Here is a 576,716-nt window from a genome sequence, read left to right as displayed (position 1 = left end):
AGTGGTGCGAGCTGTCTTTCCAAGTCCCTCTGAGTTCGATACAATTTATAAAGAAATTTTCAAAGCCCTGGAGCACTTCCCTGTAAGGCACAGGCCAGGCGTAAGGATTTTGCTTGGACAGCCAAAGGCATAGTCTGGAAAGAGAGGAGCAGTCTGAGGGGATCCTAACTTGAAGAACGGCTGAAATTAGAATTTTTTTTGGCTGTGTTGTGTTTTGTACTGCTGGCCGGAAACTGGTCTATAATCTCTTCTGAGCACCTCCTTCCAGAGTGTTTCTCCCGACTGCACTTGTTCATGTGACTCATGAATGCCTGCCACCTTCAGTAGACTTTTAACATCACAAGAGGAGAAACCACGTCATTTTCTCACCATTGAAAATCTCTTCCCAAGACTATATAGTTGGTGCATCTTTGTTGTTCCATTAACATTGGCCAACTGAGTAAAAACCCAGAACCCATTTTTTTCTGTAGGGAAAGGGAGGTTTTCCCCGTATTTTAGAGGTCAGCAAAGGTAAATACAACTCTTGGAACTTCTGACTTGTGATCAGGTTCCATGTGGAGGGTTGGAAGGCAGGGAACGAATTCATTCTCCATTTTGTAGGCCAAAGACTGCTTCCTGGAAGATGTGGCCCCGAACAGGAGTTTAAAAGGGTAAAGAAGAATTAGCCAATTAAAACCGAATGGATTACAGGGTGTTTAAAGTCTTACGGTTGGGTGAGTGAGAGATTTGGGGGCTCATTAAGGGAAAAGATATGACCATGAGGTCACAGTAGTGCATACAACTTTATGGGCAAAACAATGACAGAGTCACATTCAGGACAAAATCCTTCACAGAAGTCTGTCCGAAGGCTTTGGCGGGGGGCGGGGGGGGGGGGGCGCTAGGCCGATGGGCAAGAGAAGGGCAAGGCGACTTGCTGTGGGGAAGGGGCTGGAGAGGGAGAGCAGGGCAGAAAGCTCCAGAGAGCATAGGCAGCAGGGGATCTTGATGGCCCAGGGTGTATCTTATTTATTGCCAGCAGACCTGAGGTGAGGTTTGGAGGTATGCAAAGCAGGCAGGCTGTAAATGGCTCAAAATCTGCTTGTTTGGGCTATTTTTAAAATAAATGGATGTATAAAAAATTCGAGTTTGGCACCAGCCGGCTTCTGAGCTAACAGATCCCAGTCTGCCGGGAAGAAAGTAAACAACCTAGGAGCACACAGAGGCCCCTTCGGCTCATTTATAGAGCAGGCTCTCTGGGCTGCCTGGGTGACGCAGGCACTGGGGTTGTGGGTAGAGATGGGGCAAGGGCAGCAGAGCAGGGCACGACATACGTACCAGGGAGCCAGTGTGTCATTCTAAGAGAGCTGAACTCTAGGCTGAAAGCAATTTGGGGTCAGTGAGATAATTTAATAGTCTCTAGCCATCTGCACTGTTTAAAAAGCCCTTTGTGTATTGGAGCGCTTGGGTGGCTCCGTCAGGAAGCTGAAGTGTCAAACTTCAGCTCCGGGTGCCATCTCGAGGTCTGTGAGTTCAAGGCCCCATCCAGCGCTGTGCTGAGCTCAGAGCCGGGAGCCTGCATTGGATGCTGTGTCTCCCTCTCCTTGCCCCTCCCCTACTCGTGCTCTGTCTCTCTCTCAAAAACAAACATTAAAAAAATATATATATATATCTTTTTAAAGCCATTTGGGTGAATAGAATACGTAACCCGCGTTGGAAATACTGCCTCAGAACCCTGCTACTCAAAATGTGGTCTGTGGACCAGCAGGATTGAAACTGCCTGAGAGCTTCTGGTCAGTGCACGGCAGGTCCTACTCCAGCCCTGTGTTGGCTGTTGTTGTTTTCAATTCAAGTGTAATTCATGTACAGTGTTATGTTAGTTTCAGGTGTACAGAATAGTGATTCAACAATTCTATACATTACTCAGTGCTCGTCACTATTCGTATAACTGTTAACCCCTCCACCTAATTTACCCATCCCCCAACCCATATCCCCTCTGGTAACGGTCTGTTTGTTCTCTACCGTTAAGGGTTCGTTTTTTGGTTTCTCTCTCTTTTTACTTCGTTCATTTGTTTTGTTTCGTAAATACTGTATATGAGGGAAATCATGTGGTATCTGTCTTTCTCTGACTGACTCATTTCACCTAGCATGATACCTTCTAGTTCCATCCACGTTGTTGCAAATGGCATGACCTCCCTCTTTTTTAATGTCCAGCCCTGTGTTCTAAACAAGATACCAGATGATTCCTGGGCACATTACACTTTGAGAATCTAGAGTAAGTGCCCATAGACTTACTTTTACGCTTCACATATAGAATTGCTCAGAAGTGGTTCTCTCTCACTAATTTTTAGTTCCTTCAAAGTTGTATATGCAAGATATTTAAATGGTAGAATAGTTCTGCAAGGTGGGGCACCTGTGTGGCTCAGTCGGTTAAGCTTCCGACTTTAGCTCAGGTCATGATCTCGTGGTCCATGAGTTCAAGCCCCACTTCAGGCTCTGTGCTGACAGCCCAGAGCCTGCACATCTGCACATGCTTTGGACTCTGTGTCTCCCTCTCTCTCTCTGCCCCTCCCCCACTCATGCTGTGTGTGTGTCTCTCTCTCCTTCAAAAAAAAAAAAAAATAGCAGTATCCCACCTACTCCTCCATTCTCATTCTCTAAAGGCAACTGTTTTCCACTTTTGGAGGGTAATTACTTCATACCTATGAATATTATGTTTATAGTTCTATTTTTTAGTGTTAGGCTTTATCTACCGACTTTTCACTACAAAAGATAAATATTTAGTATTCTTTCACCTCTACCTTTCACCCCACACAATGAAAAATTCCCCTCTCTAATTAGAGTTATAATTTTTATTTAAATTAATATTCAGTGTTTATGTCGACATGGCTATGAAAATCCCATGATGATTTAGGATGATTTCATTTTCTTTCTTACACGACTTTTTGCTATTTCGTCGGAGTTTTGTTTTTCCACAAATGATTATTCATGCGTTCACTACCCTCTGTCCTAAATATAAAATTTCTCAAAGCAATCAGATATTCTCTGTCTCTTTCCTTGTTTAGCGTCACCTGACATGCTCTAAACCAATCTGGTTGCTCTCTGAAGCCACTACACCGTCCTCAGCCTGAAAATCCTCTTACAACCATCTTAGGAACACCCTCCATTTGTCTCTTACCCTGGGTTCTTTTTTCCCAAACACCACATCTCCCTTTCATTTTTCTGCACCATCATCTCGGTGGTCTTTGTCACCCCATAGATGCTTGACATGTTTGAAATTTCATGTCTTTATTCTACCCTAACACTTCATTGACAGTTTAGTCTCCTACGTCCCTCTGCCCAGAAACTTTTAGAATCTTCTTTCTATCCTCACTCAAGTTCCCACGAACCCAGCCATATGCTTTGCTGTGGATTGAGCTTTATCTATATACTCAGTGGGGCCCTGTATTCATTTTGTGGGTCTGCCATAACAAAGCACTACAAAGTGTGGGGCTTAAACAACAGAAATTTGTTGTTTCACAGCTTTGGAGGCTAAAAGTCTGAGATCAAGATGTTGGCAAGGTTGGTTCCTTCTGAGGGCTGTGGGGGAGAATCTCTTCCATGTCTCTCAGCGTCTGGAGGTTTATTGGCAGTCTTTGGCATTCCTCGGCTTGTAGATGATTCATCCAAATTTCTGTCTTCATCTTGAAATGGCCTTCTCCCTGTGTGCATCTATTTTTGTGTCCAGATTTCTCCTTTCTGTAAAGACACCAGTCACAATGGACGAGGGCCCACCCTAGTGATGTCATCTTAATGTGATTACATCTGTCAAAACTAGATTTCTAAATAAGGTCATATTCTGAGGGGTAGGACTTCGATGTTTTTTTAGAGGGACACCATTCAGCCCATAACAGCTCCTTTGAACTAGAAATTCAATTCTTTCAGTTCTAGGAAATTTTCTCGAGTTTTTTTCTTGGAAAATTTTCCTATCTGTCTTTTGTTCTGTTCTCTCTGGAATATTTGTTATTTGGATCATAGAACTTGTGAAATGATCCTCTAATTATATTAACTTTTCTCCTCTTTTCTGTATCCTAGTCCGTATCTTCCTTTTTATTTGTGTATATTTTTCTATCATATACAAACTCACAATGCCCTATCCATCCACGCATTGCCTACTTCTTTGTGTATGATTTCCAAGAGTCCTTTTTAATTCTCTGAATATTACTTTTTAATATTATACTGCTTTTCTGTCAAGATTGTAATGTATTTTGTATTCTCTCTGATAATATTAAACATATGATTTGGAGTTTACTTTACCCACGTTGTTTGTTTATTCACTTTCTTTTCATCTCTTTCTTTGTCTTGGTATATTCTCTTTTCGTTACTCCTCGACCATTTCCTCATATTTAGGATTAGGGAACAAAAAGCTGAACTGATGCCCTGTGTATGTGTTCTGGGCTTGTTAATTGGTGCACTTCAGTCTCAGGTGGTCTGAGACATTCTGAGGGTTCAATGAAGAAAGGGAGCAAAAGTTTAATATTTCATTTCGTTTCTCTGTTTTAGTGTCTTCCACAGCTCAGCTGTATCTAGTGTCTGTTCTCTTGTGTCATCTAGTACCTAAAGATGCCTCTGCCCCCCGGGTGAACGATACCCCCTGGTACTCACATTTTTAGATAGTACACTTGTCCTGATTCTGGACAGGCCTTGTGATTATGACCAACATAATGTGGCAGAAGTGATGCTGCCTGACTTCCAAACTCTATGTCATGGAGTCTTTGTACCTCCTCTTGGGTTTCTCAGAAGGCTTGTTTTAGAAGAAGCCAACCTCCGTGGATGAATTTCAACTAACCAGAGACTGCCAAGCTGTGATGAAGGCAAGCTGGCTACATGGAAAGGCTATGTGTAAAGAATAGCATCTGGTCATTTGCTGGCTGTTCCGGTCATCCCAGCTGAAGAGCCAGGCATGTGAATGAACACTTCATCTTGGACAGCCAACTCATTCAAGCCTTTGGAGACTCCAGCCCAGCCACCATCTGTCCATAACTATATTGGGGAGCCCCAGTGAGAATTGTCCAACTGAGGCTAGTCAGCCCATATGTAGAATGATAGGTATAATACTAGATGATTATTTCATGTCACTACATTTGGGGAAGAGATTTGTTATGTGCCAATAGAATACAGAAACATCTCTCGTTTAATGGGACCTCTGTGTTATGTCTCTCCAAAGATTCCGTCTCCAATTTTCTGTTGAGGTGAGGCAGAGCAGGTCACCTAGATATGCAGCATAAGGGTGGGGACCTGAGAGTCTAGCTGCTCCTTAAAATGGTATTTGAATCCATTCACTGAATGAACGATCTGCTTCTCTACCACACCATTACCTTCACAGCCATCAATTTCTGAACCGTTTGGACGTTCTGTAGTTATTTCAGGTAAATTACTACACAGTTTCTACCACGGAAGCTTAGAATTCATGTTTCTCAAGTTTTCTAAGCAGCTACCCCATATCTGTCTGCTTTTGTGCTTCCAGAGTTCTGTTTAGGTTGTTCTCCTTTTCGTTCTGTCTTTGTGGTTTTATGGCTTTTAAAGATTACTTTATTTTGATGGAGGCTCTCTAATCAAAAGTCCCTAGAAGCCACTTTACTAAAGGGCATTACTCAAAGCAGAACATTGTAAACAAAATGAATAGGGATTTCAAACAGATTAACACTAATTACTTAAAAAGAGGTAAGTTTGAAGGCCCACTTTATAAAATTTGGGACATCACCTTCAACTACTGGGGCTCCCTAAAGGACTAGCCCAGGTACCTTTTTTAAGTCCATGCTGAAAAAAGACAATACACAGACAGGCTTAAAAGCATCCTGCTAGGGACTTTGAATAACTATTACTTGAAATTATAGTAAGATTTCAGAGGGATTCAATATGGCCCCTCTTTCCCTCAATGCCTCTCTCTTCCCCTGAACTGTTTGTCTGCAGTATAGTTCTGTAATTCATATATAATAAAGTCATACTCAGAAGTAATTTGCGATAATAATTTTGTTACAGCTCATTATGGAAATATTTCCTTTTCCCGTCATAAGTAACAAAAATAACAACTCCCAACTTCTTTCAAGATGAGTCACATTTTTTTGAGAGCATAGCCAGGTACTTTTAAATTTTAAAACTATCATACTTTGCTTATAAAAAGCAATATGACTGTCCACAAATGGCTCAAGAGAGCAAGGAAGCTTGGGGAAGTTATGAAGGACCGAATTAGGCAGCAAATGATTGAAGCAACATCAATCTCTTAGGATTTCCCTTTCATTCTTATGACTGAACATATAGTTTTAGTTTACTCAAGTCCTTAATATGATTTAATAAGAAATCCACAGGCAGACCTTTACTTCTAAATGTAGCGTAACATGGTAATCATGAGGCTTTAATTTCAAGTTAATTATCATAATATGCTTGTAGCATTCATGAAAATCCTCTACAATCTCCAGGGAAGGAAAGTATTACATTCTGCTGCCCCCTGGCAGACATTTTGTTTACTGAATATTGTGAACTGCCCAGAGGAAAATGAAAACAAGATAGAGGCTGCCCTGTCTGTACGCCTCCACAGGAGATAAAATATTCTTTTAGGTGTTTGTCGTCCGATGAGCAAATATTATCTCTAGTCGAAATTTGTTTGAACGAGGATTTTGCTGAGGCAGAACCAGCTCATCTAAATTCTTGGCTTCCCTCTCTCTTAAGTGGGAAGAGTTAATATGAAATGAATGCCAACAGAGGATAAGTGTTATAAATAAACAATTGAAGGGAAATACTACCATCCCTGTTTTAGGCACTTTATTATGAACCAAAACTGTGAATCATGAAGCTCAATATAGGTAGGGTTGAGGTCCGTATATATTCTCAAAGGTTCCAGGGAACAAGAACGTTTTAAACCATAATCATCGAGTGTGCACACATGCTGGGAGAGAAGAGGAAACATGTTGGGCTGGTGGAGAGGGGTGTAGATAACACCACCTGCATCATCTTGCCCATGTTACATTGCTGTCAGAGCATATAAGGATGTGTGATCTGCAAACCGTCGACGTGAGAATCAAGTCCCGTGGTTAAATATCTGTAGATGATTTACAAAGTGAGAGCAAAATAAAATACAAAGTATTAATATTTCTGTTTTGGCTTGCTTCTTTTTTTAGTTTTCTTTAATGCTTATTTATTTTTGAGAGAGAGAGAGAGACAGACAGACAGACAGACAAAGCATGAGTGGGGAAGGGGCAGACAGGGAGGGAGACACAGAATCCGAAGCAGGCTCCAGGCTCTGAGCTGTCAGCACAGAGTCCAACACGGGGCTCGAACTCACAAACCGTGAGATCATGACCTGAGCTGAGGTCGGACACTTAACCAACTGAGCCACCCAAGCACCCCTGGCTTGCTTCTTTTGAAATCAGAAGAAGCAGTGAGCTACCTTAATGGTGACAAAGGAATGGAAATTTTCAAATTCCCTAGGAGTCCTTTCACCTGACATGTTTGTGGGAGAATATTTACCAAGAAGTCAAGTGAGAAATAACCTCGTTCTGCCTGCATCTCAGTCTTGTTACGACGGATCTGAAGCTGGGGAGGTAAGGAAAGGTTGAGGGAGATCAGAGAGGGATCTAATTTGAATATCAGCCAGTGACTAGTGTTGTCCCCTCTGGCCCCGAAGGATTTTTATTGCTTTCCAGATAGGATAGAATAGTTTTGTTTTAGGTTTTATTTCACATGATCAGGATTTCTTCTAAATTTATTGAATGTGAAACTCTGGGATCAACTGGGGAATCTCCATTTTAACATCTTTAGATGATGTTTAGGCAGAAATGGATCTTGGCAAAGCAATTTTTGTTATATTTTCAATATATATTTTCAATTGTATTGTCTCTTGGAACTTTGATGGTAAAGAAAATTCATTTGATCCCATATTGTAGACGGTGGCAAATTTCCTAGATTCTTCTCGTGGCTCCTTGGACAGATATGATATTTCTCGTGGCTCCTTGGACAGATACCAGATATGAATCCCATGTGAGCATACGCAATGTAAGATCTGCCTGTGTTAAAAAAAAAAAAAAGTGATTGGAAGTGCTATGTAGAATTCTTCCTTTAATGAAAGCCTCCGAGAGATTTGGGCCGAGTTTTTATTCCAGGACCAGGATTACTACCATTAGCAATCTTTTTGTTTACGAAGTTCTGTGGACTGCTCTCAGAGTCCTGAAAATAGGTTAGAAGGATTGGTACCAAAATTCTCAAATACTTCTCATTAGCCCTGCGCTAAATGATTTCTGCCTTTTCCCCATACAAACGTAGGCACGCCTACCCAAATATGTTTCTGATTTATATGTCAATGCTGGTCTGTTTACACTGAATTATCTGTTGCATTGTTTTGTTGTTTAGGGTTTTTTGTTATTGTTATGCATTACATTTTTCTCTATATTTTGTAATATGTTCTTGGAGAAGACATTTACTGAGTAAGGAAGCTAAACAAGATGATCTCTGAAAACACATTATAATTCTCAGACACAAAGATTAAATGATAACTTTCAATGATTATGAACTATAATACTCCTGGCAATTCTGTGGGTTCTAAATAAGTAGTAGGAACCATCTTTATAGAGTATTTTTTATTTTTTATTAATAGATTTTATTGTTATAGTACTTTTAAGTTTACTGAAAAAGTATGCAGAGATTTCCCATATGCCCCCTATAGGCCTTTTGTGTCTACAGTTTCCCCTATTAGAACACACATTGGTGTGGTACGTTTGGTATAGTGATTAACTAATATTGGCAGGTTATTATCAATTAAGGTCCGTAGGGTACGTTAAGGTTCACTCTTTTTTTTTTAATTTAAATTTTAGTTAATATACAGTGCAATATTGGTTTCGGGAGTAGAATTCAACATTTCATCACTTACATACAACACCCAGTGCTCATCACAACAAATGGCCTCTTAGCACCTCCCTTCTTCAACCCTCAGTTTGTTGTCTATAGTTAAGAGTCTCTTGTGGTTTGCTTCCTTCTCTCCTCTTTTTTCCTCCTTTCCCATATGTTCATCTGTTTTGTTTCTTAAATTCCACATGAGTTAAATCATATGAAATCTTTCTCTGATTGAGTTATTTTGCTTAGCATAATACACTCTAGTTGCATCCATGTTGTGGCAAATGGCATGGTTTCATTCTTTTTGATGGCTGAGTAATATTCCATTGTGTGCATGTACCAAAGTCTCACTCTTTATCTTGAATAGTTCTATAGATTTTGACAAATGTATAATGCCATATATTCACCGTTACAATCTTGTGCAGAATACTTTTGCTGCCCTAAAAATTTTCTATGCTCCACTTATTCATCCCTCCCTTCCTTCTTCCTTCAAAGTCCCTGGTAACTGTCGATCTTTTAACTGACTATAGTTTTGCCTTTTCTAGAATGTCACGTAGTTGGAATTGTACAGTACTAGCCTTTAGGAACTGGCACCTTTTACTTAGCAATATGTATTTAAGGTTGTTTCTTCTTTTATCTTCTTTTATTTTTTTATTTTTTTATTTTTGTTAGAGACAGAGTGCGAGTGGGGAGAGGGGCAGAGGGGCAGAGGAGGAGAGAGAGAGAGAGAGAGAGAGAGAGAGAGAGAGAGAGAGAGAGAGAGAGAGAGAAAGAAAGAGAATCGTAAGCAGGCTCCATGCTAAGCATGGAGCCTGATGCAGGGCTTAATCCCATGACCCCGGGATAATGACCTGAGCCAAAATCAAGACTCAGAGGCTCAACCAACTGAGCCACCCAGGTTCCCCTCATCTTCTTATCACTGAATAATATTCCATTGTATGGAGTACCACAGTTAATCCATTCACCTTTTGAATGATTTCTTGGTTACTTGAAATATCTTGGCAATTATGAATAGAATAGGGCTTTTATAAACATAACTGTGCAGGGTTTTGTGTTACATAAGCTTTCAACTCACTGGGGTAAATACCTAGGAGCATGATTGCTAGATTATGTGGTAAGCCTATGTTTAGCTTTGTAGGAAACTGCCAAATTATCTTTCAAAGTGGCTCTACCATTTTGCATTCCCTCCAGCAGTGAATGAGAGCTCCCGTGGCTTCATATTCTCACCAGCACTTGGTATTAGTGTTTTGGATTTCAGCCATTCTAATAAGTATGTAGAACAGCATTCAATAAGTTGTTTTGATGACATATTCTGTGGAGCATCTTTTCCTATGCTTATTTCCCACTTCTATAACTTCTTTGCTGAAGTTTGTGTTCAGACCTTTTGCTATTTTTTAATTGGGTGGTTTGTTTTCTTATTATTGAGTTTTAAAAGTTCTCTATATATTTTGGACAGATTCTTGTATCAGATATGTGGTTTGCAAATATTTTCTCCCAGCTTATGGCTTGTCTTTTCATTCTGTTAACAGTGTCTTTCACAAAGCAGAAGTCTTAAATTTTAATGACGTTTAACTTATTAATTATTTATTTTATGGATTGAGTCTTAAAAAAATCATGTCTATGCCCAAGGTCATCTAGATTTTCTTCTGTGTCCTGTGTTATCATCTAGAAGTTTTACAGTTTTGCATTTACATTTACATCTATGATACATATTGAGTTAATTTTTGTGAAGTGTATAAAGTCTGTTTATATGAAAAAGAAACCTTTTTGGCATGTAGATGTCTAGTTATTTGAGCATCAGTTTTTGAAAAGACTATTCTTTCTCCATTGAATTGCCTTGGCTCTTTTGTCAAAATGATTCAACTATATTCATGTGGACTTAGTTCTGGGTTCTCTGTTTTTTTCCATTGATCTATTTGCTTATTCTTTTGCTAATACTATACTCTCTTGTTTACTATAGAAGTCTTGAAGTTGTCAGTTCTCTGACTTTGTTCCAGTTTAGAATTGTGTTGGCTTTCTGTGTCTTTTCCCTTTCCATATATGTTTTAGAATTATTTTATTGATGTCCACAAAATAACTTGATGGGATTTTGATTGAGATTGCATTGAATCTATAGATAAAGTTGGGGAAAACCGACATCTTAACAATATTGAGTATTCTTATATATGAATATGAAATCTCTCTATTTTTAATTTGTTTCATCAGTGTTTTAGAGTCTTCTTATGCATATTCTGTTAGATTTATACCTAAGTATTTTATTTTTGTGTATTAAGGTAAATGGTGGAGTGTTTGTAATACCAATTCCATTTGTTCATTTTTGATTTATAGCAAATAGATTGGCTTTGGTATATTATCTTCTGTCCTGCAACCTGGCTATAATCTCTGATTAGTCCCAGGATTTTTTGTTGTTGATTTTTGGGTATTTCCTAGAAAAACCATCATTTCATCTGTGAGCAAAACTTTATTTCCTTTTGCCCAATCTGTATGTCATTTATTATTTTTCTTGTTGTATATCATTAGTTAGGAATTCCATACAATGTTAAATATGAGTGGTAAGAAGGAATGTCCTCGCCTGGTTCCCAATCTTAGGGGAAAAGCATCTAGTTTCTCACTATTAAGTTTGATGTTACCTGCAGGTTTTTTGTAGAGGTTCTTTGTCAAGTTGAGGAAGTTCCTTTCTATTCCTACTCTGCTGAGTTTTTATTATGAATGGGTGTTGGATTTTTCCAAATGATTTAAAAAAAGCTATTGATATGATCATATGACATTTTTTTCTTCAGTGCCTTGATTACATTAATAATTGATTTTTTTTTTCACCCTGAATGTTGAATAAGCCTCGCATGCTAGAAGAAATACCACTTGGTTTTGTTGTTTAATTCTTTTTATACACTGTTGGGTTGATTTGCTAATATTTTGTTGAGAATGTTGGCATCTAAGTTTAAGAGAGATGTGGGTCTCTGGTTTTCCTTTCTTGTAATGTCTTTGACTGATTTTGGTATTAAGCTAATGCTGGCCTCATAGAATGAGTTTGCAAGTATTTCCTCTTCTGTTTTCTGGAAGAAATTTTGGAGTAGTGGTCTCATTTTCCCCTTAAATATTTGATAGAATTTGCCAGTGAAACCATCTGGACCTGTTTTCTGTTTCGGAAGTTTGTTACTTATTGGTTTGATTTTTATTTTCTTAGTCTCTATAGGTCTGTCAAGATTATCTATTTCTCCTCGTATGAGTTTTGGTATTCTGTGTCCCATGTTCTGAAGGCTTCATATTTGGTTTAACACTCATTGTTCCTGTCTTTAAATTCGTAATAATTTTATCTCTGAACTTGTGATTTGTAAGTGAAGTCCCCCAGGACAATGAAGCATGTTCATGAGTAGGGGAGGCAGTTACCATATGCACATCTGCCTTTCCCTGCTACTTCATTGCATGCAGCCTTCAGGATGCCCTGCGAGCACAGCATCTTGGTGGCACCACAATGTGCAGAGTTTTAGCAAGACTGGAAGGGAATACAAGTTAAGCATGTTACATAGGGTAGGCAGGGATAACAATGGGCCAGGAAGGCCATGTTTTCCTTTGGAACAGGATCTTACTTCAAATAGAAAGAATGCAGTGGTATTCTAAAAACAAATAATCAAGGAACCCCCCCACCCATCATAACTTTTCTTACTCATGTTATCCCTTGTATGAGCCAACCACTTAAAAAGAAATGATAACACAGAGGAAAAGGCAAGCACTGGGCAAACCATTGTTCCTTTACCTTTCGGTCCTTCTTTAACTCATCAATAAGCTGAAGGTAGAGAATGTCTGTGGAATGTGTATATATTAAAGAAGCAAAATAAAAACAGTTAAGTTAGCCTTCGGTATCATCACCTCTGACATTTTGATAAGAATAAAAGACATATACTTGTGTGAGCTATAGATATGAATTGTGCAATTTAAGTGACTTAATGTGCAAATTAAATGCCCTTATGTTTGCATTTAAAACTGCTATTGAACCATATAAAGACAAATTTGTGTTAATATTTATAATTTTTAAATGTTCTTTAATTAGCATGACACTAGCCAGGAAATAGAAAGCACCTTAACAAGAGCAACACCATGAAAGAAAGGAAAAGGCTTTGGCTTTATATTTTAGTACTTTTAATCACATGTGTTTCTTCTTTTTATCCAAGGGCTCCACATTTTTATTTTGCACAGGGCCCTGCAAATGATGTAACCAGATCTGAACTCTTGAAGAAAAGGTATTAAATATAAACAACAAAGAAGTTAGTTGTATTGAAATGGTGATTTCCTTAAAACATTTGCCGAAATTATGACTTTATTTGGCAACAGGGAAGCTGTGCAAGAAATTACAAAGACTGTGATAGATTTATTTGATAATTCAAAATCAAAAACTTCTGTACCTAAAGAAAAATATAAAATTAATGATAAGTTGGTAAATTACTTGTAAACATGATAGGTAAGGAATTAATAACTTATATATAACAAGACTTTCCAAATCAACATATAAAGCATCCTAATAGACAAATTGGCAACACTTATCAACACAAAATTTATACAAGAAGAATATAAAATATGAATCACCATAGGAAAAAATACACTTTTACGGATAATAAAAGAGTAAAAAAACGTTTACATGAGGTTTTTTAAATAATTTTTTTAAATGTTTATTTACTTTTGAGACAGAGAGAGACAGAGCATGAGCGGAGGAGGGGTAGAGAGAGAGAAAGGGAGACCCAGAATCCGAAGCAGGCTCCAGGCTCTGACCAGTCAGCACAGAGCCCGACGCGGAGCTGCAACTCACAGACTGGGAGATCATGACCAGAGCTGAAGTCTGACGCTTAACCAACAGAGCCACCCAGGCGCCCCGAGTTTTTTTGTTTGTTTGTTTGTTTGTTTGTTTGTTTTTTACTACCAAGTTGACATTGGCTGATGTGCATTGAAGTAATCAGACACATTCATTTCGTGTGGACAAATCCAGCTTAATGAAGACTCATTGGAGGAGTGTTTGGTAATGTGTATTAGGAACCTTCAAAGAAATTGTTATGATTTGATCCATAATTAATTTCCAGGAATTTTATCTAAGCATTTTATGAGAGACAATATAGAAAGATTTCTGTATAAGGTTGCTGATTTTTATTTTTCAATATTATAAATAAGGTGTGGTGGTGGTTTTAAAACAAGTTCACGCACTTTTCAACTCCTCCCGACAAAAGGTGAAGCCCAATTCACCTTCCCTTGAGTGAGGGCAAGTCTTAGTGCCTTGGTGCTGAGTAGACAATGCTGGAAATGATGTTGTGTAACTACACAACTAAGTCATAAAATGCATCACTGCTGGGGCTCCTGGGTGGCTCAGTCGGGTAAGCGTCCAACTTCGACTCAGGTCATGATCTCCAGGTTTGTGACTTCGAATCCCGCGTTGGCCTCGGTGCTCACGGCTTGGAGCCTGGAGCCTGCTTCAGATTCTGTCTCCCTCTCTCTCTGCCCCTCCCCTGTCACGCTCTGTCTCTCTTTCTCTTAAAAATAAACATTAAGAAAAATTAAAATGCCTCACTGTTTCATCCTTGCTCGCTCTGTTGATTTATTTGCTCTGAGGGAAGCCTCTCAAGCAGCCGTCTCCAGAGGTCCAATCAGTGAAGAACGGAAGTGAGTGAGCTGTCTTACAAGGGAATCCTCCAGCTCAGCAGGTCCTCCAGCAGATTAGATGCAACTCAAAATGCCAGTGGTTGGTAGGAATGCTCTGTGGAATCTGTGGCAGGATCCTTCAGGGAATTACAGAGATGATTATAATGTGGGAACAAAGCGTTGCCATTTTCTGTGAGGGAAAAGTCTCTCCTATCATGAAACATCTTTTGCTCTGCTACCAGGCTTTCGCAGAGACTGAACACTGGACCACAGGCCACCAAGTTACCAAGTAACTTGAGCTGTCCATCACGGACTGGTGTTATTTGACCCACCGGCCTATAAATTAGGAGACATACAGCAGCACTCTTTATCAAATGGTAGGGATATGTCCTAGATTAGGCTCACGTAGTTCCTGAAAGCTCAAGGTGCATAAGGAAGTGGGAAAGATGTCCGTGGACTCTATTCAGAGTACATTGCCTTCCTCTCTCTTAACCTTTCCAATGTATGGTCTTGTAGGGAATTCTCATTGACCAATTGTTAAAGAAAAAAATTCGATCTGATTTTACGAGTGTGTTTTGCAAAAACGCAGGCATCATCAGTATAGCTGCAGCATGCGAGTCCTACTCCAGGATGGCCCTGAAAGATAGCAGTAAAGGGCAGACATTAAAATTATTCATTTTTCAAAAAAGGAGAGATGGTCACCGTTATGGGTATACATCTATTTCTGGACTGTAGCTAATGTCACAGTCCTCAAGACTGGCTAGATAGTCAGGGACTGAGGAAGTGCATGTTTAGAAAATTGGTGACAAGGAGCTCGGGGGAAAAGGTATCCAGACAGATCCAGCATGAAGATATTTGTGCCCCATTATGCTCACCAAAGGGCGATTCCAGCAGAAGGGACTTTTAATTACCAGGTAGATAGGATAACATGATTTGGGGGTTGTTGGTGAACTTCCTTTCCTAGCCATTCCTGTCACTTATCACCGAGCTCAGGGAAAAGAGGCCATGGTGGCAGGAAGGAAGGTTATCCCCAAGGCCAACCTGATTATCACCCTTGCTGAGTACTCAAACTGCCTCCCAAATTGCTTTCGCTGCTGGCCATGCTTCTACCAAAACTACCGTGTATGAACTTACAGGACACTTTATCCATCATCATGGCATTCACACATCATTTCTTATGCCAGGGAAATCACTTTACCACAAATGAAATGCAGCAATGATTCCTGCTCATGGAATTCACCATATCCATCATTGCCCTGGAACAACTAACTTGATAGAATGGTGGGATGGCCTTTCAAGGATTTAATTATGGCACCGGCTAGGGCACAATATCTTGTGGGGCTGTGGCAGTCTCCTCCAGGATGTGGCATCTGTTCTAAATCACCATCCAGGATTTGGTATTATTTCTCCCATATGGGATTCCCATAGCCAGGATCCAGAAACCATGCGATGGAACTTTGGGCTCTGCTTGCTAGAGTTTATAATTCCAAAGGGAGGAACTTCCACCAGGGGATTTAATTCCATTGAATTAGAAATTGAGATGGTCATCTGACTACTTTGGGCATCTCATGACATTGAACCAACAGATAAAGAAGGGGATTCCTGACCTGGGTGGGGCAAATTTTCCTGACTATCCAGGGAAAATTGGTTGCTCCTATACAACAGGGGTAAGGAGAAATATGTCTGGAATGTAGGAACCCCTGACTCTTGACTTTTTCTCTTTAATTTGAATGCAGCTTGCTCTAGTAAAAATTGATGCTTCTGTGTCTTGCTTAATTTTTTCTTGATTGTTTTTAACCATTCATTCAGTGTGCACTTTGCTGAATATAGGCCTTAAATTCATTCATTTTGCAATTATTGAGTGAATAACGAAGAGGGAATTTGGAGTCAGAAATTACTCATCACAGTGGAATGAATCAGGATTTGTTCCCCTAAAATCTCAGTTCCTTGTAACTAGCAATGTATTTCCGGAGTAATAAGATAAAATGATCCATGATCAGTCATTCCTTACCATAGTCTCTTTAATTCTGTACACATTCTTCCACATTTTTGATCCTTTTTTGTTGCCCTCAATGCTCCTTTCCTTTATCACTACATTAGCAGTGTGGTTGCTGAACAAATTGCTTCAGGCTTTTAAAGGGAATAGACAAGACTGCTTTTTGTCATGATTAACTTTGGGGATTTATGAAGGAAGCTGCTCACAAGGTGTGGGCAGAAATTACTGACTACCCATATGTCGCTGGCACTGATAACACGTAAAATCTGAGGAATACGTCTGCACAATCAAGCTTGTGTAACTATAAAGAACACTTCATTTGAAGGTTGAAGGTTTTGTTTTATGTCCTCTCAGTTTTTCTTACCAATTATTTAACCTCCAAAGGAGTTATCACCATTTATCTTTCACTGCCTTAGAAAATATTTTAAAATAATGTCAAAGTAGGAAGAAGTAAATGAATATGGTGAGAGTGAGTTGGAAATTTTGAATCCAATTCAATTTCTCAAAAATTCATAAATAAACCAACTTGGATTAGATGGTAGTTAGGCTATAAAAAATACTATTTTTTGTAGGTGGAAATGTTTACAGGACTTTTATTGGCTTCTTTCTGAAGTATGAATGGTATTCTGTTATTTATACCTAATCATATCTCTTAAAGATATTTCAAGGAAAAAATCTGGCCAAAGTCTCATAGGTAGAATACTTCTATTTCCATTTTGAAGAGGAAAGACTATTAAAATTCAGAGAGCTGAAATGGCAAGCCCATAAGTCACATATATGATGGGATGGGGCTGAGAATCCAGATTCTTTCCACACATCCCCATGCTTTAAACACTAAGGAAAGGGGGAGAATAGCAAAATACTTTTTTACATAGCTTGTCTTTGTTTCCTCGTTTCTCACAGCCTGACACAGTGATTACTGTCACATCTGCCACTTCAGAGGGCACAGAAAAGGGTGACTATGGACATAAGAGTAAGGGTAGATGGTGGGGAAGCTCATTGAGAAATGGATGGAGCCCATAGAAGGGGAGTTGTCCATTCTAATACATGAGTAATTCTAGAGACATGTTTCTATTCTCATGGGAATAGAACTCATTGCAGTGGTCACTGAACTCATTTTGGAAACATGTAAGCCATTCTCTGTTCTTTACTTGTACCTGAATTTACTACCTATGTGGCTTTGCTGTGGAAGGCTGGTTTCTTTGGACTCCAAAACACTGTTATCTAGTTCTGAAAAAAGCAAGCATTTAAATGAGAGATCTTCAGGTAGGTGAGTTAGAGTCTACAGACAGAGATCAATCAGATAGGAAAAGGCACAAAGCTAGAAGAGTATAAGTTACCTTTACTAATATTGTACATTTCATTTAAATAGAAAATATTGATTAGCTTACCTTATGAGAAATATAACATCTAACCAATTCATAGTTTTAAACAAATGCTTGAATTAGGAAAAGAAATTTAAATGTCAGTCTCATTTGGACTCCTTTGAGAACTCTCTATAGCATAGAGAAAGACATTGTGAAATAGCTTAGGAACTAAGACTCAAAAGTCAAACGGATGATGGTTTGAATGTAGGCTCCATCACTCGACACGTATGTAACCCCAGGCGTTATTCAACTCTCTAAGCTTCATTTTCCTCATCTGTAAAATGGGAATAACAACTGCAACTTCTTCTCAAAGTTGACGTGAAAATTGAATGACAGTCCACATTCTATTTAAGCTTTTATTACATTATATTTACATTGTGTAGTTAATGGAACATACTACTGGCAAGTATTGGGAATATATTTATTCTTTTTGTGACAAGATCAGATACATCATGTTCTATGTGTATGTCATTGGAGGTGGGAATGGAGTAGTCATATGGGTGGGTGGCTTGATTCATGTTTGGGAGTTGGCGGTTGCATCCAAATAGGATAGGAAAATATAGGCTTCAGTAGGCAGAGACAGAAAGATTAGGACCTGAGGTCCCTGGGTAGGGAAAAACATATATTTTGGAACAATGCGGGGAGCGGCTGACCACAACAAACCCCCTTAGGCTTAAGGTTCCTCTTAAGAATGTGACAGACAACACCTACTCCCCCTCTGGTTTCCCTCAGGAATTTCACAAAAGACCTGAGTAAAAATAGGTGGTAGACCATAAAACGTATGACCCACAAGGAATGGTATGGCCACAGACCACCCCTCATACAATGGAAATGAACCAATCAGGAACGGACAACCCAGCACCTAGAGTTATCCAACCAATGAGGCTAAAACCTGAGAAAGAACAAGGGGGGGAAGGAAGGAAGGGGAGGGTGACCAGAACTTTATAAAACAAGGGCCCTTGCCTATAGTTGGTGGGTATTCACCTTCAAATGCCGCCTCTCTGTAAAGAGAGCTTCCCTCCTTATTTTATAATCTTATGCTCTAACAAACTTGTGTTTGCTACTCATTCTGTGTCCGCCCCTTCATTCTTTCAAGTGGCAAGACAATGAATCCAGGGTATTGAGGTAAAAAATCTGCAACACAAACAAGCAGAAAGGGATTCAGAAGGATGGTGAAGTCACTAATAATGTGCCTAGTAGACTAGGCTGAATGTGGAAGGAAGTGAAACATTTACAAGGGTGAAATACAGGAAAAATTGGAGAAGTTCAAGGGCTGGCTCCGAAATGAGGTGGAGATTGGAAGTATGGTAGGTGAGAGCTGGGAGGACAGAAGATTATGCTGACCAGGTTGAGAACTGGTGCATATGCTTTCTGAGTTGGAGCATTTGCAGATAATGACAAAGCCCAAGGTGTAGTCATGCTGAAGAGAAGGGAAGAAGGGGTTAACTGGAATTTGTGAAGGTCAAAGAATCAAGAAGCCAGGGTGACGGATGAATGGTTTACATGTTCATAGAAGTACCCATGATGATGGCAGAAGGTGGCATGAAAAATAAGTGGAAGGATGGGTACATTATATTAATGAGGAAGTGCAAAGGCTGTAGTGGCTCAGAAACCGGATCTCCACAGAGGAGGGGCTATGGCAGACAGTTCATCCAACATATAGCAGTTATAAGGCAAGTAACACCCCTTGTCTTGAGGCATTTGGGATTTCTGAGAAAGAGTCTGAACTTGAAGTTCAAAGGATAGCAGTATTTGGAGGGGGAAATCAAGTTTAAGGTAAGGCTAGGAGGTGAGGAGGCTGGAGGGTGATGATTCTCACCTGCCTACATTAATCATCCTCAGGGCTTTTAAAGATCACCCATGTCTGAGCACTTCCCAAACCAGCTGAGTCTAATTCTCTCAGATTGGTGTTGTCAGCTCATTTTGTCAAAGTTCGAAATTACTTAATGGGATGTTTAGGTGAGAAGTTGCTTAGATCGAAGATGAATCAGCTGGGAGGAAGGGTAGAGAAGTGGTGACAAGCATCTAAAGAGAGATGACCTCAGCGGCAGGACTTTGAGGATGTAACGGGACGAGGAGTCTCTATGCAGCTTTTTAGGACCTTCCATTACTCCCAGAGCCGACATTGTGTGGCAGGAGGTAAGGAAGACAACACCTGCTTGGGGAAAGCCTGGGGATGAAAGGTCAGAAAGTGTTTATTTACCTTTTATCTCCATCTCTCTTTCTCTCTCCTGGTTTCTCTCTCCAGAGCCCAGAGTTTGGGGAAACTTTGCTGTTCCTGTGAAGTATGAGTAACTTAGCTTTGGTGACCACTGACATTTATCCCATGCCTGTTTGTGCTATTCCCTTTCCCCGGTGCTCAGAGACCAAGCCCAGCCCCTGCACGCACTTGATTTCTCAGAATCTCTTCTCACCAATAAAAAAAAATCTGGAGGCCCTCTGAGTCTCTCTGAAGTGTGTGCTTCCCCAATAAAATGTGCCCATAGTAAGTTGTTTCACCTAAGCCTAAAATTTCCAATTCTCTGCAATGGTTTGTGGCAGAAGACTCTTTGGTTAGAACAGATGCACAGAGGCCTTTTCCTTTTCCATCTCAGTGTGATCAGAAATTTCACGTAGAGAGCTGGTCACCCTTCAAAGCACTAAGTGTCCCTTGGCATGTTCTCAGGACTTACCTTACCCCACTCCCACCCCCAGCCCTATCACTACACTGGGACTGCTGTGGGAATACCATTGAAAGTGGTACCAGCCCCACACACACCCCCACCCCAAATGACCTAGGAAATACCTATCTCCTATCCCAGATTCTTCTTTTCCAGGAGTCATTCAATGATCTGTTCAACAAATATCTGTTGAACAATTATGTGCTATGTCTGAAGGAAGCCAGTGGTTGAAAAAGGAAAATTACAAATTCCTGCCCTTATAGTGCTTATATATTCTGGTGGGAGAAGTTGGACGATGAACAAATATTTAAGGAGAGATACAGATGCTATTATAAGGTAATATGCCCTTTGGAAAGGGATGAAGTCTTTGTTGTAATTTATTTTAAATTAGGATTTAAAGTAGGGTGGTTGGAGAAGCCCTCACTGAGAAAGAGGTGTTGATGAAAGATCTGGAAAAAGATCTGAGAGAACAAGCTAGGTGGGTGTCAGGAGGAAGAGCATTCCTGGTGCAAAGACCAACAGGTGCAAAGGCCCCGAGCTGGGAGAATTTCTGCTATGTGTGAGGAACAGCAAGGAAGCCAGTATGTCTACTGTGACATGAAGCATGGGGAAATATTAGGGGATGAAGTCAGAAATGCAGCTGGATCAGGTTGGAGGCAGGCATCGGGGATGTGAGGGGAATCAGATCATAAGGGACCTTGTAGGCAATTGTGAGGTGCTCTGAGTGAGAGTGAAGGGCATGGAACAGAATAACACGATCTGAATGGGGTGCGTCAGGCTTCAGGGTTGAGAACTGCCTGCAGGGAAGTAGGGCAAAAGAGCAGAGAGATCAGTTAGGAGGCCATGGTGATAAGCCAAAGGAGAGATTTTGGTATATTGGTTTGGGTGGTAGCATTCAGGGTGTTAAGTATTCGTCGGATGAAAGACATATTTTGAATGTAGCATTGAGAGATGTGTCAGATGTGAAGGATGAGACAAAGAGGAATCGAAGATGTGTCCAAGAGTTTTGACTTACAACTGGAGGAACAGAATTATCTGGAACTGAGAGGTATAAAACTGAAGAATGAATAAGTGTGCTTGGGAAAACAAAGAGGTTGGTTTTGAACATAGGTTGAATGTGAGATATGCTGAATATCCAAGTGGGTATCTTGAGTAGGCAATTGGATTTATGAACCTAGAGTTTAAGGAAGGGATTTGAACCGAAGATAAAAACTTAGAAGTTTTCAGTGTGTATTTTACTTAATACCATGAGACTGGATGGCATCGGTGGGGGTGGATGTAGATGGAAAAGACATGATTGGTAGGGTTGATAGGTAAATTCATCCCCTTAAAAGTAAATTTTACCCCTACCCACATGAGTATGGCCTTGCTCTGGAATCTCCAAAACTTATCAGAATAAACTGATCTGGCCTTGGATTCTTTCCCACAATCCCATGGGAATTGCAGGTCACCAGCAGATCTGTCAGTGTGGAGATCTGTCCTCTGGCTTGTTCCATACTTCTTCCAGTGAAAGGCCAGGAATACACCTATAGGTCTATGTAGAACCTTAAGTCTCTGCTTATGATTTCTGTGATGCTCACTATTTGAATAAAAATAGCATCTAAGTACAAGTAGAGGACAGTCTAAATCCATAGAGAGAAAAACAGCCTTTTTCTAACATGGTATCAATGCCTGTAGAGACCTAATTTGTAGGACTATCCAGAATATTGTCTCAGACTAAAACAATCACATTTAGATTACACCACATTGAGGATCTTCCTCAAGAAAAATGTGTAGCTCTTGCTTCATTGTTCCAAAACTAAAAAGCCCATGGAGGCTGTTTTCCAACAAAATAAGACAGTTTATCAAATAGATACATTAAAGATATTCATAGGAGGCTGAAGTTGGCAAGTTGTGTAGACTGTTCCAGCTTCTTAGAGTTTCACTACATTAATTTGTACACATGAGAGTAAATAAACATAGATACACACATGTACTTCTAAGAAGTATTTAAGGCACCTCATTAGAATTAAGATTGCAACCAAGATAGAAAAAAAGAGTGCAACTTTTAAGTTGTACCCATTGGCAGGGATAGAGAAATAATATTAGAATTTATGTAAAAATCCCCTTATTTTATATTTTATCTATATTAAAAATTATCTTGGATAAATCTAATAAGGAAAGATTTTAAATTTTTTTCTTAATCGCATATCAGTTAAATGCTTTAATTCTAAAATAAGATAATTAGGTATAGGCAATGGCTGCACAAACTATTCTTAGGATACTTTGAAAGCAAGTTATATAAATAGAACATGTAGGAAGTCTGAACTAAGAGCACTATATAAAGGGGTCTATTGGTCACTTCAGAAAGCATATTAAACATGAGTCAGTACAGCGGTTCTGTTCTTGAAAAGGTAATTATGGCATTGAAATGCTAAATAAGAATTCAGAGTGTAGGAAACACTTGGCACCTTTCCCATTAGGTACTCAAAATTGTCAAAGCCTCTACCTGCTCAATTCTGATTCTGTAATTAAATAAGACAATGTACATGGAGAATATTCAAAGGATGCCAATGCAAGGCAATGTAAACAAGAAGGAAGTTGACAAATTGATATTTATCTGAGGCAAGACATGACATAAGAGGTATGATATAGTCATCAATTTGCTGGAAAAGGAGGTCCTTTGTCAAAAATTAAACCACATTATAATGGGAAAGAACCCTGAATTTCAGAGCCAAATAAGCCTGGAGTATAATCCTGGCTCTACTATTAATTTGTGTGACTTTGGAGAGTAACTGAACATCCTCTACTTTCTTCAGCTGGAAATGTGGATAAAAATGCAATCCTTGATTAGTTACTATAATGATTAGATTAAATTATATGATGTAAGTAAAGCACCTAGCAAAGTGTCTAGTTGAGAGCTATAATGGAAATTATAATAAATCAATACAGCGTTCTGTCATTGACATGCACTCTAATGTATGGGATTGACATGCATTCTGGAAGAATGCAATTTTGAGTATTGCACAGTGGTTAAGAACATCATTTCTGAAACAGCCTTGCCCGCCTTCGAGTTCTAGCTATCCTACTTCCTAGCTATGGGACCATGGGCTAGTTATTTAAATTCTCTCATGTGGGTCATTTATTAGCCCCAGATTGTTCTATAGATTCTGTTCTGAGATTTACATTAGTTAACCCGTGTAGAATGTTTAGAATAGTTCCAGAGACTATTCTCTTCTGCCTCTTTCTCATTCTTTCCCCCTTCTCTTTCCCTTCCTTCTCCTCCTTCTTGCAATTAGTGTGGTTCAAGGGCGTCACTTGGCTATTTCTGGTAAGTTGTAAGGATGGATCTTGAATCACTGCAAAACGTGCATTGGTACTGGTGTCATGTGTTGGGCCCTCCCTCCTTGCCCCCCCTCCGTTCCGTGTGGTAATCCCAAGAGCACTCTCTTAATGAGTCTCCTGCATGTCGTCTCCATCCAGTCTACATGCCGGGGAATGCAACACATTACGGTCACCACTGCTATCCTCCCACCAATAACAATAGTAGTGATGACCAGTATTTTAATATTTCGCATGTGCCAAACACTGTGCTAAATGCTTTATGTTTATCATCGAATTGAACTGTCAACACTGAGCTATTATTATCACCTCCATGTTGTATATGCGGCTGGTGTGGCTCAGAGGGGCTAAGAAGTTTTCCTTGGCCACTAGTTGTCAAGTGGCGGAGGCAGGATTCAAACCCCGTAGTCTGGCACCAAAGATGTCACACTGTTCCATGATACTATGTGGTCGTTTAGGGGGTGCTTAGTAAGAGTATTACCAGATATTTTGAGGTGATTTGCTATTTTCATTGAGTTGTTTTTAGAATCCTCTCATTTGGTAAATTCCTACCCTGAGTGGACCCATTATTATTAAGTGTAAACAACGGGGTGAATGGGTAGTCAAAAGGGGAAGAGAGGTAGAGAAATGTTTAAGTCAAGACCTTTATCTAAAGGAATGCTTTGCTCAAGAGATACATGTGTTAAGGAATGTTGAATGTACAATAAAAATTATAAAAATATGCTCAATGTCACAAGTAATTGGGGAGATGCCCATTTAAAGAACACTGAGATAAGTAGAGATCTGCACAATTTGTAAAGAACTGATAATGTCAATGTTGGTAAAGATGTGGGAAATTGGATACCATCATACATTGCTGATTAAAGTTTTAATCAGTACTTTGGAGAACAATTTGACACTAATACATGTGAAAATGCATATACCCTACAACTTTGCAGTTAAACTCAAATACCTAGAGAAGTTCCTGTACAATTACGTTAAGAGGGGAAAATGTGGATGCTCCAGCAGCATCTTTTGTGAAGGCAACAATTCTTTAAAAGTTCAAGTATCTACCAGTAAGAGAATGGGTAGATATATTATGGTGGTATATTTGTATGACAGAATGTTCATATAGTATTTCAAATGAATAAATTCAATATATATCAATGTAGATCTGGAAAAAATGTTGAAAGAAAAACGCAAGTTTCAGAATGTTAAATACGGTATGGCATCATCTATGTAAATTAAAAAAAATCAACACATATATTGTTAATGGATTCAGATGTGAGGAGAAAGTGTAAAATCGTTAACTGTGTATATTGCGAATTTGCGACGGTGGTTGCCTTGCTGGAGAGAAGGAAAGATGGCATAAACAGCAGAAGCAGTGAGAGAAATAGAGGAAACTTAACTTTTTCTCCCAAGGTTTATTTCTCAAAACAAACTGACAATCACAAAAAAGATCTGAGGCAAACATAAAAAAAAATCAACAGAGGGGAACCCGGATGGCTCAGTCAGTTAAGCATCCGACTTTGGCTCAAGGTCATGATCTCAAGTTCATGGGTTTGAGCCCCGAGTCGGGCTCTGTGCTGCTTCAGATTCTGTGTCTCCCTCTCTCTGCCCCTCCCCCCCTCATGCTCTGTCTCTCTCTGTCTCTTAAAAATGAATAAATCTTAAAAAGAATTAAAATAAACCAACATAACTGTTTGGGGGATAATATGTTTTTCACTTTTGTACTTTCTTAAAAATGAATAACAGTAGAAGAGAACATGTGTGTAATTTTACTGATGAATTACTTTGCAAAGTAAAATCTTAATCCAAATGTAACTATTTGAATAGAATCTAGATATGTAGGTTATCTCTAGGTGGGCTTTGAAGTGTAAATATATATTATGCTGAAAAAAAGTAAGGAATTTCCTCTTTCTTTAAAAAATGTTTTTTCAATCTCCTTTGGAGTGTTTCAGGGTGACCTTTCCTGTGTGGGGAGAATGGAATGGATTAGTGGTTCCTAAACCTGGCTGATCTTCAGGATCACCTGGGCAGTCCTTCGATAGACAAAAGTGTGAGCCACACCTTAGGTTTATGAACCATATTCTTTGCTGGTGGAGCCCAGAGACCTGTTCCCTTTATTTCCATAGCCTTTGATAGCTCCCAGGGGAGTCTGGTAATTAGCCTAGCTTGGAAATCTACCTCCAGATGGCCTCTCAGGTTTCCTTCTTCCCGATTATTTTTTAAAGATTAATTAGTTTGGTATAGGAGTAGAGTGTAATCGTTTCCCACAGAGAGACTGGAAGTCCCCGCTTAGATAGAAAAGGTTTCCAGTTTCCAAAGTGGGCATGCCTTCCAACAGTTAACTCATGTGGCATATTCCTCCTTGCTTTTAAGTCAGTCTGAGTTCAAAATGGCCCCTGGTGCTTAAAAAACCAGGTACTTACAGTGTCTCCTTTTATATAAAGTCCAGAATGTTTTTCTTGCTTTTGTTGGTGGCTTTAGTCTTTTTTTTTTTCTTCCTCTCTCTCAATTTATCTTCAAGAATGCTACAGACAGTTGAATATCAGTAAGAGCATTACAATTTTGGCTGCCAGGAAAATAAACATTACTGCAGTTCTTTTTGTGTGAAGCTCCTTGTCCGTGTAAAAAGTAACTAGTAAGCACAGATCTTTGATTCTGAATTGCAATGTTCTTTGCACTTGACTTGCAGGTGAATATAACCTCCATTCGTACTACAAAATAAAAATGGGATAATGATTTGTGCCTCTGAGGCATTTTCTTTTTGAGACAGGCCTCACTATAAATCCTTCTGTGGGTTATTGGAGGAATTATATGTCTTACAGTGCTTGAGACTATAAATATATGGGTCATAAAGAGAGTGCCTCCTGACAGACTTCTCATCTGTATCTGCCATACACAGCTTTTCTGAGGGCTGGGAAGAGGGAGGACGGCAGAGAAGAAAATATCAGACAGGAAGTTTCCTTGTGGACGCATTTTGTGTTTACTAGTTTTTAAAGACTATAGCCTAGGGAGGGGCCTAAATTTATATTTCTAAGTACTTTTTTTCCCATGAAAAGATGGAAGTAGGGGGTTGCTACTAAGAGTGACTGCTTTACTATTTTCTATTACTTGTTTCCTCCTATCTGAACAGGAGTCTAATTTCTGCTCTGACCTTGTGCCTTTAGCCTATGCTACTCATGTACCTTCTGCCTTGTCACCATCCAGTAAAGGGGGATCCTAGGAGCCCAACTGTTCATGAAGTTTTAGACCATCTTCCTTCATACCCATTCTTTTTTTTTAAATTTTTTTTAATGTTTATTTATTTGAGAGACAGAGCATGAATGGGGGAGGGTAAGGGAGACACAGAATCTGAAGCAGGCTCCAGTCTCTGAGCTGTCAGCACAGGGCCCGATGCAGGGCTCGAACTCACGGACCGTGAGATCATGACCTGAGCCGAAGTCAGACCCTTAACCGACTGAGCCACCCAGGCGCCCCCTTCATACCCATTCTTGATCCCTGTCTTGCTTCTCTACTCACTCAGCTCCTGACCGATGGTTTTCCTGTTGATAACCTAACACTTGGCCCTGAGCTCTAATTCTAGACTTAGCTTTTCCAACTTGACCCTCAAGTCTGCTCTTAGCCTCACTTTTGCCCCCTCTCATCCTCTCTGTTCTATTTCTGGCTCCCCCATACCAGCCTAGTGTTCACTATGCTCTTATGACTTGAAAAGGAGGGAGACACCCTCCCCTCCCCTGCCAGTGCTAAGGGTTGATGCTTTCCAGCCCAGTTTTGGCTGATGGTCTAAGTAAGAGTTTACATCCTTCCTCCAGTCATATCTGAGTCTGTGTGGCTAGATTTCTTTTGTAAATATTCATTATATGTTTTCAGGGCCTCACATATATTCTTATGATGCTGCCATTGTTGGAACACTTTTGAAGCATTTCAAATTGCCTTCTGACCACAATGCCTTATACAGCAAGAACTCCGTTGGTGTTTGTTGAATGAGTCAATTACAAATATGTATAGGAAACTCAATCTTGTTGATCTATAAAAATACTTCTTCTTAGATTCAAAAAAGCATTCCCTAACTTTTAGAAGCTACTTTGTTCATAACACATGTCACTAGATAACAATGGAACATTAAAAAAAATAAGTACACCTTTACCCCAAGGCACAGGACTGACCACCATTGGATATTGTTAAATGCACATGCTATAGCCTGGGAAAGAATTTCTCAAATGGGTAGTTTGAACAAGTTTCAATTAATGGTGGGATTTTTAGAGGAAGTATATGTTCTCCTATGATGAATGGTTTAAAAGGGATTATGTTGACATGTAGTTGATATGTTTGATGATGTTTTTAAAAATCAGTGACAATAGTTTATAACCACCCTTTTTACATTGAACTTTTTGGAAATAGTGTGGTCTTAGGTCTATGCTGCTTATGACACCATTTGATTTAATTTAGGGAAGACATCTAAGCTGGAAAACAATTCCCACCCTCCTCCTCACCCCCAGAAATCTCAAACCCTCATAAAGCAATTTTGAGTAACATACTCAAAGAAATGAAGTAGAAAACATTTTACTTTCCTTCTCATCTTCTGCTTTATAGGTTTTAGTCGTTTCCTCAAATACTTTATTCATTATGTCGCAACCTTGCCCGAGCACTTTCTCTATTTCAGGCGCTGTGCTAGGAACCGGCCACAAAGCAATGAAATAATCCCTGGGTACTAGGAAGAAATAGTTGCTCTGAGAAGGATGGACACGTAAATAAATTTGCAAGTAGTGGTCGGTTCTCTTTAGAGTCTTGTCAAGAATGCTCTAAAATTATAGAAATGATCTACTGACTAGGCGACTAAGGTGGAGTGATTACTTCACAAGAAAAGTGGCACCGATCTAGGTCAGTGGTTGGCAAGTTGTTTTCTGTAAAGGGCTAGGTAGTAAATATTGTCGACTTTGTGGCCAGATAACCTTTGTTCTAACTACTTTATTAGGCAGTTGTAGTGTGAAATCAGTCATAGACCATGTATAAACGGCTGTGTTCTGATAAAGCTTTATTTACAAAACCAGGCAGAACAAGCAGACAAAATGTGGCCCATGAGCCATGGTTAATTGACCTCTGATCTAGGTTATCATGGATGAGTAAGGCAAAGATGTTTTGGGTACTGAAAACAGCATGATAAAAGATCCGAAGCAAGAAAGCCCATGTATCCCTAGGTGATAGGAACATGAAGATAGGCAGAATAAAAAACTGCTGGGAATAAGCTGAGTAAGAGTGACTAAGGCTATGTTGCCAAATGCATCATATGTCAATTTAAAGAGTTGGATTTTACCCTGAGGGGAGTCACAAAATGAGCTTTTCTTCCTGTAAAACTGGTATAAATCAACTTGTTCATTTTCTGAAGTCAGGGATGCAAAATCTTGTAGAAGGAAAAGCACAAGCTGAGTACAAATTCTTGCTTTTAACATTTTTATCATTAGCAGTGGCTGGATTATTAGGCCTATCATAATCTTTTCTCTTCAATTGTGTCCTATTTTTCCTACACAGCAATTACCAAGAATTTAACAGAGGCAGCACACATCCATGCCAATGATATATCCCCTCAACCAGTTCTGTCTTCAACCAGCAACTTGTTTTTGCTCTTCACCTAGACATGATGGGACATTTGGAGAAAATTGCTCCCTCTAATGACTTTCCTATAGAAATTAGAAAAAAAGGCACCAAAGAGAGCAGCACTGAGATGAAATGCTACCATGAGTCAACTACGGGGATGGACAACTGCTCAGTAGCCTAGGAGACTTTACAATACGATGACTTGTCTTGAAGACGGTTTAAAAAATAATTCTCCAAGACAAGGAATATCCCTGAAATCAACTATTCAAATTTGTATTACTGAGGGAATCTTGGAATCTCTTTCTGCCCAGACATCGGCTGAACTTAACAGCAAGTTTGTAAAGCAATTTTAAAGCTATTTGATAGCATAAAGAAATAAATATATAATATATAAATAAAACAAACTATATATATGTATATATATATATATGTATAATATACATATATATATATATATACATATATATATAGAAAGTTGACCCTTGAAAATTTCAGGGGTTAGGGGTATTGAACCCCTGTGCTATCAAAAACCCACATATGACTTTCAATTCCCCCAAAACTTTACTAAGAAAATCATATGGAAAATACATTCGCAGCACTGTACTGTTTTTTATTTAAAAAAAAAAAAAAGAGGAAGAAAATCCGTGTAGAAGTGGATCCACACAGTTCAAACCTGTGTTGTTCAAAGGTCAACTGTATGTATACATAAGGATGCTTAAATATGTCCTTTACTCTTAATGTTTTAATATTATTTTGATAAATAATATTTAATAACTATATTCTACAATATTAACTTGATTAAAAAATTTTTTATTCCATGATTTTAATAATCTTTATTTCCATGAGTTTCTAATATGAAAGTAATGCCATGCAGACATCAGTAAGAGATCACAGGGAAACAGAGTGTCTAGGGAGAGGGCTGTGGCCCGAGTCAGAAGATGAAAAGTCTGGTTCTGGCTGAGGGCCTGCAAGTCTGAGCCATCTCTCTGAGAACAGAACATACTGATTCTTTGATTGCAATGAACTAGGAATCATGAAATACCAAGAAACTCCCATGGAGGTCAAAGCATCAGGGATTGCGGAGGCCTGTCAATGAACCTGTCCAGGTACAACTGACTGACTTGGGGAGGGAAGCAGAGAGATGAGGGCAGGAATGTTCTGACTGCTTCCATAATTGCATCCCGGTGATAAATAAAGGGACCAAAGTGACAATTTATAACAACCTTCTCCCTCTTGATTGGGGCCACTGATCCTAAGAGTGCTCCCTAATCTATATATAGATTACATATCTGAAGAGTAAGCATCATGAGTCCTCAAAGAAAGGGAGAGATTTTAGCAAAGTGCATTTAAACATAGTATAAATATCAAAGAAAAACTTGTAATAAAGGATCCGACATGAGTCTCTGTCATCATGAGCAAGTTCTTTCTCGGAAGGGGCACAAAGACATCAGCACACTTCACACAAAAACGATAATAATAGTATTATTGGTGCCTTACTCTTCTCACAGAAGGGAAAAGATCATCTCTTGGAGGTGTCAAGTGGGTCTCTCAGGTCCTTCTGGAGTATTTTCCTGATGTTTCTCGTTGAAGTAGGAGAAAATTGAGACTTAGTCCATATGCATTGAAAAACAAAACAGAAATGCCTTCAGGTCAGCGATAGCCGTCAGGTATGTCGTCTTCCCTGGGGGGATTATAATCAAGTGGCAGGTGACCTCAGGGACTTGGATGATGATTGGATGATGAGACTGGACCGGAGAGGCCATACTGGCAGAATGCTCATTGGCCAGAAGACCTCAGACAGACGAGAAGGAGCTCTGAACTCTTCAGCAATGAGGGCAGTAGGTACACACTGGACTTTGTGGAGCACACGCCACGCCTTTAGTCTGTGTCAATGTCCAGTGGTAGATTAGCACTTGAAATGACACCAACTGTGTTTGTCATCTGCTGTTTTTTGGCCTGTTCCCTTGCTACTGTGAGCCCAGTTTTCCTTTTGGGAACTGCTCCTTCATTGCACATAGTCCTGGTCAGACCATAAGTCAAGATCCCCGGATAAAATTGATCAGGTGATCAAGCAAAGCTAATCAGACACTCTCTTCCAGAATTTAAATCTAGGGCAGGGTGATATAAGGACACAAAATAATTGGAACTGATCATTCAGATTGAGGTGGGTGATGTTTTTTCTATCTGCTCAGCAAGAACAACCACCCCCCAACCAGACAAATAACTCACAATTCACCAATTCCGCCATCATCGACAGCACTCAAGTGTCAGCTGATAGTCATGAGGAATTTGCATAAATGTGATTATTCTTGAACCAGAACAAATGCTGTTCTGTCCAGTGATGGACACGAGTGCTAGTCTCATTCTTTCTTTTAGAAAGTAATCGAGGCAGTGAACTAAAACTTCACTTTGCAATCACATCGATGATAACTTTGTAGTGTTAGCTCTGAAAGAGTCGTTGTCACGCCTTCTAGGAACATGATGATTTAAAAACGCAAGCCAATCACCAAGCTTTCGAAGACTAAACTTTGTCACAAGTTTTCTTCTCTTGAGGTTCTCCCTCAGTCTGCAAACGCACTACAAAACCTTGTCAGTTCAAAAAGGCTCTACCACATGGTGGCGCTCTGGTTGTGCCTTTAGTGAAATTACTGGCGTTTTCTTTTTAGGGAAAGGTTTGATCAAAACATGAAGGAAAACAAAACAAAACAAATAAAACCTATCCACGCCGCAGCTTCCGATTGTCTTAGGAAAAAAATGTTCTTTTTGGTGTTTTCTCTACATCCTCCCTGGGTCATCCTGCTGTTTTAGAGGATCGCACGTGCCCTTGACTTTTCTCCTGCAATTGCAGCCACCCGGGACCCAAAAGTGAGGACCTGGCGGAAGCTGCCTGATTGTAAACAATAGGAGGCTGGCTTAAAGATACCCTTAATCCTTCCTCATGTCTGTTCCTCTCAGCCCATGCAGAGCCCCTGCCATCCTCTCCATAAATGAATCACCAGGAAATTTCCAGCACATCCCAGCTTCCTGACCAACCGCTTGCTCATTCGTTCTAGCCGACCAGAAATAAGATGCACTAATGCGATAACGAAAAACAAGGTCTAATGGATGGAGTCCCGGGATGAAGTCACTCAAATTTAAACTCCAAATGTGCCCAAAGCGCATTTTCCTAGGGTAGGGGATGCTCTAGAATAGCAGTATCTTTTGCCTCCCTGGAGCCTGCGGTTTCTTCTTGAAAGAAAGTTGCCTTAAGGGAGAGGAAGGTCCAGTTCTGCACACCTGAAGAAAGCCTGTCGCAGGTGATTCCTGATAGAAAATTCACAAGAGGCAGAATAACATTTCAGCTGAGCTATGTGAAAAGGAAATTATAGGTTGATTGTTAGAAGTAATTTTTGATAAAAGAAAAAGCTATTAAATTGCATGTTATTTTCTCTAGTCGTAGAGGTATATTAGATTTCCATTGCTGTGTGACGAACTTCTATGAACCAAGTGGCTTAAAAAGCACCCATTTATTAGTCCACAATTCTGTAGGTCAAAAATCTGGCCATGGCAGGGCTGGGTTCTGTGCTCAAGAGTGTCACAAAGTTGAAATCAGTACGCTGACCGGATTGGGTTCTCTTCTGGAGACTCAGGAGAAAGAAATCTATTTCCAAGCTCAGTGGTTGCTGGCAGGACCCATTTCCTTGTGGTTCATTGTATGACTGAGGTCCACATTCTCCTGTTAGCTGTCAGCCAGGGGCCACTCTTAGCTCCTTGCTATACGGCCCCCAGGGGCAATTCACAACATGCTTTTTGCTTCTTCCAGGCCAGGAAGAACAACATGTCTTTCTGACTTCTTCCGCTAAGACTAACCAGAAGGAAAAAAACAAAAAACTCTCTATTTTTAAGGGGCTCACGTGATTGATTAGCTCACACCCACCCAGTTCATCTGCTTTTCTTAAGATTGACTGATGTGGGTCTTTGGTGACATCTGCAAAATATTTTCACAGCAGGATCTAGGTTAGTGTTTGGCTATCTGGGAACGATGTGTATACCAAGGGTTGGTGTACTGTCTCAATCTATCTCATAACTCCGCTCCCTGTCTTGATATCAGCATACAGCAAGGCTTGGGGGGGTTCTCCCTAATGTCCTCTGCCTGAGGAAGACTTACAGTTTTAATCCTTCTGCACCCTCCTGGGCTGAGTCAGAGATATAAAAGTTAGAGCTGGAAAAGACGTTAGAGATGGAGTCCAGTCGACCTGAAACCAGGAGAGATATAGTCAGAAACCACCCAGGGTCACCCAGAGGCTAGCCAATCTGGCTCAGCCCAATGCCTTCTAATTTCCAGTCCTCACCTGTAGCCTCCTCCAACCAGCCAGTGCCGCTCCATGATGGGGTTTCCCCCTGGCTGAGAGAGGTGAGGAAAATAACAATTTAGTAAGTTTTTAATAATACTAAATATTTTTATAAATATATTTTTAAAATTTAAATAGCTATCCTTTATTATGAGATTATACTGCCTATTTTTCCTTTTTCTTTTGTTAGTGGTGTTGAGGGGTGAGCTAGTTGACGTGCAGAGAAATGATTTTTATGGTTCTTCCGTAATTCACTTTTTAGCCACGAATACAGTATAAGGCTTTTGATTTCTAGATCAGGACATAAAACTGACATCATGCTCTTCAGAGTGTCAGACAGATCCTTTAAAAGGAGAAAAAAGAAAACCACATCAAAAATGAAAATACTATGGCCCAACGTTTCGAGCACTTAGTCTGCCCTTTAGCTATTATTTGCTGTTGTTCTTTAGAAAGTTCATTGCCTTTTAAATGTTCCAGTCATATTACAAGCATACAACATGCCCTGCCGTGGTGAAGAGATGTAGGCATAGAAGAATCAATTATCATTATTATGGTCATTGATATTCCAGTGACTGTCAGGATGAAGCCACAAAGCCCCTGAAATTCTAATCTATTCGATCATCCTACTTTCTGACATGTTCAGAATATATTATAGGCATGATAATTATTTTTCCTACTGGATCGGTAAGTGTATTTGTAGGCGTTATTATGAATTAGTAACAGGATAAAGAAAATGTATAAATACATAAAAGCTATCATTTAGTGACTGCTAGTATGTGCCCCGAACACTCTGATACGTTTCCTCTCATTCCCTCATCAACCTGCAAGGTAGATATAATCCTCTCCACTCCACATGTGGATAGCAATTCAGAGAGATGCAGTAACTTGGCCACAGTCAGAAATCTGGGAAATGGTAGAGATGTAATTCGAATTTAGGACTCCGTAGTCAAGGTTCACTCTGCTCTGGCAGGTGTGACCGTCAAAGCACTCCTGAGCACGGGTATATCTTTTGACCATGACCTAAGAATAATGATTCTTTTCAGAGATGAGAGATTATACCGCAGCCTAGGAGCCCTAGCTCTGGGATCGGGAATGGGGTTTAGACTTCGTTAAGTGCTTTGAGCCTCAGTTTCCTTGTCTGTAAGACAAAGTGACAGGATCAAGTGATTCCCACCGGTGGCTGCTGCCCTGAATGGCGGACCCCTTTACTTTTGGGTTAACTTGTCTTCATTTGTTTGTTTCTTCAGTGACTTCCTCCCTCCCTCTCTCCCTTCCTCTGGCCTTCTGCTGTTTATTTCTGTGTCTGTTTCAACTGCCCCTGCTAATTTCAGCATGACGGTGCCTCTGAGCAGCATGACTATACTGCTATAGCGACTGCTAACTTCCATTGCACACATTCTCCTCCTTGAATTCTGAAATCTCTATGAGACAGTTATTAGTACCAACATTTTACAACTGAGAATTAAAATGTTTGGAGAAATATAAAAACTTTATTAGAGGTCGCCTTACTAATCTATGGTAGGCGTAACATTTAAAACTGTCTTCAAAACCCAAGATCTTTATCACAACTACCAACATGATGTTTATTAGATTCTCCTTATCCGGTGTTTGCTTTAATAGAAAACTAATCTTTTAAACACGACTTAATAGAAATAAAATGGACTTTCCAGGAAGATGTGCTATGTTTGTCCTGTGACTTATGCTCCCCAGCACACAGGTGCATACTTCTGAGTATGTATAGTGAGGGAAAAGGATCTTATACTGGGGGTTCATTTATTCAGATCTTTATTGGATTGTTCTGTGACAGGCACTGTGTTAGGCACTGTAGATGTAGGGGTGAATAAGGCACAGCCCCTGCCCAGAGGCAGGGAGGAAACCAACCTAGTTTTGCAATAGCTGCTCCACAGGCTTGGGGGTGAGTGGGACAAAGGCGGGGGTTACCACGTAGCAGTCTCCTGAAAAGGAAGCTCTGAGAGCTCTGTGTCCCTTTCCTGTATCTCAGTGAAAAATGTGCAAAGCAGGGTCCTGAAACTGGGCTCCGTGTAAATGCTGCCTTTTTTGGGGACAGTGATTTTTCTTCAAAATGGAAGGATTTAGCTTTGGGGCCTAATATGGGAAGGGGATATAGAGCAAGCAATAGGAAAGAACTTTCCCCGAGGCACTGAGGAGAGTTTGGCTGAAGATGATTATTTTCAGTGATGAAAATGAGCAGCTCAGAAACCCAGAGGCCTAAGTCAGAGCAGGGCAAGACAGATACTGTTTCTCAGGGACCAGCCAGGGATGTGTGTGTGTGTGTGTGTGTGTGTGTGTGCATGCACAGGTGTGAGCATGTCTCTCCGTGTGCATGTCTGTGCACATGTGCGTGTTTATGCAGGTGTGACTTATATGTGTATGTTTGCATGTGTGAGAAGGCACGCATGTCTGTGTACATATGTCTCCATGCACGTTTGTACACTGTGTTCATGTGTGTTGTGTGTGCGTGCCTGTGCACACGTGTGATTTTGAGTGGGTGCACATGCACCCTGGAAAGGAATTGAGTGGGATATATTTCCGTTGATGCTACAGGCAGATGCCTGTTTGCTTTCAGTCGAGAATGGATAGATGTGGCTATTTTCCACATAGATGTGGAAAATCTATGAATAGATGTGGCTAGAACCCATAAGATTAGAAGCAGTGTGAATTTTTTAGATTCACGATATTCTTGATGTCTAATAATTCCCCAAACAACTTACGAAGTTTATCGACCCCAAGATCGGCAAGGTATATGAAGGTGTGGTGTGGAGATAAAAAGGGGTTTATTTTCTGTTATTATCTATGCTTTCCTATAATGCAGTCCTCTGCACCTCTTCCTGCCCCCTACTTGCCAGAGAAATTGCTTCCTTTGTCTGAACTTGTTTACAACAGATGCCTTATTACAGCCAGGGTTTTAATTCTCTTTATGAATAGTGAAAACAAAATGAAGGGAGAAAAAAAAAAAAAACACGACCACAAACAGTATCCATCTACAAACATTTTTAAACAGAGCTGGAGGACATGATAAATAGATTTCAAAATGATTTTAGTTTGCTAAGGAGGCTGGAAGCCTGGCCTTTCCCCGAAGGGGTTAAGTCCCTGGGGCAGGGATAATTATGACTATTTGTGTTCGTTATACACATAGAGCTGTAAGGATCTGTTGTCTTTCTCTGTGGTGTATGATTTCTATTCAGTGGGCTTCTGCTAAAACGTGGATTTTATATTTACTTCTGAAGCCGATTTTAGTCCTTTCTCTTTCATCCAAAACCAAAATGTGGTATTTCCGTGGCTGGTTTGATAATTGTGCAATTCCAGACCTAGAATGCAACGTATTTGTTTGTTAAGATTAAGAGTTTATTTTCATCTGCGCCGATGAATGTGATGTTGTATTGCAAAGCAAGCAGTGCCTCTCATCCTTCATTTCCACCTGATTAAAAACAAAAATGCTCACTGTCAATCTGAAGTCAGAAATTACCAAGCTTTGAATGTCTAGTTTTTGAAACCCCTCTGGTTCTCGGAAGGCCATCTTTTGTATATACAGCTGCGACGAGCCTTCCCGAAGCCCCACGGCAACTGCACACAGGCCCAGGCTGTGGCAGCGGCTGCCGTGGAGTGATCCAGCTTTTGGGGTAAGAAGTGCCTCTCCTAGCTAATTAATCGGTAACTCCAAGAACCCACTAATCAGAAAGAGTACCAAGCGCCTCCTGCATTCACTCAACCTTTGCCATGGGGCACATTTAAAGTAGCTTCGAGTCTTGGAGCATGTACCCTATACTGTGGTAAAAATCAATGCACTGGAAAAGGGAGAGATGCGAAATATCTCTGCACCCCCTGGGTACTAACAGCTACAATTTGTCCCTGGCGAAGTCCACAATACACTGGTATTAAAGATTAACTCGGTGTGCAGCACAGAAGTATCTGGGCCAACCAGGACAGAGCTGGAGAGTGACAGCATGTGCTTGAGGACAAGGGGCTCCGATGAATAGGCCATTAGAATCTCACCGAGGGCCTAGCTGAGAGGTAGAGGGAAGAGTTGAGGTCAAGAGGGCTCTGATGGTCAGAAGAAGCTTTTGCAGAAAATGGTGTAGGGAACTTTTGTGTACGCAAGCATGAAGAGAGGAGCAAGTTCAACTTCAGAAAGGTAATCAAAGGACTACAAGCTGGTGTGACTGACTTCCACAGTAAGGAAGCTAGCACAAAGGCAGGGGTGGAATGACTCATTGAAAATTATTGACCATCAGCAAATCTGTGGGCAATTCATGGCAGCCCAGGCTGGATGAAATATTCCTTAAGTGGGTGTTGATGTATAGTTAGAGGTGAATTATAAATAGGGAGCCTGGGAGGGAATAGAACATTCAGGGAAAATGGGAATAAGACTGTTCAGGTTCAAGCAAGCAGGAAAACAGGAGAGAGGACTCAGGGAGATCGGACTTCAGGTCTCCTATCAGAGTGACGGTTGCCCTGAATTGTGTGGGGACCTGAGTCACACTGTTAAGCTCCTAGAACTACATTTCTGGTGGGTGTATATGAGGTCATGCAGGGAGTCGTGATGTTGCTGAAGCTCGAGCGTGTTGGAGCTGGAGGGATCATCTCACTAAACTCTTCAATCACCGATGTGGAAACTGAGGCTCAGTAAGATGAAATGACATGGCTAAAATCCACTCACCTGGCGGAGCTGGTGTGACAGTGGATCCCCTGGCATTTGTTCCATTCTCTCTCTTTCTCTCTTAAGTTTGTTCTATTCTGAGGAGACACAGACTACATCTCTTTTATTGATCTAAGAGATTGATTCTTTTGCAAATATAGTTAACAGGCCTATCTAAACACCAAAAGGAAATGCCAGTCCCCATTTTGTTCTGATCATAGCTTCCTTGCGTCATGATACCTGACATTGGGAGGCAGCATTTTCACCCCCCACACTATGGTTTTATTAATATGCCAAACAAACGGCAGTCAAGTTGAAAGAAACCTGAGCCAACAGGTGCTCCCAAAACAATAGGCTCATCCAATCTCTAAACCTATGTATTTAATCCTTACTTGGAGGCATGAAACCATGACTTCTCACCAATGAATTTCTTCATTCTTTACTCACTTGAGAACACCTGACCCGCTACCATGTGCCAAGCAGTGTGCCTGAGCACCATGCAGAGATGCAATTCCCATCCCGGATGTGTGACCCAGAGCATGCAGTGTAACAGGGAGAGAGCCAGAAAACTGCCATCAGGAACACGTGGTGATCAGTGCTATGGGCTGGTTGATCAATTGTTTCTATTGTAGTAATTTTATTCATGCAATCTCAACATAGTAACAAGCCTAGGGCTAGTTGAAGGCTGCCTAGAAAGCTTAGATCCAAATAAGCAAGCTACCAATGGCATGAGTATAAGGTATACCTCATTGATAGCCTCTTTTTTATGTGTGTCAACTTATTCAGTGGTTTGACTCGAGTCTGCCATTTTTTATTTTCAAAGTGTCTCAAAGCACTTACGTAAGCCATTTAGATCCACAGTCCTTACGGTCACGATTGTCCTTGTTCCACTGAAGCACCCCAGCTGTTACAAAAGCTAGTGGTTCCTCTTCTGTGGCACTCGGCCCAGTCTACCGCCCATGGAAATCTTGGTAACTCTGGCACTTCTTCAAGCCCAGGTCTGACACCACAGATTCATAGATCTAAGCCTCCTACTCAAGGTGGAAACAGGATCTCCTTGAGGCAGAACCCTGCAGTGCTACTGCAAATATATATGATGCTCTTCCCCAATCTTCCCCCAAAGGGACCTTCAGCCTTTACTTGGGGGAAGAGGAAATACTTAGAAATTTGAATGTTTTTAGATACCAAATCTGACCTGACACTCAGAAATTCAATAGTCCAATATGATTCCATAGTTAGAGTGATTAGAGACCAGGAGATAAAGACCTGAACTGAGTCTCTCTTGTGTTGGATCTGTTGGGTTCACAGATCCACTCTGTGGTTATTTCCTGAGTGCATAACTGGTATGGACATACTTAGCAGCTGGAAGAGCCCTCACAATTGTTCCCGGACCTATAGGGTAATAGCCATTATAGGAAAGGCTAAGTGGAAGCCCCTACAACTGTCCTACTACTCCCCACTATCTAGCCCAGCCAAGAGAGTAAATCACACCTTAGGAGGAACTGCAGAGAGTAGAGCCAAGATTAAAGACATAAGGATGCAGGGGTGGTGTTCCTATTATGTTCTTACCCAATTTACTTGTAAGACCTCCGTAAGACCTTCATGGGTGTGGTGCATCATGTGCCATAAACTTAATCAAATGGTAGTCTCAATTTCAGCTGTTACGCTGGATGTGGAGTCTTTACTAGAATAGCCTCTGGCATTACGTAGGTGACTACTGAACTGGCATCTTCCCCAGTCCCATTAGTAAAGAAAACCCAAAGCAATTCCATTATGTGGGAAGACCGTCAACTCTCCAGCCCCAGGACTCCATTAACTCCCTTGTTTTCTGACACAGGTACTTCTCATGGACCCTAAGCAATTGGTCTGCTATATTGGTCTTATATATATATATATATATATATATATTTTTTTTTTTTTTTTTTTTTTTTTTTTTTTAATGTCTATTCACTTTTTGAGAGACAGAGACAAAGTGTGAGCAGGGCAGGAGCAGAGAGAGGGAAACACAGAATCTGAAGCAGGCTCCAGGCTCTGAGCTGTCAGCACAGAGCCCGATGCGGGGCTCAAACTCACAAACCGTGAGATCGTGACCTGAGCCAAGGTCAGACGCTCAACTGACTGAGCCACCCAGGCGCCCCTGGTCTTCTATATTGATGATAGTATGCTAAGTGATCAGGAAGTGGCAAGTACTGTGTATTCCCTAGATAGACACATGTGAGTCAGAAAGGGGGAGAATAACACCATGGAGATTCAGGGACCTGCAATACCAGTGAAGATGTTAGGGGTTTAATGGTCTAGGGAACATGACCATTTCCTCTGAGGCAAAGGACAAGTTGTTGCCCATATACTCCTACCAAAGAAGAGACACAGCTCTTGCTAAGTTTGGTTTTGTTTGTATCTTGGAGACTGCATACACTGTGCTTTGGGTTACTGCCGGAGTGAACTTACTGGGTATCTTGCAAGGCTGATGATTTGGGGCCTAGAGTAAGAGGAAATTGCAACCGGCTCATGTGACCAACAGATTGATGTGTATAGTCTCTGTCTAGCGTGAAGAGCAGAGTCAAAGCAGAGATGCCTGGAATCCTTAGGCAACATCATACAGGCCATACTTTGTGGGTCAGGGAACTACTTGCCATTTGTAACAGCAATTTCTGGCTGGGCTCTAGTATAGAGTGAGTACCTTCCTGATCCTGGGACATCGAGTTATTGTGTGACCAAGGTATTATCACACCCACCAAGCAAAAAGTTTGAACAGGTGTAATAGCAATTGGCATTGTGATGGAAATAGTACATTTGGGTTTTGGCTCAGTAAGTCCAGAGAGATATCAGCAATCTGAACAAGTGGGTTAGATTTCCATATCACTTACTTTTGTTGGACTACCTCCTCCCTCTCTCACCTTACATCTGTGGCCTCACAGGTGGGGTGGAGGTTCTCTGTCACCAACCAGCAGAGAAGGAAAACCCAAATAACCAGAAATGGATTGGCTGTATATGTTGCTGCTAGCTGAAAATGGACTGCCACCACACTACTACCCCTCAGGAAAGCATAACGATCTCTGCACTTCATGATAATGCCCACCAGAGAGCATCTGTGGTACTCGCCAACCAGGAAGACAGTTTGACTTGTCCAGTGGCTAGCAGTCAGCCTCTGTCCATAACCATCCCAGGGCTTTGTCAATATCATACAAATGGCAGAGCCCAAGGGGAACCCATGCGCAGGCTGCAAAGTTGGGCTCCTCACTAAGACTGATCCAGTTGCAGCTGCTGCTAATTGCTCAAGCTGCCAAAAGCAGAGACTGACCCTGAACCCTCAGTATGGCATCATTCCTTGATGGAAAGTGGATCACATCAAAATGCGTCAACTCTCAATTTTTCAACAATTGTTGCTCAAGGAGCAATGATTGTCCTTTTTAAGTTTAAGATATGGATTTGCTCTTACCAGCACCATCATCTGAGAACTTACTAAATGCCTGATTTAATAACACGGGGCACAGCAAAACATTATCTCAGACAAAGGGACACATGTCACAATTAACGAGGGTAGGAATGAATGGGTGACCATAAGATCCACCAGTGCTAACATATACTGCGTGATCTGGAAGTAGACAGCCTAAAAGAGTTATGGAATGGTTCATTAAAGATTCCACAAAGGCATCAGTTTGGGGCTAATGCCCTGCAGGGCTGGAGTACTAACCTCCAGGATGTGGTTTATACCACAGCTAATATTAAGGCACCATGGTCCCACTACCATGCATGCACAGATCTGAGAACCAAGGTGTGGGTGGAGGTTAGGCCCGTCTCACCATCTTCCCAGCTACCCACCTATGAAACTTGTGCTTTCTATCCTACCAACTTTAGGGCCTATTGGAAGAGAAATCTTGTTTCTCTGGGAGAGGGAGACGCTTTCATTAGGAAACACAATAAAGATTCCCCTGAGCCTAAAGCTGTAACTATCCCTGGATGGTTTTTGGATCCTCATGCTAGTGGGTCTTTAGACAAAGAAAGGAATTGCCATATTGGTAAGGGTACTTGAACCTGATTACTATGAAGAGGCAGGTTTGCTCCTAGGGTGACTTTGAAACCCAGGGAACTCCCTGAAGTGTACCTTGGTTCTCCCATACCTGATGATAAAAGTAAATGGCCAGCGTCAACACCTGTGGTCCATTAGGGGTAAAGCAACTAAGGGTTCTGATCCCCGGGAATAAATCTGTCAAGTGATCCAATCTCAAGGAAAATTACAAATAGGGCGAGGAGGGGAAAGATGTAAATATCATTATAGCCTTGGGATCAATCATAGCAGTTGGGACTGTAGTTTTTTCCACTACCATTGTGTATTAAGTTATTTTGTACATATTGCAGGTGACCACCATTTTGAAGGTCCTGTGACAGACTGACCGGACTTAACGTAAAGAGGAAGTGAGTTTCAGTAGTACAAGGCATGGCTGTCCTAGACACCTCTCATGCCCTGCCTCAAATCCTCTCTGCCCATCTTTTTTTCCAGTTGTTGTTTCCAGTATAAACTTCGTGAATGCGGGCTTTTGCTCAGGCTCAGCACTGGGGAGTGACTCCAGCCAGGACAGAAGATGTACTTTAATTCAACTTTTTCCTGTTTGTGTACCCTTTATGGATTGTGGAAGAAGGCATGTGTTTTCATGATTATATTCACTTGTCGTTACTGTATTCCAGGTCTGGCTGTGCATTTTATTTTACCTCTTTGGGTTTTGCTTTGCCCTGTATGCTCTGTTTTTCTCCCCTCTCCTAGATTTTTCCCCTCTGAGAAGGCTTTCTCCTTCTTACTTGCCCAAATATTGAACTCTGATATGCGTGTAAGAAGAACAACCATTTGTGAAGGTATATATGAAGTGAAATTCTTAGGCTTTTCCTTCCTTTTTTTTTTACCCCTAGAAGTTACTAGTAACTGTGTATTCATTTGGAAGGGAAAACTATTTGTGGTATATTCAGAGTATTTTAGGATTTATTAATGTGCAATATTCATATAGACTCTGTGGCAATCCTAGTTTAAATAACCAGCTAACCCAGGCTACATTATGATTACTTAAGTTTTAGAGACACAGCCTGATTCTCTATAAATAATTGTGCTGAATTGATTATTCAGGAAGATTTTATTTTATTCTAGAAGGATTTGCATCTGTTCTAAATCAGTGAGTAGCAATTCAAAAGAGCTACTACTCGATTTTCAGTATCAATCAGAACTCAGAAAACCAAAGCCATACGTTCCACATAGCTCCCATACTGATTAATAAGTTAATAGTGTTATTTAAATAGTATGTCGAAAAGAGAAAGGCGTGTCCCCATTTCCCCTTTAGCTGTATACACGTATCTATAGCATGTGTAATGGTGTGTGTGGTGAAATCAATCTCATCCAATTAAGTTCCCCTTCAATAGTATCTTCCAAGTGATGAACAGCAGAGTGTGTTGTAAATGCCTGATAAAATTAATGCTGAAAAAATTCTACAAGAATGAAAGTCAAATAGAGAAACTCAAGATCAGATTTGAAGTATAAAATTGAAAAATGTATCGTAAAATGAGCCCCAAAGAGCCAGCTTCAAGAGGAAGGTGAGTAGAAAGATCCTATCTCAGGTATGTTTTTGTTAGCAGAATCAAAGATACAACCAGTAAGAGTGAACTTCAACATATATCATGTAATAGAAAACTTGGGGGAGATGGAGCATTTTTTCCAGTATGTCAATTTTAAAACAAAATATAAAAGTCTATTTATTAAAACCTTTTAACCTTCTAAGGTGTTTAGAAGATACTGAAAGCTGTGCTCCGTCAAGGTATCTGCTAAATATTAATCTATTTCCAAAGAGAATGATAATGTATGTTAGACCTAAGATACTTTTACTTGTTTGTTAAATTTAGTTTTACATCAGATATCCAAAATAACCAGTTTTTCAGTCTTACACACACACACACACACACACACACACACACACACACACAGAGTATTTTATAAATAACAATTCAATTACAGTTTCCTATTCATCCAAGTATTAGATTACTGTTTTCCATGATTTATACCTATGGACAAAGAGTTTTTTACAAGCAGTGCAAAAAAAATCAATAAAAATAAATTGAACTTTCCCGTCAAAATGGAAAATATTTCCTACCACTTAGTAACAGTGTCAAAAGATTAAAACAGTATCCAATGATCTCAAATGTCCCTTTAATTCATTTTATGATTGCTGGTAATTACACACATCCTATAATATTTGAATATTAAATAATACTTAAAAGGTATCTAAGTAACATCCATTTATGAAAGGTATGGTGTCGATTTGGACACATTTCAAGTTTCTGTTAAAATCAAAGCCTTTGAATTTGAGTTTCACAAATGAATGGAGACTTTAAAAGAAAAGAAAATATTAGCTGCTTGGAGATCTGGCACCCAGATGAGCTTGACGTTTCGTTGAGAACTTAAACCACAACCTTCTCATTTTTGTGTTCCTAACACCCAACCCACTGCCTGACACAAAGCGACGTTTAATAAATGCATGTGGAATAAAAGAAAACGTAAGTGTAATAATCTGCAAATTATCCTCACTATGCCCACTGTTACTTCTCCTTGAGGACAATTATTTATTTTTGGAGTCTTCTCCCAAAAGGTATAACCTTTTTCCTTGGCTCAGACAGGCAATTCATTATCTAGAAGCAAATCCTCATGGAACTTGAAAGCGTATGGGAAGCCTGAACCAGAAAAACAGACACTGGCTGAAGGAACAACCCCTGTGGAAACACTGTTGAAGAGTGTGTGGGAGCCCCAAAGGTTGTGTCTGATACCAGTGACTGGTCAGTTCACTGACCAGAAGGAAACAAGTTTGATTTTAAAGCCGAGATGCTGGTGTACAAGCAAAAGTGATACAAGAAATGGAAGGGGAAAAAAAAGAAAGGAAAAAGAAACGAGGTAAAGAAGGGCAACAGATCAGCATAGCGTAGAAGGAATAGCAATGAGTCCATGGCAGTAACGAGTCTTATGGCAATGAGTCTACTGGCTTTATAGTGCTCCCTCCTGTTAATCCCCGGAGCATTCATGTGTCACAGCAAAGAGGGTGGGATCAGTGAACACTGTAGGTATGCAGATGGCTTCATGTGTACCTCAATAGAAAACATTTAGAGAGAAGGCAAACTAAATTCCATTCATTTTGATTGTCTCAAAGGACATCAATATTCAACGTCATGCTTAAGGCAACCCAACGGCTGTCTGTGGCCCATTCACTATTGTGCAAAGGAGAGTTGACATGTGCAGGTAGAGCTTGGACGGTAGCTGAGTTATGATCAGGTGTTGCATGTAAACTGTCCTACGCGATGATTCAAAAACTTCCCCCAGTTGCCAGCAAACACCTCCGTTTGTGCTCAGTGTAAACTGAAAAAGCAAATGATTTTATAAGCAAATGCTGCCAACTGAGTTGTGTGAGACCAAACATGAGAAGGCTAGGTGTAACTGTTTAAAAACAAAGTAAAAACAGAAAGCCATGGAGTTACAGAGCAATTTTGCAGCTTCCCCCCCCCACCTCGAAAAGAGGTTAGCCCCTTAAATAGTTTTGTTTTGTTTTGTTGTTAATGCTGATGAAATTGGCCTATTTTGGCAAAGCTTGCTAAATTCTAGCCTAGCAGGGTCCGGTGAATCAAGTGCCTGAGGGTGTAAGAAGAATAAGAAAAGGCTGACTACTGTTATACATGCAAATATTTCAGGCTTCAACAAAATAAAACCCCTGATGATGGAAAAATTCCACTCTTGGAGAGTTTTTATAGGTGTCACCACTTCTATACTGTTTATGGACTGTACACTCTTACATAAAGGGACATAAAATTGTTAATTCCCTTTGCAATTTTGTTCACTTTACTTCTTGATCCCCGAGCCCCAGAGAGTGGACGTGAGTGAGCTGTCCTCCCAGAGAAAGGGCAGAGGAGATTGCTTCGGTAATGTTTTAATAGTGAAAATCCCACATCCTGGGAAGCCGTCAGTTCTTGGCAAGCGAGGGCTTTTGCTCACCCTCATTTCTGAATTATGTGTGCTCCACCTCCTTTTCCAGGAGCTATTTGCAGATTTCATCAGAAACCTGAGAAGTAGGGACATGCAGTCGATCTACACCTAAAGAACAGAATCTCCAAAAGGAAGCATTTTGCATGGTAGGAAGTGGTGGTTCTCAGCCTTGATGTGCCTTAGAATCCCCCAGGGAGCTTTAAAAACTCCTAATATCTGTGTCCCCACCACTGGGAGTCTTGATATCATTGTTCTGGGATGTGGCCTAGACAGTATTCGAGATGAGTCCAAGATTGGGAACCACTGACATAGGGAGGCATGTAAACGTCTTCCGTATTTACTACGTTGAACTTCAACATGAATATAATTTGAGCTCATGAGAGTGATTCCTATTTAGCATGAATTGCTGATAAAGGAATATTTAACTCTTACCTTATTTGATATCGACCATCGCACAAAATAACCTGTAAGAAAGACAACATGAGCTAGTTGAACAAACTTCCCATTCTATCTTCAACAAATGAAAACATGTATCTATTCAGTTATTAATCTGATTCATTATAACCGAATAATTTAAGATTATACCTTTTCATGATAAAGCCTTTTAAACATGACTTTTACATTTCACATCTTATAGTTAACTTATCTTGACTTTTTGTTGAACAGCTTCTGTTCCAATTGACTAGTCATTCCCTTCAGAATAAGCTTTAATCTCAACTATGCCCACTTATGACTCAACAGTTATTGGGAGGGTGATATTCAAAATATTTAACAACCGGGAAGGTACAGGCACTAACCAACTGCCAAGGACATGGCAACTGCCAAGGACATGGCAACATCGTGGGGAAGGAACGAGCCCCCTAACTGCTGAATCAAAATGCAGTTCCGAAGGTCCTCACCCATGTCTAAATGGGATCGTCTGTGGGGGGCGGGGGAGCTTCGGACAATGTTATTTACCAAACAGAGCAAAAGTTTTCCTTTAACAATATCATTTTGCCAATCGACATCTGCTGAATCCTGGCCCTAATAAAGAGTGTATTGAAGCCTCTAATTTAAAATGTTGACAATCTTGGTAAAGCCAATGTAAGAGGGTATCAATTCAACCCCTCACTGCTATGTGAAACTAGTAGATAGCTCTCCGTGTATTTTGCAACGGGAAAAGCATGGACTTTGAATTCAGTCAGACCAGAACATGAGTTCCCGTTTTGTAGCTTCCTCTGTATAATTTTGGGTAAAGTGCCTCTTTGAGCCACAGTTTCTGTCATTGCTTAGGTTTTATGAAGCCTAAGTGGAGGCAGGGGTCTAGGATCTTATTACATACTTGATAAATGGTGACTGTACTTACCATGACGATGCAGATTTTTCAGCTTCTGTTGAAATACTTTTATGGCTCAGCTCACCGCAACTCAGCTCTAATTGCTAGAAAGTTACACCTTATTATCGTTGATTGTACTTTTGGTTAAAAACGTTCACTGTCCTTGCCATGGAAGGAATATTTATCTCCAAGTTTGACCATGGGACTTGCTTTGGTCAATGAAGTATGAATAAAGGTGCCCTGTGTAACTTTCAGAGAAGAGCTTACCACAGATTATCAATGTTTCACATAGGGACTTCTCAACTGGCCTACAAACCAGAATGAGGAACGCATAGAAAAAATTGACTTACAGTGGGCATATATTATAAGATGTGTAATTTAGCGGGGTTTTTTTTAGACCCCTGAGATTTAGAGTTTTAGATTACTACAATCTCACACCCCACACTCTTGAATACAGAAATCGGTACCTAGAAGTGGGGTACTACCAAGAAGAAACCAAAATTTTGTGATTTGGGTTGTAGGATCCGGTAGTGGGCAGCAAGGAACTTGTGTTTAGGGACTGGAAAGATGTCAGCTCCTACTATGTAAAGGCAATATTTTTGGTCAAACGATCCACTGACGTAACTTGGAAGGCAGATACCAAAAGAGCTTGTGGCTTTAGGAAAAGGTGGGGGAAAAGAATATTGGTATCCGAACTGTGCTTTCTTTGCTATTTGCCGCCTTTATAAGAATCTGCAAGAAAGAAATTGAATGTGAGGATGAAAGGGAACATGAAGGGACCATAAATTCTTGGACATTGCTTTGTTAGAAGAGTAAAGCTTTTTTTCATCTTCAACAGATAAACCCAAATCCTGGGTATGGCTGTCCTGCCCTTTGTCAACATCTTTAACAAATTGATTAAGATACCAACTAGTTAATCCTTTCAGTGGGACAAGATGTCTCGGGGCAAAAGGACTAAAGAGTTGGCCCTCCCAGGGACTACTAAACTTATGATTAAGTCTAGAGCCATATCTTGAGAAGACTTGTTGGTGGGGCTATTGGCTTGTGGAAGAAAATCAAATAGACTAAAAAAAGTATACATTTGAAAGAATTCGACTGCCAAATAAATACCAAGACAAATATCGATGTGACCCTGTGAGCCGTAAACCAACCTTGGGCCTCCAATCTTCTTTCAAAATAAAGCAGCCTGGGAAAGCTGCTTAGTCCTCAGAGATGTGTCCAGGGAGGAAAAGGAAGGGGGCATAAGGGAAAGTTATGGAAAATAGTGGTCTGGGGAGCTACTCCCAAAACCAAAACTAAGGTCTAATCCAAGAACATTTCCTGCCCTTAGAAAATAAGGGTGGAAACACTGCATCCCAAGATTTCAGAATTACTCTAAACTGGAGACTGCAGTGTGCCTCCCATTTTCCTGATTTCTGCGTTGACGGTGGTAATCCTGTTCTTTCCTGGGTGGCAGTGTCGGCTTAAATACAACAGATACATAAGTTGAAGTGTATTTATTAAAAGGGGTATTTTGGGGCCCTTGGGTGGCTCAGTTGGTTAAGAATCTGGCTCTTGATTTCGCCTCAGGTCATGATCTCATGGTTTGTGAGATGCAGCCCCACATCGGGCTGTGTGCTGCTGACAATGCAGAGCTTGCTTGGGATTTTCTCTCTTTCTCTCTCTCCCTCTCTCTCTCTCCCCCCCTTCTCTCTGCCCCTCCTTCACTTGCTCTCTCTCATGCGCTCTCTCTCAAAATAAATAAACTTTAAAAAAAAAAGCGGTATTTTATAGCGGCGGAAAAGAATTATTGCTAAACCCAGCAACATTGGTAACTCATGGAAATAATATTGCATGTGTACCAAAACTCCGAAACTAGATGCTTTGTGATTTCATTTATCTGAAATTTCAGAAATAGGTAAAACTAACATACGGTGATAGAATTCAAAATGATGATTTCCTCTGGAGGGCTGTTGACTTATGGAGGAAGCATGGGAGAGTCACCTGGGTGTTAGGAACATTCTATACATTGATTTGGGTGTGATTCCTAAATATAGATGTATGTGCAATTCATCAAGCTGTATACTTAATCCATCTCCGCTATACCATATGTAAGTCATACCTCAAAGGTTTTCTAAGCCATCTATATTTTTCTTGCCCCTCTCTCCCCTAAGTCTCATGTCATTTTGGGCTTTAACCTTTCTGAAACTCTTCTTATAGTTTCTTAAAAACTTTTGATTTTACTTTAGCTTTTTCATGACATTCTCCATGTTATGTTCTTGTCTTTTGAATATAAGAATTTATCTTTGGGCGCCTGGGTGGCTCAGTTAAGTGTCTGACTCCGGAGTTTTGAATCAGGTCATGATTTCACACTTCATGAGATCTGCAATGACAGTGGAGCCTGCTTGGGATTTTCTCTCTCTCCCTCGCTCTCTGCCCCTCCTCCACTCGTGCTCTCGGTCTCTCAAAATAAATAAATACACATTAAAAAAAAGGAATTTATCTTAATGTTTCTAATTCAATCTCTCTAGTTTCCTTAAACATGAATGCTTGTTTTCTTCCATTGAAACTAGTCCTTCACGCCAATTTCATCTTTGAGATTCTGATTCTTCTTGAGCTTTAGTTTGTTTCTTTCTCTGTGGTTATGAGATACCTTTTTTTTTTTTTTTTTGAGTTTTGAACTCTGCTCTCCCAAAACTTTGGTTTCAGTGGACCCACAACCAGTATTGTTTTTCTACATCATCATAAATTCCACTGTGATCTGTCATTTTCCTCAAGAAGTTTCCACTTTCCCATTAATATAGTTAATCCACTGTCTTTGGCTTAATTGTTTGTAGTGCTGATAAGGAAATCAAAGGGTGGATCTTGTTCTGGGAACTGTTCTAAAAGGGTATCCTCACAAGTGGTAGGCTTATGCCCTGGGGAAGCTCTTTGTGGGGGAATAGAAGGAGCTAAAATACTGGGCATCATAGCCAATTTTGCACTGAGTACTGCATGCTTGAATGAGCATAATACAGAAATGAGAATCATCCTTGATCTCACCTTAAAGAAACACTCTGTCCTGAACAGAAACCTGCATCAGCAATAGTGAAGGTTACCAGAGCAGGAGGCTTTGTCTCAGCCCTAGTATCTGAGGCTAAATAGAAATCATGATATTCTAGTGGGACGGCAGTAGCCGCATAATGCGGGTCTCTGTGTTACCTTTGGTACTTAGAGCAGGTTAATGGGAGCACATTCTAGGGCAACCTGATCCTGGCAGTGGTTAAGGAGTCCCTCTTCCCCATTCCCCTGCTGAAGGGTTAAATTTGAGTTTCATTTCCAGGAATGAAGGGAAAACAAATTGAATTGATCTTTTGAATACAAGTAAGAGTCCTGAGGGAATTCTGGACACATATGGAGAATTTTAAGCAAAGGCCATAAAAAGGAGAGACTACATTTTCTGCTAAACTTTAAATTGAACCATCTCAGTGACTTGAATGATTTGGGGCATACAAGTCTTATTACAGATATTCTTATTTGTTACTTCTCTATAGAATTATGAATACTACTCTCTTCACAATGAAAGCAGTATAATGAGTGGTAATAAACCCATGCTTTGGAATGAGACAGACCTAGAATCAACCCTCAGTTCTAACTAATACAAGTTGGGTAATCTTAGATGGATTATCTAATGTCTCAGACTCTTAGTTCTCTCAATGAAATAATATGAATATATTAAATGAGATAATTTATGTAAAGTGTTTAGAAGACTGCCTGGCATATATTGAAATTTCAGTGAGTGGTCATTATTATTCTTGTCATTCCATGAAATATCTATTGTCTTCATGCTATTTGTTTTTAACTTTCACATGTACGTTTCTATCTTCTCACCCTCAAATTCCAATTTAGACATATGTTAATAATATCGATAAACCTCTTCCCAGTTTCCATGGAATGCACATTGGACCTTGGCATAAAATAGTCTGAATACTCCGTACATTATATGATAGAACATGCTTAATTTTAAAAATTTGAAGTCCGAGAAAATTACTTAGATTTAATGTTACGTTAAAAGCTATTTGAGGGGCGCCTGGGTGGCTCAGTCGGTTGAGCATCCGACTTCGCCCAGGTCATGATCTCACGTCCGTGAGTTCAAGCCCTGCGTCCGGCTCTGTGCTGACAGCTCGGAGCCTGGAGCCTGTTTCGGATTCTGTGTCTCCCTCTCTCTCTGACCCTCCCGTATTCATGCTCTGTCTCTCTCTGTCTCAAAAATAAATAAACGTTAAAAAAAATTTTTTTTAAAAAGCTATTTGATAATAAAAAGAACTGCTAATAAAAAATAAGACTAGTTCACCAAGCCAATTTAAAGTGTTTAAAGTGGCAATAAAAATGAGGCAGATCACTTTCTAAAGAAAGCGGTGTGTTTTTATACTTTCTCACATATTTAAGCAAATATTCTTAGAAAATTTGGTTTTTAGTAATATTTTAAAATAAAGTAAAATAAAATATTTTTATTATATGAATATATTATGAATATGAATAAAAATATGAATATATTTTTTATTATATGAAAAGAAAAGGAGACATGGTCTCAATGGAGTAGATATTTAATACATGGATAAATAAATGAATGAATAAAAAAGTCCATAAATACACAATATTTACACATAAAAAATAAACACACTTCATTTAGTAGGTGAAACCTACAAATACAAAATAAACAAAAATTCTTGGCAATTCTTGTTTAAAAATTATAAATGCCACTGTTTTAAAGGACAAACCATATCTGTAAAATGCAATTTTGTTAAAAGGAGATTGTTAAAAGGAGAAATAATAAACACATACTAAACGATAACTCGAGTAGCATTCAGGACCATGTATCTCATGAATCTATTTGCTAAGTTTACTGAGATTGGATAAGATTCAAGTATAATCTCAAGAACTAAAATCTGAATAAAAAATAAAAAACGAAGAGAATAATGAATGACAATGTTTCCAGTTAAGATGTGATAGCTGGTGATATGAATTTTGTGGCCTGTCTTATTTAACAGCTTTATTAATTATAGAGGAGGAAGATGATTCTAAATGAGGAGATGCTACAAATACCACTGAAAACCAAGAAGTAATGGTTGGAGTAAAAGGAATTCATGAACAAAACTACCATTAAATAATACTGAAGGACAGTAAGTAAGAGAGAAGACTTCAAACTCTATTTCTTTCACTTTCTGATTTTGTGAGGCAAAATCTAAGAACAGATCAAGTATAAAAATAATTTTTGAAGCTGATGTTGTTTTTTTTTCATTTAAAGGAATATTACAAATAGTTTTATCTTTTAGAGCTCATCCCTGTCAAGTGGGTACTTAAAGCTATGCTTAGAGATAAGTCAGAGTAGTGAGTTTCATTGTGTTTGATTGAGGAGAATACTAATTTGGATATTTCTGGTCCATAGCCTGTAACTCTACATACAAGTCCAAGTCCTTGTTTGCTGTCTGGATAGTTACTCCAAGTTCTCCTGAACAGTGAAACTCTGGCTCTGAACTGCAGCCTTTGGGAGCTGGGTTTCTACTAGTTCCATCTTCTTATACCAACCTGTCTGAACCTTTGACTATTTACTAAATCTCTGACTTGCCTTGTGCTCAAATGATCTTCCTCCTACCTCTGGTTACTGGGCAATTTCTGGCCCTCTAATTCCTCTCTGGAAGCTCTGTGTAGTTTTAGCATCCTAAGAAAAGAAAAAATAATTAAAAAAAATAAAGCATTCAAGTGGACTAAGGTTTCGTCTGATCGCTTACAACTGCCCTTGGATACACCCATTTAGAAATTCTATTATCCATCTTACCCGAGATGTTTCTAAAGAGAATTCATTATCTCTCCCTCTTTCCTCTAAAAAGAATCCTTTTCTGACTTTTCTTTCAATGTCAGTGGTGAGACATTTTACTCAGGCCAATAGGAATGGAAACTAGAGTTGTCCTTAACTTTTTCATCTTTATGATCCTCTGTATTCTATTGTTCACCTAGTCTCCTAGAGTCTTCTTTCCAAATTCATGTTAATCTTTCTCTTTTCTTTCTTGCTTTCATTCTTCTGTATCATTTATCTCTATGATCATAATAGCCTTTTTGGAGGGAATAAAATAAAAATAATAAAAATTGGTTTGATGTGCCTATAATAGTAAGCACATATAATTAAGGTAAACAGATTTGCCCCACACCATCCTTCCAAAAAGGAATACTCAAAATGTACACACACGGAAAGAAAACAAAGGAGATGCTACCAGGTCAGTTTAACACTGCATAGATACTACCTGGTTGTCTGTAAGCTATAACTGGAAGTGTAGGTCTGGTTCTTGCATGATTTTCATTACACATTATTGCACATTCTTGGGAAAAAGCCAACCAGCACTAAAGTTGTCACCAAGTAAGAACTGGGCTGGTTCCACATAGACATACAATGAAGACATGGACGTAGTGATGGAAGTATTAGCTAACCCCACAGTGGTAGTAATCATTTTGCAATAAATAAGTGTATAAAATCAATACATTGTACACCTTAAACTTATGTAATATTATATAATTGTCAATTATATCTCATTAAAGCTGGGTGGGGGGAGACGTGTAGGCACTGAGGGACTCCCGGGCAATTTAGAGGAAGATGAAAGCAGAAAGGGGAGGGGGAGCAGTATTTTATTTTCATCATTTAAAGTATCAGCTAACAAGTACTGAACATTTATAATATGTTGAACAAAGTTGCAAATGAATCGTCATTTTGTCACAACTTCACGACATAGATGTTGTTATTAACTCCATTTTCACAGTTGATGGCGTTGAGGATCCAGATATGGCCCCTTTTTTCTGTCTATATCAGCCCCACCACGGCCCAAGCTCTCATCATTTGTCTCTGCAACATTCTCTTAATCTGTCTCCCACACCGACTTTTGCCCTCACCAATCCTTCTCACCAAAGCATCTAGAATAATCTAACAATTTATATCAGATAACATTGTTCTTCTATATAAAGTCTTTTGGTGATTTCTATTGCAGGTTGCATAAACTCTAAAATCCCAAGTAGTTGGGATAAGACCCTGTGTAATCTGATGCTGCCTCTTTCTCTTCCGACATTGCTGTCACACTTTCCTCCTCTACCACACTGACCTCAGGTTACTTCCTCTAATATCCAAATGCTCCCTCCTCAAGGCTGTTGCCCAAACTATTCCCTTTGCTTCAAGTATTTTTGTCCCAACCCATTGGCTCATTTCTACTCATCCTTCAGCCTCAGCTTAAACTTTACTTCCTCTGATCATACATTTTTGTTTTCTTTTTATTTTTCTATTAAAAATTGTTTTATGTTTATTTATTTTTGAGAGAGACAGAGACAGAATGCAAGTGGGTTGGGGCAGAGAGAGAGGGAGGCACAGAATCTGAAGCAGGCTCCAGGCTCCAAGCTGTCAGCACAGAGCCTGACGCGGGGCTCAAACTCACAGATCACGAGATCATGACCTGAGCTGAAGTCGGACTCTCAACCGACTGAGCTACCCAGGCACCCCATTTTGTTTTTCTTTTTAAAAAATGCCTTCCTTATCTGAATTTTTAAGTCTGGTTTTTTGAGGTATAATTTAAATACAGTAAAATTGATTTGGATGAAATTTGACAAATGTAAGCAGTCATATAACCACCAACAATCATATTATAATAGAACATTTTATTTGATTTCAAACGTTCCCTTGTGCCCCTTTGAAAGCCATTCCCTTTCCCTGTATCAGTGGTAGCCATTAATTTCTTTCCCTATAGTCTTTACTTTTCTGGGATGTCATATAAATGGAATCATATAGAATGTGGCCACTTGTATCTGGCTTCTTTCACTGACATAATTATCTTAATATTCATCTATATTGTCACATGTGTGTATCACAATTTATTCATCCATTCATCAAGAGATGTACATTTAGGTTGTTTCTAGTTTTTGGTGACTATGAATAAAACTATAAATAGTTGGCACAGGTTTTTGTGTGGATGTTCATTTTATTTCTTTTGAGTAGCTACCTAGGAGTAAAATTATTTGGTGATATGATAAATACATGTTTACCTTTATAAGAACTGCCAAAGTGTTTTCCAAAGAGCTATACCACTTTTTTTGCATTTACACTAGAAATATAAGAGCCCAGTTTCCCTTCATATTCACCAGCACCGGATATTGTCAGTTTTAAAACTTTAGTAATTTTAATAGGTGTGTGATATGTACATATTTTTATTTTGTACTTCCTTGATGACTAATTTTGAGCATATTTCTATTTGCATATTTGCTTTTTTTTTTTTAAGTAGGCACCATGCCCAGAGCAGAGCCCAACATGGGGCTTGAACTCATAACCCTGAGATCAAGACCTGAGCGGATATCAAGAATTGGCTGCTTAACCCAGGTGCCTCTATATGCATATTTTCTATTAATAACTGTTCTTTGGTGACCTATCTGTTTTAATCTTTTGCCCATTTTTATTGAGTTGTGGAAGTTTTTATATATTCTGGATAAAAGTCCTTTGTCAGCTATATGTTTTGCAAATATTTCTTCCCAGCCTACGACTTGTCTTTTTATTTTCTTAAAAGTATTTTGAACAGCAGAAGTTTTTAATTTTGAATATGCAACTTATCAAACTTTCAGCTTTTTTTTTTTTAAACCTGTGCTCTTGTGTCCTTACCTCACCCAAGTTCACAAAAATATTCTTCTGTATTTTTTTTCTAAAATTTTATAGTCTTGGGGTGCCTGGCTGGCTTAGTCAGTAGAGCAAGCAACTCTTGATCTTGAGGTCGTGGGTTCAAGCCCTATGTTGGCCTGGAGCTTACTTAAAAAAAATAATAAATTGTATTCCATATAAAATAAAATAACTAAATAAAATAAAATAAAATTTTTATGGTCTTCAGCTTATGATCCTTTTCCAGTTGATTTTTGTATTTTGAGCTATGGGTGTAGATTAATTTTTTTGCACATGCATGTTTATGTTTTCAGTTTGAATAACTATATAACATCTAAATATGCCTGTCTGGGGAAGTCCTGACTGAACTGCAACCTATGTATTGTTTTCCCACAGTCAGAAAACATCACATATCAGCTGTACCCTCTGATGTATTTCTACACCAGCCCTCATTTCATCTACCTAAAACACAATTTTGTTACTTCCTTGCTTGAAAACATTTAGTGAAATAAATAGATTATTTAATAAATGGTGTTGGCACAATTGGATCTTCATTTCTCAAGAAAGTTTATTCAGACTTCTGCATCTTATTATATATACATGCACAATTCTAGATGGATTAATAAATATAAGAGATATAAAACATTAGAAAAAATAAAATTCTTAGAAACTGATAGGAGAAATTTTAATATTCTTGAAACAGAAAGTACTATTTAAGCAAAATATAAAACCCAAAGACAATGAAATAAAAACATTAACAGGGGTGCCTGGGTGGCTCAGTCAGTTGAGTGTCCAACTCTTGATTTTTGCTCAGGTCATGATCTCATGGTTCATTAGTTCAAGCCCTGTGTCCCTCTGTGTGCTAACAGTGTGGAGTCTGCTTGGGATTCCCTCTTTCTCTATCTCTCACTCTTTCTCAAAATAAATAGATAAAAAAAATTTTTTAATTAACAATTTGTGTAGTGTAAAAAGAACTAATTTATATATGACAAAATAAGGAGAGTGAAATATTAAAATGAAATGATATATGGAGAAAGATATTTATTTGCAATATGTAACAGGAATACAGAGTTCCTATCCTTTTAAAAATTGGCATCTTATAAACCTGTAAAAACAGTAAATAAATAAAGGGGGAAAATACCTCTGAAGAAAAATTACAAAGGGCATAAACCATAATTCATAATAAAACAAAGATCCAATAAAAATGAAAAGATATGTAACACTAATACTAACCAAGAATTGCAAATTCAAATAGCAATTAGGTGTTTTCAATTATCAGATGAAGAAAGATTAATGTGTTTTATGCTTGATTTTAGTGTTTTAGGGAAGCAAAAATCCTACACATAATTGGAATGCACATTGATATACATTTTTGTAAAGCTGTCTGACAAAATACATCAAAATCTTTAACTCTGTTTAGATCTTTTGTATTATAAATATGTTCACAGAAATTAATATAAAAAATAATTGAATAAGTGTGAACTTTTTCACAGACATAAAGTTGAAAATAGCCTAATCATTCACCAAAAATTATTAACTAAATAAATTAAGGCACATCAATTCAGTGACATAATTAGCAGCTGTTAAAAAAATAAGGTAAGGTATATTTATATATCTGGTATATATCATACACACATACCCATACATACATACCTACATTTACACACACACACCATATCATTGAATGAAAAAACAGGATACAGTATGGTATATATAGTATGATTATGCCATTTAATATATTATTTGTGTGTGTTCATATCAAAGAGTTAGTGATATTGAGCTTTGGGGAATAGGATTCGGGATAAAAACAAAACTGATATTTAAATAACTTTGGTATTGTTTAAATTCCTTTTATTATGACTGCAGTGATTTTTGTAATATGAATTAGTTATTCATATTAATTTTAGAAAAAATCAAAACAGGAAAAACATACAACACAGGGATAACTACTATTCCTACTGTGCTGAGTTCTCCACTACAATGTTTTTTATGCTTACATATGTGTGTTTAGACACATTTGAGATCATATCATACGGGTATATTTTAAAAATTTATTTTTTTAAATTTTTTTTCTTTTTTTTTTTAATTTAAATTCAAATGAGTTAACATACAGTGTAGTCTTGGCTTCAGGAGTAGAGCCCAGTGATTTATCTCTTACATATGACACCCTGTGCTCATCACCCATTTACCCCGTCTCTCCTACCCCCCCCCCCCACCTCCCGTCCAGCAATTCTCAGTTTGTTCTCTGTATTTAAGAATCTCTTATGGTTTGCCTCCTTCTGTTTTTATCTTATTTTTCCTTCCCTTCCCCTATGTTCATCTGTTGTGTTTCTCAAATTCCACACGTAAGTGAAATCATAAAGTTTATGTCTGAGAGAGAAAGAGAGAGAAAGACAGAAGGGGGAGGTGCAGAGAGAGAGGGAGAAAGAGGATCCCAAGCAGGTTTTGTGCTGTCAGCGCAGAGCCCCCACATGGGGCTTGCACTCACACACCATGAGATCATGACCTGAGCCACAATCAAGAGTCAGATGCTTAACTGATTAAGCCACCCAAGCACCCCTCATACAGGCATATTTAATAACTGGTGTTATTGGGTCTCTTATTCATCAACCTTTGTATGGAAATCTCTGGCTCATATTGCAGGGAAGGTACAAAAAGAAAAGAAACAGTTGAGAAGGGAAGAAATCTGCTCTACAAATACTTTTCATATACCTAATTTATTCATACAGCAAGTATTTATTGAGGGCTTTTTATGTGTCAGGCACCGTTCTAGATGTTACAAGCACATAACAGGCAATCTTCTGTTGTTAATGGAAATAGAAATCGTCAAAATCTGTTTGACATGTGTTAATGTTAGAGTGAATAAAGACATGACTGGTCCTCAGATAATCTAACAAGCGCTTAGCACACTAACTATGTTAAAATTCCTTAAATGACTAGGGTTTTTGTTCTCTTGAGTTTAAGGTCACAATCATTTAAATTTCTTCCAGTGAACATTTGCTTGCAAATCCACACCAGCTGAATTAATGAGTAGAAGACAAACGTGTCCTTCAGTGGAAGAGAAGGGACCAATGAAAAACCACATGTAGCCAAGGGGTGAATTCAATGATCACTTTTGTCCCAAGCACGGAGAAGTGGGATGGAGGCAAACACCAGGTGGACAAAACGTCAGAAATGAGTATCAGCGATAACACGGTATGATAAACTGACTCGTCCCTGCTCCTTGCTTTGATATTCTCAATGGCTCCTCTTTCTTGTGTAGAGGAATTGGCTTCCCTGTGCCAACCGCGGGTGCTGACAGGATGGATGGAGCCAGAGATCATGGTGACCAGAGAGAGGCCACCATCTAGGAACCAGGCAGGTCCTGGCAGGGGACAGGGCAAGGCAGTAAGAAAAGTAGGAACACGAAATCTCAAGGGTAGACCTGAGACATCAAAAAAAGCCGTAGGCAGTCACTGTCGATGGGATACAGCACTAGGAACTATGTCTCTGGAGCAAAGAAAGGGCTTAGTCGTTAGAACAGAGCATGAGGCTAACGAAACAGAGTTTCTGGCTTGACTCCTTTTTTGTTCCTATTGACAATCTGGTCCCAGGGCTATAGATGGTACTTTACTGTGAAAGTGAATCTTCACCCTATTAAGCTACGGAACCATTAAACAGGGTGGTCACACCTCTCAATGGTACGCAATCCAAGAACTTGTAGGAAACTGGAAACCTATGGTCCTTATAGTCACATCTCTCTACTTGGACTGATTGGACCAATTACCTTAGCTTTTTGAGACTTTTTCTCCTCACATTGTGGTGCCATGGTCCTTTCTCATTCTTTCCACTTTCGTTTCAGATTAAAACGAAAATCATATTGAAAACATCCTGATGGCAGAGATCATTTATTATATTCTGGTATTTGTTGTCAAACAAAAGCTGACAATTACTTCCCCTGTGTGAAGAATTTTAGGTAATCTGGTATCTGTTTATGCGCTTAGGCTGGGTCAGTTAACGAGATAAATTGGACTTAATAGAAAAAGCCTGTTATCGTTCCCAAATACACTACCTGCTGAACCCACGGTCTCCATTCTGTGTGGGGTGTGCTGGGGCACCCCGATGTTATCTTGTGTCCTGCCTTCCTGGCTTTGGGTCATGACTTTGTACACCTTCATCATGTTATTGGTCAAATTCAACTTCCTAAAGGTCAGAGACTCTTCCATTATTTCAAGCTTCCATGCTTTATCCTTGAAAAGAGAAGATGGCGGTCAATCTCTTTTTCCACTTACTCAACTTACCCTTTGGAATTTCTCAGCCGACAATGAAGAAAACTGCATCTGTTGTAAATGGACGGAGCTTAATTGAGGATGTTGGTTTTGTAAGAGAGGGCTATTTGTAAGTATGCAGAAGTCAAATGCCACCTGGGAAGCAGACATCCTTTTTCCAGGGCGGTATTTTTAATTATGTCTTTTCACCTGAGCTCGAGGGCAAACGTTCCATTTTTCTCCCTGCTCATTATTAACAAAACCCAAAAGGACACGGTTTTCTAATTTCATATTTTTAAGTGAATTTAGCATGCAGAGTATTCTGAAATGACATTAGCTATGTAGTTAAGATAATACCTAGGCTCTGGAGTTTCTCTGTTTCATACAGATCTTTACCACCTACGCAGGTTGACTGCCCTCTGGTCACAGAGAAAAAGTTAACCGTCCAATCTGTGTGTGTTACTGAAAGCGTGTTCAGTGGCTTGTCGTGATCGTTGTTTGCATGCTACATACGTTTGACACACATGGTAACTGTTATGGGACCCGTACATGTATATAATTTTCAGTGTTTAATTTGTATGGAGAGTGATTTTGTGCAGCATGCAGACTTGTGCACATTTTGAAATTAATTAACCTCGACAAAATTGGATTCGCCAGTCTAGGTTCCTTAATAATATCCTGGCTAACACATTAAATAATAAATGAGAGGGAAATGGAAGTGGTGAGATTCCAAGGAGAGAGAATGAGGATTCAAGCCTCCCGAGTTTTTAATCCCCATCCTGCCAGGGTTGTTCCCCTGTGTGTGAGTCTTCCATCCTTTGCTTTTGTTTTCCTGGCTATAGCCGGAGAGCGAGAGCAAGCTCAGGCAGTGTTGTAGTGAGAGTGAATGAATGCCTAAAATGCGCTTGGAGAGCCTCAAGTAAAACGCACTATGCCGCATGTGGAAATGATTATTAGTTCATTCTTCATGCACTTTTAGTCCTTGCCCTCTAGGCTCAGTCTGCCAGCCAAGGCGCCAATTACTGTCGATGGGGCTGTTGGTTCTTGTGATGTGAACACCTGTCCTCCAGCAAATGAACTGAGATAATACATCCCAATTTACTATGTGTGTCATATACCCTACAAATTGAATCTCTAAAATACACTCTGAGTTGAATAATAAATGACACTGGGTTTAAATGACAGGAAATAGACTCAATACAATTGCTTGGGCATCTGTGTCCACCCAAGCCTTTGTCCACCCAGTCTGCTGCTGAAACGCCAAGCCAGACTTCCCTCTGCATTCTCAGAGCTGACTAAGGGGCCATCTGTATGGGGAAAGTCACTGCAGAATTTCTGGCTTCCCTGGGAGAGCCTCGGGCTGATTAATTCAGTCAAGCCAGGGTTTGGCAGACCCAGCCCCATGCTGCTCAGCAGATAAGACAAAATTGCACCCGGATACAATTCCAGAGGCCCTCCAATTCATATTTCAAGAGACATGAAGTTACGGGATGGACTGCCCCATACAAATTGTTACCCTGAAATCGGAAAGAGAAGATTACCGAATGAAAAAGGGAAGGAAGTCGCAGTGGAAGATAGTGGTTGAGGGAATAAGTTTGGAAGGACATACAAAAGCTAAGCTGTGTGACTTCGGGCAAGTTATAAACTATGATTTCTGTAAATTTCAGTTTCCTCTTCGGTCTCTAGATTAGAACCATACCTAACTGGCTCCCCAGTACATCCCGAAAGCCTGGCACATTATTTGGCCCATGTAGGTGTTGAAAATCAGCTGGACGAATGGTTTTTCTGGACTCCTTGTTACAGCCTGTTACAGCTACTGATGTAACAGCCAGGAGAGGCAGCGGTAGTGGACAGCCATCTGTGTCCACTCGTCCTGTGCTTTCCTTTGTTCTCCATGGGAACAACCTCTGGGTGAGGGAGAAAAGAGGTTCTTCAGCATTTGGTCGGCTCTGCCTAAGCGCCCAGCCAGGAGGCTAAGCATAATGCTTAAGCTTGTTTTGTGCAGATTAACCCTCCTCCCTCAAAGAATTACAATGCCCAGCCAGGACTTCATGTTTTGATACATTGCACTTATTCATATTTTGATACATTCATGGACTTGGGTTTTTGTAGAATTCACCGTCAAATGAATACAGGGCTATTGGGCCTCCCATGGCTGCATTTTATGTAGATACATAAATGTGTACGGTTTTTCTTCCTTTCTTGTTTTAATTACACGTTAATCAACTGGAACTGCATTGATCCAGATACTACCTATTTTCTATGGTCCTCCCCGTTTCCAACATCCTTGATCAAGGGGAAGCGTGGACAGGAGAACGAATGCCCAGGAAAACAGAAGCAAGGCTATGGGAACACAGCAGGGTACTACAATAATATCAGTATTATATCAGTAGATGTGCACTTATAATTCTATGAGTGTTTAATTTGTTGTTCTTCCTCCATAGATAATGCCTACATAACCTAAGAAGACAAAGACTTAGTTGTCTGCAGTTTCTGTGTGACCCCACGTAATGCCTTCACTTTATTTGGTTGGCTTGTCACTGACAGTGAGGGCTGTTGGCACATGTGAGTTCAGAAGAAAGTGCCTGTCCTGCAACTGATTCGCACCCTTGAGTTGGTGGCGAGCAGAAAGCCATGAAAGCCATGAAAGGAAGCATGTGTAGATCTGCTCCAAAAGTCTCTCCCTGGGACCTTGAAGCTGGTAGAGAGTCCCATTTCAGGAAGCCCCTTGTGACCACAGTACAGTGCCCCTCTTTTGTGCTTTCCTCTTATCTGTCTTCCTCTCCTCTTATTTGCCTTCACCCAGAATAAGCCCTAAGGACCTTCTATTTGCCACTTCCTTCTAGCTTACTCCTTCTTTCCCATTGATGCTCCTACCTGAATTCCCCTTTTCAGTCTTATTCTTTGACTGCTTTAGGACATTGCATGGGAAATCTCATATAGACATGTTCTTTATTGCTTCCCTCGTGTTCTAGAGCTTTTCTATGTCTGGACATCCCTTGAGAAGGTATGTGACATCTCTCCCTGTTCCACTTCCTCACGGATCTATTAAGTGGCAATGGCTAGTATTAGATTACGGTGTTCAATATAGGATATTGGGAAAGAGAACTTTTTTTGAGAGAGAGAGACAGAGACAGAGACAGAATGGAAGTGGGGGAGGGACAGAGAGAGAGGGAGACACAGAATCTGAAGCAGGCTCCAGGCTCTGAGCTGTCGGCAAAGAGCCTGGTGCGGGGCTCAAACCCACAGACCATGCAATCATGACCTGAGCTGAAGTCGGATGTTCAGCCAACTGAGCCACCCAGGCACCCCATGGAAAGAGAACTCTTTATTGATTAGTTCAGGTTTGTAATACAATGTCTGCCACCTAATTATAGGTGTAGCAAGTTATTCATTCTCCATGCCTCAGTTTTCATTTAAATTTTATTTAATTTTTTCATCTTTTTTAAATGCTCCCCAATTTTAACCAGCACCTACCTTTGGTTGAATCTAGCAGAAAGCCAGCTCACTTAGCACCCAGACATCCTGCAGGTCCTGGCTGCCTATGTTCCTGGAGAGAACAGGGCAAGGTCGAAGCATGCATCAGAAGGCAAAGCAGCCATGGATCAGCCCAACAGCACTCTGTGTTCATGTAGGTGTGTCCCCTCTAAGGATGTGAGATGCCCAGGGTCAGGAAGTGCATTTTCTTCTACACTGTATCCCCACTGCTTTCATGCTACCTCCGATGGAATGCAAGCTTAATAAATGTCTACTGAGTGGACTTGTTAGTGGAGGTTAAGTAGTATCCTTCTCAAGAAACACGTTTGCCTTTTTAGTTAGATAGGTCTGAATCTGTAAGAGTCCATGCTGCCAGGAATGAGTACTGATGAGTGTGCAGCATGGTGGAGAGGGGATTAAAGAAAGGACAAACTAAGAAGAATTCATAATTCTTCCAGAACCTCTACTAACTTGGACAAAGGACAGGTTGGTTTTGACAGCAAAAAGAAGGAGACATTTGATAGCACGGGATGTCAGCCAGAGAGGACTGGGTAGGATGGGGCAGTGTCATGGGCCTTGAAAGACAGACATGGTGTAGCATGAGTTCTTGACGTTAGAGATTAGTTGGAGATTAGTTGGAGGCACTGTCAGGAAAATGAATATGCAAATCATGAAGCTAGTTTCAAAAGTAAAACTATATTTAATTTATTTTGCAACATTGGCTTGGATCAACCTCACGAGCTTCCCCATTCTTTGTTTCATTCTTCTTTGTAGCAAAATACTTCCATCCCCAGTATTTGGAAGAGTGCCTGGCATGGGAATGTGTATTGAGTGAAAACGATGTAGAAGGGAAGAAAGTTGTAAGTGTATAATAATGTCTACATCGTGTAAGTTTACTTTAATCCTGAAACTGGAGACGAAGAGGCATGTGTAGCTAGTGATGCATCCATACTGTTTTTCCTTTAAGAACAGGCGTACTCTGTCTCTTTGAGCAACCATGGAAAATAGTCATAAGAACGCATTACTTTAAGTTTCCCAGGGGTAGTTAATTTAGCTTAGGAAAAGATGCTTAGGAAATTTAGCTTAGGAAAATTTAGCATCTCATAGCCTAAATATATTATTCTTCATATCTGTGACACACTGTATTATACACTTATCAGTTGCATTTCCCTTTCCTTTTTGCCATGTACTTCTCCTTCCATTGGTTTCCATTTGGTCACGTGATCTGCTTTGGCCAGTGGAATGTGAGCAGGTGTGGCATATTCCACATCTGAGCAAAATCTGCTTGTTTAGTATTGGTTTTATACCTTTCATGCCCACCTTTACTTGAGAAGAACATGACCCAGACAGTAGTTACTTCTACAAACTAGGTTCCAAAATGAGGAGAGTCACAAGGTAGAACAAAGCAGAACTTGTCGGAGCCACAGCTGACTTGCCCATCTCAGGTAGCTTAAGCAAGAAATGGTGTTTGCTTTTGTATGTCATTAAAGCATGTGTCTAAGTCTTCTACTGCTGCTATAACAAATTACCATAAACAGCAGCTTAAACAACACAAATGTATTTTATAGTTCGGTAGCTGAAGTCCAATATGTGTCTCACTGGGCTAAAATCAAGGTGTTGGCAGGGCTGTGTTCATTTCTGGAGGTTCTAGGAAAGAATCGGTTTCCTTGCATTTTCCAGCTTCTAGAGGTTGCCCACATTCCTTGGCTTGTGGCTCCCTTCCATCCTCTTCAGCAGTATCTCATCTCTCTCTATCCATTCTTCCACAGTTACATCTCTCTCTGATTGTCTTTTTCTGTCTTCCTCTTCATTTTTAAAGAGTCTTGTGATTTCCCTGGGCTCATCCAGAAAATCTCTCAATTTTACGTCATCTCAAGATGAATTCTCAATTTTGAAGTCAGCTGATTAGCAACCTTAACTTCCCTTTGTCATGTAACCTTAACATATTCATAGGTGCTAGGGACTAAGACATGGATATCTGTGAGGTAATTATTCTGCAGTATGGGGATTGTAATCAAGGGTGATATTGCTTGAACAGCAGACAATTAGCCATATTCTGTAAATGAACACGAAGCAGCAGCTATCTGTGCTTTTCGAAGTATAAGGTAAAATACACGGCAGAATGACATTGAATATGATGACCTGACTCCATGCCTCATACCGCCTCTAGGTGCAGGACTTTGGGCAAACCATTTGATTAATTTCTCTCTTAGTTTCTTCAACTGTGACGTGGAAATACTCAACTTTAGTGCAATTTATCTTTCAGGGCTATCGAATAGCTATATCATAACAGTATCAGTGTCTATATATCTCCATATCTATACTTCATTCTTTTTATCTTCCAGGGTTATGAAATGGATCAAATCAAACGATGTAGTGTAAAGACATATCTGTGTATATCTATCTATCTTCGTTCTTTTTCTCTGTAAAGATATATGCACAACAGGGTGTACATGTTGGTAATAGGGTCACCAGATTTAACCTTGTGCCACATTTATCTTTTAAATGGATCATGCCTTCTGTGCCTACATATGTAGACACATTTGGGACCTTGTAACTGTCCTGTGAATATAGATTAGCTAGTGCACTTTTCCATCATAAAAGTAATATAGCTTCAAAAGATGAACAGCTTTCTCATTTATTCACCGATGGTAACTATTAAAAATATTCAGTAATAAATGCTAACACTAAGATAAGATTTCCATTGGCTTACAGTCCTATGTTGGCAAACAGTTATGTATATGCCCGTGTGCATTTTGTTCTACATTGTAAAACTTTTCTTCTATTTAATCTTCCGTATCATATCACAGCATGGACTTGACAATTCTAACTTTTCATTTATATAGGTATTTCAATAAAAAACTCTCTACTAGAATGACCATATAAATTGCTTTTTCCTTTTATTGGAAGTGCAGCTTAGTGCTCATTGCCTGACTATTTTGGCCAACTCCTAAGGCATCTCTGGCTAAGTAGTCAGCTGTCTCCCCCGGTGGCAGCTGGAATCTATTCCTCTTTCAGCATCTGAGGATAGAAGACTTTATTTTATCCTTCCATATATGCTCATGAGAGCATATGCTCATGAGAGATCAGAACATTACAGGTACCCAAAGAGTTTACATCTTCTTACATCTTTTATTCTTTCTGCCTGCTTTGACATATGTCTTACTATTTCAATATATATATATATATTTAATTTTTTTTAATGTTTATTTATTTTTGAGAGAGAGAGAGAGAGACAGAGCACGAGTTGGGGAGGGGCAGAGAAAGAGGGAGACCCAGAATCCGAAGCAGGCTCCAGGCTCTGAGCAGGCACAGAGCCCAACATGGGGCTCGAACCCAGGAACTGCGCGATCCTGACTTGAGCCAAAGTTGGATGCTCAACCAACTGAGCCACCCAGGCATGCCCACTATTTTAATATTTAATGAGATGATTCCAGCATGTATGTGAGTGGACTACGTCCATACATACCTACGTGCTATTTCAAATCAAATTATGCTGCCTGTCCAGTGACAGATCCAAACTGTTAACATGCATCACAAACTTGTTGCTTGAATGTTAAAGTTCTTCAGCAAAACAATGCAATCGGAGAAAAAATATCACTTGTAAAGGATGTTTTCCACATTCAAGTTAGGAGCCTATGACCATTCTATGGACTTTGAAGTTATGTTATGCTGTGCCAAAAACAAACATAAGAATTAGTCTAAAATATGATACAAATTAGACACAAAGTATGACAAAAATCTTTGTTTTCATAATACTTATTAAATATTTACAAGTGGAATAACAACTAAACACGTATTGCATACAATGTGCCATAAGGGTACCACATGCCCGCCCCAAAGTAAAATAATTTGATCTTTCTGAGAAGGATGTCATCTTGAAAATTAATGTCTCAAAATGAGAGATCTCTATTACCTTGCTCAGTTTTTTTTCTCTAAAATTAAATATTTTAAAAATAGTTTTTGTTTTGTAGTTCATTTTGGTATTAAACATATTTGTTTATTTTAAAACTATTATTCTAGTTCTTGATTTATTATATTACATTTTTAAAGTTTATTTATTTATATTGAGAGAGAGAGAGAGAGCAGGAGAGGGGCAGAGAGAGAGGGAGAGAGAGAATCCCAAGCAGGCCCCACACCATCAGCTTGGAGCCTGACATGGGGCTTGAACCCACAGACCGTGAAATAAAAGGGGGGCAAGGAGAAGCAGCTCCGCTCAGGAGCCATATACACTAATCCCATGATAAAGCCCTCTTTACTTTGTCTAATTATTCAGTTCCCCAGACAGCTAGATTGTTCCATGTTCAATAACCTATGGAGCAGTATGTACTGACGTATCCTATCCACATAAACATAGCTCTTCTCCCCATAAAAACACCCCTCGTGATGGAGGGTCAGTCAGAAAAACATAACACACTACTTCTATTAATCATTTTAACCCTTCATTCAGTAAATACAAACCTCCTTCTAAGAGTCAGCACATATTAGAGGAAAACCAATAGCATCCATGGCAAAAATCAAAATGAATAAACCAAAAAATTAACCTTATAGGAAACAGAAATATTTAGGAACCAGAACAAAAATTAAAATATCCCAATTAGTTTCCTCAGAGAAGTTTAAGAGGATATTACATCCATAAAACAAAGAAGACTATTTTTTAAAAAGGAACCACCAGAGAATAAGAGTTTGTGAAAATTAAAATTTTAATTGTGATACAAAAGAAATCAGCCAATGCACTGAATAAGAGAATAATCAAGCACAACCAAGCTTAGTATTAGAAAGATTATGGATGGCACAAAAACAGACACTCAGATCAATGGAACAGAATAGAGAACCCAGAAATGGACCCACAATCATACGGCCAATTAATCTTGGACAAAGCAAGAAAGAATATCCAATGGAATAAAGACAGTCTCTTCAGCAAGTGGTGCTGGGAAAACTGGACAGCAACATGCAGAAAAATGAACCTGGACCATTTTCATACACCATACACAAAAATAAACTCAAAATGGATGAAAGACCTAAATGTAAGACAGGAAGCCATCAAAATCCTCGAGGAGAAAGCAGGCAAAAACCTCTTTGATGTAAGAAGCTTACTCTTTGAGTAAGAAGCGACTTCTTACTCAACACGTCTCCAAAGGCAAGGGAAACAAAAGCAAAAATGAACTACTGGGACCTCATCAAAATAAAAAGCTTCTGCACAGCGAAGGAAACAATCAGCAAATCTAAAAGGCAACCGACAGAATGGGAGAAGATATTTGCAAACGATATATCAGATAAAGGGTTATATATCAGATATATATATCAGATAAAATCTATAAAGAACTTATCAAACTCAACACCCAAAAAACAAATAATCCAGTGAAGAAATAGGCAAAAGACATGAACAAACACTTCTCCAAAGAAGACATCCAGATGGCCAACCGACACATGAAAAAATGCTCAACATCACTCATCATCAGGGAAATACAAATCAAAACCACAATGAGATACCACCTCACACCTGTCAGAATGGCTAACGTTAACAACTCAGGCAATGACAGATGTTGATGAGGATGAGGAGAGAGAGGATCTCTTTTGCAATGCTGGTGGGAATGCAAACTGGTGCAGCCACTCTGGAAAATAGCATGGAGGTTCCTCAAAAAATTAAAAATAGAACTACCCTATGACCCAGCAATTTCACTACTAGGTATATATCCAAGGGATAAAGGTGTGCTGTTTCGAAGAGGCACTTGCCTGCCAATGTTTATAGCAGCACTATCAACAATAGCCAAAGTATGGAATGAGCCCAAATGGAACGAGCCCATCAATCCGTCCATTGATGGATGAGTGGATAAAGAAGATGTGGTATATATATACATGGAGTATTACTCGGCAATAAAAATACAATGAAATCTTGCCATTTCCAACTACATGGATGGAACTAGAGAGTATTATGCTAAGTGAAATTAGTCAGAGAAAGACAAATACCATATGACTTCACTCATATGAGTGAACATAAGGGAAGAGAAGCAAAAATGATATAAAAACAGGGAGAGGGACAAAACAAGAGACTCTTAAATAGAACAAACGGAGGGTTACTGGAGGGGGGATTGGCTAAATAGGTAAGGGGCATTAAGGAATCTACTCCTGAAATCATTGTTGCACTATATGCTAACTAACTTGGATGTAAATTTAAAAAAATAAATTAAAAAAGAAAGATTATGGAACTAGTATTGGAAATAAACTTTCCAAATGTAGAATATATATATATACACATTATTTAATATTATGTATAGTTATAATAAATAACCATGTTTTATTTACATATATATACATATACATATGTGTATATATATGTGTGTATGTGTATGTATATGTATATATATATATACATATACATATGTATATATATTGTTGTTGTTTGTGTGTTTTGTTTTCAGGTCAACTGGAGAGGGGGTGGAGAGAGTTGTTTGCATTAAATTTAACATCTTCTACTGAGTACTCCCTGAATGGTAATTTTGATTGTTTTCTGTGCTGTGGCTCATTAAACTCCAAGCTATATGTCAACCTTACCTGTCTAGATGCCTTCAAAAACACCTATGTGCATGCCAGCTTGGCCGTGCATTTAAACCTCGTTTTAAAAAATCCAGTAAGCACACTTGTGACCAGATTGTGGTTTCTAAATATTATTTTGGAGAACTGGATACTCAAACCCTGGCTCAGTGAGAGTACATAGTGAGCCTGATGCATCTCCTGTCAAGAATAAGCAAGCTCTCCAAGAATGGGGGCATGTCACAAGGACATAGGAATCGGTTTCAGAACAATTTGAGCATCAAAAAGAATAATGAATATAATTGACTGTAACCACTGAATATATAAAAATCTATTAATTCATTGCAGTGTCAGTGAGAGATAGGCTACCAATGAAGAGATTATTATACCCCTTATCATCAAAATTAATTAAAGGCAAAGTTAAGCATTTAGCATAACTCTTGGAGAAAGTGTGTTCAGTCCATGATAATGAGATAAAACTCTCTCTTTTTTTAAACAGAAGTTGAAAGCTGCCAGTTAGAAAAGGAGAGGGAGGGGCGCCTGGGTGGCTCAGTCGGTTGAGCGTCCGACTTCAGCTCAGGTCACGATCTCACGGTCCGTGAGTTCGAGCCCCGCGTCGGGCTCTGGGCTGACGGCTCAGAGCCTGGAGCCTGTTTCCCATTCTGTGTCTCCCTCTCTCTCTGCCCCTCCCCTGTTCATGCTCTGTCTCTCTCTGTCCCAAAAATAAATAAACGTTAAAAAAAAGAAAAGGAGAGGGAATGATAGAGTTAGAAAATGTCCATTTTGTAACCCTGAGCAAAATAATTCAGAAAGGGATCATTGCTGGAGGATAGAATCATTAGAGGAAATGTTGTTGAAGAACAGGATACTCATTGAGACCAAAGTATCATCCCCACCCCCAAAAAAATCACTTGGTATTTCATGGGGCAGGGAAAAAAAAAAAAACCTTTACCACGGAGATATCTGGGAGTTACCACGTGATGAAGTCTTGCTAATAGTGGATCGTGAGACATTGTATACCTCCTGATGAGGTGCTACAGGACCCAGCAAGTATTCTTGCCCTAAGTGCTACACCTGAGTCAAATCAAGTCTGACATTGAACTCCCTGATTGTAGGAAATACATAGGGTTAGAAAAACAAAAACAAGGACACAGTGAAAAAAAATCGAGATCCCAGAATGTGGGGCCTTGTTTACACTAAGTCTCTTCAAAATGTCAGATGACATAGGAAAAAGCAAAGTAGGAAGCATGAACTTTGAATCAAAGTTAAAAAAAAAAAAGCTAAAATTATATTTTGGAGAATTTTGGGGAAATTTTGAAAAGAAATTTTTAAAATATGAAAAATTTTAAATATGAAAATGTTTGTATTAGAGCTCTACAGAGAAAAAGAACCAATAGGATGTGTATGCATAAAGAACGAGATTTATTTTAAGAAATTGGTGCATGCTATTGTGGGTGCCCAGTGAGCACAGAAGCAGACTCGAGACTCAGAAAAGAGTTGCAGTTTGAGTCCAAGAGAAAACCAGAAAGAGCTGGGGTTGCAGTTCAAGTTCAAAGGCCATCCACTGGCAGAACTCTTCTTGTTCGGGGAGGCCACACTTTTGTTCTTCCTTTTTTTTCTTTTAAGTTTATTTATTTATTTTGAGAGAGAAAACACGAGTGGGGGAGGGGGAGAGAAAGAAGGGGAGAGAAAATCCCAAGCAAGCTCCACACTGACAGCATGGAGCCTGATGCAAGGCTTGAACCCAGGAATGGGGAGATCTGAGCTGAAGTCAGAGGCTTTACCAACTGAGCCACCCAGGCACCCCCCAGCCTTTTGTTCTATTCAGGCCTTCCGCTGATTGGATGAGGTCCACCCACATTATGGAGGGGAATCTACTTTATTTGGAATCTATTGCAGAGAGAGAGGAAGAGAGAGTGCGTGTGCATAGCGCAGAGGGAGAGAGAAAGAATCTTAAGCAGGTTCCATACTCAGCATGAGGCCTAACAGTGAGGCTCCATCCCAGGACTCTGGGATCTTGACCTGAGCTGAAATCAAGAGTCGGATGCTCAACTGACTGAGCCACCCAGGCGCCCCAACTGACTTTTTTTTTTTTTTTTTAATGATAATAGGATGGGAGAAACTTTGGGAGATGATTTCGGCCATAAACCCTAGGTGGAATCCTCATGAATGGGAATAGTGTCCTTATAAAAGGGTCTCCAGAGAACTCTCTGTCTTTCCCTCATGAAGCACAGTCAGAAGACAGCAATCTGTGACCTGGAAGAGAGACCTCACGCAGCCACGCTGGCACCCTCATCTCAGACTTCCAGACTCCAAAACTGTGAGAAATACGTTTCTGCTGCTTATAAGATACCCGCTCTTTAGTACTTTGTTATAGCAGCCCAAACAGACTGAAACACTGTAACTTATTATTGGAAGCTAGGCTGTGCAGTGTAGGAACCTGAGCTCAAATATACATACCTTGTGGGCATCAAATGCATGCGTGCACACACACAGACATGCATGCCTGTGGGCACAGGGTGTCAGCAAGACATGTTGAAAACACAGCTGTGTTAGGGAAAGACACATTGGGTATTGGTGGTTTGCTTTTTGGTTTGTTTGTTTTTGAATTTTTACTGACACTGAGAGCACAACGTGAGAGGTGCCTTAAGCATAAGGAGAGAGAAATCACACTTAGCACCAAATGTAAAGAGCTGCATTTTTGAAGTGTAAAAGTTCAACATGTTTGTTTCGGTGTTCTTACTGAAATAACATTTTAGCAAATGGAAGCATTGATAAATTCACAAGACACAAACATAGTTTCTGCTATTTTATAGACATGATTATGAAGATTGCTACTGTTGGTTCATTCTTAGTAAAGTGTTCCCCAGAAGAAGATAGGGGCAGAGAATATGGAAGGAGGAAGGAACACGAGAGTGGAACCCTGCAGGCTGATGTTGGCTTAGCAAATCTATTTCAGCCCTTGTAGACACTGCTTTGCCACCAGGATACGTATCCTGTTGACATCACTTATTAAAAGCCATCCAGCAAATTTTGTCTTCTATTTTATTATGTGACTGTTCTTCTTTTTTTTTAAGATTTTTTTTTTTTTTTTTTTTTTTTTTTTGAGAGAGAGACAGAGACAGAGCGTGAGTGGGGAGGGGCAGAGAGAGGGGGAGACACAGAATCCCAAGCAGGTTCCAGGCTCTGAGCTGTCAGCAGAGAGCCCAACGCGGGGCTTGAACCCACGAACCATGAGATCATGACTTGAGCTGAAGTCAGACACTTAACAGACTGAGCCACCAGGTGCCCCTATTATTTGAATCTTGTGTTGTTTAATCCATTCTGTGCTTTATCTCCATTGCTCTTAGAACTGCTTTTTTTTTTTTTTTCTTTTTTCCTGTTTGACCCGCTTCACCCATTTTATCCATTGAGGTCTGCTGATTTAAATATAAATCTCATCCCAAAACACCCTTATAGAAACATCCATAATGTTTGACCAAATATCTGGGTATTATGGCCCAGTCAAGTTAATACTTAAAATTAGCCATCACAGTGTTGTGAAAATGTAGAAGCAACTTCTTATTCTTAGCAGATGCATGCATAAATATTTGATGATAAAGTGTCATGATGCCTGCAGCTTACTTTCAAATGATTCAGAATGCATGTATATATATATGTATATATATACACACAAACATATATACATATATAGCTACAAATACTTATAGACACATGGCAAATTTGAACTATTCTTCATTCAAAACATTGATTATAGCAAGTTTAAGCTTTAGAAAAAAATGTTTTTAATCCAGACTTTTCAGTTGTTCAGTACTGTGGACAGTTTTTCTGCTTACTTTAAGATATACTCATAGCACATTATAGATGAGTATAATTTTATTTTTAATTATTATTGATAAATGGTCTAGTTTTATAATTCATCCAATTATTTTTTTTATTTTTACATTTTTTAATGCTTATTTATTTTCGAGAGAGAGAGAGAGAGAGAGAGAGAGAGAGAGAAACAGAGCACGAATGGGGAGGGGCAGAGAGAGAGGGAGGCACAGAATCGGAAGCAGGCTCCAGGCTCCAAGCTGTCAGCACAGAGCCCGACGTGGGGCTCGAACTCACAGATCACGAGATCATGACCTGAGCTGAAGTTGAACACTTAACTCAGTGAGCCACCAGATGCCCCAATTCATCCAATTATCTTAAGTTATTTGCTGTGTCCTTCAGAAAATAAGTTGTTAAAAACCAGTGTATGAATTTACCTTTAAAGAAAATAAAGTTAATGTTTCCATAATGTAGACTCTAGTTTATTGAAATGTGTTATAACTATATTGTGGAGTACATGATATATGTCAAAGCATGTGTTTATAATTAATATAATTAACACCAATCTTTCAATAACTACATGTTTCCATTTATCACATTTTATTTGTTAGTACATATGTTATTCTTTTTACCTATTATTTAAAATTATATAATATTTAACATACTTATATTTATTTAGACAGAAATTGACTTCCATTTATTATAAACAAATAATATTATTCCAGTTTGGAATATTTTTTCCCATAAAAGTCTTTGCCATATATTTTTTCTCAATTTCCTACTAAGAGGGATGTGTAATTATTAAAAATACAGCAATTAATGGAAGAATAATGGGAAAGATTAATTAGAAATTATACTTAGAAATTTTCCTAATAATTTGTGTCTTTAGGTATTCCTCTACTACATGGCTATAGCTGTCGTTAGATAAAAATACTAAGTTCTCTGCTAAAAGTATAAAATTCAAATATTTTAAATTCCAAGTAAATAATCATTTCAGAAATAGAAATGACTTTAACGATAATTGAAAAGCTTAGTGAAGACAAACACATTGAGGTTTAATAATAAAGGACCTAAAATAATGAAACTTTGGTTATTTCTACTTCATATCTTACCTAACAATTGGTTTTTGACTCTTTGAGTTGTTTAATTAAAGTCGTATTTAATTTGTGAGAGATTGACTTCCTTAAAACAATCAATTTTACTCTCAGAGAGAGTACACTACATCTAAACAATATATTTTTGTGTCTCATTACTCTTCTTTCTTTTTTTAAATAATTCTGCAGATTGTACAACACACTTGAAGCCTTCAAGGAAAATCCATTTCAAATACCAGTGAAGTCACCTCTTTTCTCTATGAGTACCTGGAAAGTAGAATTCAAAACACACTGTATTCAAATAGATTCTGTGTTTCCACTGAAGAAGAAACACTCGGAGGTGAAGGAATGCCTTAGTTTCATTCTCGTGTTTTAAATTTCTCTTCGAAACAGTGACCAGCTAGAAGAACTCTTCTTTATTAAGAGGTGAGAATAAAACTCATGCAGAGTAATTCATATAATTGTAAAACAGTCAACATTCTTTTTTTTTAAGTTTATGTACTTATTTTGAGAGAGAGAGAGACCGCCTGTGAGCGGGAGAGGGGCAGAGAGAGAGGGGGAGAGAGAATCCCAAACCGGCTCTGCACTGCCCAGTGCAAAGCCTGATGCAGGGCTTGAAATCACAAATTACAAGGTCATGACCTGAGCTGAAGTCAGACGTTTAACCGACTGAGCCACCCAGGTGCTCCTGACACAGTCAACATTCTTAAAAACAAATAACTTCACAAGTAATTTTAGATTAAAACAAAATAAACTACGAGTCTTGTTTTCCTAGATGTTTCTAAAAGGTCAATATTGGGGCAATTTTAAGCACTGTTTTAAATTCAACTTTTGTTCACTAAGAATTTAGGAGCAGCAAGGTGGGCTAAGTAGTAAGGAAAAGCATGGATTCTGGAATCAGAATAGCCCTGTGAATTAGATGAGTTCTCATGCCAGTTTCCTCATTTCTTGACAAAGAGACACAACTGTGCCAACGTTCCCTACATGTTGTTTCCCTGTTGAACTTGGCAATGAGTTAACTTCAATGTAAGAATCTTCAGTCACCCTTGGTTAATGCACACCTTAGTACCATCCCCGTGGTTTCAGCAGCTTCCCTCGCTCTCCGCTTTTCCTGCTACATATCTCCTGTCCGTCAGTACTAAAGACAAAGCTCTCCAAGGCCCAATTTATTTTTTTCTTTCTAACAGAGCTACTATTCTTAAAATGTTCATTCTGTTATCACAGATGAGCACTTAGTAGGTTTGACATTTAATGATTTTCCTATAGAGGTACCTCCAGATTTTCATAAGTCAAGCTATGTGTATTGCGGAGTGACGTCCCTAACTTTCCTTTTGTGGGCCAGCTTTGAACAATTTGTTCATTAATTAAGGTATGAATGTTTTATACTGTCACCTAGTGGTGATTGCTTGTCTACCAACAGCTTAATTTTGGCAGACTTACCATTGTTATACAAATGCTTGTATGATTATTTGAATACTCTAGTCAACCAATTTTTATTGAGTGGCTAGTATAAGTCAAGTTCTGTTCCAGACACTGGGGCTACGGTAGAAAAAGAAAAAAAAAATCCCTGTCCTTTTGAACTTACTATATGGTATTGCAATGTGTTCTCTTTTCTAAATACAAATGAGAGAAAAAAATAGAAAAATAAAGAAATCTTTAGTAACATGAAATATGAAAGACACATAATTTTATATAATTTTACATAACTAGTCACTAAAAGTGGAAAATTTTAGACCTAAATGGGGGCTTATGGACCTGAAGATGTTCACCAAAATATATTAAATAGCAATACAAAATTCCAGAAACATGTAATTAAGTGAAAAACATTAAGGACTTTACAATATGTTTGTCTAAATGCACTATACACACAAACTCTAGACTGTAAATTTATTTTCTTTTAAAAGATTTTTTTAATGTTTATTTTTGAGAGAGAGAGAGACAGAGAGACAGAGAGACAGGCAAGTGGGGGAGGGGCAGAAAGAGAGGGAGACGCAGAATCCGAAGCAGGCTCCAGGCTCCCAGCTGTCAGCACGGAGCCCTACGCGGGGCTGGAACTCACCAACTGTGAGATCATGACCTGAGCCGAAGTTGGATACTTAACCGACTGAGCCACCCAGGTGCCCCTGTGAATTTATTTTCTACAGAGGTATGTGTTAGCAATTCTGAAACTATGTGTATTCTGGAACTGAGAAAAAAGAAAGTTAATGTGGATAATGAGAGCCAGACTTCTTTTTTCCACGGGCAATAGTTATAAATCAGGAAGCGGTTATGGCTAGAACGAACCATGTAGTGTTTGGTTGGAAGTGGAGGTGTCAGTATTAACTATGATTTCATATGTACGTAGATAGAGCTAGATGTAGAAAACGACGTATAGGTGCGTATATTTCTTACCTCTCTCCATCGAGACGGCCTAGAAGCAAGGTCACCTTAGTGGCAACAAGCATACCTCATGCCTAGATCTTTGTTTCTAAATATCATTCTTCAAAAATTTTTTTTCATTTAGTTTTATCATCATGATAAGTATACTCTTCAATCCCCACCCCCTAAATATTATTCTCTAGTAAAATAAACTCGTGCCTTTTGGAGAAGTGACTGACAAGAGTTGGGATGGAGAAAGTACAAAATGAACTGAGAATAAGATGTCGTATCAGAAAGTAAGCAAATGTTCGAACAATGATGCCAGCACATTGAAAGGATACCGGAACCAACTTGGAGTTCCTGGTGGCTGCACCAGGGCCATTTGAGCACCAAAGTAGGTAATGATAGTGGTGGAATATAACCTATAAAATAAAATAAATTTTTACGAGCTTATACTATACAAATATATAACTGAATACCCAGTAAAGGTAGGTAAGGGATAGCTCTTCATTACAGTAGAATTGCAATTAATAAATGAACAATAAATGGAATTACAAAATGACTATTTGGTGACAACTACGGTAATAATTATTGTAGACAAGAATCCTCAGGGGATCCTAAAATTAATGGAAAAAGTATCATGAGAAACAGAATAGTTCCCTAATTACAAAGTATTTGTCCCATAAGGTACTTATTAATTTTAAAGGGAAAAAATAGTAACTTTACATGGATAAACCTGGAAAACATCACCTTAACCAAGTGATAAAGAGAACGGCACCCATAATAATATTGACACGATGCACTGAGGAGGCGTAATTCCATTGCAGGACTATTCTTGTCAAAAATGCAGGGCTTGAGTTTAATCACAAGAAAATACCCGACAAACCTAAATTGATGGATATGCTGCAAAATATCTGGCTGACCTACATACCCACTTCAAAAGTTTCAAGGTCATGACCAACTGTCCCGAGTTAGAGGAGACTGAACACACATAGCAACTAAATGCAGTGTATAGTCCTGGTTAGAGCTTGGATCTGAAGAAGGACATTAATGTAACAGTTAGTGAAACTTGAGTAAGGTCTGTAGGTGACTTGATGGTATTTTCAGTTTTCTGGTTATGATTATTGCAGTATGCTTATGTGACGTATTAGCTGTGGGGGTGGCTGGAAGAAGGGCATATTGAGATTGTTTGTACTATTGCAAGGATGAAATTATTTCAAGATGATAAGTCTAAGAAAAAAATAAATTGGTAAATGTTTTAATTAGCAAATATTTTATCTTAAAAAGGGAACCTTCCCTTTCAGTTTTAATAAGATGTAAAACTTGTAAATTTGCTATTCTGTTTTCACACATTCAACCCTTGTATGATTTTGGGAACTTATTTTGTGACTGCTTGAGATAACCTCCAGGGTAATAGAATCATTAATAACGACTAATTGAGTAACATTTTCTTTTAACAACAGGTACAAAGCTAACAGACAATTTAATTAGAAAATTATAACTGTATTCCAGTTACAACTGCAATTATAATTTAGTGTTGATCATCTGTAGTTTTCAAACTTGAGATAGCACCAGAAGCGCCTGGAGGGCTTATTAAAATGAAGAGTTTTGGGATCCACCCTCCTGAGTTTCTGATTCAGTAGATCTCAGGTGGCGGCTAAGAATGTGAATTTCTGACAAGTTTTCAGCTGAGGCTGATACTACTAGTCCTGGGACCAGACTTTGACAAACCCTGGTCTAGACAAGAGTTCAAATTGTAGAATTAATGTCTCACCACATCTCTGTTATTTCTAATGTATATAGTTACATATAAAAGGCTTTTTTTCACTCCATTTTAACCCAGTTGCTGATCTAGAATATAAATATTGCAGAACTACAAACTGCTTTCATGGCGACTTTAAAATTCTAATGCCCAAAGTCATGATATTCGTAGGTGGGGCTTTGGGAGATGTTTGAATCATGAGACTGGAACCTTCTTGAATGGGATTAATGCCTTATACAAGAGGCTCCAGAGAGATCCCTAGGCTTTTCCACCATGCAAGGACACAGTAAGAAGGTGCCAGCTATGAACCAGAACTGGGGGCCCTCATGAGAGTGTGACCATACTGGCACCTTGATCTTGGACTTCTCAGCCTCTAAAACTGTAATAAATAAATGTTTGTTGTTTATAAGCCATCCAGTCTATAGCATTCTGTTATAGCTGCTCATATGGATTGGGACAAGGCTTGCTATGTAAGGTATCTGGAAATCCCCATCCTGTCCTTATAACAAGAAAAAGCTGGACAAACTGAAAATCAATTACTTCTTGGATCCATCAGAGAATTGAGGCTGCAGGACAAATTGCCAGCCTAAAAATCTGAAGGGACACTTTGATTCTGACTCAGGCATTGACCTTGCATCATGGTGCTTTAAAATAACCTTCCTTCATCCTGAAGAGAGCCATTTAAGAATAGGTCATAGACACAGACTATAGATTTTTTTGTTTAGTTTTGCTAAACATTTTTTTTTCTAAACAATTTTTACTTTTTTTCACTTTCATATATCTACAGAATTCTCGAGATCTGTGTGTGATTCTAACATTCTTATGGTGTCCAAAGACCATACAAACAGCATTTGTTTTTTAGTGATGATGAATACTGGAAAGGAAGTTATGTTCTTTATCGCTGGGGGAGCTGCAGTTTATTGACAAGTGGAGTGATGGAGGTAATTTAGAAGATTCTCTTAGTTTATTCATTCATTCACAAGGCACAGAGCATTTTACTGGCCAAAGCACCTTAGTGGTCAAATTTTCCAGCTTTGGCCATCGGGAACTTTTGCAATTAGTCCCTGTGTTCCTTTGATATGCCCATCTTTGTTTTCTTTTGTTTTTCTCTTACTTTTTGGAACTACGAGAGACTCCAGGGTTATATTTTCTATTTCCTGTTATATTTTCTATTTCCTGCTCCAGTCCAATAATAAGCCATCTCTCCAAGGAACGCTGGTTCCTTCTATTTTAGAAAGGTATTAAAACCAGCATGTGGATGTTAGGTATGCTCATTGCTACTGGGGTGTTGTTGTTCTAGGCCTTCTCAGATAACAGAGCGGGGAAATATATACGTGTATATACTAACTTGTGTGTATACATATCTATAAATATGTCCATACTACAAACATATGTGTCTATAGTAAGTTAAACATGAGCTCATATTGATGCCTTCAACTCTAATTCAATTAATCGTAATATATAAGTAATTCTAGCCTCACTTGTGTGTAAACTCCTACTCCAACAGTGAGACATTTGGCTCCAACAACCCAACTTAATTGTTAATTTAATTGGAATTACTTGTTTGTTTACTCAATTGTTAAATTCAAGTATACAGGTACAGAAGTATCAGAATTATTAACCCTTACCCTCAATGTGGTTATCAACCAGATAAATGATTTTTTGCCTTTAGTTTCATAGAATCCATTCATTTCCAAGGTTACTTAGGTCAATATCTCTCTCCTTTAGTGAGATTGTATTCATACTTTTGTAATACAGTTAGGTTGTTTTGTTGTCGTCCACATTTTATCCTGGGATCCCTTGCCCTCCGAAATGATTTAAAATTTGCATACATTAAAGTTCATTCTTTGTGTGGCAAAGTTCTATGAGTTTTCAACAAATGTGTAGTGTCTTGTATCCGTTCTTATACTATCATAGTGAATGGTTTTACCATCCTAAAAAATTCACTTATTCATACCACTCCGACCCCAAACACCAGGAAACCACTGACCTTTTTACTGTCCCTATAATTTTGCCTGTTCTAGAATGTCATACATTTAGGAAGAGACAATATGTGAGTTTTTCAGACTGACTTTCACTTAGCAATATGCATTTAAGATTTATGCCTTTTATTTTTATTTCTGAACAATATTCAACTGTACGGATGTTCATTTATAACATTTATAAAATGAAAGTTCGTTTTATTTATTTATTTATTTATTTATTTATTTATTTTTAATGTTTATTCATTTATTTTGAGAGAAAGACAGAGAGAGGCCGTGTGTGAGCCAGGGTGGGGCAGAGAGAGAGAGAGAGAGAGAGAGAGAGAGAGAGAGAGAGAGAAAATCCTAAGCAGGCTCTACGCTGTCAGTGCAGAGTCTAAGGAGGGGCTTGATCTCATGAACTGTGGGATCGTGACCTGAGCTGAAATCAAGAGTCAGATGATTAACCCTCTGAACCACACAGGGGCCCTGTTTTATTTTTGAGTCAAATTCCATCGTATGGACGTACCACTGTTTGTTTACCCTGTTAGGTATATCACCTATAAAGGGGCCTTGGTTGTTTCCAGTTTGGGGTGATAAAGCTGGTATAAACTTTTCCAAGAAGTTTTTGTGTGTGGACATAGATTTCCAAATCAGTTGAGTAGAAGCCTAAGGATGTCATAGCTGAATTACATGGCAAATCTATGCTTTGCTTTGTAAGGAACTGTCAAACTGTCTTTCAAAATGATTGTACCATTTTGCAATCCCACCGGCAATAAATAAAAATTCCTGTGGCTCCCCATCCTCCCCAGCAATTAGTATTGTCAGATTTTTTAAATTAGCCATTCTAATAGGTGTGTAGTGATATCTTACTGTATTTCAGTTTACAACTCACTTATTATAAATGATGTTGAGCATCTTTTCATATGTGTATTACTTTCTTGGGTGAGATATATGGTTAGACTTTTGGTCCATTTTGAATTGGATTGTTTGTTTTCTTATCGTTGAGTTTTAAGTATTTGGGATGCAAGCCCTTTATCAGATATGGGTTTTGCAAATCTTTTCTCCCAGTCTGTGGCTTGTCTTTTAAAAGTCTCTTAACAGTATTTTCATAGAGCAGAAGTCTTTTATTTTTAATGAAGTCCAAATTACATTTTTCTTTCATGGATTGTGCTTTTGTGTTATATCTAAAACCTCATTGCCAAACTGAAGCTTAAAGAGATTTTTCCGTTTTCTTTTTCTAGACATTTTATAGTTTTAGGTTTTTCATAAAGTTCTATGATATATTTTGAGTTAATTTCTAAGTAAAGTGTAGATTTTGTGTCTAGGTTATTTGTGTGTGTGTGTATGAATGTCCAAGTGTTCCAGCACCATTTGTTGAAAAGAGTATCTTTTCTCCATTAAATTTCTCTTCTGTCAATATATTCTGTTGGGTGCATTTCTAGGGTCTACATTAATTGATCTATGTGTCTATTCTTTAGCCAGTACTATGCTGTCTTGATTACTGTGGTTTTAAAATAAGCATTGAGATTGGGTCTTGTGTTTCCTACATCTTTTCTTTCTTATTATACTGTTGGATATTTTAGATCTTTTGTCTTTCTATATAAATTTTACAATCAACTTGTTAATTTCTACAAAATAACTCAGAATATTATACTTTTCTACATATAGATCATTTATATATTTTGTTACACTTATGCCTAAGTATTTCATAGATTTTTGGTGCTATTATAAATGACATTTTTAAAATTTTGAATTGAAAATGTTCATTACCACTTTATAGGAGCACTTGGCTTTTGTATCTTTGACCTTGTATCTTGCAGTTTTATTATAATTGCTTATTTGTTCCTGGATTTTGGATTTGTAGATTACCTAAGGTTTTCAACACAGACAGTCTGCTATCTGTGGAAAAGACAGTTTTATTTCTTCCTTCCCAATCTGTGTACTTTATATTTGTTTCATTAAAAAAATCTTTGTATTAGATAAGACTTATAATGCAATGTTGAATAGAAGTAGTGAGATAGGACATTCTTGCCTCATCCTAAAACTTAGGAGAAAAGTGTCTAATTTTTCACCATTAAGTATGATGTTAGCTTTAAGGGTTTTGTAGATGTTCTGTATCAAGCAGACAAAGTTTCATTTATTCCAAATTAGCTGAGAGATTTTATTAAAACGGGGGTTGGGTTTTGTTTTATCTGTATCAATTAACATGGTTACATGATTTTTCTTTGTTAACCTCTTGATGTGTGATGAATAACAATGATTGATTTTCTAACGTAGAACCAACCTTCCATATGTGGAGTAAGTTCCACTTGATTGTGGTGTATAATTGTTTTACATATTGTAGTATGCAACTGCTAATATTTTGTTGGGGATATTTACATCCATGTTCATGAGATATCATTGGTCTCTAGGTTTTCTTTCCTGAGATGTCATTGTCTAATTTTGACATTGATGTAGTAATGGCCTCATAAAATGAGTTAGGAATTCTTTTATCTTCTAGGTTTTTAAAAATTTTTTTAAATGTTTATTTATTTTTGAGAGATTGAGAGAGAGAGAGAGGCAGAGAGAGTGACAGAGACACAGAATCCAAAACAGGCTCCAGGCTCTGAGCTGTCAGCCCCAGGGCTGGAACTCAAGGACCGGGACATCATGACCTGAGCTGAAGTCAGATGCTTAACCGACTGAGCCACCCAGGTGCCCTTTTTCTCTTCTAGTTTTAAGAAGAGATTGTAGAGTTGGGATCACTTCTTCCTTAAATATAATTCAATAGAATTTACCAGTGCAACCAGCTGGGGCTGGTGCTTTCTCTTTTGGAAAGTTATTAATTATTGATCCATTTCTTTAATACATATAAGTCTATTTAGATTATCTATTTTTCCTTGTGTAAGTTTTGGTAGTTTTTGTCTAACAAGGAATGGATCCACTTTAAGTTATCAAATGTCTGGGCATGTGGTTGTTTATAGTATTCCTTTATTATCCTTTTAATGTACATGTGATAAGTATAATGACTTCTCTTCCATATTTGAATTTGGTAACTTATGTCTTGTATTTTTCTTGGTTAATCTTCTGGAGGTTTATTGCTTTTATTCCATTTTCCAAAGAACCAGTGTTTGGTTTGTTGAATTTCTTCACTGTTTTCCTATTTGCAATTTCATTGATTTTTGCTCTAATTTCGTGTTATGTCCTTTCTTCTTGTTGTTTTTGCTTAATTTTTGATTCTTTCTTAGTTTTCTAAGGTGGAAAGTAGGTTATTGATTTTAGAATTTTCTTCTTTTCTAGTGTATGTACTTAATGCTATAAATTTCCCTCTATGCGCTGCTTTTACTGCATCCCACAAATTCTGATGAGATGTAATTTTATTTTCATTTAGTTTAAAAAAAACTTTAAAAATTTTTCTTGAACTCATCTGTTATTTGTAAGTATTTTGTTAAATCTCCCAAATTTGGGGGTTTTCTAGCTCTCTGTTACTGATTTCTAATTCACTTCCATGTGGTTTAAATTTTTTTTAATGTTTATTTTTGAGAGAGAGAGAGAGACAGAATGCGAGTGGGTTAGGGGCAGAGAGAAAGAGAGACACAGAATCTGAAGCAGGCTCCAGGCTCTGAGCTGTCAGCACAGAGCCTGATGTGGGGCTCGAACCCACGAGCTGTGAGATCATGACCTAGGCTGAAGTTGGACGTCCAACCGACTGAGCCACCCAGGCACCCCTCAAATCCATGTGGTTTGAGGACATATTTTGTATATCTCTATTCTTATAAATTTGTAAGTTTGGTTGTTTGGCCCAGAATGTGGTATACCTTGATAACTATTCCATGTGAGTTTAAGAAGAATGTGTATTCTATCTGGTGCAGTCATTATAGAAAACAGTATGAAGTTTCCTCAAAAAGTTAAAAATAGAACTACCCTGTAATCCAGCAATTTCAATACTAGGTATTTACAAAGGATATATAAATATTGACTCAAAGGGGCACATGCACCCCAATGTTTAGAGCAGCACTATCAACAATAGCTAAATTATGGAAAGAGCCCAAACATCTATCGACTGATGAATGGATAAAGAAGATGTGGTGTGTGTGTGTGTGTGTGTGTGTATCTACACACACACACACACACACACACACACACACACACACACACACATACTATGGAATATTACCCATCAAAACAAATGAAAGTTTGCCATTTGCAATGATGTGGATGGAGCTAGAGTGTATTATGTGTATTAAATATGTATTAGGTATGTATTACTTACTAAGCTTAGTAAGTCAGAGAAAGGTGAATGCCACATGATTTCATTCATATGTGGAATTTAAGAAACCAAACAGAAGAACATGGTGGGGGGGGGAATAGAGGGAGGCAAATCATAAGAGACTTTTTAAAAAATATTTTTTAATGTTTATTTTTGAGAGAGAGAGAGAGAGAGAACGAGCGGGAGAGGGGCAGAGAGAGAGGGAGACACAGAATCTGAAGCAGGCTCCAGGCTCTGGGCTGTCAGCACAGAGCCCCACATGGGGGCTCGAACCCAAGATCTGTGAGATCATGACCTGAGCCCAAATCAGACCCTTAACAGACTGAGCCACCCGGGTGCCCCAAGAGACTTTTAATTATAGAGAACAAACTGAGGGTTGCTGGAGGGGAGGAGGATGGGGGGATGGGCTAAATGGGTGATGGGTATTAAGGGAGGTACTTTTGGTGATGAGCACTGGGTGTTATAGGTAAGCGATGAATCACTAAACTCTACTCCTGAAACCAATATTACACTGTTAACTAACTAGAATTTAAATACAAATAAAAAAAAAAAAGAATAATTTGCATTCTGCTGTTGTTGAATAGTGTTCTATAAATCTCACTTAGGTCAAGTTGAGTGATAATGCTGTTCAAGCCATCTCTATCTTCACTGATTTTTTGCTTGCTTTATATACTGGCAAAGAACTGTTGAAGTCTCAACTATACCAACAGGTCTCTTCATTTCTTCTTTACAGTTCTAGCAGTTTTTGCCTGACAGTTTCTGATGGTAGGTGTATGTGCATTAAGGGTTGTTATGTGTAATTGGAAAAGTGATCCCTTTATCATTACATATGCTCCCCTTTATCCCTGATTTTTATTGTTCTGAAGTTGCACTGTTCAAAGTTAACACAAATCAGCTTTTGATCATGGCAACATGTTATATTTATCTCCATTCCTTTACTATTATTCAATATGAACTCATATTTAAACCCCATCTTGTAGACAACATACAATTGGGTCTTATTTTGTAATCCAGTCTGACATTCTCTGGCTTTTAATTGGCATATTTAGACCATTCACATTTAAAGTGATTATCATTGGATTAATATCTATCAGGTTTATATCTTTTCAGCATTTTTTGTGCTAATTTTTTGTGTATGTGTGTTAGTTTTTCTGTCTTTCTGGTTTTAATTAAGCATTAATTGCCTTCTTTCTTAGCATATCAATTGTACTTTAAAAAATATTGTTAGCCATTGCTCTACACAGTTTGCATGTTTATTGCTTTTTAAAAGTAAATTTCTTAATTGAAGATTAATATATACAGGGAAAAATGCACTAATGACAAGTTTATAAATGAATGGATTTTCACAAAATAAACCACCTGTGTAATTAGCAGAGACGTTAGGAAACAGGATGTTACCAGCATTTTTAAAAACCTCTTAGTGTCCTCTACCAGTCCCTACAACCAAAGTAACTACTATTCTGACTTCATCTACCAGAGATTAATTTTATCTGTTTCTGTATAAAATCTTTGGAAGTTTACTTTTGTTGTTACTTATGCTGGCTTTTAAAGATGATATTTGTTCTTCTTGTACTTGGCCATTTCTAATTATATGCTCATATCTGGTAGATCTTAATCTGAGATAAGCCTAGTTGCTCAAACTGTGGGTGTTTTTTCCTATGGAGAATTTATATTTACTTTTACTATGAGCTAAGTGGCAAGGCATCCTTCAAGGACCCGTCTCTGGCTTAATACAGGAGTTTTATACACAGACCCAGCACTGTCATCCTGATCAGCAGCCAGATGAGTCTTCCTGCTGCAATGTTGGTTTTTAGTTTGCTCATAAGATAATCTAGTGCTTTAGGTGTGTTGACTGCTCACTGTACCATTTTCAATAGAATCTTTTGGGGGGTATGGAGAGGGAGATGCTTTCTACACATCCTGTGAACCTAGTCATGCATTCAAACTTACCCATTATGCATTCTTGAGTTGTTTTCTTGAAGAACGTTCTCTTAGTTTCTAGTTAGCCATAGCACTAAAAGCTGAAATCCATTTTGTTCTTGAAATTCTTCTTATTGGGGCGCCTGGGTGGCTCAGTCGGTTAAGCGGCCGACTTCGGCTCAGGTCATGATCTCGCGGTCTGTGAGTTCGAGCCCCGCATCGGGCTCTGTGCTGACCGCTCAGAGCCTGGAGCCTGTTTCGGATTCTGTGTCTCCCTCTCTCTCTGCCCCTCCCCTGTTCATGCTCTGTCTCTCTCTGTCTCAAAAATAAATAAATGTTAAAAAAAAAAAAAAGAAATTCTTCTTATTGATTTAGCTCGAGCTAAAAAATCACAATTCATTAATAAATGGAATTATGTCACTCCCGTGCTGGTGCTCTGCTTTTCCAGGCCAGCAGGATGACCCAAGTGGACAGTTTACATTGAATTGCCAGAGGTATTTTTGCATTTTTGACTTTTATTTCTAAACTAATATAAACTATAAAAAGAAGGTAAAAATTTGGAAACTCTAAATGACTGTGCTGCTTTTTGATCAAGAAACCTAATTAAAGAGTTTCCTAAAAACTTGGGAGATGTCCATTTTAACAGATAAAAGAAAAGAAAAATCTAGAACTTTTTTTTCTGTCTTGCTTTTTCAATGCCTATGAGATAGTCCCAGAGAAACTAAGGGTAGCTATTCCTTCGGCTTCTTCTTTCCAAAGGACAATATTTTAACATTGTTACAGCTATTTTATATATTCTGATGTTTGAACTTAGATGTCTCCCCTGTGAAAACTATTTATAGTCTGTGGTTTTAGCCAAGAAATCTTTGTGTCTTGTCACTTTTACTCTGCAAGTTAGAGAAATATCCTAGAAGGATTAATAATGTATTATAAATAAGATATAAAGGTTAGATGATGATGGTTAAGATATTAACTGGTTGACTCAACAGATATCAGAATTAAAAACTGGAAATCTGGAAAAGTATAATGGGAATTGGGCAGAAGGGATTGGAGAAGGAATTGCTCCCTCTCTCCCAAAGAGTTTTTATTTCCTATGACAGAATAACTATTCTAAAAATAATGTAGAAATTCTACAATAGTACTGTCCACTGAGTTGAAGATGAATATGTGGATTACTGTTTTAAGACATATATTTTGGAAGAAAAGACAAGCCATATGGCTAGTGGGAAATAAAGCAATATTTGGGGCCAGAAAAAATGTATTTTCTTCTCTTATACAAGGGACATGAACACCAGACTGTTAACTTTGGGCTTTATCATAGTTATAACAGCTAGATGAAAATGTTGGGTGGATGAATGTTGAATGAATCCATATGTGGCTATCACAATGTAAGAACTGACTGCACCATGGACTTGCTTGTACAAAGATGTTAAAGGTAGGGATTAAAGAGAAATTCAGCGAATCCATTAGGTTGTCAAATCTAATTTGTCCTTAGTGTGCACGCTTTAGTATTTATAGAAATAAACTTCTTCCCAGTGTATCATGTTTAATGATGATCATACCAGGCATAAATATCAGTCAATTTGGGGCTGAACAACAAACATTAAATTTCTATACTTTTTTTTTTCTTTAAGTTAGAAAATGGAATAAAGATACTGATACTATAGCTTACAAATAGAAAGAAATATTTTCAGCGTCTTAGTAATGACAGCTATAAAGATCAGGACACTATTTTAACTCTCTCAAAAGCATTTCTTTTCTGGACCAAAGGACAGCTATAGCATATTAAAGATAGACTGTTTTCAAAATTATCTGGGAGAAGAGTCAATAGATGGAAGTCAACTAGTAAAATCAGACTTGCGACTCTTTTTTTTTTTAATTTTTAGAAAATATTTATTTGTTTTTGAGACAGAGAGAGACAGACCATGAATGGGGGGGTGGGGTCAGAGAGAGAGGGAGACACGGAATCCGAAGCAGGCTCCAGGCTCCAAGCTGTCAGCACAGAGCCCGACACGGGGCTTGAACTCAGGGACCTTGAGATCATGACCTGAGCCAAAGTTGGATGCTTCACTGACTGAGCCACCCAGGGGCCCCACTTGTGACTCTTTTTATGTAGTCCCCAATTTCTCTATCCACAGGAGCTGTACATTTCTGGCTTTGTTTTTGCTTTATTTTGCAAAGTTACCATGCTATATGTTAATGAAGTTGCTGATTGAGTTGGCCATTTGCTTCCTTCACAAATTCCTGTCCCTGGAAGAGTTATTAATGGACTGTTAAGCATTTGAATACATAATGTTGTTCAGAACTTCCAGGTTTCAAAGTGACAAGTCATGTCTATCACAATCTCTAGTACAGCTAAAGGGCTCAAATTCTCTTATGGACTCAACTCAAGTAACCCAAATCCCTATTCGATCCATTCAATGATAGATTTGCTCACAGGCCATGCTCAAATTTTAGATTCCTATTTTGGCCCACCTCCAGCTCCTGATCTAATCTAGAAGAGGACTAATCCAATGTTTTCTAGTTTTCCTTTTTTAAATTTTAGAGGATTTTTAAAGCCCCATCAATTTTGGAACTCACTAACAATTTGGGAAGAGTCAAGGATTGATCCAATGGCTTTGCTATATTTCTCAGATTTTCCCATTATGTGTTGTAGCAAAAGAAGCCAATTTCTGCTGTTCAGTACCTGACATTCTATTTTAGCCATGGAGTATTAGTTTATAAAAAATCAATATCTAAAGATGAAGGTGTTTCCTTTTAGGGGATGGAGGAGTGTGGGTAGAGGTGATGTCATTCATTCTTATGGCTTTAAAATCCCTGTATTTATATCTTCAGCCCAGACTTTTCTCTGTAGTTCAAGCTTCTATATTCAAATGCCTACATGAACAACTCTCCTGGTATTTCAAATTTAACTTCTCTGAAATTAAATTCTTTCTTCCTGCCTCTCTACATCAACCTACTTCTGCTCCTACCTCAGCCTCCAACTCCAATCTGTTCCTCCTCAAACACCCCTCTCTAAGTCAATGGCCTCACAAGCCGTACTACAAAAGCCAGAAGCCATATGGTCATCCTTGACTCAGTCTTTTCCCTCACCTGCCACATGCAATCCCTCAGTGAGCCCTATCTTTAAAACCTATCTGCCACCCATCACGTCTACCTCAACTGCTACCTTCCTAATCTATCGCAGTGATACCTCACCGAAGCCACTGGAACTACTGCAAGTTTCCTAACTGGTCTTCTTGCTTCCACACTTGCTCTCTTCCAATCCATTCTCCTTCCGTTTGGCCAGAGAAACATACACATGCCTATCACGTCACATAATTCTCCTGCTTTAAATCCTTTATTAATTTTCTGCTGGATCAATAATATAATGCAAACCCTTTATCCTGGCAAGCACTGTCCCACAAGATCTGGCCACAGAAGACTACTCAGACCTTCATTCCCCTATTTTCCCTCCCAAACTCAGTAAGCTCCAGTTGCATTGGCCTTCTTTCTATTCCTCGAATGTGCCACTAACTCTTGCAGTAGGACTTCTGCGCTGTGCCTATAGTTCCCCTTCCTGGCTCTTCAGATGGTTGCTTCCTTTGTATCCTTCAGGTCTCAGGATAAACATCACCTACTCAGAGATCTTCCCTGAGTTACCAGGTCCCTCCACTCTGCCATTGTTTTCTATTACAGCACTATTTCCCCCCCTCCTGGCATTCACCTCAAGTGCTATTTACTTCCTTATTTTCTGTTTTCCTGAGAAAAATTTAAGTCCCATTAGATGGGTACAATGCATATAAACATGCCTTGTTGGCTGCTTGAAACTTAAAGCCTATCAGAGTAATTGGTGCTCAGTAAATATTTGTTGAATAAAAGCATAATTATGTGATGAAGTTTCTTTTACTCTTTGAACACAGGTTACAGGTTATAAGTTGTTTGGATTATAACATTTTGCTAATGAATATGTGGTGTTGCATAAACATTTGTGATTGATATTAAAATATAAGATTTTCCAGATTTTTATGTTATTTTTAAATGTTTTTATTTTTGAGAGAGAGAGGGATTTTGAGTGCATGCGTGTGTGTGTGTGTGCACGTGTGTGGGGAAGGGGCAGAGAGAGACAGGGAGGCAGAGGAAATGAAGCGGGCTCTCCAACTCAGAACAGTGAGACCATGATCTGAGCTGAAGTCGGACACTTAACTGAGCCACCCAGGTACTCTGTTGTTGTTTTTTTTAGGTTTATTTATTTGTTTTGAGACAGAGAGAGAGCGAGAGCAGGAGCAGGGGAGGGGCAGATCCATATTTTTAAAAATGTCATACACAAACTGACCCTGAAGTTGGAAGAAATTTTTCTTTCATAACAAAATCATGTTTATCGTAGGTCAAAATTTGGATAATTTGGACTATCTTTAATGAAAATATTATTTTCTGATAAAATGCCTTCTGATTTTCTCTCCCTATAAATAGCAGACAGGACGCTGAGCAGGGATTAGGAACTGGTGTTCAGATATGGGGGTGAAAAGTCTCTTTTTGGAGAGATATGCTCTGTAGAGAGGCAAATCTGAATAATGTATCTTGGGGAAATGCCAAATTAAATTCCAAGCAGCCTGTCAGATGAATCATATAGCTGAAAGAAAGGGTCAATATGACCCTCCAGGTGGAGCTAGGAAGACTTGGTTCTAGAAAAGCAAAAAAGAGAGAAATGAGTCTAGAGTGAGTCGCTGAAGCGCATTTTAGATTTTTCAGGTGTGTGTGCCCTTAAGTAGGAAAGATATGGTTAAAAAAAAAAAGTTGATTTAGATCGTACAATTAATAAAGAGTATAAGTATAGAACAGAGCACACTTTAGTTTTCACTGGAGGCATGAGAATCTTCATGGCTCTGAGAAGCTTGGCCCTAAAAGTCCTAGGACTCTAGGACTTCTTTAGCCCAGTGTGAATATTCTTTCCATAGTGATTTACTTTTTCCTTCTAAAAAAATGCACCTTCTATAATTGTTTAATCTTTGTGTGTTTTTTTCTTTATTTATTTTATTTTTTGCTTTTATACCAAATCTAGCTAACACAGCTGGGTGTTGGTGACATATTTGCTTGTATACTATGAATTCTTTATATCTATAGTGTTTTATTTTCCATACATTAGAATGCCAAGTATAATCATAAATATAATGAACGCAGTGCATCGTAAGACCTTGGTATCTCATTAAGCGGGAACCAAACACTACCCAGCAAAAGCCAACAGGAATGGCTAAGGATTGTGCTTCCTACTTATTTCTTCCTTTCCTCTCTTTCCCTTCCCTTTATTAACTCAGTATATATTTACTAAGCATTTACTATGTGCATTGTTCATTGTGGTGGAGTTACTCAGAACACCAGAAAATCTAAACTCTCAAGGGTTTCCCAATCAAGATTCTATTTGAACAAACATACTCATGTGAAACTATGTTGTATAAGGAGTGGTATAGCTCATATGATCTAAAACAAGGTTTTCCACACTATAGGTTGCCAAGCATCCTTTGCTGCTTTATAAATTTATTGGGTTAGGACCGTTTATTGAGTTACTACTATTACCAAAGAGTAGTAATAGTAGTAGTAATACTAATGATAATAATAATAATAATAATAGGAGAAAATGGGGTAGATATCAGTGTGTATTCCATGCAGTAAAATATATTTTTTCATAACATTTTTGGAGGACAGCTGTATGAAGTGTAACGTATATGCTTTACTATGAGACAAGGTTAAAAAAATGGTTGAAAGACACTTCTGCAGAGGAGCATAGAGAGACAGACTGTTTTAAATTGAGTAGTCAAGGAAAGAAGAAGGCTTTATAGTTCCGAAAGTACTTGAATGAGGCTTAGAGAAGAGGTGACTTTTTCAGATGAAAGAGCTACTAAAAAGAATTCTGAAATTGTGAATTAAGTTTTAACCAGAAGAAAAAGTGAACTCTATAGAACCAGCTTACTCTTGAATGAATGACCACCCCAGGATCAACTATACTTCCAGAATCTTCTAGGAAACATTTCACTAACATACAACGCAATCTAGATCTCCCAACTTGGAATTACCCTCTATCTCTGATGCCACTAGATAAACTTTTAATAGTGTTCCTGTGAGGTATATCACTTATGAGAGTGATTCAAAATATGCTTCTGATTGCTTAGTCCACATATCTATTTAAGATACTAAAAAAATTTTTTAAATGTGAAAGGCCTAAAGATAAATACCTAATTTAAAGTGTTTTTTCCTTCCTGCCACCACCCCCCCCCCCCCATATTAGATCCACTTGTCACTTGTATTAGTGGACTCTGAGCTCTACTGGTCTAGTATTTACTGGGCAAAAATTCAAGGACTCAGGACAACGGATTTGTTTTAGCATTTTTTAAAATACAAAATAAAGAAATAAAAAGAATAAAAGCAGTCAGGGTGGCCTCTGGAGAAGGGTAGCTGTTGTTGCAGGAATCTTGCAAGTTAATGAGAATTCACCCGGGACTCAAGAGCGACAGAGAGGGGAGAAAGGAGGAGATGGGGCGGGGAGGGGGGGGGGGGATAAAAACTCTTCCTTTGCAGCTGGCCCTCTCCCTCATTTGTTGCTCCAATAAGCAGTAATTAGGTCCTGAGCTAATGGTGTCAGCTGATCTGCTGTTTTTAGGCTAGACCCAGAGGAATCTCCATGGAAACCCTGCTGGAGTCGTCCCCCCACCTGGATGCTGAGTGCTCCTTTCCGCCACCTGGCTGCCGCCGCGCCCGCTGCTACCTCCTCCTGCCTCTAACCTGCAGCCTGCAGCATGCGCACTGCCCCCGGGATCCCTAAATGGGACAATTCTGCCCGTGACGTCAGCGCCCAGCCGTCTCCACAGAAACTTTTGTCCCATTGGCCAATCAGAGAGCTTGGAAGAGGCCAGGGAGGGGGGGGGGTGGGAGGAGAGGGGAGTGGGAGGGGTAGGGGTGAGGGGAGAGGCGAGAGGTTTAGTGTGTGGAGCTGCTCGCGCTCCGCCCGGGCTGTCAGTCCCGGCTCCAGCCGCCGCGAGACCTTCCCGGAGACGCGCGCACACACAGCGCACCCCCCCCCACCCCCCCGCACACCGCACACCCTCGCTCCCTTGCTCACACACACGCACGCACTCAGCCTGGCCGAGCAGGAGCCACTGACCATTTTGCAAGTGCCGGGACCAGCTGCGGCGCAGTGGGTACAAACACTCAGCGTTCCCATTCGGGGCTTTCGTCTGGGAGACGACGACGAGGGGCGAAGGTGGGCTAGGACGCGGACCAGGCGCGGGGCACTGGTCGGGCCGCCTTCCGGGCAGAGCCGCCTCCCGGGACGGGCGCGGGCCTCCGCAGAGAGTAGAATAAAGAGGAGCGGCCGCAATCGCACGCAGCGCGAGGAGGATGGGAACTCCCCTATTTCCAGCTCTGTAACCAACGGGTGGAAATCCTGAATGGAGAAGCCGCCGATTTCATTTGCTTGAGAAAATCGTCCAGAGGAACTCATATTTGGCTACTCTGAGCAGTGGAGGGGTGTCCATGACGTGGCAGGGGGAAAATAGACATACGAAACCTCCTGTGTGAACTGCAAACTGTAACCAAGCAAGGGGAAAATAATTTCTCTGTATATTTTAATTTCATGCAAAGGGTTGTAAGCATCTGTATTATAAACTTACTTCTATGCCTTGTACCCAGTCCAGCAGAAACCAGAGGAGTCCTGTCTGGGGACCCCGTCATTATCCGGGAGACCCGCCGCCCGCGGCCTGCCTTCGTTTACCCACATCCCCCTGGAGCGGCTATCTGTTTGGGGTATCACAGCCTTTCCTATAAAACTATGGCCAAATATCCACGAATGTTTTGTTAATTCTGGGACTTAACTCCTGGAACCTACCTGCAGGATTGGAATTTAGCCTAAATGCATATGAAGAAATGACATTTTAAACCATTAAAAAAAAAAATACCTTAATGATTTCCTGTGTAGCAGGATTTGATAGGCTTAACAACATGACAGGTAAGAACTTTCTCTCTTTCTAGTCCCTTAACGCCCCACGCAGGGAAGGTCGAAGCGTAACGGGACCCTGGAGGAAGGAGAGCCCGGGGACCCGGGTGCCCTTCGGGGCTCACAGGCGCTCGGCCGGGCGGCTGCTTTCGAGAGAAGCTCAGCCCTCGCTCCTGCACGGTGGGGCCAGCGGCCAGGGAAGCTTCTGGGGCGCGCGCTGGGAGGCGGCGCGGCGCTCCACCTGCCTTGCCCCGGACACAGCCCCGGGGTGAAGCGTCCAGGGACCACCCCAAGTCAATATTGGGATTTTTAATAAACCAAGGAATGGGATTTTAATTATTTAAAACCCAGCTCCTCTGGGCCAGATGCTGTTGGGATGGTCCTAATCACACAATATTAAAGAGACCCATCACTAAGAGGACGAGAAAAGCGTCCGAGACCAGCGTCCGAGACATCCGTTGCAATTACGAATGAACCAGAGACTTGGTAGCACGGGGCATTGATTGCTGGTGCCCAACCGGACCCTCCTCCCCTCTCCCCGTTCCTCCCCCCACCCGAGGCAGGCTCCGGCGGCGGCCGGGACCTCGCGTCCCTACATCGTGGCCGTGGCCGCATTTTTCATGAGCCCGGGGTGAACAGGTGCGAAGTGCGCTGGGAGCATCCAGCCAACGGCCGGGAACGGGGAACATGGAGAGCGAGCGCGACATGTACCGCCAGTTCCAGGACTGGTGCCTCAGGACTTACGGGGACTCAGGCAAGACCAAGACGGTGACCCGTAAGAAATACGAGCGGATCGTCCAGCTCCTCAACGGCTCCGAGTCGAGCTCCACGGACAACGCCAAATTTAAATTCTGGGTCAAATCGAAGGGCTTCCAGCTGGGCCAGCCGGACGAGGTCCGCGGGGGCGGCGGCTGCGCCAAGCAAGTGCTTTACGTGCCGGTCAAGACCACGGTGAGTGACTCCCCTTCCTCTGTTATTTGTCTGCGGGAGCAGCCGGCGGGGAGGGGAGAGAGAGGGGGGAGAAAGGGGGAGCCGTGAGCCACCGTTGGCTCGTGTGCCCCCCACCTTTCTCAACCCCCCTCCCCAAGTCGTCCCCACTCGCATGAGCCAGGCGCGTTTCCCCCACGGTGGAGTCTTTGTGGTCCTTTATTTTAAAGCGGCAGCGCACCACCAGAGCTCGCCGCCCTCCTCGCCTCCCAGGCTTCTGAACCCGCTCCTGGAGCTTCCATCCCCGGGTCGGGCGGCCTCCAGCGTCCTCGGGTCGGGCCATTGTCCCGTGTCCTTCGCTGGGCGCCTGGCGCGTGTCCCGCTTTTGCCACCAAGCATAAAGGCCACGCTGGAACCCCAGACGCACGCTCTGATAATAGACGATTCTGATCGATCGTCTACAGTGTCTCCTAACTGGCACAAAGCCCGATTGTGGCGCTGGTCAGAGATGTGGGGTTCCCCCCTCCCCCGCCCCCCGACACTATCCGGTTTTATTGTTAGACCGCCGCCCGGGAGACGCAAGGTTATCCGATCGCCTAGAGCACTCCCAGAGATCTTGCCACGACTATTTAGATTGTGGATGAGGTCCGGGAGATTCCTCCTCCCCGCCCCCCATTCCCTTCCTCACTTCCCCCTTTCACAAATAAAGCCGCCGCTACATGATGAACAACAAAGAGACATGGGTTTGGGCGCAATCAAATGGTATATGTGTTTGCTCCTCATTCTGGGATAGCTCTAGTCTCAGGGCCACAAAGCTCTAAGCCCAGGCGCAGCAAGGTGCTGGGCACTGAGAGCCTGGTGTACAGGGCAGAAGGCTGTGAGGCTGGCGAGCGGCAGCAGCGTCGATTGCCTTTTTAAGAAGATGGGAACTGTGGGCTACAAGTAGGATTGCAGATCAGATCCATAAGACCTCTTTCTCCGTCATGGAACGGTGGGTACTCGCCTGGAGTAGGGGTGGGGGAGGGTATCTGGCATCCTTTGCATTTTTGCCTGGCTTTGGGGTTTCTTGAGCATTTGCTCCTGTTCCACCCGCTCCCCCACCCCCCATACTGGCAACCCTTTCCCGTGCAGTGTTCCTGGAGGATGCTTGAAAGGAGATGTCTTGCAAGCTATTCTTCTGTCTCAAACGGAGGTATATGCAATTGGAAATCTGTGCATGGAAGGTTTTTCAGAGGATTATTTGGAGCGCTCTTTTAGGTTTGGAAAACCAGTTAGTGGTTTTCTGAGATTCGTTAGGGGTAGTTTGAAGGAAGTGTGTTTGTTTTGGAATGTATGTGGAAAACGGGAAACGGAAATAAAGGTGAAACAGAAACACACATGAAAGTTCTGTTTTTTTTCCAAAAAGTACTGTTGTTGGAATTTTCTGGGAGGTAGATCTACAAATACAGCCTTCTCTTTGAACGTGGCATTGCTAAAGACAATGGTGAGATTACTGTCTTGCTTTACTAAATAATGAGAACTAGCTGGGTCTGGATTAGAACTGAGGTTTATTTACATCTGGATGAGCAGAAGTCTGTTGTAGAGAATTAAGTGCTTTGATTTATTTGTATCAGGAGTAACTTAACCTGATTTTTAAAAATAACTTATTGTTAGACAAAGTAAATTAGAATTCAAAACATAAGAATGTATTCTCCTTTAGGGGAACACTGGGCTAATTGAATAAATAAAATAATAATTTAAAGTATATTTACCTAAATATTTAATAATATTCTATATGTTTTTCATAACAATTGCTAGCTGGGAGGTTTGTTTTTCATTCCTTTTACATTAAAGTCAGGTTCCTGCATTTACCTGTCAGATAGTTTCCACCCTGTATGAATTGGTCCAATTTATACTTTGGGTATATCCACTATATGTATAAACAGATGTGCCCTTTGAAAACATTAACAAAAAATTGTAAATAACACAGATTGTGTAATGGCTGTAGAGGCAGTAAGATAAATATGGATGCCAGTAATTCAAATCAGAATTCACATGTTCAGATACCGATATTTTCATTCAAAAATTTTTGCAGAGTTGATAAAGAATTATTGCTAAGACATCTAACAGAAAAACAACTTCAGGGTGAATACTAAAGTAACACATATTTCTCTTTTCAGTAAAGATTTCATATATTTATGGGAGAAAATGTAATTCATCAGGTGATTTTCTTAGATAGTGGTTTCCATGTAGTAGTATTTAAGGGCTTTGCTCTTCATTCAAGCCTGTTTTGAAATGTTGAAGAGGTTTTTAATTCATGAACTCTTCTGTTGCTCTTTATGAAAATTTTATGCTGCTCCTCTCATAGAATTATAGGCTCCGCCTTCCCTGAAAGACAGCCAATCATCATTTCAACAAGTTAAAAAATAAATAAAAGGTTCCCCTTTTATCATGTGTTTCTCCGCATCTCAAATTATTTCTTCCTTAAGAATGAGTTTTTCCTTGTAGTAGCGGGAGTACAATCACCAGAAAGACAAAAAAAATATTTTAAAGTCAAAGGCATATCTTGGCTGAAATAAAGTACTGTTTTTGGTATTTGCAAGTAGACGGAAGAATCATTCTAGCTGTTTGAGGTTTGAGGGTTTGCGGCTAGCTTTGCTGTCAGCGAGAGAGATTTGCGCCTGATGTTGCAGTAACCCACTGCTGCTGGTAATTAGACATCATTACTACCTTGAAAAGGGACAGACAGAAGGGAAGAGGACAGGCTGGGGCTAATTAACTGCTTGTGTTTAATGAAAGAAAGGGGGACTGATCGCAACTGGGAGGTCGTACCAGAACAGAGTAGACACAGCACATAGACTTAATAGAAACAGGACTAGCTTTCAGTCTGAAAGAAGCTTGTTTCTACCTCTTTTCTTAAACGAATAGCTGTAGCTTTGCAAATACTCTTTCCCCTAAAATCTAAATTTAATTGATGACAAAATCAAGCAAGTGACAACAGACTTCAAATGAAAATGTAGGATACTAGAAAGATAAACATGCCCTTTAATATTTGTCCTGGCCATGCCCAAAGCTGAGGGGGGCATATCTATCACTGTTTAGATTACTCTGTGGCTGAGGAGATACTGTGTGGTCGCCAAGCAACAACATCCTGCAACTCAGCCATTTTAGGTCTGGAGGAGGATCTGCGTGTGTGCCTGCATGCACGTGCACACACGTGTATATGCGCGCACGTGCAGTTTGTTGAGCATTGCATCTAAGTTTTGTTCACACCACCGCCATTATTTTTATGTGTTCTTTCATTAAAGATATCATACATTTAAATGAGTGAAGTGAATAACTTAAAACAGTTCTGAAAAAAAATATGGCAAAGGTCTGATGTTGACTATAAAATATGTTTCATCAGTGATCATTTTAAATTAGTGTTACTTTGGTTATTCTGTTTTACATTTTTGGTAGTTTCAGTTTAGTTTGTTTTTAGAAGCTTTCCATCCTGGTTGACATTTTGGTTTTGGCCACAATTAGTTGAAACATCGACTTGTAATTCAAACTACCAAAACACATTATAGATACCACTTGGTAGTATGAAAGATAAACTTAGGAAATAACCAGAAAATTCATTATTTTTCTATTCGTATTGGATGAATGCATTATTGTGTATTTTTTAAAGGCCCGCCACATTGTTTAAAACAGGCAATTTGGCAAACTCACAATTTTATTTGTTTTTCTGTCTTAAGCAAACAAAGCAATGAATATCCAATTATGTGAGTATGTAGGATATGTATATGTATATGTAGGAATGGACACTTAGGTCCAATTTTTGCCTTCTGTGTATGTAGTCCACTAGGGAACATAAAATGAATTTTCATCCAGAAAGAAAAATGTATTATCTTTAGTTATGTCATTTAAAAATGATGATGTATTCAGTTCTGCAATCTGTAGACTCAGATTTCATTTTGTTCTTACTGTGTATACTAATTGATTAGTACATTGTGATTAGAATGAATATTCATGGACTGGTTTATGAATAGTTACTGCTTTCTTAGTTCTCTGTGGTTTTGGTTACAAATTCTCTATGCTTTATCAAGAGTGAAGGAAATAATTCCTCATAAGGAGTTCATATACATTGCTATCAGGCCTGACTTCACTCGTGAGGCACACATGCATATTAGGCCTTGATCTGAAATTTGCTACAGAAATTCCAGAAAACAAAACTGAATGCTAGCCACACATTAGGATACTTTATATCTCTGACACAGACAAATCATAATAATAGTAATTAAGATATAAACAAAGTTTTGCTTATCTCCTATACTTTCAAGACAGGCATTGCTGTTGATAACCAATGCATTTTTCTCTATATTCCGGTATTTTGGAGAACTCTATAGCAGAGGTCTTTGGGGGTCAGATAGATCCCAAGTACGAGTCTCAGCAATGTGGCTTATAAGCTGACTTTAGAGGTTCCTTGAGAATTGTGAGGAATAACTCATCTACATCAAAACGCTAGCACAGTGCCAATTAAGGCTGTCAAGAATAGTGGGTATACCCTTATAAGAGGCCAATTTGGCATGTGTATTTAGGGACAAGGGCTTGTAGAGATAATTCCCTTGAATTTATGGAGGAAATCAGACTCTGTTAATATATGAAGACTGTCCCACACATATTTCCTAAAATACCAGTTCTTGACTTTTCCATTGGTTCTTCCTTGTCTTGTTAGTAAGTATAGTGGGCGGGGGAAGAGGGGCAACACTCAGCACTCATTTATTTTCCCTCAATAACCCTCCTAACCAGCTGAGATTCTACTTCTCAAGATTTTACACTCTAGACTTCATGCATAGTATAGAGGAAAGATGAAGAAGCAAATACAGGGATATGGCAGAACTTCTGAGAATTTCAATCTCCTGTCAAGACTACAAAGACCTTTCACTAATATCTGTTGTATTTATACAACACTTTATTTATACAACATAAAATGAATCTGCTGTGTTTTAGATTACATTCATTTTTGATAGTTCTGGGATAATAAGATAAACGTCATGAACAGCAATAGATGGCAGGAAACATGGCATAGTGGGCAGGGTATAGATTTTAGAGCAAGATTTAAATCCCGATTCAACATTTACGATAGCTGCAAGTAAGCAGAAGTTTCTTGACTAAAGACACTGTTTCCTCTTTGTAAATGCCACTAATAATACTTGTCTAACTACTTTTGGGTAAGAGTTAATAATAATTCATAAGCATATAGCATATGTAGTATCTGTCTGGCACATAGTAAATGCTAAAAAAAAACCCAAAAAACCAGAAGCTCTTCTAAGTATTACCAAGAAAGCAAGGACACCATGATGTAATTATAATTAGGTATATGTTATAAACTCAAAATTACACTGCCACGAGGAGTTAAAATACATCTGTATGAATGCATATTTATTCAGATATTTATTTAAAAAAAATAAAAATGACTTTATTTTGTAAAAGTGATACATTTTCAACATTTAAAAAAACCTAAGTGAAAAGGAAAGAAATTTTAAGTCACATTAAATCCCTCCATTCAGATTTAACCACCATTAGCTAATTATGAGCATCATTATAGATGTCTGTCTAAACATATATACCAAAAGAAGATTAGATATAGTGATTAATTGATACACTGATTGATATGGACACGCAGAAATAATTTTCCAAAACTGGGATGATAATTGTATGCTAATTTAAGTAAGAGGCATAAAACATCAAAATGTAACAAAGAAAAATAAAAACATAAAATTAAAAAAGTTGCTAATTAATAAATGCTTCTCAGAGGTGTTTTTCCTGAAGTTAATAGAAAACATTAAGAGATTGAATTCCATTCATTTTTTTTAACAACAGATTTCAATTTCATTCTTATTGACTTTCTCCAATGGTAGGTGAAGAGTGAGCCTATTTCACTGTTCTTCTGTTTTGTTACATTTATTATATTGCCTGTATTTATTACATCTAATGTTATATTTATTGTAATTATATATTTTATTGTGTTATGTTCATTATATCATATAATATGCTATATTTGGTTTTATTGTTAAGGTTTTGTTATAGTATATAATTTGGTTCTCACAATTGTTTTTCCTTTGGTATATTTAAATACTTATTTATTCTTTTACCTTTTTTTTTTTTTTTCTGAATTCTTTGATTGGATTCATCACTTGGTTGGCTACAATTCCTGGTCATTTTTCTTTTTCTAAGGAAAGGAATATGTGTTCTATTCTTTGAGGTTTGTATGCAATTAAAAATATTTGCCTTTTGCCTTTGTAACTAAAGGACAACTTGACTAGGTGTGATTTCTTTATTTTACTTTTACCACCAGAACATTGTTGATAATGTGTTTGTTACGTAAAATCCTAAGGCAAACCTATTTTTCCAAATTTCATGGATTGTTTACTTCTTTATCCTTGAAATCAAATAATTTAACTGGGATATGTTTTGAATACCTTTTTTCACTGAGTAATTACATTCATGTCCATGACTTCAGTTACATTTGTTTTGGTGACTTAATGCATTATCTTCTGAGGTTCAGATCTGAATTTTCACGATTTCTACTGGTTGTTTCTGCCAGGATATCCCAAAGCACCTCAAACTGAACATAACCCCAAATGACTTTTTCTTCTCTCCATTCCTTCATCCTAGGTCTTCCAAGCTGTTACCTTTTTTCTTTTGTATTATCATTTTTAATAATTATGCTGAAATATATCCTATTATTCGACTGAATCCAGCTGAGCATTAAAATAGTTAACCAAATGACATATTTGGTTCCCAGAATAAATGACAGTTCATAAATCATTCATTGTAATTTCAGGGTGGCAAATAGAAATTAAAATGATTTGAAGCCATGCCATAATTTGAAAGACTTAGAAAAAGTTATTAGCACTGTACATTGGAAGAGGAACAGAAAAAAATGGTAAATTCAATACAATTTTATAATTTCCCTAAGCCAATACAGTCAAGTTTTATGAAAAAGAAGCATTTACTATTTTGCCTTTCTATTTTATAACTGAGTATAGCATTTAACATTGTGAATTTAGAGAACAGCAGAAATGTGACAAATGGTACATTTTTCTCCTGCTTAAAAAAAGTACCTGTATTTCTCTCCTTTGTTTAGAAATTGAAAGCACTAAAATAATAGCTTGCCTATGAATCATCCAATGGACACTCTGAAAAATGTAGAGGCTCCTTTTTATGATAATTTTCCTGGGAATATATTCCCTCCCCACCCCCACCCCCGCTTCCTGTCTATATTTCATTAGAGTCATTGTGCCATTTATGTCCATTATTTGGTGCACAGCAAATGCTCCTTTAAAAACAGTATTGAATAAATGAAAGCATGAATATTTGTTGTAATCCCTACCTCTTTTTTAAGGATTATCTTTTTTTTCAATTGAGTAATAATTGACAGACAATACCATTGTAGTTTCAGGTGTACAACATAATGATTTGATATTTATGTACATCATAAAATGATCACAGTGTCTACTTACCTGTCAGCATACAAAGTTGTTACAATATTATTGACTGTTCTGGACACTATGTTCCCATGTCTTATTTATCTTCTAACTGGAAGTTTGTCCTTCTTAATCCCCTTGTCCTTTTCATCCATCTCCCTATCTCCCTCTCCTCTGTCAACCATCAGTTTGTTTTCTGTATCTGAGTCTCTTTCTTTTTTGTTTCCTCAATTGTTTTGTTTTTAGGATTCCACATATAAGTGAAATCATACGGTATTTGTCTTTCTCTGACGTATTTTACTCAGCAAATATCTTTTAGGCCCATCCATGTCGGCTCAAGCAGCCAAGATTTTATTCTTTTTTATGGCTGAGTTTTATTGTGTATTTATAGCTACATCTTCTTTATCCACTTATCTATCAATGGACATTCAGGTTGCTTCCATACCTTGGCTATTGTAAATAATGCTGTGATGAACATAGGGATGTATGCATCTTTTCAAATAGGTGTTTTTTTTTTAAATAAATACCTAGAGGTGGAATTGCTGGATTATGGGATCCTATGGTATTTCTATTTTTACTTTTTTTGAGGAACCTCTATATTGTTTTCCATAGCGGCTGCACAATTTACATTTCTACCTATAGCACATAAGCCTTCCCATTTCTCCACATCCTTGTCAACACTTGTTATTTCTTGCCTTTTTGATACTAGCCTTTCCAACAGGTATGAGGTGGTCTATCATTGTGGTTTTGATTTATATTTCCCTGATGATTTTTAATTGGATTTTGTTTTGTCAATACTGAGTTTTATGAGTTCTTTATATATTTTAAGTGTCAGCCTCTTATCAGAAATGTCATTTGCAAATATCTTCTCCCATTTAGTAGATTGCCTTTTTGTTTTGTTGATGGTTTTCTTTGCTGTCAAAAGGCTTTTTTTTCTGGGGCGCCTGGGTGGCTCAGTCGGTTGAGTGTCGACTTCAGCCCAGGTCATGATCTCGCGGTCCTTGAGTTTGAGCCCCGCATCTGGCTCTGTGCTGACAGCTCGGAGCCTGGGGCCTGTTTTGGATTCTGTGTCTCCCTCTCTGTCTGACCTTCCCCTGTTCATGCTCTGTCTCTCTCTGTCTCAAAAATGAATAAACGTTAAAAAAAAAAAAAAGGGGGCGTTTTTTGTTTGATGTAGTCCCATTTGTTTCTTTTTACTTTTGTAAAAGGTAAATGTCAAAAAACTTACTGCTTTTGTTTTCTTCGAGGAGTTTTCTGGTTTCAGGGCTTATATTTAAGTCTTTAATCCATTTTGAATTTATTTTTGTGTATGGTGTAAGAAGGTGGTCCGCTTTCATTCTTTCCCATGTAGCTGTCCGGTTTTCCAAACGCCATTTATTGAAGAGACTATTTTTTCCCCATTGTATACGCTTGTCTCCTTTGTTGTAGATTAACTGACCATAGAAGCATGAGTTTACTTCTGGGATCTCTGTTCTGTTCCGCTGATCTATGTGTCTGTTCTTATGCCAGTACCATCTGATGGGATTGCTATAGTTTTATAGTATAGTTTGAAATCTAGGAGAGTGATACCTCCAGTTTTCTTTCTTTTTCTCAATATTGCTTTAGCTATTTAGAGTCTTTCCTGGTTCCATACAAGTTTTAGGATTATTTATTCTAGTTCTTTGAAAAACACCATTGGTAGTTTGATAATGATTGCTTTCAATCTCTAGATTGCTTTGGGTAGTATGGACATCTTAACAGTACTTAACAATACTGATGTTTTGCTTTTTTTTTCTAATTTTTTTAAGGTTTATTTATTTATATTGAGAGAGAGCATGCACACAAGCCAGGAAAGGGCAGAGAGAAGGAGAGACGGCATCCCAAACAGGCTATGCACCATCAGCACAGAGCCCAACATGGGGCTTGAACTTACAAACTCTGAGATCATGACCTGAGCTGAGATCAAGAGTTGGATGTGTAACCAACTGGGCCACCTGGGCGCCCCCTCTTCTTTTTTCCAATTTGGATGCCTTTTATTTATTTTTCTTATTCAATTGCAGTGGTGAGGACTTCCAGTACTGTATTGAATAAAAGTGGTGAGAGTGGACATTCTTCTCTTGTTCCTGATCTTAGAGGAAAAGCTTTCAGGTTTTGAGTTGTCATATATGGCCTTTATTATTTTGAGGCATGTTCCCTCTTCACCTACTTTGTTGAGAATTTTTATCATAAATGGCTGTTGAATTTTGTTAAATGCTTTTCTGCATCTCTTGTGATAATCATATGATTTTTATCCTTAATTTTATTAATGTGGTATATATCATGTAGATTGATTTTGCAGATTTGCATCCCTGGAATAAATCCCACTTGATCATGGTGCATGATCTTTTAAATGTATTGTTGGATTTGGTTTGTTAAAGATGTTTGGGTCTGTCTTCATCAGGGATATTGGCCTATACTTTTCCTTTTTGTGTCTGTCTGGTTGGTACACCAGGGTAATGCTGGCCTCATAGAATGAGCTTGCAAACATTGTTTCCTCTTTAATTTTTGGAGTTTGAGAAGGATAGGTATTAACTATTCTTTAAATGTTTGGTAGAATTCACCTCTGCAGCTGTCTGGTCCTTGCCTTGTGTTTGTTGGGAGTTTTGTGATTACTGATTCATCTTCATTACCAGTAACCACTCTGTTGAGATTTTCTGTTTCTTCCTGATTCAATCTTGAAAGAGTATATGTTTCTAGGAATTTATTCATTTCTTTTGGGTTTTCTAATTATTTGTTCTATAATTGTTCATAATAGTCTCATATTTTTGTATTTCTGTGATATCTGTTATAACTTCTCTTTTTTCATTTCTGATTTTATTGGCCCCTGTCTTTCTTTTTCTTGATGAATCTTGCTGTAAGTTTATTAATTTTGTTCATCTTTTCTTTTGCTTTTTCTTTTTAAATTAATTTTCTGTATGCATGACAATACAACTTATCTATCCAAAGGCAAAAATCAATGGGATATTTTTTATTACCCCCTTTTCCTCCCCTTTCATAGTCAGTACTCAACAGAATACTATTAACTCTGTGAACTTAATATCTCTTGAATCTATCATATTCTTACCACACCATACCAAACAATATAACCATTGCATAATAGTTTGGTAATTTTCCCAAAAACCTTTGAAGGAAGGGATTTGATCTCCAGTGCTTGAATAATGTGTGATGTATCCTTAGTGCTCAGTATAAATGGAATAAATGAAAAACTTCCTAGACCAACACCACATGATGGGACGTTCTTATTTACCATCATACAATAGCTAGTTTCATAGCTAAATTGGATGCTTTTTTCACTAAATGTAATTAATTAATTAGTTAATTAAAATTCGTGTAAAAACACATAACAAAAAAATTAATCATAAACATTAAAAAATTTTTTAAATATTTATTTATTTTTGAGAGAGAGAGAGACAGGGACAGGGAGACAGAGCAGGAGTGAGGAAGGACAGAGAGAGAGACACACGTAGAATCGGAAGCAGGCTCCAGGCTCTGAACTGTCAGCACAGAGCCTGACGTGGGGCTCGAACTCATGAGCTGTGAGATCATGACCTGAGCTGAAGTCAGATGCTTAACTGACTGAGCCACCCAGGTGCCCCAATTATAACCATTTTTAATTGTACAGTTGAAAATATTAAGTACAGGGGCATCTGGGTGGCTCAGTCAGTTGAGCGTTCGACTTTGTCTCAGGTCATGATTTCACCGTTTGTGAGTTTGAGCCCTGCATTGGGCTCTCAGCTTTCAGTGAAGAGTTGCTTGGGATCCTTTGTCCCTTCTCTCTCTGTCCCTCCCCAACTCATGCTCTCTCTCTTTCAAAAATAAATATTTAAACAAAAAATACAGCTTATTGTTAAATTAGCTAACGTGCAGCGTATACAGTGTGCTCTTGGCTTCAGGAGTAGATTCCCAAGGTTCATCGCTTACATACAATGCCCAGTGCTCAACCAAACAAATGCCCTCCTCAATGCCCATCACTAATTTTCCCCTCTCACCCACCCCCCCATCAACCCCCAGTTTGTTCTTTGTATTTAAGAGTCTCTTATGGTTTGCCTCCCTTCCTCTCTGTTTGTAACTACTTTTTTCCACTTCCCTCCCTCCATGGTCTTCTGTTATGTTTCTCAAATTCCACATATGAGTGAAAACAGAAAAAGAAAAGTATTAACTACAGACATATTATCATACAACAGACGTCCACAACCTTTTTATATTGTAAAACTGAAACTCCGTACTCATTAAGTAACAATTTCCTCCCCTTTCTTCCTTCTTCTAGTCCCTGGTAACCACCATTCTACTTTCTGTTTCTATGGATATGACTACGTTAGATACCTCTTATAAGTGGAATCCTACAGTATTTGTCTTTTTGTGATTGATTTATTTCACTTAGCAGAATGTCCTTAGAAGCCATCCATGTCATAGTATATGGCAGGATTTCCTTCCTTTTTAAGGCTGAAAACATGCCATTCTATGTATAGACCACATTTTCTCCATCTACTCATCTGCTGATGGACATTTGGGTTCCTTCAACCCTTGGCTATTGTGACTAGTACTGCTATGAACATGGGTGTGGGAATATTCCTCAAGATCCTGTTTTCAATTCTTTTGGATATATAGTCTTTATATCTATAGGTAATAGATACTACCTATAGATATTTTCTTTTAGATCTATAATTCTTTTTAGATACCCCACAAGTGGGATTGCTGGAGTAGCTCTATTTTTAGTTCTTTTGAGGAACTGTCATACTGGTTTCCATAGCAGTTGCACCATCTTGTAGTGCCACCAGCAGTGCACAAGGGGAAGCACTCTTCAAGACTGGAAACTGGTGACTTTGCTCCTCATCTAGATCTCTTCAGTGGACATGCTGCTTTCTTAGGCGATGCAAGTATTGAATGTATCACCATTAATAACAATAATAATGCCTCACATTTATCGAGTCCTTACCAGAGGTTAAGGATTGGGATAATCACTTTGAGGGAAATATCCCCTTTAATGTTGGCAATAGTCCGATGGTCGTTAATGCTTTTTATTACACACTTGAGAAAATTGTGGTTTAAGATGACTTTTTATTGTATTATTTTCTAATGCTTGTTTTGAGAGAGCACGTGCATACTGACATGAGTGGGGATGGGGGGGGAGAGAGAGAGAGAGAGAGAGAGAGAGAGAAAGAGAAAGAAAGAATCCCAAGCAGGCTCCATGTAGTCAGAGCAGAGGGATGCGGGCCTCCATCCCATGAACTATGAGATCATAATCTGAGCTGAAATCAAGAGTTGGACACTCAACTGACTCAGCCAGTCAGGTACTCCTAAGGTGACTTTTTAAAGTCACATAACTTCAAAGTGTTCAGATGGAAGAGTTCAGGTGGAAACCATTTAAGTTGGATTCCAGAGTCCTTGACATGATCTTCAGACTTTGACAATAATGCACTCCACTTGTTAAAAAAATGAACATGTCCCTGATATATATATTTATTTTTATAGGTTATGTAGATATACTACTGTATCAATAATTAACACAATAATAATTAAAATACTCAAAAATATAAATATACAGTACTGAGATTAAAATACACAAAAGTTTTGGGCCGCCTGGGTGGCTCAGTCAGTTAAGCAGCCAACTTCAGCTTGGGTCATGATCTCATGGTTTGTGAGTTGAAGCCCCACATCAAGCTTTGTGCTGACTGCTCAGAGCCTTGAACCTGCTTCGGATTTTGTGTCTCCCTCTCCCTGCCCCACTCCGGCTTGCACTCTGTCTCTATCTAAAAACTAAATTAAAAAAAATTCAATGCATATGTTTTAATATTTTCTTCTTCACCTGGGGTATGCATATACCAATTTATAAATAATTAATCTATAGTGCAATTTTGCCTCACGGTAGAACATTATGTTTAAGAGCTTACCCTTCAACTAAATTATCACCTTTTTTATTTCAAAGGGTGCCTCTGTACTTAACCAACACAACATAAAAATAATATCTTGGCTATACAAATCCTTGACATCCACAAAACAATGGTATATGTTTGGTGTTGGTATGATGGGAGAGGTTGTTTCATCAAAGGCACGTTTAGGGGATGGTGCACAGTCAAGAATAGTTGAAGTGTAGGGTATGATGAAAGATGAAGTTGGGAAATTAGGCTGGGGCAAAATTATGGGACACCCCTATTGTCATGTTAAAATGTTTGGACTTCATTCTATAGGGAATGACAGCTCCCAAAAGTGTTTGAGCAGGGATGTCATGATTTAGGTCTTATAGGTAGAGACTTGATGTCTTTCAGCAGTTTATATTGTGGGATATATATCAGATGAGTAAAACAGAAGCTAAATAGTTCCTTTGACTCACCACACTGAAATGTTATAGTTACAGATTATATAAGTATTCAAAGTATCAAGCAGTTTGTGATTAAAATTTAGTAACCTGATGTTATAATCGAATTATGTATAATTGAATCAGGCTGTACAAATCTCAGACAAGTCCAATAAAATGTTAAAAATAGAAATTATGAAATGTAAGAAAAAATTTAAAGGCACTAATAGGAATATGAATCAAGCCATCTTATAATAAACAGGATCTTTTGTTTCTTTGCTCTTGGAGTTGAGGAGAAATGATTGTTCATCTTTTAGTTGTTACTATCTCCACAATTATAAAGACTTCCCAGAGAAATCCTTCTAAAAACCCAACTGGAACATTCTGTATAGAATACTTACTCAAGAGGCACCTAGCTGGCTCAGTTGGGAAAGCACGTAACTCTTGATCTCAGGGTCCATGAATTCAAGCACATGTTGGGTATAGAGGTTACTTAAAAATCTTAAAAAAAAAAAAAAAAAAAAAAAAAAAAAGAATACTTATTCAAGCTCAGGCCTTTTCAAAGTCAAGCTAATGTTTCAAATATTTATTAAAATGGCCGTTATGCTTTAAAGCAGTATTTTAAATCTTGCTCATACTTCATTGATTTTATACCCACCTGCCTGTCTCTGCCACTGTGAATCTTCCCTGTTATCCTTTAATTTTTGTACACTGTGATAGGCAGGATTCTGAGATGACTTCCAAATGACCCTCACACTAGTTTAATCCCCTCCCTTTGTGAGTGCGGGTAGAACCTGTGAATATGATGAGCTGTGTCACTCCCACAGTTTTGTTATGTTATATGGTACTGTTGACTTTAAGAAAGAGGACTCTTTCAGTAGGCTTGACTTAATCATATTAGCCTGTTAAAAGCAGAGAGTTTTTCTTTGGCTCATTGCAGAAGAAATAGAGTTTCAATGTCTGAGATGGAGGGGACCATGTGGCTAAGAGCTGACAGCAGTCTCTAGGAGCTGAGAGCATGCATGCTTTGAAGACAGATAGGAAAACAACAGGGACTTAAGTCCTACAACCACAAGGGAATGAATTCTGCCAACAACCAAAGGAAACTTGGAAGTGAGCTTCGAAATGAGAATGTAGCTGGCTGACCCTTTGATTTCAGCTTTGTGGGAACCTGAGCAGAGGACCCTTAAAATGTGCTGTACTTCTGACCCACAGAAATCGTGAGATAGTAATTTTGTGAAGTTTCAAGCCACCCGATCTGCAGGTTACACAGCAAAAGAAAACTTATACATAGTTCCTTGGTACAAATCTTCTCAAAAGCTCATGCACAATTAAAAAGGTCAACTTTGGGGTGCCTGGGTGGCTCAGTTGGTTAAATGTCCAACTCTTGATTTCAGTTCAGGTCAAGATTTCATGGTGTGAGATTGAGCCCCGCATCGGGCTCTGTGCTGACGGCCTGGAGCCTGGTTGGGATTCACTCTCTCCTTCTCTCTCTCTCTGCCCCTCCTCTGCTCATGCACATGTGTGCTCTCTCAAAATAAATAAATAAAGATTAAAAAAATAAAACAAGTCAACTTTTTAAAAAGCATATTTGACTATGACTATTTATGGTTTAAGATACAGATGGGAATAATTTAAATGTTCTTTCCACCTATTGCCTAATGTCTTGCTATTTTTATGATTTTTGATGAGATGGTCCATAATTTAGTAGTAAAATACAAAATTCTAACATCATTTGAAAAATTTAATGATGGCTTATATTGTGAATATATACATATATGTTCCTAATAATATATGTATATATGTGTATATATATGTGTATATATATAAGTATGTATATACACATATATATGTGTGTGTATATGTATATATGTATGTATATACACACACATATATCCATATATATTATTAGGAATATATATGTATATATTCACAATATGAGCCATCATTAAATTTACATGTGTATATATATGCATATATACATATATATAACTTTGCTTTTTCTCTTAATGTCTTTATTTTTAAACGATTTTTATTTCATTATATTTCATCTATCTCCTAAAGAGAATACAAGGTAGCATACTGTTTTAGGTTTTTCATGGGAGGATCAAGACAGAACAGTACACATATCAGAAGAGATTATTATTATTTACAAAATTATATTAATGTATGTTGAAGTATTTTTGAAAAAAATACACAGAAGATACAGCAAAACATAATATCCTTTATGAGGAATAACCATTCTATAATTTTATTTTAAAATAATTATTTTAAAATAATATGCATTTTATTTTATTAAAAATTTTTTTTACTGTTTATTTACTTTAGAGAGAGACAGCAGGAGGACGGGAGGAGCGGAGAGAGAGGGGGACACAGAATCCGAAGCAGGCTCCAGAGCCTAATATGGGGCTCAAACTCCTGAACCTGAGATCATGACCTGAGCCAAAGTCAGATGCTTAACTGACTGAGCCACTCAGGTGCCCCAAATATGCATTTTAAAGGAGAACCACCTAGCAATTGTGGGCTAGGAAATAGGAAATAACACTGATAGGTATCTTCTGTTTTAAAGTCTTCCTGGGAACTGGAAATCCTTTTCCCTTCTCTATGTTGAGAAGGGAAAATCTTTGTTTTGATTTTCTTTCTTTCTATCTGAGGTTTATTCAGTGGGCTCTTAAGTTCTACTCTTCCTAATGAATCAAGTATTCATTTGTGGTAGTTTCTCTCACAGTTACAGATCTTACCACTGTTGGGAGCTGTTCGAAACTGGAAGGTTGAGAAGGAGATTCAGAAGATAAGTTCAGTAACTGGGAAGCTTAGTTTTGGTAATAAAAAGGAATAACCTGTCTTATAAGCAGAGAGCTAGTGTTTTGTTATTAGTGGTTATTTTTCTTCCTTTTTAAAAGTTATGTCTTTTCAGGAAATATTACTTGCAGATTTATGAGTCATCATTATGTATAAAGGTAGCAGTTATTGGAATAAAGTTCAAATATTTTTGAAGTCTTATTCTTTGATGGAGTGCCCAGATGAGGGGGTTCAAAGGAGGATGCTTACATTTGGACCTAACTGTACTTGCCAGATGGCTAGAGGGCTTTAGAGGTTTAATCTAGAGCACAAAGCTAGGTGGCATATATGAGGATCTAATGACTAGCTAGGCCATATTAGCACCATGCTCTAACCAATTGACCTAATTAGATGAGATTTTCAAATCTAATATCAAAGGTTTGTTTGAATTGGAGATGTGGGTCATTGTTCCCTTAGTAGTCTCTGCTTACATACTCTTTGGTGTTTACCTGAGGTCATGAAGGAGTTTTGGTATATTTGTTTTAATTAATCTTGCTCTATAAAAGCTACCATTATAAAATAAGTCATTTGATGATTTGTTTGGTTTCACTAATTTGGAATATGTTAATTTAAAATTAGAGTTAATTTGAACAGGGGTAGGATGACATTTACCTTGAACTACCTATTAAAGGAGGATTTATCTACAAATTCATAATTAATAAGATAGCAGAGGGGGCATGCTTATCTACTATAATGAGTAAAAACTTTTTCTTAAACCATCTCTATCCTCATATAAACAATTCATAGGTCCATTCCATTATACATGGATCTCTACTTAATAAAGGAGGTATTATGAATAAATACCCTTCAGCTAATTTGCATTGCTCTGTTGTTGATACATAGAGTGTAAGAGTAATAAGTCCCCTAGAATTTTCAAGTAAGGGAAAAAAGATCACCCTCTAGAACTTAAACTTTAAAATCAACACGGTTAATTAATATGTGATATTCAAAGTCATTTTAAAGTGACAGAATGGCAACTAAACTGTAAGACTAAGTGGTATTTTGCTTGAAAATATGATAAAAGATCTCATAATAGAGCCTCACTAGCTAATGAATTAACCAAAGCTCTATCGCTCTTCCCTCTATAACATACTGATTCCCAGGGTGTGAACAAACTTGTTTATAGTAGTCTACCCTGTAGTTACTTGCGCTTTGTGCTCATGAGATTGAATTGTATGCATATTATTGTTTATATGTTGTTCCCACATTCTTTTTTTAATAACTTTTTAAATGTTTATTTATTTTTGAGAGAGAGAGAGAGAGATCGAGCAGGACAGGGGAAGAGAGAGAGGGAGACACAGAATCCAAAGCAGGCTCCAGGTTCTGAGCTGTCAGCATGGAGCCCAATGGAGGGCTTGAACCCATGAACCACGAGATCATGACCTGAGCTGAAGTTGGAAGCTTAACCAACCGAGTCACCCAGGTGCCCCTCCCACATTCTTTTTTGGTAGTTTCATTTGTTATAATCATGTGATTTGAATATTTTATAAACTGGTAAAGTGAGTACAGTAACTTAAATTCAGCACTTTATAAAGTCTCAAAATAAATGTGAATCGCAAAAAACAAAGGGGAAATAAGAAAAAATCAGAAAACTTAGGTTTCTGCACCATCTAGTTTACTTTACAAGTAATGACTAACTCCTTTAACTTTAAAACTGGAAATCATAGACACATTTTCAAGGGCTTATACACTTGGGATGTTGATTAGTAGGTTCATACTTAAAGAAAAGATCTTTGTCCTATCACAAAAGTTTAGCAAATAAGTATAAATTAGCATGTATTAAATGAAAAAAAAATTGATATTTAGGTGTGTGTGTATCATCTACACCTTTCAGATTTAACTTTTTTTGTATACTGAGCAACTTCACAATGGCTAAAGAGCTTTATGTATTATTATAGAAAGTTACATGTGGTATTTGATTAGCCACAGAAGTATGAGTTAAAGATGCACACATTGGTGATGCTGATAATATACTGTCAGGAAGACAGAAGAACTTAGTGTTTCCTAAAGATATGTTCTTGTTATATGCAAAAATGTTTCTATCCAGATGAGCCTGTTGCCACAACTTAATCACTTGGTATCATTATAACCTCATTCAGTCCATGTTTAGCAAACCACTTTTTGATTATTTGTATTTCCATGTGGCTTGAATAAAGAGAGAGAGAGAGAGAGAGAGAGAGAGAGAGAGAGAGAGAGAGAGAGAGAGAACACTGGTTGAACTGTTACCATTGTTGGGAATACTGAAGTTACATTTCTCAGTATAAGTTAGATACTTTTAGGTTTTATACTATAATCTCTTGTGGGTTTTAGTTTAGTTCAGAGTCTAACCAACTTATATACACTGATATCTGCAAAAAATATTAGAGAGCTTGAGAAGGGGAGGGGATAATGGATACTAGAAAGGGAACAAAATGGTGTCTACCATAATCTGACTTATTTAGAACTCTTTCTTCTAATCAGCCATTCCTCTTGGTTCCCAGTTTCCATGACTTCCTGGTTGCTTTCTTCTGAGTTGATTATTTTCTAAAATATAGTAACTGGCATACTTTTTAGAGTTATAACAATAGTTTAATATAACTGTGAATTGTGCTTTTTCATTTAAAATTATTATCATTAACATTTTCCCAATGTTACTAGTCTTGATTATTTTTGTGGCTTTACAAATACCTACTCGAACATCTCTACCATGATTTTCTTTACCGTTTCCGTATGATCGATCATTTTATTTTATTTTTTTCTGTTTCAAGCTCCCCTTCCCACTGAATTATGATAATTATCTTTTTATTTTAAAAATACGTTTGTTTATTTATGTGTGTTTGTGTGTTAGAATTTATATTTTGGACCTCATTGAAGGATTTGCGTGAATCTTCTTAGATTCCAAGACCTGTTTGAATCCTATTCCAGGGTTCTAGCTCAGGACATCTCTTAGTTTAACGTGCTTACTGGTTACCTAGGGAACTTGTTAAAATGAATTAGGGATTTAGGTATGGATAGGACTCAAGATTTTTTGTTTCTAAGATGCTGCCATAAACCTTATCATGGACTATCGCTGTCACTGATTACACTGAAAACTCTGGAAACAGTATAAAGCACAACTGCTTGAGAACTCTGAAAAACAAACAATAAAAGGTAGCATGGGGTTGGAAGCGAACAAGCACAATAGTCCAAGGGGTAAGTGTTCAGGTTAGTTTTTCCTGCTGTTTTATCTCCTGGGTTTAATTGCAAGTTAGTCTCAGTCATGGAACTGCAGGATGACAGCAGACCATACAAATTCTAGGGTAACTTCTGGCCAGAGGATCAGAAAAAAAGGGCCCCTGCCACCTGAAGAATGTGGGGGAATCACTTTTTTCCCTTTTACTGAAAAGCCCTGAAAGCCCTACGATGGGGGCCCCCCGGACATGGGACTGCATTGCTGCTGGTAGATGCAGTGCTTCCAGGGAGGGACCTAAAACTCTGAGTGGAACACCTGTCTCTTTGTCCAGAGGAACGAGGAAAACAGGCCCCTGTGGTCCAAAGAGTGTGTGTGAGATACCATTACAATGTTTTATCTCCCTGTTTTCCTGATGCCTTTTTCTGAAGATGGCCCCAGTTTCATGGAATTGCGCAAAGCGCAGAATGCTAAAGGAATCAGAAGGAAAGGGGGATTTAGGGAATAAGAGAATGTGAAAAATTACCAGAGGGGAGATACCCTAAATCGTTGTGTGAGCTGAAGTCATTGTCAAGCTAGGAATGTGAAGAACCTAGACAACGCACCAAGTATTTGAGAGCTGAGGTATGATATAAACCACTGCCCAAGGCCCAGATTAACCCCTGAGCTGCCCATATGCAGAGCAGACCCAAAGAAGCATAGCAAAATTTGAAAAATGAACTGATTGTTGGCATCACTGTTGAGAAGGCAAGATGGAATTTGTGTTCTGAATCTAACAGGGTTTACTGCATGCTGTAAATATAGAACAATTTCCAGAAGATTTTAATAGATCCAGAGTCTCCCAACATAATATTCAAAATGTTCGGGCTACAGCCTGAAGTCACTTGGCATATCAGAAGACTGAAAATTGGATAATTGATTTTTTTAAAGCATACTTGACATGCAGTGTTACATTAGCATTAGTTTTAGGTGTACAGCCTAGTGATTCAACTTTTCTATACATTAGCTACACTTACCACAAACATAGCTGCCATCTGTTACCATACAGTGGTATTACAATATCATTGACTGTATTCCCTGACCTGCGCCTTTTATTCCCATGACTTACTTTATAACTGGAAGCCTGTATCTCCCACTCCCCTTCAGCTCTTTTGCCCATCTCCCCATCCTCTTCCCTCTAGCACCCATGAGTTCGTTCTCCGTATTGATAGGTCTGACTCTGCTTTTTGTTGGTTTGTCCATTGGTTTTGGTTTTCAGATTCCACACAGGAGTGAAGTCATACGGTATTTGTCTTTCTCAGTCTGATTCGTTTCACTCAGCATGGTACCCTCAAGGTCCATCCATGTTGTTGCAAATGGCAAGATCCTATTTATTTTTATGCCTGTATACTATTCCTGTGTGTGTGTATCACATCTTCCTTATCCCCTCGTCTTTCAATGAATGCTTAGGTTACTTCTGTATTTTGGCTAGTATAAATAATGCTACAATAAACATAGGGGGACATTTACCTTTTTGAATTAGTGTTTTCATTTTCTTTGGATAAATACCAGGTAGTAAAATTATTGGATCATATGGTAGTTTAATTTTTAAGTTTTTGAGGAACCTCCATATTGTTTTCCATAGTCGCTGCACAAATTTACCTTCTCAGCAGTAGTGCAGGAGCGTTCCTTTTTCTCCACATTCTTACCAATACTTGTTATTTTTTATCTTTTTGACTTTAACCATTCTAACAGGTATAAGGTGGTATCTCATTGTGGTTTTGATTTGTGTTTCCCTGATAGTTAGTAGTGTTGAGCATCTTTTCACATATCTGTTGGCCATCTGGATGTCTTCTTTGGGAAAATGTGTATTCAGTTCCTTTGCCCATTTTTAATTTTTTTTTTTTTTTGGTGCTCAATTGTATATGTTTTTTTTTATATGTTTTGGATATTAGCTTCATCAGATTAATCATTTGCAAATATCTCCTCTCATTCAATAGGTTGTTTTCTTCTTTAGTTGATGATTTTCTTCACTGTGTAAAAGATTTTGTTTTGATGAGTCCCAATAGTTCACTTTTGCTTTTGTTTCCCTTTCCTTAGGAGATAATATCTAGAAAAATCTTACTATAATTGATGTCACAGAAATTACTGCCTGTGTTCTCTTCAGGGGTTTTTATGGTATCACATTTAGGTTTTTAATCCAGTTTGAGTTAATTTTTGTGCATGGTGTAATAAAGACCAGTTTCATTCTTTTCTTAATTTTTATTTATTTTTATTTTTTGGAGAGCTCAAGCAGGGGAGGGCAGAGAGAGGGGGAGAGAGGATTTGAAGCGTGCTCTGTGCTGACAGGCTGACAGCAGTGAGCCTTATGTGGGGTCCAAGCTCATGAATCACGAGATCATGACCTGAGCTGAGACACTCAACCGACTGAGCCATCCAGGTGCCCCAGTCCAGTTTCATTCTTTTGCATGTAGATGTCCTGTATTTCCAGTACCCTTTACTTAAGAGACTGTCTTTTCCCTGTTGTATATTTTTGTCTCTTGGACAGATTTTAGTAGGAAAAAATCAACAAATGCTAACTCTGAGTTGAGCTAGATGTTGGAATTACACAGAACTTTGAAGCAGCTATTATAACTGTGCTCTGTGCAGAAAATGCAAACCCTCTTGAAATTAATGGAAAAATAGACATTCTCAGCAGAAGAGGAACTATAAAAAAAGAATAAAATGCCAATATTTAAACTGAAAAAAAAAATGGAGTAAGTGATAAAAATTCACTGGGTGGGCTCAAGAGTAGAGTGGAGAAGGCAGATGAAAGAATCAGTGAATTTAAAGATAGATAAATAGAAACTATCCTGTCTAAAAAACAAAGTACAGAAAAGGTTGGGAAAAAAAAACCCAGCCCCTGAGTGGTCTGTGGAACAATATTTAAACAATATATTAAACAAAAATATTTAATATTTGTGCTAATGAAATCATATAGGAAGAAAAGAAAAGAAATTGGTGTAGGGAAAAAAAAAAAAAAAAACAGTTGGAAAAGTAATGGCTGAAAATTTCCCAAATTTGGCGACAGTCCAATTCAAGATGCTTAGTGAAACCCAAACAAGGTAAGTTGAAAAAAATTATAATAGAACACAGAATAATGAAACTGCTGAAAGAAAACAGTCTTGAAAGCAGCCATAGAAAAACAACCCCTTATATGTAGGTAAACAAAAATTAAATGATTGCAGATTTCCCATCAGAAACCATAAAGGGTTCTAGACAAGAGTACAATTTTTTAAGTGTTGAGAGAAAGGAATTGTATATCCAGTGATAATATCCTTCAGTAAAGGTGATATGAAGATATTCTCAGATGAAGGAAAACTATGAATGATTTTCCGGTAGACTTGCTCTAAAATAAATACCGAAATATGTTCTTGAGGATGAAGAGGAATGATGCTAAAAAGAAATGTCAAGCTTCAGTAGTAAAGGAAGAGTGCCAGACATAGTAAATAGACTATTCTTTATCTTCTAAATTCTTTAAAATGTGTGTGACCACTGAACGCAAAAGTTATAGCATTGTCTGCTGGGGTTTTAAGACTATGTAGATGTGATGCTTGTTACTATATGTAACTCACAAACGATGTGCTCTGACCACAAAGTATTTAAAAGTGCAAATCAATAAGAGAATGTTATGCGGTAATTCCCCAAGTACTTAAAGATTAAACTACATACTTTCAAATAATCTACAAGTAAAGGGAAACTCCAAAGGGAATTAGACAATATTTTGAACTGAATGAAAATGATAATGTAGCATATGAAAATTTATGGGATGCACCTAAAGCAAGGCTTTGGGGAAGATTTATGGTAGTAAATACTTACATTATAAGAGATGAAATGTCTCAAATCAATAATCTAAACGTGCACCTAAGGGACTAGAAAAAAGAAGAGCAAAGGAAGCCCAGTGAAAGCAGAAACTTAATTTTAGTTCATTCCTGATAATCTCATTAAGTCTAAAGAACTCCTTTACCTAAGGTTCTAAGGATTAAGGGTCATTCATGTAGTGTCACAACCTCAGAGTGCAGAGGTAACTAGGTAACTGCTGATGGCAGTAGGCGTCTACTGAGATGTAGATTTCTTCAATTTGCTGCTATCATGTTGATGGGTAATGTGGTACACATTGCTTCTGAATATACAGAATATGCAAGTAGGGGATCCTCTTCATGTTTTGGTGTCATTCTTGATGTCGTGGGATGAATTCACCTACTCTCCTGTGAGACCATTTCACACCAATATGCATTCAAGGCTAGTTCTCAGAAACTCATAAATATATAGGTTATATTTTCTTCCTTCCATGTCTTTTTATACCAACCGAGAGAATTATCTCCTTGGAAGTGTGAAAACTGTTTATTACTTTACCAGTGTTTATTCAGGTCTATTTTTTTTGTGCATAAACATTATATGATGAGTTCTCCAGGCTTCATGTTCATGGAGCTCAAAAGCTCAGGCTTTACAACTCCAAGTAAATATCTGAAACTTAAAACCCAAGACTTAAACATTTGTAAACAATGTGTGCCACCATAACAACCTTTCTCTAGGGCAATGATGGAATGCCCTGACAACCTAGTTTGGGAACAAGGCCAGAATACACATAGAAATGCAAATGAAAGAAATCAGTTAACACTTCAAAAATTCTCCCAACGTGTGTGAAATGAGAAGTATAAATGATACTTATTTTACTTGGGTATTATAATGATTAAATGAGTCAATACATATGATTCATATGTCAGTTTTGACAACTAAATATTGAAATGTAAATTTTCCTTTTTTTCTTTGTCATCATCACGTCTTCCTTTTCCTCAATAAATACAACTGGTATAAACATACAAATTCTGAAATATCCTCTCTGTGTACAGAGAACGTAAAGATGCCTTAGGGTTTATTCAGTTATCGATGAAACAATTCAGGGAAATAATACGCATGGAGAGAGGCTCAGGCCCATGGGACTAGAGGAGAACACAACTGGCCAAGGGGAGGGGGTGGGACTTCATTTTCCTTTACTCCTTCTTTTCTTATCCATTATCCAGTATGGATTTGGACCAAAATGCATTTTAAAAGTCTCTTCATGTAAACCAAATGATTACTTTGAAATGCAGTATATTTAAAGTTATAAAACTCCAAGGATTAGGAAACTTCAGAATATTGAAATGAGGAGGAATGATATGACAAGTATTATAAAAAGCTTTATTATAAAGATTGCCTTAAGGAACGGTGGATTAAAAAAGATGCTTATTGTAGATCATATGAACTACTTACTGGCTAAGATTATTTGTGATAAAACATCTAGAACTCACTGTCAAAGAGTACAGATTCTCCTCTTATTGCAGAGACTATAGAACAATTAGATCATCAGAGGAATATCATGTATGCCATAGGGTGTCATAGATGTGCATTTTGTACATATGTGCATTTTGCACCTATTCAGGTTTTGTTGAGAACTATTTTAGGAGCAAATAGCACTTTGAATAAATCAAAACTATACAAGAGACATCAGATGAAGTAGTTTGTAATGAGGAGAGGCGTATACTGTCTATGACGCCTTATCAGCACTTGTCAGATTATGTTCACTTTTCAAACAAGGAGTTTATTTGTCTCTCATTCAAAGGAAGGTCAAAGATAGGTAGTCTAGGGATGACATGACAGAGCCCGAGTGTCTTAAGAGCCCAAGGCTCCTTCTGTTTTCCTATCTCCCATCTTTATTTGAAGCGTTCATCCCCACTTGCTGGAGTAGCTCTAGTTCTGGTAGACATAATGCTTTCCAGGCAGAACATTGTGTGTGTGTAAGAGAGAGACAGACAGAGCCAAAGGATAGACTGCTCCAACTCTCTAATCGTTCTGTTCTGAATTGAAATTTTTATTGAGATTATTGTAGATTCACACACAATTTATGAAATATTACAGAGAGATCCTTTGTACCCACCACTTCCTACCAATGGTTAACATTTTGCAAAACTGTAGTATAAGACATCCCGGGTAATTATATTAATATAATCCACCAATCTTATTTATATTTCCCCAGTTTTACCTTGTACTTATCTGTGTGTGTGTGTTAAGTTCTACACAGTTTAATTCTTTGTGTGTTTGTGTATCCAGTACCATACTAAAGATACTGAACATTTTAAACAATGCAAGGATCCCTCAGTCTACCCTTTTATAACCATACCCACCTCTCTCCTGCTTCCCTTTCCTCAAGGCCCCAACCTTAACCCTTGGCAATCACTGATCTATATTACATTTCTAAAACTTGTCATTTCATGATGAAATTATGCAGTATATAACCTTTTGGAAATGGCTTTTTTTTTCAATGAGTGTAATTCCTTGGAGATTTATCTAAGTGTAACATGTATCAAAAATTTTTATTACTTTTTTTTTTTTTTTTACACTAAAGAGTACTCCATGGTATAGATGTACCACTATTTGCTTGACCACTGTTGAAGGCTATCAGGTCTTATTTCAGTTTGGGGCTGTTATACATAAAGCTGCTATAAATATTTGAATACAGGTTTTTGTGTGAACCTAAGTTTTTATTTTTCTGGGATAAATATACAAGGGTGCAACTGATGGGCCTCAGAGTTATTGCATGTTTTGTTTCTTCAACTGCAAAACTATGTTCTAGAATGTCTGTACCATTCTTCTTTCCTACCAGCTTGTGTACGTGACTTTCCTATCGTATCCATTTTTTTTAAATTTTTTTTAATGTTTATTTATTTTTGAGACAGAGACAGAGCATGAACGGGGGAGGGTCAGAGAGAGGGAGACACAGAATCCGAAACAGGCTCCAGGCTCTGAGCTGTCAGCACAGGGCCCGACGTGGGGCTCGAACTCACGGACTGCGAGATCACGACCCGAGCCGAAGTCGGCCCCTTAACCGACTGAGCCACCCAGGCGCCCCTTGCATCCATTTTTTTTGTGATGGTAATAATGACTTATGTCAGTAACAACATGAAGTCATTTTCTTCAAGCAATTATTTAGTGTTTGAAGGTAACTTGCACTGATACAAACACAACCATAGAGAGGTGTCATTGTGATATTTTCTCAGCTTTTATTTTGAAAAAGTCATGGATATTTACTGAGTTTGTTCATCTTGCACATCAATATCTATTACCTAGAAGGCTGTGATTAACTTTCTTTGAAAAGTTTCCTGATAGTGCTCTCCTATATAGTCAAGGTTAGAAACATTGACATATGTAAATACCTAGCCAGCAACTATCTTCATAAAATGGGAGCTGTAGAAGCAAATACTTGTGGTACGAATGTTTATAGGCAATGAAAGGAAGGGTGTGATTTATAACTTTAGGACAAAGATACCAAAGTGAATAGTCTATATTACAATAAATTTTGCAGCCATGAAATTTATCACTTAACAATTTTAGTCTGTCGGACTAAGTAGGATTTGCCGGAATTTGACTCTCAAATGTATCTTTAAAACAAATTTTTTTTAATGTTTATTATTTTTGAGAGAGAGACAGAGAGCAAGCAGGGAAGGCGCAGACAGAGAGGGAGACACAGAATCTGAAGCAGGCTCCAGGCTCTGAGCTGTCAGGACAGAGCCCGACGCGGGGCTCGAACTCACAGACTGTGAGATCATGACCTGAGCCGAAGTCAGACGCTTAACCAACTGAGCCACCCAGGCGCCCCAAAGTTGATTTGTTTCTAAGGATCTAGTGGTTATAGAAGAAATGCCAGTGAAGTGCTATCAAATCAACATGGCTGTGTACTCCAATTTATAAAATGGCGAAAGCCCTGACTCAAAATGAAGTTTCTAGAGAGCTCTTCTTCACAGTAGTGTTTTTCCCTTCTCTGATGAAAAGTAACACATTAATTTTCCCGTCACCTCTTAGTTTGCTTACTGCTGTGATGACACTCTGTAGATGGTGCCAGGAGATGAAAGACAACAATTACTAAAATCGTTAAAAACTGAAGAAAAAAGTAGAAATTATAAATGGAAAGGTAAATATATACCCTTTCCCCCCAGTTTAAGACACTGCTGCTCTTATTGTTGGTATCTAGTGATGTGAATAGGCTGGAAGGAGTTCGTTGATAACAGCCATTATATACCATTGTGTATTTATAGCTAGCCTCCTCCTTCCTCTCCTGATTGTGCCAATTTGATGTGAAACTATTTTGAAATGCATAATTAAATAAAAGCTTAGTTTTATTCATTGGCATTTTGTTTATAGGAAAACTTGTCACCTCCTAGAGTTAACTGATGTCACTGATACATATTTTTTACCTTTTGCCATAATAAGGAGTTTTCCAGAATATCTAAGTCTTCTATGCACCAACCCAGTCATTAACCTTTGCCACTTATTTCTATACTTGTGTCATTATAGCTGCAAGTATACGTTGATAGAAGTTTGAAGAATTCATCTTCCTGTGTTATGTGAAAGTTTTATGTGGTTTTTATGGTTTGGTCTAGTAGAGAATAGTAGTGGAAACTACTTTTAATGTTGTGCATACAGAGATAAATAAATCTAGATTTTTTTCCCGTAAGGAGCTCAATTGTTTTGCGTGTGGACAGGTAAACCTGATTATGCTTTAAATCCTTTTTAGAACATTCTTGCCCTTCAAATGAAATTTGAAGCTATCATTCTACTTTAACCAGATTTCACTACTTAAAGGTAGCTGCAGTTAAGCTAGAGTTAGCATTTTAACATCTGTCTGTGGGCCAGGAGATAGGACTCATGGGTCCACATTATATGGTAGGAAGCTAGAATTGAAGACCTCATAAAGCTGAAACCATCAAAGAATTTAATTTTCAGTGAAGGACGAACAAGGATATAACAAGGGAACTTCTATATTTCAGATGTGGCTCTGGAAAGGAAAGAAAGTTTCTCATGAAAGCTTACTACCATAGATTCCCCACCGCACCCCACCCCCCCGGTATGTTGATTTGGGTTCACATCTCCCACAAGAGTGTGGTCTTGGAGATCCCAAACTAACAAATTAACATAAATGAATGAAGGTTGTTCTCACTGAGGGGGACTGGCAGAAGCTAATTCACACTGTCTATGAAATGATGCACTGTCAACGCAGGCTTCCCAGGATTCCAACAGAGAAAGCTCAACTGTACTTGAATTTGTCAAAACTACATATTGTAAAACAACCACCTATAACTGAGAGCAGAAATTTTAAAGAGAAGAGTTAGATCTCCAACAACATAGGATATTAGAATTTTTGTGTATAGCGTGTAGGGGGAATATGTTTTAAGTGCCTTTCAAAATATAGGATCAAAATAGAAGAATGAAATGAGATATTTACATAAAAAAGACAGGAAGATTTTTCAAAAGAACCAGTCACTTCTAAAAATGAAAAAAAAAAAAAAAGCATGAAAATCTGTACTAATTTCTGGAGGCTAGAAATCCTGAGTATAAGTGTCAGCAGAGGGTGAGTCCTTCTGACGTCTGGAAGGGGGAGACTGTCCCCTCACCTCGGCTGGTTTTCAGACAGCTGCAAATCCTTAGCCATAGTAGCACACATCCTTCACAGAATGGCATTCTCTCACTGCCAACAAAGAAGTTAAACAGCAGATTCAACACAGTAGAGAATTTGTGAACTTAAAGATAAGCTTGGGTAAGTTTCCTTAGATTTCAGAGATGGCCATAGTGATAAAAAAAAAAAAAATAGGAAGAACAGGTTAGGAGACAGAGAGAATAGAATGTGAAGGTAAAAAAAAAATGCATTTAATTAGGTTCCAGAAGCATAGCATAGGAAATAAGGGAAAACAAGCTTTTCTTTTTCTTTTTTTAAATGAAACTATTTTTTTTATTTTTTATTTTATTTATTCTGAGGGAAGAGAGAGCGGAGGAGAGGCAGAGAGAGAGGGAGAGAGCAAAATCCCAAGGAGGCTTCACAATGTCAGCACAGAGCCTGACACAGGGCACAAACTCACAAACCATGAGGTCGTGACATGAGCACAGGTCAGGAGTCAGACACTTAACTGAGCCACCCAGGTGCCCCCGAGCTTTTCAAATATACATTTGATTAGAATTACCAAGAACCTTTGAAAGAGATGAACCCACAAATTCAGGAAGGACAGCAAATATGAAACAGGATAAATATCAAAGAAATCCCTAACATGGCCCATAATAGTGACATATAAAACCATAGACAAGAAGAAAAACTTTAAAAGTACATAGAACAAAAAGTGATTTAAGAATGATTTATTTAGGAACAATTAAGTAAACAGCTTTCTTTTTAAGATCAAATGACTTCAAAATACTGAGAAGAAAGAAGATGCAATGAGAAATTTTCACATGAGAGATGTTACTATTAATAGACCCTCACCCAAGAAATTTTGATGATATGATATGTTTAAGGAAAAAGGAATACAGAGATCTCAAAAGGAAGAATCAGGATCTCAGAGGAAACGGTGAACGTAAAAATGAGAAAACGTGAAGGCGTAGTAAATATTATGAAATGGTATTATTAATATGTTGATAGTGGGAAATGAAGAAAATGTGGTAGTAAAATTCTGGACAAAAGTAACATTTTAAATGAAATATGACTGGGATTTAAAACAGTTTAAGCTTGTATTGAATAAAAAGAGGGCTGAAATATTGCTTAGGTTTGGACATAGATATGCATTTAAAAGTATAAATTTAATCACTACCAGAATAGAAATAATGTTCAATTTGAGAAAAAAGTGAAATATGAAAGACAACTTCAGTACATTGTAAAAATGATATAAAGAGAGAAAAAGCATGTAAAGGAGAAAGAATAGCACAAAATGAGCTCATTGAATTAAGTTCAGGGGCACCTGGGTGCCTCAGTTGTTTAAGTATCCACCTCTTGATTTCAGCTCAGGTGGTGATCTCACAACTCATGAGTTTGAGCCCTGTGTCAGGCTCATGCTGACAAAAGGGAGCCTGCTTAGAATTCTCTCTCCCTCTCTCGCTTCTCCTCTCCCCCTCAAAATAAATAATAAACTTAAAAAAATTCAAATATATTATTAAATACAGTAAAATATATGAACTAAACTTGTTGGCTAAAAAGGAAAAATCAGCATGTTAGATTTAAAAACATGTGTGTCCAGCTAATATGCTTTTTACAAGGGGGACGCCAAATTGTAAAGTTAGAGGTTAAAATTAAAAGATTGTAACAAATATTAACATAGCAGGTAGATGTGTATTTATACCAGACTAAACAGACTTTCCTTATTCATAACCATGTTATTGTGGATATGATACATGTGGATACATGTTATGTGGAAACATAAAAAGGAAACATATTTCTAAACTTGTATGCTACTAATAATATAGCCTTTATTATATTCAAAGCCAAATTTGACAGAATTGCATGGAACATTTGACAAAGCCACCGTAACAGTGGGAGTTTATCATATATCTCCCATTTAATTTTTGTCTGATTTGATTATATTAAATACATGATTTATTCCAACAGTAAACAGACATGGTCTAATGAATATATATTTAGTCTCTACCTAGCAGATACAGCATTCACGTTGTTCTCAAGAGTATATAAATCATTTGTAAAAATTGGGTATGCATTATAATGTAGGGACAGGTATCAGTTTCTAAAACTCTGATTCATATATGCCATTTTGACCAAAATTAAGTTAAAAATTGAGTTACTGAAACACATAGTTGGAGATTTAAAAACTTTTAAAAGTTAATAAAAGGAGGGACAGAGACAGTGTGAGTCAGGGAGGGGGGGAGAGGGAGAGAGAGAATCCCAGGCAGGCTCCGCACTGTCAGTGCAGAGCCTGACACTGGGCTCAATTCCATGAACTGTGAGATCATGACCTGAACCAAAACCAAGAGTGGAATACTTAACTGACTGAGCCATCCAGGTGCCCCCTAAAACTTACTTACTTTATTTATTTATTTATTATTTAATGTTTATTTTTGAGAGAGAGAGAGCAAGCACACAGGTGCGGGAGGGGCAGAGAGAGAAGAAAACACAGAATCCGAATCAGTGTCCAGGCTCTGAGCTGTCAGTACAGAGCCCGACGTGGGGCACGAACCGTGGAGCTGTGAGATCATGACCTGAGCCAAATTTGGACACTTAACCGACTGAGCCCTCAGCCAGGTACCCCAAAACTTAAATAACCCACATATCAAAGAAAAACTCAAAGTGGAAATTAGAAAATATCTTAAACTAAATAATAAAAAACACCGTGTCAGAAATTTTGTGATGCACCTAAATTGGTGTTTGTCACTTTAAATGCTGCTTCTCTATATATAGAATCCAGAAACAGAAAATCAGTAAGATATCCTGTTCAAATTAAGAAGTTAGAAAAATAATTTAAAGGAAGTAAATAATAAAAGAATAGAAACTAATATTTTCAGAATGTTCAGAAGATACTTTTCCACTGACTACGAGCTTTCTGATGAGAAATTCAAAATAATCCAGTTGTTACTATTCTGTATGGAATGTGCTATTTTTTATTTAATTGTTTTGAAGATGATTTCTTAGTTTTGTTTTTCAGAAGTTTCACTATGATAAGACTATGTAGAGTTTTGTTTGTATTTCTTCTGTTTTGGGTTTGATGAGATCTTTACCGTCAAAAAATTTTTCATCTAAGTTTATGTCTTTCACCAAATTTGAAAAGAAGTTATTGCCTGTGATTTCTTGAGAACTTTTCTTTGCCACATCCTCTGTCTTCCTTCTGGGACTCCCATTACTCACATAATAGAACTTTTGATATTTTTCCATAAATCTTTGAATCTGTGTTCATTTTTTCAATTCATTTCCTCTCTCTCCGGATAAGGTGATTTCTAATATTCTATCTTTATTTGTATCCTTAAAATACTGATGCTCTCTCACCCAGAAAGCCTTTGCATATTCTGTTCCTGCTGCCAGGAACTCAAACCGCCCTCCATAACCCCTTTTACCTACTTTCCTATTCTGCATTCTTCAGGTCTCATCTCAAACAGTGCCTTTTTCAGAATTCAGTCTCATTCACATTCCTTCCTACTGTTTATTTCACTTTATGATAATGCATGTGCTCGTGTGATTAATTAAAGCTTGCTATTCCCATGAGATAAGTTTCATGAAACAAGCAGAATGTAAGTTTCCCCCACTATCGTTTAGCCCCTTGGCACAAAGCAAGCATACAATCAATGTGGAGTAAAAACTTACAGCTTTGTTCTTTTATATTATTATCAGCTCCCACACATATGTTTACTGTAGACAAATATTAATTTGCCTCTTTCTGACCTCACCTTGCTGAACTATAAAATGAAGGGATTGGATTAGATTCACCTGTGTATCTGTTCAACTCTGAAATGCCATTTGTCACCTATTCTTGGTTTAAAAGGATAAACTTACAAGAAAAAGGACAAAGATCATAATTTTCAGGTTTCTTTCCATTTTCTTAATTGTTCAGGCACAATGAAATGGAATAGTATATTGCCTGCCCCTGAAACTTGTTTAATTCCCAATGTTATATATTATAATTTTTTTTTGGTTTTTTTATTTATTTTTTATTTATTTTATATTTTTTAATATATGAAATTTACTGTCAAATTGGTTTCCATACAACACCCAGTGCTCATCCCAAAAGGTGCCCTCCTCAATACCCATCACCCACCGTCCCCTCCCTCCCACCCCCCATCAACCCTCAGTTTGTTCTCAGTTTTTAAGAGTCTCTTATGCTTTGGCTCTCTCCCACTCTAACCTCTTTTTTTTTTTTTTTCCTTCCCTCCCCCATGGGTTTCTGTTACGTTTCTCAGGATCCACATAAGAGTGAAACCATTATATATTATAATTTTATATGAGTTAGCGCTCTGTTGTATTGTTTTCTCCATCCGAGTAATGGATCTGCACAAATCCGTTATTATGTTCTCTGCTCAAAAAAACAACAGAGCTCAAAACCTTAGCCAGTTTCTAAGGACGTTTGAGAGACTGCAAGTGCAGCAGAAATCCACCTTCAGAAGCTCTAAAATATCTGCCTATCAATTTAAAGAGTGTTATCAGAAACATCTAAGGAGATATATAATTTTTGTACCATACATAATTAAACTACAATCATTCAATTTGGAGGAAATATTCATTTGTTGAATACACTTTAAGGGTGGCTTCTTTACGTGGAGAAGGCAAAAGATAATGGAAAATAAGGTAAACTATTGCAAGGGAAAAGTCCCTTCCTGTCAGATTCTGGAAATGCCAAATAATCTTTACACTGCATGAAAATTTGCTACACATTCATATGTTTTGCAATTGACAAAGTGTGAATAAATCTCCTTAAACATGTTTGCTTGAGGGCTCTCAAATCCCTGCCGTGAACATCTAATCAAAATTCATGTTTTACAGATCTTCTTCCACTTATGTACTGATAAACCCATCGTAAATTGAAGATATCCTAAGTCAAAAAGGCATTTAATATGCCTAACCTATCCAGCATCATAGCTTAGCCTAACCTACTTTAAATATGCTCGGAACATTTACATTAGCCTCCAGTTAGGCAGAATCATCTAACACAAAGCCTATTTTATAATAAAGTGTTGAATATCTCATGTAATTTATTGAATACAGTACTGAAAGTGAAAAACAGAATGATTGTGTGGGTACAGGATGGTTGTAGATGAATTGGTTGTTTACCCCGGTGATGGTGTGGCTGAGGAAACCACAGCTCATTGCCACTGCCCGGCATCTTAAGAGAGGATCTTAGGACATACTGCTAGGCCAAAAAGGGATCAAGATTCAACGTCTTGTTTCAACTGAATGCCTATCACTTTTGCACCATTGTAAAGTTGAAAATTGTAAGTTGAATCTTCGTTAAGTTGGGGACCATCTGTATTGACAATAGTTTCGTAATGCCAACTTCACTTCTAGGACAGACCATTTACTTTTTTATGTACTGAATTATGTTGTGGGATAAAACCACTTGTGATTCTGATGCTGCATATTTTACAGTGTTGTTAATTTGTGTAGTTTCCAGTCCCAGATGGCTCTGATCAGCAGTTTCTGGAAGATGTGATGTTTTCATGCTTGGATTAAAATAAGATAATAGAGTTTTTGTAATCGAATTGACTGTCCTTAGAATTTCCATGATGGAAACTATGTGTACACATTGAAGCATCCATCTCCCCCTAGCATAAGATTTCATAGAGCAGATACAATAGTGGGGATACCTTTCTCTGTATCCTCAAAGGACATGATGGACACAATATTTTCAGCATGGACATTTCTTTTTTTATGTCTGTCATTTACTTTATTTTTGTAATAAAAATGTATTTATTTATTTTTATCAGGAATAGAATTTAGTGATTCATCACTTACATATAACACCCAGTGCTCATCCCAGCCAGTGTCCACAATAATTCCCTTCACTCTTTTAGCCCTTCTCCCCAACCAACACCCCGCCAGCTACCCTCAGTTTGTTCTCTGTATTTAGGAGTCTCTTATGGTTTGTCTCCCTCTCTGTTTTTATATTATTTTTGCTTCCCTTCCCTTATGTTCATCTGTTTTGTATCTTAAATTCCACATATGAGTGACATTATATGATATTTGTCTTTCTCTGATGGACTTACTTCATTTAGCATAATGCACTCTCGTTCCATCCACCTTGTTGCAAATGGCAAGATTTCATTCTTTTTTATCATTTAGTAATATTCCATGAGATATATATACCACATCTTCTTTATCCATTTATCAGTCAATGGGCATTTGAGCTCTTTCCATACTTTGTCTATTGTCGATAGTACTGCTATAAACTCTGGGGTGCATGTGCCCCTTCAAGCAAGCATTTTTGTATCCTGTGGATAAATAAATACCCAGTAGTGCAATTGCTAGTTCGTAAGGTAGTTCTATTTTTAGTTTTTTGGGGAACCTCCACACTGTTTTCCAGAGTGGCTGCACCAGTTGGCATTCCCACCAGCAGTGCAAAAGTGTTCCTTTTTCTCCATATCCTCGCCAATATCTATTGTTGCTTAAGTTGTTCGTTTGAGCCATTCTGACAGGTGTGTGCTGGTATCTCATTGTGGTTGATTTTTATTTCTCTGATGAGTGATGTTGGGCATTTTTTCACGTGTCTGTTAGCCATCTGTATGACTTCTTTGGAAAAGTGTCTATTCATGTCTTTTGCCCATTTCTTCACTGGATTATTTGTTTTATGAGTGTTGAGTTTGGTAAGTTTTTTATAAATTTTGGATACTAACCCTTTATTAGATATCTTCTCCCATTTGCAAATATCTCCTTCCATTCTGACAGTTGCCTTTTAGTTTTGCTGATTGGTTTCTTTGCCGTGTAGAAGCTTTTTATCTTGATGAGATCTCAATGGTTCATTTTTGCTTTTGTTTTCCTTCGCTCTGGAGACATGTCAAGTAAGAAATTGTGGCCGAGGTCAAAGAAATTGTTGCCTATTTTCTCCTCTAGGATTTTGATGGCTTCCTGTTTTACATTTAGGTCTTTGATCCATTTTTGCGTTTATTTTTGTGTATGGTGTAAGAAAGTGGTCCAGGTTCATTCTTCTGCATGTTGCTGTTCAGTTTTCCCAACACCATTTGCTGAAGAGACTGTCTTTTTTCCATTGGATATTCTTTCTTTGTCAAAGATTAGTTGGCTATACATTTGTGGGTCCATTTATGAGTTCTCTGTTCTGTTCCATTGATCTGTGTGTCTGTTCTTGAGCCAGTACCGTACTGTCTTGGTGATTACATGTTTGTAATGCAGCTTGAAGTCCAGAATTGTGATGCTTCCAGCTTTGATTTTCTTTTTCAGGATTGCTTTGGCTATTCTGGGTCTTTTCTGGTTCCATACAAATTTTAGGATTGTTTCTTCTAGCTCTGTGAAAAATGCTGGTGCTATCTTGATAGAAATTGCATTGAATGTGTAGATTGCTTTGAGTGGTATCAACATTTTAACAATGTTTCTTCCAATTCATGATCAAGGAATGTTTTTCCATTTGTGTGTGTGTGTGTGTCCAATTTATTTCATAAGTTTTCTGTAGTTTTCAGTGTATAGATTTTTTTTACCTCTTTGGTTAGGTTTATTATTAGGTATTATATTTTTTTTGGTACAATTGTGAATGGGATAAATACCTTTATTTCTCTTTTTGCTGCTTCATTATTGATGTATAGAAATGCCACCAATTTCTATACATAGATTTTATATCCTGCAACTTTGCTGAATTCATGGATCAGTTTTAGCAGTTTTTTGATGGAGTCCTTTGGATTTTCCACATAGAGTATCATATTATCTGCAAAGAGTGAAAATTTGACTTCCTCCTTGCCAATTTGGATGCCTTTCATTTCATTTTGTTGTCTGCTGAGGCTAGGACTTCCAACACTGTGTTGAATAACAGTGGTGAGAATGGACATCCCTGTCATGTTCCTGACCTTAGGGGGAAAAGCTCTCAGTATTTCCCCATTGAGGATGATATTAGCAGTGGGTCTTTTCATATATTGCTTTTATGATCTTGAGGTATCCTTCTATCCCTACTTTCTCGAGGGTTTTTATCAAGAAAGGATGCTGTATTTTGTCAAATGCTTTCTCTGCATCTTTTGGGACGATCATGTGGTTCTTACCCTTCTATTAATATAAGGTATCACATTGATTGATTTGTGGACATTGAGCCAGCTCTGCATCCCAGGAATAAATCCCACTTGATCGTGGTGAATAATTCTTCTAATGTATTGTTAGATCTGGTTGGCTAGTATCTTGTTGAGAATTTTTGCATCCATGTTCGTCAGGGAAATTGGTCTGTAGTTTTCCTTTCTAGTGGGGTCTTTGGTTTTGGAAGCAAGGTAATGCTGGCTTCATAGAATGAGTTTAGAACTTTTCCTTCCATTTCTATTTTTTTTTGGAATAACTTCAAAAGAATAGGTGTTAATTCTTCAAATGTTTGGTAGAATTCCCTTGGAAAGCTGTCTAGCCCTGGACTCTTGTTTTTTGGAAGATTTTTTATTAGTGATTCAATTTATTTACTGGTTATGGGTCTGTTCAAATTTCCTGTTTCTTCTTGTTTCAGTTTTGTAGTTTATATGTTTCTAGGTATTTGTCCATTTCTTCCAGATTGTCCAATTTGTTCGCATATAATTGCTTATAACATTCTCTGATGATTATTTGTATTTCTGCAGTGTTGGTTGTGATCTCTCCTCTTTAATTAAAGATTTTCTTTATTTGGATCCTTTCCTTTTTATTTTTGATCAATAGGGCTAGGGGTTTATCAATTTTGTTAATTTTTTCAACAAAGCAGCTCCTGGTTTCATTGATCTGTTTTACTGTTTTATTTGTTTAATTATTATTTCAATATCATTGATTTCAGCTCTACTATATATTATTTCCCTTCTGCTGGTTTTGGGCTTTATTTGCTGTTCTCTTTCCAGCTCTTTTAGGTGTAAGGTTAGGTTGTATATTTGAGGCCTTTCTTCCTTCTTTAGGAAGGCCTGGATTGCTATATACTTCCCATAATGACTGCCTTTGCTGCATCCCAGGGGTTTGGGATGTCCCCTGGGACAATGTGTTATCATTTTCATTGGTTTACATGTACTTTTTAATTTACTCTTTAATTTCTTGGTTAACCCATTCATTCTTTAGTAGGGTGCTCTCTAATCTCCAAGTATTCATCGTTTTTCCAAATTTTTTCTTGTGGTTGATTTCAAGTTTCATAGTGTCTGGCCTAAAAATATGCAAAGTATGATCTCGATCTTTTTGTATTTGTTGGGGGCTAATTTATGACCCACTATGTGATCTATTCTGGAGAATGTTCCATGTGCACTCGAGAAGAATGTGTATTCTGCTGCTTTAGGATGAAATGTTCTGAATATATCTGTTAAGTCCATTCAGAGGCATTGTTTCCTTATTGATTTTCTATGTAGATGATCTGTACATTGCTGTAAGTGGGGTGTTGAAGTCCCGTACTATTATGGTACTATTATCAATGAGTTTCTTTATGTTTCTGATTGATTGATTGATTGATATATTTGGGTGCTTTCATACTGGGGGGCATAAATATTTACAATTGTTAGGTATTCTTGGTGGATAGCCCCCTTAACTATGATATAATGCCTTTCTTCATGTCTTGTTACAGTCTTTATTTTAAAATCTAGTTTTTCTGATGTAAGTATGGCTATATCAGCTTTCTTTTATGACCATTAGCATGATAGATGGTTCTTCATCCCCTTACTTTCGATCTGTAGGTGTCTTTAGGTCTAAAATGAGTCTCTTGTAAGCAGCATATAGATGAGTCTTGTTTTCTTATCCATTCTGATACCCTATCTTTTGATTGAAGCATTTAGTCCATTGACATTTACAGTGAGTACTGAAAGATGATGAATTTAGTGCCATTGTGTTGTCTGTTGAGTTGGTGTTTCTGATCATGCTCTTTGGTCCTTTCTAGTCTTTTTGTTTTTGATCTTTTTTTGCTTTGTTGTCTTCTCTACTATAAGTGTCCCCCTTAAAATTTCTGGTAGGGTTGGCTTAGTAGTCAGAAACTCCTTTAGTTTTCATTTGGGAAACTCTTTATCTCTTCTTCTATTTTGAATCACAGCCTTGCTGGATAAAGAATTCTTGGCTGCATATTTTTTCCCATTTAGCATGTTGAATATATCCTGCCACTCCTTTCTGGCCTGCCAAGTTTCTGTGGATAGGTCTGCTGTGAACCTGATCTGTCTTCCCTTACAGGTTAAGGACTTTTTTTTTTCCCTTGCTACTTTTGTAATTCTTTCCTTGTCTGTTTTGTGGATTTGACTATGGTATGCCTTGGTGATAGTTGGTTTTTGTTGGATGTGGTGGGAGTTCTCTGTGCTTCTTAGATTTTTATGTCTGTGTCTTTCTCCAGATTAGGAAAGGATTCCACTGTAATTTGTTCACATAAACCTTCAGCCCCTTTTTCTCTCTCTTCATCATCTGAGACTCCTATGATTTGGATGCTGTTCCTTTTCAGTGAATCACTGAGTTCTCTAAGTCTTGTGGTCTTTTGCCTTTGTTTCTCTCTTCTTTTCTGCTTCATTATTCTCCATAATTTTGTCTTCTAAATCTCTGATTTGCTGCTCTGCTTCATCCATTTGAGATTGCACATCAGTTATAGCCGTTGTGGCATCCACTAGAGATTGCACATCGGTTATAGCATTTTTAATTTCGTCCTGACTAGATTTGGTTCCTTTATCCCCGCAAAAAGGGATTCTATGCATTTTTCAATGCCAGCTAGTATTCTTATTGTTATAGTTTTAAATTCTAGTTCAGACATCTTGCTTATATCTGTGTTGATTAAGCCTCTGACTGTCATTTTCTTCCTTTTCTTTCTTTTGGGGTGAATTCCTTTGTTTTGTCATTTTTGAGAAAGAAAAAAATTAAATAATTAAAAAATAAAAATTAAAAAAGTAAAAAGAAAACAATAAATCAAATAAAGGAAGCTAGATCCTAGGTGTGTTTTGTTCCACTTGTTGAAAGAAGCTTGATAGAATAGAGGGGAAAAAAGGAAAGGAAAACAACAACAACAAAAAAAAGACAGAAAAGAAAAAAGGTAGGAAAATTTTAAGAATGAAAAAATTGTATAATAGAATAAAATGAAATAGAATTTAAAATTAAAAAAAATAAAAAAGTAAAAAAATAAAAATAAATTTTTCTTTCTGTATCCAAGAATGAGGAAGGGAAGAAAAAAAAAACAATTTAAGCAAAAACAGAAGCAAATAAAATGAACAAATAAATGAAGCAGCAAACAGAATGAAACCCAAATGAAGTTACATCCAGTTTCCCCTAGAAATGAAACTATGAAGTCTTTTATAGTCCTTATACTAAGCAGGTGGAGTAACTTATGCTGGTTTTCTAGGGGATGTGCTTGGAGGGTGCAGTTGGGTGGGGCTTGGTGTAATGGCTCTGTTCTCTACTAGATGGCACTGTTTAGCTTACTGGGGTGGGTCGGTGTGGTGCACATGTGCCTGTGACCTGTATGGGGGAGGTGGAAATGACTTCACCCAGCTCCTTATTCTCTGGCACAGGAACTTCACACTCTCACCCACCTGATATCAAGCACCCCTCCTTTGTCTCAGGCTTCCATCCCCTCCCTGACTCTGCCCTGTCTGTGTTCAAGCTGTCTGCCTGCCAGGAAGCGCCTCCTTCCAGAGTTTTATCTCAGATTGGGTTGTGTTTCAAAGCCCAACGCTTCAGAGACCCCTGAGACTTGGACCCACACTGACTATCTGGGGGAGGGTCTTGTTGAGCAATGGCCTAGTACCGGCTTCCCCTGGGAAACATTCATGTGATGGTGCAGTGGCAGAAGTTCACAGATTATGGCAAACCACAACACACAGGCGGCACCATGTTTCATTGCACCTTGGCGTCTTTGTCCCAATACCAGCAAACATGGCTGCTCTCTGGGGTCCACTCAGACCTTTGCCTGAGGGGCAGCCATATGGCCTCTACCAAATGCACTCCAAGCAGGGGAACTGCTTCTCCCCGTGTGGCACATAGGCGCCTCAAACTACTGCCTGCTCCTGGGGATTCACCCTGCTTCCTCGCCAGAGCACCACCAGGCACTGAACTCCAAAGCTCCAGATTCTGTGCTCTACTGTTTGTAGAACAGTGGTACCGAAACCCTCTCCTTTCTTCTATCAATGGTTTGGGGGAACAGATATCTTGTTCAGTCCCCTGTGAGTGTTTTCACACTTTCTCTCTCTTTCTCTCCAGCTACTTTGAGGGGTGTGCTGTTTTTGGAGGATCCCGGTGTGCCACTCTCCCTCTTTCTCTGTCCGTCCTCTGGAAAAACAGCGCCTTACCCTCCGTAGCTTTTCTCTCCCCCAGTTCACCTTCCTGCACCACATACCTGCTGAGTTCGGTGGCTCATTATGCAGATTGTTGTGTTAATCCTCAGATCAGTTTCTTAGGTGTTCAAAATGTTTGGTGCTGATCTGGCTGCATTTCAGGGACAAGACAAGTTCAGGGTCTCCATGCTGCCCTGCCATCTTGAATTCCTCCCTAGCATGGACATTTTTGAAAGGAATTTGTTATTTAAAAGTTAATGCATTTTTTCAAACATATGAAGAAAGACAAGTGCATGCACATAATGATCCTTTTTTTTTTTTTTTTTTTTTTTTGGTCAGAAAGTAAGAATTACCTTTTTTGTATTATTTTTATGTGTCTTCATGAATGTATCTATTCCCTGCATGTTTTTCTATATAATTATCTATTTTTTAATTAATTTACTTATTTTGAGAGAGAGAGAGAGAGAGTGAGCAGGGGAGGGGTAGAGAAAGAGGGAGAGAGAATCCCAACCAGACTCCACGCTGTCAGCATGGAGCCTGGCGTAGGGCTCGAACTCACAAACCATGAGATCATGACCTGAGCTAAAGTCGAGTCAGACACTCAATTTGACTGAGCCACCCAGGTATCCCAGGCTATCTAAGTTTTTAAGTGAGAAAGTTGGGTAGAGATTAATTTGAAATGTGGAATAATGAATTATGTACTGGGAGGGATTTTTTTAAATGAAAGATTGATACACTTGTGCATCTGATACCCATGTCATGATATTTCACCTTACTGAAGCAGTTCTAGTAAAGAATTCCAGACAAGGTGACACTTCTTAAGGCCTTAGATATCCTGACCATTGCTAATGCAAGATAAAATGCATACAACCAGTTGTAAGACTGGTATAATTGGCCACAGTGCAGTGGCAACGGGGGGGGGGGGTTATTTTGGCACATGTAGGTGCAAAGCTTTAGTAGAGTAAAATAGCATTCTTTTTGAGAAAACTAACATTTCTGTTATAAACACTGGGACTTCAAGGAAAACATGGCAGAAGGATTTTAAAAAGACACCATCTATCAATACATACACACAATTTACACAAACAGGGTTTGGCTTTTTCATTATTTTGCATTGATAGAATCATCAAGATTTTCAATTTTTGCTTAACTTAGCTGCTTGGGTTTCTATGTTGAGAAGTATTAATTTCATTATTTGTGACTCATTCTTAGATTATATTTTATTAATTTCAATTTTGAGAAGAAATAATTACAAAGGGCATATACAGGTGATGCCACTTGTTAGTAATAAAATCCATAAAATGCACATTGGAGAAAAATGTGGTCATGCTTCAGTGTTTCATGAAAACTAATTCAGTAATTTCTGATAAAGTGTCATTTTTACTATTATTTGTAAATGATTTAACACAAGACTGTAATTACAAGATTCTGGTGAGCCATTTGAAAATCACTTTTCATTGTAAACTGTCATCAATTTGAATTAATTGGGTTGGAGTCCACTAAATATCTGTATGTTAAATCTTAGCTCTTTATTTTTTTAATATTTATTTATTTTTGAGAGAGAGAGAGAGAGAAAACATGAACTGGGAGGGACAGAGACAGTTAGACACAGAATCCAAAGCAGGCTCCAGGCTCTGAGCTGTCAGCACAGAGCCCGACGCAGGACTCGAACTCACAAACTGCAATATCATGCCCTGAACAGAAGTTGGCTGCTTAACCAACTGCACCACCCAGGCACCCTGAATCTTAGCTTTTTAAAAGATATTTGCATTGGGGGGGAGGGAAGTTTCTCTATTAATTATATGCAAAAATGCTCTACAATCCTATCATCAAAAAATAGCTCAAGAGAGACAACATAGCAGCTCTTGAAAAATGAGGTTAAACAAAATGTGTGACATCTTTTAATATTTGAATTTTGAACAAAGGCATTTAGGATGCTGGGAGTGGTTACATTTTCACCCAACTAACTTATAAGAGAAATACATTTAAGCCAATGAAACATATTATTATTATTGTAGATAATCTCCCTGACTCTTGTCTCTCTCCTGGCCTTCCTTTGTTTACCCCTTGTAAGGGTTGAACATGCATATATACTTGCTTTTCCAGTTTCCCCTGCAGCTAGGGTATTGGAATATAAACTCATTGTGGCCAATGGAACCCAAGGGAAAGTCTTTTGTAAGGCTTCAGGAAAGTTAATTCTCCATAAATAAAAGGATGAAAAGAATAAAACACTCTGCTGGATGTGGTGATGCGTACACATGAAGCTTGGAACTTGTGAAGTCTTGCAGTCATAGGAGAGAGCTGACATGGCGGGGATGACAGGAGACAAGTAGAAAGTACTTACTTGGGTCATGATGATACCACTGGCTTAGAACCAGACCTAAAACAATGCTGTCCCTGGAAATTTTTGTGTACAAAATAGTAAATGTACAAGTATTTTAAAAGAATATTTATTGATTTTAGGGAAAGCACAAAGTGGGGGAGGGGCGGCGAGAGGGGAACAGAGAATCCAAAGTAGGCTCTGCACTGACAGGCTGACAGCCAGATGTAGAGCTGGAACTCATGAACCATGAGATGATGACCTGAGCTGAAGTTGGATGCTCAACCGAGCCACCCAGGTACCCCTACAAGTATCTTGAAGGTGGCTATTCTGTTAATTACAGCAAAATCTCCTTAACTGACACAAGTGATTATCTCATATATATATACATATATATGTGTATATGTGTGTGTGTGTGTGTGTGTGTGTATTTATACACACACACACATACATATATGTGTGTGTGTGTGTGTATATATATACATGTATATACATATATACGTATATGTATACATATACATATATGTATACATATACGTATGTACACATACATACATATATATGTATACATACGTATATATGTATACATATACATATATATGTATATATGTATATATATGTATATATGTATATATATGTATATATATACATATATATACACACACATATATGTATATATGTGTGTGTATATATATATATGTATATATATGTATTTTTTTTCAGTACCATGAAACTCACTTTTCCAACCATTTAGATAAATCAGCATGAGGAGAATTAATTTAGCTGCTGACAGTATGTTCTAAAACGACAAGGTTATTAGAACTGGGTGGAGATACACTCAAATTTTTGTGGAATTTTTCTACTTTATCATGTATGTCCAGGGACATCTGAAACTGCATGCTATAATTATAGAGCCGTCTCATTAAGAAAACAGAGCTACAGTTGGGTTCTTGTTTCTGTGCTGTGATTTCAAGCTGATGTGTATTAGCATATTCAGAGATTTTTGAGCAATATCTCCATAACTTTTAATAACATGGTATACTTATGATTCAGGGGCCCCAATGGGCTTCTTTGGCTCTGTTAGTATATTTTTGTAATTTCACAAGTAACATTTTTGCATTGTGTACCAGGCCTACGCATAGAATACCATTTATAATTGCTTTAAAATACAAATTCCTATATAATGTACTGATCTGAATGATATCAGAGTACTTCTTTAGAGTGGGAAATATACAATTATAATAATATATAAAATAAGCTTAAAAGCGTTGTCAAAACATAGTTATTTGTGTATTTAAATAAAAATATGAGTTAAAGTTTAAGCTATCAAACCTTAAAATTCTATTCAATATATTTGTATCTTTGTGTTGTCCCACTCAGTTCCACAAGGAGGGACTGAGTCACTTTAAACTGATAAATCCTACCAACAATTCAAAGCACACATTTTAATCATAGTGACTGGATAATTCTACCTTCATTTAGAAAGGATAGCACAAGATATAAACATAATAGAATTTTACTGAATTTATAGTTTAAAATTATATATAGAAAAGCATTTGGGAGATACATGAAATCGTATGTATGTATATATGTGTATATGCATTTATATGTAAATATGTATATATGTGTATATGTACATATAAGTATACACACATATACATAAGTATACACACATATATAAATCACTTGTCCAGTTTTATTACATCTTAAGAGACTATTTAAAAAAAAATTTTAGCGTTTATTTATTTTTGAGACAGAGAGAGACACAGCATGAACGGGGGAGGGTCAGAGTGAGGGAGACACAGAATCTGAAACAGACTCCAGGCTCTGAGCTGTCAGCACAGAGCCTGGCGCAGGGCTCGAACTCATGAACCGTGAGATCATGACCTGAGCCAAGTCCCTAACCAACTGAGCCACCCAGTCGCCCCTTAAGAGACTATTTTAATTTAAATTTCAAGCTTTTATTTGCACATGATCTGTTACAGATGGCCTTTAGCCATTCTTATCAAGAGATAAGCATTCTCAGCTCTTATAAATTATGGTGAATGAATATCAATCAATCTGTTTTGCCTCTTTTTATAGACTATAATTCCAGACGGAAGCTTGCTGTTTATAAATCTGAATTCTTGCCAAAACAGAGATGTTGAAATTCATTTGGATATTATCTGTATGCAATGGATCATATATATGTATATATTTTCTCCCTACTAAATTATAACTGAAAAAGCCCACAGTCACCCAGTGTGTAGTTAGGATAGGCAACCTGATGAGGTCATAGCAACAAGCAAAAACCTCTTTAAAAATGTATCTCCAAGTCCAAATGTGAAAGTGAGTCTTCTGGGTTCAAATGTCTCACAGTCATATGGAAATTAAAAATATATGTTTATTCTGCAAATGAGGAATGGAAAGAAAGTAGTTTGAACATAGTTTAAAGGATTTTAGCCTTAATGTTTTCATGACTGATTTATTTCTAAACTACAATAAGATTAATTTAAAATATACCAAATGCCATATGATCCTGAAATATTATATTAGATAGGGGGGAAAAACTGAAATGTGTATCTTAATAATCTCTAACTTTATCATTATAGGAAGTGATTCTGCCCACTGTCTATTCCTTGTTTTGGAATAGTGCCTAATGTATAGTAAACGCTCAATGAATATTTGCTGAATGAATGAACTTTGAAAGTCAAATTGCCATTATTTAGGGGTTTTGGAGGTCTTGCATAGGACCCTTTAGTCTCTCTCAAAGATTAACACTAATACAAACAAAGCACCAACAGTAGTACATTAAGGCCATGTCCCGTGGGCTCGCAAACCAATTTTGTGACAAGAAAAAGTATCGTCTGTGAACAAATATACCAATACATAGTCACAAAAATACAAAATTACTATAATTCTAGCAATGGCTGACTCTTGTATTATGTCTTAGACACCGCTGAGGCTGAATTCATCTTTCCAGTCAACTGAGACAGTTGTTTTTCATTTCTTTTATTTTCCCTCCCACGCTAGCATTTATTTAATAATTTTTCAAGGCTTTATATTACATTCAGTGGGTGACAAAAAGGTGAATAACTCTGGCTACCCTTAAGTCTACAATTAAAAGGGAGGTATAATGTGTACAAAAATAATTATTGAGTTATAATACTCAACATCATATGATATTCTGGAATTGCAAATTAAAACAACAAGGTACCGCTATACCCTATTAGAATGACAAAAGTCCAAAACACTGACAGCACCAAATACTCATGAGGGTGTGGAGTAACAGAAACTCTCATTCATTGTTGATGGCAATGCAAAATGGTATAGTTACTTTGGAAGACGGTTTGGCAACTTCTTATAAAACTAAACGTTCTCTGATCATATGGTCCAGCACGTGTGCTCCTTGGTATTTACACAAAGAAACAAAAATTTTACATCCACACAAAAACCTGCACATAGTTGTTTATAGCAGCTTTTTCAGAATTGTCAATACTTGGAAGCAACCAAGATCTCATTCAGTAGGGAAATGGTAAATAAACTGTTGTATCCCTTGACAATGTAATATTATTCAGTGCTGTAAAGAAACGAACTATCAAGCTATGAAATGACCTGGAGTAACCTTAAATGTATAATACTAAGTGAAAGAAGCCAATCTGAAAATACTACATAGTGTATAATTCCAACAATATGACATTCTGGAAAATGCAAAATTAGGGAGACAGTAAAGGATCAGTGATTCCTAGGGCTTATAAAGGAGGAAGGGATGAAAAGGTAAAGAAAGCATGAAGAGATTTTTTTAAATGTTTATTTGTTTATTTTGAGAGAGAGAGAGAGAGAGAGAGCGCGAGCGAGTAGGGGAGCGGGGCAGAAGAAGAGAGAGAGAGAATCCTAAGTAGGCTCTGTACTGAGTGTGATGTGGGGCTCAATCTCACAACCTTGAGATCATGACCTGAGCGGAATCCAAGACTGAGCCGCTTAACCGATTGAGCCACCCAGATGCCCCAGCGCAAAGAGTTTTTAAGGCAGCAAAACTACTCTGTATGATACTATAATGATGGATATATATCATTATACATTTGTGCACACCTATAGAGTGTATATTTGTCCAAACCCAACAGTGAACCCTAATGTAAACTATGAACTATGAGTAACAGTGTAGTTTCATCAGTTTTAATAAATGTACTACTCTGGTGGGGCGTGTTTGATAGTGGGTAAAACCGTGTATCTGTGAGGGCAGGGAGTAGGAGGGAAATATCTCTGTAACTTCCACTCGGTTTTGCTTTGAACCTAAAACTGCTCTAAAAATATATGAGTTTTTTTTTTTTAAAGCTACATTATAAAAGAAAGCTGGCAGTGTTCCAAGAAAAGCACAATCTACATGCTTTGGGAATGTGTGGAAGATAATCATTCTGGCTTAGAAAAATTTTATGAAAGATGTAACCATTATGTATGGATAATATTTTATTAGGGGTAGTAGTTAAATATTGCACACAGAGAAGAATGACAAGGGCAAAAACATTGGCAGATATACATGCAAAGTCCTCTTCTGTGGAACGGCACATAGTTTCTTTCCTTGGACTGGAAACCAGGGAACACTTAGAGTAATGGAAGCTAAGATTTGGAAGATATACTTGTATAATTCTGCAGTTGGCTAGAATATTTTTTTTATTTACTCATTTCTGAATCTATAGATAAATAAGAAGGCCTTAGAGGTATGATCACACTATTAGTAATAAAGAAGTTTGTTCACCTAATTGCCAGACCAGGTTTTCATTATTTAATGCTTTAGCAATGATAGAAGATTCTTGAACGTTAATTTTATTCAATGGGCCATCAGTGAATTTTTTTTTTATATGTTGGAGAGTGGCAGAATGGAGCATGATCTTAATCAAGATAAGTGTGATAAAAGTAAGCAGAATGGGTTATGGAAAAAGTGGAGAAATTCAAACGTGGAAAATATTGTCGTTTTGTAGTGTAGTTGCAGTGGAAATGGAAAAGGAGACCTGGCATGATTTGGGGTTTGAAGAAGTCATTGTACCATAGACCAACCTTTAAGCACTGTGCAAAAGGAACAGGACATGGGCATTGGGGTTGAAGTATTAACAATTTTATAATGCAGCTTTGTATTGTATTAACTCTTAAAATAAGCCCGTAGTACATTTTTAATCTAAGGATAACTATAAAGAAAATAAGCATTTTAAAAAGGATAATAGGGCTTTAATATTGTACAAAGTGTGCAAAAATGTTACAAGTGGCAGGGGAAGTATGAGGCAGATGTGTGTCTGATGTTAAGCAGTACATAAGCATGAGTTTATTTTGGAAATGTTACACTCGAAGATTTTTACCACATAAGTAAGACTTTTCTGGGGAGTAGCAGTAAGAGTTAGGAATTCAAAGAAGCCGAACTGGATTGGTAAGTCATGCTTACAGAAGTTGTGTCGTTGGAGAAAAAGGGATGTTAAGGTGAGTAAAAAAAAGGACGGAAGAAATATACACATGTAAGGACTGTGAACTTTTGTTGGGCATATATTCGTTCTTAGATGGTCTAGGTATGTGACAGTCAATGGGTGAAAATCTTTGCCTTCAGGTAGCTAGTGAGACTAGTGAGTATTTCTCAAAGTAGTATCTTTGACCGACTTTATAACCTGGCTGAGCATCAAATGGCCCATGGGTAGTTTAGCTGTTCCAGAGGAAAAGGGATGAAATACTTGTTAAAATACATTTAATAAATATGAAAAGCAAGATTAATTATGATGTAATTATAAGATTACATTCTTCACACATTCTCAATGATGGTTCGTATCATATACTTGATTGTGCAAGCACTATGAAGGAGATATTGGTCACTGGTCTTGGCTAATATTCAGTTAACAGGGAGCAAGTCAGGTTGGCTAAAGGGCTTTCCTGCTACTGTTTATATTTGTGAAATTTGCATAATATTGTATTGAATTACATCCTCAATTCACAGAAGTGGTCCAGGAAATAAAATGATTTGTTGACATATAAAAGTAATATAATTCACAACGAAGTAGGCAGACTAGGGAATACAGGTATACATATGTAGAATTAATGGATTTGCAAGTGTAACTTTTCCACAGAGAAGCCCCAAAAGAAAAATTACCTAGAAAATATGATGATGAATATCTTAAAATTGGATTTGGACTGTTTATCTGTGTCCTCTTTCCCTTGCACATTGGCAATGATGAAACTTTTTATGTATGAATAATATTGTATGGATGTGCCAGATTTTGTTTATCCATCCATTAGTTGATGGACACCTTGAGAAGTTTCTACATTTTGTCTGTCGTGTTCTGCCATGAACATTTGTGTACAAATTTTTGTGTGGTTTTATGTTTTCAGTTCTCTTGGCTATATACTCAGATGTGGAATTGCAGGGTCTTATGGAAACTCTGTTTAATGTTCTAAGGAACTGCCAAACTATTTTCAAAGTAGCTGTACCATTTAAATTTCCACAGCAATGTATGAGGGGTCCAAATTCTCCATATCCTTACCAACATTTTCATGTTCCATTTTTTGTATTGTATATGGAATAGAATCATCTTATGGCTAGTATTTCCCTAATGACTAATCTTGTTGAACATTATTTCATGTGCTTATTGGCCAGGTATATATTTTCTTTGGAGGAATGTCTATTCACATTCTTTGCACAGTTTTAAAATTGGTTGGTCTTTTTATTTCTGAGCTGTAAGATTTCTTTACATATTCTGGAACTACTCTTATCTGATATATTAAGAGTAAATATTTTCTTTGGGTTGAGTTCTTATCAAAGCATTCTTTGATGTGTAAACATATTAAGTTTTGATAACGTCCAACTTATCTATTTCTCTTCAGTCGCTTGTGCTATAGGTGTCATATGTAAGAGACTGTTGCCTAGGGGTGCCTGGGTGGTTCAGTCTGTTAAGCATTTGTCTCTTGATTTCATTTCACGTTGTGATCCCAGGGTCATGGGATTGAGCCCCGTGTAGGGTTCCACACTCAGTGTGGAGCCTGCTTAAGATTCTCTCTTTCTCCCTCTGCCCCTCTCCCCTGCTTGTGTGCTTGGTCTCTCTGTCTCTCAAATGGAAAAAAAAGAAAGAAACCGTTGCCTAAAGCAGAGTCATAAAGGTTTGCACCTATGTCTTTTCGTAATAGTGTTCTAGACTTAGCACTTACTTTTAGGTTGTTCATCTATTTTGAGTTAATTTTTGGATATGTAATGAGATGGGTATCTAGTTCATTTCTTTTGCATGTGCATATCCAGCTGTCCTTGCACCGTTGGTTGAAGAATATTCTTTCCCCAATTACATTGGCTTGGCACCTTTGTCAAAAATCATTTGACTATAGATGTATATTTACTTATGGATATTCAATTCTACACCATTGTTGTATATGTCTGTCTTTAAGCTAGTTCCACGCTGTCTTGATTCTTGTACCTTTGTAATAAGATTTAACATTAAGAAGTATGATTTTTCCATGTTTAACTTTGTTTTTTTAGATTGGTTTGGCTTTTCTGAGTCCCTTGAATTTCCATATGAGTTTTAGGATCAACTTGCCGGCTTCTAAAAGGAAAAATAAAAAAGGCAGTTGGAATTTTGATATAAATTGTGTTGAATCTGTATATTAACTTTGGGAGTATGGCCATCTTAACAATATTGTCTTCCACTCCAGGAACCTGGAATATCCTTACATTTATTTGTCTTTTTTTTTTTTTTAAAGAATTTTAGCTCTACTGAAGTAAATTGACCTACATACTTAAAAGATATTTAAAATGTACATCCTGGTAATTTGATATATGTATACATTGTGAGAGGATTCCTCCCATCTAGTTAATTAACACATCCATCAGGTCACATATTTATCTGTGTGTGTGTGTGTGTGTGTGTGTGTGTGTGTGTGTGAGAGAGTGACATAAGAAAACAGTTAAGTCCTATTACCTTAGCAAATTTCAATGATATGATACAGTATTATCAACCATGGTCACCATATTTTACATTAGATCCTTAAAAAATTATTATTTTTGAGTTATCTATTATACACTTCAATTCTGTTCATTTTTTCTTTTTGTATTTTGTGGTTCTGTTGCTTAGCATATGTATATGTTAATAATTGTTATACATTACTTAAAATTTTTTTAATGTCTATTTTTGAGAGAGAGAGAGAGAGAGAGTGGGGGAAGAGAAGAAAGAGAGAGAAACACAGAATGTGAAGCAGACTCCAGGCTCTCAGCAGTCAGCACAGAGCCCTGTGTAGGGCTCAAACTCACAAGCTGTGAGATCATGACCTGAGCCAAAATCAATACTTAACCAAATGAGCCATCCAAGTGCCCCCATATATTACATTTTTTAAAAAAGTTTATTTACTTATTTGAAGGGAGAGAGAGAGGGAGAGAGAGAGGGAGAGAGAGAGAGAGTGAGTGAGTGTGAGTTTGGGTGGGGAGGGGCAGAGAGAGATAGGGAAAGAGAGAATCCCCAGCAGGTTCTACACTGTTAGTGTGGAGCTGGACGTGGAGTTCAATCTCATGAACTGTGAGATCATGACCTGAGCTGAAATCAAGAGTCAGATGCTTAAACCACTGAGCCACCCAGGCACCCCTAATTGTTATGTATTCTTGAAGGATTGACACTTTTATCGTTATAAAATGTCCTTCTTTGTTTCTAGTAATAAAGTTTATCGCAAATTCTATTTGGTCTATTACTAGTATAATCTCTCACCTATCTTTTGCTTTCTGTTTGCATGCTATATCTTTTTCCATCCTTTCACTGTCAGCATTTTGTGTTGGAATGTAAAGTGTGTCTCTTGTAGATATACTTTTGGGTGATTTGTAAAATCCTTTCTGCCAAGGTCTGTCTTTTAATTGTTGTTTTTTAATCCATTTACATTTAATGCCACTATTGATAAAAAAGAACTTATTTCTACTATTTTACTATCAATTTCTTCTTTATTGTCTTCATTTGTGTTCAATAGTTACTTTCCGGGGTACCATTTTAATTTCTTTTTTTAAAACTATGTATTTTTGTGTTATTTTCTTAATGGTTTCTGTGGGGATTGCCATCAGTTTCTTACTATATAACAACATAGTAGGGGGGCCTGGGTGGCTCAGTTGGTTAAGCATCTGACTCTTGGTTTCAGCTCAGGTCATGATTTCATGGTTTTGTGAGTTCAAGCCCCATGTTGGGCTCCATGCTTACAAGTGCAGAGCCTGCTTGAGCTTCTCATTCTCTCTTTCTTTCTCCCTCTCTCTCTGCCCCTCCCCTGCTCATGCTGTCTCTGTCTCTCTCAAAATAAATAAACGTAAAAAAATAAAATATATATATATTGCATAATATATATATAATACAATATAGTTAGGACTTTTACGAACATAATTTGAATAGTATATAAAACTTTGCTACTCTAGAGTCTTACCCCTTATGCTGTTATGGCCACAAATTGTACCTCTATACATAGTGTCTCCATCAACATACATTTATAATTACTGTTTCATGCAGTTATATTTTAAATTAGGTAGATGAAAAAAATTACAAATAAAAAATGCTTTTTCTGTACCTCTTTTTTTATATGTATTTATATAGCTACCTTTACCACAGCTCTTTATTTTTTCATGTGGATTAAAATTTCTGTCTAGTGTCCTCTCATTTAATCCTAAAGAACTCTGTTCACTTTTTATTTTAGGTCAGATATGCTAGGAACAAATTCTTTGAGTTTTGGTTTGTCTAAGAACATTTTAATGTCTTCATTTTTTAAAGGATAGTTTTGCTGGGTATAGAGTCTGGTTGAATTTTTTTCCCTTTAGCACTTTGAATATATGGTTTTTGGTTTTCTTGGTTTCTGATTAGAAATCAATTATTTGTCTTACTAGGATCTCTTGTTTATTATGAGTTACTTCTTTCTTATGGCTTTCAATATTTTCTCTTTGTCATTGCTGCCCAGTTTGATTTGGTTTCTTGGTGTCTTAGTCTGCTTGGGCTGTCATGACTAAATACTATGTACTTTGTGGCTTAAACAACAAAATATTATTTTCTTACAGTTCTGGATACTAAAATTCCAAGATCAAGGTACTAGCATAGTCAGTTTCTAGTGAGAATTTCCTTCTTAGCTTATAGATGGCCACCTTCTTGCATGGTGGGAAAAGATAGCACATGCTCTCTGATCTCTCTTCTTATGAGGGCACTAATGTCATCATAAAGTTCCTACCCTCATGACCTCATCTTATTCTAATTACCTTTCAAAGGCCCCATCTCTAAATATAATCACATGGGTGTTAGAGCTTTAGCATATGAATTTGGGGCAGACACATCTACTAGGTGTGGATCTATCTGAATTTAACCTATTTGGAGTTGAGTGAAATTTCTGATTACATACATTCTGTTTTTTCACCAAATATGGAAAGTTTCCCCCCATGATTTCTTCAGATATTCTTTGTGCCCTTTTCTCAGTTCTTTTAGTCTGGGATTCCCATTATGCATTTGTTTGTATGCTTGATGATGTCCCACAGCTCTCTAAGGTTCTGATCATTTTTATTTATTTTTTCCTTTTGTTCCTCAGAATGGATAATTCTGTCAACTTTATGTTCAGTGATTCTTTTTTCTGCCTGCTCAAATAGCTTCTGTCTTTTCTTCTCCTTTCTTCTGTCAAGCTCCTCTACTGAATTGTTCATTTTAGCAATGCTACCTTTCAAATCCAAAATTTTTCTTTGTTCCTTTCTTAAAATAAATTGTCTGTCTCATTATTGATATTTCCAGTTGGTGTGATATTGTCCTTATATTTTTCTTTGGTTCTTCATACATTATCTTCGTTCTTTAACTATGTGTAAATATTTTTAAAAGCTGATTTATTTTTTTCCTAGTAAATCCAGTAACTGGATAACAGTTTCCTCTGAGATAGTTTCTATTGATTGCTTTTATTCTTGTGTACGGGCAATACTTTTTTGTTTCTTTGAATGTCAATTTCAACATCTTACTGAAAAATGGACATTTTAAATAACATTATATGGGAATTCTGGAAATGAGATTCTCTTCTTTTTTTCCAGGGCTTGTTGTTGATGCTTTTTATGGTTATAGATGTTTTTTGTTTAGTGGATTTTTAAAATTAATTCTGTAAAGTCTATGTTGCTTGTCAGATGCAGCCACTAAAGTATTTTTTCAGCTTAATAAAAAAGAATGGTTTCCTTAAATTTCTGGAACCAGCATTTGCTAAGGGGCTCTCTGTGTTAGGGTAGACCTTTGACACACAGCCAGTTTGCTTACAGCTCTTCCCTAGACTTTATTTCCTGCTTGTGCAGAGTCTCAAAGTCAGTTAGAGGTGAGACCTTAGGGCCTTCTTAGACTTTTTTGAGTGTGCACATGCCTCTATGCATGTGTGTGTTGTTTTGGATTCCTAGGGAATATGTTAGAGCCTTTCAAAACTATGTGGATGTCTTTTTCCCTAGTTTTTACTTGTAGGCTTTTGTTTAGTCTATTGTTTGAATCAAACGCTATTCACTGTTTTAGGCAGCTGTGAAGATAAAACATTTTCCTGTAATTGTTTTCCATAAATGCTCATGAGGTGACGGCTTTTCACACTGGGTGAGTTCCAAGTCAGGTCAACTTCAGACAGCTTGTTAAGTGGGGTCTTCCAGGGAACCACTAGACAGGTAAAATAATGTGAGTATTCTTTGGGGCAAAAGCTTTGAAAAAGCTCAGGTTCCATTCTCTTCCCTCTGGTGGCTAACAGGCAGCTGTAATAATGTGGGCTGTTATTTTTCAAGGCTACAGCAGAGCAACACATTAGGAGATGGAACTAGAGCAAGTTAAAACACCATAAATTTCACTGTTCTTTTCAATATTTAGCTCCTTTTCTGTGATAAGTGCTTGCTGGGTTTTTAAGGCTTTGATGAGCTTCCGGTATTTTATAAAAGTGGATTCTGACAATTTTACCCTTTCTTTCATGGCTTTTAAGAACAGATTTTCAGAGGTTCTTACTCTGGCATTATAGTTTTGATGTCACTTCTGTACACTGAATTTAAATAGTACAATTTAAGCTCCCTGCCAAAAGTTTTGGGTATTGGGCTGGAACTTTAGTTCAGGATCACTCTAAAGGGGCAAGCAAACTGGCAGGATGCTATTCACTGAATAATGCAAGGCAATTTTCCAAGCATCATCCACTCTCTTCATTGTTACATGGTGTTGTACTGTCGAGTTGCTCAGATTCACTCTGTGAGGTTGTGTGTTTCCCAAAGTATTTTTTTTTTTAACACTTATTTATTTTTGAGACAGAGAGAGAGCATGAACAGGGGAGGGTCAGAGAAAGAGGGAGACACAGAATCTGAAACAGGCTCCAGGCTCTGAGCTGTCAGCACAGAGCCCGACGCGGGGCTCGAACCCACGGACCATGAGATCATGACCTGAGCCGAAGTCGGATGCTTAACCGACTGAGCCACCCAGGCGCCCCTCCCAAAGTATTTTTAAACTTTAATTAAAAAGTCTTAATTGCATTACCTTCCCAAATGAGGATATAGTCAAAAAGTATTATGATTGAAGTTAAAATAAATATTACCATTCACACGGAGATATCCCATATCAACATATCACCCAGGTTGAGAAGATACTTTTCCTTAGTGAAAGTGTTTACTTCTTTATTTTCACAACAAAAATTCTTTCTTTTTTTTTTAATATTTATTTATTTTTGAGACAGAGAGAGACAGAGCATGAGTAGGAAAGGGGCAGAGAGAGAGGGAGACACAGAATGTGAAGCAGGCTCCAGGTTCTGAGCTGTCAGCACAGAGCCCGACGCGGGGCTTGAACTCACGAACTGTGAGATCATGACCTGAGCCGAAGTCAGACGTTTAACCGACTGAGCCACCCAGGCACCCCCAAAAATTCTTAAAATAACATTTTATATGATTTGGAAGTGTGATGATTTTTTATTTTAATTAGCACTTAAAACTGGATAATAATTCAAAATTACATTAGTATTAGATTAATATTAATTAATATATTGATGTCATCCAAAAATATTTCATTCATTTGTAGTTATAATGCTGGGTGGTGACATAGAACAGATATGTGTTAATAATTTCAAATATATAACAGAACCTCACTCAGGTTGTCAAAATTATATTATGTAATAATTTGATTATATATATTTATTTGTATAAATATATGTATGCATATATACAGTGTGTATACATACGTACAAACACATAAACACATACATATATTCATAGATGTAAAATCCTAGGTTAGATATTATTGGAGTTTTAAATAAAATATTTATCTCAGGGAGTACCTTATCCAGATTGAAAGAGAAAATATATATACTTTAACATCAGAACCATAATAAAGTAATGGATTAATTAAATGACAGGTGATATTATATTCTTAACCTCATCAACAGATTGAGGCCTTTGATTCTGGAAGAAAGGTCAGGATTGAGGATAGCATGATAAAATGTAGTTTGGATGATTAATAACTCTTGAGCATTTTCTATATTGTAAAATACTATAAAACTCCATTCTTTTTATAAATCCTACCTAAGTTGTATTGCGGGCACAATGTCTGACAGAGAAAACATATAGTTTTGATATATGATATGTTTATGATAATTGTCTATCTGGCATTGATATTTCCCCTTAATGGCTTACCCAGTGCTTGAATTAGTAACCTGTTTAGATGTTTAAAACTAGATAAATAGAATAGAACACTAGTGTTCATGTGAACACTTCTTTCACATGAAGTGAAAGAAGAAGCATGTACAAAGACTAAGAAACAAGAGAGAAAATAGATTAAGAATTGAAAAAAGAGGAGTGCCTAGGTGGCACAGTCGCTTAAGCATCCTACTCTTGATTTCCTCTCAGGTTATATAATCTTACAGTTCATGGGTTCGAGCCCCATTTTGGTCTCCCCATTGACAGTGTAGAGCCTGCTTGGGATTCTCTCTCTCCACACCTCCCCTGCTCTCTCTGTTTCTCTCTCTCTCCCCCTCTCAAAATAAGTAAACTTAAAAAAGAAATATTGAAAAAAGAATGGCATGGCTGGAGAGTAGAATAAAATGGGGAGACTTGCGACAGACGCTGTTCAAGATTTCACAGGGCCAAACCATGAATGCTTTGGCAGTTCATATTGATAAGTATGTATTTTACTTAAGTGTGTATTAAGTATAAAATGTAGCTAAATGTCCTTTATTCTGTTGAGGAAGTTTCCTTTAATTTATGCTTTTCTGACAATTGTTATTAGGAATGGATATTAGATTTTTCAAATGCTTTTTCTGTGTTATTAGGTGAGCATATTGTCTCTTAGTTTGTTAATATGGCAGACTGACATTGACATTGACTGACATTGATTTTTGAAATATTAAACCTACCTTGCATTCCCATCTTCCACAGTGTTAACATGGTTTATCTTTTTCCACTCTTTTACTTGAAAACTCTTTGTGACTTTAAATATAAAGTGCATTTCTTGTAAGTAAGCATATAGTTGGGTATTGCTCTTTAAATACATGTCTTCCTTTCAATTAGGTATTCATTACATTTATACATAATGTGATTGGCGTTAAGTTTATTATCTTGCTGTTTGTTTTCTATTTGTCCAGTCTGTTCTTTGTTATTTTTACCCTTTTTCTGCATTTTTGAAGTAATTACACATTAGTTGCATTAGAGCTTATAGTGTACATCTTTAACTTATCAAAGTACATGTTAACTTATCTATTAACTTCAAGAATTATACCATTTGTATAGCTAAGAAGCTTATTATACTTTCAATTCCCCCTCCTGACTTTTATGCTATCATAGGTTTTCTCTATAGATAGGTGATAAACCTCATAATACAGCATTTTGTTCATATATCAATAATCCGCAAAGATATTTACATAATAAAAAAATATTCTAATATATTTACCCATGTGGTCATCACTTGTACTCTTCACTCCTTTTTATAGATCTGTATTTCATTTGATATCATTTCCTTTTGCCCGAAAGACATTTCTGCCTGGAGGATATCAACATTTCTTGTACTATAGGTCTGTTAGTAATGAATTCTTTTGGCTTTGTATGTCAGACAATGTATTTTGCCTTCATTTAAAAAGATACTGTAATTATATGTGTCTATATATTTTTAATATACTTCAATTTTTTTTTTTTATTTTAGAGAGAGAGTGAGCTTGAGGGAGGAAGGGGGACAGAGGGAGAGAAAGCATCTTAAGCATGCTCCACTCTCAGTGTGGAGCCCAATGTGGGGCTTGATCCCATGACCCCACCCGAGATCATGACCTGAGCTGAAATCAGGAGTCAGACGTACAGCTGACTGAGCCACCGAGGAGCCCTTATGTGTCTATTTTTAACATTCCATTTTTTGTTTTCTATTTACCTTGTTCTTTTTTAATGTTCCCTTTCCTACTACCTTGACATTTTAAATTATTTTTTTCCACTCACCTTTTCCTTTTGCTGATTTGGAATTTATACACTAGATTTATCTTAGTGATTGCCATTTAAATTTGATCATGCATAATTATTATATTCTACACCTTGACCTTCCTGCCTACCATATTGGACATGAATTACAGTCTTTTGTTATTGAGGGTTTGGTTTATAGCCTTTTATCTTTTGAACCCCAGAATGTAGACAGTATTATTGTTATTTTATGTAATTATTTCCTTAATATATGTATTCTATATAACATATATTTATCTTTATTTTGTAGATCATGTTGCTTTTATACTATCTTCAAATTAATTAGTTTCTTTCTATATTTCTTATTCCAGTTTCTTAGGCTTTTTCTCTAGAGACATTTTTTCTTCCTTAAATTAGTGCTTTAGAAGTTCGTTTAGTTAAAATTCTTTGGGTGGTTAAGTCTCTTAATTTTCCAGGTGAAAATATTTTTACTCAGATCTGTTATTTTAACTTTTTAAATCCTTTTTTAAAAGGTCCTTGTGTTTTCCACATTATATTGTACCTCCTGTTGAGTAATGTGCTATCACTCCTATTGTCCATTCTTTGTAGATGATCTCTTTTTTGAAGGTGTTCAGGTCCCTGTCTTTCTCTTTCCATGGTGTTCTACAGACTTACTACAATGTATCTAAGTGGAGATTTAAAAATCATTAGCCTGTGGCACCTGGGTGGCTCCGTTGGTTGAGCATCTGACTTAAGCTCAGGTCATGATCTCACAGTTTGTGAGTTCAAGCCCCGTGATGGGCTTTGCACTGACAACGTGGATCCTGCTTGGGATTCTCTGCCTCCCTCTCTCTCTTTGCCCCTCCCACCTCCTTTCTGTCTCAAAAATAAATAAACACTAAAAAATAAAAATCATTAGCCTTTCTGATATATATTTCTGAATTAATGACTTTATCAGTTGTGGAAAATTCTGTTTTTATTTTCTTAAATTGGAGGGAAAGAAATGATATAAAAGGGACTGGGCAGATCTAGAAAATACTTATTTTAAGGGAAAAACAACAAATGTGGCAAGTTAGGAACTCAAAGGTTTCAATAGAAATTTTGATAACATTAAAAAAAGAGTTGGTGAACTGAAATCTGGATGTGAAGATACTGCCCCCAATGCAATCTTTTTTCCTCTATCATTCCTTTTCCTCTAATTCCTTGCACTCACATATCAGCTTTATTTACCCTATTTTGCCAGAATCCAAGGTTGAGTTTCTTCCTCTGATTCTCTGATTTCATTGTATCATTTTAAAATTTGAATTTGTGGGTCCTGAGGCTTTCTCCTACTCATGTATAAGGTCAATAATACATTTAAAATAATGTATGGCAGAGAATAAGTTGGCTCAGATTTTCATTTTAGATAGATACTTTAGGACACTCTGAGAAGAATAAATTGTTCTACTCTGAGTAGAACAAGGAGTAATTGAATAAGTAATCCAAGCAAGAGATACAGGCAAGTGTCGGCAGACTTGAGAATAGCTTAAAAGTTATGCTTAGTAATTGGATATGTGGGAGGGATAAGAAATCCAAAATGACTTATTTAAAAAAAAATTTTAATGTTTATTTTTATTTTTGAGAGAGTGAGCATGGATGGGGGAGGAACAGAGAGACACAGGATCTGAAGCAGGCTCCAGGCTCTGAGCTGTCAGCACAGAGCCCCATGGGGCTCGAACTCATGAAACGTGAGACATGACCTGAACTGAATGCAGATGCTTAACTGCCTGAGCCACTCAGGCACCGCCAAGATGACTTATTTTTTTTTTTAATTTTTAAAAATGTTTTATTTTTGAGAGAGAGACAGAGACAGAGCGTGAGTTGGGAAGGGGCAGAGAGAGAGAGGGAGACATAGAATCTGAAGCAGGCTCTAGGCTCTGAGCTGTTAGCACAGAGCCTGATGTGGGGCTCGAACCCACAAACTGCAAGATCATGACAGGAGACAAAGTAGGATGCTTAACCTATTGTGAGCCACCCAGGCACCCCCAAGATGACTTATTTTAAAGCTTAACAGCACTTTAAAATGCAACTGTTCCATAACTGTTCTAATAACAGCCTAAGTGTTACAAATTTATAAGCTTTGGTTAGTATTGTTCTGTTTCTTTAGTGGACATTATTGTAGTTCTAGACATTTATTATCAGCTCAAGTTTGAATGATATGCCTCTGATATTGGGACAGTGGGGAAATAAACATAGACAAATTTTTGTGTAATCTGTTTACTGTAAATGACAGACATCTTTCAAATCCTGCCTGCTTGCCTATGACAGAATGTTTATTTATTTCAAATCCATGTGCAACATCCATTTTCTAAACTCGCATACCTTGTTGCACTGGAAATTATAAGGTGGCTATTTTTATATTGTGTTCTTTTATTATTTTATTAATATCTTTCTATCAAACTCTTTAACTCCAGCTTATGAATTAGTTGGTACCTATTGGCCCAGGTAAGCTATAATGTGGTTAAATTCTGATGGAGTAGTGGATAAAAACTGTCAGCTTTCGATCATATGATGCTTGGGAGGTTTGACAGTCTTATAACAAGGTTAATAAATATTTTAAATGTAACAATTTCTTGTAATATAATTGCTTAGTGAGTAACCTGGGTATGTACACATAGGTTTCTCTGGCTGTATTCTGTGTTAAGAATCTCTGAAATGTTCCCAACTCTTGGAAAGACATATTTTGAAATTTTTAATTCAGTTGGCTTTTTTTCCTGGAAAGATTTTAGACACTGAAAAAATATAGGATTGTTTGTCACAACTAATACCATTAAAATAAACTTATGCTTTAAAATTTTTATTTATTTACTGAGAGAGAGAGAGGAGAGAGAGAGAGAGAGATGGAAGAAGCAAGGGAGGGGCAGAGAGAGAAGGGGACAGGGGATCTGAAGTGGGCTCCATGCACACAACAGAGAGCCCAATGTGGGGCTCGAACCCACGAACCATGAGATCATGACCTAAGCTGAAGGCACCCACTTAACTGAGCCACCCAGGCACCTAAAAGAAATGTATGCTTTTAAAAGTGTAGACATTTATCAATTTTAAAAATATTTATTATTATCTAATTAATACCTGCTTATTACAGATTTATTGAAAAGTAAAGAAAAACAAAAGAAAGAAAAAAAAAAACCCTTTGGTTCTATTATCTAGAGACATCTAGCAAAAATGGCATACTGAGTGTATGATATATGCTTCTTTCCAATCATTTCTTAATTCCTCAATTCTCATTCCTCAATTCTAGCGTGTACTAATATTAAATGACCAGATAATTATTCACTTGGAAAGTTTTAGTTAGCAGCTCTGTATTATGTTCTATATTTTAATGCCCTAATGCGTATTGTACCTTGAGAAAATAGAACAATACTTGAATATGCAAAGATTGAGACCTAGCTGAAAGCATGCCAGACCTGCTGGGAGCTAATCATACCATGTGAAATAATAGAGTGAGCAGCTAGGTCTTTTCAAATGGCAAAAGAAGCAGTCCAGAAGTCCCAAAACTTTTCTGTTTACTTCGCATTCAGTGAAACCTCTACATACTGGAACATGAGGTACTCTGATCATGAGCCTTCTTCTGTGAGATCCTGATGATATAAAGTGACATGTTAAACATTAGTCCATATACATTCTATGACTTACATACAGACAGATCTAGCTCCCAAATGAAAGATACGTTTGCCTTTAATCAATGTGGACAAAAAAAGGCTCTAATTTGGCACTTGAGAGCGTGGATAAAACTCAGTGATAGAGAACAAACTGAGGGTTGATGGAGGGAGGTGGAGGGAGGTGGGTGGGAGAGGGACGACTAGGTAGGTGGTGGGCATTAAGGAGGGCATTTGTTGTGATGAGCACTGGGTGTTGTATGTAAGTGGTGAATCACTGAATTCTACTCCTGAAACCAATATTGCACTGTATGTTAACTAATATTTAAATTAAAAAAATCCTTAGGGAGATAGTAGAAACATGTCTGCCATTACAATAATAACTACAGTAATAGTTTGGCAGTTTGGAAGATGATTAAAGATGTATTGTCTTTATTGTTCTATTCAACTGTATCACATTTTTTTTATTTAAAAAATTAAAAAAAAATTGTTTTTGAGAGACAGAGAAAGACAGAGAATGAGCAGGAGAGGAACAGAGAGAGGGAGACACAGAATGCAAAGCAGGCTCCAGGCTCTGAGCTGACAGCACAGAGCCTGACGTGGGGCTCGAACCCATGAACCGTGAGATCATGACCTGAGCCGAAGTCAGTTGCTTAACTGACTGAGCCACCCAGATGCCCCTCAAGTGTATCACATTTAAAGTGAAATTCTTCAGAAAAATCATCCTTGGAAATAACTGCCTTGTAAAATTAAGTATTTCAGTGTAAATATACAAGGACATACCTGAATGAATAACCATATAACACTTCAGTTTGCATTTTAAGGCATATGACTAATCTCAGAACTCTAATTGAAAGATCCTTTTAGTATCAAATTTAGTATCCAAATATATATACATATATATATATATGAAAATTTCTTAGGCAAAGTATTAAATCTCGTTGAGAAATGCTGTTCATTTCCCTGTGAATTTTCTCCAGTTAAAGATTATCTTTGCCATAAGTTGTAAGTAACCAACAATTACTTAACAATATGCTGATTCATCAAGTAGCTCCATAAATGTTTGGAAAAATCAGTGATACAACCTATATTCAGCAACAGATGTATTGCTTACAAATTTATTTTCAAATTTTGTGGATCTTATTTAAAAGGTATATATGAAAAGCCCTGGTTATAGCAATAACATATTATTGTTCAAGAAGAGAATAGATCCATATTGTAAACTATATAAAACTGTCCCGAAAATTTCAAAATTTCAACTATTTCTCCACCATGGTTCCTTTTGCTCCAGTAAATAAACACGTGATTCAGTTCGGTTTCTGTATGCAATTTTGTTTTATTTTATTTGTTTATTTATTTTGGAGAGGGAGATATTGTGCGCATGAGCAGTGGAGAGGGGTAGAGGATGAGAAAGAGAGAATCCCAAGCAGGCTGCATGGGCAGTGGGGAGAGGTCGGGGGCTCAATTGGCTCAATCCCACGACCCAAACCAAGAGTCAGACGCTTACCTGGCAGAGCCACCCAGGCACCCGTGTGTGCAATTTTGAATCATGGTGCAGGGTGCCTCTAACGGACAAGGTTTATCTGGCGGGGGGGGGGGGGGGGGGGGGGGGGGGGGCGGGCAGGGCACCGCCTGCTGACAACACCCCCTCCCCATGCCCCTCTCCTGGGAGTCCCAGGGCAAGCGGAGCTGCTGACCCTGGGAGAAGTCTGGGGTGCCCTAGGTTCCCTGGCTGCAGTGGCCACCTTCTACTGAGTGGCTCAAAGGGAGTCTACTCTTCTCTCCCCCAAAGCCAGGAAAGGGCAGAGTAAAGGGCGAGGACTGGGTATCCCAGTGGTTGGAGATAAACCTAGGTGGGCGTGAAGGGCGGGCAGCGGGCTTTGCAAAGGGGTGGGAACGCAGAGTGAATGGGGGGGAAAATGCCCGCAATCGGCGGCAGCACCCCCCGTAAGGTGCCTCGCCCCAGCTTGGATGTGGGGATGGCCTGGGGTGGGGCAAGCTTCCATCGTCTCTCGGACCTTTGGAAGGTGGCACGCAGGACCCTCGCCTCTCTGGGTGACTGTGCCTCAGTCCCGAGAGAGCAGATGCCTCTCCTGGTCAGAGAGGGCGGGGCGGGAGAGCCTCTTCCCAGGCGGCTGAGGATCCAGGGCGGGTCTCCAGCCCCCGCCTACTTCTTCCAAGTGCGCCACTAGGCCCAGCCCCCGAGGGAAAATGGCCTTCCCTCCTCACCCCACCCAACCCCCGCCCCCGCCGTTGCCCGGGCAACAGGGTGTTGGGCAGGCTGGTGCTGGGGAGGCTGGCGTGTGGAGTGTGGTGTGCACGTGGTTGGAGGACCAGACGGGACCCCGCCCGAGGTCTGGGGAGGCGGGGCGGGTGCTAGGGGGCCGGAGGGCACCTTTCTCACCTCCCCCCCCCCCCCCAGTGTTGCCGTGGAGACTGCTCGGGTACCCTCACCTGTACTTGCTGCTGCGGGCGCCTCAGCCTTAGAAGCTGCAGCTACCAGAGCTGTCCTTTGCCCCAGAGGTCTCTTCCAGGAACTCTAATCCGGCACCTGCCACAGCTCCCCTCCCACAAACAGGGAATGACAGGGCAGACTTCCAAAATTCTCCCGGGGTTCCTCCACCACGCCTTGCGTTATTCGGCTTTCCACCCAACATTTTATATATCTCAGTGTTTTGCACAGTTAAAGGTCTGGAGGATGAAAAAGTGGCTCCCTTTATACTGTGTCTGCACACATCTCTTCCTCTGACAAACAGTTTATTCCACAGAACACTGGCCTGGCCCAAATCTAATTATCAACAGAAAGAGATTTAAAAAGATTAATTAGATATGCGAAATTCCTGCTTTTTCTTGATAGGATATGGCTCATTTAGGAATGTCCTCTTGCTGAATTAACCACTCTTTGACAAGTGAGTGGAATAATTATGTGTTGGAATATCTGCGGACAGAGAAAGAATGAGCTGTTCAGAAGCCACTTCCCTGTGTTATTTTTATTTTTTATTTATTTATTTATTTATTTGCAGTCTGTATGCCAATCCAGTGCTAAAATGTCTCATTTCTGTGCTCCGTACAATCTATGTTTGAGATCAGTGTTTGGCTTTGCAGGGGAGGTTATTTAGCATGGGTCTGCCTTTGAACTGGGATGGGAGGTAAATTAAACACCCTCGAATATTTACACTTAGTTCAGGTTCAAGATTTAGTGCATGGATGCATCTCTACTGACTACCGGCATGAACGCGCTTAGGCAAGGAGGTCTCTCCCTGATTAGAGCAAGTTGAGGCATCTGTGATCTTGAATCGCCAGCCATACCCTGTCAAGCTCAATGAACAGCTGGCGGTCTCAACCCCTTGCTTCTCAAATTTCTTTAATGTTTAATGTGTATATTGTACGGCTTTCATTCCCTGGAAGCACCCTGGTAGTTTTTGCTACTGATAATCATGAGTTTCCTTACATAGTTCTGTAATTTTGAATAGACTAGCCTTTTCAACTGACTTTAATACTCCCTCTTTAGAAAATTCCAACAATGCAGAGTAACTATTTCTTTCCTAAAGCTGCTAGGTGAAGTACTTACTAATTTAGTTTTGCCACACTTGCTGTGTCATGGGGTTTTCAAAGCCACCAAAAAAGATTTCTGTGTAGTCCAAGCCCTAGGTAAAGCTATGGATTTGAAACACGTTTGTTTTCAGTCTCCTAATTTACTTGGTTGCAGCCTCTTGGGTTTCCTAAACACCAACTCTGAAACCCCCCTTTCATTTGTCTTCCTACTTAGCTTCTCCTAAGAATCTGACCCTCTTCACTTAGCCTCTCCTCTTCCTTGCAAATCTGTCTCCATCTTCTTCTGCCTCGTCTCTGATCTCCTTCAGGGCTTTTTATCATGCTTTCCATTTTCCTCTTCCTTCTTTTATATTGCAGGTTGGTCTTCTGCTTTATCCATTCTTCATAGCTTCCTGGGCCTTCTCTTTCACATCCAAAACTGATCCTGCCTCATTATTCTCTCATCTTCTAAATCGGTGCTATTGTGTCCAATTTTTTTTCTCTAAATGCTACACTCTTATTCCTACCTATGGACATTTCTACTGGTCTTTCCTTCAGGCATCTCAGATTCAACCTCTTCCTCACTGAACTATGTTCCTTTTCAAAACTTCCTTCTCCTTCTGTATTTCATATCTCAGTTGATGACCTTACTATCCCCCCAGTTACCCCAGATAAGAAACATAGAGTCATTTATTGATTTTTGCATTCATCTCATCAAATTTCTTATTGGTCTCTAGTGTATGCCAGGTAGACACCGTCACGAAGGTTAATTCTAGTGAGGAAGATAGATTAATACACTTATGCCTAAGTAATACAATTACAGCTTTTTAGAAAGTCTGCCTCAGAAGTAACCAGGGTGGTATATGATAACGAAAAGTTCTTGTATTAAGTTGAAGGATGAGAAGAAGCCAAACATTTAAATTTCTGGAGAAAGAACAGGTTAGACAGAGAGAATAGCAGTCACAAAGATCCTGTGGTAGAGAAGGACTTCTTGTATTCAAGGCATTGACATAAAAATCAACGTGCATAGTGAGAAGGGAAAGTGGGGAGTGGTGAGGGTGGAAAGAGAAGCTGGGGTCAGATTTTGTAGGACTTGTTGGGCCCTGAAAAGGAGTTTGGAGTTTATCCTATGTGCAGTTGGAAGCCATGAAATGTTTTTAAGAAGACTGACATGAGCTGTTTTATAATTTAAAAAGATTATTCTGGCCACAGGGTGGAGAATGAACTAGAGGAGGTGACAGTTTAGAGATGGAGAGGAAATTGAAGACGACAGAAGTGTCCGTGGTTAGAAAATTAGTGATAGATAATGGCGGGGGAGGGGGTAGAAGTGGAGAGAGAGAGATGAGTGAACCGACATGAGGTATTTTCAATAGTCCTTGTCACTCAGATTGGGCCTCAATTTCATTTCTGTCTTTAGATTACACTATGCCATATGGGACTTTCCACATTTAGGTACTTACTACCAAATCCCAATTGTTATGATTCTTATTCTTTTATGGCCTTAACTGTCAGTGATTGTTACATGATAGCTGGCAAGGAGAATATACAGAACAACAGATATGGAAGAAGTTCTAGAATCAAGTTGCCTTGGTTCGTGTCCAAGATCCATGACTTACTAGTCATGTCACTTTGAGCAAATTGCTTAAGCTTCTCTTTTATAGAATAGCAATAATAGTGTAATACTTATTTTCAGGACTTTATAGGGATCAAATAATGCATATTAATATACAGTGCATGGCAAGTGCTCATTAAAAGTTAGATGATGATGTTGGTGCTGATGATAGTGATAAAGGACTTGATATCTCATTTTGATAAGGGTTTTTATGAAGGCAGTTGAGGGAAGTTTAGCAGCCTTTACTTATAACTCATATATAAATAATTCTAAGAATCAGAAAAGGAAAGGCATTATGTCTAGTCTTGAGGGTAGGAAGAAATGGGAAATGTTTTGACAACCTTAGAGTTGCTACTCCTCAAATATCCCTTCTTGGGAAAATTCTCCTTGAGGAGTTTTCTGTTCTTTTTTTGATTATAAAAAAATTCCTTTCTTTAAGCCTATGTTTTGCCATTTTATTTTTCCTTGAGTGATTTGAAAAGAAAATGCATATGGTATTGTTAATCATGACAAGAATGATAAAATGCCTTTAAGTTGGGAAACATTGGGCCTTGCTGCTACTTCATGTGGTCATTATAGTAAAGACTAATTCCAAAGTAAACACTCTTCAGTAATTCAAAACTTTCATTTTCCTAAGTTCCTAAAACCAATATTTACTGCATTTTATCAAGTGTTCACTATCCTTCATAAATGGCCTATAACCCATATTTTTCTTAATCACTTATCAAGTCTTCTCTGTATTGAATAGATGAATTAATCCTTTGTAAAATATCTCTCCCATCTTTTTCCTTTCCTTTTTATTATCGTTATCCTCTATTTAAACTAGGCTCTCACTATAAAATTGCATTATCAGGAAATATATATATATATTATCCTTTTAACATTTCTCTGCTTGACTGTTTCATATTCATGGCAGATGAATTTTCTCAAAACATAGAACTATTCTTGCCACTCTCTCATTCAAAAAATTCAAAAGCTGTTCACTGAGAAGAAAGTCACAAACTGGCAAAGGATTCATATTCAGGCTATCTATGGAGCTCCTATAAATTAAAAAGAGCACCCAATGAAAAATTGGGTAAGCAACTAGGAGAGATACTCAACAAGAATAGTTCTCCAAATGACTAATAAATATAAGAAAGGGTCCTCAACCTCAGTAGTCATCAGACAAATGAAAATTAAAACCACTAGAATAGTCATCAGACAAATGAAAATCCCAACTGCCAGAATGGCTACAATGAAAAAGAATGACATTCCTAAGTGTCTGTGAGAATGTAGCGTAAATAGAATACCAGTATACTTCCAGGGAGACAATACATGATACAACTACTTGAGAAAAAAAAAACAAACTATTTTGATTTACAAAAGTTGAACATAGGTATATCCTATGAAGCAATTCTACTCTTTGGGTCTATAGCCGAAAGGAATGAGTAATGGGTGCACCAAAAGATGCAAGGAAAACTGTTATAGCAGAATTATTTCTAATAGCTGAAAAGTGCTCCAACGTGGATCTTGAGGACAACAGTTAGATAAATTGTGGCATGTTCTAGAATGAAATACTGTGCAGCAGTAAAACACTAAAAAAATCCTGCTACATACTACATGTATGAATCCCACAAACATGTCATGACAAGATAGGCAACACTAATCCATGTGGAGAAGTCAGGTAGTGGTATCTTTGAGGTGAACCAGGTTAGTGATTGGGATGGGCATGGAGATACTGGTGGGTGCTGAAACTTACATTTCTTGAGTTGAGTGATTCTCACATGGGTACGTGGGTGTAAATTTAGCAGTCTGTACATTTATGATATGTGCATTTTGACTCTTACATTCCAATAAAAATATTTATTTTTAAAAAAGCTTTCATTAACTACCATATTAAGTCACTCTCTCCAGATGGGCATTCAAACCTCCCCCAACTGGATTTTATACCTGCTTTTCAGGTCATTTCCTTATTACATCTTGGCACATGTCCTGTATTTCTGTCAGGTCTCACTAGTAAATGAGGCAGAGGCTTCCACTTTTTCATATTCATTGCTGTTTTTTTTTTTTCTTTTTAAAAATAGGACCCTCTGAATTTCAGCTGGACACCTGACTGCCTTTGACCAATTTACTGACTACATTTTCTAGCTTTCTTTGCCTCTAGGGGTGGTCCAATGATTAAGTGTGGACCAATGCTGCATGAGCAGACTTGATGAATGCAGTTTGTTTCTTGTGTTTTCTCTTTCGCTTTTGCTTCTGGCTGAGAACTAGCAAGGTCTAGAAAATGCTAGGCAGTCACATGTTTCTGATAGCAAGACTACTGCACTTGCCAGCCCGCTGAACTATTAGGTGGGAGGGAAATGCATTTCTATTTTTTTAAGTTACAGTATTTTGAGATCACTTTATTATAATATAGTCTCTGTTAGCACACCTAATCTTCTATAAGCATTGTGATTCATATTGCCTCTGCATTTAGTGAGGCTAGTTTATCCAGAGATGCCCTGACCCTAGGATTCTTCTACTGAAAGGGCCTCCAGGCTGTACCATATTCATTGTTTTTTCCGTGGCAATGCATTACATTTCCTGTATATGTGACCATGGAGAATGAATTCATTTATCTGAGCCTCATATTCCTCACCTGTGAAATGAGAGTTGTAGATGATTATTATGAAGATTAAAACATATGATATATGTGAAGTGTTTAGCACAGTTTGGGACACATATTAGGCACTCAACAAATATAAGCTTCTTTTCACATCATAGCTTTAATATACATCAGGACACTATAGAATTAGCATAGCCATAGCATCAAAGATCAATGTAGGTTGGGGGTAGATATCCAAGTTAAGGGTATTTTAAAAACTAGCTCAACTTGCTTTATGATTCCAGGCCTTCTAGGAATTTTTGATTATGTCATAAATACTGGAAGTTGTGCAACGTGAACATAAGTATACCTTATAAGTAAGCATGTCTGCTCTTAAGTTATATGTCCAAAATAAATAAACACATGGGTATATTAAAAATATGAAAAAATATTCACAGAAACATTATTTTTAATAACCAAATGGAAATAAATCACTTGTGTCCTAGATATAGGAGCAAAATTAATTCTTAATTTTGGCCTTTATCTTTTAACTGTTCCATGCTTCTCTTTCCTCTTAAATCTTGGGGGTAATAATTCCTTACTATTGACTTCTTAAGGATCTGACTTATCTATTAAAAAGTGCTTTGGGGAAAATTGCTACAAAATCTCTAATGTTACAAATAAATTATGCTTGTAATCTTAGTATTTCCTTTCCAGAATCGCCCAGCAATTTTCTTGAATCTCAAGTACTTCCTTTAAGTTCCCTTGATAAAGGTGGTAAATGCTTTTGGTTTTTGTTTCAAAGTTCATTCTTGAATGACAATTTACTTGATTATACAATTCTACATTAATATGTGTTTCCCCTTAGAGCCATGAAACTATTATTCTACTGTCTTCTGAGTTTGTGATTATTGAGAAGTTTGCAGTCAGACAAATAGCTGGTCTTTAAGAGTAATAACATGTTTTATCTTTGTGGCCACTTGTTAATATGGTCAGTCTGTGGATATCAGCAGTTTAACTGAGATGTATTCAACAGTGGATTTTTAAAATATGAATTATCCTGCTCAGAGTTCATTGTATTTCTTAAATCTGAATAGCTCTATCTAAATAGCTCTATCAATTTTTCTCCATTGTTTCCCCAAAGGTGAGACATTTTTTTCTCAATAAAGAGACAAATTAAAGTAAGACAAGTCACTTCGTCATCCCTGTTTTCAAATGGGCAGATTTTTCCTATTCCATTTTTTTTTTGCTACATGCGTTGACCTTTTTTTGAGGGTCTTGTTTTTATGTGGAGGTTTCTGTCTCAAGTACTGTGCCCCCCCCCCCCCCCCGCTCACGGGACCCTAGAAATTTGCCTTACTCTAAGAACTGTGTATTTTTTATTTCTTTGTTTAATTACTTATTTTGTAAACTCTTTTACTTTAACTCCAGTTAGTTAACATAAAGTGTTATGTTAGTTTCATTAGTTATATTAGTTTCAGGTGTACAATATAGTGATTTGGTATTTCATACACCACCCAGGTGTATGAAACAACACTAAGTGCTGTTCTTATTTAATAAACAAATCACCTATTTATTCCATTCCCCTACCCACCTCCCCTCTGTAACCATCTGATTGTTCTCTAATAGTTAAGAGTCTGTTTTGTGATTTGTCTCTCTTTTTTTCATTTGTTCATTTATTTTGTTTCTTAAAATTTTTTTAACGTTTATTTATTTTTGAGACAGAGAGAGACAGAGCATGAATGGGGGAGGGTCAGAGAGAGAGGGAGACACAGAATCGGAAGCAGGCTCCAGGCTCTGAGCTGTCAGCACAGAGCCCGACGCGGGGCTCGAACTCACGGACCGTGAGATCATGACCTGAGCCGAAGTCGGATGCTTAACCGACCAAGCCACCTAGGTGCCCCCATTTATTTTGTTTCTTAAATGACACATGAGTGAAATCATGTGGTGTTTGTCTTTTCTGACTGGCTTATTTCTCTTAGTGTTATACTTTGTAGCTCCATTCATGTTGATGTGAATGGCAAGATTTTATTCTTTTTTATGGCTGAATAATATTCCATTACACACACACACACACACACACACACACACACATCCCACATCTTCTTTATACATCTATCGATGGACACTTGGTCTGTTTCCATAATTTAGTACTGTAAGTAATGTAGCAGTAAACAGAGCGGTGGGTGTGTCCTTAAATTAGTGTTTTTGCCTCTATGGGTAAATAGTAGTGCAAATATTTAGGGTAGTTATATACTTAAGTTTTTTAGAAACCTCCATACTATTTTCCACAGTGGCTGCACCATTTGGCATTCCAAGAGCTGTGGATTTTACACTGTGGTTACTATTAATCCTTTCTAGTTATTTTATGGTAAAAAGTCTTTCTTTTTTAAAAGAATATTAATAGAAGTGAATGTTTTATATCCTTGGAAATTTTCTTTATTTTTCAATATGAACTGTTTTAAAATATGAAGAAGTATTTTTTAGAAATACATCTAATTAAAAGAGATGTAATCGATTTTGTTATATTTTAATTTTTGTGAATTTTCAGTTGATTTTTTTAATTGACCAAGGGTATTTTGCAAAAAATTCCTTGAGCTGGTTTTTGGTCCACTTAAATATCTTTCCACAGTGGTTACACAAAGAAGCAATGCTTTCCTTCTCAAAACAAGTCCATGGCCTTTTCTTTTAAATAGACTTTGTTTTGGGGGCACCTGGGTGGCTGAGTCGGTTGAGAGCCCGACTTCGGCTTAGGTCATGCTCTCACAGTTCGTGGGTTCAAGCCCCTCATGGGGCTCTGTGCTGACAGCTCAGAGCCTGGAGCCTGCTTCCGATTCTGTGTCTCCCTCTCTCTCTGCCCCTCCCCTGCTTGTGCTCTCTCTCTCTCTCTCTCAAAAATAAATAAATATTTTTTAAAAAAATTAAATAGACTTTGTTTTTAAGGTCAATTTAGGTTTGTTTTATTGAGCAAAAACTACAGAGATTTCCCATATATGCCCTGCCCTTCCACATGTATAAGCCTCCCCCCTTATCAAAATCCCACACCAGACTGGTGTATTTGTTACAATCAGTAAACCTGTGCTGCCATACCATTATCATAAAAGCCCATAATTTTACATTAAGATTCATTCTTTGTATACATTCTGTGGGTTTTGAAAAATGTGTAATGACACATATTTACCAGTACAATATTATAAATAATAGTTTGCTCTGAAAATTTTATGTGTTTCACCTATTCATCCTTCCTTTCCTCCCTCCCTTCTTACCCCTGGCGACTAATCTTCATGACGGCAGCTGTCTCCATAATTTTGCCTTTTCTAGAATATTCATATATCTGGAATCATACAGTGTGTGCCCTTTTCAGATTGTCTTATTTCACTTAGTGATATGCATTTACATTTCTTCCATGTCTTTTCATGGCTTGATAGCTCATTTCATTTAGCACAGGTTGTACCACAATTTATTTTCCATTCACCTACTGAAGGATATCTTGGTTGCTACTAAGTTGTGGCAATTCTGAATAAAGCTGCTATCAACTTCCGTGTGCAGGTTTTTGTAGCCGTAAGTTTTCAACGCCTTTGGATAAATACCAAGGAGCACAAGTGCTGGATCATATGGTAAGAGAATGTTTAGTTTTGTTAATAAACTGCCAAACCGTCTTCCTAAGTTGCTGTACCATTTTGCATTCCTGCCAGCAGTGAATGAGAACTTCTGTTGTTCCACATCCTTGCCAGCATTTGGAGTCGTCAGCGTACTGAAGTTATGCCACTCTAATAAGCGTGTAGTGGTATCTTCTAATTTTAACTTGCATTTTCCTAATGGCATATGATACAGAACATTTTTTCATATGCTTGCTTTCTGTCTGTACATCTTCCATGATGAAGCATTTGTTCAGATATTTCGCCCATTTTTAAATCAGGTTATGCATTTTCTTATTGTTGGAATTTCAGAGTTCTTTGTGTATTTTGGATAACAATATTTTACCAGATATGCCTTTTGCCAATATTTTCTTCCCATCTGTGATTTGCCTCATCAGTCTCTTGACAATGTCTCTCAGGGAGCAGAGGTTTTTAATTTTAATGAAGTCCAGCTTGCCAGTTATTTCTTTCATCCACAGTACCTTTGGTGTTGTGTGGAAAAATCATTACCATGCCTAAGGTCATCTAGGTTTCTTACTGTATTATCTACTAGGAGTTTTATTGTTTTGAGTTTTACATTTAGGTCTGTGATCTATTTTGAGTTAATTTTTGTGAAGAGTGTATGGTCTCTGTCTGGATTAATTTTTTTTTTTTTTTTGCATGTGCCTATCTAGTTACTCCAGCACTATTTGTTAAAAGGACTCTTCTTTATTGTATTGCCTTTGCTCCTTTTTAAAAATTTCTTTTTATTAAAAAAAAATTTAATGTTTATTTATTTTTGAGAGGCAGAGAGAGACAGCATGAGCGGGAGAGGACAGAGAAAGAGAGGGAGACCCAGAATATGAAGCAGGCTCCAGGCTCTGAGCTGTCAGCACAGAGCCCCAGGCGGGGCTCAAACTCATGAGCCGTGAGATCATGACCTGAGCCTAAGTGGGACGCTGAACCGACCGAGCCACCCAGCCTTTGCTCCTTTGTCAAAGATCAGTTGACTATATTTATATGGGTCTGTTTCTGCACTTCATCCTTTGTTTCACTGATCTGTTTGCCTTTTCTTTAGCCAATGTGACACTGTGTTGATTACTCTAGCTTTATATTAAGTGTTGAAGTTGGATGGTGTTAGTCCTTTGACTGTTCTTCATTAGTATTGTGTTGGCTCTTCTTGGTGCTTTTTATTCCCCCTTTTTTTAGGAACCATACCCAAAATCCATCTCTTTATCTAAAAGGCTTACTCAGATATTTGAAGGACACAGATTATAATAGAGTTGAGTGCTTATTAAATTCCATGCATACTTCAAGTAATCCTCAAATCAAACCAATTGGATAAGTGCTATAATTATCTTCATGTTATAGATGAGGACACCAAGTCCCAGAGAAATATAAGGGAATTGCCGAAGGAAACTTAGGAAGTAAATGGAATATGGTAGTTTGCCTCAAAGAGGCATAACTCACCACTTACCAATACTGATAGCATGAGCCAACTGTTTGGCAAAGAGATTCTACAAATATCCTGGCTAGAGAGACACAAGCTATACCCTAATTAAATGTTTACTGATCAAGTATTATATACTAAAGACTACTGTAGGTATTACAATTTCAAAATAATTATCAAAAATAATTATCACCAAGCATCTTCTGTGGGTTCATTGTGCAACGTAAGGATCTTATAGTGATGAGATCATTTAAAATGCAACATAGTAGCTATTTTTATAATAGTGCCAAACTAGAATCAACCTAAATGCCCATCAACTGGAAAATGGGCAAAATATGGCTTAGCCATGCAAGGAAATATTATTCAGTAATAAAAAGAAGGGACTAGTGATATAAACAAAAACATGAATAAATCTCTAGATTATTATGCTAAATTCAAGACATGAGACATGAACAAGTACACAAATACGCATCTGTCATCTCAGATGACTTATATAAACATTTGGAACAGGCAAATAGTAACCTCTGGTGATTGAAATCAACGGTGAAGAGGTTGACAAAGAGTATGAAACGTCTATCTAGTGGAATGGAAATGTTTGTTGTTTGATGCATTTGCCTAAACTGGCTGAACAGTATACTTAAGATCTGAGCATTTCACTGTATGTAATATATAAAAAAGAAAAAATGAACAAAAATAGCATATTAAATGCTAAAAACAGGAATGAACAGAGGGATATAGAAGCACAGGGGAATTAGTAGGTAACTTAGATTTAAGGGGTCAAAGAAAGCTTCCTGGAAGACTGGACATGTGAGTTGGGTTTTGAAGGGTAGACAAGAGCTTCCCAGTTGAAGAAAGACATTCTAGGGAGAAAGCAGAAAATGTTAATCTTTTCACGTCTTAATTTATTCATTTTTCTGCTCAAAATTATAGTGCATTTATTCTCTGCTCGGTACAATTTTAGGTCCTTGGAAAAAGACAGATTCACTCTTTGCCCATAGAAAGCTTAGATTCTAATGGAGAAGTCATATCATGAGTTTTACAGAATTCTCAGGGTAAGTTGAGAAGGTTAATGTGATTAGAGTGTGTTGGAATGACAGGATATAGGGAAGTAGTGGTAAATAAATTGGGGCTAAATTAAGAAGACTTAAGTGTATAATAAGTTAAGGAGTTTGAGCTTTGTTTCATAGGCATGAGAGTCAAGTAGAAATTTATAAATCATAAGTTGGCGTAGTTATAATTTTTTTAATTTTTTAATTTTTTATTTTTTTGATGTAGTTATAATTTTTAAATAAACATTATTTTAGCAATTTGAGGACACATTGGAACAGTAAGAAATTAATGGAAAAATGATAAAAAAAATACTGTTTCCATAATCTAAGCCAGCGTTGGCAGAAGCTCAGTACATATGCCATCTCAGACTTTTGAGCCCGTGGTAGACAATACTAACCTAACCCATAAAAGCGCTCTTTTCACCAAGCCAAAACGAGGCGTTTACATACTGGTAGCCAGTGTCAAAAATATATTTGGCACATGTAATGAAACCTATTTGTAATTCCTGGTTTAGGCTCCCAAAATCATTTCCTGGGCTAGTAAATAAGGAATCCAGTAGAAACAGGGACAAGAGTGGATTGAAGAGCCAGTACAGAAGTAAAATTATCTGATTACTAGATGAGAGAAAGATTCAGAATTTTAGATTGTGAATCTAGGTAACAATACCATTAAGCAAAGTGATCATTATCATAATGATAGAGTAACACATAACATAGAATGTGTTTGGATTCTTGGGGAACAATGATACTAAAGTTTTGACAAAGATCTCACACATCTCACTAGTTAAGTCTTCACGTTGACTTTTCAGTGGAACTCTTTTGTAGGTCTTCTGATCAAGTTAGAAGTGAAGAATCTTTCTCTCCAGGCTCTAATTCCTTTCCTTGTAATTAGGTAAAAAATTCTTACTTTGTGTCTATATGTACCTAACTCAATTACTATTCTTGGAATTTTCCTAAAACTAAGTCTTTCTCTCTTTATTCTGGGATTATGACTCACAAGATTGGCTTCTTAACTGTAAAGGCTTTACATTATTTTTTGTTGTCCTGTTAGCATCTCCTTACAAATATACTCATGCATTATAGGCCATTGGCCATGGACACCATGCATCTTTGATCTATTAATTGTTTAAATCAAGTTTGTAATGAGTATTAGAATCTCTAAAACTCATTTTTATTTGCCTTGCTCTGGTTGTTAGTACTAAAGGAATAAAAGGGATTTAGCAGTGTTAGGTAATGAATAGGTCTGCTAGTGAAGGAAAAATGCAAGAAGGTACTGTTGTGCTTCCCACTTACAACCAAGTACTGAATTATCCATAGTGATGACCAAAAAAGGTAGTGCAAATGATTCAGTCTTTGGATGAACCCTAAATTTATCTTGAACACATTGGTTTTCAAGGGGAGAAAATTAGTTTTTTTTACCTTTTTGCTCAAATGCTGCATAAATCATTAATGAGGTTAGTGCAGTGAAATAATCGAAAGCCAGGAAATAGGCAACCTAAATAATAACTGGTTAATCAGTACTTCAGAATCACAAGTTCTTTATATTTCCAGGGCAACAGCGGTCTGGGTCAGGGAAGTGGTGAAAAGTCACTACTGTAAGAGAGTGTCTGACGAGTAAAGTTCATTTTGCCAGCATCTGAACATATGGCAAATCAGTGTTTTTCCAGACTTCTTTGTGCTGGCAGGGATTGGCCTCCTAGTAACTTGGATTTCTGTTTGTGCCAAAGAGAGGATGAATATTCTCCATAAATAATTGTAATTATCTTCTCATTGAAGCAACATAAACTTGGAATTCAGTACTGTTTTCTTGAATAGATCATCAATTTTGGAAAGAAGTGGAATTAAATTTTCTGTTTTTACAAATGAATTGCTGGTACAAAAATTAATAAATTTTGTATAGGTTTGCCTTTCCCAAAAACATATTTTTCGGTTGAAGTACTTTAGGTTGAAATACTACATTTTTCTCTTTATGCTGCTTTTATTCTGCAGTGGTTCCCCCCCCTGCCCCCCCCACACAAATACTGTCCATTTAAAATTCTACAAGTTACCTTGTCTCCTTTTTAAAAATACAGTTAGTAACTTAAACACTTTAGAAGATGTTAAAGATTAAACACTTTAGAAGATGTTAAAGAATGCTGCAACCTAAAAGTTCTTAATTTGGGTTATAAACATTTTACTTAAAATTAGAGTGCATTTCTTCAGTAATTGATAAAATCAAAGTTTTGTGGGGTTTTTTGTTTTGTTTTGTGTGTGTGTGTGTTTTGTTTTGTTTTTTTGTTTTTTGCGTTTGTTTTTTTTTTTTGTTTTTTTTGTTTTTTTTTGTTTTTGTTTTTTTTTTTGGCTGAAGGTGTCTTACAAAGTATTTACTCTACCAGATATTTGTTTTTAAATATATGAGTGAACTGAAGAGGAAGAGGTGAGGGCCAAATAGCAGGATCTTCCCCTAAGGTTAAAAAAGGGAGGTTAGGGCTGCAGATGACCACTTTGAAAATTAGCACTTTGTGCTGGAATGAGAGTGGAAATGTATATTTCATGTCTCTTTCCTATCAATAGGGGATGACTGCTTGAGCCCCCAGCCCTGGATTTGTATCCTAGCACAACCTAGTGATTGGAGAAAGTTACTTATATTCCCCATGCCAGCTTTCCTGTATGTAAATTGGGAACAGTAACTGAGCCTGCCCCAGAGAGTTGTTACAAGGGTGAAGGACCTTGCTTACACCTTGCACCATATCAGCGGGGACTGCCTGAGCACAGGGACAGCTTCATGCACAGCAGCAGCTGTTGCTATCACTCGTTCCACTCCCACCTCCCATGCTGTCCTCAGCCTTGTAGTTCTTATTTCATCTACCAGTTTTACTCTTTCATTTTACTCTTTATTTTTCCCTTTTCTGGGGGGGGGTCTCATTCATTTCTCTCCTTCGTAAATTCATTCATTGATTTCTTCAATTCACCGTCACATTTAGTCCCCAGGAATGGCTGAATTTTTCCTTCCCAAAATTTCTCTCACCTGCCCCTTCCCTTCCCCTCTTGTTACAATCGCTCTTATTTAATCTGGATATGCTGTACACGTTACTGTTATAGTAGTTGCTTTAAAGCACTGGTCTGATTTTGTGATTCTCATGTTGAAAACCATTGTAATGGTTTCTCACTACATCTTCAATAACGTATTAACTGAACTGACATCCATGACCACATCGGGTCTACCCCATAATTCTGCTTCATTCTTTTTTTTTGTTTGTTTGCTTCAAATGTTTATTTATTTATTTTGAGAGAGAGAGAGCAAGCAGGGGCGAGGCAGGGAGAAAAAAAGAGAATCTCACGCAGGCTCCGCAATGACAGCATTGACCCCAGTGAGGGGCTCAAACCCACAAACTGTGAGATCATGACCTGAGCCGAAATCAGGGTCAGTCCCTTAACTGACTGAGCCACCCAGGCGCCCCATGTTTCATTCGTATCTGTAACTAACTCCTCTCCTGATTTCTCAACCTTTACTGCATATTAGAATCCCTGAAGATGTTAAAAACTCCCTTGCCCAAGTGCACCCATGATCTATTAAATCACATTCTCTGGAGAAAAGACCTAGGTATCAGAAATTCAAAGTTCACCAGGAGATTTCAATGTGCAGCCAAGATTGGGAACCAGTTTTAGAGCATGTTGGATTTATCATGCTCTACTTGTTACAGTCTCTTTTGACCTACTCATCTAAACTAATGGTAGACTGCAAGCTCCTTCAGGAAGGGAAACAGCTTATGAGTTTTTCTTTGGAATTAGCTAAAGTAATCTATCACAGTATCTTGCACATAGTAGAGGTAATTTCTTAAAAAAAAAATAAAAAGTTTCTTTATCTTGAAAGAAAGATGGAGCATGAGCAGGGGAGGGGCAGAGAGAGAGAGAGAGAGAGAGAGAGAGACACTGAGAGAGAGGGAGAGAGAGGGAGAGAGAGGGAGAGAGAGAGGATCCCAAGCAGGCTCTTGCACCTTCAGCATCAATGCAGAACCCAAGGTGGGGCTTGGACCCACCAACCATGAGATCATGACCTGAGCCAAAACCAAGAGTCTGATGCTCAACTGACTGAGCCACCCGGGCAACCCAGTAGAAGTAATTTCTTAAGCCTTGCCAACACTTTATACTTACTCATACTGCCCCACTCCTGGGCTTTCTGATTGCATCCGCCCTGCAGAATTATATTCCAAGGGAGCACCCTTAGGTAGTTACAGCAAGTTACGCCAAATTTGGGTCCCTTTCCATATTCATAGACTGAATCCTCCTCTTCTTCCATTCCCCCATTGCTTTATCTCAGCATAGGACAACAGACTTGCCAATGGAAAATGAACTTATACAGTCAACTGAGTAGAGTAGGAGCACAAGGGTACCTTTCAGTTTAGGTAGCACTTTGAAAAGTATTGGCAAAATTTCAATTTTTTGCAGATGGTCTCTATAAATTTTTGAGTTTAGGACTCTTGAATATTGAGTGTTGGAACCCTTTTTTTCTTTATTATGTTGTTTTATTTGTTGTTTATAAATTGACAGAGCTTCATACTGCTTTTATTTGTAAATATTTCACTAAAATTGCCATCCCATCAACTTTATCATGATAATTTTGTCATTTAAGATAGCTGTTTGATAACAACTGGACTGAGAAGGACAGGTGAGATCACTATTTTCACTCACTGATTCCTAAACAGTAAATGTGTTATATTGGCCTTAGTTTGAATTGTGTAATATAATTATGCCAGTAGATGTTTTATTTGATATATCAAAAATTTGACTTTCAAATATTTTTCTTTAATGGAACAGAAAATTCTCACAAATTATCTGAATATACTTGAGTGACATATTAGTGTCAATGTCTATGTGTATCTTACCAGAGCTTAATATTGGTGCAAGCAGATATACCCCTCTGTGGAGAATGGGACTCAGGAAGGATTGCAGGAGAGAGATCCCTGAATGGTTGTGTTCCCATCAGTTCTTGTTTAGCTTCACAATGTAATTGGAAATGAGGAATTTCAAAAGAAGTTGAATTTGAAACTTAGGAATAGTGTATTCTAAATAGCTCCTGTAAGGCCAAGAAAAGACATGAAAATCTTTTACGATAGTCTTTTAACATAATGGCATATTGATTTCACTATAATCATGTTAGTATCTCTAAACTTTGTGTCTCTCATTTACCAAATTCACGTTTGCCTTAAATTTTTTTGTGTATGTATGTTATCTGACTGATGGGCTGTTAGTAAGCTAGCAGGAAGTGAAGTAAGGGTGATTCATTTTTGAGCTTAACTATTATCTTCCTTCAATAGCATTTTAGTGTGTTAATATAATACAATTAGGACATTGAATAAACCATAATTTTTTGAGCACAGACTTGCCATCACACATTCCATTTACAAATCTGATTAGTTTTGCTATCATGTTAACTTTAACATAAAATTTTTCCAATAGTACCTATGTTTTATAGCACCCTCAAGTGTTATGTTAGATTAGTTAGTTTTTTGAATTCTTGTTATCTAAGGCTTTTTATGTCAATGGTTGACTACAGGAACTGCGCTATAAAATATTCACTTAATTCGTTAAATATGTCACTCATCTTGAATGACATAAAAACAGTGGTATCCTGGGGCTAGTTTGTACTAATTTAAGAGAGCTAATTGTTACATTTTCAGAAATTTTATAAGCCATTTGTGAAACAGCCATTATTAAACATTAAGGGATATGAACTTAGTAAGCTATTTACTCTGAGAGGTGGTAGAAACTCAAAATGTATCACTGCCTAGTTATGTTATTATTATTCATACTTTTGTTTTTTAAAGCTTATTTATTTTTGGTTTGAGAGAGAGATAGCATGAGTGGGGGAGGGGCCGAGAGAGAGGGAGAGAGAGAATCCCAAGCAGGTTCTGTGACGCCAGCACGGAGCCCGATGCGGGACTTGAACTCATGACACTGTGAGACCATGACCTGAGCTGAAATCAAGAGTCAGACACCTAACTGACTGAGCCACCCAGGCTCCCTATTATTCATATTCTTGAGGTAGCTTTTCTGGTCTATTTTGTGGTATTTTCACCAGACTGCTATGCTGTCGTGCATCTCTTCCTAACTCTGGGCTTGGTGACTTCACACTGGTATCTTGAAATATTCTTCGGTGGAAGTACTTACACCACGGAAATCAGCAAGTACCACACATCAGGGCTGGATTTATTGTTCTGCTTATGGCCATAGTGCTGAAGCTGAAAGAAGTCTCAGTTTAATAAAATTTATACAAGGGAGAAATGATACAACAGTAAAGTACATCCCATGTTAAATTACAAAAGAACTTATTAGGAAGAAGTCTGCAATGAAATTCCATTTGACATTATCATGGTTTGAATAAAATAGCCTGGTTTTGCTGACCAAGAATTGAACACAAGTCAATGAAAGCATTCTGTGAGAATTAGTTGTCTATATGTAATTTACAGTAAAAAGTATTACGTATTTTGCTATTATTTATAAGTTGTATGCTACACATCCTTATGTTATTAAAATTTATAAAAACCTTGTGTATGGGGCGCCTGGGTGGCTCATTCGGTTGAGCATCCGACTTTGACTCAGGTCATGATCTCATGGTCTGGAGTTCGAGCCCCGCGTCGGGCTCTGTGCTGACAGCTCAGAGCCTGGAGCCTGCTTCGGATTCTGTGTCTCCCTCTCTCTGACCCTCACCTGTTCATGCTTTGTCTCTCTCTGTCTCAAAAATAAATAAACATTAAAAAAATTAAAAAAAAAAAACCTTGTGTATACCAACACACTGCTATAAGCCTTGGTGATTTAGCTATTTCCATTTTCACTCTACATTTATGGGTGTGCAGACTGTTAGAATTGTATTGTATGAACTCCTTTTTTGATGTTTTGCCTCTTTGAAATTAAGGGTTTTTTTTAATGTTTATTTATTTTTGAGAGAGAGACAGAGCGTGAGAGGTGGAGGGGCAGAGAGAAGGAGTCACACAACCCGAAGCAGGCTCCAGGCTCTGAGCTGTTAGCACAGAGCCTGACGTGGGGCTTGAACTCACGGACTGTGAGATCATGACCTGAGCTGAAGTGGGACGCTTAACCGACTGAGCCACCCAGGCACCCCTGGCCTCTTTGAAATTAAAACCTGTGTTGTTGCAAATGGTAATAGACAGTATTACGTTAAGTGAAATAAGTCAGATTGAGACGGACAAATGCCATGTAATATCATTCATGTGCAATGTATAAAACAAAAGAAATGAATAAACAAACAAAAAGCAGAATCACCCCTATAAATATGGAGAAAAAACTGGTGGTTGCCAAAGGGAAAGGGGTTGGAGAGATGAGCAAAATGGATGGGGACGAGTTGGGGCAGATACATGTTTCCGGTTATAGAATGGATAAGTTACGGGAATAAAAGGCACAGCATAGGGAATATAGTCAGTGATAGTGGAATAGTGTTGTATGGTGACAGATGGTAGCTACATTTGTGGTGAGCACAGTGTAATGTAGAGTATTTGAATCACCGTGTTGTCCACCTGAAACTAATGTAATATTGTGTGTCAACCATACTCAAAAATTTTTTTAAAATTTAAAAATGCATATTTAAAATACAATAAAATAAAACAAAAAAGAAATTAAAATTCAAAGCTATTGGAGACTGCGTATTTCAAGTGTTTTTGAGGCATAACACACACCGTGTAATTCATCCACGTAAAGTACACAATTTAATGTTTTAGTATATTCACAGGATATAAAACCATCACCACCATCATCTAATTTTAGAACATTTTGTCCCTACTAAAGTCCCTTCTTTGTAACCATTAGCAGTCAGTCCCCATACACTCCTCTTCCTAGTTCAAAGCATCCAATAATCTGCTTCACATCTGTAAATGTCCCTTTTCTGGACACTTCTTATAAAACGAATCAAGTAATAGGTGTCTTTTGTTGTGTCTGGCTTCTTTAATTTAGCTTTATATCTTCAAATTTCATCCATGGCATAGCATGGATCAATACTTTATCCCTTTTTATGTCAGAATAATATTTCTTAGAATGCTTATACCACATTTTGTTTATATATTCAGTTCAGAGGCATTTTATTATCTCTATTTTTTTGCTGTAATGGATATGCTGCTGGATTTTGTACACTTTATTTTCTGTGGGCCTATGTTTTAATTTCTCTTGAATATATGTGTGTACTAAGGGCTTTTTCAGTCATCTGGTAAATCTGTTAAATTTTCAAGTTCCTGTCAGACTTTCCAAAGCACCTGCATCACTTTGCATTTCCACCAGCAATGCATGAGAGTTCCAAGTTCTCCATATCTTTGCCTATACTTATGTTTGATTATAGCAATCCTAGTCAATGTGAAGTAGTATCTCATTGAAATTTTTATTTATGTTTCCCTGATTACTAATTCTGTCGATCATTTCTTCTTGTGCTTACTTGCCATTGGAACATCTTCTTTGGGGAAATGTTTATTCAAAATCTTTACAATTTTTTTTGTTTTAGGTATACAACATAATGATTATGGTGTAGATATATAATGATTATATGATTACAATGATTATATGTAATGAGACATATATCAAAATGATCACCACAATAGGTCTGGTTAATATCCACCGCCACCCATAGTTACAACTCTTTTTTTATGATAGGAACTTTTAAGATCTTAGCAATTTCAAAAATGTAATACAATATTATTATCTATAGTAACCATGCAATATATTATATCCCCAGGATTTATTTATTTTATAGCTAGAAGTTTATACCTTCAAAATTTTGACCATCTTTACCCATTTAATCCACATCCTACTTCCTGACCCTGGTAACCACCAGTCTGTTCTTTGTATCTATGAGTTTGGTTTTTTGTTTGTTTGCTTGTTTTTTTACATTCCATATGTAAGTTAAATCATATGGTATTTGTCTTTGTCTTATTTCTCTTAGCATAGTATCCTCAAGAACCATCCATGTTGTTGCAAATAGCAGGATTTCCCTTTTTTTTTGTGGCTGAAAAATATTCTATGTGTGTGTGTGTATAATACCACAATTATGTGGTAGCACAAAATGTGGCTTATATACATATGACCACATTTTCTTTATCCATTTGTCCATCAACAGATAGATACTTAGGTTGCTTTCATGACTATTTTCTCCCAACATTCATAGCTATTGTAATGAAAATGAGGGTGCATGTATCTTTTTGAGTTAGTGTTTTTGTTACCTTTGGATAAACCCAAAACTGGAATTGCTGGATCATATGGTAGTTCTATTTTGAACTTTTTGAGGAATATCCATACCATAGTGTTTTTCATAGTTCTGCACCAGTTTACATTCCCGCCAGCAGAGTGCAAGGGATCACTGTTCTCCACATCCTCACCAACATTTGTTATTTCTTGTCCTTTTGATAGTAGTTATTCAAACGTGTATGAAGTGATATCTCATTGTGGTTTTGATTTGCATTTACTTGATGATTAGTGATGTTGAGTACCTTTTCATGTACCTGTTGTCTGTTTGGGTGTCTTTGGAAATGATGATTCAGATCCTTTACCTATTTTTGTAATTGGAATGTTTGTATTTTTAGCTATTGAGTTGAATGTGTCCTCTATATCTTTTGGCTATTAACCCCTTATCGGATATATGATTTTCAAACATGTTCTCCCAGTTCTGTGGGTTGTTATTTCACTTTTTTGATGGTACCATATTCAGCATAAAAATTTTTTTTAAATTTTAATACAGTTCAATTAATTTTTCTTTTGTTGCTTTTACTTTTGATTTTATAACTTGGATGACTTTGCCTTACCTAAGTTTAAAAACATTTATTTCTCTGTATGGTTTATTTTTTAAAGAATTTTAAGTTTTAGCTTCTACATTTAGGTCTATGGTTCATTTTGACTTAATTTTTTTGTATGGTGTGAGGTCGGGATTCCATGTCATTCTTTTGCATGTGGGTATCCAGTTGTTCCAGTACCATTTGTTGAAAAGACTATTTTTTCCCTGCTGCATTGTTTTGCCACTCCTATTTAAAATGAATTGAAAATGACTGTAAGGGTTTATTTCTGGAATCTCAATTCTGTCCCATTGATCTATATATCTATTCTCATGCCCAGTACCATGTTGTCTATTATGTAAGATTTATAGTAAGTTTGAAGTCAAGAAGTGTGAGACTTCCAAATTTCTTCTTTTCAAATATTATTTTGGCTATTCTAAGTAACTTGCATTTATATATAAACTTTGACTTGTCAATTTCTGCAAAAAATTAGCCAGAATTTTTAAATGGGGATTAAACTGAATTTGTAAATAAGTTTTTGGAATATTACCATCTTAACAATATCAAGCCTCTGCTCTGTGAGCATAGGCTATTTTTCCATTTATTTGGGTCATTAGAAGTTTTTATAACAATGTTTTGTATCTTTCAATGTATGAGGCTTGCACTTTTTTTTTAACTTTTTGTCTAAATTTATGTCTTGTATTCTAATTTTTAGATGCCATTGTAAATGAAATGATTTTCCAAATTCATTTTTGGGTTTTTTATTGCTAATGAACAGAAATGCAATTGATTTTTATATATTACTTGTAAACCTCAAATTTGCTGAACTCACTTATTAATTCTAACAGTTATTTGGTGGATTCCACAGAGTTTCCTATATACCAGATCATGTCATATACAAATAGAGATAGTTTTTTCTTCCTTCTTTTCAATCTAGGTGAACTTTCTTTCTTTCTTTCCTTCCTTCCTTCCTCCTTTCCTTTTCCTTTTTATTTCTTTTTCTCTTTCCCTTTCCCTTTTTCTTTCCCTTTTTCTTTTTCTTTTTCTTGTTGTTTTCCTTTTCCTTTTCCTTTTTCTTTATTTTGCCTAATTGTACCTCCAGTAAAATATTAACTAGCAGTGGCTAGAGCAGACATTCTTGTTTTGCTCCTATTCATAGTGGGAAAGCATTCAATCTTTCATTGTTAAATATTGGTCATGGGATTTTTATAGATGCCCTTTATCATGAGAAAATTTCTTTCTAGTTTATTAAGAGTTTTTCTCAGGAAAGTATGTTGGTTTTTGTCAAATGCTTTTTCTGCATCTATTGAAGTGATCGTATGCTTTTTGTCCATTATTCTTTAATATGGTGTATTACATTAATTAATTTGGGGGGCACCTGGATGGCTCAGTCAGTTAAACATCTGAATGTTGATTTAGGCTCAGATCATGATCTCGGCTCAGGTCATGATCTCACAGTTCATGAGATGGAGCCCTGTGTTGGACTCTATGCTGACAGCACGGAGCCTGCTTGGGATTCACTCTCTCTCCCTCTTTCTCTGCCCCTCCCCAGCTCCCACTTGCACACACTCTCAGAATAAATGTATAAACTTTAATTAATTTTTATATGTTAAACCAATCTTGCGTACCTGGGATTGTCCTACTTGGTTATGGCAATTTTGAGTTTTAATGAGTGTGGGTGTAAATTGAACTTCATCACAATTGCAAGCAGATCCATATGACAGAAGGTTAATAGGTGATTTCCCTTCCCCAATGCATGTGATTTCAATGTTATCTTGATTAACACTGATTTCTTGAAAGTATACTGTTAACCACTGATGGTGAAGCATTTCCTATATATGTTCCCATAGCGCAATTTGTACCTTCTGTACTCTAATTCTGTACTCTAATTCATACAACCTGTAGTTATATGATAGCCACCTAAAAATTTCAAGTCTTAATCCCTGAATTTTGTAAATGTTACCTTGTTTAGAAAAAGAGTCTTCATAGATGCAATTAAGTTAAGGATAGCGAGTGAAGAGGTTACCCTGGATTATCTGGTTAGACCTAAATGCCTTCAGATAAAATGAGTCATTAGGAGAAAGAGACACACAAGGAGAGACACATCAAAAAGAAGAAGGCAATGTGACATGGCCTCAAGGCATGGAATGCTAGCAGCCACAAGACTGGAAGAGACCAAGAATGGATTCTCCTGTAGAACTGCCCGAGGGGGTGCAGCTCTGCCACCATCTTTGAATTTGGACGTCTGGCCTCCAGGCCTATGAGGAAATAAATTCTCTTGTTTTAAGCCTCCTATTTGTACTAATTTATTACCAAAGTCACAGGAAATCAGTATACACCTCTAACAATTATTTGATATTTTTTTTCTGTACTAGACTGTGAACTCCACAAAGACCTTGGTCATCTGTCTCATACACATTGGTAATTTTAGTGCCTAGTAGAAGGCTTGGCGATGTATTTGGTCTTTCTGGGATAATTGTTGAAGGAGCGAGTAAGTAGGCTGTGATTCCTACGTCGCTCATATTTTATTAACTGTATACAGTCACTATGTTTCTGATTATCCAGCAAAGGAAACGAGAGGAAACTGTAAGTTTTATGAGTTGGAGAAAAGACAAAATTTTATGTGTGTTTTTGCTGGTGGGAAGAGCTAAAATTTGGATATCTAGCCTAGGAACAGTGGATGTTCTCTGAGGAGTGGGTGTAAGTTGGATTGATTGATTACTACCTCAGTTTTTCGGGGTAGTTACGGCCATGCTTCATGCAGTTTCTCTGTACTTTCACTACATATGCTGGTTTTGTATCACAAGACAATAAGGGATTATCCATGAGACCCAGTATAGAAGAAGAGATGGCTTAAGATGTTAAAGGAGATAAGTGAGAAAGATATAAACCTAATGAGGAATCACCTGCATTCTAGGTAACTGTGGAGGAGTGCTTCAAATTTAACAGATTGTGAAATACACAGTCCACATATATTTGAATATATATGTATTTGAATATATATGTAGTTATTTAAATATATACGTATAGTTATTTAAATATACCATTTGACTCATTGACTGCATAATAATTTAGCTCAGATTAATCATTCTCTTATGCTGTATACCAACATTAATGCCTACATCATGTTATTTCAGATTATGCCTCGGGGTCCACGTAAGAACATTGTGTGTGTATGCATGTGTGTGCATGTCTGTGTTTGCAAATAGAAAACGCTTTCATATAAGATTAAATGTCTTTCTTGTCTAATTCCTAATTTCTTATTCTTTTCTTATGAATTTCTTACTTCTCATCATTTATGGGAGCTTTTTGCTACACTTTGTACCACCATGGCTTTTACCCTGTGTGAATTCCCACTCACATCAAATTGTGTTTCTTCCAAGAAGCTATCTCAGCCGGAGGTGATACCTTTATTCTTTCAACTCCTATAGTATGTTGTTTACATTTTTATCCCAATCATTAAAATGACAAGAGCTGCTATTTGTCAAGTGTTCACTATATGCCAACCAATTGGCTCACATCCTTTTCCTTTGTTACTTCATTTGATTACAATTCTGTGAAGCGGCCTCTATTATCTCTGTTTTCCAATTGAGAAAACTGAAATTTGAGAAGAGTGAAATTTAGGGGAATTTCAGTGATTTGCACAAAACATCCAATTTCTGAGTGGAGGGTCCAAAGTTCACACCTAGACTATCTCTAGAGCTTCCATTTTTAACTTGAACACTTAGTGCCCCTTAGTCTAATCTTAAATTATATGGTGTTTAAGGTTAGGGCTTTCATATTATTTCTTTTATTTCTCTAATAACAGCTTCCAGTACCCAGCAACTCAATAAAATTGATTGGATGAATGAATCAATATTTAGAATGAAATTATTGTAATAAAAATTACTAAGCCTTAAAATATGTTTTAGAATAATTTAAGAATGTTATGCTGATGGCAACAAATAAGTCATTATAAAACTTAAAAGATGTTATTTATGGGTAAGCATGATCACTATGCCAGATATCTTTTTTCATATTTCTTAAAGTTCTATATGTGAATGTGTGAAATTATGCAATATTCACTCACAAGTTTTTAAAGTTTCCTATCAGATGATTTGGCTCAGTTTATCAAAATGTTTTTGTTTAATTACCTCTTTGTGGTGAATATATATTTCTTTATTAATTTTGTGTATTTTATTTATTTATTTATTTTTTGGTTTTGTTTCCAGGATGGTGTAGGGGTAGATGAGAAGCTGTCTTTGCGGCGGGTAGCTGTGGTTGAAGATTTCTTTGACATTATCTATTCGATGCATGTGGAAACAGGGCCAAATGGAGAACAAATTCGGAAACATGCTGGACAAAAGAGAACTTACAAAGCAGTAAGTTAAAAAAAAACAAAAAAAACACAGAAAATAGAAAGGCATGCATTTTGGAATTTGATATTATGTATGTTTGTTGAAATGGTTTAAATATTTATAAATAGTCTATCTTTAATATAAATTAGACCATATCATGGTCACACCCAACATGTAAACTATTATTATTACTGATTCTGTTTTGGTCGTATATTCACTAAGTCTGTTGCATTTAAATCTGTCTCTAGCACTCTCATTTTGTTTTCTTTAAATATACGTAAAATGTGGTAGTCCCAGTCAAATGCCCACAAATGGAAAGATATATTTGTGTTACATATTCAATACATAATATATATTCAGATCATAAATATATGATATATGGACTGGGTCATATGAACTTTTGTACTACCACTATAGTCTTAACATTCCTTCCTTTCAAATCATATTGTGTATTATAAGTATTTCCATTTAATACTTATATTCACATGGATAAGAAAATTTGATGTACTTTTCTTGTGTCACCTTATATTAAATACATTTGTCCTGAAGAATATGCATTTCTAAATTTTCCAGAGTAGAGGATTAAAATATATGTGTTGTTTTCATAGGTCCAATGCCCTTGAACATTTTAAAATGAAAATAGACAATTATGTATATCGTAAATTATGTGGAAAATAGATTTAATTAATTGTTAGATATTGAAATATTTTCAAAATGGAGTTATATATTATTTCTAAAGTTTCTAATTATATATACAGTTTGACCTAGACATTTTAATCTAGCTTTTATTTAATCAAACATTTTATGAAATCATCTTATAGATATTTCATCCTTTCTGGGAAAATTGAACAGTAAATTATTCTTTTCCAATATGAGCAAAGTATACATCAGAAGTGTTTTATCAGCAATCAAAAATAATATCCTTTTTTAGAATTCTTATTGAACTTTGCTTTTGGCTACCTTTTTATTGACTGTTTTCAGCTATATTGATACACAATATCAGTCTGGATCCATTTTTTTTTCAGATACAGAAAAATGTGTGAAATGCTCAAAGTTTCAAATACAGGTACATATGTTTGAAAATTAGCTACTGAGCATAAGAAATAGCTTCTTTTCCATAACTATTTTTTGCTATATTTCCAGGGTCATATTGAATCTTTGTAGTTGCATAATAACCCCTAATACATGTTGTATTTATCTCTCCTTCTCTATGGTTTTGTTTCTTGGCTGTTTCCAAATTGCATGGTTTGTGGGCAGGCACTATTGTAAGTTTCCTTACATAATTCTGCCACATAAACTTTCTTTTGACTTACATATCCTAGGAGACATTCTTATCATGACTAATGACAATGGCCTAGCTTCTTAAAATATTTTTATGTAGACTAATATTACTGAACATACTCATTTTGCTTGTCTCCTAAGCCAGGGTTTTATCTTTGGATATTGGATATTAACAGGAAAAAATATACATCGATCTACTAATATCACTAACTGTGTACCCTTAAGATAATGCATTTTCATGAAATAGCTACCTGAACTTGATAGAACTTCGTACGGTAGGAATGCATAAGTTCAGTTGTGAAATGGAAACAAACGTGTCAACAAAAAAGTGGCTTCATTGTAAGTAGTAGTGTGGCAGCCAAATCCGTTTAGGTGCCAAAAGCAATTTAATATGATTTAATCTTTGAAGTGTATTTATTAGACACCTTTAATTGAAACGGAAACATGATGTAGACCCAACTCTCACCGTTTTCTTAGATGAAATGTAGGGAATGTGATCCCTTGCCATGATTCTTGCTAGACACTTCCAATAAATTGGTAAACATGTTTCCAACATGTATTATTTTGCATTAACATTATGAAGATATTGTATGCATTTTGGGGTGGAAATACCAACTTTGGACATATAAGTAGCACTGAAACATCATCCATTCCCTCTTGAGAACATCCTATTTGAAGATCCTTTCCCAAGTTTATTTTTAATTTCCACATCTAAGATATTTTCACCCTTCACTAATATCATGAAGATTCTTCTCGGCATAATCTTTTACCTCCTGCTTTCTCTTAATTGAATCCTAATTAGGAAAGATTTCCATTTTATAGAGTAATAATACATCATAGAACAAAAAGAACCACTGCAATGCCAGCAAAACTGTGCATATCACTCTATAATAAATTAAGTCTAATGTTAAAATTTAATATAAATGTTCAACTAACAGGGCATAAAACTAAATGCAATTTGAAATGGAATGGTTTAGTGGTACTAGGGCCCTACACTGTTGGGTCAGTGTTTAATTCTCAAGACTAATGCTAGAATTGGCTAGTCATTGGTAGAATTAGCTAGATATCAATTGCAATTACAATGGTTCCCATTAAGTTTAAGATTTTTTTCTACTTCTAACACATTAGTCATAGCGCATGCATGATTATGTTTATTGACCTTTTTTCTCCCTTTTGCTACATGGCCAAGAAATCATACTTATACAACTAATCATTAAAGCGTTTCATATTGTTTTAATAATATTATCAATAGATTTAGTGATCATTTTATTTACTTTGCCTTTTTTGCAAATCTTTCTATGTTTTCACTCTGCAGGAAATGGTGGTCCTTTAATATTGGATTAACTTTTGAATGCTATTTGTTTTTATCTATCTGCGGTATTGTCATTCCTTGAAATATCTAGGCATTATACAACTTAACTGTTATCACAATCTGACCTGATTATAGATAAAATTGGAGGGTATGTGTCCTACTCATGAGCTCTTTTTAAAAATCCACATAAAATGACACATTTTAGGAATATGTAAAGGCTATCATAATTATTTTGTTCAGTCATTGGGGAATTCTACTGTCTTTTAGGTCTTTGCTTTTTTTCTGCATTTTTCCTTGCATATATGTGAACTATTACTGCTGCATTAAATGTATTTCCTTCCTTATATTTGACGATAGTCAACTCTTGATTATCTGTATTAACAGAATGGAGAGGAGGAATGGCTCATTTAAATATCACTTACATTTGAATTGAAGATAAATCTTAGTACTGAAAATTGAATGTTAAGTGTGCTTAGTAATTTGGAAGTTTACTCCAAAATTAATGACGTAACATTATAAGAAATAATTGTGAGATGTCTAGTCTTCTAGTACTTAGTTCTTCCCAACTTCTGCCCGCACTTTACCTTTGGAAATATGTCGCTCTTCTTCAGTTATCTTTTGTCACTTGTGTTTTATCACAGGCTAAGCACAGCTGCCCTTCCAGTAATATTTCTTACGTTAGGGTCCAATTAAAGGGTTAAATTTCAAACTCTTTCTTCTACATGTAAAATAGGAGGAACTGGTAGAAATCTGGGAACTAAGGGGAAAAGTTGGTGTTTTCAACAGAGAGAACAGTCTGCATATAAATGTGTACACACACACACACACACGCACACACACACAACTTGTAGTGTGATACAGTAAACCTACATGTATTATTCACATACATAGCTGCCAATAATTACATTCATTTAATTCAGAGTGGAGAACATATGCTGTAGCTAAAAAAAAAAAATAGGCTAGAAGCCAGACAAACTCAGTTTCAGATTTCAAATCTAGCACTTCCTATCTGTATCAGTTTTGGCAAATTATTTACTTTTTTTTCTCCTCCTGTTTCAAGGGCGGTAACGATATGCATGGTGTGGCGAAATAAATCAGTTCATATGTGTAAAGTGCTTGGTACATGGTAAAGTTTGGAATAATATTATTTGTCCTTTATCTAATCACTACTCATGTTCCAGGTAGAAGAATAAGCAGGACGATTCCCATAGATCTGTCATTTCCTTAGTTACAATTATGGACATACTCTCCTCTGCCCGCCCCGATGCCTCTGTGTTGGGAGATAGGAATAGTAATAACTTTTCATGCATTCTTTTATGTCCCATTCTAGACATCAGCATCCCTGGAAGTCCACAGTGTAAGTTTTATCTGAGGTTTCACTGGGCAGAAGGGAGGCATGAAAGCAGGCCAGGGTTTCCATGTTCAAGAGGTCTCCTGCTTCATGGAAGTTTATGAGAATTCCATTCTTTTTATTTGCTCTTTCCAAAGTTTGAGTCTGTTAAGTTACTTTCAGATTAATTTTTTGAAAAAATTTTAAAACTGGCTCTCTTTAAGGAGTGTGTTTTCAATATGAATTGAACATCCATTTCTAGGGATGTACTATAGAAAAACAATGTATCGTGCAGAATGTATTGTGCATTCCTACTCTGAGAATTAAAAAGGTACATCTTTATTCTGTGAGACCTAGAATACTTAACCTTAGCTTTAATTAGCATAATTTTTGTTCTGTTCTTTTTATCAATACCTATTGGTTTGGTGTTTCCACTTCTGAATAGGACATTTTAACTTGCACCAGTTTCTCATGATATGTGTGTAAAATTTTCTAGAATTCTTGTCAGCTTATGAGACTAATGAGAAAAATTTGTAGCCAATCTGGTGTGAAAAAATAATACTACACTAAAATTTAAGAGTTCTAAACAATTAATTTAACCACTTTTTGGCTTAGGCTACAGTTTACTCAGATACGAAATGAGGGGGCTACATTTCAGGTTTTTCAAACTCAAAGAATAACTCCAGTGTTAATGGTGTGTATGGGGCCGTCACTGTGCTGGAGACATAAGAGATAGTAACCAAAGTGAGTAAATTGGTTTGCACCAGAAATGTTCAAACATAGGGAATGTATCCTGCTGTTACAAAGGCAGATTGGCTGATAAGCATAGAATAGAGATAAGATATTCCTGCTCCACTCTGATCCAGAAAATTCTTCTATAAATAATCATAATGATGATGATAAGAGCAATAATGAAAAGGATCTGTAGTCATTGGACTTCATATTTCCAGGAATTTAAAATAGTAATCGAAGGAGAAAGTCCATAAAATATTATCAGTGTCAGCAAATCTTCACTGCACTCCATTTTTGTTAAAAATTTTGCAGTAATCTGAATCATGTGACGAATGAGCAGCTCCTTAGTTATTATGGGATTTTAAGCTCCTGCACCACACATACGGCTATACCCCAATTGCATTTATTCTTGTCTAGAACGTGATGACTTTGCTATATATCCCTTTTGTTTATTTATGGTTTTTCTTCTGTATCTTTATTGTGAACATGAATGATCGTGTGAAGACCAGTGTTACCTGTCTTACGGTCCTATAGTCTGAGACAGCGTTTAATAGGATTTGCTCAATCTTACTATTGAAATAGGGGGCTACCTATATACTTCTGTGATTAGTGCCAGAGAGGCTTTGCTCTCCAAATATTTTTCCCTTCCCTATCACAGTGCCTCAAGTTTTACAGTTAGGATTTAATTTACTTGGGTTAAACCATGGCCCCTGTATCTTTATACAGGCTTCAAATATCCTTGAGCAAGAAAAGCTGGAGAGTAAATTAGGCTTCGAGCAGTCATCGACACTTTGTGTGATCACTTTACACATTTGCCTCTGTCTCTCGTATCTAGCTGGGTTTAACGCAACCATAGAGAAGTATACTGGATGGGAATGTGTGTTGCCCTAAATTAATGTTTTGATATCTGGCACCCCAGGTAGCATAGGATCTGCTGGATTTTTGTATGAGCCCTTAGTGTGGCGTTACACTTACATACAGCTTTTGAAACATGTATGATATTTAGAAGTTGAGATCTCATGTCATCAAGGCAAAGATGAAAAACCTTTACAAACCTCATTTGAAAATATTTTCCAAAAAGAGGATACCATTTATTTTGATATTTTTAGAACGTGAGAACAGTGTTTAAAAATATGTTAGAAAGGTTGGGGTGCCTGGGTGGTTCAGTCAGTTGAGCCTCCGACTCTTGATTTCAGCACAGGTCATGATCCCAGGATCGTGGGATCCAGCCCCTTGGCGGGCTCCACGCTCACAGCGTGGATTCTCTTTCTCTCTGTCTTTCCCTCGGTGCCTTTCTCCCTACTTGCACTCTCTCTCTCTAAAAATAAAAGAACGGAAAAAAGGGCACTTGTTGTATGAGCACTGGGTGTTGTATGTAAGTGACGAATCACTAAATTCTACACCTAAAACTGATATTACACTGTATGTTAACTGGAATTTAGATAAAAATCTAGAGAAAGGAAAAAATTAAAAATTGATGGGAAGTATTAGATTTAAAACTCCGAAACTTAAATCGGATTTTCTAGTAAAAAGTACCATCCAATCATGATTCACTATAATACAATAAAAAAGTGTATGCTTCTGTCTCTTCTCAATCCCTTTTAGTATTTTCAATTCTCTCCTTCCCTCTCACAGATTCAAGTGCATGGATAGGGTGTTACTGAAGCTAAGTGTTGAGGAAAATGTTCTCTGGGACCTAGAAGTTAATATTATGCTGATAAGCCATCTTCTTTGACTTAATGCAAAGAAATATCAAAGCAAAGTAACATAGCAAATGAATATAGGTTCCTGCCTTGTTTATGCAGGGAACATTTTTTATTTCATTATTATAAACTACAGTGGCTTTAAAAAATTTTTTTAATGTTTATTCATTTTTGAGAGACAGAGACAGAGTGCAGTCAGGGGTGGGGCAGAGAGAGAGAGAGAGGGAGGCACAGAATCCGAAGCAGGCTCCAGACTCTGAGCTATCAGCACAGAGCCCAGCATGGGGCTTGAACTCACAAACCTTGAGATCATGACCTGAGCTGAAGTTGGACACTTAACTAACTAAGCCACCCAGGCACTCCTACAGTGTCTTAAATAAACAACTGTTCTGGATATCAGATAGAGATAGAAAAAAACCTTAAAATTATTCTAGCTTCAAATAATTTTGTAGACATTCTCTAATATTGAATTCAACGATGATATTATGAAATTATAACTAGTTTATCCTTGAGAGTTTATGAGTACAAAACATTTTCAATGATAGATATTTTATGCTACTTGGATAAGGTTCCTTTTTTGTTTGTTTGTTTTTGCGTTTTGTGACTGGGTAGATGTTGAAATAATCACACAGTTCTTGATGATGGGGGCACCATATCTGTTTCTCATACCACTGTGTCAAAGAAGGCACTCAGTTGTCGAAGGAATAAATTCTCCTTGTCTTTGTGAAGCCCTTGCCTTTTTGATACCAACTAAAGAGTATAAAGATGTTACTGTCACTGGCAATAATGAAATAAGATTAGCAGTGTATCCCATGGCTGTAAAGACTGTGGACTGCACAGCCCATGTTGACCTTGAAAAGAGCCCCAGATTTATGCAATTTTGTAGGTTATGAATAGGGTAAAAAAAATATTTTAACACAAGTGCTTCTCATTTGCTTTTCAGGCAAAACGTGAATGCTCCATTAAATAATGCTATCATCTTTGGGGTGTCTGGGTGACTCAGTCAACTAAGGGTTGGACTCTTGATTTCCGCTCAGGTCATGATCTCATGGTTCGTGGGTTCCACCCCCGCATCGGGCTCTGCACTGATAGTGCGGGGCCTGCTTGAGATTCTCTCTCTCCCCCTCCCTTGTTCTCTCTCTCTCTCTCTCAAAATAAATAAACATAATTTTTTTAAATGATGCTATCATCTTTGAGGCAGGATATAAACACTACTTACTTTTCCAGACATTGGTTTATTTTTATCAGATACACACTTACACCTACATATTCCACACATACACACATATATAGGTTTTAGGCAGGTGATTCCTAAGTATTGAAAACATCTATTAAATTTAAACATGGTACACATAATGTTAGATCTACTTTTATATTAGAGCAGCCATACTGTTGTTGAAAACTAAAAGTAATTTTCAGCCTAATAAGTCAGATGGGTGAAACATCTCAGAAGGAAAAAAAAAAATCAATGGCAAGGCAATTAGAGTTATTATACAACCATTCTGAAACTGAATACTAGTGTACTTCCATTCATCAAAATTGATTTATTTCTCATATAGGTGTAGTTAAAATTATCACAGGTGGGCAGATTAATAGTGCAAATCCATTATACTCTGAAGCTGTCTTTTTGGTAGTGGAAATCGTCAAAAGACATAAGAACTCACCGAAACCAGTTAATCATCAACTAATGTCACAAGCCCTGTCGTTAACAATTTTTGTATTAAACGATAATGTCCCAGTGAGTAGATCTGTTCCTCGAAAGGGAATTAACCTTTTGGAGAAACTATTAACTCTTAATGTCCAGCCTGGTAAATTGCTACTTCGGCGCACCCTTGTGGTGAAAGTGAGCCAATGCAGCTTTACAACAGGATGATTAATGCCTACCAGCTGGTGATTCTCACTCGGATCCAGAGATTTAGGTCTTCCCTGGTGTGGTGATGGTGTAACAAACAAAAATCTCCCGAGTTTCTTCAAGCATATGCATGGGTGCACCTATGTAAATACTTACATAAGTATTTAAAAGGGATAAACTATAACAGGAAGAAGAGACAGGATGTGGATGACTAGGATGAGGTAGTAGAGAGAAAATGGTTCCCGTTTTGATGTCAACCAGACTTGTTTTGTTCTTACTTAGTTTTATTTTTTTCTCTACTGTGAATAATGCTGCTCTAAGCATTTGTGTCAAGTTTTTTTGTTTGTTTATTTTTGAGAGAGAGAGAGAAAGCATGAGTGGGGAGGGGCAGAGAGCTAGGGAGGCACATGATCCAAAGCAGGCTCCAGGCTCTGAGCTGTCAGCACAGAGCGCTACCTGGGCTCGAACTCACAGATTGTGAGATCAAGACCTGAGCCGAAGTCGGATGCGTAACCAACTGAGCCACCCCGGCTAAATCCCAGATTAGGTAACAAGTTGGGCTTGTATTATGTGAAGGATTTTTTTTTTTTTTTTGAGGCTCAGAAATAATATATGTAAAAATTTAAACAGTAATTCCTTCAAACATGATACTATATTGAAGGGAATGGAAATTTGTTTTTTTTTTTTTTTTGATGTGTAGTTTTTGTGGGGTGACAGATTCTATAAACAGCTTCTTTAAAAAATTGTTTATTTAATTTATTGATAGAATGCAAGTGAGTGAGAGGGAGAGAGAGAGAGGGGGAGGGAGAGAGAATCCCACCAGGTGCAGAGAGAGAGAGAGAGAGAGAGAGAGAGAGAGGGAAATAGAGCATGGAGTCTGGAGCCGGGCTCCAGCTCACATGAAGCGGGGCTCCAGTTCACACGATGCAGGCTCAAACTCATGAACCATGAGATCGTGACCTGAGCCGAAATGTGATGCCTGACTGACAGAGTCAAACAGGTGCCTCTACGTAGCTTCTTACTAACTAGATTTTGAAAGATCTCTTTCTTTGTATCGTCTGTGCTCCTCTTTGGCCTATGGATAACACTCCCCCATGTCTTTCATGCTTGACTTTCCCAGAATTGAGATTATGATTCACTGGCTTTATCAGAAACAGGTGTCCTTTCCTGATAGGTAAAAAAGAGACCAGCCTTCACCTATTCCTTGTCTGTTCACCTGCCCTACTCCTCCCCAGCCCCCTCTTTTTTTCCGGGGAAGTCCTCTCCAGTCAGTACATGGCACAGCTGTACTCTACTCCTTGGCTACAGTAATGGGAAAGGAGGTGAATCCCAGAAGAAACTGACTTAGCTGCCACTTTTGAGAATTTGGAACTTTGACCAAGAAATCTCTCTCTTGGTATGCTTTTTCTCTTAAGTAGAGAACGGGTAAACATAGTATCTTTGACCTATGTATCCATTAGTTATTATCTGTATAATCTAAGACAACATTTCTCAGTCGGGCTCTGTAGGTCTTTCGGCGGGCAGTTGGCTTTGTCCAAATACTCCAAGCCATTTACTATCCTTCACCCCTGAATGTTATGTTCCAGCAACACAAGCCCGGCTTCCTGTGAGAGTCAGAATGCATCCCTATTCTCTATTTCTGGTCACCTCTATAGCACAGTAAACACACCAAGTTGAGAGATGTTTTCTTCTTTGTTTAAACATTTTTTAATGTTTATTTATTTTTGAGAGAGAGACAGAGCAAGAGTGGGGGAGGGCAGAGAGAGAGAGAGGGAGACACAGAATCTGAAGCAGGCTCCAGGCTTAGAGCTGTCAGCACAGAGCCCGATGTGGGGCTCGAACTCACGAACCATGAGATCATGACCTCAGCTGAAGTTGGACGGTTAACCAACTGAGCCACCCAGGCGCCCCGAGAGACATTTTCTGAAGGACACCATGTGGCCAGTTCTCTACTTAGTATCTCAGAAAATTGTTATCATTATTTGCCGGTTGTTGAGCAATTCAAGAATTCAGACTATGATTTCTGCATCCGTGGCACATAGTTATCCTCTCATGACTGTGCACTTTGCCTGCACAGATCTTTGAGGGTGCTGTAACTTACTGGACTCCTGAGTAGTGAAGTCTAACCTTCTCCATTTATTCCCATTTCCCCTAAGGTGCCTAATTCTTGCCTGCTATAAGTACCTGTGGCAGTGGTATTCTTAGGTACCTGTTTCAAAAGAAACACTGCATCCCCATTGACCAGCAGCACGTAGTAGTAAAGGTAAAGTTTAACAGAGGGGATTGCAGTCAGAACCAAGGGAGAGCTTGAATGTGCTGATGAATTCTAGACCAGGAAGTTTGAATTCTTTTTTTTTTTTTTTAATGTTTTTTTTGTTTGTTTTTGAGAGAAAGCATGAGTGGGGGAAGGACAGAGAAAGAGGGGGACAGAGGATCCAAAGAAGGTTCTGAGCTGACAACCGCAAGCCAGATGTGGGGCTCAAGCTCACAAACTGTGAGATCATGACCAAGCGCCCTGGAAAGTTGAATTCTAACTGGTCTTTCCTAACCCCAGTAAATGCACTAATATTTCATATTATAAACATTTTTCAGAAAAAATCAAGAGAGGAAGTAAATTCTCCACAATTCCCGTGTGTGTAATTGTGTATTTTCATGTAGCTCTTTGTACAGCAAGTAATTATATAAGCATTTGCTTTGCTGAGTCATTTTATTTACATGCAATATTTAGGGATTCTCTTTATTTTACTATTAGGAAATGTGCATGAAGAAAAACTTTTCACTGCCCATCTGCTCATTTTTTTTCATCTAATATAAGAATTCTCTGTTACGACAATCTGTTCCTTAACAGGCAAATATTCTGACATAAGAAGTGACAAAAATAGCATTCACAACTTTAGAGATCTATCGCCAGTTGCTTATCTCTCTTGTTGATGGTGTCTCATTTGCTCAATTGATGATAACTATTTTAATTATTGTAAAAAATGCAGCTCCAAATTAAAGATGTGCATCATTATAAGAGAGAGAAAACAGAAAGAGAATAAGGTTCTTTTTTCACAAAGCAATACAGCGAAGTTTGAACTGTAATCAATGAAGCAAAAACTGTTTCCAGGAAAAGTTAATGAATTAGAATTAAATTACATGGCATGCTACTTCTTGTTTGCCTATGCCTTGATCTCCTAGTGTGTGATGTTGTAGTGCCTCATTCATGTGCTTTGCCCTGGAATGCTGTTCCCTCTCTGCTTACCTCCTCAATTCACGTCAGGTGGCGGTTTTCTGTGCTTCTGCCCAAGCTGAGTGTCTTTGCCCTTCGCCTCTCATTCTAGCATCTCCCTGTCCCTGGAGGACACTGACTTCTGCCACTGTTCTGCCTTCACCATTCATTCCCCTCATACTACATCCAATGCATTTGCTTCTGGTTTTCAGATTACTTTGAGCTGTCTACAGGTTGACCTGAACTGTCTAAAAATATCCCTGCCTGCATTAGGCCTTCTTTGGATTTTCCAGCCTTCATTTTTAAATTTGACCACCTATGCAGCATCTTCTCTCAACCCCATAACAAAAATATTTGCATTGACAGACTGCATTCTTCTGCTTCAGACCCATTGTTTGCATTACCTATCACAACCCCTTAGTGAGTTATCAAGTCAATTTAGTGGGTTGTAAATCCTTTAAAAGGATAAAATGGAAGGAAACAGAAATGATCAGTTTTAATTTATAAATGTGTATATGTGCTAGCTTATCATATAAACTATATTTACACTTGTGCTGTTGGTCTTAAAAGTTGGAAAGCATCACTTTAAATGGGGACTGTGATTTCAAATTGCCTCCATACTTTCCAGTAATCACTTCCACTCCCCTTGGCTCTCACTTCAGCTCTTGGTACATTCTTATATTTTCCTGACGTAACAATTTGTTTCAAATTTAAAATCATCTTCAGGCTCTAACCCATATTTTCACTCATTTTAGATAAATGTATCCTGTGAGATTACCAGATTTAATGAATAAGACAGAGGATGCCCAGTTATATTTGAATTTCAGATACACACTAATTTTTAATATGTTTGTCCCAGTATTGCATGTTTATGTGGGGTTTATATTTAGCTGGGCATGCTGTGTTTTATCCACTATCATTAATCCTATTTAAAAATCAACACTAGACCCTAAGGGTAGAAAAAATTGTGGTGCCTCCCCTATCTGTAATTAAAAATAAAAACAGTCATAAGCCCCAAATACGTGTAAGGATGATCTGAATTTGCCATGTTACACTCAGTTGCTTTTTTTTCTTATTAGAAATTAAATTCCTCCAGTTGTGAAAAATAATAAAGTGAAACAATCCTAAAACTCAGCACTAGATGTTCCTTTCTGGGCCATCCTATCCCCCTCAACTAAGTGAAAAAAGCAAGGGGAGCTGGTGAATGATCCAAGAAGAAAGAAAATGATCAGACAAGAAAGAAGGAAAAGGAAAAGCGGACCATGCTGTGACTGAAAATAGCAAATGATAATAGCACCAGAGTCGTAGCAAATCAAGCAATAGTGCAGGATTTATGGGAACTCAAAACAAAACAAGAGATTCCTGTCGGGGAGCAGTGGTGACTTTGGGGATGGAGTGCAAATGCAGCTTCATCTGGTTTCGGTATTGGAGACGTTATTAAGGTACGGGGATTCGGTTGGTTGTTTAACAGACATTTAGGGGTCAGACAGATACAACCCAGCACCAAATGTTTCTAAACATTACTGAGGGTTTTGACCCCAAAATTGTTGAGGTCCAGAGTGAATGCAGTTTTGATGTAGGTAAATGCCTACAAGCCAAATGCCTGGCTTGCAGTCTATTTGAATCTTACCACACATGCACTTTTTACCTAAGAGCATTTATGTTGAGTCCTGATGAAAGCATTTTTCAGGATGACTTTAGAATGAATCAAATAGTTACTAATAGGCGATTCCAATAATTTGATATACCCAGGCACATTAGTGGTATAGAACCAGATGTAGAAGTATTCAGGGATAAGTTTACTATCTGTGCATTTTGGTAGGTATTTGTTGAATAAGTAAATGTTTAGGTGAAAGGTGAAAGATGTCTTCATCTTTGTTTTTTCTTTTTTTTTTTTTGAGAGAGAGTGTGAGCGGGGGAGAGGGGCAGAGGGAGAGAGAGAGAGAGAGAGAGAGAGAAAATCTTAAACAAGCTCTGTGCTCAGTGTGGAGCCCAGTGTGGGGCTAGATCCCATGACCCTGGGTTCATGACCTGAGCCGAAATGATGAGTCAGATGCTTAACTGACTGAGCCCCCTGTGTGCCCCATAAATGTCTTCATCTTTGAAAGACAGCTTCCATATGCACCTCTGCAAATTAATAATTATCTCTGTGGAAGTGCAATGATGCTCCTGCTCATCTTTTCTCATGCATAAAATGGGTAAAAGAGAATCCATATAAATATAAGAGCAAACCACTGGCTGGACATTTCAATTTCACAATACATGTAGAAAAATGTCTGAGCCAGGTGTTAGAGCATTTGCGGGATTTGTTTTTCTTTTCTTTCTTTCTTTTTTTAGCCTTAATTCCTTCCTTTCAAATGTGTTCAAAGATACACAATGTGTAAAGTAGATAAAGGCAGGGTAGCCCTTGTTGAATAGAAGATATTACCCCGAACTAAGGCTTCCCTTCTCCCAAAAGAGGTGTGCTGCTATTTCTTTATGAATCAGGACCTATGGGGTCTTCAATAGCATTTAGAGTTATAGGCTTTATTCAATTATATTTCAATTTTATTTTATTTTTGGAAATTTTTATTTATTTTGAGAGAGAGAGGGAGAGAGAGTGAAAGAGAGAGAGCGTGCACACATGAGCAGGGGAGGGGCAGAGAAAGAGGGAGAGAGAGAATTCCAAGAAGGTTCCATGCTCAGCGCAGAGCCCACTGTGGGGTTTGATCTCATTACTGTGAGTGAGATTGTGACCTGAGCTGAGATCAAGAGTCAGACGCTTAACCGACTGAGCCACCTGGGCAGGCCTAAATGTTATTAATTTTTAAAACTGCAGTTTCTATAGTTGTATTATCCATTTCTATACATTGCAGGTGGTTTGTGATAGAGGAGCACAGTATTAAATATCACAATACCAAATATAGCAAGGTAAACAAATTTCACCAGGAGAAAACTTCTAATTTATTTTTTGTTCAGAATCTCAAGAGTGTTCATAAGAGAAAATAGTAAAAGTTTATCTCCAAGGGCAAATTCTTCCACAAGTTACTGCATGGTATTCAGCAACAGACATGGTTTTAATTCCAGTAAAATAAAAGTATTATTGCTACTCTCTAAAATCATTTTACAAAAAAGGCAAAAGTAATTTTAAAAATAGTATGATTAGGCCAGTTTTATTTCCTTAGAGACTCAGTATCTGAAATGGAGCACACTATACCAAGACATCGAGATGAGGAGTAATGTAACTTACGATGAAATTCAGCACTTGCCTACCAGTTTTCCAAATTACTGATATTTAGTAACATTAATTCTGGTTTGTTTTGTTTGGGAAAACCTTACTGAACCTAGGACAAAATGGTGTGATTTTGGTGGATAAATCGTTTGACGTTAGCTGTTTTGTTTTGCTTTAAGAAGTGTTTGCTAATGCTCATGATTTCCCAGCATCATGTAGTGTCTCCGTTTCAGCTCATGTGGCAGGCTTGAATCTTAAGCCAAGAATGCCTTCTCCACTGGTGAATTTCCTTCAACAATTAGAATTCTTACTCCTTTAGAAATAGGCTACTCATAGTCCTTCTCGTACATTCTATTAAAAGCAGAAGCCCTATGCATTTTGTTCCCGGCTATTAAATGTGACGGCATTGTCTCGAAGCCGTCACTTTAGCCATGGGTTCTGCCGAACAGCATGTTGTTCATTTCCTCCAGGTGGAGCTCTCCGTCGTTACTGCACAGTCTGATGTGTTTCTTGTGGAACTTTGTAACCTGAGCCAAGGTACAGAGAATTGGACTGCCCCTTGTATTCAGAATGTCACCTCAAACCAGTTACAGCATCTTAATATTACAAAGAACCGCACACTGGGGGACATGATAAATATTTCAGCATGTTAGCCTATGCAGTGACATTAATATTCCAACTCTTTATGGATGAGACAGTCTCTCTCTATTTCTTTTTGAATGCTAATAAGCAGGAGAGGCTATATATACAGTGATTAAAAGGATCGTCTCTGAAACCAGATAGTCACCTGAATCCTGTCCCTTTACTTGTTTGACAAGTTGTACAACCTCTCTGGAGCTTAGTTTCCTCATCTTCTAAACAGAGATGACAGTGGTAATGACAGTAATCTCTTCCTGGGATCGTTGTGAGGATTAAAGTGTAAAATCCATGTAAAATCCTTACTTAGCATAACCAGTGCTTAAGGACTCAATTCATGGAAAACTTAAATGCACACGTATTGTTCAGGAAACATTTCCTTTTGTGTAAAACAGCAACAGTGAGTTATAGTTGGCATACATTGAATGATATCTTAATTTTGAGAATTGTCCACTCTACAATTTCAGGAACCAGAGTATTGCGGATATATGTACAAACTGAGTACATTTAGAGCACTTTTCTACTGAAAATGTTCAGAAATTAAACGGTTAAAATTAGAGAAGAAGAGGCTTGGGACCGAGGAAAAGAGACCTAGAACAAAGAGCCCTGTTTTAAAATCCTTCTCTGTTAGCCATGTTGCTGTCACAATTTTATGGCTCGCGTTAATGAGCTGAACTTGCATCCTATAACCGTGAGACACACAGTCTCAGAAACAACAGCAAAGCAGCAATTTATTATTACAATGTTTTGATTAACTTCTTCCATTTTTCCAACTCAATGTTACTTCAAGTATTCAGATCTAGGTAAGAAAGATTTACTTCTGAAGACAAAGCTCTGCTCATCAAAAGTAAGTGTAAGAAAACTTTAGGAATTATATACTATTGAATTTGTAAGATAATATTTGCAAATCAATTTATGGTTGATCTTTTAAGTTTTTTTTTTTAATTTTTAAATTAAATTTTTACTAAAGAGCATGAGCCAGGAGAGAGGAGCAGAGGGAAAGAGAAGGAGAATCTTAAGCAGGCTGCACATCTAGCATGGAGTCCGATGCAGGGGTCGATCCCACAACCCTGGGATTATGACCTGAGCTGAAATCAAGAGTCGATGCTCAACCGACTGAGCTACCCAGGCACTCCTATTTCAGTTCTTTTGGATCGCTGACATTTTGACCTTAACTGAGCTGTGCTGAGAGGAAGCCAGAATTTGGCTTTATAGTTGTAAGGTTTTGAAAAAATGTGGTTTCTTCTTTCTTCAGAGTGGCAGGGACATTGGCAAAGTAAAATGCCCATCCTCTTTTCAATCATACAATTTGCCAGTAAACTTTTCAGAAATGTGTCCCGGATTTTTTTTTTTTTTCTGTTGTTGTTTTAACCCACAAGTGGAAGATTGGTAGCAGTGCCCTTTATGGCCCTGGATCATTAGGCCTTCATCGGGTAGATCTGTTTATTGTTAGATTACTAACGTCATACTATCTTTGCTATAGAGGCCGAGTTTATTGTATAATCCATCAAAAGATGCCTCAGTTCAATTATTTTTATGTAGAAGTATTACCATATTTTTTTGTTGTTGTTGGGAGAGGTCATTTCTATTCCGAATGTGTGATAATTTGGTTCATGATATTCTGCATTGTTGACGAAGTCCAGTTTTTTTTTTTTTTAAATATATGAAATTTATTGTCAGATTGGTTTCCATACAACACCCAGTGCTCATCCCAAAAGGTGCCCTCCTCAATACCGATCACCCACCCTCCCCTCCCTCCCACCCCCCCTCAACCCTCAGTTTGTTCTCAGTTTTTAACAGTCTCTTATGTTTTGGCTCTCTCCCACTCTAACCTCTTTTTTTTTTTTTTTTCCTTCCCCTCCCCCATGGGTTTCTGTTATGTTTCTCAGGATCCACATAAGAGTGAAACCATATGGTATCTGTCTTTCTCTGTATGGCTTATTTCACTTAGCATCACACTCTCCAGTTCCATCCACGTTGCTACAAAAGGCCATATTTCATTCTTTCTCATTGCCACGTAGTATTCCATTGTGTATATAAACCACAATTTCTTTATCCATTCATCAGTTGATGAACATTTAGGCTCTTTCCATAATTTGGCTATTGTTTTCTTTTTTTTGTTTTGTTTTTTTAATTTTTTTTTTAACGTTTATTTATTTTTGAGACAGAGAGAGACAGAGCATGAACAGGGGAGGAGCAGAGAGAGAGGGAGACACAGAATCTGAAACAGGCTCCAGGCTCTGAGCTGTCAGCACAGAGCCCTACGCGGGGCTTGAACCCACGGACCGTGAGATCATGACCTGAGCTGAAGTCAGACGCTTAACCGACGAGCCACCCAGGCGCCCCAATTTGGCTATTGTTGAGAGTGCTGCTATAAACATTGGGGTACAAGTGCCCCTATGCGTCAGTACTCCTGTATGCCTTGGATAAATTCCTAGCAGTGCTATTGCTGGGTCATAGTGTAGGTCTATTTTTAATTTTCTGAGGAACCTCCACACTGCTTTCCAGAGTGGTTGCACCAGTTTGCATTCCCACCAACAGTGCAAGAGGGTTCCCGTTTCTCCACATCCTCTCCAGCATCTATAGTCTCCTGATTTCTTCATTTTGGCCACTCTGACTGGCGTGAGGTGATATCTGAGTGTGGTTTTGATTTGTATTTCCCTGATAAGGAGCGACGCTGAACATCTTTTCATGTGCCTGTTGGCCATCTGGATGTCTTCTTTAGAGAAGTGTCTATTCATGTTTTCTGCCCATTTCTTCACTGGGTTATTTGTCTTTCGGGTGTGGAGTTTGGTGAGCTCCTTATAGATTTTGGATACTAGCCCTTTGTCTGATATGTCATTTGCAAATATCTTTTCCCATTCCGTTGGTTGCCTTTTAGTTTTGTTGGTTGTTCCTTTGCTGTGCAGAAGCTTTTTATCTTCATAAGGTCCCAGTAATTCACTTTTGCTTTTAATTCCCTTGCCTTTGGGGATATGTCGAGTAAGAGATTGCTACGGCTGAGGTCACAGAGGTCTTTTCCTGCTTTCTCCTCTAAGGTTTTGATGGTTTCCTGTCTCACATTCAGGTCCTTTATCCATTTTGAGTTTATTTTTGTGAATGGTGTGAGAAAGTGGTCTAGTTTCAACCTTCTGCATGTTGCTGTCCAGTTCTCCCAGCACCATTTGTTAAAGAGACTGTCTTTTTTCCATTGGATGTTCTTTCCTGCTTTGTCAAAGATGAGTTGGCCATACGTTTGTGGGTGTAGTTCTGGGGTTTCTATTCTATTCCATTGGTCTATGTGTCTGTTTTTGTGCCAATACCATGCTGTCTTGATGATGACAGCTTTGTAGTAGAGGCTAAAGTCTGGGATTGTGATGCCTCCTGCTTTGGTCTTCTTCTTCAGAATTACTTTGGCTATTCGGGGCCTTTTGTGGTTCCATATGAATTTTAGGATTGCTTGTTCTAGTTTCGAGAAGAATGCTGGTGCAATTTTGATTGGGATTGCATTGAATGTGTAGATAGCTTTGGGTAGTATTGACATTTTGACAATATTTATTCTTCCAATCCATGAGCAGGGAATGTCTTTCCATTTCTTTATATCTTCTTCAATTACCTTCATCAGCTTTCTATAGTTTTCAGCATACAGATCTTTTACATCTTTGGTTAGATTTATTCCTAGGTACTTTATGCTTCTTGGTGCAATTGTGAATGGGATCAGTTTCTTTATTTGTCTTTCTGTTGCTTCATTGTTAGTGTATAAGAATGCAACTGATTTCTGTACATTGATTTTGTATCCTGCAACTTTGCTGAATTCATATATCAGTTCTAGCAGACTTTTGGTGGAGTCTATCGGATTTTCCATGTATAATATCATGTCATCTGCAAAAAGCGAAAGCTTGACTTCATCTTTGCCAATTTTGATGCCTTTGATTTCCTTTTGTTGTCTGATTGCTGATGCTAGAACTTCCAGCACTATGTTAAACAACAGCGGTGAGAGTGGGCATCCCTGTCGTGTTCCTGATCTCAGGGAAAAAGCTCTCAGTTTTTCCCCGTTGAGGATGATGTTAGCTGTGGGCTTTTCATAAATGGCTTTTATGAACTTTAAGTATGTTCCTTCTATCCCGACTTTCTCAAGGGTTTTTATTAAGAAAGGGTGCTGGATTTTGTCAAAGGCCTTTTCTGCATCGATTGACAGGATCATATGGTTCTTCTCTTTTTTTTTGTTAATGTGATGTATCATGTTGATTGATTTGCGAATGTTGAACCAGCCCTGCATCCCAGGAATGAATCCCACTTGATCATGGTGAATAATTCTTTTTATATGCCGTTGAATTCGATTTGCTAGTATCTTATTGAGAATTTTTGCATCCATATTCATCAGGGATATTGGCCTGTAGTTCTCTTTTTTTACTGGGTCTCTGTCTGGTTTAGGAATCAAAGTAATACTGGCTTCATAGAATGAGTCTGGAAGTTTTCCTTCCCTTTCTCTTTCTTGGAATAGCTTGAGAAGGATAGGTATTATCTCTGCTTTAAACGTCTGGTAGAACTCCCCTGGGAAGCCATCTGGTCCTGGACTCTTATTTGTTGGGAGATTTTTGATAACCGATTCAATTTCTTCGCTGGTTATGGGTCTGTTCAAGCTTTCTATTTCCTCCTGATTGAGTTTTGGAAGAGTGTGGGTGTTTAGGAATTTGTCCATTTCTTCCAGGTTGTCCAATTTGTTGGCATATAATTTTTCATAGTATTCCCTGATAATTGTTTGTATCTCTGAGGGATTGGTTGTAATAATTCCATTTTCATTCATGATTTTATCTATTTGGGTCATCTCCCTTTTCTTTTTGACAAGCCTGGCTAGAGGTTTGTCAATTTTGTTTATTTTTTCAAAAAACCAACTCTTGGTTTCGTTGATCTGCTCTACAGTTTTTTTAAGATTCTATATTGTTTATTTCTGCTCTGATCTTTATTATTTCTCTTCTTCTGCTGGGTTTAGGCTGCCTTTGCTGTTCTGCTTCTATTTCCTTTAGGTGTGCTGTTAGATTTTGTATTTGGGATTTTTCTTGTTTCTTGAGATAGGCCTGGATTGCAATGTATTTTCCTCTCAGGACTGCCTTTGCTGCGTCCCAAAGCGTTTGGATTGTTGTATTTTCATTTTCGTTTGTTTCCATATATTTTTTAATTTCTTCTCTAATTGCCTGGTTGACCCACTCATTCGTTAGTAGGGTGTTCTTTAACCTCCATGCTTTTGGAGGTTTTCCAGACTTTTTCCTGTGGTTGATTTCAAGCTCCATAGCATTGTGGTCTGAAAGTATGCATGGTATAATTTCAATTCTTGTAAACTTATGAAGGGCTGTTTTGTGACCCAGTATATGATCTATCTTGGAGAATGTTCCATGTGCACTCGAGAAGAAAGTATATTCTGTTGCTTTGGGATGCAGAGTTCTAAATATATCTGTCAAGTCCATCTGATCCAATGTATCATTCAGGGCCCTTGTTTCTTTATTGACCGTGTGTCTAGATGAACCATCTATTTCTGTAAGTGGGGTGTTAAAGTCCCCTGCAATTACCACATTCTTATCAATAAGGTTGCTTATGTTTATGAGTAATTGTTTTACATATTTGGGGGCTCCGGTATTTGGCGCATAGACATTTATAATTGTTAGCTCTTCCTGACGGATAGACCCTGTAATTATTATATAATGCCCTTCTTCATCTCTTGTTACAGCCTTTAATTTAAAGTCTAGTTTGTCTGATATAAGTATGGCTACTCCAGCTTTCTTTTGGCTTCCAGTAGCATGATAAATAGTTCTCCATCCCCTCACTCTCAATCTAAAGGTGTCCTCAGGTCTAAAATGAGTCTCTTGTAGACAGCAAATAGATGGGTCTTGTTTTTTTATCCATTCTGATACCCTATGTCTTTTGGTTGGTGCATTTAGTCCATTTACATTCAGTGTTATTATAGAAAGATACGGGTTCAGAGTCATTGTGATGACTGTATGTTTTATGCTTGTAGTGATGTCTCTGGTACTTTGTCTCACAGGATCCCCCTTAGGATCTCTTGTAGGGCTGGTTTAGTGGTGACAAATTCCTTCAGTTTTTGTTTGTTTGGGAAGACCTTTATCTCTCCTTCTATTCTAAATGACAGACTTGCTGGATAAAGGATTCTCGGCTGCATATTTTTCCTGTTTAGCACACTGAAGATATCGTGCCAATCCTTTCTGGCCTGCCAAGTTTCAAAAGAGAGATCAGTCACGAGTCTTATAGGTCTCCCTTTATATGTGAGGGCACGTTTATCCCTTGTTGCTTTCAGAATTTTCTCTTTATCCTTGTATTTTGCCAGTTTCATTATGATATGTCGTGCAGAAGATCGATTCAAGTTACGTCTGAAGGGAGTTCTCTGTGCCTCTTGGATTTCAATGCCTTTTTCCTTTCCCAGTTCAAGGAAGTTCTCAGCTATTATTTCTTCAAGTACCCCTTCAGCACCTTTCCCTCTCTCTTCCTCCTCTGGGATACCAATTATGCGTATATTATTTCTTTTTAATGTATCACTTAGTTCTCTAATTTTCCCCTCATACTCCTGGATTTTTTTATCTCTCTTTCTCTCAGCTTCCTCTGTTTCCATAACTTTATCTTCTAGTTCACCTATTCTCTCCTCTGCCTCTTCAATCCGAGCTGTCGTCGTTTCCATTTTGTTTTGCATTTCGTTTAAAGCACTTTCAGCTCCTTGTGACTGTTCCTTAGTCCCTTGATCTCTGTAGCAAGAGATTCTCTGCTGTCCTCTATACTGTTTTCAAGCCCAGCGATTAATTTTATGACTATTATTCTAAATTCACTTTCTGTTATATTATTTAAATCCTTTTTGATCAGTTCATTAGCTGTTGTTATTTCCTGGAGATTCTTCTGAGGGGAATTCTTCCGTTTGGTCATTTTGGATAGTCCCTGGAGTGGTGAGGACCTGCAGGGCACTTCCCCTGTGCTGTGGTGTATAACTGGAGTTGGTGGGCGGGGCCGCAGTCCGACCTGATGTCTGCTCCCAGCCCACCACTGGGGCCACAGTCAGACTGGTGTGTGCCTTCTCTTCCCCTCTCCTAGGGGCGGGATTCACTGTGGGGTGGCGTGTCCCGTCTGGGCTACTTGCACACTGCCAGGCTTGTGTTGCTGGGGATCTGGCATATTAGCTGGGGTGGGTAGGCAAGGTGCACGGGGGCAGGAGGGGCAGGCTTAGCTCGCTTCTCCTTAGGTGATCCACTTCAGGAGGGGCCCTGTGGCAGCGGGAGGGAGTCAGACCCGCTGCCGGAGGTTTGGCTCCGCAGAAGCACAGAGTTGGGTGTTTGTGCAGAGCGAGCAAGTTCCCTGGCAGGAACTGGTTCTCTTTGGGATTTTGCCTGGGGGATGGGCGGGGGAGATGGCGCTGGCGAGCGCCTTTGTTCCCCACCAACCTGAGCTCTGTCGTCCGGGGGCTCAGCAGCTCTCTCTCCCTTTGTCCTCCAGCCTTCGTGCTTTCCGAGCAGAGCTGTTAACTTATGACCTCCCAGACGCTAAGTCGCGCTTGCTGTCGGAACACAGTCCGTCCGGCCCCTCCGCTTTTGCCAGCCAGACTCGGGGGCTCTGCTTGGCCGGCGAGCCGCCCCTCCGGCCGGCTCCCTCCCGCCAGTCCGTGGAGCGCGCACCGCCTCGCCGCCCTTCCTACCCTCTTCCGTGGGCCTCTCGTCTGCGCTTGGCTCCGGAGACTCCGTTCTGCTAATCCTCTGGTGGTTTTCTGGGTTAATTAGGCAGGTGTAGGTGGAATCTAAGTGGTCAGCAGGACGCGCGGTGAGCCCAGCGTCCTCCTACGCCGCCATCTTTGTCAATCCTCCCGACGAAGTCCAGTTTTAATGGACTTAGAATGTAATATTTTCATTGTAAAAACAGTATTAATAATGTCCAATACAGAGAAGAATTAAGGTCTTTAGAAGGGGTAAGTAATGAAAAAATACGTTGTGCCCCAACATTCCCACCCCGGAACCACAAACTTAAGAGGAGTAACAACAAATCTTCAGCCATAACTCAAGTTTAAGGACGTTTCACAAGTGCTGACTTTGTCCTGTGAGACACTTTGAAATCTACAATTAAAAAAAAATCTATTTCAATGTTTCTGCTTTCTTTGGACCCCAAGCATTTGTCTGTCAGTCAGATAAGCTCATCATGGTCCGTTCAATTCATAGAGATAGACCAGGATTTGGGAGACCCAAAGCCCTCTGCTTTGTCCTTTGTTGCATAACAATGGCAACTCATTTCATCTCTTTATACCAGTCAATCCACTTATCAAAAAACTACTGTGAAATCTGTTTAGTTACCGTCTAACGTAAGGAATGCAAAAAGTCAATGAAAAATACAAAGCATTACATAAATCTAAGAAAACAAGTCTGGATTCATAGGAAAAACATCTTCTGAGGAAGAGATGCCTCACAGTAGTTTACATGAAAAATGATGTTTGGTATTACTTTGTAAGTTTCAGTGTGGCTAGGTTCTAGTCCTTCCTTTGGATGTTAATTTCTAGTATAAGCAGTATATGTGGTTTGTCATAAGGCAGTTGTCCTTTTAGTGTTCAGTGCAGAGAGAGCAAGACTAATATCCATTCATGTTACGTTTTGCTTCTTATTACCAAAAAGATGCAGTGTTTCCTCATGGAAAAATTCAAAGTAAATACTCTCTATCATTCCAAAATATAAATATAATTCTAAGAATACATTTTCAAATGACGTGTTATCTTCATCAGTGTTCTAGAAAATGTTCCATACTCGATTCAAAGTTCAATTTCTATCCTAGAAACAAGTAAGTGATTAGATTTGAAGACTGGGTCAAGGAAATAGACATTTATGAATGATTATAGCATTTCATATAATTAATTATAGTGTTAGTAGAATGGTATTTCAAGTGTCTGAATCAAAATATTTTTTCAATTTTTGTCCCTTCGAAGTTTTATTTGCAACTACTATTACATACTGCATGAAGGATGTTAGGACTTTGATGAATGGAGAGCCTAGAAGAACACATCCCTGTGTTTTATCACCATTTATGAATATCTATTTAAAGTTGGTTTAGCATTTCCAACATTCACTCCCAGCAAATGGAAACAGGGCCTTTCATTAGAGAAGGAGCCATAAGGGCATTTTGCCCCTGCCTCAATTTCTAAAGAGGCTTCACATGTGGGCTTTCAATGTTATCTCTAAATGGGGTTACGGGAAGATACCGACAGGATCAAAAGACAGGGCTTTAAATATGAAATGTATTTATTCAAATGTACTGTAATTTAAGAGCTTTTTAAGAGTATTTCTTCATTTTTACAAATATTCTAAGAACTTCAGCCATGAAGGTTGCCTAGGATCCTTAATTTCAAAGAGGCCTGGGAGGAAAAATTCTAGATAAGGAAAAAGAAATTATTTTCCTTCTTCACCTCCATGGCAGGAGAAATATCATTTCAGAAATAAGTGTAAGATGTGAAGAATCTGTTCTGAGGGTCTTTTCTCCTTGGGCTTAGGAAGACTCCGAGGTCTGTGAGCCCCAGTGAGCATGAGGTGGGGAAAAAGGATTCAAGGAGAGTGGGATGCCTTGCCTGGTCTCCCCATAAAGTGGATTCTGAACACCAAGAAAAGTACCCCCAAATAAATGCTTTTATCCACTGATATAACATGTGGTGGCATGGCAAGTGCTGTGCCAGCATAATACCACAGAGAATGATGTGATAAAATACTTGCTAAAATTTCCTTTCTAAGATACAAAGCAGGATTTTATATTTTTTTCCATGCCCACATGTACACATGAACACAAACATATTTGTGACCGTTACAGTTACTCATTTCTCAGAGTTAAACTATTAAAAGAAATGTAATGTGATTAATTACAGAGTTAAACTATTAAAAGAAATGTAATGTGATTAATAATGATTCTAAAACCATTGGTTTGGAGCTAAGTAATGCCAGGACAAGTAATATGATTGGGCCAGGTCAATGATAAATCCATCTAGAAGGGATTCCTACACAAGCGCCTTATTAGCATTGGGAAATAGGAAGATTGTGGAGAGCATCAGGATGCTGGAAGCAAACACAGGGTGTCTTCAACTCCACATTTACTCATCAGTTTTTCAATGGACGGTTTGCCTTTTATATAAGTAGATAGGGTTGTAATAGAAATCCTCTGAAAATCAGTAGAACATTCTACTCAAATCCTATTTGTTGAAGAATTTACTGGACAGCCCCATTAGTTCCAATGGACTATAACTTCATGTGAGTTAAAATATTAGGGCCAGGCATGCATCGTGGACATTTGTTTGTAACTTCTGAATTACTTTAACATAGGTTTTTGGAGTGTCAGAAAAATGATCTCCGATCAGATTAATAAATCAGGCAAAGGTGTGAGTTCCTTCTATAAAACAGATGAGTAATAATTAAATGTGTTTGTGTGTGTGTGTGTGTGTGTGTGTGTGTGTAGTTAGGAAAATAGCATAAGAGAAAGGGAATGAGAACTTAATTTGTGTATGTATTTCCTTATTCAATAACTAATATAAAGTAGTTTGATGGGGGGCACCTGGGGGGGCTCAGTCGGTTGAGTGTCCAGCTCTTGGTTTTGGCTTAGGTCATGATTCCAGGGTCGTGGGATAGAGCCCCACATTAGGCTCCACACTCAGTGGAGTTCTTCCCCTCTGCCCCTCTTCCCCACTCGTGCTTGCTCTCTCTCTCTCTCTAAAAATATAACATAAATAAAATAGCTTGATGAAATACTTTCAAGTTGTTCTGTTTATTTTTCTCTCAAAATTCTTTGTACAGTATGAAGTATTTTTTTTAAACTGGACAACATCTGAATTTACAAATGATAGTAAATTAAAAACCCTAGTAAAGTTGAATTTTAATTACCTGTATATGGATCATCCATGATAGACTTTAATTGTGGGCCTGTGCCTTCTCTTTGGTATTCTTGTGGCTTTTTTGCCCTGATCTAGGCTAACCGATACAAACTGACTTTATTATTAAATGCAAGGCAAAGTTTGCTTTATAATTTTGGATTTTAGTGCATGGGATTTCTTCAATGTTGTGCTCTTTCTACAGCATGAATAAGTAAAATCTGACCCCATCATCATTAACAGAATTGGTGTAGAATTGTACTCAATTACACACAAGGTGCATATTTCCTTTCTACAAGCTTCAAGCGTGGTAGTGTTCATAACAGCTGTACATACACCTGAGAAATTTTCTTTGGCATTTATGTCTCACTTACAACTCACCTTGTTTATTCTTCTTCTTTCTGGTGTATTTCATGTACCAGTGTTAGTGCTGTGGTGGAAGATTGATGCCCTGCATCACACTTCTTAGTAGCACTGTCCAAGTCAGTGTCCGCTTTTATTTAGAGATATTTAACAATCTGTCAGCTTCACTTAAGTCATTGGCTTTGATGAGAGAAATACCTTGGATTTTGAAAAATTAGTATTTTAAAAATGACTGATAGGAGTATTGATTTCTAATGGGATCTAGATCATGATTCTGATAATAGAAGCTCTATAGAGTGTACCGGAGAAGCTTGCTCTGCTAATCAGCCTGAGCTTTTGTGGACATAAATTTTGAAACACTGACGTAAAATAACAAATGAAATAAGTGGCCAAAATGCATTTCCAGGTGTGTCATTTTCTGTGGAAGGGATGATTCACTGTAGCAAATACATACATGAGTTCTCTTAGAATTTTCTGTTATTTTGACTTAAAATGTTTTAAAAAGCCATACTGAAGAAATGCTCACTAATGCAAAATCCAAAGTTTAGTGTTTCTAGTTGGGGCTAAATTTTTAAAAAATATATGTAAATTGGATAAAACTTTGATGGTGCTAGCAGTAAGTCTAAAAAACAATGTTGGCAATTTTTCATAGGAAAATTCACTAGAATATCTGCACACTGTGATTACGTTTCCTAAAAGAAATGCAGAAACCTAAACAGATATCCATCCAGATGTGGGTGATGTTTTGTTCTCCACATCACATTATTAGCTATTACTAAGAGACATGCAATCAAGTTGGATAGATATTTCTTGAAATGATGCATGGTACGCAGTGCATGCTTTCATTGTGCTTCCTGCCATTATGGAATAATGCGTCTTACTGGGAAATACAGTGATCATTTCTGTTGACTCATGTGCAGTCAGCTTATATAATAACACCTCTATTTTGTGAATCATTTCAGATTTCAGAGAGCTATGCCTTCTTACCAAGAGAAGCGGTGACACGGTTTCTAATGAGCTGCTCAGAGTGCCAGAAAAGAATGCATTTAAACCCAGATGGAACAGATCACAAAGGTAGCTGTGGTGTCAAATAGTGAGACTTAAAGTCATTTTACTCATAATGGCAGTTTATATCCGACATCTTTATACACATGTGGTAGACTGAAATAGTTCAACAAGTCCGATCGTCTCGTTGATTCAATCCAGAGGCAGTCAATTTTGAATATCCACTTTCAGAGTAATTCTGTGCCCATTCTCAGAAGAAAGGTGGTTTTGACTGTGGCAAATAACTTTTTTCCCTATAATAATATTTTAATTTTCACATATCATGTGTATTTCATGGGATGTTAAACATAGTTAGCAAGGAACCTGATGTTCCATCAATCTCCTTTTAAATCCACCAGTTCCTTATTTCTAAAAGTGAAGAGTATAGTATGGAGCTCCTCTGCTGAAAATTTTTACATGAAAGTTATAATTTGACTTTAGTTCTCATTGAAAATTACTTATATGATTTTCCTAATCGGTGAGTTTCTCTGCGAGTTTAAAATAATCTCAAAGAGACATTTGGATTAGTTCATTCCCGTGTGTTGGGGGATGAATAGACATAGAAGAAAAAGATGAAAGGAAAAAATGTGCAAATTTCCTTTTTTACTCAAGTAGCACATAGGAACTGTAGGTGTGCAGCAAAGGAGAAAAATTCAAAACTATCAATGGTTGTGTTTAATCACTGTATTGGGTTCACCCTTTGCTACCAGGGTATCAAAAAGCTTTCCCATAGTTAGAAATCACTAGTTTATCCATAGCGTTAGTTTGTCCCATATACCTTTGTATGGTTACTTTTTCCTACCATCCATCCGTAATGCTACCAACCTCCTAAAGACTTGGTGTCTAGAACCAGATTTCAATTTTAACAACGTGGATCGCTTGAAATTACAGGTAGAATGCAGTATCACTTTCACACCCATTAAAAATGTTTTATTGCAGATAATGGAAAACCTCCGACTTTGGTGACCAGCATGATTGACTACAACATGCCAATTACCATGGCCTACATGAAGCACATGAAGTTGCAGCTGCTGAACTCACAGCAAGATGAGGTAAAATGGAAATACCGACTTCCAAGTCGGAATGAAGTTTGATAACCATGACTATCATATTAAGCGTGATGGCATTTTGAAGATGGTAATTTATTCTTTAATGAAAGGAATGTTACTGGCATTGCACAGATGGAAAAAACAGGCAGAAACTTCTAGCCCCGACAGAGAGTCCCTGTCTCAACACATCTACCTCAGTGCTGGGTGGGAATGTGTTCCTTCCCAAGAAAGCTTCTTTTTCCTTAATGGACCACCATCAAGCTAGCCTTGGTAAAGTGCTAGAAAGTTCAGGGGAAGGTATCCCAAATGAGTGAGTATCCAAGGAAAGTGTCCAGTAGTACTCAGGCTATTTTTCCTGGAAATCACAAAAGTCAATTTAATGGGCATTTCAAGTATAATCATTTCTCCACCATCTAAATCTTTTGTATGTTTTAAAGGTTTTTTTTTTCCATTATTCTCTATACCAGTGTGTATTTTCTAGAGAGAATTTGTTGTGATTCTTCCTAATTAGGGGTATTTTGCAAATTATCCTGTTTAATTTGTAGAGTAGAATCAAGATGTGCGCTGCTGGCATGTATTAGACACAAATGCACACTTGTTGAATATTCTTTAGGATACTAATTAAGTGTTCAGTTTGGTGGAAGTATCTCGAAGATAGGGACCAAGTTGTATATATTCTGCCACCAAAACTTGTAGCAGTAGGGTCTTAGGAAATCCTTGTTAACTAGTCAGTTAACAAGCCATTAATCAATAGGCACATTCAGATGATCAGTATTAGGAGTGGTTTCTCAGGCTAATACATGCAGTCCTTCTTGAAATTTCTCAATAACAGGAAATGTGGTTAAATATTTATTTTTCAAATACAGCGTTATTTGGCGAAGTGTTATAAAATTCACTTTGTTGAGCTTACTTTGTTTAATGAAACTCATATTTTTTGTTTTCCTCTTTATTTGAGCAGGTTTAATCTTAAAACTATATTATAAAATTGTTTTATCTCAAAAAACCATTGAGAGTACACTTTGTGAGAAGATCTGTATTTGTACAGTGGCAGACGTGGATTTCATATTATCAGATGGCTACATATAAATGATTAAGTAAATAGTAATAAAATCTTTGGGTTAAAGATATAAAAGACAACTAAAAAAATACTAATGTCTATCCATCCGGGAGAATGGAAAGTTATTCTCCTGATTTATTATATAATTGGAAAAAAAAATTAAACCTCATAAACTAGTTGGAGCTGTCAAATTATTTGTAGGAAGCTCATTTAGATGTTGGTACATTTATTTCTAGGCTAAAAAGTAAGAAAATCAACTCTGTGCCAACAGTACAGCCCACACATGCCGAATCCTTCTGGCTTCGAAAACATCATAAGTATTTCACACGAAGGGAGTAGATCCTTTTAATTTATAACTGGATTAGGAAAATAGCTCTCATCCTTACATCTTGAAAATACCAATTGGATGCACACTGCCTTCAAAATATTCATATAAATGGCTAGATTATTTGCAAAATTTTAGAAGTTTTGATTATTGAAAGATAGGAAGGTGATTAAGTAAATTACATTAAAACGGAAATCAAGTGAGATATTTCTTTGTGCTCAGTTATATTTAAATTTTAATGTGTTATTTCAATTAGTTCAACCAATATTTACTGAGTACCTTCTATGTAACTGGTACTCTTGTAGATAATGGAGATAAACTTAATAAATTGACAAAAATATTGCCTTTATTAAACTTCTAGTTGCAGGGGAGAAAATAAAGGACATAAATAATAAAAGTATGTATAGAAGAAGATGCTAAATGCTATTAAGAGAAATAAAGATGGCCAGGAATGAGAATCAAAATACTTTATCTAATGTAAGATCATTTGACCTTCTTACAGACTGTTGATGGAGTTTGAACCAGAATAATCTTACAGGGGGAGAGTTTGGCAATAATTATTAAAAATTTTTCAATGTTACTCATATGCTTGACTAGAAATTTATACTAAGGAATGTGATGTATGGAACAACTCAAGTATTAGGATGTTTGTTGCATTGCTAATAGTGAATGATTGGAAATATTTTCAAGATCCAACAATGAGGAATTGTTAGATTTTCACTGCCCCATATGGTAGGCATTAGCCACATGTGGATATTTAAATTTAATCGGATATTAATTAAAATTACCTAAAATTAAATTTTTAGTTCTTCAGTTGCACTGGCCATGTTTCAAGTGCTCAATAGCCAAGTAAAGCTGGTAGTCACCTTACCGCATAGGGAATATTATAGAGTAATTCCATCAGCACAGAATATTTTTCTGAACATTACTGGCTACATAACCAACGTCAGGGGCACCCGCGGAACTCATTGCATTGCATGTTGCAGAACCCCAGCCCAAGATTCTGATTCTAGACATAATGTGTGACACGTGGTGATCTGAATTTTTAACAGTATCTACACTCATGCACACTAAGGTCTGAGGTGGTGCATTCCATAGAAAGGCTAATAGTATGGGCTTTGAGTTGGTTTGAGCATAAGGTAAGTGAAAAACAACAAAGATTAGATTGTGGGAGCGGGTTTCAAGCAGTCTTATGGAAAACCCTTAATGTTTGAGCAACTTACACATTACTTGGTAGATATGGATTGACGAATATAGCTGCAAATTTATGAGCAGAGAAGTGGCACTTTCTGAAGTGGAAAGGTTAATTTAGCAATAGATGATGAACAGGACTGGTGGGGAAGAAATTGGAGGTGGATAGAAACCTAGGAGACTGTAATTAATCATTCAGGAAATGGGAAAATGAGATCAGGACAAATAGCAATGGAAATCAGGAGTCGCAGGGTAGAGACCTCTAGAGGTAAAATCCGGAACTTGAAAACTAAAATAAAATATGGAATGGATCAGAGGATCTAAATTCCATGCAATTGTCTTAAAAGGAAAAAGACTGGGAATAAAATTATTTGTTACAGTAAAATATTTATTCTAATTTTTAAAAATTAAGCCTTAGGGAAGCAAATTCTATGGTAGTTGGCCATGGCTTTCATTATCCTAAGATTTTAATAACATAAGGAATAAAGTCAGATTGAAGACTCTCTTTCTGATTGTCATATAGAATAAAATACCCATAGGGGAAGAATTCAGATGAATGGCCTACAGATGATCATGAATAAAATAAAATAATATCATATCAGTCAAGTTTTCCAGTTCTTCATTCTTAGAAATATTTGGTAATTTCTTCCTAGACTTAGCATTCCTAGACAATTAGCATTGTCTCTATGTTGATAATAAAAAACCGCAACATTAGGTTTTAGGCACTTTTTCCACCTCTTATCAAAGATAGTAATTTAATCAGTCAATAATTTGAATAGAACTTACAGAATGAATACATGCACTTAGTTTTGTTAAAGCTCTTTATAAATGTAAGCAATTGGATAATTTATATTCTAATAAGGAGTAGAATTGTGAAAAATAAAATGTATATCAGAGGAAATCATAAAGGAAAATATTTAAGATAGTCACAATCATTAAGACACCTATGATTAATAGAATGGTGATTTCTTTTAAAATTAAAATACACAGCAGGTACAGTTGGTTGTATAACCATTTAATTTGTTGTCCACATTTCTTAAAATATATACTTATAAGACTGTTACTTATTGATGATAAAATGTGTATTGATTATTCATAATGTGCTGTAGCAGTTTATATAATCATTCCATGGATCAGATATTATCTCTTTGTATCTAGCTTTCCTTTAAACTCACACATACATTCTGACATATACATACATTTACACACATACGTGTGAATACACACACACACATATATTTAAGATGGTATATATTAGAGATGAAATTTTACTGGACTATGTATATTTAGCTATTTTTAGTATATATAATAAGTGCTGATTCTACAGACTATGTTTATATAAAATACACAGCTAGTTTATAAACACATATTTAAATTTACTTTATATTTTATTTTATATTTATATTTTTTACTATTATATTTAATATATTTAAATGTATTTGCTATTATATTTAATCTTTACTATTATATTTAAATTTATTTTTGTATGTGTTCATAAAACATAAGTCCTATTATATACTGCAGAGTTTCTTATGTATTCTATATAAAATTATTAAAACAGTTTTGTACTTATTTATCTGACCTTGTCCTAAGTACTTTAAATATTAGTATATTTGCTTAACCTTTATATAGCCCTATGAGATTGATACTATTATTCCCATTTTATAGATGAAGAAATTGAGGCACAGAAAGGTTAGGTTACTGATTTAAGGTAACACATCTAAGTGGCAGAGCTGGATCTGAATCAGTCAGTCTCGCTGTAGAGAATGTACTCTAAAATGCCATCATGTCAGACACTATATATAGTGCATATAATAAATATCTGTATCACCTACGTGTGTGCATATATATGTAGGTATATGTATATGGTACACACTGATAAGATTGATGTGCACATTGAATTCTGTTATTTTTTTCCCTTGTTAACATATATATTTATTTCAGATGCTTTGGATTTGCTTAGAATTTAGAATTTGAGAAAACATAATGTACCAAGAGAGAGGGCATGCCGCTGGGAGAAGTCTATGTGGCTGATTGCCCAGAGGCCTCACAGGGTGGCATTTCCTTGCTGAATTAATGAAGAGCTAGTTCTACTCAGTATACCTGGGCATGATCAGACCTTTCGTAAAGGAAGGACACCAAAATCACCTTGACCTGACCGATGGATCAGAATGCCAATTTGTTAGTCTACTAGAACGTTCCTGTCCCCTAACCATAGCAACTTCTTTGCTGATACCAAGATGTCATTTAGGAAGCCAAGGTAACTCTTCCTGTTCAAAGAAGTTATTTTCTCAAGCGTGAGTGACTTCATATGAATCCCAGTTCTGGTGTATTATAGTGGGATACATTCTTTAACTGCTCTGTGCCTCAATTTCTCAATCTGTAAAAGTGGATGAATCCTGGTACCCAATTCACAGGTTGTGATAAAGATGAAGTGAGTAAACAAGTATAAAGAACAGTTATGTATCACATAAATAGCACTACTGCTATGGCGATTGCTGATTTTTATATTAATGCTAAACTTTGAGATCAGACATTTACAAATTAAAGTCAAACCTGGTGATTTTGAGTAAGTACTTGCAATATGTTACACAAGTTTCTCAGGCCTTTCTGCCTACGTAAGCATACCATTTGGCTGAAAATCGGTTCTCTAAAAGGAATTTGCTTCAGTGAAATGATTTACAGCAAAATATCTTAGACTTGGTTTAACTTAATTTGTGACAGGTTTTGATGAGTTGGGCATTTGGAAAACTGGCCTTTTGGTAATTTAGCCACTCAGCGAACTGGCTTTTGGTAAATGGATCTTTCACACTTCTACCTAGAACTTGTTTTTGTGGTTGCAGTACAGCATATATTCACTTATAAGGAAAGAAGGGAGGTGTTAAAATCTTGCTTTCAGGAAATGTGGATTTTCAATCTAGCCATGTAAGTTTGTCAATTATTAGAATCCGTCCTGTTTGCCAAGGAAAATTTTTTGTGTAAGGTTTTCTTATCGCATCCTAAGATTTTTGCTTATAATATTTTATTAGGTCATTTATTTTTGGACTCAAAACATATATTTCTCTATATTTTATGTTTTGTGACTGACTGTCCTAGGGAAGTTTTTACTAATTAAAAAAACCATTTTTTCATTGTTTAGGATAATTCTCCCAAGTACATCCTTCCTAAACATGTTATTTTGCCTTTTAAATCTGCCTGTACTTAGATACATTGTTTGATTTTTCACAAGCCTTGAAATTCCTTAAAGAGAGAAATTATTACATTATTTATTTCAAGTATCTATTAATATGTAACACAATTTACTGAGTTCTGTAAAAGCTAATTTACTGGCTAAACTCTAATTGACCCTGTAGATATAATGGTCACTATTTGAATGTGTTATATTTTATGATGCTTGATGATATTTTAAAACCATTTTCAGGATGAAAGTTCAATAGAAAGCGATGAATTTGATATGAGCGATTCAACACGGATGTCAGCCGTGAACTCTGATCTTAGCTCCAATCTTGAGGAGAGAATGCAGAGTCCTCAGGCTCTTCATGGGCAGCAAGATGGTAAGCCTTTCAAACTGAACAAACAAATCAACAAAACAACAAAAACCCAAGTCAGAGTTTATTTAAACAACAACCACCTCATGCTCTTGTGCTGATTTTTTTTTATCTGTTCCTGTGGGGACTTTTCTGTAGACTCAGGTTCCATTATCTACTTCCTTATTTTTGGATTCAAGTACTTTGTTCAAAACTAGGGTGATAGACTGGTTTATAAACAGATGTTAGTTATAAAAATCCAAGCTTTCCCGTGTTTTGCTCCCTGAACTTAATTAAATGTGTTGTACCAGTGTAATTTGGGCTTCTGCAATGTTTCCTAGCTTTGGTTTCTCAGGCCATAATAGTAAAGAGTTTAAAATGATCAGAAGAGTAATTTGGATGTTTTAATTTTCCTAAAAGACAAAGTTGTAATTAAAAACAATTTATCTAAAAGAATAATTTTACCAGAGTGATTTTGCTGGGGTAAGAAGATTTTTGCTGGGATTTTGAGCTACTTTATAAAGCTGTAAGTGAAAAATCAATCATAATCTCTTATTCCTGGGTCCATTGAAAATTCCAGAATTATCCAGTTGTTGTTGGTAGGAAGAAAACTGGATAGGTAGAGAAAGTAGACCAGGCAGTTAATATTTTAGGTCTACTGTTTGCAGAGATCTTTAAAAGTTACCTTTGTAGATTTCTGTCTTTGTAAATATAAAATTATGTATGGAAGTAAATGTGCCTTACTAAGGTAATTGTGAATGAAAATTACGGGTTGTAAATAGAAGGCAGTTGGCCAATTTCATCCAACATTAGTTTATTATTCCTGTAATTAACAAGTTTACATGAACTTTTTGACTATATAGTTTTGTGCCTACATCTCTAGATAGGGAAATGAAAAGTTTTCCTTGCTTTCTCTGACGCTTGCTATTAAAAACTGGTTGTAAAAGATTGCTGCATTTCTAGCTGCTGATCTGCTTTTGCTGTCAAAGTTTAAGAAATCCCTAGTTTTAGGTATACCCAAATTTCAAAAAAAAAAGGTGGCAAACATGTTTCTTGTTCACAATTCAGATGAGCCTAAAAGATTTTGGTGTCCTTGTTGGCATGAATTACAAGGAATGACGCGTGCACTGATTGATCAGTGGCTTTAAAATCTTATTTTACCTACTACACAGTGGACTAGCTATTGTGGTAGAAAGGACATTTACTTGGGAAATTTGTTTCTTTTTTAATGCTTATTTATTTTTGAGAGAGAGACAGAGAGAGTGCGAACGGGGGAAGGGCAGAGAGAGAGGGAGACAGAATCTGAAGCAGGCTCCAGGCTCTGAGCTGTCAGCACAGAGCCCAGTGTGGGGCTGGAAGCCAGGTACTGCCAGGTCATGACCTAAGCCGTAGTCGGAAGCTTAACTGTCTGAGCCACCCAGGTGCCCCAACTTGGGAAATTTCTAAGAATGGGATTTTTCTGGTTTAGATATAGATTATCTTTTCTCTTTTAAAATCTGAGCAGACATCTTCAGATTTTGACTTTTTATTGGAAATTGCATAGCACTGGGATCATAGAATAACTGAACTATATATCAGTGACAAATATATTTATGTATATATCACTCTACTAACATTTGTTCGTGTACTTTGCCTATTTGCACCATCGTCTTTTTTAGTCTATAATTTTGGAGCATGTAAATAACAAGAGAATGTGTCTCACGATGCAAATTCATGGTTTTCTTGATTGAAGTTGTCAGTTGTGGATATTTTGCTAGGGGATAGCTGATGTGATATAAATCTACATTGATTCTAATACAATTCAGTGGAATAATTTCAAATACTGTTTACTCTTGGGAGAAAACACTTTCTCATCATATATGGATGCATGCCTCAAGGATAAGGACATCGCTAGTCATTCCTTCTCCAACCTATGCCTAAGTCTTCTCTTATACAAATGCCTTTTCCTCTCACTTCTCATTGAGTTTTCTCTTGCAAGCATTTCTTTTGTTTTCCTGCATCATAGCTTTTCTCCAGGATGAATATATAAGCATGGTGTGATAAATGTCCTCTATACAAAGCTTCCGTTGATCCCATGGTGCCCTTCCATTCAGTGCCCCATTTCTCTGTACCATTCCCGCAATACACTTTCCAGAAACACTCATCTAAAGAGTTGTCTCAGCATCTCCACTTTCTCTCCTCTACTTCTTTTGCTCATCTCGGTAAGCTTCCATCCTTGCCACTCCCTGTTGGAGTGCTCTAGGGTGCAACCCGGAACTCTCTCCTCCCTTACACTTACTCTCTAAATGATCACATTGACTTGTGTAGCACCCTGATGAATCCCAGATTTGCTTCTCTAAGTGCTGATATCTTTCCTGAGCTCAGGACTATCTCCCCCAAACACCTAAATTTTAATATTCTTCAGAGGACTCACCGCTGTATGAAGTATTATTTTTCGTATTTATTAGCTATTTCTCTTCTAGAATACAAATGCCATATTAATGGATAGATCTTATGCTTTTGATTTTCCTTTCAGTTGCTCTATTTGAGGTAGTTCTTAAATACTCCATTATTTAAAAAAAATGAAAATATAACTTTTTACCATTACCACGAATTTTTGCCTAAGTTTTACATATTTTTTTCTTTTCTCCTTTCCCCTGATAATAGCACTCCCATATGTAATCCTCATTGACAAACTACTGTATCATTTCATTTTTCTCTGTACTTACAGATAGATACATGCATCAATGAACATACCTAAGCATACAAACACACACACATAAACAAAAATATGTACATACTGGGAAGGTTTGATCACCATTCTTTTATAAAAATATGTTCATTCTCTCTCTCTCCCTCCCTCTCTCTCTGCCACTCCCACTCTCTGTCTCTCAAAATGATAAAAAAAATAGTTCATATTATTTGCACTATACTGTATCTTGTTTTTCTCATCCAATGTTACCTTTTAGAGCTTTCTATATGGTGCATATATATGTAGATGAAGGAAAAAAACACATGGTCCCTACCTCCATAAAACACACAATCTAAAGGAATAAAAGTATATGTGATACCACCCACATTTGATTACTGTTCAATTAACCAATGTGGGAAAATGCCAGTCTCTGTAAAAATAAGAATTCAATATGGTAAAACCTGTAGTTTATGTCTACCTTTCTAAAGTCAGTGGGGACTCTGGGTGCTAGACCTACATTGGATCTGAGGGTATTACTTTCTTGTACCTGGTGTACGTGATATTTGGGAGTAGTCAGAAGGTAGGGACTTATGATACAACAAATCCACTTTTGGGTGGGCAATCCAGATGCACCTCCAACCTAGTCTCTCCCAAAATTTCTCAACTTGGGCACATCATTTGTGGTTGTGGGGGATATCCTGTGCATTGTAAGATGCTTAGCAGTGTCTCTGGCCTCCACTCACCACGTCACTATTAAAACCTGTCTCCTGAGTTGTGACAACCCAAAATGTCTCAGACATTTCAAATGTCCTATGGGGAGGGGCATAAAGTCCCTAAGTTGAGAAAAACTGGTATAGGCAGAAAAGGCAAGTCTGGGTTAGAATCCTGTAAGATGGAGACTGAAGAGACCCAATAAAGAGAAGTTTAGAAGTGGAGGTTGGGGAGGAGTGAAGGAAGCGTGCTCAATCCACTTTCTGAGATAATGGAAATGTTCTGTATTTGTGTGTTTTATACTTGTGTTAGTCACCAGCCATGCTGCAACCATTGAGGACTTAAAATATTGCTGGTGCAACTGAGGGACTAATGTTAATTTAATCTGATTTCATTTTAATTCATGTTAATTTAGATTAAAAGTCACATGTGCCTAGTGGCTACTGTATCAGATGTGTAGGTCTAGAATATTGTTTTGCTCAGACTTGGCAGTTAAATTCCTTTCTCTGTAGCCACAGGTTTGATGTGTCTGAAGTTTTTGTAGAAATTGAGAAAAATCTTATGTTTTAACAGTCAGCTGGAACTCTAGTTTAATATTTATAAAATATGAATAACAACATTTTAAATGTTAAAAGGTTCCATTTTCTTTAATACAACATGATTAATTTATTATTGTAAAGAAATTAACATATCGTGATTTTAGAAATCCTTACCTATAAATATAACACAGGTAGGTACAACAATGTCTTTATTGGGCACCATATAAAAGGGAGAGTTAAAAATCCCTTTTAAGAGCTTTTTTTCCTCACTGTGGTTATGAAGGATTTGCAATATATTCATTAAGGGAAATAATGTAAATTCATTGGGAGATATTGTATATTATGTGTGTTGGAGAAAGAGAGCAAAGAAGAGAAATGTCTTGCCACTGGGCTAGATAATTAGGTGAAGGTCAAATAAACACAACTGGAATGAAGAATTTAGAAAAGGAAAGATCGATGTATAATATTCAGCTTTTTTGTTTATTTTAAGCTTCTAGTGCTTTCCTAAGTCAACAAAAATATAAAGATAAAAATGTGCAGAAGCTCTGAATCTTAGCATAGTACTTAATCTATTTTACATTTGTTTATTTGTTTTAAGTTTACTTATTTATTTTGAGAGAGAGCACGAGCATATATGCACAAGCAGGGGAGGGACAGAGGGCAAGGGAGAGAGAGAATCCCAAGCAGGCTCTGTGTTGTCAGTGTGAACCCCATGTGGGGCTTGACCTGAGCTGAGCTCAGGAGCCAGACGTGTAACTGACTGAGCCATCCAGGCCCCCCAAACCTATTTTACCTTACATAAGTGTGCAACATAATGGCTCGATATAGGTAGTTACTGTGAAATGACCACCACAATCGGGCTAGTTAACATCCATTACCATACATAGTTACAATTTTTTCTTATGGTAGGAACCTTTAGAATCTACTTTTAGAATCAACTTTGAAATATACAATGTGTAATTATTAACTATAGTGACTATGCTGTACATTATATCCCTAGGACTTATTTATTTTGTAACTGGAAGTTTGTATCCTTTGGCCACCTTCACTGGATTTTGGGTAAAATATATTAAGCTATGTAAAACTTTTTGACAGACTTAAAATAATGCCTGTAGGTTAAAATCATTTAAAGATTGCATAATCCTTTGAGTTAATCATAAAAGCAGGAGGTCCTTGAAACTATCATGAAATATAAGTAGCTTATCATAAAAGAGGCTCTCCTGTGTAATGGTTGTTGTTTACAGAATTCCGAAAAGCATTCCCAGATCAAGAAGCTTAAAGATGTTCTGTATTCAGGTGTTTGTCAATTTGTAAGTGTCTAGTTCTGTCATTTAATTGGATTAGAAGTAGAACTGTGGTCACTTAGGCTTCTGTCCTTGAATCCAGATTCTAGAAATTCGTGGGAGCTTGTAATAGCTCAAGAAAACACTCTTTTTTCTTAATTATTTTCTTCTGAAATTGTACATTCTATAAACCGCTGATTTGTTTGTTTTGTTGTTGTTGCTGAGGTTATTTATTAAAGGATGTCTGGCAAAAGAGAAGTGTCAGATTTAGAGACAGACTTGAAAGTTTCAGTTCAAAATAAACATTCAATTTCATTTGATAGAAGTATACTTTTATAAGAACCATTTTAATTGCTTGTCTGAGTCAATACTATATTGTATATTATTGATAGTTTTGCAAGGGAATATTTGTACTTTATTAATCTCAAAAATATGTTTACATAAGAGCAAAGGATTTCTGTATTTTTGAGTCACAAAAAATTGTTGTATTTTTCCCTGTTGCCCATTTTCTTAAGATTGTTGGAGTAGAGGGGCGCCTGGGTGGCTTAGTCGGTTAAGCATCCGACTCTTGATTCAACTCAGGTACTGATCTCAAGGTTTGTGAGTTTGAGCCCTGCATTGGGCTCTGCACTGACAGTGCAGAGACTCCCTGGGATTCACTCTCTCCCCTTTCTCTGCCCCTTTCCTGCTTTCTCTCTCTCTCAAAATAAACTGGAAAAAGATTATAGAGTACAAAGGTAAGTTGAGGTACCCCTTTAACTCTGCACATTACTTTAATCATCTTTAAAAGTAAGGGATTGCAATAGAAAAAATGTACACATTCTCTTCAGCCCTCATTTTTTTTTATGGTTTTGGTGGTGACATCACAGAATATATTGCTTTTAAGTGTGTGTTCAGTGTCCCCACATTGTTTCTTGACTCAGTGTAATAATAGAGACTATTTTAAGCATAGTTGTTTTTTTTTTTTGCAGTATTTGGTACTTCATTTATGCACCAAACAATGAGTTCTTTATACATTTGAAACCTTAACAAATAACATCCAATGTACCAGGCAAAGGGCTATGATAATGTACAGAAACAAAAAAAGAGAGAGAAGGACTGCCTTAAAGAGTTAATTAACACTTCAATGTCTACCCATGACGGATGGAAGAAGTATATTCAAGGCAACTCTTTCATTCAAAGATATGTTCAATAACTCTGTTAGCATGTGGAAATACATAGTTGATTTGCTAGAATTTAACCCTCCCCCACACACTTTCTGCATAATATTTATATTCTAGAAATGTTTTGGTATGTTTCACTTGGTCAGACTATTTTTGACAAACAGGAAAAATTGAATTGGAATTTAGTGATAACCTGCATACAAATATTAAACTATTACATATATATATGTAATATATATATATATGTTATATATATATATATATAATATATATATACATATACACACAAACACATAGTCATCCTTAATTATAATAAACTGAAGAATTTTGGGTTTTACTTCACTGCTAAAAACAGGCCAATTGTTTACCATAAATACCAGTTTAGTGAAAACAAAAGAATTTATATAAGTTATAAATATCTTATAGGGTAACTAAATAATAGGTAAATGCTCTGCATTCTAATCATTTGAATTGCATACCTTTGAGTAAAATCATAATTACAAAAAAATGTGGTTCTCAGGTTCTAAAGGCCAGAAGGCAGTTTCTGAAACTCAGAAAAATATCTTGTTTTGAATCTTGTTGGGAAAAAAAAAAATTGAATCTCACTGATGTCCACTTAGTCTTTCAAACCGTAGTTTGATTAGAACAAATGAGTAGAACAAATATCTCTCTGTAGAAGCTAGGGTTAAAATCAGGAATGCATAGATATTTTGTTTGATAACATATCATTCTAGAACACTTTTCCTATATAACAATACATAGTGTACTGGTTTCCAAAGAATGTTAGCAAGAAACCCATTGAAATAACATTTCTATGTGAAATATTTTTCCAAAATGTTTTCAGCTCCTTTGGCTTCGTAATGGGGATCTTCACCTCTCACTAACACTTATATGATACAACATTAACCCCCAAAAAGAGCCATATTCAGGAGCTAAGTAGACAACATGGAGGCATGTGTCCCATTCAGGCATATAATTTTATTTTATTTTATTTTATTTTATTTTATTTTATTTTATTTTATTTTATTTTATTTTATTATTTTTTTATTTTTTATTTAAAAAAAATTTTTTTTCAACGTTTTTTATTTATTTTTGGGACAGAGAGAGACAGAGCATGAACGGGGGAGGGGTAGAGAGAGAGGGAGACACAGAATCGGAAACAGGCTCCAGGCTCCGAGCCATCAGCCTAGAGCCTGACGCGGGGCTCGAACTCACAAACCGCGAGATCATGACCTGGCTGAAGTCGGACGCTTAACCGACTGCGCCACCCAGGCGCCCCCAGGCATATAATTTTAATAAGTATCTTACATGGAGCCTTGAGCATCCTTAGGCAAGGGTAAGTGGTGAGAGACCCAGTATTTCATTATTAAGTCAACAAATACCTATTGAAACCTAGACTGAGCTACACAATGGGGTTATAAGGACAGACCTGACATGTAAGGTTGAACCATATGAAATTGCCATATTGGTTCAACCTAATAGGTCACGCTCTAAAATAACTTAAAGTCGAACATGAAGAATATGAAAAGCAAACTATTTTTGAAATTGGGATTTCTGTTTCAGAACAATGATGCATACACATGGGCATTGCGTGTATCTTGACTTACACATTTGTAAAGACCAGACTCATGGGACCACCTCAAATGAGGTAACTAAGACAATCATAAGGGAAAGGTATGGAGCCAGTGTTCCAGCTGTACTTTTATTTTCCTCACATTTCTACCTGGAAGTTTGGGAGGGTCAGGATGGCAGCGGTCTAAAAGGTAGTGAGTCATGTGGGTATAGTCATGCTCAAATGCTGTCTTTAGCCAGTGTTACCTTCTGAACTACCTTCAGAGTGAGGATTGATATGCATGGGTTTCAGGTAGCCCTGTTTTCTTAGTTAGGACAGCTGTTATATATTGCATTTCTTTAATATTTCTGAAAATGTTCCTCTACTCACCTACTAAATCTTACAATTATTTTGCAGTCTTATTTATCTGAGTATCATACACATTTGAACTTAATTTTAGAATACACACACACATAACACTCTTTTACTGCTGTATATACGTGAATAAAATTTTATTAAAAGTATGTTCATGACTAAAATTGCATCTAATTTAGCTGAATGGGATGGTTCCAAGTAATTATTAAAGCATATAAACCGGCAATAAAAGCAATAACTATTCACTATTTAATTTAGTTGGAAATCTAATAAAACATGTTTTTAATAAAAATGATGTAAAACAGTATAGTTAATACAAAATTAAATTTAGTGTTTCATTTTTTATGATGTTGAGTTTTAATTAGAAAAGTTATTAACATTTTTTTAGGTGCAACACCAAATTCCCTATTGACCTATTGTCTTGCGTAAGTAAGGCACTTTCTTTGTTCCAAAACTTTGTTTTCCTTTAATACTTTATAATTGTTCAGGATATTTTGCATAAAGCAAAAAATATTGAAAAGAAATTTTTTGCATAAATATAATAAAATATTTTACTTCCCAAATTGAAACTGTCCTTAATGGTGTTATTCTCAAATTTTAAGTTGCCATACACTTCTTCAAATACCTGAGAATTATACACTGGTGCTACTTTTTCTTAATCCAAGTTGTTCTAATGCCAAGTTAAAAAAATAATTTACCTGAGAGATTCATTATTCTGGGTTGAGGTGGTTACACGGATTTTTTTTGTTTTAATTTTTAAATGTTTATTTACTTTTGAGAGAGGGGGCATCGAGGGGCAGAGAGAGAGGGAGACGGAGAATCCCAAGCAGGCTCCGTGCTGCCAGCACAGAGCGCTCCTCATGGGGGCTCTGAGATCATGACCTGAGTCAAGATCAAGAGTCAGGCGCTTAACTGACTCAGCCACTCAGGCGCCTCACACCGCTGAAGTTTTCAGAAAGCTTTCTCTTCATGGCGGTGGCTCTATGAATAATTATATCATAATTTTCAGAAATATAAAATATCTTTATAAATAAATGAAGACAGTAGATAATTAAATGGAGTGTTTCTATGAACTGGAGGAAATTTTGATTGCTAGATTCTGTTGTAATATTATGTATGCTTACGTGTGTGTGTGTGTGTGTGTATTTAATCATTTGAAATTGCTTTTAGGCAGTTACTCGACTTCCAAAAGCAGAAGAAATAGCAATTTGGCTTACCTGTAAAATATAAGTGTGGAAAAAATATGTTTAGTTATGTATTACCTTTAAATGCTTTTGTAGGGAATATTTTCTTGTATTTAGAGTGATAATATTTGAAAGTTTACTTTCCTTTTAAGTTGAAATTCCACTTCTTCATATTTTACTCATATTGCATAAGTGGTTTTTCATGTAAGTGAGTGCTTGTTTACAAATTTAGCTTATTGATTTCAGGATAAAGCTTCCACACTCAGGACACCAGGCTAATCTTAGCTAGGTCCTAGATCTCTGGAAAATTAAGGGAAATTGGCTAGGCTCCAGTTTGATTTGGAGAGTCTAATCTGATCAGTGAAGGATGTCAGATTAATTTGGAATTTTACTTCTGGGGTAATTCTTTGTTTTGAAGTATTGTTCTTGTGCTTGGTCATTAACTTCGTGGCAATATTCACTGGTCCATGAATGATTACATGGATCCAACATTCAGTATTTTAGCACCTCCAGGAGGCGCCAAAATTCCGTTGGGGCTAAATAGCAGATACCAGACCCTTTAGTCCTTGAATATTGAGTTTTGCCTGCCTGATAAGGCATAAATAAGGTAAGAATGCACATGACACTGGAGAGATGTTAGAAAGTATACATCTTTTGAGCATTTATTCAAATAAATTTTGAGCCTATAAATTCACGTATCCAGCTATATTATAGAATCGCAACTGCTTGAATTGTACAAATTTGAGTCTAAGTAGCTAACTTTTTTTTTCTAAATTTTTGTTTTTACTGTCACCCCTTTTATTTTTTTTATTTGTTTTTTTAATTTTTTTTAACGTTTATTTATTTTTGAGACAGAGAGAGACAGCGCGTGAACAGGGGAGGGGCAGAGAGAGAGGGAGACACAGGATCTGAAACAGGCTCCAGGCTCTGAGCTGTCAGCACAGAGCCTGACGCGGGGCTCGAACTCACAGACCGTGAGATCATGACCTGAGCCGAAGTCGGACGCCCAACCGACCGAGCCACCCAGGCGCCCCATGTCACCCCCTTTTAAACTCTCACTATAAAGTCAACACCATGCTGTGTTTCTTTACAACTCTCTTGTCAATGTGGGTCAGCTAGCTATTACTTAAAAGATAAACAAGCAAACAACTTTAGCCTTTGGATACAAATAATTTCAGGGTTGAATTATTTCAGGGCTTTGAAGCTGGTGTTGCATAAGAGTTGTAGAGAGAGAAAGCAGTTACAAAATGGTGCTAAATTGACCATAAAAATCTTTATTTACTAGGTTTACAAAGATCATAATTGGATGATAGGTTCATGAAAGGAAAGAATGGTCAGAGGATATTGAAGAAAACAGTTAAAAGGGTATTTCATTACATTCATTATAAATTTGTAGTATAGTTGCTTTCTTATCACTCTTACCTGTTTGACCGGCAGTGCCTGCAGGTGGGAGACCGTACATCTTCTGAATCCCTTCACCCTGCCTTTGGAGCCAAGAACAGTGTTTGACATATCATAGAATGTAGTTTTTGAACTGAAATAGTGTTTGAAATTTCTTCTTCATCTGATTGCTTCGGAGGTGAAAGTGGACTCAACTCTTACACTCAGTCTTTCTCGCCAAACATTAGACAGGCAGTGGATTTCCTTGCCCGTGAATGACTATTCTGTCCTTTCTACATCTCACTTTGGGGTTTCTGATGCCAGTTGCTGTCTTCCTCCCAAACCCAGTCAGGAGCAGTGGAACATTAGGAAGCTTTGAGTCCTAAAGTGAATTCATGAAGGAGGCAGCATGAACAATCTCTTAAGTTCAAATCTTGACACCTGGCTTCTTGTCCCAGCTCTTCCAGTAAATGAGTCTTGCAGCCTTATTTAAGAAGTATTATCTTCAGGCAACCGTTTCTACATCTGTCAATGAGAAGCTCAGATGACCTCTCTCTAAGACTTATTCTGGCTCCGGAACACTCTGACTGTGCACCGTTTTAGGATTCTCTCTTGGATCTGTAATATTTTCTGTTGTTTTCATCCTGACAAAACGTTTTCCTTTAAAAGATATCATTTTCTATGTATCTTTAAACTGCTTTAAATGTTTTCTCAGGCTAGAGGAAGGGATTAAAGAGTGATGTAGACATCCCCGTCCTTCTCCCAGCTAGCCCTTGGCATCTTTTTTTAAGTTTATTCAATTATTTTGAGAGAGAGAGAGAGAGAGAGAGAGAGAGAGAGAGAATGAATATGAATGAGAGCAGAGGGTTGGGGCAAAGAGAGAGGGGAAGAGAGGGAATCCTCTGTGCTGAAGCCTGACACGGGGCTCAAAATCATGATCTAGCCGAAATCAAGGCACCCCCTAGCCCTTGCCATATTTAAACAGCCATTTTATTTATTGGCTTTTTCTTTCTTATTTAAATTCCAGTTAGTTATCATACAATATAATATCAGTTTCAGATATTGTAATTCCAAGGTACATGTTTGAAGAGTACTTAGGGAACCAGGGTGATTGCTGACCACTTTCCCTCCAGTCTTGACTGCAAGAATCTTCCAGGGTCATTTTCTGTCTTGTTTTTGCTGCCAATCTTCCATGCCTTTGGCAAGAAACTGTAGTCAGCACAAAGGCTGGTAGGTATTGCCAATATGTGAAATGAATGCTCCCATTTTTCCCCCTCTTCTTCATGAACATCGTTCATAAGAACCCTTATCCCTTATTCCTTCCTAAATATATGTATATGTGTATGTACATATATATGTATGAGTGGCTGTGTGTGTGTGTCGAGAGAGAAAGGAAGGGGGGTAGTGGCTGCGTGTGCATGTGGAAGGGATGAGAGAGAGGGAGGGAGAGAGGGAGGGAGGAGGAGTTAGTTCTAGTACTTCCAACAATTATGATTATCTTCCTTCAAGCACTTTTCATAACATTTATCCTGAGCTCCTGAGGTACCGGAGGGTTTCCTAGGATTTCTTTTAACAGCAACATCATTGAAGCTTTGACAACCTTAACTGTCTGTATACATTTCAGAAACTTTGCGATTCTTGGCAGTCAGGTGTCAATCAGCCCATCTCTCAGTCTGGGGATTTATTTCACTAACATATCATTATTGCCACTGCCTAATAACATCCTGGAGAATACATTCCAGCATGATACAGAATAAAAATTACAACTCATCACTGCTTATCTCTGTTCTTATTCAAATCTGTGATAAAGCAATCAAGAAAAATCAGATTAGCATTATAGGTACAGGGGAGTTTGGTACACCGAACAATGATGCCAGAGTTCTAACTTGGGCTCAGTGAGGACATGCTTACTCACTTAATGCATGTCAGCGACATCAGCAGTTTGTTTATCTCAAATGTGATGTGCATAATTCTATTTTTGAATTGATGAAACACATCTAGACTCTCATCTGATTTTAACCATTGAAAATCAAATCGTGGTAAGATATTTCCGATAGAAAGTAAGGATAAGCGATGATGAGAACTGTCTTGATTGCTTCCTGTACATGGCGCTGCCCCAAGAATTAACTTTTCAGATTTTCACAACAATCCTATGAGGCATGAAGTGTTGTTATTTTTATGGTAGAGGTGAGGACATGGAGGCTAAATAACTAGTCTGTCGTCACCCAGCTGCAAAGTAGTGGAAGAAGGATCAGAACACGGACATTCCGGATCTGGAGCCTGTCTCTCTAAAGATGAGTTTCTAAGTTGCCACAAGCCCACGTCTGTCACCACCGCATTTATCATATTCTGTAACTTGTACTTGCTTAACGCAGATTATTTTATGCCAGACATGCTCAAGTGTCCCATCGTGTTCTTATTTTCCAAATTAATATTCTGGCTCGTGTTTTAGTAGTACCTGTGCCTTTAAAACTGTATAATAGCTACTTGTAGATGTTTTCTCATACTTTCCTATTTTCGTGCATGTAGCTTCTTTGTTTCTGCATTGTTATAAAGAAACTAAAATGCTGTTTCTAGCCCTTGAAATCTCTTGGTTTCATCAGGAGTAGCAAACTCAAAATCTGTTTATTTCAATAACACCTCTTAACAATAATTGCCCTGTGTTTAAAATTCATATTTCCTTTTATCTGTTAAATGTGTAATTGACTTTTGACAATTTCTTTCATTTCCCCTTATTCTTCCCTTGTTGGAAAGGACAATAAGAAATTATGATTGACCTCCTCTGCTGCATTCATTATTTCAAATCTTCTCATTTTACTTTACTTTATTCTGAATAATAAGGCCAATATTTGGCAGAAAGGGGAAAAAACCCACTTTTCATTCATGACCATCCAATTAGGCCAATAGTGATTTACCTTATAAGCTTTTTTTGGGTAACATTTCAGTTTTGCTTTGTGTAAATAACAATAAAGTGTACACTTTTTGATGAAGAATACTGTTTTCCTGCATAAAGCATTCAGATGAATAGGCTCTTTTGAAAATATCAATCATACAAGGCACATCTTAAATTAACATACTTTATACCAATAATACTCATGTTATTGTAATAAAAACATTTTTGAAAGAATGTTAAAGGTTGCATAATGTGGAAAATATCCAGATTAAGTTAGGGAAACTTATATAATAATGGTATATTCAGCCATACCTAATGTGAGTAAGCTTTAAAAATGAAACAGCAAACTTCAAAAGAAGGCTTCTAATGTTATGAATTGAAATTACTGTACTACATTTGTGAAAAGAACACAACTAGACCCCATAAAGGTTATTAAATGCTGGTAAGATATTGTGGCTTTGAGAACTTACATTGAGTGAATTGAGGGCTAATAATAGAACCAGTTACCACTTGGGTGTATTTTTTGTCTAACGATTATGAATATCCCTACTTGTTCATAGGGCTTATTAACTGGCCAATCTGTAAATTGGCCAGCTTTTGCATCTGCATCTAGAGATGAGGATCAATTCATATTTTCTTAAAAAGAAGACTATAAAATGTTACTCTGGAAATGAACTTTTTATAAATAAGCTCCAGATAGACTAGGTATTTTGACTTTCTTTTGAAAGTGTTTCTTACCCCATTGTGGTGATATTATAATAATGTCGTTCATTTTAATGATCAATATTACTCTCCTTTCAAAATTAAACCTGTCTTTGGTTTTCTTTTCATTAAACCATGCTGCTTTTTTGTTACCAAAAGTATTGTTTTACCTTATTAAGCAAATGTTTTACTAAGAGTTCTTTACAAAGCCGATTCCAAGCCATTGTTAAAGGTGACAATGGATAAGGATGTGGTATAATGGACAGCAGTAGGCCAAGATTCATAGGACCAAAGTACAGATCCCATTTCTATGACATAAAAATGTCCTGATGCATGTCATTTCATATATATTAACCTAAGGGTTAATTAACCTAAGGTTAATTTGAAGGTAATATTTGCCTTATTAACCTCACAGAGTCTATAAAGGGAACCAGTAAGATAATATGACCATTTACAACAATTACTTATTGACCACCTACTGTATAAAGTGCTTGGAATTCAGTAGTGCGTAAAACATAAAAAAGGTCTACACTGTTGACGTTGATGTGTAGTCTAGGAGGGTGGGGACATAAGACTAAGTTTGTGAGTACAAATTGTGACAACCGCTAAGAATGGAAGGAGCCCCACTAGAGAGGATAGCAGTGGCACTGACTTAACCTGGCCATGGGAGAGCTGGAAATGCCTCTCAGAAAAAGTGACGTAGATCCAGAAGGTGCAAACCAGTTCATAGGTGAAGAAAGGCACAAGAGCACTTCAGAAAGAAGCAGTCGCATGTGCCAAAGCCATGTGCTCTATACACTTTTCGGTATAACGGGGCGATTATTTTGATGTTAAACTGTGTGCGTGGTTTTTCAAATCCTCTTCCGCTCACCACATCTCCTTTCAAGCGGAGTCCAGGGCTTTTCAATGAACTGCCCTCAGGCTGAGCATATTATAGAAAGAATAAAGAATCAATTGTTTGGCTTTTGAGGGCTTAAGTAGATATTTTAAAATTAATAGCATAGATATACATCTTTAAAACCATGGCTTTCACTGGCAAGATCCCAACATAGAATAGAATTCTAAGAAATTCGCTTTAAATAGGAGCAGAAGCCTAGAGGTCTGAATGAATACATTATAGAAAGGACGAGAATGCAAAATTGCACAAAACTTTTGTTTCCTCCCCAAAATTAACCTTCCTACTATATGTGGGAAAGAGCAATTTAGAGACATGAGCTGCAGGGTTCTCTGGGAAAAGCCTAGTGGCCATGGCCAGGGCAGCAGAGTAATCGGAATATGCTTCAAGGATAAAAGAACAGAGTCTCATTACCCAGGGTATATAGCTAGGAAGACTGCAAACCTCCCAGAGAAATGCCCTGTGTCCAACATGGCATCTGAAGAGGGCAGCAGGAATCCTGTGAAGTACTTAGGCAATAAGCCGAGGGAAAACCTCATAGACTCGCTAACATGGGGTAGGTAGAAAGAAGCAGCTGAGAGGTCTGGCGAACCAGAAGAATCTCTGAGGTTGGGGAAAAAAAACATCCTGATTCTACAATTTGGAAGCCCTCGCAGACTCATGGTCATCATCAGCAGACTCCACAAGGATAGGCATCTGATGAGAAAGTTCCTCTTTCCATGGAGGAAAGTTATCTTCCAATGGAGGACAGTGAGCACAGAATAAATTGGCCTCCTTTTTCTTCTCCCTTTTCCTGAGGAGAAGAATATCACGTCACTGAGATCCCTAGGAAAAAAGGGAAGGAATGCGTGTCATTAGAAACCTCATGAGTTCACAAGACAGAATGGTTCTACGACCAAGACTCGAGTTTTCACTGGAAATGACTGAACATCCTTCATGTGGCATAGATTTCCCTCCCTCACCAGGAGTGGGGCAAATAAACCGAATTCAATTTAAAAAGGAGAATGCCCCCTTTTTGTACACATGAGTTGGTGACTGTGTGGACTTAAACCAGTTCTACGTGGAATACAGATGTCAGCAGTAATCATCATTGAATTTGGGGCAGAGCTTGGAAGTTGATGTTTCTAAGGTACCCTCACAGTTGTCTTGAATTTACATTCCTGAGCAATGTCCTTCCGTTTTTAATACCTTGTAGGAAATTGGAAAGCAGGTTCATTTTGAACCTATGTTCTTTTCATAAGTAGTCACTAGACATTTCCAAAATCCTTTTTCAGATCAAAAGATGTTTTAAAACTATGCTGTTTTGATCCCATGTGAGTAATTGTTGAATTACTGTTGGCTTGTTGTTAGATATACACAGTTGGCTTGAACATGACTTATTAAATGTTTTATCTTCTCCTACACTTACCTATATAAAATGAATTATTCAAGGGGTGCCTGGTTGGCTCAGTCAGTTAAGCATCCGACTTCGGCTCAGGTCATGATCTCACGGTTCATGAGTTCGAGCCCCGTGACTGTGCTGACAGCTCAGAGCCTGGAGCCTGCTTCGATTCTGTGTCTCCCTCTCTCTCTGCCCCTCTCCCGCTCCCGCTTTGGCTCTCTTGCTCAAAAAGAAATAAATGTTAAAAGTGTTTTTAAACGGATTATTTGATGTGTACAAAAGAAACACATTCTTGTGGGAGGTAATTTTTTAGTTATTGTTAGAGTGATCTCATTGAGGGTGAGTGCCTTTGTCTCCTGGGAGTTGTTCTATGGCCACAACATGTACTGTCACCTGGAGAATGCTGCTGCTTGAAGACATCCTTTGCATTTTACCAATTGTCTTTATTAATAAGGGGCAAAAAGTCATCATTAACAAGAATGACTTAAATTGGGGACAAGGAAATTGATGTCATCTGAGACTTTTCACTTTCAATTAGAATATAGTTTACATCTGCCTAATGCGAATTTCCGTGACCTGACCAATGTTGAGAGATTTATATCCATCATCCCCCAAAAGTGACATTTTCATTTTAATATAAAGAAAAAACATGTTATATATTGCCTCCCCTGCAAGTAAAATCATGTATTCACAGCTCACAGATTTGAATTTAGACTAAAACACCTTGACTAACGAAAATGGTCACATTTCGATTATCTGAGATGAAAAGCAATAACACATATGTGCACTGGATCCCTCTTTGCATGGAAATTATTTTATAATTAGAAAGGCCGATCTCTGCATTTAAAAACCTATAATGGTTTTTCAAGTGTAAAAATAATAACACTGTCTTTATGTAATAGTTGGTGGCCAACCTACTTTGGAAGTTAGTTTTATATTTTTTATTTTGTTTTGCTAGAGATATGAAAAGATATCTGATACTCTTTGCACCTTTGCCATTGAAAGTAATATCCTGGAACACTTGAACACTTCATGTTTTATGCTGAAAGGGGCAGTAATGAAAAATAGTAAAATCACCAGTTACTCTAATGACCACTAGAGGTCTACTGATATCAAATTTCTGCCAACCTCCTTCATTTCTACAAATATTTAATTTCATATGAATTAAAGTAAATTTCCCGTTTTGTTATGTATCTTTTTTTCTGTGGACTCCAATTCCACTTAAAATTGAGGGTATTTGGTGGTTTGTGGTGTTTTGTTTTTGTTTGGGTGTGTTTTTTTTTTCCAAGTTAATTTGAGAGAGAGAGAATGGGCTCATTCATGCACACATGTGTACAAGCAGGAGAGGGACAGAGAGAGAGAGGGAATGAGAGAGAATCCCAAGGAGGCTCTGCTCTGTCAGCACAGAGCCCAATGGGCGGGGGGCTTGAACCCCTGAACTGTGAGATCATGACCTGAGCTGAATAAGTCAAGAGTTAGAGGCTCAACTGACTAAGCTACCCAGGTGCCCCTATGTGTTGTTTTTGTTTGTTTTGTTTTCCTCTGAAGTTGTATTTAAATACTATATCATGAGTATTAACTTTTAGGGAAAGTTAACTTTTAAGTGGTCAGTGTGTGTGTGTGTGTGTGTGTGTGTGTGTGTGTGTGTATGTGTACATATATATATGTGTATGTATACACACACACACACACATATATATATATATATACACACACACATACATACATACATACATATCCCATGTGCTTATATATCACATTAGTTCAAATGAGACTGGCTTACTTTTCATTCAGTAGATTTTATAAATTCCATTTGCAAGACTTTACTCCCCGGTATGACACATTTTCACACTGACTTGTGGGTACACCTTCAGGGAGTTTGCGGTGTGCATACACGTCAAACGTAAACAGAGTTCACTATTCAAGGACTCATGCTGTAGTCAGTCCTGCTGCTAAAAAATAGATGGCTTCTATTTTGTTAGAAGCAGGTAAGTGTTACTAGCCACTATTTTGTAGAAAATTTGTGTCTAAGACCCCTGGAAGTATTCAATGTTGTGCTATTCAGATAATCTGCCTGCAATTTAAATCTGTGTGGAAGAACTAAGGAGCCCATCTCTAAGATCTGGCGCTTAGGAAGAGTTCCGTAAATGCTGTTCAAGTGACTTGTCTGTCTTGGACCACAGATGACATCTGGAACTCAGAAACACCCTATAATCAGAGAGTCTCTTGTATCTACAGTGCTTTAAAGAGTCCCAGCTCACAAAGATCAGTAGAAACGTCACGTTTGTTATTCTCTCATTCCAACACATCCAGTTCTGGCTCCATTCTCTTGTAAGAAAGAATAGTGAAATTAGAAATGTGCAGTCATCTTGTTGGAACAAGGAGGAAGGGAAATGTGTGAGTTCTGGGATTTTCTTCTGATTAGTCAAAATAATTATGAATACATCTGCAATAAAGAGAAAACCTCATCTTGAGGAAACATTACATCTACACTTTTTGGAGCATTTAGTGAACTGCCCCCGAATTTATTTTCGGACAGCATTCTGTCTAGGAGACAGGAGTCAGATTACAAATGCGGCGAAGGGATGATTTTCATTCAGTCCAGTTGGTGCTAATTTTTTGCCATATGTTGTTGGGTAAGTGTATTTTACACTATCCGGGATGGCCTTTTTTTTTTTTTTGAGTAAGCAGAATAGGGCTGCTGTTGATGTAAGGGATTTGGAGGATGCCAGAAATGGCTCCCCTGGGCTGCTGTGTGTAGATTTGAAGTGATCAAGTTTGTACACTCTCCAAAGGCTACTGTTGACCATGGGGCAAGTGAAAGCTGATTACAGGTCATCTTCTGCTCTGCCAAGCCAGATGTGCTGGTGCAAGCTGCATTCACCCAGAGGAATGGGCATCTTGTCATCTGACAAGACAAGCATGTCTTGCAAGTAGCCAAGGCCACTGTCGTTTGCTCAAGGCTTTCCCTGCCTGCCCCCTACTAAAGTATCACTCTCATTCGCCTATCATGATATGTAAGACTTTACCGTTATCTTTGGTATCTGAAGTTTCTCCTGTTTCCCCCTTATACATAAAATCACATACACCCCTCAAAATATAACCTTTGCAACTGTGAAGGAACACCGAAATTTAAATTACCAACTACTCACTGGGAAGACTCAGGAGGAACTTAAAGGTTTTGAAAAAATTATGAAATGTATATGTTGTGTTACAATATATATTATATAGGAAATATGTAAAAATTCCAAACAAACACAAAAAGAGGAAATAGTGAAGTACGTATGTGTTTATAGTAGGATGTACTTACCACCCAGATTCACAATTATTTGCTTATAAACCCTTTATTTAAAAAAAAATTTTTTTAAATGTTTATTTTTGAGTGGGGGGAGGGGCAGAGAGAGAGGGAGACACAGAATCCAAAGCAGGCTCCGAGCTTTGAGCTGTCACTACAGAGCCTGACACGGGGCTCGAACTCACAGACCGTGAGATCATGACCTGAGCTGAAGTTGGAGGCTTAAGTGACTGAACCACCAGGTGTGCTGCAAAGTCTAAATTGGGGCATGAAGAGCCCCAAAAGAGAATGTACTTTTGACTTTTGAGAATTCTGCTTCACTTTGGCCATGCCCTTCATGGTTTACATGGAGACTAATCCCTTCTCTCCTTTTGTTCACCTGTGATCTAATGAATGAAAATTTTTATTTCACTTACTACTTCTGGAAGCATTTCATAAAAATGATTGAGAAGCCTTATGATTGCTAATATAATGGGTTCAAGAGTAATTCATCCATTCTTCTTCAATTATTAAGCCCTTACTATGAGGCGGAAACTTTTTTTTAAGTTTATTTATTTTGAGAGAAAGGGCAGGGGTTGGGAGGGGACAGAGAGAGGGAGAGAGAGAATCCTAAGCAGGTTCCATGTTGTCAACGAAAAGCCTGACACGGGGCTCAATCCCATAAATCTGAACCCTGAGATCATGACCTGAGCTGAGATCAAGAATCAGATGCTTAACGGACTGAGCCCTCAGGCACCCTGAGGCAGAAACTTTTTTACTCTAGGACCATAGCAATAAACAAGGCAGACAGATATCTGTTACATTAGAATTTATATTCTAACAAAAGAAAGGCCTAGTTATATAAAATAAACTAAAAGACTAAATCCTATATATGAAAGGAAGCATGGACCATTAAAACAGCTTTTTTTAAAGAAAGAAAATTAGAAACAAGTTTTTCTTTTTAGGAAATTTATTTTTATTAAAGTTGTTTAATAACTAAGGGGGAAAATTCCAATAAAGTATTTATTACAGTGTGCTCTGCTCTTTTCTAGGTATCTAAGAAACATCAATATTACTTGATCTATGAAACTTGTAATTCTCATTCCCCCCCACCATAAAATACACTTAATGACTCTTCATTCTTGAGTTAGTTTCATACTTTATGAAATATTGCTTACAAAATTAGGTAAGCTACGAAAGAATGACCATTGTAAAAACTGGTTATTCAAATGTTATCAGTTGAGGTAAGTAAAACTATGTAAGAACTTGGACTTCTTGTGGTTTCATAGGGTAGTTCATCCTCAAAGCTATAAAAAATACTACATACTTGTGATGGGCAAAAGGAACATGGCTACTTGGTATTTTCCTGCTGCAAAAACTAAAAAAAAAAATGATTTTGCTGTTGTTTTTTTCTGAACACCAAATATAAAGCTTTATATTTTGTTTCTTATTTTTTTAAAGCTGTTTTTTGAAGCAGTTTTAGTTTTGGACTTCCATATACATCCTGCCCCCACACATACATAGTCTCCACAAGAGAGGGAGGCAAATAAGAGACTTTTAAATACAGAGAACAAACTGAGGTTGCTGCAGAAGAGGTGGGTTGGGGGGATGGGTTGAATGGGTGATGGACATTGGGGAGGGCACTTTTTGGGATGAGCACTGGGTGTTATATGTAAGAGGTGAATAACTGGGTTCTACTTCTGTAGCCAAGACTACACTGTATGTTAACTAACTTGAATTTAAGTTAAAAAAAAAAAAAAGAAGGTGGCACTTGGAAGAAGGTCATCTCCCAAAGAGGAAAAAAAAAAAAAAATCACCCACCAGAATGGTACATTTTTTTTTTTTAACCAAGGGTGAACCTGTATTAACTCATAATAATCACCCACAGTCCTTGGGGTTCACTCTTGGTGGTATATGTTCTGTGGGTTTGGATAAATGTAAAATGACATGATCCATCATTATAATATCATAGAGTGTTTTCATTGCCTCTGTGTTCTGCTCATTCATCTCTCTCCCCACCCACCCCTGACACACAGTGGTCTTTTATTGCCTCCACAGTTTTGCCTGTTCCAGAATGTTACGTAGTTGGAATAATACAGTATGAAGCCTTTTCAGATTGGTTTCTTTCACTTAGTAATATGCATTTAAGATTCTATCATATCTTTTCCTGACTTGATAGCTCATTTATTTTTGGCAGTGAATAATATTTCACTGTCTGAGTGTTCCACAGTTTAATTCTCTTATCCACCTACTGAAGGCCATTTTGTTTGTTTCCAAATTTTAACAATTATGAACAAAGCTGTTATAAACATCCATGTGCAGTTTTTGTGTGTACATAAATTTTCCTTGGGATAAATGCTAGGGAACATTATTGATGGGTTGCATCATAAGGGTGTGTTTAGCTTTTGGAAACCACCAAACTGTCTTCCAAACTGGCTATGTTATTTTGCATTCCCGCCAGCAGTGAATGAGAGTTCCTGTTGCTCCATATCCTTATCAGCATTTGATGGTGTTGGTTTTCTGGATTTTAGCTATTCTAATAGGTATGTGGTTGTATCTCATTGCTGTTTTAATTTACATTTCCCTTATGACATATGATTTGGAGTATCTTTTCATGTACTTATTTGTCACCTGTATATCTTCTTTCTGAGACCTCAAGTCAGGTCTTTGGCCCATTTTCAATTAGTTTGTTTTCTTATTATTGACAAAATTTTAAGAGTTCTTAGTATGTTTTTGAATAATAGTCCTTTGTTATATATGTCATTTGCATTTTTTTCCAGTCTGTGGCTTGTCTTATCATTCCCTTGATATTGTCTTTGGCAGAAAAGTTTTTTTTTTTACTTTTAACAACTTGTCAGTTGTTTCACAGATCATGCCTTTGATGACTTGTGCAAAAAGGTCATCACCATACTCAAGGATATTTAGGTTTTCTCCTGCTTATCTTCTAGAAGTTTTCTAGTTTTCATTTTATGTTTAGATTTATGATTCATTTTGAGTTAATTTTTGTGAAGGGTCTGGGCCTAGATTAATTTTTTTTACATGTGGACATCAGTTGTTCCAGCACCATGTATTGAAGACACTGTCTTAGCTTCATTGTATTACATTTGCTACTTTGTCAAGATGAGTTGACTATTTATATGGGTCTATTTCTGAGCTGTCTATTCTTTTCTATTGATCTATTTATTTAAACTTTGGCCAATACCACACTCTCTTGATTACTGTAGATTTACCATAAGTGTTTAAGTTGGGTAGTGTTAGCTCTCCAACTTTATTCTTCTCCTTCAATATTGTATTGGCTGTGCTAAGTATTTTGACTTTCTATGTAAACCTTAGAATGGTTTTTCAATATCCATTAAATAACTTGGTGGGATTGTGACTGAAATTACATTGAATCTATAGATCAATTTTAGAAAACTGGCATCTTGACAGTATTGAGTCTTTCTATCCATTAACATGGGGTATCTCTCCATTTATTTATTTAGGGTTTTTTTTTTTTTTACTTTGCTCATCACAGTTTTGTAGTTTTCCTCACTACAGGTAGGTAGGTAGGTAGATAAGTAGATAGATATTGTACATACTTTGTTAGATTTATACCTAAGTATTTCATTTTGGGGGATGGATGTTGTGTTTTTAATTTCAAATTCCACTTGTTCATTGTTGTTATATAGGAAAACAACTGGCATTTTACACACAATTTGTTTCACAACCTTCCTATATTCACTTAGTTTCAGGGGGCTTTTGTTGATTCGTCAGATTTCCTAATACACAATCAAGTCATCTGTAAACAAAGACAGTTTTGTGTTTTCGTTTCTAATATGTATATAATTTATTTCCTTTTCTTATTGCATTAACTAAAACTTCCAATATGACATTGAAAAGCACAGGTGATAGTTTATATTGTTTTCTTGTACCTGATATTATGGGAGAGCTTTGAGTTTCACACCATTAAGTATGATGTTAGCTATGGTTTTTTTTTTTTTTTTTTTGGTAGACAGGCTTTATCAAGTTGAAATATTGCCCTTCTATTTCTAGTTTACTGAGAGTTTTTTATCATGATTAGCTTTTGGATTTTATCAACTGCTTTTTCTTGCTTCTATTGATGTGATTATGTGATTTTTAAAAATCTACTCATGTGAAGAATTATGTTAATACACTTTGGAACGTAGAATCAGTTTTGTATACCAGAGATAAATCCCACTGGTCATGGTGTGTAATTAATTTTATGACTTTTTTAGATTCAATTTGCTAATATTTTGTTGCATCTATGTTTATGAGAGATATTGGTAGGTAGTTTTCTTTTCATGTGATGTATTTGTCTGGTTTTTGTGTAAGGAAAATACTGACCTCACAGAATGAATTAAGATGTATCCTCTCTATTTATGTCCTCTGAAAGAGATTGTAAAGGATTAGTATAATTTTTTCTTTAAACGTTTGGTGGAATTCACCAATAAACATATCTGGTCCTAGTGCTTTTGTTTTAGAAGGTTATTAATGACTTATTCAATTTCCTTGATAGATATTGGTCTATTTAGATAGTCTGTTTCTTCTTGTTTGAGTTTGGCAGCCTGTGTCTTTCTAGTAATTGGTCCAGTTCATCTGTGGATTACCAAATTTGTGGGCATAGCGTTGCTTCATATTATTCTTTGTTATCTTTTTAATGTGTTTTTTTTTTCTCTCTCTCTTTCTTTTTCATTAGTCTGTTGAAGCTTATTGATCTTTACAGAAAATTATTTTTTGGTTTCTTTCATTTTTTTTTATTGAATCCTGTTTTCAATTCCATTGGTCCCTTCTCTAATTTTTATTCTTCTCTTCTGTTGAGTTTGAATTGAATTTTTCTCCTTTTTTACTGTCAGGAAGTGGAAACTTGTTAATTTTAGATCTTTCATATTTTCTAATATATATATTCAATACTATAAATTTCACCCTAAGCACTGCTTTCACTCTTTTCCACAAATTTTGATAAATTGTGTTTTAATATTCATCTAGTTCTAAATTTTAAAATTTTTCTTGAAATATCTTCTTTGGCTTATGTGTTATTTAGAAGTGTATTGTTTTTGTGGCTCAGTCAGTTAAGCGTCTGACTTTAGCTTAGGACATGATCTCATCGTTAGTGAGTTCGAACCCACATTGGGCTCTGTGCTGACAGCTCAGAGCCTGGAGCCTGCTTCTGATTCTGTCTCTCTCTTTCTCTCTGTCCTGTTCATGCTTTGTCTTTTTCTCTCAAAAATAAATAAATGTTAAAGAAATTAGAAGTGTATTGTTTTGCTTTATTTTGTTTTTAAGTTTTTATTTAAATTCCAGTTAACAGAGTGTAATATTAGTTTAGTGATTCAACACTTACATACAACACCTGGTGCATAAGAAGTGCACTCCTTAATCCCTATCACCTGTTTAACCCATCCCCCCCCCCCCCACCTCCTCTCTGGTAACCATCAATTTGTTCTTTATAGTTAAGACCCATTAGGCTAGCTGCAAGGTTCTCAGGAAACATGGCAAGCCAGAAGGGACTGGCTTGATATATTCAAAGTGCTGAATGAGAAAAATTTGCAGCCATGAATACTCTATCCAGCAAGGCTATCATTCAAAATAGAAGGAGATAATATAGAGTTTCCCAGACAAACAAAAACTAAATGGGTTCATGACCACTAAGCCAGCCCTGCAAGAAGTATTAAATGGGAGACTCTTTGACTGGAAAGGATACAAATGTATTATTTAATTGCCACATATTTGGGTATTTTCCATTGATCTTTTATTGATTTCTAGTTTAATTCCAACATGGTCTAAGAGTATACATTATATAATTTCTATTCTTTCAAATGTGTTAAGGTATGATTTATGGCAGAATGTACTCTAACCTGTTGAATGCCCCATGTGAGCTTGAGAAGAGTGTATACTCTGTTGTTGTTGGATGAAGTAGCCTATAAATGTGAATTTAATCTAGTTGATTGTTAGTGTTGTTGAGATCAACTGTGTCCATACTGATTTTCTAGATGCTGGATCTGTCTATTCCTGAGAGGGAGATGTTGAAATCTCCAACTCTGATAGTGGATTCATCCGTTTGTTGTTCCTTACAGTTTTATCAGTTTTTGCTTAACATAGTCTGACACTGTTGTTAGGCACATACACATTAAAAATTGTGGAGAACAATTGTGGAGAACTTGGAGAACTGAACTCTTTATCATTATGTAATGCCCTTCTTTATTCCTGATAAATTTCCTTGATTTGAAGTTTACTGTGTCTGTAATTAATATAGACCCTCTGCTTACTTTTGATTATTATTAGCATGGTAAGTGTTTTTTCCATCCATTTACTTTTAATCTATATGTGGTTTTATATTCATATTTAAAGTAGATTTCTTATAGACAACATATAGTTGGATTGTGTTTTTTGATTCACTGTGACAATGTCTGTCTTTAACTGGTGCATGTAGACCATTCACATTCAAAGTGACTATTGATGTGGTTGGATTAATAACTAACCACATCTGTCACTCTTTATTTGTTCTTCTTGTTCCTTTTCTTTTTTTCCTCTTCCACTCTTTTTCTGCCTTTTGTAGCTTTAATTGAGCATTTTAAGATTCCATTTTTCCTCCTTTTTAGTATATCAGTTTTACTTCCTTTTTTACATTTTTAAATGGTTTCCCTAGGGTGGACAGTGTACATTTATAGATAATCCAAGTCTACTTTCAAGTAACATGTACCACTTCACAGTAGTGTGAATACCTTATAATAATGTGTGTGTGTGTGTGTATAACATATATGTGTATATGTGTGTATATACATGTATATATGTATGACATATATGCTTTTTTGTGTATGTATATATAGATACAGATACACACGTGTGTGTATACAAAAACAGACATATTTGAAAAATTGTAGGAATTATTTTGTATAAACTGTTATCTGTTAGATCAATTAAGCATAAGAAAAATACAATTTTTTGTTTTACCTTACCTTATTCTTTCTTTGATGCTGTTTCTTCCTTTATGTAGATCCAAGTTTCTAACCTACATTATTTACCTTCTCTCCAAAGTTCTTTTTTTCTTTTCTTTTTTTTTCTTTTTTTCTTTTTTGTAAGATTACTGAAAAAATATTCCCTCATTTTTTGTTTGTCTGAGGAAATCTTGGTTTCTCTTTCACTTTTGAAGGATATTCGCAGGGTACAGAATTCCAGGTTGATGGGTTTTTTTCCTCTTAACACTTTAAATATTTTACTTCACTCCCTTCTTGCTTTCATGGTTTCTGAGAAGTAGGAGTAATTTTATCTTTGTTCCTCTATAGGTAAGGTGTTATTTTTTCCCCTCTGGCTTCTTTCAGAATTTTGTCTTTCATTTTCTATTATTTGAAAATGATATGCCTAGGTGTAGTGGGGTTTTTTGTTTGTTTGTTTGTTTTTAATTCACCCTTTGGTATTCATCTTGCCTGTTGTTCTCTGAGTTTCCTAGCTTTGTGGTTTAATGTCTGACATACATTTGGGGAAACTTTCAGTCATTCTTATTTCAAATATTTCCTCTCTTCCCTTCTCTCTTTCTTCTGTTTCTGGTACTCCCATTATGTGTATGTTATACCTTTTGTAGTTGTCCCTCAGTCCTTGAATATGCTTTTGTGTTTTGTTTTGTTTTGTCTTGGTTTAGTTTTTGTTCTCTTCCTTTTTTTGTGTTTGAGGATTCTATTGATATATCTTCTAGCTCAGAGATTCTTTTATCAGCTGTGTCCAGTCTACTAATAAACCCATGTAATGCATTCTTCATTTCTGTTACCTTCTTTTTTTTATATAACCTATAGCTTTTCTTTTTGGTTCTTTCTTAGTATTTCTATCTCTCTGCTTATACTTCAGTCTGCTTTTGCACATGCCTACTTGTCTACTTTATTAACTAGAGCCCTTAACATATGAATCATAGCTGTTTTCCATTCCTGGTCTGATAATTCCAACACCCTGCCATATCTGGTTCTGATATTCTGTCTCTTAAAATTGTTTTGTTTTTGTTTTTGTTTTTTGCCTTTCGGTTTGTCTTGTAATTTTTTCTCGATAGCTAGACATGATATAATGGGTAATAGAAACTGTTACAAATAGGCCTTTAGTGATATACTGTGAGGTGGGGGGGGTGGGAAAGTATTCCATAGTCCTGTGATTAACTCTCAGTCTTTTAGTGGCCTTGTGCCCAGGTGTTTCTCAGTTTTCTTCTCCCTGCCCTTGGTGGGGCAGGATAGCAAAATTGGGCTGGATTTGGGTATTTCCCTTTTGCAGCAGATTTTACTCTGGTTAACTCATTTTTCCTGAGTGCAGGCTTTGTTTAGAAGAGCCTCTCTTTTATTTCAGAATGGTTCCTCTCCCTCCTGCTGCCAGATACCCAAGGGGATTTTTCTCTGGTATTTACAATAGGAATCTGCTTGAGCTCCATTGGTAAATCTCACAATATTGTGTCCCCCTTCCTACACCCCACCAGGCCTAGATCCTCCTGGAGTTATTCACTCTCAGAGTTATCAACACTGAGCCTCCAACAATTCATCATTTACAGTTCATGTCTTCCTACCCTGGCACTGGCTCCCGTGGAAGTTTCCTTTTATGTTTCTGTGTCCTGGTAAGCTAAGACGCCCTGCATTCACCTGTCTGATTGTCCAGTCTTGGTGGCTGCTATTTGCCCTGTGTCCTGTCCCCTCTAGGTACCCAGAAGATTTGTTTATTTCAATCTTCTGGCTTTTTTCTCATTAGGACACAGTGGTGACTTCCAAGCTCCTTCCATGTAGAACAGGAAACTGGAAATGATTTCATTTTGTTTACTTCCTTTAGCTAAAAACCAAAAACCAAAAAAAACAAACAACAACAAAAAAATCCACAAACAAAACAAAACACAGTAGTTGTGAGATAAAAGACATAGTCAACCCTCTAAGGAGTAAAATAACAAAGAAGAGCAGGTAACTAATATGAGAAAAAATTTCAAACTAACAAGTAAAAGAAGAGAAACTAATAAAAGAATTATTTCCCCATCAAATTGGAAAATATTTTTAAAAGATAATGAAATTGTTATGGTATGATATAATTTTGTAAAGCAGACACTCTGTAACACACTGATATAATGTAAATTGGTACACTCTTTCTAAGACAATTTGCAAGCATGTTTCAAGAAACTGTAAAATATTTATAAGTCTGAATTATAAGTGAAACTATAATTCCAAGAATTACTCTTAGAAACATAATCTAAACAGTAATTGTAGGTACAAATACATATATATTATCTGACAACAGAGATGTTTACTGAAACATTATCATAACAACAACAACAAGATAAATAAACCTAAATGATCCACTAATGGACTAGTAATGGATAGCAAATGCCTGTTTTTTCACTGATGTATCTCAAGTGCCTGATCATATTAGATGCTCATAAATATTTGTTTAATTAATGAATATTATTAATAGAAAATTATATCACCATTAAAAATATTAGCTTTGAAGACTAGTCAATGATTTGGGAAAATATCCATATATAATTTTAATTCACAAATATGATTGTAAAATTTATATATATAGCATGTTTCCAACTTAGTGATTTATTTTTTTCCTTATATGTTTATTATATGACATTATGCAATATTACTACATATGAAGAAAGGCTAGCTCTAAGTTCTATTAAATATGATTCTTACCTTTAGACTTTATACTGTTTTTAAATATATAATGAACTTATAGTATCTTAATTTGTAATTAATTTAATTTATATAAATAGTTTAAAATCTCAATTGTTAAAATAGCATATACAAAAATATATCAATGCCTTACCTATTCTCTCTTCTTGCTTCACACAGGTAACTGCTTTCAAATATTTTAGTGGTTTCTTTTTCATTTCTAACATGTTTCTTAAAAAAAAATTAATGTTTATTTATTTTTGAGAGAGAGAGAGAGAGAGGCAGAGTGTGAGCTGAGGGGAGGCAGGGCGGAGAGGGAGACACAGAATCCGAAGCAGGCTCCAGGCTCCAAGCTGTCACCACAGAGCCTGACACTGGGCTCAAAACCACGAACCACCAGATGGTGACCTGAGCCAAAGTTGAACCCTTAACTGTCTGAGCCGTCAGGGCACCCCCATTTTTAAATAACCACTTCTTCTTGCTATTTCTTGATTTTTTTTAGTTTACATTTTAGACGTAATATATTGGTTTTCTATAGCACTCTCCTATCCTCTCTCTCCTGACACTTCCCAATTTAGTTACTTCACATTTTTTAGTTAAAAAATAATTGAATTTAATTCTCATGTAAATGGTATCCATAAGTGACCATATTTTCTTTCTTATAGGATTTTTTCTATTATTTCTTTCCTGGAGAAAATAAGTCCCTGCTTTTTTATTTGATTGTATTTCTAGACCTCTGTTATTTTGTAGATCCATTATTAAACACGTACATAGATATTTGGATTTATTATTTCTTTTTTGTTACAGTTGTAGTTTTAAGAAATGTATCTATTTCATCTAATTTACTTAATTTATTGGCTTAAATATTTAGAATATCACCTTATTATTGTTTTAATGTTTGTAGAACCTGCAGTGATGCCATTTTTCATTACTTATATTGATAATTTATGTATTTTGATTTTTATTATTTTCATGAAGTTGTTCCAAGGGATTATGAATTTTATTAATATTGTCAAAGAACCAACTTCTGGAATATTACCTCTTCTCTATATTTTGTATATTTTCTACTTACATGATGACCACTGTGAATTTTTAATAATTTATTCTTCTTAGTTTTCATTTGTTTTTCATTTTCTAGCTTCTTAAATAATTTTAGCTTCTTCACATGCACATTTTGTTTTCATATTAGTTAAAATGAGTATATTTTTAAAATTTCCTTGTGATACTTGACCCACGGATTATTTGGAAGTAAATATTCAGTTCCAAATCTTTTGTGTGTGTGTGGGTGTGGATTCTTTTTTAGATTTTTAATAGTCTTCTATATGATTTGTGTACTTTTAAATTTACTTAGACTTGTTTCATGGTCCATTATATGATATGACTTGATGGAAGGTTCGGGTACACCTGAAAATAAGAATATTCTATACTTATTTTGTGCAGTATTCTATATATGTCAATTAAATCAATTTGGTTGATAGTGTAGTTCAAATCTATATCCTTACTAGTTTTTATCTACTTGTTTTATTAATGACTGAGGAACATATATTAATCTCCAACATAATTGTACATTTATCTGTTTTCTCCCTTTAATTCTGTCCATTTTTTGCTTCACATATTTTCAAGCTTTGTTATTAGATGTATACACACATTCAGGACATCTCTTCTTGATAAATTGACCTTTTGTCTCTATAAAATGTAATTTTATATCACTGGTAATACATTTTTATTTTATTATATTACCATTACATTTTTTTGTAATGTACAATTTTATTGAAGTACATTTTATTATATTGAAATCTATTTTGTCTAATGCTAATATAGCAATACCAGTTTTCATATGAATGATGTACCATGTTCTGTCATTTTTCTTCTCACCTACCTGTCTCTTTAGATTTAAAATATAGCTCTGTGTGACATATATAATTGGTTGCCTCTCACTACCTTAGTCTCTCTAGACAGACAGACACATAGGTAAGTAGGTATGTAGGTACGTAGGTAGGTAGGTAGGTAGGTAAATAGACCTAACTCTAGATGTTGGTATGTATTTCCAGTCTGGTATCTCTAATTAGAATACTTTTAGTTCTAATGTTTTTTCACGGTTATCTGGGAACTTCAGTATGTGTCTACCATATTATAGCACACTTAGAATTAATACTTTGTTTTCATATGTTTTACTTCATAACTTAGAAACTCCATGTTTATATTACCATTTTTGCTTTTAATAGCCTTTTAAATAAAGTAAGAAAGATTAAAAATAGTCTATTTTCTACATGTTTATAATTTCTTTCACTTCTAAGCTGAGTTTCCAATTATTTACTTTTATACTGAAGGATTTACTTTATCATTTTGTTGTGCACATTCTGCTAGGGACAGATTCCCGCACTCAGCTGTTGCTTAGTGGATATATCTTTATTTTGTATTCATTTCTCAAGGACTTTTTCACTGTAGAATTTTAGGTTACGAGTATTTTTCCCTCCAACACTTTAAAGACGATATTTTTTATGTTCTGGGTTGAATTGTTTATTATGTGCAGTTGGCAATCATTCTTGTTCTTCTGTACATTATGTGGAAATAAATGAAGACCAAATGAGAACAGGCAAAGGCTATTTATTCAGAGCTGGCTGTAGCAAGAGTCAGCCACCATTACTGATGTTTGCAGAGACTCAAAGACAGGCAGAGGAGCGGGAAAGCTTTACGGTGAAAGCAAAGGAAAGCCTTCAAGTAAACCCTGATTAGAAGCTGCTGGCCTGGGGAAGCTGGAAGTGGGCTAATTAGAAGTGGTACATTCTGTGCAGTTAGTTAGGGCTGCGTAGGGCTTTCTTTGCTTAGTCATAAGTTGGATGTGGGACAGAAATTAGGGAAGCTGTCAGTTACTAATCAGGCCCTGGCCAGTTTGGACCAGTTGTATAGAGGTTATTGCTGGGCTTTTTAGGCTGGTTCCTAGAGAAGGACATCTGATTGCCTCCACATCTGGCTTACAAAGTAGTCTGACTTTCTGGGCTAGTTACTGTAGAAAATGAGTTGGTTTCCTGGGATGGTTGCTGCAGATTGTGGGTCCCAGTTCTATTTTTGTATGTGGTCTGGCCATTATCTGTATGTATATTCATTCTTTCAGTTATGTGTATTTTTGTCTCTGTCTTCTCTTAAGATTATCTTATATTTTTGGTTTTCAGCAGTTTGCCTATGGAATGCTCAGGTGTGTGTGTGTGTGTGTGTGTGTGTGTGTGTGTGTGTGTGTGTGTGTAAATTCTGATTAGGGTTTGTTGAGTCTTTTAAAACTGTGAGTAGAGATTTCTTTCAGTTGCTTCAATTTTTCAGACTTCTCTTTTCCAAAAACATTTTCAGCCTCATTTTCCCTCTGATCTCCTTTGCAGATTTCAATTGCATGATTACATGTGTATTATTGATATTATGTCACAGATCACTGACATTTTTACTGTCACTTTTTTCCAACAGTCTTTTTGCTTCCATGCTTTTAATTTAGATAATGTCTTCTCACTTGACTTCAAATTCACTTATCCTTTCTTTACCCATGTTAAGTCTTCTCTTAAACACGTCAAATGAACTTTAATTTCAGACAACATATTGTCTAATTCCATAATTTCTATTTAGTGCTTTTTTAGAGCTTCCTGTTTTCTGCTGAAATATGCTATCATTACACCCAATATATTAATCTTTTGCTATAAGTTGTTTAACATGTTAAACTTGTTTAATATGACTAACAAGTTAATAATGATTATTGTAAAGCCCAGGCATGCCAATTTCAATAATGAATTATCTATAGAGCTTCTATTTATTTTGCTTTCCCTTTATTATGGGTAATATATCCCTCCCGTATCTTGTGAAGTTTTATTTTTTCTGGACATTGTTATAAAAGAATGGTGGAAACATTGTTTCGATTCCTTTCCCAGGTAATAAAACCCTTTCACTTGTCTAGTGGTTAGGGTAAGGAGCTAATCATTCCAAGTTCCTCTGATCGATGAGCCATAGTTTTAATTATATTGAGTTAATCTTTGGTTTGTCAGGCTACCACCCCTTTTTTCATCTTATCAGTATTTGGGCAGAGAGGGTATTGTATTGCAGCTCCAAGTTTGTTCACTCTTTAATTCAAATTGGAAAGCATTTTGAGATATAATTACTTCAAGAATGCTTAGGAGTTAGCAATTTCTCTTTCCATTGTTCCTTCCTCCACTGCTGCTTCCTGGTAAAATTTGAGGAGGCGAGGAAGAAGAATTGACATACTCAGGTATTTGTTTTCACATTTAGGGCTATTTTCAGTTTTTAAAGCATTCTGCAAGACCCAACTGTCGTCTAGTCTTGCCCGACTTGTCCTCATCTCTGCAGAGCCTCTCCATCTGCAGTGGGTCTGTACCTGCACTGACACATTTGTGGCCACCACCAGGCGGTGCATGGTGCAGGTGCAGAAACTGTAGCACCGCTTTGCTCACCTAGTTTATTTAACTCTTAGCTCACTGGCTTTTCCTTCTCACGTTGTTCCTTAGTTTTTCATCATTTCCCTTCTCTCTTAACTTTGTAGCACCTTGTGGCTCAGTGTTTGGATACTTCCTGTTTTCTGTGTGCAGTCGCTCCTTTGGTGATAGCAGACTCGAACATTTACATATCATCTGTGCAGTGACGACTCATAGTTATATCTCCGAACTAGGCTTCTACTGTTAACCCCAGACTTGTATTCCCAAGCCCCCATTTGGCATTTCCATCTGGACATGAAATAAGCATCTTGATCCATCCACAATTTAACTCTTTCTAAAATAATCAATCAGTCAATCAGTCTTGCTTCACCTGCATCCTTGTCTGCCTCAACTCCGTCCTCTTAGTTGCTCAGACCAGAATACCTGGAGCCAGGTATCACTTCCTTCTTTTTAGCATTCAGCATTCGATCAATCAGATAACTTTCTGGTTCTTTTATCTTCAGAGTACATCCAGAACCTGGACCCTTATCTCCCTTTCCAAACCTACTCTCCTAGTCCAAACCACCAACCAACATCATTTGCCTGTTTTTTTAAAGTAACCTCCTATCTAGTCTCCCTGCTTCCACTCTTGTTTCCTTTTCCGTCCTACAGTGCATTCTCAACCTGGGTGATCCTTTTGAAGCCTGGGTCAGATCATGTTATTCTTTTGCTCAAAACCAGAGGCTTCCCCATCTCTCACTGTAAAATCTGAAGTCTTTGTATGGCCTGGCTACAACGAGCTTCCTGCTGTTCTTCAGACATGCCAGCTGTACACAGGCCTCAGGGTTCTTCGTGCTTCTTATTAACTTTGCTTGAAACTTTCTTATCTGCATATTTTGCCCCATTACCTCCTTCGAGGGTTTGCTCAAATATCATCTTCTCAGTGCATTATTAAGTGACCAGTTCATTTAAATAGCAAACTCTATACACTTTCCCCACTTTATTTTGCCCTATAACACTATTTTCTTCAGCTATCTATGTAATTTACTTTAGTATTTTGTTTGTTTTTTTTTTCCTCCCCCACCATTGGAATACAAGCGGGACAAAAGGGATTATTTTCCCTGTTTCGTTTATGCTGTATCCATAGAACAATGCCTGACACATAGAAGGTATTTTGGAATATTTCTGTGTATTAGTAGTTGTTCTTTTGTCCCTTGGCTAGCTGTTCATATTGCCAGTTTTTGTCCTTTACATTATGACAGTCTAAAGGTGAAGAGATTTCTTTGTTTTACAGTGACCCTTTCCTTGTCCCCGTTATATATTGTTATATTGATTATTTTAGAGATCTGGGATTATTGTTACAATTAGAAAAAGCAAACACAATTTTCTTGAACAAAGGTTAAGTGTTATCCTAGGGAAACGGAACATATATTTGTATTCCATCTTTGAAAAACTACTTTGCAAATATTAAAACACTTTTCAAATATAAGGAATTAAAATATTGTGCATAGTAGACAGCTTCTTAGTACTGATTTGACATGCCAGCTCTCCACTAGCAACTACACGCTGCTTTTAAATATTGTGGAGCCTACGTAAAGTGTAAGTAAAATTTGAATATTCAAATTTCATGTAAATAATTTAATATTTTTATAACAGAGTTCCAAAATACTTTTCCCTTTATAGCATATTCACGGCTCTTTAAATTCATAGCAATACCTATGCTCGTGGACCAATTTTAATCAGGTGTAAAGACTCTTAAATAATTGAAAAATCCAGAAAATTAAGAGTAACTGCTCATGTTTAATAACGGACTTACAGAGTGGAGGTGGGTTTGGCGATGGGTGAAATAGGCGAAGGGGATTAAGGGTACACCCATCATACTGAGCACTGAGTAATGTACACAATTGTTGAATCATTATATTGTACACCTGAAACTAATATAACACTGCATGTTAACTATACTGGATTAAAATAAAAACTTAATTTAAAAAAGAATGGAATTAAAGAACTTTGTATTTTAATGTAATAAAATGGTAAAATCTCTTGAGAGCTATTTTGATAATTCTCAAGAGTGAATGAACCATCTAAAATAAAGAGATGTTCCACCATTATAATTTTGCAATGAGTAAAAAGTATATCCCAAATTAAACTTCTTTTTTAGGTTAATTATTCATGACCACTATTTAAAAATTTATGCAGACATTATTTTAATCTCTGTGTAAATATCCCAAGCAAATTTCAAATTGTTATTTTTGTTGTTAGAATATATACATGAAATCAGTTTATCCTAAGAGATGGCTTATGTATTTTAGAGATTAATAATCCCCAAGTTAAGCTCTTTTAACAAGAGTTGTGTTTTGGAAATCTGTTTAGATATTTAAAACCACTCAAAGTGTTATATATCATTTAATGGCAAAATTTTGAACTTTTTACTTAGAAATTTCCTGAAACATTCAAGCAGAGTCCTCAAAGCAAATAAACCAATGCTCTAAAATTTCCTACAAATTAACTACTTAGCATTTTTTATATCTCCTAATTTTTTATATCTCCTGTCAGAAATTCTTAGCCTTCATGACTATCATCAAACTACGTAGTTAACAATTTATTCAAAGTTATAAAACTGTTATTTTACTAATCAGGAAACATAGATGTGTATGTATCTTCAAATTAAAATATAAAATGACGAATCATAATTTTAGTGCATTTTATAGTATAAACATCCTTTGCAGAATATTTTTTAAGGGGAAAACTCATTTGCAGGCTGAAATCCTTGTTAGTATCACAAATAATAAAAGTTACGCATTTTAGCCTTTAAAAAAAGAAAAAAAACTCATTTCTTTGATGAAACTGTTGGATATTTAATTTTAGAATGTCTGATATTCAACATTTCATTTCAGGATTTTAGAATGTATTGTGATATCACTTTAACTTCAGTGAACATGTAGGGAGAATACGTGTAACTGAAAGAGATAGAGAAAGCAATATATGTGAATATTAATAAACTGCTATTGGCTTTTAGTTGATTTTATAACTTTCAAATAAAATTGATAAAAGCTGTGTCAAAGATACACAATCAAATGGAATTATGAGATGATTAGCGATGTTTGAGAAAATTGAGTGTGTGTGTGTATGTGTGTGTGTGTTTTCTTTGACACATCTGCTTTCCCTTCTAACACTTCCTAAAAGTGCACTAAACTAGATTTCTAAGCTAATTTTTAATGAGATTTTACTTGTTTCTGTTCTAAAGAATGCAGTGATATCCTTATTTGAATAGTTTTTATCATTCAAGTTAATTGCCTGTTTCATTGAGTTGGTTTAGTAAAATCAAATAACTTTCTATGTAGATTGTGTTATCTAGCACGTGAGTAAATATTGTATATTTTAATTTTTTGCCGTAAAAACAAGATGTTTATAAATTACATGTATTCTAAAAACATCATGGGGAATAAACGTTAAAATTTTGGAAATTTTTATGCATTAGGATGGTCATAGTAGGATGCTTTTCAGGTAAACCATCTAGAATATGGTTGGAAGATTTGTAAGACTTGAATGAGTATTTTCTCTTAAAAACGTTTTTAATGTTTATTTATTTTTGAGAAAGAGAGAGACAGAGTGCAAGTGGGGGATGAGCAGAGAGAGGGGGAAACACAGAATCCAAAGCAGACTCCAGGCTCTGAGCTGTCAGCACAGAGCCCGACGCAGGGCTCGAACCCATGAACCGTGTGAGACCATGATCTGAGCCGAAGCTGGACACTTAACTGACTGAGCCACCCAGGTGCCCCATAAAGGAATACTTTCAAGTCTGGGGATCAAAGTTACATAATGACAATCTATAGAAATGTATTTATGCTAGATTATATCATGACTAATAATACTATTGAATTATATTTCACATTTCAGAAGTAAAGCATATGTATTACATCTACTATTAATAATACCACCAATTTGTTTTCCATTTTGAAATTTCAAAGAGCAATTTTCATTATAATGATCCTGGAATGTGGATATTTCATAATTTGGAATGTGTGCTAATCTACCAAAATAAAATATGCTCTAGCATATGATCTTCAAAAACAGTTCTTTATGAATGGTTAGAAGTCAGACTCTGTAATTTCATTGACCCTGCTTCTGATGAACTTAATAATGGAGATAATAGGATCCAAGTCTTTTATGATATTGTAGTATAAGTGGAGAGAAGAAAAGGACATGTGCCTTGGGGCTGTATACAGTCTCTATAATATAATAAAGTGAGTATAATCATAATAATATTGTTTACATAAAGCATTGATGACAATTCCATATTACAGTCTTTATTTCTTTTTATTCCTTTGACCTGCTTCATTTAAGTTTCAACAAATAAGAGGAATTGGCAAAAGACACTGTGTAGTGTGTCCTGCTTTACTTTTCTTGGACTCATTTGATCCTTCACTGGTGCTCATCCTGCACTATGTTTTGCTATTCATAGGTGACAGTGTACTGATTGTATTCTGTAAATTGTACTTGACTTCTTATGATGGTCTTTGTGTCATAATTATTAATTCTTTCTAAACACATGAACGATTTAGTCACACCATTCAATATACAGCAAGGAAGAAAAAATGGCATTTTCCAATTATGTAAATAAAATTAATTGTTGTCTGTGCATAACAAAGTCTCTTCTGTAGAATTGCTACAATGTGTTGCTTTTGAGAGAAAATAATTGAGCTTTAGGGTAGCATTCAGTGATATAATATTGGTATTACTAGTTTATTAATTAATTACTGTCACATAATATGGCAACGTATAATGTCTGGAAACAATAATATTTGTTTACATTTTTGTTGCATTGGTTTATTAAATGCATTCACAGACATTATTTTATTTGGGCATGAAGGTAGACAGAAGGAGTGGTTTTCTCACATGTCCACATAAAAGATGTAAAAGCTCAGACTTGAAGAGATGACTGTGTCCAATAACACACTGCACATGCAAGAATAAAAGTCTCCATCTATTTATTTATTCTAATATCCAGTCTTTTTTTCTTTTAAAGCACAATTTCTATTATCAATTAGAAGTTTGCCAAATTTTGATATAAATAATTCCACATATGATATCATAAATGTATATTTGGGGGGAAGAAACAATGTAAGACAGTTAATGAGTAAAGTCTAGAACACAAAGTAAAAGGATGATAAAGACCAAAATTGTCACTTAGTTTATTTTTGGAAGTCAAACTCTTTGCTCAATGCTTACCCCTGTTAGGGAGTCATTGCACTGAATCTTTGGCTGGTGGTTTCACACTGCTGCTAATGTCAAGGTTGCTGTCTTTTCAGATTAATTTCCCATGGTCTGATCACCTCTGTTGGGTCAAATCAAGATATGACATGGCCTTTCTTCTCTATTCGTTTCATGTGGGTTTAGTTATCCATCTTTTGTCTATGCCTCACCCAGGAATACATGAGGAATGAATGAGAAGGTAAAAGTTACCAAAGGTGAATGACCTCTTTAGAAGCAAGGATCCATTACTGATATAAAGGGCAATATACTTTATAGCATAAAGTAACTTCTCTTTGTGTTTATATGATGTAGTTGATTGAAGGATGAATGGCATTTTACCTGATAAATTTAGTGATGATTAACCAGTTCTGTAAATTGGCTGTCTTTTTGGTTCGTGATTTGCATTTACTTCACGTATTTCAAACATCTCATTCTGGATACAGTTAATTTTTTTATATGAATATGCACTGTTGCTTTCTATTTACTGGTATCAAAGTCCAGATTATTTCATTCTGTGATCTCAAATTGACATAGTTTCAGTCCACCTGCCTATTTTAATTTTGATATATAAAATGTATATCTATGTATGTGTGTGTGTGTGTGTGTATATATATATATATATATATATATATTGCATGTAAAAATGGATATTTGAGTATATTATTACTCTTTTAAAAAATTAGATGATCTCCCTTTTGACACATTCTCAAACTTGATTAAACTTGTCTTTTAGAAATGTTGAGAATTTGGGGGCACCTGGGTGGCTCAGTGAACTGAGCTTCTGACTCTTGGTTTCAGCTCAGGTCATGATCTCCTAGTTCTTGTGATTGAGCTCTGCCCTGACAGTGTGGAGCCTGCTTGGGACACTCACTCACTATCTATCTCTCTCTCTCTCTCTCTCTCTCTCTCTCTCTCTCTCTCTCTCTCTCTCTCTCTCTCTCTCTCTCTCTCTCTCTCCTTCCCCCAGTCACACTCTCTCTCACAAAATAAATAAATAAACTTAAAAAAAGAAATGTTGAGCATTTTAAGTGAGGAGTGGAATGGAAATAACAGGGACTACTACTCCAGCATATTATATATGAAGAGAAGATAATGTTTATATCTTTAGTTCATTTATAATATTCTGGCAGAAGTATAGTAGAAGGCTTCTTTGGGAAAGAATTCATGCTTGTTGAGGTTCTGCCACAGCCTCTTCTTGCCCCTCAGGTGAGGTTCATGCATTTAACTGAAAATTAAGGTCCATCACCCAGTGCTATATTTTTATACCTATCTAAAGTATTTAGCTATTATCTTTCATTATCTGTCTTTTATGAGACATCTACAGATCTTTATCTTCTTTTGTCCCTTCAAATGGATCTTTAGGTTACTTATTAGCATTCCAGGCTTTGATATTTGCTATTTCTTATTTTAAACTCATTTTCTTCTTTTGCCCACTTTCCTTATCTCACATTTCTATTTGTTCCTGCTTTATCTTTTATCCAATTCTGATAGACTTAATGCCATTTCTGGTATGTATCATTCTAAATAATACATAATTAGTTGCTTTGGTAATTGAAGCAAGAGTTTCTAATAATGTATCCAGAGGAGTTGTAGCAACTATGATAAGCAATATTAACCCTCTTCTAACTGTTCACTCTTTTTACGTACTGTAAGATACAACAGTTATTTAAGACAGGATCCCTTCACCTAATGAATTTATAATATTCCTGGTTAAAAATTTCACATTACTTCCAAATAAAATAAACTGTTGATGTTAAAACAAACAGGCTATACTTTCTTTTCCTTCATTTGTGTATAGTTCTTATGAGTTACCAGTCCATTAATGTAGAGCTTATGAAAACAATGAATGTAACGTCCCCTCAGCCAACCCAACAGTGTGACTCCGGCAGACTAAGCCTATGTGCCTTGAAAGGATATGTTTAGAGAGACCACTGGTCAACCTTCTTGTAGAAGCATTTTAGCATCCTGGTCACCATCCCATAAGGTCACTTTGTACACGTGGTATTCTTCCAAAGAGCTCTTGAGCTGTGTCTACTTAGAATCACTATAATAAATAGTATAAGAGACTAATATGCTCTTCTCTCCCCATAGGGCTAGATCTGTAGGATTAGAATGTTGGTGATAACACCTCATTGAATTTTTCTCATTCACCATATCTTTTTTTTTTTAATTTTTTAATGTTTATTTATTTTTGAGAGAGATAGAAACAGAGCACGAGTTGGGGAAGGGCAGAAAGAGAGGGAGACACAGAATCTGAAGCAGTTTCCAGGCTCTGAGCTGTCAGCACAGAGGCTGATGAGGGGCTTGAACTCACGAACTATGAGATCATGACCTGAGTCGCAGTCAGATGCTTAACCAACTGAGCCACCCAGGTGCCTCTCTCAGTCACCATATCTTGAAGAGTACCATTGAGGTAATTTATTATTGGGGTGGGTGTGTGCTCAGTTGGTTAAGCATCCGACTTCATCTCAGATCATGATCTCAAGGTTTGTGGGTTCAAGCCCCACATCAGGCTCTGTGCTGACAGCTCAGAGCCTGGAGTCTGCGTCAGATTCTGTGTCTCCCTCTCTCTGCTCCTCCCCCACTCATACCCTGTCTCTCTCTTTCTCTCAAAAGTAAATTAAAAAACATAAAAAAAGATAATTTATTTTAATAATAAAGATTATTACAAAAATTATTGTATGGAAGATAAGTGTTTATTCATTCAACACTGATTCAGCAAACATCTTTCATATATCTATTGTGGACTACTGACTAAGCTAAATACATGTGTGTACTCCTAGTTCTTAATTATATTTTCTCTGCCATTTTTATACCTGATATTCAAGTGACTGAAATCTTAGGATTTCTTTCTGCATGAAACTCAGGCCAGTTAAGGCATGTCAGCCTTGTATATTCCTTTAAGTTAGTTTGAAGTTTTGTTTTCTGAAGAAAAATACTAAATACCTTGGCAACTTGAAATAGTCACACAACAAGGCACGATGTGATGTCTTTCCATCTGCGTAGCACCTTTATCCTGAAGAGATCAAGATATTTCATAAACATTTATCTCCTTTCCACCCAGAATTCCTTTCTGCACTAATTGCTAAAACATGGAGAAGTAAAATTTCTTGTCTTGGGTCATGTAGTCCTCTTCCTTAGACACCAACTATATACCTTCTCTATGTCCTGGTTTTCTCTACAGCATGGTTCATGAGTATGTCCAATTTCCTCCTAAAATAATGAATTAGGCCAACCAGCAAATATTGTACATCTGCTATTACTAGGCATTGTTCTAGGTATTCAGGATAAATCGCTAAACCAAACAGAAGAAAAAAAAAAAACCTTTCCTTGCCCTCCTGGCACTTATATTTTGATGGGAGGAAGGGAATAGAACAGGGAACAGAGACAATAAACATCATAAATGAATAATTTATAGTATTTTGAAGAGAGAAAAATTCAAAGGCAAAAACAAAGTAGTGAGGAAAAAGTTAGACAGTGGGGTGGGAACATGTAAATAGATTAATCCGACTGGTGCAGAAATAATTTAAGTTCCCAACTATGTAAAGCAACGTCACTAAAAGTTGGCTCAGAATTGAAAATTAAGAGCTGGATTGTTTGGGGGTGGGTATTGCACATTCAAATGGCGGAGACTTGAGTTTACTAGTTCAATTTCATGAATATTTATGAGAACCATTCTGTACGAAGTACTTTTCTAGTGGTTTTGAGTACAAAGGTAGATATAGTGTGGCTTCTGCTCTCAAGCTGCTCAGACTTTGAAGGACAAGCTATTTTGGTATCTGTTTCTGCATAAAAACACCACCTCCAAGTACAACTGTTTAGAACAATAACCATTTTATTATCTCATGATTTATTGGGTTGACAGAGTTTACCTGGTGTTGGTTCTCCTTCTTCTGATTGCAGTGGTCCGGGGGCTTGATTGGCCTGGACCATCAGAGGGGGCTCGCTCATTTGGTTGCTGCCTTGGTGGGGGAGGCCGGCAGGCTTATTTCAGGTAGGACATCATTGGGTCACTGAGACTGCCTGTGGGTCACTGTCAACACCTCCTTGCTTCTCAGATTGTACTGCACATGGTTTCTCCGCATGGTTCTTCCAGCAGGTAGTGAGACTTCTTATGTGTTGGCTCAAGGGTCCACAAAGTGCAAAAGTAGAAGCTGACAGATCTTCTTAATTGTTAGGTCCAGAACCTACACGGGGTTACTTTCTCTGCATTCAAGTGGCTAAAATGAGTCCCATGCCAACTCAGATTCAGGGAGAATATTTCACAAGGGGCAAACTGTGGGATACACAGATCATCTAGGGCCATTTTTGGAGATCAACAATTCCAGAAGACAGTGCTTACGATATGTGCAGGGTACTGTGAAAACCTCGACAAAGGGCACCTGTCAGTCTGGAGAAGCTCAGATGAGGCTTTCAAGAACAAGAGAATGCTGCACTGGACCTTAAAGGAAAAATCAGAATTAGTCAGTGAATGAGGAACAGAAGGATATGCCAGGCAGAGAGAGAGAGAGCGAGCAAGAGAGAAAGCACGAGGCATTTTACAACACATGTTGTCAGAGGAGAGTATGATGTGTTCTGAGAACTTCCAGTTATTCGGTATAATAGAGTACAATCTCTTTTGGTAAATACTGAGAAAGACAGCTAAAGAGGAAGACGGTGCTTTGAACCAAGGGTATTTTATAAACTCTATCTCAGAAAGTTGCTGTGAGGTTTACATTATATCGAATATCCAGTGTGTGTGTGTGTGTGTAATGTGTATATATAATATGTATATATTCCATATACTAGGAATACTTCAATATACTAGGTAACTTCTAACACTTGTTTTGTGATGATGGGGGTTTGAAATTCACCAGGGAACTGATGGGAAGCCAAGTGTTCTTTTTTAAAAATGTTTGTTTATTTATTTTGAGAGAGAGAGCCAGAGAGTGAGTACAGAAGGGGCAGAGAGAGGGGGAGACCGAGAATCCAAGCAGGCTCCGTGATGTCAGCATGGAGCCCAATGTGGGGCTTGAACTCAGAACTGTGAGACTGTGACCTGAGCCAAAATTAAGAGATGTTTAAACGACTGAGCCACACAGGCGCCCCAAAATGACTCTGAAAAAATCATTTTGCTCTATGGAATTTACAACAGAGAATGTTATATATTTTATTATTATTATTATTATTATTATTATTATTTATAACTTGTGTGTTACATAGCCCTTATATTCGTGAAATTTATATGCACACTTTTTGGAGGGCTGGTTGTTAAACATTTACCAGCACATCACAGGTAGTAAATAATTTGCCTGTTTCCTGTATGTTCCAAAAAGTCATTTCTCTCCTTTTCATGCTTTTAACTCACTATTTCATCCTGGATATTTTCTACTGATCTGTATTCCAGTTCACTAATCCTCTCTACTTTTCTCTCAAACTATTGTCAACAATCAAATCTATCTTAAATGCCTAATTTTAATGCTCCCTTATTTAAAATTCTTGAATTTCCTTTTGATTCCCTTTTATAATTTCCAGTCTGGTGAAGTTCCCACCTCTTTTCATCTGGCCACTTAAATATAATAATCACAGTCATTTAAAAAATTTACTTATTTATGTATGTATGTATGTATGTATGTATGTATTTATTTATGACAGAGTACATGTGCATGTGAGTGGGGGAAGGGCAGAGAGGGAGAGAAAGAATCCGAAGCAGGTCCTGCCCCTCCATCCCGCCCAAAGCCCCATCAGTACTCAAACTAAGGAACTGTGAGATGACTTAAACTGAAATCAGGAGTCGGACGCTTAACTGACTGAGCCACCCAGTTGCCCCAATATTCATTCATTTAAAAATTACTTCTGATGACTCTGGTAACTGGTTATCTGTGTCTTTTTATTGTCTGTTTTCTATAAAATGTTTTTTTCTCTTGATCCTGTTTCTTGGTATGCCTTGCCATTTTTAATTAAATTATGGATATTGTGCATGAAAAATAATATGTGGTCTTAGGAGTGTTGTCTGGCTCAGGGAGAGTTTCCCTTATCTTCTAGAAAGGCAGATAAGGAGGCACAGATCATTTCAATCAAGTCAAAGATCAGACTGATTTGATGCTGCATCTCAATTCTTATAATAAGCTGCTTTCCCCATCTGTTTTTCCTCCGGTGAAGGGTGTATCCTTCCAGAGGTCCCAGCTGATAGCCTGGATTATTTACAAAAAGTCCTTCCTCCCTCTGGGTCCTTGGGTTTTCAGTCCAGTGCAGGACTACAGCAAACACTGTCACGTGTTTGCTTGTTTGTTTAGAGGTTTCCTGCTTATCTTCTTGGGCTTTTGCTGTGTGCAGCTTATAAATAGGCAGAAGTCTCAAGAATAAAACCACAAGTTGTGGTCTTGCTTCCATGCTACTACCCTTTCTCTGGGATCTTGACTACCTCACATCCTGGCTACCTTTTTCAATCTGAAATCCATTTTTTTTTTTCTTTACAGCGTTATGAGATCTTCAAAAGTTCTACTCTTTTTTCTCTGCCTCTTCACAATGTATGCTCATATTCTTAGTCTCTCTCTTCACATGAATATCAGCATTTGCCTGGAGGAAAAAAACTGCTGCTTAGAGAATGTTGGTTCACAGTTCTCTGATTTCCTTCTCTCAGGGATCTTGGGCTCTCAAATCCTGGTTGCTGTCTGATGACTTCAATCGGATTTCAGGCATACATTTTTTTTTAAATGAGCTTTTCTGCCTATTCTCAGTGATAACATTGGCTTGCTCGAATCTTTTCCATTCTGGCAACTACACGCTCCTTTGATGATTTCATATGTCTGCACCAGGATAAAATTCTCTCCTAGATCCTCTCGTAGCATTCTGTACATAATTTTCTAATAATTATACTCTGTTGTGATAAAGACTTGTATACGTCTCTGTCTCTACTGCTTGACCATAAACTTCTAGAAGGCAGACTATCTCATTTTTCTTTGAATTCCCAATATCTGACACATGATTGCACTGAATAAATTATTGTGTAATAAATAATTTAGAAGTGGTTATGGATATCTATCTATATCTATATATCTATATCTATCATCTCTATATATATATATTATAATTATATATATAATTATATATATAATTATATTACATATATATTATATATATTATTATATGTATATATATTATATATATATTATATATATATCTATATATATCTATAGATTATTATATATATATCTATATATATCTGTAGATTTCTGGGCCGATCAGGATGTCAATTATATGACAGGTATTTCAGAATTTGTTTTCCTCTATGTTTATTGTTTTTAAAATCTCAATTTGTTTTCCATGCTTTTACAACTTTATTCTCTTTAAAAATTTAAACCATCTGGAATTTATTTTGTTGTATAAAGTATAATAGAGTTATAATTACGTTTCTTAGTTATGTTTTACCTTAGGAAGATAAGAAGAAAATTACTTTTTCAAAGTAAGGGGGAATTACTTTTGTAGATTAACCATATATTATTTCAGTTGCTAGAATAACATGTTTTTTGATTGTGAAATTTTTGAACATTCTAAACTCATAATAGTTAGTTAATAGATGTATGTTGCTCTTTTGACATATTTGAGTATTTTTAGATGTTATATATTCATTTGTTGTGTTAAGTATTAGACAGATGATAGAAAATACTGTTCAATACATAAATAAGAACTTTTATGTATTAATTTTTAATTTTTCTAGTTGGAATTTGACCACTCCTTCTATGAAGTCTTCACAGATTCCTTAGGGAAGAGTTAGTCATTCCCTTTTGTAGCTTCCCATGGTCCTATGTAGCTCTTTTATGGCTGTTACTAACTTGCATTATATGTATAGGTTTAAAATTTAAATCTTGTCCCTGTTTCTACCATCCTTTCTATTTTTCAACTTTGCTTTATTTTCCTCTCAAGTAGCTATATTCTACTTACATACTCACATTTCCCATATCTAACACACACACACACACACACACACACACACACACACAAACATGGGTAACCTTGAGAGTAGACATTTCTCTCTGTTTGGTTTACTGCTGTATCTCCAGCACCTGGAACTGTGCCTCACACATAGCATATATGTTAAGTGGATATCTCTTTCCTACATTATATTGTGAACTCGCTGAAAACAGAGACCATGATCTAAGTCTTAGTACCCTGGTGTCTAGCATAATATCTACTAAAGCAAGTGCTAATACTTTTGCAATAAGTGATAACTCATTCTCTCATAAAACTAAGGGGATTATGGTGCTCATATTCAGATAATCCTGCTTGCTGTGATCTGTAGCTGTTGTTCAGCAAATAGTTCCTAAACTAGAATTAGTATGCAAGAGGGCTACATATTGAAAATCTACTCCGTTCATTTCTTGAATAAGTATTTATTTACTTATTGAACTTTATAAAACCCATAATAGTTATATAGAGAGATTTATTATGTCTCTTCTGTCATATTTTAGAATCCTTAGATATTATATATTTGCTTTACTCTATTATATATTGAAATCATACAGATGATATGAAAAATCATCTGAACATTTAGTGAATACATATCCTGTAGCAGATACTGTGTTAGGAACAGGAGGAACAAAATGAATGATATTTCATCCCTGTCTTCAAAATCCTAAATGATACTTAACATTTACATAGTATTTTCTGTATGCTAGGCCCTGTTATGATAACATTAGGTGTCTATTCCTTGAACTTGTATGAGAATTCCATGATATAAGTAGTATTATTTTCCCCATTTTGAAAGTGAGGAAACTGAGGCACAGACTAGTGCAGTTTGTCATTAGAATCTGTACTCAGTGTCCAGCTAAAGTCTAGAGACTGTACCTAAGCCTTTGGACAAAAGGCAGCCTCTTCGAAAAAAAAGGTGGTTCTTGACCCACACTTTGCTCCCCTTGCTGTGGACTCCAGTATCTCAGTCTCTTTCCTCAGAACTGCCTTGCGGTTCATCTTCAAAACTTGTTTTGAGAAAAATGTTCCTTCCCCTACTTTCCCTGTCTCTATTTCCCAAGACAAAGTTATTATTTTAGTTTAACAGACATACTGATTATTATATTGAAAAATAGAAGCTCAAAAGTAATGCATAGGAGACAATCATAAAACTCATAAATTTCTGACAATAGTGATTCCTGGCATTCGTATTATATTGGTTGGTTATAATCTGCTTGCAGAATTCAAATTTAAGTTGTGGCACTCTAGCATGACCTACTTAAAATCTTTTTTAATTAATAATATTGGTTTTTTGGAGTGAAGGGTAACTGGAAAATATATATGATTGATCTCCAGGTAGTTAGTCTTAAAGGAATAGCAGATGGTAAACATTAGCTATTAGAGCAGGAAATTATTTCTTCAACATATTTTTTTTTGCTAAGAGATTCTTTGAAAATGAGTAATTCTGGTTGGTTGATTTTGAAAGTAAACCATATGTTGTTTACATGTTTTGGCATTTATCCAGTTTCCCTGAAGATGAGAGTGAAAATGGGGGGAAAAAGCGCCTTTTACTAATTAGATAATAATGAACATAATGAAAACAGGTGCCATAACTTCTTGAATTATGAGACTGTATCTTCAGAACCAGCTCTGGGAATAGGATCTTGAGGGAAAAATATTCTGTACATACCCATGATGTGAGCATATATGTGTCTGGGGGTATATACCCAGGCACACGTTAAATAAATTTAACTATTTTTTACTATGATAGAAATAAAAAAACATGGATCAAAATGTGTTTTCAAATGCCCTGTTCATTTTATATGAATTATTCAATATAAATACATGCATTATTTGCAATCAGGACGTCCTAGTTAATATCTTAAAGCTTTTCACACACATCTGAGTGAGAACCAAGAAGTAACTAAAGATAGCCTAATGATTCTCCTAGAAAGCCAGTAGGACATTGAATCCTTGTAACCTATAGATCCCCTCACTTCTGAGTGACAACAACACCCTCGAAGTTATATTCTCCCTCCACAATCAGAAGAATGCATGTAGGTGATGCAGATTCTATTGCTTCAGCCACAAAGGAGAGTAATTGCAGCCTAGTGTGGGGGAAGGGTGGTGTGTGGTAAGAGCTGCTCCAGACATAAAGGATTGAGAAATGGAGGAGGTGTTGGGGAAATCAAGAGGAGCAAATAGAGTTTGGATGACTCTCTGGGTGAAAGCCTCACTCATGGTACGGTAGTAAACCGAACGTTTGCTGCTGAGAAAGGGAAACTTTTCCTGCCCTGTGTCTTTTCCTTCTAGTGGGAAAGATGGACATGTTTGAATTTATATGAATGCCTTTTGAAGAAAAACAAATATCCCAAACGGTACAAAGTTAGGACTATTAAAATGCATTATCAACTTTTAAAAATACACAATAATGTGCGTGTTAATTATTTTCCAAAAAATATAACCGCTGTGTTTGAAAATAATATGTGAAATCTGCCCTCATACGATATGACCCAATACTAGATCTCTTCTGCTGTTGAAAGGCACTTAAATTCTACTGGTGATTATTTTTCTAAATGATTAACGCTTATTGTGATTATTCTCCAGCTAATATATGTATGCAAAATGTGGCTGCAGGGATTTGCTTTTGTTAGCATATCCCCTCCCCCACCCTGAAACCTCAAGGCTCCAGATATTGATGCTGGAGAGAGAAAATGGATGTGTGTATGTGTGTGTGTGTGTGTGTGTGTGCGTGTGTGTGTGTGTGTGTGTGTGTATCTAACCTTCAAGTTGATACATTGGTGATGATATGCAAACAAACAAAAAAAGATAAAGCTTTCTCTTTGATAATGCCCTTCTCAACACATTAATATCATTTTCAAAAAACTTAACAGTAAGCAGAATGGTTTAAATTTAAGTGAGGCTAGTGTTCTAAAACAGCTATACAAAGCAGTTACAACTGGAAATTTAATATAACTGAGAATGGCACTTTTATTAAATAACTCTGTGATCTTCCAGCCATGTTCTTAATCAGTGATCTCCCTGTAGCAAAATGCATAGGTAATCAACAACTCTGTCAGTAAACTTGTTGGGGGATTAAATCCTAAAGGAAGGAGCCCATAGCCCTGGAGGAAAACTGAGTACATGTTTCCCTGAGTCTTTGAAGGCTCATCTCGGTAGTCCCACTGCTAGAATGTGCTCTGTTGTCATAGCAACACCATCTCCTGCTTCATACAGGAAAGATTAGCTCTTACTGTGCAGAGGAGAGAATTTAGGGGAAGTCAGACTAATCCCTGGGTGCACTTGGAGAGAAAGGTTGGACCTCGCCTGAGGGATGCTGTCTCTGCAATGATAGAATTGGCTGCCACAGACACTGGTATTTAAGTTGAAGAGCAGAATTCACAGTAAGTGTCAGCTCCTCCAGAGTAGAATATTGATGAATGAGGTTTGTCTAAGTCTTGTTGAAGACTGTCCCATGCAGCAGTGGAATGACAGCAGGAGACTCTGATAAGACTGCCAGTGTTTTCCTAGTGTAGGTGGTATTTAGAGGGTTGACCACATCAGGAACTTGAAAATTTTTAGATACTTTTGAAACATCAATCTAAAATCCTGGAAGCATATCAAAATTAGATAGGCAAAAAAATGTATTATATATTTTTGGCGCTAAATTTATTTACCCTAGATTTTTATGCACTTAGATTTAAAATTCCATAGAGATAAAGCAAAAAAAAAAAAAACTCATGAAAAAATTTTATTATTTCTAAGCAAGTGTGTTTTTCCAACACCAAAAGTAATGAGATTTCATTTTAGAAAAAAAAAATGATTTCATTTTAGGATTGCAAATGTTTGTTTTCAATAATATACACTGTTTTTGAAAATTCTTTTAGAAGCCTACAAGTGGTATAATTCTTTTAAGGTAGTTGGAATATGATAAAAAGATATTCTTTGGGGAAGATTAATTTATTTAGGTCTTTGGTGCTGTTGCTTCAACTTGTCAGCATAAAGCATGTGCAATGTATAAATCTTTCAGGATTTTCTACTGCTTGTCTCAAATGGATTTTGTTCTGGGGGGGGGCTATGGGGTTTTATTTTGTTTTTCCCTCTTGATGTGTATTGGCACAATTTTTTCCATAATTAAAAGGGTTGTATGAATTTTAGCTTAAGCACTGGGAAACCTTGTTATGGGTTTGAAATGTTTGATACGGATATCTATTGTGGTGATATCTACTCATTGAAAACTTAATTACCTCAAAGTACACTTTAATCCACATCCGAAAATAAAAAGAATATTTCAAGAATATGTAGATTTTATGTACTGTATTAGTGATATGTAAACTGTGTGGTTTTGACGATCAGTGTGTATTTCCCTGAAAGTATATATATTTTTTATTTAAAGTGTTCCTGGTGAAATTTGAATCATGCTGCATTGATCATGTTTTTCACTTGCTTTGATCATGGCCCTATATTTAAAATGTGTATTTAAAAACTGGGTTTTGGTGCCCATGTACAAAATCCTAGGCTACTGATGTACTGCCACACTGTAACTAACATTGCAGTCTGTGCTAAATATAGCCAATATCATAAAATATATTTAATTATTATTTGAAGTATACTGCTTTGATTTACCAAATGAAAGAGATTTGGGTATTGGCTGTCAAGCAGAGTGCAGATTACACATAAACTCCTTTTCTCTGAAACTTAATGTTAGAAGAGACCATGGGTCTTAGACTTGAATGAGCAGTTGTATTAAATGGCTACATAAAATTATTCTCTTCATATGTCAGGAAATGCACACAAAACCATAAGGGTCACAATTGGCTTAATAGCATTCAAGTTATAACTACGCAGAAAGCCTGATGCTCTTAAGAAAATGGAGACAAAGCTGGAAGTCAGGGAGCCCCTCTCAGTGAATGATTGCAAATTATTACAGCAACCTCTTTTCCAGCATTTCTGTCAGTTTAGGGTAGGGCCCTTAGAAATCACAAAGAGAAAGAGGCACATCTGCTAATTTCTCCTGAGCCTCCTCCCCTTCCTTCCTCCACCCCCACCCCCCCAAAATAAACTGGAGTAACTTATTTCTCTTCATTTATAGACTTTGGGCAAAAATAAGGAAACCAATGACCTTATTCTAAAAAGGGAGAGAAACTTAGGGTTCACTATATGATGTGAGGCTCAGAATGAACAGAACAGAACTGGGAAAGGAGGAGGGCTGAGTCAAAATGGGCACCACTCACTGAAATAACAAAGTATGTAAATAGATAATAATAATTGAAAGGTAAGGCAGGGATTTAGCCCATTCACTACTTTAACTGAAGCTTTTCAAGAGGTAGTCCTAACTAGTTTAAAAAAAAAAAAAAGAAAACAACAACAACAACAACAACAACAACAAAAACCTTGCTATATCATTTAGAGTTTTCCATTTTCTGTCTTCTGGGCTTATTTCTTTTGTAAATACAGTAATGATTGAGCCAAATGCTGTCAGCTGAAGACTTGTGGGGATTTATCACCTCCCTGAGGCAGTTTGGTTTGGGCTGCTAGAATGTCAGGGTCTTGCTTGGTGAGGAACAGGTCATATTCTAAAGTCTAATTATCTCTTGAAAGGCATTGCTTCAGGAATCTTTGAAAGAGCAAGTTGTTCTATTCTTGAACTGGTCTCAGAGGTTTGGAATATCTTGTGGGAAGTGCAGAAGTCAGTTTAAGATTAAAAATCTTCAGGACATCAAAATCTTGGGGCTAGTAGGTGATCTGGAAATGGTCTGAGCTTTTGTGAGGAAAGTGAGTACAGAAAAGAGAAAGAGGAAGCAATGTCCTGGAAAGATCACAACACAAGCTTCTGCTAGGGAATAATCAACAAACACATGCATGGAAGGCATTGTTTTTATGATTTTGATATATGATATATGGTATGATATATGATTTTGCATATGCTATATGATTTTATAATGGTCAGTTATCATATATACTAAGAATAGCTTCTAAAACTACCTGGTATGGTTGATGGCTGACATGTGCATAATAATAAATACTGAAGATAAAAATATTTAGCACAAAAGGTAATACTCTGATATAAACACTTTTTGTATTTGCTTTTAAATAGCAAATTAAGGGGTCGCCTGGGTGGCTCAGTCGTTTGAGCATCGACTTCGGCTCAGGTCATGATCTTGTGGTTTATGAGTTCAAGTCCTGCGATGGGCTCTGTGCTGATGGCTTGGAGCCTGGAGCCTGTTTCAGATTCTGTGTCTCCCTCTCTCCCTGCCCCTGCCCTGCTTGTGCTGTCTCTCTCTCTCTCTCTCAAAATAAATAAACGTTAAAAAAATTTTTTTAAATCACGTTAAGATTCAATGTTGCCTGTAGAAGTTTCAATTCTATGACACATTGTTGGGTTAGAGGCCACTTTAAAGAGCTGTAATGTAGCAATAATTCCTCCTTTTTTTAATTTTGGGATTTATGTTCATGTAAAAATATTCTCCTTATATTCTTTAAGTTTTACTCTATATGTCTCAGGACAAATATGTAAGATGCTAGATTTGTCTGTTTTCTTAGGATTGCCTGCAAGCAAATAGGTAGCATGATGTATGAGAAGATGGCTGGAACAGTTGTTGAAATTGGGTTGTATGTAGAAAGACCAGAATATTCATTGGGGCTATGTACTTTTGGTGATACACACTTTTGAAGGCAGATGGGAGCCAATGGAGATTTCTGAACAAAGAGTGAGAAACAAGGAGCGGGACTCTGCGAAGATGTATCCTACAAACGTAGAGAGGACAAATAGATGATATGGGCAATAGTTAATGGAAGGTGATTTGGACTGAGAACCTTAACTAGCATAGGAAAACTGGGAATTAAAGGTAGGGAACTGATGAGAAAGAAATCATAGCCATATAATCTGTGGAATTTCATGTATTAATTTATTCAACCAGGGTTTATTTGGCCACTGCTAAGATGGATGCTAAGAATTACAGAGCAAAATGCTTATGTTCAGGCATTCATTAAAAACACTCGGTCTGGTGGGAATGACTGAGATAGCAAATCAGAGTATCTCACGGTTAGAGGTGTGATAAAGCAAGCACAGGAGATAGACTTGGCCATTGACTGGATAGCCTTAAAGAACCTTCAAACCTGGAAGTTGATGGGTGCCATTACTAGTCATAGAGAAAGTCAATAGAAAGAGAGGGTTTATGAGGAGAGCAGTGACAGTAATGGAGATAGCATTCAATTTGATTTTAGACATCTTGTTTGATCTTTAAGCCTTAAAAAACAAATATTGCATTTAATTATAAGAGTTAACCTACCCATTATGTAGTTTATTTTAGAAGGTCATGCAATGCCTTCAAGTTCATAGCACCTTTAGCATTTGTTTTACTACTCTCTATTTTGTTTCCTCTGTAATATTTGAAAATAGCAATTAGAGTATGTAAAAACTTGACATGTGTTTTCATGTTGAAGTACAACTTTTTAGTATGACCACAAAGAAGTTTATCTTTCATTCCTGGGGTCTGACACTTCCAAAATTTAATACTCTTTATCTTTGTATTCTTCTCTTGGCATTAATATAAGATAGAAATAAATTTAATACAAAGGAAAAATGAATATATTTTTCCTTTGAGAAAGTTTTGAGAAAACCACTTTTGTAAAACTTAACCCAATGAACTAGAGAGAGAACTATTTTATTGTCTTTTCTATCTGAACGATGGCATAATTTTCTATAGTCTTGAAATGATAATAGTTATAATAATAACAACAACCACATCAACCCTTACACTTTACATTTATAATTGTTGAGGCAATGAAAACAACCCTGCCCCCTAAAGACCCCTCCATACATGTATAGAAGAAAGAGAGAAAACACTATTATAGTGTAGGGATGTATGGTGACATCAACGTGACTGCAAGGTCTGTACAGAATTTCACACATGTTTATACAGGAAAGTAACATAAAGGACAATGACAACTTGTCTGTTTTCTTGAGAGATATATAGATGTACCTGATCATCTCCTATTTATCTTGTGAGGGAAAGCCTAAGCTAATTCTGGAGGCTCACGTATACAAGTCTGAATGGTCAGAAGTCCTAATGCTGCAGTGGAAAATCAAAAGGTTGGTCCTGTTACACCTGTTCATTTTCAAGAGACTGTAAAGGGGATAGTAGGGAAGCAGCTCCCTGTCTCCTCGAAGAAAATCCATCGTTTTATCCTTGCACAGTGCACTTTTTCTATACATTATCTCATTTAATAATCACAATACTGTTAGACACACATAATTACCATTATGTTTCAGTTTTATGATTGAGGAAACTCATGGTTGAAAAGGTCAGGGAATATTTTTAAAGTTGTATAACTAACAGCCTGAGCTTATCCAGCTCGCTCTTGATCTCACATTCTCATTTCCTAAATGAGGCATTGTAGAAACTCATTTTTGGATGCTACATGGAGAGGTAATGATAAGGAAACAATCATTTTTATTGTTCTTGCCTTAGGTGTCTGTGAACACTTATAAATAAGCAGGCCATTGGATAGAGTCTGATCCAATTTTTCTGTATAATAATTATTTCATGGAATTGTTTTGGGAAATTAAAAGAGATAGGTAATATAAAGAAACCTACACTGCACTAGGTGCTTAATAACTGATAAGTCACCATCACAGAAACTTATTCCACTCCAGGAAGAGGAGAATGATGGAGGCAATTGGAGCTTTAGTAAAAATAGTGCATAAGTACTCTTAAATACAGAGAGCAAACTGAGGGTTGCTGGAGGGGAGGTGGATGGGGGGTTGGGCTAAATGGGAGGACACTTGTTGGGATGAGCACTGGGTATTGTATGGAAGTCTTGAATCACTGGGTTCTACTCCTGAAACCAATACTACACTGTATGTTAACTAACGTGCGTTTAAATAATTTTTTTAAAAAAGAAGGAAAACCAATGAGTATCAAAAAGAAAAAAAAATGCTGTCCTGGAGAGTCAGATCATCCATCCATCCATCCATCCATCCATCCATCCATCCATCCATCCATCTCTTCACTCATTATTCATTCAGCAAGCATTTAAAACCCTTTCCCTGGGCTTCCTTCGGCACAGACACATTGTAGGAAAATGAAGAAAACCAGAAGCTGCCCCTCCCCTCAAAGATAAAGCTAAGCTCTTCCTTGTTATGGATTGGGTATGGGATTTAAATACTCTGCAAACATTAACTCATTTAATTGTATCAGTTATCCTCTAATGTAAATCCTAAACCTGCCCCTTTGTTCCTGTGGGGAAGCTTAGGTTCGGAGAGTGTCCCAACCACCCAACTTATAAGTGACAGACCTGGGTCTGAATCTAAGTTTTTCTAACTGCAACACCCAATCTCTTAACCACAGTTTATTCCCGCTGTTGCACACGTGTCAAAGGTGTTATGAGGAAGGGTAGTATAAGATACAGAGCTGTCCCAAAGGACAGTGGTGACAAAGTGGGGGTGGTCACATGGGGAGGCCTCAGAAGATACAATTTCTCTGTATAAGAACTGTTTCATGGAATTATTTTAGGAATTGAGGGAGCTAACTAACACAAAACACTTGCACGGCACTAGGCGCTGTACAGGCTAGCAGCCACTTACTCTCTGGCCAGCAGCCGGAACTGAAGTTCCGATTTCAATCTCAGTTACTGCTCAGGGGTTTTTTTTTTTTCTTTTTCTTTCTTATTTCTTTGATTGTTTCATAGACAGTCTGTCTTCTTCACTTTGTCTAACAGTTTGAGAGATGATTAAAGATTCAGAAAACAGAAAACTTTCCCAGCATTTGACCTTGACCTTCCATGTGTATCCATTAGGGTTCCTGTTTTCTGTCTCAATTTTTTTCTAACTTAACAGAGAGAAAGGGGCTTGAATATCATGAAAGTTTTTCGTTTTTTCAAGTAACAATGCCACTACTGGCTAGGGAGCTTGCCTCTTTCTCTATGCAGTCTTCATTCATAGGTTTCGTTGAATGTGTGGCAGAGAAAGGTAAGAAAATTAGTGCCACAGAAAGGAAGAAGCAGTGTTTATAATCAGGTCTTCAGAAGGATCAGTAGCTCAATATCTGAGTCAAAACATTAAAATACACTGAAGAATATTCACACTTTAACCTATAGGAAAAAGTTTTCCCATATTGGTCCTGAATGCATATCTATGTATATAACATTACATTGCAGCCTTTTAAATCACAGGCAAAACTTCACGCAACAGAAAACTCTCTGAAGGCTGTTAACTTTATCTGTGACAGCATCACTTATAATCTCATACCTTTTAGTAAAAGCTAACAATATGATTTTAAAGTTTAGCCCTGTATAATAAATATTAATAACATTCACAAAGCAATATGAGCTAATACAATGATTTGTGGAACAAACCTAAGATAGATTTTAAAAGGAAAATGAGAAATTGACTTTGACACTGCCTGTACCTTCTGACCTTGTCTAATAATAATCACATTAATTAGAAAATGAAAGAAAGAAAGAAAGAAAGAAAGAAAGAAAGAAAGAAAGAAAGAAAGAAAAGAAAGAAAGAGAAAGAAAGAATCACATATAATGCTTTTCTAATGCTTGGAAAGAAGCTTAGAAATTTAGAAAATCCCAGAAGCCATGACTTTATTAGAGAATGCTGCACATGTGTATCTTCTCTCTAGAAGTTGCTTTAAGCGAGTAGGGAATTTAAGGGTGATAACCAAGTTTTTTTTTTCTTTTCTGTAGCTAATAAGGTCTCAAGGGATGACTATCTATACCCATATCAGGAAGGAGGCATGTGCTTCTCTTAACTCTTGCCAATAGAGAATACCAAGGATCTTCTTAGCCTTTAGTTCTTTAGTCTGGTCGCCATCCTACACAGGGGGAAGTGGGGAGAAGAAAAGGCCCAAGACTTTGATTTTTCCTTTCTGCACATTTTTTGCTGCAAATTCTCACACTATTTTCCTTAAGTTCTCTTCAGATTTCTTTAGAGCTTAAAATTTTAACCTGTTAATTTAGCATTGTTTCTTCTTGACCCCAAGACATGGTTTTCTTAGTGGCCCCTCCTCTCTTAAAGCAAATGTCATAGGTTTTCTTTTAAGTTTCTTTATTTATTATGAGAGAGAGAGAGAGACAAAGAGAGAGAGACAGAGAGAGACAGAGACAGAGAGAGAGACAGAGAGAGAGAGAGAGAGCTGGGGAGGGGCCAAGGGAGGGAGAGAGAGAGAGAATCCCAGACCTGTTCCACTCTACCAGTGCAGAGCCCAACATGGGACTTGATCTCACAAACCTTGAGATCATGACCTGAGCCTAGATCAAGTTGGATGCTTAAACAACTGAGCCACCCAAACGACCCACAAATATGGTTTTTAACCGATCAAGAGAAAAAGCAGTACTGGGACTAGCATGATATTGTTAGTAACTTTCTAATTTTAAATATCTTAAGTATTGGGTTTTTGTTTTTTAAGAAATTATCAGTTACAAGCAAATTATATGTTAATGGACCTGTGGTTTAAAATTGGGTCTTTAATCTGGCAAATATTTACATTATGCTTTCTCCATCATAGAATATTTTTGGTTATCAGACAAAACTAACATGTGACCTTTGCCAACTTAAGGTGTTCTCTGTACCCATCTCTAACGTTTTAGAGACTAAATAAATCTCTTACTGAGATTCCCCCTCATACCAGGGGAAAAGTTTGGTAGGGTAATTAAAATATAAAATATACTTCTGACCAAACCTACTTGAACAATTTTGGCTCAGAACTACCTCGAATTCTGGGTTGTATCACTGTCACAGTTCATGCTTCACATGGTCCTTTTGTTGTGTATCTACCCCAGTGAGATATCTAAGTTAGAAATACAAGAAGATTCCATTAACTGATGCAATATACTTATTTGTCATTGCCCTGCAGCATAAGGAAGTGGGAAGCTCAGACTTTGACCTTACACATATTTCCCTTGGAATCTCAGCCCCCTACCTCCAATGTAGTTCCCTCATTTATCTGCTAAAGGGCTAAGAACATGTCTTACATGTTGCTCTATTTCAAAGTTCAATGGATAAAGTAAGAAAATTTATTAATAAAATATTACACAATTGTTTTAAATATATATTCATGTTTAAAACATTTAGACTTCCTAGAATCACTTCCATCACCAATATATTATTAATAAAATATTACATATTCATTTGGATACATATTCATGAGAACGTGTTTTTAAGGTACAGAAATCTATAAAGAAGGAAGGGTTTCCTATTCTCTACTCCTAATCTGCTGTATTCCCAATAGATAATTTCTGTTAACAATTTGGTATGTACTTTTCCAGAAAAGATAAATAGCTAAACGATAGCCCGTTCAATACATATCCTTTTAAAAGAAAGGGTCACCAAAATTTTGAATTTGGGTTTCATTTTTATCATTTTGAATCATTTGTTGAAAAGGACATTTTGTCAATGATTTGCTGAAGTTGTCATAGATTTTATGTTGTTTTTATACGAGCTCTTTTATACCAGTACTACAAAAGACATAACAATTTACAGACTAAAAGAAAAGTGGAATGGGATTGACCACCACCCATCTTTTGAGAAACATTATTTGTGGCAAGATCTCTTCTCTTCTGGAATGACAAGTAAATACACATCTTAACGTTATAAATACAGAAATGGATGCTAAGCCAAATTAAAGACTAGCTCTTAGAATATTGGTCTGCAAACGTCTGCAGAGCTGAAATGTGTAAATTAGAGATTCACTGGAGTCTGCTAGCCAAAAGCGAAAACGAAAGTGCTTACAGCTCGCTAATTAATGCTGCATGTCCAATTTGATTGCAGAAAAAAGAGCCACCGAGGCCTATGGGAAAAAGCAGTGGCCTGGCAGTCAAGAGAACTGAGTCCCCTTCTATTCTGCTACTCAGTGTGGGACCATCCTCGAACAAGCCTGTCCTTTGTCCTCAACGCAACCATTTAAAAATAACGGTCATATTCACCACTCTGTTAACTTCTCAGAACTGGCAATAAAACGGGGGAAAAGAGAGATTGAGTTCCAGAAAAACCATGATATAACTGTTAATGTTCTTATGTCTGTATTGTTTAGGTATTTCACAAATTCTTAATGAGTTTCTACCATGTCAGGCTCTTCGAGGAGCACTTCGTGGACCTCAAAACTCTTACTGGTGCATGACAAGATGAAGTGCTTGGTTTGAAACCACAATTTTATGCCTGTAGAATTTAATAATAAATGGGTTTGTATTTTGTACGCTCTGTTTCAAGCTTTGGTGTTTGTTTTTACAAATTATTTGTCCGTGACAGATTGGAGATAAACAGATTGATTCTTCATCACACATGCTTTGAGAAGCACTGTAGTTGGGAATTGGAGCTGTGGGTAGATAAAGCAAAGAGCAAAAATTGACCTAATCACTGCTCTTTCAGAGCTGGAGGTCCTGGGGAGACCCAGATATTAATCAAGTAACCGCATCTAAGTGATTATGTTATTCAAAGTGAAATAAATTGTTCTCCTCAACCACGCTCCTCCTCTCTCCTGTTCTCCTCTTCCCCGCCACCCCCCGCCCCCGCCGACTCTCTCTGCCTTCTTTCCTTCTCTCTTCCCCCTCTCTGCCTTCTCTCCTTCTCTCTCTGCCCTCCCTACTCCTCTTTGCCCATTCACCCCTCATCCCTCCTCTCCCTTCCCCTGCTATGACTCACTGTCCCTACTGTTCCCTTCATTTATTTTCACCTACTCTGAATTCTATATCTGAGAACCTTTATCAATCTATGCAGTAGAATAAATAATTACCTTGATATCAATCATAGTCAACAAGCAGAGCTCTTCAAATATTCCAGTTTGGGGGCAGTATATATATTTTCTTTCTGATTACTATAGAGTATGTGCTTACATCCCTGTGTATTTCTTCCTCTTTCCTTTTCTTCTTTCCTTTCATTCTTTTAGATTTATTTAGATTATTTAAGTTTATTTAGAATTTGTTAAGCCCCTAGTATGTGGCAAGCATTGTGCTTTGCATCCCACTATATCCCTGCCTCCTATTCCCTATTCCTACCCCTAACATGAAAAATCAGCAAAAGTAATAAGAACTGGAAATAAAGATTCTATGAATATTTAACCTCGGCATGCGCTATCTTAGGATGTGTTCTTGTATGTACCCTTTAGAAAAAGAGAGATACTATTAAGATGAAGCATGTAGAAGTTGAAATTCAAAGTTTTGTCATTAACAATATAAATACAATTGGCATGATTCCTTTTTGAATTCCAGAAAACTGTAGGCAAACTACAATGTCACTTAAGTCATTGCTTTCCTTTGCCTTTAGGATAGGATTCTTATGATAAAAAGGAAAAAAGAACTTATTTTCTGAGGCACGAAATCACTCAATCATAGTACATTTTGCACTACTTAGTAACAGCTGTAAATAATAGCTGAAGTGATTTGTATGTGAATAAATGTGAAATTGTGCCCTGGTTTCATCCATTAACTTATTTTCAGTTGTTTTGTCACTGTTTACCCCTGCAGATTGGTCAGTATACTTTGGTGGCTGCAGGAAAAAGGCACATTTTGGGTGAAAATATATCTCAGTAGAGTAAGATAAAAAAATTTCCATGTCTTGGTTCAGTATAATCCAGAAAATAATTTTCAATCCATATCTGCAAAGCATCTGAAAAATAGAGCATAGTATCTTATAGAAAGAACTTCTCTGCCTTCAGAGACCATACATTTCTTTTTCCAAGGCTGGTATCTGCACCATCACCAGAACAATTGGATGACATGAGATTATGTCCTAGAGAGGTTTGTGGGAGAGGGAAAAGGACAGTGGCTCTGGACTTAGCTTCCCTGAGTGTGAATTGGGCCTCGGGCCTTGTGGTACTTTGAAGAAGTCATTCGATCAAGATCCCAGAATATGCCTCTCTGATAGTAGATTAGCTGGGCCTGTTTTGAGGATTAGATATAATGAAATAAGTACCCAGCACATAATTTTAAATTATTTTTAATGGCAAATAGCACTAATTAAACAGTGTACTTCTTTGTATCAGTTACTTCAAATAATGAGGACAGAAGGGAGGTGTCAGTTTTTATAAGAATGATGTCACAGTAAAGGAGACAGTGATTTAAGGAATGCAAGGATAGGAAGTCTAGAACAAGCCTGGCCATGACTTAGCCTTGGCCTTATTGAGTTATATACAGGATTATCATACAATTTATTGTCCAAAGCAAAACACATTTAGAGTCAAAGGGGGGATAATTAATAATTGTACTGATGCCAAGATGTGTGAAGCCAGCCTGCCACATATGTGGTCCCTCTGTTGTATACCTTTTTTCTGTGTCCATCTGTTACCCCCACTCCAGCCTCTGGCTTTCTTTGATGAATTCGGCTTGTTCACATTCCCTGGCAACCTCTTCAGTCCAATGCTCCCTTAATGGTTCTTACTTTAGCTGTGGTTACTAACCATGTTAGGAGTTTGGGCTTCTGAGATTTTTGTTATGCACAGGGATTGTCTAGAAGGCTTGTTAAAATGCAAATTCTGGGGGTGCCTGGGTGGCTCAGTTGGTTAAACGTCTGACTCTTGATCTTAGCTCAGGTCATGGTGTCAGGGTTGTGGGTTCAAGCCCCACATTGGGCTCCATGTTGGGTGTGAAACCTTCTTAAATAATATGTGTGTGTGCATGTGTGTGTGTGTGTGTGTGTGTGTGTGTGTGTGTAAAAACCCATGATTTCTGATTCAGTAGGTTTGAAGTAAGGCTTGAGATTTAATAGTTTTAACAAGTTCACAGGTGATTTTGAAGCTGCTCATCATTAGCCCACATGCTGAAGAGAAAGCTGTTAGTTCAAATTCCAAGAGATGGAATTTTTTTGAGCTACTCACCTTTCTGATTTGACCATAGTGGTTGTGGCTTTGAACTCTTATGGTATGTTGGTTCTTTGGTCAGGTGCCTACCTTGGCAGATTGAGCCTGGGGAGGACATATGGCTACCAAGACAGTAGGTAGGGTAACTTGTTCTTGAAGGGAGTATAGAGAGGAGATTCATACACTAAAATGATATGTTCAATGTAATTAGTTGTCCTGTTTCTTTTCATGGAGAGCCAGAGGAAGGAGCTTGAAAAGGTGCCATCAGCACTGGATACCCCTCTAAACCAGGCCAGTCAAAACTCAGTAAACATTTCCTCTCTGCTAAAGTCAAGAAGCAATGGCTTTCAAACTAGAATCTACTGTGCTTTATCCAAAGCAAGATTTTATGGATGGCCATGGTTGTGTAACATTAGTATAGCAGCATGAGACATTGGGGACAGGGAGTTTATTTTGAGCAGCTCTTGGCTAATTAGAAATAATCACACTGTTAGAGCTCTTATCTTGGTATTATTCAGAGAGTTTAAATTGGTATAGTCAGTACAGAAGTTTAGAGAAATTGGTTTTTTTAATGGTCAACCAAGATGAATTTTTAAATTTTGATTTCAGGAGAATTCAATGAGTTGCTATGATAGAAAAAGTATTAATGAAAATAAGCACATATATCACTAATATAAAAAGAATATAATCATTACCTGGGAATCCTTTCAATTCTGAGCTCATTTTTATTTTTTTCAAACTCATTCTGACATCACCTCCTGCCAATCCTTTTACTACGAAAAATAAAACATCAGCAAACCCAAAATGTTTTCTCTTCTTCTTTGAATTTTCAAAAAACATTATGTTTCTACTTGGTGGTTTTGAACTATGCAAAGCAAGAGGTTAGAAAACAGGATCAATGTAAACAGTGTTCCGTGGATATTGGTAGCAGTCGGTCTGTGAGAGCCTGTGCTCTAGAAGGAGGATTTGGGGCAAGATGGCCGCCCTGATGTTGCCCAGGCTGCTCAGGTAGAGTTGACCTAATTCCTCAGCCATCCACTATTTGAGAATTTGCTTGGTTTCAAACTAGGTGATGACTTTGAGAACATTCATGGTTCTCTTGAGCCATAATCCTCCTTCCCCCCCAAATCAGTGCTAGGACTACCTATTGGTTATTTAATTTAGTATTAACAAAATTAAATATTTAAACTGGCTCAAGTATACTGAGTTTGAGAAATGTAAAGTGTGGAAACAAGTCTTCCATCTTTACTATTTGTTAAGGTCTTGCAATTAATGTAGCCAAAGCAAGTACTATTTCTGTTATTGAAAATAGTTCACCTTTTATTCTTAGGTGGTGACAAATATCCAAATGCTATGTGGACTCATGATGTGTAGTCTAGGATTCTGCTATTATGAAAGCATTTCACTCTTAAAGTACCTGCTTTATTTACAATTTCCTCTCTAGCAAGTGCAGTGCTTGCTATTTTTTTTTTACAGAGCACTTTATTTTAGAGTTGAGTAAGTAGTTCTTTCTTCCGTTCTGCCCATTTCTTCTGTATTTACTCACAGTCCTTTTCAACTTGGCAACTAGAAGTATATATGCACCTTATGCACTTATGAATACTCACACACAGAGATGAAGCCATCCATAGTCATTCAGATTCAGTCATCCTTTCCCATGAATGTGGCCATTAGCCCTTGTCTATCGTTCAGTTATGCTCTCGTGATCTGTGTGATGGGAAAGATGGGTGTGGGAATGTTAGTGGTATCAGAGATTTACTTACCCTTTTGGGATGGGCGTAGGACTCCTGGCTTCTTTGTGCTTTGAATAAACTAACTGTGGCCTATGAGTAACACCTTACTGATTTTTTTTATATTGAGGTATAATTGATATATACCATTGTATTAGTTTCAGGTGTGTAGCATAATGATTTGATACATTTGTATATCATGCAATTGTCAGTATGATAGGTCTAGTTAACTTCATCACCACACATAGTTTCAAATTATCTTTTCTTGTCATGAGATAAAATCACTTTTCAAATAGAAAAGCAGCAAATGTGTTACTGTTCTCTTTCAAGAGTAGGACTTTAATTTTCCATATCCTCCAAATACTGATGTTAATGTTAGCTTGCTTTTATCTCATATATTCGTAAATTGTGTTATTTTTTCTCCTCCTATTTATTTAAAGCTTTAGCAAGTTTCCTAAAATGATATCATTTGATAGCATTCAGCCCTGAATGTCAAATACAGTTGTCTTTGGTTATAAATATCGTGTAATTGGTCAGCTTGTACTTATAATCATGGTGATATTGAAAGTTCATCTGCATCTATAAAAACATCAGAACTACTCAGTTTATGCTAATTGCAAGAAGGGTAGGCAGAAGGTCTTTGTTACAGAAAGTAGAAGGTGGTAGCAGGCTATTCACTGTGATTTCTGATTTTATGAAGTACTACAAAACAGGTAACCTCAGATGACATCTTTTAATTTAGTGTCTCTAAGAGCTCCCTAAATCCAAAGTTAACTTGTCCCCCCCACCCCCCCGCCTCCCCAGAGCATATTGCCTGTCTTTTACAGGCTCTTCTCTTCACAATACCTAGATAGGTGTTTCCTGCTGAGGTGTAGCTACATGATTTAGACAGACATTGGTCTGGAATTAAGGATAGGGTGTTTGATCCTATATTTGTCACTATCAGTGTGACTTGAGCAAGTTCTCCATTTTATGTTTATCAAGCTGTTTCAATTAGTAAAACTGATAGTGTTATTTTATTCCTAGATCTGTTTTAAATATTGTAAATATTTAAATATGTAAATACCAAAATGATTTGTATGAGTAAAATGTATAATGATTGAAATCAATTGATATTATTCAGATGAATCTAGAATAAATTAGTCTTAGTTAGAAAGATATTAGTACTTTCACAAGTGTCTAAATAATAATGCTTTATAATTTGCCACCAAAACTCTTATTGGCTTAGAATCCTTTAAGATGACCAATAAATTCCGTGATACCACTGTTACTGATGATGATGGATTCAGCACCAGAGGTAGAAATCGTAAAGGAAGTTTGGTGCAAATCTGTTGGATATCAAACAGTGAATTAATATTAACAAGGAAAAAAGAAATCACAGAACATTTGCTATAATACTATCAAAGATGCTAGAAAACAGAAGTCTTGAAGCCAGAGTAAGGCAAATTGTATCAATTGTGATCCAGTCTAGAAAATCGAGGCCATTACAGGTTACTCATCAGAAAAACTTAATACTAGGCACTATTTATAATGGTGTGAGAAGAGCTCAAAGGCTAAACAGAGGATAGTAAAGCGATATAGGAATTAATAGCAGAAGGAAGCCACTGCTACAACCAGAGGTGGAAAAGTTGAGAAGGAGTTGGTGTTAGTAGAGCCCAAGAGCCAGAGGACCTACCTGGTTGCGTGAGATTCACAGAAGATACTTCCTGGCAGGATTTGGGATGTGGAGAAGATGCATCCTGAGCTAGAGACCTGAATCAGACAGGATGTGTATAGAAAGTGGGGGTAGGGATACCCAGCCATTTTCTCTTTCTCCCATCCTCAGTCTTTGCCAGCATCTCCCATCATTTGATCTAAGCCATAAAACAATAAGCAAAGAAATCTAGGAAATGGTTTGCAAAGAAAGGGGAAGAAGAGATCAAACCAGCAAATGACCAAAGCGTAAGATGGAACGTATGTAGAAGCCTTTCATTGTCCCGTTTTAGGATTTGTTCATTTTTTAGATCTAAGAAGTGCTTAGTGGCTCCGGTTTCTTGCCATCTCAGGATGTTGTGGATGAGATCTTCACTTTCTTTGTTGAATAGTCCTGGCTCACCCACTGCACTAGGGAGAGGAACTTACGGGGTTGGGAGGGCTTAGGAGAAAATATCGTGGAGCATGCACTCTAACCATCAGCCTCTAAGCTACCCAAAAAACATGGGCATTAAGTAGGTCTAGTATGGTTACAAGATTTCTCCCTTTACACACACTCCCAAAACACATTACACTTCTTCACCTGCTTGCTAATGGCTGAAAATATCAAGAGTAAAAGCCTTTCGTTCCACAATTAGAGATAAGATGTTTAAATTAACAAGTGCCTAGCTGAAATGATTTTTTTCTATGGGGAAATTTCAGTCAAAGACCAATCAACCAATCAATCAGTCACTCTCTTCCTCAGTAACATGACTTACAGAGAACCAGTGTGCACACAGCTGGAAGATTGACCATGAAGATGGGAAGAGAACATGAGGGACCCAGAGGAAAAACTCGGAAGGTTTTGACAAGTTTTCCTAGAATAGCACTGTTTACCTACTATATGAGCAATGATAACAATGATTGCAGCACATGCAAGCACATAGGTGATATGCAGCTCTGCTTTAGGGGCTGAGTAACAATTCTTGATTTCATAAGCACGCACTTGACATTGGTAAACATCTTCTTTCCTAGGAGTTTGCTAGTCAAAGTAATTGAGGTGATCTTCCCTGAAAGAATGCCTTTAGTTCTGCAGTTACATATTTCCATTCACTCTATGGGGAAAAAATCCTATTCTCTCCTGAGTCTTTTAAAAGTGGGGCCACACTGGCAATAAGTGTTCTTGGTTATTTGTTTTGATTAAGAGAGAATATTTGGCTTGCTGGCATCTTTTTCTGAAAATGTCCTAAAGATTTATTAAACGGGATTAAAATGGCAGATCAGTCTTACTAAACTCAGATTTAATATTCTCTTGACATCAAGAGTTCCCTCCCACAATTGCGTATGTCACCAGTTAGTTGTTGGAGATGATCTGCATGAATTTCTCACATGTGGCCCCAAAATTCTCATATGAGAAATGCTTCTAGATGGCTGCCCCTTAAGATAAATTAAACCAAGGTTCCTGTGTTTTGTTGGGTGAGAGGTTTTTAGTGCCCAAGAGGATTTTCATTTTTAACAGTTTCCCTGGAAAATTCAGAAGCAATTGAAGTTTGAGAACCACTGATAGGTACCTATCATATGAAATATGCCTTGAATAATTTTGAGTGGTGTTACCTATCGTGAGCCACCATAGAAAATCCTTTATGTTTGTTTCTGTGTTCATTTCAGATTGCTGTATAACAAATTATCACACACTTACCAGCTTAAAACAACAGCTATGTCTCACAGTTCAATAGGTCAGAAATCTAGGCAGCCTCGACTGGGTTCAATGCTCAGGGTATCACAAGGGCAGAATCAAGGTGTCAGCCCGTCTAGCCTTTAAAATAGGGACTCTGGTAAATGATCCACCTCTAAGCTTATTCAAGTTGTTGGCAGGGCGTAATTCCTTGTCGCTGTAGAACAGAGGTCCCTGTTTCCTTACTGGCTGTTGGCAGAAGTCTCTCCCAGCTCTCTACAGCTGCCTGCATTCTTTCTATGTGACCTCCTTCATCTCCGGGCCATCAGTGGCAAACCGGAACCCTTTATGCTTTGTGTCTCGGTGACTTCTGCTACTCACCAGAGAAAGCCCTGTGCTATTAAATGCTCATGGGATTAGATCAGGCCCACCCAAAGAATCTCCCTCTTCAAGATCCACCGTGCTGCATGACATTTGTATAATCACAGGAGTGATATCTCACCATGCTTACAGGTTAGAGGAATTAGGGTATAGAATCTTGAGGGGGAAGGCACTATCTAGAGTCTTCCTACCACAGTGTCCAGTGTACTAATGCTTTCAATGAGTAGCTCAGTAACATATATGAGGACGTAAAAAGATGTGATTCTTTTTAACATTTTTAAAAAATCCTATGTTTTGAGCAACATTAAACAGATATGTGATTATGGCCTCCTGTGGTTACCTAGTTCAACAAATAGTTATTGAATATTTACTATGTGGCAATCATAAATTCATAAAGGAATAAGAACTAGATCTTTCCCTTCAATACCTCACATTTCATAATTAAACATCTCTGGAGATAGAGGAACTTCTTTGATATTTTGATAATGTGTCAAAATGTTTTCCCATATACTGATTCTGTGTAACTTCTAATCTTTGATCTTCTGACAGGTAATAAAACACATTAATATTTTTCAATTTGATTCAACCATATTTCTCCTCATAATCTCTGACAGTGTTCTTTTCAGGTTTAGAATCCTCTTGTTCTTTGAGTATATTTTATTACATGATTTCAAGTCCCTTCCACATGTAAGTTATATTTTTAGTAAGACATAATCAAGTCACTTAACATTTCTGTTCCTCAGTTTTTTCAGAAGTAAAACAAATATTATGCATTAGTTAACATTGTTTTTTCCACGTTAAAAAATTATCTCTGGCTAAACTAAGTGAAAACAATGCAAAGAATGGGAAGCTAACGGAGAGGTACTGGAATTTCTGACAGAATCACAGAAAAGAGGTAAAAATTAAAAACAGCCTCAATTTTAGAGAAATGGTGATAACTCCAGTGATAATAATTTTTGTATTTTCTTTCTAGAGGTTAAGATAAAAAGACCTAGTTCCAATGACGCCCTTTTTCTGTCTCACAGCTCCAAATTGTTCTAAGGTAGGAAGGGATTATGGCTTCTAGAGCTATATGCATATTAGCAAGGTATCATCTACCTAGGTTTCCATCCCAATGGGTGCTTGGTACATGCCATCATTTGGCTGCTAAAACACACACATACGTACCACACCAGTGCACATCACACATCACATTAACTTTTTCACATAGCCAAAGATAATCCTATTGAAAACTTACCACCTATTTCACATGAACCTCAACCAATCTCATTCTTCCCCAAATGGAATGAAATCTAAGCCCAGCTATTGCACTCAGAGATGGTGTTGGGGAGCCCCAGTTTCTCAGGCCAGATTACCCATGGATGTTCGTTTCTTCTTTCGTTCTGTAACCATTGAAATTATGTAATTAATGGACTAATTAGCATATTTATCTACCATCAGCACACCATATATACACAATGGAAATAAAACTTCCGGATGCCTGGGTGGCTCAGTCAGTTAAGCGTCCGACTTCACCTCAGGTCATGATCTTGCAGTTGGTCCCTGTGTTCGAGAGCCCTGCATCGGGCTCTCTGCTATCTCCCTCACTCTCTGCCTCTCCACCCTCCCTCTCCCCGCCCCTCTCAAAAATACATTTGAGAAAAAAAAATTAAAGAGACAAGAAACATGTTTTAATCTTCAGACACTTGACAGCAAAGAAATCCAGATAAATACTGCACTCCTAGTTTCTGCATCTGATTCCAAAGCCAAAGATAGTATCACTAGCCCGCTCCACTACTCATTCCACGTTTTCCTTTCTTTAGCTGGCAGTTGGATTACTTGGAGTATTTTCCAGGTCAGATATCGGAGGGGAGGCGGGGGAGATGAGATTTTATCTCTACCTATAAGGATTACCTTGACAGTATTTTCCTTTTGGCAAAGTAAAATGAAAAATGCTTCAGGTACTCGTTTGGGCCTATCTCCCAACCCATTTTCTTTTTTCGATACCTTTCATTCCCTTGGTATTCAAGATGAGTGACCACGGCCCATACATAGCTCTCCTTTTGCCTGTTCCCGTGGTGGCCCGCGTGGTGTGAAATGGTCACTTGTCTGCTGTTTTTCTGGAAGCATCCTTCTTACAGGCCAACAGAACGTAGAGCTGTAGAGAAGAGTTGTGAGAAGTGTCACTAGCATCTCAGAAAAGCCTTTTCAGACTGATGTTGTGGCTAAGAGAGAGGCAGCCCCAAGAGTCAGTAGCTGGTTTAGAGCATATATCACATCCTGAAAGGCAGCACCTCAGGCTCAGATTGTATCTTTCAGTGGCATCACGGCTGAGTTTTTTATTTTTATGTTTGTAAACATTTTTTGATGTTTATTTGAGAGAGAGAGAGAAAGAGCAACAGAGCATGAGCAGGGGAGGGGCAGAGAGAGAGAGGGAGACACAGAATCCGAAGCAGGCTCCAGGCTCTAGGCTGTCAGCACAGAGCCCAACATGGGGCTTGAACTCACAAGCTGTGAGATCATGACCTGAGGTGAAGTTGGATGCATAACCGACTGAGACACCCAGGCACCCTGGCATCATAGCTGAGTTTTTTAAATAATAGTTTATTCCATTATTTTATAAGGTACATAGTTTGTCAATAATGGAGTAGAGAATAAGAATAATAGCTCCATGGCAAATCTTCCACCTGTTTCATTTATTTTAGTATGATGTGATTTCCTTAATTAAAATTAATGTTGTGTGGGCAAAAAGAGTGGTATATACAACATTATGAAGTTCATATGTGGTGGTGTTGAAGGAAGAATGAGTGAGTAAAATGCAGGGCCAAGTCAAAAATAAGTGTCCATTCTGTTGAGGACAACTAACTACCCCCTCTAATTAGAGGCGTCTAATACAATTGCTCTGCCCTGGACTATTATGAAAGGTCTATCAATATCATCCTTCCTTCACCTTCTATTCAGAAGTCCTTCAGACATTCCTTTTCCAAGTATCTATACCATTTGGCTGCAGCCAAAGAGATACTAAAAACAACCTCTGAATATCTTTGTTTAAAGAGAATATATAACCAGACTTATTGCTAAAGGTTCTGTCCTTTTAGTGGATTTCATTCTTGTTTGGGCCTATCCATGAAAGCAACTGTACCATTGCAGAGTGTTACAGGAAACCAGGCTGACATTTTTCATTCCCGATTTTTCAAAAAGAATTTCATTTAAGACAGGAGACAGAGATTTACAGAAGGAAATCTTGTATGGCAGATTGTGCTCATACGGCACTGGGGCATGAACAGGCTTGTATATTGCTTTCACTCAACAAAGGAGGGCTACTGAGAATGCACAGATTTAGCACCGAATGAACCAGGTGGTGCTCAGTTGGTAATGGCCAGTTGGATAAAGAGTCAGAGGCTGTTATCAAAAAGTCAAGTTACCCAAGGAAGAATGCAGTGCCCTGCACTAAATCTTGTTCTTTACTGACAGAATTTCTCTGGTTGGAGATGACCCCAAGCTCCATGCCCAATCCCGAATGGCTACAGATCTAGAGTACCATTTCATCTACTTTGTCTTCATGAAGGCCAAGTGGAAAAGCCACTCTCATTACAGTCTAAACCAGATGAAACCTACTTGGTGCCTTCTTCTTAGTGATAAACAGGTCAAGTTTTAAGAACTTCTCCTTCACTGGGGAGGGGGAAAACTGAATCTCTCTGTTACTTTCTTACCCTCAGTATTGGTTCTATCATTTTAAAATCAATGCTGTTTAATATTTTAGTAAGACTCATACCTATATATACACACACGTATATTTATTTACATTAGTAAACTCCTTACTGTGAATGTTTGACTTCAAAATGTAGCATCATTTTTTGTACATGTTTAAGATAGCAATGGGGCGCCTGGGTGGCTCAGTCGGTTAAGCCTCCGACTTCAGCTCAGGTCATGATCTCACGGTCCATGAGTTCGAGCCCCGCGTCGGGCTCTGGGCTGATGGCTCAGAGCCTGGAGCCTGCTTCCGATTCTGTGTCTCCCTCTTTCTCTCCCCTCCCCCGTTCATGCTCTCTCTCTGTCTCAAAAATAAATAAACGTTAAAAAAAAAAAAAAGCATTACTAGGAATGCCTGAGTGGCTCAGTCGGTTAAGCACGTGACCTTGGCTCAGGTCATGATCTCATGGTCTGTAAGTTCAAGCCCCACATCAGGCTCTCTGCTGTCAGCACAGACCCTGCTTCAGATCCTGTCCTTCTGTCTCTCTGTGTCCCTCCCCCGCCCTCGCTGTCTCTCTCTCTCTCTCTCTCTCTCAAAAATAAATAAACATTAAAAAAATAGATAGCATTATTAAATAGTATATAATGTAGATTATAGTTTTCAAATGCAAATAAAAACAGACAACTGCTTTTGCTGATTATCTTTTCAAAGATGTTTGTGGTGTTGAGGACTTGGAAGTGCAGGACTATTGTAATGAACGATTACAATTTTTGCGTATAAGAAAACAAAAGATAGAACAGGGCTGTTTACTGAAGTTAATAACAGTAATATAGAGGATGAGTAAAGTAGAAATAAAAGAATGGAAAAGTCATCAGAAGGATTTGAAGAAAGGAATTGAGAAAAATGAAGAAGGAATTTCTAGGTGACAACTGCAAATGGACAAAGGGTGATAAAGGCAGGAATGTGTCAGAGTCTTGGGCTGGGGGAGGGATGAGCTGCCCAGCAAAGGATCGATCAATCGATCGATCGATCACCTATGTATCTATTCATTTTTGTTTCAAGTTTTTATTTAAATTCTAATTAGTTAATATATAGTGTAATATTGGTTTCAAAAGTAGAATTTAGTGATCCATTATTTCAATATAACATCTAGTGCTCATCACAACAAGTACCCTCCTTAATACCCATCACCCACTTTAACCTGTCCCCACCCACTTCCCCTCCAGGAACCCTCAGTTTGTTCTCTATAGCTATTAGTTTCTTATGGTTTGCCTCCTTCTCTTTCTTTTTTTTCTTCTGTCCCCTATGTTTATCTGTTTTGTTTCTTAAATTCCACACCTGAGTGAAATCATATGGTATTTATCTTTGACTGACTTATTTCTCTTAGCATAATACACTCTAGCTCCATCCACATGATTGCAGATGGCAAGATTTTGGCTGAGTAATACTCCATTGTGTGTGTGTGTGTGTGTATGTATATGTATATACATATGTATATGTATATGCATGCATATGTATATGTATACATATACATAAATATATACATATATATATATATATACATATACATATACATATACACACACACACACATCTTCTTGATCCATTCATTAGTCAATAGACATTTGGGCTGTTTCCATATTTGGCTAATGTTGATAATCCTACTATAAACATCAGGGTACATATGCCCCTTTAAGTCAATATTTTTGTATCTTTTGGGTAAATACTTAGTATTGCAATTGCTGGATCATAAGCTAGTTCTATTTTAACATTTTCAGGAACCCCCATACTGTTCTCCAGAGTGACTGTACCAATTAGCATTCCCACCAACAGTGTAAGAGAGTTCCCTTTCTCTGCATCCTCAGCAACAACTGTTGTTTCCTGTGTTGTTAATTTTAGCCATTCTGACAGGTGTGAGATGGTATTAATTATAGTTTTGATTTGTATTTTCCTGATGATGAATGTTGTTGACCGTTTTTTCATGTATCTGTTAGTCATTTGTATATCTTCTTTGGAAACTTGTCTATTCCTGCCTTCAGCCCATTGCTTAACTGGATTGTTTGTTTTTTGGGTGTTGAGTTTGGTAAGTTCCTTATAGATTTTGGATACTAACACTTTATCTGATATATCATTTATAAATATCTTCTCCCATTCTAAGGTTGCCTTTTAGTTTTGATGATTGTTTCCTTCACTTTGCAGACGCATTTTATCTTGATGATGTCCCGATAGTGCATTTTTGCTTTTGTTTCCCTTGCCTCCAAAGACGTGTCTAGTAAGAAGTTGTTGCCTCTTATGTCAAAGAGGTTGCTACCTGTGTTCTCGCAAAGGATCCATTTAGACTGTATTACTTGCTTCATGTTGTAGAGTAGCCCTAGGGTGCTGTGGTATAAGATGTAGGGTATAAATCTATGATTTCACTCATGTGGAATTTAAGGAACAAACAGATGGACGTGGCATGGGAGAGAGAGGCAAGCCATAGAACAGACTCTTAACTATAGGGAACAAACTGAGCATTGATGGAGGGGATTGGTTAAATGAATGATGGGTATTAAGGAGGGTTCTCGTTGTGATGATCACTGGGTGTTGTATGTAAGTGATGAATCACTAAATCCTATTCCTGGAACTAATATTACACTGTATATTAACTAACTGGTATTTAAATAAAAACTTGGAGGAAAATTAAAAAGATGTAGGGTATAGTCTAGCAATGGATGCACTTTCATTTTTTTATAGGGGACCCTAGGCTGGGAGAAGACTTAGAACAGAGGCCAGGAGTAACAAAGTGAGGAAGAAGGCTGGCACCTAAACTCCATTTTGCAAATAGATTTTGAAGGATTTACAAAAAATCTACTTTTTTTGGATATTAAGGTACCAATCTTTTGACGTAGGGTTATTTACAGCTGTATTTTGGATTTAAAAGTTAGCTTTATGGTGAGATATCAAAGGGCAGTTTTCTAAGGAGGAATCAAAAGGCTAGAGGTAGAAGATTGTGGTGCATTTGAGGAAAAATGGTAAAAAGCTTTTTAGACCCTGTAAGCATCTGACCTGGATTTTAGGACTAAATTTCCAAATACTAATCTTAAAATGATTATTATATAAAATTTTTTCCTATTCATTTTGCCCAAGGCACTTGGCCTAAAGGCCATAATGAAGAGCTACCAAAAGTAAATGAATAAGAATATAGGTCAGGTGTTTTGGGAGATTCCAAATATATATACATCACATTATGTTTATATAGAGAGATATAGATATGCACACACATATATGGATATTTATATACTTAAATACACACACATCATACATACTGTTATAGGTTAATTCTCTTTAAAAAATATGTTTTAATCATTTATTTTTGAGAGAGAGAGAGAGAGAGGGGAAGGGAGGGAGGGCAGAGAGAGAATGGGAGACACAGAATCCGAAGCAGGCTCCAGGCTCTGCGCTGCCAGCACAAAGCTCAACGCAGGGCTCCAGCTCAGGAACCAGGAGATCATGACCTAAGCTGAAGTCGGAGTCTTAACCAGCTGAGCCACCCAGGCGCCCCATTGGTTAATTCTCTTTATATGGAGAGAGCTAACCATTGAATCTGGTTCTGATGCAACTGCTTCACACAAAAGGCTTGTGACGACATTAGACATAATTGAAACAAATAGTATTTCTAGGGTCTGTACCAATTGGTGGAGGGAGTGGGAGTAGGGAAGGAGAAAGAAGAAAATGAACAGCTTGCCATTAGGGTTAGTGTCACTGCACCTTACAGGCAAGAGTCGCAGCTGAGCTAACTTGGATGGCCCTCTCCACAACACTAAATCCATCCCAGCAAAACTAACCTCAGAGCAATGGAACCCAAACATCCATCGGCCTTCCTGATGTCACTGGATTGCCACACTACCTGTCATCACATTCCACGTTCTCTTCTGTTGCTAGGTACCCTGGGCACTCTTAATTTTCAAAGCTCCAGGTGCCGTTTTTTCCCTTGGTACTCACACATAGAGTTTTGGTTCCAATGCTCTGGTGCCCAGGCTGAAATTTGAGAGAAGCACCATTGCTCTTGGCCTGTGAAGCTGAAGGCCATACCTACAGATGTCAGCACCGTACCCTCTGTGTAGCAGCTCTCGACCTGCATGCCAGCAGCCACTTAGGATGGAGCAAACTATGTTGGGTAAGGAAGCAGATTTCCCCTTGAGAGCAATAAACTGCTGTGAGTCGATTATGATAAGTAGAGGAGTCTGAGATTTGTGGTTTCAAATTCTGGAAAAGTATCTTCAAGGAGGAGAAAATACAAATCATTAATATGGTTATGAGAACCCAGACAATCAAAAATGCTTCATTTAGTTTCAGTTTAATGTCTGCTCCCTCTTTCTGTTGAATTTTTCTAATATAGACATCAAAACTTTGTTTCAAATTTTGATTGATAAAACAGTGGCATGTGACATTACTCGTTCTTTTACCATTTAAATGATAAAATGGTGTGAATATATATTATATACAAATAAGTAAATTATTCACTTGTTCTTTATGAAACATACTGATTTACTCAAGAATGAAATATGTAAAGCTGTGGAATTTAGTTACCTTGGTAACATCTGGAGTGAGGTACTCTGTCTAAAAATATTTTCTCCTTTATTGTTTATACTTTATACCAAAATTACAAATACATGACTTTTATTAAAAATTATCCTGAGGTAATAATGTTTATCTTATTTAAAATGCGAATAAATGGTACACTAGTTACTAAATATGGATGATGATTTTAGATTAAAGAAACAGTTGTAGCATGTTAATTTCTTAACTGTAATAGACGTTGGATTTGTTTTCTGCTAGTATCCATTTTGTGTATATAATATACTTTTAGGGTTATTCGTTCTTTTAACATATTGACAAAATTTTTATTACATAAAATGTTTAGTATTTTAAGGGATTCTAGTGCACAAATGTTACATCACATTTTTCTTCATGAATTTAAGAACTGGACTTGAATATGTACCTTCTGCTTTTCTTTGGACTTTCGTGGAAAGAAATAACTTAAATAATCCGAAATGATTTAGCATACTTTAGCATAGGATTTGACTTCACATAAAGAGCATGTGCAATTTTATGGGTTGCTTATATAAATCACACCTCTAATTCTTTATTTCAAAAACCTTCTATATTTCATGGTTAAAACAAAAAGAAGAAGAACGTTTTTGATTTTCTCAATAGCTGTGGAAAGTGATATGTCATGTTATTTATGACCAGTTTCTTAAATTCTCTTATGTATGTTTTCTCTCCCCATGAAGTCTTTTTTTGAATGGAAATGTACAAAGAGGAATTTATGAGCAGAATCTTGCCATTTGAATGTATTTTAACTTCACAAAGCGGTTTTAGAAAATTTTTAAAAATATCATTTTATTGAAAATTAAACTTAATACCCTTTGTTTTCATTTCACATTGGAGCTGGAGATCTGGGCTTCCTCCCAGACCCTTGTCTGCCCTACTCTCAGTCTTACTTGTTCTTTTCTTAGGATTTTTTGAGTCTCCTCTTGTTCTGCACTGTTGCTGCTTTGGTTTGGGCTTTCAGCAATGCTGAGCCAGTGGCTTATAGAGCTCTTAACGGTCCCACTTTTGTTGCCTTCATCCCATTCTCCTCATCAGTCAGAGTAATCTCTTTAAAACACAGTTTTGTTCATATCACTTCTGCATAAAAATGCTCCTATTCACTCCCAAGTTACAATCCACGCTCTTAGTTCAACAAAACACATTGTCTGCCTCCCTTTCGTATTCTCTTGTTTGCACTCAGCACCCCAACCTTACTTCCCATCTGCCCTGCACTTTCCTTCCTCTGAGGTGTTGCCCCTGCTGATCTCTAATTGGGAAACTCTCTCCCCCACCTTCATCACCGGGTTAAGGCTTACTCGTCTTTTGGAATTTAGCTCATATGCCACCTTCTTTAGGAAAACTTCTGTGATGTGTTTACCCCTTGTTTTGGGTCAAAGCCTTTTTCCTCTGCATTTTAGTTGCATGTTTGTTTGTTTTTTCTGTCTTTTAATTATTTGTGAAATTACTGAAGACACAGTCTCTATTGGCCAAATATTTAACCCCCTTTTGGCCAAGCATAGGTATTCAATAAACGTTGAATGAATGAATGAACAGGTGAGTTATACCACTTCTTGAAATTTATATATTTGTTTCATGAATTTAATTGATTAGAAGGCATAAATTTTTCATTGCATCCTACAAAAATAAAGCACACTGGGGAATATTCAGAAATCAAAATATTACAAATATGAATATTATTACTCTTATGTGTTCATATTTTTATGGCTTCATCAATAGACTTTAACTACAGGAAATAATCTAACACCTTTGCATTTCATAGTCCTTTAACATTAATAGAAAATTCTTACCATAAATGCAAAGATGAAATTAAGAGAAGTAGAATTTTCCTGTTTCATCTAAATTTTGTTTTTTACTCTAAGTAAATTGTTATTGATATGTTTTACTAAACAAGCTTATCATTTATTTTAAAGCCAGAAAATTTTGGTTAATTCTACTTCTTCCCCTTCCTCCCTGTTTTGTTTTTTTCTACAGTTATTTTATTTATTTTTAAATTTCTTTATTTAAATTCAAGTTAGTTAATATACAGTGTAGTATTGGTTTCAGGAGAAGAACCCAGTGATTCATCACTTATATATAACACCTAGTGCTGATCCCAACAAGTGCCCATCTTAATGCCCATCACCCATAAGCCTGTCCCCCGACATCCCTTCCAGCAACCCTCGGTTTGTTCTCTGTATTTAAAAATCTCTTGTGGTTTGCCTCCCTCTCTGTTTTTATCTTATTTTATTTTTTCTTCTCTTCCCCTGTGTTTATGAGTTTTGTTTCTTACATTCCATCTGTAAGTGAATATCATGATATTTGTCTTTCTCTGACTGACTTTTTTCACTTAACATAATACATTCTATCTGGTTCCATCCATGTTGTTGCAAATGGCAAGATTTCATTATTTTTTATTACCAGGTAATATTCCATTGTATATGTAGGCCACTTTTTTTTTTTTATCCATTCATCAGTCAACGGACACTTGGGCTCTTTCCACAATTTGGCTCTTGTTGATAGTGCTGCTATAAACATTGGGGTACATGTGTCCCTTCAAATCAGCATTTTTGTATCCTTTGGATAAATATCTAGTAGTGCAATTGTCAGGTCATAGGGTAGATTTGTTTTTAATTTTTTGAGGAACTTCCATACTGTTTTCCAGAGTGGCTGCACCACTTTGCATTCTCACCAATAGTGCAAAAGTGTGTTCCCCTTTCTCTGCATCCTCACCAACATCTGTTGTTTCTTGAGTTGTTAATTTTAGCCCTTCTGACAGGTGTGAGTTGGCATCTCATTGTGGTTTTGATTTGTATTTCCCTGGTGGTGAGTGATGTTGAGCATCTTTTCATGTATCTGTTAGCCATCTGGATGTCTTCTTTGGAAAGTGTCTATTTATGTCTTCTGTCCGCTTCTTCACTGGATTATTTGTTTTTGGGTGTTGATGTTGATAAGTTCTTTATAGATTTTGGGACTAAGCCTTATCAGATATGTCATTTACAAATATTTCTCCCATTAGGAAGGTTGCCTCTTAGTTTTGGTGATTGCTTTCTTCACTGTGCAGAAGCTTTTTATCTTGATGAAGTCCCAGTAGTTCATTTTTTGCATTTGTTTCCCTTGCCTCCAGAGACATGTCTAGTAAGAAGTTGCTGTGGCCAAGGTCAAAGAGGTTGCTTCCTGTTTTCTCCTCTAGGATTTTGATGGTTTCCTATCTAAAATTTAAGTCTTTCATCCATTTTGAATTTATTTTTGTGTATCGTATAAGAAAGTAGTCCAGGTTCATTCTTCTGCACGTCGCTGTCCAGTTTCCCCAGCACCATTTGCTGAAGAGACTGTCTTTTTTCCATTGGATATTCTTTTCCACTTTATTGAAGATGAGTTGGCCATACATTTGTGGGTCCATTTCTGGGTTCTCTATTCTGTTCCATTGATGTCTGTGTCTGTTTTTGTGTCAATACCATACTTTCCTGATGATTACAGATTTGTAATACAGTTGGAGTCCGGATTTGTGATGCCTCCAGCTTTGTTTTTCAACATTACTTTAGCTGTTCGGGGTCTTTTCTGATCCCATACAAATTTTAGAATTGTTCGTTCTAGCTTTGTGAAGAATGCTGGTGTTATTTTGATAGGGATTGCATTGAGTGTGTAGATTGCTTTGGGTAGTATAGATATTTTAACAATATTTGTTCTTCTAATCCACGAACATAGAATGTTTTCCATTTCTTTGTGTTTTCTTCAGTTTCTTTCATAAGCTTTAAATCATATATATGTTGTAAATATTAGAGAGTATTAAAATATCCAGTGCCATACAGTTAAGAAGAAATTAATATTAACATTTGAGACTGTATTTTTCACTATTCTCCCTCCCATATTCCACATTTCCCATATTCTAATCATTTCAACATATATTAAGCCAATTTTTTTATTTTTGGTAATTTCTGTCTCTTCTAAATGTTTGCTATCGTAAGAAACATTTTTGTAAAGACCTTTTTACCTGCACAGCAATGCACACAATGATTGCTCTCTTTAGGTTTAAAAGTCCCAGAAGTGTAATGACTGGAGCAAAGGTGATGAGCTCTTTTAATGTGTTTGATGTGTATTAAACACTCATAAAGCTTGAACCAACATATGCCCTGCTAGCATATAGACAATGCTTTTATCAGAGAATTTTCCCCAAATCTTGACATTGTCGCTTGAAAAACAAAAAAGTTTCTGCAAAACAATGAACAAGTTTTCTTTTTTAAATTTACTTTTCTTTGAGATTGCATTTGAGATCAAACTGTTTTCCCTACTTTATCTTTTTCTTACTTCATTTCTTCTTGTGCCTAAATGTGCCTACTAGATTACAAATAACAATGGCTGCTTCACAAGTTATTGCTAAGGATGAAACTGCACAGGATATGTAAAATTAGCACCATGGCAAGCATGTAATAGGAGCTCAGTAAATGTGAGTTGAAGTAGAAACCGAATGGCATGTTAATTAAAATCAAAATATTCTTTTCAACAGATGATTCTGCTGCAGAGAGCTTTAATGGCAATGAGACTCTGGGGCACAGTTCAATTGCTTCAGGGGGAACACACAGCAGGGATATGGGTGACTCCAATGGCGATGGCAAAACTGGGCTGGAGCAGGACGAGCAGCCACTGAACCTGAGTGACAGTCCCCTCTCCGCTCAGCTGACTTCGGAATACAGAATAGATGACCACAGCAGTAATGGAAAAAACAAATATAAGAATCTTCTAATTTCTGACCTCAAGATGGAACAAGAGACGAGAGAAAATGGAAGCAAGGTAAGGTCATGTTACGATTTTCAGAGTTTTTGAGTTTGTCATGAAGGTCAGAAAGAAACACATATTTACACAAGAGATGAAGATTATTTTCACTAAAAATATTTTAAACAAATCCTCATAATATGCTGCCAAGACATTTAGAAGCATAGATATCATGTGTCCACATGAGCAATAATTTTCCCGAATAACAGTGAGCAGAATGAATAGTGTTTCGAGCAAAGCTGTTGGTGTTTTCATACATGATGAAATCACTTGATTTAATGTTTCTCCTTCATATAATCTTCTTATGGATCTGTCTCTGGGAGTTTGTGGAGCTCATACCTGAAAATATAGCCCTGAGAACACGATTACAGACCTTAAAAAGATCACTATCTAGTTTCTACTAGAATGGATAGATAGACACAGTAATAAAAGTTTCAATTAGACTCTCAAGTTTGCTTTAGAGACCCAGGGACTTCAGTCAGTAATTTATTCCCCATACCTGGGAGAAACGTAAGTGTCAGTGTTCTAGATGAAATATGCAGATTAAATAACTACTGCAACACATAATGTATCACACGCTGTATTATACAAAAGACACACACATGTTTCAGACATATCTAAATTTCTAGATGCTTTATAGCAAAATAAATTATAGTCCTCCCCATTCCCAATTGATTTATTATTTTATTTTTATTTCTTGGTCCTTCTGTTTTTATCTCTTTATCTTCACATCCGTTTTCAGAAATACTGCCCATTCTTTTTTTGTTTTTATTTAAATTCCAGTTAATATACAGTGTAATATTTCAAGAGTACAATATAGTCATTCAACACTTCCATACATCACCTGGTGCTCATCACAAGTGCCCTCCTTAATCCCCATCACCTCTTTCACCCATCTTCCCCCCCCCCCCCCCCCCCCCGTCACCGTCAGTTTGTCCTGATTGATTTAGTAAAAAAAAAATAAAGTTTACATTTCCACCGGTTTGAAATAATGCATGCTGGTGACTTTCGCTCTATAATTTTTCAAGGTATACTTTTGACCACATGAGGATTTTTATGGAATGTACATTTTGACTCCTTCCTCCCCTACCCTCTTATAAATTAGAGTTGAAGAACTGATCTTTTGACATAGCAAAATGTCTTAATTTGGATTAATTTGTGAATGTGCTGAGGCACTGTACTTCCTAAATTGGCTCCATTCAGATCCTCTTGCTTGCCTGAGGGTATGTTGTTTCATCCTCTTTTAAGCAAGTCACTATACATCATCAGACACTTAAACACTTCTGCCTGAGGGAGGCTGCTGCAACTTTTGCTGGGGTAAATGTGCAAATATTCTCCCCTATGGTTTAAAGCATAATCACTCAAACACAAATGATTTTATATTCACTAGCATGATCTGAATCAAAGTTACATTTTACAGAACAAAATAGCCTTTAAATTCTCAGGCCATCTGCAACATCCGTCCAGTCTTCATAAAACTTATATGATTATGAATGTCCTTTTTATGCTATGTATCTGTTGAATATTTTTCTAAAATTACTCAGTGGTTTGCTCTTCTGTTCCTTAACCCCTTATCCATTATAATGATAGGAACTATGCTCATTGGAAACACATTGTTGCACATTTTAAACAGTGAAGTTACTTTTCTACTCTATTAAAATGAAGTTGTGAAAAGCACAGATTGTTTGGGTTGTATGTGAGGAGTAAGATGAGAAGTGGGCCTGGGGAGGAGACCTCCCTAAGGAACCTAAAGTTTAATGGTTTGGTAAAGGAATAACAGTTCCAAGGGCCGACTGAGGAGTAGCCAGAGAGGCAGAAAAACAATCAGAGGGGTATAGTGAATGGAAGCTAAGGGTAGTATACCTTTCAAGAAAGAGTTGTCAGCTCTGATGGGCAATGCTGATATATCAAATAAGATAAATACAGAAAATAATTGGATTTATGTGAACAGTTTTGGAGCACTTTGAGAGCAGAATCCAGAGGGACTCTTTATTCGCTTCTTCAAAGATTGAAGGATATATTAGATACCTGTCATACTTGCATTAATGGAGTAGGTAGCAGAGACAACTCAAAGAGAGGACTCTTTATTCATAAAACCTTTGATAAATAGTTTTGGTACAAAAGGGTGCATATACAGAGAAAAGTTTCTTAGTAAAACTATAGGCAAGTATCTATTTCTGTGTTAGAACATTGGGAATTCAAAGTAAGAAAATACTATTTCTATTGAAGTAATAAAGAGGGCTTCCTAGAGAAAGTAAATCTTGAACTTTGAAGGAAATGTAAGATTACCATTTTTTCAGAAGGGATCTCCTTTTGGACATTGTGAAGGCCCTGGAATGCACAGGAAAGATGAGTTGGTCTCACAGGTTAGGGAACCATTGCCTATTTGGAGCTAGGTAGGACTTAATAACATCGTACTTGAAGAAGAACACAGTATCATTATTCAAGATAGACTATTTGCCACCAATAAATTTATTCACTGAATATTTACTGAGGGACTCCTACATGCAAGGCACTGTTGTAGGAAGCAAAAACATGGAAGTGAGCGAACTAGGGTCCTAGCCCCTCAAAAGCTTAAAGTCTATCAGGAAAGAGAGGCAAACCTCTGATTATAATCAGATTCCGTAAGTAATATTATGGGCATATGGCAGGGTGAAGTGAGAGATGAAAAGTAGTGCACCCATGGGACTATAATGTTCTTAAGGAAGACTTTGGAGAGAGGTTGATGCTAGGGATAAATGCAAAGTGTAAGTAGAAGCTATTTAGACGGGGGGGATTATTTATGGTAGAACATGTGTGGAGGCATAGAACCACAGGAGAGCATACTTGTCATGGAGATTTGCAAGGAGCTTAGCATGGCCACAGTAGAGAATATGTGTGGAGAAATGGAGTATAGAGTGGCTCCATCAATAAGGGCTTTATAGGCTAGTTCAAGGACTTTGGACTGTATCCCATAGGTAAGCTTAGCATGATAAAGTTGTGGTCAGCTTGGAATTTTAGAAAGATTATCTTGTCTACATAAACAGGGTAAACAGGGTAAAAGACAGAAAACTGGTTATAAGCTATTGTGGCATTCCAGGAAGAAAGTGATGTAGGAATATACATATATATATATATATATATATATATATATATATATATATATGAATATAGGAATATATATATATAGGAATATATATATAGGAATATAGGAATATATATATATATAGATAGATAGATATAGATATAGATACAGATATAGATATAGATATAGATGTAGATATAATAGGGCTCCATAGGTTGTATATTGTCAAACTCCTGGGAATATCTTTCACATAGACTACAGTATGAATAGCCTCTTTATACATCCCAGTAGGATATAAATTCTATGACTATAAGAATGATACCTACCATGGGTGCCTAAGTGGCTCAGTCGGTTAACCAGCTGACTTCAGCTCGGGTCATGATCTCACGGTCAGTGGGTTTGAGCCCCATGTTGGGCTCTGTGTTGACAGCTCAGAGCCCGGAGCCTGCTTCAGATTCTGTCTCTCCCTCTCGCTTTCTCTGCCCCTCCCCCCACTCACACTCTGTCACACTCTCTCTCTCTCTCTCTCTCTCAAAAATGAATAAATGTTAAAAAGAAATTGAAGAAAAAGAATGATATCTACATTATTTACTGAGATGTGTCCAGCACCTGGCTTAATATCTGGTACATAGTAGCCTCTCAAATATTTTGAAGAAATGAAGTTTGATCGAATGTGGGAAGTGGAGCAGAGAGCATTCTAGAATGACTCCAGGCTTATTGGCTTGGTTGCCTAGGTAGATGGTGATTCCATTTACCAAGATGCAGAAAGAGAAACACTTGAAGAAGTAGTTTTTTGATAAATAAGGTTTACCATGCCTATGCAGTATCCACTGGATATATTTAATAGGCATCAGGGATATATGTGTCAGCTCAGAAGAAATATCCAGGTTGGAGAAAGAAACACATGAAAGGTTTTAGAGCAGAAGTGCAGCTTAAAGCTGTTGTGGTTGACCGGATCACCTCAGAAGAGCATAGAGCGAGGAGAGGAGAGGATCAAAACATATCAACCTGGAGAATAGCACATCAAAAACAAGTGGCATAAAACGAGCTTGTGGATGAACATAAAACCAAAGGAGAAAATGAAGGCAACCAGTAAGGAGATGTTTTAGAAGCCAACGTGTGGGGCAATTTCAAAATTTATATGTAGCTAAAATGGAGTAACGGTTAGGTGAAGTGATGTAGGTCTAAACCCAGATGATACTCAGAAAGTTAATGCTAAGAGTTGAAGTCAGAACACATGGCACAAGAAGAAGCCGAATTAGTAGGGAAGTGGATTGGAGACATTTTTAGAGGCTGGATAGGAAAACTAAATCATTTTAATTGTAAAGGAGACTGTGCCTGGAATTTTGTTTTAGGAATTCTTCTTGCAATGCAAATTTGCATGCAGAGTGCCCTGGGTTCCTGGCTTTGGATCAATACTTGCTCTGCCTGAGGCTATCTGGTGAACTTCATCCTAAAGGTTTATCACTCATATGTTCAGTTAGTACTACTATTTGTAGTCCTTAGAAATGTTCCAGTACTTTTGTACAAATTTATAAAGTGACAGTACCAATTTTTTCTTCCAGTATTTTTCAGTCTAGCCTCTGTTCTGCCTTGAAGGAATATTAAAGTTTAATTATACAGCATCTTTGAGAAGCGTAGATTGCTGTGAGTTTGATATTGACCTATTTCACAATTTTATTGTGAATAATACCAAACAAAAATAATTACAAAGCATTTAAAAACCTGAACACTGAATAGAAATGCTTAAAAAGAATAGCCGAGCTGGACTATGCCATTTACTGATTGCTTATTATTATGCAAATTCAGTCACTAGACTAACAAATCTTATTAACCAATCTAAAGAATAAATACATTGCATTGAAAACTTTTAGGTGATATGTATTTTCTGCTTGCAGATGTCCATATTTTTAGAGGACAACAAGTAACATTAGAACTCAGAAGGAAGTAGAAATGTTGATTAAAGCCTTGGAAAATGAGATTCATGAGGAAGTGTCAAGGAACAATTTAGATAGGGAAAGACAGGCTAAGAAGACACAAATTTGGATATAAATATATTTAAAATTATTAAGTGAGAATAAAAACAAAACTTGAACTCTAATGGAGAGAAATATGTAACTTAAAAACACTATCATTGACTTGTTTTGTTTTTTTCTCTTTTTTTCTTTTAGTATTTGTGACCTAGCTGAATTATACTTAATATGGTAAAATATTCTGAATCAACATCCCCAAAGAATAATATTTCAAGTAGTAACTGTGGTAGGAGGGTGATTATTATTTGAAGGTTAATGTGTCACTGTGGTTACTGCATATTAGGTTTGGTTTTGGGCTCTGTTCCCAAGACCCTTCAATCTTCATTTTATTAAAGTAATCTTTTTTCTCCAAAAGGGTCCATGTGGCATTTTTTCAATGAATCTTTAAGTTCTTACCAAACTGGATATTACCATTCAAATTAAAGTTTGTAAAATATTTATCATAATTACCATTAATAATTGCTATGCAGTTTTATTTAGGCATGATGAATGGAAGTAGCACATTTTTTGAAATATCTCTTTGTAATATTTAGGTGTAATGAGATTGTCTTTTAAAGCATAAGAGCCATGGATTTACTTTTGGAACAGTATTATCTTGGTCTTTGTTGTGTAGGTATTCCAGCTCGTTGTTGCTTTAATTTGATGATTTTCAATATCTAGCTTCTTGGTTGTTGTATAAAGATTTGGGCACAGACCTTCCTCAGAGTAGAAACAGCAGTATGTATTCAACAAATGTTCCTCATATATGCTAGGAACTGTCCTGGGTGCTAAAAAAAACCACAAAAAAAACACAAAAGGTCTCTGTCATTAAGAACTCACCAGAAAGGTAGACATAGAAGTAAATAAGTGTGTTATAATACGGAAATTAATTGATATGTAGATGTGCCTTCTAGGCTTACTAACTATGTCTTGGAAAGTTTCCCCAGTTATTTTTTAATAGTTACATAGGAGATAGCTACTTGTTGAAAAGGGAGTAGGAAATTCTCAAAGAACACACCATTAAATTAAGACCTAGAAATGCTGAGGACTAAAGTGGTGCGAGAGAAGTCCGGAGAGGTAGTTCAGGACATCAGATGAGAGTAGGCTATAGATACACTGTTAAAGTTTGAACTTCACTCTATAGTTGACAGGGAACTTCCTAGGATGTAGGCTAGGAAAATATCATGGTCAGATTGTGTTTTGGGGTAGATCATTGTGGCATCTTTGTTACAAGATGACTTGAAGTGGCATGGAAAGGGAAGAAGCTGCTAACAGGATGAGGTACTGCCATGGTGAGGTGATGGTAGGGATGGGAAAGAGAGCAAAGACTTAAGAGATATTTAGAATGTTAAATGGGTGGAATTGGGAGTTTGATTAGGCAAGTGATGGAGGGCATGAAAGAAACTAAGAGCCAGAAAATAACCGATATATCAGTTCTGATATTTGGATGTCACGTCAACTCTAACAATGAACACTTGTGTAATGTTTCATATTCATAACTCAGACTAACTCCGTGTGGTAAGGAGAGAAAGTATAATTATCAGCCTTACTTAAACATAAGGGCATAAAATCCAATGGATGCTAAGCTATTTAATATTAATTATGCAGTTAGTTAAGTGATAGAGCCTGCTATTGAACCCAGGTCTTCTGACTTTGCAGCCTTGTGCTTTTCACTATACTCACACCCACACACTGGTTGATGTTTGTAGGACTAGTTACTCTATGGACCATATAGTGACTATGTTAAGCAAGCTATCCAGAAAGGCAGATATTTAAAACAATCAGTGGATAATTCCTTGGTAAGTGGCACATATTTACAGTGGCATTTATTATACAGATATTTGTTTTGCTCTTCTATATGGATTATTTTACAAAATAAAAATAATATACTAGGTGCCTCTATTGGAAAACTAAGCATGTAGCCATTTGTTGCTTTCATGCACAAATGTAAATAAATGGATAGTAGTGGGTCCTTAAAAGCCCTAAGGTAAATTTTAGACTTACTTTTTTTACTGCCAATTTAAAATGACGTCTTCATGTATTTTACCTAGAGACATATATATTTTACCTAGAGACATATATATATATATATATGTATTAATATATATATATATGTATTACATATTTATTTATTTGTTTATATGTATTACATATAATATTACATATTTATTTTACATATTTACATTTTACATTGTATTATATATTACATTTTACATTATATTACATATAATATTACATATTTATTTATTTATTTATATGTATTACATACATTAATACATATACATATGTATTAATGTATAGATACATAGAGAGAGCATGTATGTGTTTCATATTTTACATGAGTTACATGGGCCTCATTTCTTCTCATTATTTGACACATTTTTTTCTTCTGTCCTTAGTGGATCTTTTTTTAAATCAAAAGATATACAAGAAGAATATAATATCATATGATTTTCTGTAGTGTCTATCATATTTTCAACCTAAATTTAAATGTGTATAGTGCTTTTTCACTGTATAAAATATAGTATATTATGTATACCATGTAAAATATATGTAAAATATATACATATATTAAAAATATGTGCCTTATTCAGGAACTGTTAAATTAACTCTGTAGAATAATATAATTTTTAAAACTGCTTCATTTTATAGATGAAGCAATTGAAACTCATTCAAGTGACTCCTAACATGCAAATCAGTGTCCTTCTGAATCATTATGCTGTCATGGTTACCAGTGAATATGCTTATATTCTTGATATGTTATTAAGGAAGAGAAAGGGTAAAGTCAACATATGTGAATATCTATGCATGATCCAGTCTATGTTTGCTCATTTCACATTTGTTATGTTAACAGAATGAAGAAGACAAGGGGCTTCTAAAATTTATACCCTGAAATGTGCAAAGGGTGGTTGATTTTAATTCCCCATATGCAGCAAAATATACATTTTAGGTTCCTTTTTAAACGTATGAGTTCATTTGGTTCAATACAAAATTTCAACTTATCCTTCAGCCATCAATGCTATGTATTGATAAGTAATCTGGTTAGAGTAATATGCGACATTTTTGGCCAAAATACAAAACAATGAAAACTGACCAACTATTGTCTTTGTCTTTATTTAACGATTAATCAATAGCTCAAAAAGAAATAGGAATTGTATCTTGTATGCTTTTGTGTTCAATGTTTTTTTGGTTAGGGGGTGGGTTTTTTGTTTTGTTTTGTATGTGTGTTTGTTTTATATTTGTATTCTGTCATTTGGAATAAGATACAAGGGTTAAAAATATCATTAGGTCCATGGGTATTTTGAGAATGGTAGAGGAACTCTGAGAGAACTATAGTTAATATACCCATAAGTAATTCATACGTGTCTCAGAATAGTTGGTATTACCGAGACTCATTGAAACACTGATATTGACCCAAATTTGGTGAAAGAAGAAAAGAAGAAAATCAATACCAGAGACCAAGAGTAATACATTCTAATTTGCCTCAATATAATAAATTTACATTGTTTTTGTTAATATTAAATATGTGATGAATATTAAAGTATATTCCTGAAAGCAGTTATCTGTAATCTTGTTATTAGTATGATTTTTTAAAAAAATACTGTGAAATGGAGATCTTGGGTTTATTTGGAGTCAAAAGGATAAGATGGAGGAGAGTTTAAAGAAAAGGATTAAGTAATAAAAAGTCATAAACTTTTGTCCCAAGGAATAATAATGAAAAGTAACCTTACTGAGTTCTTACCATGTATCAGGCACTATTCTAAAACTTACTCATGTAGCCCTCATATAACCCAATGGACTTAGCTCTGTTATTAGTCCCATTTTTACAGATGGGAGAACTAAGACCCAATGATATTATGATTATGATTACACTAAGAATTTCTAGAATTTGGACTTAAACCCCCCAAAGTTTGGCCCACATTTCAGCCATGCAATTTAAGTTGAGATCATGGGAAAAGGCCTGAAAATGAGCAACAGCAAATTTAACTTGATGCTGAGACCCCCAGCTGCTATTTTATGGCTCATAATTACTCCTTGATCAGAAGCCACTCTGATCAACTCTGTGACTTGGAGCAAGTCTTTACCTTATAAGTCTGAATACTTCATTAGTTACAGTGGGATAATAATACTTAACCTATAGGCAATCGGGGCAATCAAATAAGACTGTATGCATTTTTATATAATTTTTATATAAATGGAATTGCTGTAGTGGTTGTTATTGCCTCGAGTTTGGGGCTTAGCTGAGTCTTGCAAAAATGTTTTCAACTCATAATATTTATTTGGGAAGTTGAATGTCCATTTTTAATAGCCTACCAAGTACTTACTGAGACTGGCAGTTTGGAGAAGCATATTACTTTATTTCATCTAGTAAATACTACTGTCTTTTATTCCTCTCTTTATCCCTTCTTCCTTCCTTATTTCCTTTTAGTTACACCCGTTTTCTAGGAGTCTGGAATATATAATACATTCCCAGAGGTGTTTTATAGGCATTTATTCTAGGACCTATTTCTGTGAATATATAACAGGTACTCATAGAAATAGATCCTAGATTCCTTGCAATTTCTGCTTGTTAAAATCTTCCTGACCCTGTTGGAATCTGTCCAACTCAAATGTCACTTCCTTTATAGCATCTATCTTGATTACCTCAGCCGGGGGGGGGGGGGGGGCAGGGAACATCTTTTTTTTTTTTTTTTTTTTTCCTGAAATCCTAGGGAAAAAGATCCATGAGGAATAAGGACAAGGTGGCTTGATGGTAAATTGTACAAGTGGTGGATTTTATGGTCACACCCTAAAGTGATTTAAATGCATAAAGCTTACTCCTTACAAAATGTTTGTTGAACAAAAATATGATGTTGGGATACATCATATTGATCTCATCTCACCCATTTTCTTATACCAACACTTTTTTCACATTGCCACCTGACTTCCCCCAACTTACCACTATGTAGCTGACTCTTAACTTAATCTGGCATATGAATACTATCCCAGGTAATAGGTATATAATCTTATTTTTCTTGGCTTTAGATTCTCATTTGAATATTTCACCATAAATAGTGACTTAATTGAATATAATACTAAAAACAAACAACAAAAGCAAAAATCAACAAATGGAGTTGTGTCAAATTTTAAAACTTCTGGACCACAAAGGAGACAACCAAAATGAAAAGGCAACCTAGAGAATGGGAGAAAATTTTTTCAAACCTTATATTGGTAAAAGGTTAATATCCAAAATATATGAAGAGTGCATAACAACTCAGTAACAAAAAACATCAGATTTAAAAGGGGCCGAGTAGCTAAATAGGTATATTTCCAAAGAAGTCATCCAAATGGCCAACAAGTACATGAAAGATGCTCAACATCACTTATCATTGGGAAAATGGAAATCAAAACCACATTGAGATATTATCACACACCTGTTAGAATGCCTATCATCAAGAAGACAAAAGATTATAAGTATTGGAGAGGGTGTGGAGAAAAAGGAACCCTTGTACAATGTTGGTGGGAATGTAAATTGGTTCAGCCACTATAGAAAATAATATGAGAGTTTTTCAAAAAATTAAAAATAGATCAGGAATTCCAGTATTAATCAGGAATTAATCAGGAATTAATCAGGATCAGTATTAATCAGGAATTCCACTTCTAGGTATGTATCTACAAGGAATGAAAACAGGGTGTCACAAAGATATACTCCCAAGTTTATTACAGCATTATTCACAACCTAAGTGCATATCAATTGATGAATAGAAAAATAGGATGTGATATATACAGATGAATATAAATATATATGAATATATAAATATATAGGATGAATGGATAAGTAGGATATGACCATATATATAATATCCTCTATATATTAATTATATATATATGATATTATTCACCCATGAGAAAGGACATTTTGCTGTTTGCAATATGTATGGAACTTGAGGACATTATGCTAAGTGAGATAAGTCAGACAAATACTATGATATATCACTTACATGTGGGATATAAAAAAAATTTAGAATTCCAAACTTTTAAAAACAGAAAATAAGATGGTGTTTACCAGCGGTGGGGGATGGACAATGGGACAGGTGTTGTTTCAGGGTACAAATTTGCAACAAGTAGTAAATAAGTCTTAGAGATCTAATGTACAGTATAGTGAATATAGACAATACAATCATATTATAATAATCAAACTTGCTGAGAGACTTGATCTTAATTATTACCATCACTGAAAAGTAATGATAATTATACAGTAGGATAGAGGTGCTAATTGTTGCTATAATGGCAATCATATTGCTATATATGAATGTATCAAATTAACATGTATGCACCTTAAATTTACACAGCATTATATGTCAAATATATTTCAATTAACAAAAAACCAGCGACTTAAATGGATTGGATTTCCGATATGGTAATTAATGAGGATAGCATCATTGCAGACAGGTAAAGGAGATACTTGGAGGTTTATGAGGTCTTGTGATTCTCACATTTGCGCACTAAATATAAAGACGATTGTTTTTAAATTGGTTTCGCTTTGGTGTTTCAGACAATATTTTGAAGACTTAATTTTCTTAGAGTAGTTTTAGGTCCACAGAAAAATTCAGAGGAAGGTACAGAAACTCCCCATATGTGCCTTCCTCCCACACATGCACACCCTTCCCCGGTAACATTCCCTACCAGAGTAGTACATTTGTTAAAATTGATGATTCTATATCGATACCATCATAATCACCCAAAGTCCATAGTTTACCTTAGGGCTCACTCTTGGTATTGTACATTATATGGTTTTGGACAAATGTATAGTGACATGTGTACATCACTGTGGTGTCACAAAGAGAGCTTTCACTACCTTTAAAAATCCTCTGTGCTCCCCCTATTTATCCTTTAACCAGTTTAAAGCAAAATTAAAAAATTAATGTTTATTTATTTCTGAGACAGAGGGGGACAGAGCAGGAGTGGGGGAGGGGCAGAGAGAGCGGGAGACACAGAATCCAAAGCAGGCTCCAGGCTCTGAGCTGTCAGCACAGAGCTCGACGTGGGGCTCGAACTCACAGACTGTGAGACCATGACCTGAGTCCAAGTCAGACGTCCAACCAACTGAGCCACCCAGGCGCCCCAAAAGCAAATTTTTAAAGACCAAAATTAACCAGTGATACTTATTTCTACATTTTTATTAAGTGAGATATTATTCCTAGTGTTAGCCTTCTCATCAGAGATGCCTCTGTAACACTGAAAAGCTCAACAAAACTAGTATTATTTGAGGAAATCACCTCTGGGTCAGAATTGTCCCAGTCATCAACTGTTCCTCAGTTCCTGTATAAGCAGGGTTCCTACCAGTGACTGTGGGTGCTATAGACTTGCTTCTGAAAGAGCTACCACATAAACAAAAACAAAAGGTAAAAATAGATGAATGTCAATCATTATGTACAAAACTGTTGGCGAAAACACAAAGTAGGCAATTAAAGATGGTTTCATAGAGGAAAGAGTTTGCGTGAACCCAAAGAAAAAGGATAGTCATGATGAGAGAAGTTTGAGGAGGTGCAAAGGGAAGCGTAAAGTCACAAATGTAAGAAGTTCACCAAAATAACCTAGAAGCAAATAGCCATGGGTTTGGATGGACTAAGGGTGCATAAAAGCATATGGGGGTGGGAATATTTTCCAGGGCCAGTCCTGATACACTACTTGATTTATGTCCTTGAGCATGGAGAACCATGGAAAGATATAAGCATGAGAGTGATGCAGCAACCATGATCTTGGGCAGGAGGATGGATGGATGTTTCAGCACTTCATGGAATAGTTTGAGGATACGAGAGACCGGAGGTCCAGAGAACTTTTCCAAGGGAGGGGTACGAGCAGTGCCAATTTTTTTGAGTTTACAGAGTTTCAGGTGCTAGAGGGTCAGTTAGGCATGAATGGATGACAGGTGGAAATGTGAAGCCAACAGAGAGGAGAAAGATTAAGGAAGAAAGAAGCAGGGGTCACCTGCTGTGTAAACAGGAAGCCAGGCAGGAAGTGGCCAGCCAGCAGACCCAAGCCTTTCTCTATTGGCTGAAAGAAGAGAAAACAGTGAGGATGGATGGATGTGAAACTGACAGAGAGGCAGAAAACAGAGAACCTGGCTCATCCAGTCCCAGAGTACAAGAAAGGGTGGTGATGGATCATTTTGGGTATAGAGGAGAAGGAAAAATGAAAGAAACCTTTGACTTGGATGTCCCCGGAGACCATCCAGAAGGCAGTTTCATTTGAGTGGTGAGAACAAAAGCACATTTCAAGGAACTGAGGGATGATTCAATACATGGTTTCCTCAGAAAAAGACATGTATAGTAAAACAGTTCATTGGCTTTGTGTGCTTTTTTAAAAAATTCAGGGTGATTACAGTAATAGTATTATGGAAATTAAATATAAGTTTAAATTGATATTTTAACACAGTGTCTTAACACTGACTTTTCATCTGAATTTAGGAAATAATTTTGGGTACCAATTACATACTGAACACCAGGCATAAAGAAATGTAAAGAGGTTGGTGCTCCAGGAGCATCAAGAAAAAGAGGGAGACATTAAACACATTACAGTGTGACAGTCCACCACGTGCAGTCATTTAGGGTTGTAAACAAGCCACACGTATAAGAGAATGACTCACTTTATTGAGATGAGTGGCGGGAATGAAAGTTTGGGGGGAACAGAAAAGATTTTTTTTTCTGAAAAAAATCTCGCCTTACCTGGATCTTAAAAGAAAAATAGTTTCCAACCAGAAAAGGGAAGAAAGATGGTTCAGATCTCTGCGACTAAATTGGGTGGGTTCAAAGAAATTAACTCAAATTTAACTCAATTTACTAACTCATAAAGTGAGGGAGTCATCTTTATTGCTAACGATCCTTCGTTTAGTCATCAACAAGTGTTTGCTATTTACTATGTGCCAAGCCCTGAGTTAAGTGCTAGGCATTTGGCAAATGCAATGAGAATCAAGTGGGAAAAAGAAAAAAGCTATTACAAAATATTTTATTTGGGCTCAGGACAAAATGAAAAGGATCTGTCATTATTCGTAATAGGAATGCAAGTGAATGAAACAATGCAGGAAGTTAAGGAAATGATAAGCAGCCAGTGGTGCTAAAGAATAGGAAGAATGTATAGTACACCTGAGATGATAGGTGGTCGGGCTGTGCTTAGGACCAGAGGAGAGAGAGGCAGGAAAGAGATGAGACAGGAGCCAGATCATGAAGGATCTCTGAAGGGTTTGAACTTTATATTACAGGGAAAAGGAACAAGAAGAGGATTTTTCAGCAGGGACAAGATGTGATTCCATTTGCATTTTAGAAGACCAAATAGTATGCTCTTCTAATTCACTAAGGTGTTTAATATGATCGAAGTACTAGATTTGCAAAGTTGATAAGTAATCTTGATTCTATCTGTTGAACGAGCATGTGCTGAGGATCTGCTGTTTGCCAGGCATCATTCTGAGCTCTGAGGATGCAGAAATGAATAAAATGCGTTCTGCTCTAAAAGAAATCCAGCCCATTGAGTGAGGCAGTTGTATACATAGATAATTGCCTATTGTAGAACACATGCAATAATAAAGATATGTGCTGGGCATGAATGTTTCACAACACCGGAAAACATCAATAAAAACCAAAAGATAATCATATACTTTAACATTTGTTTGTAAGAAGTTCACAAATGGGTAGATTTCAAAAATTCCAAAAGAAAAATGTAAAATAAACTTATTTCTGCACCTCCTGAAAAAAAATATTATTATGTAGGGACACAGAATGAGTATGACCGAGTTTTCTTGGAACTCCCCTTTTTGGAGAATAGGGATAATGTTTACTCCCATAGTATTTCACATAGGTTTGATAAATATAATTAAAGAATGTCTGTCTACATTAGGAAGGACTGATTCCAGGTTTTGACCTGAAATACAAAGCATGATCATTTCAAACATTAATTTTAATAAAGTGACAGTTGCTTCTTAATGAAACTTTCATTAAGGAACCATGTTCCCAAGTCATGTAGTAACTTTTAATGAGTGAGAAAGTAAATGGGGATTGATTTACTATTTACTATTTGTACTGGTAGTGCTTATTTAACACTTATATTGGAGCTTATATTTAATATTACATTTTTTAAATCTGTTTTCCATTTTATACATCATTTACCATTTATTGATCCCCTCCTGTCAGCCAAGTATTATGTTGACAGTAATAAATGCAAGGGTGAAAAAGACAGAGGTGGTCCCTGTTTCTCAGAGGCTGGTTGGGTCAGGTTGTTCATCAGAGAGAAGTTGGAGGCAGGATAAGAGGACATGCTGTGGTAGGAGCAGAGACATTGATTGGGATTTGGGGAGTCAGGACCTCCTTTGTGGAAGAAATAAACATCTAAGTAAGAAACTGAAGAATAAGTAGGAGCTAGACAAAAGAGAAGCCTTGTATTCTGTGCTGAAGGACTGGTTCCAGGCAGACACTTAGAGGAAGACAGAGCATGGCAGGTTTGAGGAGCTAAAAGAACTTCAGTATGACAGGATTTTGGAGTGTAGGGGGACATAGTGGTAGAGATAAGTCTGAAAAAGGAAACAGAGCCATATTTCAAAATCTTTTGTAAATTACGTTTATTAATTTGGACACTGTCACTATAGAAGTCATTAATTGGGCTAAGATCTTCATTTTTAGGATATCTTAGTCTGTTGAGTCTGAACCTGGATGAACCAAGGTAGAGTCAAGATAATCTCCACTACCTTTGAAATAATCTAAGCAAGGGATTTTGGTGACCTGGTTTCTATCATGAGGACCTGGGTGGATGGTAGTGCACATCACTAAAGTAGGTCTCTGTGTAGATGTTGCTGTCCCCTGAGAGCTGTTTGACATCCATTTTTGGGATATTTGCCTTTCTACTTCACGCTCCCATAATACTTTTGGTTCCTCCTACTCCAGTGCCTAAGAAGTATGTTTAAATTTCAGCATTAGTGCTTAACACTCCCTCTGATGAAACCTGAGTTCCAGCCATTTTAATACTGTGTTTGAACATGAACTTCCTTCACTCAGAATATTCACTGTGTCTGCTTTCCTCATTCTACCCAATTTCAGCTCCCCATTTGCCCCCCAACCCTGCACACGCACACGCGCGCGCACACACACACACACACACACACACACACACACGCATACTTCTTTGACCTGGTGTACATCTATTACCTATGACTGGTTCAGGTATGTGAAATCTTCCCTGATAATAACGACTGTAACTAGCTTTTTCTGTCTCTTAGAACTGGTATATAGTTCTATACAAATTACATTAGATTCTGAATATAGGTTGCATATTTTTCTCCTATGTTGAACCAGAGAAGAAATGTGCAATAAAACTTTGGTTTGTGAGCATAATTCATTCTGGAAACATGCTTATAATCCAAAGCACTCATATATCAAAGCGAATTTCAAGAACCATTGGCTCAGTTGTGATCATGTGACATTCTGCTACTTGTTATGCAACACATCACTTGCTTATCAAATCAAGATTTATTAGAACTGTTTTCTAGTCTTGTGGAACACTTGCATAACAACTTACTCGTAATCCAAGGTTTTACTGTATATCATCCATCTCTGAGGCGTTAGCATTTAGTGCAATTTCTCACAAGTGTATATTGAATCAGACTGGCTGGAAGATGGCAAAATGTATGTTGTTCTTAGCTAATATTGTATGTATGGAAAGAAAAAATAAAGATGAGGGCAATTAGTAGGGATTATCTGATAGGAAGAACTGTAGTGAGATATGAGAGAATTTAGTTATCATCTACAGTGCTAAAGAAGTAGTGCTTGGGAATACTAACTTTCTCAGGTATATTTAGGAAGAATTCATGTAAAAAAATGTATTGAAGTGTACCTTGCTATGCTAAAAATAATTAAGCTTTCTGAACCATCTATCTTATAGTAACTAGGAATAACTGAACTAAAATAATTTTTGTGCTGACATTCTTTTTTTTAAATTTTTAATTATTTTATTTTATTTTTGAGAGAGAGAGAGAGAAAGAGACAGAATGCCAGCAGAGGACGGGCAGAGAGAGGGAGACACAGAATCCCAAGCAGGCTCCAGGCTCCAAGCTGTAAGCACAGAGCCGGACATGGGGCTCCAACCCATGAACCGCGAGATCATGACCTAAGCCAAAGTTGGATGCTTAACTGACTGAGCCACCCAGGCACCCCTGTGCTGACATTCTTGGCCTGCCTATTCTTGTCCTAATTTATAAAGTCAAAAAATTTATTTTTTTCTTTAAATTTAGCTTATTATTTTTTCTGTGAGGACTTTACATTTCCTAATTTAAGTTCTTTACATTGTGTTTTAGCTATATTTTTTATATTCAGGTTTATAGTTCCTTAATATTAGGAGATAAATTCAGTATCAAATCACATTCTCCCTCAAAGCCATTGTTGAATTTTAAGAACTTCTTTATTATGACAGCATTGTCACTATTACTGAGTACAGAAAATAGAAATTAGCATTCCATCATGTCTGCGGAGGAGTTTCTGGGCACTGAGAATGATATAGATATTATCTTTCCCCCAAAAAGGAGCACACATTGTCAGGTATTCACACTGTCTTGAATTTTAACCCCTTGGGATTCTATGATTTAATTTGGATATCATGCCAAATCTGAAGCGTGTTCTCGGGACTTTCAGATTTTGATCCAATTATGGTGGCAGATCTCTCCCTATTTTCTCTTATCAAGACTGAGACAGGCTGACATATTCAACAAAAATTTTGCCAGAGATTAGTGGAAAATAAAGAAATAGTAATAGGGAAAAAGACTAGTATAAAAACCAATATCTGGAGGGCAAGTATGTATAATGTTTTGTTTGTAGTTGAAACCTAACTACCCAGCACAGTGTTGAGATCAACGTTAAATATAGTCTATGTTTTAAATAAATTCTGGAATTGAGTTAATCTACAGTAATTACCAAAGATCTGGCTGTATTTTATAGGCACTTTTGCCTGGTTTCTTGGTCTTCCAGCAATTGACCAACTATTGAGCAGGTTGACTTGAGGGGCCATACTATAGTTTTGGAATTGTATTATTTATGGACAGTCAGATTAAATACCAAATGCCTGATCATGTCTCCAAAACTATTTCTTATCTACCTAATTTACATTTCTTGCCTGAGAGATGTTCTAGCCAATATGGCAATTGAATTATCTTTATCCTATAATGAAAGATAGATTTGACTTTTTGTTTTAGTTGTAAATACTTGGTAGTAACTGCTTGGTCCAGAGATACATTTTGCCCAGGTTCAGTAGAAAAAATGATCAATTAAAAGGTGTGTCCCAAGCATGGGTTAGGAGAGTAGGAGCATCTTTGCCAGTCCTGAGATAACCCTATTCAGCTTAAAATTATCATCATCATCTGACTCTGAAACATCTGGTTTCAGTTCACATACTTACATCACACTCACCACACTCAAGATAATTATCAACAATCATTAATCTATAATGATAAGTCCATGATAACACTAGTTAGTAAACATTACTCAGAGTTGCCCTAGACAATTCTCAGATATTTTTTTGTGTTATAGTATATTTCTTAGTGTGTCATATCCATAGTAAATATTTAGAACTCTTATGCCTATTAAGACACAATAAGATAAAAGGAAAATTAGCATTTTCTAAATCAGTTTCTAAAAAAAAATGATGAGGGAATATGTACTTATTTAAATTCTCTGTGATTAATTTCTTTTATTTGAGTATAGTTGGCACACAATGTTAGATCAGTTTAAGTTGTAAAACCTAGTGATTCAGTTTCTCTACACATTATGGTATGATCATGACGAGTGTAGCCACCATCTGTCACCGTACAATGCCAGCACAGTATTGACCATGTTTTCTATGTTGTGTCTTTTATTCCCATGCCTTATTTACTCCATAACTGGAAGCCTGTATCTCTCCCTCCCCCCCCATTCATTTTTTTCCCATCTTCCTAACATCTTTTCTCTGGCAACCATTAGTTTGTTCTTTGTATTTATAGGTCTGATTCTGTTTGTGTTTATTCATTCATTGGCAACAGCATGGATGAACCTAGAGAGCATTATGCTAAGTGAAATGCCAGACCAAGAAAGACAAATACCATATGATTTCACTCATATGTGGAATCTAAGAAACAAAACAAATGGATAAAATCTCTGTAGTTTAAATACAATAAAAATGGTGGATTTGGAGTACGTGTTCTCTTCAACTCAAAAATCCCCTGTACAAAATCCACCTTATGATTTCTGAAGGCAGGTTAGCAAGCATTTCAAGAAAACTGTGTCTTTCCTCTCCATATTCTTTTACATTCCACTCAAAAGTGTACCATTATGAAAAATGTCAATGAAACATGTGGAAGAGAAGAAAGAGTGAGAAGGAAAATAAGTATTTGTCAAGGGCCAACCATATGATGGGCATAGTGCCGTGTAATGTAGTAAACCTGTGAAAGTTTTCTCTCTACAGATCCTCTGCAACACATATCCCATTCATCATTCATTCAATCAATTGGCAAGTAATCAAACATTTATTAATCACTTATTGTGTGGAAATACTGAACATGCATGCATTTTTAGGTGTGTTTCATCAATAAAACATGAACTCTTTAAATTTGATATATTTGAAAAATTATGTACAAAATAAAACCATCTATATGCTTGTCTCCTTGTTTCTGACGTAGTATTTTTCTCTTTTCCAAGTCAGTTTATTCAGGATTTCATAATAAGAAACCAAGTTTTCTCCAAAAATTGTGAAATAGGTGGAAAAATAGTTTTGTTAATAGTTTTGTTAAAACTTAAATAAACAATTTAACTTTACATTTTAAGGAACTAGAAAAAATACCAAATTAAGCCCAAAGTTTGTAGAAGAAAGGAAACAACAAACATCAGAGTAGAAATAAATGAAATAGAGACCAGAAAATAATGAAACCAAGAGGGGGCTTTCTGAAAACATAAACAAAATTGAAAAATTTTTAGCTTCTCTAAGAAAAACAAAGAGAAGACTCAAAATCTGAAAGAAGAAACATTACAACTTATACTACAGCATTTCTCTGATACCAAAGCCAAATAAGAACATTATAAGAAAAGGAAACTATGGGCCAATATCCCTGATGACTATAGATGCAAATATTTTCAACTAAATATTAGCAAAATGAATTCAACAGCCCATTGAAAGGATCATACACCATAATCAAGTGAGATGTATCCTTGAGATGGAAGGTTGGTTCAATATATACAGATCAACAAATGTGTTATATCACATCAGTGGAATGAAAGATAAAAATAATATGATAATCTCAATATATGCAAAAAAAGCCTTTGACAAAAAAACCCATTCATTATAAAGTTGCTCAACAAATTGGGTATATAAGGAACATACCTGAACATAATAAAAGAGCATATATGACACACATACAGCTAACGTCATACTCAACAGTGAAAATTTGAGAGCTTTCCCTCTAAATCACAACAAGACAAGGGTACTCATTTTACCACTTCTCTTCAACATAGTACTGGAAGTCTAGCTGGAGCAATCAGGGAAGAAAAAGAAATAAGAGGCATCCCAAATCAGAAAGGAGGAAGTAAACTTTTTTTTTAAAGATGACATGATCTTAGATGTAGGGATGCTAAATGCTCCACCAAAAAACTGTGAATTCAGTGAATTCAGTAAAGATGTGGATACAATGTTTACATAGAGCAATTATTGTATTTCTATACACTAACAGCAAAATAACTAAAAATAAAACAATCCAATTTACAATAGCATCGAAAATGGTAAAATATTTACAAATATATTTAACTATGGAGGTGAAAGATCTATACACTGAAAACTATAATACATTGATGAAAGAAATTGAAGACACAAATAAATGGAAATATATTCTGTGTTTGTGGAAGAGAAAAATCAGTGTTGTTAACATGATCATACTACCTAAAACCATGTATAGATTCAAAGCAATCTCTATCAAAATTCCAGTGGCATTTTTCACAAACATAGGGAAAAAAAGATATTATAAGATGTGAATGGAACCCAAAAGACTGAATAGGTAAAGCAATCATAAGGAAGAAGAAAACTGGAGGTATCACACTTCGTTGTTTCAAAATAGACTACAAAGTTATAGTAATCAAAACAGTATGTTACTGGAATAAAACAGATGTAGATCAATGAAACAAAATCAAAAGGCCATAAATAAACTCCATATATATGGTCAATTAATATTTGACAAGAAAGCTTATGCTTAATGAAGAAATGATATAGCTTCTTTAGTAAATCATGCTGGGAAAACTGGACCATTGCATGCAGAAGAATAAAATTGGATCCCTATCTTATGCAACTCACAAAAATTAACTGCAAATGGTTAAAGACTTAAACATAAGATCCAAAACCATAACATTCCTAAAAGAAAACAAGGGAAAAGCTACTTGACATTAGTCTTGGCAACAGTATTTTGGATATGACACAAAAAGCATAAGCAACAAAAGCAAGAATCATTGAATATTTCAATATCAAACCAAAATGTTGCTTAACAGCAAAAGAAACAATCAACAAAATGAAAGGCAACATACAGAAAAATACTTGCCAATCATATATCTGATATGGGGTTTATATCCAAAATATATTAAAAAAAAAAAAAAACTCGTACAACTCAATAGTAAAAAACAAACCAAAAAAAAAAAAAAAGACTAATAAGTGAGTAGAAAAACTGAATAGACTTTTCCCAAAGAAGATATACAAATGGCCAATGGGTACATGAAAAGATGTTCGACATCACTAACCATCGGGGAAATGCAGATCAAAACTACCATGAGATATTAGTTCCCATCTATTAGAATAGCTCTTATAAAAAAGACAAAAACTAACATGTGCTGGTAAAGATGTGAAGAAAAGGAAATCCTTGTGCACTGTTGGTAGAAATGTAAATTGATAGGGGCACCTGGGTGGCTCAGTCAATTAAGCAACTGACTTCGGCTCAGATCATGATCTCATGGTTCGTGAGTTCGAGCCCTGCGTCAGGCTCTGTGCTGATGGCCTGGAGCCTGGAGCCTGCTTTGGATTCTGTGTCTCCCTCTCTCTCTGCCCCTGCTCATGCTCTGTCTCTCTTGCTCTCAAAAATAAACATTAAAAAAAATTTTAAAAAAAGAATGTAAACTGATAAAACCATTATGGAAAACAGTACGGGAGTTTCTCAGAAAGTTAAAAATAGAACTACCATGTGATCCTGCAATTGCACTTCTAGGTATATATCCAAAGGAAATAAAATCAGGATCTTGAAGAGATATCTACACTTCCATATTCACTGCAGCATTATTCACAATAGCAGAGATAATAAAAGAACCTAAGGGTCTGTCAACATATGAATGGATAAAGACGGTGTGTCTGTATATAAGTACATATGTATAATTGAGCCATGAGAAAGAAGGAAATTCTGCCACTTGTAGCAAATGTATGGTATCATTGATTTAAAAAGCCCAGCTCATAGAAACAGACAGTAGAATCGTGGTTAACAAGGGCTGGGGTTCAGGGAAATGGAGAGATGTTGGTCAAAAAGGACAAACTTTCAGTTATAAGTTGAATAAGTTTTGGGGATCTAATGTATAGCATGGTGATGACCGTTAACATACTTGAAAATCACTGAAGAGTAGATCTTAAATGTTTTCACCATAAAAAAAAAAGAAATGATGTACTTGTGAACTAACCCTACTGTGGTAGTCATATTAACATTATACACCTTAAACATACATAATATTGTATGTCAATTATATCTCAATATAGAGGGAAAAAAGAGAAACCCTATACCATTAAACTATGACTTTCTATCTCTCTATTTCTCTCAGCCCTCAGCAACCATCAAACTACTTTTATGGCTCAGTAGATTTCCCTATTCTGGATTTGCATGTAAATGAAACGATGTAATATGTGGTCTTTGTGATAGGCTTCTTTCATTTAGGATAATACTTTTAAGGTTCATCCTTGTTTTAGCATGTATTAGTATTTCATTCCTTCTTATGACCAAATAATATCTCGTTGCATGGATATACAATGCTACATTTTGCTTAGCCATTCATCAACTGATGCACTTTTGAGTTTTCTCCTTTTGTCTATTATGAATAATGCTGCCGTAAGCATATGTGTACAAGCTTTGTGTAGACATATGCCTTCATTTCTCTTGGACATACATTTGGAAATAGTATTGCTGGCTTGTCATATGGTAACTCTATGATTAACCCTTGAGGTATTGCCATACCTAAATTGTGTGTATCATTTTACATTTCCAGTAGGGTATATGAGGGCTCTGAGTTCTCCATATCCTCACAAACACATGTTATCGGATTTTTTTATTCTACCCATTTAGTAGGTATGAAATGGTATCTCATTGTGCTTTTGGTTTGCATTTCTCTGTTGAGTAATAGTGCCAAGCATCTTTTCATTGGTTATTTGTATGTCTTTTGTGGGGGAAGTGTCTATTTAGATCCTTTGACCTTTATTTGAAGTTGGGCTATTTGTCTTTTTATTAAAAAGTTGTGTAAGCTTTTTGTATGTTCTAGATACAAGTGTCTTATCATATACAGCATATGACTTGCACATATACTCTCTGGGTGGTCTTTTCATGTTCTTGATAGCACCCTTTGAATCACAGAAGATTTAATTTTGATGAAATCCAAGTTATCTATTTTTCTCATATTGCTTATGTTTCTTATGTCATATCTGAGTCCATTGCCAAATACAAAGGCATGAAATTGCTTTCCCCTATGATTTCTTCTGAGTTTTATAGTTTTAGCTCTTTTCTCCAGTTGTCTTAGCACCATTTGTTGAAAAGAGTGTTCTTTTCTCATTGAGTGGTTTGGCACCCTTGTTGAAAATGAGTTGACAGTAAGCGCATGGGTTTATTTCCGGGTTCTCAATTCTATTCCATTCACTTCAGTGTCTATCCTATGTCATTACTACATTATCTTGATTACCACAACTTTGTGGCAAGTTTGGAAACTGGGAAAAGTGAGTACTCCCATTTTGTTCTTCTTTTTCAGAATTGACTTGCCTATTCTGGGCTCCTTGCAATTCTGCATACATTTTAAATCAGCATATTAATTTCTAAAAAAATTTCAGCTTGGATTCGGGTAATAATTTCATTGAATCTGGAGATCAATATGGGAAGTATTGCCATCTTAACAATTTTAAGTATTCTAATTTATGAAGAGGGTATTTTTTCTTGTATATTTAGTTTATTTCAAAAATAGTTTGTACATTTCAGAGTATAAGGTTTACACTTTTTCGTTAAATGTATTCTTAAGTATTTTATTCTTTTAGATGCTTTTGTAAACGTAATTTCTAAAAGTTTTGTATCTGGTTTGTTCATTGCAACTTTACAGAATACTATTAACTTTCGCACTTGGATCTTATATCCTGAAAACTTGCTGAACTAAGTTTTCAGTTTTAATAGAGTTTTAAGAGATTCCTTAGAAATTTTTACATACAAAAGCATTTCAACTGCAAATAAGGATAGTTTTACTGCTTTTCTAATCTTGATACTGTAATTTATTTCTTAAATAAAATTGCTGTAGCTAGAACCACATTTATGGTTAAAAGTGACTACATTTATGAATAGAAATGACAAGAGTGTATTGATCCTTGTTTTGGTCCTGATCTTTATTAAAGAATCCATTCTTTCACCCTTCAGTTAGCTGTTAGCTATGGGTTTTTGTACACGTCTCTTCTGAGGTTGATGAAGTCCCCTACTCTTCCTACTTGGTTGGATTTTTCTAATGAAAGAGCGTTGGACATTGTCAAATGCTTTTTTGGGTATCTATTGAGTTGATTTTATGGTTTTTATTTCTCATTCTATTGATATGATTAATTGCTTTTCAGATGTTAAGCCGACTTTATATTTCTGAGATAAATTTCGGTAGATCATGGTGTATAATTTTATTGACATGTTGCTGGATTTGGTTTGCTGGTATTTTGTTGAGGATGTTTATATCCATATTCATGAGATATCAGCTGCAGTTTTCATTTCTTGGGATGTCTTTGCCTGGCATTCAGACGAAGGTAACACTGGGAAGTGAAGCCATAGGAGCGTGGGCCTTCCTTCGTAGGTAGTTTTGATTAGTAATTCAATATGTTTACTTTTTATAGGTCTATTCGGATTGCTTATCCTTGACTCAATTTAAGTATTTTGTGTATTTCTAGGAATCTTCCCATTTCATCTAAGTAATTTGTTAGCATACAATTATTTATTTATTTTAATCTTTTTTATTTCTGTGAGGTCAGTAGTGGTGACCCCTGATGCATTTATGTTTGTCATTTGAATCTTCTTTTCTTTTTTCTTTGTCAGTCTAAGTAACAGGCCATCGATTATGTTGATGTTTTCAAACAGCCTTTTGGTTTCATTCATTTTGTCTATTGTTTGACTATTTTCTATTTAATCAGTTTCTGCTCTCACTTTTGTTATTTATTTCTGTTTCCTTGCATTAGGTTTTATCTTTTTTCCCCAGTGTCTTAAGGTAGAAGGTTAGGTTACTGGTTAGAGATCTTTATTCTTTTTTTTTTTTAATATAAGTTTTTACAATTGCTCTCTAAGCACTGCTGCTTTAGCTGCATACCATGTTTGGGTAAGTCATCTCAAAATATTTTTTAACTTCCCTTTGATTACTTCTTTGACCAGTTGGTTATTTAGAATTGGATTATTTAATTTCCACACATTTGTGAGTTCACCACATTTCTTTTTGTTATTGATTTCTAATTTCATTCCATTAAGATCAGAGAACAATTTTTTTACTTATTTCAAATTATTTATATTTGTGGATATATGCTTTTTGGACTAGTATATGGACTATTCTGGAGAATGAGCCACATGCACTTCAGAAGAATATATATACCACTGTTGTTTGGCGAAGTATTCTGTTGATGTCAATTAGATCTAGTTGGTTTATAGTGTTGTTCAATCTTCTATTTCCTTTTTGATCTTCTGCCTAGTTGTTCTACCTTGATTGAAAGTGAGGCATTGAATTCTCCAAGTATGATCCAACTATTATTGTTATATCTTCCTGATGGATTGACCCTTTTATCATTGTAAAACACCTCTCATTTACTCTAGTAGTATCTTTGTAGTAGTATCCTAAAAAGTCTATTTTGTCTGATGTTAGTATACTCACTCTAGCTTTTTTGTGCTTCTTGTTTTCATGATACATCATTTTCCATTCTTGTAATTTCTATCTCTTTCTATCTTTGAATCTAAAACATGTCTCTTCTGAAAAATATTTAGGGTGGTCCAGTTGGTTAAGCATCCAACTTCAGCTCAGGTCATGATCTCGTGGTTCATGAGTTTGAGCCCCACGTTGGTCTCTGTGCTGACAGCTCAGAACCTGGAGCCTGCTTCAGAATCTGTGACTCCCTCTCTCTCTCCCCCTCCCTTGCTCATGCTCTGTCTCTTTGTCTCTCAAAAAAAAAATGTTAAAAAAAATTAAAAAAAATAAAAGTTTAAAAAATGAAATGTGTCTCTTTTAAATAGCATATAGTTGTATGTTACTACTTTCTTTTTCTTTGAATCCAGTCTCATAAACTTTGTCTTTTAATTGGGTTATTTAATGAATTCACATTTAATGTTATTATTGATGTTGTTGGATCTATACCTGCCATTTTGCTTTTTGTTTTCTGTATGCTTCGTGTCTTTTTTTGTTCTTTTATTTCTTCTTTACTGTTTTCTTTTGCATTGAATAAATATTTTTAATATAGTATTTTAACTTCTCTAATGATTTATTTTTGTTCTTTTTTAAGAAAAAGTAGTAGTTGTTGTTCCAGGTCTTATCATGTATCTTAAATTTACCGGCATCAGCTTCAGATTTATATTAACTTACTTCAAGTGATAAATAGAAATAGTATTCCTATATAGCTCTATTCTCTTTTCCTCTTTTTTATATTATTGTTACATTATGTCTATAAACATAAAACATTGCTATAATTACTACCTTACGTAATCTTACCACTTTTAAAGAATATGAGAATGGAAAGGAGAGCCAGTATATATAGTGTTTCCTATATTAACCTTGTTTATCTTTTCTGGCTCTCTTCCTTTGTTCCTCTGGACTCAAGGCTGGTGTCATTTTCCTTAGCCTAGTAGAGCTTTGCTTCCATCCACCTCCTTTGTGCTATTATAGATATCCCCTACTTTGTGAAAGTTTGCATTTCACCACTTCACTTTCATGAAAAACTTACCTTAGTACCCACCTTCACTAACTGAAAGAAATCTAAAGAGAATTTTCTCTTTTGTGTAAAAAGGCAAAAAATGAAGATAGCATTCAGCATTTGTTTTTCAGCAAGCTGTGTTAGAGGCACACACACCCTGAGCAACAAGCATGCACTACCAAGCTTCTTTCCTGGGAACTGCACTCAGTATTCTCAGCATCAAGCCATCATAGCTTTGAAATCTGTCTGTGAGCATGTGTGCTTTATTTAAATTTATTATTCATTTTGAAATAATTTTTTTTTGATTCCTAGGAACTCTCATCATATCTCTTAGGTTAAGTTTGTATATGACCAAGATCCAGTACAGATGGGATAGGAGAGCTAGGTCAAAACTCAACTTCAAAGAAAGCTAACATTCCTTTGTAGATTGCATTTTGTAGAGAAAGAGCATTGCTCTTATCAGGAATATTTTGTAGGGCTAATCATTTATAAAACAAAAAAGAAAACTAAGCAAATATGAGGTTAAGTGGAATTATTAAATTGTTAAATGCATTTTTAGGGCAATATCTCAATTTATTCTACATCACCACAAATTTTGAGCTATAAAAGAAAAATAGACTTGAGGTTAAGAATTCAAAAAGATTTTATTTAATTATAAATAAAAACTTAAAATTATGCAAACGCTAAGTACAATTTCAAGTTAAGTAGATTCAAATGAAGAGAAAATAGATTTTCATAGGAAAGCAAGTATTCTCATGTCGATTTTAGAGTATTTTTCATTAACATTCTCCTATTAACATTTATAGAAGATTTATGCATGCACTGATGGGAGAATTAACCTCTGAATCTGTAATGTCAAGTGTTCTCCATAAAAAGCTTACAGATATCTGCTTAAAGAATTTGGCTGTTTACAATTAGAGATGACAGTACTAATTTTACAAAAATGATTTTATTAATTTTACTTGCAGATGTGTCAAATGTGCAAAAACCTAGGACTTAATTTTGTCTCAGTTTATGTCTCCATAGATACCTATCCATTTATGGTATAGACTTCAGTTTAACTGGAGCAGTACTGTCCAGCAGAAATTTCTGTGATGATGGCCATGATCTCTACTGTCCAGTATGGTAACCACTGGCCATGTGTGGCCATTGAGCATGGGAAATATGGCTACTATGACTAAAGAACTTGATTTTTAATTTTAGTTAATTTAAATGTAAATAGACTCATGTGGCTAGAAGCTATTTTATTAAGCATCACAGAACTAAAATAATTAGTTAATGGTAATTCTACCCTATACATTCGTTTATTCTGTACCTATTTATATTCCTTCCTCCAGACACACACAGACTAACACTGACCATCACCCACAATTGTAAAAAAATAAATGCTATGTTATTATTTCAATTTTAAAATAACAAGATGGGATTAATAGTTATATTATTTTTTATTGAGTAATACATTTTATTTATTTATTTACTTATTTATTTGTTTTTTTAAATAATTTATTGTCAAGTTAGCTAACATACAATGTATATAGTGTGCTCTTGGCTTTGGGTGTAGATTCCTGTGATTCATCACTTACATACAACATCCAGTGCTCATCCTAACAAGTGCCCTCCTCAGTGCTCATCACCCATTTTCCCTGCCCCTCTGCTCTTTCACCCCCATCAACCTTCAGTTTGTTCTCTGTATTTAAGAGACTCCTATGTCTGCTTCCCTCTCTGTTTGTAACTATTCTTTTTGTTTCCGTTCTCACATGGTGTTGAGTTTCTCAACTTCCACATATGAGTGAAAACATGATATCTGTCTTTCTCTGACTGACTTGTTTCACTCAGCATAATCACCCATTATCTTACATTGCTCTACATTTCTTGGACATTTCATATAGAAACTCACCCAAATAAAACTTTATAAATTAATGCATATTTTCATTTCAAATTTCAGTTTGCTTTAAAGGATGGTGCTGAAAATAAGAAAAAATAATCTAGTACATTTATCTGTACTCTTTAACAACCATTGGGATGATTAAGGCAGAATAATATTGCATCCTGGAGTATGTGAGCCAGAGAGAGGAGGTATGGCTCTTGGTTGCATAGTTTGCTTATCAAAGGCATGATTCAGGCTAAGCTCTGTGCTGTCTCTAAGAATTGGCTTGCTTGGGAAGAAGCAGTTTCTTCCCTACTCAGACAATAAGACATTGGTCTCAGGGAGGGCTGTGTTTAACTTATAGTGAAGAAAGGAAGGAAGCATATTCTCTTCTGCAAAGATTAAAGTGACAGGATGTGCTTGCCATAAAATGGGAGGTTTCAGATATGGGGGAGTATAACCTATGTGAAAGATGTATAGCATAATAGGATGTTCAAGAGAATGAATGAAATATTTATATATTTATGCAGTGAACAAAAATGATTATAAGTATGGAAAATTAGCTGGCTTATATTTTCTGAAAGGAATTACTTTATAAAGCTGTTTTGATGCTGCTAAACTGATAACTTCAACCTCCCATTACCATTACAATACCTTATTGGATTTTTTTTTCCTTATACTTATCAATGTCTGAAATTATCCTGGTTAATTATCTCCTGGTTATATTCTTTTCCTGGTAGAAGATAGTCTCCCATGAGTATAGGATCCTTTGTTACACATTGTTATTAGATCTCTAGTTTTCAGAACAGTGCCTGTACATAGTAAGTGCCCAATAAATACTTTTTAAACAAAATAATTAGCTCATTTACATTGTTATGTTATTATAAGTGGGAAGAAAAAATGGCTAAATAGGTTATACCTAACTTACTGGACACCGTATGTGATATTATACATCATAATCATGCCACAGCTATAATGAGGTGTCAATACAGAAGTACCTGTAACATAGTTATTTTTATTTTGTCAAACACTTATATAAGTGCTTCTATAAATAATAATCAGAAATTATTCACTTTACTATTAACTCATTAATCATTAATTGTTATGCTTCCTTAATTGTTCCCTAAGACATTTGCTTTGGGTTTTATAACAATTTGACTTTAACCATTGAAATAGGCTGAGCATAAAAATGTCATCTACCCCGTGTCTGTACAAAAAGTAAACATTATTATAAAGTTAAGTGAATATTCTTAGCAGCTCTTTGCTGGATTAGGCACTATTCATGAAAACACAATCTTTTTGTCTGATTCCATACAATAACCATTTACAAGCCTATTAATAGATCTTGTATTAAAAGTTATTTATCTATTGATTCAGCATCTAGCAAACTATCTTCATTGTGTTGTTTAGAGATATTGTGTGTTATGGATTTCTATTATTTCTCCTACCCAGCTGGTTCATAATTATTAACAGATGCTATCATTCATCACGCTAAGATGCAGTGTTGAATTGCAGCAAATCCTTTTACACCGATCAGTCTGTATTTTAGGCTTTAATTCAGGATGACTTTTGCCATTGGTTTTAAACGTGTAGTTCAAATAATTCTGATGGAGTTTTCCAAATTTTACTTGGTGCCCTTGTCTACAGAAAGGGAAGATGGTATGTATAGTGTAGGGGCTTTCAAAGTACTTTTCATTCTTAGCCTCTTACAGAATTTCACTATACAAAATATATGTACCATGTGGTGTGTCTTCTTTTCCTTCCCCATAGTATGTATGTGTAGTTGCCTTAGTTGCAATTTATGTAAATCTCAATAATCATTCTTACTCTTCAGCTGGGTCCTAATCTACATCATCCATAGTGGTGGTTTCTTGTGGCCCCAAATCCATAATTATCTTTAGGTGGATGCTTCTTGAGTTTCAGTAGTCCACAATGAGCCTGGTACTCATGATCACAATGACTATGAAAGAGGGCTTCCTCCTACTAGTTCTCAATACCACCTATCTTGACTTTTCTTAAGTGAGCAGGGTTTCACTGCATGGGCCATTTCCTGGGATGAGTTGTCTTTCCCTAAAGAAATGATCAAGATTCAAGTACATTCTTATGGTTAAGCATTTCATTCTTCTGGCATCCTCTGAAACTCTCCACCTCTATCTGGTTTCTTGGGCACTCCAGAAGAGGAGAGTATTCCAAAGGAGAAGAAGAGAGAGGTCTGATGATAACCTGTGTAAGATAGGAAAGGTGGGAAGAATAATATTGACAAATATCCATTTTACTTCTCTGGCTAAGGTCTTATTTGTCTCAGAAGTGTGAAGTGAATCAAACCTTGCTCCATGACCTTATTTCTCCCAAGTCCACTTTATGGTCTACATGAGAATTTTATATTTCACTCACAACATGTGGACCTTAATTTTTGATCTGGAAACCCAAGTCTTTATACGTAAGTGAGCATTTGCATCACTTGTATTGCCTGACCTCCTCCAGAAAAAGGCAAGAAATTAAGTTATTTCTTGAATAGAGTGGGGAAAGCAATTTAACTTCACTCTGATTTACTGATAAAAGAAGAAATCTTCTGCGGCTCCTGGGTGGCTCAGTTAAGCATCCGACTCTTGATTTCAGCTCAAGTCATGATCTCATGGTTCATGAGTTTGAGCCCCACGTTGGGCTCTGACAGTTCAGAGCCTGCTTGGGATTCTCTCTCTCCCTCTCTCTCTCTCTGCCCCTCCCCCATTTGTGTGCACCTGTGCTCTCCCTCTCTCTCAAATAAACTTAAAAAAAAAAGAAAAGCAGAAATCTTCTGATTTTACTATGCCTTGGACAATAGGGCAGTTTCAGGTCTCCCCAACTCAGCCTGCCTATTGTTGCCCACACGGGACAATAGTCTTTCCTCTAAGTGGCCTCTGGTGCATTGGTGGCTGGATGGAGATCACTAGTATCTTTTTTTTTTATTTTTTTTATTTTTTTTTATTTTTTAATATATGAAATTTACTGTCAAATTGGTTTCCATACAACACCCAGTGCTCATCCCAAAAGGTGCCCTCCTCAATACCCATCACCCACCCTGCCCTCCCTCCCACCCCCCATCAACCCTCAGTTTGTTCTCAGTTTTTAACAGTCTCTTATGCTTTGGCTCTCTCCCACTCTAACTTTTTTTTTTTTTTTTTTTCCCCCTCCCCCATGGGTTTCTGTTATGTTTCTCAGGATCCACATAAGAGGGAGATCACTAGTATCTAACCTGAAAGCTTGCTATAATCATGTGTTAGTTCCAGGGTTTTTTGTCAGTTCTTTCAGAATTTTACATAGGTGATCATGTCATTTGCAAATGTGTATACTTTTGTTTGAGCTTTTTTTTTTTTTTTTTTTTTCGCCTTACTGCATTAGCAAGGACTTCTAGTAGAATGTTGAAAAGGAGTGGTGGGAGAGAACATCCTTGCTTTGTACCAGATCTTAGTGGAAAACTTTCAAGTTTCCCACCATTAAGTGTGATGTCAGCTGTAGGGTTTTGTTTTTGTTTTGTTTTTTTTACTGTCTTATCAAGTTGAGAATATTTCTCTCCATTCCTAGTTTACAGAGAATTTTTATCATGAATAGGTATTGAGCTTTTCAAATGCTTTTTCTGCATCTATTGATATGATTTGATTTTTCTTTTTTATTCTGCTGATGTAGATAGATTAAATTAATTGATATCTGAATGTTGAACCCATCTTGCAACCTGCTGTAACTCTCACTTTGTTTTGGTGTAAAACTTTTTAATACTTTTTTGGACTAAATTTGCTAATATTTTGTTGAGAATGTTTTTTCTCCATGTTCATAAGAGATACTGGTCTGTAGTTTTCTTTTAATGTTTTTGGTCTTGGTATTTGCATAATGTGGACCTCACAGAATGAGTTAGGGAATATGGTCTCTCTGCTTCTATTCTCTGAAAGTGAGTATAGAGAACTTGTATAATTTCTTCCTCAAATGTTTAGTAGAATTTACCAGTGAGCCTATCTGGGCATCATTTTTTCTTGTGTGAGTTTTCACAGTGTCTTGCAAGGAATTGGTCCATCTCATCTATGTATTTGAATCTATAGGCACAGAGTTGTTCATAGTATTCCTTTATTGTCCTTTTAATGTCCATGGGGTTTGTCGCAATGTCCTCTCTTATTTCTAATATTAGTAACTAGTGTCCTCTCTTTTTTTTTTTTTCTTCATTACCTTGAGTAGAGCCTCATTGATTTTATTGATCTTTTTAAAGGACCATCTTTTGGTTTTGTTGATTTTGTATGTTGTTTTCCTGTTTTCAGTTTCATTGCTTCCTGCTATAATTGTCATTATTTCTTTTCTTCTGGTTACTTTGAATTTAATATTCACATTTTTCTCTAGTCTTTAAAAAAATTTTTTTAGTGTTTATTTATTTTTGATAGGGGGAGAGAGACAGAGCCTGAGTGGGGGAAGGGCAGAGAGAGAGGGAGACACAGAGCCTGAAGCAGGCTCCAGGCTCTGAGCTATCAGCACAGAACCCGACACGGGGCTTGAACTCACAGACCATGAGATCATGACCTGAGCCGAGATAAGACACTTAACCGACTAAGCCACCCAGGTACCCCTCTTTCTCTAGTTTCTAAGGTGGAAGCATATATTATTGATTGTAGATCTTTCATCCTTCCTAACATTCAATGTTATAAAATTCCCTCTAAGCACTGCTTTAACTGAATCTCACAAAGGTTGGTAAGTTGTGTTTTCATTTGCAAAATATTTTGAAAGTTTTCTTGAGATATCTTATTTGACTCATGTGATTTAGAAGTGTATTGTTTCATCGCTGTGTTTTGTTTCTAGTTATCTTTCTGTTACCAGTTTCTCATTTAATTCCCGTTGTTGTCAGCATTGTATGATTTCTGTTTTTTTAAATATGCTAAGCTATGTTTTATGACCTTAAATGTGGTATATGTTGATGAATATTCCAGGTGAGCTCTAGAAAAATGTGTATTCTACTACTGTTACATGAAGTAGTCTGTGGATGTCAATTATATTCAGTTGATTGACACTGTTGCTTCTGACTGCTGGATCTGTTTCTGAGAGGGGTGTTGAAATATCCAACTGTGATAGTAGATTCATCTATTTTTCCTTGCAATTCTATCAGGGCTTTTTTGTTTTGTTTTGTTTTTTGCCTCATGTAGGTCAATTGTTGTTAGGTGCACACATGTGAAGAATTGTTATGTCTTCTTGGGTGAATTGACCTCTTATCATTATGTAATATCCTTCTTTATACTTGATTACTCTCCTTATTTCGAAATCTGCTTTATCTAACACAGATACTCTGGCTTTCTTTTGATTATTGCTATTTTTTCTCCATCCATTTACTTTTAATTTTTGCATCTTTATATTTACGTGGGTTTCTGGTAAACAAGGCATTAGTTGGCTTATCCTTTCTGATCCACTTTGACAATCTATGTCTTTTAATTAGTATATTTAGACCACTCACATTCAATAAGATTCTTGATATAGTATCTACCGTATTTCTTGCTATATTCTATTTATTGTTCTTGTTCTTTGTTTTTGCCTTCCATTCCCTTTTGCCTTTTGTGGTTTTAACTGAAAATTTTACATGATTCCATTTTCTCTCCTTTCTTAGTATATCAATTATACTTTTTTAAAAACTTTTTTTCAGTAGTTGCCCTAGAGTTTGCAATATACAACTAATTCAAATCCACTTTTTTTTTTTAAATCTTTATTTATTTTTGAGAGAGGCACAGTGTGTGAGCAGGGGAGGAGCCAAGGGGAGGAGCCGAGGGGAGGGAGACACAGAATCCGAAACAGGCTCCAGGCTCTGAGCTGTCAGCACAGAGCCGGACACTGGGCCTGAACTCATGAACCCTGAGATCATGACCTGAGCCGAAGTCGGACGCTTAACCGACTGAGCCACCCAGGTGCCCCTCAAGTCCACTTTTAAATAACACTATATCACTTCATAGGGAGTGTGAGTCCCTTAAAATAACAAAATATCCTAATTCCTTCCCCCCACCTTTTATATTATTGCTGTCATTTATTTCACTTCATGGACACATGCATATATATATATATATATATATATATATATATATATATATATATATATATATATATGTTTAATTCCAACATCCCTGTCACCCTGTCATGTCTGATTCTGATGCTGCCCTGTATCTTCAAATTGTGTTTTTGGATTTTTGGCATGCATTATAGTTTGTTTTTGTTTTTGTTTTTTGTGTCTTTTTGTTTTTCCAGGTAGCTGGATTCAATTTGCTTAGTAGAAGAAACGACTGTCAATAGGCCTGTAGTGATGTGTTGTGAGGCGTAGGGGGAGGGGCATGTTCTATACTCCTTATGATTAGGTCTCTTTCAGTACCCTGTGCTCCTGGGCTGTGAACGTCAGAAGTGCTTCTCAGGTTTTGCCTCCCTGCTTAGGTGAGGCAGGGGACAGACTGGCTTAAGTGTGTAGAGTGGGCATTTCCCTTCCCTGTGTCAATTAGGCTCTGACAAAACTCCAGCAGGTTACACTCTGGTTAATTAGTTTCTCCTGATGGCAGGCCTATTTAAGAACAGACTGCTCTGGCTTATTTCAAAATGGTTCCTTTTCCCCCTCCCTCTGCCGGAAGTAGGAGGGGATTTTTTGTCCGATATTTATGGCGGGAATCTTGGGCAAACTCCTGGACGTAATTCTCGCAATATTGTTGGGTTCTATCCTATGGCCGAGTCCTCCTAGAGTTTTTAACTCTCAGAGTCACCCCTGAGGCTCTAGCAATTCATCAGTTACAGTTCAGGTTTTCCTACCCTAGCTCTGGCTCCTGCACTGGTTTCTGCTTGTGGAGAGTCTGCTCAGGTAAGCTGGGAGTCCCAGGATTCACCCCTCTGTCTCTAATCTTGGGGGTAACATTTGCTCTGTCTTTCCCTCTCTTATGAACTCAGAGTTGCTGATATATACATATATATATATATATATATATATATATATATATACACACACACACACACATATAGATATGTGTGTGTGTGTGTGTGTGTGTGTATATGTATATCAAGTATATGGATTTATCAATAGTGAGTCCATCATAACGATTTTCCAAAACATGAAACTTACTTACTTTCCCCACAAAACATTATGTAATCCCTCATTAGGTTTTTGTTAGTTTTCCCTAGTCAAAAAAACATGAAAGTAAAACTATGTGACTGTGTCTCATTTCTTTAAGACATATAGTAGATTGTATGTTAATACTATGCTAAAATCCTTTAAATGGGTCAGAATAGCTGTATCACGTTATCTGTAATACAACCAAGGCTGGAGAATAATTTGAAGATTTATACTAGGCTTTTATGAATTAAGGATTGGCTCTTCTGCAAAACGTTAAGTAATAGACAGCAATTTGTAGATATTGTAATCCTTATTAAACTCACTGTAAAGATCAGTATCCTTTTGTGGTTCAACAAAGTATTCCACATCTGCCTAAAAAATAGCTTAACTTTTACTTTTTAGATAAAAATGGTCAGTGTTCTTATTCAGTTCATGAGCCATAAAAACTTTGTAAGCCAGAAACTTTGGGAGAAAAACATTATTTCAGAGCAATGCGATGTATTTTAGTTACCAGCTGCCATAGGACAAAAACCATACCAAGGGTTTTCTTTCAAACTTCTCTCTAATAACAGGAAGAGTCAAACTGGAGAAATTTGGCCCAAAATTAATTCTGTTGCAGGAGGATTATGCCTTTATTTAAACCTAAAAAGAATACATCTATGTAATGAAAATAATAAACTTGGTGGTTAATTCTGGTTTCAAACTCAATTTTCCTTTTAAAATAGTCATTTTCATAAAAAATTAAGTACGTGACTTACACTTTATTTAGCAGACTGTTGTTTGGACTATCCTGTTTCATGTAAATTGGCACTATTACATTATACATTGGATTACAGCTCCTCCCAGTTGTAAAATAAAATAAAATTATTTGGTCTTGTCCCGAAGTTATTGGAAGAGCATTAATAGACTTTAAATCAATATGTCAAATAACTACAATTACTGTTATTACAAATATCTCTTTCAAACTGATAAATATAAGGGAATACAGCACAGTTTATGCTATAAAGTACTTAAAGTCCATCATAAGTAGAAAGATATTTTTATCAGGCACACTTATTTTTCTTAATTGATTTCTTTTATATTGTCTTAAGAATAAAGTAATAAAAGGTAGTTGATTTGATTAAAGGCTTAGAACCAACTCCAGAGATTATTTATTTATCTACATATCTACATCCCAATTTCTTTATCTGTAAAATCCAAGTGGGTATAATGTTTGGCTGTTGGCTGCATCATCCTAGACTTGAGCAGATAATCAATTGAGAGAGATTAAGGAAACCAGAAATTCATTTAAAATCTATGTATTTCATACTTTCCCTAACACACACCAAAGATAGAACATGGTTAGAATTTTACCTAAAATCCACTGAATGTACAGTCTTTGCTGCAAAACTGTAATGGTTGATTGCATTTTATTTTACTCAGTATTGTTATTTAATGTGTTTCTCTAGAATTAAAAAAACACGAATACTAAGACATGAGAGTTTTAAAATATTGGTCTGGAGGAAAAACAAATTAAAGTGTCTAAAGGGAGATTTTTGAAGATCAGGCATAACTGAGTAATAAACCATTCAGAAACTATAGTGATGGCCATGAAAGGTTGTTTTTTTCCCTCAATAGAAGACATAAAATAAATTTTATAGCATTTTAAAATACAAAAACAAAATCCTAAAACTCAAGCCATCAAATGTTGGAGGGTACAATACTTAGGCACTCACAATTAAGTGCCTGTGAAGGTTTTATTTTCCCCATCTGTCAGAGGGTTGGTGCTGCCTCAGTAAACACTTTCAGATGCCTGAATTTCCCAGCTGTCAAAAACAGCTCTCCAAAATGATCTCATGTGAGGTTTTACAACTAGTGTAACCATTTAGGGTTGATTAGTTTAAAAAATTATCTTAACAATTAAATAGCCTTTAAAATACTTAATTTAATTGTAGCCTATACCTTAGTCACTAGTTGGCATTATAGCATTTTTCTCTTAGGGAAATAATTTTCAATCAGTTTTTGTTCTTAAAAACCATCTCGTTTATTTCTCATTTCTGTCCTTCGAGGTATAGGTACTAGTAATATCCTGTTTTAAATGAGAACCCTGAGATTTAGAGAAGTGAAGTAAATCCTCCAAGGTCACATAGATAGCAAATGGGGGAGGGGGAATTGAGTTGGTTAAGTTAAAGATAGCCCTTGGACAAATGTTGACAATTTGTAAAACCTTGAGGCCATATTATATTTCTCCAGAGTTGATAAAACAATAGAAATCACTAGGTTTTGCGTTGTATTTTGGTTTTGGGGTTTTTTGTTTGTTTGTTTTATTATTACAAAATTGACCAGTATTGGGAAGTTTGCAAATTCACACGTGCCAACCCAGTAGAATATTTGTACGTAAGTGTGATGTGGTGTCTATCTAGAGGTATATTTCCCTGTATATTTGGACATAAGGTAGGTTAAAAGTGAAAATTGGATACAGACTGAGTTTATGTTACGTTTCATCATAATTCCTTGTGTCTTATAAATTTACTGTGACTTAATTTGTTGGAAAAAATAATATATTCTTTGTTTCCCTATTACTCAACAAATATGGCCCTATGGCAAGGAAAAAAAAATTGGTCTGTCTCATATGTAAGGTGTGAGGCCGTTTCCTATGAATTTGGAACATATTTTCTCACAAATATATATTGGTTAATGCTGAGATTATTTTATTATGACTCAAATCATGTGCAAGCAAGACAGAAATAATCTTTAACAAATTTATTTTTTTACAAGTAAAGCACTAGCTTCTGTTCTGTAGTTCAGTATTAATTTTAGCTTTGTTGAAATTGCTGAATATTTGACTTTTTTATTTATAAGAAGTGGCAAGTTCATAGGATCCAATCTAAAATAAACGAGAAGAGGAAACTGAATATTGGCTTAGCTGAATGTTAAAAACATTGAAGAAAGGAAGTAGAGGAAAACAAAAAAACCCAAAGATCCAGTGAGTAGTTTGGAAGCAACAATTGTTTATATCAAAACAAAATTATTTTTGTTGTTTGTTTTTAAAATCTACCTTATTTTTAGAGGAGTTTTAGGTTCACAGCAAAATTGACTGGAAAGTACAGAAAGTTCCTGTAGACCTCTTCTCTCCACACACAACCTCCCCCACTATCAATATCCCTCACCAGAGTAGTACATTTGTTACAATTGATGAAACTATATCATTATCACCCCAAATCCATAACTGTGCATTAGGGATAAAGCTTGGTGGTGTACATGCTGTGGGTTTGGACAAATGTATAATGCCCTGAATTCACCATTATAGTATCATATAGAATACTTTCATTACCTTAAAAATCATCTGTGCTCTACCTGTTCATTTCGGCTGCCCTATGACTCCTGACAAACTGTTCTTTTTACTGTCTTCATAGTTTTGCCTTTCTCAGAAAGTCCTGCAGTTGGAATCAAAAGTATAGCCTTTTCAGGCTGTCTTCTTTCATTTAGTATTATGCATTTAAAGTTCATCCGTGACTTCTAGTGGTTTGATAGCTTTTTTTTTTTCCTTTGCATTGAATAATATTCGACTGTCTCTGGATGTACCACAGTTTATCCTTTTACCTACTGAAAGACATAATGGCTGCCTGTAAATTTTGGATATTATAAATACAGCTATTGCAATAATTGGTATAAGGGTTCTTGTGTAGACTAAGTTTTCAACTCATTTGGGTAAATACTAAGGAGTATGATTGCTGGATCATATGGCAAGAGCATGTTTAGTTTGGTAAGAAGCTGCAAACTGTCTTCCAAAGCAGTTACAACATTTTGCATTCCCACCAACAATGAATGAGAGTTTCTCTTGCTCCACGTCCTTGCCAGCAATTGGTGTTGTCCATGGTTTAGACTTTTCACCATTCTAACAGATGTGTGGTGGTTTCTCATTTTTGGTTTAATTTGTAATTCGCTGATATATGAGATTGAACATCTTTTCATATGCTTATTTTCTATCTTTTTATCTTCTTTGGTGAGGTGCCTGTTCAGATCTTTTGCCCATTTCTTAACTGGGTTGTTAGGTTTCTTACTGTTGAGTTTTAAAAGTTCTTTGTATATTTTGAATAGTCTTCATCAGATGTGTCTTTTGTAAATATTTTCTTCCAATCTGTGGTTTATCTTCTCATTTTCATGACAGTGCACTTCATAGAGCAGACATTGTTTTTATTTTAATGAAGTCCTGTTTATCAGTTATTTTTTCACAGATTATGTCTTTATTATATCTAAAAAGTCATGGCTAGGGCCAAGACCATCTAGGTTTTCTCCTATGTTGTCTTCTAGGACTTTTTTTTAATTGAAGTATAATCAGCATAGAATGTTAGGTTAGTTTCAAGTGTACAACAATTTTATACGTTACTCAGTGCTCACTAAGATGTGTAGTCACCATCTGTCAACCATACAATATTATTATAATACTATTGACTATATGCTCCACAATATACTTTTAATTTCCATGACTTATTTTATAACTGGAACTTTGTACATCTTAATTCCCTTTCTCTATTTCACCCATCCCCACCTGCCTAATGGGAACCACCAGTTTGTTCTCTATAAGAGACTGTTTTGTTTGTTTTGTTTTTTGTCTTTCTCTGTCTAAATTATTTCACTTAGCATAATACCCTCTAGTCCATCTGTGTTATTACAAATGACAAGACCCCATTCCTTTTTATGGTTGAGTAATAATCTGTGTGTGTGTGTGTGTGTGTGTGTGTGTGTGTATACACTACATCTTTTTTCCCCTTTGCTTTGATTTTCATTCCCATGATTTACTCATTCAGTAACTAGAAGCCTATGTCTCCCACTCCCCTTTACTCATTTTGCCGTACCCACCAACACCCTCCCCCTTGCAATCAGTTATTTCTATTTATAGTTCTTCTGATTTTTGTACATTTTTTTAGTTTCAGTTAATGAGTGGAATTATATGGTATTTGTCTTCTTCAGTTTGATTTCTTTCACTTACCATAATGCCCTCTATGTCCATTCACATTGTCTCAAATGGCAATATCTCATCCTTTTATGTGACTGTGTTATATTCCTGTGTGTGTGTGTGTGTGTGTGTGTGTGTGTGTGTGTGTGTGTGTGTGTGTATACACCACAGTTTCCTTATCCGTTCATTTACTAATGGACATTTAAGTTGCTTCCATGTCCTGGCTATTGTAAATAATACTGCAATAAACACAGGGGTGCATATATATTTTAGGGTTAGTGTTTTTGTTATGCTTGGGTAAATACCAAATAGCGGAATTACTAGACTATATGGTATTTCTATTATAAATTTTTTAAGCAAACTCCATACTGCTTTCCACAGTGGCTGTTCCAATTTACATTCCCACCAATAGTGCACAAGTGTTCTTTTCCCCCACATCCTTACCACCACTTGTTTCTTGTCTTCTTGATTCTAGTTATTCTGTCAGATGTGAGGTGATATATTTTTGTGGTTTTGACTTGCATTTCCCAGAAGATGAGTGATGTTGAGCATCTTTTAATGTGTCTGTTGGCCCTCTGTGTGTCTTTGAAGAAATGTCTATTCAGGTCATCTGCCCATTTTTAGTTGGATTATTCATTTTGGGGGTGTTGGGTTTTACAAGTTCTTTATATATTTTGGATACTAACCATTTATCATATGTCATTTGCAAATATTTTCTCCCATTCCATAGCTTGCCTTTTAGTTTTGTTGATTGTTTCAAACATTGTGCAGAAGGTTTTTATTTTGATGAAGTCCTAATAGTTTATTTTTGTTTTTGTGTCCCTTTCCTCAGGAGACATATCTATAGAAAATGTTACTAAGGACAATGTCATAGAAATTATTGCCTGTGTTCTTTTCTAGGATTTTTATGGTTCTAGGTTTCATGTTTATGTCTTTTCTTCATTTTAAGTATTTTTGTGTATGGTGTTAAAAAGCAGTCCAGTTTCATTTTTACATGTAACTGTTCAGTTTTCTCAACTCCCCTTATTGAACAGACCATCTTTTCTCTATCGTGTATTCTTGCTTCCTTTGTCATATATTAATTGATCATATAAATGTGGGCTTATTTCTGGGCTCTCTATTCTGTTCCATTGATCTATATATCTATTTTTGTGCCAGTACATACTGTTTTGACTACTACAGGTTGATGTAATATTCTTGAATCTGGAATTGATACATCCAGCTTTATTCTTTCTTAGGACTGCTTTGGTTATTCAGGATCGTCTGTGGTTTAACACAAGTTTTAGGATTATTCTAATTTGGCGGACAATGCTATTGATATTTTGATAGGGATTGCCTTGAATCTATGGATTGCTTTGGGTAATATGGACTTTTAGGCCATATTCTCTCAATTCTTGATCATGTAATATCTTTCCATTTGTGTCATCTTGAGTTTCTTTCATGAGTGTTTCATTGTTTTAGGAGTACAGGTGTTTCACCTCTTTGGTTAGGTTTATTCCTAGGTATTTTGTGGGGAGAGGTCCATTTTAAGTATTTTTCTTTTTTAATCTCCTTTTCTGTGACTTTGTTGTTAGTCTATAGAAATGCTACCAATTTCTGGATATTAATTTTGTATCTTTCCACTTTATTGAATTCATTTATTACTTTTAGTAGATTTTTGATGGAGTCTTTAGGATTTCCCATGTATAGTATCATGTCTGAAAATAGTGACAGTCTAACTTCTTCTCTACCAGTATGGATGCCTCTTATTTCTTTTCTTTTTTTTTTTTTTTTTTTTTGTCTGATTGCTGTGGCATACCACATATTCTTTATGCATTTATCTATCAATGGACACCTGGGTTACTTCCTTATGTTGGCTACTGTAAACAGTGCTGCAATAAACATAGGGATGCATGTATCTTTTTGAATTAATGTTTTTGTTTTCTTTGGATAAATACCCAATAGTGAAATTACTGGGTCATAGGGTATTTCTATTTTTAATTTTCTTCTTTTTAGAGAGAGAGTGCAAGCAGGGGAGGGGCAGAGAGAGACAGAGAAGCTCAAGCAGGCTCCATGCTCAGCTTGGGACTGAGCTATGGGACGCTCAGCTATGGGACTCAATCCCATAACCCTGGGATCATCACCTGAGCAGTAATCAAGTGTTGATTACTCAGTCAAGTGAGCCACTCTGTTGTCCCTCTATTTTTAATTTTTTGAGGATCCACCACACTGTTTTTCACAGCGGTTGCATCAGTTCACATTCCCACCAACAGTGCTTGAGGGTTCCCTTTTCTTGACATTCTTGCCAACACTTGTTTTGTCTCTTTTTGATTCTAGCCATTCTCACTGGTGTAAGATGATATCTCATTGTGGTTTTTGGTTTGCATTTCCTTGATGATGTTGCTGATGTTGATCATCTTTTCATGTGTCTTTTGGCCATTTGTATGTCTTCTTTAGAAAAATGTTCAGATCCTTGGCCTATTTTTAACTGGATCGTTTGTTTTCTTGTTGTTGAGATTTGTAAGTTCTTGATATATTTGGATATTACTCGTGTTGGGTATATCACTTGCAAATAACTTCTCCCAATTAGTGGTGTTGCCTTTTCATTTTGTTGATGGCTCCTTTTACAGTGCAGAAGCTTTTGCTTTTGGTATATTCCCAATGGTTTATTTTTGCCTTTGTTTCCCTTGCTTGAAGAAACCTATTCATAAATAAGTTGCTAAAGGCAATGTCCAAGAGATCACTACCTATGTTTTCTTCTAGAAATTTTATGGCTTTAGGTCTCATATTTAGGTCTTTAATCCATTTTGAGTTTATTTTTTGTGTGTGGTGTGAGAGACTTGTCCACTTTCATTCTTTGGCATTTATCTGTCCAGTTTCCCCAGCACCATTTATCAAAAAGACTGTCTTTTCCCCATTGTATATTTTTGCCTCCTTTGTCATAGATTAATTGACCATATAAGTGTTGGTCTGTGTCTGGGCTCTCTATCCTGTTTGTTAGATACATCTGTTTTTGTGCCAGTTCCTTGCTGGTTTGATTAGTACAGCTTTGTGGTATATCATGAAATCTGGAGTTGTGATACCTTTAGCTTTGTTCTTCTTTCTCAAGATTTCTTTGATTATTCGAGGTCTTGTGTGGTTCCATATAAATTTTAGGATGATTTCCTCTGGTTCTGTATAAAATGCTATTGATATTTTAAAAGAGATTTCATTGAAACTATGGATTGCTTTGGGTAATATGAATACTTTAACAATAGTCTTCCAGTACATGAATATGTTATACCTTTTCTTGTATTTGTGTCATTTTCAATTTTTTTCATCAATATCTTACAGTTTTCAGAGTATAGATTTTTTGTCTCCTTGGTAAAATGTACTCCTAGGTATTTTAACTCTTTGGTGAAATTGTAAATGGCAGTGTTTTCTTACTTTATTTCTGCTCCTTTATTATTAGTGAATAGAAATGCAGATGATTTCTGTATATTAATTTTTGTCCTGCAACTTTACTGAATTATTGGTTCTAATACTTTTTTGGTGGAGTCTTTAGGGTTTTCTATATATATTATCAGGGAAGCTAAAAATATTGAGTTTTACTTCTTTACCAGTTTGCATCCTTGTCTGATTTCTGCAACTAGGACTTCCAGTACTATGTTGAATAAAAGTAGTGAGAGTGGACATTCTTGTTTTGCTCCTGATCTCTGAGGAAAAGCTTTCAGTTTTTGATCTGAGTAGGATGTTAGCTGTGGGTTTTATATATAACCTTTATTATGCTGAAGTATATTCCCTGTAAACCCACTTAGTTGAGAATTTTTATCATGAGTTGATGTTGTGATTTCTCAGATGCTTTTTCTGAATCTATTGAGATGATCATGTGGTGTTTATCCTTATTCTGCTAATGTAAAGTATCACATTAATTTGGAAACATTGAATCAACCTTGAATAAACAAATAAATCCCACCTGATCATGGTGAATCACTTTTTTAAAATATATTGTTGAATTTGGTTTGGTAATAATTTTCTTGTTGAGGATATTTTTGTCTCTGTTCATAAGAAATACTGGCTTGTGGTTTTATTTTTTTGTAGTATCTTTGTCTCATTTTGGTATCAGGGTAAATTAATGCTGGCCTTGTAGAGTGAATTTGGAAGTTTTCCTTCATCTTCTAGCTTTTGAGATAGTTTGAGAAGAATATTTATTAACTCTTCTGTAAAAGTTTGGTAGAATTTACCTGTGAGTTGTTTTGTGGCCTAACAAGTGATCTATCCTGGAGAATGTTCCATGTGCACTTGAATGTGTTTTCTGCTTTTGTATGGAATGTTCTGTATATATTGTTAAGGTCCATCTGGTCTAATGTATCACTCAAAGCCACTGTTTCCTTTATTTCTATGGGGATGATTAATCCATTGTTGTAAATGGGGTGTTAAAGTCCCTACTCTTGTTACTGTCATTTTCTCCTTCTATGTCTCCTAAAAATTATTTACTTTATGTGTTTAGGTACTCCTCTGTTGGGTGCATAGATACATATACACTCCTCTGTTGGGTGCATAGATACATATAATTGTTATATACTCTTGTTGTATTTATCCCTTTATCATTATATATTGCCCTTCTTTGTCTATTGCTATTACTACTGTTTTTGTTTTAAAGTCTATTTTGTGTGATAGAAGTATTTCTACCTAAGCTTTTTTCCTTCCTTTGATTTGCATGGTATATGTTTTCCTATCCTTTCGCTTTTAATCTGTATGTGTCTTTAGGTCTGAAGTGAGTGTTTTGTAGGCAGCATATAGATTTTTTTTTATTTTTGTTCTCCATTCAGTCACCCTATATTTTTTACTGAGCATTTAGGACATTTACATTTAAAGGAATTAGTGATAGGTGTATAATTACTGCCATTTTCTTAAGTGTTTCCTGGTTGTATTTGTAGTTATTCTGTTTCTTTCTTCTGTTGCTTTCTTCCCTTGTGTTATGATGGTCTTCTTTAGTGTGATGCTTGGATTCCTTTCTCTTGATGTTTTGGGTACCTATTATAGGTTTTTGACTTGGAGTTGCCATCAGGTTCACATATAATGTCTTTATGTGTTAGTCTCTATTAAGTTGATGGTCGCTAAAGTTTGAACACAGTCTAAAAAAACTAAATTTTTACTTCTCCGGGTTTTATGTATATGACAGTATATTGTACATGTTTTTATTTTATGTACCCCTTAACTAATTTTTGTAGATATAACTGATTTTACTACTTTTGTGTATTAGTTTTCATATTGGCTTTATAAGGGATTAATCTGCTACCTTTACTATAGGTTTGTTTTTACCTATGACATTTTTTACTTTTACACTTCTAGTTAAAGCCTTTTCTTTCCAAAGAACTTCCTTTAATATTTCTTGTAATACTGGTTTAGTGGTTATTAATTCCTTTAACTTCTGCTTGTTTTGGAAGCTCTTTATCTTTCCTTCATTCTGAATGATAACCTTTCTGGGTAGAGTATTCTTGGTTGCAGGTTTTTCCCTTTCAGCACTTTGAACATATTATGCCACTCCCTGCTAGCCTGAAAAGCTTCTGCTGAAAAATCTGCTAATAGCCTTACGGGATGTTTCTTGTATGTAACTGTCTTCTCTTGCTGCTTTTAAAATTCTCTTTTTATCATTACTTTTGCTATTTTAATGATTATCTTGGTGTGGACCTCCTTGGGTTAACCTTATCAAGATCTGTCTGTGTTTACTGGACCTGAATGTCTGTTTTCTTCCTTGTATTAAGGAAGTTTTCAGCTATTATTTCTTCAAGCATGTGTCTCTCTTCTTTTGGGATTTCTATAATGTAAATGTTGTTATGCTTTATGATGTTGCTTAGTTCCCTTAACCTATTTTAACTTTTTATTCTTTTTGCTGTTTAGCTTGGTTGCTTCCCATTACCTTGTCTCCCAGATCACTAGTAGATTCTTCTTCTTCATTCTCTAATCTGTCAATGATCTAGAAGTTTTATAGTTTGTGTTTGAGCTTTAGGGCCACGTACTACTTTGAGTTAAGGTTTGTGAAGTGTATAATGCCTGTGTCTAAATTCTTTCATTTGCATGTGGACGTCTAGTTTTTCCAGCACCACTTGTTGAAAAGGCTTGTTTCTCTGTTGTATTGCCTTTACTCCTTTGTCAGAGATCAATTGACTATATGTGGGTCTATTTGTAGACCTGATCTGTTTAATTGATCTATTTATTCTTTCACCAATACCATGCTATCTTGACTTCTGTAGCTTTAGAGTAAATATTGAATGCAGGGAGTGTTAGTCCTCCCACTTTGTTCTTCCAATATCGAGTTGTCTTTTCTGAGTCATTTGCCTTTCAATATAAATTTTAAAATCAGTATGTTGATTTTCACAAAATAACTTGGGATTTTGATTGGGACTGCACTGAGTCTCTAGATCAAGTTGGGAAGAATTGACTTCATCATGATATTGAATCTTATCAATGAAGCTGTAATAGCTCCTTTATTCAGTCTTTCATTTTATCAGTTTTGTACTTTTCCTTATATATATCTTATTTACACTTTTACATATGTGCTTGAGTATTTATTTTAGTGCTAATGTAAATGGTATTGTGCTTTTAATTTTGAATTCCACTTCTTCACTGCTAGTATATAGAAAACAAATGACTTTTATGTATTAACCTTGTAACCTGCAGCCTTGCTGTAATCACTAATTAGTTCCAGGAATTTTTTGGTTGATTCTTTACAAATTTCTACATAGGCTGTCCTGTCATCTACCAGCAGAGACCATTTTCTTTCTACTTTCCGAGTGTGTTTACAGTTTATTTTTTTCTTGCCTCATTGCATTAGCTAGGACCTCCACTATGATACTGAAAACGAAGGGTGAGAGGTGCTATCATAGTCTTGTTCTTAATTTTATCAGAAAAGCTTCTAGTTTCTCAGTATTTTGATTTTTGTGGTAGGTTTTTTGTAGATGTTCTTTATCAAGTTGAGAAAGTTTCCCTCTATTACTAGTGTGCTGGAAATTTTATCATGAGTGAGTGTTGAATTCTGTCAAATGCTTTTTTACATCTATTGATATGACTGTGTATTTTTTCCGTTCTTGTAATTTGCCTGTTCATGTGATGGATTACCTTAACTGATGTAAATATTGAACCCACTTTACATATCTAAGATAAATCCAATTTGGTCATGCTATATAATGCTTTTTATACATTGTTGGATTTATTTTGCTAATATTTTGTTGAGTATTTTTGCATATGTTTATGAGAGGTATTGAGTTGTAGTTTTGTCTTTTTTTGTTTTTATTTAAATTCCAGTTGGTTAACATAAAATATATTATTAGTATCAGATGAAGAATAGTTATTCAATACTTACATATATCACCCAGTGCTCATCACACGTGCACTCCTTAATCCCCATCACCTATTTAACCCATCCCCCCACCCACCGCCCTCCTGGTAACTAGATATCGGGGAGCCCTCTTGCCCTGTTGGTGGAAATGCAAACTGGTGCAGCCACTTTGGAAAACAGTATGGAGGTTCCCTCAAAAAGTTAAAAATAGAACTACCCTACAATCCAGCAATCACACTACCCAAAGAATATAAAAATACTAATTCAAAGGGATACATGCACCTCAGAGTTTATAGCAGCATTATTGATAATAGCCAAATTATGGAAATAGCACAAGGGGGCCTATAATTGATAAATAAAAATGTGGTATGTGTATATAGTGAAGTACTGATCAACCATAAAAAAGAAGGAAATCTTGCCATTTGCAATGACATGGATGGAGCTAGAGAGTATTATGCTAAGTGTAGTTTTATCACTTAAAAATGTGTTTAATTTTTAGTTTTTAATTAGGTTCCATGCCCAGTGTGGGACTTGAACTGCATTATCCAAGATCAAGAGTTGTATGCTCTACCAACTGAGGCATCTAGGCACTCCAGTTTTGTCATTTTTTGAATATAGCCTTGGTATTAGCATAACATTGACCTCATAAAATGAGGAAGTATTTGGAAGTATTCTCTCTTTTATGTCTTCTTGAAGTGATTGTAGAAAATTGTTAAAATTTCTTTCTTAAATGTTAGTTAGAATTTCTGGACATCATGCTTTCTGTTTTGGAAATTTATTGATTAAATTTTTTTTAATTTTTTTTTTTACATTTATTTATTTTTGAGAAACAGAGTGAGACAAAGCAGAGCGGGAGAGGGGCAGAAAGAGAAGGAGACACAGTATCCGAAGCAGGCTCCAGGCTCTGAGCTGTCAGCACAGAGCCTGATGTGGGGCTCGAACCCACGAACTGTGAGATCATGACCTGAACCAAAGTCGGACGCTCACCCGACTGAGCCACCCAGGCGCCCCTGATTAAATTTTTAAAACAGATACAGGTCTATTCAGATTGTCTACTATTTCTTGTGTGAGTTTTTGCAGATTGTGTCTTTGAAGAAATTAGTCCATTTCATATAGGTTATTGAAATTGTTGCCATAGAATTGTTCCTTTAGAATTGTTTTTGTAGTATTTCTTGATTATCCTTTTGATGTCCATGGGGTCTGCAGTTATTTCCCTTGTTTCATTCATGATATTAGTAATTGGTATCTGTTCACCTTTTTTCTTTATTAGCTTTTTTCTTTATTATCACTTTTACCTCTTTATTAGTCTTATGACTAGAGGTTTACACATTATACTAATCTTTTCTAAGAACCAACTTTTGGTTTCATTGCTTTTTCTCTGCTGTTTTCATGTTTTGAATGTAATTTATCTCTTTTTGCTCTAATTTTTATTTATTATTAGTTTGGATATAATTTGCTCTTCCATTTTGAGTTTTCTTCAAGTGGAAGCTTAGATCATTGTCTTTAGATTTTTATTCTTTTCTAATATATGTAGTCAATGTAATATATAATCTAAACACTTTTTGCTGCATCACACAAATTTGGCCAAGTTGTATTATTATTTTCATTTAGTTCAAAGTATTTTTTAATTTCTTTTGAAATTCCTTCTTTCATCCGTGTGTTATTTAGAAATATGTTGTTTACTCTCCAAGTATTTTGGTATTTTTCAGCTATCTTCCTTTTGCTGACTTCTAGTTTTATTCCATTGTTACTGAGAGCATATACTATATGATTTTTATTCTTTTAAATTTAAGGTACTTTTTAATGACCTAGAATGTGGTCTATCGCATTTGGTTTTTATTCTTTTGCAGAATCATCTGTCTCTGCTTATGTCATCTATCTCTTCCTGCATGTTATCTATTTTTCACATTAGAGTCCTTAGTGTATTATTCATAGCTGTACATTTCTGGTGTAATTATTTAAACATTCCTGGCACATCTGGGGTCTGGTTTTAATACTTGTTTTGTCTCTTCAACCTGTTTTTTGCCTGTTAGTATGCCTTGTAAATTTTAATTGAATAGACATGTTGTACTAGGTTAAAGGAACTGTAGTAAATAGGTCTTTAATAATAGAGTAGCAAGGTGTGTGAGAAGTGTTCTATAGTCCTGTTGTTATGTCTTAGTCATTTAGTGAACCTGTGTCTTTCAACTGTGAACTCCATAAGCGCTTCTCAGTTTTTTCCTTTTTTTCACCCCTTTAAGTGGTATTGGATAATTAGGAGGAGTCAATATTTGGATATTTCCTTTCCTAATTTGTTCTTGCATGTATTTTTCTTCCCCCAATTAAGTTTTCTTCCTGATAAAACTCCAGTAGTTTAGGCTTTGATAAAATAGTTTCTCTTGAGAGCAGGACTTGTTAAGGTCAGAATACTCTGGCTTATTTCAAAATATTACTTTCCCTTTTCCCCTGGAAGCCCAAGATTTTATTTTGTTTTGTTTTCCTCTGATTTTCACTGTAATAACCTGGTAAAGTTTCTAGAAGAATAAATGCAAATTGGGGAACCTCCTCCCAGTAACTGTCATGACTAGGTCCCTCTGGGGTTTTTATCTCTCAGATATGTCTCCTCTCAGCCTCCAGAATTTCATCTATTACAGTGCAGGTTTTCCTACCCCAATACCAGTTCCTTTGGATGTGAGTTTCTGCTCTAGTAAGTCATGATTCTTTCTATACACCTGTTTGTCTATCTGATTTTTGGGGGGAGGGGGTGGGGACAGTTGTTTGCCCTCACTTCCTTGACAGATACAAGAAGTGTTGTTGACTTTTGTTTCTTTGTCCACTTTTTACTTGTTAGCTCCTTGCATGCTGGGTCAGAAGCCACCAAAAACAATTTTTATTTGACCATACAATAGTTATTTGAAATTTTTAAGCTATTTAAATATTTGTAATTCATTAAAAGTGCTTCATGAACAGGGTGCTTGGAAACAATATCTAATTTAAACCCTGAATATTTAATTGTATTATGAGCCCATAGTTTCTTTTTCACAATTCTAAAATCCAAAGGCTCTTAAAAATAAAAATTTTTTACGTAAATTTGTGCCAAACTCATTTTTAGCAAAACCTGTTCTGAATTGACATGTAGCTATTTATGGTCTCTATTTACTTCAGTATATTCATTTTTTCTAGAGAAATGTTAATGTATTTTTACAGTATTCTTCTGGAATATTCAGACTATATTAGTTATGCTCTACATACTATATGTAAATTTTTTAAAAATCTAAGTTTCAAATATATCTAGAACCAAGGGTTTCTAATAAAACATTATGAATCAGCATTTTTTAAAATAAATACCTAGTAGTGCAATTTCTGGGTCATAGGGTAGTTTTATTTTTAATTTTTTGAAGAGGAAAACAGTATGGAGACACACACACACACACACACACACACACACACACACAATGCAATATTATTCAGCGATAAAGAGAAGGAAATCTTGCCATTTGCAACAATATGGATGGAAGTAGAGTGTATTATGCTAAGTGAAATAAGTCAAAGACAAATATATGATTTCAGTCATGTGGAACTTAGGAGAAGGGAAGGAGAAATAAGATAAAAGCAGAGAGGGAAACAAACTGTAAGAGACTCTTAAATACAAAGAACAAATTGAGGGTTGCTGGAGGAGAGGTGGGTCAGGGAATGGGCTAAATCGGTGATGGGCTTGAAGTAGGGCACTGGTTGGGATGAACATTGGGTATAAGTGATGAATTACTAAATTCTGTTCCTGAAACCACTACTACACTATATGTTAACTAACTTGAATTTAAATTAAAAAGTGAATCAGTTTTGTATAACAATTTAAAAAAGATTATTAACCTTTAATAATAATGTTATTAATCTCAGATTCCAAGACCTTTCTTTAGTAGATAGTATGTTACTGTATAATTAACTAGACATGGTATCAGACAATATGGTTGGGGGCATTTAATGGATGGGTTAAAAAGGAGTACATAATTTTTAAAATAATTTAACTTAATTTTTTTTAATGTTTATTGTTTTTGAGAGAGGGAGAGAGAAAGAGATAGAGCATGAGCAAGGGAGGGGTAGAGAGAAAGGGAGACACAGAATCCAAAGCAGGCTCCAGGCTCTGAGCTGTCAGCACAGAGCCTGATGTAGGACTCAAAACCCTGAACTGCGAGATCATGACAGGAACTGAAGTCAAATGCTTAACTGACTAAGCCACCCAGCCACCCCAATTTTTTTTTATTTTTTTTTTAAACATTTTATTTATTTTTGAGACAGAGAGAGACAGAGCATGAACAGGGGAGGGGCAGAGAGAGAGGGAGACACAGAATCTGAAACAGGCTCCAGGCTCTGAGCTGTCAGCCCAGAGCCCGACGCGGGGCTCGAACTCACGGACCGTGAGATCATGACCTGAGCTGAAGTCGGACGCTCAACCGACCAAGCCACCCAGGCGCCCCGGGTGCGCCCCGGGTGCCCCAATTTTTAAAATAATTGTAAAGGATAAGATTGAGCCTGGCATATTGTTTGATCATGAATAAACCTGAAATGTCAATAAGGTAACTTAAAGAAAAATACTTTATTTATCATAGTCTTCCCATAGTCTTCTTTTTGCCCTTTGATTCTAATTTACATCTTATGGGAAATGTGGGGTTGATTTTTAATTTTGTTCCAGAGATCTAAGAACAAGCATGCTTTAATGTCTGAGTCTCGCTTTTCAGATTTTACATTTATAATCTAAAAGTTCATGTGCTTAACATATCAAAAAGCATTGCTCTACAATCAGCTACATTTCCTACATACCTACCTTCAAAAGAAAATATGAAAGGAAAACAGTATAATCCTTCCGTAGGCCTTTAATTTAGATTCGTAGTTTGGATTCTCTCTTTACTCCACAATCAAAACCAATATTGGCCAAGCAATAATCCACAAACTTCTATTAAGCACTTGCTATGTTCCTGGCACTAAGTATGTACAGAGCACATTGGCACTAATAATGAACAAACCCGGGATGCTTACTATATGTCAATTACTGATCCAGTCAAAAATCTCAAGGAATTCCATAGGTTCTCAAGGGAGCTAATATCTTGTATGTAACAAGGACAGATAAGAAAACAAAGATTTAGCAGATAAGGGTTTGTTGTTGTTGTTGTTGTTGTTAGTTTTGTTTTTTGTTTTGTTTTGTTTTCTGGAAGAGGAAAAATGTCTTCAGTAAAGACCTGAGTAATACATCATCTAGCTTTTCTCTTGACACCCCAGATCTTCCCTTTGGCAAGAATTTGGCCGTTTTTTAAAATCCTACTCTACCTTCATAACATCCTTTGAATATACTGGTATCATTCACTTTGATATATGCGTTACGGAGTTCCTAGAAAAGATAGATATAGTGACTGGTATAATTTATTTTGAAATATGTATATAGAGTCTGTAAAAAAGATAGATATAGTGAGTGGTATCCACTTTTTTAAAACGTTTATTTTGAGAGAACAAGAATGAGCAGGGAAGGGGCAGAGAGGAGGGAGAGAGAGAATCCCAAGTAGGGGCTTGATCTCACGAACCTTGATATCATGACCTGAGCTGAAATCAAGAGTTGGACACTTAATCAATGGAGCCAACCAGGTGCCCCATCATTCACTCTGAAATATGCTATAGAGTCTCTAGAAAAAATAGATATAGTGGACTAAATATTAGTTTCGGAGTCAAAAAGTATGAGTAACACATCACTAAGAAGATAGGCATAGACCAGTGTAGGAGATACTGGCCAGCTACTCACCAACCCAGTTTTCTCTTTTTCCTGGAACACACACCTCAACAGCATTTCCAAGTATTCTTTGTCCCTGAAATGGAGTTCTGGGCAATGGAGACATAGTAGAGATGAAATGCAGTAGTTCCAGTGCTGGCCCCTCGTAACTTCCCATGTATGATCCTTCTTTCCTTCTGACACAAGGACTCCAAGGTCCTAGATTTCCACAAATGGAAAAAACCTAGGTCCCTGAATTACCACATGTGAAGTCCCCACCAGTCATGGAAACCATTTTGGACTTGATTTGAATGAGAAATGAATTGTGCTTAGTCACGGAGATTTGGAGGGTTTGTTTTTTATAGCAACTAGCATTATATTAGCCAATACAGTTATGGACATACCATTTAAGCATAGATGATGTCTGTCACATAGTATCAAAATAATCTCAAACCAGAAATTATATCCATTAAATCTTGTGTGATATAACATAATGTATGTGGGTGGACAGCATTGAAGCCAGACTGCAAGGGTTCAGATCACAACTCCACCATTCATTCTCATTTTTCCCACCAGTAAAATGAGTGTAATAGTATTTACCTCATGGCGTCCTTGTGAGAATGAATTGATATGTATAACATAATATGTAGAAAGGTAGAACATAACTAACTGTAATATTGTGCTTATTATCATTGTTACTGATGTTACTGTTAGTTACAACTAGACTTATTTTAAAAAAAAATTTTAACGTTTTTTGTTGTTGTTGTTGTTGTTTTGAGACAGAGAGAGACAGAGCATGAACAGGGGAGGGTCAGAGAGAGAGGGAGACACAGAATCTGAAACAGGCTCCAGGCTCTGAGCAGTCAGCCCAGAGCCCGACGCAGGGCTCGAACTCACGGACCGAGAGATCATGACCTGAGCCGAAGTCGGACGCTTAACCGACTGAGCCACCCAGGTGCCCTTCAACTAGACTTATTTTAAAAATTAAGACAATTGAAACAAAGTTTAAATATGTAATCGACAAGTTAAAAAGCACTTGAATAATACCAGGCTTGGCATCTCCGCCTTTTAAACCTTTAGTCTTTAGTGTCTGAAGCCTAGGCTGTGAGATTTTTACTAAATATTGGAAAAAAACCCACCTCTTTCCCTTGTGAATAAAAGTGGTAATAGTGCCTCAAAACCTCTAACACTATTGTAATTACTTGAATTGTTGGTGATTTAATTAATGATCAGGAATTCATTTCACTTTCAAGTCTCAATTTGAACTGACATTTAACTCTAAAAAGGAAAAAATGTTACTCTAAAAACAATAAAATTAGCAATTGGGGAAAAAATACACTAACATTAATAGTATAACATTTTTCATCTTTGTAAAGTACTTGAACAAAATCTAATTGATATTCACGAGACATTCTGAGATCTGATACCTACATTTACCTTTATTATTTTAATGGTAGAACTAAACGGAGATATTAGATGACTTTTGCCATTTGGGATTTCTCTTTCATGGTGATGAGTTAGTAACTTTAATAGTTGTGTTTGAAATTTTGAAAGAAAAGTTAAATCAGGGATTCATGTTTTTACTGTGTCACAAGGCTTCTCTAATATCAGTATATTCTAACCTGGTCATAAAAGATCAAATCAATATCCCTGACAACATCTATTTTTGAAAGCTTCAGGAACATAAACTTTGTTGGTTTCTTTCTCTTAAAAGTGGTGTAATCATAGAAACTTGGAGTTAAAGAAACCTGTGATGTCATTCCTACCACGTATTTCTGTCATCATTTATATAATAAAAATAAAAGCCTCAGTAAATTGGTTAAGATATATATCGATTCTCTTGTGGGAAGTTCTTTCACATAGAAGTGTATTGTAAGTTCAAATAAAAATGTGTTGCTTTTGACTTAGGTCTTTTATTCCTAAATGAAATCTGCATTCTCCTAAATGAAATGAAATGATGGGGCAGATTTTTTTCTCAGGTGGGAAAAACTTCAGTAACCATTTAGCATACCAGGAATGCGTGCCGGGGGACAGTCATTAGAGTCCCCTGTGTGCCAGGGGACATGTTCTGAACCCATTGTAGAATGATGGCTTATACTTTCCTCCCCGCCTCTACTCCGTGAGCACTAATATTTCTCTTCTTTGTCTTGGCATGTGTATTAATATCCAGGATTAGCTGTTTAGTTTTGAATCTCTGTATGATCTCATTGCATGTTTCTGAGGTTGTACATCCTCAAAAAAACTGTTTCTCATAGGTAACTTGCTGTCATTGATGGATCAAATTATTTATGTCAGAATTAAAAAAAAAAAAAAACAATTTAAGATCCCAGGAGGGATAGCTGTCTCTCTACCTGTATCTCATCTTCTTTAAAAAAAAAAAAAAAAAAAAATTAATGTTTATTTTGTTTTTGAGAGAGACAGAGCGTGAGCCGGGGCAGAGGGGAGCAGAAAGAGAGGGAGACACAGAATCCGAAGCAGGCTCTAGGCTCTGAGCTGTCAGCACAGAGCCTGACGTGGGGCTCAAACTCACGGAACATGAGATCGTGACCTGAGCCAAAGTCGGACGTTTAACTGACTGAGCCACCCAGGCAGCCCTACCTGTATCTTGTTTTCTAAAAATGGTACCCAAACAATGAGACATGCTTGACCTGAAGATGTTTTTCCCTCGTATCTACTAATTTCTTCATTGATTTGTCTTTTAATAACCCCACATATTGTTAGTGAGGAAGAGAGAGTTGTGAATACTCAAACATGAGAATTAATCACAGCAAAGAGAAACAGGAGATATTCCTTACCTTATGTTTAGATGTCTTCCCTTATACAAATTGTGGAGATTTCTTCATTAAAATATTCTGTGTTTTTTTATTTTTTTTTATTTTATTTATTTATTTATTTTAATTTACAGCTTTATTAAGGTATAACTGATATCTTAATACTGCAGCACATATTTAATGTATATAATTTGATGAGTTTGGAAACTTAAACCTTCCAAATTTGTATCTTTTTTTTTTTACCTGATTATTTTTTTCTTATTTTTTAATATATGAAATTTACTGTCAAATTGGTTTCCATACAACACCCAGTGCTCATCCCAAAAGGTGCCCTCCTCAATACCCATCACCCACCCTGCCCTCCCTCCCACCCCCCATCAACCCTCAGTTTGTTCTCAGTTTTTAACACTCTCTTATGCTTTGGCTCTCTCCCACTGTAACCTCTTTTTTTTTTTCCTTCCCCTCCCCATGGGTTTCTGTTAAGTTTCTCAGGATCCACATAAGAGTGAAACCATATGGTATCTGTCTTTCTCTGTATGGCTTATTTCACTTAGCATCACACTCTCCAGTTCCATCCACGTTGCTACAAAGGGCCATATTTCATTTTTTCTCATTGCCACATAGTATTCCATTGTGTATATAAACCACAATTTCTTTATCCATTCATCAGTTGTTGGACATTTAGGCTCTTTCCATAATTTGGCTATTGTTGAGAGTGCTGCTATAAACATTGGGGTACAAGTGCCCCTATGCATCAGTACTCCTGTATCCCTTGGATAAATTCCTAGCAGTGCTATTGCTGGGTCATAGGGTAGGTCTACTTTTAATTTTCTGAGGAACCTCCACACTGCTTTCCAGAGCGGCTGCACCAATTTGCATTCCCACCAACAGTGCAAGAGGGTTCCCGTTTCTCCACATCCTCTCCAGCATCTATAGTCTCCTGATTTCTTCATTTTGGCCACTCTGACTGGCGTGAGGTGATATCTGAGTGTGGTTTTGATTTGTATTTCCCTGATAAGGAGCGACGTTGAACATCTTTTCATGTGCCTGTTGGCCATCGGATGTCTTCTTTAGAGAAGTGTCTATTCATGTTTTCTGCCCATTTCTTCACTGGGTTATTTGTTTTTCAGGTGTGGAGTTTGATGAGCTCTTTATAGATTTTGGATACTAGCCCTTTGTCTGATATGTCATTTGCAAATATCTTTTCCCATTCCATTGGTTGCCTTTTAGTTTTGTTGGTTGTTTCCTTTGCTGTGCAGAAGCTTTTTATCTTCATAAGGTCCCAGTAATTCACTTTTGCTTTTAATTCCCTTGCCTTTGGGGATGTGTCGAGTAAGAGATTGCTACGGCTGAGGTCAGAGAGGTCTTTTCCTGCTTTCTCCTCTAAGGTTTTGATGGTTTCCTGTCTCACATTCAGGTCCTTTATCCATTTTGAGTTTATTTTTGTGAATGGTGTGAGAAAGTGGTCTAGTTTCAACCTTCTGCATGTTGCTGTCCAGTTCTCCCAGCACCATTTGTTAAAGAGACTGTCTTTTTTCCATTGGATGTTCTTTCCTGCTTTGTCAAAGATGAGTTGGCCATACGTTTGTGGGTCTAGTTCTGGGGTTTCTATTCTATTCCATTGGTCTATGTGTCTGTTTTTATGCCAATACCATGCTGTCTTGATGATGACAGCTTTGTAGTAGAGGCTAAAGTCTGGGATTGTGATGCCTCCTGCTTTGGTCTTCTTCTTCAAAATTACTTTGGCTACTTGGGGCCTTTTGTGGTTCCATATGAATTTTAGGATTGCTTGTTCTAGTTCCGAGAAGAATGCTGGTGCAATTTTGATTGGGATTGCATTGAATGTGTAGATAGCTTTGGGTAGTATTGACATTTTGACAATATTTATTCTTCCAATCCATGAGCAGGGAATGTCTTTCCATTTCTTTATATCTTCTTCAATTACCTGCATAAGCTTTCTATAGTTTTCAGCATACAGATCTTTTACATCTTTGGTTAGATTTATTCCTAGGTATTTTATGCTTCTTGGTGCAATTGTGAATGGGATCAGTTTCTTCATTTGTCTTTCTGTTGCTTCATTGTTAGTGTATAAGAATGCAACTGATTTCTGTACATTGATTTCGTATCCTGCAACTTTGCTGAATTCATGTATCAGTTCTAGCAGACTTTTGGTGGAGTCTATCGGATTTTCCATGTATAATATCATGTCATCTGCAAAAAGCGAAAGCTTGACTTCATCTTTGCCAATTTTGATGCCTTTGATTTCCTTGTGTTGTCTGATTGCTGATGCTAGAACTTCCAGCACTATGTTAAACAACAGCGGTGAGAGTGGGCATCCCTGTTGTGTTCCTGATCTCAGGGAAAAAGCTCTCAGTTTTTCCCTGTTGAGGATGATGTTAGCTGTGGGCTTTTCATAAATAGCTTTTATGATCTTTAAGTATGTTCCTTCTATCCCGACTTTCTCAAGGGTTTTTATTAAGAAAGGGTGCTGGATTTTGTCAAAGGCCTTTTCTGCATCAATTGACAGGATCATATGGTTCTTGTCTTCTTTTTTGTTAATGTGATGTATCACGTTGATTGATTTGCGAATGTTGAACCAGCCCTGCATCCCAGGAATGAATCCCACTTGATCATGGTGAATAATTCTTTTTATATGCTGTTGAATTCGATTTGCTAGTATCTTATTGAGAATTTTTGCATCCATATTCATCAGGGATATTGGCCTGTAGTTCTCTTTTTTTACTGGGTCTCTGTCTGGTTTAGGAATCAAAGTAATACTGGCTTCATAGAATGAGTCTGGAAGTTTTCCTTCCCTTTCTATTTCTTGGAATAGCTTGAGAAGGATAGGTATTATCTCTGCTTTAAACGTCGGTAGAACTCCCCTGGGAAGCCATCTGGTCCTGGACTCTTATGTGTTGGGAATTTTTTGATAACCGATTCAATTTCTTCACTGGTTATGTGTCTGTTCAAGCTTTCTATTTCCTCCTGATTGAGTTTTGGAAGAGTGTGGGTGTTTAGGAATTTGTCCATTTCTTCCAGGTTGTCCAATTTGTTGGCATATAATTTTTCATAGTATTCCCTGATAATTGTTTGTATCTCTGAGGGATTGGTTGTAATAATTCCATTTTCATTCATGATTTTATCTATTTGGGTCATCTCCCTTTTCTTTTTGAGAAGCCTGGCTAGAGGTTTGTCAATTTTGTTTATTTTTTCAAAAAACCAACTCTTGGTTTCGTTGATCTGCTCTACAGTTTTTTTAAGATTCTATATTGTTTATTTCTGCTCTGATCTTTATTATTTCTCTTCTTCTGCTGGGTTTAGGCTGCCTTTGCTGTTCTGCTTCTATTTCCTTTAGGTGTGCTGTTAGATTTTGTATTTGGGATTTTTCTTGTTTCTTGAGATAGGCCTGGATTGCAATGTATTTTCCTCTCAGGACTGCCTTTGCTGCGTCCCAAAGCGTTTGGATTGTTGTATTTTCATTTTCGTTTGTTTCCATATATTTTTTAATTTCTTCTCTAATTGCCTGGTTGACCCACTCATTTGTTAGTAGGGTGTTCTTTAACCTCCATGCTTTTGGAGGTTTTCCAGACTTTTTCCTGTGGTTGATTTCAAGCTTCATAGCATTGTGGTCTGAAAGTATGCATGGTATAATTTCAATTCTTGTAAACTTATGAAGGGCTGTTTTGTGACCCAGTATATGATCTATCTTGGAGAATGTTCCATGTGCACTCGAGAAGAAAGTATATTCTGTTGCTTTGGGATGCAGAGTTCTAAATATATCTGTCAAGTCCATCTGATCCAATGTATCATTCAGGGCCCTTGTTTCTTTATTGACTGTGTGTCTAGATGATCTGTCCATTTCTGTAAGTGGGGTGTTAAAGTCCCCCGCAATGACCACATTCTTATCAATAAGGTTGCTTATGTTTATGAGTAATTGTTTTATATATTTGGGGGCTCCAGTATTTGGCGCATAGACATTTATAATTGTTACCTCTTCCTGATGGATAGACCCTGTAATTATTACATAATTCCCTTCTTCATCTCTTATTACAGCCTTTAATTTAAAGTCTAGTTTGTCTGATATAAGTATGGCTACTCCAGCTTTCTTTTGGCTTCCAGTAGCATGATAAATAGTTCTCCATCCCCTCACTCTCAATCTAAAGGTGTCCTCAGATCTAAAATGAGTCTCTTGTACACAGCAAATAGATAGGTCTTGTTTTTTTATCCATTCTGATACCCTATGTCTTTTGGTTGGTGCATTTAATCCATTTACATTCAGTGTTATTATAGAAAGATACGGGTTCAGAGTCATTGTGATGACTGTATGTTTTATGCTTGTAGCGATGTCTCTGGTACTTTGTCTCACAGGATCCCCCTTAGGATCTCTTGTAGGGCTGGTTTAGTGGTGACGAATTCCTTCAGTTTTTGTTTGTTTGGGAAGACCTTTATCTCTCCTTCTATTCTAAATGACAGACTTGCTGGATAAAGGATTCTCGGCTGCATATTTTTTCTGTTTAGCACACTGAAGATATCGTGCCAAGCCTTTCTGGCCTGCCAAGTTTCAAAGGAGAGATCAGTCACGAGTCTTATAGGTCTCCCTTTATATGTGAGGGCACGTTTATCCCTTGCTGCTTTCAGAATTTTCTCTTTATCCTTGTATTTTGTCATTTTCACTGTATGTCGTGCAGAAGATCGATTCAAGTTACGTCTGAAGGGAGTTCTCTGTGCCTCTTGGATTTCAATGCCTTTTTCCTTCCCCAGGTCAGGGAAGTTCTCAGCTATAATTTCTTCAAGTACCCCTTCAGCACCTTTCCCTCTCTCTTACTCCTCTGGGATACCAATTATGCGTATATTATTTCTTTTTAGTGTATCACTTAGTTCTCTAATTTTCCCCTCATACTCCTGGATTTTTTTATCTCTCTTTCTCTCAGCTTCCTCTTTTTCCATAACTTTATTTTCTAGTTCACCTATTCTCTCCTCTGCTTCTTCAATCCGAGCTGTCGTCGTTTCCATTTTGTTTTGCATTTCGTTTAAGGCGTTTTTTAGCTCCTTGTGACTGTTCCTTAGTCCCTTGATCTCTGTGGCAAGAGATTCTCTGCTGTCCTGTATACTGTTTTCAAGCCCAGCGATTAATTTTATGACTATTATTCTAAATTCACTTTCTGTTATATTATTTAAATCCTTTTTGATCAGTTCATTAGCTGTTGTTATATCCTGGAGATTATTCTGAGGGGAATTCTTCCGTTTGGTCATTTTGGATAGTCCCTGGAGTGGTGAGGACCTGCAGGGCACTTCCCCTGTGCTGTGGTGTATAACTGGAGTTGGTGGGCGGGGCCGCAGTCAGACCTGATGTCTGCCCCCCGCCCACCGCTGGGGCCACAGTCAGACTGGTGTGTGCCTTCTCTTCCCCTCTCCTAGGGGCGGGATTCACTGTGGGGTGGCGTGGCCCGTCTGGGCTACTTGCACACTGCCAGGCTTGTGGTGCTGGGGATCTGGCGTATTAGCTGGGGTGGGTAGGCGAGGTGCACGGGGGCAGGAGGGGCAGGCTTAGCTTGCTTTTCCTTAGGTGGTCCATTTCAGGTGGGGCCCTGTGGCAGCGGGAGGGAGTCAGACCCGCTGCCGGAGGTTTGGCTCCGCAGAAGCACAGAGTTGGGTGTTTGCGTGGAGCGAGCAAGTTCCCTGGCAGGAACTGGTTCTCTTTGGGATTTTGGCTGGGGGATGGGCGAGGGAGATGGTGCTGGCGAGCGCCTTTGTTCCCCGCCAAGCTGAGCTCTGCCTTCGGGGGGGCTCAGCAGCTCTCCCTCCCTTTGTCCTCCAGCCTTCCCGCTTTCTGAGCAGAGCTGTTAACTTATGACCTCCCAGACGCTAAGTCGCGCTTGCTGTCGGAACACAGTCCGTCCGGCCCCTCCGCTTTTGCCAGCCAGACTCGGGGGCTCTGCTTGGCCAGCGAGCCGCCCCTCCGCCCCGGCTCCCTCCCGCCAGTGGTGGAGCGCGCACCGCCTCGCCGCCCTTCCTACCCTCTTCCGTGGGCCTCTCGTCTGCACTTGGCTCCGGAGACTCCGTTCTGCTAGTCATCTGGTGGTTTTCTGGGTTATTTAGGCAGGTGTAGGTGGAATCTAAGTGATCAGCAGGACGCGCGGTGAGCCCAGCGTCCTCCTACGCCGCCATCTTCCCTCCAACTCCTGTGTTTTTTTAGAATTGTGCTAAAATAAAAACATCTATCATAAAAATTTACCATTTTAACCACTTTTGAGTGTACAATGGTATTAAATGCATTCATAATGTGCAAACATCACTAACATCCAGGTCCATAACTCTTGTAAAACCAAAAGTCTGATCCATTAAACGATAACTTCCCAATCCCCTCTCCTCTCATCTCCTGGAAACAACCATTCTACTTTGTATGATTTTGATTGCTCTAAGTACATCATGTGAGTGGAATCATAAAGTATTTGTCCTTTTGTTACCAGTCTATTTCACTTAGCCTAATGTCTTCAAAGGCATCCATGTTGTAGAATGTGACAGCGTTTCCTTCCTTTTAAAGCCGAATAACATTCCATTCTAGGTGTATACCACACTTTGTTTATCCATTTATCCGTGGATAGATGTTCAGGTTGCTTCTACCTTTTAGCTATTGTGAATAGTGCTTCTATGAACATGGATGTGCAAATATCTCTTCGAGACCCTGCTTTCAGTTCTTCGGGATACATACCAACAAGTGAGATTTGATAGTTATGTGGCAGCTCTATCTGTAATTTTTTGAGGAACCAACATGTTTTTCAAAGCCATCACACTATTTTATAATCCTGCCATCAGCGCACAAGGGTTCATACTTATCCATATACCCACCAACACTTATCATTTTCTGGGTTTTTGATGGTAGCCATCCTAAATGGGTATGAGGTGATATTTTATTACAGTTTTAATGTACATTTCTCTGATGATTGATGATATTGAGGAACTTTGCATATGCTGCTGGCCATTTGTATGTCCATTTGGGACAAATGTCTACTCAAGTCCTTCACCCATTTTTTAATTAGGTTGATTTTTTTTGTTGTTGAGCTGTAGGAGTTCTTAATACGTTCACAGTGTATTTTTAAAACTTGCAGTATATCATGAGTGATTTAATCTTGGGGCTAAAAACTATTTTTCTTTTTTAATTCAAATATCAATTTACTCATCAAATAATTTGGCATTTGTAGCACTCAGGGATTTCAGTGGCAGGTAACTAACAGCAGCAGAAATAAAATATTTCTATAAAGCCATCTCTGGGTGGGGTGGTGGTGGTGAACACTCGGGCTTAGACTCTTCATGGGCAGGAATGAGTTTGTAATTTGCATTGCACCAGTTACCTGTTGGAAATACCTCAAGACTGAGCATAGGCAATTGACCCCTGGAACCATGGATACTGCTGCCCCTGGAACTAAACAGAAAGCTGCCCTCTGGCTACCACCTGGTCAGACTGATCTCTATTTCTTTACATACTACCTTGCATTTAAAATGTGTGGTGAGTAAATCCAGTAGGTGGAGTCTGAATCAAGGGTCCCCCCAACACAGGCATTTTAAGCTTCTGTGTTGGGAGGTGGGCTCTGCTCATAAAAAGGGGGATTCTTCAAAAATAGGAAAAAGTATCAAATTTCTACTGTTTCTTTGCCTTATTTCACCCAATATCACAAACTTAACACTTGTAAAAAATTGTTTTCCCACATCCTAAAATGTACTTATTACTACTCAACTGAAAACATGCCCTTCTACAAAATAAAAGTCTCAGAATTTCATTGTTACTGTGAAGGGATTGATCAAAAAAACTAAAGGACAACCTTCAGAATGGGGGAAGAGAGTTGCACATGGCATATCTGATAAATGGTTAGTATCCAAAATCGGTAAAGAACTTAACAAACTCAACACTCAAAAAAACAAATAATCCAGTTGAGAAATGGACAGAAGACATAAATAGACATTTTTCCAAAGAAGACATTCACATGGCTAACAGAGAAATGGAAAGACGTTCAACATCACTCATCATCAGGGAAATACAAATATACAGTGAGTACCACCTCACACATGTCAGAGTGGCTAAAATAACACCTGAAACAACAGATATTGGTGAAGTTGCAGAGAAAGGGGAACGCTCTGACACTGTTGGTGGAGATGCAAACTGGTGCAGCCAGCCTGGAAGACATATGGAGATTCCTCAAAAAGTTAAAAATAGAACTGCCCTACAACCGGGCAATTGCACTGCAAGATATTTACCCAGAGGATACAAAAATACTGATTCAAAGGGATACCTCCAGCTCGATATTTATAGCGACATTATCAACAATAGCCAAATTAGGGAAAGAGCCCAAATGTCCATCCACTGATTAATGGATAAAGAAGGTAGATGTGGTGTGTGTGTGTGTGTATATATATACGATATATGTATATGATATGTATATGATATATATTGATATATGATATATATGGTATATATATATATGATATATATGATATATATACATAATATATATAATACATAAATATATATTTATATACATTTTAAATATATAAAATACATAATATATATGATATATATAATATATATATGTAGTATATATAAATATATACCACATCTGTATACAATGTAATATTATGCAGCCAACAAAAAGAATGAAATCTTGCCATTTACAATGACATGGACAGAGCTAGAGTGTGTTCTCAGTGAAATAAGAATCCTTTTGCATGACATAAACTTATAGCAGATCTGAGAATAGTTCATGTATCCACAGGTGAAGGTAATTGTTGTATGCCTCTCACATATCAAAGTGGACCTTAGCATACTGCATTAAGCATACAATCTGTCCAGAGCAGGCCTGGAAGTTACAGAAGAAATGGCATGCAAAGTTGCCATTGACAGGTTGAAATATCTTGAAGAAATAAGTTTTCCAGTAACAAAACTCTACACAGATTCATCAAGAACTCCAGTGTATATGGTATAAGGACAATGTGGTAATACAGTTACATAGCTTAAAATAACAAGTGACTTAGAAATGTATACATCTTAATTGTAAATTAATTTTATATATTCAGAATTCTTGATCATTCCACAACTGATATATAAAGGTAAGGGAGGCTTCTATCAAAAATCCAAAAATAGAGGAGGACCTGGACTTCTCAGTTGGTTAAGTGTCTGACTCCCAATTTTGGCTCGGGGCATGATCTCCTGGTTTGTGGATTCAAGCCCCTCATCAGGCTCTGTGCTGGCAGTGCAGAGCCTGCTTGGAATTCTCTCTCTCTCCCTCTTTCTCTGCTCCTCCTCAGCTTGTGCTTGCTTTCTGTCTCAAAATAAGGAAACTTAAAAGGTGGGGGTGGGGGGGAAGATTGGCAGAAGCTTCACAATGTCAACATGTCAAAAAACTATTGTAAGAAAATTCTGATGGTCAAAACAATAAAAATAAGGAAAAGAATGACAAAAGATAAATATGATGAAAATAACAGGAGAGATAAAAATAATGAGATTCAAGACCCTTTCTAACAGGAAACAACAAAATAAAGATTAAAATAAAAATACAATTTGTTAGGGTAACAATATACATAAATGTCAGCAGTGATTTTGTTTGGACTTTGATAAATAATGCAATAATTCATTATGGCACTAAAATTTTTTTTTAATTTTTAAAAATTTTTTTGAGAGAGAACATGAATCGGGGCAGGAAGAGAGTGAGAAAACTTTAAGCAGGCTCCACTCTCAGTGCAGAGCCTGATGTGGGGCTCAGTCCCATGACCTTGGGATCATAACCTGAGGCCAAATCAAGAGTCAGATGCTCAATCAAATGAGCCACCAGGTGCCCTGATTATGGCATTTTAAAGATAAATTGAGTCCATTCAATACAGGCTAAGTGTAGAAAGGTTTTTTTCTCTTAAATCTTGTTCAAATATTATTTAAGGATATTCAACAGTACATTGATGACAAAAATAAGTTCATTACATTTAATGGAAAAAAATAAAGAGGTGGTCAAAGTGATGAAAGATGCTGGCCATTTTATTTGAAAACCAAAAGTCACATATACTATTTTGCTTGTAAACTATTTTTTAATATAATTTATTATCAAATTGGCTAACATAGAGTGTATACAGTGTGCTCTTGATTTTGGGGGTAGATTCCCATGATTTGTTGCTTACATACAACACCCAGTGCTCATCACAACAAGTGCCCTCCTCAATGCCCATCACCCACTTTCCCTCCCCCCACCCCCATCAACCCTTAGTTTGTTCTCTGTTTTTAACAGTCTCTTACAATTTGCCTCCCTCTCTCTCTGTTTTTAACTATCCCCCCCCCCCTTCCCCCATGGTCTTCTGTTAAGGATCTCAAGTTCCACATATGAGTGAAAACATATGATATCTTTCTATGACTGACTTATTTCACTTAGCATAATACCTTTCAGTTCCATCCATGTTGCTGCAAATGGCAGGACTTCATTCTTTCTCATTGCCAAGTAGTATTCCATTGTATATATAAACCACATCTTTGTTATCCATTCATCAGTTGATGGGCAGTTAGGCTCTTTCCATCATTTGGCTATTGTTGAAAGCACTTCTGTAAACATTGCCCCTGTGAATCAGCACTCCTGTATCCTTTGGATAAATTCCTAGTGGTGCTATTGCTGGGTTATAAGGTAGTTTTATTTTTAATTGTTTGAGGAACCTCCACACTGTTTTCCAGAGCGGCTGCACCAGCTTGCATTCCCACCAACAGTGCAAGAGGGTTCCCATTTCTTGACATCCTCACCAGCATCTTTTGTTTCCTGAGTTGTTAATTTTAGCCACTCTGACAAGCGTGAGGTGGTATCTCAGTGTGGTTTTGATTTGTATTTCTTTGATGATGAGTGATGAGCATCTTTTCATTTATCTGTTGGCCATCTGCGTGTCTTCTTTGGAAAAGGGTCTATTCATGTCTTCTGCCCATTTCTTCACTGGATTATTTGTTTTTCAGGTGTTGGGTTTGGTAAGTTCTTTATAGATTTTGGATACTAACCCTTTATCTGATATGTCATTTGCAATTATCTTTTCCCATTCTGTTGGTTGCCTTTTAGTTTTGTTGATTTTTTCCTTTGCAGCGGAGAAGCTTTTTATCTTGATGAGGTCCCAATAGTTCATTTTTGTGTTTGATTTCCTTGTCTTTGGAGATATGTTGAGCAAGAAATTGCAGTGGCTGAGGTCAGAAGTTTTTGCCTGTTTTCTCCTCTAGGGTTTTGATGGTTTTCTGTCTCACATTTAGGTCTTTCATCCATTTTGAGTTTATCTTTGTGTATGGTATAAGAAAGTGGTCCAGTTTCATTCTTCTGCTTTTGTTGTCCAGTTCTCCCAGCACCATTTGCTAAAGAGACCGTCTTTTTTCCATTGGATACTCTTTCCTGCTTTGTCAAAGATTAGTTGGCCATACATTTGTGGGTCCAATTCTGGGTTCTCTATTCTATTCCATTGGTCTATATGTCTGTTTTTGTGCCAATACCATACTGTCTTGATGATTACAGCTTTGTAGTAGAGGCTAACGTCTGGGATTGTGATGCTTCCCACTTTGGTTTTCTTTTTCAACATTACTTTGGCTATTCAGGGTCTTTTGTGGTTCCATACAACTTTTAGGATTGTTTGTTCTAGCTTTGAGAAGAATGCTGGTGCAATTTTTATTGGGATTGCATTCAGTGTGTAGGTTGCTTGGGGTGGTAGTGACATTTTAAAAATATTTATTCTTCCAATTCATGAGCATGGGATATTTTTCCATTTCTTTGTGTCTTCTTCAATTTCCTTCATAAGTTTTCTGTAGTTTTCAGCATATAGATCTTTTACATCTTTGGTTAGGTTTATTCCTAGGTATTTTATGTTCTTGGTGCAATTGTAAATGGGATAAATTTCTTGGTTTCTCTTTCTGTTGCTTCATTATTGGTATATATAAATGCAACTGATTTCCATACATTTTTTGTATCCTGTAACTTTGCGGAATTCATGTATCAGTTCTAGCAGCTTTTTGGTAGAGTCTTTTGGGTTTTCCACACAGAGTATCAGGTCATCTGTGAAAAGTGAAAGTTTGACTTATTTGCCAATTTTGATGCCTTTTATTACATTTTGTTGTCTTATTGCTGTTGCTAGGACTTCCAATACAATGTTAAACAACAGCAGTGAGAGTGGACATCCCTGTCATGTTCCTCATCTCAGGGGGAAAGTTCTCAGTTTTTCCCCATTGAGGATACTAGCTGTGGGCTTTTCATATATGACTTTTATGATGTTTAGGTATGTTCCTTCTATCCTGACTTTCTTGAGGGTTTTTGTTAAGAGAGGATGCTGTATTTTATCAAATGCTTTTTCTGCATCTGTTTACAGGACTGTATGATTCTTACCCTTTATTTATTAATGTGATGTATCACAGTGATAGATTTTCAAACATTCAACCAGCCCTGCAGCCCAGGAATGAATCCCACTTGACCATGGGGAATAATTATTTTTATATACTGTTGAATTCGATTTGATAGTATCTTGTTGAGAATTTTTACATCCATATTCATCAGGTATATTTGCCTGTAATTCTCCTTTTTGGGGGCAGTCTCTGTCTGGTTTGGGAATCAAGGTAATGTTGATGTCCTAGAATGAGTCTAGAAGCTTTCCTTCCATTTCTATTTTTCAGAACAGCTTGAGAAGGATAGGTATTTACTCTGCTTTAAGCGTCTGGTAAGAGTCTGTGACCCTTGTTGGGAGATTGTTGATAACTGATTCAATTTCTTTACTAGTGTTGGGTCTGTTTAAATTTTCTATTTCTTTCTTTTTGAGTTTTGGTGAGTTCTTTTGAGTTTGTGGGTGTCTAGGAATTTGTCCATTTCTTCCAGGTTGTCCAGTTTGTTGGCATATAATTTTTCATAGTATTCTCTGATAATTGCTTGTATTTCTGAGGGGTTGGTTGTGATAAGACCATTTTCGTTTGTGATTTTGTCTGTTTGTGTCCTATCTCTTTTCCTTTTGAGAATTCTGGCTAGAGACTTATCAATTTTGTTTATTTTTTTTTTTTTTAAAGAACAAGCTCTTAGTTTTGTTGATATGTTCTGGTGTTTTTGGATTCTATATTGTTTACTTCTGCTCTGATGTTTATTATTTCCCTTCTGCTGGCCTTGGGGTTTCTTTTCTGTTCTGCTTCTAGTTCCTTCAGGTGTGTGTTTAGATTTTGTATTTGGGATTTTTCTTGTTTCTTGAGATAGGCCTGATTGCAATGTATTTCCCTCTTAGGACTGCCTTTGCTGCATCCCAATGAGTTTGGACTGTTGTGTTTTCATTTTCATTTTTTTCCATATATTTTTTTAACTTCTTCTTTAATTGCCTGGTTGACCCATTCATTCTTTAGTAGGGTGTTCTATAACCTCCATACATTTGGAGGTTTTCCAAACTTTTTCCTTTGGTTGATTTGAAGTTTTATAGCATTGTGATCTGAAAGTGTGTGTAGCATGATCTCAATTATTCTATATTTATTGAGGCTGTTTTGTGATTCAGTATGTGATCTATCTTGGAGAATGTTCCATGTGCACTTGAGAAGAATGTGTATTCTGCTGTTTTAGAATAAAAAGTTCTGAATATATCTGTCAAGTCCCTCTGGCCCAGTGTATCATTCAAAGCCATTGTTTCTTTATTGATTTTTCTCCTTAGATGATCTGTCCGTTGTTGTAAGTGGAGTATAAAGTCACCTGCAATTACCACATTCTTATCAATAAGATTGCTTATGTTTGTGATTGTTTTATATATTTGGGAGCTCCAAATCAGGTACATAAGCATTTATAATTGTTAGCTCTTCTTGATAGATCCCATAATTATGATATAATGACCTTCTTCATCTCTTGTTACAACCTTTAGTTTAAAATCTAGTTTGTCTGATATAAATATGGTTATATTCCAGCTTGCTTTTGACTTCCAGTAGCATGATAGATGGATCTCCATCACCTTTCAATCTGAAGGTGTCCTCAGGTCTAAAATGGGTCTCTTGTAGACAGTAAATAGATGGGTCTTGTTTTTTTATCCATTCTGATACACTATGGCTTTTGATTGGAGCATTAATCCATTTACATTCAGCATTATTATTGGAAGATATGGATTTACTGTCATTGTGTTATCTGTAGGTTTCATGCTTGTAGTGATGTCTCTGGTCCTTTGTAGTCTTTGTAACATTCCACTCACAGAGTCCCCCTTAGGATCTCTAGTAGGGCTGGTTTAGTGGTGATGAACTCTTACAGTTTTTGTTTGTCTGGGAAAACCTTTATCTCTCCTATTCTGAATGACAGTCTTGTTGGATAAAGGATTCTTGGGTTCATATTTTTCCTATTCAGCACATTGAATATTTCCTGCTACTCCCTTCTGTGCTGCCAAGTTTCAGTAGAGAGGTCTGCTACTACCCTTATGTGTCTACCCTTGTTTGCCTCTAGCTGCTTTCAGAATTCTCTATCTTTGTATTTTGCTAGTTTCACTCTGGTATGTGGTGAAGATAGATTCCTGTTACATCTGAAGGGAGTTCTCTGTGACTCCTAGATTGCAATGTCTGTTTTCTTCCCCAAATTGAGGGCATTCTCAGCTATGATTTGTTTAAGTACACCTTCTGCCCTTCTCTCTCCCTCTCCCTCTCCCTCTCCCTCTCCCTCTCCCTCTCCCTCTCCCTCTCCCTCTCCCTCTCCCTCTCCCTCTCCCTCTCCCTCTCTCTCCTTCTTCTGGGACTCCTATGATATGGATATTATTGTTTCATGGAATCACTTAGTTCTCTAATTCTCCCCTCATGGTCTAGAATTTTTTTTAAATCTCTTTCTCAGCTTCATCTTTTTCCATAATTTTATCTTCTCTTTCACTTATTCTCTCCTCTGCCTCTTCAATCCTCACTGTCACCACATCTAGTTTATTTTGTACCTCACTTACAACATTTAATTCATCCTGACTAGTTTTTAGTTCCTTGATCTCTGCAGCAATAGATTCTCTGCTGTCTTCTATGCTTTTTCTAAGCTCTGAGATTAATCTTATGACTATTATTCTAAATTCTTGTTCAGTTATATTGTTTATATCTGTTTTGATCATTTCTTTAGCTCTCATTTCTTTCTGGAATTTCTTTTGAGGAGAATTCTTCCATTTCATTATTTTGGCTAGTTTTCTGTCCCTTATGTGTTTTAAAAGCTTGTTATATGTCCTGCACCTGTGAGCACTACTATATTATTTTTTTCAATATATGAAGTTTATTGTCAAATTGGTTTCCATACAACACCCAGTGCTCATCCCAAAAGGTGCCCTCCTCAATACCCATCACCCACCCTCCCCTCCCTCCCACCCCCCATCAACCCTCAGTTCTCAGTTTTTAAGAGTCTCTTATGCTTTGGCTCTCTCCCACTCTAACCTCTTTGCTTTTTTTTTTTTTTTTTCCTTCCCCTCCCCCATGGGTTTCTGTTAAGTTTCTCAGGATCCACATAAGAGTGAAACCATATGGTATCTGTCTTTCTCTGTATGGCTTATTTCACTTAGCATCATACTCTCCAGTTCCATCCACGTTGCTACAAAGGGCCATATTTCATTCTTTCTCATTTCCACATAGTATTCCATTGTGTATATAAACCACAATATTTTTATCCATTCATCAGTTAATGGACATTTAGGCTCTTTCCATAATTTGGCTATTGTTGAGAGTGCTGCTATAAACATTGGGGTACAAGTGCCCTTATGCATCTGTACACCTGTATCGCTTGGGTAAATTCCTAGCAGGAGCACTACTATATTAAAAAGTGGTCATGCCCTGTTTTGTGCCTGGCTCTTCAGGAAGTGTTTTTTGGAGTGTGTTACATGTTGTCTGTTGTTGGGACTCTGGTTGCTTTATCTCCCTACTTACAGTGATGTTTTGGACCCTCCACCAGGTGTGCTTTGATTGTTCATTGAAGTAGCCCTATGGCCTGCCAGGTTGTCCCCATGGGCCCCTGGAGATACTCTGTCACGTAGCAGCCTGGACTCTTGGAATTCAGAGTCCTCTGGGCTTAAGACTGCTGTGTCTGAGGGACAAGGGAACTTTGGATCCCCCTATTTCTCTGCCATGTTGGATCTCACTTGTAAACTATTTTGAAGAAAGACCTTATTTATTGGGATTTATAAAATGGATAAATGTCTTATAAAGAAAAAAATAATCTTAAAGGTTACGAAGATTTCATGGAGCTCATGATGGCTATGGTTATTTGGATTACCGTGGGGGGAAAAATACACTAGCTTCTATAAGTGTGTTCCCCAGATGAGCAGTGTTACAAAGTGAATGTGTCCTCGTGTAATTCCTATGTTGAAATCCTAACCCTCAGTGTGATACTAAGAGGTGGGGCTTTGGAGAGGTGATTAGGCTATGAGTGTGGAGCACTCATGAATGGGCTTTTTCTTCTTGAGGTAGGCCTGACTTGATGTATGCTTCACTCTTATGACCACTTTGCTGCATTCCAAGGTTTTGGACCCTCGTGTTCTTATTTTCATTTGTTTCTGTGTATTTTTTTTTTTATATCTTCTTTATTTTTTTGATTGACCAATTCATTCTTTCATAGGATGTTCTTTAGCCTCTTTGTATTTTTGGTCTTTCCAAATTTTTTCCTGTAGTTGACGTCAAGTTTCATAGCACTGTGGTCAGAAAATATGCATGGTATTATTTCAGTCTTTTTGAACTGTTGAGGCCTGATTTGTGACTTAATATGTGATCAGTTATGGAGAATGTCCCCTGTGCACTTGAAAATAATGTGTATTCTACTTTAGGATGAAGTGATCTGGGTATATCTGCTTAGTCCATCTGCTCCAGTATGTTATTCTAAAGCCATTGTTTCCTCGTTGATTTTCTGCTTAAATGATCTGTCCATTGCTATAAGTGGGGTGTTAAATCTAATACTGTTATTATTATCAATGAGTTTCTTTACGTTTGTTTTATATATTTGGGGTTCTTTCAAGTTAGGGGCATAAATATTTATAATTGTTAGATCTTGTTGGTTATGATGTATTTCCCTTCTTCATCTCTTGTTACAGTCTTTGGTTTAAAAATCTATTTTGTCTGATATAAATATTGCTACTCCAGCCTTCTTTTGATGTCCATTTGCATGGTAAATGTTTCTCCATCCCCTCACTTTTAAGCTGGATGTGTTTTTCAGTCTAAAATGAGTCTCTTGTAGGCAGCATGTAGATGGGTCTTGTTTTTTAATCCATTCTGACATCTTTTGTCTTTTGATTGGACCATTTAATTAATTTATATTCAGAGTGATTCTTGATAGACATGAATTTAGTGCCATTGTATTACCTGTTAAGTCATTTTTGGAGATTTTCCCTGTTTCTTTCTAGTCTTTGTCACTTTTGGTCTTTATTTCCCACTCAGAGAGTACCCTTTAATATTTCTTACAGGGCTGAATTAGTGGTCACGAACTCCTTTAGTTTTTGTTTGTCTGGGGAACTCTTTATCTCCTATTCTGAATGATAGCCTTGCTGGATAGCGTATTCTTGACTGCTTATTTTCCCCATTCAGAGTGTTAAATATATCATACCACCTCCTTCTTGCCTGTTAAGTTTCTGTGGAGAGATCTTCTGCTAACTTTGTCTTCTCTGGTAAGTTAGGGACTTCTTTTGTCTCCCTGCTTTTAGGATTTTTTCTTTATAATTTGCAAATTTAACTATAATATGTCTTGGTGTTGGCCTACTTTTGTAGATTTTGATGGGACTTCTCTCTGCCTCCTGGATTTGGATGTCTTTTTCCTTCCTCAGAGTAGGAAAGTTTTCAGCTATTATTTGTTCAAGTAAACCTCCTGCCCCCTTTTCCCTCTTTTCTTCTTCTGAGACTCCTATGATACAAATGTTGTTATGCTTTATGGAATCACAGAGTTCCTTAAGTTTGGCTTCATGATCTAAGATTTTCTTTCCCCCTTTTGTGCAACTTGATTATTTTCCATAATTTTATTTTCTACATCACTTATTCATTCCTCTTCTTCTTCCACCCTTGTCGTTGTTACACCAGTTGATTTTGCATCTTTGTTATTTTAATTTAATTTAAGAATTTTTTAATTTAAGCCTGGCTAGTTTTTAAGTCTTTTGTCTTTGTGGAGAGAGATTACCTGGTGTCTTCTATACTTTTCTCAAGCCCAGCTAGTATCCTTATGATTGTTGTTTTAAATTCTGGATCAGACATATTACTTATATCTGTTTCAATTAGATTCTTAGTCATGACCTTTTCTTGTTATTTCTTAGGGGATGAGTTCCTCTGTCCTGGAATTTTGCTTATATATCTGTCTTCTTCTGTGTGTTAGGAAAGCCTGGTATGTTTCCTGCTCCTGAGAGTAATGTTTTTACGCAGAAATAGTCACATACTGTCCAGGTTGTGGCGCTTCAGGAAGTGTCTCTGGTGCTGCATGTCTCTGCTGCTGTGTTTTGACTGGTTTGTCCCTTAGGCCAATCGTCTGCAGAGTTTTTGCTTTCCTGAAGTGGGGAGTGTTTGGACCTTGTCCAGAGTGTGGTGAGTTTTAACTGGGTGTGCTCTGGTCTGTTTGTTAAAAGAGACTTGATGCTATTTTCACTAGAGCTGAAGATTTGCAGAACTCTATGTTCAGTAGATGTGGTGTGGCAGGGATTTGTGCTGGTCTTTTGGGGGTGGAGCCCACTGCTCTGGTTCTCAGGCACACTGGCCAGAGAGAAGCAGCACCTGGAGAGCACAGGGTGGGCAGGGCTTGCTGTAAGTGTTTTAGGCCACCATTGTTGGCCCTGTGCTGCTTACTGAAGTTCGTTCATGCTATAGGTGAGGGAGGGAAATGGTGCTAGCCAGCTCCTTCTTCCCCAGAGATGAGAGTTCTCACGCTATCAAGCAATCCCTCCCAGAAGACAGAACAGTTTCCCCTTGGGTGTCTCAGATGTCTTTCAGATCGTTGCCTTAACACCGTGTCCAAGTTGCTTGCCCACCTGGAGCAGTAAAGTGCACTTTTGACTCTGTCTCAGCCAGGCCTGCTGACTTTTAAAACTCAAAACGTTAGGGACCTGGTGTGGCAGTATCCATGCTGGTCTTCTGGGGGAAGGTCTTTCATGCTGGAACTGATACAGGTTTGACCCAGAAGGTCAGTCACCCCAGAGCACAGGAGAATATTTTTGTAATAAAGCACAGTAAAGATCCAGTGTCCAGGTTAGCCACCCTTAACTTGTGTGTCTGCATCTATGCTGAGAGGTAGAAGAGGGAAATGGCACCCACTGGTTCCTTTGTTTCCAAAGAGGCAATGTCATGTTTCTCAGATGCACCGCAAGAAGGAGGAATCATATCTCCCAGTGTATTTAGGTGATGCTCAGATTGTGCTGTCCCCCCTCCAGGTTACTTGCTTGTCTTCTGTAAAGGAGCACTGCAGCACCCTCAGGGCTCTATATCAGCCACTCCATAGACCTCTAAAACTCTAGTCTTTGATCCCTATTGGTTGCAAAATCTCATGAAAATCAGCTCCTCTTGTTTTCCCAGTCAATGGCTTTGGAAAAGTGTTTTCTTTGTATAACCTCCTGTGCACCCCTCTGTCCTTTTGTCTCCTCTCTCTCCACCTGGACTCCCACTCCTCTGCAGTATCCATGATCCATTTCTCCCATAACCACATTTCTGCACCTCCTTCCTTCCACGGTGTGGTCTCTGCTCTCTCTCTGGTTGTACAGTTTGTTCTGTCAGTCCTCAGATTGATTCCTTGGGTATTCAGAATGATTTGATATTTATCCAGCTGTGTTTGAGGGATGAGATAAGCCTAGGGTCTTCTTACTACACTGTCTTAGCTCCTCTCAGCTGAGAAAGGTCAGTATTAACTCTTCTGTAAATGTTTGGTAGAATTCACCTGTGAAACCATCTCATGCCACACCTTCATTTGTTGGGAGTTTTCCTATTACTAGTAACAAAATTGAATCAGTAATAAATCTGTTTAGATTTTCTATTTCTTTCTGATCCAGTTTAGAATTATTGGATGTTTTTAGGAATATATATATTTTTTCTATATTGTATAATTTGTTGGCATATAAATTTTTGAAGTAGTCTTATATAATCCTTTGTATTTCTGTGGTGTTGGTTCTAATTTCTCTTTCATTTGTGGTTTTGAGTCTTCTCTTCTTCTTGATAAGTCTGGCTAAAGGTTTGTGCATTTTATATTTTCAAAGCACCATTGATTTTTTTTCTGTTATTTGTGTCTCTATTTCATTTACTTCTTTTCTGATCTCTATTATTTTCTTCTACTAACTTTGGGTTTTGCTCTTCCTTTTCTAGTTCCTTTAGGTGTAAGCCTAACCTGTTTGTTTGAGATTTTTCTTGTTTCTTGAGGTTTGCCTGTGTTGCTGTATACTTTCTCTCAGAGCTGCTTTTGATGCATCCCAAAGATTTTAGTCTGTTGTGTTTCCATTTGCTTTTGTCTCCAGATATTTTTTAATTTACTCTTTGATTTCTCCATTTGCTTATTGGTTTAATAGCATATTGTTTAGCCTCCATGTATTTTTGTTTTTCTGTCTTTTTTTTCTTGTGACAGATTTCTAGTTTCATACCATTTGAGTAGATAAGATGCTTGATTTGATTTTAGTCTTTTCAAATGTATTAAGATTTGTTTCGTGGCCTAACACATGATGTATCCTGGAGAATGTTTCATGTGCAGTTGAGAATGTCTTTTCTCTTCATTTTGGATGAAGTGTTCTCTAATAATCTATTAAGTCCATCTAGTCTAATGTGTCATTACAAATAACTATTTCCTTACTGATTTTCTGTCTGGGTGATCTGTCCATTGATGTAAATGGGGTGTGAAAGTCCCTAATATCATTGTATTACTTTGAATTTCTCACTTTATTATCTTTAATATTTGCTTTATATATTTAGGTATAAATATCTTTAATATTTGCTTTATATATTTATACATAGTTGGGTGTACAGATAAACAAAATTATTTTGTCCTCTTGTTGGATTGATCCCTTTATCATTATGTAATGCCCTTCTTTGTCTCCTGTTGCAGTCTGTTTTAAAGTCTGTTTTGTCTGATGTAAGTATTGCTCCCTACCTCTTTTCTTTTTTTCAGTTCATTCATTCACCCTTTGTTTTTGATTGAAGCTTTTAGTCCATTTACGTTTAAAGTTAGGTGTGTACATATTGTCATTTTCTTAGTTGTTTTCTGGTTGTTTTTATAGTTCTCTGTGTTCCTTTCTTTTTCTCTTGCTTTCTTCCCTTGTGATTTGGTAACTTTCTTTAGCCTTATGCTTGGATTCCTTTCTCTTTATTTTTTGTGTATTTATTACAGGTTTTTGGCATGTGGTTACCATTAGGTTAATATATAATAACATATGTATGTAGCAGTCTGTTTTCAGTTGATGGTCACTTAAGTTCAAATACATTCTAAATACGCTATATTCTTACTTTCTCCCTCCCCACATTTTATGTATATAATCTCATATGTTACATCATTTTATTTTGTGTATCTCATAACTAATTTTTATAGATGTAATTGATTTACTACTTTTGTCTTTGAACCTACATAACAGCTTTATAAGTAATTAATCTTCTACCTTTACTATGTTTCCTGTTATCAGTGAAAAATTTTCCTTTCATAATTATTTTTACTTGTACTTATGACCTTTTCATTGAAAGAAGTCTTTTTAATCTTAAGGCTTAGTGGTGATGAACTGCTTTAACACTTTTTTGGGGGGTGGGAGGGAGTCTGGAAAACTCTTTATCCCTCCTTCAATTCTGAATGATACCTGCCAGGTAGAATAACCTTGGCTTTATTTTTTTGTTCTTTGTTTTTTGTTTTTATTTTTGTTTTTGTTTTTAGCACTTTGAGTTTATCCTGTCACTCCCATCAGGCCTATAAAGTTTCTACTGAAAAATCAATTGTAATAGCCTTATAGGGTTTCCCTTGTTATAGAATTACTTGCTTTTCTCTTACTGCTTTTAAAATTCTCTATTTTTTTGGGTGCTTGGATGGTTCAGTCAGTTAAGCATCCAACTTTGGCTCAGGTCACAATCTCATGGTTTGTGGGTTCGAGCCCTGCATTGGGCTCGGTGCTCACAGGTTGGAGCCTGGAGCTGCTTCAGATTCTGTGTCTCCTCCTCTTTCTGCCCCTCCCCCACTTGTGCTCTGTCTCTCAAAAATAAATGTCAAAAAAAGATTCTCTATTTTTAATTTTTGGCATTTTACTTATTATTTTTCTTGGTGTGGACCTCTTTGTGTTCATCTTGTTTTGAGCTCTCTGTGCTTCCTGAACTATGACATCTATTTTCTTTATCAGGTTAGGGAAGTTTTCAGCTATTATTTCTTCTTGTAATTTTTTTGCCCCTTTTTCTCTTTTCCTTCTGTGACCCTTATAATGTGAATGTTAGCATGCTTGATACTGTCCCAGAGGTCCCTTAGCTATCCTCCTTTAAAAAAAATTTCCCTTCTCTCTGCTGTTCAATTTGGGTGATTTCTAATACCCTGTCTTCCAGATTGCTGATCCATTCTTCTGCTTCCTCTAATCTACTTTTGATTTCCTCTAGTGTATTTTTAATTTCATTTGTTGTATTTTTCAGCTTTGATTCATTCTTTTTTATATTTTATATGTCTTTGTTGAAGTTTTCACTGAGTTCATCCACTTTTATGTCTGGTGAGCATCTTTATCACCATTACTTTTAAATCCTCATGAGTCAGATTGCTTATCTCTATTCCATTTAGTTCTTTTTTCTGAGGTTTTGTCTTGCTTTGTTTGTTTGTTTGGAACATGTGTCTCTGTTTCTTCATTTTATGTGACTTTCTGTGTTTGTTTTATGTATTAAATAAGTCATCTATATCTCCTGGTCTTGAAAGTAGTGGACTTATGTAGAAGATATCCAAGGGGCCCATAATACAACCTCCCTGGTCACTATAATCATGTGCTCCAGGGGCATCCTTTGTATGGGCTGTGTGCACCGTCCTGTTGTGGCTATGCTGATGAGCAGGACTTTTTCTGGGCTTGGCCAGTTGCAATGACCAGTTGCAATGAGCAATTGCAACTACTGTGAGTGCACCATTGGGCAGGGCTGGCCCCAGTGTAACTGGCTGAGAAGCCTAGCTATAGCTACTGTGGGCATTCTGGTAGGTAGAGTTAGCCCCTGCTTCAGCTTGTTGAGAACCAAACCATACCAATAACACATACCAATCCATGGCTATACAAACAGATAATTTCAGATTCACATGCAGTTTTTAGTAATAATACAGAGATATCTTGTATGTTTTTCACATAGTGAAATATAACGTTTCAACTATCATGTAGAAAAATCTTTTATGAAGTTTATTTTGATAGAGCAGAGGAGGGGCAGAGAGAGAGGAAGAGAGAGAATCTCAAGCAGCCTCCATGCTATCAGTGCAGAGCCTGATGCAGGGCTCAAAACCATGAACCATGAGACCATGAATTGAGCCAAAACCAAGAGTCAAATGCTTAACCAAATGAGCCACCCAGGTGCCCCAAAAAATCTTTTTGATAAAACAAGTGAGAAGTTACAAATGCCTAACTTGAAATATATGATGACTATATCATTTTGTTGTCTTTATACTTATTTAATAAATTATTGAAAGAAAACTGAGATAAAATATTCTAAAAAAGAGAAGGGAAATCAATAGACATTCTGACACTGGAAGCAACTGACTTATAATTTCAGATCTTACTAAAGGCAGTATATAGGAATAAGAAAAATGCAACTAATGAAGAAGAATTAACTAACACATTGGGAAAAGATACTAACACATTGGGAGAAGATTTAAATTTCATATTGAATTTGACAGAAAATGCCAATATTAAGAAAACAAACTCATAAAATGTCACTTTAATGAAGACATCAGTCACTTCCTAGGAAAACTTGAAATGCTCTAAAAATTCATGGTTTAGACATAAAAGGAACTTGATTGAGGGTTTCCCTGACAGAAAACAATGTAACAATTTACATGATATTAGCAATAATTAATTTGAAGAGCAAAGGAAAGTTTCTAAACTATCAACAGTACAAGACACGTTTCCATCAGACAGACTGAAGTAAAGACAGAATCATTTTTCTGTTCTCAATAGGATATAATACGAAATAATTGTCATATGAAGAAGCAATCAAAGAGCATGCAGCCAAGAAATGTGAAACAGTATTACAGAGATGTGTTAAGGAGTTACTTAATTTCTGAAATATTTTTTTTTTAATTTTGTGATGATTGTAGCATTTATAAGCTTTTTAGTCTCATAATTTACTTTTTCTCTTATTATATCTCTTTGTATCTAATTTTTTCAAATAAGTGTGCCCTGTCTCCAACTTTTCTAACTTTCAGGCCTCAAAAAACCTGTGTCAAGTCAGTCCTATGAGCCTAGAATGCTGCTATGAGCATAGATTAATGCTTCTTTAAATGTTTCATGAATTATTGTTATGAAAAATATTTGAAACGGAAGAGACACCAAACTAAAACTTACAAATTTTAAATTTTATTTTGAAAGTTTAAAGTGTATTGAAAAATAGAGAAAATAATACACAGAACTGGTAATATCCGTCAGCCATATTCAACAATGATTAAGACTCCATGCTTTTTTTCACTTTTTTCCTTTCTTCTGTAGTATTTTAAGGCAAATCTCAGATACCTGTGTCATTTCATCTCTTATACCTAAACTCATGTCTCTAACAAGTGTGGGCATTTTCTTACATAAACATTTACTTAACCAAATGTTAGGTCTTACCTCTTGTAAAATTAATAAGAATTCAATGTTATCATGTAATACCCTCCATAGATAGTCAAATAGTCCCAAATGTTTTTCAAAATTTTTGCATTGGGTTTATTTGAATCATGATACAAGCAAAGTCAGCACATTTAATTTTATTAAAAGCATAACCTCAGATGCGTTACGGGTTCAGTTCCAGGAAATCACAGCAAAGTGAACATCACAATAAAATGAGTATCATAATAAAGCTAGCAAATAAATTTTTGGTTTCCAGTGCATAAAAAAGTTATATTTGCAATATACCATAGTCTATTAAGTGTGCAATAGAATTATGTCTAAAAAACAATGTGATTTTTTTTTTTTTTTTTTTGAGAGTGTGAGGAGGGGAGTCGCAGAGGGCGAGAAAATCTTTAAGCAGGCTCCATGCCCTAGCAGGGAACCCAACACAGGGCTCCATCTCATGACCATGAGATGATGACCTGAGTCAAAATCAAGAGTAGGACACTTAAGTGACTGAGCCACCCAAGGCACCCCACAATGTGCATATTTTAATTAAAGAACACTTCATTGCTAAAAAATGCAAACCATCATCTGAACTTTTAGTGAGTTGTAATCTTCTTGCTGATGGAGGGTTGTGCCTTGACATTGATGGCTGCTGACTGATCAGGATTGTGGTTGCTGAAAGTTGGGGTAGCCTTGGAAATTTCTTCAGATAACAATGAAGTTGGCCAAATTAATGGACTCTTCCTTTTACAAACAGTTTCTCTCTCGTACAGCGCTGTTTGATAGCGTTTGAGCGCAAAACTTCTTTCAAAATTGGGGTCCATCCTCTCAAACCCAGCATTGCTTTACCAACTAAGTCTATGTAATATTCTAAATCTTCTGCTGTTATTTCAACAACTTTCACAGCATCTTCTCCAGGAAGAGATTCCATCTCAAGAAATTACTTTCTTTGCTCATCCATGAGAAGCAAGCCCTCATCTGTTCAAGTTTTATCATAAAATAAATCACCAATTCAGTCTCATCTTCAGGCTCCACTTCCACTTCTAGTTCTCTTTCTATTAATATCACATCTGCAGTTACTTCTTCCACTGAAGTCTTGAACCCCTCATTGTCACCCATGAGGACTGAAATCAGCTTCTACACTCCTGTGATGTTGATATTTTAACCTCTTCCTATGAATCACAAATGGTTCTGAATGGCATCTAGAATGGTGAATGCTTTCCAGGAGGTTTTCAATTTACTTTGCTCAGAACCATCAGAAGAATTACTGTCTATGGCAGCTATAGCTTTATGGTATGTATTTCTTATATAATAAGACTTAAAAGTCAAAATGACTCCTTAATCTGTGCACTCTAGAATGGATGTTGTGTTAGCAGGCATAAAAACATTAATCTCATTGTACATTTCCATTAGAGCTCTTGGGTGACCAGATGCATTGTGACCAAAATGCAGTATTATTTTGAAAGGAATCTGGTTTTCTGAGCAGCAGGTCTCAACATTGGGCTTAAAATGTTCAATCAACCATGTTGTAAACAAATGTGCTGTCATCAAGCCTTTGTTTTTCCATTTATAAAGTGAAGGTAGAATAAATTTGGCATAATTCTTGAGGACCCTAGGATTATCCTACTGGTCAATGAGCTTTGGCTTCAACTTAAAGTCACCAGCTGCATTATAACCCTTAACAAGAGAGTCAGCCTATCCTTTAAAGCTTTGAAGCCAGGCATTGATTTCTACCTAGCTATGAAAGTCCTAGATAGCATCTTCTTCCAATATAAGGCTGTTACATCTTATATTAAAAATTTGTTATTTAGGGGCGCCTGGGTGGCTCAGTCAGTTCGTGAGTTCAAGCCTTGTGTCAGGCTCCGTGCTGACAGCTCAGAGCCTGGAGCCTGCTTCAGATTCTGTGTCTACCTCTCTCTCTGCCCCTACCCTGCTCATGCTCAGTCTCTCTCTCTCTCAAAAATAAAATAAACATTACAAAATTTAAAAAAAAAGAATTTGTTATTTAGTATAGCTATCTCTATTTTCTTAGGTAGGTCGTCTGAATAATTTGCTTCTATGTCGGTGCTTGCTGCTTCACCTTGCACTTTGATGTTAGGGAGATGGCTTCCTCCCTTAGACCTCATGAACCAACCTCTCTGCTAGCTTCATACGTTTCTTCTTTAGCTCCCTCACCTCTCTCAGCCTTCATAGAATTGAAGAGAGTTAGGGCCTTTTTCTGGATTAGGCTTTGGCTTAAGAGAATGCTATGGCTGTTTTGATCTTCTATACAGACCACTAAACTTTCTCCAAATCAGTAATAAGATTGTTTTACTCTCTAACCATTTGTGTCTTCACTGCAGGAGCACTTTTAATTTCCTTCAAGGGCTTTTCCTTTGCATTCACAGCTTGGTTAACTGTTTGGCACAAGAGACCTAGCTTTTGGCCTGTCTTGGCTTTTGACACACCTTCTTCACTGAGCTTAATCATTTGTAGCTTTTGATTTAAAGTGAGAGACAAGTGACTCTTTCAGTTGACACTTAGAGGCCATTATAGGATTATTAATGGGACTAATTTTAATATTGTTATCTTAGCTAATAGTAAGGCCCAAGGAGAGGGAGAGAGATGGGGGAACAGCTGGTCAGTGGAGCAGTCACAACAGACTTTCTCAATTAAGTTAACTGTCTTCTATGGGCATGGTTTGTGACGCCCCCGCCCCAAACAATTACAATAGTATCCTCAATGTTCACTGATCTCAAATCGCCATAACAACTATAATAATGAAGAAAAAGTTGAAAATAGTGTAAGAATTACCGAGTGTGACAGAAAGTGAGCTTAACGCTGTCGGAAAAAATGGTGCTGATAGACTTGCTTGACACAGGGTTGCCCCAAACCTTCAATTCGTAAAAACCACAACAACAACAACAACAACACAGTATCTGTAAAATGCAATAAAACCAGGTATATCTGTATGCTTCTTAAATCTCTTCTGATATGTCACCTGTTTTTCTTGTGTCACTTCTTACAGAACTGAAGTCAGTTGTCGTATACAATGTCTCGTTTTTGGGTTTTATCTCTTTGTTTTCCCTGGTGTCATTTAACTTGTCGTTCTATCTGTCTTATTTCATATAAGTGGAAGTTAGCTCTGGGATACTGGTTCTCACACTTGAGAGTGCAGCAGAATATCCTGGAAGGCATGTTAAAACACAGATTGCTGGGTTTAGCCCCAAAGTGCCTGATTCAGGTGGTCTTGGATGGGGGCCAATAATTTGTGTTTATAATAAGTTCCCAGAAGATGCACTTACTACTGATATAGCAGGAACTCTTTGAAAACCACTGCTTCTATACTGTTCATATCTTTAATTTTTCTAAGATTGCCCATTATATTCAGTAATGAATAAGATTTTTAAAAAGCTGAATGAATTCAGTAAAGTTACATGATACCAAATCAGTATACATAAATCTGTTGTTTCAACTATGCTTCAATTAAAAAAAAATTTGTTTTTTACACTAATACCAACTATTAGAAAGAGAAATTAAGAAAACCATCTCATTAACAATTACATAAAAAAAAATACTTAGGAATAAACTTAACCAAGGAAGTGAAAGACCTATGCACTAAAAAATTTGGGACATCAATGAAAGAAATTAAAACTGACACAAACAAATGGAAAGATATTCCATGCTGATTGGAAGAAATAATATTGTTAAAATGTCAATACTACCCAAAGTAATCTAGAGATTCAATACATTCGTTATCAAATAAGTTAAATTTATTTAAATATGTGAAAATTCCAATGGCATTTTTCATAGAAGTAGGACAAGTAATCCTAAAATTTGTATGGAACCATAAACGACTCCAAATAGCCAAAGAAAAACAAAGCTGAAGGCATCATGCTCCCTGATTTCAATATATACTACAAAGCTATAGTAATTAAAAATGTATAGCATTGGCATAAAAACAGACACACAGGGGTGCCTGGGTGGCTCAGTCAGTTAAGCGTCCAACTTCAGCTCAGGTCATGATCTCACAATCCATGAGTTCGAGCCCCGCGTCGGGCTCTGTGCTGACTGCTCAGAGCCTGGAGCCTGTTTCAGATTCTGTGTCTCCCTCTCTCTCTGACCCTCCCCCGTTCATGCTCTGTCTCTCTCTGTCTCAAAAATAAATAAACGTTAAAAAAAATTTTTAAAAAACCAGACACACAGATCAGTGAAACAGATAGAAAGCCTAGAAATAAGCCCATGCGTGTATGGTCAACTTAGGATAAAGCCAAGAATAGACAACATGGGGAAAGACCATGTCTTCGATAAGCAATGTTGGGAAAATTGGACAGCTGCATGCAAAAGAATGAAACTAAACCACTATCTTACACCATACACCTAAACAAACTCAAAATGGATTAAAGACTTGAATATAAGACTTGAAACAATGAAACTCTGAAAGAAAATACAGGCAGTAATTACCTTGATGTCAGTGTTGGTGATGTGTTTTTGGATGTGACACCAAAAGCAAAAGTAAACAAGTCGGACTACATCAGACTAAAAAGCTCTTGCACACTTAAGAAAACCAACAAAACAAAAAGGCAACCTGTTGAATGGGAAACCATATTTGAAAATTATATATCCAATAAGAAGTTAAGATCCAAAATACATAAAGAACACCAAAAAACAAAAAAAACAAAACAAAACAAAAAACCAATCCAATTAAAGAATGGACAGAGGATCTGAGTAGACATTTTTCCAAAGAAGGTGTACGTATGGCCAATAGACATCTGAAAAGATGCTCAACATCACTGATCCTCAAGGCAATGCAAATCAAAACTACAATGAGTTATCACCTCACACCTGTTAGAATGGCTACCATTACAATCAGAAGAAATAACAAGTGTTGGCTAGGATTTGGAGAAAAGGGAACCCCCCGTGTGCACTGTTGGTGGGTATGTAAATTGGTATAGCCATTATGGAAAACAGTATGGATGTTTCTCAAAAAGTCAAAAATAGAAGTATCATATCCACCAATTCTACTTCTGGATAATTGTGTAAAGAAAATTAAAACACTAGCTGTAAAAGATATATTCATTCCCTTGTTCATTATATTATTATTTATAATTCCCAAGACATGGAGGCAACTTAAGTGTCCATTGATGGGTGAGTGAATCAAGAAAATGTAGTGTATATATATACAATAGATTATTATTCAACTATAAGAAGAAGGAAATCTTGCCATTTGTGATAACATGGATAGACCTTGAGGACATTCTGCTAAGTAAAAAGAGAGTAAGGAAAATACCAAATGATCTCACTTACAGGTGGACTGTTGAAAACAATCTCAGAGATAGAGAAAACGTTTTGGAAGTGCAGTGGGTAGGGAATAGTTGGAGAGAGTCAAAAGGTACAAACTTTGAGTTATAAAGTAAGTCCTAGAGATGTAATATACACCATGGTGGCTATCGTTAATAATATTATATGGTATATTTGAAAGTTGTTAACGTAAATTTTAAAAGTTCTCATCACAAGAAACAATTTTATAATTGCCTATGGTGCAGAGGTTAACTAGAATTATTTGGATCATTTTGCAATACATCCAAATATTAAATCATTGTTATATACCTGAAACCAATATAATATTGTATATCAATTATAACTTGACCAAAAAAGAAGTAACTGGTCAAATTTCTAAATTGCCATTTAAAAAATTAATTCAAATTATTTTCTGTATAGCTCTAATGTGTAAGCAGTCACTCAGAAAACATTTACTTTATTCCCACTATGTGCTTGACATTGTCCAAGGTTATAAAGATGGAAAAGTCATGGTCTTGAAGGGTCTCCAACCTCAAGTAACTCTTAGTCTTGTGGAAGATGGATATATAAGCTAACTTGTATAAGACTTCACGATCAGTGCTCTGACAGAGCTACATACAGACTATAATGAAACCATGATTGCCTGGCACTAAATTCATGAGATTCTTCCCTTTTTTAGGGTATAATAAAGAAATGAAAGGTTTTTCCTTATTTTCCTTGGCTGCATATATCAGAAATGGCCCCTCTGGCCTCAGCTGCATCTCCTATCAAGCACTGTGATATTGCTGTCTTAGCCATTCTATATGCTCTGACCACAGAGTAAGCAAACAGATGGAGCTTCCTTTTTTGGGGGGGGTTGGGGGTGGGGGGTGGGGTTCAAGGTCCAGAGCTGGCAGTTTTATTAGGGTGGTAAAAATGTTAGAAAATGGAAGAGCAAATGTATTTTTAATAGGTCTTCGCTAAGGAGAGCCACAGGTTATGTCGAAAGGAAAAAAATGGAATATATAATTAAGGCAAAAATACACCTTTGGCCCCATGGCAAAATTGAGAGGAAGGTATAGAGATTTCCATACACCCACTGCCCTTAGGCATGTATAGCCTCCCTCATTATCAACATTACTTACCAGAGTGGTACATTTGTTATAATTGATAAGCCTACATTGATGAATTATAGATACCCAAAGTCCATGGTTTATATTAGAAATCATGGTGTTGTACTTTTTATGGGTTTGTACAAATATATCATGACACGTATCCTATAGAGTATTTTCAGTGCCCTAGAAAGCTTCCATGCTCTGCCTATTCGTCCCTCCTCACACCCCAACCCCCGGTAACCACTGATCGTTTTACTGTTCATAGTTCTGCCTTTTACATAATGTCTTATAGTTCAAATCATGTGATATGTAGCCTTTTTAGGTTGGCTTCTTTCACTTGGTAACATGTATTTTCATGACTTTTTAGCTCATATCTTTTTAGTATCAAATAATATTCCATTACCTGGATGTACTACAGTTTATGCATCCATTCGCCTACTGAAGCACATCTTGACTGCTTTTTTAAAATTTTTTTTAACATTTATTCATTTTTTGATAAAGACAGAGCACAAGTGGGGGAGGGGCAATGAGAGAGGAAGACACAGAATCCAAAGCAGGCTCCAAGCTCTGAGCTGTCAGCATGGAGCCCGACGCGGGGCTCGAACTCACAGACTGCGAGATCATGACCTGAGCCGAAGTCGGATGCTTAACCGACTAAGCCACCCAGGCGCCCCTTGACTGCTTTTAAATTTTAAAAATTATGAATAAAGCTGCTCTAAATATCCCTATGCAGTTTTTTGTGTAGACATAGTTTTTAACTCCTTGGGTAAATACCAAGGAATATGACTGCTGGACCATATGAGAAGAGTATGTTAATTTTGAAAGAAAAAGCCAAACTGTCTTAAAGTGGTTGTACCATTTTGCATTCCCACTGGCAATGAATGATTTCCTGTTGTTCGTCATCCTCATCAACATTTGATGTTGACAGTGTTCCAGATTTTGGCCCTATAAGGGCATCTCCTTGTTTTAATTGGCATTTCCCTGATGACATATGTTGTGGAACCTTTCTTGATAGGCCTCTTTGCCCTCTGATTATCTCCTGTGGTGAGGTATCTCTTAAGGTTTTTGGCCATATTTTAATCAGGTTGTTTTCTTTCTTATTTAGTTTTTAGTGTTCCTTGTATATTTTGATTAATGGTCCTTTATCAGATGTGCCTTTTGCAAATTTTTTCTACCAATCTGTGGCTTGTCTTCATTCCTCCATTTTTAAAGACCAAATAGTTTTGTAGAAAATTGGGTCCTGCAAAAAGTCTTAAGTGCTATTTCTGTAGAGAGCATTTCTTTGTTGCTGTAGGGAAGAAGCAGAAGGTCATGTGCTATTGAGATTCCTGTCTCCATGTAGCTTAAAAGAAAATGCAAATTAACATGAGAAGTAGAGAGCAATGATAGTCTTTAATTTTATGTCAAATGCCATAGCATATTAAGAGTTCACAGTTTAGAGAAACATTGAAGTAGACTGAGGTAGAAGAGGGAATCTGTGGAAATTGAATTTACTCAGAGTGGCCTTGAAATCTAGTTCTGTCTTCAACAGTGGCAGAGGCAGAAAATGACATTCCAGCTGAGAAACTGGATTCAGAGTTATAAAAATTTCAGTTTATATTGTAGAGGGAAAAATTGATTATGCTTTAGATTTAGATTCTGAATATTCTCAGATCTGTAAGACTGGATTTTTTTTAGCTAAAGGGACTAGAGGTATAAATCCTACATCATTCCAAATTGTTCTATTTATAGCAGATGGCTAGGTTGCGTGTTTCACATGGCAATAGAATATATTAGCCCAGCTTATTTGCATTCATATGAGTGTATTATAACACTTAAAATGTTGTACTTTAGCATTTAAAAAAATATATATGCTATATTTTTCAAACCTATGGAATATTTGCTTCATGTTTTATTTGGTAAATCTACCTTGTTAACAATTTGAAATATTATTATAATATTACAATGATATAGTGTCAAATATACTGGTTTTTAAATTTTAACTTTATTTTTTTAATGTTTTATTTATTTTTGAGAGAGAGAGAGAGACAGAGACAGAGACAGAGAGTGAGCAGGGGAGGGGCAGAGAGAGAGAGAGAGAGGGAGACACAGAATCCGAAGCAGACTCCAGGCTCCAAGCTGTCAGCACAGAGCCTGACATGGGGCTTGAACCTGTGAACTGTGAGATCATGACCTGAGCCAAAGTCAGACGGTTAACCAACTGAGCCTCCCAGGCACCCCCATTTTAGCTTTATTTTTAGTATCAGTGACCTATTCTAGTTTTATTATTCTTCCTCTGATTATGTAGTAATAATAGTGTGATCTTTAAAACATACTACACATACGTTATCATTGCACACAGGCATTTTTGAACACTGCTGATTTAAAATTTTCCATTGTAAAGTTCTTTCTAAAGCCTTTTACTTTGTTAATTGGAAAATGCTGCCGCTGTTGACAGAGATATTATCCATTTAGCTGAGGCCACCTTTGTACCTAAATTACCGTATGTGAAATTTGGGTTGTTCATCTGGACTTATAATAATTTCTGTACCACTCCAGACTAAATTGCAAAGGACTAAAACTCAGATTTAGGCAAAGAAAAAAAACTAAGGGGGTGGTGTAGAAGATGTACAGTATCACACAGTTGAATTCAATTGTGGGTGAATTTCAGGCACAGTTGAATCTAGAATCTCAGATGATGTTATTAGGACTCTTGTTCTGCTTAGTCCTGTGGGATTCAACTTGATTTCAGTTACATAGGGGTAAAGTTGGGGCACCTCTAGGTTAGAGAAGGCTGATGCCCTATAAATGGCACTTTTGCCTGGAGAAGCAGAAGCTATTTCTGAAAGGAAAAGGTACTTCCCTGACAAAGAAGTAGAAGTTTCCACAGTGGGACCCATGGTTGCTCTTGAACACAATTATCAAAGTTTGTGAAAACTGTTGGTTGGCATTCATCTACTAAGCTTTAGAAAGCATTCGACTTAAAAGACGATTCAGAGGATACCTGGTTCCTTTTCTCTAGACCAAAGTTAGATGCCATCCTAAGACTCACAGACCTTTTAAAAACTGATTTTCAAGCCTTTGGTTTATAAATAGCAGCCTGGTATCAATATTTTGTATAGTCCTTCTTGGGCAAAGTAATTAAACATATCCACCCCTCAGTTTCCTAATCTGTTTAAAAAATACTAAAGCAGTTAAATTGACTAAGCTCTGAGGTCATTTCTGTTTCTAAGAATATATGATTCAATGATTCTCTTGCAAAAGTGATTATAGGTTGGCTTTCCTGTCTTTTGTCTTTTTTCTCTCTTTTCTAGACTATGTACATTGAGTGGAAACTATCTATGCTCTTGAAAAGCCAAATTCTGTAAAAACTTCCTGCAGTGATAGAAATGATCCATGCAGCTATTGAAATGTGGCTGGTGTAACTTGGGAAATGAATTTTTAATCTAGTCGTAATTACTTTTGATTCAAATGAAAACAGCCCCAACTCTGGCACTAACTTTTTTCAACAAGATTTTTACGTAATAGTTGAAATTTTAAAATAAAATTTATAAGCTATGTGATGAATTTCAAAGCAGCAATCCCCCCTCCCCCCACTTTCTTTTCAGTCTCCCGCACACAGCTACTCAAGCTACGACTCTGGCAAAAATGAGAGTGTAGACCGAGGTGCCGAGGACCTGTCTCTAAACAGGGGCGATGAGGATGAAGACGACCACGATGACCACGACGATTCTGAGAAAGTTAACGAGACTGATGGCGTTGAGGCAGAGCGGCTGAAAGCTTTCAATGTGAGTCCCACCACTGCCCCCCCTCCCCGCCCTGTGGGTTACTTTTTACCACTTCACTTTCATGTTGTTGCTTGTTGGTAAACGTGGATATTCTAGAGACGTGTTTGTTTAATTTACAGAAGGATTTAAAAAGTACATGAAACTCTCTTTGCCAACCAGACACCAGAATTGCTGGGTTTTGTTTAGAATTTTACAGCCAAATGTGAGCTGAAAACTGGATTTGTGTTGTGTGAGTATGCATGTTTACCTAGAGGATGAGGGGGTCTCCGCTTATTCCTCGCAAGAGTATGCCTGTCATCAGTTATTTCTTTTGCCTTCCTGGCTTATCTAATTATGCATGACAAAAGAGTCCCCCTTGTTATCAGAGATTAGTACACTGTGCAGGGTAGCAATGTAGCAGCCATACTGATCATTAATGGAGAATTTTATGGGGTGCTTAATTGTCACAGTCTGCTGTTATTTCCTGAATTTTTTTTTCCTACATGATAGTCTATACTTTTCTGTCTGTCTGTCTGTCTGTCTGCCTCTCTCTCTCTTTCTCTCTAGTTTTTTTTTTTTTTATCCAACCATTTAAAAAGCCTTTAAAAGGTGTTTGCTTAAGATCTCTGGCTTTCCATTGCAAAGTTCTCCAGTGCATAAAGCAGAAAAGAGTATTTTCCTATCGGTAATCAAGACAGGAAGCTAGGAACAGCAGAGAGCAGTCCTCCAAACCCTTCTCCTCTGTCTCCCTCTTGCCAACAGATGTTTGTCAGGCTGTTTGTAGATGAAAACTTGGACCGAATGGTCCCAATCTCTAAGCAGCCCAAAGAAAAGATCCAGGCTATCATTGACTCATGCAGGCGACAGTTCCCTGAGTATCAAGAGCGTGCCAGAAAACGTATACGTACTTACCTCAAGTCCTGCAGGCGGATGAAAAGAAGTGGTTTTGAGATGGTGAGTTTTGAATTAAAACACAGCCCTAGATTCCATCAAAATCCCACATGTAAACCATGACACTATTTTTTTTTCATCTTAGTGTCTTTTTTATTTTTTCCATAATGTCAGGTCAAAGGGGTTTTTGTTTGCTTGTTTGTTTTTACCCCCTTCTCCTTTTCATCTTCCCGAAGTATTTATCCCCTTTGTTATTCAATAAGGCATAGCTGGTGAGACCAGCTTACAGGCCCACATGGTACCATGTCACAGCAAATGAGGGCAATCTGCGTAAAACCCAGTGAGAACCAGCATCTCATTCGTGTTCGTTTTCTGTCACTACCAAAGTGGGTATAAGGTTAATCAAGGCTTGAAGCACCAGTTGCTGCTTTCGGTGGCACGTGAGAATGGCTTTGTCTGGAGCCAAAGGAAATGGATGACTCCACCTAAATAATACTGTTTTCATACCAATGGTTAACAAATTGCAAGCCTTGAAAGTTAAAGATCAGTAAGATAAGGCTTTGTTGTACTCAGTGTATTTACGCGCTTGTGGATGGTAACATGAGCTTTTATATTCCTCTGGGCTCTCTAGATGGACGAGATTATGCTGACATTAGATCCTTATGGGTGGAAATCAGGTATCAGTGCTTTTTGAACTTTATTTCACCTTTCTCTAATTGTTATGCCCAGAAATAGCGTATTCATTTACAATGTATTTTTTTTTATTTTTGTTTTTTGTGTATGTGAGCAGAGATGTATTAAAAATTCTCTGAATCGATTTATTTCCCTTTCGTGGGTCCATCAAAGCCAAGGCTGATAGTGATGGCGATCGGTGCCTGTAATGTGTTAGTTGCGAAGGGTGATGTTAGTGAAGCTACGAGAGGTTTCAGAGTATGTCATATAGGAGAAATAGGTTTTTCGATCTGAATGAAATGACCAAAGCAGCAAGTCTACTATCGACTATTAATTCTTCTTCACTGGCTTGTAAAAATACCTTCGACATTTTTTAAAACCGAATGGCTGCTATTGAGAGGCGTGTGCCTAGATGGAGCACAAGGTTCAGTCCTCAGAGAGCCCAGTTTGGCATTCTGGATCCATCACTTTGTAGCTGTGTGTGAGCCGGCAAGTCAGCTGCCTGTACTTAGGTACCTCCTCTGGAGATGATCACTCCTGATTTATAAGGTCATGAGGATTACATAAATTGTCACTTGGAAAAGCTCTGCGAGCCATTACTGACAGATAGTCACCACTCAGTAAATCTTAAATCCGAAATTATTTTCAAACATTATTTAATCTATCATTTGATAAAAGCTTCCCAAAATGTTTGTGTTAAACAATCACAAAATACTCCAGTTAAGTATTTGCTTACTTCTTGGAAGTAATAACCATATTGAAGTCAGAGATTGTGGTGCATGTGTCATTTTAAGGGGCACATGGGTGGCTCAGTCTGTTAAGCGTCCGACTTCAGCTCAGGTCATGATCTTGCGGCCGGTGGGTTTGAGTCCTGCGTCGGACTCTGTGCTGACAGCTCGGAGCCTGGAGCCTGGTTAGGATTCTATGTCTCCCTCTCTCTCTGCCCCTCCCCCCTCCCCTCAGAAATAAACATTAAAAATTTTTTGAAATAAAAATGGCATTGTTATGCCTGATCAAACTAAATTTGACAGAAAGGCAGTATGGTATAAGAGAGAAGGAGAGTTTGCTTGAAGAAAATAAAGTTATTTCTCCCATTATTGAATTATTTAAAAATTATTATTACCTACTCCACAGGAGAGAGATGACAGACAGAAAGGGTATCTAAACATGTATGGAAGCCTAGAAGAGTCCTGGTGTTGACATTTGGTTCAGGACCACTTAACAGCTGATGTGAAATTGCAGGTGAACGTAAATGTGTCTCACAGAGTATGATATACAATATATACTCTTCTTTTTCAGTAACAAAGATGATATCATATACCAAGGTTTTTATTTACCAGCATCTGGCATTACTATCTTTTCCTAATCTTGTCATATTTTTTAGAGATTTTATGATAAAATTTATCTTCTTTTACATTAATCTTTAAGAGAAAGAAGTCATTGTTCTGTAAAATTCTTGATTTCTCTAAGACATACCTTACACTTTCAAGTTTTTCTATTGATTGTACTTATATGTTTCCTTTAATATGCACATCTATTTGTTGTAAATTCTGTGCTATGCATAGAGAAAACAAAAGTTGACTAATTCAAAGTCAAGTAGTTTTACTAACTAATGCTAAAGAAATATGCTGTAAGAATTCATTTATTCAACAACGCACATAACATTATATAAAGTAATAAGCAAGAATATTAGAGATTTCTACCCACTTAATTAGAAAAATAAAACATGTTCCCTGATCATTATGATTCATTGAGGGGACAAGTTGTGGGAAGTAAAACAGTCAAGTAACAAGGTCGAATAAAATTAAATGTTACGTGAACAACATGAATGAAAATTTATATTGTAGGTTCTTTTTTTTTTTTTTTTGAGAGAGAGAGAGAGCACATGTGAATATACACGTGTGTGAGCAAGAGGGGAGGAGCAGAGGGAGAAGGAGAGAGAGAGAGAGAGAGAGAGAGAGAGAGAGAGTCAGTCTTAAGCAGGCTTAATGCCCAGGACAGAGCTTGATGCAGGGCTTGAACACACAACCGTGAGATCATTACCTGAGTGGAGTTGAAGTCTGGCGCCTAACTGACTGAGCCACCCAGATGCCCCAGTTTATTTTTTTATACATTTACTTAGTAATGTACTACTGGCCATAATAAATCTAGCATCTAGTTGATACTTGGTATCTTGATTTTTTTTTTTTCCTTAATGTATCACTTTATTGTCGTGGGGCATGGGGAGGATCATGTGTCATTTTGAATACTTACCCTTATCTAGAGCAGATAGGAAAATGTATGACTACTCCAGATAGTAAGTACAACTAAATATTGTATTTGAATATCTTTTGTCATCACTTTTTAAATTTGATATCATACCCATCATTTCTTTTTTATTGAGACATCATTAAATAAAAGAATCTTTCCTCTAATGTGTTTTGTGTAGTTAGACATGAAAAAAAAATCTCAATTTCAGTGTGTAGTTACTTTTACACTCAAATTATTCTGTACTATTGAACAGGTCAACAGAGAAACATAAAGAATTTTTAAATATGTTTATTTAAAACATAATTAAAAATTTTTTTTAAATTTTTTAAAAAATTAAAAATTTAAAAAATGTTTTAAATATGTTTATTTAAAACATAATTTTTTTAATTTTTTTAAATTTTTTTTAAAAATTAAAAAAAAATTTTTTTTAATGTTTGTTTATTTCTGAGAGAGACAGAGACAGTGTGTGAGTGGGGGAGGGGCAGGCGGAAAGGGAGACAGAATCCAGAGCAGCCTCCAGTCTCTGAGCAAGCTGTCAGCACAGAGCCTGACACGGGGCTTGAACTCACAAACTGTGAGATCATGACCTGAGCCGAAGTCGGACACTTAACCAACTGAGCCACCCAGGTGCCCCTAAATATGTTTTTAAAATGAAATTATTAAGTGTAGGATTATTTGGTAGGGGATTCCATATCTAAAACAAAAGTGGCATTCAGTAAGCTTAGCTCTTCCAATTATTTGGGGTGTCTAAGCCAGAAGATGCCTTAAGTAGAATGAAACACAAAATATTGAATTATATATTTTGTGCTGACTGTAAGAAATTCAAAGAGATAATCCCATAGAAGTGGTTTATCACGACATATATTAGTACTGTACTTGAGGATCTTGGCATTTACTTTTATTAATTTCCTGCTATCATTAATATATGTAAAATTTATGTATGGTTAATTATTCTACACTATCGCTTAAGAATTTAGATGCTGACGTAAACACTTTTAATTGACTTCACTGAATGGATACAAATATGAGACTATGTGTTTATGAATTTCTTTTTCACTACAATTATCAAGACCTTACAAATCTTGATTGCTTAAGCAGCCAAAATTTCATGCTATTACTCCAAATAGTCTCCAAGTAATAGGTGAAGGACAGTAACTATATTATTATTCTTTTCTATACATTTTCACTAACACTGTCACCAATAATCTGAAATAATAAAATCCTCCGTGTTGAATATAAAAGGGCATATTCTATGAAAAATAAATCTCATAAGTTTGATCTAGAGTGTTTCAGTTTTCATTAGATTTTTAGAACTCAGTGAGTTAAGCAGTCATGAAATTAATCCTTTAACAAATATATCAAATCACTACTGATTCATTTGTGCAGCTTAGACTCTCAAATTACTTTGGCTAGTTTTCTAAAAAACATATGATGATTTTTCTAGAAAAAAAAATCTATTTCTCCAAGGTGTCCTGATCTTAAATTCGAGAACATCTATAACAGATAAGTTCATAAAAGCAAAACTTTATGAACAAGGTAGGGTTGGTCCATACCTGAGTATAGTCTGAGTTATGTGATTTATCTTTTTATTTTCTGAGCTTGTATTGTTAGAGACTTTTTCACCATGCTGCATATGTTTACGTGTGTTTGTATAAAACCCAAAGGTAATATTTAGGAGAGTCAGCCTAAGATGCTTGCAGTCCGTCATTCCTACTGTATCCCAAATTTTGCCACTATACCAAGTTAGATCAGGTTGCCTAGGTATTTGAATTCAATAAATTTAGCTTCTTGAAAAATTTCCTGCTTACTTACTTTTTAATTCATGTGATTAACTATGTTTGAAGAAATGAGTCTATGAAATTTTTGTAATATTTTGCCGATGACATTGTCCATTAGGCTACTAAATATCCATATTAAATTACCTTAGCTCAGAAACTTCTTTTAGAACGTAATACAAGAAAAAAAAAATGCTTCTCCTGTGGAAGTAGAATGCTTTCTGTTTTCTCTCTGCTAGGACAATGCAACTAAATATATTCACATTTGTGCCTCATTGCCACGAAGTTCAGAGCCAAAGTTTATCCGAGGTTCTAGTCATCTTTTTGTTCAGTTTATCATAGAGTATATAGCATAGCATAGCATAGAGTACATAACAGTTTTAAGAAAAAAGTGAGATGTAAGTTTTAAAAAGTATTTAAATCTGATTATGGAAACAAATTTTAATACTATAATCAAAGCTCTTCATTATAGTATTTTGTTAAATTACATCCTATAATATCCCTGTTAGCTATTTTGATATCTGGCCTTCTGAACTCATGATTCCTTCATTAGAAAAGAAATAATGTTTAGGAAATAGTACATTTTTTTTCCTAGGGAATTTCACTAATTACATCATTTGCCTTGAGTGGTCTCATGCAGATGAAAGTAGAGAGATCAGAATTTGTTTTCAATTTAAAACTTCCCTAATATGAGCATTGCAAAAACTACAGTTGATACTTGCTATTCATTCTTAGCTAATGGAAATATTATAAAATAGGAATTAAAGCGCTTCTTTAAATTAAAACTTTGATTAAAGGTATACCCATCCCTTCATACAAGGTCATGATTAAAAACTCTCTAATACCTGTGCAGCCATTATTTGTGTTATTATTTGCACAACTATGTACATTTCTGTCTTTGTGACCAATTAACTTAATTGATGCTAATTAGCAAACACATTTTGTTTAAATTCCCCACCTGCTACTTGTACCAATTTATGGGCTCTTTTTCATACAGGTCGTCTACCATCCCCTGGGATACTTTCATATCCTCTCCTGAGTCCTTTATTCATGGTATTTCTTTTTAATTGTATCTTCTAATACTCTGCTTAGTAATTTTGCTATCTGGTCTTTTGAATTCACAATGCTTTTACTTTCTCAGTTTCAGTGATCTGCATCTTTGTTTCATGTTGGCTGTCATTAGCATGGATGTACCTTAGTCTTAGTTATCACTCAGCCTGCACAAGCAATATTAAGAACTTTCATGGTCACCTAAAATTTTTCAAGTATTTGCCACTATCTTTACAGAGGAGATGTCCTCATTGTGTTTGCCCCTGGATGACCCTGCAGCCTCTGTTCCCCCCTGTTCGGTCTGTTTCATAAAGCTGCTTCATCAACCATCCCAATGCTCACGTTCTCAGTTTTCCCTTTTCACTGAGAGAGGGAAATTTCTTCTCTTCTGCCTTATCAAAAGGTCGCTAGACAAAGAAAATATTTCATCTTGGATCTTCTCTTCTACAGTCTGAAACCATCCTTCTTTGCCAGGCTTCCTGAAAGATTATTTTATACTCACAGATCACACTTAATACAACCAACTCCCCCACTGGTCCCTCTTCCAGACTCTGGTTCTCACCAACCCATTGAATTGGTTTTTTAAAAGACCACATGACTGCCTTTGCACCAGATCAAACATTGTATTCTTTTTTTTTTTTTCTTAATGTTTTTATGTATTTTTGAGACAGAGACAGAGCATGAGCAGGGGAGGGGCAGAGAGAGGGGGACACACAGAATCTGAAGCAGGCTCCAGGCTCTGAGCTGTCAGCACAGAGCCCGACATGGGGCTCGAACTCATAGACCGTGAGATCGTGACCTGAGCCGAAGTCGGACGCTTAACCGACTGAGCCACCCAGGCACCCCCAAACATTGTATTCTTAATGAACTCACCCCCATTTTCTTGAGCATCTTGTTGCTCTCCCTCCTCATTTTCTTTTTCTTGCTTTGGGGCCACTTCCTGAGATCCTGGGCTTGGCCATGTACTGTGTCTTACCTTATCCACAGCCGCAGAGATCTGTTCTGTATAAGCAACTCTGGCAGTGGAAGTCCAGTCGCCTGCAGAGTTTTTGTATTTCACTCCAAATGTCAGCCAGATGCTGGACAAATGTATTGTTATATCTTCACTGAACTCTTTGTATTTTCCATCATCCATCCTCGCCACTGGTCTTTCACCTCATCTACCAAAACACCTGTAAGTTCCTCTTGACTTGCCTTTTTCTGGCAATAGCACCACTATTGTGATTTATAGCTGTATTCATACACCTGAAATGAGATTAGACTTCCTTACACTTATGGCTTGCATCCTACTGCTCACTGAATTCTGTTGATTCTTCCTTTACTATGTTTCCCAAATCAGTCCAATAATTTTGAATTTTATTGGCTACCATTTTAGTTCTATCCCTTCACACCTCATACCTGTACTCATACAGAATTCTAACTCCTCTATTTGCATCTTACCCTCCCTCCCTCGCCTCTATCTGAGGCAGGAACAGAACTAGGATTTGTGCCTGAAATTTATAAAATTGGGGCCTTATATTAAAAGAAAAATACTATAAAATTGTGAGCAAAAAATTATGTAGAACGATGAATATTTGTTTATAGTAAGAAAACACCAAAAATTTTAACAAAACAGAAGTCTTGAAGATTCAGACCCTTTTCCTTTGACATCTCTTTTGACAATTTTCAGACACACATATGAATAGTTACTGATTTTAACTTGGCTTCCCCTCCCTACCTAGAATGCTTACAACATCCAGAAACTCTGGAAGTCCCATCTAGTTAAGGAACCCTAGTATCCAAACTTCCCTGGCTTTATGAGAAACCTGCTTTTGCTCCTGGAGTAGTCTTCCTCAGTTCTGGCTTTGATGGTGTCAGACTTTTGCCATCTCAGAACAAATTCTAAATTTCTTACTGTAATAGAGTATGGGCTCTTGAAACTGAGAGACCTAGGTTCAATTCCTGTACAACTTTGTGTGATTTTTCTGAATCTCCAGTTTTCTAAAGAAGTGGGATGTTGGGGTGTTATATGTAATAATGTATAAGAAATATTTAGAATATAATCTAGCCTCTTTCTACTCTTTCTTCTAATATGCTCAATTAGTTCATTTCTCACCTTAAGCCATCACATGGGATTTCTGGTACTTTTCTCAGTGTGTGCTCTTTTGGTCCACTGATTTTTTCCTTACTTAGGAACTATGGGTGCTATTCTCTCATTATTTACTAAATATATTAAGATTGACAAGTAAATAGAGGGTAAGGAATATAGCCAACATAGTTGTCAGAGTTACTTAGCACTGGATCTTTTAGCAAAATGTTGACCTAAGCCTTATGGAGTACCCCACATAGAGCCCACCCACCTTCCCTCTACAAATATACAGATACTAAGTAAAATATAACAACCTTTTAAATAACCAGATAAGATCAAAAGAAATAAAAGGAAAATTTCAGGCTATGAAACTGATAGAAAACTCATAGCCATAATTGTAAGTCTTTAATTTGGTAGGGTAACAGACTAGGAAGATAGAAAAAGTGAATGTAGGCCAAAACAGGTCAGGGTTGTAGTCTGAATGCCCACTTAAGTTCAGGAGATGTGTATTTTAGTTTGCAACTAGACAGGAACATGAACTGAGAATTATATAAAAAACTGGGACTCTGAAAGAGCTACTCCTCTATCAAGGGGAAATTACAGAAAAAGAGAAGAGAAATAGGAAAAAGGAGTTAAGGTGGAGAATAGACTGATAAAGATAGATCTAATAGGCACTCTAGAAGAGAAATTAGAATAAGGACAACAATTCAAACAGATGAGAAGGGAGAATTTTATAGACTTGAGTAAACCAGTGAGTCCTAAGAGCAGGGAAATAGACCCGTGCTGAGCAGTATAAACAGAAACAAATCTGTACCTGTGTGGATCCTAGTGAAAGTACAGCAGTCTCAAGAAATTCTTTAAGGTCACTATGAAGAAACAAGAGATTATCTCAAACGTAAATGCAGAATGGACACACATCTTGTCTTCAAAATAGATGCCAGAAGACCGTCTGTAAGGGACCAAGGACAAAAAGTCTCGATTTTTTTTTTTTTTTGGAGAAACTAGTTTTAATTCACAAATCAAAGCCCAGCTAAACTGTACTTCCAGAGTGAAAAACAAAGCACTACTTCAGTGACCAAGGTTACCACTTACAGGCTGTCTATGGAAAAGCTGAAATGTCCTCCAAGCAGAAGGAAGCTGTGCCCTGAAGGAAACAGTGGAAAATTAGCACCATTGGTGAGAAAATCTGAAAAACAAAACAAAACACCTTGATTTTTAAAGTCAGAGGGTCTTGGTTCTTAGCCCTCCTTTACCAGTTATTGCCGGTGGGCCTTGTATAAGTAAGTTTCAGCTTCCTCATGGGAAAAACAGAAACAAATAGCATTTATTTTGCACATGAAAAGCAACATCACTTGGTCACTGGAAATAACAAATGGAAAAACTCCCACTTCGCATAGTACCTGGTATCCAAGGAACATGATAAAATGCAGTCTAATCTGAAATTGTGTGCCATGGCTGGCTTTACTGGAACATCCTGACTATCTCAGTCTCTTGAACTATTTGGAAAACTAAATCAAATGTCTCTATCTAGACAGTGCTCACTTCTCACTAAAAGCAGCCTTAAATCTCTCTCTCTTCTGTGTGCAAATTGTACTTTGTGGTACATCTTTTGTAGTTTGCTCCTGTCTCATATTGCTGTTATTTATATATGGGCCTTAGCTCCCTTACAAGAAGTTATGTTCCTTGAGTATTATGCTGCTTAACCTGTTCATGTCTGTATCACCTACAATGTCTTACCTAGAGTGCAGTTAATTGCTCAGGAAAGCTGCTCAGTTCCTGCTCAATTCAACTGAATTGAAATTGTCAAGTGAAAGATGAATGAATGGACATTGACTAATGTGTTCCTTTGTGGTAGAAATTAGTTGGGAGATAAGCTCATTTTTATTGTGTGCTATGTGTTTCACAGTCTTCCATAGTTGGCATTTCAAAGTGCTTATATACAATGGAGTATTACTCAGCAGTCAAAAAGAATGAAATCTTGCATTTGCAACAACGTGGATAGAACTAGAGGATATTATACTAAGTGAAATTAGTCAGACAAAGACAAATATCATATGACTTCACTCATATGTGGAATTTAGAATACAAAAGAGCTGAACATAAGGGAAGGGAATATAAAAACAGAGGAACAAAACATAAGAGACTCTTAAATACAGAGAACAAACTGAGGGTTGCTCTAGGGGTTGTGGGTGGGGAGATGGACTAAACGGGCAAGGGGCATTAAGGAGGACACTTGTTGGGATGAGCACTGGGTATTATATATAGGGGATGAATCACTGGACTCTACTCCTGAAATCGTTATTGTACTATATGCCAGCTAACTTGGATGTAAATTAGAAAGTAAAAAATAAAAAAAATAAATAAACAAACAAAAGTGATTGCTGACTGAAAATCTAATAGGGAAAAAAATATATCCCTGAAGAAAAAAAGTTACATTTAATTTTAACTCTTTTTAACTCTTGAAATCCTATTTTAAAAATATTTTCATCTATTTGGCAGTTTGTGTGAACAGGTAGTGACATTAACCAAGTGAATAGATTTTGTATACAGTTTTAGGTTTCACAAATAAGCTATTAGGGCCAAAGATGCCATGATCGGCAACAATCATAAGCATATCTAGTCAGTTATTTTCAGAATTAAAGGATGTTTCCTAGTGGATATTTCAAGTAGTCACTTAGTTAAAAATGAAAATATGTCGGGGCGCCTGGGTGGCTCAGTCGGTTAAGCGTCCGACTTCGGCTCAGGTCATGATGTCATGGCTTATGAGTTTGAACCCCGCGTTGGGCTCTGTGCTGACAGCTCAGAGCCTGGAGCCTCTTCAGATTCTGTGTATTTCTCTCTCTCTCTCTGCCCCTCCCCTGCTCACACTCTGTCTCTCTCTGTCTCTCAAAAATAAATAAACATTAAAAAAAAATGAAAATGTCACTTTAGTTGATAATTCAGTTTTTCTGGTCTTGATCAAAAGTATTATCAGATGGGATTAGCCAAACTGGGCTTCTGAGTATTAAATATGACATAAATCCTCATTTATTTGTGAAAGATCATTATTAATGGCCAATGATGCTCTAAAATTAAGGCCAAAGTGCATACTATTAATTCATAATTGTTGTCAAAGCTTAGATGAAGACTAATTAGCATTTTTGTTGAAAATACATTTTCAAACTCCTTTTAAATAGGTCAAGAGAATTTTCTCAAACTGGATCATCCAAGGATTCACACATAGCTGGATCCATGGGGCCAGACGTCAGTGGCTTGCTGATCCCCTATTTCTCAACCAGGCTTCTTCCTCTCAGGTCCTTGCTACCTGCTGGAAAATGTTGCCATCAGCAGCTCTAAGCCCCTCTTCTTACTTAGCATCCGAGAGCAGTCTTCCAGCTCCAGGTCACCCTTCCCATGAAAGGACTTTAGTCCTATTTAGATCATATATCCATCTCTTGGATGGATGAGCCCTTATGATAGTCATGGCCAGGGTGAGGTCAATGAGGCTCTTTTCTCATAATGTCCAGCAAAACCATCTAGGATGAGGTAAGAACAATTGAATTGTGTTTTTAGTCCACATCCACACGCTTTACCTGAAACCTTGGATCATATGTGGTCCAAAATTCAGAACTTTTCAGATTTGGGGAACATGATAGAGTATATATTCCAGTTATTGCATAACACTTGCAACAGAGTCGGGGAAAGCAGCTCATATACAAATATATTAGTATTTCTGACATAAAAGATCAGAATATTCACAGAAAGTAGGGAAAAGGCCATATCAGTTTTTGTCTGCCAAATTTCCCCAAATTTTTTGAAACAATTTTCAGTTTATACAATATTAGCATTATAGAATTGCTGGTAAAAGGTTGCAAGTCTGTAATTAACATATTCTATTGCACGTGTATTACACCCTACATGCTAGGCATATATTAGATTGTAAACTATGATGGCTGAGACAGTATTGATACTGTTTATATATCTGAACATGACATACTTTCTGACATATAGAATGTGCTTATTAGATATGTTTGTTGAATAAGTGAATGTATCAGTGACTTTATGTACATTACTTCATCATGGAATTCCAAAAATTAGCCCATGATATAAATATTATTTTTCTTATTCACAACTTACTGAATGAGCCTTGGTTTTGCCATTTGCAAAAATAGAATTAATGATACCTAGCAGAATGAGTGAGGCTCAGAGAGATTAAAAAGCAAAAGCGGTCAGATTTCAAGTAGCTGATTTCATAATAATATTCAAGTCAGTCACTTCATCACTAAACTATTACTTTATTCCACTGATGGATACAAATGAAGCTGCTTGATTAATTGAAGGGATCCCTTAGGAGCTACAACTTTCTACACAGCCTGTAACAATTATCCCTTTAGGTGTAGATATATCATTTGGTCGGAGATAAAATATGCATATCATCTAAGCTGCAGAATTTTTAAATTATGTATTCTAGAAAGTAACAAGATTAGGAAAAATAATTTAGGGTCCTATGTCAATTCTGAGTAATGTATCATTTGCTTTAATTATCTTGAAAGAGCTCATTCTACATAAAATCTTGGGTAGATATCACAGTTGCTCCAAATCTGGTCTCATTTATTACTTGATTTAGTTATGCTTAAACCCTGGAGGCTAGTGAGCCTTGCCACAAATAAGTACTATAAATCCATGAATACAGTTTTATAGTCATGATTTATTTTTTTTAAGTTTATTAAACTTAAATTTATGTTTCTTGTCTATGCAAGTGGGGGAAGGAAAGAGAGGGAGAGAGAGAATCTCAAGCAGGCTCTGGACTATCAGCACAGAGCCTGACATGGGGCCCGAACCCACGAACTGTGAGATCATGACCCGAGCCAAAATCAAGAGTTGGATGCTTAACTGACTGAGCCACCCAGGTGCCCCCAGTCATGATTTATCTTTACTTTTTTATAAAAAAAAAAAAAAAAAAAAAAAAAAAAAAAACAACCTGGAGCATCTTAAATGTACAACAGTTCTGAGGACACTAACATTGTGTAGTTTATAGTTTTGAGATCAAAAAGTGGACTAGTTTGTTGGTGTGGTATTAAGTTTTACACGTATCTATAAGGAAAGGCACATTTATGTTGTGCCAACAGCAATCACATCTTAAGTCCCCAATTAAAATGTGACTTTTTAAACTCCAAAAGTTCTACGCGACAGCTGAGCCATCTGTTTAATGAAACAACCACTGATTTGGTCATAGATAATTATTGCAATAAGAACAGTGCTAGGGAAAGTTCAACTCATGACAGTTAATTACGAAGAGATAATTAGCGAGGGTAGTTAGCATGGTCTCCTCTCTAGGGTAAGAAATAGGTAACAAATCTCATTCCAGGTGTAGATCATGTAAACGGTATAGTTACATATATTTTTGAATCATCATTTAAAAATCTTATTAGATACCAAACAGTATATTTACTGAGCTATGTGTAACCAAAAGGAGAAGTGTTGTTTTTCATAAATTATCTATTGAATTCTATGCATTTTTTTGTCAAAAATATCCTTAGGTTATCACATGGAGGCTTTTGTGTTTCATGGGCACTCTTACCAATGTAAGAGGGAAATTACGGCACTTGTCCCTGGTGGAATCCATGACTACGGTCCTTAACACATTCTGCTAATTACCTTCCAGGAAGACACAAATGCGGGAGTATTAGAGTAAGCTCTCTACCATCAAATGTGGTGAAGGAGAGTTCTGGTGAAGATAGTTCTCAAAACTCACAGTAAATAATAGTTTTAAATTCCTCTATGATAAAATCACTTTGATAAGGAGCAAAAATGATTAATTTCCTTCTTACTGTCTTGGTATAAGTACTTCAGAGTTGTGAAGTACTTATGAAAGTACAAATTATGAAAGAACAAATTATGGAGGGACAATAAGCAGAAGACTTGCAATTGTAGTATCTTCTATCCAAGCGCAGCATAATGGAGCTCCAAGGGTGGTGAAAGCATTGGCATTCATTATTGGCTCATCAGTATTAGAACCAAGGGAATTTTTAACAGATTGCCTCACAGGAAAGAAAGAACCCTTCCTGGCTCCTTATTCTCATTTTGGGCACAAAACTAAGGTTCTCTTATGTTTCACATACAGTGATGTCTTGGCACTTCTGGTTTCTCCAACATGAAAACCATGTGAGTTTATATTGCGTCCGTGCAGAGTATGTGACAGAACTGAGAAAAGTTAAACTTATTTTTGTGCTATTAGTGAAGAAAGGTTTTTAAAGAATTAACAGGAAAATATGTTAGGAGAATTTCAGTCTCTTTAAGAGAAGAATTTTGGTGAGATCCTAATATACTCTTTGCTTAAATGCAAAATAGAGTTAGCTGTAAATGGATTTCTCTGTAGGAGTGTGTAGTATTTAAGATCTCTAACTTTGTTTAAGCTACTGAGACCTTCGGTGTACTTTGGCAATAATTCTTTACTAGGAATTAACTATTACTCCCAACTTATTATCAGACTTAGATATGAATTCAGGTATTTCCACATCCATAGCTGTGTGATCTCAGGCAAGTTATATGATTTCTCCAAACTTCGATTTATCTTTCCTCAATAGGAGTATTATAAATATTTTTCTCAAGAGTTGCTTGGAAAATTAAATGAGATAATGAATCTCAGCTTCCTATATTATGTCTTCCCATCCCAACCACTCAGTATGAGTCAGGTGTTATATTTATCTTAAAATAAGGATGCTAGTAGTTTCTACTTAGATGTATATATTTTATTATTCACTTAAGATATAGGAAATTCTTTGAAAAATACATGTATATTAAACTGTAATATAGATTTTATTCATTCTGCCTTTCTTTCCAATGAGCACGACTGTAATATACACATATAAAGGTTGTCTTTGGTCTGCTTATTGAACACAACAGAGTGTGTGTAAGGATTTTTTTCTACAATATTTTCCATTAATGATAAATTACATAAAAGTACTAAGTATACAACAGAATTTAGACAATGGAAGGGTTGAGAATTAGGAGACAGGAACCTTGGTTTCTATATCTAGTCAACTTGTCCTTTAGCAAATCACTTATCTAGGTTTCAATTTCTTCAAACTTCAGAGAAGAAACTTGTACTGAATGATTTCTGTGGCTATTTACAGTTACCAAGCTATAATTCTACAATAAGCTCAGAACAACTGTATTTTCAAAATTATATCATTTACCTACTGGCAATGTTTATCATATATCTTTGCTTCTACTTGTTTTTTTGCACTTAATAGGAAAGAGTACATGATTGCTTTATCTTGAAGTTGATTTTTTTTTCCAAAATCTTGAAATATTAGGCTATCCAGTGACCTTAAAAATGATCTAGCCTCTCACTTGGCCAGGACATTATTCTAGTTTCTAAGAAGACCAATTTCCTTTATCTGGAAAAGATCCAACTTTCTCTGTTATGTTCTCTGAAAAGGAAATTATATAGATTATCATGCCTAATAACTTTTACTGTTCTAGTGAAAGTTATTTCCCATTTTATTTTTAAAAATTAAAAAGAATTTGAAAAGAAAAGCTAATTTTAATTACAGGGATATTTTACCTTTTGTTTTATCTGTTCAACAAACCTTTATGTGTTTAAGAAGGTGTGTGTTTATTGCTACAATCGAATCAGCTGAATAAAGTTCCACAGCTTTATATATTCCTAATTTTGAATGGAGATACCTGATAGAAATAAAGATAATGAAGAGCAGAAATACATCTCTCTGAATTTCATGTGTCTGTCAATAATTATATCAAGAAAAGAGAGGCTGCTGATGTTTTATTTAGATTGTGTTAATTCAGTCCCTAGAACCAGATGAAAGGTCTAATGTAGTTTATAATGATGTGAACTGTCACTTCTGTTTGAATAATGTTAGCTACAATCAAATAATTTTTCCTTTTCCATAATGGAATGTTCCTATTCTCATTGTTTTCTGTAATATCTTTGCCTCCAAGTAATTCAATTGAGGCAAAACAACATCGTGTACCTAATTCCTGTGTGGTTTAGATTATAGTTTTGAGCCAAGCTGTGGCCAGAGTTGTGTCCTTTCATGAGACACTGATTTTGTGGCTCAATATGTTTTTGGTTCTGAGCTAGATTATCTTATCCATACTCAGGGAAGTACGAATGAAATAAAGGAGCAATATGACTTTTGAAATTATATTTACATCTTTATGACTATTATTATTTTTTTTTTAATTTATCTGATTTGACCCTCCTCTCTGTTCCCTACACAAATTCTGGCTTTCTGATTTCCTTCTCGAAATGCATCTGCTGCTTTTAACTGCCACCTCAGGGGCCTCTCTCTTTTCTTTCTTTTGCAAAAAAATAGCATTTCCAGATATCCTAATGCTTTATTATCAAAGTTGTCCAGGTGTCATTTCAGGCATCTCACAGGGTTCACAGTGGAGACAGTACCCTGTACCTTTCTTACCTTTTGTCTATAGAGGTGACTTTGCAGGTGGAAGCATGAGGAGGGTGGCCGAGGCAGCTACAGAAATTGTTTCCTAGGTCACGCAAGGTCAGAGCCTGGTCTCTTCGTACACTATACAAATTCCACTGACGAATATCTGTGAAAACATTGATGGTCCGAATTTAGCTGTTCTATAATATTGAGATATAAACCCTATGGGCCAATTTGCTAAAGCACATTTTACATGCTAGACTTAGCAAAATGAATCAAGTGCCATAAAGGCATGCTCATATTCACTTAAAAAAAATTAAAAGTTGTCTATTAGGTCAGAGGCTTCTAATAAATGGCATCCATACATATTTGAGATTGAGGCTTTGAAAACTCTAAGGTGGCATGTCATTATATAGGCTAACTTCCCAAAGGGCATTTTTATTTTGTAATTGCATCTTTGGCTAACTTATCTGGCTAAATTGTCATGTTATTTCTTATCTGTCATTTGCTTATCTTCATTAAAAAACTGTTCAATATCATTAAGCACTTCATCTTTCAGTTAGATGATTTTGCACGTAATTAGGGGAAAAGAAAATGGAAAAATTTTCTGATTATCACAAATGATATGGAGAGTTGCAAACAATTTGAAGTTAATTACGAGCTTAGTTGGGGGGTTAATTAATTTCTGCGTGGACTATACAGAAGATGGATTTCCAACATGTATCTATTAAGTTAATAATATCGACTCCTATTTTATAAATAAAACATGTAGGTACACATACAGCTCAGATGAAAATATCAAACTTTTATTAAATCAAAATTGTTCTAGGACTGACTTTTTGGTTTGTATTTAAGCTTTTTTAGAGGATTTTAGTCACACCAAATGTGTCACAACTTCAACTGTAAATACTCATATTTCATATTAAGATTGTTTGACATGGTCTGAGTGTCTGTCCATTTTTCCAGCTATGTTTCAGCCTTGTCACTTGCTTTTGTTTTGTTGTGCATTGTCATGTGTTTTGAAAGAATTAAGGCACTTCTTTTATTTGCAAAACCCAGTCAGCATTTTGTCACCGCCTGTTCAAGTTCCAGCGTAATGGCCCAGACCAAATACTTGGGAATGTGGAGGTCTGGGACTGACTGATGGATCTGTGTAGTAACTATACCTTAACCTCTAACTAGCTTTCATTTTTCATCTTTGCAATTTCCATTTCCTCTTTTTATCAAAATTAATTTAGTCGAAATAAATGGATACTCCTGCACATCCTATGAGCTCTTCTGAGAATTGCACGGGTCTGTTAATAATTTTTTATGTCTCTCTCTCTCTTTTTTTTCTTTCTTTCTTTTTTTTTTTTTTTTTAGTCTCGACCTATTCCTTCCCACCTGACTTCAGCAGTTGCAGAGAGTATCTTGGCTTCAGCCTGTGAGAGTGAGAGCAGAAATGCCGCCAAGAGGATGCGCCTGGACAGACAACAGGTACCGAGGAGCCTCGGGGTCGGTGGACACCAGCTATTGCAAATATTGTTCAGTTAGTCTGATTCAGGTAGAAGGGCGAAAGCTCTGGGATTTTGAAGTACACTGAGGTAGAGTTTTGAGGTCTTTATGATATGAATTGAAAGTTGAAAGTGCAGGATCATGAGATCAGTGGGCATCCATTACATTTTCCGTGGTGAAAAAATGGACAGTTGTGGGGCACCTGGGTGGCTCAGTCAGTTAAGTGTCTGACTTCAGCTCAAGTCGTGATCGCACGGTGTAGTTCGTGGGTTCAAGCCCTGCATCGGGTTCTGTGCTGACAGCTTAGAGCCTAGAGCCTGCTTTGGATTCTGTGTCTCCCTCTTTCTCTGCCCCTCCCCTACTCACACTCTGTCTCTCTCTCAAAAATAAACAATAAAAAATTTTTAAAAATGGACAGCTGTAAAATCAGGAATTCTGGCTAGTATCCAATTTGCAGGCTAATTACTTATTTAAATAAATGGTTCTAACTGATCATTTATGTTCGTGTTGTACATTTACCTGATTGTTTATAATAGTGACATTATTGTGTTCATTTCGAGTGAAAGTGAACCTCTCTTTAATCTCCCCTGCTCTGCTGCTAAACGTCAGTGAATTGCTCTGGGAATCTTGAAAGCACATACTTTGAAAGACTGGAAAGCTGTAAAATGGGGACAGAAAATAATGAAAATATATGTCCTGGGCTTGCTTCCGTATTAATGAATCATTTACTGTATACCCATTAAGTATCCTTCTATCTGTGTCTCCTTCCTAGGGATGTAGCTGTATGTGGTGTGGGCGTGTGCATTTTGCGGGCGTTGTGCGCTTATGTCTTGCTCAGTTTTCCCTTGGTTTATGTGCCTCTGTCGGTCTCCCCTCCTCAGGTCTGAATGCCTTTCTCTGTGTTCTTTTTATCTCTGGCCCTCTTAATTGTCCATAATCAAATACTAAAGTATAGCACACAATATTAAATACTACACATAAAAGTATGCTGTGTTCTGACTTTTAAGTTATTTTTACAATAAATGATCTTGTGCTTCATATCTTTAGTTGAGTTTGGGATGAGAAGACTAAATTTTCAGTCTAATTTTGTTTTTTCCTACGGGCCAATGAGCTTCTTAAAATTATATATATGTATATATATGTATGTATATATATGCATACATATATATATACACATATACATACATATGCATATATGCATACTATACATATATATACATATATACATGTATATATATGCGTACATACATATATATGTACATATACATATATATATACATACATATACATATATAATGTATATGTATAATGTGTATACACATTATATATATAATGTATATGTATAATGTGTATATATATATGTATGTACATATATACATATATGTATGTATATGTACATATATATAAAACAAGTATTTCCAGTCCAGGACCAAAATATTTCAAAATGTTTCAGAGTGGCAGTATTTTAAAATTGTATGTGTTTATTATTAATATGGCATGTGCTAATAATTCTAAACAATGCAAAATATGAAATCCCTGGTTAAAAAATTTTTTTAAGTTTATTTATTTTGACGGAGACAGAGACAGTGCAAGTGGGGGAGTGGCAGAGAGAGGGAGAGAGAGAATCTTAAGCAGGCTCCACACTGTCAATGCACTCACTGTCCACGTGAGGCTCAACCCCATGAGCTGTGAGATCATGATTTGAGCCAAAACCAAGAGTCAGACACTTAACCAACTGAGCCATCCAGGCACCCCTAGCTAATATTTTTTAAATGTAGTATTAGCCTCAGATAAAATGTATATGAAAATACTGATTTTGAGTTTGTTAATCATCCTTGGCCAGTCATGTTTATGCACATATGCATTCCTCCGTGAGACTTTTATCATTATTATAAGCCTAGAATCTATCTTACTTGGAACAAGTCAGAGCCCTGTATACAATACCATATAGCACAGTCATTAAGATGGCACATTCTGGAGTTAAGTACATCTGGTTTGGTTTCTCAGCCCTACTCTTACTAATAGCTCTTCAGAAAGCTACTCCATTCTCTGTGCCTCAGTTTCTTCATGGGCACGATAACAATAACAGTTCTAATCCTAAAGGGTTGTTGTGAGCATGCTAAATGACACATTTATGTTAAGTACTTAGCCTGGCATATAGTAAGCATCAACAAATTTAGCCTAGGAAAAGATTGTAACTGATGTTCTGTCATTGCCTTGGCATCAATAAATCTAGAAAGAAACATTAATAGTAGTATCTCAGATATAGGAATTTTGAAGTCAGATGAAGTCTATTTGAGAAAATATCATAATTCTAGAAACCAACATAATAGAATTCTGGGATTGAATGCGCTTTTCTGTGTTGTCTTGACATATATCCCACCTCATCTACACTCTAGAATGGTGTCAGTCATATATACAGTTGTCATGAAAATTAAATGACTGATTGGTGCTATGAACTACCTGTGATACTTCTATGTATCCACCAATATTGGGTCCAGTAACTTAACCACTGTTGGCCTAATCTATCAAATCGAGGTTACATATATCAAATTCATAGGTTTATTTTGAGGATTCAATAAGGCAAGGCATATGAAAACATAGCTCATTTAATAAGTTTACATATACTGTCAGAGCTATACTGTATTCAAACTCCTATGTATATGCTTCCATACATACCTAAGTGGTAGGAAAATGTTACCTCCAGTCCTAAGATCGGCTATTTACTAACACACGTGTCCTATTATCAGAAGGGAATACTCATTTGTGCAGTCTTTAAATTGAGATCAAAATTGCTTCCTAGAACTTCTACCCATTGAAGAAAAGCTACTAGCAACTTTTAACTATTAGCAATCATGAGAACAGTGACTTCTAACTACTGCCCAGGGACCAGGGGGCCAGAATGGGTGGGGATCAGTGGTCCTTGACTCTGCTTCCCATGTTACCTGTTTCCTATTTCTGTCCTCCTACACAGTGGTCATTTATTGCAAAGCTCTGTCACCTGGGAATAGGGGATGTCCAATATTTTCCCCACAGAGGAACGTTCTTTCCAGGTTTTAAAAGTGTTCAGTGGGCCTGGGATTTATGGGGGATATGGAGGAAAATATTTAAAAAAATACATTCTGTGATTTATTGGCAACCTAATAGGTGCTTTATGGGACTTTATTTTTCCTATTTAGTAATTTCAACACCCCATGAAAAGCGGGTGTTATTATTCCCATGTCCATGTACGGAACCGAAGGCTCAAGGAAGAGGGGTTATTTGTACAGGGTCACCCCGCTGAATGAGCAAATCAGACAATGAGTTTCTACTGTGTGAGGCGGACACTCTAGATCTCTCTACAGTCTTACTACCTTCCATTGATTATATTCACTGAGGGAAAACCCGTGTCCTGGAACAAACTCTTAGGACTCCTGTCATGTGTGCCTCTGCTTGTAATGTTTTTGACAGTGCAGTGTTCTGTTGGAAAACCATCTGTTTTAATCATAAAGATATTTATGCTTTTTCATATCTAGCAAACCAGGTTTCCCCAGTAAGCAAATTATTCCAGGAAGGACATTTTTGCCTCAATATCAACTTGAAAAAGTGCCTCACTTCATCGGGGAAATGAGTTCTAAACTGTGAACACTGATTGAGTGTTTAGTATTTCAAAATAAATAAAATATATTACACACAGATATTTAAAAATCCATGAATTATTTCTGCTTACTCTGAACTCATATTTCATTTAACGTGCCACACAAAGTGTTCCATCAAGTAATTGTGCACTGCCAACCAAAGCATGCGAATGGGACAGCCCTCTCCTAATTAGATCTAGACCTTCTTTACGCAAGTAAGAGACAGAAGGATTCTTTTGGGTGTTGGCGATGAGATCATCCTTTTCTGTGCGCATTCTTAACCCAACTCACAACTCTTAGCAAAATTTGCTGGTGACTCAGAGATTCTGTATCACATCCTTGCCTTTCTGTAGGTGCATGGAAGCTCAAAAACTGGACAGTTAAATCTGGATTCTGTTAAGCCCCATATCTGAGTGCTTGCTGCCATTGCGTAGCCACGCGGAGAGCTATAATTATGTATGTCCTTCAGAGTTTATGAAGCTTGATGAATTAATTGGATTTTATAAAGCTGTTTGAGCTATGAACATGAAAGGTGTTATGGATGTGTTAAATACTTTATTTCATATGCCCACCTTACACCACAATCCAGACGAGTCTGGTTATTATGCAGCCTGAGCCCCGGAGCAAGCCAGTGGCAAGGACAGGAGACACCGTTTCATCCGGAATCAGATTTCACAGAGCTGAGGTCAACCCTCAATGCATTATAGAATATAGTCCGCATTTCTTTTCTTTTAACGTGAAAATCTGGAATTTTTATGGTACGTAGGAAATTCTTCCTCACTCTGACAATTCAAAAAACTGGTCAAAATCAGACTTCACTTTTATGATTCTATGTCATAGCTTATCTTTCAACTAAAAGATTGCCTTTGTTCAGTCTTTATTTCATTCCTCTTTCCTTAAAAACAAAGATCTCTCAAGGTTCTTGGTTACAGTTCATCTGGATAGACAAGAGCAGAAAGTGAGAGATTAGAACCTGCTACTTGCTGATGATTTATTTCCCATTGGTGTATATTTTTTGCTGTTTTTTTAAGGGATGATATATGTTTCATTCCTGGGCTTGATGACTGATAAACTTAAGGGATTCATGAATAATATGAGTTTCTTTGGTTTCTTTTCTCTATCCCCAGTTCTTTCAGTTAGTTTGTAGTGCCATATTGGGGATCACATAAAACCAAGGGGTAAGGGCTGTGACAGCATCAGCGCAACAGACACGGCCCTCGTGAAGGACAGCACAGCACACGTGCTAGGTGACTGCTTTTGCAGTGATGAGGACAGATGGGAAGTCAATGGTAGGCTGTGATGTGACCTCTTTGACTCTATTGAAAAGAACATAGTGAAGGGGGCAAGGGGACATGGCTTGTTAGTTGCTTGTGACATAATAAAGGGTGAGAAATCAAGGGAAAAATTACTGAAAACTGGGTGTTTTGCTAATTTAAAAAGAAAAAAAATCAGAGCTAGTAAACCAGCATGAAAGCACCAGCCAGGACCTACAAACACTGAGTGAGCCTAACATCGTTCCTGCTACTCTGTTTTCTTTGGCAGTGCTGAATTCCCTGCGACCTGCTTCTTGTCACGATTCTTCCTGTGTTCTGTTAGGGTGGACATCTTAGTGAGCATATTATCAAAAAAAAATGTAATTGTGGATACAAAGTTGAAAATATAGCTGTGTAAGCATAGTGGCAGTTTTGACACAGACTTTTTATTTTCTCAAGGACATTTTTGAAAACGAGCTGAAGCCCCCCTGGTCAAGACAGAGTTTTCAAGACACGCAGCTTTTCTTTCGTATTTCATTCTGTCTTGTGTGTCCTTTTGGTACCACTTATAAACTGTAACAAATGCACAACTTAAAGCAACATTTTTCAGTAGGGTTTTATGCTTATATTGAAACAATGTGATAGTAACTGAGATGCAGCTGGAAACCAATTTCTGTTCCTTTCCAGCCCACACCCCCAGGCTCCCATTCTTAATCATCCTCAACTCGTATTCTGCTCCCACCATTTTTCTTTCATATTTATAACATGGTATTTTAGAGAAAACCTGACATCTATGAATCTTTCAACATCTGTTTCAGCACGCTTCTCTCATCTGAAGGAGAAAATACACTATAGAAGGACAACAAAGTGCCATAGAGGGTAGTTCTTGGGTTACATTGTATTTCCTTTGTGACATGTGTAATTTAAAACTATTTAGATAGAGGGGCACCTGGGTGGCTCCGTCGGTTGAGCGTCCGACTTCAGCTCAGGTCATGATCTCGCTGTCCGTGAATTCAAGCCCCGTGTCAAGCTCTGTGCTGACAGCTCAGAGCCTGGAGCCTGTTTCAGATTCTGTGTCTCCCTCTCTCTCTGATGCTCCCCCATTCATGCTCTGTCTCTCTCTCTCTCTCTCTCTCTCTCTCTCTCTCTCTCTCTCTCTCTCTCTCAAAAATAAATAAATGTTAAAAAAAAATTAAAAAAAACTATTTAGATAGAATAAACTTCCCAAAATCATCTCACTATACGGGACCTTATTCTCCTTACTCATGGTAATGTTAAGGTGAAGAATAGCATCAGAAGTGTTTGGGGATGCAGTCCAGTGCGAGGTGTTTTCCAAGCCTATTTTATGTCATCGTCATGGCTTTTAATGAAGTGAGGAAACTGAGGCTAAAGCTAACTTCTCCCAAGAGTGCAGAGTTGCTCAGGGTAGAGCCCTGCTTTGATCCAATCCTTGTGCTTTTTAAAACCACTTGTTCCATTTAAAATCACTGAAGAAGCGGCAGCTACAGCTGTCCTCTGATATACGTGTGATGTGACAGCTCACCACTCTTGGTGACACGAACTTTCCAGATGGTGAAAAACTATTGGTAAAGTTCCAAACAATACACAGTACAATATTCCCTTGATTTACATAGTAGTGATATGCCTGAAATAATGCATATTTAAAAGCATGCATAAAAACTTTGTGTTCATACCTGAAGTGAACTTTTAGGCTCAGGTGATTGTATGTAGGCTTCCACCCACCCAAAATATCCAGAAGGACTTATTTTAAAATCCACATGGGAGGAGAGACAGCTCTTAGTCAATCAAGACTGCCTGGAGTTTCCAGGAAACTGGCCCCCCACCCGCTTCGTGCCTGTGTCACCTGCTATATATTTTCCAAATGTCCCCTCTGAGTGGTTGGTAACACTCTTTAAGAAGCATCGACACAGACAGATAAGTCTAGGGTTTGAATAGGAAAGGGAACCATAAATTCACAGATACATTCTTTGATAGTGAACCCCTAACTTTGTAACTCCCATCTGAAGAGGACTGGCCTTGAGCTGCAGAACCCACAAATTTTCCATACGTTTTGCATTTATCATATTACATGAATTTTCCCTCCATCCTTTTCTCCTTCTTTTACTTTTTGTTTTTAAATTCACCAGACCCTATAAATAAAAATTCCATGGTGTCAGATAAAAATAACAGGGTCCCTTGATTTAATTTTTATTTCTTCGCAAGTGTGAGGCAATTAAGTATCAATGGCCATATCAGTTATGCCCTCAGTTAAAAAAAAAACTAAGCCATATGTGATTTCTAATTCCAGTTTTATTCTTGAAGTACAATTCCATTTTGTATCCATCATTCAACTATTTTAAATCTTTCCCAAAATTACATTTCTATTCTTTCCAATTTTGAAGTCACCATCAATTAAATTTTTACGTTAGATATTTATAACAGGGGTACGACAACATCCAGTGCTTGGCTACAGATAGAACTCCACAGAAAGATAAGGCTCTGTAGTCTTCAGAAACGCGTAGTTCATCCATTTGAATCATCCATAAATACGCCATTTGCACACTCACCATTGGAGGGCATCACTTGACGCTCTTCTCTTTCTGTGATGGGTGTGCGCTGAACGATCTACTTACATCATCGCTAAAAGACCTGGCAATATGTAGTGAATAATCATATTCTAAAGGAATAGAGTTTTTTCCTATATGGGAAATAGCTAACACAGTAGATATCAAACCATGACCTTGAATTCATGAGCACCAAAGAATAGACCAATCGGTAAACCAATCCAGAGAGACACGATGGCAAGCATTCTCACTACTGCAGACCTATCATCATACCTCTGCTAGACCAGAGCAGACTCTAGAATGGGTATAATCACATTTTTCAATAATAAAAATATGGTAATATTATATGTTCCATTACATTTAGAAGTTTTAGAAGTATAACAACTAAAGAAAAGTAAAGATATATGCCAAAATAAAATGCTTTACAGTTACATAAAATATCCTTTGTGGATCATTATAATGCATTTTTACCACTCCAATTTAAAAGTTTGAGCTTACTATACACATTATATAATATTTGAGAAACAGGGTTAAAATACTTTCACCGGAATTTTTATTTGCTCTGTGGGGAGGAATACTTGACCTGAATTCTGTTGATCTTTTGTAAGCAAAATAATTGCTTTATGAGTTTGTATTCTTTCCGCATTAGCTTAATGCAGCTGGACATCAAATATGAATTAATTCCAACTTGAGTTTTTGCAAGATACCTTTTTAATGGAAAAAGTTTTAAACTTTATTCTTTTTCCATGTTTTTTTAACTTCTCTGGGTACTTATTTAAATATTTCATTTATCTGTATCAGCAAGGAATATGAATAGGAATGTTAATAGGAGAAAATTGCTTCTAAGTAAGTTCTAAAGTGGTTTATTTAGCAAATATTCATTGTATGGAAGATATTTTGCTATATACAGAGGCCATGAAACAAGTAAGAAGAGGGGAACCTTTACTGAGGTTTACTAAGTGCTAGATTTAGTAACACTAGATTGGTTTTTTTGTAGATATTCCGTTATTTCTGACAATATTGCTGCTGAACAGGTATTTTTATTCTCCCTTTACAGATGGATAAGACATAATACTTTTCCTCAAGAAACTCACATTCTATTAAAGATAAGTGAAATTAGCATGATAAATAAAATTATAAGAGCATGACCAGATTGCTGTAAGAGCCAGGGGACAGCACTCCTAATTCTGCCGAGGGAACCCAGGAGGGCTTCCCAGAGGAGGCACTATTAGATCCGGACCTTGGGAAGTAAAGGAGATTCTGACAGACAAAAAAGCTAAAGGATGATATTCTGGATACATGGAGCATTTCCATGCATGAAAACTTCTTGAGTGTTAAAAATCACAGTCTCCTGTGAGGGAAACAAGATTCTTGGGGGGAAAAAATACAAGGACAGGAGATTGGACATGAAGATTTAAACTAGGTTGTGTAGGCACTTTATATGATGTTATTTGGACTTTTAATGCATGCCAGAGAGGAGTGTGAAGGAGACTGAAATGTCTTATTTTTACAAAGCTTCAGAAGCCTATGGACAAGGAGTATTGAGACTCAAGGGCAAAGGTGGGGTCCTGATTCAGACAGGAATTACTTTCCTTAACACCTATCATTTCAAACTTGCTATTGATTTTTTTTTAAGTTTTATTTATTTGAGAGCGAGCACAAGCGGGGGAGGGGCAGAGAGAGAGGGAGAGGGAGAGAGAGAATCCTAAACACTTCTCTGTACTAACAGCACAGTGCTTGGTACAGGCTCAATCTCACAAATCGTGAGGTCATGATCTGAGCCGGAATCAAGAGTCAGACACTTAACGGACTGAGCCACCCAGGCGCCCCTCAAACTTGCTATTTGAATGAGATGATATGCAAAGCTGAGCATATGCCAAAAAGTGATTGTGAAGATGAATCTTCTGCAAAATAAACAGATGGTTTCAGGGTATTTCTAAGTTAAACATGAGTGACCTGGGCTTACCTGCTCTTCTGTGCCAAAACCTTAGCTCAGCGAATTAGAAATCAAAGTTTAATGTTTTCCTGTAGTTTCAGTTTATGAAATTATATGCAAAGATTATTCTTCTGTCTTAAAGATCTTTTTATCTTTATGATGTCTCAAAAAACTGACATTACAGTTTTCATCAATCAGTGATTTTTAAATCTTTTTTTCTTAAATTGAGAATATGGTTACTTTTGTATAAAAGTTTTCCTTAGCGTACATATTTTCCTTGTGTAATGGTATATCAATTTATATCTGTATAGTAATGCAGAGAGCATCATTTTATTGGCCCCTCATAATATTGTGAAACATGTCGAGTAAATGGTTTCCTTCTTCTATGGATGGGGAATCTGAAGCTGAGAACCTTTATCCTTTTGGGTGATATCCATGTGGGGTTTTTTGCACTCAGTCTACTTTACTGTTGGGTTTTCTGGCTTCATCGAGAATTCTTGCACATTCTTTTTTATTTTTTTATTTTTTAATTAATTTAATTAATTAATTTAATTAATTAATTAATTAATTAATTTAGAGGGAGAGGGGTAGAGGAAGAGGGAGGGAGAGAAGCTTAAGCAGGCTCCACACGCAGCACAGGGCCTGATGCAGGTTCTATCCAACAACCCTGAGCTCATGACCTGAGCCAAAATTAAGAGTCATACACTTAATCAACTGGGTCACCCAGGCACCCCTCCCACATTCTTACAGAAATGATTTCTTTTTAGATTTTTAGGTACATCTTTGGATTCAGATGTTATTAGTTTCTGGATAAGTGTCAGGATATGGGTAGGTGGTTTGAATTCAGACGGAGAAATTCACATACTATGTTTATACACTTCTTGGTGCCAAAGTCAGGCGAACATATGGTTAACTTCGCTCTCTGTGAATACAGCATCTTTGTTAATATTGATTTTAAAATGAATTATTTTTAGGCTTAGTAGATAAATGAAAATCTGCCATATTCAATTTATGCCAAATGCACTCATTTTTATAATTTATTTCTCATAATATATTCATTTTCTGCCCTGTCTTTTCTCTTCAACCACTTTAAAACCCACTAGGTACTCAAACAACAATATTGTGTGGATTGGGGAAATTTAGCCATAGTCACACATTTATTATGAAATTAGATAATATAGTGGCTTGACAAATTGGACTGTGCTTCCTAAAGAGATTTATGATGACTGACATGACTCACGTGGTAAATACAATGAGACCCGTGGCCTCAAGAAACACATTTTTCTCTCAGTAACTCAGCACTTTGGGAAGTGGGGTTTCTGCAGAGCTGAGTATTTGGGGTAGCTGAATATTAGCTTTCCTTAAAACATCATTTTACTTTTGTTTCAGTTTCACTTATTTTACTTTTCTTTTTTTCATTTCATTTCATTCAAAACTTTCAGTGTGTCTTCATTTCATGACAGAAGTCTTCTGATCGTAAATTTTAAGCATGGATTTCGTTATTAATCTTTACCAAGGCTTGGGCAGTTCTGATATTAGAGCCTTACCTATAGGCACGGGTACTGCAGAAGAGGTGAGCGTATAAAATATGTCCTAGAGAAAACCCCGGAGGCAGGTCAGCCTGCTTTCTTGGTAATTTTCCTCTTTCTCATAATGGTCAAAAGAGCCTGGCTTTCTGATAGGCTTGCTGGCAATATTGATCTTTATTGACACCCTCTTTCTCCTAAGTTTCTCACCCTCAGGAAGGAGCCACATCTTTCCTGCACTATCAGTGTTCTTTGCCTTGTCAACAATATTTTTTAAAAATTATTTTCTGGGGCACCTGGGTGGTTCAGTTGGTTAAGCGTCTGACTTCAGCTCAGGTCGTGATCTCACGGTTTGTGAGTTCAAGCCCCACGTTGGGCTCTGAGCTCTTAGCACAGAGCCTAGAGCAGCTCAGAGCCTAGAGCCTGCTTTGGATCCTATCTCTGTCTCCCTCTCCCCTGCTGGTGCTCTGTCTCTTTCTCAAAATTAAATAAATTTAAAAATTTTTTTAAATTATTATTTTCCTTTAACAACCCAATGGCTTCTAGATGTCGACAGGACATGCCTGTGTGTGTTTTCATTTACACCCTGTTCATGGGATATAAGAAAGACTACCTCTCACTACTGTTTGAGGAGTTTATGCACACCTATTTTCTAAGAGGCCTTGCCCGCACCCTTTCATCAAGAGAAAAATGATGCATATATAGATCAAAAAGCAAGTCACATCTCTAAGTTCTTTTTAATGTTTGCCTTGAACATAAACAAGATCAAAATAACACTTTAAATGATACAATCAGGTTGAAAGCCCAGTGATCTTCCTATGTTAAGATCAAACTTCTCATTAAATCACTTCTAGTGGCATGCCATGTTCTTATCTTGCTTGGTTCTGGTGCTAGTTTTGATACATAAGAAAACGTAATAGTGCATTCTGGTCCCGATATTCAAGGGCACTCGGGGAGCTCCAGCACATGGCAGGAACAGTCACCTCTTTCATCTCTGAGGTTTGTGTTTAGTCTCCCGCTCCAAAATCCTCCATGAAAAGGGAGATTTAATAGACGTCATGGTTCTGAGTTCCAGAAAGAAGGCAGAGAACAAAGGTACAAAAAGAGGTCATGGCTATAACTGTAAGCATAAATAATAATATAGGTAGCTGTAGGTGAAAAGTTTATCTGAATCTCAGAGGCATTATGATTCCCATCAAAAAGCAGCGATTAAAGCTTTTTTACTATGCTGGTGTCTTTCCTACTGGTTATTTATCAATGAGCCACGATTACTTCTAGGTGAGGGAACCTGAGAACTTAGGGGCAGAAGGTAGGCTTTGATTCAAAACAAATAGGGGCACCTGGGTGGCTTAGTCAGTTAAGCGCCTGACTTCGTCTCAGGTCATGATCTCGTGGTTTCATGAGTTGGAGCCCCGTGTAAGGCTCTCTGATGACAGCACAGAGCCCACTTCTGATCCTCTGTCTCCCCCCCTCTCTCTCTGCCCCTCCCCCACTACTCTCTCTCTCTCTCTTTCTCAAAAATAAACATTAAAAAAGAAACAAATAGTGTCTGGAGAATGAGAAACAGCGGGATGTTTTAAATACATGTATGGAATATCTACAAAGTCACTACACTTGGGGATTGCTAACCTAACAACTTTTCAGAAGAGCCTCTTCTTCAAGTTATTAAATTACCATTTTTACTATGGGACATATTCAACTCATTTTAAAAAGTCAGAGCTCCTGGGGTGCCTAGGTGGCTCAGTCAGTTAAGCGTCTGACTTTGGCTCAGGTCATGATCTCATGACCACATCAGGCTCTGTGCTGACAGCTCAGAGCCTGGAGCCTGCTTGGGATTCTGTGTCTCCCTCTCTCTCTGCCCCTCCCCCATTCATACTGTCTCTCTCTCTCCCTCTCTCTCTCTCTCTCTCTCTCTCAAAAGTAAACATTTAAAAAAAAAAGTTAATTTCTGGTTAGACTTTCTTTTCTCCCCCCCCCACTCCATTTTTCTTCCTTCCTTCGGTGATTTTTCCATATTTCACTAGAAGCAGAATTTCTCTTTAAAAAGAAAAAAAGAAGACCAATACAGTACAAAGAGTTTAGCTCCCTTTTTATTTCAGGGTAATGTTCTGAATAATGAAAATCAGAATGCTTCATAAATTTCAACTCTTAATGCCATCATACATTCATAACATGCAAGAATTTGAATACTACTTCAGATGTGGAACTCAGAAGGTCACATTAGTTTAATGGAGTTGCATTTTTCTATCCTTTATTATTGCTTATGAAGCAAGTTTGAGAAGTCCAATGAAGCTGTCAAGCTTTGTATGTCTCCATGTGTGTGAGGAAAATTTCCCTTCTAGGGAACTGCCCAGTTATTAGTGTATTTTCTTAAATTCTTTATAAAGGATCTGCATGTGAGCTTTTTAAAACTACAGAACCTTTTCTGTAGCTTTTTACATTTATTTCTTAAATGACTATTTATTGGGTAATTCTTATTCGAAGAACAATATTTATTGAAACCATTTCAAATATCCAGATTCAGGTTTAAATTCCAAGTTCTTTACCACATAAGGTATCATCCCCACTATATTTTGGAAATAACCAGGACATGCTTAGGAAGAACATCACACATAATTATACTAATGTTTGTGTGTTCTCTTATACCTTAATGTTGAATTCACATACATTTTCCCACTGAATTTTTCTGCCCAAACTCAGTGAGGTATATACATCATGCCTATTATTCATGACTCAGACTCACACACATAAGTGCAGCCCCTCATTGTTGCTCCTGTTTTCTTTCTATATCCATGAAATATTGAGGATTTAGAGGTGTGTGAATGTAGAGCCAGATCTCAGTCCTTTGAAGACACTGTAATTCTTTCCACCCGAGTGCCTTTGCTCAGGCTCCTCGTCAGGGCCAGCTCCACACCTGTCCTTATTGGTTCCCATCTCAAAGTGCATCGGTTTGAAGAAGCACCTCCTGGATCAGATCAGCCCAGGAAACTAAGTCCTTTTCATCTTCTCTAGGTAGCAACAACTATCCGCCCAACATATTGTACTGCTTGATTAAATACCCGGCTAACACTGGCATGGCCTCCAGATGTCTTTTGGAATATTGACTCTTCAATTATGTATCGCTCTGTAGGATTAAAACGGCTTTGGCTTTTCATCATTTTGAGCCTCAGAGATCTGCCTAGTTATATACTGGGATGAGGTTATGCACTCAATATCCACATGTGGCTTGATGTAGCAGGGCAAAAAGTTCAGTTTTAGGGAAGGAAAGAGCCTGTTGATGAGATGCCTGCCACACAATAGAACTTCGCTCAGGCCCAACAATGGTAATACATAGCCTGATAGAGTGGTAATCATTGGAATTAATGCTATCATTTGAAACGTTGTCTAACAGCCCAGTACACAATGTCAGCACCAAATGGGGAAAATCAAAAATATATGACAGGAACCAAGCCTGTAAACTGGGGAGAGGATAAAGAATGTCTCAACATTTATTTCCATGCCCCCTGTTGCTTTTAACTGTTTGGTGAGAAAAAGAAAGCAGCTATTAGGTTTCTGACAAAGCAGTTATAGGGAGAGACAGATTCTGGGAGATGACCTGACGTTTGCCCCCGATGGTTGTCATAGCAGCAGGCTGACTAGAGCAGCTCGATACACATGCTGTTGCAGGCTCTGGAGGAAGTTCCCCCCTAAATGGAACACATTAGAACATGCATATACAAGGATATCAAGCATTCCTTAGTGGTGGCCATCTTCTTCCTTTATCTGGTGCTTGTCTAATTTTTAAGGACTCAAGACTTAAGGAGTCCATGTTTAAAGGCAATGACAACCACAGGCCTTTGGGATGAATGGCAGCACCATCCCCCATAAGTTGACACCACGTATCTAGGGTGCTGTTCCTTGGGGAGAAGGTATTTCAAAGTGTTGCTAACAAAGGCTTGGATGCTAAACTGGATGTAGCCTTTTTTTTTTTTTTTAAGCTATATATGCTGTGTCTATACTTAGCAAGTTTTGTCCTTATTTACTCTTCAATTACTCACAAATACATGCATGCACGCCTTTATCTCTGTCTTAGACATGAAAGATAGCGACTTACAGTTATGTATAAAAAGATGTGTACCCATGTAAATATATCTACATAAAGGAGAGGGTATCTGTCAATAGGTTTTTATAAAAAAAAAAAAAGGCTTTGGGATTGTTAGTGGGGTACTCATTTGAGTTTTGAAAATGTTACTTTTGGTTTAGGAGGCTAGATTTGGTATTAAATGTGGACACGTCTTTCTAAAACTGAAGTCTTAATAGTAACATTAAGTTCTGTATCACTAGACAACCGTATTTTATAGTTACAATTATTAATGCATCCATAATCTCTAAATGCTCAGATGAACTATTGACAATTACATAATTTTCAGCAACAATATGATTTCTTTCCAATGATAAGTAAGATGTGTGATAATCTTGGATGATTCTGCCTAAAACATTAAGAATAAAAATCCTGATCCTATGCATGAGCAACAGAGAACCTATATATTCTAAACCATGGCCTTAAAAAAATCTCTAAATATTTTCTAAACCATGGCCTTATGTAATTATAAAATAGATATAGGAAAGAATAAAAAAAAATTAGTAGAACCACAACGATGAGGGTGTTTTTTTTTTCTTTTTATCAATCAGCATATATTTAGGAGAAATTGGAAAAATTTAAATTTTCACTCAATTTGACCTGATGAAAACACAAGTAAAGTTACAAAAATACGTAATCTGAACGGTAACATTTTGGTTTTGCTTAAAGCTTGAGAAAAATTATTATAATATTTTGACTCCATAGTAATTTCAAACCAGCACTTCAGGAATTACAAAAGAATGGATGCATAATAAACTAAAAAGAATATAAACTAAATGGAAGACTTGGCGTCAAAATTGCATTTTGTCTCTGTCATGAATCAAGTTGGAAATTGGGAGTTTTCCAAAAAAGCTTGGAAGCACAATCTGTGTGGATACAGGATATGTGAGCACTGAAATATAGTTTATTAGTATAATGAACTTACCTTTAAGAATGTATTTAAAACATACAGTATATTCACCTTAGGGCAGGGAAGTTGGAAATCTATCTGATCTAATCCAAATCCACGTATTTTAGTAGGAAGAGAGAGGCTCTTCAGTACTCTTTCCCCCCGGGAGAAAGTTAAGCAACATTTGTCTGTTCTCTCGGGTCACTGAGACACATACAACTGATTGAGGGTCTCTACTGTGCAGACACAACCTGCAAGACTAAGTAAGTCCTAGGTGTGAAAAGCATCCAAGGTGTGGTACACATTTAGAGATGAGGAAAGCTAATGAACTTTTTTTTTTAACGGAGATAACCTGAATTAGGAATTTTCAAAGCATTGAATTCATTAAGTACTCAGTGAAACATCAAACCAAAAGCTTAACTTCGTTTTCAGGTTGAGAAGTGGCCCAGGAGAGCGTGATCCTGGCATTCAGTGACTGTTGAAAGGAACTGAAGGAGGACAGTGCCAACAACTAGGAGATCTAACACCCAGAAATCTCTTACTTCACAGTGGTAGAAAATTCAGTCATAGAGGGGGTGAGCAAAACGGAATTGATAAGCTCAGGCAACCAAAAGTTCTAGCAACAAGGCCGGCTTTATACGGGGTTGATTGTCTTGTAGGTGAATAGGATTCTCCCTGAGATCTCTTGGCTCTGCTCCATCTTTGCTGTTTCTATTCTCAGACAGGTTATCCCTCGTGGTAGCAGAATGGCAGCAGCAGCTCCAGTTTTCCATCTTCCTCACTGGCTAAGATTGGATTACCATTCCTCCCTAAAGTACATGCTGAGGCCCAGAGAGCAGAAGAATGCGTAGATCACATGCTCAGTTTTGGATCCATGAGTGCAGTCAGCTCTGCAGAGCACATGGAATAAGAGTGGGAGGGGAAAAGTCAGACACAGTAACCGAAAGGGAGAGGGGGGAGATAAATGCTGAAAAGCCAGAGAAGAACAATATTCACTACAGTGGGTTGTGCTAGTTTCCTAGGGCTGCCATCCCAAAGTTCCACTAACTTGGTGGCTTAATCAACAGAAATTTATGTTCTCGCATCTCTGGAGGCTGGAAGTCCAAAATCAAGGTATTATAGGGGCCACGTTCCCTCCAAAGCCTCTACAAGAGGATCCCCCCTTTCATCTTCCAGCTTCTGATACCCCCAGGCATCCCTTGGATTGTCTTGTGAACCATCACTTCATCTTCATTTGTCCCATCTTTCCTCGGTGTCTGTATCTATTCTTTTCTCTAAAAGACACCAGTCACACTGGATTAGGTCCTACCCTAATTCAGTATAGTCTCAACTAGATTACATCTGCAAAGATCCTATTTTCAAATGAGGTCACACTGGCATGTATGAGGGGTTAGGACTTCAACATATGTTTTGGGGGGGGCACAGTTCAACCTGTAAGAGTCCACTCCCTGCCCTCTTCACCAAATTCATGTCTTTTCCACTTGAAAAATGCAGTCACTAATTGCAACTTCATGAGAAGTCTTAACTCATTCCATTATCAGTCTTGAATCCAAAACCCCCCCTAAATATAATCAACTCAAAAAGTCTCAAACCTTCTAAATCATCTAAATCTGGTATGAGTGAGACTGAGTATGGTCCATCCTCGGGCAAAACTCCTCTCCACCTGCAGACCTGAGAAACCTGGAAAACAAGTTAGATGCTTCCAAAATACAATGATGGGACAGGCGTAGGATAGACGTTCCCGTCCCTAGAGGGAGAAATGGTAAAGGAAAACAGGGTTACAGACCCTGAGCAAGTCCAAAACCCGGCAGGCTAAGTGCCATTCGATTTCGAGGCCTGAGAAGAGCCGTGTGTGGTGCCCTGCTCTGTCATCCTTGTCCCCTCTCCCCTCCCAGGCAGCAGCTCCAGGCTCCTGGCCCACTTGCTTGGAGGTGCCCCATCTTAGCCCAAGGAAGTTTGGTAGGCTGGCCTCGGTCAACTCCACCCTGTCTGTCTGATCCTTGTGTCTTTCCTGTGTCGTACAAATCCTCTTTCTCATTCCATCCCTGTTCAGGCTTGCAGTTTTTCTGCTGGCATAACATTCTTGAAACATTTGTCAGAGGTGAATAATGTTATTTGACATGAAGGTTCTTTGCATGCCGTTCCTGGATGATCTCATCTCTATCCCTAGCCTCTGCTGAGATGGTTGATTGGACTTCTGTGTCACAGTTAAAATCTTTAGCATAGGGTTGTCCAGCCACACCCTTTTTTTCAAAGCATGCTCTCTAGAAAATTTTCCAAATCAACTGCCAACTCCTTTTTCTTAGCAAATTCAACCCACAACATGGGCTAACTCCAATTTTTGCATTCAAGTTTTTGAAGAATGTGTGTATGGCTTTATGTCCATGAGGTGATAGTATACCTAATAAGAATTTACCAACAGAACTTTTGAAGGCATAGAATTTACAGTGTATCTGTAAATGCAAAATATGTAACTACCTCCAGTGCTATTTAAATGAGGAAAAATGTATAAACTATCTTTGAGTTTTACTTAAAGATTTGAGGTAGGACTAATATTTCCACTTGTTGGTTTTTTAAAATTATAGGAGTTTTATTATCAGGAGACAGGCATTATGGGGCACCTGGGTGGCTCAGTCAGTTAAGCATCTGACTTCAGCTCAGGTCAGGATCTCACGGCTCATGGGTTTGAGCGCTGCATCAGTCTCTGCGCTGACGGCTCAGAGCCTGGAGCCTGCTTCAGATTCTGTGTCTCCCTCTCTCTCTGCTCCTCCCCTGCTCACGCTCTGTCTCTCTCTCAAAAATAAACACTATTTTTTTTTTTAAATCAGGAGACAGGCATAGATATTCTCTCTCTCCCCCACAGACACATGCACTACAGATAAAATAGGTAAACTCTTATACAAAATTATTTTTTTTAATTTTTATTTAAAAATTTATTTTTGATATTTATTTTTGAGAGAGGCAGAGTGCAAGCAGGGGATGGGCAGAGAGAGAGAGAGGGAGACAGACATAGAATCCAAAGCAGGCTCCAGGCTCTGAGCTGTCAGCACAGAGCCTGACGCGGGGCTCGAACTCACGAACTGTGAGATCATGACCTGAGCCGAAGCTGGACATTTAACCAACGAGCCATCCAGGTGCCCCCCAAATAAAATTGTATATCAAAATATGAAGAAATGCTAATAATCTGCATCACTGAGAGGTATGAAGAGTATAAACATTGGAAGTAAAATTCAAAAGGAAGGTGAAGATAGTCCTATTGCCCATTGATACGTGCTTTACTCTTTCATGAATGTAGCAACTGCATATACTCCATTCTGTTGCTATTGTCAAACCCATAAAAGTACTTTACATACTTCACATTCCCACACCCAGAAAATCTGTCCTTTTTAAAAAAAAAAATTCAGTCTTGTGTTTTTCCTAAGTATTTTGCTTAGTTGTAATAATTGTTAAGTATAAGATGGGAATACTATGTATATTTAAATGTTTTTTCTGCTTTACCGACAAAGTGATTCATACATACGTATCATGTACGCATCCCTAATCAAGGCCATCTATAATTAGACGAATAATAAGTGCTTCTTAATGATGAGAAGGAAACCAATTATTAATGAGCTGTCTCTTAAAAAGTACAGTCCGTTCATTAGCTGTAAAGTGCTGACCAAGCTTAAATGTGTATATTCTGGTCTAAAAATCAAACTAAAATTAATGCATAAGTGTATTGCTCTCTTTTGTTTCTTATTTACTTTGTTGGTCTTCAATGAATACTGAAAGCACAGTAGAAAATTTGACAGTGATTTTTTATAGAAGTACCCACTTAAGGCAGGTTCTGACAAGTTATATGTATCTTAGTGTGGAGGCAAGCACACTACCAGCCCTGACTCTCTCCTGTGCAGAACTGAGGGGTAAACATCAGGGAGACTGGCCTCAAATTCCTTTATTTAATCCCTTTCTGAGCAACCCCTTCAGGAGGAGGAAAGGATCTGGTCTCTGTCTTTGTAACCTGTCGGGGCCCTATGTTCTTCGAACCTCAGATGTGCTGGATGCTCTTGTATGGAGTAGCTTAGAAGCCTCTGTCCACGAAGCACAAACCAGGAACCCAGGGCTGGGCTGTGGCTGTGAGCACAGGGCCTGGTTCAACTGGACACGCCCATGACGTCTCAAAAGTATTCCCAGGAATAATTCAGCATCCCCCTGCGCTGTGACACGTGACTTGCTTCAACAAGTCAGGAGCACACTGCTCCGACAATTCTGAAAAGAAATACAAATTAAAATGAATTGAATCATTTCTCAGTACAGTAAACCTAGGTAGGCATCAAAAGCATGTAGGAGGGTGGCAAATAGTTAGCAGAGCACAGAAGTGATGGTTTTGCCCTAGCCACTGCTGGAAAATGTTTGCATTTGAACTTTCTTCAGGGCGCCATGTGCTCTTGGATTTACCACTGGCCCCACAACTTCCCACTGTCCTATAATCGGACCCCCTCTCTCATTGATGTAATTTTTTGGGTACCATGAGGCAGTCTGGTGTGCCATCTATGGTAATAAAAGTCTCCAAAGACTTTTGATTGACCTCATATTAGCTGAGTCTTTTATCACCCACACATATGTGCCAACATTGTTGCTGTAAAAATTAAAGCTTTGCTAATCCTCTAAAAAATAATTAGGATGAGAAAATAGTCTTTAGATGTCTTACCCATTCCAACTTACACACGTGCGTAAATACTATCTCCTCTACACATTTCAATAGTAGAATAGAAAGAGTGTTAAAAGAATAGGAATAAGAAAACTATTCAGATTTGGTTGTTCTCTTTTTCTGTATTTTAGCATGGAAGAACATGTGGGTTCGCCCTGGTGGGGATACTGGCTGGTATGAGAAATAATGCACATATCAGTAAGAATATACTAATATAAATTAAACTCAAGCTGAGTTATCAACCTTGTCTTAACGAATCACTGAATTAAGGTTTAGTTCCTTTTTATTTTTAAAGTTTATTTATTTATTTTAAGAGAGAGAGAGAGAGAGAGAGAGAGAGAGAGAGAGAGAGAGAGAGAGAGAGAGAAAATATCCCAAGCAGGCTCCACACTGTCAGCACAGAGTCCGATGTGGGGCTCAAACTCACTAACTCTGAGATCATGACCTGAGCCGAAACCAAGAGTCGGACGCTTTAACCAACTGAGCCACCCAGGCGCCCGAAAGTTTACTTCCTTTTTAAAATTCTAGCTGTGTGATTTCTGTGAGCTACTTGAAACCAGCAGCCTTGCTTGGTGCAAAACATGAAGGGGAAACAATTAGGCAGGGTTTTTTTCCCCCACCCCAAATGAATCTATCCGTATTCATTTTGAACTGAGTTGCTTGTTGTTCCTAGTCAGTTATTCAGGAAGATAAGCCTCTGGGTCCCCAAATAAGTAAATACATTATTTATGTTTGGCCGCAGCAAAGACATGTTTAGTTTTAAAAATGGGGCCAGAGTCCTTAGGCTAGAGTTATAAGACATTTATAAAGCAGACAAATAACTAAATTAAGCCATTTAAAATGAAGGATTCCTGGGATTAATCATCTTGAAAGCGCACAGCTCATGAAATACTATGAAGCCATGGAAAGAGTGAGAGAGGCAGCCTTCATTAAGCAACTCGCAAAAGACCTGGTATGAGAATGAGGCTCACATTTCTAATTAGCCTTCTATAGAGTTTGAGAGGATCGTCCTGTGTTTTAGGTAGTGGTGTTGTTAAATACCTATACAGCATTTTCTTCTACAGGACTCAAAAAGCTGTACGAAGATTAATAGACCTTATTTAGATGGGTTCCACAGGACAGATAGAACTGCACCCTTTTGTTCACCCAAACACAGCAGGAGACAAAAAGGGTGAGGGCTGGGCACCATTTTTCTGCAAGTCTGGATGAGCCGCTGACCGGAAATGGAGCATTCTTACCTGCCGTTCACCGGTTGGTACACAGGACTATATCCTATCTTCCCTTTGCAAGGAAGGGCCCACAAAGGAGAGAGGAGGAGGAGGAGGAAAGAAAGTTGTAGTTCATTTGCATAATTTAGGCTTCTGAAATTAAAAAGTATTAATCACCTTGCTGATTTGGTTCTGTAATGAAAAAACTGCTTATCAGCAAATCCAGCCTCCTGCACAGTGCCTGGGTTAAAACAAACAGCAAATCCCATCAAAGGGAAATTATGAAGTGAAGATAATGCTGAATTTCTGATGAAATATCCTTGTGCGGTTCCATTATTTTTCACTTCACTTAATTTTATTTTAAGGGCCATTTTAGAATTAAAACACTCCTTCCTTAATAATCGAATGTTGTTTGTCCTTGAAGCTATAGTTTAGGGCAGTTAGCAAATTTTAAAAGATTAAAAAACAAGTTTGAGTTTTTGCCTATAAACATCTGAAAACATACCTAAAAATATACTTAGTACTAGGCATACCAAAAAAAGATCTTCATATTTAGTACCCATCAGAGTAAGTACTGTTTAATTGAATGTTGTTTGTCCTTTAAGCTATAGTTTAGGGCAGTTAGCAAATTTAAAAAAGAAAAAAAAAATGAACGTTTATTCATTCTTGAGAAACAGAGACAGCCTCGTGAGCAGGGGAGGGGCATAGAGAAGCCTCCAGACTCTGAGCTGTTAGCACAGAGCCCCATGTGGGGCCTGAACTCACAAGTGGTGAGATCATGACCTAAGCCGAAGTCGGATGCTCGGCCGACTGAGCCACCCAGTCACCCCGGCAGTTAGCAAATTTTAAAAGATTAAAAAACAAGTTTGAGTGTTTGCCTATAAACATGTGAAAACATACATAAAAATATGTTTAGCACTAGGCATACCAAAATACATCTTGATGTTTAGTACCCGTCAGAGTAAGTACTGTTGATTAAGTAAAGAGATAAAAATAGAATATTTTTATTTGAAAAATTTCTCATTTTACTGTCATTGTTTCACATTCAAATATATAAGCATGGAATATTAAAATGATATAGCTAGCTATATTTCTTTTTTGCCTTTTGTGCCTTAATTGCCTAACAAAATTAACTTAAACTGTGGAACACTGAGTGTGTAAGATCTGCTTTGGGTACCATTTTTCTGCCACCCATAAAAGAGTTTCCAGCAGTATTTGACAGCCTAAGTCTGTGAAAGAGGATTCCCCGGTGAGTGAACAAATATTATTCTTTTTCTTCTCTAGTTAAACACCTCCTGTTCCTTTAAGTTCATTATAAAGTTTTGAGAATCTTCCAGCAACCTGGTTTGTCTTGCCTAGACAGGTTCAGCTCATGATGGCTCCCAGTGTGCCTACCAGTCAGGAAGGTTTGACTTGCTCAGCACAGTGCGAGCTCTGGAGTCAGAGTGCCTCTGTTTAGATCTCGGTTTCAGTACTTACCTCTGTGTAAACTTGGATAAGCCACTTTGAAGCCTTTGTGCCTCTTTTTCCAATGTGTAAAATGAGAATTTAATAATATATAACTCATTGGTATGTTATGTGGATTAAGATAAGATGACAGTCCATTAGCACAGTTCCTGGCATATAGTAAATGCTCAATAAATATTACCTGGTAATATATTTATCTCTCTCTCCTCTCTCTCTCTTTGTCATTCTTTAAGGAATAATTAAATGCAGGCAGCTCAGCATTCTGGGATTTATGTACTTTTATTAATACAGCTTAAGATGGCATTAGATAATTTTTGTCTAATTCATCTGTACATTAGGTCCCTTATTATATGCAATCTAAAAATAATCTCTTTTGTTATATTTAAATCATTTACAATTAATCTACAGTCTTAACCTGTTTCACCTGCTCATGTGTAAGTTCATGGGAAGCAGGCAATCATTCTGTATCATTCGTTACAACAGTGTGCAGTGTCTTGCACATTGTGTGTCCTCGATATTTTAACAAATGTTTTAAGTTAGTTATAACTGTACATTTTTCCAGAGGTCCTAATGTTACAACATTTCTTCCTCGCTTTGTGTGTAGAGGTAGTAGTTTAGACTTAAGGGTAAGGATACACTTTCAGCCCTGTTGAGTTCATCGTATGAAATATCAGCCTGTAACGAAACTGTCCAAAGCCTGTTGCTGTTGATTTTGCATATTGTTTAGACTTCCCCCTCCTTCTTCACATCCTGCATCCGTTTCTCGTTATTACCCAAATTATTCAGTATTCTATCAATATACTTAACGTGTCTCAGTTTAAATATCAAATGGCGTAGGCTTAGGGCAAAAATTCATGGCATGCCTTCTAAAAACCTCTCTTCTAGCTATTCCAGTGCATTCATCTGTCTTTGGATGTGGTCATTCTGTTAAGATATGAACTGTCCTCATGGTGCTATCTTTCAGCCTACTCTGCTTTATTTTGTCATATGCTTTGTTCTTTGTCTAGAAAATCACCATGATCTGCATTTTTAAGTTTTTTTCACAAAGAAAGTGTGGTAAGTTTAGGTGTGAGTTGGTTGTTACCCATTTTAACAAGTATTTTAAAATATTTTTCAACTTTAATGACTTACTGCCTTTGTATAGAGACAGTGTGGTCTTTCTATTCACATATTTTAAGTTTTCCTTTTCTATCAAAGAAAACTTCCAGGTAGAGTTTGCCATCTGATGTATTAAGACCATTTCAAATGACAAGAATCTGAGATTAAAAGATATACTTAATGTATCTATCCAAATCCTAAACATACTGCATTACTTCCCAAAGTTTTCCTACCTGTAATCTTAGATATATTAAAGTTTGAAGGTGTACATGTCTTTTGGCATGGCAAATTAAATTTTTGCTTTATCTCTGCTTCCTTCCAAAACCCCACTAAAATTATTGTAAGTGAATATAAAGAGTTGAATACTAAAGGAGATACAGAATGAGGGAGCATTCAGGCAAGGATGAGAGATTTTATCTCAACTTTGGAAAATGGAAATCTGACATGCAGATGATGGTAGGGATATACCAGCAAGAAGCCACTGAATCCCCTCTTCCCCTGAGCAGCCTGAGGTGATCTCTGAAAACGGCTTGCTAATTCACTTGACCCAGAAAACCTGACAAAATCATGCAAATCAAGAGGTTCAAATCTTCGTGTTCACTTTAAGAACACACACGAAGCCTGCCCAGGCCATCAAGGGTATGCATATCTGAAAAGCCACCAAGTATCCATAGGATGTCACTTTACAGAAGCACTGTGTGCCATTCCATCACTACAACGGTGGAGTTGGTACGTGTGCCCAGGCAAACAGTGGGGCTGGACACAGGGTCCGTGGCCCAAAAAGAGTGCTGAATTTTTACTGCACGTGCTTAAAAATGCAGAGAGTAATGCTGAACTTTCAGGGTTTAGATGTAGATTCTCTGGTCATTGAGCACATCCAGGTGACAAAGCCCCAAAAGATGAGACGCAGAACTTACAGGGCTGGTTCCTGGTCGGATTAACCCTACATGAGCTCTCCGTGACACAGTGAGATGATGCTTACTGAAGGAGAGCAGATTGTTCCTAAACCAGAAGAGGATGTTGCACAGAAGAAAAAGACCCTTCCCAAATTCTAGGGGATCTCTGCCTCTGACCACCCCAGTAGAAGATGAGTGGTGTATTCTGTAGAGAAATAGAAGCAGAAGGAAGGCTCTAAGCCCAGGCAAGCTAGGTATAACAGCAGGAACAATATACTGAAAATGGGCAGAATAAATTCTTCATCCTGAAAGTTATATATCTCTGCTACAGGCCTTTTCACATTTTAGCTCCAAGAACAGAGGAAGCCTAATAATTTTCTCCTTTCAGGAAACTTGGAATCTTCTCTCAAAAATTGAGGATCCAGAGAGGAATAGAACTATATGAATCCTGGCACTCAAAGTTCAGAAGCAAAGCAAAGAACAGAAGAAATTTTTGAAGCAAACATAATCTATATCCTCAGAGAGATTTTTTTTTAAAAAAGGTCTTTCCTTGAAATAAGAAATGAATGCACGAAAAAGAGCAATAAACAAAATCAAACACGTAGAATATGAAAAAATATATATGATAGTCAAAGGTTCTTTAAGGATTGGAAGACCATTTGGGAAATTACTCGGAAACTTTAAAATAATAGACATAGAATGGAAAATTAAGGAGAAAATTTTTGTTTTGTTTTTAACATTTATTTATTTTTGAGAGAGAGAGAATGAGCAGGGGAGGGGCAAAGAGAGACAGAGACACAGAATCTGAAGCAGACTCCAGGCTCTGAGCTGTCAGCACAGAGCCTGACGTGGGGCTCGAACTCATGAACTGTGAGATCATGACCTGAGCCGAGGTTGGACACTTAACCAACTGAGCCACCCAGTCACCCCAAGGAGAAAGTTTTTTAATGTTTGTTTATTTTTGAGAGAGAGAGAGGCAGAGAGAGGGAGACAGAGAATCCCAAGCAGGCTCTGCGCTGTCAGCATGGAGCCTGATATGGGGCTCGAACCCGTGAACCATAAGATCATGACCTGAGCCAAAATCAAGAGTCGGATGCTTAAGCGACTGAGCCACTCAGGTGCCCCATGGAGAAAAGTTTTTAAAAAGGATGATCATTCTAGGACAGCCAACACCTGGCTAATTAGAGTCAAGAGAAAGAGAAAATATGAAGAAATTATTTTTTAAAAATTCAGAACTAAATAACACACATTACCAGAATGAAAGAGCCCATAAATTATCAGGACAGTAAATGCAAGCCAAGATCTGAGTTAATCACATTATCATGAATTTTTCAGAAGTCATGATATGAAAAGAAAATCTTAAATACTCAGGGAGAAAAAAGGGCACATACAAAAAATTAGAAAGCCAAAGGACATCACCCAGGAAAAACTGTCCTCAACGCTAAAATATATGGGAGTAAAACCGACAAAATTCTGAAGACCGTTCTATATCCAGCAAAATAAGCAACCAAATATCAGAGTAAAAATACTTTAAAATAATTTTCTGGTATATATCTTCTAATAGTCTTCCTCACAAAGTTATTGGAAAATATTCTCCACTGAAACAAGAATATAAACCAAGGAAGAAGTCACTGAATCTAAGAAGAGGAGCTCCAAAATAGAGGGGGATAGAAGAATGTCTGAAATGACACTATGGAGCAAGCCTTGGAGAGTAATCTTTGTAGATTAGAGTAAGAAGATAAACAGTTCCAGCAGACAGGTGTCCAGGGGAAATACAGAACTGATGGGGCACCAGATGGATTTGATGATATGGAAAATGTTCTGAGGGGTTTATTCTGTGTTAGAGAATTTGGGGAAAATGAGTACTAGTGCCTTAGAATACTTGCCAATTAGAAATAGCGGCTTGGAATACGAAGAATGCCAAAGGAAAAAAAAAATGAATATCAAGGGAATAAAAATCTAGAGAAGAATGTATACTCATTGTTCAGTGGTTGGGTCAGTAGTGAACAGCACTGTGTCATTCTGGGTCCCAGCAGGGGAGAGAGAGCACAGTGAAAAGAGTAATTAAAGACTATTTAGTAATAGGACTATGTACGTAGGCATAAGATGGCCTAAGGAAATGAAGAAGAAGATGATGAAGCATCATCTGGGGCTGGCAAGTGAGAGAAGCGTGGAGAAGCAATGGAAGGGAACTGCTAGCAGAACCAGACTAAAGCCCTGGGAGAGCGGCTGTTTCACAGGCTCCAGATTCAGCCACAGAGGAACACAGACACGCCAGAGCATGGCAGGTCAGGAAAGGCTGCCGGGGGGATAAAAACCCACGCCCTGTCATTTCTCAACCTCTGAAGCATGTTAGGGCTTCCCGTTGACCAAATCCTAGCATCCAGAGAGCAAGAAGCCCAGCGAACTAACTTCATACTGGTTAACACTGGTTCTAGAGAGTGCATCTGAAGTGGAGGAAATAAGAATATTCAATTCAGTAGCAAAAATGTGTGTTTAAATATTTTGTTAGGACGCAAGTTCTAGTCTAAGCAATGTGAATGCTTCTGTGCAATAATGAAACAAAACCCAGGGATCATAGAAATCTTTGGATGTGAAGAATGTCTCATGTCAAGTGTAGAATGATTTGTGTGTAATGTTCATATGCGGACACACACACGTCCCCCGTATCTTCATATGACTGCCTCTTTTCTATCAGTTTTACCTTTTGGCTTATGTACTTCTTTCAGAAAGGCCTTCCCTCTTGGACACCCATCTCCAATTATTCTTTTACATCACCATGTTTTCTTTCATTATTCATGGTTACCACTGTCTGAACTTATTACATATTATAGTTTTCATTTCTTCCTCTTGCCTACTCTCTTCCTCCTCCACTACCTCTATAGGTCCCTTGAGGGCAGGGATTCTGCCTATTTTATCTGATGATCTATCTTCAGCACCTAGCTGGATGTGTAGCCTAGTAAATAAGACATTCAATAGAACATTGTCTTAAATAATTGTATGAGAATTCATCCTGTGTTGTACATATGAGATAATAAAAACAGGGCCTGTTCAATATGGCACCGATCTCTAGCTCAGGAGACTGGATGAAGGTATCATTAACAGAAATCCAAAATTCAGGAGGCAGAGCAAATTATGGATGGAGACGTGAAAGTATGAGAAGAAAGTGTACAATTTTGACGTACTGATTAGGAAGCACATGCGGGGTATTCAGGTATTTGTGTCCAGTGAGTAGTTGAAAATGACTCGGGAAAAGGTCTTAACTACAGATTGAGATTTAGGGGTCTTTGGTAAAGAAGGGATAGATGAAGGGATAAACACAGCTGAGATCTTCAAGGAAAATTATGCATAGAAAATAGCAGACTCAAAGAGAAGCAAAATGGAAGAAAAGGAGAAGCTTAGTTATACCGTTTCTACCAAAATTTATTATGGAGAAGGATAACATAAGCCAATATCTTAAGGAAGATAATACCACTACAACAAATACACAGCCTCCAAGAACATTAGTGGATTTACTTGTGTATATTTTTGAGAAGTTAGAGCACTCCTAAAAATTAATGACTTCTTGAACAACAAATCAGTTTTTCATCATAGATGTAAATAAAATTGTAAACTTTAAACCTGATGTATGAAGAAATATGCCAATGGTGCTATTTCTTTTCTTACTATATACCCTACACCCACAGTCAACATGGTACATCAGCGCACGTTACATAACTAAGTGACAAGTGACAGAAGTAGTGCTATCCGGGAGAGGAACATTAACAAAAAAACATAGTGTTTTGTTTATGTATACACATACCCATACATAGTCAGGCATAAGCACTGCATGTTAAATTTATCACTAGGTTATTTTCAGTTCATTTCATGTTATCTCATGCATGTTCCCTTTAAAAGTTAATTTCACACTAATATAAAAGCATTATGACTCGGTGATTCAGGCATCACCATTTTGATGGCTTTTCTAATTACTTTAGTTTGACTATTTCATAATTAATACACTTAAAATATCCAAATGGGTGGGTAATTTGTACACCCAGATGAAATCAAATTAGAATAACCTGTAAGCTTTTATTCCAACGTGTAGGTGTTAACATCTCAATTATGTGGCTCCTTCAAGGTACACAATTTGGATGGAATTCTGTTTACTATATGATTGAACGTAATGTTTGACAAAAGTAGCTATGAAGGAATCCATCATGTAGAGTGACGTTAGGAAGGGATTGTTCTTCATTCTGCTCAGGCAACCATGCTGGCACGCCTGTTTCTAATTTTGAAATCATCTGGGATTACCTCGCAACATCAGTGTGGAAATAGCATCATTAGTCAAGTTTCTCTGTTTGCTCAAAAAGAAATGTGGAAAGATGAAAATTATCTGCCATGGCCACTTGTTGTTGTTGTTGTTTTTAACTTTAATTGTATTTTTCATATCTCTGCTTTCTAGTTCAGTCTAATTTTCTTAAGCCAATGATGAAAACTCCCAGGACCATACTGAGAGGATTTTGGGTAACTGACATCCGGGATATATAAATAGTATGTGAGGGCTCCCTTTTAAAGTTCTTAGCCTGAGTTTTGTTGACTTATGTTTATGTAGCCATTTGTGAGAAGGAATCTAAAGTTTCAACATAACATAACATAAAACTGTGTTAAAACATAGTTTTAACATAAATTGCAGCTTAGTCGTGTATTTTAGAAAAACTGATACCCACGGAAATGAAAAGAAAGTTTGTTTCTCTTGTCTTTGAACGTGACACACATTATTTTAATTTGTACTAAAACGTTAATCACAAAAGTATTAATACCTATTAGTTTATTTCAGCATTAGCCAATAATATATGGATATTCTATATGGATAAAATAAAATAAATATCAGAATTGATAACTGCCAAAATCTAATTAAATCCCTTTACGAAGCCCCTTTATGGATCACAGATTTGATTACATTGTAGATAAAATAACATACCTCTTCAGGCTGCCCAGCATCATACCCTAGGTGGCCAGTGTGCAGATTTAGCCTTAATCTTCTGATACCGTTATGTCAATAGGATTCTTAGGTAGTAGCTAATGGTTAACTGCTCTAAAAAAAAATCTTAATGCTTCTATTGTGCTTCCCAAACTTTAAATTTTTTTTTAATGTTTGTTTATTTTTGAGACCGAGAGAGACAGAGCATGAATGGGGGAGGGTCAGAGAGAGAGGGAGACACAGAATCCGAAGCAGGCTCCAGGCTCTGAGCTGTCAGCACAGAGCACGACGCGGGGCTCGAACTCACAGACTGTGAGACCATGACCTGAGCCGAAGTTGGACTCAGCTTAACCAACTGAGCCACCCAGGCGTCACTGTGCTTCTCAAAGTTTAATACTAAAAATACTTGTTCTAAATTTGGTTAAAGCTATAATATTCTGAATTTTTATGATAGCTATAATGTTTTTATAGCTAGAGGTTTTGACATAGCCATCATGTTTAGGTCTTTGCTTTGAGGGAAATTTTAATTGTTTGAATATAATTGTCTTGACACTTTGAATTTCCCATCTTCTGTAGGATATTTGGTTCAAGGTCTTTTGGTCTATAGCAACCTGAGGACTGAAGAGCTCATTTATATACATTTGAAGTCTTTGTTCTCTCCTATGATATCTTTTAGTCTGTATTTGTTATTCTTGCATTTTTTTTCATAAAGATAATTGTATACAGAAGAGGTACAAGAATTTCAGATAAATAGATCTTGTTTCTTTTGTTTAATGGTGGCTGGGGGATATTATTAGAGATTTAAGGAGAAAAAATATTTTGTTACTCTGGAATTTAGGTTAGAATATGAAGAAGGAAATACTATCTTTCTCCATTAGTTTGATGAAAGCCGTAGTGAAGCCTGATTTATTCATATAACACTTTCTGATTTCACACAAAAAGTAAACTTAATTTTTTTTAACCTTTATTCAGTTTTTCTGAGAGACAGAGACAGAGCATGAGACAGAGAGAGACAGGGAGACACAGAATCCAAAGCAGGCTCCAGGCTCTGAGCTGTCAGTGCAGAGCCTGACGCAGGGCTCGAACTCACTAACAGTGAGATCATGACCTGAACCGAAGTTGGCCACTTGACTGAGCCATCCAGGCACCCCAAGAAACTTTAAAATGAGTCTTTTAAGAAAAAAATTTTGTTTGCTCTTCAACATGAGATACATACCTTAAAGTTTTGCGAACAATATTAAAAATTAAATGACAAACCATCATCAGATATAAAATATTCAAATAAAACCTAAAACCAGCAGAAGTAAGGAAGTAATAAAGATTAGAGCATAAATAAAAGATGTGGAAACTAAAAAACAAAATCATATGACAGATCAATGAAACCGGAGCTGATTCTCTGAAAAAATTAATTATTGGAAAATTCCTATGTATTGGTGCCCAATGGCACATTTAGATGACTCAGAATATTTCCCTGTTTTTTTTTTTTTTTTTGCCACTTTAAGTTATGACCAGAGTATGGAGTGTTATCAGAGGAAGTGACAGAAAATGTGGCTGCCAGGATTGTTCTCAAACTCTGAAGAGCTTTGGATGCCAGCAGCTCTGGGTTTTGTTCTCCAAGAAGAAAGAAATTTCAAACTCTTGAAAGAGAATTCAACATGATAAATGATTTTAAAAGATAGGTGTGAGAAGATGTGGACAAGATGTCAAGGGGAAAGCACTGGTCAGGAGGTTATCACATTAGCCCAAAGGAGAGACTATGGGGCTCTGAACTGTGTATTCTCAGTGAGGGTTTCTCAGATGTATGCCAATGAGGGTCCTTTCCAAAATGGAGCCACGAGGACATGGGTGTTGTTTGACTGAGAGGAGCCTAGTGTAGGAGAAAAAATAAATCTTGGTGTGATGCATTAACAGAACAAGATACATTCATTGGTGATAGAACAGGTCTTGTTTTGTTTCTTAATTAAAAATGTTGGCAAGAGATATCTGGAGGAAAGAAAACATAAATTTGAGTTCAAGATATTAAATCTGCTATGTCTGCATTTCCGGTTGTTCAGGCATGAGCCTCAGAGAGAAGGCCAATATTAGAAGTAAGAATTTGAGTATGACAGTTACATTGGTAATATCTGAAACCATGCCTGCCATGGTATCACCAGGTAGAGCATTGCAACTATCTTACCAAAAGAGAATATTAGGTTAAAGGGGATTAAGAAAAAAATAATTTAAGAAAGTTTTTTTTTTCTTTTTAATCAGTAGAGCCAAAATTGCAAATAAAGGTATAGTTTTAAAGATGTTTTGAGTTGTTATAAATGTAGTTTTTTAAAATATTTTAAAAACTCAGGAGGAAAAATATCTCAGGAGAAACAAAAATATCATATGATTAGGAAAATACATTTTTATTCCCAAAATATATTAAAAGTTAACATTTAAGATGCCAATTTGGTATTGCTTTGTTAAAATTGATTTTTCTGAGGGCCAAAATTAATATAATATGCATATAAAATCAATGACCAGGGCACCTGGGTGGCTCAGTCGGTTAAGCGTCTGACTTCAGCTCAGGTCATGATCTCAAGGTTCATGGGTTCAAGCCCCGCATGGGGCTCTGCACTTGGAGCCTGCTTGGGAATCTCTCTCTCTGTCTCTCTCCTCTCCACCTCTCTCTCTCTCAAAAAAAAAAAAATCAGTGACCAAAACATTTGTATCTGCTGTCCAATTTTACTACCTCAAAGGAACATTACTTTTACATTTCATTATGGTCATATTAACAAAGGAAACCAAAGTTGAGTGTTAGAAACCTATAGAAAAAGATATTTTTTAATATGATTTTTTGGGTCAATAATTAAATGGCAGACTGTTACATGTAAAGTTGAGATTCTTTTGATGTTTGTCAGAGGGTATATGTGCATGGAAGCAGGGGGAAGGGCAGAGAGAGAGGGAGAGAGAGAGAATCCCTAGAAGGCTCTAGGCTATCAGCACAGAGCCCGATGTAGGGCTCAATCCCATGAACTGTGAGATCATGAACAGAGCCAAAATCAAGAGTCAGACACTTAACCAACTAAACCTCCCAGGTGCCCCAAAGTTGAAATTTTTAAATGCTAAGTCTGTACGTTTATTTTGGTAATAAAACTTTATGGCCATTAGGAAGAATTTTAGAGTAGATTACTTTGCGATGTAATTCTTGCCATTCTTGCCAACCATATATCTATGTTTACTGGGTTGGGGACTATATTTATTTTGTGTTTTATATTTAAGCCAATAGTTCTCAAATCTTTATTGTTTAAAAAATCGTGTGTGTGTGTGTGTGTGTAAATAATGCTACAAAGAGAGTCTGTTAATGTAATAACCTGTTATTCTAAGAGTTTGATAAAACTCTGAGTAACAGCTATCTTGCTGTGGTTGTGGTTTCTCAAGTCAGAAACACAATCTACCTTCTCTCTTATTTCACATCTTATCTTTAGGCTACTTGGATTTGGTCAAAAGATATTTTTCCTTATTATCTTAGTGGGTTTGGGAGCATCTTTGCAAAGAACAGTCTTCTGTGTTGGCATCTTAATTATTTGTGTGGCCAACAGGGGGAGAAGATTGTATGGAATGCTCCTAACTGAACGAAATAAATGACTCCCTGAGTGTTACTATATATATGAGAGTGTGTGTGTGTGTGTGTGTGTGTGTGTGTGTGTGTGTGTGTGTCGTTGGCATCGTCAATCACTTCTCATCATCTCAAATAATAAGTACATTTGCTTTAAGTGCAGACTTTTTTTTTCTAAGCAGTTTTAATGGAAGCTTTGATTCTCTCAGATCTTTTATGAATTTCCCCATAAACTCTTAGCAATGTACTTAGTTCTGGAACACTTGCTATCAAATGGAAGAAGAGAAGCTTTTAGAAAGTGGAGATGTTTTCCAGTAGTTTATATGTGAAATAAATTGTACTTTCTTGCCCCATCAGTACTAATAAATCAAAGGATAAATTTAGAGCTTTAACTTAAGTAAAAACGCTTCTGTCATATAGACTACAAAGAGCATGAAAAGATAGGAGAAATCCAATAACAATCTTGCAGAAGGCTCAGGCAAATTGATGCCTGAATTATCCATATGTTTACTATTTTGCAGTGATAAGCTTCTTTGAAGTCTGTGCAAGCTTCTTCACCTTAAAAAGGTGGATCACAAGTTCCTTGACCAATGATGAACTAAAACTGTAATTCAATATCGATGCAACATTGCCTTACAACTTCTAATTGCCATAACTATGTAAGGTAAAAGGCAAAAAAGAAGAAAGGTATCTGAATTATTAAATCTAGCAGTACACTTTACTGGAATTTTCTAACTCTAGATAGAGAAGACTTAATGAAAACACACAATAAACATGATAGACGGTAGAAAATATAGTCTAAGAAAACGTAGAATTCTTGGGAGACATAATAAAGACATTGTAACATTTTCCAAGCAAAGTTTTTTGGAATCTATTGTCAAAAATTTGAGTGGAACCAATCAAATTTCTTTTTTTTTAAGGATCTGTCTAAATTACTTGAGTAAAGAATTCCTTAGGCATCTGCACTTAAGGAATTCAATCTATATGGCCCAAGTGCCAATCAGGTTCTGCAAAGTCTAGTTGTCTCTGTCCAGTTTCTGAGGATAAGGTACAAAAGAGTACAAACCAGTCTTCCCAAAGACAGTGACAATGTCAAATCATTCCCAATCTTGCCTTCCATCTATAAGTAATCACACATCCTATTACAAGGCTATATTTTGTGAAATGTGCAATACATCAAGGCTATATTTATCGATAAGGCCAAAGCCTTGTTACAGAAGTTACTATAAGCATTTCTTTAATTTGTTGTATATTTTTAATCAAAGAAATCTGAATCAAAGCAACACTGCATTATCTAGTACACTGCTGGTGGTCCTTAAATCACTGATGCTATCTTATTTTTATGGAATTTTTAACAGAAAATTGAAATACGTCTCATAAAAGCCGGGATAGGATTTTGTCTGATTTTTGAGGAATGAAATTTATTTCAATGCCTGAATATGCAGTCTTATAAAATATTGATATTATCCCATTTTAAAAATAATCTTCATAGCAACCCAGGGGCAAGCTGTCAGCCTTGAGAAGTTTGGGAACTAATAATTAAAAGTTGCTTACAGAGGTAAAATGTGACTCTAGGGGATATTTATTTTTTTATGTCATTAAAATCTATGCTTCTTTGAAACCAGTAACAGCAATCGTTCATAAGAAAAACACGAATTAACTTTATATTAAACTTTTGCCCAAAAGATACTGCAGACCAGATTTTATTGAGGCTTTCATATGTTTTATTTCTCAGCATATAGTGGACTGCCAAGAACATTAATAATGCAAATCTGTGTTTGAACACAAATGACTCCCTACAAGGCCTGTTTTGATTATTAATGGAATTAATTAATTATCTGCCTGCTCTATGCAGTTACTGTGGTTTGGAATAACAGTTAATAATGAAAGGCTAGGCAAATTTTAAAAATAGCATGTTTAATAATACGAATTAATTCTATCCTACAAAGAATCAGTGAGCAAATATTGTGGAGACAATGCCTTCTCTCTTCTCTCTTTTTACTCATCATGAAGAAACTCGTCCTATAAGTGTATTTTATTGTCATTTTTCAAACACAGAAAAATAGACTGGGATGTTCAGAAAGGCCACCAATTTTGCCAAACTGGGAACTCAGATTTTATCATGTTGCCCAAGTAATTTTCAATCAGGAAACTGGGAAGTTATGCAAGTAGTGGAATTGTTTGAGGCTAGCCCCTACCAGGGACCCCAAAATTTCTTTGAAGAATCGAATATTCTGCCTTCTTTCAGAGTTTCAATGGCAACATGTCTTTACAGAAAGAATACTTCACACAGCCTGGTGGTTTTCAAAATGCTGTAGATGCAGTGATTTTATGAATGTAGATCAAACACGGCATAACGGCACGTCTTTGTGCCCTCGTCCCACAATCTCTGGAACACTCTGAGTCATCTCCCCCCAGAAGCCTTACAGTTCCATGGAGCGTAGTTAAAATCTATTTATTTATAGAAAAGAGAAGTCATACGCATAAAAAAAAATCCATGGGTAAACATCATGGATTCACTTATCAATGTTCTGGTAAGCTTTACTCATTTAATAAGCTTAAGCTGAATATATAAGACCTGTCTGTGTTCTACTGTGGAGGAATATATATGTAATATGTAGGATAATGACATAGTGTATATAATATTATATTATTATATATATGATAATAATATACATTTAGGTTGATTTCACCTCTGGGCTATTGTGAACAACTCTCTTCATGTAATTTTAAATTCAGTTGGAAACTGCTTGCAAATTTTGCTCCACCTCCAATCTGTCTCGCATCGTTACTTCCTTTTAGCCAAGTTGTTGAAAACGTGCATGTGTGCCAACCTGATGTTGACCATATATGTATATTTTTTTCTTATTCAGTGCCGACCCGTAGATAACAACGGGAGGGTCGTAGTCAAGGCGAAATAGTACAGTGACTTGACAGATAACGGAATGCTGTTGTCATTGCAGGACGAATCTGCCCCAGCTGACAAACAGTGTAAACCAGAGGCGGCCCAGGCCACTTACTCAACCTCAGCTGTTTCAGGCTCCCAGGAGGTGTTGTACATCAACGGCAATGGGACCTACAGTTACCATAGTTACAGAGGTCTAGGAGGGGGACTGCTTAATCTGAATGATGCTTCCAGTAGTGGTGAGTCTTTACTATTTATTGTGCTTTTTCTGTCCATTTGGGGATAGCAAATTCTCTAAATCTGAGAGAAGAAAATGAATATGCCTTGATAAGCAACAGTGCCAATCTGCTAAAAACAAGACCATTTAATACAGAATATTTGTCTCCCTACCCGGATATCTCCCTATTCTGTTGCTGTTTCTGAAAGTGGCAGCACAGTTACGCAACTGGAGAATTGGTATTTTGTACTCAAAAAAAAAAAAATCTCAACTAGTGAAATAGCAAAAAAAATTTTTTACCAAATAGTTATACATTCTTCCCCCCAAAGCTGTAATGCACTATTCATCAAGAATAATGACACATTTTCTCAGTGTTCACAGAGGTTTTTGGTTTGGAAAATATGAGGCACCAGGAATTTTACTTGATAAAACACACACAGTAAACCTAACATACATGTGGAAACAACACAGAGAAACGACCAGTGGCTATCCATGCCCCACCAGCACTGAATGGTGTACTGGGGCCAGCTCATACCAGCTCATTCTTCGTAAATTGTTAGGAATTTCTTGAGCTTATATACCAAAATGAATTGCAAATATGTAATATAAAAGGAATAAAATACGTGGGTGAATTTCTTATTACTGGGTCGTAGGAAGTGCTTTCCTAAACTATACTTAAAATTCAGGGAAAAAATAAGTTTCATTACACAAATGCATGCACACACACACACACACACTTTTGCATGACAAAAAAACACTATGTGTTTATGTGTAAGAATAAATCATAAATTGGTAACATTGTTAGCTACAAAAGGTTAATAAGCCAATACATGGAGTTCTAAAAAGAAAGAAATACCCAAAATTATATATTACAACATAAGGCTAGAAAGTGAACTCACAATTCCCAAAGAAAGCCATGCAAATGTCCCTTAAATATGGGTAAAATTACTCAACTCCAGTCACTTCTAATAAAGAGAAATGAAGATTAGCAAAAATCCAAATATTTACACAATATTCCTTTGACAAGGCTGTGGGGGAAATGAGGACTCTCATGCACAGCTTGTAAAAATGCAAAAAGTTGGGGTGGAATTTGGCAGTATCTAGAAAAGTTAAGTATGCATTTACCATTCAGTCCAGCAATTTCTTTAGGAATCTCTTGTTAGGAATTTATCTCAAACACATATGGGCAAAAATACAAAAAGATATATGCGGAAGGGTATTCATTGTAGTGTTATTTATAAATGCAAGAAAAAAAGGATTACCAGTAAAAATGTCTATCAATTGATGGCTCGTTGACTCATTTTGAGTGCATCCAAACAAGAGAGTAATATGCAGCTATATATACTCCAGGTGGTGAAAAGTACCACAGTTTGCTAATATTCATTAAAGAAGGACTTATATAATTTTTTTAAAGTGTATATAGAGGCAGGAATGGGGGAGAACAGTTTGGAGAAAGGAATATAAGCAGAATTCTGAAAGCATAGTTGGTTTTTATATTTTTATTTTAAAAAATTTAACTTTGAACAGTTTAAATACATAATTGTGAAGCAAACTGACTTGAAAAATTCCTGATATCAAAAGTAAAATGACGCACATGAACTTTATCTGTGTTCATGAGCAGTTGGCATAGCCCCCACACAGAGGAAATTTTCCAAGTGATCTCAAAAACCATAATTTGATTCCACAGCATGCAAGCCTACGATAAAACCTTAAACTATTTTCAGTAATCATATTATTTTGGGCTGTTGTCTGTGTATTGTGGTTTAAAGCAAAGTTGTAATTATTTTGATGTCTGTGAAAGTTGGGATTTTTAGCAAGGGGCAAAGTAGATATAGACGTAAAAGCAATATGTTTAAGGAAAAACTCCCATTATCGTGTATTTGAATTGGTAGTATCAGTGAGAATTCAATGCATTTTTTGTTTTTTGTTTTTTTTAAAAAACATATTTCTTCTTCCACTGAAAATTGCCTGAAAGAAATACCAATTTCAATTTTAATATTTAATTAGGCTTGTGGGCTTTTAATAGATTTCGGAGCAAATTGCATTATTAATGTCAAAGGAGTATATACTCAAAATCATTTACTTTTATAATACTGCAAATATGCCCTGAGTGTGTTTGGGGATTACTCTTCCTTGAAGGCTGGGGCTATTTGGTCTGCTTTAAAATTAAAGGTGCTCTAAGGACAGAATCACTGAGCTTTCGTCTGAAGCAGTTACTTTCAACTCAAAAGAGGGGTGCCCCAAGTTGAAAGGAAAAAAAGAAAGCATCTCATTTGGGAAGGAAACTAAGTTTTAAGTGTATATTCTGTTTTTCCAAAGCTAGGGAACCTTATCAGCTTTTTTCAAGTTTTGTTTGTAGTTAGTGCACAAGTCAGAAGGAAAGAGAAAGTTTAATACCAGAAGGGGAAAACAAACAAAACCTGAGCATTCCTTTTAGCCTACAAAGCTGGAAACTGACAATTCTTTTTAAATATTCGACATGGGAAGTAAGACCTGATAGGTATTTCAGGACTTATCAAAACCTTATCAAAAGAATTGGGGGGGGAGTGCATTGGCTATAGGTTTTAGAGATAGAAACCATATTTTTTAGTCTTGAAAAATCATTCATTTATTAAATTATTTAGCATCAACTAATAACAATAGCTACCACTTAGCGAGTCCTTCTGGAGCTTCCGCGTAATCTCCGTTGAATCCTTACACAGTCCTCTGAAGATATGTTTTGCAATTTTGTGGAAAAATTAATTGAATTTGCCCCAATTAAAAAAAATAATAATGCCTAGACACCACTTGCCTTTTTCCTAGCATGACTGAAACGTATTTTGTGAGGCTCAGAGAGATGAAGTGATTTTCCCAAGGTCTCTCCTTAATAAAGGGAGGAGCCAGGATCGGAGCACAGGCTTTCTGACATCAGAGGCCACGTTGTAAACCACTGAGCTAACAATCTGTGTAAAGGAAGCAAGTACTAAAGTATGTGATATCCTTAGGTATGAACTAATCTACTTTTTGTCTCCAGAAACACTCTCATTCTGGACATTTTATATAATGAATGGATCATACAGTATGTGGTCTTTTATGTCAGACATCTTTCATTTAGCATGATGGTTTAAAGGTCCATCTACATTATAATATGTATCAATACTTCATTCTTTTTTTATTGCCAAATAATGTTCCATTCTGTGGCCATGCCATATGCTGTTTAGCCATTCATCAACTCATGAGGACTAGGATTTTTCTCACTTTGGGGCTACTACGAATAACGCTGTAAACATTTATGTACAAGTTTGTGTATATATGTTATGATTCTTTTGGGTATATACCTACAAGAGGAATTGCTGGTTTATTCGTATGGCAATGCTATGATTAACATTTTGAGGAAATAACTCAAAATGAGATAGATGTCTTTTCATTTATTATCAATCTTTAAAAATTTTTCTTAACTATGTCTTGTCATGCTTACACTACAAGCTTTATACTTCTTTGCTGTTTCCTTTTGTGATGCTATTGTAGATGGAATGCTTTCCTTAAAATATTATTCTATATCTTTTCTACTTTTGGAGAGTGGGTAAAGTAGTAGTATTAATCATTTAAATGTTTGGTAGAGTTGAGGAGTGATGATATCTGTGCCTGGGTTTTTCTGAGAGGTTTTCAATCACTAACTCTCTTATTATAGGTTCACTTATATTGTCTCTTTCTTCTTGAGTCAGGTAGTTTGTGTATTTCCAGAAATTTGTCCATTTCAACTGAATTATCTAATTTATTGACACAATTATTCATAGGATTCCTTTGTAATCCTTTTTGTTTTCATAAGGTCAGTAGTGGTGTTCCCTCTCTAATTTCTGATTCTGGTTACTTGAGTGTTCTCACCTTTCTTCTTGGTCACTCTAGCTAAAGTCATGTCAGTTTTCTTCATCTTTTCAAAGAACAGCTTTTGGCTTTATTTATTTTCTGTATTTTTTTTCTATTCTCTATTTCATTGATTTTTTACTCCCATACTTATTATTTCTTTCATTTTGCTTACATTAAGTGTAGTTTGTGCTTATTTTCCAGTGTCTTCAGCTGAAAAGTTAAGACATTTATTTTTTTCTTCTTTATATATAGCCATATTGTGTTTTTGTCTTCATTTACCTTAAAATGTTTTCTAATTTATTTTTTCATTTCTTCTTTGACCCACTGGTTATTTAGGAATATTTTTTTTAATCACCATATATTTATAAATTTCCCAATTTTTCTTAATGATTTCTACTTTTATTCCATTGTGACTGGAAAGCATACTTTATAGATTTCAATCCTCAAGTTAAAAGTTTGTTTTATGGGGCACCTGGGTGGCTCAGTCAGTTGAACGTCCGACTTCGGCTCAGGTCATGACCTCACGGCTCGTGAGTTCGAGCCCCGCATCGGGCTCTGTGCTGACAGCTCAGAGCCTGGAGCCTGCTTCACATTCTGTGTCTCCCTCTCTCTCTCTCTGACCCTCCTCTGTTCCTGCTCTGTCTCTGTCTCAAAAAGTAAATAAACGTTAAAAAAAAATGTAAAAAAAAAAAAAAAGTTTGTTTTATGACCCAGATTGTGATCTGTCCTAAAGAATGTTCCATGTTTACCTAAGAATGATGTGTATTCTGCTAAACACAGAATATTTAGCACCTCATCTGTGGTGGGGTCTTTGTAAATGTACATTATATCTAGTTGGTTTATAGTGTTGTTCAAGTTTTCTATATTCTTGTTGATCATCTGCCTAGTTATAATATCCATTATTGAAAGGTTATTGAAGTCTCCCACTATTATTGAATTGTTTACCTTCATTTCTAACAGCCTTTCATTTATTTTGGGACTCTGTCATTGTGTGTGTGTGTGTGTGTGTATGTGTGTGTGTGTATTTATATATATATATATGTATATATATATATATATACACATATATATATATAGTTATATATTATTAATGAATTGACTCTCTTATCATTATAAAATATCCCTCTTTATCTCTAGTAACTTTTTTAATGTTTATTTTTGAGAGAGGGTACACCCATGCATGAGCAGCAGAGGGGCAGAGAGAGAGAGAGAGAGAGAGAGAGACAGAGACAGAGAGAGAATCTCACACAGGCTCCATGCTGTCAGCACAGAGCCTGACTCAGGGCTCAATCTCACCAACCTGACCTGAGCTGAAATCAAAAGTTTGATGTTTAACCAACTGAGCCACCCAGGTGCCCCTCTAGCAACTTCTTATATCTATGTTGCCTAATATTAGTTATTTCTGTAACACCAGAAAAAGGCAATGGTAACTTGGATTATAGGTAGTGGTAGTACTGAAAATGAAGAGAAGTGGGCAAAATTTTGGACATGGAAGTGACATATAAAAGAATGCAGGACAAATTGAATATTGCTTATTACCTCTACTCAAATACAACCAAAATAATTTACCTTTGCTTCCTAAATGGCTATGTAATTTTGGAAACCCAATGCCAAATGAAAATGTGGAGCCTCTTATTTAAAAATTAATATCAAGATGGTGATAACAGAGCATTACACAAAGCATGGTTAGTTTTTGGTTATTTTTTGTTTGTATGTGTGTGTTTTCATTGTTTCTTTTGCTCTGTTTTGTTTTTGAGAGAGAGAGAGAGAGAGTCTGCATGTGTACATGGAAGAGGGGAAGTGAGAGAAGGAGAAAGAGAATCTTAAGTGGGCTCCACACTTAGCATGGAGCCTGATGTGGGGCTTGATCTCACAACTGTGAGATCATGACCTGAGCCGAAATCAAGAGTGAGATGCTTAACTGACTGAGCCACCCAGGCACCCCACATGGGACTCTTCTGAGCACAGGATGTTGTGAAACACATACATGCCCCACTTTGTTCCTTTGATTTATTTAGCAAATTGGATGAACACTGTGTTTTCATAAAAACGGCAGATAGTTACTGGCGGGAAGAAAGATAATATATGCAAAGATGGAAAAGATTAAAGATACAAGTGAGGATATTTTGAGTTTTTTGAGGAGAGGAGAAAACGGGCAGCTGCCAATCGTGAATAAATACTGAAAAGGACTTTAAAGGAAAAAAATTGCTATGAATTATTAATGAACAATGATCCAAAAAGAAAAAATTTTGGTTCTTCTTGGCTCTATGGCTCTCTTTCTTTTTAGGAAAATGATGTTATCTAGCCCTTTTATGCCTCAAGGTTCACCCACCTGAACTTTTCTTTGACCTGCCCTTTTCACCCCTGTGTCCCTCATTTACTAGTCATCTTTTAAATCCTGAACTCAAAGCCTGGATAAAATGTAGTCATAATTTTCATAGCATCCTGAGTTTGTCCTTTGAAGGATGTACCACAGCGTATGGCCCATTACACACACCACATGCCCCTCCACACATTCACACACATATGTTATCATACTACGTTGGTATCCATTCCTCAGTTTTATTGCTCAGTGCTACTTAAAAGCCACATAGGGAATCTGGTATAGATCGTCCATATGCCACCATATAAGTGGTTAGAAAGCAGGTTTGATAAATTAGAAGTTTAAATGTAGGTATTGTAATACTATGGTGAGGTTTACCTTGTATGTAAGTTACCCCCCAAAACCTATCATAGCCTGAAAGGTCTAAAGGGACCTGAGAAATAATTTGATAGCAACCTCTATTTTTTAAAGGCTATAGAGAAAGAAACAGGCCAGGAAAGTTAGGTACCTTGCTCAAAGTGACACAAGCTGACTTTTTGGTTATTTAGTTCATATGTCTTTTGGTTTTTATATATCGATATAACGATCTCCTGAGGACACAGCAAAGGACAATGCTGAACAATCCAGACTGTGTACTGCAGCAAAGAAACAGGACTAACAGAATAGCCAGTGTGGCGTGCAACATGCTAACGTTCAAATGGGTGGCTTTCTTTGAGCATTGGCTTCGGGATGAGTGTAGGGGAGTTTAAGAAAGAAAGAAAGCAAGCAAGAAAAGAGGCAAAAGACTAGTCTTGATAAATAACAGCTTCAGGCTCCAGCCAAAGAGAATTTCTCTACCTCACATTTGAAACATAACTCTAGCTATAGTAACGGTAGCACCACAAATGGCTAATTACAGTTGTGAAGGAGCTCTCATTACTGGTTTTCAAAAGTCCATACTACCTGTAACACTGGCAGTGGCTACTGCTATTTTGATAGTGCTTGGCTTTTGCTTGTTTTTATCACAGAAAGGCATCCTGATTGGTCAGGCCCACAATTTCCTGTATTTGGGGACTTTCTTCATAAATTCTGGAAACCCCAAACGTTCTGTCTTCTAAACATGGTATTATCTTTAGCTTCTTGCTTCACTTTTAAGACATCAGAATAGTCATTCCCTGTAACAGATTTGGAGCGATGGAGAAAGGATCTATATACATATACATAAATCTCGAGAGCTAAAAAGGACATAGCAGAAGATTAGCATTGTATGAGATGCAGCATCACATCTGATGGCTGAGAACTCCGGTTAATCTAAGTTTGAGAATTCTTGATTTGGGGATTTGTAGAGATCTTCTGAAAAGTGTAGAATGGAGCAGCTACTTTCAAGAGACCTACGTGAATTAGCTACACAGCTGAGTTTCTTTTTTGTAATGTTTGTTTATTTTTGAGAGAGAGAGAAGGAGTGAGTGTACCAGCAGAGGGGCAGAGAGGCAGACACCAAATCTGAAGCAGGCTCTAGGCTCCGCACTGTCAGCACAGAACATGACACGGGGCTCGAACCCACAAACTGTGAGATTGTGACCTGAGCCGAAGTTGGACGCTTAACCTACTAAGCCACCCAGGCAACCCACTGTACCTCTGAATTTCTAAGGCAGATGAAGACAATAAGAATTTAAACCATTAACTGGGAAGCATGATGTGCGTAGGCAGCCTAAATAGGAAGGTGAAGATTGAAGGAGACAGATGTTTGTGAAACCTTTTAAACTAATATAATGAGAACACACACCCCATACATTGTACCGTGTTCAAGAAGACTGGGAGGGCAGAAAGATGAGAAGGGATACCCTCACGGCATTTGGACTTAATTTAATAGTTTTGGGTCCTTATTTTCAAATCACTGTAAATAGGTACCTTCTTAATCTATTCAAGCTGCTATAACAAAAATACCATAAACCGGGCAACTCAAACAAAAAACATTTATTTCCCGAGTTCTGGATGCTATGAAGTCCAAGACCACAGTGCTGGCAGATTTGTTATCTGGTGAAAACCTACTTCCTGGTTCATAGCTGGCCATCTTTTCACTGCGTCCTCCCATGGTAGAAGGAGTGAGAGAGGTCTCTGGTGTCTCCCTTATAAGGGCACTACTCCCACTCGTGAGGGCTGCACCCTCACAGAGGTCCTACCTCCAAATACCGTCACACTGGGGATTAGATTTCAATATATGAATTTTGAGAGGATGGCAAACATTCAGTCCACGGCAGGCACTTTAAGAGAAACAAAGTTAAATAAGAATCACTGATCTCAGGGAACTTACAGATCAAAATGAGATAAAATATTTTTTTCTTTTCCCATCTAAACATCAGAATCCTTTAAGATCCTGATTGAATAGCACTTCCTCTGGGAAACTTTACTGTACCTTGCCACCTTGTGGCCCTTTGGGAGAGTAAATTATTCTCCTGGATATGTCTCTATTCTAGCACTGTACTTTTTTTTTAAGTTTATTTATTTTGAGAGAGAGAGAGCTCAAACGTGGGAGGGGGCAGAGAGAAAGGAGAGAGAGCGAACCCCAAGCAGGCTCAGTGCTTGTCAGCGCAGAGCCTGAGACAGGGCTCGATTTCCCAAACCTGGAGATCATGACCTGAGCCGAAATCAAGAGTCAGACGCTTAACCGACTGAGCCACCCAGGTGCCCCCAGCACTGTACTTGAAAGCAGAAATTCTGTCTTGCTCATGATTACATCCCCTGAATAAATATAATAAGTGCTCAACCATTTTGGCTTAATGAATAATAGATTTTTAAAAATAGAACACGTAGTGCCAAAAGTGAGAAAGGTGTAAAGAGAATTATTTACTGAATGGCAGGGGTGAAGGGTTTATTTTAGATAAAGCAGAGGAATCTGAGGCAAAAAGAAAGACTATACTGAATTTGAAGATTCTATGGGTAAAGGAGGAAGCCTCCAAGAAGTTTTATAAACTTCTGCTTTATTTTGAATACGGTAGCAACAGGAAAAGCTTGCCCCTGTTGGAGACTTCCATAGCAAGGAAAGGATGCCCTTCAAATCCTTTGTTAGCTAACCTCCATTTGTTTAGAGCTGGCAAGGGTCTGCACCCAGTGATCCAAATTTTCAAGTTGGGGTGTTATCCAAATGACAGCAGTTACAATTTGTGTAAAGAATTTATTCAAATTATCAAACTGAAATGCGAAGCAAGCAAGCAGCCAATCCTCCCGTTATTATCAAATCCAATTACATAGGACTTTGGAATGCTTTCTTTCTATCCGGAAGTTCACATTGAGCTGTCTAAAGAGGGCAATTGTAGTTTGCTGCAGTTATCCATTGGATCTCTTGAGTCTAAATTATATGCATAATGCATAAGTTAACTACTGATGTTTCCTCTCCACAAACTCCATCAGGCAGACTTTTCAATTTGTTTTTCAACTCTGATATAAACTGGGCTGATATACAGACTGAAATTTAACAAGACCAAATTGTAGTAATAATGGCCATAATAACTAACATTTGTGTCGTAATTTCTAGTTTGCCCGAATCTTTACATCCATTATCTTCTTTGCTCCTCACTAATATTCAGGGTTGTTGGCCATAAAGATGCTTTGGATCAGAACCTATAATTATGAGTCTAAGGAAGCTCGGCCATAAGATTCACCACATTCTAGAGCTCATTGATAGTGATACGACTGACTTTGTGTATGGATACTGATGTCCCTAGGCATCAACATTCTGAACATCACTCTTCATCTGAAATTTTCAGAGGAATACTTCTATTCATGTACAGTCTTGACTTCTCATCTGTCATTCACTCTTCAATCCACTGTAGCTGGCTCCTCCCCACCATTTTGCTGAAACTGGTCAGGGAAAATTTGTCAATGATCCCACTTATTGTCAAACTATAGGTGATTTTTGTTTTACTGGATTTCCTGGCTATATTTAAATGTGTTGATGTTTAGAGCTTTGAAACATCCACTCTCTTGGCTTCTGTGATAATACACTCTCATTTCACTTTGCTCCTCAGATAATTCTTCTCCTGCCACATTCCTGGGTTTTCTCTCTCTCTCCTCATGCCCTCCACACTGGGATTCTCCTCGCCTCCTGCTCTTGTCCCTTTAACCCTCTTATTCTGCACACTGCTCAAAAGGAAGCTGACTAGCTCTTAGGGTTTTAGAATATGCTAAGAGTGGCATATCTCACCCATGTTTTGCCCTGATCTTCAGATTTTATATCTGGTTATCTACCAGGTAGCTTGATCTAGATATCCCAAGAAAACTCATATTCAATTACTTTAAAATAAATTCTTCATATCAACACCTACTGTTGCCTGTCTTATGGGGTTATCTCATGCAGGAATGCCTTCCTCTTCACCTGACTCATATCAGTTATTATGTTCTCTATGATAATTTTCTAGTTGCCTCCTCCATTAAGTTTTTCTTCCTGTATGTTCCCATGATACCCTGGGCATGCCTCTTATTTAACCAGTTACCTACTTTTCTCTATACTGGACTGTGCACAGTTTGAGGACAGGAAAGGTGACTTTTTTTGAGTCTCATATCACCAGTGTTGATAGATAACTGGCTTATATTCATGTTCAATGAATACTAGATGGATAAATGAATGATTCATAAAGGAATTGTTCCAATAAAATACTGTACCACTTTTGAGAACTTAATTAAATCTAACTGAGCACAGTAATAATCAGTTGAGGATGTCTTCTTACAGTTCTCTTTTTCTCTTAATACCTTGAAAAGCACAATAATGGAAGAAGAGAAGTGTTTCGGATCAAACATTTAAGACAAATGTTTTGAAATACATAAATTCTGTTTTAAACTGTATTCAGCTTTAAGTCCTCTGACTCAAGAGAGAAATGTTTACATAGTTACCTGGGGAACCGTTTTTACCTTTACCTTATCCTCTTTATAACCTCTTCTGGTTCACTAGCCATATGCAGAGCAGTGTGGAGGCATGGGGAGGGATCCCTCATCATCCTGCTCCAGAAGATCAGCTGGGTGTTTCTGTTGTGTGAAAAATACATAAGATCTATTATGTAAAATTGTGTAGATAATGATTTTACAAAGTAGAGCCTAAAAGGGACTCACAGAGGTTAAGCCATCCCCTATGGTTAATTTGTATGTCATTTACACAATGGAAAGATCTACATGATGATAACATGTGAAAAAAGATGACGATGCGATCTAATTAAAGTCAACATAGTTGGGATTATGCAGTTATTATACCTCAGTAGATTCCAATAAACCTGAGTTAGTTTTCAGTGCACATTCTATGGCTCATAGTGGAGACTTCATTTGTATCTGGAGATTGTGCCATCGGGGTGTCCAACTTGTGGCTCTCTATTCTTAGAAAGCCCATTTCTTCCATGTGAATTCCTCTGATGACCTGTCTTGATTAGTATATTTTCCTCTCTTAAATTCTACTCTTTTCTGTCCTTATTTTGATTGCTTTTCTTTTCTTATAAATATAAGTTTCTCCACTTCTGCACCATCCAATACAGCAGCCATTAACCACATATGACTATTGAAACTGAAATTAATTAAAATGGAGTAAAATTTAAAATTCAGTTTCTCAGTCACAGCAGGACACATTTCAAGCGCTCAGCTGCCAAAGAGGTGGGTGGGTACTATATTGAATTGAACATTTCCATCACCACAAAAAGTTCTATTGGAAGAAAAAAAAGTTCTGTTGGATAGTGCTGATCCCAGACACTACTCTTCTTACCTTACACCATTACACTGACCTTTGGATGGTTTTATTACTTCAGAACTTTTTCTACATTTATTCCATTAAGCTCCTTGCGTTTAATTATATATGTGTTTTTCTCTCAATAAAATGAGTGAGGTCAATGAATAGCTTTATGGAAACCTAAATGGTGATTCTTAAATAGTAATGCTTTTCATTCAAACTGCTCAGCCTTTAATTAACTTTGTAGCTATGTAGGGGCTCCAGGAAGAGCTACTAAGTTGTACCATAGGTGTTGAAAGCTTCTTTGGTAGAGGCTGGCATTGCTTTAAAACTAGAAACAAAACCAATTTTAAAAGAATTTCATTGTGACAGAATTTCAAATTGTGTGCCATCTAGAGAAAGCAAGACCAAAGTGACAATGTTTGAAATGCCACTGAGTTCATTCTATTTTTCCAGCTTTTCCCACATGGACCATGATAATAACCTAGAACTCAGGTGAGACTATGGAAGATTTACACACATATGTACTGAGATAACATGGAGCTTCAGAGAGACGATGCTTATCTGTAAACTTTAATGATTGGAAATTATGTTAATCAGTTGGAAAAAATGGAAGGGAAATGATAGGAATTGTCTGCAAAATAAATGGAAGCAGCTTTCAGTTTCTCTGACTGAGCCCTCAAATCTTCCACCAGGTTATTGTGAGGTCTGGGAGCCACGGAGAAGGGGCTCTAAAAGAAAGGAGCGGCCCTGTGCTTTCCCTGGACTACCAAGCATATGTAACTGGTTTTACAGGTCAATATTGATCAGGCTTTCTGGCAGCAGGTTCTTAAAAGCCCTTCTCGACAGTAAAATGGGTCTTTATTTACTCTTAAGATCCTCTTTTTGTTTTGTGTTTTTGTGTTTGTGCCTCCTCACCGAAGGGAAGGAATGAAAAGGCGACTCATTAGAATTCTGGGACCTTTCTCTAGGATACAGTTCAGGGCTATCCAGGTGTTATGAGTGCATAATGGTTGGTTTGGCTTGTTTTCCTTCTACAACCTCCTCTCAACTTTGTCATGTCCTCTGGGAATCTGTCTACACAAACCGGTTCAATTTTACTGGCTTCACCAGCCCGCTGCTACTCAGGAAGGAGCTCTTTGGGGAGTTCAGAATGTTCTACTTTTCTAGGAAGTCAGAAATATCACTCTCTGTATGAAAATTGAATTAGCCATTTTCTACATTCCTCTTTCCTGGGTTCAGGTACTGATGCACCTTCCTGAAATAGGCACCAGGCTGCTCCCCTGCCTCAGTAGAGATCTTGAGTCTGTCTGCCTGAATCACTCCAAGAGGGTAGGAAGGCCAGAGTTGCCTTATTTTTTTCTCTTTCATGTTAACAAATTTCAAATGCCAAATATGATTACAATTATAATGCTAATATTTTCCTTTTGTGGTTTCAAGGCACACAGTCATTTTAAATGACATTTGGTTCTTGGCTAACATACAAATGCTTTTTCTGAGAGCCCTGCTTCATCCACATATAGTTTCTGGAACTAGTGGAAGTATGTGGGTCCACAGAGTGAAAGGTGCCTTGTGTCATTGTTTGGTCCACTCACTCAAGTTCAGAATTAACAAATGATTAATGCGTGGTGACTAACATTCTGGCCAATATCTCAGTGGCCTCGGGGAAAAACAAATTATATCTGGTGATTTAAACTCATTAGGGGATGATCCTCTTGAGTACAGTAGTCCCTCCTTATCCACAGGGGATATTTCCAAGACCCCTAAGAGATGCCTGAAATTATGAATAGTTCTAAACCCTAGATGTACTATGTATTTTCCTCTATTACATACCTATGATAAAATTTAATTTATAAATTATGTTTTAAGTGTATGTATTTATAAATTTAGTAATTTATAAATTAGGCATAATAAGTAAACAATAACTAATGAAATAAATTAATTATACAATATACTGTAATAAGTGTTACATGAATGTGGTTGCTCTCTTACCCTTTTTGTGATGGTTTGAGATGATAAAATGCCTATGTGATGAGATGAAGTGAGGTGAATGACACTGGCATTACGACATTAGCATTAAGTTACTATTGACCTTCAGACTATACCTCAAAAGGAGGATCATCTGTTTCTGGATGAAACTGATTCCAGGTAACTGAAACCCTAGAAGGGGAAACCATGGATAAGGAAGAACTGCTGTACTCTGAATGTATCTAAAAGCAATTTTTACACTACTTAAATTTAGAAATTTTTTTCTGGTTCCTATTTCTGGCAATATAAGTGACTCTATTGTTTCTTGGGGCAATATTGTAAAAATAAACTTTTTTTTATTTTAATTCTGGTATAACATAACATAGTGTTATATTAGTTTCAGGTGTACAATGTAGTGAGTTGTCAGTGCTCTATATTCAGTGCTCATCACCATAAGTGTACTTTTAAACCCTTTCACCTATTTAACCCATCCCCCCACCCACCTCCCCTCGGGAACCATCTGTTTGTTCTCTATATTTGAGAGACTTTTTTTTTTTGGTTTGTCTCTTTTATTCTTAGTTTCTTTTGTTTCTTAAATCCACATATGAGTGAAATCATATGGTATTGTATTACACTGACTTATTTCACTTAGCATTGTATCCTTTAGTTCCATCCATGTATTGCAAATAGCATGGCAAGATTTCATTCTTTTTTATGACTGAGTAATATTCCATTATACGCACACATACACGTATCAGTGGATACCTGGGCTGCTTCCATACGTAGTCTGGCTATTGCAAATTATGTGGCAATAAATATAGAGGTGCCTGTATCCCTTTGAATTAGCGTTTTTGTATTTGTTTCGTAAATACCAAGGAGAGTGATTACTGGATCATAGGGTAATTCTATTTTTAACTTTCTGAGGAAGTTCCCTACTGTTTTCCACAGTGGCTGCACCAGTTTGCATTCCCACCAACAGTGCAAGAGGGTTCCTTTTTTCCACATCCTTGCCAACATTTGTTGTTTCTTGTGTTACTGAGTGTAGCCATTCTTACAGGTGGGAAAAAATGCCTCATTGTCTTTTTGATTTACATTACCCAGATGATGGGTGATGTTGAGCATCTTTTCATGTGTATCTTGGCCATCTGTATGTCTTCTTTGGAGGAATGTCTGTTCATGCCTTCTGCCCATTTTTTAATTGGAGTGCCTTTTGGTGTTGTATAAGTTCTTCTATATTTTTTATACTAACCCTTTATTGGATATGTCATTTGCAAATATCTTCTCCCATTCGGTAGGTTGTCTTTTAGCTTTGTTGATTGTTTCCTTTGGTGTACAGAAGCTTTTTATTTTGATGTCATCCTAATAGTTTATTTTTGCTTTTGTTTCCCTTGCCTCAGGAGACCTAGCTAGAAAAACACCGCTATGACTGATGTCAGAGAAATTACTGCCTATGTTCTCTTCTAGGATTTTTATGGTTTCAGGTCTCACACTGGGGACTCTAATCCATTTTGAATTTATTTTTGCATATGGTATAAGGAAATGGTACAGGTTTCCCAACACCATTTGTTGTTTTTTTTGTTTTGTTTTATTTTTTAGATTTATTTATTTATTTTGGTGGGGGGGAAGAATTCCAAACAGTGAGTCAACCATGCCATATTCAGCTTCGCACAGACAGCACAGATCCCAACATGGTGCTCAATCTCCCAGTGAGATCATGACCTGAGCCAAAACCAAGAGTTGATCACTTAACTGACTGAACCACCCAGGTCCCCCCTAATACCATTTGCTAAAGAGACCTTTTCCCATTGTCTATTTTTGCCTCCTTTGTTGAAGATTAATTGACCATACAATCCTGGGTTTATGTCTGGGTTCTCTATTCTGTCCCATTGATCTATGGGTCTTTTTTTTTTGTACCAGTACCATACAGCTTTGGTTATGATAGCTTTGTAGTATATCTTGATATCTGGTATTGTGATATCTCCACTTTCATTCTTCTTTTTCAAGATGATTTTGACTATTCCTGGTCTTTTTTGATTCCCTACAAATCTGAGGAGTATTTTTTCTAGTTCTGTGAAAAATGCTATTCGTACTTTGGTAAGGATTGGATTAAAACTGCAGTTTGTTTTTGGGTAGTTTGGACAGTTGAACAATATTTGTTCTCCAAAATCATAAGCATGGACTATGTTTCCATTTGTGTCATCTTCAGTTTCTATTATCAATGTTTTAAAGTTTTCAGAATACAAGTTAAATTTATTCCTAAGTATATCATTATTTTTGGTGCAGTTGTAAATGGGACTGTTTTCTTAATTTTTTATTCTGCTACTTCATTATTAGGATCTAGAAATGCAACAAATTTCATATATTGATTTTGTATCCTACAACCTTACTGAATTCATTTGTCACATCTAGCAGTTTTTTGGTGGAATCTCTAGGGTTTTTTTTTTATATACAATTATCAGTTCATCTGCAAAGAGTGACGGTTTTACTCCTTCCTTACAAATTTGGATGTTTTTCTATTTATTGTCCTTGTTTGATTTCTGCAGCTAGGACATCGATTACTGTGTTGAATAAAAACAGTGAAAGTAGACATCCTTCTCTTGTTACTGACCTTAGGGGAAAACATCTGTTTTTCAGTATTGAGTACAATGTTAGCTGTGGGTTTTTCATATATGGCCTTTATTATGTTCAGGTATGTTCCCTCTAAATGTATTTTGTTGAGGGTTTTCTCATAAATGGGTGTTTTACTTTGTCAAATGCTTTTCTGCACCTATTTGAAATGATCATATGGGTTTTATACTGTCTCTTGTTGATGTATCCCATTGATTGATTTCGAATATTGAACTAGCCTTACAACCATGGAGTAAATCCTACCTGATCGTAGTGAATGATTTTTTAATGTATTGTTGGCTTTAGTTTGCAAATATTTTGTGGAGGATTTTTATGTTCACCAGAAATATTGGCCTCTGGTTCTCTTTTTTTGCAGTGTCTTTATCTGGTTTTGGTATTAGGGTAATGCTGGTCTGGAAGGTTTCCTTTCTCTTCTATTTTTTGGAATTGTTTCAGAAGAATAAGTATTAACTCTTCTTTAAATGTTTGGCAGAATTCACCTGTGTCTGGTCCTGGACTTCTGTTTGTTGGGAGTTTTCTTTTATTACTGATTCAATTTCATTGCTGGTAATTGGTGTGTTCAAATTGCTATTTCTTCCTATTTCAGTTTAGGAATTTATCCATTTCTTCTAGGTTGTCAAGTTTGTTGGCATATAATTTTTCAGAATATATTCTTATTATCCTTTGCATTTCTGTGGTGTCCGTTGTTAATTCTTCTCTTTCATTTCTGACTTTGTTTGAGTCCTCTATTTTTGATGAATGTCCTAAAATTTGTTAGCTTTGTTGATCTTTTCAAAACCTAGCTCCTGGTTTCATTAAGTCATTCTATTGTTTTTTTTTTCAGTTTCTATTTATTTCTATTCTAAAATTTATTATTTCCTTCCTTCTACTGGTGTGGGTGTTGTTCTTTTCCTAGCTCCTTTAGGTGTAAGGTTAAGTTGTTTGAGATGTTTCTTCCTTCTTGAAGTAGGCTTGTATTTCTATCAACTTCCCTCTTAGAATGGCTTTTACTGCATCTCAACGATTTTGGTCTCTTGTACTTTCATTTTTATTTATGTACTTTTGGATTTCTTCTTTGATTTCTTGGTTGACCCATTCATTGTTCAGTTGCATGTTATTTAACCTCCATATATTTGTGTTCTTTCCAGATTTTTTCTTGTAGTTTATTTCAAGTTTCATAGCATTGTGGTTAGAAAAGAACATGAAATGAGTTTTATCTTTTTGAATTTATTGAGACTTGTTTTGTGTCCTAACATATGATTTATTCTGGAGAATCTTCTGTGTTTGCTGTTTTAGGATGGAATGTGTTTAATATATCTGTCAGATCTATCTGGTCCAATGTGTCAATCCAAGCCACTGTTTCCTTGTTAATTTTCTGTTTCATTAATGTAAGTGGGTGTTAAAGTCCCCTAATATTATTGTATTACTACTGATTACTTTCTTTATGTTTGAATAGTATTTTCCTGTTGCATATTTCCTTTATTATATAATGCCTTTCTTTGTCTTTTGTTATAGTCTTTGTTTTAAAGTCTGTTTTGTCTGATACAAGTTTCCCTACCCCAGCTTTCTTTCCACTTCCATTTGCATGATAAATGCTTTTCCATCCCTTCACTTTCAATGTGCCAGTGTCTTTAGGTCTGAAATGAGTCTCTTGTAGGTAGCATATAAACCGGTCTTGGTTTTTTTATCCATTCTGTTCACCCTACATCTTTTGATTGGAGCATTTAGTCCATTTACATTCAAAGTAATTATTGATAGATACATATATATTGCCATATTGTTACTTGTTTTATGGTTGTTTTTGTAGTTCTTTGTTCCTTTCTTCTCTTTCATGGTTTGTTGACTACTTTAGTAATATGCTTGGATGCCTCGCTCTTTAATTTTTGCACATCTATTACTGGTTTTTGATTTGTGGTTACCATTAAATTTACAAATAACATATTATGCATATAGCAGTCTATATTAAGCTGATGGTGACTTAAGTTTGAGCCCACTCTAAAAGTACTAAATTTATACTCCTCTCCCCCTCAAACATTTTAGATATATGGTGTTCCACTGTATAATATGCATTTATTTCATGAATGCCTTGACTGATTTTTTAGATATACTTAAGTTTACTGCTTTTGTGCTTCCTATTTTCCTTATTCCTACTCATGATCTTTCCTCACTACTCAGAGTCAGCCTTAATAGTTCTTGTAGGGCTAGTTTGGTGGTCATGAACTCTTTTAATTTGTGCTTGTATGGGAAATTCTATATCTCTCTTTCTATTCTGATTGATAGCCTTTCTGGATAGAGTGTTCTTTTCCCTTTCAGCACTTTGAATATATCATGTGACTCCCTCTGGCCTGCGAAGTTTCTGCTGAAAAATAAGCTGATAGAAAGCTTATTTTTGAGGGGTGCCTGGGTGGCTCAGTCAATTGAGCGTCTGACTTCAGCTCAGGTCATGATCTCAGGGTTCATGGGTTCGAGCCCCGCATCGGGCTCTGTGCTGACAGCTCAGAGCCTAGAGCCTGCTTCCAATTCTGTGTCTCCCTCTCTGTCTGTCCCTCTCCCCCTCATACTCTCTTTCTCTCAAAAATAAATAAACGTTAAAAAAAATTTTTTTAAAGGAAAGCTTATTTTTGAAACACTTTATTTTGAAAGCATTTTTCCTTGTATGTAACTGTTTTCTCTTTCTGCTTTTAGAATTCTTTCTTTATCACTACTTTTTGCCATTTTATGTGCCTTGGTGTGGACCTCCTTGGACTGATTTTGTTGTGGGCTCTCTGTGCCTCCTGAATCTGGATTTTTGTTTCCTTCCCCATATTCAAGATGTTTTCATCTGTTATTTCTTCAAATAAATTTTCTGCCCCCTTTTCTCTCTCTTCTACTTCTGGGAAACCTATAATGCAAATGTTATTACACTTGATGATTTTGCTGAGTTACCTTAATGTATTTTCATTTTTTATTATTTTTTTTCTTTTTCCTGTTCAGCTTGATTGCTTTCCATTATTATGTCCTCCAGGTCACTGATTTGTTCTTCTGCTTTTTCTAGTCTACTATGTATTCCATCCAGTGTTTTTAATTGTTAATTGAGTTCTTCATCTCTGATTTTTTTTTTAATGTCTTCTATTTCTTTGTTGAGGATCTCACTGAGGTCCTCCACTCTTGTTCTCAAGTCCAGTGAGTATCTTTATGACCATTACCTTAAATTCTCTATCAGACATTTTACTTATGCTTGTTTCATTCAGCTGTCTTGCTGTGATTTTGTCTTCTTTCATTTGGGACATATTCCTCTGGATCCTTATTTTGTCTAACTCTCTGTGTCTGTTTCTAGGTGTTAAGAAATTCAGCTACATCTGTTTCTCTTGAAAGTAATGGCCTTTTTAAGAGGTCCTATAGTGTCTTGCAGTCAATGTCCCCTATTCACCAGAACCTGATGCTTCAGAGTGGTTTCTTATGTGTGTTGTGTGCACCCTGCTATTGTGGCCGAGCCCCATTTGTCTTCATTCCAGTCACCTGCAATGACTCTTTTGGCCTATTGTGGGCAGGATTTGGTCCCTGTATTATTGTTAGGCCAGACTGAGGCCACCTTTGGCTTGAGTTCAGTCAGACCAAGCATTGTCAGATCTGCTGTAGCACCAAATTGCAGGGCCCGCTCCCTATATTCTTTCCTGTGAAGCTTTTGTTGGTGGATGTGGCCTGCAGTCAAACCAGATGTCTGCCCCCAGCCAACTGCTGGGGCTGCAGTTGGACTGCTGTGTGTGTGTGTGTGTGTGTGTGTGTGTGTGTGTGTGTGTGATTCTCTTCTCTTCTTCCTGGGATGGGAGTCACATTGGAGTATTTTGGTACCCTATGAGGCTTGTGTCACTACTTTGGATGGTCTCTTGCCAAAAGCATGTTGGAGAGGGCATGTCCATAAGAGAATGTGGGGGTAAAGTACATGATGCCAGCAAGGTCTGCACCAGTTCACTGTGGGAGGGGACCCACAGCCCTGTGGGAATATTCCTGCCCAGGCTGAGATGGAAGGGGGGAGGCACACTGTTAGCAAGCCAGGTGGAGGGTGTTTCCACTGTGCCACCCAGGCACCTCTCTGAGTGTAGTTTTGATTCCCCTTTCCCTAATGATAAGTGATGTTGAGTATCATTTCATGTACATGTTGGCCATTTGGATGTATTCTTTGGAAAGTATCTATTTAGTTCTTCTTCCATTTTAGATGTAGATTGTTTTGTTATTGAGTTGTGTGAGTTCTTTATATATTTTAGATATTAACTGCTTATCAAATGTGTCTCATAAATACTTTCTTCCATTTTGTAGTTTCTTTTTATTTTACTGATTGTTTATTTTGCTGTATAGAACCTTTCTAATTCGATGTAATCCTACGTGTTGATTTTTGCTACTTTTGCTTATGCTTTTTGTGTCATACCCATCACTGCATAGACCAATGTCAAAAACTTCTTCCCTATGTCTTTTCCCAGGAGTTTTATGGCATCAGGTCTTAGATTTAAGTCTTTAATCCATTTCAAGTTAATTGTTGTAAATGATGTAATATAGGGTTCCAATCCGATTTTCCTGCATGTGGCTCTCCAGTTTCCCCAGCATTATTGGTTGGGGAGTCTATCCTTTCCCTATTGAGTATTCTAAGCCCCCTTGTCAAATGTCAGTTAACTGTATAGGGAAGAATCTAGTTCTGAGTTCTCAATTTTGTTTTATTTGTTTATGTGCCTATTATTATGCTAGTACCATACTATTTTAATTACTACAGGTTTGTAGTATACTTTGAAATCAAGAAGTACAATGCCTACAGCTTTGTTCTTTCTCAAGATTACTTGCATTATTGGGAGTCCTTTTGTGGTTCTATGCAAGTTTTAATATTCTTAATAGTTCTGTAAAAAGAAATGCCATTGGAATTTGGTAGTAATTGCATTGAACGTATAGATGGCTTTGAGTAGTATGGGCACTAACAATGTTAACTCTTCTCATCCACGAACATGGATATATTTACATTTGTTTGCATCTGCAATTTTTTTTCATCAAAGTATTTTCATTTCCCTTGTACAGATATTTCACTTGGTTAAATTTATTCCTAAATATTGGTTTTTATGCTACTGTGAATGGGATAGTTTTATTTATTTTCAGATGTTTTGTTGTTAGTGTATAGAAACACAACTGACTTTTGGATGTTGGTTTTTATATCTTGCAACTTTACTGAATTCATTTATTAGTTTCAACAGATTTTTTTTGAGTCCTTAAGATTTTCTATATATAAGATCCTATCATCTACAAGTAATGAGAGTTTTACATCTTTCAAATGAAAAAAAAATAAGATTTTAGAGAGAAATAGTTGGGGGGAGTAACATATGGGGCGGGGGGCAGGGGTGGAGAGAGAGAGAAAGGGAATTTTAAGCAGTCTCCACCTAAGCACTCAGCCCAGTATGGGACTCAGTCCCACGACCCTGGGATCATGACCTGACCTGAAATCAAGAGTCAGACACTTGACTAACTGAGCGACCCAGGCACCCATTTCTTTCTCATTTGTATACCTTTTATTTCTTTGCCTTGTCTAGTGGCTCTGACTAGAACTTCCAACCATACATTGAGTAAGAGTAGTAACAGTGGGCATCCTTGTTTTGTCCCTGATCTTAGTGGAATATCTATCTATACCATTCACCATTGTGTATGATGTTAACTGTGGGTTTGTCCAATATGGTCTTTCTAATGTTATGTTCCTTCTATACCCAATTTGTTGAGGGTTTTTATCATGAAAGGATGCTGTATTTTGTCAGATGCCTTTTCCACATCTCTTGAGATAATCATGTGATTTTTATCTTTCATTCTGTTAATGTGATATATTGTATTTATTGATTTGCATATGTTGAACCATTATTGCATCCCAGGGTTAAATCTTGTGTGGGCATGGTATATAATCCTTTTAATATGTTGCCAAATTTGGTTTACTAATATTTTTTGAGAATTTTTGAATTTTTGAATTTCTGAATTCTCTGTTGAGAAATCAGAAATTTTGGTCTGTAGTTTTCTAGTAGTGTTCTAATCTGGCTGTGGTATCAGGATAATTCTTCCTTGTACAATTAGTTTGGAAGTATTCCCACCTCTTCAATTTTTTGGAAGCATTTGTGAAGGATTTGCCTTAATTCTTCTTTAAATGTGTGGTAGAATTTCCTATGAAGCCATCTGGTCCTGGGGTTTAGGGTGGAGGTTTTTAATTACTGATATAATCTCCTTACTCATTATTGGTCTATTTAGATTTTCTAGTCTGCCTTTTTCAGTCTTGGTAGATTGTATGTTTTTAGGAATTTATTCATTTCTTCTGGGTTGTCCAGTTCTTTGGTATATACTTGTTCATAGCAGTCTCTTCTCCTATGTTTTTCTGTTTTATCAGTTTTAACTTCTCTTTATTTTCTTTTCTTTATTTATTTAGGGTGTAGTCAGTTTGTCTTATTTAATGTTTCAAGTTTTTATTTAAATTCCAGTTAGTTAACATATAGTGTAATATTAGCTCCCGAAATAGAATTTAGTGATTCATCACTGACATATAACACCAGCTGCTCATTACAACAAATTCTATCTTTAAAACCAATCACCCATTTAGTCCATCATCCCACCCAGCTCCCCTCCAGCAACCTTCAGTTTGTTCTCTATAGTTAAGAGTCTCTTTTATGGTTTGCCTCCCTCTCTTTTTTTTTCTTTCCCCTATGTTCATCTGTTTTGTTTCTTAAATTCCACACCTGAGTGAAATCATATGTCATTTGTCTTTCTCTGACTCATATCACTTAGTATAATACACTCTAGCTCCATCCATTTTGTTGCAAATGGTAAGATTTCAATTCTTTGGTGGCTTAGTAATATTCCATTGTATATATGTACCACATCTTCTTTATCCACTTATCAGTCAGTGGATATTTGGGCTCTTCCCATACTTTGGCTATTGTCGATAGTGCTGCATTTATAGCAAAATCAGCTTTTTTTGTATTCTTTGGGTAAATAGTAATGTAATTGCTAGGTCATAGGGCACTTCTATTTTTAGGTTTTTTGAGGAACCTCCATACTGTTTTGCATTGTGGCTGCACCAGTTTGCATTCCCACCAACAGTGCAAGAGGATTCCCATTTCTCCACATCCTCACCAATACCTGTTTCTTGTGTTGTAATTTTAGCCATTCTAACAGATATGAGGTGGTATCTCATGATAGTTTTGATTTGTATTTCCCTGATGATGAATGATGTTGAGCATCTTCTGACTTTCATTTCTGATTTTGAGTTCTCCTTTTTTTTTTCCTTGATGAGTCTAGCTAAAGGTTTGTCCATTTTTTTTTCTTAAAAAAGAAAACAAAAAACTCTTGGCTTTTTTTTCCCCTTCTGCTAACTTTGCGCTTAGTTCTTTTTCTTTTTTAAAATGTCTGTTTATTTATTTAGAGAGAGAGAGAGAGTGAGTGAGCAGGGGAGGGGTAGAGAGAGAAGGAGAGAGAGAATCCCAAGCAGTCTCCACATCAGCACAGAGCCTAATGCAGGGCTAGATCTCGCAACACTGATATCATGACCTGAGCTGAAATCAAGACTCAGATGTTCAGCCTACTGAGCCACCCAGAAACCTCAGTTCTTCTTTTTCTAGAGTCTTCATGTATAAAGTTAGGTTGTTCATTTATGATCTGTTTTCTTAACATATGCACATATCATTATAAACTTCCCTCTGATAACTTGTTTTACAGCATCCACAGGTTTTGATGTATTTCCTTTTTTAAATTTTTTTAAATTTCCCTTCTGATTTCTTCTTTGACCCATGGGTTATCCAGAAGTTTGTGTTAAATTTGCACATATTTGTAGATTTTTAAGCTTTCCTCTGGATTTCTAGTTTCATACTGTTGTGATCAGAAAATATACTTCATATGATTTCAGTCTTCTTACATATGTTGAGACTTGTTTTATGTCCTATAATCTTATCTGTCCTGGAGACAATGTCATGTGAAATTGTAAAGAATGTGCATTCTACAGCTGTAGGATAGGATGTTCTGTAACTGTAGGTCCATTTGGTATAATGTATAGTTCAAGTCTAATGTTACTTGGTTGTTTTTTTTTTTAATGTTTTTTAATGTTTATGTATTTTGAGAGCGAGCAAGAGGACAGTGAGTGGGAGAGAGGCAGAGAGAGAGAGAGAGACATACACACACAGGATCTGAAGCAGGCTCCAGGCTCTGAGCTGTCAGCACAGAGCCTGTCACAGGGCTTGAACTCACAGACCACAAGATCATGACCTGACCTGAAGTCGGCCGCTTAACCAACTGAGCCACCCAGGCACCTCATGTTGATTTTCTATCTAGATGATCTACCCAATGCTGAAATTAGGGTGTTGAAGAGCCCTGTTATTACTGCATTGTCTCTTTCCAGACTTGTTAATATTCACTCAATATATTTATATGCGCTGATGTTGGTAGTTATATATTTACAAATATACCTTTTTCATGAATTGATACCTTTATCATTATACAGTAACCACTGTTGTCTCTTATTAAAATTTTTGGTTAAAGTCTATTTTGTCTGGTGTAAGTATAGCTAAACACACTTTCTTTTGGTTTCTGTTTGCATTGAAATTTTTTTCATCCCATTACTTTGAACCTATGTATGTCCTTAAAATTCAAGTGAGTCTTGGGAGCCTCATGTAATTGGGTCTTTTTTTTTTTTTTCATCCAGCAAGTCTATGGCTTTTGATTAGTGAATTAAATCCATTTACACTCAATTATTGATATATGTGGACTTGCCAGTGACATTTTATTAATTGCTTTCTGGTTGTTTTAGATTTCCATTTTTTCTTTTTCTCTGTTTCTAACTTCTTTTGTCAATTGGTGATTTTCTGTGGTGGTTAGCTCTGTTCCCCACCCCACCCACTTTTTTGGTCTTTAGTAATCTATTCTAGGTTTTTCCTAGAGGTTTATGTAAAACATCTCCGATAAAAGAGCCCAATTTTAAGCTTATAGCAGCCTAAATTCAGTTGCCTACAAAATCTTCATCTTATTACTCCCGTGTTTTATTTTTTTTGGTAGAATTATTTATATTTTGTATTCATTAAATTAAAGTAGCTAGAATTATTTTTAATTTTAAGTCGTTAAACATGATCTTATAGATTGAAGTCTGACTGTATATTTACCTTTACCAATGTTATATACTTTCCTATGTTTTCATGTTGCTGATTAGCCTCTTGTCAGCCTAATACTCTCATATTAGAATTTTTTTTCATGGCAAGTCTAGTTGTGATTAACTCCTTCAGCTTTTGTTTTCATGAGATTCTTTATTTTTCCTTCAGTATCTGAAGGATAACTTCAGATAACTTCCATATAGGTAACTTCCATATAGAGTATTCTTCCATATAGAGTATTCATGCTTGGTAATTCTTTTCCAGTACTTTCCTAGCCTGTAGGATTTTTCCTGAGAAATCTACTGATAGCCTAGTGGAGGGTTCCTTTGTAGGTTAAAATCTTTTTTCCCTGGATTCTCTTCTATCTTTGACATTTCCCAGTTTCATTATGTTATCCTAGGTAATGTCTTTTTACATTGAGATAATAGGTTGAGGTATTATCTTTCAAGAGCTTGGATGCCCAAGTTTTTCCCCAGCTTTGGGAAGTTCTCAGATATTATTTAAGTAAACTTTTTGTCCCCTTCACCCTTTTCTCTCTCTAGTATATTAATTTTTTCAATATTTGTTCTTTTGATGAAATTTCATAAATCACTTTCTTCACTCTTTTTAGTTTTTCCTGCTCTGATTGAGTTATTTCAAAATCCCTGTCCTCTTATTTACTTATTGTGTCTTCCATTTGCTGTACTCTACTGCAGATGTTTTCTATTGCAATTTTCATTTTATTCATTGAATTCCTCAAATCCAGAATTTCTTTGTTCTTTTTTTATGATTTATGTTTCTTTGGTAAGTGTGTCATTTTGTTCATGTATTTTTTTCCTGAATTCATAGAATGGTCTTTTTGAGTTTTCTTATAATTTATTGAATTTCTTCTAATAGCTGTTTTGAATGCTTTATCATTCAGTGTCATGCACCAGAGCTTGGTAATTTAAAAATTGTTACCTTTGGTGATGCTGTGTTTTCTTGATATTTCATATTTCTTATAGTTTTGATCACTGCTTTCACATTTGAACTAGCAGATACCTCCTTAAATCTGGACTAGTTGCCTTCAGTTGGGGTTTGCTATTTACTGGTGCTTTTATAGTTAGGGTTTTCTCTGCTTTCTGGGTTTAACAGAAGGTAGTGCTTTAGTTCACATTTGTGGTTTCTCCTTTGTCCACAGCTCCCAATCTGTTTTTCTGATAGCATTCCATTTATAAGACCTGCTCTCAATGCTGCATTCTGGAATATGCACAAGGAGTCAACTACAGAGTGGAGTGAGGTGTGGGTTCAGCATTTAGGGCACTAAAGGTATCCAGGAACCCAGTGGGAAGATCCTTGGGTGAGATGCTCCCAGACACCATGGGCAGATTTCTTGCTGAAGTCTTGAGCTTAGTTAGCAGGAACCCTGTCACTTTAATGTCTTGATATTCTTATTTGCCTCTTCTCCAGTCTTCCTTTCCACAGTTACTGCTGCTGGAAAGAAATGGGTTTCTCAAGCAGCATTCCACAGAACTGGGTTAGCCAGGCATTCACTCACCACTCTCCTTTTTATCTGCTAGAGAGGTTACCACTACTGGATAACTCAGTCCTTGCCGTGTTGTGGGGAGTGAAGTACCTAGGGCAAATTCCTCTTACTGTCTCCATTGCAACCAAACTCTTTTTTTTTTTTCCCTCCAAAAACATGCTAGAATCTCTGCTTGGGATGGCTGGACATATGCAAATTCTCTCTCTTCTGTGGCTATTTGTCCAGCTCCATGCTCTCCAGTTTTTTCATGACTTTAGTGAGAGGGTTTGGGCCAGGTTTGCTGGCTGTGTTGTTTCCACAGCCCAGACCAAGGTCTGTTTCCCTATTACTAGATGCACAGGTGGGTGAGATTCCTCCTAGTCTCCTGATACGTATTCTGGATCCTACACTTCTCACAAAAGTGCTGCTGTTCATAGATGTATATTTAACTCGTTGTTCAAAAGAAAGAATAAAATAGAAGAACTTCGTACCCTGCCATGATGCTGATGTAAGTCTGGACATTCTTTTTAAACATACAGAGTAACCAGTTTTGCTGACCTTAGCTTCAGTTTAATTACAAAGTTGATTTAATTTTTGTCTGCTATTTGCTAGACTTCTAACTCTTTTACAAAGTTAGTTTTTCTCTTCTTAACCTTTAATTATTAGATTGAGTGAAATGGATACTCCAGAGGTAGCAGGGTCCGCCCAACCCATTTCACCCATACTCCCAAGGAAAAAACTTTTTAAAATTACCATGGATATATACCATTTAAGCATCTTAAAATATGTTGATTAAAATTTGTTGAGACTATTTGGGAAAATAGTTAAACATAGAAACCTCAAATTTTAAAAACAATGGATCAGACAAAAGCATCTCACTCATACTGTGTATTACAAATATATAACCTAAAGTTATACATGGAATCCTATAAATGTTATATACTGTGATTTCCATAATTAATGTGTTCATAGTGAATTTTGAGGGATTTAAAACACACGAATAGAAATATGTCATAGACATTACATTTTTAGATTATCAGTAGTGATGAGAATATTAGAAAGATTCTTTAATTTTGTTTTTTAAAATAGATAAATTAACTCTTCTATAAGGAATTTTTTCTAAAACTTATTGTCCACTATAATAATGACCAAGGTAAATCAGTGTTGCATTTTTATAATATTGCAGTATAATATTACAGTTATTAACTATAAAGTTTATTAATTATTAGTAATCCTAATTCCAGAGGGGTCATTATTTCACTAGTTCACATATGTCTTACCTCATGAGCCATCAGTATTTCTGCTATGGTTGTTGTAATCCTACGTTTTTTAATGACTGTGGTATTAACACTGTGTGTGGGTGTATGTTTAATATCCTAAATTCAAAGTAATTTATCTGTGTATAGTTGACATGCATGTTAATTAGTTTCAGGTGTACAACATAATGATTCAATCACTCTGTTATGCTCACCACAATTGCAGCTATCATCTGTCACTATACTCAAATTTTTAAAAATGTAATTATTGAAAACAAAATGAAAAACTACAAAAGAGAATCTAAATGAATAAAATGCCAGGCTGAATTTCATTTCCCTTAAAAAGAAATAACTCATTTTACCATTTTACTATTGAGCATATAGAGCAAAAAGCAACTCTTACTATTTGTATAATAGACATTTATCTTATAGTAAACATGTCTTATATAACTAACTCAAAACATTAAAATGATTTAGACTATCTTCCATTTGGGATATCAGAGTCAAAATTATATGAGGGTTCTGGGAAAGATGGTAGAATAGGAGGACCCCAAATAGATAACATGGATACAACTAGATAATACATCAATGCACATAACCCAAAAAATGACATCATGACTGGCAGAACAAAGTCCTTAACCAAATGTAGAGAAGAGTCCACATTGAAGAGAGTGGGAAGGGCAAAGACATGGGGAGCTTCAGGTATGGCCACCAGAGGGAGGGATATGCAGGCATTGAGAAGGGTGAGAAACAGACTATTCCCATTGCATTTGTTATTGAAAACCAGAGGGACCAAATTTCATGAGTTCTTACTACCAGCAGGATGTAAAGCCTGGAACTCTGAAAGTCAGTGGGCTTGGCTCTAAGAGAGCTTGGAGGATGATAGGAAGCTGAGTCCCTGCCCTTTAAGGGACAGCACAATAAATAGGCCAAGGAGATACAGCTTAGAAGCAGCTGTTTGAAAAACACCTGAGGAATACAAGAGGGAACATTAGTTACTAACCTAGGAACAAAGGAGCTGGCAGGCACCAATTCCCTCCCTTGCCCCCACCCCCAGCATAATTATATATCCACCTGCAGGAACCAATACTGTGCAGGCATTCACTACCTTACACTTGTGCTTACACTGTGTCCTGCCTCTCCAGCTGGTCCTGCCTTAGTCCTGGCCCTGCAGGCCTATCTCCCAGAAGACTACAGCAAGCAACCCTTGCCAACACTGCCTCTCCCAACCTCCTGTAGAAGTCACATGCACCTTGTTAAAACTGCACCACCCTCCCCGTACTGACCACATTTTGCAGAGCAGCTTCAGCCAACCTAATCTTAGCAGGAACTGTGTGTCCCCTGTGGAAGTGGACAGGTACATCACCTTGTTAAAAGTGTGTGCCTTGTCCACTACTTTGAAGAACAAGAGACACAGCTGACTGTCCTAAAATACAGGAATGGATACAGTTAGGAAAAGAGGATATAGAGGAATATGCCCCCAGTGAAAGAACAGGACAAAATCACAGCAAGAGACCTAAACAAATAGGAGATAAGTAATATGTCTGATGGAGAATTTAAATTATCATAATGATACTCACTGGACTTGAGAAGAGTGGATGACATCAGTGAGACACAACACAGAAATAAAAAAAGACCCATTCAGATATGAAGAATACAATAAATGAAATTAAGAATACACTTGAGGGTTGGGGCACCTGGGTGGCTCAGGGGGTTAAACATATGACTTTGGCTCAGGTCATGATCTCATGGCTCTGAGTTCGAGCCCTGTGTAGGGCCCTGTGCTTACAGCTCAAAGCCTAGCAATTGCTTCAGATTCTGTGTCTCCCTCTCTTGTTATCCCTCCCCCACTCATGCTCTGTGTCTCTCTCTCAAAAATGAATAAACACTTAAAAAGTAAAGCAATAAACAAAACAAAAAAACAAAAACACTTGATGGAATAAGTAGCGGGCTAGAGGAACAAAGTAAAGACTTGGAATACAGTGATGGAAAGTAATCCAGCTCAGCAAGTGAGAGAAAAAAGAATTATGCACAATGAGAACAGGAACTCAGTGACTCCATCACAGTAACATTAGCATTAGAGGTTTCCCAGAAGTAGAAAAGTGAGAAAAAGGGGCAGAAAATCTATTTGAAGAAATAACAGCTGAAAACTTCCCTAATCTGGGAAAAGAAACAGATTCCCCCAACAAAATCCACTCAATGAGGTCTGCACCAAAACACATAGTAATTGTAATGGCAAAAGTAGTGATAAAGAATAAATTTTAAAAGCATCAAGACAAAAGACAACAGTTACATACAAGGGAAACCTCATAAGGCAATGAGCTGATGTTTCAGCAGAAACTTTGTAGGGAAGAAGGGAGTGGCATGATATATTCAAAGTGGTGATGGAAAAAATCTGCATTCACCGGTACTGTATCCAGGAAGGCTATCTGAATAGAAGGAGATGCAGAGTTTCCATAAGGAGAGCAGGAAAAGTAGAAAACACAAAAGCAGTAAAAATAAGCGTATCTGTAAAAATCAGTGAAGGGATTCACAAAGTAAAAAGATGTAAAATATGACACTATATATGTAAAATGTCAGAGGAAGAGGAGTAAGGAATACATTGAAACTTAAGCAACCACAAACTTCACATAGACAGCTGTATGCAGATGATGTTATATACAAACCTAATGATAACCACAAACCAAAAACCAGTAATGGGCATACTTAGATTCCTTTCTCTTTATTCTTTGCATGTCACTAAAGAAAGCCAGTACACCATGAAAGAGAACAAGAAAGAAGCGGAGAAAACTACAAAAACAACCACAAAACAAATAACAAGATAGATACATATCTATCAATAATTACTTTGAATGTAAATGGACTAAAGACAGAGAGTGACAGATTGCATTAAAAACAAAACTTATCTTGGGGCAGCTGGATGGCTCAGTCAGTCCATCTCTTGATTTTGGCTTAGGTCCTTATTTCATGGTTTCGGGGATCAAGCCCTGTTTGGGCTGCAAGCTGACACTGTGGAGCCTGCCTCGGATTCTTTCCTTCTCTCTGTCCTTCTAGCAATTGTGTACTCATTTTTGTGGGCACTGTCTCTCAAAATAAGCAAACAAGACCTATCTGTATGCTACCTACAAGAGACTCATTTCAGATCAAAGGACACCTGTAGATTGAAAATGAGGTGATAGGGAAACACTTATGCAAATCGATCTCAAAAGAAAGCTGGAGTAGCAAATACTAATATCAGACAAAATAGGCTTTAAAACAAAGACTGTAAAAAGAAACTACACTACATATATAATCATAAAGGGGACAATCCAACAAGATGTAACAATTGTAAATATCAATGCACACAACAGAGGAACACCCAAATACAGTAAAAAGTTAATAAAGAAAGGAACTAATCGATAGTAATACAATTACTATTATACCCCTATTATTAACACCCTACTTACTAATGGGCAGATTATCAAAACAAAATCAACAAGAGTGGCTTTTTTTAAACTCTTATTTTAATTACAGTTAACATAGAGTGTTATGTTAGTTTCAAGTATTCAATATAGTGATTTCAACAATTCTAGAGGTCACCCAGTGCTCATTACAAGTGTACTCCTTAATCCCCATTAACCCATGCATCCACCCCTGCTCTCCTTTGGTAGCCATCAGTTCTCTACAATTAAGAGAGTTTCTTGATTTCTCTTATTTTTTTCCCTTTGCTTGTTTGTTTTGTTTCTTGAGTGTAATAATATGGTATTTGTCTTTCTCTGACTTATTTCACTTAGCATTATACTCTCCAGCTCCATCCATGTTGTTGCAAGTGGCAAGAATCCATTCTTTTTTAAGGCTGAAAAATATTCCATTGTAGAACTTCTTTATCCATTCATCAGTGGATGGACACTTGGGCTGCTACCACACCTTGGCAATTGTGCATGTAGCCCTTTGAATTAGCGTTCTTGTATTCTTTGGGTAAACACTCAGTAGTGCAATTGCTGGATCATAAGGTAGTCCTCCTTTTAACTTTTTGAGGAACCTCCATACTTTTATATATATGCATACAACTATATATATGTATATATATATATATATACACATATATACACACACACACACACACACACACACATATATATACTGTGTGTGTGTGTATTTACTTTGGCAATATTGTTTTATATGGGTCTTTTCTATCAAAATGAAGCTACATTTTATTTATGCATCTACCTAAGAACCTTTCCTTTAACAAATAAGGATTACAACAGAACAGGGTATGATGTGTTAATATAAGATCTGCAATCACTCCTCTTTAGCAAACTTACCCTTTGATTAAGAAAGGCCAGATGCTACGGTTTAGTGAGAACTGTTTGTCTCTTCTGAAGTCTTTATCAAACTCAAGCCATTTTCAACTCATTCAGATCTACTGTAAGCCTAATAGATTGTGCTGTCAAGTACTTAACTCTCCTTGATCTCATCCTTTTCTTACTTAATAAACACTGATTGATCAGTATTAGGTTACCAGGGAACAGGGTATTTATTCATAAAGTATGTACCAAATTGCTGAGATACATATTCTACAGACAACTAAGAAAACACAAAAAGCAAGATATTTATCACTGTCAAGTAGCTGTTTAAGGCTTTATGCAAGGGAGAAAAGAGCATATGGATCACTTTTCCTCTCCCCCGAACATCTACTTTCTATCAAAGCTAAAGATCAAGCACTGACAGCAGTTATAGGTTGGATATGATCTCCCATTATATATTCCCGTGTTGATTTGAAAGCATTTTTGATTGTTTACTTCAGACTTTAATTGTTGATATCCCATACAATACAAAAAAATTATACATCACTGTCTTGAGACAAATTTAGCTGAGTCCTTATATACTTCAAAATGCAAATCTCTTAGATCTGCTTTTAAAGATTCATCTTTAAAATTTTTCCTTTACCAGGTCTTTCTGTATTTAATCTTTTTTTCCATTGTCTTAAGCCATTTGTTTTCATTTTTCTTACCTAATTGTACCTTGTTTAAAAAAAAAAAAAGTAAAATTGCAGTTGAACATCTCAGCATTTTTGTTCTCCTCTTAGAGTTTTTCTACACAATTTGAAAAGACTCCGTTCTTTCCCACATTGGAAAGACCAATCTCTCCTCTATTTATATTTGCTAACTGCTGATACTCAGCTCTGCAAACTGCCTTAGTTTTTTCATTGTGTGGCCTTTCCACTTGAGCTTCAGATTCAGCATTTTGTAGAGACCTGACTAATCATTCTGATAAACTACAGGATGACTTGGCAGTGAGTCATCATCCCAGCAGAGTCTTAGAAATTTGTGAGGGAAACAACTCAGCATGCTTCTGTTTTGTGCTAGTTTTGGCTTGTGGGAGAGGACACAAACACTGCAGTAGAGAGTTGTTTTTAATTTCAGTTGAATCAAACATACTACATGAGGGCATAATGAATTAGTGTACTATGTGAGTTCATATATTTTCATACATGTATAGTTATTTTTCCAAGTAACAGGAAGCAGTCCCTAAAAAAATCATGTGACCAGAACATCAATTTATTATTTTTCAGAGCTGAGGTCAAAAATATCTTAATTTCTTAGACTATTGAGTTCTGCCTTTTTTTTTTTCTTTTTCCATGGTTATTAGGAAGTTTAGGAAACAAGGGGCAAGAAGAGATAAAAATCTCCAGAATGCCCAAGAAAAGACTAGATATTTGTTTTTATTCTTTTATACTTTGACTTTGTTCCATTTTTAAATTTTTTAATTTTTTTTTAATTTTTAAAATTTATATCCAAATAGCATACAGTGCAACAATGATTTAATTTTTTTTTAATATTTATTTATTTTTGAAGAAGAGAGGGAGAGAGACAGGGCATGAGTGAGGGAGGGGCAGAAAGAGAAAGAGACAGAATCTGAAGCAGGCTCCAGGCTCCGAGCTGTCAGCACCGATTCCAACACGGGGCTCAAACTCACGAGCCCTGATATCATGACCTGAGCCAAGGTTGGACACTTAACCAACTGAGCCACCCAGGCGCCCCTATCTTGTTCCATTTTTAAGTTAACAGAAAACCCCAATAAGTCACAATTTTAAAATGTCAAGCTGTAAAGTATATCTATGTGTATTTATTCAATCTACTTCCAGAAATATTTGAAGACACTTTAAAGATATAAATTAAATAGGAACAGTACCTGTGTTAAAGCACTAATAAAAATTCTAATGAATTTGGACTTGGACACAGGTTTCATCTTCACATGATGAAATCCCATTTAATATACACATATAAAGATACAGCATTTAGTTATAAGATCATAAAACTAACATGTGACTTAAATATATTCAAGTCTAAATATAGAAACTTTCTAGATACATGAACTGTAAATTTGGGCAAGTCATTTATCCTCTGAGATTCACAAGTAAAATGTGAATGCTGCTACCACTTTTGTCCATTTGTCAGGTTGTTGGAGCAGTGGAAATGAAACTATGAATGTTAAATTAATGGTCCAATGAATGTGAGATCTTATTCTTAACGGGGATCCTGCCCTTGCCTTATCTTCTCAGTAGTAATAGAGGATTCATGGATTATTTATGTTAAAGTCTAAGGATTTATTCAAGTTGATGTAACTCATTGTATTAGTCAAGGTTGTCCAGAGAAACAGAACCAACAGCTGTGTATGTGTATGTATATAATATATATAATGAGGAATTGGCTCACTTGATTATGGAGGCTGGGAAGTCCCAAGGTGTGCAGCTGACAGGATAGACCTCCAGGAAAGCTGAATGTGTAGCTTCAGTCTAAGTCTTAAGGCCTGAGAACCAGGAGATGTGACCATACAAGTTCTAATCTGAAGGTTGGCAGGGTCAAGCCCCCTGACTTGCTGATTTTTCAGTTCAAGTCCAAAATGTAGAGCGGACGGCTATCCAGCTCAAACAGGTGGAAGGATTTCTGACTTAGCCTTTTTGTTCTAGTCAGGTCTTCATCTGATTAGATGATGCCCACCCATTTTAGAACGTATCTCCTTTACTTAGGCTACCAATTCAAAAGTTAATCTGAGTCAGACAAATTCAGAATAATGTTTGGCTAAATGTCTAGGCACCCAGTGACCAGTCAAGTTGACACCTAAAATTAACCTTCATATTCATGTATCTCTTTTATTAAGTTTTTAAGATTTTATTCTAGTATAGTTAACATACAGTGTTACATTAGTTACAGGTATAGTGATTCAATTGTTTATATACTACTCAGTGCTCATCATAATAAATGTACTCTTTAATCCCCTTCATCCTGCCAACCTCCCCTCTGGTAACCCTCATTTTGTTTTCTGTAGTTAAGGGTCTGTTTCTTGGTTTGTCAGTCTCTTTTCTCATTTGTTAGTTTGTTTCTTAAATTCCACATGTGAGTGGAATTTATCTTCCTCCGACTTACTTGGTTTAGTATTATATGCTCTAGCTCCATCCATGTTGTTGCAAATGACAAGATTTCATTCTTTTTCATGGCCAAATAATATTCCATTGTATATATCTATATTACCTCTTATCTATACCACTTTTTTATTGATCGATTTAACAATGGACACCTGGGCTCCTTTCATCATTTTGTTATTATAAATAATGTTGCAGTAAACATAGGGGTGCATGTATCCCTTTGAATTCATGTTTTTTTGTATTTGCGGGGTATATACCCAGTACTGTGATTACTGGATCATAGTGTAGTTTTATTTTTAACTTTTTGAGGAACTTCCATACTCTTTTCCACAGTGACTATATCAGTTTGCATTCCCACCAACAGTGTACAAGTATTCCTTTCTTGCCACATCCTCACCAACAGCTGTTGTTTCTTGTGTTTTTTATTTTAGCCATTCTGACAGGTGTGAGGTGATTATCTCATTGTGGTTTTTATTTGCATTTCCCTAATAATGATTATGAGCATCTTTTCATGTGTCTTTGGCTATTTGTATATCCTTAGAGAAATGTCTGTTAATGTCCTCTGCCCATTTTTCAAAAATGTTTACTTACTTATTTTTGAGAAAGAGTGAGAAGCAGAGAGAGAATCCCAAACAGGTTCTGCATTGTCAGCGCAGAGTCTGATGCAGGGCTCAAGCTCACGAACCATGACATCATGACGTGAACTGAAAGCAAGAAATCTGACACTTAAACGACTGAGCCATCCAGGTGCCTCAATGTCCTCTGCCAATTTTTTAATTGGATTATGTTTTTTGGGTGATGAGTTGAATCATTTCTTCATGTATTTTTCATACTAACCCTTTAGCAGATATGTCATTTGCAAATATCTTCTCCCATTTAGTAGGTTGCCTTTTAGTTTTGTTGATTGCTTCCTTCACTGTGCAGAAGCTTTTTATTTTGATTTAGTCCCAATAGTTTGTTTTTGTTTTTTATTTCTCTTGCCTCAGGAGACATATCTAGAAAACTGCTGCTATGGCCGGTATCAGAGAAGTTACTGCCTGTGTTCTCTTTTATTTTGGGGTATGATATAAGAAAGTGGTCCAGTGTCATTTTGTTGCATGTAGCTCTCCAGTTTTCCCAACGTCATTTGTTGAAGAGACTGTCTTTTTCCCACTGTATATTCTTACCTCCTTTGTTGAAGAGTAATTGATCGTATAATTGCAGGTTTCTTTCTAGGATTTTTTTTTAATTTTTAACATTTTTAATTTATTTTTGAGAGACAGAATGAGACAGAGGGCGAGTGGGGGAAGGCCAGAGAGAGAGGGAGACACAGAATCCAAAGGAGGCTCCAGGCTCTAAGCTGTCAGCACAAAGCCTGACGTAGGGCTCGAACTCATGAACTGTGAGATCATGATCTGAGTTGGATGCTTAACCTACTGAGCTACCCAGGTGCCCCTTAGGCTTTCTACTCTGTTCCACTGATCTATAAGTCTATTTTTGTGCCGGTACCATGCTGTTTTGATTACTATGCCTTCTTAATATAACTTGAAGTCTGTAATTGTGATACCTCAGTTTTTTTCTTTTTGAAGATTGCTTTGGCTTATTGGAGTCTTTGGTGGTTCCATCAAAGTTTCAGAATTGTGAAATTCTAAAATGCTGTATGTATTTTGATAGGCATTGCATTGAATCTGTAGATTGCTTTGGGTAATATGGACATTTTAACAATGTTTGTTCTTCCAAATCATAAGCATGGGAGTCTTTTCATTTGTTTGTGTTGTCTTCAATCTCTTTCGTCAATGATTTATAGTTTCAGAGTACAGGTCTATCACCTCCTTGGTTAAGGTTATTCATAGGTATTTCATTATTTTTAGTACAATGGTAAATGGAATTGTTTTCTTAATTTCTCTTTCTGCTGCTTCATTATTAGTGTATAGAAAGGCAACAGATATCTGTACATTGATTTTGTATGCTCTGACTACTGAATTCATTAATCACTTCCAGAAATTTTTTGGTAGAATCTTTAGGGTTTTCTATATACAGTATCATGTCATCTGCAAATAGTGGAAGTTTTACTGATTTCTTTCTTACCAATTCAGATGCCTTTTTTCTTTCTTTTTGTTGTCTGATTGCCATGGCTAGAACTTCCAGTACTATATTGAAAAAAGTGGTAAGAGTGGACATCCTTGTCTTCTTCCTAAACTTCTGGGAAAACCTCCCAATTTTTCAGCATTGAGTATAATGTTAGCTGAGGGTCTATGATATATGGCCTCTATTAGTGAGGTATATTCCCTCTAAACGTATTTTGTTGGGTGTTTTTAATCATAAATGGATGTCATACTTTGTCAAATGCTTTTTCTGCATTTGTGGATATGTTCATATGGTTTTTATCCTTTCTCTTATAGATGTGATATATTGATTGATTTGCAGATATTGAACCAGCCCTATATTCCCAGGAATAATTCACACTTGATGGTGGTAAATGATTTTTTTTTTAATGTATTGTTGGATTCTACTTGCTAGTTGGGGATTTTTGCATCTATGTTCATCAGAGATATTGGCCTTGTGGGTCTCTCTTTCTGTGGTGTCTTTATCAGGTTTTAATATTAGGGTAATGCTGACCTCATAGAATGAATTTGGACGGTTTTCCTTCTCTTCTATTTTTTGGAATAATTTGAGAAGAATAGGTATTAAAGTTTCTTTAAGTGACTGGTACAATACACCTGTGAAGCCAGGTGGTCCTGGACTTTTGTTTGTTAGTTTTTTGATTACTGCTTCAATTTAATTTGTGGTAATTGGTCTGTTCAAATTTTCTATTTCTTCCTGCTTCAGTTTTGGTAGGTTTTATGTTTCTAGGAATTCATGTATTTCTTCTAGGTTGTCCAATTTTTTGGCATATAATCTTTTATAATATTCTCTTACAATTGTTTATATTTCTATGGTGTTGGTTTTTACCTCTCCTCTTTGATTTGTGATTTTGAGTCCCCCCACCCCCAGCCCTTTTAATATGAGTCTGGCTTAGAGGTTTATAAATTTTGTTGATATTTTCAAAGAACCAGCTCCTGGTTTTATTTAATGATTCTAGTGGGTTTTGGGTTGTTTTTTGTTTGTTTGCTTGCTTGTTTGTTTGTTTTAGTTTCTATATCATTTATCTTTATTATTTCCTTCCATCTGCTTGTTTTGGGTTTTGTTCTTTTTCAGCCTCCTTTAGGAGATTGAAAAGGTTAGGTTGTTGGTGATTATTTTTCCTTCTTGAGGTAGGCCTGTATTGTTACAAATATCCCTCCTAGAATAACTTTTGCTGCATCTCAAAGATCGGGATTGTTGTGTTTTCATTTTGTTTCCATGTAATTTTTTATTTCTAATTTCATTTCTTGGTTGACCTATTCAGTTTTAAATAGCATGCTTTTACACCTCAATGTATTCGCGCTCTTTGTAGATTTTTTTTTTCTTGTGGTTGATTTATAGTATCATAGCCTTTTGGTCAAAAAGATGCACTGTATCACTTCAGTCTTTAATTCATTGAGACTTCTTTTTTGACCTAATATGTGATCTGCCCTAGAGAATGTTGCATGTACATTTGAAAAGAATGTGTTTTAGGATGGAATGTTCTGAATATATCTCTTAAATACATCTGGTCCAACATGTCATTCAAAGCCACTGTTTCTTTCTTTTTTTTTTTTTTTTGAAAAGCTAACAACATATTTATTTATTTTTATTTTATTTTTATTTTTATTTTTTTTCAATATATGAAATTTATTGTCAAATTGGTTTCCATACAACACCCAGTGCTCATCCCAAAAGGTGCCCTCCTCAATACCCATCACCCACCCGCCCCTCCCTCCCACCCCCTATCAACCCTCAATTTGTTCCCAGTTTTTAAGAGTCTCTTATGCTTTGGCTCTCTCCCACTCTAACCTCTTTTTTTTTTTTTTCCTTCCCCTCCCTCATGGGTTTCTGTTAAGTTTCCAGGATCCACATAAGAGTGAAAACATATGGTCTGTCTTTCTCTGTATGGCTTATTTCATTCAGCATTACACTCTCCAGTTCCATTCACGTTGCTACAAAGGGCCATATTTCGTTCTTTCTCATTGCCACGTAGTACTCCATTGTGTATATAAACCACAATTTCTTTATCCATTCATCAGTTGATGGACATGTAGGCTCTTTCCATAATTTGGCTATTGTTGAGAGTGCTGCTATAAACATTGGGGTACAAGTGCCCCTATGCATCAGTACTCCTGTATCGCTTGGGTAAATTCCTAGCAGTGCTATTGCTGGGTCATAGGGTAGGTCTGTTTTTAAATTTCTGAGGAACCTCCACACTGCTTTCCAGAGTGGCTGCACCAATTTGCATTCCCACCAACAGTGCAAGAGGGTTCCTGTTTCTCCACATCCTCTCCAACATCTATAGTCTCCTGATTTGTTCATTTTGGCCACTCTGACTGGCATGAGGTGATATCTGAGTGTGGTTTTGATTTGTATTTCCCTGATAAGGAGCGACGTTGAACATCTTTTCATGTGCCTGTTGGCCATCCGGATGTCTTCTTTAGAGAAGTGTCTATTCATGTTTTCTGCCCATTTCTTCACTGGGTTATTTGTTTTTCGGGTGTGGAGTTTGATGAGCTCTTTATAGATTTTGGATACTAGCCCTTTGTCTGATATGTCATTTGCAAATATCTTTTCCCATTCCGTTGGTTGCCTTTTAGTTTTGTTGGTTGTTTCCTTTGCTGTGCAGAAGCTTTTTATCTTCATAAGGTCCCAGTAATTCACTTTTGCTTTTAATTCCCTTGCCTTTGGGGATGTGTCGAGTAAGAGATTGCTACGGCTGAGGTCAGAGAGGTCTTTTCCTGCTTTCTCCTCTAAGGTTTTGATGGTTTCCTGTCTCACATTCAGGTCCTTTATCCATTTTGAGTTTATTTTTGTGAATGGTGTGAGAAAGTGGTCTAGTTTCAACCTTCTGCATGTTGCTGTCCAGTTCTCCCAGCACCATTTGTTAAAGAGACTGTCTTTTTTCCATTGGATGGTCTTTCCTGCTTTGTCAAAGATGAGTTGGCCATACGTTTGTGGGTCTAGTTCTGGGGTTTCTATTCTATTCCATTGGTCTATGTGTCTGTTTTTATGCCAATACCATGCTGTCTTGATGATTACAGCTTTGTAGTAGAGGCTAAAGTCTGGGATTGTGATGCCTCCTGCTTTGGTCTTCTTCTTCAGAATTACTTTGGCTATTCGGGGCCTTTTGTGGTTCCATATGAATTTTAGGATGGCTTGTTCTAGTTTCGAGAAGAATGCTGGTGCAATTTTGATTGGGATTGCATTGAATGTGTAGATAGCTTTGGGTAGTTTGACAATATTTATTCTTCCAATCCATGAGCAGGGAATGTCTTTCCATTTCTTTATATCTTCTTCAATTACCTGCATAAGCTTTCTATAGTTTTCAGCATACAGATCTTTTACATCTTTGGTTAGATTTATTCCTAGGTATTTTATGCTTCTTGGTGCAATTGTGAATGGGATCAGTTTCTTTATTTGTCTTTCTGTTGCTTCATTGTTAGTGTATAAGAACGCAACTGATTTCTGTACATTGATTTTGTATCCTGCAACTTTGCTGAATTCATGTATCAGTTCTAGCAGACTTTTGGTGGAGTCTATCGGATTTTCCATGTATAATATCATGTCATCTGCAAAAAGCGAAAGGTTGACTTCATCTTTGCCAATTTTGATGCCTTTGATTTCCTTTTGTTGTGTGATTGCTGATGCTAGCACTTCCAGCACTATGTTAAACAACAGCGGTGAGAGTGGGCATCCCTGTCGTGTTCCTGATCTCAGGGAAAAAACTCTCAGTTTTTCCCCGTTGAGGATGATGTTAGCTGTGGGCTTTTCATAAATGGCTTTTATGATCTTTAAGTATGTTCCTTCTATCCCGACTTTCTCAAGGGTTTTTATTAAGAAACGGTGCTGGATTTTGTCAAAGGCCTTTTCTGCATCAATTGACAGGATCATATGGTTCTTCTCTTTTTTTTTGTTAGTGTGATGTATCACATTGATCGATTTGCGAATGTTGAACCAGCCCTGCATCCCAGGAATGAATCCCACTTGATCATGGTGAATAATTCTTTTTATATGCTGTTGAATTCGATTTGCTAGTATCTTATTGAGAATTTTTGCATCCATATTCATCAGGGATATTGGCCTGTAGTTCTCTTTTTTTACTGGGTCTCTGTCTGGTTTAGGAACCAAAGTAATACTGGCTTCATAGAATGAGTCTGGAGTTTTCCTTCCCTTTCTATTTCTTGGAATAGCTTGAGAAGGATAGGTATTATCTCTGCTTTAAAAATCTGGTAGAACTCCCCTGGGAAGCCATCTGGTCCTGGACTCTTATTTGTTGGGAGATTTTTGATAACCGATTCAATTTCTTTGCTGGTTATGGCTCTGTTCAAGCTTTCTATTTCCTCCTGATTGAGTTTTGGAAGAGTGTGGGTGTTTAGGAATTTGTCCATTTCTTCCAGGTTGTCCAATTTGTTGGCATATAATTTTTCATAGTATTCCCTGATAATTGTTTGTATCTCTGAGGGATTGGTTGTAATAATTCCATTTTCATTCATGATTTTATCTATTTGGGTCATCTCCCTTTTCTTTTTGACAAGCCTGGCTAGAGGTTTGTCAATTTTGTTTATTTTTTCAAAAAACCAACTCTTGGTTTCGTTGATCTGCTCTACAGTTTTTTTAGATTCTATATTGTTTATTTCTGCTCTGATCTTTATTATTTCTCTTCTTCTGCTGGGTTTAGGCTGTCTTTGCTGTTCTGCTTCTATTTCCTTTAGGTGTGCTGTTGGATTTTGTATTTGGGATTTTTCTTGTTTCTTGAGATAGGCCTGGATTGCAATGTATTTTCCTCTCAGGACTGCCTTCGCTGCGTCCCAAAGCGTTTGGATTGTTGTATTTTCATTTTCGTTTGTTTCCATATATTTTTTAATTTCTTTTCTAATTGCCTGGTTAACCCATTCATTCTTTAGTAGGGTGTTCTTTAACCTCCATGCTTTTGGAGGTTTTCCAGACTTTTTCCTGTGGTTGATTTCAAGCTTCATAGCATTGTGGTCTGAAAGTATGCATGGTATAATTTCAATTCTTTTGAACTTATGAAGGGCTGTTTTGTGACCCAGTATATGATCTATCTTGGGGAATGTTCCATGTGCACTCGAGAAGAAAGTATATTCTGTTGCTTTGGGATGCAGAGTTCTAAATATATCTGTCAAGTCCATCTGATCCAATGTATCATTCAGGGCCCTTGTTTCTTTATTGACTGTGTGTCTAGATGATCTGTCCATTTCTGTAAGTGGAGTGTTAAAGTCCCCTGCAATGACCACATTCTTATCAATAAGGTTGCTTATGTTTGTGAGTAATTTGTTTTATATATTTGGGGGCTCCAGTATTCGGCACATAGACATTTATAATTGTTAGCTCTTCCTGACGGATAGACCCTGTCATTATTATGTAATGCCCTTCTTCATCTCTTGTTACAGCCTTTAATTTAAAGTCTAGTTTGTCTGATATAAGTATGGCTACTCCAGCTTTCTTTTGACTTCCAGTGGCATGATAAATAGTTCTCCATCCCCTCACTTTCAATCTGAAGGCGTCCTCAGGTCTAAAATGAGTCTCTTGTAGACAGCAAATAGATGGGTCTTGTTTTTTTATCCATTCTGATACCCTATGTCTTTTGGTTGGCGCATTTAATCCATTTACATTCAGTGTTATTATAGAAAGATACGGGTTTAGAGTCATTGTGATGTCTGTATGTTTTATGCTTGTAGCGATGTCTCTGGTACTTTGTCTCACAGGATCCCCCTTAGGATCTCTTGTAGGGCTGGTTTAGTGGTGACGAATTCCTTCAGTTTTTGTTTGTTTGGGAAGACCTTTATATCTCCTTCCATTCTAAATGACAGACTTGCTGGATAAAGGATTCTCGGCTGCATATTTTTTTCTGTTCAACACATTGAAGATCTCCTGCCAATCCTTTCTGGCCTGCCAAGTTTCAGTAGAGAGATCAGTCACGAGTCTTATAGGTCTCCCTTTATATGTGAGGGCACGTTTATCCCTTGCTGCTTTCAGAATTTTCTCTTTATCCTTGTATTTTGCCAGTTTCACTATGATACGTCATGCAGAAGATCGATTCAAGTTACATCTGAAGGGAGTTCTCTGTGCCTCTTGGATTTCAATGCCTTTTTCCTTCCCCAGTTCAAGGAAGTTCTCAGCTATAATTTCTTCAAGTACCCCTTCAGCACCTTTCCCTCTCTCTTCCTCCTCTGGGATACCAATTATGCGTATATTATTTCTTTTTAGTGTATCACTTTGTTCTCTAATTTTCCCCTCATACTCCTGGATTTTTTTATTTCTCATTGTCTCAGCTTCCTCTTTTTCCATAACTTTATCTTCTAGTTCACCTATTCTCTCCTCTGCCTCTTTAATCCGAGCCGTGGTCGTTTCCATTTTATTTTGCATCTCGTTTAAAGCGTTTTTCAGCTCCTCCTGACTATTCCTTAGTCCCTTGATCTCTGTAGCAATAGATTCTCTGCTGTCCTCTATACTGTTTTCAAGCCCAGCGATTAATTTTATGACTATTATTCTAAATTCACTTTGTTATATTATTTAAATCATTTTTGATCAGTTCATTAGCTGTTGTTATTTCCTGGAGATTCTTTTGAGGGGAATTCTTCCGTTTGGTCATTTTGGATAGTCCCTGGAGTAGTACGGACCTGCAGGGCACTTCCCCTGTGCTGTGATATATAACTGGAGTTGGTGGGCGGGGCCGCAGTCAGACCTGATGTCTGCCCCCAGCCCACCGCTGGGGCCACAGTCAGACTGGTGCGTGCCTTCTCTTCCCCTCTCCTAGGGGCGGGATTCACTGTGGGGTGGCGTGGCCTGTCTGGGCTACTTGCACACTGGCAGGCTTGTGGTGCTGGGGATCTGGCGTATTAGCTGTGGTCGGTAGGCAAGGTGCACGGGGGCAGGAGAGGCAGGCTTAGCTTGCTTCTCCTTCGGTGATCCACTTCAGGAGGGGCCCTGTGGCAGCGGGAGGGAGTCAGACCCGCTGCTGGAGGGGTGGCTCCACAGAAGCACAGCTTTGGGTGTTTGCGAGGAGCAAGCAAGTTCCCTGGCAGGAACTGGTTCCCTTTGGGATTTTGGCTGGGGGATGGGCGAGGGAGATGGCGCTGGTGAGCGCCTTTGTGTCCCGCCAACCTGAGCTCTGTCGTCCGGGGCCTCAGCAACTCTCCCTCCCTTTGTCCTCCAGCCTTCCCGCTTTCCGAGCAGAGCTGTTAACTTATGACCTCCCAGATGCTAAGTCTCGCTTGTTGTCGGAACACAGTCCGTCTGGCCCCTCCGCTTTTGGAAGCCAGACTGGGGGCTCTGCTTGGCCGGCGAGCCGCCCTTCCCGGCTCCTCCAGCCAGTCCGTGGAGCGCGCACCGCCTCGCCGCCCTTCCTACCCTCTTCCGTGGGCCTCTTGTCTGCGCTTGGCTCCAGAGACTCCGTTCTGCTAGTCATCTGGTGGTTTTCTGGGTTATTTAGGCAGGTGTAGGGGGAATCTAAGTGATCAGCAGGACGCGCGGTGAGCCCAGCGTCCTCCTACGCCGCCATCTTCTCTTCATTCTCAAAGCCACTGTTTCTTTATGCAAATCAAAACTACAATGAGGTATCACCTCACACCTGTCAGAATGGCTAAAATCAACAAGACAATAAACAGCTATTGGGGAGGATGTGGAGAAAAAGGAAAATTCATGCACTGTTGGTGGGAATGCAACCTGGTACAGCCACTATGGAAAACTGTATGTTTTAAGGTAAAAACTTTAGACTTATTACCTAATAATGCAGGGAACAATTCAAAGAGTCACAATTGTCTAAAAACTATGTGCCCCAATAATATAACCTTAAAATTAATTTTAAAAAATAACAAATTTACAAGAAGAAATTGGCATATCCACATTCATAGCCATAGACTTTTTTTTTAACGTTTATTTATTTTTGAGAAACAGAGACAGAGCAGGGGAGGGGCAGAGAGAGGAAAAACACAGAATCCAATGCGGGTTCCAGGCTCTGAGCTGTCGGCACAGAGCCCATGCGGGGCTCCAACCCACGAACTATGAGATCATGACCTGAGTCAGACAGTTAACCAACTCAGCCACCCAGGCACCCCATTAGCCATAAACTTTTAAGACGCATCTCTCAGAAACTGACTGATAGAAAAGAAATTCATTTGGATTTGAATAAGTAATAAAAATTTAATCTGGCTATATCTAGAACCTGCCCCAAAATGTTTGACAACACATGTTTTTTCAGACATTGACTAAGAAAATAGTGACAAAGGATCATTATTAGTATACTGATAGCATTGTGTTTTTTTATATGAAATTTATTGTCAAATTGTTTTCCATATAACACCCAGTGCTCATCCCAACAGGTGCCCTCCTCAATGCCCATCACCCACTATCCCCTCCCTCTCACCCCCCCATCAACCCTCAGTTTATTCTCAGTATTTAAGAGTCTCTTACCGTTTGCCTCCTTCTCTCTCTGTAACTTTTTTTCCCCCCTTTCCCTCCCCCATGGTCTTCTGTTAAGTTTCTCAGGATCCACATAAGAGTGAAAACATATGGTATCTATCTTTCTCTGACTTATTTCACTTAGCATAATACCCTCCAGTTCCATCCACGTTGCTGCAGATGGCAGGATTTCATTCTTTCTCACTGCCAAGTAGTATTCCATTGTATATATAAACCACAACTTCTTCATCCATTCATCAGTTGAAGGACATTTAGGCTCTTTCCATAATTTGGCTATTGTTTAAAGTGCTGCTATAAACATTGGGGTACAAGTGCCCCTATGCATCAGCACTCCTGTATCGCTTGGGTAAATTCCTAGCAGTGCTATTGCTGTGTCATAGGGTAGATCTATTTTTAATTTTTTGAGGAACCTCCACACTGTTTTCCAGAGCATGTGTACCAGTTTGCATTCCCACCAGCAGTGCAAGAAGGTTCCTGTTTCTCCACATCCTCTCCAGCATCTATAGTCTCCTGATTTGTTCATTTTAGCCACTCTGACTGGCATGAGGTGATTTCTCAGTGTGGTTTTGATTTGTATTTCCCTGATGAGGAGTGACATTAAGCATCTTTTCCTGTGCCTGTTGGCCATCCGGATGTCTTCTTTAGAGAAGTGTCTATTCATGTTTTCTACCCATTTCTTCACTGGATTATTTGTTTTTCGGGTATGGAGTTTGGTGAGCTCTTTATAGATTTTGGATACTAGCCCTTTGTCCAATATGTCATTTGCAAATATCTTTTCCCATTCCGTTGGTTGCCTTTTAGTTTTTTTGATTGTTTCCTTTGCTGTGCAGAAGCTTTTTATCTTGATGAGGTCCCAGTAGTTCATTTTTGCTTTTAATTCCCTTACGTTTGGGGATGTGTCGAGTAAGAGATTGCTACGGCTGAGGTCAGAGAGGTCTTTTCCTGCTTTCTCCTCTAGGGTTTTGATGGTTTCCTGTCTCACATTCAGGTCCTTTATCCATGTTGAGTTTATTTTTGTGAATGGTGTGAGAGAGTGGTCTAGTTTCAACCTTCTGCATGTTGCTGTCCAGTTCTCCCAGCACCATTTGTTAAAGAGATTGTCTTTTTTCCATTGGATATTCTTTCCTGCTTTGTCAAAGATTAGTTGGCCATACGTTTGTGGGTCTAGTTCTGAGGTTTCTATTCTATTCCATTGGTCTATGTGTCTGTGTTTTTTGTGCCAATACCATGCTGTCTTGATGATTCCAGCTTTGTAGTAGAGGCTAAAGTCTGGGATTGTGATGCCTCCTGCTTTGGTTTTCTTCAGAATTACTTTGGCTATTCGGGGCCTTTTGTGGTTCCATGTGAATTTTAGGATTGCTTGTTCTAGTTTCGAGAAGAATGCTGGTGCAATTTTGATTGGGATTGCATTGAATGTGTAGGTTGCTTTGGTTAGTATTGTGTTTAGAAAGATTTACAATTAATGAAGATGAAAACACTACACATTAAATTTGTGGGATGGAACTAAAGTGGTATTTTGGCACACACGTTAGAAAAAAAATTAATTAGCTATTCGTTTTACCCAAGAAGTTAGAAACAGAACAGAGAAAATAAATGCACACGTTAAATAGAAAAAACACAATAGAGGAGACGAATAAAAGTAAGATCTTTGAAAGGACTTAGAAAATATCTGGCAAGATTAGCCAAAAGCAAGTAACATAAAATAAGAATGAAGGAACAAAATATTTTAAAAAATTAAAATACTAATACCTTTATAGTAATATATTTGAAAATGTAGAGTTAAAGACTGTTTTACAAAAACATAATTGGCAAATATTGACTCAAAAAATAGGTATTCCAAATGAACTTATGATGATTAATACATTGAATCATGTATAAAAAACCTATGCATTAAAAAATAACAAAGACTCAGATAATTTTACAAAGGAGTTTTACCAAAGCTTTAAGGATGAAATACCAATTTTAGACAAACAGGTCTAAAAGAGGGGAAAACAGATCTAAAAGCACTGTGCAGTGCTTTTTAAATTAGGAAAAGAAATAGAAAGCACACAGCCCATTCTGTGATGCCATTATAATCCTATCACCAAGAACAGTATTAAAAGAACAAATTCTATTATAATCACTTGTGAATATAAATACAATTTCTAGTATGTTGAGTTTAGGAATATGTATCTGCTATAATACAGGCCCTGTGCTGGCTGCTTGGTATGTATTCTCTCATTTAGCCCAGATGCTAAAGAATAATAATAAATTTTTTCACTCATTGGCAGAAAAGTATGAAAATATTACCAATAAAATACTGTTAAACATATGATCAAATATAAAGTAGAAATAAACCTGCAACCAAAGTTCAGTTTCTAAGTGGCTCATGTATTTGTGAAGCAGGGAAAGTGACTTCACGTATTCAGATATTCAGTTGATTAAAATGTGTGTGATTGCAGCAGTCAACGAAATGTGTCTGTAGCAAATAAATTTGCTTCACTATTAGCATTATGGCAAAAACAGTGCTTGAAGAACTGAAGAAATTGAAATATTGGCAGTATTAGTAACCAATTAAAAAACAAGGCAACTGATTAAAAGTGGTTTTGTCCCTTAATAAGTTGAGATGTTACTGATACTTCTGGGGTTCTTTTGAGTAATTAATGATGAGTTTGAAGTGACAGAATAATTGGCATTTATAAATAGTATAAATCGAACACCTTTAGCTGAGAATATTTTCAAAGTAAAGAACGAGATAATTCAGCAAAACCTGAAGTGGAATCTGCTAAGATGTTTGAAGCAGGAAAAAAGGCTTTAAAAAGTTTATTAAAACATAAAGCATATGGCTATTTCTTGAACTCTTCATTTCTTGCATTAAGTACATTGTGGAAAACATTTGAACTCATCATGTGATATTCAAACAGTAGTGTGAATTTTAAACTTTGTTTTCAATTTAATCGTCAGTCCTGTCAAAAATAGAATCAGAATATTCTTACTTATCCTAAAACATAGCAGCTTGCTGGCTCAGTGGGAAATTTTTATTACAATTTTTTTTCAGGTCAGGGCTAAGATTGAAATTTTCCTGATCAAGAAGAACTGCCCTCAAGCTTTCTTATCAAACACTAAATGGCTTTGGAAATTAGATTATGCTGCAGAATGGACAATGATTCTTAATGAATTCAATCTAAAATTATAAGACAAAACAGTATTTATATGTGAAGATTATGCTGTGGTAATACCATTTTGCCGATGACCAACACTTTTTGAATACCGTGGAACTGCTAGCTGCTTTATAAATGCATACTGTTGAAGCTAAAACAACAAGGTAAATCTACACTTCAATACACATTTCCAGTGGATATATTTACTGAGCACATACTACAGACTCAGCAATGCTTTATGGGACTTCATGCTAGTGCAAAATAAATTCCCATATTTCAGAATAATTTCACCATTCAGTTGAAGAGCTTCTGGCTTAATTGTCTATTGGAAGTGATTAACCTTCAATGCATTGACAAATTATGAGGTAATAAGAAAATCTAAAAGAGTATAAGTGATTTAAAAATGATGAACACACTCTAAAACTCACAAAATCCCCATATAGATCCACATTAACGGGAACATAAATTTGAAACCCCAGTTAAGCAAAATGCTGTCCCCCCTCCTAAGAAAAAGAATTTCATTCTTAGTAGACATATATATTTTGTAATGTATTTATTTATCAGTTGCTGTATTTTGAGTTTTGCTCATGAAAGTTTTGTGAAATCTTGTAACAGCAATTTTAATATTTGTGAGGGGATATATCATTGTGGCTTTGAGTTGCATTTTCCTGATGATTAGGTCATTTTTAACACCTTTTAAGGTATCTGTTGGCCATATATATGTAATCTTTGAAAAATTGTTCAGATCATCTGCCCATTTATTAATCAGATTTTTTTTGCTGTTGAATTGTAGGAGTTTGTATATGTTTTGAGTATTAACCCCTTATCAGACCTAGGATTTTCAAATATTTTCCTCCCATTTGGTCAGTTGCCTTTCATTATGTTGATGTTTTCCTTTGCTGTGCAGTGTTTTTTAAATTGATATAGTCCCATTTAGTTAGTTTTGCTTATTGCCTTTACTTTAATGTCAAATCCAAAATATCATAGCCAGATTGATTTCATGGAGTTTATCATCTATTTTTTTTTTTAAGGGTTTTATGGGTTCAGGTCTTTAACCTACTTTGGGTTAACTTTTGTGTAGAGTTTAAGATAGAGGTGCAGCTTCATTCTTTTGCATGTGGCTGTCTGATTTTCCCAACATGATTTATAAAATAGACGGTTCTTTCTGCACTGTGTATTCCTGGCTCTTTTGTCATAATTAATTGACCCTATACGTGTGTATTTAGTTCCAGGCTATTTTGTTACATTGGTTTCTGTGTCTGTTTATGCCATACTATTTTGATTACCCTAGCTTTGCTAATATTGTTTGAAATCAGGGAGTATGTTGCCTCCAGCTTTGTTCGGTCTCAGGCTTACTTTGGCTATGTGAGGTCCTATGTGGTTCCATACAGACTTTGTGATTGACAGTTTTACGTTTTCCTTTCCAATGTGGAATGCTTTTATTATTTTTTTTCTTAATTGCCCTGGCTAGACTTTCAGTACTATAGTAAATACAAGTGGGGAGAGTCAGCATCTTTGTCTTATTCCTGATCTTAGAGGAAAAGCTTTCAGCTTTTCACCATTGAGTGTGATGTTATATATGGGCTTGCTAGAAATGGCCTTATTTTGAGGTACATTCCTCTCTAGGTCTGCTATGTTGAGAACTTTTCAAATATGTTGTATTTTATCAAATGTTTGTACCTATTGAAATTATCATGTGTTTTATATACGTTTTGTTAATGGAACATCATTGATTGATTTGCAGATATTGAACCATTCTTGCATCCTTGGAATAAACCCACCTGATCATGCTGTGTGATCCTTTCAATATATTGTTGAATTTGCTAGTTTGTTGAGGAGTTTTGCCTATATGTTAATCAGAGATATTGGCCTGTTATCTTTTTTTACTGTGTCCTTGTGTAAATTTGGTACTTAAGCATACAATTACAGAAAATCAAAACACAAAGACAGCAAGAAGAGAGGAACAGAGGATTTGCAGAAAGCCAGAAAACAATTGACAAAATGGCAATAAATATGTGCTTATTGGTAAATACTTTAAATATAAATGCCTAAATTCTCCAATCAAAAGACACAGAGAAGCTGAATAGATAAAAAATAAAACCAATTTTGAAGCTCCCTACAAGAGACTAACATTAGATCGGATCTAAATATATATATAACCTGAAAAGGAAGGGATGAAAAAAAGATATTCCATGCAAGTAATGGAAGCAAAAACAAAGCTCGGGTAGCAATACTTGTACCAGACAAAATAGACTTTAAAACAAAGACTTTAACAAATAGACAAAGAAGGGCATTACATAATGAAAAAGGGATCGATAGAACAAGATAATATAATAGTTGTATATACCTATGTACCCAACATATAAACACCTAATTATTAAAAGCAAATATTAACAGACAAAGGGAAAAATGGACATTCATACAAAAATAGTAGGGAACTTTTTCTTTTTTTAATTTTTATTTAAATTCTAGTTAGTTAACATACAGTGCTATATTGGTTTCAGGAGTAGAATTCAGTGATTCATCACTTACATACAACACCCAGTGCTCATCAGAACAAGTGTCCTCCCTAATACCCACCACCCATTTACCCCATCCCCTACCCACCTCCCTCCATCAATCCTCAGTTTGTTCTCTATCCTTAACAGTCTCTTATGGTTTGTTTCCCCTTCCCCTCTCTTTTCCCCTTCCCATATGTTTTATTTCTTAAATTCCACACGAGTGAAATCATGGCACTTGTCTTTCTCTGTTTGACTTAGCATAATGTACTGTAGCTACATCCACGTCCTTGTAAATGGCAAGATTTTATTCATTTTGACAGCTGGGTAATATTCCTTTTTGTTTACATACACACACACGCCACAATACTCCACAATTTCTTTATCCACTCAGCAGTCAAGGACATTTGAGCTCTTTCCATAATTTGGCTATTGTTGTTAATGCTGCTATAAACATTGGGGTACATGTACCCCTTCAAATCTGTATTTTTGTATCCTTTTGATAAATACCCAGAAGTGCAATTGCTGGATCATAGGGTAGTTCTGTTTTTAGCTTTTGAGGAACGTCCATACCATTCTCCAGAGTGGCTGTACCAGTTTGCTTTCCCACCAACAGTGCAAAGGGTTCCCCTTTCTCTACATCCTCACCAGCACCTATTTGTGTTAATTTTAGCTCTTCCTACAGGTGTGAAGTGTTTTCTCATTGTGGTTTTTATTTGTATTTCCCTGATGATGGGTGGTGTTGAGCATCTTTTCATGTGTCTGTTAGCCATCTGGATGTCTTCTTTGGAAAAATGTGTATTCATGTCTTCTGCCCAGTTCTTAACTGGGTGATTTATGAGTGTAGATTTTGTTAAGTCCTTTATTATAGATTAGGGATAATAACCCTTTATTAGATATGTCATTTACAAATATCGTCTCCCATTCCATAGGCTGCCTTTTAGTTTTGTTGATTGATTGTTTGCTTTGTAGACGCTTTTTATCTTGATCAAGTCCCAATAGTTCATTTTTGTTTTTATTTCCCTGGTCTCCAGAGATGTATCTAATAAGAAGTTGCCCAACTTATGTCAAAAGAGGTTTCTGTCTGTGACTCCTCTAGGATTTTGATGGTTTCCTGTCTCACATTTAGGTCTTTCATCCACTTGGAATTTATTTTTATGTATGGTGTAAGAAAGTGGTCCAGTTTTATTCTTCTGTGTGTTGATGTCAAGTTTTCCCAAAACCATTTGTCGAAGAGACTTTTTTCCACTGGATATTCTTTCCTGCTTTGTTGAAGATTAGTTGACCATATATTTGTGGGTCCATTTCTGGGTTTTCTATTCTGTTCCACTGATCTATGTGTTTGTGCCAATAGCATACTGTATTTATGACTACAGCTTTTTAATATAACTTCAAGCCCAGAATCATGATGCCTCCAGCTTTGTTTTTCTTTTTCATGATTACTTTGGTGATTCTGGGTCTTTTGTGGTTTCATACAAATTTTAGGACTGTTTGTTCTAGCTCTGTAAAAGATGCTGGTGGAATCTTGATAGGGATTGCTTTAAATGTGTAGATTGTTTGGGGTAGTATAGACATTTTAACAATAATTGTTCTCCAATCCATGAGCATGGAATGCTTTTCCATTTCTTTGTGTCCTCTTCAATTTCTTTTATAACCTTTCTATACTTTTCAGACTCCACGTCTTTTACCTCTTTGGTTAGGTTTATTCCTATGTATCTTATAGTTTTGGTACAGTTTTAAATGGGATCAGTTCCTTTTTCTGCTGCTTCATTATTGGTGTATAGAAATTTTGTATCCTGTGAATTTGCTGAATTCATGAATTCTATCAGTTTTTTTTTTGGTGGAGCCTTTTCAAATAGTGCAAGTTTGACTTCTTCCTTGCCGATTTGGATGCCTTCTATTTCATTTTGCTGTCTGATTGCTGAGGCTAAGACTTCCAGTATCATGTTAAACAGTAATGGTGAGAGTGGATATCCCTGTCTTGTTCCTGACCATAGAGGAAAAGCTCTCACTTTTTCCCCATTGAGTATATTAGCTGTGAGTCTTTCATATCTGGCCTTTATGATGTTGAGGTATGTTCCATCTATATTTACTTTGTTGAGGATTTTTATCAAAAATTGGATGTTGTATTTGGTCAAATGCTTTTTCTGCATCTATTGAGAGGATCATATGGTTCTTCTCTTTTCTTTTATTGATGTGTATATCACGTTGATTGACTTGCAAATATTGAACCACCCCTGCAGCCCAGGAATAAATCCCATTTTGATCATGTTGAATAATTCTGTTGGATTCAATGTGCTAGTATCTTGTTGACAATTTTTGGATCCATGTTCATCTAGATATTGATCTGTAATGCTCTTTTTTAGTGAGGGTCTTTGGTTTTGGAATCGCTGTAATGCTGGCCTTGTAGAATGAGTTTGGAAATTTTCCTTCCATTTCTATATTTTTGGAACAATTTGAGAAGAATAGGTATTAACTTTTCTTTAAATGTGTGGTAGAGGGGTGCCTGGGTGGCTCAGTCGGTTAAGCATCCAACTTCAGCTCCAGTTACGAACTCCTATCTTGTGGGTTGGAGCCCCGCATCAGCTCTGTGTTGACAGCTCAGAGCAAGGAGTCTGCTTCAGACTCTGTTTCCCTCTTTCTCTCTGCCTCTCCCCTGCTCACACACACACACTCTGTCTCTCTCTCTCCAATATAAATAAACATTAAAATTTTTTTCTTTTAGTGTCTGGGAGAATTTACCTGGGAATCCATCTGGTCCTGGACTTTTGTTTTTTGGGAGTCTTTTGATTACCAATTGAATTTCGTTGCTGATTATGGGTCTGTTCAAATTTTGTATTTCTTCCTGTTTCAGTTTTGATTGTATGTTTCTAGGAATTTTTTCATTTCTTCTAGATTTCCCAGTTGGCTTATAATTTTTCATTAAAAAAAATTTAATACTCCACTTGGTAGATAGGTGATCCAGACAGAAAATCAATTTTGTTAATGGCTTTAAATGATACATTAGACTGGATGGACCTAACAGATATATAGAATGTTTCTTCTAAAAACTGAATACACATTCTTTTCAAGTACACATGGAGCATTCTCCAGAATAGATTACATGTTAGGCCATAAAAAGTCTTAATAATTTTAAGATTGAAATTATACCAACCATCTTTTCTGACCACAGAAGTATGAAACTAGAAGTCAAATACAAGGAAAAAAACTTGGAAAAAACCACAGACATGTGGAAGCTAAACAATGTGTTGCTGAACTGCCAATCGTTCAACAAATAAAGTGGAAATCCAAAAATACCTTGAGACAATTAAAGTATAAACACAAAGTTTCAAAATTTTCAGAAGCAAAAGCAGTTCTGAAATAAGATTATAGTGATACAAGCTACCTAAAGAAACAAGAAAATTTCAAATAAATAATCTAACTTTGCACCTAAATGAATTAGAAAAAGAAGAACCAACAAAGCTCAAAGATAGTATAAAGAAGGAAATAATAAAGCTCAGAGCAGAAGTAAGTGAAATAGAATCTAGGAATAAATCTAATCAGGATGTTTAAGAACTGTACTCTGGAAACATTAAATACTGATAAAAAGAAATTGAAGACAATACAATGGAAAGATATTCCATGCTCATGGATTGGAAGAATAGTGTTAAAACGCCCATACTACCCAAAGCAATCCACAGATTTAATGCAATCCCTGTCAAAATAGCAATAGTATTTTACACAGTACTAGAATAAATAGTACTAAAGTCTGTAGGAAACTGCAAAAGACCTCAAATACCCAAAGCAGTCTTGAGAAAGAAGAATAAAGCCAGAGATATCATGACCCCTGGTTTCAACATATACTACAAAGCTGTAATAATCAAACCAGTATGCTACTGGCACAAAAACACGTAGGTCAATGGAAAAGGACAGAGAACCCAAAAATAAACCCGTATTTATATGGTCAATTCATGACAAAGCAAGCAAAAATATAAAAGGGGGAAAAGACAGTCCCTTTAATAAATGGTGCTGGCAACACTCAGCAGCTACATGTAAAAGAATGAAACTAGACCACTTTCTCACACCATATACAAAAAATAAACTCAAAATGGGTTAAAGACTTGAGTGTGAGACCACAAACCTTCAAACTCCTAAAAGAAAACAGACTATAAACTCTTAGTGGTGTTAGCTATATTTTTTATATGTGTCTTTTCAGTCAAGAGCAACAAAAGCAAAAATAAACAATTAGGACTACATTAAAATAAAAAGGTTTTGCAAATCAAAGGAAACTATCAAGAAAACAAAAGGAAACCTGGTTGGGAGAAGATATTTGCAAATCATATATCCAATAGGGGGTTAATATCCAAAATATATGAAGAACTCCTATAATGCAATTAAAAAAACATCAAACCAATTAAAAATGGCAGAGAACCTGAATAAACATTTTACCAAAGAAGATATACAGTGGCCAATAGACCCTTGAAAAGATGCTAATGAACTCCAGTCATCAGGGAAATGCAAATCAAAACCACAGTGAATTATCACCTCACACCAGTTTAAAGGACCAGTATCGAAAAGACAAGTAAGTTTTGGAGAGGATGTCTAGCAAACAGAACACTTGTGCAGTCACTATGGAAAACAGTATGGAGGGTCCTTGCAAAACTAAAAATAGAACATCATACAATCTAGCAGCTCTACTTGGTGTTTACCAAGGAAAATAAAAACCCTAATTAGAAAATACATTTGCACCCAATATGCTTATTGTAACATTATTTACAGTAGCCAAGATATGGAAGCTACTTAAGTACATATTTATCAACAGATGAATGGATAAAAATGTATATATACACAATGGATTATTCAGCCATTAAAAAAAATGCAATCTTGGTGATTCATGATAACAACATGAAAAAACCAAGAGGGTATTTTGCTAAGTGAAATAAGACAAACTAATACCATTTGATGTTGCTTGTATGTAAAATCTAAACAAACACACAAACAGAAATATATTCATAATTACAAAGAACAAACTGGTGGTTGCTGTGAGGGGTGGGGTGAAGAGAAGGGCAAAGTACAAACTTCTCGCTGTAAAACAAGTTAGGGGGATGAAAAGTACAGCATAGGGCAATAGTCAATATTTTACTAACTTTAGTGAAACTGTGGCTATTGTGGTATATTGCAATGTATATAAAGTCCAGGCACTTTGCTGTATACCTAATACTAATATTCTATGTCAGTTATACTCAATTAAAAATTTAACATGTAGGGCCACTGAGGTGGCTCAGTTTGTTAAGTGACCTGACTTCAGCTCAGGTCACTCTCACATTGTTTGTGGGTTCAAGCCTCACATTGGGCTCTGTGCTAATAGCTCAGAGCCTGCTTCGGATTCTGTGTCCCCCTCTCTCTGCTCCTTCCCCATTCATGCTCTGTCTTCCTATCTCAAAAATAAACATTACAAAAATTAAAAACGTAAATGGACTAGGGGTGCCTGGGTGGCTTAGTCGGTAAAGCATCAGACTGCAGCTCCGGTCATGATCTCATGGTTCATGAGTTCTAGCCCCATGTCAGGCTCTGTGCTGACAGCCTGGAGCCTGCTTCAGATTCTGTCTCCCTCTTTCTCTGCCCCTCCCCCACTCATGCTCTGTCTCTGTCAAAAATAAATAAAAATATAAAAAAAAATTTTAATGTAAATGGACAAAACTCTAATCAAAAGAGTTGCTAATGGGTTAAAAGAAAAAAAGATCCCATCTAGATGCTGTCTACAAGAAACTCACTTCAGATAGAAGGATACACATAGACTTAAAGTGAAGGGGATAGAAAAGATATTCTATGCAAATGGAAACCAAAAGAAAGCTGAGGTAGCTGTATTTATACCAGATGAAATATACTTTAAGACAAAGACCATAAAATAACAGACATGTAGGACATTATGTAAGAGTCAATCCAACAAGAGAATGTAACGTGTAAATATTTATGCACCCTACATAGAAACACTTAAATATATAAAGCAAATATTTACAACATATTGTATCAGAGAAGTATGTAGCAGTACAATAATAGTAGAGGTCTTTAATAAAACACTTTCTTCAATGGATAGATTTTCCAGATAAAAAGAATCAATACAGAAAAATTGGCCTTAAATGACCCATTAGACCAGATGGACTTAAACAGACATATACAGAGCATTCTATTCAAGGGTATCAGAATACACATTCTTCAAGTGCACATGGAACATTCTCTGGGGTAGATAATATGTTAGGTCACAAAACAAGTCCTAATAAATTAAGATATTAAGCATCTTTTATAACCACAATGATATGAAACTAGATATAACTTAAAAGAAAACTGGAAACTTCACAAATATGTAAATATTTAAACAACATGCTGCTAAAAAACCCATGTGTCAAAGAAGAAATCAAAACAGAAAAAAATACCTGGAGACAAATGAAAATATACCAAAACTTATGAGATACAGCAAAAGTAGTCCTAAGAAAAAAAGTTACTGGCAATCATGCCTATATCAAGAAACAGGTAGGATCTCCAACAACTTAACTTTATACTTCAAGGAACTATAAAAAGAACAAACAGAGCTTAAAGTTAGTAAAAAGAAGAAATAAATACTACAGCAGAAATAAGAGAAATAGAAAGTAAAAAGACAATAGAAAAGACCAATGAAGCTAAGCTCTTTTTTAAAAGATAAAATTGATAAACCTTAGGCTTACCAAAAAAAAAAAAATCAGTAATGAGAAAGGAAATATAACTGATACCACAGAAATACAAAGGATAAGAAAATGAACAATTACATGCCAACAATTTGGACAACCTTAGAAGAAATATATAAATTCCTACAAACTTACAACCTACCAAAACTGATTCATGAAGGAATAGGAATCTGAACAGACCAATTACTAAGGAGTTATCAGTAAGAAGACTGAATCAGCAATCAAAAAACCCAACAAATAAAAGGCTTCACATGTGAATTCTATAAATATTTAAAGAACTAACACCAATCCTTCTCAGACTTCTGCAATATATGTAATTGTATATATTCCATCATATATATATTATATATATGTATAGTATATATGTATATATATACTATACATATGTATATATGTATATATGATATACGTATGTATGTATATATAATATATATGTATATATATGTATATATGTATATATAATATATGTATGTATATATGTATATATATTATATATATATGATGGAATATATACAATTCCATATATATATACAATTCCAAATATATACAATATATACATATATAATATATATATGTCTTATTTCCATAAGACCAGCATTACCCTGATACCAGATGAGACTCTTCATAATCTCAACTACCCAAGCTGATAATTAGCGGACCTGGTTTCCAATAATTCAAGAAGGATGTTTGAGTCTGCTGGCATTTTGTCATTGTTTCTGGTATTGCTTTTTAAATCCTTTATGGACTGATGGCCATTTATGAAAGATGCTGAGAATCAGAGGAAATCACCACTATCCAAACAGAAGAATTATCAGGACATGTAATTAGCCAGGATCAAATTGAGGCTCAATGGAAGAACCAACAGACACCACCTCAATATAATATTATATTAAGGCCTTTTTAAAGTCTCTTGAACAGTTTTAAATATAAATTAATTTTGTAATAAAAATAATACCCCCAGCCTGATTCCCACTTGGCCCTAGCCAGCACCTCCCATTGTCCCCACACACCATGTCCTGCCCTTCTCTACACCTTTGCTTCTTCTTTCTGTGGAGATATTTGTTTGTTCTTCCCTGCCCAACTGCTCTTATCTCCTCTGAGCTGATACAGCATAAATAACCAGAAGCCATCCATAGTTTTGTCAAGCTAGTGAACCTGTCTGGAACTCAGTTTCCCCAACTGTAAGATGGGAGCCAGTCATCCTGCTCTGAGTCCCCATTGGACCATTGAGAGGCTTCAAGGGGGACCATAGGAGTCCCTAATGAAGAGAGGTTCCAGGAGGTAGTGTCATTGCTTACCCCTCACCACCACAGTCCTTACTGCCCCTTCATTTCCTCTCAGCCCCCGCAGCCCTCACCTGTACTAACAGATTTGGTCTTCATTAAACACAGTTTCATTACAATTAAAAAATTATTTATCTCTCCCACCCTCTTCCCAGAGCACTAATCAAGAACTCTGAGAAGGTACACAATGAATGGGACTCAAAGATCCATGGTTATTTCTCCCTCACCTTCCTAAACTGTAAGGTCTCTATCTACTTCAGCTCTAAGCCAAACAAATCATTTAGGTGTGGCCATATATGTTTTTTGTCTTTAAAAAGTCTTCCTTGTGAACATTATTGCTTTGCCTTTAAATAAATTATAACATGTTTATGTTTTATCAGAATCAGATACATTTGACTACTTCTTTATCATATGATCCACCAATTCCACTTCTGGGGATTTATCCAGAAAAAAAAACACAAGTATTAATTCAAAAAGATGTCTTCACCATGTTCATTGTAGCATTATTTACAATAGCCAAGACATGAAAACCAACCAAAGTGTTCACTGATGAATGAATAGGTCAAGAAAATGTAGTGTATGTGCACATATATACATGTACACATGTAATAGAATGTTATTCGTATGTGGAATCAAAAAAAAAAAAAAACCCTGGAACTCATAGAGAACAGGCTGTGGGAATGGGGGTAAACAAAATGGGTGAAGGGGGGGTAAAAAACACAAACTGCTGGTTAAAAATAGGCATGGGGATGTACAACATGGCAATTATTGTTAATAATACTGGATTATATATTTGAAACTTGCTGAGAGTAAATCTTTAAAATCTGGGCACTTGGGTAGCTCAGTCAGTTAAACTTCTGACTTCAGCTCAGGTCATGGTCTCGCAGTTTGTGGGTTTGAGCCCCACATAGCTCTGCGCTGGGGTGCATAGCCTGCATGGGATTCTCTCGCTCTGCCTCTCTCTCTTCCCTTTCTCTACTTGCATGCTGTCTCTCTCAAATAAATAAACTTTAAAAAGCTTAATAAAAATTAATAAAATCACATCATAAAAATAATTTCCAACTATATGTGGTGATCGATGTTAGACTTACGGTGGTTAATACATACAAATACTAACTCATGTATACCTGAAACTAATTTTGTACGTCAGTTGTATCCTAATTTTAAAATTATGTAAATTTACTTCCTTTTTAATGAAGTATGCCTCTTGACCTCTAACTGAAATATTTACTGTCTGGCTGTTTGTATTAAAAGTTTTCCAAACACTTTTTTATTTTTTTTTTTTTGTTTAAAAAAAATTAATGTTTATTTTTGAGAGAGAGAGAGAGAAGGGGAAACACAGAATATGAAGCAGGCTTCAGGCTCTGAGCTGGCAGCGCAGAGCCCTATGTCGGCTTGGGCTTGAACTCACAAACCCTGAGATCATGAACTGAGCTGAAGTTGGACACTTAACGGACTGAGCCCCCCAGGCTCCCCTCCAAACCCTTTTTTAAGCATAAATCTGAAAATGTCACTCTATTATTTAAAACTTGTAAATGGCCAATTATCCAAACAATTCAGAGTTCATAACACGGTAGTGGAGAAGGGAAAAGAGAAGTTTGCATGTAGCCAGGACCAATTTTATGCCCGATTCAGGACTCATCTACTGAGATTATGTTTTTCACAATTTTGGATGATGACTTTTATGCTAATAAAAATATCCCCATATCAGAGGTAACCCTGTTTGAATAAGCTACATTAAATCCACTGTGTTCTATATCTAACTAGTTTTCTTTTAGCAATAATTGGGTGTTACAAGTGACATCACTCATTCTCCATTTCTTTAGTGTTGGCTATAGAAATATCTGAAACTTCTCATTCATTTATTACACAAATATTTATTGAGCCTTATTTTGTGCCATGTACCATCACAGTCCCTAGCACAGTAGTAAGCCACAAAGGGTGACTGCCTTCATGGGCCTAGCCTCTGGCCCCCAGTATATGTAAAAAACATGGTTATCCAAGTCTTTTAAAAAGAACTCACTCTGCAAAACAAATTAAAAATTTGTCCTATATTGGGGTCTCTATTATTATTGGGGTCTCTATTATTTGAGTATAATTAACATTAAAATAAGGCCACAAAAGTGAATCTAATTTTAAAAAGGACCAAAAATGCATCATAGATAGGGGTATTCAATTGATAGTTTAAAAAATACAGACTTCAACAACATATTAGCAAACTGCATTCAAAAATTCATTAAAATGATCATTCACCATGATCAAGTGGGATTTATTCTGGGGGAAGCAAGGATGGTTCAATATTTACAAATTCATCAGTGTAATACATCACATTGTATGAAGGCTAAAATCACGATCCTCTCAAGATGCAGAAAACACATTTGACAAAATTGGACATCTGTTCATGATAACAACTCTCAAAGTGGGTTTACAGGGAACATGACTCAACATAATGGCCATATATGACAACCCCCAACATCATACCAGTGGTGAAAAACAGAGCATTTTTTCCTAAGATCAGGAACAAGATAAGGATGTGTGCTCTCACCACTTTTACTCAGCATAGTACTAGAAGTTCTAGATTCAGGAATCAGACAAGAAAAGTTATTCAAATTGGTAAGAAAGAAGTTAAACTATTTGTGGATGACATGATCCTAAACATAGATCCTAAACATAAGGACTCTACCAAAAATCTACTAGAAGTAATAAATTAAGTCAGTGAAATTTCAGGGTACACAATTAATATAAGGAAATAAATTGTTTTATATACACTGATAATATAGCAGAAAGAGAAATTAAGAAAGCAGTTCCACTTATAATTGCATCAAAAAGAATAAAATACCCAGAAATAAACTTAACTGAGGAGGTAAAAGATTGCTCTCAGCAACTATAAAACATTGATTAAATAAATCACAGATATACCATGATCATGGGTTGGAACAATTAATATCGTTAAAATACCCATGCTACCCATAGCCATTTACCCATTTAATATGATCCTTATAAAAATACCAACAGTATTTTTCACAGAACTAGAACAAATAATACTAACGTTTGTAGGGAACCACAAAAGACTTCAAATACCCAAAGCAATCTTGAGCAAAAAGGACAAAGCCAGGGGTATCACATTCTCAGATTTCAAGTTCTACTACAAAGTTGTAGTAATAGAACCAGTATGCTACTGGCACAAACACAGGCACATAGATCAATGAAAGAGGAGAGAGAGCCCTGAAATAAATCCACCCTTCTATGGTCAATTAGTCCATGACAAAGGAAGCAAGAATTTACAATGGGGAAAAGCAGTCTCTTCAATAAATGGTGCTGGGAAAACTGGACAACTACATGCAAAAGAAGTAAATTGGACCACTTTTTCATACCATACACAAAAATAAATTCAAAATGGGTTAAAGACCTAAACTTGATACGTGAAACCATAAAACTCCTAGAAGAAAATATAAGCAATAATCTCTTTGACATTGGCCTTAGCAACATTTTTCCATATATGTTTCCTCAGGCAAGGGAAACAAAAGCAAAAATAAACTATTAGGAATACAGGAAAATAAAAGGCTTTTGTGCAGCAAAGGAAACAATCAACAAACCAAAAAGGCAACCTAGTGATTAAGATATATGCAAATGCTATGTCCAATAAAGGATTAATATCCAAAATATGTAAAGAACTTATACAACTCAACACCAACACACGCCAAACAATCCGAATAATTAGTGGGCAGAGGACCTGAATAGACATTTCTCCAAAGACATACAAATGGCCAATAAATACATGAAAAATTGCTCAGTGTCACTAATCTTTAGGAAAATGCAAATCAAACCCATAATGAGATCACAACTGTCAGAATGTCCAGAATAACAAAGACAAAAACAGCAATTGTTAGTAAAGATGAAGAAATCCTTGTGCATTGTTGATGGGAATGTAATTTGATATAGCCACTATGGAAAATGTTATGGAGCTTCCTTAAAAAGTTAAAAATAGAAATGCCATATGTTCCAGTAATTCACCCACTTGGTATTTACCGAAAGAAAATACATCACCAACTTGAAAAAGATATATACCTCTAAGTTTACTGCAGCATTAACAATAGCCAAGATATGGAAGCAACCTAAGTGTCCATCAGTAGAGGAATGGATTAAGAATGGTGAGTGTGTGTGTGTGTGTGTGTGTGTGTGTGTGTGTGTGTAATGGACTAATAACCATAAAAAAAATGAGATCTTGCCATTTGAGACAACATGGATAGATCTGACCTAGAGGGTATTATGTTAAGTGAAATAAGAGAAAGTCAAGTACCATATGATATCACTTATTTGTCAAACCTACAAAAACAAAACAAATAGGGGCACCCGGGTGGCTCAGTCAGTTGAGCATCCGACTTCAGCTCAGGTCATGATCTCGCAGTTGGCGAGTTCGAGCCCCGTGTCGGGCTCTGTGCTGACAGCCCAGAACCTGGAGCCTGCTTCTGATTCGGTGTCTCCCTCTCTCTCTGCCTCTCCCCCGGTCATGCTCTCTCTCGGTCTCAAAAATAAAGATAAACATTAAAAAACAAAAACAAATGCAGAAACAGACCCATAAATACAGAGAACTAATGATTGCTAGAAGCATGGGAAATAGAAAAATGGAATAGAGTAGAAGTAGAGTAGAAGATTCCAGTTATGGAATGAATAAGCTACAGGGAAGAAAGGTACAGCTTACTGAATATAGTCAATGGAATTGTAATAGTTTCTATGGTGATGATGGTACCTACACTTACAGTAAACAGAGCATAACATATAGAGTTGTTGAATCACTATGTTGTACACCTGAAACTAATATAGCATTGTATGTCAAGTATATTTTAATTTAAAAATATTTTTAAAATATTAAATATGAATTTTTGATATATATTTTCATTTAATTAGAATTTATTTGTAACTTAAATATGCCCCCAAACCTTAAAAAAATAATTCAAAGATTGGTTTAAGTGGGTCTTAATTTTTTTTTAATATCTTTTTTTAACGTTTATTTATTATTGAGAGACAGAGACAGAGCATGAGCATGGGAGGGGCAGAGAGAGGAGGAGACACAGAATCCAAAGCAGGCTCCAGGCTCTGAGCTGTCACCACAGAGCCCGACACAGGATGAGAACTCACAAACTTCGAGATCATGACCTGAGTCAAAGTCAGATGCTTAACGGACTGAGCTACGCAGGCACCCCATGGGTCTTAATTTTTCTAACATTGCATGTTAACCTGAAATGTATCTATCTCTTCCTCAGATTTTCAGAGTGAACATAAAGTAGGTCTGCATCATTTTGTTAAAATGTGGGTGCTTATTTTAAAATGACTTTGTCGAGTTTTCTGATTATTTCCTTTCACACTTGATATTCAAATCATTTTCTCTTGAGGTATCTATTGTGTCATTATTTGTGTTTGTTTCGTTAACAGGTCCCACTCTTCCAGAACCATACTTTTTATTGGCTTTGTGATTTAAGCAAATCTCCAAGAATATTTTCCTGGACTTCATTCAATTCAACATCTTCATAAATTTTGAGCTTTTACTTTACATTGATTATTGTTTGGGTTAAGCTAAGCCAGTCAAGTATGACATTGTCTGAATGAGGCAGATAAGAATACTAATGACAAGGAAAGGGCTGGTTGAGTAGATACTAGTTATGTAATTTGATCATTTGTGAGTATTAATTTTTTTGCTTTCCTACTCAACCTCTTAACTTTGAGGATTTAAATAATAGCAAAAATAATTCCTTCTAGTTTTTATGTATAATACTTAATCCTGATCCTGTAAATGGAAAAGAAACCAAGAGAAGTCAACTTTGTTCCAGAAAAATAACAAAGGTGTGAATGGCTTCTGTATTACTGAGCTATCTAGAATTTGCCTATGTTGGGGCACCTGGGTGGCTCAGTTAAGCATCCAGCTTCAGCTCACGGTTTAGGAGTTCAAGCCCCACATCAGGCTCTATGCTGACAGCTTGGATCCTGGAGCCTGCTTTGGATTCTGTGTCTCCCTCTCTGCCTCTCCCCCACTCACACCCTGTCTCTCTCACTCTCAAAACTAAATAAACATTAAATTTTTAAAGAATTTGCCTATGTTAATAATCATCTGAAAGAAAGTGAAAGCCACGTCTTGGTTTAGTAACCATACTTCTCAGCCAGAAGTAGAGAATTATCTGTAAACAGCAGTGTTAGAATAAAATCACAATATCTTTTACCCCAAGAGGAACTGGAGCCCTAGCCCCCTCCTTTCTCAATTGCAGGTAAAGGGGTCAATCACCAACTTGGCCTGTCAGCAAAAACATCACAAAATATAACACCTTCTAATAAAATGATAATCAACCACATGCCAAATATCTGCATAACTGAGGAAAATCCTTTCTATTTTCTTTTGTAATGATTCTTACCAGGATTCTTAAATATTAAAGGAACAAAACCCCCAGATTTAAAGTTGGCTCATCCATAGACCTGAACCCATTATGTCATGGGATTTTTTTTTTTTTATGTTTATTTTCAAGAGAGAGAGAGAGAGAGAGAGAGAGAGAGAGAGAGAGAAAGCACACAAGCTGGGTTGAGCAGAGGGAGAGGGAGACACAGAACCAGAAGCAGGTTCCAGGTTCTGAGCTGGCAGTACAGAACCCCATGCGGGGCTCGATTCCACCAGCTGTGGGATCACGACCTGAGCCGAAGTTGAACACCCAACCGACTGAGCCACCTAGGCTCCCCCTTTAATTTCTTAAATGTCACGTTAGTTTCTTAATCCACGCAGAACTTTCTGGAAAAAACCTGGTTGCTATGAATAATTTGCTTGAATGCTTGTTCAGTAATTCCTGTTTGCAAGGGTGACATCCCTACATCTCTCCGTTTCAGCTTGCTATGTCACACTCATGATTTTGTAAACAGCACGACAAATGGAGGCTAACTCCTGCTAGAAAACCAAGGTTTTGAAAGGCCGTGGCAGAAGTGGAAATACGTCTCTCTCAAATGTCAGAGTTCTTATGTGCAAGTCTTGTCTCTGTCCTAATTAAATTACAAGTAAAGCTGTTTCTGTCTCATGGGACATCTGCCTCCTCGCTGACAGGAGCCCTCTTTTCCCTCCAGGGTAGAGGGTGGAGGAGGTTGGGTCTTGACCTGTCTCCACCAGGCCTCAAGAAGAACTAACAGGATAAAATAACATCCCTCATTTCAGTTCATGAAATGAATACCATTATCTGAAAAGTTATGTTTAGGAGAAATCCGTGAAAATATCCTCAAGGTAGGGCATCACTACAGTTTTGAGCATGCCTTTAGCTATGTTGACAGTGAGACTTATTCAAGGATTTTAAATGTATTGCTCATCGCAAATGTAGTAATTATAGCAATTGCTTAACGAAAGGTAAGAATTATAACAATGAACATTTTGGTATATAATAAAACCTTAATAATCTAAGAATAATGGATGCAAAGCATCTTAAAAATCTTTAACTCAGGGGCCCCTGGGTGGCTCAGTTAAGCATCTGACTCTTGGTTTCGGCTCAGGTCATGATCTTGGGGTTTGTGAGTTTGAGCCCCAGACTGGGCTCCCCACTGACAGCCTGGAGCCTGCCTGGGATGCTCTCTCTTCCTCTCTCTCTGCCCCTCCTTCACTCTCTGTCTCTCAAAATAAATAAACTTAAAAAAATTTTTAACTCTTCCATGTTAAATAAATTGTTTTAAAGATTTATAAAAAACAATTAAAAATTTATAAAATGTTGTCAAAAGGCAGACCTATCTGATTTGGTTTAATTATATGTAATAAAAAAAATCTTTTGACATCTAAATGTTTTATGTAAATATAGAAGCAGCTTTAGCAAGACCTAAAGCAGTATTCCAAGTCTAGTTTCTTCGCAAAATTGTACTGATCAGTTACTTGCTGTACACTTCTAAAAGAAACTTTAGTATTGAAAAATACCAGACTGATTTATACTAATACCCATTTTGCAAAAAAATAAAAAAGATTTTGCCTATGTTAATAATCAACCTGATGGAAGAAAAAGCATTCACCTGAAATGAAAAACAAAATATGCAACTCACACCTTTACTGTATCACTTAAAAGTTGAACTCCCCTGTCCAAAATTTCCTTTCTTCTAAATAAAGCGGTTTGTAATCTGGAGTCATTAGCATCACAATCTAGGATATTTCCATGTCAGAATTGGTGGGACCTAAAATCATTTGTTCACCAATGGCACAAATTCAAAGCATTCGTAATTCCCAACTTTTGACACAACTGCAGAGAAACTTCTACTACGTGTGTAAGATAGACTTAAAATCGATTTTTCCAAAAAGCACGTGTTGGGAGGTCTTCACCGTGTTTCCACAATGAGAGGTGATTGCCCGGACAAGGAGTCCTACTCAGCCACTCATTTCACATCAGGTTGCTTTTTGTTATTTCTGTGAACGGATGTATTTGATTAAAGGTATCAGTGGCTTCTCACAGAAGAGTAAGTGAATCAAGTCAACAGTTTAGTGCTCGTGTTCAAAGTACCGGAACAGAAATTGTTCCTGTTAATTTTGTGATTATTTTTTCTAGGACCCACCGATCTCAGCATGAAGAGGCAGCTGGCGACTAGCTCAGGATCCTCCAGCAGTTCAAGCTCCAGACCCCAGCTGAGTCCAACCGAAATCAATGCCGTGAGACAGCTCGTTGCAGGATATCGAGAATCAGCTGCATTTTTATTGCGTTCTGCAGATGAACTGGAAAATCTTATTTTACAACAGAACTGAGTCAAATGACGATCCTATTCACTGAGGTCTAAATTTGCAGTTTCCACTAATGACATTTTGATTTCCCAGCAGAGATGCTTCTGGTCTTACTGCACAGTCTTAAGAGAAATACTTCCATTATGCCACATTGTCCTTGATCCATAAAGTGATGTATTAAGGTGCTTCAAAGGAAGTCTGACCTCTGAAGTACTTGAGATACAGTAATGTGTCCAGCTCACTGCTTTTTGTTTTAGTTTGTCAGCATAAATATCAGGGGCAAATAAAGGCTGTATATTCCTAATTCAAGGATAAAACAGAAGAAACGTGTGGTATTAATAGTTCAAGATTCAACTGAAATATTAGTGGAATCTGCTACTGACTTACTGAACTGAAAGTTGCAGTATCTGGCAAAAAAAACAAAAAACAAAAGCCAAATTTCTTGTTGCTACAGGATATAACAACAATGAGACGGATCTTGTATTTTAAAAAAATATATATGTAGTTTTTATAAAAAGAAAACTTGTTTTTCATTCAAAATGGTCATTTTTACTTTGGTAACTTTTTCATAGGTCCTAAAAAAAACTGTTTTGAAAAACTACTGTAAGTACCTTTTCCACATCCCTTTGCCTTCTCCTCTTTCCAAATTCTTTCTGCAAAAATAACGATGCTGGAAAACAAATCCTTGCTACGTTCTTTAAATCGTCACATCGGGAAGTACTTCCAAGAGAAGCCTGCGTTTCTGCACCCGTGCTCATCAACCCACTCAACATTGCAGTTGCGCCATAGCGGTTTTCATCACAGAATTTTTTAATATTAAAAAAGACATATCATTGAAAAAAAAAAAATATCACACCTTGGTTCCTTACAGCTGCTTGCCCGGGATTGACGCTGCTGTCTCGTAGGCATGCCTCCAGCAGCAATGGGATGTAGATGGCTGAATGTTAAGAGGTTGCAAGTGACAATCTGAAAATGTGCACTCATGTGGTTTTTCTTTCTTGGTTTCAGAAATCGTTTCCAAAAAAAGACCGTTCCCCTCTCCTGATAGGATTTGTATAATTTACAATTCTAGGTGAAAATGATGTAAAGAACTCTCAGTGGATGCAGCTGCAACTTTAAATGAACTGCCCCGTCCTATCCACCCCCCCCCCCACCTTGTCCTTCTTTCTTATTTTATAGTGTTGGATACACATGAATGGTGTTTTCTTTGTGCACTGAGGCAAGCTTATTTTTAAAATATTTAGGGAGGAGTACATCTGTTTATGCTTCTTGTACGATTCTTTTTCTGTTGTTTAGCTTTGGTTGGTTTACAGATTCTCTGTGCATTCCTGGATTTGCCTTATTTCATGTAGAACTTATGTCATTCCATTTTTGGTAATGAGTTTAAGGCATCAGTGATATTTCTTATCTACTTGTTACATATAGTTTTTCAAGTAATGACTGTGATTGTGACCAAGTAATGTGCACTTTTTCTTGTAACTGTGGACATTGCTATGCTTTTTTCTTCTAGTGTTTCTAGAATTACTGTTCCTTACAGTTACGTAAGCAAAACAAACAAAAAAACAAACAAAAAAAAAAGAACTTTTGTGATACTGTTGGTGAATATAATGTGAAAATCTTATTGAAATATGAGTATTTTGGAAATACATAGATGCACAAACATCTTTCAAGGTGTGGATTTAGAGTTTGCTTATTTAAATGAAAATTCAAAAATCGAGGGCTGGTATAATTTTCTCTGTTTTGTTTGGTTTAATAAACAGATTTCTGTGTTAAAACAATGATTGTGAAAAATTATAAACTTTCGAATGATACAATACTTAGCTTTTAGCAGTTTGCCTCTAAAATATGCAATGCTATTTTGTACCTAACATTCAGCACAAAAAGGACAGTTTAGCCTTTTAAGATTATCCCCAAACCCCCTTGAGTCTCAACATAGTCTAATAAAGAATTTATTCTAAGACAGGGTAAAGCAAATTAGCAAACCAAGAACATTTCACTTGATCATTTAAAACTAAAATTTTTTTTTTTATTATTATTGGGGTGCCTGGTGGCTCGGTTGGTTAAGCGTCTGACTCTTGATTTTGGCTCAGGTCATGATCTCACAGTTACTGGGATCAAGCCCTGTGTTGGGCTCTGTGCTGTCAGCACAGAGCCTGCTTGGGATTTTCTCTCTTCCCTTCCCCTCCTCCCTCTCTCTCAAAATAAGGTCTTTTTTTTTTTAAAGAAAATGTTTGTTTTTGTGAGGGTGAAAGAGTGCAAGTGGGGGAGGAGCAGAGAGAGAGGGAGAGAAAGAATCTTAAGCAGGCCCCCCTGGAGCCCAGGAAACTAGGACCTGAACTGAAATCAAGAGTCAGACGCTTAACCACCCAAGCCACCTAGGCCCCCCAAGTATTTATTTTTTATTGCTCATGAGTGAGCCATCTGGCTCTTTTAGTCACTCCTGATTTAACAACTTAGGAGAAACATTTGCCTGCTTGAGGTGCCTGTTTCCTGCTTTGGGTTTCCTTGCAATGGTCTTTGAAGATTTTGACAGGGTTGCTGTTTCACAAAGTAACAGGTTTGAGCTCTGCATCCACATAAAAAATCCTTGATGGTGATTAATGAAGCAAACGCAGTAGAGGAGGTAAGTTTCAACACGGTTCTCTTGTCTTCCTTACATTTCCACCTTCAATTTTAAGTCCCAGGCCTGCCCGCCAAGAACTAGAGTCCCCCAAAGTTTCTGCTTTTTGAACATTTACCTAAAGCACGAGGGTCCTGGGACTCCCATTATTTCTCTGGGAGAGGTCAGAGGCCAAAATCAAGCACTGTTTTTCCTTTGCCTTTAAGACTCGTACCTAAAAACACCCTGATCCTCTTTTAAACTCTGTCACAGCAGAATAAAGAGATCACATCCCCCTTTAGATAGCATTTTGGAGAAACTAGGTTCATATTCTCCTTCCACTGAGGTGATAGAAAACCATCATCAGAAACACAGGTCAAACGCAAGTTTCGGCCACTTCTACCAGTTAACTTCCCTGACAACAGCAGTCCCTTGTTACATGTGTTACTTTTTCACACTTCCTAAGAAAACAGGCCTTGAAATGACCAGAGAACACCAACACAAGCAGTTACTGAATTTTCTTAAGTTGTGCAGTTCAAGCAACAATACTCAGTAAGAAAGGGCATTCACATATGATAGCCACCGCTTCACTCGTCCTTTATACAGAGAGAGGCGTTTTGTTTCCTCTCCCTCTCACAGTAACTGTAGATGATGAGGACAGTCACAGTCCCTTTTACAAAGAACGCTCGAGAAGTTGAAGTGACTCACCAGGAGCACAGACACAAGTGAAGGCTGCAGCTGTCATTGGAAGCCAGGCATAGCTGATGCCGGAGGTCCGTGCCTGGTCACTGCCGTCTGCTGAGTCTGCTGCCTCCCAGGTACCGAATAATTGTATTCCACCCTGTGACTTGGAACCAGGTCTTTGTATTCAAGTTTAGCAGTTTTGTGTGGTAGATAAGTAATAGTTACTGAAAATGCTCTTGACATCAAATAAAGCATTTGACTTAACGCCAGGAGTTTTATCCTTAGAGAGGTTTAATTTCCTTTAAGTTACGTTCTCTGCAAATATAAAAAGCAGCAATAAAACCCAGCACTAATGAAAATCAAATACACGAAGAAGGAGAGACCGTGGCTTTTTAACAGTGATGGTATCAGCAGTAAATCTGGTCAAGAAACATGAAAGTCATTATCCGTCTAAACCCATAAAGGTTAAGTTCTTTCACCTGAGATTTTAGTCTTAGTCTCTACATAGTTGGTTATCCTGCTCTTGTAATTAATCTTTACACCATTATTACAGATATCAGAGATTAATCTTTGCCAAAAAATATTTTCTAATTTCATATTGCTCTGGTTTCAAACTTCATTAAAAAAAATCCAAAAATAAAGCAGGGAGACACATTGAAAATATGTTAATATGTTTGAGATGCAGAGATTTGGCAAAGTAAGGATTGAGCACACGCTAACCTCCAAGAGCTTACTGTATTAATTGGAGCTCATATCCACTCTTAAAGATTTTGAAGGGAGATAAAACGCTGTGAGTAACCGATCTCCAGTGTTAGAGTCAATGATATTCAACATTTAATTTTGTTTTTTGTTTGCAAAAGAAACTTGGGAAATAAGACAGAAGAAAAATAGTCCATAGAAAACCATTACCTAAACAAGTATATAAGTATTTTCGTGCAACTTTACTGTCGTATAGTGTTACCTCAGCTGCTTTTCTAACCTAACATACCATGATTATTTCCCACATTACATGTTCTTTTTTCTTTTTAATGTTATTTTTGAGAGAGAAAGAGACAGAGCATGAGCCGGGGAGGGGCAGAGAGAGAGACGCAGAATCCAAAGCAGGCTCCAGGCTCTGAGCTGTGAGCACAGAGAGGGCTCAAACTCACGAAGCTGTGAGATCATGACCTGAGGCAAAGTCAGACGCTTAACCGACTGAGCTACCCAGGTGTCCTACATGTCCTTCGTAAGCATTATGTTTTAATGACTGTGTACTATCACATTGTCTGACTGTACCTGTATTAGTGTTCTATTGGTGCTGTAACAAATTACCACAGACAACAGAAATTTATGACAAATATATTTTAGTCCATGAGACTTCCAACCTAAGTTTAAGTAAAAGTGTTCCTCTCTAGAGGCTCTTGAGGAGAATGTTGCCTTGTCTGCTCTGCTTCTAAGGGCCCTCGTTGACTGGTGGCCCCTTCTTCCATCTTTAAATCGAACTCTGACTTCTTTTACCCTCCCCTTCCACATATAAGGACTTTTGTGAGTACCTTGGGACCACGTGGGTCAAACAGGATAATATCTTTATATTAAAGTCAGCTAATTAGAAACCTTAAAATCTTCTTCAAACTTAATTCCTTCATTTGACATACAAGCAAACATTGACAGGTTCTGGTGATTAGAACGTAAACCTCTTGGGGGGCATTATTCTGACTACAGTACCTTAATTTCTTTTAAAAAACACTTCTCTGTGCCCAGATACTAGAGACGCATTTTCCAGTCATCTGTGTAGTAAAGATCCTAAGTGAGCAACGCAAACATTTTTCAAATACTGGTCAGCGGCTGTACCACACTTTTTTTCCCCTGTATAAAGGATATACTCTTGTGGAAATTTTAATGGAATTTTCCTCAAATGTGTCGTATTCAAACTAAATATAATGAATAAATATGGTAAAAGTACCACTAAATTTTCCAAGGGAAATAAAAACAAAAATACCTCTGAACCCTTTCTTCACTTTGATTTCTTAGAAGATGGTCCACCTAAGAAATTCCCTGATAGATGTGGAGAAGCTTCCAATTCATTAGGCCAGAAAGGGTACATGAGAATCTAAGCTTCACTAAATTCAACTGCATTTATAAAACTTCTAGTGCTAATTCCTAGTGGTGTTTTATTTACTCTGAACAAATGATATATTTAACACTAAATGTTATCAGGTGACACTTCTTTTTAAATTTTTTTTTTTAACATTTTATTTATTTTTGAGACAGAGAGAGAGCATGAACAGGGGAGGGTCAGAGAAAGAGGGAGACACAGAATCCGAAACAGGCTCCAGGCTCTGAGCTGTCAGCATAGAGCCCGGCGCAGGGCTCGAACCCACAGACCGCGAGATCATGACCTGAGCCGAAGTCGGACGCTCAACCGACTGAGCCACCCAGGCTCCCCGTGACACTTCTTTTTAAAAAGGAGAGTTTCAGGGCACCTGGGTGGCTCAGTCGGTTGAGCGTCCGACTTCAGCTCGGGTCATGATCTCGCTGTCCGTGAGTTCAAGCCCCGCGTCGGGCTCTGGGCTGACAGCTCAGAGCCTGGAGCCTGCTTCAGATTCTGTGTCTCCCTCTCTCTCTGACCCTCCCCCATTCATGCTCTGTCTCTCTCTGTCTCAAAAATAAATAAACATTAAAAAAAATTTTTTTTAAATAAAAAATAATAAAAAGGAGAGTTTGGCAATAACAAATATATTGCATTTAAGATGATCAGCTGAGTTTAAAAATTAAACCTCTTTGTTTCCTTGCTGGGACAACTATTTTTATCTACATGTTAAAATTTTTCTTTACTTTTCTTTACTGTTTTTCCCTTGAAAGGCTAGCCACCGAATGAAAGAAGATCAAGATAATTCAAGACCATTTTTAATGCTATGAGAGAAAAAAATGCAATAAAAGCATAGACCACAGAGACCAAATGCTATTACTAACTGTGTGGGATTGGCACCATTCCTTTTTTTTTCCTTGAAAGTTCTGATTTCTCATATTTGTTTACTGGAGAACGAATTAGATCAGTCTGCCTGCGAGAAAAGTTTTCTACTTGTTGAAGGTGCTCCATGATGGTGACCCAAGTGACCAAATCCCAACATAGATTATTTATTCGTAATCCCTTCACGGATGGAATGATTCTGAGGTCTGCTCTTCTTGGAGTAGTAAGCCTCTTAGCTCGTTTTAATTTTTCATGTTAATGAATATATATTCTTTGACCTATTCTGTGCTAGACATTGTGCTGTCATACAGAACAACACTATTCCTGCTTCAAGAGGTCCCAGCTAGTGGAGAAGAGGGACAGATAATTACAATTCAAAAGGATAAAGATTAACAGTGCAACATGTCAAGATAGAAACATGCCAGACAGATCAGAGGAGAGACCCTGCCTTGGCAGTAGAGGGGTGGGCTGGAGCTAGCTGGTCACCACAACTGGAGCTGTGGGCAATACTTGGCAAAATTGTCGGTTGTGTTTAGGGAAGAAAGAGGAAGAAAGATGCATCAGCGAAGGCCATTTCAACTATAGGGGGCAAGACAAGGAGAGCATAGAGGAGATGCGAAATAACACGATGTGCACAGTAACTCAAGCAGCTTAATGTTGCTGATCGGTAGCGTTCAAGAATGGAGAGAGATTCCTGCCAAGGAATAAAGGAGGCCTAGCATGCAGAGCCAAAGAGGCCTCGCCTGCCATGCCAAAGAGCTGGGCTGGGAGCTGCAGAGGATGAAGAAGCAATGTCCTATTAGTGAGATGGTTAAATGGCATATGCTGCCTCCACTTTTGACTCTTTGAAATTCTGGGGAAGGAAATGAACTAATGCTGGATCATAGGACCTCCCTTCCCGAGAGAGTTAAGTAAAACTCTTACTGGTAAGAAAAAAAAAAAAAAAGTATTACATGAGCAGCATGCTGACAAGGAAGGACGGGCTTTGTCCCATAACCGTTGAGAAGTAAGAACCAGGAAAATTCAGGAAGGGTCACAGATTAATGTGACTTCTTCCTCAGAAGGCAAATCCAAGAAAAGACAGGTAAGTAGAAGGAAATTGTGAGAAAACTCCACTATGAACTCCTTAATTTGGAAAAAGGGAGAATGAGGGGAAAGTGGACCACCTGGGGAAGTAAGGACACAATGCTTCAAGAATGCAAGTCCCTCCCTGTCCCCACGGGTCTCCCCAAAATAGAAGCACTGGCAAAACTTGCTATTTTGTGCATCCTCTGGTGGAAAAAGAAAGTCTGAAGAGTAAAGGAAGGAAAATGGTGATACCCAGGGCAAATGTCCTATAAAAAATGAATTAAGATTTCAGCCAACACCCCATCTTCCTGTCCTGTCTTCGTTCTCCTTTCCTTTACCTCCTCCCCACCCCTGACAACATGGTAGCCAAAACTTACGAGCTCAATTTTTCTTGCTTGATTTTCTCTGAGAGGGAAGCGGGGGGGGGGGGGGGGGGGGGGGGAGAGGACATTAAGAGAAATGAATGATTGGGTTTCATTGCCCCCTGTCAAAAGCAAAGTTTCAAAGGACCCACCTTGAAATTGAGCAATTTAGAAGTCTTCAGATTAATTTCCCATTCCTAAATCCCGGTAACATGAAGTCCTACCCAAGTGGAGTTATAAACCAAGGACACTGCAGAATAAAATTATCATAGACTGCTGTTATCATCTCAGTGACTAGCAACACCTCCTAGGACGGATAGTAAAACGATGAGCATATCCCATGAAAATGAGTAAGATGTAAAGAAACAGCATGACCCCCAGATATCCAACCGATAGCAATGAGTGGAAGGCAGGCAGGCAGACAGGAAAGAGTTCATAAATGTGAAAAACAAAATACATTTGAAATAAAATAACCTCTGAATACGTAATTTTTTCTGCAATAAATACTTGGCTTGCAATAAACTGAGACCAGGGAAACTTTTTTTTTTTTTTTTATCTCATTTGACAACCTGAAATTCTAACAATGTCACCCATGACAAACCTTTCACTTTAAGAATCGTTCTTCCATACTTCCTAAGTACAGAAATGTCTTTTACTGCACACGTTTTCTATCCACTATAGAAACAGATAGGGAGGATGCCTTCTACACCACACCAGACCAAGGCATACGTGTGGCGCCTCTGGAAACTGGATAAAGATCATCAGAGTTGCTGTAGGGAGCATGGCATGGGAGAGGGTCTTATTTGGCATAGATCTTGCAACCTTATAACATGGTGTGCCTGGTGGGATTTCATTTTATTTTGTTTTCTACCGGTGCTATGAACATTACTAATGAGTTGTGTTTCCGTTGGGAGATGTGACAGTGTCACATTCCACGTGTCACTTGTGTTCTACACCTCCCATGCAGAGAGCAGAGTAGTGGGACTTCAGACCAAGCGGCAATGGGAGAAAGTGCCTCTCTCACTCCTAAATCAATTATTCACCTTCTCTTCATTATTATGCAGCTCAGCCGCAGATACTGCCAACGCCAAAGGTCAAATTCAATTTTCTACATAAGATCTTTCAATTAAATAGAAAGTCATACTCCAGACTGGTGCCTTCAATGTCATGTTTGGATAGGATTTCTCTCTCATAGGATACGCCCCATCCAGGACTTAATCAGTATATCCTTTCCAAAGCCACTTGCAGTCTGGGAATCTTCCCTCTTATTCTACATTTATGGGCAGACCGGGATGGGTTTGACTTTGCTGAGCTATCTGAGCTCAGATTCTCAGCAGCCCACTCTCACCGGCTCTTGGGTCCTGGGTGAGCGATTGCAGAAGGCTTAGCCAAGTGACCCCATGTCCAGACAGGGTATGGCTGAAGCCCAGAGCGTGAGGAGGAACAGCTGGAAATGGAAAAGACCTTAGTGAACTGTGGATCTGTCCATGTATAACTGGGCACCTTGCTCCGTGGCCAAGGTTTCAGGCCAGCAATGTGTTCTCATTAATCTAAACACTGCAGTTGGTGTTGTGACAGAAAAGGCCTGCTCTACTGACATTTGAAACGAGTCCCAAATATACAGTTGTGGATGCTCAGGAAAGGAGAGCCTAGCTCGGCTTGGCAAACCAACAGCACCCATCTCACCACCTCATCAAGTCCCTCTCAGGACCTCGCTGAATCATAGGCAGAATATCATAACTTGTGAACGGATTCTGATTATACACGTAATAGCACATTGTGTTTGTGTTTATTTTTTTTTTAATTTTTTTTAACGTTATTTTATTTTTGAGACAGAGAGAGACAGAGCATGAATGGGGGAGGGGCAGAGAGAGAGGGAGACACAGAATCGGAAGCAGACTCCAGGCTCTGAGCCATCAGCCCAGAGCCCGATGCGGGGCTTGAACTCACGGACCGTGAGATCGTGACCTGAGCTGAAGTCGGACGCTTAACCAACTGAGCCACCCAGGCGCCCCTGTGTTTGTGTTTAAAGATAGAACTTTAATGGGCAATTTTGAGAGCTTTTAGAAAGTACCCCCCTAGACGTGGATTTATTCAATCCATATTATAGGGAAGACAAGATTTTATCATCCTTTTCTGAAACTGAAGCTCAGCATTTTGAGACTTCTAATTATTACAGCCACGAAGAGAAATCAGGTCTTCTAATTCTGAATCCCGTGTTTTCCTTGGCCCCTACCCCATTATTTCACAGTGCACTTCGAAGAGTTGTTTCTCCCGTGTGCCACAAACATGCATTATCTGGGTTTTCCGGCTCATTTCCGATACCCATTCTCTGACATGGTCATAACCTCAGAGACATTCAGACCAGAATATCTTTTGATTTTCTCTCCTCCTTTGCCTGTAGGTTTGTCTTTTTCGTAATAAAAATTCATTAGGAGAGTCATTCAAGCAGAATATATGAAATACAGAGCCCCGTGCTATTCTGGCGTCGGAGGCGGGGGGTTTCTATAGAAAAGAGGTACATGTTTATGTGGAGTCTGCAAGCCAGCAGTGAGGGTTTTAGCACCAGGCCCTTTGCTGACAGCCACTGGGCTGGATCTGTCTGTCCATGTGTAAAGTGAGAATAAGCCTCTTCACAATATAAACACGGCAGTGAATATGAAGGGAACAGGTTTTGAGGCACACACTAAATAAAATTTAGAACCTTAGAGTGCCACTCCTTACATTTCCACTTGAAGCCCTCGGCAGTGTTACCTGTAGAAACTAAGACCGACTCCTGCCATACCAGTATAACCAAACGAGAACCAACAACATTAGGAACCTGTCCCCGTACTTGGCAAGACACGTGCTTCTCTGTGCCCCTTTCCACTCCTAGGCAGCCCAGTGATGGTCCTGAACATTCCAGAGGTCGCTTACACCAGGTCTCTGTTGGGTCTCCATGTACGCTAAAAGCACCGTGAGTCAGAAAAATAAGGCACGCTTGAGCCAAACCTAATGTTCCGTTGGTTTGCTCCATTTTAGACACAGATATTTAGCAATTGGACATTTGAAAAAACAGCATCACGGGGCGCGTGGGTGGCTCAGTTCGTGAAGCGTCTGACTTCGGCTCAGGTCATGATCTCACATTCCGGGAGTTCGAGTGCTGACAGCCCGAAGCCTGGACCTGCTTCAGATTCTGTGTCTCTCTCTCTCTCTGACCCTCCCCCTGTTCATGCTTTGTTTCTCTCTGTCTCAAAAATAAATAAACGTTAAAAAAATTAAAAAAAAAAAAGAAAAGAAAACAGCATCATGCATAAAGTTTCAATTCCTATTTAAAACCTGGGTGGGTTGCTTTGCTAATTCTTTAAGGCTATAATCCAGACAGACCCCAAACCTACGTCCCTCACCTATAAAAGTCACCAAATTGGTTTTAAGGAGTCCTCTCCCTCTCCTTGCTGGGCCATGGGATTCTCTCCGTGTCCCCTTCCTCTGTCGGTCACCAACCCCTTGGCATTAAAATAATGCCAATAACTAATATTTGGTGAGCTCTTACTATGAGGCAGGAACTAAGGGTTTCCCATATTTTAGTTCTCAAGCCCACTGTGAATTCAGGAAAGCTTGTATCATCCCAGTTTTGTCCCTGGGGAAACTGAGGCACCAGCAGGTTAGCAGTTGTGATACCCTGGTAAGTGGTGAATATGTGATGCGAGCTACTGCTGTCTAGCTCCAGAGCCCATGATTTTGGCCACGCTGCTGAAATGCCTTTGCCATGTATATGCCACAGAACTGCATCTCTGTATGAAACTCCCACCAAACCCTAAAAACATAGCTCTTGTTCCTTTTGTTTTTAAATGAAAAAGGAGAATCAGTGCAGGACTTACTACATTAAATGAAGAGTTATGATGCTCCGGTCCATGATAGCCAGTGTGCTTTGAACAGTACCGTGTGTCAATTCTATTCGAATGGTGTAACTTATTACCCTTTTATCATATATGTGAGGGAGACAGCATGGCCTTCATTTTACAGACGAGAAACTTAAAGCACAGACAGGTAAAATTAGCTTTTCCAATGCCATTCAGCTAAGAAGTGGCGGTCTTTTTTTTTTTTTTTTTTTTAAATGTTTATTTATTTTTGAGACAGAGAGAGACAGAGCATGAACAGGGGAGGGGCAGAGAGAGAGGGAGACACAGAATCTGAAACAGGCTCCAGGCTCTGAGCTGTCAGCCCAGAGCCCGACGCGGGGCTCGAACTCACAGACCGCGAGATCATGACCTGAGCCGAAGTCGGACGCTCAACCGACCAAGCCACCCAGGCGCCCCAAGAAGTGGCGGTCTTAATTACCACACTACTCTGCCGAATAATTTAGTTCACATTAATGAAAAATCCTAAAAGTTTTACATAAAACCTTATGATGAGAAAATAACATGAGCTCACTATATAAACACAAAGGCACATGCCAAGTTTCCAGTCCTAATTCTTAAATTCCCCTAATTATGCCTTTTTCTATGCCATAAACACCATCTTTATGCCATCGCACATCTGATTCCAGCTCATTTTTTACCTTAAAGAAGACTTTCTCAGAACATGAGAGTAAAATTAGTTTTGACTAATCTTTTGATTAGGTTTTTGTGGGGAGAGGGCAGGGGGAGGCGTGCAAGGTAGCCATGTTTACTTGTGAAAATGTTTACGCTTTCTCTCGTGATCGATAGATGACACCCGGTGCTTCTCTAGCCACAAAGAGGTGGCATCTAACACTGGGCGGGTCTCTGTGGGCTGGGCCCAGCCTCCAAGGCGTATTAAAGGAAGGCAGCCCGCCAGGCTGCACATCTTCACACATGCTTCTACTTCTCTTCCCTCCCAACTCCCTCTCAGGGCCCTCAGTTCCCTGTGTGCTTCCCTGGGTGCCAAACTTCCTAGTTAAGGTGATGAGAGGTAGTTCTGTGGCGTCAGAATGGCCTGGCGAGGAGAGAGAAAGGAAAAAAAGAAAAAGGATCTCTTTTTCTCTCCTTCAGAGAAAGGGCCTTGCCTTTACGCCAGTCTGTAGTTCTCCAAAGGCAAACAATTGTTTGAGGTAGTGTCTGTTCCCATCATTACACAGGGAGGCCATTGCTGCAGCAGTCTACGTAAACAAGTCAAAATCTAAGCCTGCCAATGCCTCGTGGCTACAAAATCAAACGCTAAGGACAACCAATCACCAACAGCCCACTAGGCTTTAAGCTATCATCAGTTTCTTTTCTTTGCTTCCACACTTTCTCTGCATAAGTCTCTCCCCGCACCCCTGTTGGCCGAGTGTGCGTAACTATTTCTGGTTCAGTGCTGCCCTATCGAGTCAAGTTTTGTTGAAATGAATTCTTCAAATGTTGACTATGCCTCAATAGATCTTTTAGCAATTTATAGGTGTGACTAGTCTAGACACCTGAGCACCAGCATAGTGGTATCTGAGTCAGAATGGGGCAGGTAGGGGTGGGTGGCCTAACAGTGTAGTTAGGATAAAGCAATCTGCCTTTTTTAAAGTCCTCCCAAGTGATTCTGATGCAACTTTATCATTTCAAAACTAACTGAGACCGGAGAAAAGGAAGAGAGAGGGGGCCAGTAGGTGGGCATGTTTGAAGGAAAATAAAGGGATGCCCAGAAAGCTCGGAGTTTCACAGCATTTCGCAGAAGTCACGCTGTAGAGAAGATTTGAAGCCCATGGCAACTTTCCCCACAAGTAAATCACCTCTCACTCATCCTAGAGATTCCACTATATCCCTGAGCAGTTCTGCTCTGACAGAAGCACAGCCCTGGGGCCATGGACTACTTCTGACTTCTAGCAAGAAAAGACTGGGGAGGTAGGAGAGTCGCTAGCTCTCCAACAGGCTAAAGGCAAGTTCCTGGCACAATGGGACACTACTGAATGCCTTTTACCACAGAAATAGTGCTACACCGGGTGATTTGGTTCCGTTTTAATATATTCCAGTTACGAGTACTTTTATCAATAGTTATATATACATATATTCCAGGGCAGGGGTTATAAAATTATGGCCAGCTGGCCAAATCCAGCCTGCGCACTGTTTTTATAAGTCAAGTTTCACTGGAACACAGCCACGTTCATTCACTTACATGTTGTCTATGGCTGTTTTCACACCGTAATAGTCAAGCAAATGCAACAGAGACTACATGGCCCATTAAGCCAAAAAATCTGACCATTTATAGAAATGCTTGTCAACTACTGGTCTACAAGATTATATTATGGACCATAGCTGTTCTCCACTATATGCCTGGCAGTCTACTAGGCCCCTTTCTTAAGTTATCTTTAATGTTCCCAATAACCTTGCTAATTATGGTATTTTCATGATCTTACAGGTGAGGAAAGAATGTTAGGTCAAATGAGCATCTAAAGCATACTAGGATACTAATAAGTATTCCAACCAGAATTCAAACACTGTTTTGTTTTGCTTCGTTTTGTTTTTTTCTGACTCAGTTCTTTTACGAGCTGTTTTAGGAACATAATCCCCATGTTTTATTTTTAGTGGGAAAAGTGGTTCTCAGTGGCAAATCACGGACCTAAAAATGAGCTAGTAAAAAGCAGCCCATTTAGAATTTGGGGACTGCCTCCTAGTCCAGAAAGCTCTTCCCGACCACCTGATCACTTTCCAACCTATTTCATTTTGTAACAATTATGAGTGCCTATATATATTTTATTTAGGCAACAATTTCTGTGTGGATCTGTTCTGTAGAATGCAGGCCGCTCACAGGCAGAGCCTTTGCACCATTCACTTCTGCGACCCACAGCCTGGAAGAGGGCCGGGCAAAGCACCTCATACGTGAACCCCTCTAGTTAAGAATAAACATCTACGTGGTCTTCTCATCCTAGCATACAACACCTGGGTAGAGCCTGGCATGTGTAAAAATTTCCATTTGTTTATTTATCAACAATGGAAAATACTCCCTTGAAATCTGTGTAAGCGTATAGGCATTCTGGAAGAGAACTGGGCTACGTGTTAATTTGTTACAATACAGTATTTTGCAAATTATCACAATCTCACTTTGGGGGACTTAATTAATCAGAACATATATATCAGAGAAAAAATAACAGCTTTTTAATTAAACAGTAACTTCAAATGAAGGTGATACTGCTCCTCATTTAACCCCTGAGAAGTTTGAGTTTACAGATTGCTACATCCTGCCCCCTACTGGAAGAGAGACTAACAACAAATAGTAACTAGCCAAAAAGCTAGTTTTTCAAGCTTTTACAAAATTTTTCTTTTTGCTAAAAGAAATTACATGCTCAGTTGCCTTTTACCCACATCTAATACTTTCTACTTCCAAAATAAACAGTGAAACAAGAAGGAACATAAGATGGCTACCAGTAAAATAGAGGGAAAAACCAATATATATATTTTTTAAAGCCCCTATATATATACATATATATGTATATATATGCATATGTATATATATATGCTTAAATATTATATATACACACACACAGATATATATATATATATGACACATTTTTAAAATTTTTTAATGTTTATTTTTTGAGAGAGAGAGAGCACAAACAGGGGAAGAACAGAGAGGGAGACACAGAACTCAAAGCGGGCTCCATGCTCTGAGCTGTCAGCACAAATTCTGACGCGGGGCTCAAACTCACAGACCACGAGATCATGACCTGAGCCAAAGTCGGTTGCTCAACCGAATGAGCCACCCAGGTGCCCCAGACACGTTTTGAAAATACAGATGATTTGTGATTTCTGTAGGGTTATTTAAAATGTGACCAGTTTAATAATTAGCTCTATATAAACTTACCATATAGCATAACCTGAAGGAATGTAAATGTAAGGGTGAACTTCTAAAAATCAAACTCTTTCTGAATATTAAAGGCAATACATATTCATTATTTATTAGTATTAACTCATTTATTTCAGGTTCTTTTTAACTCTTAACTAATGGAGTAAATTTCATGTGTAATATAATATGTACGATCCCTGATTTTAAAATGCCTATCTTGTAGGATACTTTCTTTTATAGATAAGAGCATTTAACTACATAATTACACTGGACGTTTTTTTTTCTGCCCAAATTGGTCCCTTCCACTTCCATAACTCCCCATACCAAACCCCACGTCTGTGTGGAGATAAAGCAAGCCATCCCTAACCATTACCCAGTGCTCATTGAAATAACACCATTCTACAAACCAGCATTGTGACTTTTATAGGTACAGGACTTTAATCAATAATCTAGACTACATAATTTTTTTTAACGTTTATTTATTTTTGAGACAGAGAGAGACAGAGCATGAACAGGGGAGGGGCAGAAAGACAGGGAGACACAGAATCCAAAACAGGCTCCAGGCTCTGAGCTGTCAGCACAGAGCCCGACGCGGGGCTCGAACTCACGGACCGTGAGATCATGACCTGAGCCGAAGTCGGACGCTTAACCGACCAAGCCACCCAGGCACCCCAAGACTACATAATTTTAAGCATTGGCTAATCTGTGCTAAGTTATGACGTTATAAAGCCAAGTGTGTACATCTCTAAGTTAATTAGCTGTTCCCCTAATTTTAAGATAGCGACACAAGAAGTTGCCGTGTGGAGAATGTATTATTTCTCTTGCGCAACTGGGACCAAGGTTTTGATTTTCATTTTTCTATTACATTCTATTCTATTACATTTCTATTCCATTACATTTCTATTACATTACATTACATTACTGAATATATTTTTCTTAAACTCAGGGCAAGAAAGTCTTTACCTCATGGTGTTCCCTTACTGGAGAGTAAGGAATCATTGTGCTTAAGAGCATAAATCCTCAAGTCAGATTACGTCAGTTCAGATTCCGGCTCTCAGGTACTAGCTGTATTACCCTGGGCAAGTTATTTACCTCCCTCTGCCTCAGTTTACTCATCTGTAAAATGTGCATGTCAATAACCCTTGCCTCATAGGGGAGTTATGGGAGTAAAAGAAATTCACACATAAAAAGGCCCTTAGAATTGGGCCTGACACATGGTAAACATTCAACAGATGTCAGCAACAACTCAAATCCGTTTATACATCTGACCCTGTGGACAGAAGCCTCAAAGCTAAAGCTCCACGCTTCTGTCATAACTAACTCATCCCAGATACTTGCTTCTTCTGTCTCCCTCCTTTGTGATTCACTTATAATTGTTTTCTACCACTGTAATAGCAGCTATCTTTAAATATTTTAAGGAAATAAACAAGATCCGAATTAAAATAGACTAAATTGACCTTGGCCTCTTTAGCCAATTATTTCATACCAGATTACTTAATTTTCTGCTTTGGAAAATACTCTTAAATTAGGTCACAAATTTCCAAAAGCACATCTTAAAATATGATTATCTTCCATGTGCAGGAAAATCCAGAATTGAATAAATCTCGCCTTCACATGAGGCTACTTTGATGGCACACATGGCTGTTAATGGTTTAATAAATCCATAAAAAGAGCTCTCAAAACATCACATGTGCTGATGGGTTTTCACGCTCATTGGCGCTCACACGGATAAGGAATAGAACAGAACAGTTATAGACCACTGGCCCTGAGCTTGGAATAAATTGAAATCAAGCTTCCAGCAGAGTACAATTCCAGTGAAAAGTGTAAGAGGGAACCCAGTACGGAGTTCAAGTGCACCAGAACAGATTGCTCTGGCTTGCATGAAACTCTTAGCACCCCCAGGAGACGTGTGCAGAACACTTTTCCAAATGGATAGCTGTCCTCAGAACTTAAGCTCTTGAACACAAGTTAGGAACAAAGGCTTGTTCGCCCTCCTCCTCCACCAACCCAACTCAAATATCTTTACCACTTATTAGACAAAGCGATCCAATACTTCCTGGAGAGTGCCCTTCCAGATGAAGGAGGATCATTCCTCAAGGGCTCTACTCTGGACACTTCATTGTTAAGATGGAAAGTTCGGGTTGCATAACAAGAAGCATTAGTTTTAATGTACTCTGATTTGTCCTAAGGAAATATCCCAAAATTTTCGGAAAGAATGTGTCTGAACATGAAAAAAATTGAAAGAGGTGAAGCACAAGAGGTATCATCAGCAATTGATGGAACAAGGCTGGCCCATTAGGATCGCTGGGAGTGGTGATGGCAACAGGGTTACTCATAAAAGAAGAAAACAACAAGAAACATGTATTTTCATTGTGGACTATCAGCCAGCTGAGCGTGGCTAAGAGAACTGTTCAGGAATGCTCGCAGGTAATGGCTAAGGAATTTTTTTGGAGGCGAGTGTAAAAAGAAAGTGTTGAGATTCCAGTGGTTTCACTTGAGGGAGTTCAGAGACAAACACTCATATCCTTCCTACCCTGGTTATTATTCTCTTAGGCCATGAAAGCTAGAGAGTGTTTTTTTTTTTTACAGTATCAGTAACATACAGGTGCTTCCTTCCTGATTGTTAAAAGACACAGACTTGCAATTTGAAGTCAGCTGTCCCCACAAATGGTACTTGTACCCCACACTACACTGAAACAGATCTCAGTACCCTGTGGCACCAAACAGGTTATTCATAAAGTACATTTAGTCATCTCATATTGCAGATGGGAATATGGGAAGGTTACAACACTGAATTACTAGAAAAATACTTAAAATCTTAACTAGATGGGACTGTTTTCTAAAACTCACTATTTGCAGTACCAGCGATGAGTTCCTTCTATGCTCGGCCTCCTTAACTTTTGTCTTTTCCCTCCTGGACTCTCCCTCCTCCTCCTCCTCCAACCCAACTCAGATAGCTTTACCACCATGCAATTCAATGCCTCTAATTCTGCATACCATCATCACTATCCTCATCCTTCTGGCCATGACCATAGCAAACATTCTGTACTTAAATGTCTAATACTCCAAGAATGGACTCATTTCATCCTTGTGAAGGTCCAATGGATTAGGATTTACTATCATCATATGCATTTTTATACTTGAGGAAATTAATGCACCGAGGGGAGATAACCTGACAAGATTACATAGATGGTATGGTTGGATATAGAGCAGGGCTATCAGATGTGGGCAGCTGAAACTAGTCTGTGTTTTCAGCCATGGACACTGTTTCTCATACTGTATACCCCATACTGCTCAGTGAACAAAGGCCTGCTGGTCAACAGTATACACCTGCCCCTAGGAAACAAAAGATTTAAAATTCATTTTTATGCTACACATATTAAATAAAATAGAACACAGAGCAACTGAAACTGCCAGAGGGAGGGACTCTTCGGTCAAGTCTACATAGGAAGTAAGCTGAGCTTTAAGAGATGCATAGAAGTTCAAGCAAAATATGGCATAGCTATAAGGCCATGTGGAAATGTGTGGTTTATGTTGGAACTGGCTGGATGTGATTGGAGGAGGCATTATTTGAGGAAGGTGCAAAAGATGCAGCTAGGAGAAAGACAAAGATTTGATGCAAGGTAACAAATTGGCTTGGAACGATGGTATTAAACATGTGGTTAATTTTAGGTTGTAGGAATTCAGAGATTTTTAGCACAGAAATAATATAATCAAATTCATATTTTGGAAAATTCTCTGAGTGCTTAGTGGGGGACAAATTGTAGGGAATCAAGAAGTGTGTGCATGTGAGGATTAGGATTGATGCAAAAATACTAGTTAGGCTACAATGCCTGTTAAAACTACAGCCTTAAATTCATTCTCAGTTCCAAATTCTCCCAAATATCTGCTTTTCCTTTGGTAAAGGGAGGTGACTACAACAACCATTTTTGTTAGACTTTTTTTTTTTTTCCCAATTTACTTTTCCCTCGTATTCTGGAAGTGAGCTCATCAGAAAGCACTCAAAACCAACTTACTATCTTGTCTCAAATCTACTTTCCTCTGCTTCAAATTTCTAGACCTAGTTTCATTCATTCCTCAATTCAACAGATGCTTGCTGGGTATCTACTACCCAGTAGGCATATATATTTATTCCTTCCAAATCGTCTTCTGCTTTAAGGTGGATTGTTGCCTTTGGGGGAGGGCTGACCGGTTGAGACCTTGAGACGATTTTGCAACACAAGGTAGAGGGTGAATGGCCCAATGAAAGGAACCCTCATATGAAAAGGCCACATCTCCAGCCAGAACATGGTTGGAAGGATTTTTCACTTCTCTCTGCCAATGTCTTTGGTCTTTAGTAGATTGACAAACATTTGAGAAGACTCCAAGGGGTTGGGGAGAATCACCTTTGCCACAGAGAAGCTACTGGAAGATTGGCAAAGAGGTCACTTGCAGGCAATTCTAAACTTCAATGAAGTAATCTGTATCCTGTAAACCACATAATATTTCTGTGATGAAAATTTCCCTGTGTTATCTTCAAGTCTTTTTAAAAGTATTGCTCCAAAGGTCCAGCAGTCTCCATTAAGACTATAAAGTGTCTTATTTCCATACTTAGGCCCAGTAATTGAAGAAGAGGAATGTCCCCTTAAGGCCAGTAGGATGAAGATAGAATTACTTTTTAAGCAGCGAATCTTACCAAATAAAAATCAAGGGCAAGAAATTTCCAGTTTTAGCTCTGCTGTATAAAGAGCTTAGAGACTGTGTTTCCCATACCAATAACAAGAAAATACTGGGCTGATAATCACTTTTCTTGGACCCAGAGAACTGAGGACTCGGGGCCAACTGCCACTCAGTAATGTGGAAACACAGACAAAAATAGAGGGCCTTGGCCAAGATCTACTTACTTGGAACAGCAACCACTAGCATAACTGGTAGGAATACCTAAATGATAACTGACAAGTTTCTGGAGGCTGAGTGTAGACTAGCATGACAGAGAGAAACTCTGGAGGGTTGCATTCTTATGAGAGGGCCAATAATCAGCAATAACCAGTGACTTTATCTACAAAAGCTCCATTTGGCTGTCCTGGGGAAGATCTAAAGCAAGATCCCCTTGTGACTTAGGAAGAGAAAAAGAATAATCATTGTGAAATAAGGAGGATTTGCCATAGCAGCAGCCTTCTTTTCATGGGGAAAGGCTTTATCAGAGTTTTAGCCCAACTGTGGGAAAGACATCCCTCCCATTCTTCCTCTACACCCAATCCTTCTGGTCTTAACTTGGCGGGGGGAGGGGGGGGCGCTACCCTACAGTAGAAACTCTGCAAAGATCAAGCCAGGAGACAAAAGCCCACTTAAAGGCTGAGATTGAACTATAACACAGGAAGTGCCCCCTCCCATGCACCATGGCACTATACCAACAGGGTTTTAGTATAATAACAGTGGGTTATAGCTAAACAAACAGCAGGATGCATACTCTCTGAGAAGGAGAACTTACGAAAGCCAAACTCAAAAAGAAATTAAGACCAACAACAAATAAAAACAAAGTTACTAGAGGAATTTGAAGCCCTTGACACTCACTGCATTAGCCATTATTAAACACAGCCTAATACCTAGACACATGAACATAAATCCTAACAGTAAAAGCCTATTTACTTCAGTTCTCATTATCCAATAAAATATGTCTAGCTTTCAACAACAACTAATAACAAGGCATAGGAAACAGCAAAAGACCCCACCATTTGAAGAAACACAGCAAGCATGAGAACCAGACTTGCATATGGCACAGATATTAAAAGCAGAAGATGTGGAATTTAAAATAACTACAATCAATATGTTAAGAGCTCCAGTGGACACAGAAGACAAACATGAAAGAATAGGTAGGTAAACAGAGTTGGAAACTCTAAGGAAGAATAAATATTAATGCTATAAATCAAAAAACACAGAAATGGAGCAGCTTTTGCTGGGTTCATCAGTGAAGTGGACAAACTGAGCTTGAAGACAGGTCAATGTAACCTTCTCAAACTGAAATGGAAAAAAGAAAAAAACTAAAATTATAAAAGTCTAATAAATGTGGGACAATTTCAGAAGATGTAACATATGCATAATTGAAATATAAGACAAAGAATGAAGCAGAAAAAAATATTTGTGTTAATAATGGTTTCAAATTCCCCCAAATTAATGACAGAAACAAAACCACAGATACAGGTAGTTCGGGTACAACAAGCTCAGATACAGGAATACATAAATTGCAGGTTAATCAAGCTGATGAACATTAAAAACAAAACAACAACCAAAAAATTAGGAGACTTCCCATTCCCAGTTAAGCATGTAAGAAAAACTTGGCAGTTGCCACTCTATACTAGTAAGTAAAAAGTTGAAAAAACTGAAAAATCAATAGGTGTCCTTGTATTCTTAAAGAGAAGTGAAACCACAGGGTAAACCACTGCCCCCCAAATTGGGGAAACCAACAGTAAATACAAAGAATCAAAACTTACTGTACCAGAGCCCCATGAAAGAAACCCGGGCAGGAACCAGTGCTAAGGTAGGAAAACCTGAACTGTAATGAATCGCTAGAGGCTCAGTGTGGACAAATCTGAGAGTTGTAACTCCAGGGAGATCCAGTCATAAAGCAGCCTCCATACTGTTGTGAATTTTATCCCCGGGAATTCTATCAGGTACTCATGATGAATTGTAGAGAAAAATCCCCTCGTGCTTCCAGTAGGAAGAGGGGAAAATAAAACATTTTGAAATACACCAGAGCATTTTGTTCTTCTTGAATCTGCCCACAGGAGAAATTATTTCACCCACGCCTAGCCTGATGGGGTTTTATCAGAGCCTCAACAACCTGGGGGACAGTAAATACCCAACTCCAGCCAGCCCTAACCCTTCCACATGGAGGAAGGAAAATAGCAAGCTCCAGCCATCCTGTCCCACTGAAGGGGGCAGAAATCTGAGAAGCACATATGAAGTTCACAATCCAGAGACAGAGGCTCCCTTGAAGACTGAGAGCTGAATATAGAATTATAGAACACGCCCCTCCCCCCCCACACCTCACCATCTATTACTAAAGGTCTATTTATAGCAGTTCATTTTACCCAGATCCAGCTATCAAAAAGACTTACAAGGCATACCAAAAAGCCAAAAGACACAATCTGGAGAGACAGCGCCATAGAATCAGACATGGTAGAGATGTTAGTGTTACCGGACTGGGAATTTCTTTTTAAAAACTATGACTGGTATACTAAGGCCTGTAACGGATTTAAAAAAAAAAAAAAAAGACGCTATGCAAGACCATATGAGCAATGTGAACAAAGATGGAAGCTCAAAAAATAATAATTGCTAGAGATAAAAAAACACACTGTAAACTGAAATGAATAAATGCCTTTGATGGGCTTATTAGTAGACCAGATAAACATGGTTGAGTAAAGAATCTCCAAGCTTGAGGATATCTTAGTAGAATCTTCAAAAACCAAAAGTCAAGGAGAAAACTGAAAACAGAATATCCAAGGATTGTGGAACAATTACACAAGTTGTAGCAACAACAATAGAAATACCAGAGAAGAAGAAAGAGAAAGGAACAGAAGAAATCTTTGAAATGAGAATGCTCAACTGACAATTTCTCCAAATTAATGTCAGGCACCAAACCACAGACCCAAGAAGCTCAGAGACCAAGCAGGACAGAGGCCAAAAAAATTAAACCTGGGCATATATCTTCAAGCTAAGAAAACCAAATAGTTTTTTAAAATGCTGAAAGAAATCAGAGGGAAGAAAACATTTATAGAGGAGCAGAGAATTGTATTCAACTTCTCAGAAACCATGCAAGGCAAAGAGAATAGACTTAAATAGTTTAAGTGTTAAGAGGAAAAAAGCCACCAACCTATAATTCTACCTAGTAATGCCTCAAAAGTGAAGGAGAAATAAAAACTTTCTTGGAAACATAAAAATTAAGGGAATTTGTTGACAGCAGACATTCCTTGCAAGAATTGTTAAAAAAATAGTCTTTAGAGAAAAGGAAAATGACATAGGTAAGAAACTCAGATCTACATAAAAAGAGCATCAGAGAAAGAATGAAAAAAATTAAAAGCTTTCATTATTTCTATTTTTTAATCGATCTGAAACAGGTTTGTTCAAAATTTAATAGCAACAATATATCCAATGATGTATGCTTACACATAAGTGCATTGAATGACAGCAATGATACAAAGGATAAGAGGGAAAAATTAGGATTATTTTGTTATTACTAGGTACTTGAATTATCTGTGAAGTGGTATAGTTTTATATGAAAGGACACTTGAATTAGTTGTAAATCTATTACAAATTATACAGAAAACACTCAAAAAATTAAAAGAAACAAGTATAACTGATATGCTAAGAAAGGAGAGAAAATAGAATCATAAAATGCTCAATTGGAACAACAAAATGCAGGGGGAAAAGTGGAAGACTAAACAGTAGCTAATATCATAGATATTAATCCAACTATATCAAGAATCCACTGTGAATGTCAGTGGCACAAATGTACCAATTAAAACACGTATTATTAGAGTGGACAAAAAGACAAAATTGAAGTGTTTGCTGTCTACAAGAAACCCACTTAAAAAATAAGGACACCTATAGATGAAAAGAGATGAAAAAATAAATATCATGCCAACAGTAATCAAAAGAAAACAGGAGTAGCTATATTAATTGCAGGCAGAGAAGATTCAGAGGAAGGAAAGTTATCAGGAATATAGAGGAGCATTAATTATAAAGGGCTCAAGGCTCTAAAATGGCAGAATAATCGTTAATGTGTATGTGCCTAACAACAGAGCATCAAACTACATGAAGCAAAAACTGATAGAACCACAAAGAGAAATGGATGAATCTGCTATTATAGTCAGAGGCCTCAAAAACACTCTATCACAAAAGGATAGATTCTGTAGGCAGAAAATCAGTAAGGACATAGTTGAACTCTACAGCACCATTAGTCAACTGGATTGACATAATTGACATTTATAAACTATTTCATCCAACAATACCAGAATACACATTCTTCTAGTTCACATGAAACATTCACCAAAATAGACCACATTCTGAACCATAAAACACTCCTTAACAATCGTTTAAAAAGTGAAGTTAGGGGCTCCTGGGTGGCTCAGTGAGTTAAGCGTCTGACTCTTGGTTTTGGTTCAGATCATGGTCTCATGGTTGGTGGGTTCGAGCGCCACGTTGGACTCTGCACTCACAGTGTGGAGCCTGCTTGGCATTCTCTCTCTCCCTTTTTCTACCCCTCCCCTACTTGCTCTCCCTTAAAATAAATAAATATTTTTTTTTAATTTTTTTTAACGTTTATTTATTTTTGAGACAGGGAGAGACAGAGCATGAACAGGGGAGGGTCAGAGAGAGGGAGACACAGAATATGAAGCAGGCTCTAGGCTCCGAGCTGTCAGTACAGAGCCCGACACAGGGCTAGAACTCACGGACCGCAAGATCATGACCTGAGCTGAAGTCGGCCGCCCAACCGACTGAGCCACCCAGGTGCCCCTAAATTTTTTAAAAATTAAAAAAAAAAACAACCCTTCAGTTATACAACATATGCTCTCAGACCAAAAAGGAATCAATAACAGAAAGATAGCTAGAAAATACACAACTGGAGATTAAACAGTTCTAAATAATGTACAGGTCAAATTAAAAAATTACATACTTTGAATTAAATGAAAATTCAAATTTATCAAAATTTGTGGGATACAATGAAGGCAGCCTTTAGAATGAAATTTATAGCATTAATGTATATGTTTAAAAAGTTCTAAAATCAACACAACATTCAATTTTAGGAAACTAGAAAAAGGATAAATTCAATCCAAAGTGGGTAGAAATAACAAAAATTAGAGGAGAAATAAATGAAATTGAAATAGTAAATCAACAGAGAACAAAACCAAAAGATGATTCTTTGAAAGATCATTAAGGTTTATAAGCCTCTAGCCAAGGTAATTAAGAAAAAAAGAGAAGATGCAAATCACTAATATCACAAATGAGGAAATATCACTACATATCCCAAGGATAACAAAAGGACAAGAAAGAAATAGTATTAACAACTTTATGCCCACAGATTTGATAACCTCAATGAATTGGATCAATTCCTTGAAAGATACAATCTGCCAACACTCCTACAAGAACATATAGATGATTGGACAAAGTCTTTAACTATAAATGAGTTCATAATTAATAACCTTCCATAACAGAAAGCACAGGTGGATACGAGTTCACTGGTGAATCCTACCAAACATTTAAGGAAGAAATTATACCAATTCTCTACAATCTCTTTTAGAAGATAGAAGTACAGGGAATTCTTTTAATGAGGTCAGAATTATCCTAATACCAAAACCAGACAATGATATTACAATAAAACTACAGACCACTATTTCTGATGGGTATAAGTGCAAAAATATTCAGTAATAGCAAGTAACAAATCAAGTCCCACAACGTATAAAAAAGGTATACAACACTACTCAGTGGGATGTAGTCCAGGTATGCAAGGCTGGTTCAACATTTGAAAAATTAATATAACCCATCACATCAACAGGTTAAAAAAAACTTACATGGTCATATGAATAAAAAATTACATGATCAGAGTTGAACTCTACAGCACCATTAGTCAACTGGATTGACATAATTGATATTTATAAACTATTTCATCCAACAATACCAGAATACACATTCTTTTAGTTCACATGAAACATTCACCAAAATAGACCACATTCCAAACCATAAAACACTCCTTAACAATTATTTAGGAGAAACATTCAGCTCCCACTCATGAAAAACTCTCAGTAAACTAAGAATAGAGGGGTACTGCCTCAACTTGATAAAGACTATCTACAAAAACCCTCCAACTGGGTGTCCCTGTGGCTCAGTGAGGTAAGTGTTAGACTTTTGATTTTGGCTCAAGTCATGATCTCACAGTTCATGAGATTGATCCCTGCATCAATGCTGTCAGGACAGAGCCTGCTTGGGATTCTCTCTCTCCCTCTCTGTCTGCCGCCCCTAACTCACTTTTGCTTTCTATCTCGCTCTCTCTCAAAATTAAATCAACAAACAACAGCAACAACAACAAAAACCCTCCAGCTAACATCATACCTAATGGTAAGAAACCTGAAGCTTTCCCATAAGATCAGGTACAAGGCATGGATGTTCTCTATCACCACTTGTTTTCAATATCATACTGGAAATCTTTGTTAATGTGATAAAATGAAAGAAGAAAATAAACTGTATACAAATTGGGATGAAAACATAAAATTGTCTTTGTTTGCAGATGACATAATCATCTATATAGAAAATTTAAAAGAATCAATGAAAATACTCCTGGAACTAGTAAGTAATCATAGCCATGCTTCAGAACACTAGTCAAAATTGACAAAAGTCAATTGCTTGCCCATATTCTAGCAGTCAACAAGTGGAATTTGAAAACAGAAGCAATACTATTTATATTGGAATCGCTGAAACTGAAATACATAGGCATGAATCTAACAAAATATGCTCAAGTTCTACATGAGGAAACCTATAAAATTCTGATGAAATGAAAGAAATCAAAGAATTCAATAAATAGAAGGATATTTCATGTTCATGGAAAAGACTCAAGTTCTTCCCACCTTAAGCTCAATCAAAATCCCAGCAAGTTACTGTGCAGACTAAAACAAACTGATTCTAAAGTTATTTTAGAAAGGCAAAAGACCCAAAATAGCCAACAGAATATTGAAGAACAGTGTTGAAAGAGTAACAATATCTGACTTTGAGACTTATTTCAAGGGGACAGTAAATATTCAACAGTGTTTCTTTGGCAAAGAGTAAACAAATCAGTGGAATAGAATAGAATCCAGAGACAGACCCCTATAAATATAGGCAGTTGATCTTTGACAAAAAAGCAAAGGGAATGCAATGGCAGAAGATAGTCTTTTCAAAAAGTGGTTCTGGAACAACTGGACATCCACATGTAAAAAGGAATCAATCTAGACACAGATCTTACAGCTTTCACAAACATTAATTTAAAACGGATGAAAGATGGACTGTCTGGCTGGCTGAGTTGGTAAAGCATGTAACTATTGATCTTCAGGTACCAAGTTCAAGCTCCACATTGGGCGTGGACCCTACTTTAACTAACTGATTAAAAATTTAAATTAATTAAATTAAATTAAAATTAAATTAAAATTAATTAATTAAATTTAAATTAAATTAAATTAATTAAATTTTAATTTTCATTAAATTTAATTAAAAATTTAATTTTTAATTAAGTTTACTTTTTAAATTTAATTTAATTTTTACATTAATGAAAACTAAAATTTAATTAATTAAAAATTCAATAAAAGTAAAATGGATCACAGACTTAAAATGTAAAATGCATAACTATAAAATCCCTAGAAGGAAAAAAAATCTAGATGACCTTGGGTATGATGATGACATCTTAGATACAAAACAAAAGACACAATACATGAAAGCAATAAGTGATTATTTGGACTTCATTAAAAATTAAGAACACTGGTTCTGTGAAAGGAATTATCAAGAGACTGAAAAGTCAAATTAAAAACTGGGAGGGGTGCCTGGGTGGCTCAGTCAGTTAAGCGTCTGACTTCAGCTCAGGTCATGATCTCTCGGTCTGTGAGTTCGAGCCCCGCGTCGGTCTCTGGGCTGATGGCTCAGAGCCTGGAGCCTGCTTCCGATTCTGTGTCTCCTTCTCTCTGCCCCTCCCCTGTTCATGCTCTGTCTCTCTCTGTCTCAAAAATAAATAAACTTAAAAAAAAAAAAACTGGGAGAAAATATTTGCAAAATGACATATCTGAAAGAACTGCTCCAAAATATACAAAGAACTATTAAAACTCAACAAGAAAACAGACAACTTGTTTAAAAAAAAAAAATAGGCCAAAGAGCTTAAGAAACACTCCAAAGAAAATGTACAGATAGAAAATAAGCGCATGAAAAGATGTTCTGTATTATGTCATCAGGAAAATGCAAATTAAAACAATAATCCAATACCACTATGCACATATTAGAATGGCTGAAATCTGAAACACTGCCAAGACCAAATGCTAGTGAGACTAGAGTAATAGTAACTCTCATTCATTGCTGGTGGAAATGCAAAGTGGTATAGTCACTATGGAAGGCTGTTTGCATTTCTTACAAAAATAAACATACCCTTACAATGAAATGCAGCATTCATGCTCATTGGTATTCACCCAAAGAAGGTGAAAACTTATGTTCACCCAAAAATCTGCTTACAGGTATTTATAGCAGCTCTGTCGATAATTGCCAACTTGGTAGCAACCAAGATGTTCTTTAGTAGGTGAGTAGATAAATGAACTGCAGTACATCCAGACAATAGAATATTATTCAATGCTTAAAGGAAATGAGGCTTCAAGCCATGAAAATCCATGAAGGAAACATAAATACATATTACTAAGTGAAAGAAGTAATCTGAAGGCAACTTACTGTATGATTTCACTCATATGACACTCTGGATAAGGCAAAACTATGAAGATAGTAAAAGAATCAATGGTTGCCAGGGATTAGATAGAAGAGAGTGATGCATGTGTCAAACACAGGATTTTTAGGGATATGTGGCAGGAAAACTACTCTCTATGACTCTATAATGGTAGATATAGGTAATTATAAATTTGTCCAAACCCATAGAATATACAACACCAAATATGAACTCAAATGTAGACTATGGACTCTGAGTGATAATGACGTCAATGCAGATTCATCACTTATAACATAAGCACCACCACATGCAGGAAGTTGATATGGGAGAGACTATGCATGTGTACAGACAAGGGATAAATGGGGAATACCTAGCTTCTACTCAATTTTGCCATGATCTTGAAGGTCCTGTAAAAAGTAAACTCTTAAACAAACAAACAAAAAGCTATAGGTAGGCATAACATATTCAAAAGGAAGAAATCAAAAGACAAATTCTTGAAATAAACAAGGGGACTTTTGAAGCCTCTTATGGAATAACATGAGTAAGAGTTAAAGCAGAACAGAGAACCCAGAAATGGACCCACAAATATATGGCCAACTAATCTTCGACAAAGTGGGAAAGAGTATCCAGTGAAAAAAGACAGTCTTTACAGCAAATGGTGCTGGGAAAACTGGACAGTGACCCATAGAAGAATGAAACTGGACCACCTTCTTACACCATACACAAAAAATAAACTCAAAATTGATGAAAAAAAAAAGAAAACTAAATGTGAGACAGGAAACCATCAAAATCCTACAAGAGAAAACAGGCAGCAACCTCCTTGACCTCAGCTGCAGCAACTTCTTACTAAACATATCTGGAGGCAAGTGAAAGAAAGCAAAAGTGAAATATTGGGACCTCATCAAAATAAGAAGCTTCTGCACAGTGAAGGAAGCAATCAACAAAACTAAAAGGCAACTGAAGGAATGGGAGAAGATATTTGCAAATAATATAGCTGATAAAGGGTTAATATCCAAAATCTATAAGGAACTTATCAAACTCAACACCCAAAAAAACAAATAATCCAGTGAAGACATAGACAGAAGACATGAATGGACACTTTTCCAAAGAAGACATCCAGATGGCTAACAGACACATGAAAAGATGCTCAAAATCACTTATCATCAGGGAAATACAAATTAAAACCACAAAAAGATACCATCTCACACCTGTCAGAAACTCATGAAACAGATGATGGCAAGGATGCAGAGAAAGGGGGACACTTTTGCACTGCTAGTGGGAATGCAAACTGGTGCAGCCACTTTGGAAAACACTATGGAGGTTCCTCAAAAAATTAAAAATAGAACTACCCTGTGACCCAGCAAATACACTACTAGATATTTATCCAAAGAATACAAAAATGCTGATTCAAGGGGGACATGCACCTCAATGTTTATAGCAGCACTATCAACAACAGCAAAATTATGGAAAGAGCCCAAATGTCCATCAACTGATGAATAGATTAAGAAGATGTGGTATATACATACAATGGAATATTACTCAATGATCAAAAAGAATGAAATCTTGCCATTTACAGCAACATGGGTGGAAGAATCAATGATGGGTGATGGGTGGAACTAGAGTGTATTATGCTAAGTGAAATGAGTCAGTCAGAAAAATACAAATATCCTATGATTTCACACATATTTGGAATTTAAGAAACACAACAGATGAACATAAGGGAAGAGAATGAAAAATAAGATAAATACACAGAGGAAGGCAAACCATAAGAGACTCGTCAATACAGAGAACCAAGGGTTGCTGGAGGGGTGTTGGGTCGGGGGATGGACTAAATGGGCAATGGGCATTAAGGAGGGCAGTTGTCGGGCTGAGTACTGGATGTTATATATAAGTGATGAGTCACTGGATTCTACTCCTTAAACCAATGCTACACTGTATGTTAACCAACTTGAATTTAAATAAATACATTTTAAAAAAAGAGTTAAAGCAGTCAGTAGCCATGCAAACAAGTTAACAGATAAGATATTTATAGTTTTGAAAGATATCAAGCCCAACCTATAATTCTGTCCAGCAAAAGTTTTCTTCAACAATGAAGGAAAAATAAAAACTATCTGAGGAAAAAAGTAATAAAACAAAACCTGAGGGAAGTCATCTCCAGCTGACCTGCCTTTAAGAAATGTTAAAGTAAGTTCTTTAGGAGAAAAATTAAAGATCAGAAATATTGGATCTAGATAGAGCAATAAAGAGTACTGGAGAAAGTATATATGAATGTAAAATAATTTCTTCTCTAATCTAAATGACAACCATTTATTTCAAATACTAACAGTAGTAATGTATCAGGCCATCACCACAGATGGGATAAGTGAAATGAATGACAAGGTCATAAGGTCTGGAAGGTGGAATTAAGAATACTGTTATATGGTATCTGTGTTACAGGAAAAATGATATAGTGTTATTTATGGCATGCCTTTGGGCACTAAATCACAGTATCCCAAATTCATCTTATATAAATTTTTCTTATGGTTTTGTTTTCTTTTTCCACTTTTTTTTTTTTACCATGTTATATTCTGTGGATATATTTTTTTTAATTTTTTTTAACGTTTTTATTTATTTTTGAGACAGAGAGAGACAGAGCATGAACAGGGGAGGGGCAGAGAGAGAGGGAGACACAGAATCAGAAGCAGGCTCCAGGCTCTGAGCCATCAGCCCAGAGCCCGACGCGGGGCTCGAACTCACGGACCGCGAGATCGTGACCTGAGCTGAAGTCGGACGCTCAACCGACTGAGCCACCCAGGCGCCCCTCTGTGGATATTTCTAAGGTAACTCGAAACCATTCAAAATAATATGAGTAAATGAATCAGAATTGTTCTAAAGATACTCCTGAGGAACAGAACAAAGTTAGAGCTATCACTTAGAGTGAACCTAATGGCATTGATCCTTTCAGTCACTGATGAAGTTATTTTTAGTTGCATCATCATCTTTGAGCCACACTAAGGGAGCAATAATGCCACTATGGTTTTGTCATCCTTTGATATAGTTTTCTTATGTCACACAGTCATTATAGTACTTGTCACTCTGGGAAGAATTAATTGCCAGCAAAATAAAAAGTATTATAATTGTGATGTGGTTTATCGTCATTATTTCACAGAAACAATTCTAGAGTTGGAATCTATTTCAAAGGATCAGTTGTTCTAGTCCTTACTATCAGCTGATGATTATTTATAAAGCTCCCAATTACAAAAACCCTGCAGGTTCTCTTAGGGCTTTTGAAGGATCTTTACACTTTTTTCATCCAAGAAACACAGACTGAATATTGAATGCCTTAATTTACACACACATATGAACTGTCCTTACCTGCAGTCAACACTTTAGTGTTTCTCAAAAACATTTAATACCATAATCAGTAAACATCGTCTGTTTCTGGGAAATGGCCATTAGAACTCTTGAGGAAAAAGAGGAAAAAAAAAAAAACTAACCACATTTTAAAGAGAACTATAAAAATTGAAGTCAGATTACCCTTGGCCACCTGGGTTTACTAAGAGGCTGCCTCAAAATATTCTGATACCACCGTATGAGTATGCCAGGTCTCCCTCAACTGCCCCTAGGCTCTATGAGGAGAAAACTCAGGCTTATACCAAAAGGGACAATCATTGGCCCATGGGGAAGTATGGTGCTGTCTGCATTCCCTACACATGTCCTTTGTCACAAACTGTGAGAAAAGCTGTCTGAAAAATTCATTTGCAAAGACTGAGGATGCTTCAGTTCACATCTGGGTGGCCCCTCAAAAACTATTTTTACAGAAAGCAAAAAAAGGGGTGCCTGGGTGGGTCAGTCAGTTAAGCACCTGATTTCGGTTCAGGTCATGATCTTGTGGTTTGTGAGTTGGAGCCCCACGTCAGGCTCTGTGCTGACAGATTAGAACCTGGAGTCTGTTGCAGATTCTGTGTCTCCCTCCCTGGCCCACACTCTGTCTGTCTCTCTTGGAAACAAATGAACATTAAAAAAAATTTTTTTAAGTAAAGAAAAAAAAAAGAATTCTTGCAAGAAAGACAGAAGAAAATTTCATTCCTTATTTGGACTTAGGTTTAAGAAACTGCCAATTATATCATCTCAAATTGATGGGGACTCTTGAGTTGCCCCTGTGTGCTCATCCTGGCTTGCCTAGAGAATAGAACCCATTCATTTTTGTATTCCCTCTCCTCCCTCAAAATATGAAAATTAGAAAACAAACATGAAGTACAAAATCATTTACTTGTAACATGTATTTTACAGATGACTTGAGGAGATAAGAGGGCAAACTGTTCATTTCAAGGAAGGGCAATATAATAAATGTGTTTCCCCATTTATGAAATCCTTGGATTTCATTTCACAGATCATATTGTGGGACCACTGTTCTATGGAGTACATGTTGGAAAATGTTGCACTAGACATTAAAATTAGCAGCAAGAATGTTCAACCACTTCTCATTATTACTATTTAATATTCTTTTACATTTTAATCAATGAAATAAAACCAATGAAACAAATTTAAAAAGCATAAACCTCACTGGTAAAGGAAAATATTTAGTAAATGTAGATTTAACCTTCATATTACCTTTAAAAGTGATAAAAGACAAGTGTAGTGAAAATACAATTAAAATAATTACTAAATATATAAAAGATAAAAAGATGTAAAATGTGACATCAAACCAAAACATGATAGGAGAGTAAAAACGTAGAGCTTCAGAATGTGCTCAAACTTATTTTGTTATCAACTTAAAAGACTTAAAAATATAAGTTGCTATATGTAAGCCTCCTGGTAACGATAAAGCAAAAACCTATAGTAGATACACAAATAAAAAGCAATCTAAGGATAACACTAAAGGAAGTCATTAACCACAAAGGAAGAGAACAGAAGAAAAAGAGAGGAACTACAACCATCCAGAAAACAATTAATAAAATGGAAGTGCATACCCTCAACAATTAAATGTAAATGGACTAAATTTTACCATTTAAAAAAAAAAAAAAAAAGAGTGGCTGAATGGATTAAGAAAACAAAGCCCATCTAGTTACCACCTATAAGAGACTTCAGATATAAGGACATACAAACTGAAAGTAAAAGGATGGAAAAAGATATAAATGCAGGAGAAAATCAAAAGAAAGCTTTTATCAAACAAAGTAAACTCCTATCAGACAAAGTAGACTTTAAAACAAAGACTGCAATAAGAGACAAAGAAGGTCATTGCATAATGGTAAAGTAGTCAATCTACCAAGAGGATATAAGACATGTAAATATTTATGCACCCAATATAGAAGCACCTAAAGTAAATATTAAAGGAAGACTAAAGGAAAAAAATAGACCTCAATACAATAATAGTACTGTAGTAATACTACAATAATAGTAACAATACAATAATAGTAACAAATTGATAGATCATCCAGACAGAAAAATCAATAAATACTGGCCTTTAACAACACTTTAGCCCAGATGGACTTAACAAACATATACAGAACATTCCATCTGAAAGAAACAAAACAAGAGCACACGAAGCATTCTCCAAGATAGAGCATATGTTAGACTACAACTTTCAATAAATTCAAAAAGACTGAAGTCATATTAAGCATTTTTTTCCAACCACAAGGATAGTAAACCAGCAACAAATTATAAGAAGAAAATGAAAATTCACAAATATGTGGAGATTAAATAACATACTACTGAAAAATAATGGATCAAGGATCAAAAGAGATTTTAAAAATACCTTGAGACAAATAAAATTGGAAATACAACATACCAAAACTTATGGGATTCAGTAGAAGTAGTTCTAAGAGGATTGGTCATAGTGATAAATGTCTACATCAAGAAAGAGGTAAAAGAAACATTTATCATACAAATATATGTCAAAGAAAACCTGGGGTAGCAACACTTATTTGGGATGAAATAGACTTTAAAACAAAGACTGTAACAAGAGACACAGAAGGACACTGCATAATAAAGGGGGCAATCCAACAAGATAATATGACAATTGTAAATATTTGTGCACCCAACATGAGAACACCCAAATACATGAACCAGTTAATAATAAACACAAAGGAAATAACTGATAGTAATACAATGATAGTAGAGTAATTTAATATTCCACTTACACTGATAGAAAGATCATCCCAACAGAAGATCAATAAGGAAACCGTGGCTTTGAACAACACATTGGACCAGATGGATCTGACATATATTCAGAACATTCCATCCTAAAACATCAGAATACACATTCTTTTCAAGAGCACATGGAATATTCTCCAGAGTAGATCACATATTAGGCCACAAAACAAGTCTTAAAAAATTAAAAAAAAAAAATTGAATACCATGCATCTTTTCTGACCACAACACTGAAACTAGAAATCAACGCCAAGAAAAAATCTGGGAAGAGCACAAACACATAGAGGTTAAATAACATGCTACCAAACAATGAATGGGGCAACAAATAGATGAAAGAAGAAATTTAAAATTACATGGAAATGAAAATCAAAACACAAACTTCCAAAACCTTTCAAATGCAGCAAAAGTGATTCTAAGAGGGAAATTTAGAGCAACATAGGTCTACCTCAAGAAGCCAAAAAAATCTCAAATGAATAATCTAATCACACACCTAAAGGAGCTAGAATAAGAACAAACAAAACCCAAAGCCAGCAAAAGAAAGGAAATAATAAATATTAGAGCAGAAATAAAGGATATAGAAATTTTTTAAAAAGAACAGATTAATGAAACCAGGAGCTGGTTCTTTGAAAAGATCAACAAAATTGAAAAACATCTAGCAAGAGGAGAGAGAGACAGAGAGAGACAGAGAGAGACAGAGAGAGACAGAGAGAGACAGAGAGAGACAGAGAGAGACAGAGAGAGACAGAGAGAGACAGAGAGAGACAGAGAGAGACAGAGACAGAGAGAAATAATAAAATCACTAATGAAAGATAAGAAATAACCACAGAAATACAACCAATTTTAACAGAATATTATGAAAACCTATATGCCAAAAAATTGGGCAACATAGGATAAACGGATAAATTCCTAGAAACATAATCTACCAAAATTAAAACAGGAAGAAATAGAAAACTTGATGGGGCGCCTGGGTGGCTCAGTTGGTTGAGCGTCCGGCTTCGGCTCAGGTCATGATCTCACAGTCTGTGAGTTCGAGCCCCATGTCGGGCTCTGTGCTGACAGCACGGAGCCTGGAGCCTGGAGCCTGCTTCGAATTCTGTGTCTCCCTCTCTCTCTGCCCCTCCCCTGCTCATGCTCTGCCTCTCTCTGTCTCAAAAATAAATAAAAAAACATTAAAAAAAGAAAAAGAAAACTTGAAGAAACCAATTACCAAAAATGCAACTGAATCAGTAATCAAAAAACTCCCCAAAACCAAAATCCAGGACCAGACATCTTCACAAGCAAATTCTACCAAACACTTAAAGAAGGGTTAATACAGATGCTTAAACTATTCCAAAAAACAAAAGAAAACAAAACAAGAAAGAAGAATAAAAACAAAACAAAACAAACATACAAAAAACCTTCCAAATCCATTCCATGAGGCCAGGATCACCCAGATTCCAAAACCAGATAAAAAAGAGAGAACTATAGGCCAGTATCTCTCATGAACAGAGATGCAGAAATTCTCAACAAAATATTAGCAAACTGATTCCAATAATACATTTTAAAAATTCATCTACCACAATCAAGAGAGATTTATTCCTGGGATTCAAGGGTGGTTTAATATTTACAAAATAATCAATGTGGGACATCACATCAACAAGAGAAAGGATTAAAATCATACGAACACTTCCAGAGATGCAGAGAAAGCATTTTACAAAGTACAACATCCACTCATGATAAAAACCCTCTGCAAAGTAGGTTTAGAGGGAATATACCTCAACATAATAAAGGCCCTATATGAAAAACCCACTACCAACATCTTATTCAATGGTGAAAAACTGAGAGCTTTCCACCAAAGGCCAGGAACAAGACAATGATGTCCACTCTCACCAATTTTATTCAACGTAGTACTGGGAAGTCCTAGCCACAGCAATTAGACAACATAAAGAAATAAAAGGCTCCATACTGGTAAGGAAGAAGTAAAACTATTTGCAGATGACATGATATTCTATACAGGCAATCCTAAAGATTCACCAAAAAAACTGCTAGAACTAATAAATGAAGTTACTGAAGTTGCATGATACAAAAATCAATATACAGAAATCTGTTACACTCCTATACACTAACCATGGAGCAGCAGAAAGAGGAATTAAGAAAACAATCCCATTTACAATTCCACCAAAAACAGTAAAATACTAGGAATAAACTTAACCGAGGAGGTCAAAGGCCTATACTCTGAAAATTATAAAAGACTGATGAAAGAAATTCAAAACAATGCAAATAAATGGAAAGACATTCCATGTTCATGGTTTAGAAGAACAGATATTGTTAGAATGTCTATGTTACCCAAAGCAATCTACAGATTTAATGTAATTCCTATGAAAATACCAATAGTATTTGTCACAGAACTAGAATAATCCTAATATTTGCACAGATCCAGAAAAGACCTCTAACAGCCAAAGCAGTCTTGAAAAAGAAAAAACAAAACAAAACAAAAAACAAAAAACAAAAAACCGGAGGTAACACAATTCCAGATTTCAAGTTATTTTGCAAAGCAGGAGTAATTAACACAGGATGGAATAAAATAGACACGTGGATCAATGGACCAGAATAGAAAACCCAGAAATAAACCTACAATTATATGGTCAATCAATCTTTGACAAAGGAGGAATGAATATACAACGGGAAAAAAGACAGTTTCTTCAACAAATAGTATTGGGAAAACTGGATAGCCTCATGCAAAAGAATCAAACTGGAACACTTTCTTTCACTACATACAAAAATAAACCCAAAGTGGTTTAAAGACGTCAATGTGAGACCTGAAACCATAAAAATTACTGAAGAGAGTACAGGGAGTAATGTCTCTGTCATCAGCCACAGCAACATTTTTCCAGATATGTCTCCTGAGCCAAGGGAAATAGAAGTAAAAATAAAATATTAGGACTACATCAAAATAAAATGTCTCTGCACAGAAAATTAAACAATCAAGAAAATTAAACAATCAAGAAAATTAAACAATCAAGAAAATTAAACAATCAAGAAAATTAAAGGGCAACCTACTGAATGGGAGACTATATCTGCAAATGACATATCTGATACAGCATTAGTATCCAAAATATATGAAGAATTTCTACAAGGCAACACTAAAAACAAAATATCCAGTTGAAAATGGGCAGAAGACATGAACACACATTTCTCCAAAGAAGGCATCGAGATGGCCAACAGACACATGAAAAGATGCTCAATACCACTCATCATCAGGGAAATGCAAACCAAAACCACAATGAGATATCACTTCCCACCTGTCAGATGGCTAGAATCAAGAAGACAAGAAACAGCAACTGTTGGAGAGATATTAATGAAAGAAACTGAAGAAGGTATGAATAAATACATTTAAAAAATCATTGTAGGGGCGCCTGGGTGGCTCAGTTGGTTAAGCGTCCAACTTTGCCTCAGGTCATGATCTCACAGTCTGTGAGTTCCAGCCCTGTGTCGGGCTCTGTGCTGACAGTTCAGAGCCTGGAGCCTGCTTCAGATTCTGTGTCTCCCTCTCTCTCTGCCCCTCCCCTGCTCATGCTCTCTGTCTCAGAAATAAATTTTAAAAAACATTAAAAAATTTTTAAAAATCATTGTAAAAATGATCTATATTGTCACCATTTTCTCACTTCCTGCTCCATTTTCTCACTTCCTGTTCAATTATAAACCTACTTTAATCTGGGCTCCACTCTTATCTTCACCAAAATGACAGTTGTTAAAATGTAAATGACTTTTAGCATACAAATTTCAATAAATTTTACTTTTCTGTCTTTGTCTTATTTGACATCTGCCCAGTATTAGACATCTGTGAATATTCACTCCTTTTTTTGACCCTTAATTTCTTCAGCCTCTCAGACATCATGTTCTTCTAATCCCTCTGGCTATTTCTTTCCCTTTTGGCCTCCTTTGCAGAATTATCCTTTATCTGGCTTGAATGGAGTCTTCCAATGCCAAATCCTAACATTCTCCTTGTCTCATGCTAGACTATCCTCTGAAGGAATTTCATTTATCCCTACAGTGTCCATTATCACTATAGACAGAGAACTCAAAATTTTAGGTTCAAGCTCCCATATCAAACTTTTCATCTCCAAAGTCTTTTTAAAAAAAATTTTTAATGTTTATTTTTGAAGGAGAGAGAAACAGAGTATGAGTAGGGGAGGGGCAGAGAGAGAGGAAGACAGAATCCGAAGGAGGCTCCAGGCTCTGAGTTGTCAGCACAGAATCTGACGCGGGGCTTGAACCCACAAACCGTGAGATCATGACCTGAGCCGAAGTCAGACGCTAACTGACTGAGCCACCCAGGTGCCCCTCCAAAGTCTTATATAAAACTCTTCCCTCACCATCTCAAATTTGAGGTCTTAACTATTATCTTTAAAAAAACCCACTTTTTTGCAAAACCAAACTCAAAATATATGCCCAAATATTACCTCTTTCCAGTATTTATTAGTGATGGGTAACACCATTCTTGTTACACAATCCTAGCCACCAGAAGTTATCACTGACATTTCCTACTTCCTTGTCCATTACCAAGTCCATTATCCAGTCCATTACCAAGACTTTCAGAGTCTTCCGATTATATCTTCGATACTCTCCTCGAATGCACATATACTTCACTATCATTGCATTTGTTATAGTTATAAATTAAAAATCATAGTAATATATTAATTATATTTAATGTTCATGCAAATTACAACTTATATGGGAATTTCTGTTGGAAGTTTTAATAAGTATCTGAGTAGACTGTACATGAGGGCACTTCCATACCTGTTTATCTTTCTATCTCTACGAACTGTTGTAGCCCCTGACAATACCCCTGACCTACCCCAAAAATTTATTTTGATAGAATTAACACATACACCTCAGTAGACACTGAGATCTCTTTCAAAATAGCTTTAAGTACTGTTTCTGCCAGGACAAGAACTGTACTACAATTGAACTCTCTTTATCCGATGTCTAGTAGGAAATATGTGAACTGTGATTCCCCTTCTTTTGCACTCTTCATTTGACTTCTGTTCTGAATAGTCACGGCTTTCCTGTAGCTTTAAGTGTCCATTATTTTTCTATTTTTTTTGCTTTATAATGAGAAAATATCAGGAAGTTCATTGTCTACTTTGATTAAACTCTCTACCCTATCATTTTGGCAATTTATATAGTTCACACACTGTGCTAGTTGCTGGGAAGTGGCTCAAGATGATGTAATATAAGACATAAAGCCCACACCCCAAGCCACAAAATCTAGTATGAGAGATATACTTTAATAAAGGTATGATGGTTAGAATTCAGTTTCAAACGCAAATGACAGAAAACTCCAAATAACAGAAGCCCAAATAAGATAAAAATGTATCTTTCTCATTAAACATAAGTAGTACAATATAACTATTAGAGTCCTAGGATAATCAAGATCATGAACTCCTACAAAGACAAGAAATAGCAAGTTTTGGCAGGGATGCTGAGAAAAAGGAACCCTCGTGCACCATTGGTGGAAATGTAAATTGGTGAAGCCACTATAAAAACCAGGATAGATTTTTCTCAAAATACTAAAAATAGAACTACCATATAATCCAGTAATTCTACGTTAGTATTTACTCAAGGAAACCAAAAACACTATTTCAAAAACACATATGCACCCCTATGTTTATTGCAGCATTATGTATAAAAGCCAGGATATGGAAGCAACCTAAGTGTTCATCAACAGATGAATGGTTAAGATGTGGTCTGTATACAAAACGGAATATTACTCAGACATAAAAAATAATGAAATCTTGCCATTCATGGCAACATGGATGGACAAATAGGGTATTATGCTAAAATAAGACAGAAAGACAAATACTGTGTGATTTTACTTCTCTGTGGAATCGAAGAAACAAAACAACAATTTAAGAAGTAGTTTAATACACATAGAGAAAAAATTACTAGTTTCCAGAGAAGTGGTGGGGAGATGGGTGAAGGCGATTAAGAGGTACAAATTTCCAGTTATAAAATAAGTAAGTCATGGGGATGAAAAGAACAATGTATGGAATATGGTCAATATTGTAAAAACTTTGTGAGGTACCTCATGGTAACCACTCTCATAGTGAACATTTCATAATGTATGTAATTGTGGAATTACTGTTAGTACAAATGGAACTAGTATATTAAATACTGACCATCCTTCAATTTTAAAAGAATCACAGATTCTTTTCTCCTCCTAGCCCAACATGGCTACTCCTGTTCCAGAAATTTTATCTATATTCTGAACAGCAACAAGATAGAAAGAAAGAAAAAGGACATGAGTTTTTCCCTTCATGACATCTTCTAGACCTCTTACATGTCAATTCTAATTGTTCCCTTTTGACAAATTTTAGCCACAAATCTGCTCTGGGCTGAAATGGTGCTTGGGAAACCATCTGTGAAAGAATAACGAGTTCCCATATTGAGGAAGAAGGTGAAAATGGATAGTGGGAAACATTCTCGGCCACAGTAAGAAACTCTAATATAAAAGGGAAAATGATAAACTAGGAGTATAAATAAAATGTAATGAGTGAACATAGGAGACTTCTTACTGACTTGGAAAACATTTCACCATGATGAGAACTAGTTTTTGACATATGAAAAACATTTTAACAAACAGATTAAAAACAAAAAAAGAAGAAGGGCAAAGAAGGGACATAATCAAGGTATGGAATCCAAACACTACTAAGTAGTGAAGAGAGAGAGTAGTTCAGAATGGCCAGAGCCCTGGAGGTAGTGCATGTATAGCAGGGGGAGTAGAAGGTCATTGTTATAGAGACATAAGGATGAAAAGGTGGGTTGAGTTTAAGATATTAAGAACTGCAAATGACAGACTGAATACATTCTTGGCACTCATGAAACAGTCAAGAAAATGTAACCATTCTATTTGTAGATGGTTAGCTATTAATTTGTCTATTTTTTTTATCATTCTTCCATTATTTCTGGAAACTTGTAGCTAGTACATTCAATGTTAAATCTTGTAGGTGGTGGAAATTTGAGCTTTGCTAATAATCCAGGTATGACACCTTGAACCATCATTGTTACTTTATAACAGAGAGGAAGTCACAGAACGGAAACCATTATCACTACCCTGGTTCATTCTGTCAGGTTGAAATTCTATTCCTCAGAGGCACAGGCACCAATGAGAACACGTGTAACAAATTTGAGATGTGCTCTTATGACGAACCAGCTTTTTTAAAGTAAAGCAACTGATTTCTCCCTTCCATTCAGTCCCCAAAGCCTTCTGCTCCTTCAGCCAGATGAGGAACATGCCCTTTTTTTCCTCAGGATATTGATAGGGAGAGAATGGCATGGGATAAGAAAAGATCAACAGCTGCTTCTTGTCAACCTCCAGGACCAGCTTGTGAAAATAACCATCTGAAAAGGGCTCAGGCTGAGCTGCAGTCATTGGCTACAGACACGCATTATTAGGAAAGCCGGCAGGGAAGCGGTTTTCTTCCTGGTGCATGAGTATTTGGATCCTTGCCTTTGTTTTAGCTCTCTCGCTGGGAGGAGCTCAGACTGGTAAAGTCAAAACAAAACATTCATGCCTCTGATATTTATGTTTGCCAGTCACTTTTCTGCTTCCTGTAATTACGCAAGACATGACTAATACCAGTTTTGCTTTCTGACTCATTCTGCAAGGAAGACCCTATTTTCTTCTGGCCTGGAAACTGGGTGAGGTCCCAGGACCTCCATAACTTTCTCCTGGAGACAAAGACAATGCTGTTATAGACAGAGCAAGAAGCTTGGCTTATAACAATTGCCAAGTACAGAAACATATCCACCATGCAAAGTGGAAGGCCATGGCGATATGCATCATGTAAAAGAGGTCCACAAAGGAAGAAGTCGTGGAGGTTTTCATTTTTCACTTTATTTTTTATGTAAGGTAGAGCCTTTCAAACTGTTCTTCAGTCAGTTAATTCCTGAGCCCGGCTTTTGAAATTCATTTAAACACATACCTTTTTCTAATCAAACTCCCTGATGAGGAGGTAATGTCTCTACCAGTTGAGAGTTTTTCAGATATAACTCAGCTTTCACCAGGTCTCCTCTCCCAGTGGGTTTGAGAGACTGTATTAGGACAGCACTGAGCTGATAACTACCTCACCACCGGACCTCACCCACAACCTGTGGGCGCCTCACTTGCCTCTGGGAGCCACAGGAGATCCTCCCTGCGCTCCGGCAGTGGACAGGCCCCATCGTGCATCTCAAGTCACGTGACGGAAGAGGCCCTCATTCTCCGGGCCAGTAACACGCGCATGCTCAGTGCCAGGTTCTGCCGGTTCAAAGCTGCTGTACGACCATGGTGTGCGATGCTTTGCTTTGATGCTTGGTTGTTCCAAAGCCGCACTACATTCCTTACAGAGAATTTGGGTCTCTCCACAACTCCTGTTGCACTGTTGTCTGCTAGGATCTGAAGCAGCACAATTCATGCCAAAATGTCTTTGGTAAAAACGGTCTCTTAAGTTTTTCTTTGTTGTGGTTGGTTGGTTTTTATAGCCTCTCCCTGTCTAGAGCGCAAGCTTAGTCCCCATGGGCTGAGTTGGGAGACCCATCACAGGGGTCTTGGATTCACCCAAGTTTCCCATTTCTGTCTCCAGGCACCCAGCATAACCATAATCGGTCATCAGACCAATGTGCGCATACTTACCCGGAGGGACTGGGGAGCTGCAAGGTAGGGTCAGTTAAGATCACACTTCCCATACTAATTAATGCAGTATTTCCCAAAGCACTCCTGCCCTTAGAGGAATATTTTTAAAATGCAATGCTTGTCTCTCTCGGTACTTAAAAACAAATTTGACTCTTTCAGTCCATCACAAGAAATAGTGACAGTCACCCTGGATTACTCCCCCAGGTTCTAGCAACTGATGGGAGACCTGTATGGTAGCCTCTCATAATGGACTCTTCACAAGACTTATTTTCTTGGTCTAGGGCCAGCCTCCCTATGATTTCCGTGTTCCCACCTATTACATGACACCAGGTTCTGAGTGAGGGTTGGGGGAAAAAAATCCCTATTTAGTTATCTGGGCTGAAAACCAACATTACTTACATCTACTATCTCACCCCATCCCACATGCAAAAGATGCCCCCAGCTTCTTCCTGCCATGCCCCAGCTCTGGCAGGGACCTCTCAAACCCTACCTCCACTTACCAACCAGCTCAAAAAGCAATTTAAGAAAAGATTCACACAAGAACTCAACATCATGATCCACTAAGGTAATGCAAATCAAAACCATCATGGGATACCACTGTGTCAATTCTAATTTCAAAATGGCTAAAATTACAGGGGAAAAAGCTAAAATATCAAGTGCTGATGAGGATGCAAAGTCACTGGGACTGTCATGAACTGCTGATGGGGAAAGCAGAATGGCACAACTACTCAGGAAAGCAGTTGAGTGGTTTCAGATAAAGTGAAATGGACGTTTACTATGTAACTCACAACTCAGCCCCTGGGTATTTTACCAAAAAGAATGAAAGCTTAAGTTCCTCCAAAAAAGTTCTGTTTAACCTATATTTATATTACTGTTTATTGCAGCTTTATTCATAATTGTCAAAATATGGAAATAATGCAGAATTCCTTGACCCAAGAATGGATAAACTGTGCTCGGTCATGTTAATGGCATACTACCCAGCAGTTATAAGAAGCAAATTATCGGTTCACACAGCAACATAGATGACCGCTAAGTGCATCTTGCTAAGGAAAAGAAGCCAGACACGAAAGGCTTTCCATGCTTTCATTCCCTTTACATGACAAGGCAGAACTTTAAAGATGGGAGCCAGTCATTAGTTACAAGGGATAGAGGGTTGTGTTGATTGTAAAAGAGCAGCACAGAGAATTTTGGGGGTTGACGGAACTATTTTGTAGTCTATATTTGTCAAGGCGAAAGAACCGTGCTCCACAAAGAGTGAATTTAACTGTATGTAAACTTTTTTTTTTTTTTTTTTTTGAAGAAATCAGGCTCTGTTTCCAGCTCCTCATGTAAGGAGCTTAGAAGTTTCCATTCCATCCTAATAAAAGCTGAACAGACAATAAATAAATAAATGAATAAATAAATAAATAAATACATAACAGCAACTGTTCTTGGGTCCCTAAGAAAGGGGAGTACACAGGGTAAACTGTTAGCCTCAGGATTGGAGAGAACAACAGAAAAATAGAATAACGACCTACCAGAGCAGGGACTGCCGAAAGGCATCTGCTGTAAGATCCAGGGCTGGGTCAGGAAAATCTGAGCTCTGAATGACTTCCTGCTGGAGGCTCAGTGTGGACAATTCTGAGAGTTACAAAATCTAGGGGGACCCAGTCACGACGAGGCCTCCACAGTATGTGAGATTTACTCCAGGAGTGTAACCAGATTCCCACGGTAAATAGAGAAGAATCCCCTTAGGCATCAGGCAGAGGGAGAGTAAAAGGAACCATTTTGAAATATGCCAGATTACTCCATCCTCTTTAAATAGGCCTGCCATCAGGAGGAACTAATTAAAAGCCTGACCTGCTGGGGTTTTGTCAGAGCCTAACTGGTATAAGGAAGGGAAATACCCAAGGCCAACCCACTCAAGCCAACCTATAACCTTTGGAGGGCGGGGGGGTGGAGGGAGGGGATGAGAAACACTTGTGAAGTTCACAGACCAGAGGCACAGGCTCAGTATAAGACTGAGACCTAATCATAGGACTAACAAATATGCCCCTTCCCCCACATCTCACCACCACATTACTAAAGGCCAATTTACAGCAGTTCCCTTTACCCAGTACTGAATGTCATGTTTGTCTGTCAAGAAAAGTTATGAGGCATACCAAAAGCCAAAGCACAATTTGGAGAGGCACCTGGCTGGCTGTCAGTTAAGTATCCAACTCTTGGTTTTGTCTCAGGTGTTGATCTCAAAGTTTGTGGGTTTAAGCCCTGCGTTGGGCTCTGGGCTAACAGTGAGGAACCTGCTTGGGATTCTCTCTTCCCTGTCTCTGCCTCTCTGCTCATGCTCTCTCTCAAAATAAATAAAGAAACTTAAGGGGGGTGGGGAAAGCATAATTTGGAGAGACAGAACAGCATCAGAATCAGAGATTGCAGGGATGTTGAAATTATCAGACTGGGAATTTTTAAAACTGTGATTCATATGCTAAGAGCTCTACTGGATAAAGTAGACATCAGAAAGATGGAAAAACTTAGAAAAAAAAAAAACAAAAGGCAATGATAGAGGTAAAAAAAAGCTGTAACAGAAATAATGCATTTTATAGGCTTGGACACAACCTAGAAACAAAAAGAATCTATACACTAGAATTTTCAAAAACAGAAAAGCAAAGAGAACAATGAGTGAAAAAAAAAAGGGTAGGATATGGGCGAACACCTTAACCTATACAGGAACAAAGAGAATAATTAAATCTGACTTCTCAGAAACTATGCAAATAAGAAAAGAGTAGACAGAAATATTTTTAAAACTCCACCAACCTACATTGCAAAATTATCCTTCAAAAGTGAAAAAGTGAAGGGGAAATACAGATTTTTCTCAGACAAAAATTGAGGGACTGTGTTGCCAATAGACTTGCTTTGCAAGAAGTTCTTTAGAGAGAAGGACAGGAATATAGGCCAGAAACTTGGATCTGCATAAAAAAAGAAAGAATATTGAGGAAGAAATAAGAGAAGGCAAAATATAAACTTATATTTCTCTTATTAATTGATCTAACACATAATAGTTTATTCAAAATAATAGGAACCATGTATTCAATTATACCCATGTATATTTTATATATAATACATATATATAAGATATACATATATATAATACATATATACATATACACACACACATATGCTTATATAAATGAAATAAATGACAACAATACTACAAGGGATAGGAGGAAGAAATTAGGATATTTATTATTATAAGATATTCACACTACCTGTCAAGAGGTATAGTGTTATTTGAAAGTGGACTCTAGAGCAACCACGAAAGAAGAAAGAAAGAAAGAAAGAAAGAAAGAAAGAAAGAAAGAAAGAAAGAAAAGGAAGGAAGAAAGAAAGAAGGAGGGAGGCAAGGAGGGAGGGAGGGAGGGAGGGAGAGAGGGAGGAAGGAAGAAAGAGGGACTGATATGCAAAGAAAGGAGAGAAAAATGGAAAAATAAAAGGCTCAGTTAAAACCACAAATGGCTGGGAAAGAGTAGAAGACAAAAATAGGAACAAAGAACAAGAACAAAAAATAGCATATAGCAAGAAATATGGTAGACATTAAACTGACTTTATCACTAATCATGTTGAATGCCAATGGTTTAAATATACAAATTAAAAGGTTATCAGAGCAGAACAAAAAACACAACCCAACTTTATCTTGTTTACAAGAACCCTGCTTTAGATATTAAGATACACAAAGATTAAAGGTAAGTAGATGGAGATAATATATCATGATAGCAACTATAAAAAGATACAATAACAATAAAAAGCAATAGTAGCATATTAATTTCAGACAAAGTGGACTTCAAAGTAAGGAAAGTAATCAGAGATAAATAACAAGCACATTACCTAATGATAAGAGATCAATTCTCCAAGAAGACATAAACATTCTTAACGTGTGTGCCCCTAAACAACAGACTATGGAACTACATGAGGCAAAAAGTGATAGAATTGCAAGGAGAAATAGAGGAGTTCACTCTCATCGTCGGAAATTTCAACAACCTTCTTTCAGAAACAGACGGATCTGGCAGGCAGAAAATCAGTAAGGGCACAGTTCATTTCAGCAACAGCGTCGATCAACTGGATATAAGTGGCACCTATAAACTACTTCATGCAACAGCAGCAGAATATGCATTTTTGTCAAGCTCACGTGGAATATTCACCAGTACAGACCATGTGGCCTGTAAAACATACCTTAGCACATTTAAAAGATAGAAATCACACAATACCTGCTCTCAGACCACAGTGGAATTAAATTAGAAATCAATAACAGAAAGATAACTAAAAAATCTCCAAATATGTGAGGATTAATCAACTTACTTCTAAATAACACATGGGTCGAAGAAGATATCTCAAAAGCAAAAAATTAAAAATAGAACTACCCTATGACCCAGCAATTGTACTACTAGATATTTATTCAAAAGATACAAAAATGTTGATTCAAAGGAGCACACGCACCCCAATGTTTATAGTAGTGCTATCAACATTAGCCAAATTGTGGAGAAAGCCCAAATGTCCATCTACAGACAAATGGATAAAGAAAATGTGGTACACACACACACACACACACATATATATATATATATATATATAAAATGTGGTATATATACACACACATATATATAATGGAATACTACTCAGTGATCAAAAAGGATGAAATCTTGCCATTTGCAACAACATGGATGGAACTAGAATGTATTATGCTAAGTGATATAAGTCAGAGAAAGACAAGTATCATATGATTTCATTCATGTGTGGAATTTAAAAAACGAAATAGGGAAGGGAAGGGAAAATTAGATAAAAATAGAGAGGGAGGAAAACTATTAAGGACTCTTAAATACAGAGAACAAACTGAGGGTTGCTAGAGCGTGTTGGGTTGGGGGATGGGCTATTTGGGTAATGGGCATTAAGGGGGGCACTTGTTGGGATGAGCACTGAGTGTTATATGTAAGTGATAAATCACTGGATTCTACTCCTGAAACCAATACTATGCTGTATATTAGCTAACTTGAATTTATATTTAAAAATATATTTTTCAGTCACTAGTTTTATTTTTTAATTGAGGTATAATTAACATATATTATATTAGTTTAAGGTGTACAACATAGTGATTTGACAATTATATACATTATGAGATGCTCACCATGATAAGTGTAGTTAATGAAAACACAACTTATCAAAATTTGCTAGATGCAGTGAAATTAGTGCTTAGAGGAAAATTTATAGCACTGAATGTATATATTACAAGAGAAGAAAAAACTAAAATAAAGGATTCAGAAGAAAAGAAATAATAAGAATTAGTGCAAAATCAGTAAAGTTGAAAGCAAGAAGTCATTAGAGAAACTCAACAATACCTAAATATGGTTATTTGTAAAGATAAGTAAAATTAATAAGCTTCTGGAGAGGCGAACAAAGAGAAAAGAGAGGACACAAGTTACTAATACTAGAAATAAAAGAGGGGCTACCACTACTTATCCCATAAAAAGCAAAAGAATAATGAAAGAACACTATGAACAACTCTACACCCACAAATTTGATAACCTAGATAAAAATTGAATAATTCCTTGAAAGACACAAGCTGCCAAAACTTACACAAGAAGAAATAGACAAGCTGAATAGCTCTATGTCTATTTTAAAAATTGAACTGAGATGCTGGATGGCTCAGTCAGTTAAGTATCTGACTCTTGATCTCAGCATGGGTCTTGGTCTTGGGGTCATGAAATCAAGCCTCACAATGGGCTCCATGTTGGTGAAGCCTACTTAAAAAAAAAAAACTGAATTAATAGTTAATAATAATAAGACTGCGCCAAAGGGTTGGTGAAGAAAAGAACTACCATACTTATGTAGGAAAACAATATTTTAGGCAGATACACAAAGGCTGAAGACAAAAAGATCTGTATACAACTATTGTACTTTAGTTAGCAAATGTGTTTTTCATGAGAATATGGGTTACCAATTCTGAAGGTACTTTATGTATATAGTAGAATTAGACAAACATGTAAATATAGATAATGAGAGCCAGGCTTCTCACTGTGGTACAAAGAAGTTACAAATAAGGAAAAGGGAAAGTTTGGAATGAACATTGTGATGTTGGATTGGAATGAAGAGTATCTGCATTAAAAAAAAAATATTTAGAGATAGATGCAGAAATAAATATAGATGTGTTTGTATACGTGGATTAGGGCACATATACATATTCCAACCTCTGTTTGATGACAGGTTTATAAGTAATGACCCTGAAGTGGCAAGGAACACATCTAGGAGCCCAGATCTTGGTTTATAAATATTATTCTCCAATAAAAAGAACGAGCGCTCCCTGGAGAAGTGGTTGATTCTAGGGCTGGGGCATAGTTTAGTGCCAGAAAGTTAAGTATTTCTCAAATAGAATGGGGCTTGTTGAACAGGCACAGGAGTCAACCTTAAAGAGCCCCCAGTGGCCAGAGCTGGAGTGATTTGAGCACATAATAAATAGCTATAATTTTGAATTATAAGACAGCATAAAATAATACCCATAAGTCTATACTGACATATGTAAATTAGTGAATAAATTACGGATTTATGGAGGCGGGGAGAATTCTTCCTTACAGAATTCTGATTAATGAACGTTGAAGGAATAAGAGAAAATCACCTTTAGAATGCCACAGTAATAATTATTATAGGCAAGATCCCCCAATGGGGGTAAAAGTTTAAAAATAATGGGTATTTATATAGTGGCAAACTGAGAAGGAAGTGTGAGACCTGACAAACCCTTGGTCTAGTGACAAAGATTAACATCACCATTGATAAGACATATCAAACTTACATACCCTGGGATGTGATGAAGTACCAATAAAGTCACATCACTTTTGGGATATTCTTGCCAAAAATTCATAACCTCAAACTAATCATTACAAAACATCAGACAAACTCAAATTGAGTTACATCCTATAAAACAAAACCAAAAAAAAACCTGATTAATATTCTTCAAAGTTATCAGGAAAGACACTGTCACAGTTTTGATAATTGTGCCGTGGTTATACAAGATATTAATGTTAGGGAAAACTGGTTAAAGAGTATACAGAAACTGTGGCATTTTTGCAAGTTTTCTCTAAGTCTAGAATTTTTCCAAAATACACATTTAAAAAAAATTCTTTGCAAACATGGGAGAGTTCAGGGAAAATATGGTCCTAATTAATAAATCCAAAACATTTTATCCCCAGCTCATGCTCACAGATATATAAATATAATATGACCAAAATAAACATTTTACAGCTGTATTAAGGTCAAGAAGGAAATGGCATCCTGCCTCACAACATGTATGTATGTTTTATATTTGTGTAACTAAATGTTTTATATTTGTGTAACTAAAGGGTTAATTCCTGGAATTTCCTTAACGCAAAAGACAAGTCTGTTCCAAATGTGAGTTGAAGGCTCGATTTCTAGAGAAGAGAAGAACCACTGGAAACTTGTAAATGACAGTTTTTTCCCACTTCCTGTCATCAAGATTCCAAATCTTTACGTCTGGATTCCTCCAGGGCAACCTGTTAACAATAATGTAATTTGGAACTTCTCTATGTGCTATATATATTGTACCAAAAAAACAAAAATGAAAAAAGACCACTCTCTGTGTGGGTAATTATAGAGCCTTATGATATCTCTGCAATGAAAATGAGATTTTATGATAAATGCCAAAGCCTCCATTTCAAAAATTGAACAAAATTTAGCTAGCTAAATTTAGGGCAATAAAATAAGAGTCCAATCAAGAGAATTCTTTGGCTTTAGGCCCACCTCATTCATTTGATTGTGAATAGAATACATTTCCATTTACAATAATCACTTGCCTTCTAGCACTCGATTATTCTGAGACAGGCAACAAGAATCAATAACCGTATTTGGTCCATGATAGCTGCCGTTTTACATGAAGGATCTATTTACATTTATTATTGCCGGCTCAAGCTGGCCACGTGCTTGTTGAGGGTTTACCTGAACAATCCATCAAGACATGTTTTTCTTCCTTGGTTTGCAGGGCATGCAATTTATACCCAGGCAGCCCCACCCCTTCTTCTTTTTGAAATGTTTCTCCTGGTCCCAGCGCCTTACTAGAGACAGAATCCAAGATTCAGCATGCATCATACATTATTGTTGCAATAGAATAAGATGTATATATATAGAGAGAGTATATACACACACACACACACATATATATATATATATATATGAAGAGTATACTATCATCTTTGACCTTGGAACATTTTTATGGTTAAAGAAGTTTGACACTATAATCACCCTAAATTTTACTTGTTTCACCATGGACCCCATCATCCAGAAGCAGGTAATGTTTGGGGTTTTGGAGAAATATTCTTTAACAAGTTGAGGAAGTTCTGTCCTAGCTTGCTCAGCATTTTCATCATGAATGGATGTTGAATTTTGTCACTTTTTTTCTTGACAAATTTGACATTCATTTGATTCACTAATGTTTTGCTGAGAAATTTTGCATCTATGTCCATGAAAGAACATGTAATTTTCTTTTCTTGTCCTTGAATTTGTAAATACGTTTGCAAATAATCCAAATCCTCTCTCAAGTAACACTATACCATTTCACAAGTAGTGTGAGTACCTTACAACGACAAAATATTCCTGATACCCCTCTCCCATCCCTTAGAGTATTGCTGTCATTAATTTCACTTATCCATATGCCAACAATAATGTATTGTTATTAATATTTTAAACAGTTGTCTGTTAGACCAATTAATATTAAGAAAAACTAATTTTATTTATTTTTTTAATTTTCAAAAATTGTTTTATTTATTTATTTATTTTTGAGAGGGAAAGAAAGCACAAGCAGGGAAGGGGCAGACAGAGAGGGAGATGCAGAATCCGAAGCAGGCTCCAGGCTCCAAGCTGTCAGCACAGAGCCCCATGCGGGGCTCGAACTCACAAACTGTGAGATCATGACCTCAGCCTAAGTTGGATGTTTAACCGACTGAGTCACGCAGGTGACCCTGATTTTATTTTTATTTCTTTTCTAATACTTTTCTTTTCTTTATGTAGATCTGAATTTCTGAATCATTTTTCTTCTCTCCGAAGAATTTCTTTAAACGTTTCTTTCAAGGCAGGTCTACTGGCAATACCTTTCCTCAAGTTTTGTTTATTTAGAAGGTCCTTTTTAAAAAAAGTTTATTTATTTGAGAGAGAGAGAGAGAGAGAAAGAGAGCACGAGAAGGGGAGGGACTGAGAAAGAGGGAGAGAGAGAGAATCCCAAGTAGGCTACGCATTGTCAGCGTGGAGCCTGTTGTAGAGCTTGAACCCACAAACCACGAGATCATGACCTGAGCCAAAACCAAGAGTCCTGCGCTCAACCACCAAGCCACCCAGGTGCCCCTTGAAGGAAAAATTCCAGCCTGGTGTTTGTTTGCTTGTTTGTTTGTTTTCTTTCGTCACCTTAAATGTTTCACTCCTTTTCTTGCTAGTATGGTTTACTAAGAGAAGAGTGATGTAATTCTTATACCACATAAGACACATACATTATGTGTCTCCTCTCCTTAGTTTCAAGACTTTGTCTTTGCTGTTTTGCAATCTGAATCTGCTCTTCTGCAATCTATGTGTGTTGTTTTGGCATTTACTCTGCTTGTTGTTCCTTGAGCTTCCTGGAACTGTGGTTTGTTATCTATCATCACTTTTTGAAAATGTTCAGACATCATTGCTTCTAATATTTCTCTTCCTTTCTCTCTTCTCCTGGTGGTCCCATTATTACATCTATTGTAATTATCCTACAGTTCCTGGATGTTATGTTCTGTCCTTTTTATTTTTTTTCTCTATGTGTTTAAGTTTTGAAAGTTTCTACTGACATTTCTTCAAGCTCAGAAAATTTTCCCTTGGCCATTGAAGTCTACTAACGGGTCCATTAAACTCCATTAATTCATTTCTGTTACAGTGGGGTTTTCTTTTCTAGCATTTCCTTTTGATCCTTTGACTTTCTATTTCTCTGATTACACTGCTCATCTGTTCTTGCATGTTTCCCACTTTTCCACTATAGCCCTCATCATATTAATGATAGTTGTTTTAAATTTCTATTAATTCCAACATCTTTGCCATATCCGAGACTGGATCCAATGCTTGCTGTCTGTCTTCATACTATGTTTTTGCCCTTGGTAGGCCTTATAGTTTTTGTCGAAATCCAGATATGATGTACCTAGTTAAAGAAACTCGGTTAAATAGTTTTTAGTATGAGGTTTTATATTTGTCTGGCCAACGGTTTGTGTTTACGGTTTGCTATAGCTATGGGTGCCAAAGGCTAAAATTTCCTCTGGTTTTATTTTTGTTTTTGTTGCTGTCTTTGGATTTCCCTATTGACCTCTTCTTAAATAAAGTCTTAGACATGTAATAATTTCTGTTATATTTTCCTGTTATTACACAGGAACGCTACTGATGCAGTGTATATAGGGAGAGGAGGAGCATTCTATAGTCTTATAATTAGGTCTCAGGCTTTTAAGTAAGCCTCTGGTCTATAACCTTTACCCATGTTTCTCAGATTTCCCCCCCTTAATGAATCAGGAAGGCTAGGAGGGGCTGGAGTGGGATATTTGCCTTGCCTCAGGTCAGTTAGGCTCTGATAAAACACCAGTTAATTACACACTGGTAAAGTAGTTTCCCCTGATGACAGGCTTTATTAAGAACCAAACGCTTTGGACATCCTTCAGTATGGTTATTTTCTCGTTCTCCATGCCACAAGCACAAGGGAATTTTTTTGGATCTTTACTGTGCAAACCTGGTGGGGCTTCTAAAGGTAAGCCTCACTGTCATCTCTGGTCTCTCTGGGCCTGGATCCTCTAGAGTTTTTAACACTCAAATTTGTCTATCCTGAGCCTCCAGCAAAGTGTCCATTGCAGTTTAGGCTTTTCTACTTATTTCTTAGAAGATTTCTGCTCCTGAGCTTCTGCTCCAGTAAGATGTGTTATTCTATGTACACCTGTCTCTTTATTAATAGTTTTGGTGCTAGCAATTTGTCTTGTGACCCCAATTCTCTTATGAAGCTAAGAATTCTGCGTTTTTGATTTTCAGTGTGTTCAGCTTTTATGAGGATGGGAGCAATGATTTCCAAGCTCTTTACATGTTGGACCAGAAACCAGAAGTTCTCAACATGTACTTTTAGTTATGAATAATTAAAAACATACAAATGTCCATTACTGGGGGAGTGAATAAATACATCGTGTTATATTTATATAACAAACTACTTTACATCAAAAAATTAACAAACTAGAACTTTCTATCGCAATACTGATGAATATCATAAACATTTTGCTAAGGAAATAATCAAATATATTTTGATACTATTTATATAAAGTTTAGAAATGCAGAAAAAATACGTTTAGGCATACATAAATATATAATAAAAATTATAAAGAAAGTACAAAGAAATGCAAAGGAATAGTCAACTCCAAATTCAAGTTTGGAGTTATTGGAGGAGGGAAGGGGGCATGATAAAATCATGGAGGGTTACACTGGGAACTTCCATAAGGTTGGTAACATGCAACTTCTTAAACTGGACAGGGTTTTATGGGCAGAAATATTTATATATTTTATTTTAAATATTGCCAAAAATGAACATACATACTTTGTAATACTATACAGCTATTAAAATGGATTAATTAGAATGATGTACACAGACTTGGAAAGATTCCCCCCCAAAAGCAAGTCATATCACCATATGAATGAAATGAGCATATCTGGGTATATGTAGATACCATATACATGAGAGTTTACATATCAAACTTTTAATGGTGGCTACCTCTGAAGAGGACAGTTTCTCTTTGGAGGAAGAGAAATAAAAAAAAAAATTATGTTGGACTTTGCCTATTTACGTATTATTAGATTCTTTTATACAAAAGAATGTATTTACTACTTACATAAAGAACAAAATGGCATTGTTCCTCTGTCTTAAAATCAGCTTCGATCCTCTGTTTATTTGAATCATATCAGTGAGAGGGAGAAGCTCATGAAGAGCAAGGATATGGGGAGAAAGTGAGAAGGTGAGAACTACCAGGAAAACAAAGATTCAAAGTTCCAAATTGAAACAATAAAGTTAAGATGAAGAATTCCCTCTGTGTTAAAATTCATTACTGTATGGGAACCTGGGTGGCTCAGTCGGTGGAGCCTCCGACTTTGGCTCAGGTCATGATCTCCCTGTTCAAGAGTTCAAGCCCCGCATTGGGCTCATTGCTGTCAGCCTATCAGTGCAGAGCCTGTTTTGGATCCCCTGTCCCCCTCTCTCTGCCCCTCCCCTGTTTGTGCTCTCCCAAAAATAAGCAAATAAATAAATAAAATTCATGACAGTAGACTAATCAAGGTACGGAATACCCCAGAATCTGTGAGCAGTAAATACTGTGATGAGTGCAATGATGGTTCAACAACCCAGGGACCTAAATTCTTTGGAAAAGAAATTCCAGGAATACCATTATAGTGCCCTATTAAAAGCCTAGTGGTTTTCTTTGCTGTGTACATTTGTAGATTAAATCATGGATATCATCCAATGACCACCTCATTCAAAGAGATTCAAAGAGAGAATCTGCTGTCTGAAAAAGGTTTCCTTCCTTTGTAGTTGGTTAATAAATCTCAAAGAGGCACTGACTACATATTTTGGATCTGCCTAGGAAAAGGACAAACATGTCACTGGATACTTGGTTATGCTCTTGAGTGATTTGCTTAACATTTAAAGTTTTACAAGAGTTTAATACTCACATTTGGGAAATAGAAATTATAACCTTAAAATTTTGACCCAGTGTTGTTAAAACTAAAATATAGATCACAGAAATATTTTATAAACTTAGGAGGAAAGACTATTATTTATTGATACTTTGACATTTCAAAGTTATGATGACAGAGTTAGAATATTTATATTCAGTGACCATAGACTCAGAGTAAACTAAGTGCATGATAAGAGACAAGTCAGAAGGGAGAAAAGGCTATTTACATTTATGAAGGCTCTATCTCTTGCTATGTCCTCACTATAATATTTAAAAAAAAGAGCAGAAATCTCCAGGAGATATTCAGTGGGAATTGTAAGTTAGTTTAGTGTTTGTTTTTCCTGGGATTTTAAATCGTTATTGTTTCATCTTCCAGGAACAGAACACTCGACCTTCATGAGGCACGCAAAACGTTGTATTTACAATTTTGTCTACAGAATGTATTTGCGACAAAAAGTGGAGTGTTTTCACTTAAATTGAAAATGAACTGGCCAATGGCTTGTGTTTCAACAGGTAAATTACGTCAACTACTCTGTTAGTCTGAAAGACACTCAAACCTCTGGGTCTAGTTTTCTCCTGCAGATTACAAGTAAAACATAACAGAGTCTCTAGCAGAACACAATCCTACTTCAACACAAAGTTCTTTGACGATCATACCCAAAATCACCCTCTGTGTATATGTTGGCCTGATTTTCTTTGTTTTTTCTGTAAGTCAAAACCATTTAAGCTAACTTGCATGGTAACTTCCGCATGACAAGGTAATATGCCTTTTCTAATTGGCTGTTCCGTTCCACTCATGTCCACAAGTCCTTAGGCATTAATATCATTCTTTTAAGTATAAAAATCACTTTTTCTCAGCACTCATTTTCTTTTCTTACTGGCCATCTGACATGGAGAGTCCAAAAATATTAAGATATTAACATATTAATATAAATTCAATTTCATCTTCATTGATAACTGCATTCGGAGAAAACAATTTCGAGATCTCTTCACATTTGCAATGTGGGGTTTCCACATTTTCACCTAAAAGGGAGAGAAAACTT

General features: G+C 37.0%; 1 protein-coding gene across 7 annotated transcripts; it reads left to right on the top strand.

Moving 5' to 3' along the window:
• Window positions 1-94,687: 94,687 nt before the first annotated feature.
• NOL4 (nucleolar protein 4) lies at window positions 94,688-521,032 on the top strand. 7 transcript variants are annotated; one of them, XM_042962702.1, is made up of 11 exons: window positions 94,688-96,668; window positions 187,171-187,320; window positions 214,748-214,859; window positions 215,769-215,881; window positions 221,873-222,005; window positions 303,214-303,497; window positions 395,063-395,242; window positions 395,984-396,175; window positions 413,683-413,796; window positions 450,591-450,771; window positions 519,150-521,032. In XM_042962702.1, the coding sequence occupies exons 1-11, from the start codon at window positions 96,405-96,407 to the stop codon at window positions 519,341-519,343; spliced, it is 1,917 nt and encodes a 638-aa protein (XP_042818636.1). In that variant the 5' UTR covers window positions 94,688-96,404; the 3' UTR covers window positions 519,344-521,032. The 7 variants fall into 7 exon arrangements, with proteins under 7 accessions (XP_042818636.1, XP_042818643.1, XP_042818637.1 ...); XM_042962709.1 differs by lacking the exon at window positions 395,984-396,175 and adding an exon at window positions 188,300-188,362; XM_042962707.1 differs by lacking the exon at window positions 94,688-96,668 and adding an exon at window positions 188,322-188,362 and having other exon boundaries at window positions 187,242-187,320.
• The last annotated feature ends 55,684 nt before the right edge of the window (window positions 521,033-576,716 follow it).

This window comes from Panthera tigris, chromosome D3, assembly GCF_018350195.1.
Source record: "Panthera tigris isolate Pti1 chromosome D3, P.tigris_Pti1_mat1.1, whole genome shotgun sequence".
NCBI lineage: Eukaryota > Metazoa > Chordata > Mammalia > Carnivora > Felidae > Panthera > Panthera tigris.
The sequence above is the reverse complement of the archived record's forward strand: the minus strand, read 5'-3'. Positions and strand labels throughout refer to the sequence as shown.

Bases quoted from the DNA above. Each gene is read 5' to 3' on its own strand.
- NOL4 (XM_042962702.1), top strand. From the start codon at position 96,405: ATGGAGAGCGAGCGCGACATGTACCGCCAGTTCCAGGACTGGTGCCTC. The intron at 96,669-187,170 runs GTGAGTGACTCC...TTTTGTTTCCAG, and splicing joins ACGTGCCGGTCAAGACCACG to GATGGTGTAGGGGTAGATGA. The intron at 303,498-395,062 runs GTAAGGTCATGT...CTTTCTTTTCAG, and splicing joins CGAGAGAAAATGGAAGCAAG to TCTCCCGCACACAGCTACTC.